Source organism: Solenopsis invicta, chromosome 5, assembly GCF_016802725.1.
Source record: "Solenopsis invicta isolate M01_SB chromosome 5, UNIL_Sinv_3.0, whole genome shotgun sequence".
NCBI classification, from domain to species: Eukaryota; Metazoa; Arthropoda; class Insecta; order Hymenoptera; family Formicidae; genus Solenopsis; species Solenopsis invicta.
This window is the reverse complement of record NC_052668.1, coordinates 23574774-24038198: the sequence shown is the minus strand read 5'-3', so window position 1 is coordinate 24038198 and position 463425 is coordinate 23574774. Positions and strand designations below refer to the sequence as shown.

At 39.1% G+C, this 463425-nt stretch overlaps 11 protein-coding genes and 4 long non-coding RNA genes across 92 annotated transcripts; 7 read left to right on the top strand and 8 right to left on the bottom strand.

Annotated features, from left to right (window-relative positions):
- Positions 1 to 10631: 10631 nt before the first annotated feature.
- Positions 10632 to 31023, top strand: LOC105195234 (neuropeptides capa receptor). Of its 2 annotated transcripts, none has more exons than XM_026131003.2 (6): positions 10632 to 11376; positions 19406 to 19496; positions 20360 to 20577; positions 25408 to 25650; positions 28902 to 29244; positions 29494 to 31023. In XM_026131003.2, exons 1-6 carry the CDS (start codon positions 11100 to 11102, stop codon positions 29747 to 29749), a joined length of 1428 nt encoding a protein of 475 aa, XP_025986788.1. In that variant the 5' UTR covers positions 10632 to 11099; the 3' UTR covers positions 29750 to 31023. The 2 variants fall into 2 exon arrangements, with proteins under 2 accessions (XP_025986788.1, XP_011158889.1); XM_011160587.3 differs by having other exon boundaries at positions 11100 to 11376; positions 20378 to 20577; positions 29494 to 29749.
- A 10186-nt stretch (positions 31024 to 41209) lies between these two features.
- Positions 41210 to 43802, bottom strand: LOC105195233 (fidgetin-like protein 1). Of its 2 annotated transcripts, XM_039448906.1 has the most exons (3): positions 43418 to 43802; positions 42703 to 43093; positions 41210 to 42474 (listed from the first exon to the last, which is right to left on the bottom strand). In XM_039448906.1, the coding sequence occupies exons 1-3, from the start codon at positions 43603 to 43605 to the stop codon at positions 41329 to 41331; spliced, it is 1725 nt and encodes a 574-aa protein (XP_039304840.1). In that variant the 5' UTR covers positions 43606 to 43802; the 3' UTR covers positions 41210 to 41328. The 2 variants fall into 2 exon arrangements, with proteins under 2 accessions (XP_039304840.1, XP_025986787.1); XM_026131002.2 differs by having other exon boundaries at positions 41210 to 43093.
- Positions 43803 to 45115: 1313 nt separating this feature from the next.
- LOC120357733 lies at positions 45116 to 89147 on the top strand. The gene is made up of 9 exons (XR_005574761.1): positions 45116 to 45270; positions 45621 to 45693; positions 46075 to 46239; positions 46706 to 46790; positions 47051 to 47175; positions 47449 to 47496; positions 53641 to 53902; positions 54174 to 54224; positions 89020 to 89147. It is a non-coding gene; the product is annotated as an uncharacterized LOC120357733 (long non-coding RNA).
- On the bottom strand, positions 54625 to 60864 carry LOC105195232 (solute carrier family 35 member F2). Of its 4 annotated transcripts, XM_011160583.3 has the most exons (9): positions 60681 to 60863; positions 59672 to 59784; positions 59341 to 59534; positions 58552 to 58714; positions 58306 to 58462; positions 58000 to 58210; positions 57429 to 57556; positions 56892 to 57087; positions 54625 to 56067 (listed from the first exon to the last, which is right to left on the bottom strand). In XM_011160583.3, the coding sequence occupies exons 1-9, from the start codon at positions 60797 to 60799 to the stop codon at positions 56032 to 56034; spliced, it is 1317 nt and encodes a 438-aa protein (XP_011158885.1). In that variant the 5' UTR covers positions 60800 to 60863; the 3' UTR covers positions 54625 to 56031. The 4 variants fall into 4 exon arrangements, with proteins under 4 accessions (XP_011158885.1, XP_011158884.1, XP_039305107.1 ...); XM_011160582.3 differs by having other exon boundaries at positions 54625 to 57087; positions 60681 to 60864; XM_039449173.1 differs by lacking the exon at positions 60681 to 60863 and adding an exon at positions 60093 to 60674 and having other exon boundaries at positions 54625 to 57087.
- On the bottom strand, positions 61360 to 103697 carry LOC105195231 (ryanodine receptor). 18 transcript variants are annotated; one of them, XM_039449130.1, is made up of 63 exons: positions 103464 to 103697; positions 100151 to 100557; positions 91964 to 92068; positions 91785 to 91883; positions 90782 to 90796; positions 89861 to 89938; positions 89702 to 89777; positions 89327 to 89439; positions 89048 to 89247; positions 88699 to 88881; positions 88422 to 88593; positions 88093 to 88262; positions 87809 to 87933; positions 87371 to 87741; positions 86938 to 87269; positions 85636 to 86744; positions 85059 to 85267; positions 84491 to 84590; positions 82163 to 82361; positions 81709 to 82085; positions 81120 to 81342; positions 80998 to 81027; positions 80781 to 80810; positions 80564 to 80593; positions 80256 to 80385; positions 79786 to 80081; positions 79173 to 79706; positions 78836 to 79068; positions 78423 to 78525; positions 78193 to 78363; positions 77852 to 77967; positions 77230 to 77775; positions 76309 to 77127; positions 76075 to 76229; positions 75401 to 75584; positions 74992 to 75012; positions 74632 to 74909; positions 74253 to 74473; positions 73970 to 74060; positions 73256 to 73578; positions 72816 to 73119; positions 72590 to 72743; positions 71689 to 72483; positions 70559 to 71577; positions 70095 to 70466; positions 69719 to 69831; positions 69105 to 69198; positions 68778 to 69017; positions 68618 to 68638; positions 68318 to 68338; positions 67679 to 68090; positions 67210 to 67614; positions 66906 to 67122; positions 65940 to 66795; positions 65669 to 65868; positions 64467 to 64713; positions 64018 to 64296; positions 63569 to 63855; positions 63430 to 63490; positions 63034 to 63315; positions 62751 to 62907; positions 62502 to 62667; positions 61360 to 62377 (listed from the first exon to the last, which is right to left on the bottom strand). In XM_039449130.1, the coding sequence occupies exons 2-63, from the start codon at positions 100202 to 100204 to the stop codon at positions 62215 to 62217; spliced, it is 15486 nt and encodes a 5161-aa protein (XP_039305064.1). In that variant the 5' UTR covers positions 100205 to 100557; positions 103464 to 103697; the 3' UTR covers positions 61360 to 62214. The 18 variants fall into 18 exon arrangements, with proteins under 18 accessions (XP_039305064.1, XP_039305065.1, XP_039305054.1 ...); XM_039449131.1 differs by having other exon boundaries at positions 75401 to 75572; XM_039449120.1 differs by lacking the exons at positions 84491 to 84590; positions 103464 to 103697 and adding an exon at positions 83938 to 84037 and having other exon boundaries at positions 100151 to 100204.
- A 1475-nt stretch (positions 103698 to 105172) lies between these two features.
- On the top strand, positions 105173 to 106535 carry LOC105195228 (ER membrane protein complex subunit 6). 2 transcript variants are annotated; one of them, XM_011160579.3, is made up of 5 exons: positions 105173 to 105324; positions 105635 to 105795; positions 105858 to 105950; positions 106044 to 106063; positions 106285 to 106535. In XM_011160579.3, exons 1-5 carry the CDS (start codon positions 105285 to 105287, stop codon positions 106313 to 106315), a joined length of 345 nt encoding a protein of 114 aa, XP_011158881.1. In that variant the 5' UTR covers positions 105173 to 105284; the 3' UTR covers positions 106316 to 106535. The 2 variants fall into 2 exon arrangements, with proteins under 2 accessions (XP_011158881.1, XP_039305110.1); XM_039449176.1 differs by lacking the exon at positions 106044 to 106063.
- Positions 106536 to 106627: 92 nt separating this feature from the next.
- On the bottom strand, positions 106628 to 111615 carry LOC105195225 (excitatory amino acid transporter). Its single transcript, XM_011160562.3, has 9 exons — positions 110654 to 111615; positions 110496 to 110589; positions 110050 to 110248; positions 109583 to 109796; positions 109221 to 109505; positions 108760 to 108993; positions 107941 to 108135; positions 107635 to 107769; positions 106628 to 107563 (listed from the first exon to the last, which is right to left on the bottom strand). Exons 1-9 carry the CDS (start codon positions 110734 to 110736, stop codon positions 107359 to 107361), a joined length of 1644 nt encoding a protein of 547 aa, XP_011158864.1. The 5' UTR covers positions 110737 to 111615; the 3' UTR covers positions 106628 to 107358.
- Positions 111616 to 115244: 3629 nt separating this feature from the next.
- LOC105195035 (U7 snRNA-associated Sm-like protein LSm10) lies at positions 115245 to 118480 on the top strand. The gene is made up of 3 exons (XM_011160236.3): positions 115245 to 115454; positions 115681 to 115798; positions 117920 to 118480. Exons 1-3 carry the CDS (start codon positions 115315 to 115317, stop codon positions 118112 to 118114), a joined length of 453 nt encoding a protein of 150 aa, XP_011158538.1. The 5' UTR covers positions 115245 to 115314; the 3' UTR covers positions 118115 to 118480.
- Positions 115865 to 118133, top strand: LOC105195034 (5'-nucleotidase domain-containing protein 1). The gene has a single exon (XM_011160235.3). It carries the CDS (start codon positions 116108 to 116110, stop codon positions 117575 to 117577), a length of 1470 nt encoding a protein of 489 aa, XP_011158537.1. The 5' UTR covers positions 115865 to 116107; the 3' UTR covers positions 117578 to 118133.
- Positions 118481 to 118724: 244 nt separating the features above from the next.
- LOC105195226 (acetyl-CoA acetyltransferase, cytosolic) lies at positions 118725 to 121350 on the bottom strand. 2 transcript variants are annotated; one of them, XM_011160564.3, is made up of 8 exons: positions 121093 to 121350; positions 120534 to 120655; positions 120126 to 120238; positions 119820 to 120016; positions 119495 to 119724; positions 119229 to 119417; positions 118972 to 119134; positions 118725 to 118909 (listed from the first exon to the last, which is right to left on the bottom strand). In XM_011160564.3, exons 1-8 carry the CDS (start codon positions 121139 to 121141, stop codon positions 118791 to 118793), a joined length of 1182 nt encoding a protein of 393 aa, XP_011158866.1. In that variant the 5' UTR covers positions 121142 to 121350; the 3' UTR covers positions 118725 to 118790. The 2 variants fall into 2 exon arrangements, with proteins under 2 accessions (XP_011158866.1, XP_039305109.1); XM_039449175.1 differs by lacking the exon at positions 121093 to 121350 and adding an exon at positions 120949 to 121065.
- Positions 121351 to 122548: 1198 nt separating this feature from the next.
- LOC105195227 (ensconsin) lies at positions 122549 to 280509 on the top strand. Of its 46 annotated transcripts, none has more exons than XM_039449156.1 (20): positions 132867 to 132989; positions 133828 to 134162; positions 221527 to 221577; positions 241780 to 241833; positions 256205 to 256273; positions 261611 to 261664; positions 263648 to 263716; positions 264547 to 264736; positions 264983 to 265329; positions 268073 to 268255; positions 269981 to 270442; positions 271928 to 272107; positions 272605 to 272921; positions 273082 to 273313; positions 273415 to 273536; positions 273615 to 273856; positions 273943 to 274063; positions 274209 to 274546; positions 277714 to 277973; positions 278136 to 280509. In XM_039449156.1, the coding sequence occupies exons 2-20, from the start codon at positions 134120 to 134122 to the stop codon at positions 278147 to 278149; spliced, it is 3348 nt and encodes a 1115-aa protein (XP_039305090.1). In that variant the 5' UTR covers positions 132867 to 132989; positions 133828 to 134119; the 3' UTR covers positions 278150 to 280509. The 46 variants fall into 46 exon arrangements, with proteins under 46 accessions (XP_039305106.1, XP_039305096.1, XP_039305100.1 ...); XM_039449155.1 differs by having other exon boundaries at positions 132873 to 133063; XM_039449139.1 differs by lacking the exons at positions 132867 to 132989; positions 133828 to 134162; positions 221527 to 221577 and adding exons at positions 231628 to 231746; positions 236814 to 237451; positions 238547 to 238836.
- On the bottom strand, positions 130045 to 131514 carry LOC120357735. The gene is made up of 2 exons (XR_005574763.1): positions 131080 to 131514; positions 130045 to 130777 (listed from the first exon to the last, which is right to left on the bottom strand). It is a non-coding gene; the product is annotated as an uncharacterized LOC120357735 (long non-coding RNA).
- Positions 135029 to 136544, bottom strand: LOC113003074. Its single transcript, XR_003268259.2, has 2 exons — positions 136178 to 136544; positions 135029 to 135633 (listed from the first exon to the last, which is right to left on the bottom strand). It is a non-coding gene; the product is annotated as an uncharacterized LOC113003074 (long non-coding RNA).
- Positions 226331 to 231466, bottom strand: LOC120357734. The gene is made up of 2 exons (XR_005574762.1): positions 227389 to 231466; positions 226331 to 227280 (listed from the first exon to the last, which is right to left on the bottom strand). It is a non-coding gene; the product is annotated as an uncharacterized LOC120357734 (long non-coding RNA).
- Positions 280510 to 294390: 13881 nt separating the features above from the next.
- On the top strand, positions 294391 to 458903 carry LOC105195223 (protein Fe65 homolog). Of its 9 annotated transcripts, XM_026130984.2 has the most exons (16): positions 319192 to 319480; positions 320484 to 320601; positions 324719 to 324775; positions 347295 to 347656; positions 407604 to 407913; positions 450410 to 450577; positions 453292 to 453521; positions 454253 to 454371; positions 454551 to 454663; positions 454762 to 454960; positions 455181 to 455308; positions 455493 to 455498; positions 455610 to 455860; positions 456080 to 456282; positions 456368 to 456544; positions 456632 to 456787. In XM_026130984.2, the coding sequence occupies exons 4-16, from the start codon at positions 347356 to 347358 to the stop codon at positions 456779 to 456781; spliced, it is 2355 nt and encodes a 784-aa protein (XP_025986769.1). In that variant the 5' UTR covers positions 319192 to 319480; positions 320484 to 320601; positions 324719 to 324775; positions 347295 to 347355; the 3' UTR covers positions 456782 to 456787. The 9 variants fall into 9 exon arrangements, with proteins under 9 accessions (XP_025986770.1, XP_025986769.1, XP_011158860.1 ...); XM_026130985.2 differs by lacking the exons at positions 319192 to 319480; positions 320484 to 320601 and adding an exon at positions 294391 to 294731; XM_011160558.3 differs by lacking the exon at positions 450410 to 450577 and adding an exon at positions 457031 to 458903 and having other exon boundaries at positions 319195 to 320601; positions 456632 to 456802.
- The last annotated feature ends 4522 nt before the right edge of the window (positions 458904 to 463425 follow it).

Here is a 463425-nt window from a genome sequence, read left to right as displayed (position 1 = left end):
AAACGCTATTTGTACCAATTAATATTTTTCTGTACAAAGAAAATGAATATCAAAACTTTTTATAATTTCTCCAATTTATAATACCCCGCTGTATTTAAATGTCCAAGTTTTGCATAACAGATCTACTCCAGCATTAGCAATAATTTCTCTGCATTGTATTCCAGTGATTCAGCATATAGTCCATGCATTTATTTCGATTTAAATGAGATGCGTATTATACGCACAGCGTACACCCTCCTTCGCTTCTTCGCTTCTCGAAGTCAATAAGAGCCAAGGGAATATTCAGTGCCGTGCAATTATTTACACGACCGTAGTTTTAAAGCCGTAGACAATAACTTCTATATAAGGCAACTTGAGATATGAGAAGCCGTATAATCTGTATATTCATTTTACTTTCCAAATTCAAAAGACAGTTCATGTCTCAAAGATAATTCATGCAAAGATTTTTAATGCCAAGAGAGCTTCCGTTGAAATAGAAGAGTTTTCCACGATTATTTGATATCCTTCTCAAATTTGAATTATATTAAATTTGATTTAAACAGATTTATAACATTAACTTAAAAAAAAAAGAAACAAAAAAAAGGAAGTTTGAGAAAAATATGTTAACTCTGCACGCTTAAAGTAGTAATTTTGAATTATTGGAAATATACCGTTTATTTCTGTTACCGCATTAAGTTTCTATGTATAGATTAATTTCTGCTTTGAGGTGGAGGTCGGAGAAGGTTAGAGATCGATTGGTTTCCTGTACTCGACGAAACCCCCAATGAACACATTCACTACAACTGTCGACTATATATACATTTTACACCATTAATCACGATTGCGTAGAATGTAGGTCTTTGGCTCCGCTTTCGACCGATCAGTAACGCGTTAATTACAGTGACGTGTGCACATAACGTTCCGTCATTTGGTCATTTTGACTAATATTGAGTCGTTTTTCCTTTATTGAAAATTTAATGGCGTGTAAAATCTTTCTAAATTTTCCGCCTTAAATATTCTCCACGGCAAATCTTAAAGTTTTGCAAGAGTAAAGTCATTGTAATGCTACAATGACTTTGCCAATGTGTTTCCACAGTTGCTGGAAAAAAAGCATAAGTTTCAGTGTTATTAACTTTCCTGAATTAACACTGAAAATACATTTTTAGTACTGGAGCACACCAAGGGCTTTCTTGCGGCAAGCAACTTATATGTACAGCGCGATTGTTGCCGATAAAATAAATAATTAAGTTATACAGTTTAAGAATAGCGAAGTACTTTCAAATTAAATTACGAAAGTTGGATGAAAGCGTATTAAAGCCGAGTAGAGAATAACCTTCGACAAAAAGCACACTGTGAAGATTAAGAAAATTCTTATAAAAACTGTCTTTAAATTCGCTTTTGAAATCGTTGTGCGAAAAGAAGAAATTCGCGAAAAATCCACATTGTTAATTTCGAATAAATTTTTCGAACGCGAAGCTACAAGATTAAATTCTTGTTAAGCTGTTAAACAATGCAAAAAAAAACTGCAAAACTGAACAATGAGAAGCTGTTTATACGATGGTTATCGTATTCTAAGTATTCTTTTTCAATGACATTCGCGACACCCACTACATCTGATATTCAAATAAGCATCTTACGCATAGATTTTCACGAAGAAAGTGCCGAATTGGCGAGGTTCCAGAAGCGCCATTATCGTTAACATTACCTACGACCTAGAAACATGCTAACATTTTGTAAACGCTCGATGAAAATTTATTCAATGGCTGGAAGTACGACGCGAGTTACAGGCTTCGTATGTTTGCATGTTGGTGAACTAAATATCTAGCGTTTTGGCTAATAGCGTGAATCGACAAACTTAAATTAAACTTGCAACTTGTTACGAACTATTTTGAACAAATTGAGAAATTTAGAGACCTTACTATAAAAATCTATAAATGCCTGAAAAAATGATAGAAGACATATTTACGTATTTATATATTCTGATAAAAGCCTCAAAACCAATTTAACGTGTTTGTCAGATGTTTAGGTCGTTCCTAAATCGGATTGCTACATAAATCAAGATGCAATGTTGCAAGAGGCGGGTTTCTCAAGTAGATTTCAAGATCCTATTTACGCTATAGGTCAATTTGAGAGAGGAGATCCCTTATCTACATATTTCGATTCCAAAAATATAAGCGAAGTTGCAAGCACGGAAATAAGTTGTACACTAAGAAAAAGTTTATTGAGAAACTAAAATATTGAGTCCGATGCATTCAACTAAACATTAGATTAATTCAACAATTATTTAATTACATAAAAAAAGGTATAGTTAATTCATGTCGACCATTAGCGTTTTTTAATCAATCAGTATTAACTAAATCAACTTATTATTTAGTTGGATCGAATTAAATATTTTAGTTTTTCATTAAATTTTTTTTCTCAGTGTAGATATTTAAAGAAATTTGTGATTTTTTTCATGAGAAAAATTAATTTTTTAATGCAAATTAAAAAAAAACAAATAATTATTCTCACTTTGCCATAAATAATACGACGCAATTGTAGCAGTAATGTTTGCCATTTGCAGTTTTGCGAATATGTACTTGTTAGAACGCATAGTCACACTAGATGCTACGAGAGAATATGCAAAACTCACAAATGTCACAAATGCAGAAGAAAATAGTTCGCAAATTGTCGCAAATAAAAAAAGAAGCTATTCTCCGACGCTTCGCGTATATCTTATCTCTCTTAAAAATAGCCCCATAACTTTTGAGTCATTTTTTCTTGCATCTTCACATTCGTCGGTCTAGATAATTTTCCAGTAAGAAATGTCGTCATGTAAATTTAATAAATTGAAAAACGCTGAGATAAGAGTTGTAGAAGCGTTCCGTCAACATTATACATACAAGACAGTTTTTAATAAATTCTAAAAGAAATTCCTTACATGTGTTCACAAAGAAACCAATTAGTAAGATGACATGCTCTCCAAACAAGTTTATTAGAAATGACGCACATAATATCGCAAATGCAATTACAAAATTATCTCTAAACAAAAATTTTCAGAAAATACATACGTTTCTAATTTAAATGACAAACATAAAATTGCGTATATTAAAACAAAATTGTTCTTAATACTTAAAGCATTTTTAAAAACATTAAAAATAATAGGGTAAATTCTCTTTATTTCATTAATAAAACGTTTACTGAAAAGATAATCTTTAACATTTAGAAAACGTTTATTTTTATATTAAAAAAAAATGTTCTATAATATCAAATAAATGTTTCTATATTTTTAAATTTTTAAAAAATTTGTGCGCCGCTTGGAGCTGTATTGTAAAACATGTCTTGTATTCTTTTTTAAATTTTCATCCCCTCTGTTTCTTGAAAATTCTGTTCGAAGAATGTGCAAAAAATGCGATGTAACTAAAAAGAACAGACATATTTTTTGCATGAGTTTTTGATTTTGTTTCGTTAAACACGCGACAGATTTCAGATTGTACCAGTGTTTAGATACGATAAATTTCTCCAGCGCAAAATGTAACCCACGTTTGCAACATTCGCATAACAAATGTATTCCAAACTATATGTCGCGAATAAATGTATCCCGGACCGGCTTTTCGATCGTGCGAACCGAAATGTTGCGCGAATAATCACAGCCGGGGCGCGGTGAAATGGTAGATCTGATTCTCGTAAAATTTCTCAGCTATCTGAAAGAAGTGTTCATCCTGGTTGTAGCGCAACCCATTGAAACGATCGTAAAATGCGTGCTTCCGATGGTGATGACGCAATTAACGGGACCAAGATCTTTACGATGGGTAAAGCCTCGATAATTTAGCATCGAAATGATCAGCTGAAAATGACCTGTTTGATCGATCCCGCTTTTTCCTTACAGGTGCGAAATGCTCTTTAGTCTCGCTATTCGTTTTCGTGCATGAATAAGGACAAAAATGAAGAAACGTTAATTCGACACTCTTATTAACGTTATCGTGGTAAGCATTTAATCGGAATGCGGAAAGAAGTAGAAGGACAACGGAAAATAATGATAAGATAAGAGGTACTACAATCAATCGCATTATATTCCAGTGTACTTAACGATTCCCGTTTTTGCCCGCATTCATCCACCGTGACACGCATAAACGTATATTACATCATACGTTACAAATATTAAGGAAATTATGGATCCAATCGCGACAAGTTATCGCTGATAGTAGTTAATGGTAGGTCACTTGAATAAAATTAAATAGATCGATGAAACGTCTCGTTTATCGGTAATATAATCTCATATTATATTAATGTGAAAAACAGAATTTCTCGTGCGAACGCACAAATAAATTACGGACTTGCAAACTCTTGATATTAATATTCAATATCGTGTTGCACTTATCCAAAGATAATATCGCAACCATTGGTAATGTTCATTGGCGGGCATAAATTTTCCATGCGAATTCGGCGCATTTGCGATATGCATATACAACGTTCTGCCGACTCGCAAATTAGAATACGCATTATGCCTTATTGATCGTTAGAGTTTACGAATATAAAAGGAAGAGACGCACTGCAGATGCATTCACGTATAAATAAAAAATTGAGAATGTATGTGTGTGTGTGTGTGTGTGTGTGTGTATGTGTGTGTGAATGTGTGTGTATGGGTAACGAAATCCATTTTATACTGTGGAAATTCTTCGTAAATGGACTCCTTTTCTCAGGAGTCTTTTTATTGTTCTTGTTACATGGCAATTTATTCTTTTCGTGAAAGAGCAATATCCGTTTTGCGCATTATATATAAGTAGCGCATTATTCATTTAAAAAATTTAATATTAAACTGAACAACGGACAATTAATATTGAACATCGTATTTTGTACAGTAGTTTGAAATAAAGTTTCAAGCAACTGCGAGCAAGAGATAGAAAGATTTGTAATGATGATAAACTCGGTAAACTTTGTTAACACGGGAATGAATTGAATACGAAATCCTTTTACTATATATTAACAATAAAAAAATTATTTTCAAAGTTACAAAATATTAAACATATGGAGCTGCTGCAGCCTGAATCACTGCGCGATAGAAAAGATTTTGCAGGGATAACTCGAAAACGAACTAAGCTATCAAGAATGTTTTTTTCTTGTTTAATTAAAGAACGTAAAATGTTCTTGTTAACTCCACTTTGTTAACATTTATTGGATTTTTAAAATTCTAATTCATATAGTTCTATGGTGGAAAACTTCCGAAACGTAATGCTCGTGGTTCAGTTAAATATGTCAGCTACATCATCCACAAAATTACGATTTTTTGTGTTCGATGAATGGAAGGTTATAATAGCTTCATATGTCAATTTTTGTAATTTTTTGTAACTAAAAAAACTTTTTTATAATTAATATATAATATTTAGGTAGAGAGATAGAATTTTGAATTTATTTCATTCTTATATTTATATCAACGAGTCATTTACCGAATTTTCGCCATTTCAAACGCTTTTACTTTCCTTAAGTGAATTCGAATACTCCCTTATGTGATTTAGTACTGCGAAAGAAATATAAGGGGAGATAAAACGTTTATAATTCGAGCCTTTCTTTATGAATACAGTTTCTCGTTAAATCGTCAGTAGCGTGTCGATATTAAACTTGAAGAAAAATAATATGATAAAATGAAAAAAGAATGTGATAAAACGTGCGCACAGACAAATGAAAACAACATTTCAGGCCATTTCGAAAGCGGTATCTGTATCAAAACGTTATTTTTCACGTGGTTTAGTTTTTATGGAGCTCTATATTTCCGTTACATATTTTTACGATATCGTATTCGCGTCTTGCGCGTCCGTTGCCTTCGATATTTTCTCTGAAAATCGACGATCTGATTTATTTGTTTCACCGGTCAAAGTATGACGTAGCAATAAAGTGCGATATAATGTTATTGATCTTTTGCAGCTCGCATTTTATTTTTACTTATTCGGCACGATATTTCTGCTGCTGGACTCGTACGTCGGAGCAACGAAATTGCCTCTCACGAGGAGTACGTATAACGTTTGCCATTACCATCAAGTGTATTTACCAGAGGAAGCGATGGCATTGCAGGCACGCGACAGAGGAATGTCCTATCTCTCGGAAGACATCGTCGCGAAACATCGCCGGAAGAACGTGATTCATTTCATAGTTAACAAATAGCTCGGCAATAGCAAAAAAGTAACGGTAGCATCGCTAGTTGCCTCTCTATTTCGATATTTTACGTGACGATCGTGTCAGCACCGATCTTCGCACGCTGTCAGACTAAAAGCATCTAAATAGAGTTTAATATTTTTCGGGTGACATAAAAAAAAAAAAATTGAGCTAGCTCTCGCGTCGAAGCAATTTTTATCATTAATCGATAGAAATGGCTTCTTGGCGCGAAATGTTTAGATGTTCATAGCAGAGATTCCGGACACGTGCTATCGCATAAAGCGAATCCTAAATATTATTACAGACTTGATTAAAGCTGATCCATCATTGACCCAATTCTTTTCCATAAATCTTTATTTGAGGCTTATTTTTGGAGTAATTCATTGAGAAAAATGATCCGATTATATTAACACAACTTGTATAATTGAGTATTTCTGGTTCACCAAGCAGAATTTCTAATTATTATAACAGGATCCTAGTTATTACAATCAGATCGTTTGATAAATTTGACTATAATCCGATAATTTCTACAAGATTTCTGATTCGTCCGTGTGTTGAATTATAAGAAATAGATTTCAGATCTCTTGTATATGTCTACTTTTTAATAATAATTAAAATTATTTATAAATAAATGATATTCATTACATAATATGTTAAACTGTTTGATAAATTATTGCTGGATCGGGAAGGCCAACGTTTTACAATTTTTACTGCATTTATAATAACAAAATAACAACATTGCCATAAAAATTATTTAAAAATTTTTTTCACATGCATTCAACAAGTGAATTAAATTATTTCAATCGTGTTTCATTTAAACATTATAATTGTATAAGTAAAATTTTAATATGTATAAATTCTGTTAAATTACAAATTTTAGGGGTGAGTTCTGTTTTATCTAATAGAATTATATAACTTGCAGTAACACGCAGCGGATGAAGTAGTATTCACTTCAAACACGGTCTTGTGGAAATTCTTGGAAGTGTAATGTTTGTGGGAGTCACAGTTGAAGAAGAAGTTCGCTCGAATGCGCTGAACGGTGTAAAGACAAGTGGAAAAATCGGTCGTGCGTATCGTATGGGTCTTCTCCGAGGGTGTGGAATGCCATTTAAACCGAGATCTCGCCCGGGCCTTTTCAAAGGATAAAAGCTGCGCGTCGAACGTATTGTCCGACAAACAAAATCACGACGATTTGCACCGCGACAGCTACTTTGATCGACGCACGGGCGATAATTTTATGCTGAGAGTTGAAATTTCCGTGCAACCTCAATGAGATCGCATCTCGATGCGAGAGAGATTGTTGAAACTGAATTGTAATTTCGACGAGCTTAAATTTCGATGTCACAAACATGCGAAACTCTCCATATTGAAGCTATTTATCGCGATAGTGACACAATACACAAAAACAAGAAAGTAGAACAGTTTTAAATTTGTAGCAAAACTTTGTATTAAAATGCACGAACGAGCATTCGCAGGGATCGCTTCCTTATTCTTCTTCAATAAATAAATAAATAAATAAATAAACGAAATAAAATAAGTAAAAAAAAGTGATTTTAATCTTTTCCTGGAAATAAGTCTCCGGTTAATGCGGGCTGTTGTTGCGCTGGGCGTCTCATTTATTAGCGGCGACAAAAGAGCAATAATTGAACTAAGTGGAACATTTTTTGCGTCTGTTGCACGAAGAAATTAAATTCTCTAGAACCATTTCGGTTTCACCGCTTTTATATCCTATTAAATAGCGCTGTAAGCGAATAAAATTTTCACATAAAATTTCTTGAAATGGATCGTGATGTGAATGGCGATTAAAAAATAAATTGGATCCGTATCTCTTTTGTAGGAGCCACTGACAATCTCAAAAACGGATTAATCAAAATATTCTTATCACGCAATCAATAATACAACGCATGCATAAGTGGAAAACACGGGGCGAACTGTCACTCGAGTTGAGTATTCGCGGCGTGTTCGAGTATCGTAAAAATATATATATATATACTAGTATATATATATTGCAACAAAAATTAATATTTCCGTATAACTTATTCCTCTCATCCACGAGCCAACGATGTACCGCGAATTTGTGATGTACCGGGAATTCATTTCAGAAATTGAGAGATTCAGAAATCTTTCACGTATAAAGCTACGTCTAGTATAGTAAACTTATTTAATTTTAGACTGCAACAACTATTTACAAGTCCCGCAGATAATATCCATTATTGGAGAAAGCATTTGTTTATACTCTATCTAAATATTTTTTTTTTTTTTATGAAGCAAGACATTAAAATTGAAACTAAATCTCATTCGATACATAAAAAACGTTAATAGCGTTTTTAAGTAAAAAAGAAACAATAGTCGTATTCCTCTAGTGATTATTGCACTTTGGATAAAATGAAATAATACCTATCTTTCCCTTTTTTCTTAGAATTTTATATCGGTTTTTAAAAACCCTATTTGATGTTTATAGTATATTTTTAATTGTTATGAGAGTAGTCATTATGTGCGAGGAGTAATTTCCGCGAAAATAAAGAGTTTTTCTCAAATATTTATTTAGATGCAAAAACTAACACCATTTTGTAAAATAAAGTTTTATTTATTTCAGAAATTTTTGATACGAGTTTTAATAAAGCCGTCGAGAATAATGCAATGATAATATTTGCATAGTCATACATAAACTTACAATATTTAAATAAAAATTAATTAAAAAATTGAGATGTAGTGTCTTTGAAGGCACTTAATGATAACGAAACAGCAGAATAATCCCATAATAATACATAAAATTATCAGCCAAAGTAATGCTCCTACTATAAATTTAAAATATTAACAATTTCTGATTATCATTAATAAAAAATATACAGCTCTCGGTTAGTATTTTTACATCTCTTACAATTATCAAATACAGTTGTGACTTTTTGTAAAATGTGTTATATTAAATATTAATTATAATATATAACATATTAATTTTATGCGTATTATCCTGTATGTATATTACTAATACGTTATAAATAAAAATATCACCTGTCGGAAAATTATGACATGTGGATTACGATAGCACATTTAACACGTTTTCATAATGAACGCGTGCGTCTGATGTACCACGAAAGGGAATCTCCAGTTACGAACCTGTCTAAAGTAAAGTCAAGTCTGTGAAAACAATCTTGGTGTCGTGAACAGGTCTAGACCTCTTGTTTACTTCATGTTTGCATTAATACGTCAAATGACACGCTCGTTAACGATACCTGAATACATACGCATTCGCTCGTATGAAAGTTCAAACGTCGATCATCCATGCAGTCCCTTTGATTAATAAATGTCACGTGATATAACGTACGATTGTATTTGGATTCGACGCAACACTTGATAAATTACTCCTAAATCGCATTAAATGAAATCACGAATTTGATCTTTATAGAAAAGTAAACCGTTAATAATATATACAGCACGTTATTTTCATCTACTAAAATAACGTGCAATAAAACAGATGGAAAACAACACGATAAAATGAATAATACGACAAATAAATGATACGTGCAGTGGAGCGATTTAAACAATCTGTAAATAAAGCGAAGCAAGCACGGAAAGCAGAACTTGCCGTGTAAAATGGGAAACATTCACGGAACAATAGAGCCAATTCTATTACATTGAATATATACCACAATCACAGCCAATTAAAAAAGTTATATAAAATTATATCGTATTACTGCAATCTTTCATTTCTGATAGCTCTATGTATTGATCTAAAAAAAAGTATTATTAATCACATCTTTCTCCGAGATAAATTACAAAGTAATTTATTATGATTGTATTTATTATGATGTATCAGCTCATCAGCTGTTGCCAAGAATCAAACTTTGAGCTTTGTGTGTGTAACAAATGGAATAAACAGAATTTGCGGACGGAGGTTATATGTTCAGTCTGCCTTTGAAAACAGCGGAAATTGATATATTAAATCTCAAGGAATTCCGTAAATTTCGTGCCAAGTGAACGCGAGTAAAAAGAAAAGTCTATACGTTTGAGTAAATGAAATTTTCTTTTTCTAAAATCCGTTTGGCAGTCCCCGTTTCACTTTTGCTCGTAATCGCGTGACAAGCTACGTAAAGAACGTTTAACGCAATTTCAAATAAAGTTTTTAAGAAAATTTACAAGAATTAATATAATTATTCTCATTAACGCGTTAAATGAATATCAAGCTAACTCTTCAACCTTCAGATTTAATTTTCTGGCGAACAAGTTTTCATGTACAAAAGTGTCATTGTACAAACTTTATGTATAACATTTTAATTATTTAATTTCATTTGCAACTCATTGGCTCAGAATTACTTCTCGATTGTATTGCCAACGGCAAAGTATATGAGAGCCTTCGGATAAATCTAATCGATATCATCTAATTAGGAATTGCTCCAAGATATTGCCACGTCGTTTAGAACAATATGCATCGAATAGCTGGAATATTTTGCACGCGGCGACCAGCCGGAATTCTATTGGACGGGTGGCGCAGCGTGCTCTCTCGAGGGGGTTGAAGTTAAGGGTTGGATGCGTGGTGGATGGGCGCGTGGTCCGATAGCGAAGACCGAAGCGCTCCGCGGTCGTCACTTGTTCACGGTCTCTCGAGTGGAGAACTTTTCATCCCCATTATACATCTCTCACGCGTGTCGCGGCTATTTACTCCCGAGAAACGGGCGAGTTTTCAAAAATATCCACGAGATCGAGCGATCGAGATCGATCAGTGAGCAGCATTATTTTTGCGAGGAAAATAATTATGAATCAGTTAACGATTCGACGCTCGCGCGATGTTCGATTTGATGTGCAGAGAACGATCGACAATGATAAGTTTCAGTGCGTTGCTTGATCGGAGTTCAATGTAGTGTCGCAATCATGACTGTCAGAAAAAAGAGGAACGAGCCTCCTTATCCAGAATAGAATCGTACGGTGAATGGACAATTCGATCGGTGACATCATTACTAAGCTGTCGATCAGGCTGATGAAACGCGCAAAGTATGGAATTTTCGGACCGATATATCGTGAAGATCGACAACATCACGGAACTGATGAACCTGAGCGAGTCCGATTATCTGAAGTCGATCCTGGGGCCGAAACACCTGCCGCTGAAGCTCGTGTTACCGATCACCTTCGTCTACGTCGCGATCTTTGTCACAGGCGTGTTCGGCAACGTGGTCACCTGCATCGTTATCAGGCGAAATCCCGTCATGCAAACCGCCACCAATTACTATCTATTCAATCTAGCGATATCCGATCTGCTTCTCTTGATTCTCGGTGAGTTGAGGTTTCTTGCCAAAATTATCGTCTCTCTTCAATTACGAGTTTCTTCAATCTTAAATTGAAAAATATACAATCCCCAAGATCTTTTATGCTACAATAATGCATATCTATTATGCAAGATATTTTGTTATTTGATTCGCGTTTTGAGAAGATAAATAAATAATATTTATTACACAATATATTAAATTACTTAATAAATTAGTTGGATTTCGAAGGCCAATGTTTTAAAATTTATAAGATAACATAATAAAAATTTCTCTCACAACATACATTCAACAAGTGAATTTTGATTCTTTAGTATTTCAGTCATGTTCCATTTAAAAATTATTAATTGTATAATTAAAATTTTAATGTATTTTGCAACGTGTAAAGCATTAAAGTGTGACATTTGACAATTATATGACATTACAATTTGGTTAATTAATACTTAGCAACATTTATTAAATTAATTAATACATTCCTTATTTTTATAGTACTTTTATGTTCCCTAATTTAATTTTCTATTCGTAATAAATTATCGAATTGCGTAATATAAATTAATACTATTTATTTAAATTACCGAATATCCAAAATTTCTTTTAAACCGTTTAAAAACAATAAAATAACGCAAACTATCTGTTTAGACGATTAAATTATGTAGAATACAAAACTTCAAATATCTATAGAATAAAATTTTCTTACTTTTCTTTTCTTACTTACTGCCGCTTACAGAAAGTAAATTAGCACAAGTTGCTTCCTCAATTATAAACTATCGGAAAAATTACTTTTTTTCTCTGAAATTTAGTGCAATTTGCAGAGATTAAATCAGTAAAAGATTTTTTCTCGGAGATTACAGTAATCTCTTACTGCTTCAAAATTTTCTCTTCCTAACATGGTTTTATGTTACGCAATGTGCTCGACGGAAGAGATTGCCAGCTTCGCGCTGCGTCTGATTTATCTAGTCTTGCTCTACTTGACATCGTACGCGCAGCTAGAATATCAGCGAAAGTGTGACTCGTTTCGATCCGATATGCAGTTATACGCCAGTCTTTGTCTCTAAAGTTTTCCTATCCGACTTTTCCCATTGCTTTTGCTCCGTGTCGGAATTTCGTTCATCGCGGCAGCTTCACGCGTGGCATTCGTAATTCAGCTTTCGTTTTATTAAGCGCATTCTGTTGCCATTTCCAATTAGTTAGCCATAATTAAGCTTCACACAGTACGCTAATAATTACGTGGCCATCCAATCAACAATAATCGCATTAAGTGTTTATACTGGGCTTTCACGGTAACGGACTAATAAAGTGCAGAGAAAAACACACACGCGTAACGTGAATGGTTAATGACAATAATGGTTCATTGTACAAACGTTACTTCGTCGCGATCCGTTTTTGTTTATCGTCCGCTTTAATCAAGATTATTGTACTAATACTCGTAATGAGTTGGCTTTAGTTGGCAACGATTAATTTAATAAGCCATTGATATTTGTCGCGACCAAAACAGCGCGGCGGCGCACCTTGGACAGCCAAAGAATAGGCACATACATATGTCGCTGTGTTCTCTGAAACAAAGTTACTGTAACCTAACTATTGTATTGTCTCATCGCGCGGGCGATAATCATCATAATGAATCTCACCATGTACGCGATAACGAAGGTATACACCGCGCCGCGTCCTATTCATTACGTGTTAATTATACGATTGAGGGTTACATGCCAAGGATTAATTTCGATATTTTCGTCGCTGTATCGCGAATCGGCGTTTAAAAAATTTAACGCGCCGCCTTTTTATTTTCAACACTTTTGCGCCGATCAATAGAATACGTTAATTTAAACCGAATATAATCCACGTTTTAAAAGATTCGATATTTTTCATTGTGGCAACACGAATCAGCGTTTAAAAGATTTAACGCACCTTCTAGCTTTCTTCGACACTTTTGCATCGATTAATGTTATAGAATACATTAATTTAAATCGAATATTATCTACGTTTTAAAAAATTGAATATATTTAAACATTCAAACGCTATATATATCTGACTTTTTGTTGTCTTCATCATTCTGTTAAATTCTTCATCCGGTGTCGTACATACTTTTTGGGTTTAATACGCTTCCCTCACGCGAGTTGACCATCCATCACTCTCACATTCCGACGATGAACGTGGAGGAACTGCACCAATTTATTGCGAGTGACCGTTGAACGCTCGCCGACATCATCGGAGGACCGATAATCGTATTTCTTTATTATCACTCAGAAGTCTTTCGCAATAAGAATATTTCCCTCGTGTGTATTAAAGAGAAAATGCGGCAGTTTTATCAGACAATCTCAAACATCGCCAGCGTTTCCTTCACGCGGTAAATAAAATAGCGCCGCAATCTTTGTTCTTTCGTTTCCCTCTAATGTTTCTTTGACAAACGCTGTCTTGAACTTTAAACAGTTCATCGGTCAGGATTATGAGCAGATTAACCAACCCAAATATCGATTTACATAATATTACCTCTCAATGAATAAATAATCATAATCCATCATTAATGTAAAGCAAATATAATAAATTCATTAGAGAAAATATACCGTTTTCATTAACATAATTACTGATCTCCAAAATAAATGCAAATACGATATTATCGCTTTGATACTGAATACGAAAGAACACTTTGCTCTCTATTTCAATCGTCTTTCTTCCCAACTAAACGTTATGCCGTCGTATTTACATTTGTTGAAGCGAAAACCGGAAGATTCATAAATCAGCTTTATAAAAATGATAAATAGAAAAACATCTTTCTGATAGTACGGAACAGTTTGCACTTAGCACAAAATGAATACGTAAAAATAAGAAAATTAAATTATTTCTGATCTGTGAGGATTTCTGAACCTTTCATGTAAACTGAACCACTGACACTGCATTGTCTCTGTTCCCTTTGTTGTATAATCCGATACTTTCACTTCATAAACTCACAATCAGATATACAGCACTTTCGAACAATAAACGAACCAATTGTCTGTCGTGTTTGCAAAAGTGATTAACGATCACAGGCATTCAGATATTGCGAAACCATTATTTTATGTTGCGGATATACGCGAAAATATATGGTTCGGGTGATATTATTTTCTACTCCCGTCAATCCAATTTTTTGATTTATCAATATACGTGATAAACGATTCTTTTCTTCAGAGAGATTTCATATTAAAGATTTCAGGATTGCAATATTCTTTAGCAATTAACAACGAGCGGAGACTTTGCCTGTCGGATTTAGAAGACCAATTAATCAAAAATGAAGATAAACGAACATGCCGGCTCGTCGTTCGATAAGAATATTCCAGTATAACGAATGATTTCATTATTATCGTCGACTTCCGCAACTTTCCGATCCTTAAAATAGTATCGAACGACACTTTTTCTAACGGTACAATGAACGTCGATTTGCCTCGTAATTAACAACGGCGTAACGGTATCGGTCGGCAATAAAATACGATAAAAAAAAGCGCGCAGATAAGAAATACAAATAATCTAGTACTTTGCAATTAAAGTTACGCAGCCGATATTTGAGCTTGAATCCATCGCGCCCTTCGTTTTTTCCCGACCCTCTCGAGTGCCGAGCATAATTCTCTCCCGATAGCAGTCGAAGTTTCAAACATCGTTCGTGCTTAATGCAACCGGCGGCGGCGTGTCTCCTGATTGTTCGGCCTCATTTGATATACCATTTGCTTCCGTACTTCATGAATATCTCAAATGTGAGATTAATGCAAACACTAGTGAGCATCATAAACATTTTCGTATATGGATACTTCGAATCAAGTGAAAATCGAGCAAAAAATGTATTCCTCGAGGTCGTAGTGTATTATTCTGATCTGGCATAAAATTTCATGTTTTTCCATTTCATGTTTTTCCTCTTCAAAATCTCTTTTTTTTTCCCTTAAAAACGCAGGAAAAATTCGTACGCGCATAATAATGCAGTTGAAAATTAGATTGAATACTGCAAGAATACATTTTATAATTCTCACGATCTGATTAATAGGTAAAAGTAGCGAAACTTTTTAAACTCTCTCCAGCAAAGCTAGAGATCATCTTTAGATGAGCGTCGCGAAGATTGAGAATCCGGTTATGCTTAATCTACGTATCGGTGCGCCCTGGAAATTGCGAGAAGTGTCGCGAAAGTCATTTCGCAGCGGAAAAAAGCGGTGAACGAAGAACGACGTTGCGGAAAAGTCTCGTTTCTCATATAAATGCAAGAAACTTGTCTCGAACACGTACGTCTTCCGAATATCTATAGTCTAGCAATAACTCGTTTCTCGTGGCGTGACACTTGATAGAGATTCCGTGATATACAGGATGTCTTAGATTTGCCGGGTATGAGCTTCGACGCGAGCATAATGGTTGATTCACTAAAGTATAGCTCCAATTGATTCACCGAAGCTTAGTCCGTAGAAATCGTTTTATTTTCAGCATCCCGTAACTTAAGAGCCAGTCAAACATTTCTGCTTTTCGATTTCTCTGGCTAAAAGGATCGTCATCGAATCCGGGTATATATTACGCCCTATATATTGCATTTCGACGTGCTTCTTCAGACATCCACATATCAGATTGCCAAGAAAATACGAGAACTTCGTATCTAATAAGCTGCTATCTCGTAAGAAAAAAGAAACTGCAATTTTATAACGAGAATATCGCACAGACAGATCTCTTCGGCAGATCTCACTGCAACATTATGTTACAACTTACGTAATAAAAGAATACTTTTAGGATAAAAGAAATTAATTGAAAATTTAATTAAATGGCGAAAAAAAGGAAGATACTTATCTAAACACGACGAATCTGCAAGTTCTTTTATCTCTTTCTCGATATTTCCCCAGTGGAAAGAATGCAAAGAGGAGCTAACAAGAAACGAATTTTTATCAGTTTCACGTGAAGAAAGTTTGCTTCAAATTCACGTGGAAAGTTTCAAATTTACGTGAAGAGTTACGTTGTCCACGCGACTGAGCCCCGAGCTCCAAATTGTGAACTTAAATTTCTCAAATACGAATCTTCTAATAGCCTCATTAATAATGGGCTAATAAGGACGCATCATTGAGCCTAGTAAAAGCCAATGTCTATGCGAGAACACGTTCTATCGCGTGATTTGAGGATTGTCACGTACTCGATATTAACCGCGAGTTAATGGGTTTTGTGCTCTTCGAAGTCGGATAAAACGTACGACTCCGCGCGATGCAGCTAATGCAATTCCGCCGGGCCTTCGATTAATTAAGATTTACAACGATCTTGCATCGACGTTTGATTGCCCGCGCAAGTATCTCAAATAATTGAATGAAATCCAATAGAAACAGCACTAATGTAAGTCTAATCTATACGAACGATATGCATCAAGCTTTATTACGTTTGTTTTGCCCATACGTTGTTTTTTTATCTTTCGATGGCAATGGATTTAGTAGAATCCTTAATTAAATTGTCTCCTTAACACGTGCCGGATCAATTTTATATAATTTGTTCACCATATAATAATATATGTTGCTTTTCAAATAAATGTTTAATAAAAGTATTTTTATTCTGTATTGCAATTTGTATACTACATCTTTTTTCATTTATATCAATATTTTTTTATAATTTTTTATGTCTTTGTACAATATATATTTTTTCACATATAATCATGCCGCGTATGTCGCAGAATATATCAACAAAAAACAAAGTAAACGATGCGCAAGTAAATATACTGGAACACGGAAAGTTTGAAATAGTTTGAGGGTTTGAAATTAATGAAAAAGAAACAAATTTAACGCGATATTACAGAAGTAAAGACTCTCTGAATTTTTAATTTAAAAGTTTCCAGTATTTCAGAATCGTTTGATGTTGTAATTTGTGCGGTTTACTTTCTGACGCTAATTACATTAAGAAAAGTATATTTAAGTATCTTTCATTTAATAAAAACTATCAAAAATTAAAACATGCGATGGGAATATATTTATTAATGTATATTGTATATACACTATCAGCTGTCGATCGCGAATATCATGTATTGGGATTTGACCAAAGCTTTAATGGCACGGTATTAACGCCGGCCGCGGGAAGCTAAAGCTTTCACCATCCAATCATGTCGTTATTTTACGATGCATTTTAGCGACATTCGATACAAGGTATCGGAATAAATCGTTAAATAAAACGTCGCCTTTCACATACTGTTCTCTTGCATAATTCATGAACGTTTTATATATCTTTGGAATCCATAAATAAGTATATCGGAAACCTCGACATCGCCACGCAAAACGAATAAGAAGTGACGCAAACGGTATCAGATGGTGTAGAATATATTAAATAGATATTAAAATAAGATTTATTCTTTGCCATAAGGAGTGACTTGTCAAATAAGCGGTAGAATATCGCCTCCTTGCATTTTGTCATATATACCATTAATATTTATTATATCAAATCGTTACATAGAAACGTCAGTTTTATATTTTTTAATGTGTTCTCCGAGAAAACAAGCAAAGTAATTCACCTGAAGCGTTACAATCTATCTTTTACATATTAAAAAAGGATTTGATAATAATATGATCAAGTCTGTGTATGAGAGTTACACTTATGAGAGTTACACTTTGATAAAATCATTTTAATTAAATGTTTGGTTAATATAATCAAATATTTAGTAACATTTAGTAACCGTCTCATTATTATATAATTATATTTAATTGAAATTATTTTATCAAAACTTGATTATTATTACTAAACTCCTTTTTTCAGTGCAAATTATTAAAAATAAATGACGCAAATAAATTCTTTTTAGTTTTGAAATTTGATTAGTTTAATTTTTATAGGATAAATAGAATACACACTATCTGCTCTTTTCTTTCTTAATTACAAAAGATTATAGATTGTTTTTATGGCATAGTCAACAGAGTATAAAATAAAATAATATCATTTACTGTAAAAAGTTGCAAACATTTCGCAAAATATACTCCAATTTTTGCGAAATGTAAGAGAATTATGTCATTTTAACATAATATGTAACAAACAAATGTACGGGAAAATATTCATGTTTATTTTAAGGTAAATTTTTAATCCAACATTTGTATGCAACGACCAGATGTAACAAACGATATAAATCAGGTGTATTCCACGGCTGGTAAGCGTAAAAAAAATATAAGGAGCATTTCATGCGCAGTATCCCCGGTCACAAATAACGCGTAGCGAGTCATGAAATAATTTGCAGCGACAGGTAATTGCTGCACTGCTTGTAAACACCATTAATACCGGAATCTCAGTTGTTATCACGCAAGAAAAAATGTAGCCCAAGGTTTTTGCTTGGGATATCATTATTCTAAAAATACCTTTTTTATTGTAAATAAAAATAATGCACGTGATCTTTAGCGCATTTCATGGGATTTTTAATCGTTACAAATCTGTTACAAGATGTAATTATTACGAAAACTCTCGTAAAGAAAGTTTTGAAAAATTCTCTTTTGTAAAAAAAGTAAATTTACAAAACAATCGTAAGTTTCAATAACGACAATTGATTCATAGTGAATTCATCGAAGCGCGAAATTATGACGCGAGTTTTACTCTACTCTGCTTTGTAATTAGTGATTGGTCGCAAGGGGTGTGTTTCTCTGCATAAATTATATTATGACAATTAAATCTCCGATTCAACCTGTGCTTTTCGTTTACGTGTACTCATTGTGATTCATTTACTAGCTGTACTATATAGCTTTTAACAAAGAATCTATTATTATTCTGAAGCTTGAATGTCTCTTGAGACTGTTCTATTTGCAAATTGCAGAAATTTCACATCTTTTGTGTATCGATGAAGGTAATTAATGATCCCAGAGAGAAATGCATAAAGTAAAATTCTGCAAGCGATTATTTTGTAAACCTTTTTGTTCCGTTGTAAAATTTTTTCAAACAGAGTTTCGCAAAATAGCAGCACAAAAATAACAGACATAAATCATACACAATTTCTCTCTTTTCAACCCTCCCGATCTTTTCTCCTAATTCATATTTGCGAACTTACACACATGACGTAATAACCGATCTATATAAGATAATATCTCTTTTACTTCCAGGATTGCCTAACGAATTAAGCGTGTTTTGGCAGCAATATCCATGGACACTTGGAGTGGGTTTGTGCAAGATACGAGCGTACGTTTCAGAAATGTAAGTTCAGTTAATAAAAAGCTATCGAAAAAGGAAATAAAATAAAAATGGAGTAAAAAATAATAGTATAAAATAGTATAAAAATTAATAGTTTAATTACGAACTCTATATCATGATTTCCAATGTAACGCAATCATAATTTATATTTTATTACACGCAGTGAGAAGAACGATAAAAGAAAATAAATGAACTATGCCGTAAGTGAATGGACAAATTTTGTTAAAGTTCTTGGTTAGTTAACAGAATAAATTGTATTCCAAAATAAATTTCTCAGGTAATTATGCTAGGCAATATAGAAGATGCAAAACAAATGCACATACTATAATATGTAACTGTAACATAAATTAGCATTACACACAAAACTTAAACTATTATCCGAAACGCGTTTGATTATTTTACATTTAGCTTACACATGAGATGTTTCTCTCATGTAACAACCTTAAGAAATGCGTGAGAAAGGAGCACACACTAATGAGATCTTGCGGCAATTATATAAATACAAACGCAAATTTATTTTCAAATAATCTTCCCTTTCAAGAAGCGCTACGAAAGCTCGTTACTTTTCCCCTATTACAGATATATTTTTTACTCGAAAAAATTCTGTATAAATATATATTAATAAAATTTAGAAATACTTTACAATTTAATTTGCGTTTCAGAATATACAATAATAAGTTTAAAGTACGGTTTCACAAGTATTTAATTATATATTTAAAAAAATACTTTACTAAGAAAATGTTTAAATATTTGAAAATTTAGACAAAAGAGAGTAGAAATATATGTTATAAAATAACACAATTTTTTAAAAACACTAACTTCGTATAAACGAAGAAATCAGCGTAATGACGCGACTACAAAACTAGTTCGTACGTTTGTTTAAGGTCGTCTTACGTGTCGGTGTTAACGATAGTGATATTCTCGTTGGAGAGGTACCTAGCTATATGCCACCCCTTACATTTGTATGCGATGAGCGGACTGAAACGACCTATACGATTCATCTTAGGCGCCTGGTTACTGGCTCTCATTTTCGCTCTACCCTTCGCCGCTTACACCACCGTGAATTACATCGAGTATCCGCCAAGTAAGTATCTCTTGTATAATAACTTATCCACTTGTACTCGAGTGTTCGTGATTAGCAATATAAATGCCATAAGTAAGTTTTCAAATCTTTCATGAGGATCGATATAAATATTGCCGATAGCGCGAAGTATAAAATAAATCTGAATGATTCGTAAAAATTTCTATTATTTCTATTTATAATTATATACATAGGTATACTTTGCAGAATATGAAAAGTGTGTATTTGCAAAATCTATGGTTCGTAAAATTATAAAAAGAATTCTGACAAATTATAAATTATCTGAAGTAGGCTGAAGTTAATGTGACCATGTAACCGAGCATTCTTGGAAGGCTTGAAATTGCCAAATCCGTATTAACAAATCTGAGCCCCCGAGGGAGAATTTAAATCACAAATTTTTATATATTAAGTTAAATAGACACAGAATAATACTGGAATTCTGTTTTAATTTTCTTTTTCGAGCCTTTCTCTTTCTTTAATTGCCTCTTGTCCCCTCCGTCTTTGATCCTCTTGTCGGAACTTTCTCGTGACTTCTTTGATCCTTCTTCAATTCTTTTTAATGAAGCTTAAAAGAGACCAAACCTCCTTTCATCTTCTCATATTCCCTTACTTATATTTCTTGATTCATTTTTCTTCGTTTTATCGATTATCCTTGTTGATTTTTCCTCTTATCCTTCTAAATTTTCGCATTTTAATTTTATAATTTACCACTTGTAATCCACTTTTTGTAATCCTTTGAATCTCCTTCATCAATACTTTTCTTCGATCTTTAATTTTCCTTCGTATCTTTCTACAATCTTTTCATTTTACTCAATCTCTATTCATCAATTTTCTAAATTTATCTCGATCTTTTTTGTATTTATTCCTTTTTCTATTTTTATTTCAGTTTCTTCTGTTGCTATTTACAGTTGAGAGAAATCGTGTTTATTAGTCTTTCAAGGCAAAGTAATATGTTAATTATATAGGAATCATTTGAGGCAAGGGAATAGATACATGAACGTGGCGAGTTTGCGATCTGCATGTAAATATGGCTAGTCTATTTGCTCACCATGAATACGCTCACACACCATGCGGACTATCGACGAGTAAACTTGTTCGAAGCAAACGCTAGTCCAATCATTCCTGCGCATTTTTCACCAGTTTCCCGATTTCAACGATCGTGGAGACAGTGAACCATTTAAACAAGAATGCTTTCTTTTTTCGACAGCATTTTTCATAAAAAGATGCAAACTAGTCGTGTAAAAAATAAATTGATAAAAAGTTGGAAAATAAATAAATACAAATTAATATATATATTGCTCTTTTGATAATAATAAAACAATATATTAAAATGACACCATCAATTTATCACTTAATTTTAGTAATCAATATCAAAACCAATTCTGCATGGTTATGAGGTTCTGCATTGCAAATAATTACTGAAGTTATCACGAAGCTTCATAATTAAAAAACAAAATTAAAATCGATGCTGCGCAAGGTAAAGAGAGAGTCAGATAGAGTCCATTAAGTCCCTTTGACACAGAAATGGGAAAGATTAATTAAAAGTTAACTAAATTACGGAAATTTCACGGCAAACCTGTTTGCATCAAAAATTAGTAATAAAAGCAAAAGATAAGATCGTTTAGCTTATGTCTCAATCACGAAACAGGATCACATTCTGCCGAAACCATTTCGAATATGCAGAGTATACAATGAATTTTATGTAACGGAAACGGAAATAGCCATTCAAACTGTAACACGTATAATAGTGTAAAATACCTCTGCAGTCGCATGAATAAGTCAAAATAATTTGAATTTATGAGACAGATTTTCACTGAATCAACGTGACAATTATCCCCGAATGTCATCGCAACACTACGTACACATTTTAAGTTCTATACAACGTAGATTGCAAAGTGTTGGATTAGAAAGACGAGATGAAAGATACAAAGTTTTCAATCTCAAAATTAAAGATTGCCTTTAAAGTTTCCTTACGCGTATCTATTTATTTATTTGTACTTAAATAAGTTTAAATTAGTTCCTACTAGTATTCATTTATTGTAAGTTTTATCAAACGCAATCGTAAGTCAGTGAAGTTCAATCCCTTACGAATATCAGATATGTTGAGAAAACATCTTCTCTATTTTGGAATTCGCTTGCATCGCACTGCAGAGTTTTAGACGAATCTAGAAAGAAAATCGAGACAGATTCTTACTTTTTACGAAATACAAAAGCTGTTGGGCGCGTCAGGCGCAGCAACGTGATAATGTCGAACGCGGACATCGTTCGAAAATTCAGTGAGAAACCGACGTCGCGCCTGATGACGATATATTAAGCGCATGCAATTATATCGCACAAAGAGAGGCCTTCCATCGGCCGATAAATTGCGTTAAATCGTCAGAGAAATTTATCGTTTGACGGCAAATACTTAAATCTGGCAACATTGAGAAAGAGACACGTATTTCGCATGTAAACTGAATAATTTTGCCGATTGCCTTTTACCAATCGTATATAATTTGTGTTGATAAAACAAATAAATATACATGACTTCGTGAATTATATACAATTCGGCGATCGCGGACTTAATACTACGATGCAAAAAAAATAATGATAACATTAAAAATATATGTTCCATATATTTTATTTATATTCATTAACTTTAAACTTAGTTTAACTTACTTTTTATCTTTTTCCAATTCTTAAAACGAACAAAAAGAGGTACAGAGTTAGTTAAACGGAAATTAATATAAATTAATGAAAATAAACATTAGACACTTTTTACGCAAAACTAGCATAAAAAAATTAATTATATTAATGATAGCATTATTCGTCAAGTGCGCGAATGTGTCTGTACAAAATTTAATTTTTGTGACTTTTATTAATTTGCTGAAATACATCGTCTTAAATGGTAGCAATTTGTAATCTTTACGGCACACCTGATATGCACCATTAAGATTATAAATCGCTGTAATTGTTACCTACTTATGTCTTAGAGGTCGTCCATGTTAATGTCACGTTTGATATTTCACGTAACCAGATAACGAAGCTCATTTCAGACGATATATAATTCTTTTCAAGTTTTAGAATGGGAACTTTTACGTTGTTTATATTGTGTATGCACATTTTAAAATTCACTTTAAACAATCTATAATTCGTGTCAAAATTACAGGAATTAAATTAATTATTAGGTATTTATATAAGCAATTCTCGACACCCAATCAAAGAAATTTTTAAATTAAGTAAAAATATTAAAGATAGATGATGTAAATAATAGGTATTAATATTTGTGTAATAATTTTAAAAGATTCTTCTTCAATTTTTTAAATAAACGCTTTTCATGTTACAAGATAAATAAAATTATAAAGTAAAAGTCTATCTCTCCTCTAAATCTTTTACAAATTATAAATTGATTAAAGCAATTTTATATTCAAAACGGAATAAGACAAATTAATTTTTTATATATGTAATATTATAATAAGATAATCAAATTTTAGTTCCGGGATAATTTAAAGCAAATTATGTATTATAATTTTTCAAATCTTTATAATTTTGTTCTAAAAATTAAATTTAAATCAATTTTATAAATCAATTATTTATACGTTTCATAAACTTATTTGCAAAAATAGCTTTTCTTATTTCCATGTAGTGTCTACATAATCATAAAACGTGTTAATTATTATTTGAACTTGCATATTCAACCAAATCCGCTCAAAATATTTAAATACGTTTTACACACTGCACAGATAAGTAGTTATTCAATCGCAAATTAATTAATTAGGATATATTATAATGTTTCTGTGCTGATATGATTTAAAGCTTTTAATCCGACAATTGCAATATGCAGCTAAAAGATTATAACAAAATTCCATTTGCAAGGGAATTTATGTTCTAGATTATTGGATATTAATAAAATCGCCGTATCTCCTCAAAATTGGATTAAAGTCTTTTAATAATTTGTGGCTGTCTGCGATTGTTATGTCCAGATTTTTATCATTCATATAACTGAAATAAACTTTATAAAGAAATACCATTGTTCAAAACAAAAGTTTTAATTTCCAACAATTCTATATGCCTATATGCTATGAATTTTTCATTTAAATATGTATGCACGACATGATTCCAATACTATACTAAAAAAAGATTAAATATAAAATGTATTGAGCAAAATAATGCCAAATATTTATTTCATATAACCAAAAATAACTTTATTTTTGGTCTTACAAATTAAAACTTTGTGGTTTTATAAAAAAGTTTTAAACCTGTCCTAACTAACAAGGAGAGCTCCCCTGACTCTGAAATTTAAAAAAATTATGAAACTTTGGCATAGACGATATCCTGACATGTAGTAAACAATTTTTCTTTCCTACCCGAATTCACTATGAAGATTAACCCATTTCTCATTTTTACTTTATTATTCATCGACAAAAAGATATAGAACAAAATTTTAAAAAGAATATTTATTTCTTGTAACAAAATTTATCAATTAGGAAACTCATCAATTGTATAAAACATTATATAAAATATAAAAATAAAAACAGGAACAATATAACATTCTCAATATTCTGATATTTTTATGGCTTCTTTACAATACTGTAAGGGCTTCTTTTCGGTAAAAAAAAATTGTTTATTATAAGTCAGAATATTCTCTCTGTGTACTGCCAAAGTAATAATTCATAATTTTTTTTAATTTTCGAGCTGGAAATTTTTTCTTGTTAGTATTACCAAGTGGCAATTAATTATTAAACTAATTTTATTTTATTTTATTATTAGAAAGAGAGAAAGAGAGAGAGAGAGAGAGAAAGAGTACAGAAAATGATAATAAAAGTTTTGAAGAAGTACATATTCTGTTTTCAGGATCGGGTCGTCATTCCGAGGAGTCGGCAATGTGTGCCATGTTGTTACCTAACATGCCCAAGTTTCCGCTTTACGAGCTCAGCTGCCTCATATTCTTCCTCGTGCCGATGTTGTCGATAGCAGTGCTTTACGTGAGGATGGGCCTGCGAATACAAAGCAACGGTCTCGGGCGCAGCATCGAGGGCTCCGTTCACGGAGAGACGAGGCAGGCTCAATCGCGAAAAGCCATCATCCGGATGCTCAGTAAATTTCCGTCTTTTTCACAACATCACTATGCCACATTCGTACGAAGCAACACGGGCAAACGTGCAGTAGAACTCGCGTGTGACGCGTCCCTCCGAATTTATTTCATCGCGCTAACACCGCGTTGTATTACGATAAGTATTCCCGAAAGGCACTATGTTTTATAAATCACACTGATGTGATGGAATTTCGTATTTCCGCATGCCGCGTAGATTTGTTTCAATGGTATCATTATTATTGGAAACAAAATCGAAGGACCCTACAGTCACCTAGGGTGATTTTAACGTCCCCAACTGTCTGACAAGGGAAATCCGCCAGCAGTGCATCACCGATTTTAATACAATTTTATGGATGTGTAATATTCACTCACACATTTACTACAGTAAAGCCGTAAGTTGCAAAAATTAGGCATTTTCGAGAAAATAACGATTAAATATTTGCAGCACCTATTGTATAATACCGTTACAGCTTTTAGCTTTTTTATTAAGTCTAGAGAAAAAATAAAACAATAATAAAACTGTCTTACTCGAGGACTGTTGTAGGTATAACGATTTTCCTAACGCTACGCCGTTAACTCAACAATGGTTCTTCTGTAACGTTAATTGATAAATCTTGTTACAAGAAATAAATTTTCTTTTTAAAATTTTGTTCTATCTCCATTTGTTGATGAATAATAAAATAAAAATTAAAAAAATGGGTTAATTTTCAGAGGTTGGTTTTATCTCTTCAGAGTGAATTCGGTCAGGAAAGAAAACTTGTTTACTACGCGTCAGAATATCCTCTATGCTATGGTTTCATAATTTTCTCAAGAATACCTAATTTTCGCAACTTACGGCTTTACTGTAGTAAATGTGCAAATGAAAATTTTATTAAAACCGATGATGCACTGCTGACGGATTTTCCTAGTAAGAAAATAAAGCTCAGTCGTAATATCTTTTTTTTTAATTTTCTTTATTAAATTTCTTATTAATTAATCTTTTCTTACCTTTAATTGAAGTGTAAAAATCATCCCAAATGAACGTTTATTACGCAACAAAAAACTATAGACGATTATTCTCGAGTTAAACTCAACGAGCAGTAAACGTAACTTTTAAAATAATCATGCTGCAAAAGAGATCGCGTTTTATAAAACTAAAATTTTCATAATTGCAGGTGAAACATATGGAAACTTTATCTGAGAAGAGTAAAAAAAAATTTGGTAAAAAGAGTGTGCGCCGTTACAGTTTTCTTCCGTTACATAAATCTTGCTCAGGCGTATGTACCTCGATATTTTCAATGTGCGATAAATTGCAGGGGGTCATATTCACAAGCGCAGTTTTCAAGAAAATAGTTATTACGGAGGTGTCAAAATTCCATGCGGTAACCACATGGTTTTCATTTTCGCCGGTGCGCACGTTTCACGAACGGTAGATCGTAAAATAGACGTCAAAGGTTTATAAGGTACTGACGTAATATCGGATAGTTTCCAGCCCGACAATCTGTCGATCCAGAATTCTCACTCTTCATCAATCTCACAGAGACATCCGGCTGAAAGTTTTTACCCTTTGTTATTATAATATCATGATATTTTTTTCCCTTTCTTTATGAAGCACTTGAATGCATCTCCTTCAGTTGATGCAATCTAAAGTTAGACTTGCAATTTATCGGCTATTATAGCAATGAAAAATGTATCCGGCGTCGATAAAAAGAGCAATGCTTGCATAACACGTAATTTTCTTGATTTCCAGAGATACTTAATATTCGCGGAATTTTAAATATTATTCCTTGTTGCGAGTAGGATGAAGAATGTTATTCCTGAAACAGTTCTTTTTAAAAAGAAATGAAGGTACTGTCGATCGCGGCCATAAGCTAGCATTCTTTTTAGATTTTTGGCATCTTCAATTTCTCATTGAATACATTCAGGAAGAAATGCTCACGTCAGAAGAATAAATCTAAATATTAGAAAACGTTAAAGTACGAGGTACTGCGGGCAAAATATATAAAATTCTTTTATTAAATTTTACACGCGCTTGACCATTACCTGCAAATCTCTCTCTCTCTCTCTCTCTCTCTCTCTCTCTATTTAACAAAATTTATTATTTAAATTCTAATTAAAATTAAATTAGATTTAAATACTTAATACAATTACTTTTTCAGTTTTATTACCCTTGAAAGAATATTTTCCTTTTATGTAAGCGTCACTCGTTCCCAACAATGAATTAATATCATTCTTCTATGTCGGCCTTGTAAACCTTCATGCAAAATATTCTCGCGAAGATAGATAACACAGAGTCAATTGCAACATCGATTAATCATCAAGCTGCTTCTGTTTTCCCCGTTGACCATAAAGATAACGCGGCGCTATTAAAACCTATAAGGTTTCGTGCATCGCAAATTCGCCGATTCACGGTAGCAAAATATCGCTCGCAAGGCATTCAAGCGTGACAATGTAATAAATTATGCACGTGAGAACTTGTCTCGCACGTGACATAGCAAAAGTGTCATTTAAATTTCCACGAATACAGCTGTCGGTCCCATGTTTTTCTCAATTTTCACCGCTTCGCATAAATTCTCTTATTCGGTGTATAGTTCTGAATCCTTCGCCATAACGTACTTTTTATTATAAACAATTTGAAATATACTCGACGGTAATAAATATTGAATTCCTTCCATTTCTGATGTTTCCATAAATATCATTCTATTTGAAATAGAGAGCACAGAGGACACATATATTTTTTTTATCACGTGAATATATTTCCATAATCAATACAAGGAACCAATAAAGCAACATTTCCATGTCTGCATTCGTGACAAATGACCGGATATCACGGAATAGAGATCAATGAATTTGTATTACAGGTGACATTTTTCTCTCGGGGTATACCTGTACCAAGTATATTTTTAAAGTCGCAAAAATCTTGTAACAAATAATGATTTCGACAAAACAAAGCATTCGGAGACACTCTTGTCTTTTTACGTTAATTTCACGTTTATGTATTAACATTTTATTTGATCATTAATTTTTTTCCAACGAGCATCCTATTTCAAGAAACATTTAATTTAAAATTTTATTAGCAAGTTGTTTAATCAGTCTTAAAAGTCAAATTTGTTTTCGATAAGTCAAAATTAAGTAAGAGTTACACTCAAGCTTTTATATCATTCTCGATAATCCCTCCCCCCTTGGGAGAGCGCGGAGCTCCTCGTGCATTCTCCATGAAGTGGGGACCACGATACCTACGATACCGAAAGATACCGATGGCTTCATTCCACAGGTGCGGTCGTGATAACATTTTTTATCTGCTGGGCGCCCTTTCACGCTCAGCGCTTAATGTACGTGTATCAGGTGTCAGCCTTCGACGACATTAACGAGTGGCTGTATCCGCTGGGCGGTTGCCTGTACTACTTCAGTACCACCGTGAACCCGATCCTGTACAACGTGATGAGCGCCAAGTATAGGTTGGCGTTTAAGAAAACGCTGTACTGCTCACCGACGAGCCCCACTATCACGAGGGACGACCTCAGCAGCATGAAAGATAGCACGATATACGGATGCCCGTCCAGAAGAGGGTCTCAGGTGGTTCGCATAAGAAGTGTACACTATCAACGTAGCATTAGGTAAGCGTTAATGTAACGCACATAAAGGTACCCCTCCTCCCTCTCTTCGCTATCAATCCTATGAGAACCGAGATTATTCGTTTATCACAGAAAAGAAGGTTTTGAAGGTTTCGTTTCGAAATATAAACATTTACTGACAGCTACATTTAAATTCTCGTTACTAATTATTTCAAAACTCGACTTGGCAAGCGGTCCTTGTTGTCTATGCAATTATAATTAGAACAAGCGCGATTTTCTTTTTATTTTCAGATGCAACGTGTCGCACGCGAGCGCGATGCTTCGTTCGCCTATAAGACTACGTTACGACGACGAGGATGACGACGCGAGCCACGTTTGCGACGTGGACAGAATGTCGTGCGACGTTCTCAGTCCTGACATCCAGCCACAAGATACAAAGAGATCCTCCTTCGTCGCGCATTCAAGAAACGGCGGAACAACATATCGGTCGAGTGAAAAAACGAGAGATAGCGTCTCACCGATCACAGCAAACGAGACGTGTATCTGATCCCCGGTTTATCCCCGCGGGAAAAAGAAGTGCTGCGCGAGGATCGTAAGAACCACTCGCGTCCTCAATAAGAAACTACCGTGTCGCTTTCGCATACGCGATGAGACTCACGCGCACTATCCAGCATTAAACTTCCAGAGACAGACGTGTCGCGTTGTCCTCCCCGAGGAGCGTATCCGTAGAGAAGACGAGGAATCAAGTTTTGTGGAAAGTTGCGTTTGAAAATGACGTTTCGCAAACTCTACACAAGCGAAATTGTAAAGTGTTTGTGACGAACGATATGTCGAACTAAGAAAAATCTAGTATTACTAAGTTATATTTGTTTACTGCAACATTGAACGTTATCTTCAATAAAGATTTCGCGAAGTTAATCGAATTCCGCGCGAAATTAAATGAATGAATTAATTGATATGAGGTACACTTCGTGTAAATTGCACTGATAAAGAAAATATATAAATGGCGAAATACCAAGACGAAATTTAATCTGATAGAACGCAAATAAAGCTTGTAATCAGTGTGTGCAATTCTAAGTGCAGAAGACTGGAAGAAAAGCGACGTGAAGAGAAGAAAACGTATTGCTGGATGTTTCAGAGTTCAACAGATAATTGATGAACATTATGTTAATTAAAAGATTTTTCAAAATCTTTTAATTATAATGTTACAAAATATTGATGAGATCGTGTATTTTTTTATTTTTATAATTTTTCAATAATTATTTTATAAATAATTTTAAAAAATATAAACTTTAATTTACATGTAAAATATATTCATTTAACATTTTATTTCTACGTAATAGTAGCAGTAATAGTAATCAAAACGGATGGAACTACGTCAATCCCTATAGAGGTCACCTAGATTTAAAGAGTTCCTCTGTGACTACCATTTCTTTTTCCTTAGGCTTAGTAGAGACAGATTGATCCTTAAGCCTAACACAACCTCCAGATTTCTTTAAGGTTTGGCCTCAGGTTCTTAGCTTTACGCCCTAGTTAAATATAAGCCAACCATAACCATAACCTTGTATTTGCGATACTAGAAATCAATCCGAGATTTCGGACAGAAACAGAATCGAATTAGTTAGTTGAACGAATTGTTCAAATGCGATTAGTCAATTCTTTTTCTATCCAAGATCTCGAACCAATTTTTATCATCGTGGATACAAGACATATCTCAGGTTTCCTTGCCGTAAGTCTTTGGAAAATATAAATGTCAGCAGTCTCGACAAAGGCAACTCTCAATAGTTTGTCATTGTCTTTTATGCGAGAAATGACGATCAATTAAGAAATCTGATATCTTCTAGGTGGATTTATATAAACCTGAATCTGACAGAAAATATTTGCGTAATATAAACAATAAAAAAAAACTCTTGAGAATAAAACTGCCACTCAAATAATTTTTTTAAAACAATTTTATTTTTTTAAGTTATGTTATCTCTTTTTACGTTTAATGGGATTTCCTGACTGTGCATCGAGTACTATATTTCATGATCCATTAAAAACACTGATTCTTGTCTTGGTAACTCTATTTCGTTTCTCTATTTCGTCATTCATAGAATTTCTTTGCGAGGTAATGGAAAATTCTATTAACGCTTCGTCTGCGTTTGACAATTGTTAGATTGTCGCACTGCACAAGTGTGAAAAAGCTACAAAGAGTGCACGAAAAAACGAATGATCTCGACACAATAAAAGGACATGAGCGACGTGTCGATGGGGGACTATCTACTTTCAGATCGTTCAAAGGATTCGCCCGGACACCCGAGGAAAACGCTCGATAATGAGATGCGGAAAGTATAGAGCGGAGGAACGTGAATTTCTCTTGAAAATCTTTCGTCGGAAAAGGGATCGACAAATGCTTATCAGATTCTCGATATACCACCAGGATAGATAAGACACGCGTTTCGGACAGTCTCTGTGAGCTTGGCTACTGCGCATTTGATAAAAAAACACTCAAAGGAGATCACATTCCGGTCAAACAAAACTTTCGCAGGATAAAACATACGTGAACTTGAAGTACAATTTTTGGAAAAAATTCCCGAAAACAAGTCAAGTATATATTTCCCGAGAAGAGAGCTCGTTTATCGCCAACCTGTTTCTCTTCGGAAAGAGGAAAAATGTTCGTGTGTATGTGCGAAACGGATAAAAGATGAAGAGGGCTTTCGTAATGTATTCATCTAGAAGATTGCTCGCAAACGGTATCCAATAACGGCTGATCTTGAGGGAATGCCAAAGAAATTACTTTTCGTGCCTCAGATACAAAATGAGCGATGCGCAGGGAATTCAGATGCGAGGACACGGGGCGTGGGAGGAGGAGAAAGAGAAAAGAAGCAAAATCAAAATCAGCCGGGATTCGCGTACTGTCGCGGCTGAAGCCCCGGGGGCCTCCATTGTAATCGGGGGATTTTCATTTTCAGAACGTTCCCGGGTGAAATGAACTGTCGCTGAGATGTATCGATTATCGAGACAAATGCTCGTAAGCCCGGAGGGTCCGGCCGCGGAGTGTTTTTTTAGCTTTCTGCTCATTTGCGGGCGGTAAGCGCGGGGTTGCGATTGAAAATTCTCGCGCGAGAAGAGCCGCTCGCGGCTCTCTCCAACGTTGCTGCATCGTTCGAACGCGATGATGTGCCCGACTTAAATGTGCCCGACTTAAAAGTATCTGTACATTGTAAATGTAACAAGGCGCATTATGACAAATAAAACTTGGCTTTCTAATAATTGTTGTTTGTCTATTAATTTTTGAATGATACTTTGCATTGTAATATCATTTTTGATTAACGAGCAAGATTTCATTAATGGCTTTTCAATGAAACTGATAGTAACATTAGTAACAGTAACGCAAAAGTTTCAAAGCGAAATATGATTACAGAATTTATCATTCGATAATGTCATTCGCTAATAAAAGAATATAAAAATATTACGAGTTATTTTTATATAAAAAACTGTGAATCATCCGTACTCAAATTAACGTATCAAATATAATAAATTAATGTTTCAAATGCTCCCGATTATGTATATACGCGTTAAAAAATATTCCTCCGAACATATTAATTTCTCTGAATTATCAAAGTAGCGATCATGTAGCTTTTTCCTCTATCGTCGGAAATGCGAAAGGTGAACATTTTTGCTCATTTTATTGAAGTTAATATGCGGAGAAATTTTTCACTATTCCGTCCTGGCAAAAAAATAATATGATCGCTAATCAGATCCGCAAAATTACCAGACACACCAGTTATACAATTCTAAGATAAGTATACCGCGACAGAAATGTCAAAGAAACTCCGCAAGTTCTACAGTAACATATAAATTAGCATTATAACGTTTCACGCAAAGCGGATTAGTAAGACTCGTGCAGACGTAAGACCTTATTACGCAAGCATCGCGATAGCATTACCCCTAAAACTATGTCGAAATGACGATTGAAACGTAGTATTAGAAATAATTTCTAGCTCGCGAACAATCGATTTAATACTCAGCTATAAATCGTCAAATAGATGTTGGTGTATGTACGTATTTATATTAGGTCTTACACATATAATTACGATGTTGTTCTTTAATCTGGAATAATTATGCTGTAATGACTCTGTCCGGAGTTGTTTTATATTAACATCCCCAAAAGAGTCTTGCAGAAAACTGGTAACGTTATCATGGTGAGGTATTAAATTTTACGAGGCGGAACGCATGTAAAGGGTTCGCATTAAAAGTTAAGATATTTACCCAAGAGAGCATTCCCGCGCGTTTGCTGTTTCTCGCATTATTTCCGCCTGTTTAATTAAAGCAAGTTTAATTATATACTACCCTAGACTATCTTTCTCGGTGGAGACAACACCGCGGAAAATTCATTCACAAATTCTTGAGATGAAAATCATAATTTTAGGTTCATTATCATAATTACGCCTCCTTATAAAGAAAGAGAATTACATGTGTGGCGTCGATGGCGACCGACAGAGAAACCCCAAAATAAAAGGGGTAAAGTTAAAAATATCGTATTCGCCTAATATTAAGTTAACATTTCAGCCAATAAAAATAACGTCATTGTAAATACTTGAAGAACAATGGCGAGAAGAGTTTCTGGCGTTTAGCGAATTCGCGAAAAATATAAATCTACTTGATACAATTGCAAGTTTCTATATTCATGCTGTATTCATCGCCAGTTCACAAAGTCCCATAACCCAATCCAGTCCCATAACCAAATCCCTTTTAACAGTCAAATAAAACGAGGTGCAAACGTAAGAGTCTTCGATCTAGCAGTTCTCGTTAATCGGATTAAACCGGTCGGTGAGTCGCATCTCTCCCAAAAGATTTAATTGCTCGATCATTACTTTCCGCGGGAATCGGGTTTTCGAAGTGCAGCGTTGGAGTGCCGCAGCAGCTAACTTCGTCGCTCGTTAATTTACGAAGTTCTAAATAACTTCCGTACCGCCGCCGACCAATCGCCGACTGTCGGAGAAGTCGGCGTGCCATCGATCACTCGAATCTTCTCTAATTAAGGACCTCATCGGTGTAATTAATGATTATTTCGTTAACGCTTGTTCTCGTGAAAACGCTCGAGCAAATCGAAAGCGGGAAACATATCGAATTAGTTAACTGTGAGTGCAAAGAAAAATACTGTTGCAATGCATGAATTAATTAGTTTTGAAAATTCTTTCTCTTTTCGCTCAAGCTATCGAATAAGGAGAATTCAACATTTGGCGAAGATTGAACCTGATATCGAGAACATTAGAAATGTTCTATTACATGCACTAAAAATTAAATTGTATGCAAAAGAGAAAAATAGGAAAAAATTAGGTTTATAAATTATAAGCCTTGTAAATTATAAATTTATAGATAATGGTATTCAGAATGTGCTTATGAAGATGTTAACGCGCATTTTAGTCGTTATACTTTCATCGTTTATTAGACGTAAAACAAAGATCGAATAACAAAAAAGTGCGCAAACGTTTTTATAAGCGCAATTTGAATACGAGCTAATTTTTTGTTCGTATTGTTCTATCTCATATTAATATTTTTAATATTATGACACACTAGTTTGTAACAAAAATAAGTTATTCAATTCCAGAAGTCTGTTTTTATCATCTAAATTATTTTGACATTTTTATCAGATTCTAATTTATAAATTTTAATCAATAGGAGAATAAAAACTATCGCCTATTCCTCAAAACGAACTGCGAGATCTCATGCAAAATCCAATATTTATCTATTTCGATATTTCCGAATCAACAGGTCGTACGAGAGGAAAGCTCAGTAAAATAACAATCTGCATTGCCTGAATAAATTTATTTAATTCCATAAGTTAGATTCAGTTAACAGAAAATTATTTTTATTAGTGAAACTATAATAGAAAATTGACATAAGTATAAAATTCAGAAGCGGACAAAAGTTGATCAATGATTAAAACTAAATTTTTTCCAATATCTGAATAACATTAAACAGAAAGGTGTTAAAAAGAAACTTTCCCTTCCATTTGCAATTTTAAACTATTGCCATGTGTTATTAAACTTCATACTTGAAAATTACATTTTGCAAGATTTCTTCATATGTTTACTTTAAATATTTCTTTACACATTTGTACATTGTATGTTTCTAATGAAATTACTCCAACTAGAAGCTTGTGAATTCTCTTGGAACGGAAGCCACAATACAGCTACTAGTAAGCACAGATAATCTACTACATGGACGGGGCATTACGGATTGGCAGGTAGAAGCCCCGGGATAAAATTAATCAACGGAAATTAAGCCAATTTTGGAACAGTTGAGCGAATTTCCAGACTTGTAAACTGAAACGCCATTATTATCGATGTTTGATTGCCACTAATCACAGAAATCACAGACTTTCGTAGCGTGTCCCGCAACCGTTAAAGCTCATTCGCGGAAGTCGAATAAGCTCAGGTCAATCGTTTGTAATTGGTATCAAGGTTTTCTTTCGAGGAAATAGCGCAATTTGCGTCACAACTTCTTTTAGCTTTTAACTCCTGCCAATTCCGCTGCACTGAAAAAGGAGTTTGGCAATAGTTACCAAATGTTGAGTAAAATAATTAAATATTAAATATTTAATTAATTTAACCAAACATAATTTTACTTTTCTAAATATTTGTAAATATTATTACATTTGATAATACTTGCTAAATATTCAGAAAATTATTTTTGGTTATATTAATCAAATATTTATTGGCATTATTTTACTCAACATTTAGTTACTAAATTTTCTTTTACTGTAATATCTATCCTTCCTGCTTACTAATTCAAGAAAACGATCAAATTATTAACTTTTTTTGAGAGAAAAAATTTTATCCTCTAATATTTAAAATTCTGAAAAAAATTTTGATAAACTATTGTTTTATACATCTATACCTTGCTAATTGTTGTAATTGTTTTAAAAAAATAAAATAATTTTTCTAATAAATATAAGAATTAATTTTATAAGATATTTATAAGAAAAAAACTTCAGTTAACGAGTGAGTGAGTGAGTGAGAAGGAGAGAAATAAACTGTCATGTTTAATATCTTCGATAAATTTCTATCCTGTTCGCATCACAAATTTAATACTTTAGAAGCACGATCATGACGTTTACTATATAGAAGGGATATTATTCTTTTTCTCGTAAGCTTGTTATAGAAGTTACCGTTGCGAAAACGTTATTGATGCTCGATCAAGCCTTAACTATCTTATCGTGTTACTACTGTGAACGAGAATGTGTGTTTTGCAAATTCTCACGGGCTTTACGGTAAGCTCCTCTTACGATTCAAATTTCAACTTTAGACTTGTTCGCTTGTAAAAAATCTTTACATAAGTATTAGGCGGTTTTTTCCTGAGAGTCCGTAAGTTTCTTCTTTTCTCTTTCAGTATTACCTAAGTTTTCAGTTATTCACTTATTCCACGTGTTTCGATAATAATATGACCGTTTTGCAAGTAAACAAATTTTTAAACACAATAAAATGTATACTGTATACATTGGAAAAATTTAGTAATAATAATCTAGTTTTAATGAAATAATTTCGATTAAATGTTTAGTTAATATTTTATAATAATTAATCAAAATTAAATAAAGTACATAAGATGTTATTCGTATCATTATATCCTTTACTAAGTTTTCGGGAATTTATTTACTTAAAAATATTATTTACATTTAAAAGTGTAATAATTCTCGTTTTTTCGTACAGCAAGAATTGTTTTTAGGAGTTTTAGCGTTTCATTAAACTGTCTATCAAATAATAACATTTTTTTAATAAATCAGATACATTTTTATGACGTTACAAAACTGATTAAAAAAAAAAAAAAAAAATAAAAAATAGAACGCGTTATCTCTTTACATAGTGTGACAAGCACGTATCGCAGAACGCGCTTAATCTTATGCGCGAAACCCGTTTTACTCATCGTAATTGCGTCGCTTTCAAATCACATATTACGTTTTCATAAAATGAGGTAAAGTTTTAAATTTTCATTTTACAAGTGCCTTCTTCAGCCAATTCAAAAACAATTTTCCCTCCCCAAAATAATGGTTTCGAGACTTTATATTTATTTCCATCAATGTAGATTAACTTATTTAATCTCGATTTTACTTATTCTTTATCCATTTCTAATTTTTAAAACTAGAAAAAGATAAAAAGTAAGTTAAACTGAAATTAAAGTTAATGTATATTAGTAGAAACAAACAATGGTTTCTGAAAAACTGTTTTCGGATTAATGATAATTTATACGCATATTTGTAAGCATATAGATGCATTCTGTACGTGTACAATTGTCTTATGGTTTCCGAACACAATTGTGGTCACAAAGGCGATCGAGTATAACTCAAATGAAACAATGCAACTACATACATATGTACTCACCGCGGTCTCCGCGGCGATTGTTCCCATCATCATTATGGTTTATAACAAGACGGCGAATTGACGTGATCGGTCGTGCGACGAATTCAGTCTAAAGCACGCTGTAAAAAACGGATAAATAAAAATGTAATCAGAGAAAGCAATGTTATTATATACAAGAAACGATATGTATAATTTGTGAAATAAAAAATTTTATTTCGCTTTCTCCCTCATTTTATTTCTCGTGATTATCTCGTATCGTTTTATTTTTTAACGGTTTCGAGTAAGCTTTCTTTTTCCTATTTGTTCACGTAAATATTACTGAACTATATTTAGATAAAACAATCTATCTAATTTAGATAAAACAATCTAATCCTTGTTTTCGTTCGTATAAGTACCAATGTGATTGAAAAAAAATTTATTCCTATATTCGGAAAACGATATGTGTAATTTAAAATAAATAATTTTACTTTCCTTCTCATATTATTTCTCGTAATCATCTCTCGTATTGTCCCATTATTTTTAACGGCTTTAAACAACTTTGAACAATTTTTCTATTTTTTTTTTGCATGGAAATTGTTTACGTTTTGCTAAAACAATCCTTATTTTTATCCGGATAAACAAGAATGCAATGGGGAGAAAATTCATTCCTCTGTGCAAAAAGCGATACGTGTTAATTGTAAGTTAAAAAATTTCACTTTATCCTCTCCCTTATTTTATTTCTCTTGATTACCTCATTATTGTTTCACTTTTAACGGCCTTGAGTAACTTTACGTTTTTACTTGAACTTCATTTAAATTACGTTTTGATAAAACAATTCTCATTGGAGATACACAGAAAGAAGAGTTCGATAATAACTGTAGCTACCAAATGTTGAGCAGAATAATACCAATTAAATATTTAATTAATATAACTAAAAATAATTTTAATTTTCTAAATATTTAACAAATTCAATTATATTTATTAAATATCAAAAAAATACAATTGTGTTCCGTTATAATCAAATAATTAATTTATATAATTTAATTTAATATTTAGTAGCTAGTATCAAATTCTTTTTTCGATGTACTAACTAATTGCTTCATTTTTGACATTTTGTTGTAAGTAGAGTCCATTGAAGATGCAAACCCGGTTTATCGTAATTAATACGGTTTTACGGAGAAAACAGATATAAACAACATAAACGTGTTACAAAGTTCATATAGCTAATAATTAAATGTTTCGAAACTGGTGCACGCCGTGGATGCTATTCTGATAGCTGCGTCGCTCACTGTATGAATTATAGACGTTGTTATGAAGAGATAACTGTACACAAGTTGAATAACATTATGTATCTATTATTGTTACAAGATTTGACGCGCAAATGACGTTAGTTTCCGCGACGTTGAAAAATTCGAAACTTAACAAATTAACGAGAAACAATTAAAAGCGTAGAGTGGGAAAAGAGTAAAATTTTCTTTCTACTTTAATTTTTTTTAACCTGCTGTAATATTCAAATTAGCTTCTTTGCATTACATAATAATGAATAAATTTACTAAAGATATAAACCCTATGGACTCTTCAAAGTTAAATCAAACTAATCTAATTTGATTGTAAAATGAATGTCAAGATATATTTTGAGATTCCTTATATTTTTTTTAAAGATTAAAAAAATATCTCTTAACGATCTAAAAGACATCTTATGTGACAAACATCTTAAAATATTTTTTAACATAATCTTTCAAGTGTGTCATGTATATGTAAATAGTTTTAGAAATTTCACAAAGTTATCTTTAACAAAACTTTTTTAGACGTCTTTTAGATAATTTCTAAATACCTAAAAGATATTTTTTTTAAATACCCACAAGACCTCAGTTTTCTGGGTTTTTGCAAATAAATTTGTATGATCTTATTTCCATAAATAATTTAGACCACAGATGAGTGGTTTTCATATACAAAGAGACAACTTTTGTCTCATAAATTTTGCATGAATCGAGCTTGAAAATTGCTTAAAGTATAGTCTACGAAAGTTTGCGCACGCGAACAGATATAATAGATATTATACCATAAAAACATTTTCGTAAAATAAAACAAATATTTTGGCAACAAACATAATTTCAAACCGTTTGAGAGCTCCAAGAATTCTTAAAGCTTCCGAGTTTTTAAGTATTAGAAATATGGCATATGTGAAAAAAATATTAATTCAATAGTCGTTACTGAATTTAGTGCCTAATTGGTAAATTCCAACAACCCTTTCAAGTCGTTGCTCATCAAGTAGCTTAACTACTATTCGAATTTCATTCTATCTTCCAATCTCTAGGTGGAGACTAGAATACTTCGATCTTCGAGAAGAAGAATTAACTTTGTATAAAAAAAAAAAAAGAAAAAAAAAACGTAAAGAAAAACTAAATCTAAGAGAATATTAAACTAAATTATTTATAATTTAACAAGATAAAACGATTCGAATAAATGAAAAAGACTTATTAATTTTACGATATATAAGATATCAAGAATTATAGTCACCTCAAAGTTGCTCCGATGGAACAAAATGTTTCTTTTAGATCTCTTTCTTCTATTTTAAACATGTTGAACTTTCCTTTCTTTGTCCTTACAAGTTGTCAGAATGCATCGGGTTGCCACTTGTTCAATTATAATTAATGTAATGCGTTAAAAATATATAATATACAAAATATAAAATGTGTTATATATATATTGTAAATAATTTTAACTCACCTCAAAGTTGTCGCCTGATGCCTGATAAACCTTCGCCTGATCACAGATTATCAAGATTCGATGCACTCACTCGTGAAAATACATTTATAATCACGTGATAACACGTTGAAAAAAGTTTGATAATAGCTATCAAATGTTGAGGGTAATAAGACAAACTAAATGTTTGATTAATATAAGCAAAAATAATTTTGCGTTTCTGAATATTTAGCAAGTATTATAAAATTTAATAATATTTACAAATATTTAGAAAAGTAAAACTATTTTTTATTATATTAACCAAAAATATTGAATTATTTAATTTTATTTCACCAAATATTCGGTAGCTATTACAAAACTCTTTCTTCAGTGTCTTTGAGCCATCCGTTACCATAAGATATTTGCAAAATTAAAATAATTTATAACTTACATAAAAAAATAATACGTATAATTATACATATAATATAAAATACAATATAATATATATAACAATACATATAATTATAAGGTTCCCACACGGAAAGATCTTTTTCCATAGACCGCGCAGGAAATTATTTCAGTTATAAAAGTTTTTCGATATAATTTAGTTTAATGTTTCTTTAGTTTTTCTTTACGTTTGTTTAATAGCATCGCTAAATAAATAAATAATGTACTAAAACAGTTACCGAAGTAGCTATCAAAATTCCCACAACGCAATGCCATTGATGTTATCAAAAAATATATAAACATAAAAATTTGATTTATTCGAATTTGTCTGTAAGTAGGCTTTTGTTATTTCTAAAATTTTATTTTTTTATGTAAGAATAAATGTCACAAAAATCGTTATCTATCTGTTATCTATTAATAAATACATATAATCTAAAAGTTATCAAATATTATCTCTCTTTTTTGCTGTTACATCCACTATTGGCATTTCAAGCACAATACAAGCATAATAGTTCAAAGTGAATTAAAACTCTTATTGAAAAGGCCTCCTATTTCGCACAAAAGGATGTATTTGTTAGAAACCTTTACAAAAATAAAACGAGAGAATTTCTTTTCAATGATTTGTACAATATAAGATAAAAAATTAAGTTATATATAAATATATATTATATTAGGTTTTGTAACCTTGAGCGGTGCCAGATCCATAAGTACGATCCCACGCGATGTAAATGTTCAGATCCGATTGTGATACACTGGGTCTCACATTGATCAACGCCTGTTCGAAATCGTGATTCGTTATGTGTCTCACTTCCTCCATTCTTATATCTTCGAGTTGACTAAAGGGAATACTTCGGATCGGTTCCATACTCGCTTCCTTGCAGAGATTTGTCATATCAGCGCCAGAATATCCCGCGGATTTCTCTGCAATACTTGAGATATCTTCCTCGTTGAGATTGTGATGCACAGACTTCAATAAATTATTTATTATTTGTTTGCGCGCCTCAAACTCCGGAAGAGGAACGTACAATCTCTTGACGAGACGTCTCCTCGCTGCTTCGTCCAGCTCTTGGGGTCGATTAGTCGCACCGACGATTAGAATACGATCGTCCTCGGACGTCGCCGCGCCATCCAGCTGGACCAGAAACTCCGTCTTCAGTCTCCTGGAGGATTCGTGTTCCGTTTCTGAGCGTTGCGTCAACAGCGAATCAATCTCGTCAATGAAGACGACAGATGGTTGATGAACTCTGGCCACCGCAAATAGCGCGCGCACCATCTTTTCGCCATCGCCAATCCACTTGGAAGTCAGGGAGCTCGCTGAAATAGAGAAGAATGTGGACTTGCTCTGTGAGGCTATACATTTGCCGATAAGAGTTTTTCCTGTTCCAGGCGGGCCGAAGAGTAAAATCCCCTTGGGTGGACGACGAAGACCCGTGAAGATGTCCGGTCTTAACATCGGGAACACTACTACCTCTTTCACGATTTTTTTTATGTACTCGAGCCCTGCGATGTCGTCCCACGTAATCGTTTTACCCGAATCCATGATCTCGTTTTTTATTAGTTCAATCATGTTTGGATCAATGTTCCTCAGCCTCTCGTCCTCCACTTCTTCGTTCGCCTTGCCTTGAGACATATTATAACTTTGCGCCGACTCTTCTTTATCGCGTTTAAATGGACAGACAAACTGAGCATTGACCGCCCCTTTGCCACCCAAGGTTTTCTTCGGTGCTGACTTGTTCTTCTTCATCTCTTGAATATACAATTCATCCCTGGCAGACCTGAAGGATTCGAGAGGTTTCTTGCTATCTTCACTATTGGTCTGTGGAGGAGCAGCTGGCTTTAATTGTGATGCATGCAGATTTATTGGTCTGTATGAGTTTTTACTATTCATATTGTGATTGCTTGATTTAAGAGGAATTTTTTGCACAAATTTGTCCAAATTTGGATAAGACTTGCTTGATTGTACTTCGGACATCTTCTGTTTGGTATAACTTACTTGCTTATTGAAATTATCATTTCTGGGAACATTTGTGAAATACATAGATACCTTCTGTTCATTGTCCTTAGACATCAATGAAAATTCCTGATTTGCATTTGAACTAGAAGCAACTTGAAACTGTGAAGAAATTTTTCTATTTCTTTCCAGCATATCCTTCTTTTTTGAACTATTTATTATTTTCTCTATATCCCTATCATTATAAGATCTTCCTTTGCAAGCTAGAGTATTGAGTTTCTGACAAGCCAAAGGTTTTATAAAGTTTAGTGTGGTTTCTACATCTTCCAAACCAGACTTCCACTTCGACGGATCATTTTTTACATCTTGTAATTGAGATTTAATCTGTTTCCAATAATTGTTTACTCCATTTTTGTCTTTTATTAGATCATGGTAGTCCTCAAGACACTTTCGTAACAGCACTGCTGTTGTACCCTCTGAATCACTGCACAATAATTTCATAAGTAAATAAAAATGTTAAATTTAACATAAGAGAAAACTATAAAGTGTGCACAGGATCAATGTGCCAGTTAATGAACAAATAAGTTGAATCAATCAATGAACAAATAAAAACCATAAATAATAACTACATTTAGAAATAAAGAATATTCTAAACAAATTTATATGACAATTAAACCTAAATAAATAAAAAAATATCAATTAATTTGTATTTTACTATTTTAAAATCTTATTACTTTAATATTTTTCTTGAACAATCATTTACTAGTGATTATTCAGCAACTGGTACAGTGATCCAATATGTACTTACAATAATTTTGTTGTCATATGCTTCATAGCGAGAGATCTGCGTTCAATATCCGCTACGTCGAAGCAGTCCTTGTCTTTCTTTGAAAATTTCAGAGTGTGATAGGCAGCCAAAACATTATTTCTCTCCTCCTTTGAGTATCGTGCAACGCTCCATGTGTCAGCACCGGCAGAATTTATATCCTTATCCATGTCGGATATTTACGTCGACTTAAAAGTATACCAATACGGCTAATAGTGCAGCTTTGGAGTATTATTGTAACTCAAACATCATTTATTGATCATTTATGTTTCGATAAATTCGTTTGGCGCTAAGATTGAATATCTCCACACGTGACAATAACAACTACACCTGTTGCGGCATGAAATGTTGCGTCAGACAGAGAGGAACCTTGAGAAACGCCATACCGGCCTTTTTCCTATAACGCTTCAAAACGTTCGAAACTGCCGTACACTAGCGACGCACATCCATTCTGGCCGGAGTAGTGAACTAAAAGGACACCGTTAGTCGATTTTTGATTGGTTCCTCGATTCGCCATATGTAATAGGGAAATAAAAGAGGGAAAATTGAATTCATTATTGTGTATACTGATAAAAACAAAAAATATACGCGTGATTTTATATACAATTTAATAAACAATGTTATATACTTGTATATAATCGATTTAAGTTGAATCCTGTTAAGGCTAATTATTATATTTTGTTATTTCTTTGAGTGATATAGTGATGCTTAGTGAAGTCAGGCATCGTTCAAGTATGTCATCGTGTATTTCTGTGAAGTTATTCATTTTATTCATTTTTCTTTTTTTTTATTCATTTATCTATAAATTATAGAACTACACCTGTTGCGGCATGAAATGTTGCGTCAGACAGAGAGGAACCTTGAGAAACGCCATACCGGCCTTTTTCCTATAACGCTTCAAAACGTTCGAAACTGCCGTACACTAGCGACGCACATCCATTCTGGCCGGAGTGTGAACTAAAAGACACATCCATTTTGCAACCCGCCATTAAAAACAGTGTCTCGTGAAATGGATGTGGGTTGTTATCCGTGCTAACATCCATTTTGCTGTCGATAAAATCTGATGCGTATAGCGCGTGCTACATGCATAACAGGATCTCGAGAATGTGCACAAATAAATAATTACGTCTACGTTCGCGTAATTTTTTATTATAGTCTGAATTGTTTTGATTAATATTGGCATTAATACGTTTATGCCTATATTTTGCATATTTATATTTTTATTTAAAAAAAGTATTTAATACAATAATTATTTTTGTTAACGTTAAAATATTTATTATAGCAACTGATGAAAATCTACAGTGAGGTAGAAATTAGTTCCGCGTTGCTTATTTGTATGTAATGAGAAAATATATTTAATATAGCACAACTTCATTTATTGCTCGTTATTGGTTTTTTGTTCTTGCAATATATTGTATATTAATTTTATCTATGCACACAATAATGAAAATAGTTCTCAGCTAGAAATAAATTTATTTTTTACTTTAATTAATAAATTAATTGGCCGATCAAAGTGAGAGATCAATTTGACTCATACTTTAATTTACTTATACCATTTTATTTTTATTTAAAAATTATTATAGTAATCTGGGACATATTTTTAACATAAAATAATTTGTATTATAATATGAAAAATGCATGAATGTCAAGTTAAGTTAAGAGCGGGATATTTAGCGTCAGGGTCGGCACCCTTGTCGCGTGAAGTTGCGCGAGATAAAAGCGCTTCTTGTCAACTTTACTTAATACATGTTTCACACAACGCCAATGCGACGGACATGGCACGGACGCGGAGCGGATCAGCTCCAGGGACGATGTCATCACAATTCGTTTAATAGGTGAACAAAACTTATATTGATCTCGCATTAATATTTACTGGCAGACAAATCATCGCGTAGCATAGATTTGATGCTCACGTATCGATAATTCATGAAAACGCGTATCTCTTAATTGCTCGATCGCACAGCACGCATATCATTGGCAATGCGATGAGGATATTATCGTAAATTGCTAATAACGCGCGTGGATATCTATCTACAATATGCCTATTCTAATCAAAATTAAAAGCGAGATATGTAGCGTAGCCACGGCGCGAACGCGGCATCGATTTTGGTGCGTAAAATTATCAGCACGATCCGAAACGATCCGAAGCCGGCATTTTGACGTGCATTTACGTGTCTTATTGCAGAAAGCGGCGGACGCGAGATCAGCGGAATGACGGAACAGAACCGAAGCGAGTGGCGTCGCGACTTGTTTAACAGGTAGGTAAGTGAAACGAATATTGCGAAATAGATTGATGCTCATGCATTGGCGATTCATAAAAATGCGTATACGTGTCACAGTAATTAATTTATCAAAAGTGTATTGCGCGAATAATTAATTAACAACGCGACAATCGTATTATCGAAGTAATGCACACGCGGATATCTATCTTTCAATATCTTTTAATGTTAATCTTTTACGCTTTTAAGATGTAGCATACGAAATAGTAATATCAACGTCATAAGAGACGACGTATATTATTTGTCGCAAGATACGCGGATAATGCATTAATGTAAAAAGTTGAGAGTGGGATGCGTCGCGTCGCCGCGTCAGTCTGAAATGGACCGTGTGGGAGATAAAGTCGTTTGTGCCATCTTGAGTCCATTCCAGTTTCATTTACCGAACGTGGCGGACCGAGCGGATCGAGCGGACCGAGCGGACCGAGCGGACCAGGCGGACCGGCGGACACGGCAGATCAGGGGACGCATGCAGCACGAATCGGAACAGAAGCGAGCGGCGTGGCGGCGTCGCGACTCGTTTAATAGGTAAACGAAATCAATCTCGCTCTCGCATCAATCTCTATTGCGAGTTTAATCATCACATCAATAAAAATTTTGTACTCATACCGGTGATACGTACAAACGCGTATTTCGCGATAATTACTCGGTTGAAAGTATGTGTATCGCACTACCTTTTAAATTGACAACGACGATATATGTATATGATCGGATTGCAAGTAAGGCGTGCGAATGTCGGGCTTATAATATTAATACGCTTCTAACGCATAATACGAAATCATAATCGTCATAAACGACAACTTATATTTGTTGCTTGAGACGCGGACCAGTGCATAGATGTGAAGTTGAGAACGGGATGTGTAGCGTTACTACGTCACAAACGTGGCGTCGCTATGAAGTTGTCCCGCGCGGGAGATACAACCGCTTTGTTATTTTCAGTACTGGCAATGTATATCGGAACGCAGCCTTAATTGCATTTACTTTTTATTTGCAGAACGCGGCGTACGCAGAAAGGATCAATTCCGGAACGAATGGCGTTACGATTTATTTAATTAAGCAAACAATTTATCTAAAAATAAGTAAGCAAAGTTTACATTAATCATACATTAATTTTAAACAACACCTAATTATCGCATAAAACATAGATTCAATACTCATTTGCGATTCTTGTATTTTAGTAATTTATGTTCATTAAAACTTTATACTTTTGTTACATATCTGTCGAAATTATAAATAAAAAACGATATTTGCATGCAAAAGTAATTTTCCCATATATTTATTTTCAATATTATTTCTATTTGAATATTTTTTTATATTTGAATACTTTTTTGTGTTACAGATCGTATAGTATCGTATGTACTACAATTCTATTATTGCATATCGTGAGAATATAATCTAAAGAGAAGATTTGGCAAATAAATCAGACTAAAAGAAGGTATCGGGCCTTAGTGGAGCAATTTTGCGGTAAACATTATTGCTTACATACGTAAAATTAATTATTTGCTTTCATTTCTTTAATCATTTTGTTTCACATTTTTCAAAATAATAATTAAAAGAAAAAATATTTTTATATAAAATTTTATAAATTTTTAAGATATTATTTTTTTTTTAAAACATAATTATAATATTTTAATGTAAAAGCAATTAAAAACTTTTATGCGTGTAGAAATCTTTTAAATTGAAAGTTGATTATTTTGAAAACTACTTTAATAAGGATCTTACATTTATATGTTACAGATTTATCGTAGCGACTTGTCTGATAACTTCACTCTTGCGCATCGATCGGTGAGTGATAAAACAATTTGTAAATGAGAAAACAAAACTGAAATATAGCAAGTCATTTTATTTTTTAATAATAAAAAAAATGCTGTAATAAAATGTTTAAAAAAAATTATCTCAAAAAATTATAAGATTAAATAATTATGTTCAGACATAATACTAATTCCACGAATTAAAATTATGGATGCAACGTATAATAAAAATACAGAATTATTTTTATGTTGACAAATTATTATAATTTATAAATAATTTTAATTTATAAATTTATTATCTCGTCGCGACATAATTTTAATTCGACAAATTTTTACTATGCCTTAACATAATTTTTATTCACTTTTATTATGCCGCGACATAATAATTCGATAAATTAAAATTATATCAAGGCATACTAATAATTTCAAAAATTAAATTTATATCGCAACATAATAATAATTTTATAAATTAAAATAGACATAAAAATAATTCTGTATTTCTATTATATCGCAGCAATTATTTTAGTTCATGGAATTATTATTATGTCCAGACATAATAAGAATTCACAATTTTTATTGTGTTCATAAGAATAATTCTGTCAATACATAACTTTAATTAGATGAATTAAAATTATGTCATGACATAATAATAATTCCATTTATTAAAATTGTTACGTTCAAGAGTTTACGCCAGACGCAACAAAATTATGTCGTAACATAATAATAATTTTATGAATTAAAATTATGGCAGGGCATAATAATAATTTCGAATTATTATTATGTAATGACATAATTTTAATTGAATAAAGTAAAACTATTTAGCGACATAAATTAAAATTATTTTATAAATAATAATTACTTCAGGATATAATACTAAATCCAAATTTTTATTGTGTTTCATAAATAATAATAATTTAATAAATAAAAATTATGTGAATACCAAAATGATTAATGACAAATTGAAAAAAATATAAAGTTTTATTATACAATACAGTATAGGTATTTTGAAGAAACGTAATATTAAAACTTTGTTTGCCAATTTCATCCGGAACTCATGTTAGTGAATACATGAATTGTTCACAAAGGATTTATGCTGTACAATATATACATTCTACCCAGACAGGTTATTCATATTTCTAGAATACATTAGTATCCAAACATAAACGTACAACCAGTATTAAATTTTTATAAGATTATAATAGACTTAAATAGAAAGATATTTGTTTATACTTTAATAAAAAAAGCGATAAATTGTATTAATTTGATACAGACATAAATAAAAATTTAATATTTAGAAATAATTCTATAATTAAAATGAACAAAATAAAAGCAAGAATTCTGCTTCTGAATTTACCAGAAGTACTCAATTATACAAGCTTTGTTAATATAATTACATTACTTTTTCAGTATAAGCAGAAATATAAAATTTTCTTGGAAGATTTTACAAACTTAAACGAACATAATTTGCTCAAATAAAAAATATTTTTTCTTTACGTAAGCAAATTATGTCTGTTTAACAAATCTTCCAAATACATTTTGTATTCTTGCTTATATACGAAATAATAAATAGCTGATTTGACTTTAATTTTTTTTCTGTGTGAGTGCGTCTTGATGAAGCTAACAAAATTTTTACTTATTATAATAGAATTTGATATTTTATAATTAGTACGTTTAATAGACTATTATAATCTGGTAAATCCTATACTATTATATTTCTGATTTGACCTATTTAACAGACGTTTTAATTGGATTAATAAGATTCTTAAATAACGCAACAAGACTTCATTTTTTAGTATATTTACATTCCTATTTCATTTTTTTCGTGGTATAAGCACAAAACATTGCAACTTATCAAAAATAATTTTTGCGTTTGCATGGACAAATTGTACAATTACGGGGTACGATTCGATATCGGAGACCATTGCAATGTGCACTCTGACTTCTCGTTACGTTATCGGTTCAATGAGACCATGTCTCATTGCAATTAGCGTCTAACCGGCCGATCAGCTGGGTTAACCACGATTTGTGAGCACGTCACGGGTTGATAAAAGCACCCCAGAAAGTGCGTCTCCTTTAAGTGACTTGCTGCCTGCGACTATGGCTTGTAAGATACAAGTGTCGTATGAATCGTGATGAAAAAAGCTTAGTCGACGTTAGACGTGCGTCAAACGTGATACAAAAGACAGAACGCATTCGCAACGACCTTACTATCGATCCCGTATCTATCGGGTCCGAATTGCTAATTCGTTATTTTGATAACCGCGTGTAATAAGCAATGTCTCGTACATATACCACTAGAAGATGTTTGCAGCGCTACAAAATAATTTTTTTGCAGAAACTTTTTTATCTTCATGTATAATTTTTATTCCTACTTCAAGTTTTCATGATAAATGCACTAGACATTGTGATTCGTGTAGAAAATAATTTTTGTTTAGTTGAACACATCTGAAATTATGGGGTACGATTCGGTATTGGAGATCGATGCAATGTACACTCTGACTTCTCATTGCGTTATCGGTTCAATGAGACCATGTCTCATGCACTTAGCGTCTAACCGGCCGATCAGCTGGATTAACCACGATTTGTGAGCACGTTGCGGGTTGACAAAAGCACCCCAGAAAGTGCGTCTCCTTTAAGTGACTTGCTGCCTGCGACTATGGCTTGTAAGATACAAGTGTCGTATGAATCGTGGTTAAAAAAGCTTAGTCGACGTTAGACGTGCGTAAAACGTGATACAAAAGGCAGAACCCGTTCGTAACGAACTCACTATCCCGTACCCTTCGCGTCTGAATTGCTAATTCGTTATTTCGTTAATCGCGTAATTAGCAATGTCTCTTGCAGGTGCCCCGAAAAGATGTTTGCAGCGCTGCAAAATAATTTTTTCAATGCAGAAATTTTATTTAACTACATGTGTAATTTCTATTTCTATTTTAAGTTTTTTGTGATAAATGCACTAGACATTGTGATTCGTTCAGAAAATAATGTTTGCGTTTGATTGAACAGATCTGAAATTATGGGGTACAATTCAGTATCAGAGACCGATGCAATGTGCACTCTGACTTCTCGTCACGTTATCGGTTCAGTGAGACCATGTCTCATTGCACTTAGCGTCTAACCGGCCGATCAGCTAGATTAACCACGATTTGTGAGCACGTCGCAGGTTGACAAAAGCACCCCAGAAAGTGCGTCTCCTTTAAGTGACTTGCTGCCTGCGACTATGGCTTGTAAGATACAAGTGTCGTATGAATCGTGGTTAAAAAAGGTTAATCGACGTTAGACGTGCGTCAAACGTGATAAAAAAGCAGGACGCATTCGCAACAACCTCATTATCGATTCCGTATCTATTGCGTCCAAATTGCTAATTCGTTATTTCAATAATCGCATGTGATAAGCAATGTCTCTTGCAGGTACTGCGAGAAGATGCTTGCAGCGCTACAAAATGTTTCTTTTAATGCAGAAATTTTTTTATTTTTGTGTATACTTTTTATTTCTATTTCAAGTTTTCGTGATAAATGCACTAAACATTGTGATTTGTTCAGAAAATAATTTTTGCGTTCGATTGAACACATCTGAAATTATGGGCTACAATTCGATATCGGAGACCGATGCAATGTGCACTCTGACTTCTCATCACGTTATTGGTTCAGTGAGACCATGTCTCATGCACTTAGCGTCTAACCGGTCGATCAGCTGGATTGACCACGATTTGTGAGCACGTCGCGGGTTGACAAAAGCATCCCAGAAAGTGCGTCTCCTTTAAGTGACTTGCTGCCTGCGACTATGGCTTGTAAGATACAAGTGTCGTATGAATTGTGGTTAAAAAAGGTTAATCGACGTTAGACGTGCGTCAAACGTGATACAAAAGGCAGAACGCATTCGCAACGACCTTATTATCGATCCCGTATCTATCGGGTCCGAATTGCTAATTCGTTATTTCAATAATCGCGTGTGATAAGCAATGTCTCTCACATATACCACGAGAAGATGTTTGCAGCGCTACAAAATAATTTTTTTGCAAAAATGTTTTTATCTTTATGTATAATTTTTATTCCTACTTCAAGTCTTCATGATAAATGCACTAGACATTGTGATTCGTGTAGAAAATAATTTTTGTTTAGTTGAACACATCTGAAATTATGGGGTACGATTCGGTATCGGAGATCGATGCAATGTGCACTCTGACTTCTCGTCACGTTATCGGTTCAGTGAGACCATGTCTCATTGGACTTAGCGTCTAACGGGCCGATCAGCTGAATTAACCACGATTTGTGAGCACGTCGCGGGTTGACAAAAGCACCCCAGAAAGTGCGTCTCCTTTAAGTGACTTGCTGCCTGCGACTATGGCTTGTAAGATACAAGTGTCGTATGAATCGTGGTTAAGAAAGCTTAGTCGACGTTAGACGTGCGTCAGACGTGACACAAAAGGCAGAACGCATTTGCAACGATCTCACTATCGATCCCGTATTCATCGCGTCCAAACTGCTAATTCGTTATTTCGTTAATCGCGTAATAAGTAATGTCGCTTGCACATGCCATGAAAAAGATACTTGTATAGAAAATATTTGTAGATATAAAATAATTTTTTAAATGTAATCTTTATTATTAGAAAGAGGGTTTTGTTGCATTATTTAGAAATCTGGTATATTCAACCAATACGTCTGTTCGAAAACGGACGAATTAAATATCTTGTAAAAATTACCAAATTATAGTTAAATCTATCAAACGTTTAGATTATAATAATCGGAGACCTATTATAATAACTAAAAATTTTGCTTCTGGTTTCATCAAAAACATTCAATTTTACAAGTTCTTTTTTATATAAGATTTTTTTTATATCAGATTATTTTTTTTAGTGTAAGCAAGAATATAAAGTTTTCTTGGACAAATTTATAATCTGAAATAGATATAACTGTTTTCATGAAAAAAATAGTATTTTTTATGTGTAAGCAAATTATGTCTGTTTAAGATTATATTTTCTTTCATAAAGATTTTTTATTTTTGTTTATATATGAAATAATAAATTGTTGATTTAATACTAATTTTTTGTTTTTGTGAGTACATGTTAATTAAATTAACACAATTTCTGATTTTTATAATTGAACTCGATATAATAGAACTTTAATTAGAATGTTTGCTAGACTTTATAATCTGATAATTCATACAATAATTTTCAATTGTTTGTTTTTAAACAGATAAATTAAATTCAATAAAATAAATTTTATAGATTATTATTACAAAAACATCAATATTGATGGAAAGAATAGAGAAGAGAGTTTTGATAAAGAGATATAAATTTAAGAAATAGAGAAATAAATTTAAGAAACTTTTAATTAAATTTACTCGAAATTGAGAAATTCCATGCTGAAATATTGAAATTTTGAGTATTTATTTTAAATTGTATTTTATGCACAATCAGTTTGTAAAATATATTATCGAATTTATTATGAATTTATTATGAAAATCACTTAATACCTGTATTTGTTCTTTAATTGATCATATTTATCTTTTAGTTAATTTTGTTGTTAATATTTATAACATTAATATTGAATCAAAATTGCTTTCTAAATATTACGTATATTAAATTTGTTTATTGTGATTATTTGTCATCAATTTTTCCACTTTGGCTTCCATATAAAGTTGAAACCATGCTTTTGTTTTACATAAAATTTTACTTACTTTCTCATATATCATTGTATTATTATGCCATAATTATATGCCTAATGTTGTAATACATTTTATTTATTCATATTTTCAATATTTTATTCTTATAGGCTAAAAATATAAATAGGATGTCTTGCTTATATTTTCAAATATTAAACAAACTCAAGTAGAGAGAGCTCAGGAGAGTAGACTCTCGTATTGACTAACGTGAAATCCTGAGAAATCAAGTAATCGTTTTTAAAAATTATGTTTAAACGTATTAATTATATTATTAAACATAATTTTTTTTAGAATACACATTTTTTTGATAAATATATTAAAAATTTTATATTTTTTAAACTTTAATGATAATCGAATGGTAATCATTACTCGATTTATCTGGCTGATATACAACTAGAATAGATTAATGCAAAGTATAACTAATCTGAAAGAGATTATATTATAATTAAAACTATTTTGATTTAATACAAATCAGTTTTTAAATATATACCCTAAATTAATTTTTTATTTGCTTCAGCAAACTTATTCTTTCCATATTTAAAGCCGACTCGTCGACGATTTAAATGAAAATAAACGAACCGCAGCCGGTTCGTCGCGTCGCGCGTTTGTTTCGGGAGTGCCATTGAAAGTAATGGACTTAATTAGTCTACGGGCGTAATTTTAGTGTATTTAACGCGAGTGTTCCGCGAGTGCAACGGGACGAGGAGGTTTAACAACCCGGATCTAAGAGGAGGAGGAAGTCTGAGAGAGGCATCGGGCCTCAGCGGAGCAACCTTGGTGTAAATATAATTTCTTATTTAAAATTAATAGTCCTGTCCCTTTTTATCCGATTTCATTTCATTAAAAAAAAAAGTATTTAAAGAAAGAAAATTCAAATAAAATTTTATACTTGTTGAATTTTATAAAGATATTTTTTGGATATAATTGAGCTATTAAATATCTAATTAAAAGTCGAGTTTTGAAAATTTGACGTGCGTGTAAAAATTAACTTTTCATATATTTATTTTGAGCGTAGTTTTAATTTTTTAATTTTATATTTGTGTGTTACAGTATCACCGCAGCTTCGTAGTTGAATAAATCCGCTCATTACGCATCAAATCTGTGAGTCAAAAATCAAATTTTATTTTAATGAGTCAACAAAACTTATATTTTAGATAAACATGTAAAAGATAAAAGAATTGCTACACTAAGAGAAATGTTTGGTGAAATTAACCAAAGTTTAGTTAAATAGTGATTAAATAAATTTTTTAATTATTAGTACCAAAAACTTAGTTACATTTAACAAAACTTTTTATAATTAATTATATCAAAAAAATTGTTTAGTTAAGGCTACAAATTGTTTGGTCAAAACAACTACATATTTAGTAATTATAACTATAAAATTGATTAAACTTTGATTGATCTTACCAAACAATTTCTCTCGGTATATTTTAGGAAATCTTGGAATTTTAATTCAATGTAGAGGGAAAAGTTTTTACTAAATTATCACTTTGTCTTCTGATATTTTTAACGTTAATTATGTAAGATTAATTTATTGAATAATTGTATAATAATATGAATTAGTATGATGTAACAACAAGGTCAGAGTAGTGTCGAGTTTAGATTTTCTGGTCATCCTGCAAACAGTTCTATAATTCCATTGCATTTAAGTTACCTTAACTAAAAGGGTGGCTTGTTGGCGAGAATATAGGTCACAGATTTAGTCGCTATTATACTTTGATATTATGTGCACAATAATGGAATGCAAATAAGTATAGTCCGCACTGGTGATGATGTTTGTTCATTGCTGATCGTACTCTATTGTAATAGAAGAATAGAATAGCGTACCATAATTACGTAGTCGACTTACATTGACCGTATTAATTAGGTCGATCGAGTTCGTTAGATTGAATTATGTAAAGGTCTCTTCTATCTCGATCAACCTTCGTTATCTCAGCGTAACTTATAAATATCTGTATATATACTACAGTATATCGATCGTAATAGTCATAACAAACGTCCACGAAGGTAATTCGTGTTAATATAAAAAATTTAAGTGAAAATGAGTACACGATGTACATAAAACGAGTACATGTTTTACATTCGTATTCTCCTAGTTCTACGATCTATGTGATAGACTTCGACATTTGGCACGTTTCATTCTTACAGAATTAGTTGACATCTTTATAAACAATATACTAGGAATGTTTTTGATTAGAAGGAATATCGATATCTAAATCGGTATATATTTTGATTTTGATGGCCGTCCTTAAGTTTTTTTTTCGATCTCTTAATTGAATACGCGAACGTACGATTGATACAAAAATTTAATACTACTCTTAAAGATTAATCATCAGTTATGTACATAACGTTATTATATGCATATCGAAATATTCAATTAAAATAGGAAAATAATCTTTATACTATAAGTTAAAATTATTTTCGTTATCAAATTACTTGTTATGCTACCTAAATTTATTTCATCGAGTACAAAGGCTGAAGTTTAACGTAATTGTAATGACTAAAATTATTACAATATATTTTGAATATATTGTAATATTATAAAAGTTACTATACAACTTAATTATAATTAAATAATCCTAATAGCATTTTTACATTATATAAATTATATAATGTAAAAAAATTCCCGTTTATTAAATAACATCTAACTACATCATCGAATTACAGCTCAAAGACGGCCCGATTATTGTTTTATCATTAAGTACAGTTAACACTGTGCAATAATAATTTTACACAGATATCTAAAAGAAGTCTTTAGACTGTGTGCTAACACTCGTAATTATGGTGTTGATATACAAACATTCTTTCGTGCTTTTTAAGGGCCCCGTTTCAAGAAGTCAAGAAGTTCACATTTCGAACGAATGAATCGCACGGTATTCTACTCTAGGCAGTCGTTTTCTTCCGCTTATTAATTATAGGCAGAACCACTGTTCCCGTTCGCAGCCTGAAACCGTCACAGATTTCATTTACACCTCGATTAACAGATAAAGAAGTACATAGAGATCATTCGCTATCGGAGGCAAACAGATCACCGCGAATTGAAAAATTCTCTTCTTATTCATGCGGGTAATCAATACAGAGCACCAAAGTTGCACTGGAAAAAAAGTTTGGTAATAACAACAAATTCTAGATGATAATTACTCAGCTTTGAAATATTGAATTGAATAATTTTAATTAAATGTTTAGTTAATAGGACCAAATAGTGAGTAATATTTAATAATCATTTGGTAATTGTTTAGTAACTGATTACTTACTGTTATTATGTTTGATTATTGTTAATTACTGTAAATATTATTAAATATTTATATTAACTAAAAGTTTAATTAAAATTATTTCACCAAAGCTTGATTATTACTACCAAATACTTTCTTTTCAGTGTGTATTTAAATATATAACAATATTTAAAACCTATTAACATTTATTAATTTTATTTGTCGTTTGATTTTATTGCCTTCGTACGAATCAATAACATTATACGCCGTTATACGATCTTCATGTCTCAAGATTATTTTTGTAAAATGAATCTATCAGATTTCGAAGAATCACCGTGATGCAAAACCGTCGATTCTCATAACGCGACGCGAAGTCGCTTTATCGAAAATGGGTAGATTTCGAGATAACTTTCAACCGCGTGGATTCCATCTGCCTCGGAATATCACGCGAACCCTGCGCTCGCGTCAAGTTCATTCCCGACATATATCAGGGTGCGCCGGTACGCGTATCGAAATACGAATTGGACGAGACACGCGGCATCGATCTTGATGCTACCTTTAGGTTTGCTTGACTGCCATAGAAGGAGGTGAAGGCCGTGTCAGAGCTGACGCTAAGCGGTAGACTTGTCGCGTCCATTGTCTCTCTTTCGCTGCCGAGGGTAGACGCTCTTATGTCCAAGGTGCCACTCACACCAGACATCCCGGAACTCGTGGCCATCTCTACCTCGCCGACGTCGGGGTGGGACATGTGTCTTGGGATTAAAATAACACTACGTTAATGAATGCTCGATAATTCATTTTGAAAGTCAATTCGTTCGTAATAATTAATATAATAGGAAAAGAAATTTAATGGCTTTAGCAAAAGTTGTTTGATGTAGACATTTTTTAATAACCATGTATACTAAACGGCACCATCTGCCAAACAAAATTGTTTAGTTAGTACAAATATTTTTTTTATTTACATGTATTTTGCAGAAGCAACTAAATATTTTGTTATATAAAAAAAAGTATATAGTTGCTGTTATAAAGTCTTCGACTGAACAGTTTCTGCTGAAGATACTAAATTTTTTTCCTAATGTAGGATTATTTTTACCTATAATCCGGGATCGGTGGCTCGATGTGCTGCCTGCGTGAGTTCGACGACATTGGTGTTCGCTTTATGGCGTAGATGTATATGCCGGTCATTGTAAGCGTGTACGAGACGAAGTATAACGCGTGAAACTGGAAGAAAGGAAGAAAATGATTTTTATTTCCAAAAAATTAATCTTATCTTCAAAATAAAGTCACTTTACACAAACAATTTTATTGAAGCATCTAAACATTTTTTTAGCTGTAAGATACAGATATAAAAATAATTTTATTAGACCATAATCAAAATAATAATGTACGTTCAATATTGCAAAAAGTTTTGACATTTAAAATCCAGCTGCTTGAGCGTTCTACATAATTATTTTGATGGACAAACAAAATTATTTTAGGCTTAAATCCAGCTAAAAATGTTTAAATAATTTAGGACTGTTTTTTTCACGAATAATTTATGGGTAATTCTCTGAGTGTATTGGTTTATATTTAATACGACACAATGTCAGTTGACTGAGAACATGCGATCGATTGAATAAGGAACGTAAGTATGAGGACACTAGTAACGCGGATCAATGGCTTACCTTATAATGGTGATTAAGCATTCCGGCCAATATGTTGAAGGAATCCGAAGTGAGCAGCGCCAGTTGCAGGGCGGTAGCGCCCGATTCGAACAATATTACCGGCACCAGAGAGAAGAACATGAATTGAGTGATGCAGTAAAGAATCAAAATTGTTATTACTGGTACGTTGTCCCAGTGAAACGCTTCTATTTGAAACCTCTGGAGCACGGCGCTATAATGAAATCGATCGATACAAAAATGTCACTCATTCACAAGGCATTTCTATGATACGAAAGCTCACAATATCCATTACGGCCTACCACTTACGTTTGCATGCAGCTCAGTATCGTGCCGAAAAACCCGATCATGCCGAGGTATTCGATAATATCGACCGTTTTAACGGCCAATTCCTGCAGAACCGTCGTTATCGAGAACAACACCGCGCCACCGAGACAAAGCATATCGCCGACAAGTTGATTTTTTCCTGGTAAAATGACAAAACGTTCGATGTTAATTTTTTTCACGACAAAGTCGTGAATCTATCTGTATTCTCTCTCTGTCATCGATAATTACCAGTAGCCGTGGGATCATTATTGTCGTCTATGCCAGCCCAAACCAGGCATCCCACGCCCATCAAGCAAACGGACACGCCAACAATGTGCACCATTCTGTATCTGACGCCCAATGCCAGAAACGAGAGTACCAAGGCAACCGGTATCGCCACGCAATCGAGAAGCTAAAATATTTCATAGCTTTTTTATAACAACTTTTCTACATCAGTAATGTTTATATGTATAGCAAGCGAGTTAGAAGCCGAACGTGTATAAAGCACGCGACGATGGATAATTTATAACGCGCCTGCAACGCGTTTGATTAAGAATGGGTGGGCAACAGAGAATGAGCATTGTTGGGTCGAAGACCCAACGTCCCCTTTTCTGCGACGCGACGGTCGTGCAGTTACAACGCCGGTTCTGTGCGCCATTCACAGTTGATACGAATACTACTACACTCGCTTACTAGATACAAATTCAAACTATGCGATGGGAAAAGTTACGTGCTCAAGTAGGAAATCGTACATTAAGCACCGATAACGTCAATGGGATTAAAACACGAGTGGGAGTAATCGTAAAACAAGCTTTCTTACGACTCGTTTTCTTACGACTCGTTTAACAAAGCTTAAAAATCTTCGACGCAGTAAACGTAAGAGGTTTGAGAAGGGAATAAGCATAAAAAGATGCAATATATATATATATATAACAAGAATTACTCAAGTCAATAATGTATTACAAGGTTTCTGGTAAAGAGATTTATATTGTTGAGTATATTTGGATCTATGTGCAAACTCTCCGCGTATTTATATACCTGTATGCTGGCAAGACTGGTGTATTGATGCGACGATGTAATTAGCGTGCACGCCTCAACGTCGATCAGTGCTAACAACAAGTACCTCCAGCCACGGGCTCGTATGACGGAAATTAGGCCGTTTCCCACACCTCTGCAGGACATCCACGTGGTATAGACTAAGCACATCATTACGTAGTGCGGAACATTCTGCCCTGTCTCGCAAAAACGATAATTAATTAATTAGCCGCGCAAAGTTTCAAACTTGAAAGTGCTATAATTTAGTCAATTTAACTTCCGATGTTGTGTAAAGACATGAAACGAGTTTTTCTCAAATGAATGAATAAATTACCTGTTGGAAGCGAGAGCTTGTAGGAACCGGTGTTTATGTAATGATTTACGAACGTCATGAAACACAGCACCAGCGAGAGGAACTGGCCCATTATTATCGCCCTCCATACCGCCCTATTTTGTGATACATGAACCAATAGTTGATTTCAAGAATGTACAAATACCTTAAAATGTAGTTAACCTATATAATACAGCATTAAATTTGTGATCAAATTCAAATGTCTTATAAGTACTAATAATTGCGTCACATTAATTAATATCAATTCAAATCAAATTTCTACAACAAAAATTATTATTTTTTACATCCATATATTTTATTAAAAAAAGGTACATATTATAAAAAATAATAAATCGCTTTTCTTTAAACAAAAATTTATTCAAACTTAAATACATTAAATATTTCATATTTAATATCGAAGTACTTCAAGTAGTAACGCCCGGCGCTGATCAGACTAACATCGCGCTTTCCACGCGCCGTCCACGCGACGCAAGATGTAAAAAACGCCGGATAAAAATAGACGTTTTAACTTGGATGACAATATTTTACAATAGCAAATTTGTATATTAATCGTAAAAAAATTATTGAAATTATTAAAGATATAAAAAATTACTAAAATGCACAAAATTTAACGCCGAACCCTATGAATTTTGCACACGCAGAAACCGCGTAGAAGCTACACCAATACACTAGCAAATACAGAATTTCCGGTATCGTATAAACACGTATATCGATTTGTTATGAATTCACAGTACTTCAATTTTCAAAACTCTCCGACCGGGATTAAATGATTTGCACCACTATCGTCACACAACACGTCGCGTTATGCCAATCGTGAGCCAACTGCATCACGTAGCTAAACGTAGCTAAACACCCGCCACTTTCATTCCTGGGTCGTTCGCCCCCCTTTCACCCGTCCCCGCCGACTCTGCAGGGCGGCATAGGGCGGAAAACACACGCTAAGGCTCCTGCGAACGCCTAGGGCGGGCTACCCCCACGTTTACTCACGTACCATCGGCCTAGCTCGGATATGTAATTTTCGATTTTATCGCAGACCCCATTCCTGGCCTGCATCGCCGGATTTTGTGCGCCGTGACGATCGCACGCCGATCCTCCCATGCCATGGTGCATTTTCACCCTGAAGGCTCCTCGCCGGCGAGCGAGTACTGATCCGAGGCGCTTGCGCGACCTCCTTCCGCTCTCGGCGCGGAGGGACACGCCGTTACTCTTGTTGCTCCTCTCGCGTTTCCCTGGGGGTGCGTGCTGCCGACGCGGAAATACGAGATTTTACTATGCTGCTGTGGACATCGATACTATGCGGCGTCGTAATGTCGCATCGCGCGGAATTTCGGCCAACGTTTTATCGATTTTAAAATCGATCGAGAAAGACTTAATCTTTTTCGATAAAATTCTCTTTCCGATATTTTATCGGTGAAAAAAAAGAAAAAATTTAGATATTTTTAAAGTAATTTTTGAAATTTAAAATCGATACATTGTTTATTATTTTAAATTCTTTTCTTGCGTAATCATTGATCTAAGTAAATTAAAAATAAAAACGTATATTAACATTTCTAAACTCTCACATATTTAACATATTTTTTCTCTAAAGACAAAGCTACTCAAGTTCCAAGTTGAATTTGAAAATATATTCTAATACACGTAGGTTAAGGAGAGATTCTGGAATAACGAGATAAAGAAGTAATGTCTTTATTTATTACCAGGTAGTCCTGCTGTAGAATTTTATTTACAATATATTGACATTCTTTGATATATACCGTGAGCTCAGTCATATATAACGTCCAACAAATTCCTGCTTTCGTCCCAGTCCGAAAGAGATTTGCACATTATATAAACTTCAAACATCTTTAACTTACTTATACTATGTTCATATATCTCAAACTTGTTATCGCGACACAGCATAAAATTACGCATAAGTATAGATCATCCGACGTATGAAAAGAAGGCAAATATTGATTACGCTATGAATATGTAAATTTGTGCAGTTGGTTTCGCTATTTTCATTGATTCAACAGTAACGTACTGTCGGTCGAAGGAAATCGAGCCTTATGTCAACGGTTGCCTATCTAAAAGAGGAAATTGCTGGTTTTGGTGATACAGTTTTTACGCCATTTTTACAAAGTTGGAAAAATATTTTTAATTTTATGCGTCCTGTTCGCTACACGACATCGGACGCGACAATTTCTCTGTAATCTTCGCATTGCACGCAGTACGCAATTAATGCATTACATTCACACGTCAGAAAGCCTATCAGTTAGTCGGAATAATAATAAATTGTCAAGTGGAAAACGGAGACATAAGTTTACGAGATAAAAATCCTCTCTTTGTCGTTATGAGGTAAGACGTAGAACTTTCGAAACTTGATTTTAAACGAGCGCGACAACACCTCGCATACTCTCGTTCGATGAGCAAAAATTTACGCTAAAAATTACACTTTATCGAAGACGCTGTTCGATGAGGAGTCCTCTTCGTCAAGAAAGATCAATTGTTTCTATTGATCAGGATTTTAATTAGAATCAGAATTAATTTTATTTCTTTTTGGCCTCTTCTTCTACCGTCTCGTTCTGCTTGCGGAAGCAGTCGCCCACCGGGAAGAAGTCCAAACATCTTTGTTGATACATATTCCACACGTAGGTCTCCTGACCCGTGTATTCGGTGTCCGGTTTGTTAATCAAGTGCATGAGGAAGAACCTGTGTCGGGTAAAAAAATCATATAAAAATTGTTAATATAACTGTATTAAAAAATTGGTAAAGTACATCCTTCCGAAGCGCGTCATTCGAAAATCGAAAGAGCAAAGTGTTTGTCGATATTTACATGTAATTTGCTAGATTATGCTCCTGCTGCACATGAGTATCGAACCCGTGCGGCACCGCGTCGAAATATTCCTTTCCTAAACCGCATATGAAGCAGTTGCTCTCCATATTTGTCTTCACACTGTCGAGCTGATCTCGAAGTTCACCAAACGCGTCGATGATCAGACCTGAGGATCAATCATAATATAATGTTGTACTTTCTTGCTCCTTCTGCTGCACGTTTCTTAGAGACTCAGTCAAGTGTACTCACCCTGAATGATAGCCAGTAGAATGACAATTACGAAGAAGAAGAAAGTGATATCGAACATTATACGATATACCTCGTAGTCGTCGCCGTCGGGTTCACCGATCTCATCACCTATACCACCTCCGGCTCTCACGCCTTTGTATAAGTGAAAAATGAAGCACTGACAAAAGAAAAAAAAGTAAAGTTAGAATAATAAAAAATAATGATAAATGATGAATCAAAGTAATGAAATCTAATGATAAATGAAATTTGTGAGATAATTAAAAATTATCTTTGTGTAGCATACCGTTAGCATATGATGACACTTCTTGTCCGATACTTCATCGTCTTCCTCCTGTATGTAAAACTTTCTGAAGAAATTGAAGGCTATCACGGTGTAGATGTATACCACGATTGTCAGCAGCATCACTGTTAAGACCAGCTGCTTGCCGTTGTGTGTCACCGATTGCAAGATCGTTCGTAAAGTTTTGAAACCGACCGCGACGTCTAGCAGGTGAGCGGCGAAGAAGAAATTGTTGTAGTTGCCGAGGATCGAAAACGTGAAGTACCATAAACTATATAAAAATGCCTGCCAATAAAATAGCGCGATTACACATAAATATTTAATTTAAATAATTTACATATAAACGAATCATAATACACATGAATCAGTCTCGTTGAAAATTTGCTTGAAAGAACTTACGTTATCGGTGATGGTGACTCCGGCCTTCCATATTTGATATCTCCAATCGATAGTTACGATGCTGAAAAAAATTACAGTTTTTTTTTACATTATAAACTCTCACGAAAAGATTTGAGATACTATCATGATGTCTACTTACAAATGTATTAAGCCAGATCCTTCTTCTTCCTGCTGGCTGAAAGAAGTCTTTTCCATTCCGAGTAAATTACTGATGTAATCGAAATCGTACGTCTCGCTGTATTTCTGTCGGACCTTCTTTTTGACAAACTTGTCCCAATAGTTTACGGGGAAGGTTTTCGCTGATATCACCATTTTATCCCAATGCGCTTTAATGTCATCCTCTTCCGGCGTTTCGGCTATGTACAATCCATCGAATTCTACCCGTCGTGCAATTTCCTTCTCTCGTTTGAAGATGGCTAATGGTACCTGAGTAAATATAAATATTTCATAATATTTTAATCACAATTATACATTCGTTGAATTTACCAAAATGTTTCGTTAATAGAAAACATTACCGGAAAAAATCTACGAGATAATTTACAGTAAATAAATGTATAATTATTGTTATATCGTTCGCGTTTCAAGTACCTTTAGGTGATAATACGCGACCAGCATAGCAAGTGAAACGATAGAATGAAGAGCAGCCAGTAGCCTCATAACGTGAGCCATGTAATAATAATCCTCGGCCACCTCTACAAATTCCTGAACCTCGTCGTCTTCTTCTTCCGAACCATTTTCACCGCTACCGCTTCCTATTTCCATACCGCTACCCGCCATACCCGATGTTCCCTCTCCTGATATTTCCGTTAACAAATCCGCTATTCGTCCACTACCTTCGTCGTCCGAATCGTCAGCCAAAGATGTAACCTGAATTTAACGCCAATATTTAACGCAGGGAAAAAATTACAGTTTTTCAATTACATTGAAGAGAATTTATAAAATTTAAAATTTTTATATTTTGTATTTGTATTTGTTCCGCATCTTATGTGTGCGTAAGAATAATTATTGCAAAACTGCTTATAGAGTTTTTTGCAAACCTTATAGAATAGCAGCATAAAGTTGATACAAAAGGCGAGAACTAGCGCGACGTATTTTAGATTGTAGAAATTTCTGGCCAAGAAAGATACCACGCGATGGCTGTACTGTGACAGATCGATGCTCGATCCTGAGGAAGGTTCGGCTGAAGTTTCTTGCTTTGCTTCGGCTTCAACTGCCGCCATAGCTGCTTGTTGAGCCGCCGCTGCTTCTGCCGCCGCGGCAGCTTGCGCCCTAGCTTGTTCCCCACTAAATAAATGATACAACGAATCATTTTATTGTTTAATTAAAAAAAGTAATTTCACAAACAATTTATTAAGTGAATTCATTATTATTTAAATTCAAGTAGCAATATGCTATAAAATATTCAATATTTTATTTTTTATTAAAAAAAAATATTTAAATTTAATATTGTTTTAATAGAAAAGTTTACATTTTTTAATGCAATTTATGTAAATTAGTTACGATCTTTTTAAGCCGAAATATCGTGATTTAAAGATATATTGACATCTAGTTGCTTTTATAATGATCGTTTTGGGGCGAAATCAGTTTCATTTAAAATCAATTGACGATATCTCACGATCTAGTTATCTGGTAAATAATTCATGAGAAGCGCTAAGATTTCAGCTTTCCAACGAAACCAAGTTCAACTCTCTACGATTTTTCTGTACAAAAATATTGACGATTATATCGATGCGTGCGTGATCTCAATCTATGGACGGGTCGATGCCCCGCCCCCCACCACCCGTCGCCCTGCGTCACGTGACAAGCGCTTACTATCGGTCAGCTGATCAGCTGATTATAGTAGGGTAGTACCGTATACACGTGATTCAAACACACGCGTCGCGTTTATTCATATTGATGCGCGCCCGCTGAATCTTCGAAATGCTATAACTCCGTAAAAAATAATCGCAGCGACATGCAACAAACGCGGATCTTCTTCGTTTCGCTCTCTGCAGATGCTTATGCTTAATACATATGTTGTTATCATGTAAACTTGGGTGTAGTAACATAAAAAAAATAAAACTGTAATTATAAAATAATTATAGTTTTTAAAATTAGTTTTTAGAATTATAAAATAATGACTGTATTAAAATAAAGAAATATTAGAAACATGAAAAATTATTACGATTAAAGATTAATTTTACAAATTATTTATCTCTCTTTCATTAATAATATAAAATTTATTATATTCTCTACTAACCCTAATAAATCAGCTAAAGTAACGGGCTGTTCTCCCTCTCCTCCTTCAGCTCTCGCTCCCTCCTCGCCAGTACCTTCGTCAGGTGTACTTTCACCCGTTTCTTCGATACTAGATTGCGGTGTAGAAGTAGACGATTCATGCGGCGCTATCTTTATCTGCCCTCCTTCCTCTTTCGTTATATCCATTCCAAAGGCTTGTACCTATGTGTGCAATATTTTTAATTAATATTTCTTAGGGTGCCGTGTTAATACAATTAATCGAAAAATTTTACTTGTAAATTCGATTCATCCGGCGTCGGTGGCAAAGCAGGTAAATGTCTCGACGGTTTTTCTTCTTCCTCCTTGACTACAACCGGTTCCTCCACGTGTGGTCCCCTCATTAGCGTCAACAGAAGCTTCATGAAATATTTGATCACGCAGCCGACGCCGAAGCCGGAATAATAAAAGGCGTAAAAAATCATTTTGAAGAAACCAATAAAGAGTTCGGGTATCGTCATTTGCTGCATCTCGGCGATCTTGTTCTTGATGTTGGTCGGCGAAAACATATAGAAGAAGAAGTAAACGCCATCCTTGACCGCTTGTATACCTCGCCTGATTGGATCCTTATTTCTCTCTTCGTCGTCATCGGTCATGTACGTGTACGAAGATTCCCTCGCCTTGCCGATTCCGCCGCTCTCCTCGACGGTCATCAACGCGCTCGCGTGTTGCATCTCAAAAATAGCGTCCTCGCAAAAGTTGATGAAGGTTTCGAGTTTCTCTTTTTCGCCCGCCTCGACCACCGTGTTGTAGAAGTAGGCTCTCTTCGACTCCTTGATCTGCGGCTTCTCCCACTGTTCAATGTTTGACTCTTTGATCTCGAAGTACACGCGCTCGATCTTCTTGTTGCCACCGAGAATCTCGATCCTACCCAAGAACGGCTCAAAGTAATTCAGGACAGAGCCAGCTGTCTCAAGGAACTTGGCTAATCTTGGTTCGTTCGGCATGTGCTCGGATAGATTGGTGAGCAGTACAGCTAGATTGAAACCGATCTCTTTCGCCGGCTCGTGGAAGCGATCCATGAAGGCGACGTAATCGATCTTGCCGTCGTGATTCGTCTCGCAGCAGGCCAGAAGAAATTCGATTTCCTCGCTGAAAACATTGAAAGAATTGGAATTTGGATTTTTAAAATTTTAATCTTCAGATGCAGAGATTCATTAAATTCAAAGAGAATAAATAATGGCAATGTTTTGTAAACGTACTTGGTGTAACTCTTCTGCAGTTCCATTTTCTCCTTGAAATCCTTCGGATACACCCAACCATCATTGTTAAGATCGACTTCCAGGAAACTAGGCGATGATACAAGATCTTTCAATTTCAAGAACATGTCAAAGTACTTCAAAATCAGTTCCACGTTACTGGCCGACTCGACCAAAGTGTCCACCATCTGTTTTCCAATCGTGCCGTTCACGACGTTACCTTTAAATTACATGAGTATATTAATTACATTTATATATTAATTAATTACTTTTTGTTTCTTTGAATAAAATTGAATAGGCGTTGTACCTTCAAGCATGGAAAGCATCATAGTAATCATGTCCTTTTGCAAGTTAAGCAATTCCTTTAGAAGGTCCACCTGACTGGAGTGCTTCGACAGTTTGTCTTGCATATGTGAGAATAAGAAAAGGAAACCTCCGACTGCGTCCCACAATCTAGAATGCGCTAGAGCTTGTTGATTTTGCGCGCAAGGGCCTTGAATCACTTCAGTGAGGGTGTTGAAAACTTGACTAGCAACGCCAATGGCCTTGAAAAAGTTTGCTTTGCCAGCAGGGTCGATGAGCTCCTTGCTCGAGTAATGCCAGTAAAAGTCCATGATCGACTCCTGCAGTCGCAGTAGATAATCGACGGTGCAAATGACCACGTTCACCGTCGTCGTATTGCCAGCCTGTGTTCTGAGGTAGTTCTGCCAATCTGTTGAGAATAGAATGAACGTCACTAGATCGAATCTTTCAATAACGATAAGCGTAGTACTCACCAAGATTGTGACCCTCGCAGGTGAGTTGAATAAATCGGAATAGGGCGCAAGTGAATTCGGCGTCATGCATATTCTTCTCGCCTGCCGCACCCTCGGAACCGACACCGAGACCCTCGGCCTTCGTATTTCTCTCGAAAGCATCCAGATCCAGCACGCTGCAGGAATTCATTAGACCCGCGATGGACGTGAAGAAACCGACGTCCTTCTTTTCCTTTAGATGATTCAACATCCCTCGTTGAATCTCGATGTTGCCGCCGCGCAGGATCGAAATTCCAAGTTCCAAAGTCTTCATCACCATCTCGCTGGGGATGCCCTTGCACGCCGATATGTGCAGGAGGACCATCTCCGCGACACCTCGATTTGCCAGACGAGCTTGGTGAAACAAGAGTTTCTGCTTTTCCATTTCTTGCTCCTACAGTTACAGAACGCAATGAAAATGTAATAGAAAAATAAAATCACACGCGCAGATATAAAGATAAAAATATGTAACATTCAAATCAAGTATATAGTAATTTATATAATATTGTAATTTATCAAGTTAAAAATTTTATGTACAATAGTTATTTTCATCTACATTGTTTACGAGACTTAAACGACATTATAACAAAAAAAAAAACATTTATAAATGCAATATCTTACCATTAGTTTATGCATTGGCCTCTTGAGAATTACGTTAAAAGAAAAAAATGCAGTTTAATTATTTTGTTAGTAAAGGATTGACATTGAGGAAAATAATCTCGATAGCCTGTGATTTGGTTGCTCATGAATGCTACTATACACATCGCCTTAATTTCGATGAATAAAACAACAATGTACATACATTGTACATACAATTCAACGAATTCGGGAGTCGCATTACGGAAAACAAACATGATTGATACTTTAGACTGCGAGCATACATTAAGCGGATGGATTCTCGCACTAACTACTTGTTCTTACCGTAAATAGTTTGCGTCTCCGCTTTTAGTGAGTTTAAAAAAAAATAGGGAATTTGTTAATGCGGTAGATAGACTTTGTGGGGATTTAAAAAGATTCAATTCTCTCACTTGAAACATCATCTAATTGAATTGACAAGGACTCATCAGTTGGAGACGCTTACATGGATCGAAGCTCCTCCTTCCTCCTCGCCACCTTCTTCTTCACCCTCTTCCTCTTCCTCCCCGCAGGATTTGGAAATAATTTGAGCGTAACTCATGTAAAGTGGATCCTCTTGCAGAGCACCTGATCGTTCAGTCATAGCGCCGCGGCAGAACGTTGTCACCAACTGCGTCAACGGATCGGGCTTGCCCTCGTCCTCGGCCTTGTCCATCTTCTTCAATTCGGCATCTTCAAACGATTGCTGAAAGCAAAAATGCAACATTATTTTTAATTTCATGTTAAATTATATTTTCTAAACACACAAAGTAACGTAGGAAGCTGTAATTACCGTAAGATCCTCGATCATAACTTCCTGACCCACGTTTTCATCTTGTAGCCACAGCTCATAATACGTTCGTGCAAAAATGTTTATCGCTCGGTGTCTAAAAGAATAGATTTATACCGTTATTACTTCAAACAAGATTGCATCAGAGATACAGTAGAGATTAATTTGCGTTAATCGTACCTTCTCAATTTGTACAGAGGCTCACTACGCAAACATGCAATCGCTGCTCTTTTTCTAGCAGCGCACAGCACGCGTTTCCATCCATCTCGCGATGGCGGCGGCTTTGTCGCCTGTTAGCGTGTACGCAAACAGCAAGCGCACTCATTAAATCATTAACAGTCATTTTCGTTAGTCGTTGCAGTTAATGTTATATAATGTCAAATACTCAAAATCGATCGATTCATTATCGCCTATTTCTCTTTTCGACTAACAAACAGCAAAATAACTAATAAATTCTATGCAAATCAATAGTGCTCACAAAACACATCGGCGACACTCAATGTAACTTAAAATAAGAATGATTCAAGTGATATTAAATAAATTAATAATATGATGTGAGAACTGAACGGTTAGCGATCAAATAAAGCGAAAACGTAACTAAATAGCAAGAAGGATACCTGGGCAAGGAATGTAGGTGAGGTTGGCGGAAGCAAGCGATTACCGCTCGTTTACGCTGGATCGACACCACTGAACGATATTGACTCTTGCTCTGCTGTTGTGGATGATCTATCTACTCGAGAACAAAGATACGAAATGAATATGATGAGAACATTTTGACGCAACTTAAAAAAACAGAAAAATGATAATAATATGATGAAATGATTTTCAGAAGACAAAGAATGGCCTTTTCAATTCCGACAATCATGAAAACGTTTACATCAATAGCAAATTAGGAAAAAAATCACGAAACTACGAAGGTTTTTCTCTCAATTTGAATATCCACAACATTTTGAAAATTACAACTTAACAACGTTAAGCAATTTTATGACTAACCATGTGTAAACCGTACAAAACTTTGGCCATGTCAGTGATTCTGGCAACGACGTCTTCCAGCTGTTGAGCCTTCACAGGCTCCATTGCATCTTTTTTCTGGCCCAATTGAGAATATAAGTAATGCTGCCAGGACATTTCGTCGGCAGGGTCAATTTTATCCGGCAGGGTCAGTTGAGTCTTAGCAAATTCCGCGATATCCGACTCCGGCATCTTCTTCAGAAACCTGTCTTTGCAATGCTGCACCAGCTCCTGTTCCCGACCGGCGAAGAGATTCAAGCCGACGGGTAGCAATCGCTTCAGACAAGCTACCATTAAAGACGCCTGTACTTCTTTGTCCTTGTCCCTCTTTTTGTCGCGATTCTTTTTCTTTTTCTAAATACCGAAAAGTTTAATCATTTTTTTTACTTTTGAAATAAACGCATGTTAATTAGCAAAATTAAAACAAGTGACTAGCCTGTACGAACCTTGCCTCCTCCGGAAGGCGCGGTGCCGTCGGATACTGCGGCAGGTCTTCTTGTTGCAGTAGGCATGATAAGCACCATGTTATCGATCTCATTCGCGGATATAAAGTTCTGCTCTTCACGCAAAAAGTACTGTGACTTAGACCAGATGTTAAATATAGCTGCCACGTGATTGTACAAGTCCTCGGCTTCGGGAATATTATTCCTCAGCCAATGATTCCTTTGAAGATCGACGTATTTTATCAACAAGGGGTAAAATGAGTAGATATCGCGTACGAGTAGCTGCCAGTCTTCTTGAATCTGCGCCTCGACCTGCGAGGTATCCTCGGTCGAAGACTTGATGAAACCTCGAAGAGATTCCTCTTTGTGGAACATGGTGTCCGTCCGCTTCCTGACGCGTTCGGCGAGAGGTAAAAACGGATCCTTTAACAACTCTTCGGACGAGTTGATAATGATTTGCTGCGTATAGGCGGCGATGCGCGTCATCCACGGTGCATTCTCATTGCCGATGTTCTTCTTGATCAGCTTCAGCACGTTCTTCAGCAGCTGATTCATGTGGTCGCTGGTTACCATGCTGACGTAGGTACCCTCGGTCGGATTCACGTTGTCAGGTCCTTGTGCCCACCAGAATGGCAAGTAAGAGCAGAGCAAAGGTAGAATTACGTCGACGACATGAGGAGCGTCGTTGTAGGTTTTCTCGGATTCGACAAACTGATCGACCTCATTGAGAATAGTCTCTAAGGTCGGCATACTCGATTCCATCCTCGTCATGATGTCCTGAGCTTCCAAAGAATGATCCGCGATTCGATTTAGAAGGGAGAATTGATTGTGTTTATTTAAATGGGGCTCTAAGAAAGCTACGGGGAAGCAGCTCGAAAAGGCACCCAGGCAAGAGCCTAGATTGGGTTTGTGTCGCTCGATCTCAGTCTTCAGATACTTTCTGTCATGCGTTAGACTGGCGTCTACTCCAAGAGTGTACAGAGAAGCCAACATTTTGTACGACGCCACTTGAATTTCGTCAACTATAAACCGAAGATAAAAATATAAATGAACCAACGCACAGATTGCGCTATTAATTAATTAAATTAAAATAATTAATTATTTATTTTAATTTTGTCAATTTTAATACTTACGTAACAAGTCGCTGCCGTATTCGCACGCGGCGAGATGATCGAACATCGCAGTGAGTATAGGCAGAACTACACTGTTGATGTACGATAATGACGTTGAGGTTTTCAAATGGGTGCCTCTAAGATGACTGTACTTCCCTTCCTGGAGGTTCAGAATTGTGTGACCTAGATCATCCGCGGTGTTATTGAAGAAAGTCAACATGGACGTTCGAATAAATTCCGGACAATTTTTCACAAGACTCTTAGCGTCTATGCCCTTCACCAGCACTTGCAAGCAACGAACCGTTATTCTCACATCCGCGCCGAAGGCGGCGAGTCTCGATCTCAACAAATTTGCCAATTTGCAGAAAAGAGCAGCCACCATTTCCTTCTCCTTCAACGACGCTGCGCCAACGTTGTTCGTGGCGGTGGCCACGGCGATGAAGTAGTTTCTATGAGTGCTAAAGTATTTCTCCATCAACGGGAGGACTACTTTGCTGAAAAACTTGATATCTCTTGTCGAGGTCTTGAAACTATTTCTTCGGCTGAACGTGTCGGAGGGTTTCAACAGCTTCATGTTGATCGTCGCCTTGTCTAGATAAGCTATCAGTTTCTCTAATAATGAGTAAGCGAATCGCAATTCTACCGCGGCAACTGCGCCAGCCACTTCGGTCTCCGTACCGCCGCGATTAGGTTTGTGAAACTTGTAACCTTGATACTGCAAGTACTTGAGAAACTCCTGTGATCGCTCACGATCCTTTCGTTTCTCCTTATCGGTCAGCAGATCGTATGGTACTAGCTGAGGATGAATGCCGCCTCCTATAATTTTCATTACAAAAAATTTATTTAATACTTATAAATTAAATTTTAATACGGCGAGAGAAAGATGAAGTATGGAAATTATTAAATAATAGTTTATGCTGACCGCAAGTATTGAGTTCTTCCTTCTTCTTCTTTGCCCAAATGTCATGAGCATTATCCGCTAAACGTTCGGCCATATTCTGCATTTCTCTGCTCAGCGTTAGATTGGTCATGTCCACCGGATGAGGATTGTAATTAAACGGATTTGCCGAATCGCCCTAATATATATTTAAAAATATATGTGCGTCTTTTATTTATTGAGATAATAAATTTTGTCAATATTTTCTTACTTGACTTTTGGAAGATCTTCTCATGGAACTGCGATTGGTCGATGGCACGTCGACTTCCGCGTGCTCCACGCTCCAACCAATCGCCAGTAGAGCTTTCAAGCTCTCTCTGACAGGTTCCTTATATCTCTCTCGTTCGTAATCACTCAACATGTTGTACGGTTTCAATCTCGGATGGGTTTTATTCACGTCCGACCATTGGTCGCCATAGGTCCAACCGTTCTCCAACTTACGGCTAGCCCAAGCGTCGTGATAATGCTCGGAGAACTTTTGCACAATTTGATTAAGATCATTATTGAGCACCACGCTAAAAGAAAATTGGAAAAAAAGTATTAAAATACATATAATTGCGACAGATGTTTTATACATCTTACAAGTATAAAATTAAAATTTTGTTATTTATAATTGATGGAATTTTTTAATAAAAAAAATTAATAATTTACCTTGAAGTATTGATTGGCTGCGGATTGTAAGGACCATCGGGTGATTGAGTCGAGGCCGATTTGCTGCCATACCACTCGTCGTCGTAATTTTTCGATAGTGAATAATCTGGCGGCAGGGCGCAACCGATGGCCGTCAGGCAAGGCAACGCCTTCCCGAATAATTCTGGATCGTAGTCCATCTTGGACAGGGAGTCGAATATGTTGCTGAAGAGGACCATCGTGAGACGTTTCTCTTCGTCGCTTGATGCGCCGTAAGAGCCTTGTCCGGTGGATCCGGTGGAGCCGTAATATTTCGCGCAACGGTCGTAATGCAACGTTAGCAACTGATAATATAAAAAATAAATGATGCTATAGTAAAATTAAAGATGGGTTTTGCTTAATAAAATTTTGTTGCAATTATTAATTTTCAATGCTTATGTATATTAACTCTTCTCAGATCAACCGGAGTAGTTTAAGACTCTAAACTATTTTCCCATTTTGCCTCAAATTCGGACATATAAAAAAAAACTCTTTGGGTCGTACAATTGTACAATTGTATTCCTATAAATGTGAAAAGAATATACCAGAATCTTTTCAGATTTTTTTAAAGCCTAAAACTCTTTGAAAAATATAACCATTTACCAGTGACGTAGATGGTTTGACTAAGCAGTGAAAAGTAGGTTGATCTGAAGAGTTAAATAAAAAACTAAGCTGATGAAATAATAATTGACGTACTCTGAGCGCCACAGTAGTGTACTCTGATAATTTGGACACGTCGACGGTCAGCTTTCGTAACAACTTGAGCAACATGCTTGGCTGCATTTGACTGTAAAGAGAAATTTGATTTGAGATACAAATATATGAAGATTGTGTCAAATAATGTGGAAATTTTTAATTTCAGTTATTTAAATATAATAATAACGTTCAAGCTTACGAGTGAATAAACATTCTTTTTTTAAAAAATTGTCAAAAAGATTCTCACAGTTAATTTTGGTAGTTTGATAAATTCTTCGCTTACCTAGTCAATGCAACGAGGAAGTCCGAGACTGCTTCACGTTGGCCCTTTGTCAGCATTCGATTCTTACTGAGCCGGTAGACCGTGTGCAACGTTGCGTCGAGTAAACTCGCATAATTATCCGCTTCGTTGTAAAATTTGGAATGCTTGATTAACAACGGCAGAATGCTGTTCCCTATGTAACGATTCATAGCGAGCGCCATGTCGGATTCGTAGCCGTCATTCTGCGAGAAATTAAATCAGGCAATGAATTTTTAACTTATCCCAATTTGCGATTTTTAAAAAATCATTGTCTTTGTCAAATTACAAAAAAGACATGCTTGTAAATAATAAAATTTGAAAGATATTGCGCGAAGTATATAGAACACAAGGTAATCCGTACTCTATCGAGCATGGTGGCGGCGCGAAGATCCGGCAGGAAAGCTTCCTCCAATATCTTGTAAAACAACTCTTGCGTTTCGATGCCGTAAACGCGTTCGAGAAACAGCACAATGCTTTGCTTGTGCCCTGGTATCAAACCGGACGGTGTGTCGCTTTTCGGTCGTTCTTCTCCGGCGGCAGGATTGAGCAGCGTAAATCGCAAAGATAGCACACCGTGAAGATCGTCCAAGGGTACTAACGATCTCAAGATCGCCCTGGCTCGGAGAGACTCGTTTTTCCCTGAAATAATTGTGCGGCTTCAAAGACGTGTTGCTTCTGATATCGGTGTTCTATTAAAGCAAAATTTCGTTACATATATTACCAACGGATTTTGTGGAGATCTCTGTTGGTCATTAAGAAAGAAACAAACGATTGTTATTAGATAATTCGTTGCCGTTCGAATGTAGTGAATTTTTGGGTGATTTTGTGTCGAGAGAAGTGCAATGGTGGTGCAACAAATTGCTTACGTTCCTTTATTTTCTTGTAAAATATTTTAAAGTGTGTCTGATTAGTTGATCAGCTATTAATTATCCAGATTTGACGAAAAATATTTATTGCCAAAAATCATTTAATGTTAATTATATATTTAGACTTTTATCACAGTGATTAATTTTTACATTGATTAATAATTTAATAAATGTAAAAATTATATACTATATTGATATCTATTATTATTGTTATGAATTGTTTATTAATGACGATGAATTTCTTTGTTTTGACTGTTTTCTTACCTTGCTCTATGACGGACGAATCTGGAGCACAGCGGCCTAATAGATCGACGAGGGTGCAATAGAAATTTAATATCGCCGCACCCGTATCGATGTAATCCTCGTCATCGTCCGATTCCGGGAGTGGATGCTCGAATTGCATCACCATAGCCGTGCCCTCGGCCTCGTCGTGCACCTGTGCGAGATACTAAGTTGATACTGTATTAATAGAAGTTCGGGTACATGCTTGCGGATGTTTTATTTCAACATTATCGCACAGTCATATTTTATGCGACACATTTAGCGAATTCGATTTGTTTTCGAAACTTTTATTACGAGAAATTAAAGTCAGATTAATTTTAAGGAGATTTCGGTAGCATATCAAACTGCAATAAATAATCAAATCACACGAATTCTAAGAATTGGGACAAAGAAAGAGTTAAATAAAAAATGAAAAAGTAAAATTAGTTCAAAGAATTAAGAAATTGAAGTAAAAAAACTCTGGAAAATTATTTAACGAGGATATGTATATATAGACATCTGTTTGCTGTTTTTGGGGGGTGCACAAGGTTGATGTCACACACATAGTCTTTTTTTTGGACAACCAAAAACAAGAATAATTTCTTACTTACGAAATAAATTCGCTCATAGTTCGCTTATAGTCTTTAGTTTTAATTAAAAAGAATGAGATATCTTACTTTTCGCCTGTCGGCAATGCGTTCAGACATCTTGTTAGCTTCTATAATGGCTCTTAATAAACCTTCACCTTCGCCTCGAAGAGCCGGGCCCAAGCATTCCGGTCTTCTGATTAGCAGACGAATTACCAAGTTGGCATTTTCCTCCACGCTTTCACCTGTGATTGAAATCGCAGTGTTTAATGCTATATTTTTACAATGAAAAATTAAATAAATCAAATTATGAAAGAAATTTACCGTTGACCCATACGCAAAATCTCAAGAAGTCGAGATAGCGTTCACCCTCAACCGGATCCCAGCCTAAATCAGGATATCCTTTCTCCACCAATTCCGAATTGGACTGCAGGCCGCATCGCGATAGATAGATAGCGATCTTCTCTAAATAATGTTCCCTCAGAGCCAGAGCTAACTCGGTATTTTCCATCAGTGACGAATACGCCACGTCCAATGGCGTTGATCCCCGCAGAGACGGTCTTGCCAACAGAATATTGCTGTTCTCTAGCAGAAAGTCAAAGTGATCGAACATAGCCTTCTGATTCTGTCTGGACGTGCGACAGAAGTAGCACAAGAATCTACAACAAGCCACGACCATCTCGTGAGAGGTGTCCTTCTCTTTCGACGCTGGCTCACCCTCCGCCGCTTGGGCCTGAGTTTGAGCGTCGGACTGCGCCTGGGAACGTCTACCCAGGGTGTTAATCATGATGGCCATCACGTTCTCGTGAATTCTTAATACCCTGATGAGATCAGGGTGTTGAAAGAAAGTGTGATTGTTCACCAGCTTCCACAATCGTTCTCGAACCAGCGCCTCCTCTTCCTGAGACATCTGTACCGGAAGCAAAGCGCGGATCTGGCTCAAGCCGACCCACATTAACGCGACGTCATCTTTTGTCTTGTTATTAACGATGTAAGTTTTCTCCAAGGCTCTGATCAACTCGCCGACAGTGTCGTACTGTCTGACCAATAGACTGAACATCTCTCGCACAAGTTTAGACGTCTCGATTTGTGATTCTTCGGCCCAGCTCACGATGGTTGATATCAGCACCTTGCGAAACACCTCTGCAAACAGAGTCAAGCAAATTTGACTTTTTGTAGATATATTACGTATTAATACCTATTTATTATATAATTGAGAGTTGAAGATAAACGAAAAATTTATACCTTCCGGAGTCTTTTTCTCAGGCACGGCTTCAGGTTTAGGTTCCTCTTCGAGTTCTTTGACTGCGTTGATAAAATTAAAGAGACGTTTCATCGCACCAGGTTTCTGAACTTCTTCGGTTAATTCGTTTGCGGCATCGGCTGCTTCCTGAAGAGCGGTCAGAGATACGTAGGATATTAATTCGCTGTGAAACTCGTTCATCTTGACGATGAGATCCTCGCCGCAAGGACTATTCTCCGGATCTTCCTCGGAGTCCAGATTCTTAAAGCTTAAAATGGCATTCATTTGCTCGCGTGGAGGACACCTGAATTCTCTGGTCTTCTTGGCAGCGATAGCTGATGGCAAATCCGACTGTTTGATTTCGATGTAACGTCGCAGCTGATCCGCTTGCAATTCTCCGATGAAATCGTAAGCGAATGCGATGATAGATTCAACGCGATGACGTAACTGAATGTCGTTTAAATGATGAAGTAGATAACACATTTGTAGTTTTGCTCCCTCGGCCATTTTCATGTGCAGCAAGCCTTTTTTGTGCTCGTCTTTTCCTTCTACAATATTTTGTTAACACTTCGTTAAGTCATGTTTCTTATTTACTAATATTTAATGTTACTTTTCTAAACTTGCCTTTATCAAAAGTTGGATCCCAGGTTTCGGGATTTATCATGATGAGCAGCTTGAATACATCCTCGTTTCTCAGCATGCCGACTAAGAGCAATCTATCTACCAGCTTCAGAAGAGGTCTGTAATTGTCAAAGTCGCAATCAAGATGTATTCGATTAGCGGGTGAAACGTTGTAAGCGAGAAGCAAAAAATTAGAAGTTCCTATTTAAAGAAGAAATAATAAAACCAGTCGCACATTTTTCGTTTTTTGTTTAAATATTTGCAAATGGATACGATAATTATCGTTGCTTTTGATGAAGAACATTAGTTGCGGCAGCGGCAACGGCACTTATTATCTTACATACAGGAAGAGATTCTCGTTGCTGCCTCCAATCGGATCTCGGTTGTGCACCTGATTCACTTCGACGGCCTCATTGAGCGCCATCATCACGTAATCCCGCACGACGTCAAGCGGAAAATACGGACTATACAGGTTCTTTATGTTCTCGATCGCTTGATCACTGGAAGGAACATTCCTTGATGGCAACCGATTAGTAAAGGGTCTCACATCTACTTGGGGAAAAGCTTCGCTTACCTGATATCCGTCATCTTCATTTGCGGCCGGATAGATTCGGTCTCTAAATATCTTAGACTGTGTCTCATCTCGTAGTCCTCGTATAAATCCTTTAATTCTTGACCTACGCAATAGACAGATAATTACTGCGTCGAGACTCGTGTACCGAAATATTGACAAAAATTTTTTTATTAGACTTTTAATTAATGAGATTAAAAAAAATAAATACATCACAAAAATATAGTAACTTAAATACAGTAAAATTAAGGTTAAAATTAAACACAAATTAATATTTTAATTTAAATACAGCAAAATTAAATATGAGACAACCAAATTATATTTGAACGATTTTGTAAAATTTTAATTTATAACTTTAATGCTTGATGTACACGAGCGATTTTCTACTTTTTCCAAAAAAAATTCCAAGTTCTTACCAAGAGGTATTATGTATTCGTTTTTGCACACTTCCATCGTCGTTGCGTGCGACTCGAGATGTAGGGCGATAAGTAAGTCGTAAAATCCTTGTCGCAGGGGCCCGGACATGTATTCGGCTCGTATCGCGTATAATAATTGCTTCTGATCGACGTGTTGGCACAGAGCATGTGCCGCACGATAATTCGATTGATAGCACAGAGCTGCGTACAGTGTCAGCGTGTGTGCGTGAAAACTGTGCAAGAGAAACAAATTATTTTATCAGTATAAGAGAGAAGTTTAAGTAAGATGGAAAAAATCTTTCAAGTTTTCTTTTGTAAATTTCTCATTGTAACTTACCTGAGCAACTTGTCCATCTCGATAAGCTCGAGAATGTCGATGCATCTGTCTTCCTCGGGTATATGAAGGGCCAACATTGAGATAGCGTCCTCGCATAGCATCGACCAACCTCTGATATCGGATAGCTTCAAAGCGTGTACCTGAAGAGACTGATTCGGCACTCTGGCCCACTGATGCGGCTTCAGGCATTGCACTTTTAATCTAGGCGGAAATTGAGGTATCACGTGTCGTTCGGAATTCTGCAACACGGCTGCCGATAGCGGAAGTGTCGTTGAAGTCCTGCCAAGTTCGATCTGCAGGATCTCTTTACTGGTAGCCTCAACGAAGATCGCCGGGAACAACTTTGTGTCCGGCTCCATCTTGAATTTGTGACTCGTCTCTTTTCCCTCGCAGGTGTAGGATACCCAGCCTGTGGCGGTATCGACGAAACATCCGACAAACATACCTTGAGATGCACCCTTGCCCGATGCATCCTGAGTGACTTCGTTATACAGTTCGTCCGCTCGGACCATGTAGCAGCTTTGTCTGTCGACTCTGAAACGTTACGACGTTGTTTTTTTAAACATTCTTTTATATTTGTCTTTTGGCAAAAATTCTGAAAAAGAATACTCACTGCTCGATAAGACGTTCGTAGTCATCTACAATCGCAACAGAGGCTTTTCTCACGCGAGATAAATTAAAGTCCTTCGTGTGTAGGTGATATTGCGAGGTGACCCAGCCAATGTAAACGTGAGTTGGATCTTGACCGGGAAATATCCTGACGCCATAGAAGTACTCGTTCATCAGCTTCATGCACTCAGCATCGAAGATTTCATTGCCGATCGCCTCGACACCACTTCCGGTTAAAACAGACATAGCCTTAGGAACATTACGCTCCGGGATTTGCGGCGGGACGACTTTCAAATCCGTCTATATAGAAATATTTTTAAATGTTATGAAATTCTTAGATTAATATTTTCAAAAATTATAAATTGTTAAATTTATAAAATTCTTCAGATATTCATAAAGCTTTTATTGCAAAATATCTTTAAATATTTTTATTATTTAAGAATACCGTTTGTTAATATTGCAATATGTACTCACAGTTGAGACACGGATTTGTGGAGGTTTGAGGCTTTTGCTTCTCGCACTTTTATCTGAGATATCCCCGCGAACTTGCGGCTCAGGCGTTTTCGACTTTGCATCTGGAGATTTCGTTTTGCGCGAGAAGAATCTGCGTGATGAAAATTAACTTATACTTTAAAATCAAAAATAAAATTTTAATAATAAAAAGTGAAATAAAATTAACCATCATTTAATTAATTATTGAGATATTAAATTGAACATTAAATTAAAAATATTAATGACGTTATATTTGATTATATAGCGCTTGAAAAAAATTTTAAACTTACAATATGTCTTCCATCTCATTGCTAAGCTTGCTAACAAAGTCAAAGTATTAAAGTCAATTTGTCAATTAAAAATAAAAATAAAATTTTAATAATAAAAAGTAAAATAAAATTAACGATCTTTTGATTAATTATTCAGATATTGAATGGAACATTGAATTAAAAATATTCATGACGTTATATTTAATTGTATAGAGCTTGAAAAATATTTTAAACTTACGATATATCTTCTATCTCATTGCTAAGCTTGCTAACAAAGTCGGAGTATTAAAGTCAATTTGTTAATTAAAAATGAAATTAAAATTTTAATAATAAAAAGTAAAATAAAATTAACGATCTAGAGATTAATTATTAAGATATTGAATCGAACATTGAATTAAAAATATTTATGACGTAATATTTTTTTATCGTAGCACTCAAAAAAGTTTTAAACTTACGGTACGTCCTCCATTTCTTTGCTAAGTTTGCTAACAAAGTCAGAGTATCAAAGTCAGATACTTTTACAATCAATGTTCTTTACAACGTTCACCAGAAACAATTAATAATAATTCATGCTTACCGGAAAGGTGAACGACCTCGTTTCTTCTTGTCATCTTTTATGTCACCATTCATTTCGCCATATCCGTTCATTTCAGCGTTAGGAATCGCGTTATCCAAACGTGATCCATAAAGTGAACCTTTCCTAGGCGGTCTGGCAGGTTTACCTCTTTGCATAGGAAGCGGCGATTCTTTCATCATTTCGTCTGCCTCGGCTGCATCTTCCGAATAATTTCTTTGCAGTCCTATTTAATATCATTTATATTAAATTTGTTGCATACTATTATAATCAATGTATATTATTGTTATTATAGATATTGCAGTATTCCATTTTTAATACTGATTAATTATTATTTTGTTCTGAATATTAAAAGCACTCTTATTATAGCTTTTAATAAGTAACAAAAATAAGTAATTAATCACTAAACAAATGAATAATGCTAATATTAAATTTTGCTAAATGTTATTGGCAAATTAATTGATTTTAAATCTTTTAATCATACTGATACTGTTAAAATCATACTGATGAACAAATTAAATATTTCTTCATAATTTACAGATCTTGAATGAAAATTATAAAACATTTAAATTAATACTTTCTGTATAATTACCTTTGATGTCGCTCATACTGAAACCGGATTTCATGATCTGTTCCATGTGAGCCGAAGGCTGTGTCATCTGTTGCCCTTGCTCAATTTGCTCGGCTAAAAGTCTGTTCTGTCTCATTTTAATCTCCTGCCATCTTCGCAACTTCTCGCCCTCCGTTATAAAATTGGACTGGCAGATCACGGGCAACGATAATCTTAGAAATTCCCAATTAGCCTTCTCCATAGTTTCGAACGTGTTGTGGGAGATTTTCAGACAGGGCGGCGTGTCGGAACCAGCTGGGATCCTAGCCACGTCGATTCGCGTGTCGGCCATGTCGTCGGTGTTCTCGAAAATAGGCTGGTCTTTCGTGTACCAATAAGTGACTAGACGGTTCATGTTTCTGTGAAAATTAATAAATGACAATGATTCTTCTGTGTCACTTACACCGCATACAATTTTAATAGAGAAATTACTTACACACAGAAAGGTTCGTAGCCCTCCTGCAAACCGCAAGTGGTAAAAAACTTCAGAGTGTTCACATCTTGGCCGAACGTCAATTTTGCCTTTTGACCAACGCCAAGGGTGAACGCGGGCACGAAAGATTCTCCTTGCACATCGGCGAAAGAAGTTTCACCGCCCAGTGCATCCATCAATAATTCTCCATTCAAGGAGAAACCTGCGTAATTCGCAGATTTGTATCGCGAAGTATTTACATCAAGCATTGCGACAAGTCGAAACGAACTACGTAATCTAGTAGAAGATTGATAAAATAAGTGAGTAACAAATGACACTTTTTACCTGGACTGTCAAACATTCGTTTCGACTTATTAAAAATAGAAGAAACAGAAATCTAACTAGGCAATAGTTATTCGTGAATATCGAATGTTATGTAAAACATACATAAAATGCAAACTTATTTTTGTCGGTATATAAAATCATTATACCAGAAATTTTAATAAGATTCTTTTAACGGCTATTATTAGAAACGTTTGAAAAATCTTGCAAATACAATTACAGCAAAGCAAGTGTCAAGATGGACCATATGAATAAAAAATATTTGCCTTTACCTATCGTTTAAAAAAAAAATTTGGATAAAGATGTTATAATATCCAAAATTCCAAGATAAGCATTCATTTTATTTTTTATTCATACACCCCATTAACACAAATATTGGACAGAATATTCATGCAAGCGGCGTTATTTGAAGACGGTGTAATGAAAATCAAATGTGTGTAATATTATCACACATGGATGATATATTGAGAGAATAAATATTATGATTAAAAAAAATAAAATATATATACAGATAGCCGAGATAAAAAACAATAAAAAGATTGTACAACAGTTTATAACGGGAAATACGCGTGTATCTAAGAGATTTCTCCTTCGATATTTTTTTCTTTGATAGTTTAATCTACGCGCTCGCGTGCAGTATTTTGCAACAGTTTATATCTAATAGTTAAAAAAGACGAATTATATCGTGACATTTCCGAAAAAAGTTTTTTGTGTCTTGCGTTTGTAAAACGATATTCGGGGATTTCATAATGTATCTGATATAATCGATATACAGTATATCTATGGTCTCATCCTAATGTTAGTGATTAGTAGATATGAATTATGGAAGCGCTGTTATCGCTGACAGTATAAACACTGAGTAGAATACTGGATACCGGAAAAGACATTGGACATATGATTTTCGTCGCTCGACACAGCGTGGTATTATTAATGATGAAAGAAACCAGGATTGTTTCTGGTTTTGTGGTTAACTCCATAAAGAAAGGTATGTTAAAATGATAAGATGAAATAAAATATCTTTTGTGCGAGAAACGCATAATTGCTCCCTTCGTACAAGTGACCGTCACAACGGAGTTTTCTTATCGAGAAAGCTTAAATGGAATTAATGAATTCTTCCTCGAAGTGTGACGCGAAAATTTTGCCTAACAAACATCTATTCAGACAAACAATTCTAAAACTATATGTTCACGCTTTCTATTAAACGTTATTTTAATTTTGTACAAACAATGTTTCTTTAATTCTTATTAAATTTTGTTTTGTCTTCTGTGCACTTTGTATATCTGTTAATATCATTAAATGTTACTAAAGATATCTAAAGTGAATAACTATGTAAAAACAAACGGATCGTGTTAAAAATCGCAATGTCTGTATCCAGTAATCTATCACCAAAGATCAAATTGTATGTGTATAGCTTAAGATATGGCAGCTGAAGCGTTCGTTTAAAAATTCCGTCTTACTAATCGTTCGGTCAATTAGATCCAGGAAAACACCGACAACGTCTCCGACCTGCCATTGTTTGCCGAATGTTTCGGCCGTGCCCGAGTATACTTTTTCCTCCTTTAAAACACAGAATGTTCACCAGTTCAAGATTACTTTCGCTCGTGTGAAGATCGGGACAGACCGGTAATCGTGATGCTTTATTTTTATCCGCGTATCTGAGACATTTTGTACAGACTTGTCTTCCATCGCTATTAATATATCTCGATGTCGTCTATGTTCGATGCGACTTAAAAAATTTCGACATAACTAAGTGAGGTACTTCGAGGAAATCACGCGGTTTTCCCCTTTTCTCAATATCGATAAAGATTAAGCCACACTTCGCCGAATGAAATTTCACCAGCGATCTTATTCGTCTTGGGATAAGGATGCAAAATATAAAACCAAAATCAACATGAAAAGAAACATATAGAGCGAGACAAAGACAACAATAGTGACGAGAACTCAGGAAAATAGAAATTATGTGTATACGTATAGTGGGGCCTCTAACATCTGCTAATTTAGGACTCTTACTGATCGTTCGGTCTGCCACGTCAATGAAACATCCAACTATGTCGCCCACTTGATATTTATGACCAAATGACTCGTGGGTGCCAGCGTGCACTTTGGTCACCTGACATTCATGTTCTTATGGATTATTCATATTTTACAGATCGCGAAAGCCACGTAGCACTTATGTTAGTATTCGCGTTCGTTTTGTGACATAATTACCATGATTGCGCGCAACTTTTTGATTGATATCTTCATACATATAAAATTAAACACGAACTTTAAAGTCTATGTAAAATTCTCACACCTTTGGTAATTATAATCACGATGATTATTATCAAGTTATATAAAATATATTAAAGCTTTTTTGATAAAAGGCACAATAAATTTAAATTTAATTAAAAAAAATCTATTTTCTTTATTCCTTTATTTTATTTATTTATCATTTAATGCGAAATTAAACATGTTATACGTTGTTTTCTTATGCCATCGTTTCAACAATGGGGAAAATTATTGCAATTAATTCCCTGAATGTTGTCCGTCGTCCTAATTTTGCTCATTAAACTACGGAAAGAGAAATATCGACACTTACGTTGTAACCGTCGAATGCCCAAGTACTTTCATCGCTGCCCAACATACTTCCCGGCATGCAATCAGCTGTCGCCCAACCGACTCGCATAGGTCCGGCTGTGAGAACTTCAAACTCAAAATACCATTTTCCGCTTCTGACAGCGTAATGCTTCTCGACTCTGTAAGTCCTGAAGTATAATTGTCGTAGCCTGTTGGCTTCCAAAAGCAATGCTATAAATGTCCAAAAGTCAATACATTATTCATATGTACAATCCATCGAAATCTCAAGATGTGCTCATGTGCTCAAGTGAAATAAGATGCGCTATAATTATTTCCATTTAAAGCAACTAAAGCTTTGTGAACGATCAAATGCAAATTGAAATTTGAGAGAACAAATAGAATTTTTAATACATATTGTAATTAATTATTAATAAGTAAACCTAATAAAAATAAAGTAATTAGTTACTGGACTAATATCAATAGTATTTTGTATAATACAATACATTTTGTAAGTATTTGTAAATAATGTGATACCGTTTTCAATGAAATGAAAAACATTTAAAAATAAATGACTTATGTACAAGAATTAAAAGTCTCACCCTCGTGTTGTTCTCCGGTGGGTGGATCAAGCATGTATCCGTAAACCAAAAGGGTTCTAACAGTTTCGCTGGCTGTATCCCGATTGGCTTTCTTGATAGCTTCGTCGACTTTCGGATATGGTACCAAGTGAGGACTTCTCCTCATCTCCGAGTCCTCGTTCAATCCGTACGTCCATCCTTGACTAATCCTCTCCTTCGCCCAAAGATTATGTGTGTTCTCCGCGAGTTGATCAACGAGCTCCTCCATTTTGGGAGTCAATGTGATCGCGGACAAATCGAGCGGTGCTGGTTTATATCCACTGCTTTGCAAAAACGGCTCATTCGGCAGCCTCAACGTCTTTATCCTAGACGGCGGCTTGTCCATGGTGATATAATAGCCCAGGGCCAAAATGGTCTTCAGGGTTTGCACGGCCAGTTGAGTGTCGTAACGCTTTTCCGCTGCTGGCAATCGCTCGAACTGTACTATGCAGGGATGTATCTTCCTAAGGTCGTCTCTCACCTCGCCATAGATCCAACCGGCCTCGATCTTGTTCATCGCCCACATTTCATGGATGTTCTCTGCCAATTTGTCTCTGATCTGTTCGACGTAGGCGGGCAGGTTGACCATGGTAGTGTCGACCGGAGCCGGAACGAAAGCAGTGTCGTCTTCGACCAGCCACGGACCCGCTAGGACCACCTTGTTCATGTTACCAAAATAAAAGCATGGATCCAGCGACAAAATCTGCTGCGGCAGTAGACTCTCTACCAGCGGCGAGAACTCTTCCGGCGGTTGGTACTTTAATCGGCCATGATCGCCGCCCAGCAAAAATCTGCACGAGAGTTTGGATGAGCAGCTTATAGCGGGAAAGAACATGCCGTCTAAATTAAAATTTCTAAAAGAACCCAGGATGTGAGTGCCATTCATTGTGAACGTTATCACCGGCACTGTCAGATCTAAAGCGCAACCGATCACATCGCTCTTTCGTATGAAAGGTTCGGTAACATTGTGGACCACCTGAGTCTTTCTACCGCCGGTCCACAGATAAGCGCCGTCAAATCCGAAGGAGTACAAATCATCACCGACGCCATTTCCACCCCACTTCTCGCCACCGCCTGGATACGGCATATAACTGTAAAAAAATTACTTTTTGCACTTCTGAACATAAATCTTAAAATTTAATTTAATTAAGATTTATGTTCAGATTTATGTGTTACAAGCACGTAACTATTTAAACAGAAACTGTAATTAAAAAATATTTTTGATTAATTTTAACACTCTACATGTAAATGGAAACTTAGAAAATATAATCCAGTTTAATTTACCCAGCGGTGTTTGCCCATCCAATCCTCAAGTGCGGCATCATGTGAGTCGTCTGTTCAATGTGGTCCACCGTTACTTCAAAATACCACTTTTGATAAAGAGCCGAACCCTCGACCCTGCCGACAAATATATTCGGTCTGACGCTCGCCACATGATCTACCAGCTGCGTTTGGAGAAGCAAATTTTTTCCAGGCAGCAGAAAATCGCAAATGTTATTTTGCGAAGAGCGTACTGCGACGCCATTACCGACGCATAGCGAACACAAAACGTCCAAGACCTTTGGGTCCCTCCCGTGTTTTTCCAGCAGAGAGATAATTACTTTTATATGCTCATCCTGAAGAGAAAAACAAATTTGTTTTAAATAAAAATATTTATTTTATTTACAAGTTTTAATCACCAAATAGCTAATTTATGTTATAAAAGATGATGCCATACCCTCATCATGTTTAAAGCTTCCGGTGAATCAATCAAGACGCAGTGAAGTACATCCAACATTCCAGTTCCTTCACTGGAAGCTTGCGAGCCCAATCGGCTGAACAGCCAATTCAAACGATTACTATTGGCGAATTGGGCGCAATTGGTGTGATTTCCCTTGATAATGGCGGCCAGTAGCTGATAGAGATACCCGGATATCTGATCCCAGGCCTGGCCACTTTCGTCGCCGGAAAGAGCGACGAGAAATCCTTGCGAAGTGATGACGTTAATTTTATCAATAGCTTCGAGAATCAGGTTCAATATACCCTCCTCTTGGAACAGATCCTGACGATTCCTGAGAGCCCGAAACTTGTTCTGCTTCTCTTCGTGTTCTGTAAGAATTTATCGTTTGCAGGATAGTCGAAAAAGATTCGTAAGAGAATGAGTATTTCTTCTTACCCATGTCATCCTCAGGTTGAGCAAAATAATTGATCAAGTCTTCCAGACACATTACCATCTCGTTGAGGTTCACGTTTTGAAAAAACATAGACGCCCTTCTATCCACCTGCAGCGTTTCTAGGCCTCTAAAACGTATTCGATATTTTTAGCAAGCTTTTATCCTGTTTTCTCTCCATTGATATCCGATATTTTTTTTATCTAGCTTTCGTATTTCTATATATAGTATATAACATCCTTTTATCTCCCTTTAAGTTTTAAAAATATTTTTAATTGCAAAAACTTACGTGATGAATTGAGTAAACAAGCTACTGCACTTTCTGATGACGCGGGCAGTGCGAGATTCCTCTTCCTGCGATCTGGAGAAATCTAAGCCGTCGTCCATCTTACCTTCTTCGTGAAGTACTGCCTGTTTCTCTTCAACTTTTCCAACACCTTTCTTTTTCGTTTCGTATGACTAAAAAATTTCGCGTAATAAATATAAATTTATATTGCAACTTTTGCTCATAATTAATGATTCAATCATTTAAACGTATTTTGTTCAAATCAAAGAAATAATCTAAAATTATGTAATTTATTTGTTTTGTTAGAAAAAAATTTATTCTCTCTTATTTACCTTATAAGACACCCAGAGGCACGTGGTGGCATGTTGCATAATAACGGTAGAGTCACCATACTTAATAATTGCGTTTCCAATGACTTCCAGATCCTTGTCCTCAAGAATAATCTTCTGGTCGTCCTTTTCTTGCCGCAGCCAGAACGTCGAGGTTTCGATCGTCGCTTCGTTCCTTAAAAAAAAAAAAAAAAAAATAATCATCGGATTTAGGAAACATTATCATGAGGCCTCTAAGAATCACCGTGACCCTTGAACTTTTCTAAAAATAAGTATTAACCTATCGACCAGATAGAGCTCGTTGTTCTCTTTTACGCCGAGATAACGTCCGGTCGTCAAATGCCTGATCCTCATAGGATGCAGCCAGTTGATGAAACCGCCCGCCCATTTTGTCCTGGCGAGCTCCAATCTCCATAATGATCTCGCCTGGCTCATTACGCTACCGCCCTCGTAGATTACGAGGCTGTAAAACGACGAAGAAAACATCTGTAAAACGATTATTTCTATCTTCTCTCCCATTTTCAAAATACATTCTTTTTTTTAATTTAACGCTATTCTCGTAATTATTTAAAAAAATAAATTGTTTTCTATCTGGATGTAGCACAGCACACGCGCGATCGAGAGCCTACTTTTGACTGGGTGCTGGACTCCACGTCGACGGTATCGTCAGGCACTCGTCGCCGCCGTGGAAGAACCTCAACACGTCGCCACCGAAGACGTAACCGACGTACTTCATTCTGCTGATGCCGGTGCCATACGGCTGCACCGACCAATGTGTCACGTGAAAAGACGCGTTCACCACCGATAGGTCATTTTCTTTCGTCGTGTGCTAAAACAAAACGAACTTTTCCTTCCTCATCTCATAAGAATTATATTTAAAGTGTCTCGTTATCTTTTATCAAACTTACCAAATATCGTTCTGTGGCGACAGAGACAAGAATAAGATCGTCACCCACGCGCACCTTCTCACCCTCGGATCTCTGCTTGGAGGCGGGGTGCACGGTCCACCAGCACGCCTCGCCTGCGGGAATAAAACTTTAAGAAGTTCCGAACGAATCACGAGGTTTTCATTCGTGCTTCTCGACCCGTGAAAAGTTTATCAGCTTTACATGCAACTTTAGACTTGAACTTTATTCTAATTCTGTGGAAAGCTATAACTGCGTTTAAGTAGTAGTAATTACTCATGAATGTTCAACAAAGCGGTATATTATGCCAGAGTAGAGAGACATATAACGTAAACTTTGATAGAAAAATTTGTTGAGGCGTAATTGCGTTGCACCGACCGTGAGAATGATCCTGTAGACCGACGTCGAAGGAGAGCTTATCGTTCGACGAACTCGTGGACAGACACGCCAGGTACTGCGGTACATAATCACAATTTTACGTAACCATGAAGAAATTAATGTGGTATAACGGCGTTATTATAAAGAAGAGCAATTTACCATGTCGCTGTTTAGATGTCGCAATAATATAGCGTTACCATATAACAAGGTCCTGTGCCCTGACCCGGTGCCCTTTCCCTGCAAGCATCAAAGGATTGGTCAAAGCCCTTGCAACCCCTCGTGCTCGATAGTATTTCTCTCTATATACCGTACACGAGATTTTTTTTAATAAAGTTCGCAAAGTAACAGAGTTTCTTAGACAACTTCTACAAGCGTACTGATAAGAGAAGGCCATAAATGCTGATTAAGCCACGATGCGAAGCTCATGTAAGCGTAAAACGAAGGCGCAGATCGCTAAACGCGTTTTTAATGTAGATGTGATGTTAATACACTAGCCAGACAAACGAAAGAAAATGGTTGCTGTTACTGGTCCCAATATACGTTCGTTATATTAATGTTAATCGTATTTCTCAGGCATGATCAGGCTCACTCGATCGATCGGGTGAAATAACGCCTCGATATTTTATAAAGAAAAAAATGTACGGAAAAAAAAGTATGAGAAAAATTAAATATGACTAGATAATCCTACAAAAAGAAAGTTACTCTTAAAATTCAATCAAATGACTATAAATCTTTGTCGGTATTTAAATATAGAAGCGATACAAGTATTTAACTTGAGAGTTGTATAAATCAGATTTCAAAAAAATTGAGATATTTAATTAATAAATACGTATTGTACAATCTTTATACGTTAGATCAATGCAACGTAGAATCGTGCCTAACTAGTGCTAAGTACGACGTTAAATAGAGACGTGACTATCATGTTTCGAAATTTGGCAGTGTCGGTTGTTGCGAAGTGAACGGCTCGCATCTTCACCCAAACTCGATCGGACATTACGACGTTCCAACACACAAACAAATGATCGTTTTACCCAAGAGCACGTTACGGCGCCCCGCAGATGGTATGCAAATTATACTTACTAAACTGTCTTGTTGCTGTAAAGAGAAACATAAGAGGCAATGAATTTCGTTCGTCAAGTGTCGAATTCGAATTTATTGTAATGAGAAAGGAAGAAAGAAAAAATGTGAGAGAGAGAGAGACAGAGAAAGAGAGAGAGAGAGAGAGAGAGAGAGAAAGAGACAGAAAGAAAGAGAAAGAGAAAGAGAAAGAAATAAAATAATATGCTTCACGATTGATGATAACGATGAGTGTCAATTAAATTTTTAGATGCTGTATTGTGTTCTTTTCACGATAGTAGCATGTTTCGAGTGATAAAATCACAAGTGGAAATGGAAACGATCAACAGATTGGAAAAAAATTGATGAAATTGATGAAATTGATGAAATTGAAACTCTTATACACGGCTATGGACACATGCCACAATTATAAAGGGTGTAATGGCGGCGAGGGGTTGCGTGCATTCAAGAGAAGCTATTCCGATGTGTCAGGAACTTTTCAGAAATTATTCGGCGGAGAAATTGAGCAAAAACTAAAGATCTAACAGACGCTGTAAAGATGTTACGCTAGGAGACATCCCAATCCTTTCGGGCGCCATTCGGACGTTTCTTCTTTCTGAAAAACGTCTCTCGGATCCCGTATTGTATGGGAATTTTTCACATTTTACACAGAGACTGGCAAGGGGGCGCGTTTTATGGCCCACTCCTATGCAGGTCGAGTGTAGTAGCCTAATACTTGAAGACTAATTTGGAATGTAAAGAGCTTCTAATCGCGAGGTAGGTGATCTACTATTTGCGCGGAACTACAATTAGCGGATCGTATGAGTCGAGCTCGGCTGTACGTAGCCTCGTCGTTCGTAGTCACATGTTCGAGTGTACACCTCCTTTAAAATGAGGGAGTCGTTGTTTCTTTGATGGCACGAATGTCGAGTAGGAGCTACGACTATTCCCTGGTTCTACGAATTTCGTTGGCAAAGCTGAAGTCATACGAGTGTATACGATATTAGGCAGATAACTTATACGTTACCGTCTCGGAGCCGGCAGCGGTGACTAATTCCTGCAGAGCCCTCACCGAGAGGGCCTGTTCTATCACGAATACACATTGCGACAGGTCCGGCGGTATGTTCTAGAAGAGATAAATAATTAAGTGAGCATGAGGACGAGACACGTGGGAAATAACCTTGTAAAATTCGCAGTCACTTTTACCTTATCTGCGATATTCTCGAGAAAACAGTGTCGATTGCCGAATCCCTCGGCTGCCAGGCAGACCCTCTCTCCTGTTGCGGTACAGGACAGGCATACCATATCCTCCTGTAAATTTGAAACAATATCTTTTTATACTTTCTACGTGACACAATTTTCTTTTTCAAGAAAATTGATCCTAAAAGATGAGAACATTACTTTTAACATAATTTTAGAAAATTCTTAGAAGGATTCCTTAAAATAGATAACTAACAATTGCTTTAATATTATATATAAAGGATGTCTATAAAGTTTGTCCTCACCTCATATATTTCGGAACCAATTCAAAATTATGAAAACCATAAAATACATGTTTAATCATTAATATTTTACATTGACATTTTTTAATAATATTTATAGTGATAAAAAGTGCAAAAAAAAATATTTAACGGTAGAAATATAAAATTTCTGCAAAAAACAAGTCTAGATGTTTTTTATTTTTTCTTTTAATGAATTTTTAAAATATTAATCAAAGCTTACAACTTTATTTTTATGTCTATTATAAAAAGAAAAATTACCATGTTGATACATATTTATTTATAACGATTTGGAGATGAGAAATTTTTTCATTTTTTCAAAAAATTTTATTTTTTGAACTTGTTTAAGTTTTTGTAAGAAATCCTTCAATTTTATATGACTATTTCAAAACGTATTATATTAAAAAACGATATAATTTGCAGTCGTATTACTATCGATTTACTTTTAGGTACCCTGTAACATTTTCATTGCTTTAACTTTGAAAAATTTACGAGCGCATCATAAATTAACAAGAGACCTCAGCGCAAATTTCTCTCGTGATTGCATCGCGTTGATGTTCGCTGTGCTGCAATAATGTGCAATCCCGCCCAGCAATTTTCTTGCACAATCCGCAACAGATGATTTCACAAAGTAACGATCCGTACGCGAGTCTTGTAGAATCTATCGATGTCGTCGGATGGTTGACGGACTGATATCGCCGATCTAAACGATGTTTTGAAAAAGTTTTTACTGCAGTGGCAATAACGCAGCTTTTGCGAAATCGTGTGAATTATGATGCCGGTCGCGAACGACAGAATGCGGTAGTCGATGCCAAAACCAATTTGGACGGCCTTAAGAATACGCACCGGATACACAAGTATGCCGGCTTCGAGTGCAACCTCGTAATCTTTGGACGCGCGTGGCGTCGCGAGAAGCAGCGTTATTTAACGCAAGACTCGCAATAACGTCGCACCTCGAAAAGAGAGCTCGTCGTGTGTGAGTCACTCGATTTGCGTCGCTCGATTTTAACCCTTGAGCGCGCAGCTTCTAACGAAGATCCGCCGTAGTGGATTTTACTCTGCATATCTTTCCAAGCTCTATCCTCTTTACCCTTTCCTTCTGTTGCAATCTCAAAAATGTTAATTTCTTACATCAACGGTTTTATTTTTTTTTACACTCGGCCAGTTACCATAAGCAAAGAATGTATTTGCTCCCTTTAACTTTAAATAAAGATGTTAGAGAAGAAGGAAAGAGAAAGGAAACAGAATGTAATCAACTGTACGCATCCGTGAAAAATTTATAAGCAGCTATGTAGAAACTGAATCTAAAGTCTCACAAGGAAAAATTGTTTTTTATCTCGTTATTTTTGCAATACATATTAGATCAGGTGGCTCCATATCATTTGGACGGTACACAGCTATATATAAATTGTATATTATGAGTGGCTATAAGATAAGATCGTACTGTGGTTAACAATTTCCAAGCCCAGTTTTAATGGTACGTAGAGGAAATTAACGTAACAGTTGTAGAGCAATCATCTAAGTGCTTTCATTGTGAGCATCATTCTAAATGAAGAAACATGTGTAGTCCAACAGCAAATCTAGAAATTAATTATTATTGTAAATATGTAAAAGATTATTTGAGAAGCAAAACTGTTTTAATTTACCGTTTCAATTCTTTATTTAAATAAAACATTACATTTTATAGAGAAATTTAAATCTTGACTAGAAATTGCAATACATTATGTAGAATTAAAGTACAAGTAGATTAAACGTGCGCGTTCGTCAGTCTTTGATTAAAAAAAAAAAAAATTAATGGCACTTGCGAGCAATTTGCTCGAAATATTCTCCAATCCGGGACGCTAATTAGCACGATTTATTGGCAATTAGCAATGTGATAACGGCGTAACTAAGGCAATCAACCGATTATGGAGTTAAATTGAAATCGATGACAGAGTCCGAACACAGGACCGCTCGTGCAAATGATATCGCTTTACACGGCCATATTAATCGTATCCTACCTGTGTCACCACAGCCACACTCACGGTCGCTCTCTCTATATTTTAGTAAGAATATAATTCGACATTCTCAAATATTAGACGCACGTAGCGTTGTGACGCAATGGTGTGCGTAATTATGGACACACGCGCACGCACGTATCCCCGACTTGCTCAAGTTTGAAAAAATGAAAATGTAACAGAGAGAAATGCATAAGTAATGTTAAAGGACACATTAACATAACTTCCTGCCAGGTTAAACGGAATATCACGCGATTCGCCATACATGAGCTCGTATATTTGCTTTTGAGACACGCGAAGTACCGACAGTTTCCGCTGGAAATTTGGCAAGGAGACCGTAATCTTGTTTATCGAGATATTAATAAAGCGCAATCGGTCAATTCGCCGTTGACGTAAATGGTTTTATAAAAATTTATTTTCAACTTTGACAACGGTGTCAATTAAACATTATTTAAAGAAATATATTCCAAGTTCTCCAGTTCACGATTACGATGTCAGTTTACGCGATAAATTGACAATAAGAAGACTGAAAATAAAAACTTTTAATAGAAAAGTTAATAAAAAAATTATTAAAATTTTATTTTTCTCATATATTATTTTCATAATTATGTTTATGTATTTTTCTAAAATACTAATATAATTTTTTTTATCTTGTAATAATTACAGAAAAAATATTTACGATCCAATTTCTTCGTTTATGTATAAAATATTAATTTGATCGCTAATGAGTAGATGTCAGAGATTATAAAAATAATTGCACAAGGCTTTATATTCAATTTTAATCTTAATATTAATATATATTAATATATTCAGTTTTAGTCTTAATACTAACATATAATTGTTTGTGTTTTGATGGACAAGCGTATGGGCATTGATAATGAATCAAATACACAGTTCACTTCCGGCATCTGGTGACGATCGAAACTACACATATTGCGGTATAGGTCAAGGATAAACTGTCATTTTACAGACAACCTCTATAATTCTATTTGTCAAACCGACAGATGATCATAAATCATACTTACCCTTTACATCGCGCACTTAAAGTTTTCTTATTCAAACACACGGATGAAAAAAACTTATGCACGATATGAAAAAAAGTTTACTTTTGAGTAATTTTTGTCACATTTACAAATGAAGATATTACGCGGAATTAAAATCAAAATCCTGAATATTTGAATTTGCTTGAATTAATTATTTCGAAGAAATTCGAAGCTTCACTTACTTTTCAATTCAAGTTGATTCAAGTTAACTCGAGAATGCTTCCTCAATTTATTAGAAATATCAGCGTGCAAAGTGACGAGGCGTTTGATAAACATATCGCTAAAAAAGTGAGCGTCGAGACGGAACCAGTGAGCTGGAAGAGGCTTTAGAAAGGTGTTCCCGTCGTGCGTGTACTATATCGTTTGTTGTTCGATACTCAGTGTATCCGACGCATGTCGCATCGCGGTGTATTAATTATAAATTCAACACTTTTCGTAGCGACATCACTAATGAAAGCTACGCGAGCCGTATTGATCAGACAGAACAGCGCCGCATTAAATTCTAAAATTAACTAAAAGAGACTAAGCTTTAAAGAAGAGACTTTAAAGAAGAACCCCGTTAACGACGTGTGGCGGGAACTTTGCTCGATTTCTATGCACGCGACATGCTACGTGCGCAGCACGTGGCGCAAAGCTCCGTCAGCAAACTGAACAATGAATCATTCGGCTGTAAGTCTCCTCAAAAACTTGTGTTGAAATGTAATTAATGAAGAACGATGTTATCTATAAATTTAATGAAGGGAATAGCAAAATAAGTGGTGAGACGCCTTATCACTAAACGCTATAATTAAATGATTAATAATAATGTGAACGTGATTTATAGGTACTCTCTAAATTGAAATCAGTGCATTATTTACTGAAAGACAATGAATAGACTTGATTTCAATGTACCTAATTATAGCAATCAGTAACAATACACTAATTCCGGTCAGTGACAGCACCCTCTTCTCAATCAGAATCGCCGAAAGATAGTGAATAGTAACTAATGATGACAATTATAAGCACTGCAAATTAATGAAATTTCACTGAATCGGAATTAGAGACTAGGGAAATACTCTAATTTTACTATATTTTATTCTATCAGAATTCTTTTAAAGGAATTTTGAAATATCGTTATTTCGAGATTATTATCATTATAACCCTTTTTTCTTTTATTTTGTTATTTTGCGACGTTATTATATCGTTATTGGAGATTATATCATTACACATATTTCTTCATTACGCGCATTTCGTTTGCAAAAAACTTCGAACGATTAGCTTTCGTAATCTAAAAGGTTGCGTGGTAAATATTTTCTTTATTTAAACCGTCTACGTGAACCAACAAATTATAGTGAATTAAAATTCAGTATGACACCGCTTGATTGCCTGTTTTGCTAAGAAGCAATTTCCGCGACAAAGTTAAAACGATCGCAATTACGAAGTTACATACAATACAAGTTTAACTTTGCACGTGGCTAACTTTATCTCCCGGCGGGGCGCGTACGCGCCCATCCTTGACACTCGATCTTATTACAAAATTATTGTTATCACAACGTCGGGTAATCGATAGGGCCTACCTATCGACTTTATTTTTGAGAGTGCGAAGTTGGGGAATCGAGTTCAAATGTTTTCATGCGGTCGACATTTCGCTTTCCTTTTGAATCACGTCAAATTACCAAGTGAAAATTGCAACGGCGAAAAACGGTGGACGACGATGGACGAACGTAACGTTTACGTGAACCGATCCGGAGACAGGTGAGCGATATTCCGTGCTCGATTATCATATTCGGCCACACGATCCATTCGCAGGGGAGGTAACCTGTCGAGAGATGCGGACGTGACGTTTCGCGAAAGAACGCGAGCAATCGACTTCCCGGTGGACTCAGTCACGGTTCAGCCCGATTTTGCACGGCGCATTATCGCGTTGCGAATCTAACGGAAATGTATCTTCGCACGCGATTTCACTACATCGATTCTTTAGGGGCGTGAAAGGTCGTAATTAATCCCGCTAAGACAGTCGCGACCGTTTCGATGATCGAATGGTCTGATTTCAGTGCAACACTTACAATTATATCAATCAGTGATACATGCACTGCAATAATAATATATTAATTTTGGTCAATGACGTCACTTCTTTTCTAATCGGAATCACTGAAAGACAGTGAATAATTATTAATAATCATAAGTACAGTATGTCAGAAAAGATTTTACTATTTTCAATTTAGAACGTAGAGAATATAATCTACGTCTGTGTTTAATGTTCCCACGTGCTTTATAAATGCATATATACGCGTAGTCGTAAAACATTTGCCGCGGATCGTAAAGTGAGTCAGCGAATATCAATCTGCGAACGACTTCGGAGAAAAATCAAAAGTTTCGCGAAAACTAAATATCTGATTGCTTTAATTGCCGGTGACTGATACCGCACTAAATGCATAATAAATGTATGCATTAACAATGCATCTTGAGGAAAATATGTTGTACATACGCATCACAGATGTTAATTTGTATATAGCACAAGTGCATCTATTATAATTCATGATGAATTCTAATAGAATACATAATAAAGAAATAAACCGGTAAAAACTGTTCGTAGACGAGTTACTGAACAAGTGGGTAAAGAGGTGAATGAGCAGACAGCTGACGAGACAGATGCCGAGAAAGCGCGTGAAGATCGTCGCACGCGGAGGGACACCAGAAGAAGAAGGTTGTGCCGCTGTGGCGAGCAGAGAAAAAGGAGATCTAAATCCAAGAGACGGAGAATCATCTCGCAGAACCCTTTCATCATTTTCTATCTCGAGATGTACTTTAAAACGCCCGGGAAACACATTACAGAAGTCGCCCGGCAGGCCGGCAAGGAGTGGTGCGCTCTGCCTCAAGAAGAGAGGATGAAATACATACGTTTGGCAGAAAAAGAACGGAAAAGACGACGAAGGGGGAAGAAGACAGGACGCAGACGTCAGACGTGGCTGTCCACCTCAATAAAACGACACTTCCGGTCGCCGTTTAAACGCTCCAAAAGAAAAAATCAGTAATAAAAGAATCAAAAAAGGATATCACATGAGAAACGTAGGGAATCAGAAAATCAGCTGTGCCTGATTAAACGATATATTACGAATTTCCGCTTGTTCTTCGAACATACTTGGCCTTGGAATTTTTATTTTATTGCAAAGCTGTAGCACGAAACATTATTGGTAACACATTATTATGTGTACCTCTGGTATACATATATTTTGGGATTTTAAAACATCAAGTTTTGGCTAGAAGTGAAAAAACGTAGTGGAACGATTGTAACGAACACGAACGTAAAATAGAAAGCGCTTAATTATGTGCAATTTGTGAACAATTTTATAAGTTAAATATTTTTAAAACTGTACAATTTGTGATTAACTGTTTACTTCTTTTTTTATATAAATATATTTTTATTTAAAAATTTGAAATGTAAGTGCAACTGCTAATAAAGTAAAATAAAAATGACGAACAGTCTGTAATCGTGTAGGAAGAATACTTACGTACATACGACTTATTAAAATATTTAAAATAATTTGCGTATAAGTCTTTTACGATAGACTAATCAACTACAGACAAATGAATAAATAAGATATAAACAACAGTTAAATATTACGTCGCAATGATAAAAGTACAAGGCTGTATTCAACGCACTTGATCTCTGCAGGTCGAACGAGGTCAAGGTCCCGTGCTGCAACGTATTTTAAGTGCTTCAACGGTAAAATCACATACGATTTTGCTTGTCATAACTTTCCGCGTAAGAACCTGCACGCGAGCATTTGTAAATTGAAACAAATGTTCGGCAACTTTCTAAGCAAATCTTAAAGTCATTCAAAGTCATTAAACCTGCCATCATTTGACAATAAGATGTCAATTACGAGTATTTTGTGAATTTAATCAATTTTTTTTCTTCTTTGATCAAAAAATGCATTGTAATTTAAAAACGTCCGTTATACATGTATAACGTCAACTATTAGACTTTTTAGAATTAAAATTTTTTTTTTTTTCATTATTAAATGCATCTGGTCGATATTTTTGCCGAGGTGCATTTAGAAGTCATAAGCTATATGGTAATATTATCACCGTACCGCATCAATGCAATACGTAATGCACCGGCTTGCCTCGCGCAATGCGTAATCTGCCCACCTCCTGTGGCGCGAACAAAGTTCCACCTCAACCGCATCGGCATTCATTCATTTTCACACGTATACATCACCGCATCATTGAACGCGGATCACCTCCCCGTTCCTCGCGCTCTTTCAGCGGGCTCACTTGCTCGCATATTAACACTCGGCTCGTTTCAAACCCATCGATAACCGTCGTACAGCATTTATGTTGCATCCATCTTTCATATGAACTTACAGCATTTATGTTATATCCATCTTTTATGTGAACTTTGCCTCTATGTAATCTAGCTATGTAATCTACGTCCGGTTTATCGCGGATGAGTGATGGATCGTAGCAAAAAATTTACCAATCCGTCAATATCCATTAGCAATTTAGACAACTTTACTTTGCTGAATAGTAAAAAGTTTGGTTCAGGAAAGAGAAAATTAACTACGAACCAAGTTGTTAATGAAAAATGCATCTTTGATCTTTCTTTTATTCAAACTCGACGAACTTCCCTGATAATAATTGTCTTAGAATCGCATTTTTGGATCATTAATGTCGAGATTCTCGTCAGTATTTTCTAGCACAGAGTCCGTCCGATTTATCTTCCTCGCACCCCGGAAGATATCAACTTTACTTCATCACTCATATTAGGCGTGAGCTTTCTGATCACAATTTCTCCAGCATCCCCCTTGAACTCCGAAGTCAATGGCCCCGTTCTATCGCGCGATTCTAGGTGCGCAGAGTGGGACTTACCGTGCGGAGGAATGATACGTCGTCCTGCTCGGAGCCACCCTCGCTGTCGGCCATCCTTTCGGCGCGCTTCCACGCGACGGGCCTCCTCCGTCTGCGTCACCCCTGCGCGCTCGTGCGTGCGTGCGCGTACGCGGGTGTGCGTGCGAGTCTCGCGTGTCAGTTTATGATGTCCGAGGCACCCTTGTCGTTGCTCGAAGCGGACGCGGTAGTCATGCACGGTTCCGCGTGGACGGCATGCTCACGTTACGGGCTCCCGGCCTCTTTGCCTCGTCGAGAACGACGTCGACGACGACGGTGGGGTCGACGTCGGAGGGTTGAACCGTCGTAGGGTACCGACGATCACCCACTGATCGGATAGCACCCAGACCAGACCACTCGCCGACGTCCCTCGCGCAAGCGCCTGACACCTTCAATCAAATTCCGCATGCTCGAGATTCCATATAACGCGAAAAATCTCACGTTATGTGTTACACGGTTTTCACGTTACGCAGCCGTTCGTCTATTGTGAAATATTGTTAGATGGTTTTGCTTTCTTCCTTTTTCAAATAAATATCAATAACGAACAGGGATAGAGGCGGTTTAGGAGGTAGAATAAAAAACGCGCGTCGCAAATGTAAGTACTGTGTTATGATTATTTAAAGCTTTATGCTTTTTTTCAAATGCTGTGAAAATGGCTTTTCTCGTTTGACAGTTTTATATATTTTAGCTTTTTAATTAAAGAAAAAAATCTTGGCTTTTTATATTATCTGAATCTGCATCAGTCTTCGCAAACAGAGTAATGTTATGTTATTTGCAAACATTCTCGATTATTAATGTCAGTGCGTGTTATTAAAATTCTAAATAGCAGATGACGAGACACACGTGTATTTCAGCAATTTTGCAGCCGCGTAAAAATAGTTTCGAGCACAAACACATCTCTTATTTCACCGACGGACGCAAAGGCGAGGGTTCATGAGTGAGTCATGAGTGAGTGCTCCGTCAGATTACGTTACGGAATTAGAAAGTATCTTGGATTACGGGAGCAGTTGGAAAATGACACAATTAGAGTATCGAGTTCAAAACTAACTCGATTCAGTTTGCTTATGTTGTGAGTATAAAAAGCACAAGTTTGTTATCAATACATTGAACAAGATACGCAAGGTGTAAATTAATAATATTATCAAACGCTTTATTTCAAACAGGAGTCTTTGCACCGAATTAAATTCTGCCCTTTCGATTTAACAATATAATTGTGATAAACTTTTTAAAATTAGTTTTTAATAATGTCGTGACGTATATATCTTATGCCTCTCTTTGATTTCCGTTGCGATGAATGAATCGCACACAATCACACAAAACGAAAATAATTCTATGATAAACAGAGTATAATGGTCTATAAAAAATTTTGTTATAATAAATATAATAAATAATAATGTTTTAAATTCTGAAAAGAATGACAAATCAAAGTCTTAGAATGCTATGTTTCATTTCTTTTCGTGAAATCAGTGTCGTATACCAACGCGGTAGTCGACCTAGAAATCAAAGTGAAGTATGCAAATCTATTGGATACGTTTCTCATTATATCTCGTTTATATTTTTATTCGGAAAATGAAACATTTTTAGCTCTCTTTCTCTTCTTGACAGTTGTATAATAAAAAAGACTCGTTTGATAGCAGCAATGCAATGCAGCAATGCAACGACACAAAATTACGCCTGGTTGATTTTACCTTCTCTGAGAATCTATTCCTAGCAACGCGGCAGAAATAGATGCAACCGCGATGGTTTACCGAAATATCCCCATAAGCTCAGCGAGGCTCGCCTCCCTATTATCACGTTTAATGTGTTAATCGAAGGTTAAGGATATATATTTCTCGAAAAACACGTGCTAATGTTTGTGTTCGCAAAAATTTGTTTAATTGTATAGTAGTAGTAATCGCGTTAACGGTGGATGTCTACTCGCAGTAAAATTGCTTCAGGATGAATTAAATAAAAATTTCATAGAAAGTCGATAAAAACTCTACCGTGTTCTAACATGAGTTCTATTAATATTTCTTGTATCTTCATCCGTTCGTCGCGGTATTGAACATTTTACGTCGGAAACGATTTATTGATTCTCTGAAATATTATTTCACAGTGATATCACAAAATAGCACCAAAATAACCAATACACTAAGAAAAGAGTTAAAATATTAGCAAGCAATTGTAACTCGTTTTTGTCGTCAATATATTTATTGACTATAAAAAAATTGTGATTGCACTGACAAAATATACATTTCTGTAAAGTATGTCTCATTTTACTTATTAATTAATTTATTTGCTAGAAACACAATTTTATTTTTTCATATTTAAATCGAGATTTATGTCAGTAAAATAATTTGATTTATAGTATGTAAATTTATTTCAGTCAAATAAATTTTTGTTTAAATACAGCGAGATAAAATTTTATTCCTAACAAAATAAACCATTTAATAAGAAAAATGAAACGTATTTCACAAAAATAAATATTTCGTTATTAAAATTATTTTTTTTTATAATGAGAAATATCAAAGAAAACGTCATAAGTAATATTTTCTTGTTAATATTGTGAGTTTTTATTCTTAGTGTAGCAAAATGATAATTTCTACTTTAAAATTTTGATTGAATATGAAAATGTAGTAATTGAATTTGTCAAGAAAAAACTACAATATGTTTCTTGAATCAATTTAAAATTAATACGTTCCAATGACAGTTGAAGAGTATCCCGTAGACACATTTATGACGTCTTTCTGGCAATGCTATTCCAGAAAATGTCATTGCATAAGAATATAAAATCGAATTTCTATTTTTAAAATGGCTAAATTTAAAATTGCGTGAAAATGCGAAACGTAGAAAAACGCAAATTTAATAAAGCTTCTGCCAACAAGTAATTAAGCATTCTACCAACATTCATTTAATCAAGCATGGCTTTAAAATTTAATTTAATAATTGTGTAGCGTGCATTAAAGCTACAGCAGGGGATCACTTTCGTATATGATATTTCTTTCATGGTATTCCAAGTTCATCGTGCAGTAGTCACATTTTATAATACGATCCCTGGAAACTACTCCACAAAATTAATTAATTAGTTAAGAAAACTGAATTTTTATCACGTAAAAAAAACACAACGATCTTCCAGAAGCACGTCATTCAAAGTATCACGCACGCACACACATCGTCATACACACACATACACACACATACACGCGCCCTATATACAATAGGGTGCAACCGGTGGTTTCGTTCTCGAAGTCCACATGCGCGTGTCCGTGAATGATAAGTGAAATTAATCGCGACGATTCACCTCGAGAGGACTCACCTCGGGCTAACGTTTCACTTTTCGTTTCACAAATCGACGAACTCTCGTCTCGCTTAGAGAATTCGCAAACGCACGCACGACAAACGCACCACCACCGCGCGAGGGGGTGCAAGGGATCCGTATATTTCGCGTTTCGAAGGGTTTTCGCCCGGGGTTCCGAGCCTCCTGCTTTTCTGATCGCGTAAGATCGGGCCCCCGCGACGAAATATCTGTCGGAGCTCGCGGAGCTGTGCCGAGCCGAGCGGAGCGACGGCTATTTTCAGCCTCGAGCCGAGAGAACCGCGCCGCACCGCTCCGCTCGCTGAGGAAATCTCGCGACGTCGGCGTCACCTGAGGGCTGTCAGTGACTCTTCAACTAATACGCAATAAATTCAAATATAAAAATAATTTTTAAACAAAATAATTCTATTACCTGATGTTGTTCCACCATTCGTTCTTTTATTTTTTAATAAAAATTTTTTTCTAAATGGTAATAAATTATAACTCTTATGAATAAATCAAAAGTATAAATTTAAATGCCTTTACAGCCACCACTGATATTCAGGCGTTAATTTACAATAAGTCTTAGAGAATTAATTCACAATAACGCATAAAAAAATTTTTTTTGGTATCGTCACATAAAGTAACAAAGGTCTGTGACTGCGATGTAAAGCTCTTGACAAATTTGCAATAATACATTAAGAAGAAGAAAGCCAAAATATTAACAAACAAATATTTTTTGTGACTTTTCTTTGCTATTCATTAATTGTAAAAAAAAATTGTTGGTGATGACAAAATATATATTTCTGTGAAATACATCTCATTTTACTAAAATATAACTTATTTTACTTATTAATTAATTAATTTTCTAGGAATAACATTTTATTTTACATTTTATTTAATAAATGTTTATTTTAATGAGTTTATTATGTCTCTCAGATAAATTTTTAAAGTATCTTTTTTTTTATTGTAAATGTAACAATATGAAATTATTATAACACTTGAACCTTTGACATTTTTAAAATAATTATTATTTATTAAAGTAAATTTTTCACTATTGCATATTATATTGTATTTGTCACAGAATTGTTTTCAATTTGTTACGATTTGTGAATACAATATATATTATGTAAGAAATTATTTACATGCATATGTATTACACATATTTCCACAAAATAATTTATTACGAATTTATTAATAAATTAATTTTATATATTAAATTTATATATTTTTAACACAAATAAATACGTATTGTATCGAATTAAAATTTTGAATTTAATGCAAAAGCTATCGCGCAAAATTGTTAAATAATTTGGCAATATTCGGTTTATAACATTCTCAAATTTCAAAGAATGACTATTATAATCTTGTATCTCGTTTTTGTTGCCACGTTGATCCTTGCCAAGTTTTCCAACGTAACGTATCATTGTCACCGACACACGCGACAGCATAGATCCTTTGAGAAGTAAATAAAGCACTATGTCTATACATTGCGTGCTATGTAATATATTATTTGTTAACAAATAAAAATATTATAGAGTTATCTCTCGTCAAAGTTTGCATATTTACTTGCCATTAAAAACTGTTAATTGATAAACTAACAACTGATAAACGGTTGACAATTGTCTATCGAGAAGTTACAAATTTTTTTAACATCATATTGTTTTACGAGTTACGTGACTGTCTTTGAATTTGCCGCCACCGATTTCTCGAATGCGCAGAAGCTAACGTGACAGAAGCAGCTGACTCGCTGACTGGAGTCGCATTGGTTGCATTGTCGCGTAGTCAGCTGTACTTTATTGTTTTAGCTGTTAGGTTAACGTCCCGTTAATTAACGAAGTAATGTTGGGGAAAATAAAAACGAAGCAAGAGAAAAGCGGAGGTAAGTGACGAAAATTATCTTGAAAATAAATGCAACCGCAGCAAATGTGAGAAAGTCGACAAATATCGTACAGGTTCTTTTGAGAGGTTATGTTTATTATATATTTATTTAAACGCAACAGCGCGTGTAGAACAAAATCAGTTGTAGTTTGTTTATTTCCGTGAAGTAACAAAAAACTAACTCGTCACGATCGACGAGTCTTAATTTATTTTTTGAGGTTTCACAGAAGTTTCTGTTTTTACATCAATAGAACATTAATTACTAATCACTGACTAAAGTACGGGTATCAAGTACAATTTGCATATTGCAGAGATCATCGCATATAGCGAAACGGCGGTTGCAAACAATGCCGCGGTTGTAGAATATTGTAAGATCTCGATGGCAGCTCTGTCGGGTGGTACAGCTGGACTGCTAGGATTGACTGGGTTGTATGGGTTTGGATTTTACATCTTTGCCGTTTTCGGATTATGGGTAAGAGCATCGTGGTAGTATTAACAACAATTGTATGTAATGTCACAAGCGTATCTTTTTAGGCGATGCTATTGATGAAGGCTGGTGGCCAGTGGAGGAAATATTTCATTAGCAGACGGCATCTCTTAACCAGCGGGTTCTTTGGGGGGCTTTGCGTATCCTTTAGAATCTTTTTTAAGGAATGATCTTTAGTTTTTTCAGAGGCTGATCTATGTTTTTTCCTTAACAATTATAACAACTTTTTACAGACATACGTATTATTCTGGACGTATCCTTTTTCACAATACAAATGATAGAAATATCTAGTAGCAAACTGATGTTATTTATCAACATTTTGATGGTGTTTTGACGTTAAAATGATGACATATAGCGTCAATTTGCTACTTGGGATATTTTTGTAGAAGCACAATATAAGTCATAAAGATTTCTTATAGATTATTTTATTAGTATTAGATTTATTGCTATAAATTTCTTCATGTTTGTGATCAGATTTTTATATGGAATGGTTCACGTCTATTGAGCAGGAAAAGGGCAGACGCCTTGCAGCAGATGTGACGTCACACAATTATTTAAATACGTGAAATTGCGTAATTATTATCATAAGCCAGTCATTGTATTTATATTATTTAAGTTTTTCTCGAATATATTGACCAAAATAAACGTGAAGCGTTCACGTGATGTTATACAAGTATGTCGATATGTATATAGAATACACTTTTCATTAAAACATTTGCAGCATTTATTATTCAATATTAAAAGTAGAAAGTAGAAAGACAATACAAAAGCCAGTGCAATACGGATATTATATGGGAGTCATTCTTTATTGTGGATGTATGATATATATAGATATATATATTTGCATAATAAATTATTAATTAGTAAATTACAGTTGTTTTATAAAGACTGTTGGTAACCAATATACATATACATGCAACGGCTGCAAACTCATTATAAATTAATCATTTTAATTAATAATTAATATTTTTTATCACCTTCACTGAAACAAAACACATTTATTCGTGGAGTAATATTTCTTTTTTAAATATCGTCGAACGATGAACATTTTAAGCGCTTTGACGACTTTCTTCTTGCTAGATACAATTTATAATAATTTCTTGCATTTTATATTTTTATTTACTGTACATGATTATTTTTGCATACATTTTTTGATACTCTAAAGCAAAAAAATCTCACGCACTAAGAAAAAAAAACAAATTGATATACAACTTCCGTTAGTTTGTACTTGACATGCTCACATTTTCTACTTCAGTGTTTTTAACGCTTTTATCCATTCGCTAGCGAACACTCGCTACAAAAACGGAAACCTATGTTCGTATATTATTAAATAAGACTCAAATCGTGCCCTACAGTTCTTAATTGTACATATAGCTTACTTTGATGTATGTTAAATTTAACTCACGGGAAAAACTGGATTTCGGCAGTGAAAGTCAGTTGCATTATACGAATATACTTAACACAGAGACGAGTAATAGTTCTTGCGAACTGACGGATAAAATTCCTATCGAAACAACGTCACGACTTCGCTGAATTTAAATGCATATCTCAGATTTTCGTCTCGGCAGTTTGTTCATGCTCTCCGGCTTCCTCTCGACAGACCTCGGTTGTGATCTCGAGGGGCTTTCCGGTTTCCAAACCCTCCAGTCTCCTTTCTTCGTCCATCTTATCTAGCTCCGCTTTGCTTAAGTGATAAACTATACCAGCTCCGTAACCGTCGCCCAAAACGTTGATCGAGGTTCTGATTCGATCCCTAGAAGCAAAGCAATTAATATTACTCTTAGCTCTAATTTTACCGAATAATAGAAAGCAAGTAAAACTTACAACATCCAATCGATAGCAAATAATAGGGAGACGTCGTCCGTAGGGAGACCCAAGGCAGTTAGCACCAACAACATGGTGACCAAAGCTGCGCTAGGAATACTTGCTGCTCCAACACTTGCCAAAGTAGCCGTAAGACTGTAAAAAGAGCAAATCTTGAAGTAAGAAACTCAAATTCTTTTAAATTAAAAAATTAGATGTATTAAGATCCTTTCTTTCGATTATAATTTAAAATAGTTTGTGAAATAACTAGCAGTTTAGGAAAAAAAAAGTACAATAAGTAACAATTGAAAAAAAAATTCTATTTACCTGACGGTAATGACTTCAACAAATCCCAATGAGATTCCATTCAATTGTGCGATGAAGATCGCGGCCACAGCTTCATAAAGAGCTGTGCCATCCATATTTACAGTGGCACCGACCGCAACAACAAAGCGTGTCACTCGTGGATCGATTTTATTGTTTTCTTCGAGACAACGAAAAGTCAAAGGCAAGGTCGCCGCGCTATAAAGCCATTATATCGATTGTGTCATTGCTATTACCTCATTACTTAAATATATTAGGCTACGTTCCGTTTCACGCATAATACGCATGGTACATCATTTTATCCTTGCAATTCCTTAAATATTAAACAAGGACGAAATGATACATCATGCGTAAAACGGAATATAGCCTTAGTCATGCCAGAAAGTTGAATTTTATATAAAATTAATTACACGAATGTATAAATCGATATGATGCTATGATTTTTGAAATAGTTTTGACATTATCTCTCAATGAACTAATCCTTGAATCAAGTTCACGAATAGAACAGTTTGCTAAAGTACCTAAAAATTTAACTAGATGCAGATGTACAAGTAGTTTTATTAGACTATCAAAATAATTATGTAGAACGCTCAAACTTGCTGGAATGTTAAAACTTCTTACAGCATTGTTCATCATGCTTGAAAGTTCTTCATAATTACTTTAATAATCTAGCAATATTATTCTCAGATCCTTTAGATACTTCAGCAAAACTCTTCTTTCTGTACTTAAAATAATGACTGCGAGAAGTTTATGACTATAAGTTTAAAAATATTTTAAAAAATGTTTTTACATAATATTTGTGAGCATTGATTGAACGATTACCTTGAAGCGGTTCCCAGCGCCGTTACCCAGGCTTGCATCATGCCTCTGAAGAACACCGCTGGGTTCTTTCGAGTTATAAACCAGTAGATTAGTGGCAGCGTGATGATTGCGTGGATCATTAGGCCTAGTATAACTGTCACCATGTACAGACCTAACATCTGAGCGGTTGCCGCCAAATTCGCGATCGACATGATTTTTCCAGCTATCAGACACATAATTCCGAAAGGAGAATACCTGCAGCGATTGCCAATTGCATTGTCGTAAAAGGAAAAGTAAATCAGAAGAGAAAAAAATTGTATTCTCCCGCTTTAAGTTTTAAATAGTATATCAAATCGATATTCGTATCTTTATGGATTTATATATATACTCCAGATACTTAAAAATAAAATTAAATAATATGTATAATTAATTATTTCCGTGAACAATATGAACATAAATGATTTATTTGTATTATTCCATACCAGACGACGACAATCGTGACGAGTTTCATGATAATATCGTTCAACACCACAAAAAAATCCACCATTAGTTGGCCGCGTGGTCCAATCTGGCCCGCGAGCACGCCGAAGATGATGCAAAACACAATCATCCCCATCACGTTCGTGCCGTCTTTGTAAACCAAGGCCGGCTCCAATATATATTCGGTTTGATTCATGCTGCCGCTGATTACGACCACCTTTTTCTTCACGTAGGAGGTCTGAACCTGCTGGAAGCATGCTTGCACCAGGTTCTCTGGCACCATATTTCTGAGAACGAAAGATTACGAAGGATTTCGGGCACGAAATTGTGGGCCGGGTGTGCCATAGAAGTTGCTTTTCCATACCGAATTATGTCGAGAATTGCGTCTACAGTGGAGACCTTCGTCTCCTCGGCCCTCACCACCGCCGCGACCGAAGTTTTGATCTGCGGATTACCCGGATGAATCATTAGCACCATCGCGATGCCTACTATAGCGGCGAGAATAGTCGTTATCGAGTAGTAAGTTAAAGCTCTGAATCCTATCCTTCCTGATCTTTGAACGTCCAGCTGTGCCATTCCTGAAATAATCAAGTGATCGTTCATACATCGATGAAAGAGGGAAGATACAGACAAAAATCGCGAAAAGTTTTAAATATAATACTTCCATTACTCCAATTACGAAAAGCTGGCATTCAAATTTAACTCTTCGCGTTTTTAATATTTACTTTAATATATTTAATAATTGGGTTTCATCTTCTCTTCTTTCTTTCTAGCGTATATGATTCATTGTCTATTCAAGATTAAACGAATTGTCGGCGTTCATATAATTACCGGAAATTAACGATGAGATGATGAGTGGCAGGATAAACATCTTCAGCATCCGCATAAGAAGCTCTCCCGGGAAGCTGACGAGGGTTATAGATTGCGGCGTGAGATTGGCCAATCGACCCAGAAACCCGAGACCCAGACCCATCAAAACTCCAGCGATGGTCAGTACCAAAAGCATGTTACTTCCCATCCATTCTATCACCTATATTTCCCACACAACGCGCAATAAAATTTAATAAGCCCCTAACGCACACTGATTGTGAGTAACATTTTTCTTCTAAAAAAAAAAAATAAGACTTCACGAGATTAACCGTAAGCACAATGTCTCCAATCGTCGTTCATCGCGAAACTAATCGAAGAATTAAAATGAGAGTGATACTGAAGGAGAAAGCGCACTTGAAATTTTATCAACGTTACCATAAACTCGATCCTCGAAAAAGTTTACTGACCATCTGTAACCTGTCGAGCGCCATCACTTTGTGCTGCGCTTTGGCCTCGACCTCTTCCTCGGACGTCATCTTCTCGATCTCCTCTACGCACGACCTGGAAGATATTCCAGGTGAGAAGCGGCTCGAATTTTTTGGTAAAAGCGTAAGAAATCTTTTACGTGTGACCGCCGCTCTCCTTCGTCTCCGACGAGGTACCACGGAGAGCCGCAACCGCGCCGGAAATACGTTGCCCCAAAGACATCCTTCAGGCTTCAAGGGCACGTCGCTTCAAGACTTTAGGTGAGACGTAGCACGAGGAACGTCGGGATAGGCCTTGCGAGTCTTCATCCCGCGGCCTTCGTAACTGCGCTATGCCTTTCCACGATACGAATCATCTTGATTTTATTCAGACACTGAGACGACGTCCATAATTTTTCTGGTTACCAAGTGTGGAAGAAACGTGTGTATTATTTTTCTCGCGTGTGATTATATTTCTCGCGTAAGTTTGTCTGTGTGGGGAATTGTTAAGGAATAAAATTACTTCTGTGTTAATGCAATTAAATTATCTAGAGCTTTACAGCATTAATAACTAAAGAGATATTCTATTTTTAATTTTTTTTCTTTCTTCAGCTTTTCGGGGTCAAACTTGAAGAAAGTGGGAAGTTTGGAATTTAAAATGCTTCCAATGTCATAGGAGAAAAAATGCTTATGAAAATCCGCGATTATCTCCCTGGATTTTCAGGATTTCCTCCACTTCGCTTCCTCCTCTTCGCGTTCTCCAGAAAATCAAACTCGGCGAGGAAACACCTCTTCTCGCGAACGATTATCGAGGCACGTGCGAACCGTTCGATAGCGCATCGCGACACACGACGATCCTTTCGCGCGAATCACTGGAAACCGTCAGGGCGGGCTGCACAAGCATTGTGCACGGTGAACCGAATGCTGGCCCCCCACGATGACCCGGGGGGGATGACGACGGGCTAAGGCCCCGAAGGAGGTCACAACCGATTTATTACGTTCAGGATCATTGCACCGCGTCAGTTGCGGGCGCGAGTGACATCCGCAGAGCGGTTCCGACGTGCTTTTCGCGCGCGCGATCGACTGATCCGAGAGATCGGATAGATCTGCCGCCTCGCCGGTGGGCTAGGTATCGCGCCGCGGCGTTGAGATCTGCCTGCAATCAGGCCGATAATGTGCCCCATCCAGGAAGTTGATTAGTGCGCGCGTCGGGGGAGGGCCCCGGGGAGACGAAAGGCGCGCACCGAAAGAGGTAAAGGGGGACGGTACCGAGCAGATGAACGGAGATGTGTCGCGAGGAGAAAGAGAGACCGGTAGATCACAGGAAGAAGGCACTCATCGCGACGGGTCGCACGGCACCGAATAATAAACGCCGAAGGGAGCAAAAATGCCGCTGCCCGATTCGTTTCGCAGAAACCGCTGGCGAACATAAGGCATGCTAGATTGAGGGTAGAGGAAATCAAACGAGAGCGAGATGAGAGGAATATCTTTGATGATGATATGGGACCGTGAAGAATATTATCTCGTAACGCGTAAGAGCTTATATCAAAATCCAGAAGATGTTGGAATATTTTATCTATCAATGATGACGAAATAAATATAATTAACTTAATATTGTATAGTATATAAGTGAAATAATAATAAAATTTGATAATTGCATTTTATAAAAAATATGACAATACAAAGACAAATGTTTTATATTATTAATATAGGTTTTATATTTTTTTAAAAATTATAAAGTATGCATTATTAGTTAGTAATGTTAAGCCCGGTTTTTCATTATCTAGTTAACTTATAGTTAAACTTAATTTAAAGTTTTAGCCAATAAGCTTCGCCTATGGCATCATCATAGATGAAGTCCATTGAGTAAAACATCAGGTAAAATTTAACCATCAGTTAATCAGATAATGAAAAACCGAGCTTTAGTAGTATACATACATATATGTATACATGATATTGTAAAATCCCTTTCAAATTGTCGTTATCAAAATTAAATTAAAAAGAAAAGCTAAAGAATTGCTTGATATAATTCGATACATTTTAATTAAAATCTTTAGCTCCTCTTTTTGTTTATATATATTTTTTATTACTTGAACTGTATTATTGACCAAAATTATATACGTCTAAAATCCAAATAAGATATTTTAACAATGCCTAAAAAGCATTATGAATCGGAATATAAGACATCTTGAAGCCATCATACAGATGTCTTCCGTAAGACAACTTTGAAATTTTAGAACACTTCTTAGATATGACTTCGAGACGTCATAATGTTCTCCGTAATTTTATTGTGAGAAACGTGTATTATAATTAATTACATTTTACTCAGCTTTCGCAAGAATATTTCGGTCATCGGCTTTTAATTTCTCTCAGTCAATAGCAGTAATAAAAGGTAACAGTTACGTGGAAATATTTGCGCGTGATTGTTTTAGATGCATATAGGATACGACCATTTACAAGACCCCTTTGTATATCCGTTGGGAAGTAACCTAATTCCTCTAGCAATGACGGCTATATGAGTGACTATATATAGATTAACATCGGGTTCATGGTGGTAGTATAATACGAGGACAAATCGAATCTCCCCACGATAACGCATTTAACATCCCGTAACTTCTGAACGAAAGAGCGAGAGCCATTCGAGATGGAATTAATTAATGCGTTCGAGAAAATTGAGTTATTACAATTGTCGTAGCTCGTGCATTCCATTTGCATAAGCGTCGACTTCATTTTCTATCGTTATCTATTTCGTGCGGTACGCAGTGTTTTTTTTCGTATGATGAATGTTTCTTTTTCAAGACTTAAAATAAATTATAAATTATTGTCGAAATATAATTGAAATTATATTTGATTCCGATGAAATTGTAATTATTATCACATTTTGATTGACTAGAGACAGAATTGAATTCCTAATAATTATTTAGAACTGAATTTTTTTGATTGGCTATTTAACTCTAAATTAGATAGATATAAATGTGATATTGCTGTGAATTGAAAAAGTGCGTTCCTTCTACATGCATGCAAGTAATTGTAACAATTTGTAGATAAAGACAATATATATATATTAAAAGTAATTATTAAATATAGTTTAGATGAAGTAAACATAGTTCTATTTTATATAATTTCTCCGGCATATAGCAAACGTTTCACAGTAAGCGTGTGATCGATGGAATTTACCGTACACAGTTTTAATGATCCATAATTATGTTATGACCGTTACATAATAGCGTAACTGCGATCAAAGAGATGACAAAGGGTTCATCAAAGATTGAATCAAATGAAGAGTGCCAAATATTTTATAATAGCACTGTAACGCTCTACTATACGTCCTAGATGTCGGTCGTGTGACTTTTTCTTTAGGAAATGTGAGAAGTGAAAAATTTATCCAACTTCAATAATAAACTTTTTTACTTTTCAACTCTAGGAAAAACATGATTACTATTCTGTACATTGCTCATCAATGCGTGACCTTGCAATTTGCATAGTATTTTACATATGCAGAATTACATGTGTAAAATTTAAATTTTATCAATAAAATTCTACTAGTTCTATATATGTATATACATATATATTGTTATGTAAATACATATACTTGTTACGTAAATAATATGTAGTATTTGCTATGTACATATGCACATTTATATTCAGGACTGGATAAAATACTTTTCGAATTGTTGCATTTAAAATGCCAAATGTAAAATCGTGTTTTCGAATTTATTTTAAATGTAAATTGGGTAAATAAGTATTTTAAATGGTTTCAAATGCAAAATAGTTTTTCTAGTATATGTAGTTTATTTGGGTATTTATTTTATAGCTTTACTAGAACATAACGTGCGCACTTTCTTTTATTCCACAGTGATTTTTTTACAAATTTAATAAATATTTATAATAATTAACAAATTAAGTAATTATTTTTATAGTTAAAAGAAACCACTTTTTTCAAATTGTTAGGAAAAAAACTAAAAAATTCTAATTTTTTTTAAATTACTTTTTTGCAAACAATTGTTGTTTTTTATATGTAAATGATATGCTATATAAATGACTTACTTTTACAGTATAATAAGACATTAAAATAGGATTCGTATAAGCGTTGGAATTAATATCGAGCTAATTTTTATGTTTATGTTTGAAATATTACATCATCCAAGCTTTAATAATTATTAATTATTAAACAAACTGTTGTAAGGACAAATGTAACCCTGACAACTAGTTTAAAGACTAATTTAATTAAGTTAATATTTTTGTTAATTATTTTGTAAAGAATTTTAAAGATTAGCTGTTATCAAGAAGCATACGTTTTATTACAAAGTCATTTTACAAATGACTAAATGTGTAGATATTTCCATTTCAAATGTAAAATGGAAATGATCTTCTAAAAAACATTTAAAGTAAACTATACAAAATGCCATTTCCATTTTAAACACATATTTAAAATGGAATTATTTCAAATATTAGCCAATTTATATTACTTAAAAAAATCAATAAACACAATTTAAGTAATTATGACATATTATAAATATCACGAAAGATTTGTTATATAAAATATTATTTCCGAATTATGTAGCGGTTACAAATTATGTCGGCTGGGAGAATGATTGACAAATATTATCGTGCAATATTTATTAATTAAAAGAAGCTATCATATTTGCACTGCAAGGCCTCGCGGGAAGTATACACGATTCGCTTTCGATTTACGCGCGTTTTTATGAGCAACGGTCACGTGACATACCACATGGTCTCAGTTTCGCTCCGTCGGCGGCGACGAAGTTTCGGTGAGTTTCTCACGTTTCGATTGCGTTCCGATGTCACGCTCGCGTTCGCGATGAATACGGAAACTAATCGTGAGAAACACTTCTTCTTCAATACCCTAGCGATTCTTCTGAAGGCCGTGGAGAAGCACCGGACGACGGTGGACTTGCGAAACGAAGCCACGATCGTCGGCGTTGTCGATCATGCCGACGCGTAAGCAAACGATTCTGTTTTCTCCGCGACATAAAATTGCCGTTGTTAGAAACTATCGTTACATTCGAAATCCGCGTTCTGTCGACGATAGCGCGTGACTTTTACAAGCATTGGCGCGCGTAAAAGATCGACCGGCGATATCCCTCTCTCCCTGAAAAATTGCGATCTGTCGGACGCTAAAAGCGACTCGTCACATCTCTGAACATGCTCGTGTTTTTTGTTGCAGATACATGAACGTCGTGATGAAGGACTGCGTCTTCACAGACCCGCGCGGGGACTCCTTCAAGTTCGACATGTTCTTCGTGCAGGCAAGGAACATCCGCAGCGTCCACATCCCATTGAACGTGAGTTCGCCGTATTTTCCCTCCATTCGCACGACGACGCCGCGAGCGTGACAAAGCGCGGGAATGTCTAATGTCGCGCGTCTAGGTTAGGTTGCGCCTCGCGTGAGATCAGAAAACCAGTTCACCCCTTTTCCCGCCTCCCTTAGGATTTCGGGGGCGCTCGGGGGTGCCTAGGGTTTAGGTGTTTAACATTTTAGGGTTGCTCAGTCTGACTCCAAAACGTCCCTGCGACCGTCAGCACGCTCCGGCGCTATTTGCATAGCTGCCGAATTACTCGATTGCATCATGCCAGTGTAATCACATGTTGATATGATTAGAGACATTGGTCTCTATCGCACCGTTAGATTATACGTACGTGGACATTCTTTTCATAAGCGAATAATTGACAAGGCAGAAGTACCTCCTGGTACGGTCGTGCGCTTCGCGGTTCCTAACAGTAGATACGATTTCACGACGTCTAGCAATTTCGTCAGAAGCAACATGGACTCGTTCAAATTTACGGACTACGACTGCATCGGTTTCGACCTGGATAACACTCTGCTGCGTTACAATGTCACGAATCTGGTGCACATCGAGTACGAGATATTAGCCAGATTCCTGGTGGATAAACGCGGGTACAACGGAAAGCATCTCCTGGAGCCGTTGACAGACGACGTCTTGGACTTCATGCAGAAAGGACTGTTGCTGGACTTTGAGCGGGGTAACGTGCTCAGGGTGAGCCCCGATGGAGTAATCCGCAGAGCATGCCACGGCTCGCGTTTGTTAAACACAGAACAGATTAAGGAGATATATCCCGAGCAGAGATCAGAAGCCACAGATGCATTCTGTCGCGACGTAATGGCAACTTGGAACGGTCCTCTGTCCAAGAAAGTGAGGAGCCTGCTGGATTACTTCGACATAGTGTCGAGTGTCGCGTTTGCACGGGCAGTAGACACACTCGACGAAGAGCATGGCTCTCCCTTGGACAAATATGATATCTGGCCTGACATATTGGATGGACTGACCTATATGTTCACCAGAGAGCATTTCCAGTCGAATAAAGGGATATTTGGCCACATCAAGAAAAATCCGGAGAAATATTTGCGCAAATGCAGCACAGATACAATTTCATGGTTGAGGGAAGTAAAGAAAAAATCTGCAACTTTTCTTCTTACTGGATCGAACGTGGATTTCGCGAGTTTTACCGCGAGTTATGCTCTCGGGGAAGATTGGCGATCCCTTTTCGATATCGTAGTGTGTTTCGCGAAGAAGCCAGGGTTTTTTATTCAAAATCGACCATTTTACGATGTTGTAAACAACAACGAAACCGATATCACCAGCCAGGACTTAAAACGAGGTGAAATATACAGTCAGGGAAACTGGAACGATTTATTAAAATTTCTCGTTCGTATAACGGGAAAAACTAATCAGCGGTGTTTATATATCGGTGACAATCTCATACAGGACGTTTACATACCTAGTGCATCCGCATGTTGCGATACTCTAGCCGTAATCGAGGAACAAATGTCAGAAGGAATGCTCTGTCACGCTTTAACTCATCCGGATGAGAAAATTCTGAATTCAAAGCTCTGGGGGTCATATTTTTGCTTAAAAGACTCGACGATTAACGTAGATTCTTTATGGGGACATGTAATAAAGAAACATGCAAAGCTGTGTATACCAGATATCAATTTGGTAGCACAGAGACCGTTAGATGAACCTATTCCTTGTTTTAATAAAAATGGAAAGTTATATTGTGGATATTATCCAGCTGTACCGCTTAGTGTATCAGCTATGTAATATGAGAATATCAGGATTATATGTTACTTTATTTGTAATGAAAAGACAACTTTCATCTTTTTAGAGAATCTTACAAGTATTAAGAAAATTGTAGGTGTTCAGCTTGTGACTTAAATATAGGATTATGTTACATGGTTTGTAATGAAGAGAACATTTTAATTTTTTTAGGTGTTCAGCTTGTGACTTTTAAATGTAATGTGCTTTGTATGCATTTTTTAAAGATGGATTTTGAGATTTGTTTAATGCTTTATTGTCGAAAAACTAGAATTTAATAAAATTTAGAGAAACTTATTTTTACGTGTGTGCACATTTACGTCTAATTAAAACACATTGTAATTTAAGATACGGATTATCCCAGCTATCAAGGAACAGTTAAAATACCTGAAGCCACCATCGAGGAGACCGACATATGAGAAACAAACTTTTAAAACAAAACGCGCCCAACAGAGACAACAGGAAGACCTTGCAGCTGTAGATCAAATTTTGGAAGATAAGAATACAGCAAAGGCTGAGACTACAGAAAACGAAGATAAATGAGATTCTTGAAAAAATATAATTTACTGTGATTTTAATGCATTCGTCTTACGACATTAAATAATATTAAGGATCGTACTTACATACTTTTTTATTGTTTGTGATTTTACAGTTTAAGATCATCTTTATTTTTATTGAATGTTTATATTTTGTGGATTTAACAGCTCAACATTGCATTATTTCATATTTTTGCCATTTTAGTATTTTTTTAATTTAAATTTTTGTTGTGAAATTTCTATTACAAAAGTATTCAACTGCATTATTTCTAAAGAGGGATTGGATAATGAAATATTCATACAGCAAAATTAAATGAACGAATGTTGTATATAATATGGTAATAAATACCCCTTTATTCGATGTATATCATAAGTGGAAGGCTATTTTTGTCAAGACATAGTTTAATCAAAATATAACACACTTTAAGATATATGTATATGTATATATATAGAAAATAACGAATATCTTTTCTATTTATATATATATATATATATATAAATCATAAGTGGAAGGCCATTTTTGTCAAGACATAGTTTAATCAAAATATAACACACTTTAAGATATATATATATATATATATATCTTAAAGTGTGTTATATTTTGATTAAACTATGTCTTGACAAAAATAGCCTTCCACTTATGATTTATATATATATATATATATAAATAGAAAAGATATTCGTTATTTTCTTTCAATAGCAACGGCGATACCCATTCCCCCTCCTATGCACAAAGACGCAACCCCCTTTTTCTTTCCTGTCCTTTCCAAAGTGTGTAATAGAGTAACTAATATTCTTGTTCCTGAAGCACACAAAAATATCATAAAACGAAAGTTCTCGTGAAGAAAGAGGCTAAATGCATACCTGACGTGCCAACGGGATGACCTAAAGCAATAGCACCTCCATTTACATTAACTTTCTCGGGATCTAAACCGAGCTCTTGAACACACACGATCGCTTGTGCGGCGAAGGCCTCGTTCAATTCGTAAATATCCACTTCCTCTTTTGTCCAGTTCGCTTTCTTCAACTAAAATAAGTGTATATTTGCAGTTGCGTAAGATCAGCATTGAAATGAAAGCAAATGCAGTAACAGAACCGGTGTAAACGTCAAAAATACTAACGACTAATTTAACAGCCTCGATAGGTCCGACGCCCATAATACTAGGTTCAACTCCGACCTGTGCAAATGCAACAATATTGGCTAATGGTGAGATTCTTCTATTTGCAGCAGTTTCTTCGGACATGAGCACTACAGCAGCCGCACCGTCGTTTATACCGGACGCAGTGCCAGCAGTAACTGTCCCATTGTTCTAAATGCAACGTAACAATTTTTAATATGTTTTTTCTGTACAGTTTTATATGAAAATATAAATGTATATTTACATACGGGTTTAAATGCCGGTTTCAACTTTGCAAGCTTCTCAGTGGTCGTTCCAAATTTTGGGAATTCATCTTTAGATATAACGACAGATTCTTTCTTGCCTGGAACAGTCACTGGGACAATTTCCTTCTCGAAATATCCAGCATTGATAGCAACCTCTGCCTTCTGTTGAGATTTGGTCGCGTAAGAATCCTGTGCCTCTCTGCTTATTTCATACTTTTCAACAATATTTTCAGCTGCCAGTGGTACAAGAGTAGCAAAAATAATACATTATATTTGTGTGAATTTTTCTAATGCAAAAATATTCATGCCTATAATATTTTTGTCTCACCTGTCATTCCCATGTGAATATTATGAAAGGCATCTGTTAAACAATCCTCTAGTGTGTCCATTAAATTACAACTTCCAAATTTTACAGCATTCCTGAGATAAATAGCATGCGGTGCTCTACTCATATTTTCCTGACCACCAGCTACAACTATATCACTTTCTCCTGATTTTATATTACAATAAGCAGCCATTACGGACCTGTGAAATATTTAACACGTTATTTCAAAGACAATCTTATTTGCATAATTATGAAAACTATTGTACATTATGGAAAAAAATCATATGCCAGATCAAATAGACAACGTACTTTAGACCAGAACCACACAACATGTTTATTTGATAAGCAGGTACATGAATAGGTATGCCAGCATGTACTGCTGCTTGTCTTGCAGGATTTTGGCCTTCAGATGCAGTGAGTATCTGAAAAAACAATTATTCCTACATACTCATAAATAACTTTTTGCACGTGGAAACATATATAAGCACTTTAGCGTTAAAAAAAAATTGATAAACTTTCAATAAACTAATTACTGATAAGCAACTGATGATCTTTTATCAGTTAACTGATGAAATCTAGTTACTGATCAGTAATCAGTTTATTGAAACAAGTGTATCAACTTTTTTTTCAAGGGTATACGACACAAAAAATGTCAAAATCTGACTGAATAAAAGGCTGATTTACAATTTATTATTATTCTTTTAGAATTATAAATACCTGGCCCATAATGACTTCAGAAACATCTGTTCCTTTCAGTCCAGCTCTTATTAGACTTTCCTTGATAACGATACTTCCCAGCTCAGATGCCTTCAATGAGGATAAGGATCCACAAAACGATCCTATAAATTACAGTAAATTTAATAATTTTTATTAGAAATGATACAGGTTTTACATTACTAGCATGTTCTATAGGAACAATACTCTGGTAGAGGTGATACAAAAATAAGATGTATTCTTGCATCTTTAGTGCATAGATGCTCAATTTTCATTACCGAGACATTATGTTTTTGCAAGGTATTTTTTATTCAATAATTGAGATGAGTTTTTTATGTGCAGTCGCATTTCTATGGTATATACGCGAAAGGTATAACCTGAATAAATGCCCGGGAGAGGCTATCTTAATTTTTCTCACCCATGGGATGGAATATACCCAAAACATCTTCCGTCGGCCCAATTTAAATTCAAATTTTTCAATTGTTTAAACGTTTAAAATAATTTAAACGTAAATTATCTCGTGAGATTTTATTGGTCAGCTGGACGCAGCTCGTTTCATTACCTATGGGTGTCCTAACGGCAGACACTATCACCACGGTGCGATCGCTCATTTTTAAAGCTGCAGACAGGCACAACTGAACTTGAGGAAAAACGCACAAAGACTGCCGCCAGGCGCCAACTGCCGCGCGTCTTAACTGCCTAACGGCCTAACGGAATTATGTTGCGCTTACAATGCGTACCAGGAGCGGCTATATCGTGAAAGTATGTCACGCCGCCGTACATGCGCGAAAGAAGAATGTAGAAAATTAAAGGAGGGGAGCTCGCCAGCCTATTTCGCAGCTTTTAAGAATTCCCACGGAAAAAAAGAAAATAATCAAAGGTCGTGACGCATATTTTTGTGAATTCAAGTATCGAAACTGCTACGCCGAAATCAAGCAAGATAAATGCATGCATATGTAGACTGTACGTGCAATGATGGAAACTATCTGTGACGCAAAATGATAATATTTCATGAGTAATAACTTTAACATTGGCTAAATTTGACGCAGAAGGAAATGATAACATGTCGAAGTATGTAATAACACACAAGCGCTTAATTTCTTCCCGTTTCATTTAACGACAAGCTAATTTCGTAAGGTATACATATTAAAACGAATTAAATTAAATTAACATAACCGAACGGTCATTTTTACGTCTGTCATATTTTGCAAAAGAATATTTCGGTGTTTAAAAATTTTGCTATCGCAACATCCGAATCGCGATGAGTTTATTGAACAAATAATTTCTTGGAAAAATGAAGTAAATAAACATGTTTATTACGATAATTTATCACCGTGAACTCTGGAGGTTTCGCAAAGATTCACTCATCATTAAAAAAGACATCTTATTGTTTGCTCGTTTTATTGACTTTTTATTGAATTATATGTTTGTCAATACGAGCTGTTAGCACATTAAATTTATTTTTCAAAAGACCTGCATTTAGAACGTGTTTTTAATAGATGTTTGCGTCATTTTATTCTTCTTTATACTAATGAAAGCTGAAGACAATTAACGTAATAGCGCGCACATCAAATGTACATCTGGTAAATTTTTTTAATTGAATTTCATTTTATCAATTGCATTAGGCGCAAATGCGACTTTGCTCTGTAAAAGCTATACGTTTTATGCAAAATGCGACCGATCGATCGACAAACTAAAAAAAACTCGTTTATCTTTATAAATTTAAATACGCACCAAAGTCCATTGCCAGATTATATACACTAAGCTATTATAGAGGCAAAAAAAATAATAACAAGTATGCGGGTCAAAGAATATATGTAAGAGCTAAGCAGACTGACAAAAAAGAGTCAAAGGCAGTCATCGGATCGCGGTGAAGTTTAGCATATCAATGAGGCAAGCGAGAAAAAATAAGGGAAAAAAATCAGCTAGATGGTGAGCAATGTCATCAATCGTCACTCGTCAATACACGCGTAACACATCGCGCATCGCGACACGTGTCGAGCATGGAGTAGGTACGGTCCTGCTTAAACCGACTGGTAGATGCCTCCACGTGCGCGCAGCAGGTGTCGCTGCCGCGGCGTGTACCGGAGCGCCGCGGTGGCGGCGACGGCGGCAACGACGACGACGACGACGACGGCGGCGACGACGACGGCGGCGCGTTTGTTTTACCCAGCGTGCATTGTGGGACGGTGACTGGTGCTAAGATGGCCGACAACAGGGAGGAGATTTCGGAGCTCGTCGAGAAACGAGGTATTTGTCGACGCGTCGCGCCCCTTACTCGCCGCGATCATGTCGCGCCGTGGATGCTCCGGAGCCGGGCGGCGCGTCGCGCCCCGCTGAACGGATCGCCGTCGCCGCGACACACCGAGTCGCTGTTGGTGCACGCGGCGACCGCGGTCCGCGCGCGCCGTGGTCCGCACGGAGCGCGCGTGAGGACGATCGCTGGACGGCGCGCGAGCGCGCCCGGGTGACGACGTCGTCCGGGACGTCGCGGACGCCCCTCGGCGGAGCCCGCGACGCCTCGACGACGGCTGTCATCGTCGACACGTCGCCGCTCGCCCTCCTCGCCGCTCGTCCAGAATCCGTCGTCGCGCGACGTGTCCAGGCCTCTCGGCGCACGCGATTGACAGCGTGCGATCTCGCGGCCGATCGCGCGGACGGCTTCGCGTGGTGCTGCGAGTAATTCACGAGCCGCCGGACCGATTACTCATTAAGGTCACGCGCCGACGGCCTTGCAGCTCGGGCACCGCCGCGACGACGTTCCTGCCGGTCGTTCGAGATTACCGTTATCTGTCTCCGTCTGTTCTCTCCTTCCTTCGCGATCTCTCTCTCGCTCTCTCTCCCTCTCGCTCTCTCTCCCTCTCTCTCTCTCTCTTGCTTTTTTTCCTTTTTCTCGCCGCGCGCTATCGTCTCGCGCCGTGACGATTCGTCCTCGCGAATTTAACGCCGGCCGAATCGGTCTTACACACCTACGCGGACGTGATCCGATCGGCACGTCAGCCGCGGCGCCGCGCCGCAACGTGCTCTCGCACCGGGCGTCCGCGCCCCCGTCGTCGTTGGATTCGTCAGCGTGCGCTATAATCGTGTTCCGTGTACCGTGTTAACACGTTGAATATCACACCGAATTGGATCATCTCTGCGAAAGCCTAAACAAACATATAATATACACGCGCCAGATATTCGAACGAATACACCTGTTATTTCGCTCGTTTGATATTTTGTATGCCGATGACTCGCCTGACTTATTAAATACTGTTGCAGAGTCTTTTGTCAAGAAATGTCAAAGAACGTCGAGACGTCAGTCGTAGTATTCAACGTGTTAACGAACCGAGAAACATTTGCAGAAATCTGAGCAACACGCTGCGCGCTCGAACTGCTAAGTTTTGAATTTTAACTTGAATAGCTTAGAGGGATGTTCAGTATGTCGAATATTTAAGAATGATATATCATGCTGCTTGCATATTTTTTGCTAATGGAAACATCAATTTTAACGTAATTTGAGGAGACTGTAATTCCGAGATACTCTTACGTATATATCGAAGTAGGAGGTACGCTCGTTGATATCAAGTTTCTTAAAAAATGTTGATACAGAAGTTCTTATATTTCGTAGATATAGATTGTGTCCTTCATTCTCCTTATTCTTTCAAGACTACAATAACCTGTCGAATCGATTGTTTTATGTATCCGCGTGCTCTTTTATATTATACATAATGTAAGGAGTACTAAAATCTATTTCATCATCCTTATCCTTTTAAATTTTTTAAATGAACTTGACAATACAAGAGATATATGTTGGAAATGAAATTTTCTACCTGAACAAGTTGCATCCAAATATTTTCTAAAAACAGAAATGTATATCTGGGAATATGGCATTTATTTTTCCTCCAAACTATTTTAATTTTGTAAAGATTTTATATACAAATATAGAATTATTATCTGGATAATATTTAAATACAACAGCAGCCGAATAGCAGACAGATATCCATCTAAAATTCTAAAATATTGTATCTGGGGATATTGCATTTATTTTTTTCTAAATTATTTTAATTTCTTAAAAAATTATATAAAATTAGAGAATTATTGTCTGGATAATCTGACTACTGAAGCCGAATAATAGCCCTATATTCATCTATAATATTGTATCTGTAAATATTGCGTTTACTTTTTCTCTATATTATTTTAATTTCTTAATGATTATATAAAATTATAGAATTATTATCTAGAGAATATTTAAATACCAAAGCAGCCAAACAGCAGCCAGATATTCATCTAAAATACTATATCTAGGAATATTGCATTTTTTTCCCATATTACTTTAATTTTTTAAAGACAAATTACATAAAAATATAGAATTATTATCTGAATAATATTTAAATACAACAGCAGCCGAATAGCAGACAGATATTCATATAAATTCTAAAATGTTGTATCTGGGAACATTTCATTTATTTTTCTTCCAAATTATTTTAATTTTTTAAAAATTATATAAATTTTGAGAATTATTGTCTGGATAATCTGACTACTAAAGCCGAATATTAGCCCCATATTCATCTATAATATTGTATCTGGAAATATTGCGTTTACTTTTTCTCCATATTATTTTAATTTCTTAAAGATTACATAAAAATATAGAATTATTATCTAAATGTTAAAGCAGCTGAATAACAGTTAAATATCTATCTAAAATATTAATATATACAGTTTTAATGTATACACTACCTTTCCTAACGATAGACTCTAAGGAGACTAGTCGGCAATAATGATGTAGAAAATGAGTGCAAGCGCCCAAGATATTAAACGGAGCGAGCACGTCGAGCCGAGAATTCGACTGAGCATTGCGCGGCGATCACCTGATATTTTTGATACAATCCGTTATATACGCGTAACAAGATTAACTGTAATACGCATCCAGCGATGCACCGTGTCCCGCAACGATGCATGCCTTGCTCATCGGTCCGATGCACATTCGTACGCGATTCATACTCGGATCTCGTGTAGCTTCCTGAGTGAATCTACATCTACATTTTACACTCCTGACGTCTAAATTACCCAACCGCGAGTCCTAAATGACTTTAATCAACTCGCATGTTTATTGCGTCAGCCTTTCCTCGTCCGTGCCGAAGAGACGTCGGATTGACGATTTTGATTTTATCTTGCGAAAAAATATACGCGCGCCGGAAATAATATTTTCGAAGCGAGCGGCGAAGGAACCTCTAACTTCAGTGGGTTTTCTCGGCTGGACGAAGGATATTGACTCGACTCGACTCGGCCATACGTGAATCGCAAGGTTATCGTGCAAGGAGTCGTATGCTTTTGCTTTGCGTGATCGCAACTCAGATTCTCTTATCACACTCCCTGATATCCGCGTGATCTACTGTCGATTATACATGTACTCTGTGATTTCAGTTCAGTTGCATTATTGCGCGATATCGATCAGTCATTCAACCGTGATAAATTTTCAACGGATTTTGTGAGGGATATTTTCTGCTTTGATATAATAACTCGGGAATTTTTTATGAGACGTCATATAATATGAACGAAGACGAATTAATTTTCGTCGTGATCTGTGCTCTACCAAAATTAAGCCACTTTTGTAAATTAGTTCACGACTTCATCAATCTCCTCTATTTTTTATTTCATAGAATTGTCCGGTTTGGCTGAGAGGGTCGTGAGAAATTAAATTGCACGAATAAAATACAAACTATTTGTTAATATTATTTTTGGGGAAAAAATATATTCTCGACGAAAAAAAAGAATGCTCGATAGATTTATAAAATCTGTATGAACTTTTAGCTCGTGTTGCTTTCGCTTTAAATTAAAATCAAATGGCATACTCAATGGCCAACAATCTGTACATTTAGCAATGTGGACCTTTAGCAATAACCTTCACATAAAACGATGATAATGACAGATAATTCCGTCACTTGCAACAATTTTTTTTCTTAATTGCCGCCGTAAACGCGGCTCCGAGATATTTTGATTCACAGTATAGCCACTGTATAACATCAAAAGGCATTGAATTCACTTAAGAACACCGTGTGCATGCGGTTTCCGCGTTGTATTAGCATCGGCTGCATACGTATCCGCCAGATGGTTACACGTTCGTTGGTATGGTTCAGCGATTTTTTAACGGAAGGAAGTCGGCTGAACGCGCGTTTTCGTGCGGCCATTAGGCCCCGAAATAAATTCAGTAATTCCCTCGAAGTTATTGTTATCTACATTTATCTCGATTTACAATGTCATAATGATCTTGCATTTTACGTAGTTTTACATTCGTAATGTTGTTGTGACATAACATCGCGTCGTTCGAGCTTCGCGGTCAGGTTTCAACATTTTAATTTCTCCTTGAATACAAAGACGTTCGTATTATTCGTTCGTATTTTTATGCAAAACAGTATTGTCTCGTTGACTGTACGTTTTTTATCTACTTGTTTTATTCAAACTATTCCTATTTTTTCATTATTCATTTCGTCGAAGATAGGCGTACGTTGCATCTTATTGTCAACTGCAATTTCAACCAGCTTGTAATATCTTGCAAATCCTGCTACATTTTCATAATAATCTCCATTAAGATGTAAAGGTTTAAAAAATCCGTAGAAATGCTAAACTATACTCTTTGTTAAAGTTTTGCTTAAAACATGAGGTTAAGAAGGATGAACGTAGCGTTTGAGTAATCTTTTATATCGCTATTTCGAATCGCTGCGAATATCCGTTTTCGTAGCGTTAACGTTCCTTTAAATATAATGTCATTTTACACTCAGAGAAAAATTTTCTTGAGTCAAAAAATATTTGTTTGAATCAAAGAAATTTGTGCATTGCTATACGAAAAAAGTTTCTTTAATATGGAGAAATTTCTTGACTGTTTTTTTTTATTAGAATTAAAGAAATAGTTTGTGCAACGTAAATTTTTTTTTTTTTAAGAAATATATTTTTGTAATTAGAACAACTGAATTATTTCTTACATTTCTGTCAGTATTTTTTTTTTTTTAATAAAAAACTTATTTAAATTAAATGATTTGAATAAATATTTTATTTACTTTAGAAAAGGCTAGTAATGTTATTTCTCGAATTAAAATAAATTTTTATTTTCCGCAAAGATATTTTCACTTCAACTTAAAAGAAACCACTTCATCAATTTAAACATAACTGTTCTCTGAGTGTACCTTTGTGTCTACACTTCTTTCAAACATTTCAATTAATCGTACGTTTAGAAAGTTGAGATAGAATGAGGATAGAGTTAATAACGTAGTATTTAATTACGAGATTTGTATAGTATATAATTATCTAATTATAAAATGTGATTATCGTAAACTAATTGCAAGATTTCGATTGTCAAAAAACAACGGAAAAATATCTCTGCAGAAATTCAGATTCGTAACGATAAACTTTGATCTCTTCGCAGCCACGATTTATTATACCGGCCTCGTCCCTTTCATCGAGACGAGTTTGTCGACTCGATCACTCGAGGCACCGGCGGCGTTCGCGCCTGTGTTTCAGATTGATAGTTCTTTGGCATACGAGTAGCCAAAGTAGCGTGTACAAGCGAAGGCGCTTAAGTAGGTTGCAGTTATTTATTCTCGTAACACCCGTATGACTGCCTTCTCTCGGTAATAGGACGGCATTGTTATTCGTTTCCGTCTCCGTAACCGCGTTTCAAAATATGTTCATTTATTATTGGCTTTGATCATTTCATCGCGCGCGCAGCCTGCTTGATCTTTCCATCGTTAATCCTTTAATGTCAAATTCTTATGCCGTCTACTTACAAAAAAAGTAATTTATAATGGCTGCACGCTAGAGTGGCCAGAGTACAGAGAGTATCAACTTCATTCCCGTTCCCTGTAATCTCGTGCATACTACGCGCGCCACGTGTATTCATCTTCATTTAGATCGAGAGATTGACACTCCCCGCATTAAGTGATGCCAAAATAGCTCCATTGTCTTTTGGCAAGCTCGGAGCATCGCGTTTTAATATCGTACATTGCTTCATTGAAGACTCGAAGGTGTCATTGTGTACATACGAGTACACGGTATCGTACACACGTGCGTGCGCACGCAATGGCTCGTGTGACTCTCTCTTATTGTCGGGGAAGCACTGATGACAGACTATCCACCTAATTTTTGGAACAGAGGGTACATTAGGCTAATTTATAAGTAGCAGAGTGCGATTTCGCGTGATATCTCGCCCTCGTCAGGGTCACATTAACCATTGATCGCGCCGACATCAGGGGCGTAATAAACAGGAAACGATGTGGAACGTTTTAAATTGGTCGACGTTTGCCGACTACCAGTCGAACCCGGCAGCGGGAAGTGGCTCTCGTGGTGTGTCGCTTTAACAAATCCGTCCGTCTCGCGTTCCATCGCTTCATCCGTCCTCCTTTCGGCGCGAACTCTAGAATATATGCTCGCACGCGGATTGCTCAATATAGGCGGATCGATATCGTACAATGATGACTCACTATACTTCGAATCTCGTTGCTTGGATATGCAGATATAATGTATAAATTTTTCCAGCGCAAACCTGGCTCGCGCGATCGTTAATCGCGTCACGAAAATCTCCGGCCACGGATTTGTCTCTTTATCTTCATTTCCCGCCCGTCCATTTTATCTTCTTATCTCCAGATATTATATCGGACAATTTATAGCTGCCCGAGCAACGGTAGATAATGGGATCGGATATAATAATTTATTTAACGAAGTGCAGCTTTCATAAGATCTAATATACCACTGTGATTCCGCGCTTGCCTTTGTATATGAATTATTTTCATCGCGCCACCGGAATAAATTGAAATTTATTAAACGAGAGCGGAGACTGCGATCGGATGCGAAGTAGCAAGTCAGCGGGAAGACGACCGACGTAACGAGAAAATTTGCATGTCGCACGTTCAAAGTCCATCGTTTTCATCGCGACGGATCGTGACCGTGTTCTCGCCTGCCGACACGCAGCGCTCACCAATTACCACCGCGTGCAGTGCGCAACGCTACGTAATACGCACTAATTATTTTAACACCGTTACGTAATCGCATCAGCCGGATGGTAGTTTTCGGTCGCCGCTTTTCTCGCCGCAGATGCCTTTCGTTTCGCGAGCAACATTGACCAACCGAACACGAGGGAACGAGTAAACGACCGAATAAAGCTTTCATCACCACGGCTTCGCTCGTCGATGTAATTAAGCATAGTTCTGTCTGATAAGACTGATCGATCGATCGATCGATGCATGTTCCTCGGTTCTCTTGCAACGCGCTTGCTTGTCGATGGGCTTGAGAGCGTCTTAAACCGGATCCAGACCAAGTAAACAGGCGTAAGCAAATACGAATGAACAACTTACTCGCGGGATGTACTCGCTGTTCGCATTCATTGAACCAAGTTGTTCATTCGTGTTTGTCCACGCCCGTTTGTTTGGTCTGGATCGAGCTTTATCTGTGCCGAATTGACAATCCTGCGGTTTCGCGTGCTGCCACATTTGCATATTCGGCTTACCATGTGAAGCCTTGTACAACTTTTCTGTCTCTTTCCTTTTTTACCTCCCTTTTCTTAAAAAAAAAAAAAAAAAAAAAAAAAAAATCTTTCGGATTTTTGATTGCTCCTTCCGTGGAATAATCTCGGGTAATCCATTTGGGCACAAACCTGAAATCTTTTTTTTTTTACCTTCGCCCTTACCTTAAAACCTGTTCTTTATAAGCATTCGGTTGATAACGCGCGTAACAAGTAATGGGTGTCGCAAATTTTCTTTTGCACGGTGTACATGTACTCATCTGTGCTTTTATCTGCGTATGCTCCGAGTCTTATTTTTTGCCTGTCGCGTTTCATAACGACAGTCCTCGCGTTCTTATTAAATATTTTATTTCAAAGAACTTACTGAAACGCATATTGCTTTTTCTCTTACTTTTTCTTTTCCTCGGCTCCTTGGTCATTGTCCCCGTGATGACTCGTTCCGAGTGACGTCCAGCTATACGATAATCCCGTATCTTCCTTGCAGGACTTTTCGTTTCGTCTTTACTATTATCGCCAGTGTAATCGAACTGGCTTATTGAACCTCTTCGCGAAATGAAACTACTTTGTATGATAGCACTAGGTAGTATTTTGTGCGTTATCGTTAGCGTACGTTTCTTTAATATCCTCTTATCTTTCTTATGCTTCTGACATCGAGTAATTTTATATTTCAGCGTCACAAAATAAACGAAACTCCGAATTCGTACACGGAAAGAACGGCTGGCCGAGGTATCCAAAAATTTAGCTGAATGCAGACCTGAAAATAATTTCGCCGTACTAACAAAATAATTATGTAAGACAGTGAAATTAGTTGCTAGAATGTCATAATATCTCGCAGCCTTGCTCATCACGCTTGAACGTCCTATGTAATTATTTTGATGGCCCAACAAAATTACTTCGAGATCTGTATCTAGACTAACTAAAGTTAAATTTTTAAATACTTTAGTAAAACAATTTCTCGTGCACAAACAACGATATAGGAAACAACGATGTAATCTAACGATATAAATGCACATATATTTTTTACGTAACACTTGTACGAATTAATATGAGACTGACTATAACATGCACGAAATCCATCGCGATGGCAACGGGTCCTTCAATCAGATTTCCGTGTTCGCTTGGAAACCGGCGGAAAGTGTCGCGCCGGCACCGTTATGCAAAGTGGGGAACGATCTCTCGCGTCGCCGCCGTCTGTACATGCATTTATACGTCCGACGTTAGAAATCGCCTCGGAGGAAAATCTCTCCCGCCAGTGCAGCGCCAACGCGAAGAGACCTCCTCGCGCGGTCACGTTTCCAACACGTCCGTGAACGCTGAACGCAGCAACGCGCGCGCGATCGCATGACGAACGTCGATTCGATCGACCGGCCGACCGACCAACCCCCTCTGTTCATCCGATTTCTATACACGCGTCCTGGGCACCATCGGTCATTTGTTGTCCGCTCCGCCGAGCAATTCCGCCCGTGGCCGCTCCGTGAAAGTTGCGCTCCGTGCATCGTTCGCTCGCGCGGCATGTGGCACGCTCGTGCAGTATGAGATCGTGACTTATGCTCGCGAGCATGCTAATTATCCGCGCAGCGCCACGGTGAATTTTTTATTCTTTCCGCGACACGGGGACGTGGCGGGTCATTCCTTTCTTTATCGCAACCACCGCTTCGCGTGGCGAAAGCACGCCTTCTGTTCGTTTAGCGTCAAGATAATAATTGGATAAACGAATGACTAATCATTCGATGAAGTGCTCGGCCAGGGAAGATAAAATTGTTCTATGAATATTCCAAGATGATATTTTTAACGCTAAGTTTCTTATAACAGAAATTCAATCATACATATTTTTGAAACGTTAAGTATCTGGCATGACTAGGCTTTAAATTTAGATTACGTAAATAAAAATTCGTAAGAATTAAATAGGGAATAAATTTCTTCTTTGCTTCTGCATGTTAGCTCGCGAACGAGTACTTTCGATCAGACGGGTTTGGTAGAACAGAAATAAATTCTTGACGATTCGTTCAAGGCAACCGCTCGTGCTTCTGTTGAATTAATTCATTCAGCTTCTTATGCAGCGAGATGTTCCAAATGATTCTCCACCAGATGTAAAATATATCTATACAGCAAAAATAGGAGTGAGATTCATCAGGTTACATGGTACTCTTGACGCATCAGCTCAGTCGTTGGCACATTGCCTATTCAGTGTCGTCACACGTGGTTTCGAACTTGCGGCTAAAAAAGAAAATGTCCAGATGGACGGAGTGCAGCCCTCGCATTATCTCTCGCTCCTCGTCTCTTCCTCTGCCACTTCGACAACTTTGTTCACCGCTTTCCGAACATCAGTCGCGCGCACGTTGCATTTCCCCACGTATTACCATAAATCGCTTTAACATTCCGAGTTCTCTCCAATATTCTGGGTTCTTCTGGACCCTCTTCGCGTACTAGTTTTCGCGAAATCATTTTATCATAAATGACATTGAATTTGGAGCGCGTGGCACTGCAGGTCGGCAGCGCGTAATAGTCTCGGCACCTCTGTCCAGCGAAGCGTGTCTAAAAGAGTTTGATCACGCATATCAGGATATGGTATTATTTCAATATACGTGACCAATCTGTTGCATCGTTCGTAACCAAGTTTCATTACTGAAAATAGAATTCCGGACATTCCGATATCTCCTTTCTAGAAATTTATTACGCGCTCGTGTGTTACATTATTTTTCGTTACATTGTTTTTCGTGAGGATAGGAAAAAAGGGGTGCAGCGCGAGAGACAGGAGAGGAGACGGGGAGGGGAGAGGCCCGCGGTACGTCGACTCCGGATGAAACGGGGGGGCTTGATTCATCGCGGAGGCCGCACACTCGGCTTCACGCAGCCGTAGAGCGAATCTCGTCCCGATCCTGGATTCGAGCGCGCACGAGCCAGCCAGACAGCCAAGCCAGTTGGTTACGCGTCTTCCGCGCGAAAGTCAAGGACGCGCGAACGAGGTTCCGTAGTTCTTCCCGACCTTCGCGAGCGCGCGTGCACGGTAATCACACGGCCGATCGTGTGATTCGCCGAGGTCAGTGCGCGTGTTTTCGTTTGACGAGAAAGAGGCTCCCCGCAATTGTCGGTCCCCGGGTGACTTTTCCCCCAAGTTAGAAGTCGATCTTTCCAAGTTTCAGTGTCTCGGCTCCCCGATCGTTTTTCCAGTGAGGCGCACTGGCCAAATTCGAATATTTATATGTTACCCTGTTCGTCTTATCGAGGGGAATGAAAAATTCATTAGTGTTGTTACAGTGGGGCAGTGCGTGCTAGAAACTCCGACCGATAATATACATACGTCGCGAAAATAAGAGTTAAACGAGCGTGCCCGTGGCGAAGCGAGTTTCGGATAGAAAGGAAATTTAATGCTAAATAGAATACGAGGAAGAATAATATTTCAATGATTAAGGAGTCACACGTTTGCATATGAATATCGCCTGTTTGTCGAACGTTGTTGCATCATCGCATAATGTGACTACTCGTGCGTCATTTCGCAAATTTGCAAATCGCTATTAAAGTGATACGTGTCGCGTATTCTATTTACGTGATTTCTACTCATGTAAATTCATTCAGAATTTTATAGCACGTGCTAGGCTAGGAATCAAGAATTCTTCGCCGTTTGCTCCGATTAAATCTACATCGCGTTTCCGTTTTCCCCTTCGTTTATTTTTTTTTACCGTAACCAGTATCATTATTATTATACAATAAGGCATTTTGATATCTCCAGATATATATCTTGATATAATATTTGTGCGAATCGTCGAATATAATGCAAAGCATGAAGTAAACTCTCGTTTGTAGTATCAGTGTGAGGCCTGTGTGACATCAGTTTTAAGCACGACGACATAAATTGCTCTCGATCTCTCCGTAACGAAGGCAGTACGTGCCTACACAGTGCCCTAAATTGGTGATTCACCGCGTTCACCGGGGGTTCGGTAACATCGCACCGTTCCGCTTACCTTTCTCGGCTGTTTACGATCGAATAATTTCGGGATTCCTCGATCTCGTCTCCCTCACCTACGAAAGACCTTGAACACACCTCGTCGTTTCCGGTGGCTAGTGTGAACGACTGCGGATCGAGCAGCAGCTCAGAATGGTAGCCGCAATGGTCGCAAAATACGAACAGTCCGATCTAGGTAGGTCTAATTGATCGATTGTAACAGGAAAATACTCTAAAATTGCTCACTCTTTAACTCTTTCGTGCCTGGTAGCACATGTGTGTCAAAGCTACAAAAATATGCATATCTTCCACAAAAATAAAGATAGCAACTTCTCTCCGGGCTCATTTTAAAGATAAGAGATAGGACTCTTTACAAAAATATCCAAATCTTTAGGAGTTTTCCTCTTGTTCCGCATACCTCGTCAAAAATTTGTAAAATAGGTGAAAAATAAAAGTGAGAAATACATATATCTTTAAAAGAAATCAAGGTAGTGAGTTGTTTCAAATCCTATTTTGATAGTTAACGTAAGGACTATTTATAAAAAAAATTATGTAAGATACTCAGAAGCTAAGGATCGTAAGAGTGTTGATATGCGAACGGAAAATATTAGGGAAACAGTGGAGCCTTGGTCTAGCAGTAAGAGTGCTAGTTGTTGGAACGAAGGATCCCTAGTTCAAATCCGACCAGTTCCTCTATTTTTCCGTCACTTACCGATTCTCAGTTGCCTAATAATAAGAGATTCTTACAGAGATTTATATCTAAATTGTAAGAATAATTTTTATTGAGAATCAGAGATGTGTCAATGTTACGACTTTCCCGTGTTAGACGTAATACCGGACATTTTTGATTTTTATTAAAAGTTATCTTTACAATTATTATTTAATTTCAAAATAACCAATGTGACGGACTAAAATGTAAAATTTTGTTGGATATGAGTAAAACTCCAAAGATTTTTGGGCTCATTGATTATGAATCTATAATCGAATTTTTAAAATTTAATATGGCGGATAAAAATACAAAATTTTGTTGGATTTGAGTGACATTTTGATTTGTTAAATTGGATCTGCCAGTTTAAATTTTGAAATTTTGATTTTAGATTCATAATCAGCAATCCTAAAAACCTTTCGTAAGACGTGAATTAAACGCTAACTATTTCTAGAAAAAAAAAGTCAGGCACGAAAGGGTCCAACTCTAAGGTCTAATTATCTTCCCATGTCTCGCAGAGATTTTTATTACATGTTACGTACGCTTATGCAAATCTTTCCTCAAGTTTTAAATTTTTATTTGCATTCGCATGTACAAATGCTACCTTGATTTATAATCAGGGAGGCGTCGACAACTACGCGAGTACGCGTGGTGTTGTATTAAGTCGAATCGCATAATTATTGCGCAATGGCATTTCGCGCACACATGCTGATAATAATAAGCATGGTGTACGATATAGCACGCGCAGAGATGCGATTTATCTCGGCCACGCGGAGGAAGCGAGAGATTTGTTCTAATGAATTGCACACCGCTAAACAAACTCAAGCGAACGACCTATAATTACGAGCGGAGTGTATTACGCTGTAACGAGCCAAGATGGAAACGCTGGATGAAATAGGTCGACCTTAATATTCTGATCGATTATTACTTCCGTTCACCGAGATGATAATATTGCTCGAATCTGTAAGAAATGGAAAAATCTAAATTTATCGCCCATGAACCTTAATTAATCGTAATAAAATATAATCGTTTACGTGAATGTAGAGAAAACGATGTGAATTAAAACGCACTTTCATTAATCTCGGTGCAACGTAGATAATTTTTTTTTTTTGGTAAAACAATTATTTTTTACACTGTTAAAAAAAAGCGCAATTGTATTTAATATAACGTAACGGTAGTAAGTTTCGAGCAGGTACATTAAAAATATTTAATGTAGTCACGAGTGCACTAAATTTCATGCGCATGTACTGCAATCAAGAGACGCGGTAGCGGCTCGCGCCAAGTATATTTTCTTTGTTCTTCCATGTATACTTTTCAGTTATAAGTACATAAAATTTAATGTACTTGTGTAACTTAAAAGTACATTGAATTGCATAATATTTTTAACAGTGTTTTAAATTATCGATCGTGATCTCCTTCAGTTGTATTTTTCGTGTAATCATGGAACTAAATTTTGCTAGATAATTATTTTGCTACAATTAGCCATGAGAATTGGGTTTACCTACCGTAATAAGCATTAAATCGATCGCACTCGTATAGAAGATTTCAAAATAGTGGTTCAAGTACAACTCGAGTTTCGTAAGACCACGGCATAATACCCCCTTCAATCACTTATCGTCTAATCGTCTGCGTTCCAGCGATTCGGAGCTCGGGGATTGTAATTTCCGCGATAATTCTACCATTCGGAGCACGTTTGCTCCGTCTGGCGCTGAGCAGGTTGCTTTATTTGCAGTCCGAGTGCCATAATTGCAAAGTACACATACACGTACGGCGGCGGCGTCGCGCGCGTTCGGCGAAAAGTACACTAAAGTCTCCGGAGGCCGGCTAGTGCGTTCACGCGCGGTTGAAAGTCCTCCGCCATCGATCGTTCCGGGGAACTCGATCGTGTTGCGCGATACGTAATCGTACGACGGCTGAAAAACTGGGAGAGAGAGAGAGACGACTCCGCGGTACTCGAGATGGAACCGGCTTAATGGCATTCCGCCGGCCTGATGCCCCTGCAAGATCCGCCTCACGCCGGACCGAAGGCGCGCTGGATTGAAATTCGTCGCGGCGAATTCCGCAATCAGCTTGTCCAGCATCATCACCCGTCGAATCGCGTCATTAACCCCTTACGCCGTGGCGTCTCGCCTGCGGACACGAACCAGTTCGTTTAAAATCCCCGCGCGATTCTTCCGCGATCCCCACAAAGTGTCCGCGGCGCAAAAAAGTCTGATGCCGTGAAGAAATCATGTCCCGGCTAATGGGAAATCTCGGTTCGCAAATGATCTTATAAGAGGCGCAGGTTAATTACAACCGGATATCAAAGTTACACTTTGTTTCCAAGGGGGCAATTTATTTGACAAATGGAGCGGTCATTTTCACTATATTGAAGATTTTACACGTACGTCGGGTTTTTGATGCGCGCATCGCAGTGCTTACACGGCGTGTGAACTTTGATGTACCGTAACGCTATTCAAATTGATGTCGAATATTTTTTTTCACGATGCTCTTTCCCTGATTATAATTAACAACGTGACACTGACCGCATTATGGTGTATTTATAACGAGAAAGCCGCGACGCGAAATATCATCGCGGCCAACGTCTTCTAATTAAGCGGGCGCTATTCTCGGCGATGTCGGTGATTAGCTATATTCTATTAGGCATATTCTTAATTACGCTCGGCGTAGAGTAAATTGGAAAACGATTCCTCATATATTACCTAACTACACGCTTTTCACAATGGAACCATTGTTCGGGTTGCTTATCAGAGTATTTTCCGCAACGAGAAACTTCTTAAATCTCGATGCTCGACAGTCCCACGCCGTGTATCTACGTGAGAAATTTTAATAAGTAGAAATGAGAATTTTAGAAGTGGGAATTTTAGAAAAAAACAGATCAAGTGCTTTTTAACAAAATCTAGCAACTTTACATATTACTTTGTATTTACGTCTTATATATGCATATAAAATATGTAAAAATATTAAATATGAAGCACATGTGACATCGTAATTTTGTTTGAAAATAAATGTATACCAATTCCTTTTACAAACAGATTTTGTAAACAAGAAAGAATGTTCTTTGATTTTTCACGTTATTTTTTTGCTGTCATGTGAAATGTAAGCGAATTAGCGGTACATACGGTTACATTAAATTTTGTCACGAGTGGCATACTAAACGCAAACGCATAATCCACGGCCTAGGTCAACATGCATTTGACACAGGCAGAATGCGAACGATACGTTTGTTCTTGCTTTCCTTTCTCTTTCCGGCCACGTGTACCTACGAAAGGAGAGATCTGTAGTGCATTTGCATTGTAGTACATACGGGTGTTCGTGATCTGCCGCCATTGTTCTCGGTTGCTTTTCACAGGCTGTTGGGAAAAGCGCAGCTGGCTTTTCCTTTCAGCATTCGTTGTAATTAAAAAATAATTTGCGATGTGTCGTCGTTCTTTGTTTTTAGCCAATCACGATGAAGTCGAATATAATATGCTACAAAACGCGTTATTAAGTTACAAGACGGTCCAATTATTTTTATGCAAATTGAAAAACGCGAATTGCAATAATTGATATTTATGTGTGTGTGTGTGTGTGTGTGTATGATAGATGATATTATTATTAAAACCTTACATTTACCTGCAATTTAAGATTCTGATGTAACTAAATATTATTTTATAAACTATTTTTATACAAAAGTTTTATATAAAATTTTATAAAAATATTTTACTTATATAAATTATTAATATGCATATGATTTTTGTCAATGTTTCTGTATGTATACGTCGCGAATGCTCTTCGGAATTTACGGCTCTTTGTAATGTGGAATGAAATATTATCTGACAATCAAAACAGTTTGGCAACACTTCGAAGGAGCTACGCATAGATATCGCTGTGGTATTTCGTGTTCCCAGTCATGGGGCAAAAGGTTGAATCGAAGCATATAAGTCTTCCTCTCGTCGATAGTCGCTTAAGTTACATCAGTATGACTTTCTAACTCTCGCAGCTGACATGACGACAATTAACGTGCCTGAAGTATCCGTGAAAAATCCAAATAAAATCTTGTTTAAATTTACTTATAAACGGGAATGTCATAAATATTTATTCGATGATCGTCGAGCCTCCTTTTGAATCTTTCTTCCATTTTAAGTCTTAATAATACGCGTCTGTGCATTGCTTTGATTTATTAATGTCTCGAGAGGAAGATGTTCGCGGAAGCCGCCGAGCGAGAAGCACGAGTCCAAAGCGTGCCGCATTTAGCGCGATTTTTCAGCGTAATGAGTGTAACATAACCGTTAAATGCTGAGTATTCATGACGGATGCAAAATGTAGGGTACATAGCGAGACGATTCGCCGGGAGAAGCATTCGCTTGAATGTTTCTTCTATCTACCCGCGGATCTACCGCGAAGCCTAGCATGAAACGAAGTTCTACGCGCGCGCGCGCGTGCGGGAGAGACCGCGCCGCGAATTCTGCTTAGCAGCTTGCGTGCACACGCGATATATTATAGTGCGCATAACTAAGTAGGAGGTGGAGGAAAGGAAGAGGAGGAGGAGGAGGACGAATGAAGAATCGCGATAATCGCCGGTCCGTAGTAGCTTTGTAGTAACTTCAGAATTTATCTTCCGCCGTGTGTTGTGGGGCCGCGCGTGGATATCACAGATCGATATCTCGCCGACCATCAATTGCGACGGAGGCATTAATCGCAGACGTTTCGCTACTAGCAGACGTTTCCTACAATAGTAATTGTTAATTAACCTCAAGGTCGAAAAAAATTGTGTCGAAAGAATCGTGTAAACAAAAAAAAAATTGCAAAATTATTCGAAAGAGATCCCGCAATATTTCCGTTAATTAATGTTGCATTTTTTTCTGTTTCAGGTAAGTCATTACGAATCATATTTTCGAGGTACGGTGCGTGCGTGATAATTCATCGTTACTCGCATCGAAAAGTGAGTTTATGCCTTTCTATAATATAACTAACGCTGCTTTCTATCTAATGTCGCGTAGGAATAGCGTGGTAGATTCGATTAATTAACACGTCGATCGGACGACCTGCGTGAGAGTTATGCGAATTAATTAAAGCGAAACTCTCTCGATTTGCAGGTACGGACAGATTAAGATAACGTCGAGAGAGTTGCGATAGAATAAGATTTTGACACGTGGAAATCAAACGCTTAACGAGATTTACCGCCGATTCTACTCACAATATATAATGATTTTCGCCGGAAGGATAAGCTTCATCGCACGGCAATATGATCATCGTCAATACAACCATTATTCGAGATAGAGAAAAAAATTCAAAGTAGGCTCCCATTGAAACAAGTGCATTGCCGGCTAGAACGTGCCGCAGGAAAATGCAAATTGCAACAGCCGCAACAACCACGCGTGTCTATTTTTGCGCGTAGTTATTTAGCATTCAATGCTCAATGAATAGACGCCCGATTCATCGGTGTAAGAAGCGTGCAGCGAGAAGAAGCGGGTTACAAAGTAACGGCTACGGCGCGCTCGCTTTGGCTCTCGCATTCAGGCCTTCGATACGCGGATTAGCGGTGCATGCGTGCGGGGGTCAGCTGGAGGCAGGTTCGATCCGCGTGATAGATTCCCACGATAGGGGGGGGAACGAAGGTGCATTGCGTTTCTCGATCGCCGGATCGAGGAATCCGTGCCAGGGGAACGGTCCCGGTGCTATCACGTGCGATCGCTTCTCGCGGGCGGATTTACGCGCTCGTACGCACGAGCCGTTCGTGTCGTTACAAATCTCGTATCTCCCTCGCGTATCTCCCGCGAACACTATCCCGCTGCGTTAATCTTCCATGCTACTTTTAACGATTTAGAGGAGAAAGCAGGTTGAATATCATTAGGGCCACCCATAGATGTAGCACTGGCCTCTGTCCAAGGCTCGCGAGCGGTAATACTTCCCCCTGTCTGTTGCCTCGCTTAAGCGAAAAAAAAGAAAGGATAGATCATTATACAAACGCAAATTGTACGTGTATCGCAGTCGGTTAGTTAAGGGAAAAAAATTACAGCGGCGAAAGGGGCACGAGATTTTTCTTTTCGAACGAGGACAGGCTGATGTATGTTGCGAATATATTACTGTATTCTTTTAAATGAGAGGCTCCGATCGCAGAGAAGATTGCATCGAGCAATCTTTTCTGCGATTCTATTTCCATATCTTAATTTTCAATTCAACTTATCCAACCGAACTTGGGCATTTCGTTTATTAAGAAAATAATTTACTAGCATTCGTTTATTATATTTTCCGCGGTACTTTACGAGTTTAGTGTCGAACGTGAAATCTTTGCGAAAGTGTGCGTTTCTAGTACACACGACGGGAGTACCTTTAGCAAATATAATAACAGTTATTCTTGTTACCGCTATTTTCGCCGTACCCGCCCTCGCGATCCCAAAGTCACGCCGTCGACCCGGGTGAAATCGAAATTCGCTTCTCGCCGCGTGCGTGTGTGTTAGCCCCGATTCGCAGGCGGCTCAACGGCGGCGCGTCGTGGCGAATTGGCTTCGCGGCGAGACACGCCGGACGATAATTGCGGAAGACGACTTTTGTTACGAGGTGCGTCTCGCAGCGCGCGCGCGTACGGCCGAGAAATTTCCGACGGCGAGACGCGCATTAATGCGGGCAGCAAACCATCTCGTCGGCTTCATTAGCATCCGCGAATCGGACACCGTTAATTATTTCCATTATCCCGTGCCATTCATAATTCAACGATGCATAATTCAGCGGTGCGAGGCCGTATGCGCTAACGCGTTCGGTATGGTTAACGGAAGGAAACTCGCGGCCGGTTGTTATTTTATTTGCAAATGTCTTTGTGTGTGTGTGTGTGTGTGCACGCGCGTGCGGGATTATTACATCTTTCATCTGATATACGTGATGTTTAAACGTACGGTGCACAGCTTTGCATCGCTGATGACGATTTCCTGCGCCTTTTTGCCCAACCCCCACGGTATTCTGTGCGTATAACGTCGCCGTTTCTCTTCTTGTTAATACCCGCGAGTCGAACGTTTAATTTCCTAATGACTTCCATCTCACGCGTTATTCATAAATTCAACGGCGTTCGCCGTGTACCAACGCGAGCGGAGAAACGGTTTATACGAATGAAAGGAGGGAACGGCGAGATTCGCCGTGGCGAATTCTTCGATTTCGTGGCAGGAAGAGATTAAGCCCTCGCGGAAACGATGAGCTTCCTTGAGCGTGTCCGACTAATTTTCTGAACGGCAACCCTGGATAACGATAAGAAGCTCGTTAAATTTTCTTTAATTGCATTCCAAGTTCGTTCGTTGACTCGCGCACTTCTTAATCGCTCCCGCGACCGCGCGCGTGTTACTCTATATACGGGGGGATACTCCATATGTATTTTTTCTCGATCACCGGCCGCTAAAAGCTGAATTAAGAATAATGCCGCTAATTTCAATACCGAGACGAGAATAAAACTTCTGAGTTGAGCAAGCGATTGGAAATTAAATTGCTCTCGATCGAGCTTCAAATATAAAAGTAGATTATAAAATATTCAAGGAATTGTGTGTGCATAGATTCTTAGCTCGCCTTGTTCTAATTTTGTACACGATCGATTACGAATTAACGAAATGTGAAGTTTATCATTACTTTTTATATTTTATTTTTACATCTCGTGATTTTAAAATCTGATATTCCTAATTCAATTATCGAGGAGTATTTAATGTATTTAAAAATAAGATGTTGCGAAAATAAAATGATGCAAATAAATAAATTCTCCTTCAGATTAGAAGTAATTCCGAATTTAGCAGTACATTCAGGAAGAATGGTATTCCTGATTCCCCCGCCCTTCGTAATGGATTGACATTTTTATCGAACGATGATTGATAGATAGCATGGTTTCATTTCCCGTATTGGGCGCGGCATAATTTCAGGAAAGTGGATTTAACGTACCTATAGCAGTCCGACTCCCTAATGGAAACTGATACACATAGGCTTGGTCGACAGATTTCTTAGCGGCATGATAAACGATCGTGGAATATGTTCACGGTAATTCGTTTCTGGTCGAGATGCTGGTCGAAGATAAATCGTCGGACATAACTCTAATTGTAGCGAGATAATTCCAAAGGATACACATTTGTCAATGTGTAACGCGCAGCGCAGCTATATCATACAGCTAATTGTAAAAAGTTAATGAAATTATATTTCGTACATAAATGGAAAGATGTTTTCATATTTTTTTCCAGTTGAGAATTATTCGAGAGAACGTTGATAAACGGGCATTCGCTTTCTTCATTCTTTGCAAGGGGAATATTTTACGCTCGCGCTTGTTCGGAAATAAGCTTTTACTTTAAACGACAAAGGAATAGGAGTGCGTTTATTTTATCAAAGAAGACAAACGCTCGCTCTCGGACGTCGCGACAAAGGAGTCTTCTCCGTTTGCGAAACCACCGGACCTTCTTTCACTCGAAAACCACCTACGTATCTGCCGTCTTGCCTCGAGGTTTTCTCCTCTCTGGACCCTTGTGCAATCGTCATAGCGAATTGAACGCCGACAAATGAGGAAATCGCTCTGAACGTTTTGTACACGAACACGGATTGTTTTCCACGGTCGTTCACCCTTGTCGACTTTCGTCGAGCTCCGCGGTTATTCGCTTCGTGACCCATTGTCCGTCGGTATTGTGACAAAAAGTCTGATCAGTGAGCGGTGATAACTGCAGGCAGCGCCTTAGGACATTTTAATCAACTTTAGAATTTAAAGTTTTGATACCGAGATATATGAAAGGTTCGCAGCAAGTGCTGGGACCTTCAGTTTGCAAGGTCCATTTTGAATATGAAACCGTATCTAAATTATAAACTCGATTGTTCAAATTTCTTCCGAAAAATTGCTAAAAAAAAAAAAAATTTGCTTTAGTTTCAAGACGCGCCACAATCTCTCGGTATTGGATTTTTCTTTAGTCCGCCGACTCTTCCAGGCTCGCGCGTATCGTTTCGGAAACGCAAATGAGGAAGAGCGAAATAAACGACCTCGCCCACGTCTCATTAGGCGATTACATAAACACGGCAGACGTACGGTGCAGCTGTAACGAACGAGTTATCCGGCGCGGCCAACGCGCTGACGTGCGGAGGCCAATGATGTTAAATGCGAAGGCTCACTTAACGTCACTTTAGTCAGCTGGGTGTGACTGCCTTCGCGGCGGTACTTCTGGCCTCTATATTCCTCACCGCGAATTGCGAAAATTGACCATCGCGTGCTCCAGCGGGATCAATTAACGCAGAGAGGATGTTCCAAAACGACGTCGTTTTCGAGACGTCGCGTCGTCCGCGATTCCTCGAGACAGAGACCATTCCGGCGGAGATATCGTTGAATTTACACCGTGAAGATTCGTATCTTCGCGAATGTGGGCGTTGGAAAAATTTGCAATGGAAAATAACATTACCAATTGCGTAACATAAAAAGTGAAGATCTGACGTAAAGGTGTCATTCGCGCGAACACACGTCGAGGATAATGTGCCCGTGTCACATCGTTGCGTTCAGCGTGGTTGCACTTGCTTTTCGTGGGAAGATGCATACAATAGTGAGAGAAGACGCGAGTCTCGAAACGCAATTTGCTATGGAAAGGCGTGATGCGTCACGTCGTGCCTTCTTATACCACTCCTGGTCGTCATTAACACGAACACGTGCTCTCGGCGATTGTGGATAATATCGCGTGGAAACAATAGGGAACGCAAAATGATTTCACTTGTAAACAGGGAAATTTTCGTCAAATAAATCGCCGTAATCATGAGCTCCGATCGCCATGTAAACTTTATGAAAGAGGAATAACAATTACCAGGAAAGCTTTTTCGGTATTTTTGAGGGCACACGAGATCGCGAAGATACGAGGGCGTGAAAGTGTGAAAGAAAATGTTATTTACTTCGAATCTCTCCTTCTCAAATAATTCTTCATATTTTCGAGTTCCGTACCTGATAGGATTGCGGCGTACGCAGCAAACCTATAAAGATTGCGGGTCGGGGCAAGAATCAGTTAATCTCGACCTGCCTGTGTCATTAATTACTGCGCTGCTTACGATTGAGTTCCCTTTCGGCTTGTTTGTCCGGTTCTTGGGTGGTCCCTCGCGACAGAGCGTATACGCTAAATTCACACGACTAATTATACCGTATAGTTCGAGTTTTTGGAAATAAAACGAGCGAACTTGATACGGCGCAGAAGACGTGTGCTCAGAAAGTGTGACGACTGTTTGCACGGTCGTTTTAATGGAGACCACTTTACTGGAGATCACGCCAACTGACCCGTGAATCATCTACGTGATTAATGTACGCTAGAAACTGGATCATCTCGCAGATTTTTTCTTTTATCACGCAATTAATTCTATTTATAGATAAGTAGCGACGGATAAATATATATTAAACGCAAGTAATCACGCAAAAAAAAATTCGTCTTTAAAATATCGAATTTCGAGAGAGGTTGCGCTTATTTTAAGAAGAATAAAAAATAATCACAAATCATATCGTAAGATTTTAAGTATAAAAAAATAAGATCGTGTACGTTTAATGTAATTTGAGAAGATGAAAATAGTTATATTTTATTCATTGGAAAATTTGAATCCCAAGTGCATTGTGTAGCGTTACTAACTCAAGTGAAAGAGCAGGGCACTCTACACGTTTGGAATGTCATTCCGCGCCTAACATTGTTAATGCACCGGCGTGTCTCGGCACCATATGAGCGGATGAAACGGCAGTGAAACTCGACGATATATGACGTGTCCGTAAGGAAACGTTCGGCCTTACATAAGCGTGGAAACCGTGCATTATGTTCGTTGCGGGACTGGGCGGACCGCTCACGTTGTTGAAGGCACCCTGCTCGTCCGCGTTCTTGTTCACCTTTGCTAGAACGGTCGGTGCTCTTCAAGGTTAAGGTGAAGGCCTCTTGTGAACTCGTCTTCTCCCAGTCGGTCTGGGTCGTCGAACCGATATGCACTAAATCACGGTTTCATCGTGCGCTCTTGCAAAACAATTTCCAACATTCTCGAAATTACACGATTATACCCGAGAAAAAGATATTTATAAATTTATTTCATCGAAATAAATTTTTTAAATATGACAAAATAAAAAGTTATTCTTAGCAAATAAACCGATTAATAAGAAAAGTGAGTTACATTTCAATGAAATGAAATATATTTGACAGAAATGCATATTTTGCCGTCACAATCCATTTTTTTTAAACTAAAAAATATCGAAGAAATCGTCGCAAGTAATTTGCTAATATTCTGACTTTTTTTAGCGTAATTTAAAATTAAAATAAAATTCCTATTAATTTATAATTTAAAATTACTTTTATAATCAAATTATTTCTAATATTTTACAAAAAGAAAAATGCAAAACGTTTAAAGGAAGGGAACCTCTTTGTTTGTAAGAATCAAGTCTTTTAGAAGGATCAAACGCTTTCGCAGCATATGTAGCTATTTATTTCGGAAGATATACGCAAGATAGTTAGAGACGCGACCTTCTCGACGGCAATCCTGTTTCCATATGATCTATACGCGATAGGATATTAATCTTGCACCGTTATTACTTTGCGCACGTCCGCCTCTATTGTCTCCAAAACTGTATACTCCATCTTCACGCTTCCGCGATTGGTTGCCTCATATATTTTATCACAGCGTCACTTGACTCAACTCAACTCGCACGGTGTTCCAGCTATAAAGCCTTCACATTACTCGATCTCGCGAAGATTAAGAAGAGATATTCGCGATACAAAGTATACATTTATACAGTTTCATACGCTCTACGGTTATTTTCATTGCGATAATGAAGAAGAGGGGTGACATTGAAATATTCCCATCGTTGTGGTGAATCGCTGTTTCTAACGAGTGATATCTCGCGATTAAGTAACATCCATCAGAACGACAGTCAGGGAGCGAAACCGCTAAGTTGCGCATACCGCTTGGGCTGCGTTTTATTTTATGAAACCGAGTAATAACGCAGAAGTTATTCGACGACCTCGAGTACCGTAAAACATAAAGATATCACGTCCAAAGGCAAAGGATAAGATTAATATGTTGCCCGGCGAACTTTGCGGAATTTCGCTATTACGTTTCCGAGTTGTTACCGATTCGTTACGCTTAAATGTATCTCCGATTACTGTGCACGCCTGCGGATTAATTACGGCAGAAGGCGTTTGTACAAAGCTTGAGTAACGTGAAATTTAATCTGGCGCACGCGCCATCGTTCTATAGACTCATGCCTGTAAAATATTAATGAAGTATTATATCGTGTCAATTTTAACGGACACATTTCTCGCACCATGATTATCGATTTTACACGCTCAACAGATATCTGTCACTGCTAATAGCCCCCCCCCCTCCGGTACGCGATTTAAAAGTCTCTGCTTGAAAGTAAAGTTTCTCCTTTCTTCTGAGCAAGTTTTTTTTTTATATATCTATTCAACGCCGAGGTACCCTTTTATCTCTTTCTCTCTCTTCGCGAACGCATTGTGTCATATAATTATCCATTCTCCACGGTCGCCACCACACCTATCGCGATCGAAAGAGCCCGAGACAGTTGGTACATTTACCTCGACAAATTCATAGGGCGCGTTGCACCTAATTATCCATTTTCCACGCCAGAGGTACGTCTGTTAAGTCCGTTTCCGCCGTTGCGTTTGTGCGCAAGGATGCGAAAATTCTTCCCGAGGTCACCTGCCTCATATTAATTTCGCTGAACAGCCCCAGCGTAATTATCGATTTTCCTCGCTCGATCCACCGAGGTTACCGAGCGACATAACGCTCGATCATACGCCGGTCTCACGCTCTCGCAGGTGTCGGTTCGTTCGCCGGGATCGATGGAGCTTGTCCGTGCGTTAACCCTACGGGGACATGGAAACGACTCATTTACAAACTCGAGGGGAATCCCAATACCGACGGTGCCGACTACCGTAGTCGGTCTTCGTCAACTTTTACGAGCGGGAGCTCGAGACAATTCGCCGGCACCTCGCTGCACCACGCGCTACGACGAACTTTCTTCCGCAAATGAATCCATTAGGGAACATACCTGTCGCTTATCAACATGACGTACCGTTATATTGATGCACCTTCGACCGTTCTCCCTCGCTGCATACTGCAATTTTCATTGCTATTTATGCCTCGCGTGCATCTCCCGCTCCTAATTGACAACTGTTGCGTGTCGCACATTTTTAACGGGCTGGCTTTTATATCGGCATGTAAGTGTATTACAAATTGTAATGAGTTCTAAATTGTTGTTTTGTATGAAATTTATTGACCGTGCTCGTTAACTGTACCGAAGTATCACGAATCAATTTGAACCGCGCGTTTCTCAATCAACTCGAAATCGATTTTATGTTGTTGAAAATTTGATGCAAGTTCCTTCACTTTATCAATTTATGTCAATCTGATTTATAGTATAAGTCCCATAAAATTCTTGAAATTTTCCGCGACAGCGAATTGTACGCGCGGGGAAATTTAATCACGACGCCGTCGTCCACTCTTTGGTATTTAAAACGATCGGTGAATTAATATCGAGACGCGTGGAATTTGCAGTTCGACGGCTAAATGGAACCTCCTGCCTTGCATGACCTTTTCGAAACGCATATCCGTGAGTGTAATGTATGGTTATCGCCTCTCGGCTAATATTAAAAGATTGCGCGATGCAGCTTCGCAGGTCAATACGTCGTACGGAGCAAAAGCATGCCGCTTTTTACACAATTCGTCGAAGCCATCAATACACTCTTTCGAGGATAAATTTACCAATTACTTTTTTAATACTTTTTTTTTCTCTCTCTTCCTTTCTCTCGTACATAATCGATAATGTGCGAGTAAATAATATATTCTACTCTTGAGCTAATCTCTCATACTATTTCCTCTATCGATTTTGGTAAATATAAAACGAGATGTGTGTCCACTTTTTGACATTTTATGATTGACACTGAGAAAAGAATTTGATAATAATAATGACGCCTAAATGATAGCTACTAAGCTTCGGTGAAATAGTTCCAATTTAATTAATATAACCAAATATTTAACAATAGTTAATAACCGTTTGATAACTGATTGATTATTGTTATTATTAATTTAATTATTGATTTTACTTATATAATTACTAAATATTAAATATTTGATTGTATATATAATATTAATCAAACATTTAATTGAAATTATTTCACCAGAGCTTGATTATTACTACCAGATTTTTTTTTCAGTGTACAAGTTGCATGCATTTTTTTATACACTTGTTCTGATAACACTTTCACGATCTCAGTCTAGATTCTGGTATCATTGAACTTCATCCATCTCGTGCCGGAACATATAAACCATTATTGATCAGGATTAAACTTGCAATTACATTCGACTAAGTACTGTATTACAGTCGTAATATCGTGCAGTAAAATACGCTTGATATTCTCGTTCCTCCTTTCGCGATCCGTGTCGGTTTCTCGCCTTTCCTGGCGTTCAGTAATGTATTTCCGTTTCCGTTACTAACCTTGAACCCGCTTTTACACTGAAACGTTGAAACGTTTCAGCATCATCACCTTGAATAAAACCTATTTTTACTTGAAAGTTTATCGCTCAACTCACTTTGCAAAATTTATATTGCATCAGAAAGTTCTTATATACAATGTTTCCTGACATCAGTTTAACAACGTGAAGTCTATGCTGAAAATTTATATTTAAAAATATTTTTCTCGCGTAAAGAAAGAAATAGAATGAATAATATATGGAAGTTTTGTTTTTCTTGATTTATTATGTTTTTACGTGTGTCTGTGTGTAATTTATTCATATTAATTTGTTTTTATAATGAGTGTTAGAAAATATTACGGAAAACTTTATTGCTACGCAAAACTGTACATTGATAGAATAATACTTGCGTTCAATATTTATAAATAAAAATATTATCCCTGAACTAAACGATCCGTGGATATTTATACTTCAAGTAGTAATGGCGCGCCATTATTGTCTAAACAAAGGTATTAAAAGAGAGCAATACCTCGAGCGGAATGCAGCTGCTGGGCGTTCTGGAAAGCCCAAGCTAAAATAGCTAAGTCTGTCGTGCGCGACACGTTATGCTTTTCCCTGATGTTCGTTCCCAATATCCGCTTCGAGTCAGTACAGTAACTCGGTATGATCCACATATGTGATCTCGCTTTTACATTAAAGCCTACCAGTCCATCTATTTCAAGTCACAGGTGGAAGACACATAGTTCTTTCGCACAGATAAAATGTCAAAAAGTTAGAAAAGCTCTTTTGCTTTTATAATTCTGTAAACTTTTCAACAGACAGCTTTTTAAATCTCTCTTTTAAAGTCTCATTAAACTAATTCAAATGATACAAAAATAATGTGAAAATTTATATAGCATGGAAGCTAGCTGAGAAAAATGCAAAATCGTTGTTTTCCTATCCGTAAATTTAAATTCAGGATGTTTCGAAATTCACGAATCCAAAAACTATAGTAAAAGAGTTCTCGAAAAAATTAAGTAAAAAAACATATTTATAGATCTTTATTTCAAGAGGTAGTTTTCAAGATTTGAAAGCTGGCCAATCATAAACTACGTTTAGACAGTCACAGTAACTACCGTACGGTAGTGACAGACGACCATCTAAAATTTTTGATCGAGCAATTTTAGCGATAAGCGTTTATATCTTAGAAACTATTTCATGAAATAAAAATCGAGAAATAGCTTTTCTTCATTTAATTTTTCGAAAATATATTTTAATTGGCAAATTCCTGAACACGTGGTGAATTAGCACGGATCTAGTTTTAATATATAATAAATTGCATTAGCATGTTAGTCGCTTATATTTTAATATACTCACAAGACATATGGAGACCGATAAAATCTACTTCATAATGTGCGCGAATGCCAATTTGTCGGGGTCCTCGCTCCACTTGTTAATATCGCAACCATTAACCGACCTGGCATCGTTAACCGTGGAAAAGAGAAACCCCGTGTCCTCTGTCACCACGCGAGCACTAGCCGTGTCCGACATATCAAGATGCAAAAGTCCTCTTCCGGAGTGATTTGTTCTGCGCCTTGACCGCGACAGGCGCCTTCACGAGCCTCGTGTTTACTCTGTCGTTCACACGGATCCGAGACGAGCCGCGATAAATCATAACCAATGGCCGTTATCGAGATACCTTATCGCGAAAGTACGCGCCGCGATCGGGAAAACTTCGTACGTGCAGCGAAACCGGTAGCGGGTTCGCGCGAACATGATGACGATTTACGGGCGACAACGATCTCGTAACAGCTTCTCGCCAGCCGCTGCTCCCGATAGATTAAATATCCGTCCGAGCTAGCGAGCTCGCCACTCTTATTGTCCGTGGCGCTTTTCGAATTATTAATGACGGGCGGAATATTAACGATAGGCGATTTTACGCCTGTGTTTGCTGCTACGTACAGAATAATTTTTGAAAATATCAAAGATTTATGCGGTATTTATGCAGGCGATAATACGCGTTTCCTGAATAATCTATTCGCGTATTTAGAACGTTGTACGATTTATGTACATTCTATTAGCCTTAGTTTCATATACATATTTTTTTTAGTATAAACTGTTGCAAGAGATGCCTACGGAAAATGTACGGAAAATTACAATTTATAAAGCTTGAAATGCTTTAGATTTACAAATACGCTCGCGATGCGCGTCGATTGGTTTACGCTCAGAAATATTCTAACGCTCGTGTTTCCGCTTATTACATTCTGATATTCTATAAATTATTAAACTTTACGCCTGTTATACCTTCCGCGATGTAAGGATTACAACGTAATCAATTACCCTGCCGACGAAATGCGTATCGAAACGCGGTCGCGTTGGTCTCTTCATTCTGGAAACCGGTACGGAGTCCTAGAAAGAAACTACGAGTGCAATTTCACGCATGCCCTCGCCAGGCAAGGGTTAACAGCGGTTAACGGACGAACCTTTTCATTATGGAAATAGCGACGCGTTCTCATGTTTCTTCGTCGCTCAAGTGTACTCGGCGAAGGCTACCGGTTCCATCACACATGACAGAGGTTCCCAAACCTTAGATTAGTCGATCCCGTGTATACCTGAGAATCCTCTTGCGTCAATAATTAAAATTTACAACGTGTACGATTGACGAGTCATTAATAAAAACGAACGTTATAAACATTAAGTAATTGCAATCACCGCATTATTTATCATTTGATTTAATCACGTTGCAGATCGTTATAGATTTTATATCCATCGAAGAGCTTTCTAAGAATGGACGAGGAACGATGAATAATTTTGTAATAAATAAATATTTTTTATCTCTTTTCGCGAACATGCGACACTGCATAATAATAATTTATTATTCAGTAATATTTTAACGCGGTTCTCTTAACTTTTTATATTTCTCGAAATATATTGTCTTGCCTGGATTTGGGAACCTCTGACTTGCGACACGAACACGTGTCACGTACAGCCTGCAATACCGGCGTCCCTAATTCTCGCGACGTTAATTGGCGATTGCGGCGAATATTTCCGCGTTTGATCCGCATATTTCCGGTTAATCCGCACGCGATCCCACGCGGCTGAGCGGACACGCGGGAGTCAAGATTATCCTCGCGCTTTTTCCCTCAAGGTACGCGAGTCCTGAGTATATTTAGCTATTACGCGGAATGCGGCGGATTCCCTCTTTTATTGTGACAAAAACGGGGACGTGATAGCACCTCCACGGAGAGAGGAGGCCTTGAATTCCGCGGAAATCCAAAGGCTAATTGGAGAATTTTATGCAAGGTTCCCTTCTTCAACGGAGAAATACACGGCTTTATTTCACGAATGTTTACGAATCGATTAGTCCCTCGCGAGAATACATCGAATATATTTTTTGGAGTTTGGTTACCAAAAGGGAACCTCTCTCGTTTTCATCAAAGAGGAAAAAAGAGAGAGAAAGAGAGAGGCGGCTGGGTCTTATTTAAGGGAATTTATCTGCGATCTCTCGCACATAGCGCCGCTTGAGTGCGCGTGGAGACACGCGTTCAAGGATTTCGGAATGAGGATAATTACATCGGGGTTCTGGGGATGCGATAAATTCGCCGGGGCCCCGTGTTCGCGTATGCCCGTGGTGGAATTTGCTGGGAGACGGCTTGTCCTCCACTTTCTTTATTTTCGCGTTCGAACTTCTTCTCTCTTTCTCTCTCCTCCTCCTCCTCCTCCTCTTTCTCCTCTTCTTCCTCCTCTTCTCGTGGTCCACCGCAAACCCGTAATTTGCCCGTTTAATCCTGCCGCGATTCCAACGAGCCCAACCAGCTTCTTCGTGCTCCGCTAGCGCCTGTCTGGTTTCGTGTCAAACATCGGATTCACCCTTCGGGAATGCTTGCGGATTTCCTAGAACCCTAGCTGGCGATTCAACCTTGGCGAAATAAAGGGATAAATATTTTAAAACGCTCTCCAGAACGAAAAATTTTGTTTTCATAATATACTCTGAAAGAGTTTTTTTTACGCTGTTTTATCGTGCAAATTAATTGAAATTTACGTGTCGCGCATCGCAATAATGCGTTATTTTTAACGTGCGCGATATAGTTTGCCACTTATTTTCTTTAAATAAAATCATAAAATAATTATTCGCAAACTCGTCATTCGATTGCTGATCAATCAACGTAAATTCGCCGATACTTTTACATGGGAACATCGTACCGCTTGAATGCGTTTTATAATTTAATGAAGCTGGTATAATAGCGTACGTAATTGCGGATCACGAAGATATATATATCAAGTTACAGCTCGCAGCATTCGTTGGAGAACGGGAATATTGATTTTGCTCAATACCAGCTGTCCCGAGAGTTTACGTGTTCAATTGCTCGCTGTAATCCACGCGGCCTCGCTCGAGCGGTTCTGCGGATTGAAAAACTTTTCGTTGATTAGATTTCGTCGGAAGTTGTCGGTGAGATTAGGCCAGGAGAGAAAGAGAGAGAGAGAGAGACTTTAAGGTCGAGCGTGTAACGCTTCGTTTGCGTTATCCATCGCCCGCGGTCGTGGGATGGGAATCTCAGAGAAATGCACATAAATCGACGGGCTTCGCCCGTTCGCCATCCGTGCGAGAGAACATCCGTCTGGCGAGGCGCGCTAGGTCGCATCCTCGATTAATCGAAGCCTCGTCTGATCTTGGCAGTCCCACGGGACTAGCTCGCGATTACAATATGAGCCATCCGGAAGATGGGATCGAGTTTAACTGCTCTTCGGATCTTCACCTGAGATCTTAACGGGCTATTACAGCCTACATATATGTATATGTACTTTCGAATACATCGCCCTGGCAAGCCTTCTTCAGACCGAAGGTAACATTCTTCCGTTAGAGCTCGTTACGATCAATTAAATAAAATTATCCGTTATTCTCGATTTTCTGTTCGGTCCTATTAAATCGATATTTCTCAGCGAATGATATTTCATCTTCGCGTTAAATGTAATTATTTGGTACCTAGTTATTGATTAGTTATTTGATTAATATAAATTCGATTGAAAATTCGAGGTGCGAATTCTGCACTCATTTCCATTTTGCGTTCGTCTCCGTGAAGCGGGCGCACTTGGCAGTCGGTAATCCGAGTCGCGAATCCGAGGAAAAAAATCGATGCCCTTTCCGCATCGAGTTCACGCCGACGTCATCGCGACGGCATCGCCGACGTCGACGATGCGTTCGATGTAGCGTCTCAAGGTCTTCGCGGGGGCCGCCCGCTGTACTCCCCGGCAACACCATCTTCTGGTCTAGCCCGCAAACTGCGGACTGTGCGAGCTATGGAAACGGGGAAAACCATCCGACGCGCCGCGTCTATCGACCACGAACCGTCGGCGCCGCGCAGCGTCGCGACGCCAGTCAGCCAGGGGTTCACTGTGCTCCACCTTTCGGGGCGAGCCCAGGCCGAGCCGAGCCGAGCCGAACGTCTCGAGCCAAAGCGGAGGAGAAAGAGAGAGAGTCCCGCGTGTTCGGTGGAAAAAAACTCGGCGTCGTTCTCACAGACGTTTTCCCCTTCGGTTAGCGCGTATCCTTGTATCGTTATCGATATCATCTCCGTGTTGCTTCGGCAATATGTGGTGTTGTAAACGACTAGATGCTTCCGATTGGCCAGTCACGACCGTCGTTCGAGGTAACATTTCCTGTCTGCACGTCGCTGCTGCTGTTGCTGCCTCTCTTACGTTCGAGACGTCAGTCGGTTGTTGTTCTCGAGACTTCTCGTTCTTTCTCTATCTCTCTCTTTCTGTCTTCCTCACGGACGCTTCTTCAGCTTCCTTCAGCCGTTCCGCTGCTCCACCGCTTCTTTGCCGCACCGAGAAAGAGAGAGAGAGAGAGAGAGACCAGATAGAGAGAAAGAGAGAGAAAGAGAATTCGCATACCTGTGCGAGAAGAGACGGCAGGAGATGAAGGTCGAACGGTGTCCACACGAAACGGGTCGCCAGGCTATAGACCTTCACAAGTTGCTCGAATTTTGGCGAGTCGTCGAGTCGCTGATGTTGCACGACCGAGATTTCTTCCAAAATGTTTTCTCAAAAACCGATTGTCTATTTTACCAGTCTCCTTTGGGTTTGCGTTAGCGATCGTTAGGTCGTTGATCCCTAAGTATGTATATTTAATAACGTTGAGCGCTGAAAACAGCGTTTGCTTTAACGAGTTTATCAACGAAAGCGATTTGCAAGAAGGTTGGCAAAATTGTTCGCCAATATTTTTGTGTCGATAGATAAATCCATTTATTCGTTCGATAGACTAGGTGTGTGTGTGTGTGTGTGTGTGTGTGTAACGTTCTCGTTATCGAATTTTTATACATTTTTTATTCTGCTGCAAGGATGGATTAAAGGACAGCTTTTCAATCGATGCTTTCAGCTTTCTCGTTGTACACTCGTCAAACACTTGGTTTGATATCACCCCGCTGCTTTTCCTGCGTGTCAAGGTCGAGTACTACGAGACGGATTCGTCCCAGTTAGCTTGTTGAGTAGATGATGACGGATTATTAAAGAGAGGAGCTTACATCGTGACGTTTATTCCCGATAATTTTAAGCAAGCATTCTAATTACGTCGTACGCTTGAATCCACATACACGCTTCTGGCTTCTTTTGTATTCTATATCGCACCTCCTTTAATTAATTAAAACATTTTGCTACACGATTTACACGATTGAGATTGCGCGTGGAATTTTGGCATCGTGGATTAACGAATAATTCTCTAACAAACGTAGCGTCGAGAACGCAGTATCGATTATCTCTTATCACCTCAAGGCTTCTCAATCGCCATAACGGCCGCGCTAAATTTAGCATCGGCAATTTCGCCGCGCAATCGTTTATGAAAACAAATCGCCCGTAACCGGGCTCGTGACATAATACGACTTTGTTCGATCTATCGGAAGCCATACGTTGATCGCTTCCTTAATCGCATACATTGACATCCGGATAGTTTATTCGATTTGATTTCACTTGTGGGTGACGCAACAAGCGCAACCTCCCTCGCGATCATTGATTTTCCCCTTTACACTTCGAGTGCAGTGTACACTTGTCTGTTTGTGGTTAATCCTTGCGGATTGATGACGCGTGTGTACGCAGTCAATGCAGCGGTCTCTTTTGGACGTAGCAGCCTAACAAGCTGCAATTGCCGATCGTACTTTGGATTGAGGCGACGATTAAGGCTGATTAAGGTTAATTAAAAATCGGATGCGTAACTTTCAGATGAACCTATATTTCTATCGAACGTTAACAGTCTATCGGTTTATAGATCACGGATAACGTAATTTTGTCCTTTTAATTTTTTTCTAAAAAGGTGGAGTTTTATTGTAAGAACCGATTGTCTTATGGATATTTCTTATCTATGTATGTTTTTGTCTAATTAGAGAATCCAGACCTTAGGAATATTCTATATCTAGCATCACATTAAATTAATCATGTAATAATTTTGTCGGAAATATTTTATTTATGAATAAAAATTACTTCCACGAATTATTTTTTTGCATGATTTTTACAATCGATAGCAAGAGGAGTTAATCAAGAGCAGTGAGTTTTAAGTTCTCTTGTTTTTCTCATCAACACACTCGAGGGCAAGTATTTAAAAACGAATTAGCGCTACGTAACGACCGGGTTGGCAATTGCAATTGCGTTAATTCCCGGTCACCGGTCGTCGTAAAACCGGCGTTAATTTCCAGTCACTGGATTTGGACCCGCGGGACATCTGGGACACGTATCTCTGCGTGAAAATAAGAAGTTTCGCGCCACGTGGATCTGCATGCAACGCTTATATTAAGCCTTCGCGTAAAAACTGAATCATCCGAGCGTGCAGCGCATATTTATTCCATTTACAAATATAATTCATGTGTAACACAACATGATATATAAAAACAAGTTTTTTTCTTATTTTTTTCACGTATTAATATTATTATTAATACTGCTGATTATTATTATTAATAAACCTCTAACACTAAAATAAAATCAAATATCCTAATTTTCACTTACTCATTTTTGGTGTACGCGGTAATTGACAACATTATTAACGCGAATAAATCCTGTCATCGATCCGTGAAAGGAAGACCAGCAGCAAAAATAACAGCTTCCGTTATGCGTCGGTTAAAGTATTTGGCACATCCGCCGTCTAAAGGCGTCGACCGTTTGCGAGTTATTTCTGTCCGCATCGATAAAGCTCTTACACTGTTAGTTGAAAAAAAATTACTTTGTTAATGGAGTAAATTATGGTAGTGTAAGGTGACGATCTCAATTATGGATCATTTAAGGTTAAAATAATTTTTATTAATTCAGGTAAATTTAACGAGTAAACATTAAAAATAATTATTAATATCTATATAAGCAGTAAGTATATATTATAATTCAAAAACGTATTATATATTTAATAAATTGATTTATGGATTTTAGAAACATATTAAAAAATGTTTATGTACAAGTTCTAATTACGAGTCGTTAATTACGGATATAATTAATTATACATTAAAGTATGTTAATGTGCGTTAACGTACATTTTTAATTTATTATTGCATGTTTATTATACTATAATCTACTAGGAATCTCATCATTTCAAGGAATTATTAAAAAACTAATTTAGAAAGCTAATTAGAGAGATTATTAAAGATAACTTTTTTCCTAAATGTTAGCAATGATTGAGAAAGCGATTTTATATTTCAAATTACTAAATATTATTAAATGATTAAAGAATATAAAAACTTTTCTGTAATTTTATTAATAAGTGTACGTCTATAAAAAATACTTCATTTTGCAAATTTAACAACATAATTAGGACTCGACTCATAATTGAGGTCGTCATCCTAACTCGATAATAAAAAATAATATTTGAAAGTGTTTGGGATTTTTATAATAAATTAATTTGACGAAGAAGTAACTTACATTTTTAGATTTTTATTTTTGTCATACTAATAACCACTTTTATATTCATATTCTCCAAAAATTTTTGCAAAAGTCAGCATTATTCTCTCTTTCTCTTTCCAGAGAGAGAAATTATTATTTGAATCGCGTGGAATTCGCAGCCATCGTTCCATGTCTCTGATTATCTCGTCGATTATATATCCCATTAAAGGTTAAACGCCAACGAATCTCGCGTTATCCGAGATCGAAGCTGCGTTACGGGAGATGGGATTCTATGAGATTTCATTGAAGAATCGTGACTCGCGAAGCGCTACCGCCGAGCGCCGCTGTGAAACGCCGCGCCGCGTCGCCGCGTGCCTACGTGATCTATGGCGAAATCTCCATCGCGTACCAGATATCGTTGCCCACGTATGCCAGCGACGGCAACCTCCTCGAGAGAGCCGACTCTGCAAGGCCCTTATGCAAATTCATGCATGCCCGCCCACGTCCGCTATCGCGTCCGTCATACGCGTTACGTACGCAATCGCTGTGCTGCTAAAATAAAAGGCGAGAGGTGCGTGTGCGCCGCAAATGGTAGTAACGGAAATTAATCCGGAGCGCGGATGTGTGTTAGATTTCATGTCTATATTTTAACGACGTTCTAATATCCATGACTGTTTCTTGTACATTTATCTCTCCATAATTATCGGTATTATTATATACTTTATGGCACCGTCTTCCTGACATTTTAATGTACAAGTGGTGTTTTTCACGACGGAAGTCGTTCGATTAACCTATCTCATCGCGCGAGCGATGATAGCGCGAAGGGGCAGTTTCCGACGCGAGAGACATGATTATGAGAGCCTAGGAAAGCTTGTAATTAAGTTATAATTACTATTAGCCTGACATCATTACTAGCAAGCGTGACTTTCATCGTCAACTCCGAAACTTTCAAAAGTTAAGTGCCTCGTTTGATTTGCGCCGCAGTGAGAAACCGCCTTCGCGATAGAGACGGAAACCTGCTATTCCGGATAATTCCGTTTATTCATTATACATTCTTTCATTGAACTCGATCATTAAGCGTTGCAACGACCCGCGCGCCTGAATTTTCTCCGCTCTTCTCTCCGTTAACCCAGCGCGAAATTGATGCGACGCTGCGAGCGATTCGAGACGAATTCTGCCGTTATGTTTCCCGTCGACGGGTGTTTCGTCCACCCGTCGCAAAACGAAGCCGAGGTGGTCGTCGCTTTGTATGCTCCCCGCTCGAGAGCATCGAAACAGATTCACCGTGGCCCATTGGATTCACGAGAGCCGCGACCCCACGTATGAAAACTGCACGACCCGCCTTTACGAAGCGCTAATTAATCCCAGTCGGAGATTGAGATGCCGCTCAATTACGTCGCTGTGTCGAAGAACTCTGTAACTGTTAATTCATCTTTTATGGTTTGCCGCGAGAGAAGAGATTCGGCAAGTTACTCAATGAATTTAGGTCAACTGAACTAAAGGTTTCTTTTTTTTTTTAAGGTCTCTTTGGTAACGTTTCTTAAAAACTTTCTAAATAGCCATTCTACTATCGTGATTTTTACAGGAAAAAAGTCGATTCGAAGTTTGTCAAGATTGAAAAAAAAAAAAAAATAACGCGGCATGGAAGTGGGGCACTTCGGTATAACTCTGGTCTGATATAAGAGCCTTGAGGCGGTGTGTACGTATCGCGAGTAATAACTGCATAAGACGGATTGCGGCAGCCTCTCGCGAACCGTCGTGCCAGGAATCGAGGAACCGTCGATTATCGAGGCATATGGCCCCGGGCATGGCGCATGTTCGATCGAGGGATCGATGGCACTCAGAAGTCGTCGTTACTATCAGTTAATGCGATCGGATTCGAGACGATGATCGCTAATCAGCGTATTGCGAATCGGTCTCTCCTCGACACAGAAAACAGCTTGTCCCGTGGTAGCGAGTTCCGTAATCCCGCGCGACGGTCGGCGCGGATTCCTGAGGATAGTAATTACTGTGCTTAACGAACAACTCCGCGGGCAGCCGCCACTTATCGACACCGGGTACCAATGAACGCTCGTTTATCAGTCTCTTTCTCTTTCGATCGCGTATCGGATTGTCTCGGAATGAACCGTTTATGCGCTGAAACGTCTCTGAATGTGGTACGGAAAGAACGTATATGTACGAGATGCTCGAACAGATTACGTAAAATATTCATAAGTGGAATTCTTATCGGTCTACTAGCGTAGAAAAAAATTAACCAGAGCGCTACTCTGAGGATGAGTTTTCAAGTTTACTATTGTTTTCGTTACGAAAGTTGTTTAAAACGGTAGTTTAAAACAATGTTTAATAAGATTTTTTTATATTAAAGTAAGTTAGTTTGTTCAGTTATTCTAACACTTCTTGTAACTTACAAAATGGGAAAAACCTAAAAAAAATTCTTAAAAATACAAAAATGTTGATTATGTGGGTTTTTGTTATGCGAGAAAATTTGAATACAACTTCGACGAGTTGGAGTCTTATTTCGTTTCGACGTATTCAATATTCATCTCATTTGGATATTCATAGGTTGGAAAAATTTTACTTTTTTATTTAATTGTATAAGATGAGTCACATTTTCTGACAAAAGTGGGATTGTTGATTGCGAGAAAGTTGGCAAACAAAAGTATTGACGCGTTCGCGAGGAAAGTTTGAAGAGCACGATGACGTGGAGATGAGAAACGTCGATAGCTCTCGCTGCACTGATGATGCATCTCGCGACACGATCATCGATCACAATCGCTGCCAGATCGAATCAATAAATAAAAGCATTGCCTCTCGCGCGTAATGATGAGATTCGTTTCTGTTACATCTAACGGGGTCGTCTCTCCCCGATATGAAGCATCAGCATGGATCTGTATGGATGCTGTGATGAGAATGTTACGGAGCCGTGTCGTAAATCCAAAAGAAGGACTGTACTGCGAGCTCATAACTCATAGACGGCCGTTGCAGTGATTTAAATAATTCCTTTCGTAAATATTGTCCGCTCCGCTCGATGCCCTAATTAGAGACTGCCTTTTTCTTGAGGGTCCCCTCGCGATTTGCCGTAAAAACGAGCGTTGCGAGACAGACTGAAGGCCACCTTCCTGATTATAAACGCATAATTGCGCCGTTAACGGACGTGTCTTAACCGGCTCGTAATTAGAAAGGTAATGACCGATTCTTGCCGGCCCTAAACCTTCTGATCGCTCGCTTCCTCTGAGTCATATCGTTTCATTTTTTTTTTTTCTTTATCGGACGAAGCGATCGACTTAGGTATTAGAAGGATGTCGGAGTGCGTAATTTAAAGCCGCCAGAATCGTTTACCGTATAGGTCGACCACGTGTTCGCTGCGTGCACGTTGCCGACAAAGTTATCGATAGGAGAAGTTACGAGCGTTCGTTATTGTATTTTATCTGACACTCAAATCTCCCGGCATCATTCGTTATTCGTGATAGCAGTCGGAAGTGAATCTTAGATATTGATATGGAGCGATATACGTAAGATTTTAAATGCACTTTGCTTGTACGACATATGTTGCTCGCGCGATCATCATGGGTTAAAAGACGCAACACTGTATGCCACAGAAACGTTTCCGAAACGATTTGGGATGAGTTACGAGCGCCGATGGATCGATTTATTGCTCGTGAAGGAGGCCGATAATTATATTATGCAAATGTGCTATAGAAAGAGAGAGAGAGAGAGAGAGAGAGAGAGAGAGAGAGCGAGAGAGAAATTGAAACTAAAAAATGCCAAATAAGCGCTTGATGTAGCCGCTCGCTCTGCATAATCGGGCTCATAATGTGGCAATGTGATTTGCAGTTAATTAGCTGACAAGAGATTGCGGTAACGACTCGAAGTCACGCTTTTGAAAATAGTTCTAGAAAATTGCTCCAGAGTATTGCACAGCGAAATTCGAGGAAAACCATTAGACTCGGATTTCCTAATATTTTCTCAGGATACGGGAAATCTTAAGTAGCCCGATTTTTATTCAACGTGAATGAAAATCAATATTATTATATAGTTGGAGATAATTAATTAACAAACTGTCTACAATTGCGAGATAAATAAAGTTTGAAATCACATATCTAATTTAATTTAATGATAAGCATTTAATGATAATCAATACGAGGCGATCAATAGGACGCATCGCAGTACTATTTCTCGATTCGACACATCTATTAACATTCTCTAGAGAAAAGGTCGCCTTCTAACCGGTTAGGACCTCCTCGTCCTGCACGTGCCTATTTCAATAAGACTACTCTTATAACCATTAATTATCGCGGTGGCATTCGCATTTCTCCTTTCTCTTTTTCTTTTGGTCCTATCACAGTTTGCTATTCAATTGCAACGCGGACGGACCGTTCTCCCCTTCAATCTTTGTGATTGCACCTAAAACCCGGAGTCTTTAGAATTCGTTTAGCGTCGCCGATGTTGAGTAACCGCGCGAAGAACCGTAACGAAGCGATAGTAGGCTCATTTACTAATTTATCAGTTGATATACTATAACGAGTAACGTCTAATGAGAGCATTGCACAGCCGTGACATAATTTTCCGAAATCATTATTTACCTTCTTACCAATCGCCTACATTTAGCCGGAATTTATGTCACGCTAGCCATCGCACGTTCGCACTTGCACATAAGTTTGGCAATGCAACTTGGATTGCACGATTCAAGGATTAACCATCGGTTGATGAACAGAAAGTTGATCATTAATTTATTTAAATGTAAAAGGCTTTATTACGAATAGACAACTGGATTTGCATTACAAAATTTAAATATAATCAACAGTTAATTTAACACACGTTGATTTAATATCGGTTAGAAATAACTGTGCACAAATTCTTTCTGTATGATTAGTCACTCCGTTTTTCTATTCGAGATACTTGAAACTCTCGGTGTCGTCGATATCACGGAGCGAACAATTTAGAACGCGCGAGCATGCAAAGCGCGGTAATTCTGTAACTTCGATCCGCGCCGCACTACTACGAATGCATCGATCGTAGGGTAAACAAAAGTGAAACGAGAGTTCGAGAGTACTCGAACCTGATCGCAGAAATAACTTATGGAACGGGGGGAACGCATCGCCGCTCTGAAAGTTCTAATTTTACATACGAATTGTTATTAATTGCCGACGACGGACTGTATATGTCCAATGTAATCGTGATATAAATGCATACTCTCGTTACATGATTGTTAACGTTTGACATTTCATTTTCAGCTCCGTGCGTATTTTTTTTTAAGACCGATTTATTTAAAAATTCACAGAATCCACGATAAGAATTATCGACAATCGCTGCGTGCGATAAATATCCAGGATTTTTAACGCAGTATTTCCGCATATTGCGGCAGAAATAGGATAATAAACGAAAGGAATGCGAATCGCGCCGGGCACGTCGTGGTTCTAATTTTACTAACGGGTTGGGGGTCGATCCTCGCGATACCCGGTCGGCAGGAGGTGCCGCTCTAAAAGCGTCTTTTGGAAGCGCGCGCGCTTCGCATTTTTCGGGCGTGTAGCCTCTCGCCTCGAATCGTCGCCGCTGAAGGCGCACAACACTGTTCACAATTTCTCGACCACGACGTCTGGCGAGCGAAGCTCGCAGACTGTGATGCCTGTGTACTCGACGTCGACTATCGGAGCTGCAGATTCCTGCAGCCGTCAGCGAAAACAGCGCATTCTGTTCCGGGTTTCTCGACAATACCGTCGCTCGTTAAAGATTAAATCCAACAAAAAAAAAGAATAAAAATATGATTGATACAATTATTATATATTTTTTAAATGCATTTAAATAAATTCATAAAGTAACGTCGATTAAACGAAGCTTTAAATAAGAAATTGACCTCGCAATAAAAAGTGTTTAAATTAATAATAAAATTATACTTATTTTTATTTGATTTTTAAACAAAAGTCAAAAGAAGCCAAAAGATAAAAAAGATAATTTATTTATCTTAGATAAGAAATTAAATTTGTTTTAAATTTGGAATTCAGTTGCGATTAAAATCTTTAATGCATGAAAAATAGTAAAATTATTGCGAAGTATGTTGAATAAAATTTTTAAAAAATTTTCTTGAAACAATTTTTTTTTTTAGAATAGATGAGAGAAAGTGCGCGCGTTGCCTACAACACTCTGGGGTAACGTGGAAAATTTCTTGCTTCATAATTTAACGTGTATCGACACGGCGTCCTGCATGTTCAAGCCGGGAGCGAGTAGCTTTTATGAGTGCAGGCGACACGTTGCCCTCAGTGGTAAAAAAAAAGAATTTACGAACGGCGTTCTGCATTTGATCGTGATTTTTCATGCGATCGCTTTTCCGGTTGACTCGCTATCGACGCATATCGCCTATTCAATTAAATTTCCCCATCAGAGTGCAATCGAGCGTCGTTCTCTATTTACTGTATTATCACAAACGTATGTTTCTGCTCCCCTTTCTCCTCGCTCCTTTTCGTCACATTCCAATAGCTCCGTTATGACTTCGCAAACAACTTTCGAACGAACGATGAAAAATTAAATCAAAGGAAATCCGAGATAAATGTCTCGAAATGTCTAAACTAAATGGTAGAGAAAAGGCTGAGAAATTGTTCATAGGGAAAACTCTCTCGGGCAGGAAACTGTTAATTATTTCTGGTTTCCCAACAGTGGAGGGTAGATGTTTGTGGTTTCAAGTTGAAGCACTAATTAAAACTTATCGCATAAATTAATACAAATTTGCTTTGCTATAAATCAGAGTGACATTTACAATTATGATGGCATGGCTAGAAGGAATAATCGCTTGTTTAATTTTTTTATTAGAAGAATATGTTACGCATTTAATGTAATATTTTCTTAACAAGTGTGCGTTTTTCTGTTACAGGTGAGTCACAAATCGCTCTGTAAAATTACACTCGCAGCAGCACTCAAGGGCTTATAGTTTCGTTTTTTTTTTTTTTTTTCGCGCAGCTACTTGCGCGAAAATGGCTATCCAAAATCCAGGTAAATCTTCATTATTTTTTGATAGCGCGAGGATAGGCGATATCGTGTGATAAATGAGATATTCTAAAATAGACCTCTCTCAGACATTATGTTGGATATTATCTTGGTACTGAAGCATCACAGGCTTCACGTATCTTATTGAGATATTTATGACCAATCTTTTCGATAATCAGCATCAGTGTGCAGTTTGTGTCATATCTCATTTAGCGAAAGATCATTCTTGGCATGAGCTCCACTGCGAGGAGACGCAAGTAACGATTGAATTTTGAAAATAGACTTGGCTCGATTTGCCCGTAAAATTGCTGTGACGTCGCCCCTTCGCCGTTTCTCTTGCGTTCCTTTCGCGTAGAAAATTACGCGAAAAACTAGAAGAAAGATATATGCGCGCGTTTGACTCTGGCGAACACAGTTGTGGAATATTTCCAAAAGAAATTGCTTCTATTTTTATTTCTTTTTAAATACCATCGATCATTTAATATGAAAATATCATAAGAGAGAATTTCTCATAAAATTGTAACTTTCAGAAAATTTCTTGTCATTAATATCGCGCATATATAAATGTACAGTTATTATTCTTAGTCATAATTTTATATAAAAATGAATTATTAATTAACACGATGGCAGTGATATATTTGTACTTTCGTGCCGAAAGAAAGTTTCAGCGCAATAAGGCACGCTGCGCCGTACTCTAATCTTTAAATGTATCCCGTTGCCAGTTGGCAATGATTGCATCGACGTTCCAATTTGAGCTAAGATCATGTCAGTTGATAGTAATGCTCCATTTTTTTTTGAGAAAGAGTTTGAAGAACGAGGAAAAGTTTTATTAGACCATATATTAAAGATATTTTTTACCTTTTAAATTGGTTGGAATATCGCATACGAAACGTTTATTTGATCACTTTTCACGTATAAATCATCTATTGAAATCTAATAAGTTCAAAATATATCCATATAAATAATGTAGATAGAATGCGGTTATTTTAATAAGAAATCTCAAATATTTAGAAGTATAACGGGATCAGTCGAAAATTAATTGAGTCTGGAAAATTTGAGCGGATATTAATGTGTGACTTGATCAGCAGATATGACGCGGCGGATATCAGAGTGATACGAGAGTTCAATTATTATCGAAGGCGCAACGAGAAATGTGCCAACCGTTAATTGTCATTACCGTCGTTGAATTAAGAGTAATTAAGGTCGGGCCAGTATTATGCGCAAATGACGTAGCGTTGCGTGCGTTCTAACAAAACAAACAAATCAAATTTTTCTTGATCCACATGGTGGCTCTATTTTTTTTCGATAATAGAATTCTGAACTGTATTTTAAAAGCTGTTAAAGTTCCGTGTTGTTTTTTTTATCAGTTTATTAATACTTTTAGAAATTGGCGTAGAGAAAATTTTTTATAGAATAAAAAATTCTTTAAGATCAATTCGCGAGTTGTATTTTGCTGCAATCTGTTAGAGTTAAATGGTAAGCGTTGCAATTAGATTTTTGTAGCTTTACAGAATGGCACTACTTTCAACGTTTTCATAAAATTGCGATAATTGCGCGTCATGGCACGATATCATTTTTACAGCACAGAAACGACTTGCGTTTTTACTAAAAAGATCGCGGCTAATTACGTGAGAAAGCAAAAAAGAGGACAATTTGTTCGACAGAGATAACTCGTATGTACCGTTAAAATGGCATAGTCCTTCCTTATACGTATCGTCCGCTACTGTCATGCTCGCTAGCTATTTGTACTTGTCGCATATAATTGGAGGCTCCTTCAGCGCATACTTCACGTGATCCATTACAGCTTTCAAGGTCAAAGATTTAAGAAGTACATGATCCTCCTTCTCTTCCACTCTTTCTCTGAGCATTAGTGGTAATTAAATTAATCTCACCAGTACTTGCAACAAATATCTTAGCTGTTTTTGGAAATTTTGCCACTAAAAAGTAATGCCTCGTAATAACGCGATAACATCGCGTAATCAATTTTAATTACACGCGTCCGTCTAGAGAACGCGGAACTGTACGAGTGTACGCGCGAGCGTGTCTTATTTTTTTTTTTTTTTTTAATTATAATCTCGCCTGCGTTTTAATTACGCGAGATTTTCTGTTAGCGTTAACACTGTTTACACCTGTTAACACTTAGCAGAACTACTAGAAAGCGTATAAAAAATATTCAAATACATACGATTAATTGTTGAATTGATCTCCCGCGGCCGAACAAGTTTCCGGCCGTTGAATCGCGTGAAAGCGAATTATTTTCCTAATCCGTCGTCCTCGATTTCTGTGTATTATCTTTCGTCCGGATGGCCGGCGGACATTCGTGCTCCGGATTAAGTAAATCCGATACTGTCTGAGCCTCGTATGTGCCCATCATGTAGAAACAAGAAGAATTTAGTTTGAAACTCGATTTACAATAACGAGAGTTGAAATATTGCTTTCACGCAATTTTTTTCGTGTTTTTCTTTTCTTTTTAAAACTCAGATAATTTTTATGAGAAATTCTGTTATCCTAAAAATTTTACTATATCAATGGGAACAGTGTTGCCGATGTTAACGTGTGAGATCGTGACACATCACCCTGTGGCATTATATAATTAGGACGTTGGGATAGCTAATTGTTTTTCTTCCCAGAATTAAAATCGCAAAGAACTCGCGATCGTAACATTTCTCGCCATCGTAAATTCGCGCCGACTTTCCTCGCGGCAGAAGCGTTGCGTTGCGCGACGAAAGCTCGAGATACATGCCGAATCGCACGATCGAAGATCAGATGGATGTGTCGAGTCGCATGAGGAGAGATCAGGCACACGTCGGTTGCGCTTAGCACTGCGAGCAGCCAGACGAAACGATCGGCACGTCTGCGTCGGTTGGGGCCGAAGAAATCTGCTCGCTGGCGCGAAGGCCGCTACGCGATCTATCGATGTTTAACGTCTCGTCATAAATTCCGCACGGGTTAGGGCAACAGCGCGTTAAAGTGTGACAAAAGATCGATTTGACGTGCGCGCGCGCTCGTACGCGAAGTTTCTCCTCGTGTGGCAGCGCCTTTCAGGCTCGTAAATCACGGTCGAGATCGTAATCGATCGATGCCGAGACTTTAGACGGAACGAATTTGACCCGATTTTGCCGATCGTCCTGTTTCGACGACGGTGGCCGATGGAGAGAATTTCAAGGAGGAGGAGAGGATCGCGCGGGATTTTTCCAAAGGCGCTAGCTCGCACGCGAGTCACGCATGACCGAGGGAAGCGTGGCTTTCGCGAGGTTTTCGGATTTATCTTCTGTTGTTTCTGTGATTGACATGTTCACAGAACGCGTCGGAATTGCTCCCCGCGAAACTTCGAGACCTACGAAGGGAGAAAATTCTCCGTATCGATCCGTCGTTCAATTTGTTTTGCTCTTTATCGGTCCCACGATTAATCGATCTTTCCGTCCGTATATGCCCCAATTAATTGTGCAATAAGAGAATTCGATCGCGGCAATCTCGATTGTCGAAAGGGACTTCTGTTCCAGTCACGGGGTGGCGTGTTCGACGAGGATCGTGTTACCGTTGACCCGAAAGATAGGTAGTAACGACAATCCTCGGTAAGTCGTCGTAATGAACGTCCCACATATCATATTCCCCTGCCAATAGCGTCGTACAGCAATGAGCGCAGAATCAGGTTGATATTTGCAAGAACGAGTGAACAAATAAATCGGAAAAATAATAACGAATAAATGATAAATAAGAGCAGAAAATAAAGCGGTTCGTAAATTCGGCATGCTAATTTGCATCACTGATACAGACAATTCGGAAAAATACGACAAATCATACAGTATACGTTAACCTACGTTTAAAAATATATAAACATTCACACCACATATTATTAAAAAAAAAAAATACACGTTTCATTTTATATCTAATATCGGAGTATCGGTCAGTTGACGTAACAGCCGACGTGACGACACTGACGATTTTTTTCTTTTTAACGAAAGTTGGACGTCTCGATCGACAATTTCTCACGTCACCGTCGTTTAATCATACATGCAGCTGCTTAGCTTAGGGAGTATTATTAATGCGTGCGAGTGCTAGGAGCGATGCAAAGGTCGCAAGCTTAACAAGGTGTAACACGTGCGTAAAGGCTCGCTGCGTGCCGCCGGCCGTCGCAGGTGCGCGCAGCCCGCACACTCGCTTGAGGTGGGTCACGGTTTATGTAGCCGTTTCGCGATATTACGGTTATCCCCTTAGCGCGTGCACGCGTTTCTGAATCATGGCCGTTTCTCCTTAGCGGCCGCCCACGCAGTCGTCGGACCGCGGCCGTACCTTCGCGTTTCGCAATCGCGCTCGTTCGGGCGATGACGGCGGATTCGACGCGGCCACACAACGAGAACTGCAACGAGAAAGCACGAATCGAAATTTTGCAATGCGATTGTTATTCAATTCGAACGTTTAAGTTGGCGCTCAAGTCGAATTGTGATAGCTTAAATTATATTAATACAATATTTTACACTGGAGTGCTTTAAACTTTGCTTTCTCGGGGTTTCATGCAACTTTGCATCGTTATTCGAAGTAAATCGATGAAAAAATTCGAGAAATTTATTAAAAAATTAATTTCTAACCATATAATCATACGGTTAGGAATAAACTGTGAAACGATGGTTAGAAATAATTTCTAACTATGTAATTATACATGGATTTAATTTTGATGAATTTGTGTCATAGTTGATTAGACGTGAAAAGCACCCCTATATTGGGTAGCTTTGTTTTAACACCATCACGTACTAGTTTGAAATTTTGCTGAGGTCTCAAAAACGTTAAAATAATGCTTTTTTATTTTCTGAGACATTGAGAATTCTTGCCAAGAATGGATGCAAAGTCTGGAAATGGGGTGAAATTTCCGTCAGATAAAATGTCATTACGTTCGCTTGATACTTTTTTGGCTCTCTCCCAAGTTTGTATATTTCGGAGATAAAATTATCAGGAAGAGTTCCAATTTCTTTAGAAATTCCTGAGCCCTTGAACTCTTTTAATAAGTATTAAGGGACGTTTTCGAGCCGCACGTGCGTGCAATTTACAGAGATTAAAAATGTTTTTGCTTATGTTTAATTATCGTGCACAAATATCGCGATTTTTTCGTATCCCCGTGGATTACTAATAGAATGTGGATTTTCTCCATCAATTACGTGTATTAATATCGCGTCTGCGGTAAAGCAACCGAATGAAACACTGTCACGTCAGACTCTGCGGTAACTTTCGAAAGTGTCTAATTAGTTACACTTTCAGACGGCACTTTTAACTGGGCCACCATAGCATGGCTGGTAGCCATCAATCAAAACAGCTTACACCTCGTATTTACTCTAACAAGAAAGAAGTTACGTGCGAATTAACAAAAAATTAAAATTGCGTAGCTTATCCGAGAGATAAGATTTAATGTTTGTTAAATAATATCGTAATCTAAAGTTTCTATCAATATATTCTACTGAAGTCCAGCGCACGCCACGCTTATCTCGCAATTAGAAACTTTTAGCGATCGTTTACTTGCAATGTTTCTTTTTTTCGTCTTCAATTAAACGCTCGAGAAATTAACGTTCGGATTCTCCGCCAGGCTCTCGCGCAAATTCCGCTTTGTTTTTCCGCTTTGGAATGAACTCGTATTTGTGTCGCGCGCAGCAAGGTTACGTTGCATCTTCCGTCTTCCTTATTGCGATACCCGCCGAGAGATTCGAGCAGTCTGACCACGCGCTGCCGTGACCACTTGCACCGCCGTTTACAAACATCGTTCGCTGTCTGCAAACATGTTGCGTACGTACAGATCCCGATGGTAAATTTCCAGACATTTCTGCTTGACCGTGTTTACCTCCAATCGGAATGCATCGAAGCCAAACCGATGCTGAATTGTATTGTCGTTTGCAGAATCAGCGCGAGCAATTCTTTGAAACGCGGATGTCTAGTTGTTTGTGGAGAAATCGACGGTTTGCCGTCATGTAGTTATTCTTCGTAAAGTTACGCTTTATTGACTATAACTGGAAGTAACTATTGTTTATGCATTAACACAAGAATTTTACCTGCTGAAAAATTGAGCTAGATCTAATAATTTTATTGGATCATTAAAATAATTATGATGGACGTTTAATTATCGGTAATGCTGCAAGAAGATTTCACATTCTCGCAATTTGTACGTTCTACATTATTTTGACAATCTAACAAAATTATTTTTAAATCCGAAACCAGATTAGTCTTTAGATATCTTAGCGAAACCTTTCTGTTCTTATTACGCGGTAGTATCTACACAGTAAAAAAATGAAATGTCCCAGAAAGTCCGCTCTAAATTTTAAATTAAAATAACTCAAAAGTTAGGTTAAAATAACTTTTATTTTAAGTTATTTTAACCTAACTTTTGAGTTATTTTAACTTAAAATTTTAAGTGGACTTTTTGGAATATGCAAAAATGTTAAAATTGCATTTTATTTCTTTTTTTACTATGTACCTTTGACAAAAAAAAATGTATATACAGTTAGTATCTCTCAAAGTAAAGCGTTTACGTTCATGAGAGTTTAAGGGAGTTCTTTGATGAACGGTGGCAGTGCCGTGTGTTTAAGGCGTTTCCGGACCGCAGATGGAGTATCTTTTATGCGAGAGAGGTCGCGAACCCGCACCATTACAGTAGGATGCTGATATTTCACGTTGGGTCGATCGCTCGATCGTTCAGCACGAATGAACACCTTTGCACGCCCCCGTGAAGAGTATTCTTCTCCGTTTTGGCGAGAAATCGCGAAACGATTGCGTATCCGCGATCGGAGAAGAACTTAGGCCTTCGAGTTGCCGCTCGAAGGATATCGACGTCGTAAAATTTTACGAACCGTATCGCGATCGCTTTGCAAGGGTTCGTGGGGATTTGTTGCTCCTCGCTCGTTGCGTCCTGATGCATCTGTCAAGAAAGTTGAAGTAATTAAAGAATCAGGATTGAGATAGCTTTGTTGTACCACCTAGGTATTAGAACAAGTTGATGCATCAATCGTGATGTTGGCATTAGAGTTCAATTGGCGTGGATATAGCTCTCGGGTTTATATCTGACATCTTTTTCTACACGCGTGGACCAGTTTTACCATCGGAAATATATTTCGGTCACGAGAGACAATCGAGTTTTCTTTACGCCGGCGAAAGCGTGAAAATTGGGATGTGATGTGTTTTGCGTTAACGCGACGAACGTGTCCGTGCACTGTGAATATTACAATGGCAAAAACGGCGCGAGATATGGATCGATGATGCCGGGTGAAGTTAAATGATTATCTTTATATCTTCCACGAAGTCGTAACAATGCTGTTGCTCGCGCTTTTCTTTCCTTTGTTGGGGCAGTTACGGGTTACTGGAACGCATACGGTATACGGCGGATCGTAAATTTTGAAACTTTTGCTATAGTGGAGTAACGGCATATCCTTTCGTTTGAGCACGGGAGCCGTTGCTCGACGAGCTCAATTTATTCGAAAAATGAATGTACTTTGAACGCGCCACGCGTATTATTTTATCCCTGACGCGGTCGCATTATGGCATAGCGCACGCTATTTACGACTTACGCTTGAAGCGCACGTAGTTGCGCATTGCGCCTTTTCTTTTTAGAGCTGTGCTAGAATCTATTATTCCTCTCGCAATTTATTGCGACACAATTCTGTCGTGAATTCGAATAATTTTAGACACAAAGCGTCGTAATTATAGCACTTGTAATAGCAATAACATTTTTTTTTTTTTTTTTAATTTGGATGGAGTTCATTGCGCGATGGTGTAAATTTGTTTTGAAATTCTTCTGAAAAGTAACCGGTTACAATTTTTATACTATTATCATCTTGTCTTCTCGTTAACACAACACTTTAATAAACAAGATGAATAATTCAACATCGTAAATGTTACGTATAGTCTGAAATGTGGCATCTCGGTTTTCTTTAAATCACAAAATGTACATTCTCTCACGATGCAACATGAGATAATGGAGGGATGGTCTTTGAAACACGAAGAACGAATTGGTGACGTTGATGTCGTAGTATCGACCCTCCCAGTCAGGCGCCGGCGGGCCGTCACCCTGGCAACAACCCTCGCCCATTCCTTTTGCATAGGCGAAGCATGGTGGTTATGCGCGCCGGCTAGACGGCTCGAGAATCCTCCTCTCTCCCGTATACTCTCTTCGTTAGCGTCACGGTCAACGCATAGTCGAGTACACTCGAGAAAGAGAGTGAGAAAAACAAAGACAGCTTTCACCACGTCTTCCACCTGAGAAGATTGCCTCGGCTGTTGTGGACAGCCTTATCTGTCCAACGAAACTCTGGTGTGGTTGAAGATTGGCTTAGAAGATTACGAATGAGAAAACGGGCGACACTAGATTCTCGAGGAACAGAATCGACAGCGCTAATCGGTCGTAAAGGAAAAAGTGAAGCCTTAAGTGACTTGTTGTTTATATGGAGCGCGGTGAAGGAAAAGATAATCTGAAATAGTTTAGCGATTGGTTCTCGCTCGCTTATTCCTAAGAATATATTCTCCGTCTTTCGGGGCAGCCTGCTTATTATACATTTAATATTACATTTATTTATTCTAGTCTGGCAGTGAGGTGTGGGACACATTGATTGGATTAATTCAGTATCTTGAATCATACGAGGCAGTTTCACGACTCTATTTCAGTACGACATGTACATTACGTTATGTCAGATTATATTAATTCCTCTCTATTGACTCTGCCTTCCAAAACGATGAAAAGAAGAGATTGTCCGTTGGACAGCAATTATCCAGCGTGTTGGATGATTGAATAACAAGAGCATGGCGTCGCAACGAGACGTCGATTATTAATTGTTGGCGATTTCTCGAAATAACTGTTTTTAATTCTCTGATCGATTTTCTGTTGAAGCAGCGCGATGTATCGTCGTTCCTCTGGACCCCATTGACTCTCCTGACAATGAATAATCAGGATTGTGCGTAACGAGCAGATAGATTACGCCGGTAATAGCGACGTACGTACAGTCGTCCGCGATCGTACCCCTTAATTAAGTCTGCATTGGATCGATCTCTCTTTGCGCGCATCATCGAACGTATCATTCTATCTCCTATTTATCATCGCGCGCGGGATAACAGGAAGCACCTCGGCCGAGGTACTTCGTAGCCTCCAGGAAGCCGCTAGCCTATATGCTCCCGTGCATCGGCTTTGATATATTATACGCGATATCATATTGATGGTTGATGCCTCTCTCCCGAGAGGAGAGAGGCGCATGAATGCGAAGCAATAACCCGCTAAACCACGGGCGGCTGAAAAAGGTGGTGAATTTTTAACGAGACGTGCTATTCTTCACTGCGCACTGCCTTTGAGCCTCGTCTTTAATCTGCGAATAGCCGTGCTGTGATCGGCGTTTTAATATACAGTTACCTTTTCGCGATTGTATGGAAGAGCGGTCTCTCGCACGTGACTTAATTTTTCTCCCCGCCGTCATTATCCTGGGGTGTACATACAAATTTTTTTATCTAATGTAAGAAAGAGGGAACGTATGATAAGCGTTCGCTTTTATGTTCTTCTAGGGAAGCTGTGAAAAGAGATTGTATTCCTTTGTAATCCGTGCAATATTCAATGCATCGGAATATAATTCGAAGGTCAAAGCGATAACTCTCTCCTTGTTTTACAATTTAACAGGCGAGCAGGCAATTTGGCGGATAATGCTAATGGTATCTTCGGGTGCATCCCGAGAACGGCAGCGCCTATTATGTAGTTAAAGTGGGAACCCGGCCACAGGTGCAGCCAGGAAGTCGATAAGGGGCCGCGACTTTTACACGGTTGTCGCCAAGCAAGCGTCGCGCCATTTCTCTCGATTAAAAATTCTGCGTTGAATTTAGAGATTACGCATTTTTTATTTGTCGCAATCTTATCTGATATCTCCCCTGTGTACGAGGAACGCGCGTAGCAAGACGAGCCAGAATACATACGACGCATGTCGTTATCTCTGGAAATGATTATACTGAAATTTTCTTGTTTGACCTATAAAGCCGATGCTTGTCTTCTTCGCTTACACGAAGGCGTACATACGCCTGAGCACACACTCGTTCTGGAAATTACGTTATCCGAGAAAGTTATTGGTTCTTTCTTGCGTGGATGCTAGAACGTTAAGGCACGCAGGAACGGAGAAGGAAGAGGAGGAAGGGAGGCAGGGGAGGCATAAAATCGATAAGGATCGGAGTGTGCAATCGGGAATCTCACTGCTACGTACACGCAGCAGGGTTAATTACCGCAATTGAAATTTTTTACGGGTAACCTTGGAACGGTGAGTTACGACGTCGTTTATGGGCTCGCGATGAAAAGATGATCGATCGATCGCGATCGCCTTGGGAATCCGGTAATTTCGCGCGTTTACGATTTGACGCGTGAAACACGCGATTAGCGAAGACCGAAGGGAGTGGACGGAGAATCTTCTCACTTGCGAAGACGCGGCGGTCTATTTTCTTGCCTTTAGCGGTAGGGTATTATTTAGAGAAACCCTATCTCTTTAATAGCGCTTCCCTGATCGGACGATGGGCTCAATTAAGCAAAGAGGTAATCCGCGTTAAGCATAAGGCAATCTACGTTCGATGTAATTCTGTGCGGTGGTGTTTAAAATACATAAAAGTTTCGCGATATCGAGAGGAAGCTTGTGATCGAGTTTTCTCGAGTTTTTGTGGATCAATTCGTTTTTGAGTAAAAAAAACCAAGCTGAGAGATTTATGGTTCACTCAAGAGCTAGAAATAATATTTTACAGTTATATACGTCATTATGCAGTTCACAACTGTCACATTTAATTGCAAGATAGTCGACGGAAGGGGAGATCAGTGCGTTTGCCACCACGCCTATTCCGTCTGCGGGCATAAAGTATTTACGAGCGGTTGCTTCCTGCTTGAGCGGAAACCTGGATATACCTATGCATTATCTAAGTTGGCAAGAAGACCAGCACGTCACTTTTAGAAAAGGGGAGGATGCGGCGTCTCCCACGTAATTCAAGGGATACTGTGTACTTTAACGAGAGAGAGAGAAAGAGAGATGCCGGATGCTGCAAATTCTCACGTGTAGAAGCCGAGTCGAAATACTCGGACTCGGCTAACTATCTTGAACTACCCTATGTTGCCTTGTGTTAACTTTAATCAGACCAGGTCCTTGCTAGTCGAGTTGGGGAGGAGGGGGGCTGATGCAGCGCATCCGACATTACAGAGAGACGTGGCTTCTCCGAGTTCGTGTCGTCGCGTGCATGTGTAGCGAGACACTGTAGTAAGATGTACTTTTATACGTGCACATGTATATCTTACATCTTTCGCGGAGAGTTATTGCGAGAGTGTTAATTGATTAAATAAAATTTACTTTATTTGCTTTGGCGTGCTATCCTTAGATTGATAAATTCGTATTGTTACTTCAAAGAGATATCTACCATATGGCTCTCTCGATCTCGAAAGCAACTCGCTCTTATCTCACGCAACGCGTCTCTCTTCTTTATTTCAACGTCTCGCGATTAAATCTTTCTTATTTCTCCGTACCGTCCGCGGAATCGTTGTTAATCACGCTAAAAAGCGTTCCGGCCATTCGCGCGCTGTTATATACTTCGTACGCGAGCAATTTAATTCGTTCGAGTTAATTAACTCCGCATAATAGAAATCACTTTTCTTCGAAATCCTGGCACGCTGCGAGACGAATTTCAAAGTCCGTTCGAGACGGAAAAGAGGGACAGGCATGAAACTGCCGCATCTCCGCGACGACACAGGAACCGTTGCGAGGCTGATTAAAAGGTCGGCCCTGGAACAGGAGCGACTTCATGCTCGGTGATGCGTGTAATCTTCTCCTGTTGGAATAACGTCGATCTCGACAGGCGTATAAAGGACGAGTCGAAGGTAGCACCGAGTGCGTCATTTCCTTTTTAAATTAAATGCTTGTCATACCACACGTTACAAATGATAACAAAGAGCATCGTTTATCAATTGAACTTTTCATTTCAAGCTTTCACTTCGCTGCGACGTTTTATCAGCCTCTACATTCTACACGTTTTAAAAATCAAATCGAATTTATGTAACAAGTGAACGTTTATTGGTTACGCGCATCAGTTCATTTAATTTTTTTTTTTAATATTTATGTATAATAAATGATGTCATGTTGTTCTTTATTTTAATTGTTTTTAATTTAAGATAAACTGACCTTTTTTAAAATTATTATGTTTATTTCTCTTTATCTCAAAAAAGTATCGAGAAAGATCGAAGCGCATTTCAAACGCGTAAAGGAGTTAAAAGCGCAAGTATCTCTGTCCGCAAAATATCGACCGCAAGAACCACGATTTAATCAAGACGATGGAGACTAATGAGAACGGCACCCTTGTCCAGCCCTATAATTCTCCAAACTACAGATAACTTGACAGTCTCGGAACGCTGTCTTTGTTCGGAATTGAACGAGTCCGTCCCCTGCAATTGCGCGGGTTAACATTTTCGTGCGTCTCGTGCGCCGTGCGCCGAGTCTAGAATTAAGGCGAAGTCGAGCGATCGATCCTGAACATTCTTTTTCGAACTGGTATTCGTGACCATTCTGTATAAAGTCTTTAAGCTGTAGCATACACACACACAAAACAGTAACTTTATTTAAATAGATCGACCTTCTCACGCTCTAACTAAATAATGTATTTCTTCGGGCGTTATAATTGATTTAGTTAAAATCGTAAATGAACGTCACTTTGCTTGCATCCGGCTATTATCAAGCAATAATTTGCGCTAGTATTTCTAGGAGATCGCGCGCTTCTTGCGTTGTTATCGAGCGAGACGATTGTTATTATCAATTTGTAGCGCGTTTTGTTTCCTTCGAATGCATCATCAGCACGCACGTCCGATGAATCACTTTTCATCCACATGGTATACGAGACCGTGAGCACGCACGCCGCGAACGCGATACTCCAGCTTCCCTCGAGATCAGAGACGTCCTATACTGGTAACGATTGTCTGACAAATTCGAGTTTGATACTCGAGTTTCTAAGAAGGAAACACTTTACCACTGTATATTGACAATCTCAGAGAAACTCGACACGAGTTTATCGAACTCGAGTCGAGAGCTCGAACGACTTACATTTCTCTTGCTTCGGAAACGCGGACAATTGTATTATTTCGTACGAAGGACAGACGGAATGATGCAAGGCCATCTCAAAAAGCGACGAAAGAAATAGCGGATAGACCGGGCCGTCGGAACCTTCCCACTTTACTTTCGCGTTTTCCCTCGCGGATGATGTTCCTTCGCGAATGACGCTTCTTCCTGTAGCTTTTTTCTCTCCCGCCCTGCGCTCGACTTTCGCCGACCACGCTCGCTCATTTAATTTGCGACCGCGGCAAGAAACGGCGGCGAGAATCTTCGAAGACGCGGAACTGATGCGGGCCTGACGTAGGCAAGAAGATCGACGAAGGGGATATTTATTACCGTTGGCCGAGGAATTATCGGCCGTCGTTCCGTTCCGTCCTGCGCCGCGGTGGAAACGCGAGCCTCGGTACGAAATTATTGGCGTCCCTTTGCGCGTCTTCTGAGAAACGATTGGGCGACCTAATTTCCTCCGCCTTCCCGTGGCCACAGCGCGATTCTCGTGGCGAATAAAGGATTGAAGATCTCTATGCCAATTATGGCGTTCCGTTAGGTTTCGAGGCAAAGAGGCGAGGTTTACAAAGCTGAAAATTGCACGGGACCATGTTTGGAGTTTGTAAACTAATTGTAATGCATAACGATCAAGTTGGAAATCGATTTTCAAACATCGAGATCGCACGTTGCGCACATATTTTTCGCTGGATTGAAGATTAAAGTCTATTAAACGAACATTAGTTCCGTGGATTCATGGCTCCGAATCATTATTTTGCACACTGTAAAAAAAGAGAAATATTCCGAAACAAATGTTAGTTTTGATGTTTTTTTTAATATTTATTGTTTATAAAAAAAAATTTGATTGCGATAACGAAATACATATATCTGTGAAATATATCTCGTTTTTTTATTGATTCATTTGCCAAGAATGAAATTTTATTTCGCCGTATGAAAGATTTATTTCAGTGAGACAAATTTATATCCCATAAATATATTTTCAAGTATCTTTTTCTTCGTGTCGATCTTTGACTTCATGAATTTTTAGGCCGGCATTCATAGTCGACTCTTATATTTAAGACCATCTTAAAATGTCATCACAGAGTCGTATTAGCATCTTAAGACATTACTTAAGACGCTTTTGAAATAAGAATCGACTATGAATACTTAAAGTCTTCTTTAACAGTCGGCAGCAGAAATAACTTGTAACTTTACGTTACTCGATGCAGCAAATGCCATCTGGCATATTAAAAAAAAAAAATAAATAAAAATAAAAACTACTGTTTACTGCAAATTTAAAAGCGGATGCACCGATACGTTCCTTTATTTCAAACGCGTAATTCGATATTATAATCTGCGCAGCACAGCGAGTAGGTGTGTTTCACATCGGAAATAATCATAATCATCATCGCCATACGAGCGCGAATGGATTGCACGTGTCGGCAGCGGCCGGTCAATGTGATTCTGGGCGAGTCTTCATTACAGTCGCGCGTGCGTAAATACGTTCAGAATGCGGGCTGGGAAAAGAGAATTCCAAACGAATGATGCATGCACGTACAAATATACTGGAAATACCATATATGTGCGTATATGCCGCAAGCAAAAACGGAGCGCGATCATGTAAAGGACGCCGTTAATTGTCGCGGACAGAGTCTTCATTCATCGATCACAAACGGATTACGTTATTTAGTGTTGTTTCGTGTCGATTTGTAATGCCAAATTTTTGACTGCGCTATTGTCCTCGTTGACAATGCCAAAGTTAGGTCGGGCGTTTGTACATACGTAACTTTTCGAATTATTCCGAACTCCGCGGGGAGCGTAACGCAAACTTAAAAATTTATTTGTGAGACGTAATTTTATTTCTATTAATTTAATTAATTAATAAGAAAAATAAGGTACATATTTTACAGAAATTAAATATGTTTCATAGGAAGTTCTATCAGTACAATCAAATTTTTTTTTAAACTTATAATAAATTTATTGAAAGAAAATGTTGCGAGTGACATTTACTTTTAAATGTTTCGACTTCTTTCCTCAGCTGAATCTTTATGATAGCATTTGGAAAAGTGCAACGAAACTCGTGGACAACTGCTTACGCACGTCACAGTGATTAGGAAACGAGATGCCGAAGAGATGATCGTTTCGTCGCTGATCACCAATAGAATGCGCAAATTACGGTGACATTAAGACATTCTCTTGCCGTCTCCTCGCTGAACAATCGTCCGCGGGAGAAAGCATGACGGAGGTGACGCAATTTGTGACGCGTCGATCCGGCTTCCCGTCACGCGAGGAAAGGATTGTTTTTCACGGAAGGCTGATCCCAACCAACTTGCTTATATCGTGACATTTAGCGCGGGATGGAGGCGCTTTTACAACGTGCTCCATTGGAAAAAGTTCTTAATATGTCTATTAGCTGTAGTCTATTAGCTGTAGTCGTTTATGACGTTCTTTTAGAAAAGCCTGGCGTGTCACTTCGCTGACGTAAGTTTAAAGTTCAAAGTACCGATTGCAAATTACGTCAAGCAATCGAGGAGCAGGCAATCTCCCTTCTCTATTGATCTTTTATTTTACGTGTGATTAATGATCAATTAAGTTGCCGGAATTAACAACGTTTAATCCGGCAATTTAATTGATCGTTAATCAGCCTTCGCTATTATTGCTATGATTATTATTCACCTTTAGTCCGATATTGCGCGTTGTTGCGTTATTACCGAAACGTTAATATTTCATTAATGTATCGATAATTTTTATCGATAAAACTCTCATTACTATTAGTGTCAATAATATTTCAGGTAACGTAACGTTAATAAATCGAATAAAAATTGGACAATTGTGTTTAAACTCATTATTTAATTCTCCGTCGACGAATTTTCGAGCTGCGGGTGCTCGGTGGATTTATAATTGTTGTAAGTGGTACATACGCGGATTATTTTTGGACTACTGTATCAGGAATTACTGTCACGTCCTAATAAGCTTTTTTCTCTCTGGCTCTTGTCGTGAATCATAAGAATGAGGTTTCGAAATAACGGATTGGAGAACAGTCATTGCTTCTGAAATTTTCATCGCTATCTCTATCTTTTGCGTCTTTTTTTTCTTGCCACTTAATCTTTCACCCGCATATATCGGTTTGCATACAATTTATATTTAATAAACGTAACATCTCCATATCTCCGAATGTGTACAATGACTCAGACTTGAAACATCGAAAATATTTTACGGCGTACTTTAAAATAAAAAAAAAAGGTTTTCTTTACACAAACCATATTGTTATGATAACAAAAAGTTCGTATCGCGAATCATCTATACGCATCTTTTATTCGCGCGGCTTTAGCTCGCGCTACGAGCCATCCTTTCACGAGGTAGACGCGAACCGCGAACGCGTGTGATAAACGATGCGACACGAGCTCTTGCCGGTAAACGAGTGATAAGCAATCTCCGTCAATCAATGCCTGCCCTTGGTGCTCCAAGGCGCGGTGTCGCGCTTGTATCTGGCAAAGCCAGCTGACGAGCCTGGCATATTAGTCTCTATACGGCGACATCGATCGTCGTTTGAATGACTTCGTACACGAGGCACGCACGCGGAAGATCAGGCCGCAAGAAGCGGCTACGTTTACCGAGTACGTAATAGAGAGTCAATGATGAAACACATCGGTCGAAGGAACTTTGAGGTATTATTGATATTTGCCATTGTTAGGAATGTTTTCTATCGAATTAACAATCAACCGAGCTCTAACGTGGAACGGGCAAATGTAAATTAAAATACAAATTTACAATTCTCTCGCTTAAAAGCCGGTCTCACATAAATTCCCTGTTAACTTAATAGTGTAACTTGGATTTACGACGATTGAGAAGAATAGCTTCGCGACAGCAGGAAAAGATTAGAATGGGAAAACGGATTTTTCACACTTTGCGGTGCTAATATTGACTAAATTAACATCGAATTTAAGAGACGTGGCTATTCAAATGATATTCTTCATTATTGAATTTTACAAATTACAATTAGATGTAGTACGTATTCCTATATTATTTCTGGCGATAAACTTATTAACTTATAATTTTCCAGTCATCTTCCGATGGTTATTAAATAAAAGTTAACACGTTAAACGAGTTTGTAACGATTACTAATTTTATTACTGGAAAAGCATCACGTCGTATTTGCCGTCGCAGTCGATTGGTCCTGATCTCTGAATTAATTTACTCAAATGTCGCGCGGGTGAAATCCGATGGCTCCGTTTATCCGCGAACGAACGCCGCCGTCGAGACGACGCGCGTCCTCCACGCGTAGCGCGTGCGTGGCAACAGAAAAAAAGTGACCCAATAAATCCAAGAGGGAAGTCTGGGCTAACGGAGCAACCGTTAGAAATAATTATTATTATTTTCCAGCGCTTTTGCGGCTCGATCGCGTTGTCTCGTTGTACATTATTTTCTGAATTTTTTTTTTTTTTATAACGCTTACCTTTAGCAATAAAAAACCTCTATAAGGGGCTTACACGGTCTCGGTTTATGTCATAAAAATTAAATGCATTAAAGAAATTATGAAGTAAAAAAAAACGTCATAAAATTTAGAAATATTTATAGACGATGCAACAACAAACTTGATTCACAAGAATTTTTTATTAATCCACGTAACTACATTTTCTGCTGGCAACTCATTAATTTTTACTTTAAACTACTAATTAATAATTACTAAAAATTAATAATTAATAATTAATTAGTAGTTTCTAAACTGCCTTACTCTAAGATAAAATTGACTTCTTTAAGGTTTTGAAAACTCTGTCATTAGCGATGAATAGACGGAGGTATCTGGTGCAATCGATTACCACAAGAAATACCCGCAGTATAAGATGCTGCGAGATGTTCTCGGAAACGATTCGTTGTACGCTCGGTAGTTTCGGTGCATATTCGTGAGGTGCATTTTCCAACGATAAAAACGGTCTTACCGCAAATTACCGTAACCGCAACAAGAGCCGTTTCTTCCGTACAACCGCGATATTCTTATAATGTGATTCCGTATTCGTTCGGGTGATACCACCCACGTTTCTTTGCGATTTATACGGATTCTTCGTGCATGAATCGTTGTCGGCCACGTGATGGACGATGCACATGTTTGAAAAAAAAAGGGAAGAATTGTGCAAAGAACGATATTTTTATAAATTGCGAAAGGTTTAACGAGACGATTAAACGTTGCGATTGTGAAACGGTGATAATGATATATATGAGAAATTTGGCTAAAGAACGCTATTATATAATTTAGACGTCACAAAGGAGTTATGAGACTAGAATTGTCCTTTGAATGTAGATTGCGGGGACTATTCTGTTACCGCGACTAAATTTATAATCCCCTTTTATAGACGGTTTCCAAGCCGCCTAATTGCACGGATTATGACCTAGAAAATGACTGTGGCCAAAGTTATTTTAATGGTCGACCGGCTCTTCCGACGCCGAAAGGCGTTCGCTCTCTTTTACGTAATCTCGTGCAACTGGAAGAAATCGCGTGAAAATTACGATAAACTTCGTTATTTTTACGCTACCGGGTGAAATTATTCCTCGATATTATTCCCCTTCGAAATTCATTTTCAAAGCCCCGTTATTACGTAGTTGTTGCTACACGTTGTTAGCGAAATGTCTTGTTGTTGCTCGTCTTAAATCTACGATCAGCACTGAACGTGTGCAGACTTAGCCGCAGGAATGTCTGCGAATGTCTGCGAATGCCACGACAAATCATTACTTTTTTCTTCTCCGCGAGGTCTGAAATCTCTCACGCGAAGCGATCGGACTCAGCTCGCGTGAAAATCGAATCGGCGAGTTTTTCCACTCGCGAAGGACCCCGAAGATGATCCCTCCTGGCGCGGAAAACGTATCTGTCCGCCCGCGCTGCTGCATCTCTCTGGCGCCTTGTCGGTCGTTTCCGACGTCCGTCGGTGTCGCTCGTGAACGCAGTGAGACGGACCCGCTCAGTCGAACGCTGACCGCCGTGTACGTGAGACCGCTCGTGAGAGAACTTGGTGCCAGCCACGCAGCCACGAGTCCAGCCGGCTGTCGAGATCCAGCTGTTAGCTGGAGAACGAGCTGCCAGATCAACGCTCTGTCGCGTGGAAGACGCGTCTCGCGTCAAGGATTACTTTTCTTTTCTTCGTTGTGACGACGAAAGCGAGTCGTATCATTTGATGTCACCGATCGGCTGATCTGTCAGCGAGAGCTGTCAACTCTCCACTCAAAGGAACGGGAGGACCACCGAAACGACTACGTCGTTGAGACGACGGAGAACGTGGGCAGATTTAATTAATATCTTGCTGCGTAAATAGTGGAAGGTCATACCGGCGACGGTGTACTGACAACTCTGTCTGCGGTGAAACGGATAGCGCACAGCTGACAGTTGCGTGGGACGCAAGGTCGAAGTTACTGGACGTGTCACTTGTGTATCTCTGTCACGAGTCGCCAAATCGTGAAGCTGAGTCGCGTGTCTCGTCTCAGAGGTACAAGCGCGTTGATTCCTCCCTTCGTCTGGCATCGAGGCTCGCGCCAGAGCCGGGTAGTTCGCCGTCTCATAAACGAATTTAACGAGCGAACCCATTCGGACAATTCGTGCCACTTTACGCGGCGAAAGATCGGCCGGTGTACCCTCTCTCTCCCTCCTCCTTTTTCTCCGTCGTCGACGCGCGACGTCGAAAGTTGACTGACCGAAGTGACTCACGGGATCACGAGTCAGTCCCGAGCGGTGGTGATTGTCGCATCGTGTGATTCTCGCGGGTGTGTTTCTCGCGGTCTTATCGCGTCATCGCCGAGAAAAAACATCAATTGCATGATATTGTATTATTAACGCATCGCTGATTGCATGTGGTAGGCGAGCCCAGGACTGAATCACAGAGGAAACTCATCCTTGAATGTTGAAAACTCTCTATTGATCAATAACGCGTGTCGCCTTTAACGTGAATTAATTGAGATTAATCGGAGAAGGGGGGAATTGAAGAAAGCGAAGCTTTCCGAGACGAGCGTTGCGACAATCAGTCAGAACTCGAGCCATTCATACTCTTCTCCAACTGAACTTCAAAGAGAAGATCTCTCACGATGACAGAAGAGAGTGATTCTTAGAAGCCGCTACGTCCAACATTCTTGCAGCTGATTCATATCGCGAGTCGTATTCGTTCGACTCTCTCGAGAATCTCTTCCGATTTCCGCTTCCTCGACGAGGCCGAGCGACACGTGTATCAACGCTCTGCGTTCTCCGATACATCAGGATTAAGTGCCCGAAGACGGGGGCTGTTAGGAGAGACGGCTGTTAGGAGAGACGATCACGTGCCACCTGTTACGAGCCGGTCCGCAGTGCGGAAGGGTCGCGGGCCCCTGTCGCGAATCAGCGTGTCGGGCGTCAGGCGGTCGCAGGAGGATGCGACTTCGCGCGGCGACGCGATCCTGGCTGATCCTGGTGATAGAATGTTGACGGCCCGATCGGGGCCTCTCGGGCTCGGCGTGCCGCGAACCCTGGGGCCCGCGGAAGGAAGCGATCACCTCTTCCTGCTGCCGGAGCGCGCCCTCGTCATGGACAGCACCCACCTGCGACAGGACCTGGCCGGTCTGGACTTTAACCTGCACCTCAACCTACTGCACACCGCACCCCGCGGCAACGTCTGGCTATGTGAGTTGTCGAACGGCGTTAACTCGTGCGACGAGAGAGGGAGGAGTTGTCATTCTCGTAATGCCTTCGACCTCGATTCCCCCGCTTTTATTTGCCGGACTCGTTCTTTCTGATTCGCCCGATCTCGGAGGAAGAAAATAAGTTCCGTCTATATGCTACGTGAAATTGCTTCTATATATTCTGATTGTGAAGAAAATGTGACGAGTTGTTGAATAGAAAGGAAAAAGAAAAGAAAGATACAGATAACAGGGGGACAAACTCGAACAATTGCTTCTAATTTTTAGTAAGAGCCATTAAAGATGGGAACTAGATGCTTAAACCTCTTGAAGATCGAGCTTTAAAGTCTTTTGAAAAAAGAGAGGCTACATAGAGAGAAAATAGAATCACAATTTTTTTTTTAATGTAAGTTAATTTAATTTCTCGAAAAGATAATTTTCTATTGTACCGTACGAACCGAGTAATTTCTATGGTTAAGTCTTTATATCCGCCTATTACTTCAATTGACGATGTTAACCGGCTATTAACCGAGCTCTCGATTATCTTGGTAAACTGCAGATAACACGGGTGAATTTGGACATTTGCCCGTCAAAATAACTGACTGCATCTTTCGACAAAGACATTGTGAGTGGCTTATCTATGCGAATAGGGAAAGCGTCTTATCAACTTATCTGTCCGAACAGGGAAAGTGCTTTAAACGATAGAATCGCATTGTTTCCCAACCCCATGCGTTGTAATATTTTTGAGAAAGAAGTGCAAAACATTCAGATATGTTTCACTTTCAAGTTATTTCGAAATAATGAGATAGTGCCCGAGTGTCTCTCTGAGACCTAAATATTGACACTGTTAATCTTATCTGCGCCATTAAAATTTTTTCTTCGATAAATAATTTGACAAACTCGAGAATTCAGAAAAATAAAGAAACACGATTTTATACTAAAGTGATTGTATACTAAAAATATCCAAAATTTGTGTTCAATAAACCACAACTTTGAGTCGCACATTTTCACAAATTTTATCGTGCAAGAATGTAGCGAACAAGGCCGCACTTTATTTACTGCGCCGCGCGAGGACGTTCTCGTATCGTATTTCTCGATACTTTATTATCTTTTGGAGGTGTGCATTTCCGCGGTACTATACCTGTACGTCGAAACGAGACGCATTGTAAACCGGGTCGCGCTTTTCTTTCGCGATCTCTTTCGCGTGTCGTACCAGTGATAGTCCACGATGGCTCTCGGCAATAGCTCTTTCGCAAAAAGCCGCGAATTACTCTCGTAAGATCATCGGATGCGAGATCACCATTTTCATTGGCATTTCGCGGGGCGAAATCGCGAGCAGAGAAAAGCTGGGCAAGAATTATTGACAGTCGGCTTGCTAGTCGTAACTATCGCGCGCGAAATTCGCGAGGAGAAACACGGAAGATAAATTACAATGGCGTGTAAAAAGATGTTTCGTAGCCGAGGAGAAGGAGAGGCCTAGCTACGAAACTCGCGGAGTCTAGAAAGAGGTAAGAGATACGGGGAGAGAGTTAACAGGTGCGCCGCGAAATTATCGCCAATTAAGTGCTTTTTTTGCCACCGGTAAAAGCGTAGAAGCCGCGCTCGCGAATGAATACCGCGCAATTATGATGCTCCGTCATCGTGCCTTTTTTTTTTCCTTCCTTCACGGATCATCCCGGCACGAGGAGCGACCGTTAATTTGGCGGATGGAATTCAATTAACGCGAATTGGTGCGTTCGTTTTCGTTGCGCCACGCGCGCCAGGTCGCGCGAGCGATTCCTCTCCTCGCGCACGTGTATTTGTTAAACACGAACGGCATTCATTACTCCTTACGGTGCCTGACAATTATTAGAATGTATTTCTTTCCTCGTAACCGTGCGATAATTGGAGCGGGGTAAAAAGATTAATTAACACGCTGAATGTGAGTTATCACGTACTGCTGGACATTCTCCTCGGTCGCAAAATTATTTTGGCGTATTAACGGTAAAATTATACGTTCTGATTGCGAAATGTGAGACTTTGCGCAATTAATGCGTAATTCGTATCGCGCGCGTTACGAATTTTAAATTCCGGCGGTGAGCCTCGCGTCTGCCGATCGGTGGAAGTTATTTGTCGGAGTAACAAAGGAGCCTGTCCCTTATTCGCTAAATAATGAGAAGGAGTTGTCCGTAACGGATGACAAATGAGCGACTTGTGCCGAGTCCCAAATGATGATAAATGGAAAACCGTAAACGCGACTAACTCGCTCCGAGAGAGGTAACGATGGCCCGCGGCCTCTCTCGCTAACGGATACTTTCCCTAAAAGCGATTTTCCTCGGTTCTCGCGATCGTAATAAAAACATAAATCTTTGCGGTAAATATCGAAGCGTCGTACTCCTAGCTTCCTGTAAAAGTATAGTAAAAGTCCGTTTTTGTGGAAGGAAATTCCGCGCAATTTCTTATCCTTATCCAATATCTTTTTTTTTTTTTTTCTTAGACATGAAAGTAAATATGATGATGAAAATGCACTTCTTACATATTTACTTCCCGATTACAAAAACGTTTTTGATGTCGTAATTCCGCATGCGAGAGTCAAGAAATGTCAACGAAACTTTCCTACGCGCGCTTCGGTCTTAACAAATTATTACAGAGCGCAGTGGATAATGAAGATACACTATCACGTGAAGATTTCATTAAGAAATCGTGACTATAACTTAGCCCGTGTCACATTAACGGTTCACTCCTCATTTGATACTCGATGCCGAGCGCGAAATGACGCGTGACGCGCGTAATGCTCAGAAGTTCGTGCAAAATATCGGCCTGACGATCGCATGGAAGTCGCCGTATCCTCGATTGAACGTTAATAGGAGGTATATTAAACCGGGGCAAGAGGGACGGGAGAGGAGCGTTATCGCATCCTCTCTTGTGCCGCGCGTGATTACGGAAAGTCTCACCGGCAAGAAGATCGTTACGATTTATATTTATCAGCGGTCGGCCTACCATATTATTACGGTTTTTTGCAACGGCGGTCAATTCGCGGCGTTGCGTTGGCTGCCCATATTCGCCGAGCTCGTAATAGAGGGATGTTGCACGATCTCGAGACGTGTTCGGCGGCTTATATTTCCCACCCGGTTTTTTTTTCTCCCCTTTTTCCTTTAATTACGACAGCTGTCCCCACGCGCGCTCGACAGCGCCGCGAAGATTTATGAAATCATCCGGGACGTGTTTTCATTTGGCGCACCGCGGGATTGCCGCGATGGTAGACCGTGTCCGATTTGATATACAGAAGTACGCACCGCGCTGCGTTTTCTAGTTTTCTCACTTCGTTAAAATTTACGAACCGTGTGCGGGAGAGACGCGGCTGGGATGATTCGACGGACAGCTCGGATGAAATCGGAGGGATCCGGGGAAAGTCTTCTCGATCGCCCGGAAATTACGAAAGATTTCAAAGTGATCAAATAAACGGAAAGCCGGATATCTAAAAATGCGAGAATCTTCCGAATCGGAAATTCAAACGATGAATGAAAGATCGAATGCATCACTTTCGAAATCTTTAATCGATATATAACACTCTAAAAATATTCAAGAGCACATTTTCGTGAATCAGAGAATTTAATTTAGGAGCTCGAGATCTCTCGTGATACAAAACAAGTTTTTAATAAAACCGGTTCTAATATATATTTTTTTTAATTTGCATCAAAATTTATGGCCGCGCGTCTAGACGGCGGACAACGTTGCTCGAGCGAATTCACGCAGGTGTCACGAAATTATTTCGCATGTCTAAGGGGAATACGTAATGTTAGCCTTACGTTAGTAGGCGTTACGCTTTCGAATATCAATTTGCTAAATGGAGACAGGACGAACTCGCCACGTGGAACTGTGCAGGCTCGATTCCGGGCAAATTAAAACGGGCGTAAACCGCGCTTACGAAACTCGCCGTGTTTGCATTGCGATTTTTCACCGCTACTGTTCGAAAGTTCTTATAATAACCGCATTTTTCTACGAGCAACGTAATATAGCTAAAAAAACAATTATATTTAATTCATTCCACGTATAGCAGCGATTAATTAAATGACTTGAAAATATAATGATAAAATAAATGTTTTGATACTATTACGACGCCGATACGGTATTTATAGCGTGAAATGTATAATCGTCAATTCTGTGAAGTCAACAGTAATTTAATTATTTCTTGTAACATATAAACGTCGCGAGTGACAAGAGTAATGATGAAACGATGACAGCTATTTACCTTAATATCGTAGCTCGATCGGGGCTAATCGAAGAGATTGCTTCTTGCGCGGTATACATCGTCACATTACGATGATTTACAACTGCAGCTTGTCACGGCATATCTGCCACGTTATTCGCTTAAATGAAGCACGATCGGTATCGATAGAAAGTTAAGGTCACGATAGAAGCGCAAGCTATCGTTCCGCTGAATGAGATATATTTAGATGCAAATCCCACACGCACATTACATGAAAAGCAAATCCACCTCTTCCGGGAAGGGGTAATCCTCTCTCTCTCTCTCTCTCTCTCTCTCTCTCTCTCTCTCTCTCTCGTGTGCGTGACAGAAAATCGTTGAATAATTTATAGCGCGAGATATTTACGAAAGACTATTATAGTTTCCGCGAAATTAGGTTAGTTGCTCATTTTTCGCTCGCGACATTAATTAACACGCGCGATCAATATTTTTCGTTCCGTCATTAATCCCGCTAATGTAGCCTCTATTTTTAAAGTAGAGAGTGTTCACGATACGCACATCCGAGTAATTTAATAAAACCTTGCCCCGCTATTATTATTACACATGAGCGCGCACGAGACGTCGTTTGCATCATCGCAATTATTTCATGCCACGGTCGCGAATAATGTAATTCTTACGTGTGTCGCGAATTGTTTTTTTTAATAATTTGGCAATTTTGTTTGATAACGTATTTCCTGCGCCAGACTTTCTAATGCTCATCCGTTTGCGGAGAAACGGACATTTTTCAACACGCATGCATGAATCCGACTCGCGCATCTACTTGCAAAACTTTTTATTGTTTCGTGCGGATTGTATATATTTCCATTTTTTTTACGCGCATAACTTGGATAAGATTTCGAAGATGTTTAGAATTTTATTCACTTACTGACGGTAGTTTTCAATGACTCGTCTCAAAAGCTACTCAAATCGGATTATTAATATAACAATGTTATCTGCCATTATTCTTTAAAATAATCTAATAAAAGATTGAGTCGAACGCGGACCTTGGAAATACGCGTCGCCAACTCAAATCGGGGCAGTTTCTTTGTGCCTTGGCCATTTATTCCAGTCGATTGAACGTTCGGGCCGGATTGCAGCTTGGCCGACGGTAATCCGATATCGCTCGTAGTCTAATTATCTAGGAAGGGACCGCGACTCGAATGCGATGGTATCGTCATCTTTCACAGGTTCAAGATTAATGCTGCCCCGATAAGCGGCACAGAACGACATCGCGTTCTCGATTTGCTGCCTTTTTTCTCCCTTTAAACGCATGAAGGCATGCATGCTAAAGAGACGATATTTTTTCGCGCGGTCTAGGCTAGTTCCGCGATCAAGACTAATGGGTTGCGGCTTGGACGCTGTTTGCGATAAGCGGTGCAAGTGTGTCACGGTTATTAAAAGCTTTCGCGGTGAGACATGGCCAGCTAGAGCACTTGGAGCGGCCTGCTGGAGCCAGGCCGACATAGCGTCGTGTAATTTCCCGTTTTTCTCGCCCACCGCGACGCCTAGCCGTTTTCTTCTTTCTTGTGTATTGCACTTCGCTGATGACGTTCTTGTCGTAAATCAGATTTTTGGAACGAAAGTTCTGACTCATCGATTCGATTGCTCCTGCAGTCGGAGATTTTTATAGCGGGCTGCGCTAGAAGAAAACGCAGTGAGCTTGATAAAAAAACAAATCTGTGGGCGCAGTCGGAAGGGAAATTTAGAAAGTTCTATATATCAAATTAAATCGCTTGTGCTCTGCTGCTGGTCGTTGCATATGGAGGAATACTTGTAACGGCGACAGCTGCTAAGCACATTGCGTACCCGACATACGTATTCCGTGCGATATTTACGAGATTAACGCGTTATTGTGCTAATAACCGTCTACGGAGTTACGCTTTGGACAATTACGCGGAGTGTTCCCACGTTACGGCGTGTCATAGCGATCGTTGCGCAGGGCGAGAATGCAATTCGAACTGAATTTCAGTAGTTAATGAGGTGAATCAACGTGTAATACACAAGGGGCTCTAACCACGCCCCTATGTGTGTGTAGCGAGGTCTTTGCAATTATGCCCGGGGAAATGCACAGATTGACCGTGCCTCTCGTTCTCAAAGCCCGGAAACACGTGTCTCGCGATGACAGACGTAATCGACGCATATGTAACAAGGTGAACACGCGCCGAACTCGTCTTGTTACACAATCCGCGTTATTGCGCTTTACCCGAAGCTCGACAAATCGTCGTATTATCAGCGAGTTATCGATCGCGCGACGAAAATTCAATTATCCTGAGACGAACGAACGATTAATTTGTGCCATGAACGTAATTTCGCCGAAAACATTTCTCTCTATCGAATGATTTAGAGCTTGCGGAAACCCTGAGATGCTCTCTCTGGCATCATGAGAGAAGATAAGCTTTCCTTTCTTTAAATAAAAATCCTGTATCGCGAATTTTCATGATTCATCCGCGTTATCGATGAGTGATTGAAACGTCACGACAGTCAGGTTCGTATAGAATGACGCCTACCTCGTGCTGCTGGATAAATACGCCGTGTCGTGTTTTGACAGGCTGACGTTTTATGGGGATCATCGAGTCGCAAAAGGTTCGTTGCAACCGGCATGAATCGCGCTGGCTTTAAACGTCCGAGCCTGTCGCGCGAGTCAAGTCCGGTCTCTCCAGCCGAAGTATATACGCGATGACTCGGTGATAGAATTATGGGAAGATATTTAACGGTCGATAGCCACGTTTCCAATGGCAGCGGTGACATTAGGTTTCTCCCGGTGCTCGTAAAGAGAGAATCCTCGAGGGAGTGTACTAAGAGGCGCCGATACAAAGGCGCTGTTCATTCTTCGAGAGCCAACCTATCGATTGCGACACCGGGCGAAGAATACGCGTACGAATGCGCGGAATGTGTAATAATGAAAGTGTGCGTTCGTGTTTCTCCGAAAAAAAAAACAATCGAGCTATAATTAATTTTTCAAATGGCGGATGACTAGATCATTTTTTTTCCCCGTAATACTCTCATGACGAGTCGAGCCGCGTCCGATGAAGTTGTTTTACGGATGAATGGTCCACGTACGATATTAAATCGTACCACTGTGTAATCATCGAGTGAACTTTAAAATCGATATATCGCTTAAAATAGTACAGACGTGGCATACTTCCTTCATCCGCGTGCAGCTTCATTTACAAGTTTCACGCGGATCGATGGATTAAATCGCTAACGAAAAACTAAAATTAAATTTCTGCAAATTTTTCTGACCTTATGTTCACTTGTTTGCTCAGCAAAATAATTTTTATCATTTATGCTTATTTTTTCACTGTAAGATAGTCTAATCATAACTATATAATCATTTATTTTCTGGCAAAATTGGCAACAAATTTTGCTTAATCGATAGGGTTTGTATGATCTCTCGAGAAGTGAAAGTGGAGTTTTCCGCGGGCAGAAAACCGCATTAGCATGGTTTTATTGCAGAATTTCGTAGGAGAAGCATGACGTTATTAACATACCTTCCACGCAACGATTTATCGTCCAATAACGCAGACGGGAGTGTGGAGAACAAGGAATATTCATATTCTCGGGAGAGTTATATCATAAGAACTTTGTCTTTCGCTTTCAAGTTTCCGACGGTTCTCGCATGATTTGCAAAAGCGTTTCCACGCCTCGGCCGTTTCTTTCTCGCGTCGCGTAATCTCGAAATTGCCGGTAAACACGCCAGCGCAAACTCGCGGAATTTACGCAAATGCGTATGACTACCAAGGCTGACCATTGGCCGAGGGAGTCTCACGATCAATACCATAGACTCCGTCCCCATTTCGTTTTAGATGAACTTTTAAACGCTGAGCATCGTGTGTTCAGTCATTATCATTAGCTGCATTAGCCTTCTCTTTCCAGCTTTTTAATTTGAAAATAAAAGCTATCTTTTTCTCATAATCTCATTATAAATGTAACAGTAGCCATTTTTCGCATAAATACAATCTTAGCAGTTTTTCGTAGCAATTTTTGCAATACTTAAAAGTCGAAGGTTTTCACGCGAGTGCGCCGTCCAGCTTTTGCGACTTTTGTAATTCGCTGCTGTTCGCCGAGCGAACGGCACACTCCTTTATGTGACGGCTATAGGAGTGTAAAATGGTTCCAGTACGTCCGGGTCTCGGTCTACAACCGTAAAATTCCATTACCGGGAAGATGGTATTGTTCATTCAGCGACCAGTTCCTGAACGGGAACTGGTCAAACGCGTCACGCGTACGTCCGACCGGCTGGACAACCGTCTATTTTATCTGGATCGTTCACTTAACTCTGTTATTATTTTCCGCAATACGGTTTTCGCAATTTTCCATTAACGACGTATTAAATGATATTGTATGCAAAGAGTCTGTAAAATAAATTATTATTTTTGCAATCTTCCGAATAAAATTGTATCAATCTTCTTTAAACTCTTGAATGATTCCTGATAATTGAGATGTGTGTACTATTTTAGAAACTTCACGGTATATATTGTAATATATTTAACGTCTATATATATATATATATATATATATATATATATATATATATATATAATATTGCCAATACATAATTACGTAATTGTACCAACATAATTTTGTAACAACAAAATTGCAATAACAAAATTATTTAAACGATTAGGAACATTTCCTCATACAGAAACTCTAATCTCACTATATCAAAATAATATTTACACAGAGTGAGATAGGTAAATTACGTCAGAGAACTAGACGGATAAAATGATACGTAGAGAGAAGTACGAAAGGAATCACAGAGCAGAGTCGAAGGTAATTTCACGCTCAACGATTTGTCCGTATAGATAGGTATACATAGGTATCGAGATCGCGCGATCGAGCAAAGAATGCGCGATGGGATCCCACTCGAGTATTACGAGGAGAGGAGAGACACGTAACAAAAGTGGATGCACAATAATGCATTTGCGCGCACGCCATCGTTAGCGCGTTACGCCGATTTCTGCCAAACTCTCCGCGTACTACCGCGTTCGAGGTTAATTAAATCCACCGGACGCGTTCCATTTCGAAGTCCGGCATTACTTCGAAACGTTTACGCAACTTAACGATCGCTCGACAGAAATTTCAACGTGTGTGCACCGGTCCGTAATCGCCCACAGGCCGCCCGCTAAAAAGCGATCGACGGTATCGCGTGTATATCGTAAAAAGTACTATTTAACTGTTTTTTTTTTATGTACACATTAATTTTATAGCATTTTTGCGACATATTTACGTTTACCATTTATCTCGCCGCACCATAAATTATAATAATTTCCCGTGATAAATCGTAGAAGGAACACTTTTTTCATTGAATTTAGAATCTCAAAGCTGTTCCGAGGCTCTCGTAAAATACCAACTTTTTACAAGCATAATGCAAGCTGTCATTTTTAGCACGTAGAAATTCTTTAAGGAAAAATAGTCTTCTCTGTACACGCAGGCATCACACCTCACATAACAAATCTTTTTCACCATGAGCGCTATCGAAACAGCTTGAATCTCGGATGGCAAACTTCGTGAAAAACTCGAGAACTTTTTGGACGGTTTTTCTTCCTATGGAATGACTCGATCAAACGCGAGACCAAGTTCAGGAACTTGTGTCTTTCACGAACTTGCAGATTCTCAATTCGTTGGGCGAATTTTGGCGGGCGATGGGCGTATCCGGAAATTCGTCATTTGTGCGCACCGGCTCGCGGTCATAGTATCGATCCTTATCGCGATTCATTGTCTTAAGGCAAAGACAGGTCACGAATGACGATTTATCAAGGAGATTATCTCGACACCATCCATTATATCGGCTACCGTATAATTGACTGTTGTATAATTGACTGTTACACCACGAACGAAAAGAAAATCCGTAGGAGCCTGCTTGCTAATCCTGCCGCGTCATGCCGTCTCATTTGTGATAGAAACTTTGCTACCACGTTTTAATTCCTGGAAACAGCGTTTTTGCATCCCCCCCCCCCCCCCCGAGAAGGGATTGCCACTTGAATTTTTATTAACTCTAGAGTAACAAGAGTAAATAGAACGTAAAATGTACGAGTTTATTAGAAACAGTTCTCTAAGGTCTTAAATTTCAGAGAAGTATTTTTCCGTGATTTTTTTTAGAAAAATATTACAGAGTTGAAATACGAGTATATATTTAATTAATAAGAATTGATATTGAAACATATGTAATCAAAAGTATGTGCCAATAATTTTGGATGCTTAGTAGACTCTTAATAAATTTTACAGAGATTTATAATCAAAATCTTTTTTTTTTTTTTTTTTTTTTTTTTAGAACGAGATTATCGATTGTTTGATTAAATGTAGACTTAAGGCTCCTGACTCCTCAGCCGAGAACTCCGCGTTGACGGTAGTGACATTTCGTCGCGGACAAAATTAGAACTAATACACGTGAAACGTGACAGATTGACGATGAAATGTTATCGTGCATGTCATTTTGTTATTATGTGTTTCATTGTAAAAACATGACTTGTCTCGTATTTACCAAATTCGTAAAAATGGACCGCGAGTAAAGTTTCTTTGAATTTTATACATAAAAGTACATTTTTCACTCCTTTTAATAGCTATCCGTGTGTTTTCCTGTCTGAATAGACGTCACTTTACGTGCTTTTTACGACTATTTACTGACTGCTAGGCGAAAAAAGGATAGTCATGACCGATATTTAGAAGTGTTTTAAAGCCATCTGATTAGTCTGTTTTATCCAAATTGGCATTATTTAGAAATGGCACGTCGGACAAAATTATGTGCCCATGTGTTTTCCTGTTTCAATTGCTTCACTTTACATGCTTTTTACAACTATTTACTGATTGTTAGGCTGAAAAAGGATAGTCGTGACCGATATTTAGAAGTGTTTTAAAGTCATCTGCTTAGTTTGTTTTATCCAAATTGGCTTTATTTACAAATGGCATGTCGGACAAAATTACGTGTCATTTCACGCAATTTCTCGCTTCTGACGTCACGACTTCAATATGGCCGCGGCGAGTACTCAGGAGCCTTAAGGTCCTACTATTCTTCGCTCGGAGTTAAACAACGAAAGAAATCATTGGTGCTACGAGAGCGGAAGATCGCTTGCATTCATTTCCTTTCGTTTAGTATCTTCGCGATTTGTTGTCGTATCGCACAACCATTTGACTTGAAATGAACTGCTTAATGGATTATGCAGAATCTTAGGGTAATGCCTTCCCGAGCACTCTTTAAGCTAAACTCAGAAACGAATGGTTATATTTAACCATATCAAGTTGAAGGATGTTCGGAGAAACTTAACAAGTTTCCGTCCAATTAGCCAAAAATTTCGTCGCGGAATTTTCAGACTTCGTCAGAAGTTTCTTAGCGATCGAGTTATCGTTGTTACTAACAACAAATAACAACATATTTCTATTGCGAATGTTTAACGAAGATTTAAAAAGCAAAATTATATATAAATTGATTTTCTACAAATTGTTTACGATAGAGCTATAAAATTTGATATGTCGTTCCGTTAACATCTGACGATGCGATGAAATTTTCAAGTTAGTCTCGAAAGCTAACAGTTTTAGAATCCTCGACGATGTCTTGACTTGATGCGGCGAGAGATCTTTGTCCGCAAAGAGGTTGAAAAAGCACCGTAAGTGCCTCCTATTAGGAAAACCTACTTCAGACGGGCGTCCCGCCACGCCGCCTCCTCGTCTTCCTTATGTCGCTCTTCCAAGAGAAAGTACGCCAAGCTCAAAGCTCCCCGATGCGTGACTAACATCGACCCGTGGATTGTGCGAAGTTCGATCGATCGCGCAGGAGCGATTGGCCGATTGCACCTTTTTTTTTCACTCTGATCTGATTACTCTACGATTTATATTTCCTTCATTGTTCCTCTCGCGCTTTCGCGCGAATTTATCTTCGTACACGCGTAAATATCGGACGTACAAATGCACTGAGGCTACATGATTTCTTCGTTAAAGTCACATGATTTCTTCACTGCGATCTGATTGGCACGTTTAGGCGTGTGTCGAGTCAAGATGGAATATAGAGAATCAAAGTCAATAAAAAAGTGAAGAAGACGCGTATCCACAGGGAAATCTTCCATTGTGTTTGTTCTCGACGTTCGATCCCTCAAGGTTCAAAATGGACAAAGGAGTTTTTTTGCATTTTCTTCGCTTTAACATAAAGAACGAGAGGCAATCCTGCTCAGCCTAACTTGCATGGAGTATAGAGTCGGTGTATTGTACTTAAATCTGTCTGAAGTTGAAGTAGTAGTTTCCAGCGGAATTCAATTTCCTGATGTTCGCTTTGTCGTACGACGACCGGAGATGGTAGAGTGTTTGTCGGTGTTCTTCCGTTGTGGGAAAGGAGCCGAGAGACCAACGTCTTTGAAATAAACAATTTGAGAATGACTCGTCGCATCGGAATTCTTTCAACTTCTTTGCTGCTTCTCTCCTTACAAATCGTTACTATTCGCAATCTAGGAAGGATTGACTCTGACTTCGTCATAGAATCGGAATCGTGACTGAGAATTGTGAGACACGCTCCGTAAGGAGCGAGAATCTCGTAATTTTATCTTTTCCTCTAAAGAGACTACGTATTATTTTAATATTAATAGACAGGTACGAAGTGAGATTAGAAAGGAAGAGGAAAATCTTATTTTAAACAGACGCGTTAGTATATTCATATTCATCGTAGTCCTTTCACTCCATCGCTTTCGAGGTTTAATTAAATGTTGTACAAAATTACGACGCGCGTTATGATCGCATGCATGATTTGCAAATGTGTAATTTGAGAGTTGCACGACGAGCGGAAACGAGCGTGCTGCGTGAGGGATGTGCGCGGTATTGTTGGAATTTTTTAAAGCTGTAATTAGATCCTGCCCGGGACATCGCGAGCGGAAAACTTTCATCTCGATGCCGCCGCGACTTATTACGGCCCGATGATTTATGAATAGCCTACGATAGTGCGTCGCGCGCACGATATAATTTACAATGGGGACCGAATCTACCTTCTTGCACGCTTGAAAGCTTCAGTCTCGCAGCTTACAACGTACCGAGAAGCTCTTTTCTACCGTTAATTGGTCTGCAACAACGTATTCCTCCGACAGCGCCCATATTTACCTCGTAACTCTCTCAAAGGATTCGTTTTGAGCCTCTGCTGAAGTAAGCAGCGTCGACAATAGGAAATTGACTTCCGAGTTCTGTTATTGGTCGAGAAGTTCGAGAACTTCTGTTATGAAATTCCTCTCGCACGTCCTCACGTTGCCGGTGCTAATTAAATCTTCGAACTCCGGAATAGATCGTGCTCAACGGTAGCGGCAAATGAATTATGAAAGATTTAATGTAAACATGAAAAGGGAATTTTTTTCTTCTGTAGAATTTAAAAGGAGTATTATAAAAAAAAAGTAATATTATTTTTTACCGTTACGTATTTCTACTCTTACGCAAAATACTATTTTATTTAGTACTATCTGGTACTATTTTTTTCTTTTAGTACCATCTTATTTCGTTAAATTATTAAGACATATTTTTGTATGCAACGCGTGCTGAATATTACGAAATTGAAGCCAAGTTAGAGGTACATAATTTTTTTACGATATCCGAATCGCGAAAATTTTTTTTTAATTCAGGAAATTCTGTTATTTAACAAAGAAAACGGTTCCTTCGACAGGATAGTACACCGAAATCGATCGTTAAGGTCACCGCGGACTGGTAAAAAGACTCCCTCGGTCGGCGATCGGGAGAGAACCGGTTTCTCTCGGCGGTCCAGCACGTGCCCGATGATGAGGCACCACCGTCACGAGGAAGCGAGACGTCTCTCCCCAATTTATTTCTTACTTTCTCCTTCTCGTTGATCCTTTCACGCCCACGGCGCCACATTTTTATTAAGAACAAATGCTGCGTTTGTCAGACCACTGACGGCGAACTGTCCCGCTTATGACACCCCGTGCCTCGGTAACGCAATGACACCCCGTGCCTCGGTAACGTAACAGCTTTACGAACGTGTCTCTCATAAAAAGTATACGTCATTTCTCTCACAATCGTGATCTCATCTTCGAGATGAATTGTTTCAATTATTTTACAATGACTATTGGAATCTTATCGAAAAATCATTATGTTATTCAGTCTATTCGAATCATAAATTACTTTACGATCCTTTTCTATCTTACATCTGTCCTTATATTTTAAATAAGATTTGGAGTCTATAAACATTGAATTTTTATGCTCGCAAAAATTATCTTCTATGTAGAAGATTGGTTTCGTTTCGAAGTACAATGTTAAATGTTCGAAGCTGTGTTAGATGTTGAATCATCGCGACTATAAGTCTCACTCGATACGAGGCGAATTGCTGAGGAGTGTAGGGAACAGGGCGGGACAAGAAGATGATCACGAAGGGTGCAGTTAAGAAGTACGGTCGGTCGGTCGCTCGGTCGGTTGCCTCGTCTTTCAGGCGTGTTGTTTGAGCTGCGGGGGCGAGACAATCCGCCCACATCGAACGAATCGCCGTCGCCGACTCGCCCAGCATTTGCATTTTCCTCCTACCCTCCGTGATCAACAAGAGTCTCGCGAAACATCAATGCTCGGTGATTCAACGGACTGTTGCTAGTACCATTTGTACCGATTGTATTTGAAGAAATCAATAAGCACATGACGTAGTCGCGCTCGCCTTTGATATACGTACAATAGAATTGTTCAAAGTGTCTCGTCGAGCGTTCGTGAATAGCGACAAAGTCTAGGTCATGTGACCATGACTTTCGTTATTATAATTTACTCGCGTACTTTGTCACTTGTAAACAGCTGAGAAGAATAAGTCTCAAATTTCGTCAGTCTCACTTGGAAAATTTAAAGATTGATTTTTTCTTAAGAAAACGCAACGGTGCCGTTGGAATTTTTGCTCGATGCAAAGGATACTTGCAAAATTGAAATATCTTGTTTAACGCTCTGTCTGCGAATGTTACATTTGTCAATATATATTTCACACTATATAGATGTAATTTTATCGTCGGTAACAGCAATACAGGTTCCTGCAATGCGGATGGTACGGTAGAAATTCTAAAGCCTCGCCGGCGAATGATAGCCATCCGATCGAAGCTAACTCAGCAGTAGTTGGTAACCCAAGCTGTGTCGAGGCTTGCTTTACTATCTACGGATACGTACGCGAGTTATCCGCGTTATCAGAGATTTGTGCCGTAAATTTCGAGATTACATTTGCGTGAATTATTTACGCATTGTTTATTCAAGGCTTTTTCATGTAAACAATACAAGCAATGTAAATTACTTGTATAATAAATAGAAAATAGCAATTAAGTATAAAATTGTTAATAGATCTGACTTTAGTATTAATAAAATAAAAATATATAATATTAAAAATAAGAAATGGAACATAATCTTCATTATTTCTGGTAAAATCTGATTCTGACGATTCACATAGATTATTTTACACAAATGAACAGTCTACACTGTTTATATGTAGATTATTGATGTTTTACGTGTAAATACTCAGCTATATCGCTTGATTACATCATTAATTGCAATAAAGAATATATTATATTCTTTATTATCCTATTAACATCAACGTTATGTAATTATTAATGAAATATTAAAAGCATTTTGTTATTACGAACAGAACCGTTCTAAACAATATTATCTTCAGCGTACATCTTCATTAATAACATTGATAACAACATTCGTTCATCAGTTTCATTTCGCGTTCGTAATAATGAAGCATTTGCCTTTTCATACATCATGATTCGTCATCCCAGTTTCTATCCGCATCACTGCAATTAATTAATAATATTATGCGAAAATGACACTGCAACATTAATGACGTTAAAAAAGAGAATAATAATTTCCGAGGAAGTATCGTAGACATTGCTTTCGCTTGACGTTACGTAATGCCTTCCTCTCCCCCCCCCTCTCTCTCTCTCTCTCTCTCTCTCTTCCCCATTCCTGTTCTTAATTATGCATAATCTGCAGCATCGAGCTAATTAACTGCAATTTACGACCGTCTGATGCGAGCACGTTATCCACTCGTTGGAAAATCTCGCGCCCTTTCAGCGAGTCGAGCAGTCGCGATGAAAGTTCACGTTTTCAACTCCTTCACTCATTTTAATATCGCTCTCTGCGGTTTCCCCGGACTTAAAAAAAAATAATAATCCCGATCGTTTTTTTTTATTCCCCTGATCTCGTTAGCGGATCGCTCGAGTGAATCTCGGCGATGTTAAAATTACATACCAGAATGTGTTTTCCCCATGCAAATATCTTCACAAAGGAAAGGGTGGTCGTTCGCTTAATGAGATGCCTTTTAATTGCGTCGCTTTATAATTAAAACGGACCTATTTCTCTATAATCATTAACAACTTAGCGTGTACAGAAGCTAACGTGTACGTGTGCGGATCATTCCTGTTTTTTCATTAAAAAAAATTTGGTCGATTCAATTCTGTCGTTTCCAGTCGCAAAATGACGCGACGCCACGCACTCGCTACTATTGCATAACTGTTCACGTCGTTATATAAATGACAATGTGGAAAATCGTCGACGGTCGATCAGTCGGCAATGAAATAAAAATAAACCGGCGTTTTATAACGCGCCCGTCGTTCGTTTTTCAAAAGGTAGAGAAGAGACGCAACGGAGCGAAAAACAAAAGGTTGCCGCGCGATCGCGAACGAGATTTTTCCGAGATTTTCGAGCCGCACGCACGGACGAGAGCCTCTGACCCACATTTCAACCGAGGTACTGCTCCGAGCTCCATCATCTGGCTCCCGCATCACTTCTTGCTCCAGCAACTGCATCGCGCTCGGATGCAAGGGGATTTGTTTCCTTTACAAGAAAGAGAGCAGAAAGCTAGAGAATATTACGACGTTATGACGATTGGCGAACGGGAGCGGGAATAGAGAAAAGGAGAGGAGGGACTGACTAATCGCGTTGCTATGTGCATGTAGAGCTCAATTACTATCGCGCGCGACATGTCTGCAGGGCCATTCGTCCAAATCTGGCCTAGTTCTGCAGCTGAGTCGACTAACTTGTCAAGGTATCATTTCCTATCCCGGGATTCAAACTGCAATTTGATGGAGAAATCTCGCAAGATTCATCAAGCGTCGATAATCACTGCTACGGCCTCGTTCGCGATAAACGATGTATGATTATGCCTGTGCGACGAAACCGCACTAAATGATCAGTTGATCAGTCTGCTCCAGATCTTTCTTTTTTTTTTTTGCCGTCGACGTCGTCTTCGTCATCGCTATGCCGCGATACGAGACTCATTTCCATCCTCTGCCACCGAGAAAAGTCCACCAGTTCGCGCGCCAGATGAATTTTCTTGAAAAATATGAATTCCATTCTGATTTCCCGGCCTCGCCTCCGCTCGTCCTTTCTTTGTTCCGATCGTTATTCCGGTCGGTGGAATGCAAAGAAACATCGATTGATTATGCATACGAGCGCGAAAGGAGATATTGCGGGACGCGCTTTCGAGACTTTTTTTTTCCTATCTTGAATATTTGATGATTTGAAATAATTGTTTCCCGCGACATCAACGAACGGCAATTCCGGAAACATTATTCTTCTGCGTTCCGTAGTCATTTTCTATTCTGAAATTCATTCATCAAGATGCACAGTCTCGAACAAATTTGTAGCAAAGATTCTTTTTTACAATTATTTAAATTAAATACTAAAGAACATTGAGGCAACTGATTTGAAGGGAAAGGCGCGAAAGGTATGAAAGTACGAGGTTGCGGAGGCGAAGGAATTCCCTTCCAAGGACTCGTGGCTAACTCGATTCCTTTACAGGTGCGTCGAATGATCTCGGTTTAACCTATCCGAGATAACCGTGTACGGGTGCGCGTACATTTGCGCTGTTCGACACGCACACGATCGTGACACAACCGCTGCAGATCGCGCGGCCGCGCGATGCGAGGGATTTCTCACGCGATAATTTGCCCGCGAAGTCTGAAGAAAATATCAGGAAAATCAGAAAAACGTTACATTGTGTCTTAAACGCTGTGAGAACGATAGACGCATTTCGCGCGATATACCTTATTGATTCTTTTTCGTGCTAATTAAAGACTAACGCGACTGTGATATCGCAACAGCGAGGGAATCGGTTTAGGAGATTTTATTCTACCACTTTTAAAATTGAACAGAATTTAACACAGTTTAATCCTGGAATGCCACTCATATTTTTCTTACGTTAGCACAATCCAAGTAATTAAGAATTTTTTTACACCTTTCTATTTTTGTTAGAGTAACTAAATTAGCGTTATTTTAATATAATAAAATCTTATCAAATATGCAAGCTATCAAAAGGTTAATAACAAAAACTGCAATTCAATAAACTTGAATTAGCACTTGAGTGAAAAAATTCACAGTAGCATTCCAGAGTTAAATATGGTATTTCTTTTTTACTTCTTTTTTAGTGGACCTTTCACGATTTTACGATTGTACGTAAAATACTAAATACCTTTTGTTTTTCAAAATGAGGTTCATTAAGAAAGCACCGAATACTGGAAGTGTTTAAACTGCGCTTTTCGTCCTGGTCGGTGCGGCGGTGCCTTTGGTGAGCAACGTGAAAGAGGAACGCGTAACTGTGCGCACACAGGACGCCAGCGACGAACGCATTACGGCCGTTAACGAGGCTTTTTCTTACGGCACAAATGTCAGCGTGCAACACCTTGTGACAGTATCTCTCGTAACTTCCACGGTAATTTCCACGGTTCTGAACTCGGTAAAATTGACTTTAAATCCCGTCAGCGCGACTTCTAACGAGACGGCGCGAATACGACGGAAATGTAACGCAAACCTGCTTATCGCTACGTGATATTATTAGTGCAATGCTTAAAATTAAGATGATAAAAATTTGAAAGGTGAAAAATAACGCTGTTAACTAAAATCAAAGCAATAACCATCGAAACCGTACTGTTGGAGAAAAATATGCTGCACACGATCACGTAAACTCGCGAGTCGAATTTACGAGATCGATAGCATCTTCGAAATGCCTAGAAGTACCTATATCAGGAATCGTGCCGCTTTTACGTGGCAAGAATCCTAAAATTACAGTTATAAGATTTCCTTGCGTGTCGTTTCAGCATCCGCATAGCGATTAGCGATTTTAAATGTGAAATTTCAGCATTGATTTACTGTCATCTTTACCCTATTTTTTTCCATGCCGTGAAGAAGCCTAATAGCTGCAACTTTATAAAAAAAAATATCAATGGAAAATCCATGCTCTTTCTTTGACCATTGCAAGACGCGTGAGAATTAGAAGTATAATTATACGAGAATTATAATGTTTAATAATGATAGTTAATAATAATTTAATGATAAATTTATGGTAATACTTGTGCGTAATTGAATAAAAAATAGAGAATTTTTAAAGGTGAAATTGATGTTAATCCTTCAAACATATTACAGTAATTATTTTGATGCGTGTGAACAGAGATTCTGTCGTAGAATTTATATTTTTTATTCTGCAATATATATATCAAGCTTCATGTACTTTTATCATACGACGTAAATATTAATTAATTTACGTCATTGTGCTGTTTATCGTTCGTTTTAATTTTTATAAAGCTCTATTGACAAAAGCGGAATAAAAATAATTTTATTTCTTCATAAACATATAACATATCTTCATTTATTTACTTTTGCAACTTACTTGCGAAATATTTTCTGCTTATTCAATATTATTACTTGTTACAATATGTTACAATATCATAAATTTGTAATTTTACGTAAGTGAAACTGTTCGTGAAAAATCATGTTGTTATAATAGAGGAAAAATATAATAAATCAGTACACGAAAGGCTTTAATATCGGTGGAAGCTTCGTAGAACTACACTTTCCTCTGAATGTGATATTAAATAATAAAATTTGCAATTCATCAAACTACGCGATTCGCATATCATTTTTTAAGACATCGAATTTGCGCGAGGTTTCTTAACTGTTTGCCTTTCGGTATTGAAAATCTGATTTGCGATCGCGATCTCGAGTCTAGAATCTCGCAAGAATTCTTTAAAAAGAAAATGAGACCTGTGCTAGGAATGTGGATAATAATCGTCGTGAATCAGATGTCGAATGGACGAACTACGTCAGAGAAAACCTGACCTCTTTACGCACTGATTTTACGCGTTTTATTTTATCGTACGCAGGCGAACGTTTCGTCATTGATCGACTCGAAGGTGGAATTATTAACGAGTTTCCAAAAACGAGACGAGGTTACGGAGAAAGTCACGACATGTGATCGGTACGAAAAACAAGCGCTTCATTCAGCTAAAGTAGATAGATGAGAACAAAATATTTTTTTAAGAACGAAGGATTTAAAATAATTAAAAAAAAAAACCACGACGTGTATTTAAATCTTAGGCCCCTCAGACAATCTATTTGCATGAGATTTCTCTCAAAACAAAATTCTATTTATATTTTTATCTACTTATATATTTTACGTATGCGTTGTATTCTGATTTTTTGAAATACTCTTCGAATGACGCGGCAGATAAAATTTCGTTAGTAAAATGTTATCCTAAATTCCGACACGAGTTATAAATCGTCCGGAGCTGGCTTCGAGATGGGTCTCATCGATCTAGTAAATTAATAGGATTCAATCCGTTCGGTCCTCATTAATCATCCTGCATCTCGGACCAGTCTCGAGTTATTTCTCCATTGAAATCTGCGGAGCTTCGGCAGCTCGCGTCCTCCGCGCTTTTGTCACGTCGTGTCGAGTGATTCGGAGTTAGGAATTAGCTTCCTGCCATCTCCTTTATTGTCCCGGATGGTCTATGCCGAGTGGGCGGCAAGTTCTGTGTTTCTCACCCACGGTAACTCGAGCGTTTCCAGCCGCCGCTTCGCTCGCACGCTCTGCGTTTCCTCGCAATCGCCGCGCAGCTCGGCACACCGCACCGGTTCGTGCAAACCGTGTAGACGGCCTTGCCCGGAGATACACACGCCGGTCACGTCCCTCCGCTCCTTTACAACCCACATTTTCACATACACGGCCTGCGCACGAGTCGTTCGCTCATTATCGTAGCATATATCCGTCTCTATCATTTCGTAATGTTTCGAAATAATACAATGATTCATAATGCATTTTCATTCATTAATAGTTTCGTATCGGGATTTAACATAAGTGAACTTAATAGAATGCTGTTTGGTTGCGGATGCAACGAAATTAATTAGCTTTTCATTAGCGTTTGAATGAATGAGTTATATTACGAATTTGTGTTTTCCTTTTTGCGTCCCGAACGAATTATGAATTTGATTTTCTTTCCTATTTCGTTTTAATAGAATGAAATTTGCGAGTGATAACTGTTCAGCTTTGTAACCGAATGATCCATAGGTGCAGTCTCTCTAATGACAAAACAGTATCAGCGCGATGCAATTAATAGATGGGCGGTGCGCAATTCCTATATAAACCAAAAACTAGAATAAAAGCAAATAACCTGGCTATGAAAACGATACTATCGAGTCTTTCCGAGCTGAAATTTGACCCATGTAAAAAATCAATTTAGCTAAAAATCCGGAGAGTCTCAGTTATAGTAAAAATTTTGTTAAAAAGCGAAAGAACGTGTATTCTTTTTCCAAAATTTTCTTCAGAGCAACACATAATCCAATAATCTGACACTAATAAAAAAAATTTTTTTTAATTAGGATCCAGAAAAAGGTTTAGTTTAATTTAAGTGTCCTGTTATTATTACATTAGGAAAGATTAATCGTAAATCTAAATCAGGAAACAATGTGAAATGTAGAAATATGTAAATATTGCGTCTATGTAAGTGAAATATACAACAATTATATGTTTACTTATAAATAAAATATGCTAAAATATGCATTTATGTATGAAATATGCAAAAATGTACTGTAACATGTAGGGTTAAAAATGTACATTTTTTTATAAAACAAATTTATATATAATTCATTTGTTTATTAATCAAATGAAAAAAATTCCCTTTAACATATTTGAGTTGGGCCCAATCATCATTCACTGATTAGGAGTTCCAGTTAAATTTTAGTTAAATTATTGTCAAGATATCAGATCTCTGTCAAGAAATTACCATCATCATTCCGATCGCTTCTTGTCAGAAGCGTGGTGATTTCTCAGCGTATTTCTGTGGTGTGCGCTTTTTATTATTCACACAGATCTACGAGACCTACAGTATTTTAACGCCGGTTGCGAAATGGCCTATTTTAGTAGGGGGAAGGGGGGCTCTTTTATGGTAAAATTCTCGGCGGTTTGCCTTTCGAGAGGCAGAGGTAGCGATCGAATAAAATCCGATGTTTCTGATCGGATTTGAACCCGAGCCTTCGGCAGCTTGAAGAGCAGACGCACTCTCCACATGATCGCGCACAAAAATGGAACGTAGATTTATGCTTATTTAGAAAAATTGTATTTCACGATGGTAATGTACCGTATCGCGGCGTGGTTATTGGTTCCCAATAAATGTTGGCGTGCTTGCGACATGCGGCGCGATGCGGGTCACTTTTTCCACCACATTGCGGTATTAACCGGCTATATATCGGCCTTTATTTGGCATAACGCATTTCGCGGAATACATTTCCCGGCGATTTAAGAACTGGTCGCTCGACTTTTACGGTCGGCGGCGGCACGGTAAAAGGCACGGAGGAATCGAACGGAACGAGTTTGCATTCGCGTAAAGTTGCGCCGCTGGTAGAAAGTGCATTCGGCTACCTATATAACACACGTTTATAACGCGAATAAAGCCGTCGACTGTAATCGGGAAAACGCGGAGGTTTCGGAAAAGGCACAACATGGATGACGTAAAAGAAATGAACGAGCGATCAACTCCGCTTGAAGATTTGACTTGAGAGAAATATTAATCCTGTCAAAATTCCTAAACGTTTATGTTATATTATTTAAACATGCAGCGACTCTCCCAACGAGATTTTTATTTTATTTTATTTTTTTTAGTTATTCAACACTTTCTTATGTTAATTATCTATTCATAAATTATTCATAGCGTCCTGCTCCTTTGCTCGAAAGTGAGAAACGTATGCTTTTATCGCGGATATTTTCACAGCACTTGAAACGGCACGCTCGTTGGAGGCTAATAAGAAAAACGGGAAAGGACACTGTTTCACGTATGCGAAGTTTCGAGAAAAGCTAGTCATAACGCGTCCCTTGCGTGCCATTATCACAGGTGGAACGACAGTCATTCCACTTAAGAAAATGTTATCTGGTTTAGAAATTACACGAATTTATCTTCTTTATCCAGTCTTTATTTTATCGTGCTCGCCGATTGACTCGGCAAAATATTTCGTCCATCGCAATCGACACGTTTGCTAATGACAAATATAACAATCAGAATTCGCGGAGGTCAAATTAAACTCTAACTCATAATAAGCACATCGGTTCTCAGTCGTATAAAACATTTTACCGTTTTATTGTCTGAGAACCGTAACGTCCGGCACGCTGCTTCGAGATGCAATTTCAAAGATGTGCCGTTGCATCCTCGATGCATGACGCGCGCAACTTGGTAGCCATGTCGTCGGGTTCCGTTAAATTGAATGCTTGCGCACCGGTGACGATCTCGATTATTACATTTCCACCTACGCCTTCCGTTTCCTTTGCACGATCCTCCATTTCCTGTTACATCTTTTTTATTTTGTATTTTTTTTTCAGTAGATGGCCTGAGTGTAGCTGTTAATAGATATTCGTTTTAATCTCAAAGTTTTCGCAATTTTCCTCATGCAATTTTCTAATCTTAAAATCGTGCAATTTGTAACTGGCTTACATCTCAAAGGAGATTGCGACGTGAGGCAATCGCTGCCATTTGTCGATAAGAAGCAACGATTTCACGAGTATCGTCATGTAATCCGCGGTGTCTAAATTGAAAAGCATCGTCCGATTCCTAGTTTCATTTCGCACTCAGCTATTGCATAAGCGACATATTAAAACGTCCGAAGTAACACCTTAGAAACGCGTCTCGCGCGACTTGCATGTGCAGCCGCATAACACTTCTGGCGTGCAAAAAAAAATTCCTAATTACTTAATGATTTCAATCGGGTAACGCATTTTTTAAATTGAGGGACATAAATAAAAAATGAACCTTAGCTTTCGCTGACCTACTATTTACATACGTAGATTTATTTAATTGTGCTTTTTATTCTTTTTACTATTCTCAATTAAATTGCATCTCACTTTCACTTTTCCTCAAATGTTATCGTATTATTACTTGTGAAAATATGAAATATTTATATAATGTTTAAATGTGTATATGAGTGTCTACTATGTATCGTGAGCTCGGGTTCGTGGGTTTGCTGTGCCCAAATGACTGTGTGAATCGTCATCCGTGCGAGAATTTGCGCAGTTTCATAACGTCGATTCTGTAACTTCATGACTTCATGAACCGCATCGGCCACCGTATGTCGCAATCACGCCGACATTTATTGGGAACCAATAACCACGTCACGGTGTATTACTATCAAGAAATACAATTTTTCTAAATAAATATAAATATACATTCCACCTCAGGTATGCGAGCGTGGCGCGGAGATCGTGCATCTGCTCTCCGTTCCGAAGACTCAAGTTGAAATCAGATCAGAAACATCGGATTTTACTCGATCGCTATCTCTCGAAAAGCAATGGCAAACCACCGAGAGTATCTTACGATGAGAGAGCTCCTCCAAATAGACGTTCGGAATCGACGTTTAAAGTGCAGGTTCCATATATCTGTGTAAACTATAAAAAAAAGCACATCACAAAAATGTGCTGAGGAATCATCACGCTTCTGACAAAAATAGAGTAATGATGCTAAAAGTCTGGTATCTTTCCACCTGATATCCATGAAGGAATAACAGAACTAAATTGAAGAGAATTGAACTCAACAGAACTGAACTCACTTTTCTCGGTGATATTTTTTTTTTAATAATCGTCTAGACACAAAATCAATCTAATGTAAGCAAAGAAAATTCTTTCTTTTATGCGTCTTGTTCATAAATATAACATTGTTACATGAGACATTTTAAAGTTTTTAAATTCCACAAAATTATAATTTCTATTATTACACCCGAGATTCCATCGAGACAATTTGCATTTTAATTATGACATTTTATTCACCTTTTCGTTTAAAAAAATGAACTCGTTCGATAATTAAATCTTAACGTCCGCTACATGTAATTTAACTTTTCACATTAAAAAATATACGTGTTTCTACACCTCTTGTGAAAAAGAAACTTTACATTTCGTTAAAATACTTTTCCTTTTACATATTTTATAACCAATATTATCCGTTTATTTCGCCTCTTTTTTAATCGTTGTAAAGGTTTAATAATTTTATGCTTTCCTATTGTGGAAGAGAACTTTGAGCTTATGAATTGAGAAATAATATCGCGAGAAACACTCTATTCTTAAATGGGTCAATAGCTTTCTCAATATTGGATAATTAAATCCTTTAAGCTTAAAATAAATTGTGGTGCATAAATTAAAATGATGAATAAACGATTTTCTGAGTGCTATTATAGCTTAATTAATATTTTCGATAGTACAGCGATATTTACGAAGATTTAAATTCAGATACTCGAGAGATTGCACGTATCTTCTAAAAATGCTGCTTAAGAAAATGCTTAAGAAAATAATTTTATTGTAATTTTTTCTGAGAAAACACAAAAGGGACAACCTTGTCCCTTTCTCGCGTTTCAGAATGACCGGACCTCCGATCTCAAGATAAAACAGCCTCAAATTAGAATTTTAAATGCATAACCCTATCGACGAGAACGAGAATTAACGACTCGAAGTTTCGCATCGCGACAGGGAACTTCCTAATGGCTCTTTTACTAAGCGCCAGTAGATTTCGTGAGGTGCACATTCGGGCAGTCGTTATTTTCCGCGATGTCGCCGCTAATTACTTGGCTAGTTTTACGCCGCTATCCATTGATGGAGTCTACTCATTAAATCGCGGCATTAAGCTGTGCATCTATCCTCAAAATCGGAGCGTATTGCGAAATGGATAACGCGAACTCAATTTACATTTTATGTGGGAGTCTTCTTCATTTGAAATTCAGTTCGTGACCTCCGCGAAATTTATTATTAAATTGAGTCTTTTCACGCGTGTTATCGTAGCGAAATAATTTCTAGAGGTCTGAGACTATAACTTTTAAGCACATTTACGCTTAAAAATAGTTTACGTATATGCATTATTATCAGTAAAAAGTCTTACTCACAGATTACTTTGAAGTCTCTTGTCTCAGCATCAACGATCAGTCCGATGCTAATGACAATGCTTAAGCGCCGTTAGTCATTACTAAGATTACTTTGAACATTAATCATAAAATACAAATTGTCTTGGTTGAAATCTCGGATGTGATAATAAAAATTATAATTTTGTTAAAATTAAAAAATCTTGAAGTTTCCCACGCAACAATCGTTTGTTTTTATGGATAGGACGCATAAAATGTAAAAGAGAAAATTCGCATTTTACTTGTGTCACAATGTTTCTGGATGATTTAAAAAGTCGTCGAAAAAATGGCTTCAGTAGCGGGAAGCTCTGTAACTCTTAACTGATAATATCGTAATATTATCGCAGCTCAGCTTCTTTATCGATATCTGCGCAAGGATAATATAAATGATAACGACACTATCGTTAAGAGTTAAAATAACAGAATTCCGAATTGCAGTTCTGTTATTTCTCATGGAGATCAGGTGGAAGGTAATTTTTGTCATCATTACTCTAATCGTCTCTTGTCAGAAGCGATGGTGTCCCTCAGCGTATTTCCGTAGTGTGCGCTGATTCACACACGAGATATACGAGACCTACAGTTTTAATATCGGTTCCGAACGGATTATTTAGAAGGGCTCTTTTATGGCTTGAGCCTCTCGGTGGTTTACCTTCCTAGAGGTAGCGATTGAATAAAATCCGGTGTTTCCGATCTGATTTGAACCCGGACCTTCGGCACGTAGAGCAGACGCACAACTTTCTCCGCCATGAACGGCACACGGGAGTGAAACGTAGATTTATGTTTATTTAGAAAAGTTCTGTTTCATGCTAATATCTCTATGCTAATGTCGGTTTCATCGCGCCACGGCATTGCAAGGTCGCCCAGCCGCGAAAGACCGCGCCGCGCCGGGGGACGAGAATACCGGCGTTGCATGACGCATAAATCGCACGGCGAGTGCACGGCGCAACGGTATGCCGCTGCGCAAGATGGTTTCGAGACAAATCTCTTGCGTAAGCTCCCGCGTGCCATCGACGACGCACAATCCGCGATGCAAATCAGTAGCCAACACACCGTTATGGCTCGCGTTGCAGCGCGATCGCGACGCGTCGAATCATGCTTGTCGCTGGCTCAATGCAACCTCGCGAGAAGCTTGTATGATACTAGAAATATCGTTGCTTGAGCGTCAAAGAAATTAGGAGAAACGTGATGAAAGAACAGGAATCGCTGTCCATCCAGCGCGTTTTATTCTTCCTGTTTCCCGCGCCGTGTCCAGAATCTTAATAAGGCTCTCGCTCGATTCGGTTTACTCGCGCGTCTCTCGTTTTCGGCACCTACACGCGCCAACGTGCGTCGCGCGTTGAATTTAGAACGGCGTGCCGGATTTGGTTTACAAACCGGGTTTCCGAGGCGCACGAAAGAAAGAGCGCCCGTAAAATTTTCTATTCATTGAACAGCCATTCACGCGGACACCAGCAACTTCTTCTTCCTCTCGCACAATACTTTTATTCTTCTCGCAATTGGAACTTACTGAGTCACCGGAGCCTTGCGGTTTTCTAGCCCCGCGCGACTGTGTGCCACCTCCGCGAACGGTTCGCGGAATAGCGAACACGAAAGGAGGAAGTCGTAGATCCGCGAGATCGACCGAAGAAGAAATCGCGAGCTATTTTAGGCGGCTCGTTTCTTCCGAGCTTTTCTAAAGTCCGAGGAATACGGGCACTTCCTCGCTTTCTCCGTTCACGGTCATTACCGTCGCAGCATGCGAGTGTTGCATTATCGATGCAGATTTGCTCGCCAAGCGTTTATTGGATGCACGCATCGCGAGTAAAACGCAGGCGCGATACTCCCGTACGTTTTCTTTGAAACCTAACCGGAATTCGAGGAATTTGCGTTTTCTTTCTTGATACAATCTCTCGAAATTATCTTTATCGTATGTAAGTGTGATAGTTTACCTTTCTATCGCAGTAAATTGAATTTTTTAACATTGAAAAATGATTTATTGAGAGATTAAAGTGCGCCATTTTCCGTATTTATCAACAACGCGGAATTTGAGAGGAGGCGCGACGAGGCTGGAGCCCTCGATCAGGGTCGTTACTTACAGTCGATTCGACTTTACGGGTGATTTACGACTGCCGCGCTCTAACGCCGCTCCCCTCAAGAAGGGCTATCGCGAAAAAAAGAAATATAGCTACCTGCCCGCACCGTGCAAAACACACAGTTGATCCGATAACACAATGCCGCTTCCATCCGCTGACAATATTATTGCTGACAAATTGCCGAGCTCTGTACATATTGACCGTACGCCGCGCCGTACGTGTTGATTTTCAAAAGCGATGTCGGGTGAAACGTTCGGACGAACACGTTACGCCAACCTTTCGACCAAATTTGATTCTTCCTCTTCCGCTTCAGACGTAACGGCGTTTATTTTCCCTCTGATCAATGTCACAATGCTGTCAGTATCGCGTGTGCATTATATCCATATTGTGAATCGTAAGAACATATGTAAAAGAATGGAAAGAGAACCTTATATGAAAATCATTATTGTTTTTCGAAAAGATAGAACAGTTTTGTAAACTGAAAATTTCATCAAACGCTTTGTTGATAAAAATAAATTGATACAATATTTGCGCTCTGTCGTAACAACAGTTTACGGAACTCGATAACGAAACATTTGTCACGATTTATTTATAAGGTTAGCGTAATTTTACAGATGATTCATGGACGATCTCCCTTCGTTCGCGATTACAAAGATATCAGCGATATACCGACGCGACATTAAAATAAGTATCATCGAAGCGTGAGCGGATTATGCTATCGACATTTCGAGACCTTGAAAAGCAAGCTCCTCTCGGGAAATCACAATAACTTTCTCTAAAGAGAAATACAATCTTGATTAACGTAATTTTTCGGAATATAAAATAAGATATAATTACTCAAAAGCAAATCTATATATTTTTTTTGTGGAATTACATAATTTCTATAAAATTACATGATTTTTTTATATTTGCGGAACTATTCGTGTAAATTTTACATCTATTACATGTGAATTTACTGAATTTTTTTACAGTGCAGTTGAACAATTTTTTTTTTTTTTTTAATAGATGAATTATTAAGAATGATAATTTCTGTAAGAGCAAAAATTAATTGAAAGTGATTAAATGAGTGAGTAAGATGTCTATCATGTTCGTAATCGAAAGAACGTCTGTTAGCGTCGCCTTTTAAGGCCGTTTTCGTCATTCCGCGATTGCCGTTTATACGCTCCGTTGTGTTTGCAGAGTGAAACTCCGGCGCATAACCATAAACGGAAAGTCAACGAACCGTCAGCTGACTTTTGATCAGTCTTTGTTGCCCGATTTAATGCGGAATGTTTGATTTTAATTCAATAATAGTAAGCGTTCGCGAATGTCTTCGAGAATTTTGCCCTTACCATCTTCTTAATAGAGCGCGGTGAAAGTAGAAGGATATTTATACCTGCATTCTAAGCGTTAAACTCTTCGGCACCGGATCCAAATTAGGCGTGAAAGTCTTCTCACAATCGTATCTTACCAGCATTCGGCTCTATTATTATCATTGACAAAAAGCAGTTAATAACATATCGTTTCGTTTTATGCATGGGAAGGCTAGAATTTCTATGCTCGCGTACTCGCTATTGTAATGTTACCCGAATGCACTAGAAGAAGCCCATATTCGGATTCTCTCTGGAGTCCCCCGAAGTTACGAATAATCCGAATGTTCAATTACTCCGAATCACGAAAAGACCAAGTGTACACGTTTAAAATGATCCAAGTTATACTTGGACAGAAATCGGAGATGCCACTCCATATTTCGTCTCATTTGTTATGCGAGCCGCCTCGTGACTGCCTCACGTTGCACGGCACACTCGTTTTGCAAGACGTGCATCGGCAGGTATAATACAGGTGTTCTTCGTCCCCACTCTGTCCAACGACAAACGGCAATGCGAGGCACCTTACCGAAGGTAACACACCTATCCGCGTGGTACCTGCGAAACGCGCCGCGAGTGGGAGAGAAGTGCGAGAGCGCGGAAAGAGAGAGAGCAAGAGGCACTCGCGCTAAGGAGGGACCCGTACCTCTTCCAGCGAGTCAGTCACACACTCGGGCATGTTCGACGGGGACGTTCGCGCTCGTTAAGCGATATATCGTTACGACGATATACGGTGACGTCTTGACACATTCGTAGGATACACGTACACGTACTCGTGAGATGACGCGATACGTCCTTGAACGAGAGGTACGAGTCGCTCCTGGGAGAATGGTAGGCAAGGGATTAATTTAGGATCCCTCGTGAAGCTGCGGGATTATCCAACTTCCTCATGGTGACGTGCGTCTCTCACAGTGAAATCGCCGATAAATTGGGAGCGCCGAGTGAGAGTGTGTGCGCGCGCGCGCGCGCGTGCTTGTTTGCTCGCTTGCTTTGTGCCCGCGAGTGCTTTATTGTATGCACCGTGCGGAATGCAACGTGGGTTGCGCGCGTTGCGTGCCAACGCGGCCCCGGAGTGCGCGGTTTGCCGGCAGAAAAGGAAAAGTTGTAATGCACGGGGGGGATTTCTAAGTGTGCGAGGTCGTGCCGCGGCGAGCGGGTGCAACCGATTAATCCGGGTGCCCGGGCTCTCTTTAAAATCGGCTGCGATTCACGATATGCGATCCGCGATCACGCTCGTACGCTACGCTCGTGCAAGGGTGCTAATTAAATTTTTCTAACCGGTTAATCCGGATTTCGGTCGAACGCTCGCAATCGCCACCTGCGATACGCGCGATTGAAGGCCTGGTTAATGGAAGAAATGTCACGCGGAGAAATTACATCGCTCCAAGTCGAAATTCAGCTTGCACGCGGCAAGTGCTTTAAAGAAAAAGTGTAGCTTTTCCACGTCAATTTTTAATCTGGATGCAAATCGAAGGGAGATCGGAGACAGGGACGCGGACAAAATATCCCAACGAGTTTATCTCTGCGCAAATTTAATCTGTGTGTAGATCGAAAGGGTACCCGCTCGACAATGTACTCCTCAAATTTTTCAATGTTTTAAAATGGAACGGAAATTATACAGCATACATACGCTAATATGCTAAGTTTTGTTTCACTTGCCAATGTTTGGATTCGAATATGAATGAGACGACGCGATAGTTCGTATTCAGGAATTTCGAGATCAAAATTCATATTCAGATATAATAAGATAAATATTTATCTTCGCTCTTACTTTTCGAATTCCTACCTCGAGAAGCTACTTAAGGTGAATCTATCGCCAGCTGCGTAATTTATCCATTAAACGATCGGCTAAACAGACTTTGCGCGTCGTTTAGTAGCATAATTAAACGGATATATTTGTCGAGATGAAATTTATGCATCATCGAATTTATCAATTTTGATTGACGCGTAAGCTGAATTCGATGTTGAACGCCGATAATCCCAACCTTTACAGACATATATATAAACGCGCCTCGGAGCAAGCGTTATCTTTCGCCGAACGCTAGATTAAATTTACACGCTGACGTAATGCGTGATCGCGCTTGATCGCAGACAAGTCTTAAAAAAAAAGGTAGTAGTCACGATCTTGAACCGTCACGTGTTGGATTATTTTTTTCTCGGATCGATCGAAATATCGTGTCACGGCAACGATACGTGACACCGGCCGTCGCGTTGCCTTCGCCGGTCTGCATTAGTTAAAGCGTATGAAAACCTGTCGATCTGAAATTTAGTGCTCCCAATTAAAATTCCGTTTGCATCAGACGGGAACTTTATAGCGGATGATAAATTAAATAATTACACAAGAACGCGCCAGCGGAACAGGTGATTACGCGAGCACCGATCGAATCCTCTTTTCTCCGTTCTCAGACGCTACCTTTCGCTTTCAACGACGATTCGTTCGCAACACATGAACGTTTAATCAACCGTGCGCGGGGATTACTTCGTTAGCTCGGACGTTTATCGGCCGTAAACGAGAACGGCGAATGCATGGTGCAATTGGGAGCCAAGTGTAGGCAGCCGAGTGAAACCTGGACAACACTTCATCGAGGCACTCCTCACGTTTCCTCGGGAATCGTCGAGGAGCCGAATTTTATTACACGTCCCGGAATGCGCGAATAATATCGTTACGATGTAACGCCATATAAGTCGTTATGCCGGTCGAGGATTGCTCGCGTTTCCACCCGAGACATTGCACCGATTGCGAGCACGTGTGACGCTGATGGTGGAGACCCGGATGATATGGGAGCCAGCAGAATGAATAGAGAGATTCCCAGCAGCACCCTCGCGACCTTGAGGGGGATCCTGGTGAGCTCGTTGTCGAGGGAGAACCTCGGCCCGCACGACCTGCCCGTTCACGAGCACATGAGGCATCGACCGCCCAGAAAAGTGCACTTTCACGAAGGTAAACTGGGAATAGAAATTCTCCACTCTGAGATAACGAACGAATATATTTTCCCCGCGAAACGTGCGCTATCTGTTTCCGTACAGAGTGATGATTCGCGTAATTGCCTCGCGGCCCTTCGTACTTTATCTACTGATTTTAGTTGACGAAGACGGGGAAGAGAAGGGAGGATATATACGAAAATGATATTTTCTGAAATGTAACATGCACGTAAAAGCTTTGATCGTGTTAAGAAGCGCGACTGAAGCAGCGGCTGGATCCAATTTACATACGAGGCGATTCGTAGTTGCGAAGGGAGGTCTTGATTTCACGGAAGCGCAAGTTTCCAACGTCGAGTGCATCCACACGTGCATTCCCCCATCGTGATCCTTGCGATAATTTAAATATAAACGGAGGAAGCGGCACTTCCATCAGCCGATGACATTGTTGATCGATGTCTCTCCCCGTGCGATTTATGTACATCATAATCGTTTACGGGATATAACAAGCAGATTCTCAGCCCTCTCCCACGATTGATCCGCGTGGCATTAAAATAATTACGGTAATTTGGTCAACTCGATTTGTACAATCTACGAAAAGTACTAATTTATTCTAATAATAAACAATTGCCTTGAATCTTTATCAAGCAACCTGATCTAAAAGGAATATAAAATTATCAAAGAATTTCTTGAGGGAAGTCGAGTTGAAAATTTCCTTCCTCGTTCGCATATAGCGAGTCTCTTCTGACTCAAATTAATGTTAAAAACTTCGCAATTGACTATGCATTGAACGTTAAGTGGTGGCTCGCCTTCGACGCGCGCCTCAAGGATAACGTCCGATTTGCACACGTTTCACTTACGAGTGACATTGCGCATAAGTTACTTAGCCAGCGGCCTGAGTACAGAACGATACGATGATTTTCTTAGACACAATTGCTCCACTCTAATGAGGCTCCAGTCGTAATGAGGTCCCGAGAGCGTTTCGCGACGGTAACTTTGTTTAATATACGAGTAGGCTTATTAATTGCGCTGAAATATCTACACTTGGTGACTGGCCTCTGTCTTCTCGCGCGAGAACAGAGATGTTTTATAGACGCCGATCTAGAGTCGGGTCAAGCGAGAATTTTAATATTCACTATTTAATTTAAACGATATATGGATTATATGAAGCGTTTATTACTGAAATGTGGATATTAATTTAAAATTTTATTTGAATATAAAAAAGAATTAAGAGCATTATTCTAAAGAATTATATATACATAAAGGGCCGTCCGAAATATCCCGACTTTCCGCTAAAAATTCCAAAGATCGCGAAAAGAGATCGCGCGGTCAGCACATTGCGGTATACGTCGTGCATACGCGAGCGAATTTTCTCATTGAGGAATTCACGCGACGGGGATGCGTAAAGTAATGCAACTTCCTTACGGGGAGTGAGGAGAAACTCGCGCGATCTGCACCGCCTTGCCTGTGGCGGCGATGTCCCGATAAGAATCTCGCGACGCGTTTCTCGTTAAGAGCATTAAATGCCGGCGCGTTGCTTAGGAAGCGACGTCGGCTGCACCGGCTGCACCGCCACTTCATAGCCGTTCTGGGAACGATCGTTTCCTCCGACGGCGGATCTCCCAGACAATTACCGCGCACGCCTACTCCGTGACTAATAGAATCCGTTGATGTCACGCGCTGAAAAGTACGCAGAGACGCGTTCTCGAATAGGCGGGCGTCGCGTCGTCGCGCGAAACGTGCGACGATGTCTGCGAAGTTCCGGTTCGAGTGCCGATTGTTGTCTGATCGAGACGCGACAATTGGAGGGTCGTCACGCGCTTAAAACCACTCGCACGTAAAACGCGTTCGACAAAGATACGTGACGCATCTACGGAGACGCGTGACGGCACGCGTCGATAAGATAGTTGATTGATAACCCGAAGATAAGAGACGATGACTTCTTTCTTTTGGGATTCTCGATTATTTTGCCGTCATCAATTCGACGAAAGGGGGCGATTGAGGAAAATTGCGAGAAGCGTGCATCATCAGTGGCGAGTCCATTAACCAGTCCATGTGAACAGGAAGCGCCGCGAGGGATGGGAAACGGCACGAGAGGGTGCGGGGTTCCATGATTGTTAATTACAGGATAAATCAATCCACGCCTCAATTAATTGGCTCTTTGCGTTTACGTGCGTCTACCTTCCATTCGTGTTATTTTCGTTAATTCGCACACAAGGGAAAATTTCCCTCTCGGCGGCATTCCTAACTTTCTCCAACTGAACGGTAGGGACTTCATTTCCGACTTCCATTTTCCCAAAAGGTTGGAGCTTATTTCTCATTAAGGCCATGTTTCTCATTTAATTATTAACGTGCCATGCGGATGGCAGTGTTAATTTATTAAATATTGTTAGTAAACCTTATTCTTGCGATGGATACCACGAATAAAGGACTAGATCAAGTTACACGTGTGTACATACCATATATTCGAAGATACACATGTATCTTAAAAATAAAAATTGCTAGATAAATTATTTTTTAAATATAACGTCTTTGCACTGATTGCAAGTATCATTCGACAATGTTGAGTGGCTGGCTAATGGAAAAGTAAAGGTCTGAAAGATTGACGCGTGACATTTTGCTTGAATCAATATTTAACGGACGGTAACAAAATTCAGGAGATTATACATGACGATGTGTTTGCTTACAGCATCAGTTTGCATTGGTCGAGGATCAATAGTTTCCATCGCGGATCGCTTACCGTCAACATATAGATTACACTTCAATATATCACGTAATAAAATTAGAACAATCAATAAAACCTCCCGTTCCCTGGATGCGTAGATATTGTACTTGTAACACATTTATATATTTTATAAAATGCTTATTACTGTACTTTCAAGCGAAACGGGTCGCTCAGATTCCAATATTTTAATATTTCATCATGTCTGTAAAGAAGATATCGGTAGAATGTCTCGGAAAACTGATATTACATCGGCGGCAGTATATCTTAGGGAAGAATGCCTACTATTATATATAATATAAAATCTGTTTCTTGCGCTTCTCTTTACGGAAGATATTTTTTTATTGGGAAATCTAACGTCTCGTAATCGAAGACTACTGTAAACTGTTCAAGAATATCTTTATCCGCATTGCGCCAAAATGTAGAACGCTCACTACCGCGCGACATTAAATAATATTTTGTCATTCAGCAATTGCAACAAATCTCATGTTTTCTCTTTTTTTTTTCTGTTTCAGGTGAGTACTCCGTCGTAAAAAGCCGCTGTACAGATCATCTAGAAAATCGCGGTATGTAGACTTGTGCGAATACAACTACAGGACACGTGTTCAGTCATTCTTCCGAGCTCTACATTTCGTTTTATCCAATGCTCGCAACCCGATACAAACGTCGATGTATCATCCCTCCAGCAGTGATCGACACCGATAGAATTTCGATGAGTTCAATAGCACGTTGCAGCGTTATACGGCTCAAACCGAATATGAAACTCACGAATATTTTCGTCTGACGTGAAACGAAAATATCTTTGCACGTACGGGCGGTATCTAAAATTAAGAATTGCATTAGCGAATTTTCGCAATTTTCGTACGTCATATTTGAAATGAATTCGCGTTACCGAGTACGCCGAGCCACGCGTTGGCGCGACGACATGGAAATGACCAAAGGGCCTTTTAAGACAGGATGAAATGAATAACGGTCGGATTAATTCCCGAGATTAGGGGGGGAATTTACATATCGAGGCCCTCGTGGGAAGTCCGCTACGGTCACGCGATATTGCACTTCAACGCGCCTGCATTCCGCGAGATCCCGGCGCTCAAGGGAGGGATAAAGCGAAAATGATCGGTGTGCCATATTTCAGAGTCACTTTATCGGCGAAGTCGCCTTTTACGGCGCCGTTATCGTTCCGAGCTACAAAGCGAGAGAAAGAGAGAGAGAGAGAGAGAGAAGCTCGTCGAATCTCCTTCGAAAATACGTACGTGCTGAAAGAGCTTAATCCGCACCCAAAGGGCACATCGTGCGGCAAATTACCCAGACGAAACTTTGGCGCATCGCGTATATGCGTTCATTGCGTTTTCTCTCTTTCTCTGTCTCTTTCATTGTGCAGCACGTTGAGCAGCACTAAAGCAGGTAATACCATGAGGAAGGTCCTTTTCCAAACATACTTTAGCTAAAAGCAATTGACCTGCCTCGAAAGAGTGTCGGGCGTGACGAGCAATTAATTTCGGACCTTTTCGAATCTTTAAAGTTTGCGAGAAAGTTTACCATGTGTGTCGAGCTGTCGACGGTTCCAGGTCTTTCTTAATGAGTTCTTGAATGTCAAAGAGGCGAAAGGAGGATAGACGTGACTTTTCATTGATGCTTAACATATTGTTGATAAGTTAATTGAAAGCGGGAGAGAGAGAGAGAGAGAGAGAGACTGAGGAAAAATCCTCAAATCGGGAAAGCAAATGGGCAAATCCTGATAAACAAGGTCTGGTATTGACACGAATCACTCGAGCAAGCCTTGAAATGGTGTCATTGACAAACGTGTTGCTAAATATTGATTTTAAATCAAGAGTCGCGTCGACCATTGTCAATTTGCACTATAAAACAAATAGAAACGCGTATGATATGTACATGTCAATACGTTCTAGTTTAATGGATTGCTGATATACTTTATTCTCGCGCGTCAAACGCAATTCAACAAGATTAATTATTTACGGTAGACACTTCTAATTTAAGACGCTTGATTAATTATCGCAAATTACCAAAGTTGTCCAATATCCGTTTTAGTTTTATGGGACGAGCCGTAAGTTCGTTAGAATAGATCTGGTTTACTTAGCGTGATAAGACTCGTTTATCAGATATGCATTCTCTAATGATATTTTCAGTCCTCAATGAATTTTCTGACGAGATAATCATCGTTTTCCATGTAACAAAAGCCAACTTGTGTCCCAAGTTCTTAACTTTATAATCCACGATGATATAAATAACGAAATTAAGATAATCTTATCGCACTATCACAGGCCGCGATGCACCGTAAATGTGCCACGATAAATATAATTTCCTTCAACTTCTGTGTGTGATCATACATGAATTTTCATCGTGAAGCTTCCTCTAATGTAATAAGCTTCCGCGAAAGAGCTCCGCGAAAGAGCTCCGCTCTACTTCGAGATTGATCTTAATTCATGGGAAATATTTTAATTCAATATTTTAAGATTGTGAGATATTGTACAGGAGAATAATTTTGTCGCGCTTGTTTCGATTGTTTTCACACTCTACTATTTGTTATCTTATAAATGATATTGTCGTAAAATGACGTGAAATTCGGATAACATTCGAAGATTGTATTATAATTCTCGTGTGCAGTCGATGTACGTCTCGCCATTCAATATCTTACATTTTGAATTTGTTTGATGGATTAGACGTATCGTTAGGTTGGTTGAATAATCGGCATATATCAGAGAACCGACTCGGCAAACTCGCATCCGACGTAAACGTTATCGACATTTGGATGGAGAAGACTGCGGTACCCCATCTGTTTCCGTTACGAATCTCCTCTTCCGACGCTGGCAAGAAGATCTTGAATAAGACAATAATATCAGGGATCCAGCTGTTGGATGGCTTTACGAAATAATTCCGCGCGATAATGAATGTGCTGCACAGCAGTGTTTCATTGCGCTAAACGGCTCGGTGTATTGTTCCTCGAGAATATATATTTGACTTAATTCGCTTTGTGAGCTCTAACAAAATCGCCGCGAAAGTTCACAATGCTACTCTTGGCAGAACATTTTTATTCTCACGCGATTCGTGCATGCGCGTAACTGGCAAAATGCAGTTTTTAAATGCAGTGGTATTAACTGACTAACGTGAAACTGCTATGCCCGTGAAGAGAGGCACGTAATCTCCTTTCTAGCGTATATTACAGAGATATATATTTCTCTGGGACTTATTCTGCAGTAGAACATGACAGAGTTGAGTACTAAAAGTTGCTGATTAAACACATTGTATGTCTTAAATAAAATACATCGTGGTCTTTTTCTCTCATTATGTCTTCACTAATGTCTTGCTTACTCTTTAATTATTTTTTCCGGACTTTTACTAAATTAAATTCTTAATCACAATTTTATTTTGATAATTCAAAAGCCCGTTCATTTAAGAAATAAAGTACAGTCAAGTAATTTTAGCGTAATAAGAACTGTATTTTGAAGCTAGGAACGCCACAAATCCTATACGATGTTAGTGTCAAAATATAAGTTGTATAAACGTATTTGCATAAAGGAATTCGATAAGTGATCTAGTATAATAATCTGCTTATAGAATCCATTTATATGTGGCTTTCAATTCGGTGCTGAAGTCCGGGCGATATTGCGCCTTCCTGGGGGAGGGATCGATTTGTAATTCACAAATTCTATGGATGAATCGACAATAGCGAGATTAAGATGCACAAACGAATCACTTCCATTCGATAAACACGCGCGGACTTCACGTCCGCCTCCGTCCTCCGCGAATATCCGCCTTTCCACGTGGCTGGAATAGTGATCGCGATAACGTATTCAGAATAGCGGAGGGTGGCTCTTGTATCATGAGTCATTGAATTAATTAGAAATTGTGCTTATTGTTAATGAAAACTCTCGCACCTGAAGATCTATAAGTTAGATATATTGGACGATAAAGAAAAGTTCTTAGTTTGTAATCAAGTTTTTCCGTTAATTAAGATTCAAAGTTATTCCCAGTAACATTAATATTTACGGGCACTTGTCGCATTTGTTATTTCAAAATGGATTATTTAGAATACGATATAAAGATTTGGAAAACGTTTGGCTGGAAATTTATGACAGTTTTCAGATTTTGCTTTTTGCGAGAAATCTAGATTCAATTCATGCGTCTGTTGCCTAAAAATGTTATTTTGCGAAGTATATTTTTCTTCACTTTTCTATTATTCGGGAAAACTCCGATTTTATACGAGATAGATTTGAACAAATGAAAATATTCCCACGTACTCTTTATTTCCAGGAAGCGATTCTTTTTGAAAACAACTCTTTCTCGGGCACAAAAGAGTTGCCTTAAATGTAAGAATTGTAATCACGAGCATGTACTAAAGAAAAATTGTTTTATTGGAAATTGCCATTTATTATGCGAGAGCTCTTGTTTTTTTTTCTCTCTCTCTGATGATTGAAATTTTAAATTCTCCGCGAGAAAGAGAGATTGAAAATTAAAACATCTTATTAAAGCATCAATGTATATGTACATATAATCTTATTTTAATAAATATTATATTTTGTGATAAATTTGTTTTTCCGAGCGTAAAAAAATGTCTTGTAATTAGCGGCGAAAATTAGTTTTCGTACAAATAGCAGCACGAGTATTTCTTCGTCGCTCGCAATAATTCGCAGCCATAATCGAGTTCTCACTCCGTTCTCTGCTAGATTTACGTCCGTTACGCTTGTCGACGCTGCCAGCAGTGGGTCACCATCGTAATTCCCGTTATTGTAAGAACGAGACCAAAAATTCAATTGAAAAAGTTGAACCACATATTATTCAAGTAAGAAATGGACCAAGAAAGATAATTATATGAAAAACGCTAAAATGGAGCAAGAGATCTAACATGCTGTTAACATCGTCATATACACATATTAATTTTAGTAAAAGAATCGATCTCCAGTATCCGTAGTTCCAAAATTTACGCGAATATATTGCATGTCGGACAATGACACTGTCCGTTCTTTGACGTCGAAATATTGCCATGTGCCTTTGTGACACAAAAACACTCGATATCTCTCCGTCGAGGGTATTCCACCGAAATCGGTTACAATGGCGAAACAAAGGAAGCTTGCGTTCGACCTTATCTCGATCGAACAAAAATGCCTGAGGCTTTCGATGCACTTGACATAAATCTTGCACGCGATAAAAAGACCGCGGTAACGAGCGATAAGGCCGATCGTTAATGTCACACACAAATCGCGAACTGAAATTTGCGAGGAAGTACTTTTGCCACTTCCGGCGATTGAAACCTTGTAAGGACCGGTATCCTGGAATCACGAGCGAAAGCAGGAATCCAAGATTATTTTTATTCTGTCAAGGCGAACATTGGCTCAAAGAATTCGCAAAATATTGAGTATTATTTTTTTTCCCATTTTTTCCTATTAGAAATTGCGTTTAATGTGAGTGAAAATTTTTATAATATAATGCGAATAATTTTACATTTTTTATTGCACAAAATGTACCCGAGTGATACGATGCGGGCTGTGTTTATTTCTGTCTCGATGATGATATCGCGTCGCGGATAAATACAAATCCCGTTCAGGCATCTTGTACGAAAAATTCTTAAGCGCGATATTACGTTGTTGTCAAGAAAGTATTATCGATATCGCGGTGGTGCGCGCTTGTTCTAGCCCAAGTTTTTGAATAATTTCTCCCTCGTGCGGTGAATACGCGGTACGCCGATCTGCCTCGCGGAGATGATCGTTGAGTTTGCTATATACGCGAAGTTTGCTCAAACTTCCGTCAAAAGCGACTTTCAGTTTTGATTAACGATTCTTTTTCGCCAGCATGATTATACGTTCCGTAGACTCCCGCGTTAAAATCATCTCGCACTATTCAGACTTGGAGAATAGTTGGATGTCCGGTGATTTTTTCCGCATTCGCGTAACAATCTCCGTAAACGAGTTACGACGCGTCGCGCGATATCATCATCAATCATCGGCAAATTGGTCGCCGAGCCTCGAACCGGTCGATCGAAGCACGCACGCAGGTAATTTCGGTAACTTGGCGGATGGGTAAACTGCCCGTCGTCCAAATCGCCTTACGAAAAAGAATCTCCACGGCTTCAGCTTGTATATCGCGTTACTGCAGCTGGCGAGGAATCGTTTATTATTTACGCAGTCGGAGAGAACGTTCGTCCTACTTCAGCGCGACAGCAGCTGCAACTGCGCAGCATCCAGGCAATTCCTATTTGGCCATTTCCCTCCAATCCACTTCCTCTCGCATCGCTCTTCATCCTTTTCTCTCCGCTTGCGTCATGGGATATGTCAATTAGTCAGCGAAGTAGGAAATGACGGCGAAAAATGTCGCTGCGGTTTATTTTAGTATTTCGGTATAAAGCTTGAAGGATATCTTACGTGATGCTCTTAAATCCAGTTGATTTCGTGGCGCCTTATATAATCGAATTTTGTCTACCGAAGACCTTTGTCATGAGACATTCGTGATCAGTTCTTGGACATCTCGATGGCAAAATTCTACCTTCGAAGCTGAAAAATATATGAGAATAAAATTTTCCCGATTCTCGAATCAACTTTGTGTGTGCGCACAACTTGACCCGTCGATCTATGTTCGAGTATACTCCTAGTGTCCCGATAGGAATCAAGCCTTCTCGACAAAGACTCTCGGTCTCCTCGGTATATGTGTATAATTCAATCTGAAGCAGACTCGCCACTAAACTTTTTCGAAAGTGTCATTGTGTCGAGGACAGCAGGTCCGAACGACGACAGTGGCAGAAGGAAAAAAAAAGAAGAGAATCGGAGAAAAGAAGGGAATCAGAGATGACTCAGTGCGATATTAAATATAAGATGTCGGAACCGCAATTTAATTAAAAAAAAAAATAAAAAGATGAAGATAACAGAAGTAGGTCTCTATTCTGTTTTGTACCCTCGTCATTTTGATGTCTAAGAATCAGCCGACGGAATCCTAGCTTCACTTAAATACGCACGCAGCTGTTAGTCGAGGCTCCGACATTGACCGATTCGCACAACTTGCAAAAGCAACGGTGCATGTCGCCCTTTGCCCGTGCGAAAAACCATATGTGTGTGAGCACGGCGAACGGAGCACAGGGAGAACTTGTTCTCGCGGGAAGTGTTCGATATGACGAGAATTAACAAAGTGACGCGATGTGGATGAACACAGCGCTGTTCGATTGATTTCCATTTAGCGAAGAATGTGATTTTAGGCAGGGCGGCCAATAGGATTGAGCGAAACTGACGGAAAAAGGAAATGCGTGTTTTTAATTCGTTTAGCTCTGATGGGAACTTTAGCAAGAGAACGAGGGCAAGAGACTTTCACGCATTTGATGGAAAATGTGATATCAAAGATCAAAGCAAAAAAAAGATATGCTATGGAAAGAACAAAGTGAGCTTATTAACTATAATTTTCTTAGATATTTGAATAGAACAGATATTTTTCGTATAATATTTTCATCGCAACTTACTGGCGATTGAGATGAACAAGTAACCATCGATAAAGCAAGTTTGCGAATGCAAAGTGAGCCGAGAGACGTGAAAGCACTTTAAAGTGCTGCAAAGTGCTCCTTGTTTTTCCGCCTTCCCATTCCCGGGCTCTTTCACAGCGATAACGAGAGATTTGAGCGAAATCGCATTCCCCGCCGATGGACATTTCCCCAGCGTTGAATTTAATCCCCTGATAAATAACTTACTTTACTCGAGCGTTCATCTATAGCTCCGATAATTATGGTACTGCGATAAGGCTCCGAACTTCTTCAAGACTCGACGACTAATTCTCTAACGATTGATGATCGTATCGCGTGGGATTTGCACAACTCCTGCAGTCTTTTTTCTCCCAGATACGCGGGAAAACTTTCCCAATTAAATATTTCGAACCGCGAATGCAAGGATGTTTTGGAATTGATTACTTTGATTAAATGATTTCTAAGTTTCCTTGAAAACTCGGAAACTCTTTCGCGAGTTATTAAAACGTGATTTATGGAAGCGTTAAAGTACGCTTCTTATTTACTTTGTTTCTTTTTATTTTTGTTACTGAAGTTAATCATCACATTTTATTATATTTGACTTTGTGTGAGCTAAAATATAATTAGCGTAGGATTGTATTACAAATGTATCGCAATGTTTTTTTTGTGAGAAAAAGTTTTTTTTCTTTTATTTATTGCGATAATTTATAACGAAATGTCGCCATAAATTATCGTTTTTAATAAACTTATCTTAGTAAATCACCTCAATAAGATGTAGCCGTAACAACAGAAATTATTTTGCGTTTGAGATGCAATATTCTCGCTTCAAAATTACAGAATATTTAGTATCCTAGTTTGCCCAAGCGTTCGGAATAAAACTAATTACTGCGAGTAGGGATCGGATTATCTCCGTGTCGGGATGTAATTTTCTCCCGAGGACGAGGATGTCAAAAGCAAAATCGCGTAACCGAGGTCACTCCGAGGATTTCTTTTTCAAGAGGGATAGCAAAACGGGAGAAGAGCGACGACGATGGTGGACGTGCCGCGTCGCGCCGTCGAGATGTTTCTCGCGCGGAAACGTGGATAAGCCGGCTCCGCGCGACGAGGGATTCCGATTAGTCTGGTTTCTCGAATTGACCGTCTTCCCAGACACGTCCGGAATTTCGGTTTGGACACATACGCGGAATCGAGCCACGTCGTTCACGTCAGCAATGTAAATTTGGGTGTGACATTCGGAAATATTGCTTCGCGAACGCGAACAAAGTTTCGAAAGGGCGTAATCGTGAAATTTGAGAGTAGCAATCAAATGGGAAGCCCTGGCACAAAATAGTCGCGAAATTCGAAAAGTAGGACAACGCTTCGAAAATGTATTGCTTCCCCAAGAGTTACTACACAACATTTTGCTGAAATAGAGATCTGAAGATAATTATGTTGAACCAATTAAAAAATTTTGTTGGTTGTTTAACTTTGTTGCTAGAATGTCAAAAGTGTTTGCAGCAACATTACATCGTGCTTGGTAATCCTACATAATTATTTTGATGGCCCAACATAAAATTGTTTCTGATCCGTATCCAACTAAAGTTTTGGACGCTGCAATAAAATTGTACGTTCTACGTAGCAATGTTGTAAAAAACCCTAACATGTCGAAATAATGTTGAGATATTATATTTTAGGATTTTGCAATGTTTTAAGGTAATTGTTATTTAAATTGATGTAATTTTAGTATAGTCATGTTGTTTTTTTGTGCTGAATTTGCGTCATTTAAGTGTTATAAAATAAAAGGTAGCTCGTAATTCTGTATTTCTACGAGGCTATATTTGCTCGCCTCGTTTAGGTATCATGTCGTAAAACCGAAAGCGATCTAGAAACGAATTTCATCGCGGTGAATTTAACGTTAAAGAAGAAATAACGTGATTTTACCGTCGGACAATTTCCCAATAGGAAGACGTTTCTGTATTCCCGCACCGTGATACTCCGTATCGCCATAATCCGTCAGGGGATTCGTACGAAAACCCTGGAGCACGTTGCTACGGCGCCTTCAAGGTTATCGATCCTCGAGGACGACGTCGTAGACTGAGAGAAGAACGGATCGACTATGGGAAACGTCAGCCGTTCTCTATCCTAAATTTTCACTTGCGGGACCCCTTGAGAATCGACCCTCGACAAAAATCTGTTCGTTTGGTGTTCAATGTTCTGTAATATCTTATGTCACTTTTCCATCTCCATTTTCAACTTATCTGATGTGGTCCATAGCTGTCCGAGAATACCTAACGTGATCTCACAACTTCGGTATACGATTCTATTCGTACGATCGCCCAAGTGCTAAGGTTCGAGCTGTCAAATTTTCTGATCGAGGTCACCTGGTTTTCCATCAAATCACGATGACCACTATTGGCACGATACGAAACGCGCTGGTTCACACGAAAGCGTTCGCTGACGGGGCGAAAACTCAAACGACAAAATAATAAATCAAGCCCACGGTCGATCGGGTGGCGAGTAAGAAGCAGGACGAGGGAAACGATGGGCAGAGGGAAGTCGAGGAGGAAGAGGAAGAGGAGGAGGTTGAAGATCACGATGGAATTAAGCGGCATGGGCTGAACGGATGTGCAGAACGCGCACCGTTCTACGAGAGATCGAGGGTTGACCATTTCGGGAGAGGGTTGCAGGTGGTGGCGGCTGATCGATGCAACACTAGCGCCACTAGTCTCGTTGTTCAACACAGCGCGGTGGAGGACAGCCACTACCGCCGGCATTTCCACATTCCCCCTTCACCTCCTCGTATTTTGTGATTCCTCTCGCCTTCCTCCCCCCTTTATCTCACGGTCGTTCTTCCTGCTTTCTCCTTCTCTTTTTTTCTTCCATCTCGTCTTCCTTTCGGTATACGTATTACACGTACCATCCCTCTGACAGTACCATCCCTCTCGTTCCATCCCTCCGTTATCGTCTGCCCTTCCTCCACTCCTGTCCTCCGCGCGATATCCCTCCGACTCTTTCTAACCCTCCAGGATCCTCGCAGCGTTGTACTACGCACGTACTAACCGAGTGGCGCACGTCGGACCTTCGTGGGAGTCGGTGCGACCCTCTCCGCGTGCGCCACCCTCCAGACGGGGGTCGCCTCGACGTAGCACCTCGCGCTGTACTATCTCCCTCTCGGCTATCTCGCAGGCTCAGTTCTCGCCTGGAGACCATCCGGTACGCAGGTGATCCGGGACCATCTACCTCGGATTCGCGATGACACGTCGACCCGCCACGAGGTGAACGCGAAGACTCACGCGTCCGGTACGAGGTGCTCTTCGTTGTGCTCTTTCGTATCGCCACATCTCTCTCCGTTCCTTCGTCCTTGGTTGCTCCTGCTTTGCGGTCCGCTGCGGTTGGCTCGTTTTAATGCGGATGAAAATTGATCAGGTCTATCCCTCGGCGTCGACGATTTCCGTTGTTACTCGTTTCCGTTTGTTTCCGTTGATCGAGTCTGACAGTTTGACGTAGCTGAGAGGAGAACCGGGTGTGGTAAAAGCAATTCAATGTACATTTCGGAGATAACTGTCGCGCGAGCTAATTATTGAAACCAACAGCTTGACGATTGAGAAAAGCACTTGACAAATGGTTTTATTTGTGAAAGGCTATAAGTTTTTTAAATTTTTAACTTTATTCGTTACATGTTCCTTCCTATAGAGCCTCAGTTGCACAACTTGTGCGTATCTTTTTTCTTCATGAAGTCTTGACTGATTTTGTTTTATTAACGAAGTGCTAAGGAGGGGGGAACGTAGAGTGCTTCAAAGAAGGTACACAATTTACAGGATTGTGGTTGTTGCATCATGCACCTCAATTCTACTTTGTTAGATTTCCACACTGCTTTGTTAGAACTCCAAAACAATTTCGTAACAACGCAATAAATGGAAGTACAGTTTCTAATTAATCTTTTCAGTTGTATTCAATTTATCAGTGATAATTGATTGATTTATATAAATTACATTTTTCTGCCGTCTTGAAGAAGACCTTTTCGGTAAATAAACGTGTATCAAAAATTATTAAATTGTTGCACTGAAACATTTGGGATAATCTATTTCGCGAAACGTTGCACGTGGACAGATGGAATGTGACAAACGTCTTGATCACGTGGCCACTGCGATTCCACTAGGATTACCGCCTGGTATCGATGTAATTTCGAACATCAACATCGACTTCATTTTAATCAAGGATTAAGCTAGGTCTCGATGGCCGATTGGTTAATTTCGAAATTAATCCACGATTGAACCATGACCTTATCTTCGTTGTACGATCGGTAATACCTCTCGTCACGTATTATTTATTTAAGATATTTTAAAGCGACTACACATTGTGTCAATTGACGTCACTGATTCATTACCACTAATCCTATTCGCTAAATAACTTCTTTGTTTGGTTTTTATATTTTCAGTTTTCGACGTTACATATTTTAAGATTATTGGTCTGATTGCCAGTAAAATGTTGCAGAGTCACACGGAAAATGGTAACAGAATTACATTTCCACCGGCATTGTGGCGTCGTTCTTTCGAGGAAACTTTTTGTTTTCCACCCTCGCAGTCTATGTAGTTGGCGAGCGAACGAGTCTTGGCAGGCTCGATTTTCCGGAAAACGAATACTCGGACTGCTCCAAATGGAGTTTGTAATCAAAGTTCGAGTTGAGCCATTAAAATCAAGTTTTACGATATCCGACGACACGCGTCAATCTGCCCGAGAAATCTTATTTGAAATGAAATTTGACGAGAGATCGAGATGTCATGTCATTAGAAAATGAAGAAATTGCCTTTTCACTGAAGTTTCTAATAGAATAATTTAATGAGAAGTTAATCTCATTTATCTCATCGATTTGGATCGGAAAAGTTTGTCAGATAATTATAGCTTGACACCAAGATATTTTTGCCCTCTCATTAAATCGCGATATCCCATAAAAAAAAGATAATTCTTTTATTAAAAAAGAGTAAAAATATATTTTTAAATTATTAATATTAAGTAGTAGAATGACCTTTGTGCATATCTCGTGTCTAAAATGTTAGAAGAAATTAAAAATTCTATATTCAATTTATAGCCAACGCTCTCCAATCCAAATTTTTGTAATTAAATTTGTTAAATTTTATAGGATCAATAATAGCGTGAATTTGATTATCAAAATTTTTGCACACTTATTATGACAATGTGCAGTTTTAACACAAAAGCCGCACTTGATCGTCTGCGGAATAAAATTAATTTCGTTGCCTTTGTTTCATTATTCAATTCTCGGCTTATATCCATCCTCGCCTCGGGCACGGCAATTAACATAATGAAATTAGGCCGCATCACATATGCCTCGCCGTTTATTCTTTACGTACGTTTGGAGTCCCAAGTATCAGAATTAAAGCGAACAGCGATTCTCACGAGACTCGATGAATAATAGACAACGTTGCTTTAGGACGACTCGCAGCATCTCGCTCGCAATAACTTCCTGGTACTCAAATACATTTATTTTTATAACTTAGAAGCCGCTCATTTGTTTCGGAATGCATCACAAAGATTTCGGAGATATTCTCTTTTTACCATCGTCACGTCGTATTACTTAACGTCGTTAGTTCGACATGTACATTCCCTTTAACTCTTTTGTAATTCCGTTCACGATTTTATTTTATGTTTATTCATATTATTATTCATATCGCATGAAAAATGTATCTGGACGGCGTTTTTGTTCCTATTTTTTCTTCCATTTGCCGTAATTCTCTCTTGATGCAAAAAGTGAAGCGTACCGTGGACATTACGGACGTGTTGTAACACACATACGCGAATGAAAATGAGGATGTCTCCACGTGTACCAGATGCCAGGGGAATGACGCCCGCATTGTTCCCACGCACGTCTGACTCGGACAGAAGCTCAATGACAATGATTCGTTTGCCAATCGGCAAGGCCGACTAGCCGTCGGCGATTGCTTTCACGCATGAGCGTGAATCGCTTAGCCTCACCCGAATAGAAAACACACGTTCCAACATAGTTGTCCGCCACGACAAAGTCGCCTTCCGGTTCTCTCGCGTTACCAACTACGCGCAATCAGGTTTCGAGAGAAGATATTTAGTATTTCGCTAAACTATGGCGTGTATTCTCGTGGGACTTGCCTCGAAACTCGACACTGTGCTCCTCCGATAATTTTGTAAGCGAAGTTAATCTATTGCTTAAACATGGATGAAGCTGCATTTAGTGGCGAATTGAAATTTTGATCTAGAGAGAACGTTCGCAAACGCGGGAAAGATTTTCTTTGTAATTGTTTTATTGTTTATTAGTGCGAGCGTCGAGTCACTTGCAAAATATTGTTTTCATGGTACTTTATGAATCTGCTTTTGGAAGACGGATGATAAACGGTAAAGAGATACTCGTTTCTTCAGTTTCAACGATGAAATTCTCTTTAGTCTGGCTGAGAATCGTCGTGTTCGAGCTTTCTCATCAATCCCGTTTTCTTCCTAATGGCCGATGTGTGGTTGGCAATGGTACAACGGACGTTTGACGGAATAATGTGCATGCTAAGTGTGCGCATACCGAAAGAGTTTTTGCACGCTGCACGTCGCGCAGCGTGCAGCAATAAATCATAGGGTCCTTCAAGCAGGAATGTAGATCATTTTTCCTCTCTGCGCAAAGAGAGGAGGGGGAGTAGAAAAAAAATACAAATTTTTCTCTCCCTGAAACTTTTCCAATCATTCTCTCGCCGGAACATATTCGAATGTTATATTTATCGTGCCGAGATAGCGCTCAAATACGGTGAGGTTTCCGCCCGTCGCGAAATTCAACTGCCATCCCCTGTTTATTCGCTTTTAAATGCCAACCGTGTTGATAACGTGCGGGGGAAACAAATGATTCTGCACTTATCGTGATCCTCATTAATGCGGCGCGTAATCGAATGTCGAATAATGAAATCTATTGTGCGCTCGCGGTGCGGAAGGCGGGCTGAAATAAACGCGCGTTTCTGCAAAGTGTCATTGATATTCGGCCATTCGGTTTAATAATCGAAATTTTCGTATTATTATCGACGAAGTCAAATATTAATGCAAGACTATATTCGTCACGGTATCACAGGAATGAGCTTCTATTAATGCAAACTGATTGGTCTCGCCATCGATTTGTACCCTGATTAGCGCAGATGTACGTAGGTATAGGAATATAGAACATTCGCAAAATTACAGGATGCAATTCGCTCTCTATGAAATCTTTATCGACGATCCTTTCATCGATTGACCCGATTTATAATAAATTATTTTAAACAGTTATATAATTTATATTATCGCGAATCCCCGTATCTTCGTTCCATTTACGCTAAATTTAGCATTGATCTAATTAGTTGGTATCGCATTAACGATTATTAGTTATTAATCGGTCGAACATTGGTTAGCGGGAGTCCCACAAATAGCCTGTTTAATGAGAACGCGCAGAACGAAGTCGTTAAACTCGCTTTGATAATTTTCAATAAGTGACAGACGTCGGTCGGTGGAATACGCGACACAAATCGTATGACGGGGCCCGCGTATTCATATCCGCGTTTGCGGATGGAAATACTTCGCATGCCCACGCGCGACGAGAGTTAAATTAACAGCATGCGGCGTAATTTTAGCGTAATGCAAATCGATATCACCGCGGTGCTTCCCCCCGCTCCCTGGCCCTTCTAACGTGTACGTCACGGAATTCCGCTTTGAGACATTTCTCGTTGCCGGGAGTATCGCGGCCGTAAATTTTGCAAACGGCTGGCAACCAGCCAAACAACATTTTTGTTACGAACCGTGACCGACTACACCGCCGTGTCGCGTACCCCACGCTAATGAACACCGTGCATTTTCGCATTGTCAGATGCATCCGTGTCGTCTGCCCCCGGTGGCGTGCCTACCATGCTTCGGGATGCCTGTCGCAAGTTCTCGATCACTATGGTAACGTTCTCACGTTACTAATGTACTTACGTTCGAATCATGTGTCTTATTGTCAGTGACGTTTCGCAGAGATTTCTCTCGTTGTTCCTAGGATTAGTTCACATCTCTTCTTTTTATAGACTGACCGTCTAATAAAAGCTTATAAAATCATAATAAAATATAATATAATCAAAATCAAATATTTAAATGGAAAGGTAAATGCGTACTAGATAGAAGAATGAGAGGAAACTTGAGATATATTCTGTTACAATGTAATTTTGACTTGCCAAAGAAGACTTGCCGTTATAGAAAAAGCGAGGGTTTCGAATAATCTTTAGTGTCGATTTCTCCTTTAATATTGCTGAACGATGACTACGAAACACGAGCCAACCTCTACGACGCAAAGGCCGACGAACTGAGCCCGGTGTAATCTTACCGATCGCTCCTTCTTAGGTATTCGCCTATTTCTCTATTCCTGAATCGAATCTGAACAAGTGGATCGCAATGCGATCAGTCTTCGGGGACAGATCGGTTTCTCGCTTGGCAAACCCGATGTAGTGTCAGTTGTCGTGATGAAATTGCCGTGCTAAGAAAACGGACGGGAAAGAAAACGGACGATTATGAACGGCGAACAAGATTCGTGACTGTTTCGCGGACTACGAAGAAAAGGACCACGAAGAGCGAACAGAAGGCGGAAAAAGCGGGCCGGTCCGGTGGGGCCCCGGCCATGGGGGAGACAGTATGTTCTCCGAGCTGTGCAGGGAGACCCTGCGGAAGGCAGCAGTGTGTTACTCTGCTCGTGCAGGAAGTCCATCACCATCGCCACCAACGTCTCCGCCGCCATCACCCGCCAAGGAGGCAAAGACTGCTGCCAACACTGACCTGGCAAATGTCCGTGATCTCAACCACGAGGGAGCCAGAGACCATCACCACCATCACCACCACCACCACCACCACCATCATTCAGGGACCACCGCCGGAAAGCGAGCATCGCCGACCGGAAACGCCGGTGGCGAGCCCAGAGATTCGGCCTCAGAAAGATCGGCCTCAACCGATCGTCCTAACGACTTCAGGGAGTACGTTTACGCCCGGTGCGCGACTGACATTGGTTCATTACTCTTAGTACTCTTCGGGGACAGATCGAGCATTGACCGTCGATTTCTTCATCAAAAATTCGCACTAGGATAAAGAAAAAGAGACTCGTAGTTTTTCTATCACAGAGCAAATAGTCCTTCGGGACAGTTCATTTATTGGCTTTAGGACTAGTCGTCTGAATTTCTATGGTTTCAACTCTTTACTCTACGAGTTTTTGTTATACGGGTGAAGAATAGAGATCCTAATTGTAATCTTTTTATTATTATTATTATTATTATTATTATTATTATTATTATTGAACGCTTTACAAATATAAGGTATACAAAAATATTTTATGCAGTTATTCGAAATTATTTAGATTATTGGTTTTTTCGTACTAGTTTATTCTTGTGCAGTATCAATCTACAACATCAGATTAATTAACGAAAACACGATTAGCAGAAAGTGTGATTGTCATTCTCGCGAAACAATAACGTCGAACATTTTCGCGTCGCGACGGTCGATGCTCACGTTGAATTTATCGATCCATTAAAATGGTTTGACGTTGTCATCCGAGAAAATTAATCGATCACATGCATCATCCCGCGATGCTCAGAGTGCAGTCTGGGAAACGCTCGCGCTTCCATTTCATATACCCCGAGATTAGCTTCAACGTACTGTCATCGAATGAAATCAGCAACGCAGGCGTAATATCTCGATTTTCAATATACGGCTGCGCCATTCGCACTTATTGAAATGAGTTGATTTTTCTCAGGTTTGTTCGCGCTCATTTGTTTGATTGAATCCAACTAAATGTGTTAAACGAGCCGTTTGTATCCAATCTCGCGATTATCGCTATCGAATCGATATACAGCTTGTACTTATTTTGACGCATTATTGCGGCATGAATTAATCAAAGAAAGCAGTTGAAAAAAAATACATTATACAGGATAAATGAATGATTTTATTAAACGAGCATTAACGAGATATGACGACACGTCTCTCGGATCCAACTTATTTGCGGTTCTCGTGATACCTAGTCTTACGAAAAATTTGGAAAAAAGTTCTTTCTTGATGCGTAAATCGTGACGTAAACATAAACGTACTCCCAGAAAGCGACCAGCGATGCCAACTGACTTCAGCAAACGATTGCCCGGACTCGAAGCAAGAGAGGGACGACGTGGCGGCACATGCTGTGCCGCCGAGTCCAAGGAGTCCCGATCGGTATCCCCCGAGAAAGGGGCAGCACGTCAACACGAGGACCACGGAGGAGCAGGAGGAGGAGGAGGAAGAGGCGGAGGAAGTGCCGGCAGCGAATGCGGACTGGACTCGAGATTCGGCCGACGATCCTCAGGGTCGTCGTCCGATCCCGAGGACAACTCCTCAACTTCTGGCGACGAAGGTACCTTCCCCTGTAGTTCGAATGTACACTGAATTTTTCACGGCTTCGACCAGACTTGTTGGGCCAATCCCGCGGGATTGTAAGATATTCGTGTGTCGCTCGCATGTCGACGCGAGTTCAATCATCAAGTAATTCATACGGCGCTACAAATAAAATACAAGACTGATCCCAGTGTCTCTGGGATTAAGTTTTGCTGGTAAATAATATATACCGGTTACTTTGAAAACGGTGTCTCTCTCACGGGAGTTTAATCCTAATTTTTGGGATGGAAGTTAACAAGCGAAGAATAATTAATGTAATGAGCTATTCTGATGCATCTCTTTCGTGCAGCTTTTGAATGTGTGAAGATTATGAGAAGATAGGCTAGGAAATATATTTCTAGTTACGCCGAAGTGCAAGAATCTCATCTTGCATTGTGATGCAAGTTACTCTTGAATGGAAATTAAATTGAAATTAAAATAAAATTTTACTTTTGTAGTTTCATAAAAAGTATTTAATGCTTCTCTGTTTAAAAATGCTCATGCTGTGTCAGATTTTAAGATGGTTCGACACTCTTGTCACATTCTTTGTCATAAATATTTTTATGAACATGTTATAAAGAATTAACCACAAACATAACCTTCTAGAGCTTTTTTCTATTTTTATAGAAAAAAGAATGTATCAAAATGTTCAGTGATAATCCCCTGCGAGTGTTCGGCACAAAATAGCGAAAGTTCGATGGGATCTACCGCGTTTGTGAAATACTCTCAGGGATTGCGGGAGTTGTTGATCGTGGGGCTCTTTGAGGAATCGAGTTGCAGAGTCGCGAAGTTGCAGAGAGAGCACCTCGACGACGGAAGTGAACTGAGAGATCATAGATAATTTGGCCGAAAGCGAAGACCGCGTGATAACAGAGAAAGCGTTATTAACTACGCTCAACTCATTCAAGCGCTGTCGCCTTAGTTACAGTCAAGCAAAGATCTTATTGAGAATTTGAAGATAAGATGCAAAACGCAAAATTTTTGTAATTTAGGAAATATATCGATTTTTTGATTTATCACATAAATAAAAAATTCGTGGATTTTGAAAGACATTGATGATTCGATGGAATTTTATATTAATTATTCATATATTACGCTCTCTTTCGAATGAATCACGAGAAAAATATTTTTCTGTTCGGTGGCTAACAATACACTTCGGTGTATTTTTATTTCTCTTTTATTTTTTAACTTAACACATTGGATTGAGAAAGAATCGAGAAACATTTTAGTATGCAGTCGTACATGCATTTTTTATCTTACACGCTGCAAGAAAAAAGCGGAACTTGAGAAGAGAAGTCTTGGGAATCCTTTAGACGATGCTAGCTACATATTTCGTGTCTCCATACGCGAATCTCCGTGCGCAATGCACCGGACTCGTTTGTCTCTGTACTGCGTAACGTTTCCACGCTCTATAGAAAGAGGAAATTCGACTTCAAAGGAGAAGTAACAAGATTGAAAATACGACCGCGCCACTTTATTTTTAGATAAACAATTTGCGATCGATTGCGAGGGAGGTTCTTTCACCGGTCTCTTTCCTATTGTGCCCTGAGATTTCGATCGTCCCTGTAGTTGACACACTCTTTTATACACCTTGAATATTTTTTTATATCTTCTTATTTACTCTGGTAAAACGTGTTCCACTGTTATCGTGTCGCTCTCCAGTCATAGTTTCTTTAATAAATTTTTAATTAATATTTTAAACAAAAAAATTTATTTGAAATTAATATTCTTTTATCTTTTTCTTGACATTACGCTGAAAAAAAATTTATTAAAAAACTGAAATATTTAGTCCGATATGATCAACTAAATATTGGGTTGATGAACAGTTATTTGCGCAAAGAAAGATATAGTTTATTCATGTCAACCATTTAAAGTTTTAAATCAAGACTTAATTAAACGAACTCTCTCAATATTTTGTTGCATGTACGTATCGAACTAAAAATTTTAATTTTTTCAACAAATTTTTTTTAGCATACTTAATTTAAGTGACTAAAATAGTTTAAATAACTTAAATAAATGAAATTATCATTAATAAGCTCGACAATAGAAGCGTCAGATATTTTGTGTGTTTTACTTAAATTTATTTTATAGAATTTATCAGATTAATATAGGATTTTCTATAGAAATCGGTACGCTGCATAAATTAAGCGTCGTCTAGATTGAATATATAGATATACGTATGCTATTGACATGAGCACTCCGATCGCGGCAGATCGTTCTCGCCAAGATCAGTGATAAGAGGCAATACGTTGATATTCTCAAGAATGCCCGAATTGCTGAGCTGGCAGCTGAGCGGCACCTTTTCTCGCAATCGGAACTTCTTTTCCTGAGACTTTTGCAACTGCATCGAATGCACTCAAGGCCTGAAAGTACCAAAGCTATCTCGCAATGTGCCAATTCGCCACGTTCCCCGAAAATACTTCTCGAGTTTGCTCGCGATACCAAGTTTTTTATCACGTGTCCTTGAATGTACAAAATATTTTAAAGAACTTTACGATCGTCTTTTTACGCATGCACAACTACAGATTCGTCAATTCTTTAAAGCTCGCATCAGACGGTTTATAATTTATATAATTCAATAGAAATATATTTATAATTTTATATGTTATGTTTAATAATACACGAAATTTTAAGAATCAGAATACACTGTATATAAAATTATAAATGGAAATCCAGTTTAAAATCTTTGATACAGATTATAGATCATCTAGAAATTTTAGGTTTTAATGTTTATATTAAATCTAATATTAAATCCGTTGATAAAATTAAAGCTGAAATGAAATATCTTAAGATAAAATTAAGCATATAGCAATGGAGTCAAATAAGAATAGCTTTCTTAGGTGATCATGTAATAATCTTTTAGCATAAAATTCATTAATGCAGACAAAAGTTCTAAAATGTTATTTTTCTTGTTCTTTTTCAGGTGAGTATTCGCCGAAGTTGATGGAAGCGTCTTATCTTTCTTCTGTGGCGTCAGGTATTTATGATGGAGAAGCCATTTACATAATTGAACCTTAATTTATGATCCTACATCGCTAAGAAACGAGAGAATGCGATTCTCTCCGAAAGAAAATCTAACTGCATTCTTTGGGAAGAGAAAAGAAACCTATAACCGCTATCGGAGATCGCATTCACATCGATATTTTTGGACTTCTTTTTACCGCGTTTTAAAAGAACTTGAAGAAGTTCGCGGTACGAGGTTAAGTAAACGCATATTATCATCGTTACTGACTGTAAGAACACGCAATTAATTTAAAGAACTTGACTGCAACGAGATCACTGCTCGCGGTCAATTCGCGTTTTTCCCCATTCGACACTTTTTCTACATCATTCTTTCTCCTGTCGCCACGAAAGACTTTGCTCATTGTTCGGAAAACGCACTTTGAAACTGTCGTGAAGTTGGAACGAATGTTCCGCGCATTCTTCGAGGGCGAGAAAGATACACTTTCGATAACTTTAATCAACATCGCCGGAATTTTTTCGAAACGAACGTCACTCCAATTGAATCGAAAGTTCCGAAGCTATCAATCTAACTCACGTCGCGTCATATTATTGCCTACATTTCGCATAAACGTTGACGCGTTGCCTTCAAGTTCGGCAGTGAATCGTTTCCCGGTCATTAATTCGATTACGTCATTTGCAAAAATGATTAAACGTGGTTATAAATTGTAATGATTATTACTTGGAACTGGCATAACGCGACACAATTTAATAAATCATCTGTTTTATTTATTGCGCTTTGATCTTTATGTATCATGAACTAATTCTTTCTTCGATTAAATTACAAGAATTTGTAATTTTGAGATAAATTTCAGAATTTTATAAATCGTTGATATTTTAAAGCTAATCGTGAGAAAGCCTATTTTAACATTTATTATTATTTCAACAACTATTTATTAGTTTTTTGTTTAATGCGGCGATGTTGAATGCCGTTACTCGAACGCCGTTACTCGAACTACAAATTAGATATTCCAAGTGACTGGCCTCGTTTAGTCATTGTTTCAAGGTTGGTACTAAATGTTTAATTAGTTGAACATTTGTAGGTACGTTTCGAGCGCATTAGTCGTTCTCTTTCTACGTCTATCTTCAGTAAACTCCGCAATATCGGTTGCCGGGAAGATATATTTCGCTAATAGCTTCCTTCGTTAGTCGGTCGACGGTATTCGGATATCTAGAGCGCGCATCTAGATCGTGGAACCCGAGTTTACAGCGAAACTTTGACTTTCGGCTCGCTTCGATTCGCATATTTGCTAAGTTATTTACTTCAGAAGAAAAAGAAATTTATGTAATGTTTTCACGACGAAGAAAGTCGAATATTTCATCCGCGAGAGAATTTGCTCAGCTTGGTACGTCGTTGTATCGCAAAGAAGCAAACAGAACTACGTGTGTACAGTGTGTTATTCGGTGTATGCGTACGTGAATCACGGGAAACGTATGTCTCACAAACAAAAAACTTGTCCTTTGTTTTCTCCGTTTTGATTGAGACACACTGTCTCCTCTCTTCTTCGCTAATCTAATTTCATCACCGATTAAACGTAGTGGTCTCTCGGGAAACAAAGCGGAGATACGAAGATTTCAATTAACGGCAATATGTCGCAGTACGTTAAACGACGTCAGGTCTTCAGCGCGAACTGGCCTCGAAATTTCAAGTCAAGTTTCGCTTACAGCTGAGTTTTCGTGAGCTATGGAGCAGGTCGTGTGTATCGCGAGCTTAGGATGCGCTCGCCTAGGATGGCGGAGCCATCCCGCCGTTGTTTTAATTAAATCCGGGAAGTATCGAAGATTCTCTCAACCGGCAAAATAGGCAGCGACGTTTCGCTCTTTGCACGATATACGTTGCCAAAATTACTTTGTCGAGTATAACCAGACGGGTAAGCCCTCGTCGATTCAGCGACACGCAGGGATGCATTCGGAAACACCCTCAAGGCAGACATCAAAGCCTCTATTCGAGAAGTTGCCTATTCACTTGGCATTTCACTCTCGAGCTGTCGTGTTCTTTTCGCTTATCTCACCTAAATCTCTCGTACGGATCGCGTGATATTCGAACGTGAACTAAATTTTCGAAACATCCGAAGTGATTTTCGGTGACGCTTTTACTATATTCGTAAGACATACTGCTACAAAGTGACTTTCGTTAACTTTTAGATAATTTACGGTTTTTTAATGCAGGCCACATCTATATGTATATTATTCAGTAAATATAAATTTAACTGTGATATAAGCGAAGAGAAACGAACAACAGTCTCAAATGATTGAAATAATTTCAGTTTGATATGATCGTTTCATTAGAAGAGGATAACGCCGCTTCTTGACGTTTGTTAAGAACCCCGGTGAAAAAAATTGCCCCGAAGAAAGAAGATTTGCCCCTTGTTAGCGGCAGATTTAGCGGGGGACGCACAATGCGATGTCTCCGTTCGCCATAAATCATCGGTATCCGCACGGGTCTCGTTGTATATAAGCGGAAACGGAGATCGGTTATCTCACAGCTGGATGCAGTTCCGTTTCGCACGATCCTCGGCAGCAATAATTACGCTCGACGACGTTAATGGGCGATTAATTATTTCCCTCCGCGCATCTTTGCGAGTTTACGCGCGATCGCTGAACTCCTCTTAGCGAGCCTCCTGCAAGCCGACCCGCGAGTAATTAATTATGAGATATTGTTTACGATTCTCACGTGACGTGCTTAGGCAAAAGTGCGCAATATTACGACAGCCATTTCGAATCGCCGGTATGTCGGTATGCCGGTATGCCTTGAGGTCCCCGCCTCGTTGTAACGGTCAAGTCCGTCGTTAAAAGCTACTCCTCGTTAACGAGTTTCTTGCACGCCTTTGAACTCAACGCCGATAAATCGTCTAATTTAGGGCGTTTATATACGAGCTGTAAATTCGCGTTTATTCGGCCGGACTATCAAGCCAAGAGGCTTTCTCCATCTTCGCGAAAAGAAGAATCATTTGCTCGTTGCGCGGAATTTCGTCTAAATCGGGAGAATGGCAATTAAAAAAGAGTATATTGGAAGTAAAAATATTCTACTATTTAAAAAGTAATAAGTTGGGTATTAAGAGGTAACCTAAAAACAAGTTTTAAAAGCTAAACTAAAGATAGGTGTTAAAAAGGTAACTTTAAATCGACCTTATAAATTTATATTATTTTTCGAAATAATTAAATTGTAATTCAATAATTTCTAAAGTTTTCGAATTGACGAGGATATTTTCGCGTTTCATGACGCGTTCAATAAAATCTCGGATAGAAATTTATGGTCGGTAACGTTGCCAAACTTTTTGACTGAATATTGATAATTTGAGAGTACCGCATAATAACAGCACTATAAATCAGTGCCACTCGCAGATCCCGGGCTCACTTTAATTCCGCCCTTTTTTCACCGATCTCCCTGAAAGAATTGAGAATGCATCCTAGTCTTATCTGGTGCTACGACTGCAATTATTCTGTGAAAGGCGGGATAAACGCAGTCGGCGTCGCCCTTTATTCTCAGGATCTTTGGTGACCCAGAAACATCCTATTTTCCATGCTGAACCATGCCGAGCACGGTCGGCCCACGAATAGTAATTATTACGGAGAAAGTAGTAACGTTTATCGTCTCATGCATCAAACGAATCATTTATTTAAAGCGCGATTCTAATCTTGTAATTGAAGGAGGGTGTGAAAAAGGCTAAGCAGAACTAAACCGTAAAATGTCAGACTGGCATTGTAAAAAAAAAGTAACACCGTTCTGTTTCAATGACATTTGATCATCCTCTCCAACTCACGAGAAATGTCAACATAATGCCACAAACTATTATGTATGCATATAGGCACAGATTACAATATAACAATCAACAATTTTCATAATATTCGAAATGAATGTCCACGTCGTAATGATATGGAGGCGGATTCGAGGCGATTGAATTGTTTTCCCGTTGAATATCAATAACTCGAGAGCGTGAGCGATTTTTCCGAAGGAAAATGAGTGGAATGAATTGACTATCGACTTGGGCCATTAATCAGATCGTGCGGACAGCAGACGGCATGGCGGATGGAATGGCTGGTAGTGCTCGGCGCGCAACGGATTGCTGTCGCGTTCGAGACCCGATCGCGAATGCTAATGACCCGACAAATTTTCCGATTGTTCCCCGGCAGCCAGTAGATCTTTCGCTTGCGTGATAAACGAGCCCGATTGCGATGGATTGGGGTCTGGCGCGAAAAAGTCGACCTGGAGTTCCGGCGTTCGTTCGTATATCGGCGACGATGCGTTCTAAGGAATGGCGAAAATAAAATTCCCACGCCTTTGTGACGAATGACCGTTCTGCCCGCAGTGCTTTTTACGACGAACATGAATCTCGAATAAAACAATAATTTAGGATTATTTATTCTTCTCGCGCAACGATGATTAATTTCAACGGATTACTCGATTTTAAATGCTACTTTTCTTAGACGCAAAATATTTTTCAAATAACGTAGTTTTTATTTCGTTAATTATTTTATTTCTTTATGTAATAATTTATATATATATTTTTTATCGCTTTTTTATATTTTATAATTCTCCATGTGTTACTGTCTGCTTCATTAATGATTGGATAATTGTGCAATCAACTGTATTCTTTCGTGATAACATGCGAGAGATACATAGCTGGCTAATGCATTGATTCGAGAAAGTCAGATTTTCGTTAAAAACTCTGACTTTCGCTCTTATAATAAAGTGACCTAATTTACCCCATTCTGCTTCGGTCCATCTTACGTCTGCGATATCGCCGGAAGAAGGAAGTCCCTTGCGGCAATGCTTTTGCCAATTGAAATCCGCCACAAAAGAAGATAAAATAAGACTTTTTCTCTGAAGGAGACCTACGCGGAAGAAGATGCAAGCCATTTTTGTGGGTTACAGTACGAACGATCGGACGTCATTGAACATTCTTTTCTTTCCTCAAGATTCGTTTGACGATAGAGACGATTACGACTTTTATCCCCTTCGACCAAGCCACCTCGTAAATGCATAAACGTGGTTCAACAGACCAATCGGATATCTGGCCTCAAAAAGATTCGATCGATACTGAAAATAGCCTGTTTCCCATCCGACGGAGAGGACACAAAAGCGAAAAATATGTAAAAGTCGCTCGTTGTGGTAATAATGTGTGAAAATCGAAATAAAACTGTTTTTCTTAAAAAAAAACTTTGTTAATTAAATATTTGCAGTTTATACGCTCATTACTTTTCGTCAACCCTGTTATCCTTCCTTCTTTGTTAGATCGCATCGTTGCATTAGCTCTGCTTCTGATTTATTTATTTTTTCTTAGAGCTTTATTTCTCTTAATCTCTAAAATTCATCTACTATGTCCCCCCAGAGCTTTCAGTCACCGACTAAAGATATGACTGTTGGCATACTGGCTGCACACTTACATATGAAGGTTTTTACCCTCGCGACTCTCGTCGCTGATATACTCTCCAGAATATGCGGTTGCCAGGTGCGCGAAACACCTCTAACTTTATTTCTCCTATCTATGCACCTTGACGGAACTTTCGGCTCGTTTAAAGAAATGTTCCGGCGATATTACTATGCACGTGGCACACGATGACAGAAAGTGGTTTCCCTTCGCACTGGAATATGGACTGTACATCCTGACCCCTCTAAATGCCACTCCGGAATTGGATTCAGTGAGATAGCCGAGGAACACATGGCTGCGTAGAGTAGGGATCGATATTTATTCATTCCGACGTTCTCGGGGGCAGAAAGCGTAAAGTGTACTTAAGTAAACTCCTCGCTACAGTATTCTCTATACTACTTACTAAAGTAACGACAAATCAAGATGCAATCAGAAGCAGTAAAATAACAATGCAGCGGAAAAGCATGAAGTAAAGATTTCTTCTTGCTGCCTCCGAGATACAAATCGCGCTTGGATCCTCTTGAGAATACCGGAGGTGCATTTTTAAGAAAATACAATTACGCGTACACTTTTGCGTCCTTTTAAAAATTTATACGTGCGTTAAGGTACGCACTCATGTGGGTCAGATGTACGCTCTGTAAAGTTGAGGAAGCGACACTCGGCGGAACAATCTTAATTCAATCTCCTAATTAAATTTCCCTGCGTGAAGCTGCTCACGGCAACTTTTGTGTCAATGGAGCTCGCTTCGACATTGCTCACAGCCGTTACGCGATGTTTTTATATTTTAGCACACGAACGAATGCGCGCACGACGGCCGATTTCCTGCATCGTCGAGCAGCAGCGAGAAACGGGGAAATGAAAACAAGAGCCGAAGTCTGAATTGTCGGCTCGGATAAGCTTTCCTTTGTTTTGCCGCCCCGATACGCACATATTTTTTCACGTTTCCCCTTCCCCTCTTTTTCCCCCTCTTTTCCTTTTAGTTTTATACGTCGCGCGATGCCGTTTTATGTCAGCACGCGAAAAATCGTTCCCGGCGCGATAGATATTACGAATAGGCGCCTGCACGAGATTTCTCCCCCGCCTGCATCGAACAGTATCGGCGCGGCTTGCTTGTCAGATATTTATCGATTACATATGTCGAGAGATAATATCTACCTCTCGTGATTTCAAATCTTTGTAAAGTGCCTGTTGAATTTTAATCATTCGTTGGATTTGTTTTTCCCATACACGTATGTGTGCCTTGTACATGTATATGCTATTTGGAGTAATTTGGCGACTATTCGCCGCATAACCGCGCAGAGGAGAGCGCGTGATCTCGTGAGGCGGTTCCACGGATGCAAATGAATCCGTATCAAATGCCCGGGCGAGTGTTTCGAATTAAATCACCCTTCGCATGCGAAACATCGACGTTGTATGGTTCAGTGAACGGTCAGAAAATTAAGGCGATTCAGCGCAAATGACATCTGACGCACGTCGAATTACATTGTAATTGGCATTATGGACATGTCAGAACAATTAATTTGTCATGCAAGTAATCGTGGGAGCGTCTTTGTACCTCGGAAGTTGCGATGGAATGTATAATATCCTTAGAAAATATATCATGATACTTTTAATATCTACTCGTATTGGCCGTTCCGCCTGTCGAGCAAATCTCATTTCCGAAACGCAATTTAGTCACGATATGCGTTTGTCATTTCAATGAACGCTATAAGCGAATGAAAACAAATGTTATTTAGTTTTACACGCACGCGCACACAAATTAAATTACATTGAGAAAAGCATATATCTCGAAGATAGCACCTGCCATTCGTTAATATCACTTTTTATGCAAAAACTGTCAATTGTATCATGTGCTTCATTCGACCGGGCGTGAATTTAAATAATTAGAACCTTGAGCATCGCGCTGGCGTTGTTTTATTCAGGACACGTTGACATGTAGGTCTCCGATATTATTCGGATGCGCACGCAACACGCACGTTTCGTCCTATTTTTTATCTATCCGTGTTCTCGGCCGATTCCCGGGCGTATTTTATTAATGAAAGTAACGTTTCTTTATTCGTTTCGTAAATTACGTAGAAAGCCCGATATTTTGGATATATATATATATATATAATGATACATTATTAACGTGTAAATGTTTTATTGTAGTGTTTCGAATCACGATACGAAACGTAAAGTGCTCCCCATGATTAAACTCAAAAAACGTTGATAAAACTGTACCAATATTTTCTTGTTTATCAGCCTCGTATTTTGCGCTTGCGATATTTGTATACGTTTCTTTCTCATGAAATGGATCATTGTTATGTACAGAAATATATTAGGGAAGAGAGTAAATAATACTCTAATATTTTATTTTGTGTATTTCACACTTTTTTTTAAAATGACAAACCAACAATTTTGCGAAACTGATTTGCGAAACTGATAATAAATCGCCAGAGTCGCTGCATGGAGATACGGTCAAGTGGAAATCATTGAAATTATGCGAGAAAAAAAATTGACACGAACAATGAACAAAGGAGCGATACAAACGTTGCCTGGAAATTGGCATTGGCAACTGTATCTCTGTGTAACTCGACACGTCTGACCATACGGATCATTTATCACTACAGACATTTGTCTCTGGCATTTTCAACATGGATAAATGTCAGTCCGCCTGATGTGCTGTCTTTTTAGAGTCGGCGCTGCATTCAAAATTTCGAGTCGTTACGAGTTAAACGATGTTAAGAGAAAGACGGTGATACGAATTGAGCATCTAATTATACGCGATAGTGTGAAAACGCGAATATCTTAACATTCATTCATCAAGAATTCTCGTGAAATTTTAATGCTGCGGAAGAAAGTAGCGTAATTTAAATGCGGATTTCCACTCGAAGGAAACGCAGCGCGAATCGCGAAATTTCGGTCCGAAGCAGGTCGTAAGGAGACAGATTTTTTCTCGTCAGTATACAAGAAAGATGGTATTGGTCGTTCCTTTTCCTTTTTTTTTTCTTTTTTTAGAGATAACCCCGTATTTTTACGATTACATTTATCACGGTGCGAAACGTGGTCGGCGTATATATTACTGGCGAGATATTCGCGACATTCGCGCCAAACAGCTCTTTCTCTTTGTCATATTCACGACCGATGTTATAGCGAGTAACGATCTGATTAAAAGGGGACGATCGTATAACTGAGAGGAAGCTCGCGTTTATGATCGCCGTAAACGCAGATTATTGCATAAACCATTGTTGGAACATGCATTTTTTTAAAAGAGAAGCAACGACCGAATGGAAACGTGTTCAAGCAATATCGCTCGATGCAAAATTCCTATAAAAATTATATCGTTTATTCTGAAAATGTATCCTTATTGTAAAGAAACCACTTATCTCTTCCGTTTCGTCTCAATTTGTAATTTCGCGATAATTTTAAAATTTCCCGGGCATTTCGAGAAAATTCAATATTCTTTCCGCGAATCGCATTATTCAAAGCAAGATGAATTTTATTACCGCCTTAACATTGCCAAAGGGGATGACTGCGAACGATTAAAGTTCTGGTTTTTTGAGAACTCGTTTTCTACCCGTGAACCCGATAGGTCGCTCTATTCTTCTTCTGGATCATCCAGCCGTTAAATTAATATATCGCTTGATAGCCGACGCCCTTTCCGACCATCTCCGTTTTCTCCCTCGTGGCAGTCTTGTTCTTTTAAGGCTCGCTGTACTGCCTTGACGAGGAAGGAGAACGAGCGACGTCGGGCTTCCTCGTTGGCTTCTCGCAAATACAATGCAACCTTCTTTCCTATATAGAAACAGTGCGCTTACTCTTATAGAAGCAGCGGTCCTGTGATAAGATTATTTTTAATAAAAATTGCTCACGACCGGAAATACCGGCATAACGAAGCTGTCGGTTTTATTAAATTCGATTTTAATGTGTTTTAATAAATTTCAATTTTAATGTATAAGGACGTAATGTAATTGCAGATGCTGTGTAGACTCGTTTAGATTAATATTACAAAATTTAGTATCTAAGAGCAGATTTATGCAGATAGTAAAGTTAGACTATATCTTTCGCATTGCTTTAGTTCTTTTATATTTTTCTATTTAACTTCTCATTTAATTCCTTATTATCTTTCTTTTAATTAGTTCGATTTTGCAAATTAATCAAGAAATAAATAAAATATGTGTTTCTATCTTATACTTTCACGTTTGTGAAAAGTATGGTAGTATCGGGGATCGCAATTAGCGATCCGGTTGATCGACAATTTAATTGCAACTCGAAAGGCGATGGTTCTCCATTGTCTGATCAAGATACACGGGGCTCTCTCAGGGATTGCGCTGCCGACAATTTAAGCGCCTTTTCAAAGTACGATGGGGCGCAGTGTCACCGTGTACACGTCGGGACACTCTGAAAAGCAGGCACCTGCTATTTCTTCGTCGGCGCCTGGCAGCAATTAACTTTCTTCAGCGTCCGATAAGCCGGCCAATACAAATTCATTATGCTGCTCAGATACACGATATCTCCGATTACATTGATGTGACACTATTGATACTTTGGAAAAAGAAATAAGATTGCGCGAATGATTCCACCTAAGTATGCTGTTTAAATTTAATCTTATCAAATTACCGGTTTGAAACGAATTTTATCAAACAAGATTGATCGTATTGTTTATAACACTAAGAAATATTAATGTGATTACGATAAGGCTGTTTCGAATCTACGTTTGCTTAAGGATTGATCGACGTTTATATAGCAGAGCTGCTTTAACAAAAATTCTCTGCAAATTTTTCATGGATTATAGACATAATACATTGAATATTACTTTGCTCGTAGATTACTGAATGTTAAAATCGGTCTGAAAGCTTTCGGCGTACGGATTTGCATTTCCGATTTGCATTGTTTATCGACCTACTGTATGTATAGTATATACACGACGCCGAATCACCAGCAACCGTCGTGCTAAATGCGTTAGTGTGTATTTGCCAACTAGTTAAACGACTGCTGATATTTACTCTTGGGACCTTGAAGTGCATTCGAATGTACGCAACGCGACGAAGTCACCGGTTCTTACTAATGACCTGCAAATGAATCCAGCTAGCAATATCGCTCATTTTTTTTTTTTAAAGGAGTTCGAAAGATTAATTTATATTACAAGCCGAAATTCTTGCTCTTGCTCGTAATTTGTTAACAATGCGGTTCTCGGCAGAAATTTATGCAAATCGATTCTGTCGCCTGCGCGCTTTGGAATTTCTTACATAAGGCAAGAAACCGAGTTTCCTGATCACTGGTTCACGTAACGCTTCTCGGTTAAAAATAAAAATCGTTGCGCGTATTCTATGCGTATCCACGTGCAGTTTTCTTCTCTGCATTTAAATTCAAACTCTAATGCGTAAAAAAGGATTTTTGAAGCTAATAAAATTCGTTCTAAGCAGAGGATTTAAGACATCATTAAATAAAATTTACACCTTCCAGATTTTTTCCATACATTCCGTTCCATTAGTTTTTTCAGATTATTTTGCATGAGAATGTCCGAAAATTTATGACCTGGTGGTTGCGTTTTTTCCTCTAAGTAACGATATAGAAAGGATGTAACCCCGGGACTCTGGCGAGATGCGATAAGAATTGTTATACGTCTAGAAAAGTATCTCCAGGGCGAACACGGTTCGTGCGGGAATACAAAAGACTCCATTTAAAAATTGAAATGACGCCGAGCGATGCAGTGAATGCGACGTGCATTACTAAAACTGTCACATGTTCAAGAATTTCAAATTTAAAAAAAATGAAATATCTCGAATAATTAAAAAGGAAAATCAATTTATCACATAAGTATGCAATAACGCCAGTGGCTTTTTATAAAAAAAAAACTATTAAGTTATATATCACTGTATCATAATCTTTTGTCAATATGTAGAAATAATACTGAAAACATGCGAACGTGCTATTCTGTATTTAATATCAAACAATGTTCAGAAATTTTCGAGAAAAAATTTGCGAAGTTTAAAATAATGTTTTTTGTATTCTGTCATGTTTTCAGAGTTAAATACAAAATCCTTAAATCTTTGTTGACTAAAATACAGTTCCTGCCTGTGAATGCTTTCACGTAGCACCGTTTGTCGTTGCACGACTAGGTGTAGTCGAGTAGCGACACAGTTTATTTGCGATTCTTACGTCGACAGCCAATAAATTGCGATATTATGTAGTTCGCGATGCTGCTCGTCACGGAGATGCAAGAACTCTCTTACTCATATTTATTCCCGCGCAACCGTTTTCTTTGATCCCGTTCTGCATTCTCCTTGAAGTTTCGAGTGTGTCTAAATTTGCACGAGACTCCATTCTCGGTGACACAGTAAACGTGATTTCGATCACATTAGTGACGCACCAATGTCGAATTTCCCTCGGGAGAACAGCCTTGAAACGTAAAAAAAAAGTTTAGAAATTCCGACCGAGACGTTCTAAAGATTCTAACGACGATGTTTTTTTTTATCTGTGCCATACAAAATATTTTCTGTGAGATATAACGAAATAACTTATAGTTTCTGATATCCTATCCCGCTTTAGATGCAATCTTTAAAATGAATCTCGTGAATTATTGCTCCACTCTTTTCCTGAATACTATTTTCTGCCGATTACAATGTTTATTAAAATCAAGATTAAATCTAAATTACCCCAAAAAAATACGTTCGCGTTTATTCCCTAGTATACATTAAGAATAGTGTAAATGACTGCACCTGCGAGGAATCAACATAACTGATTAATATACCTTACGCGAGTCAAAGAGCATTCTCCTTTCAGCGGGACTTGGTGCAATCCTGACAAATCGCCCGCGCAACGCCTTGCAAAGCACACTTCCGGCATCTTTAAACCACAAAGGACCTCGCTTCGGCTTTTCACCCCGTGCTTCGCGCTTCCTTTTGCGATGCGCGTCACATCGGAGATTTTATCTCAACGCGTCGTCTCACCCTCTTCGTTCTAGTTATCCGCAGACAGTGACGTCTTAATAGCGCGAATTTGGCGAGAATTTCGAGAGCTGTCCTCGTAAGAGCGGCTATCGATGGTGAACGCTGACGACGCGTGATAAAATGCTTTCTCTTCGCTGTAAACGTCTCGCGTTATCATCGTTAGCGTCCTCATCTGTCGTTCCGCGTCATTATCCACCGATTTTAAACTGCAGCATAGCCGCTGTAGGAAGAAAGATTCATCGCGTCTACCCAGATTATTCTCTTCCTACTCTCTCTCTCTCTCTCTCTCTCTCTCTCTCTCTCTCTCTCTCTCTGCTCTCACTTAAAATCTTATCTTGCGGTTGGAATTAAAGTCTAAGTACTCTCTTCCGTCGTTTCTTATGCAGGAGGTACTGCAGTTCTCTTTTTTTTAAATTGTCGATAAATCATCGATGCATTAAACTAAAAATAGTAATTCGCTTCTCTTGCTACGTGAACTTGAAAAAGGCAATTTTTGTTAGCAAACTTTAAAAAAACTGATATTGTTTATTATAATAATTCTAATATTTTTAGAAATAGCGATATGTAATTTTGTAAAAATTAATTGGATATAAATATCCGAATGATTATTATTTTTACGTTCTATACGGAAAGGATGATTTTATTGAAATATCTAAAAGTTTAGCTAGATACAAATTTAAAATAAAAATAATTTTATTCGACTATTAATACAATTATGGTGGACTGGTTGCAAAAACTCAACACTTTTTGTAGCATCATGCTCGCTCATCATGCTTGAGCGGAATCGTACATGATTATTTTGATAGTTCAACAAAATTATTTTCAGACTTCTATCTAGCTAAAATTTTAAACACTTCGGTAAAATGTATATTTTTAGTTATACTGATTTTAAAAATATAACATTTATTTATGTTTATAAAATAGATTTCTTAGAATGAAATTTACCTACATAAATAATTTAATTTCTATAATAATATTCTTTTCGTTTTTCTTTTCATTCAACTCCTCAAATGTAATCATTTACGAAATTAGGTAGTAAATTTTTCGCAACTAAGAACGAAATCTATCGCGAATTTCGAAGTGAATTACGCGGAAGATATACGCTTCGTTCGGAGGACATGAGCTTGCATATCGAACCTTTTCACTGGCGCGCTCGAGTTCCACCCAATTGAATTGGTGAACGTCTGCGTGTAATGGAAGGAGAAGACTGCGAAATGTCAAAGTTCAACTACCCGCATCTACTCTATACATGTTGTGCATCAGCTACGCAACCCCTCGTACTTGTGTCTAGCCCTTACCTATGTACATGCGTTGCAACAATACGAACTTTCGTTGATATAATGCAATTTCTTCATGGCACGTGTGAGTATCCAGTCTCGCTCACTGTCGATATCTCGATTTTCTTTGCGATTAGGAACGACATGTGCAACTTTCTCGCGTTTAATGATAGACATGTCTCGGAAATGTCTTTTGGTTGCCTAATTTTACCATGCAGTATCTAATTTTGAAGATTGAGACATTGCGGAACTAATTGCAAATTTGAATGGATTATTTCACATTATAATTTTCATATTATAGTTTAGTCATATAGAGCAAATTAAACCTCAGGTAATTTATAATTCGCACATACATGCATGTATAATATATACAATATACAATTATACGTCAAGTTATAAATAGAATTTTCTATTCTGAATTTTGACGTAAATTATAAAGTGTCTGAAGTGCGCTTTAATCAATAATCCTAAATTACATATGTATATAAATTCAGAATTTAGTATATAACCCAAAATAGTGACTTTAATTAAATTTCCTGCTCTTCGTCTTCCACGGGATGACACCAGTTGTTTCACTGCGAGGAATCGATGCAGCTACTAGAATACTAATACCGGCGCGAGATACTCGAAGCGTCCGAAACCGTATGTCGTCGGACGTGCTATTAATTAAACTTTTATTCCATCGTAATGCGCATAAGTATTCAATAACTAAGTAACTTCGCCACAGGAAGAGAGAGTTATTTTATGCGGAACAATTTATTTTACAGCTGGAGCCGCTCCTGAGGAAACTAACCAAAGGTCCAGTTCTGCACACAATCGCCACTCTCTCACGAAGGGTAAGTTCGGCGAGCACAACCGATTGCATTTACGATACTTTTGTATTCTGCTGTAACTTGCGCTACAGCAAGCAGCTTCTACCGAGTTGAAAGAACCGCCACGTTGTATCTCAAAGTGTATAATTAAACGATTTAATATTTTTAACAGCTAGTATTATTAAAAATTTAAGTTTGAAATAATTTTTAATTTTCTAAATTTTTCCACGTAAATTGTTATTTTAAACAAGTGTGCCCTCGTTATGGAAATGATATAACGCGGTGTGTGCTCGGTAGCTAGTGCTTTAGAATTTAATTTACTTAGCTTTTTTCCTTTCTCTTTCTCTCACATCTATCTTGATGTATCCTATCTGGTTTTCGTCGAAACTCTACCAGCTCGAGAACTTTTTATTACTCCGCAGCGAGTGTGACGCTCGATGTGATACCTCTCACGGTGACTTTTTGACATTTACACGGCGGATTTGGACACGATGCACTCTTTTTAATATCGCACTCCGTGTCTACCGACATTTCCGTGGCGGTTGACAGCACAGCTTGATCATTTATTTGTGATACAAATAGTGATACGGACGTGCTCGTTCGTACTACACACACGAGTATGCAGGTCAGTTTTATTGGAGGGGCTTGAGAAATATTTGATATTTAGAACACGTTGTTGTGTTCTCAAGATGCAAAGACGCACGACACAAAATTGCTCGAAATGTTTAAAAGAGATGTAAAGAAATGTCCGCTTATCTTTTCTCTATTGGTTCTATCGATACAAACGCTACAAGTTTAATTGCAAATTATGCTGATTTGAGTCGTGACAGGGATAGTACGATATAATCTGCTTCATAAAATTTATTTGGTTCATTTTTTAAATGATTAAAACTAGTTTATAAAATTCCACAAGAACAACTAGTTCTTTTGCGTAAATTTAATTATTCTTGCCGACTTTTCGTAAGAATATAGGTTTGTGGATTGCTACGTCACCAATATTCCACAGTCGATAACGATATTAATCTCGCGCGGGAAACCGCGTAACTGCTTTCCAATCTGTGGTGGAATCGAGAGCAATGCCGAGTCGCGAATCCAAAGTACGACCTCTGGGTCGCGACAGATAACGAATGCAATTCTCCCGGTTCGAGCTGCGAAATGGTCACATGGATTTAATAACGCTTCGATTGCACTTCGCGCTTTTGTGGGAGATGCCGTCAAATTAATCAGTGACGACAAGCGTCCGTGAAATCGCTAATAAGTCCCTCACGTGGCCGGAAATATCTCACACACGTGGTAACACATAAAAAATGGAATTTAAAACGAATTCGACGCGTAATTTATTGCACGATTGTATAATTAGATACGTCTCAGCGACTGACGTAATTAAATCCGTACTAACGAGGTTCATACGCCCGAATGTGAGCGAGTATGTGGGTGCGTGTAACTCGCGTCAGATAATTTATTAAATATAACACATTAATCTATATTTAATTATGTGCGGGTGAAATTTTAATGGAAAATTTAATTCATCTCTCATTTGGAATAACGGACTTTATGAGAATAATGCGAAGGAAATGGGAAAACATCGTCTGAGGAACATTCACACGTGCATGTCTTTTCTCGAGTTACTTTCTTCCGTTTACCTGAAAATTAACGAAGTACTCGTACAATATTTAAAGTGTCTTTAACTAAAAGACGACGAGAATTATCGAGATTTTAAATTTGAAATGTAAATATTATTCGCGCTCAAGAAGCACGTTCGTTCATTAAATATTAATAAAACTCTAGCATCGTAGAACGTGAGAAATGAGAACAATTTCAAGTGTCATTCTTGTCCTCCATTAAAAGTTTACCAACATAAAAGTGCTGTTTAACAAGTCAAAAAAAAATTCTTAAAAATATATTTTAATAAGTTTCGTATACGGTCAACGGATAGAAATTGATCTTGCATAAATTGGAAATTTATTAAGTATAAACATATAAAATATCACAACCAAAAATTACAGAAAAAAATAACTAACTTCCAGTTAACAAAAACTAAAATCCTTTCACATAGACTATTCATCTGAAATTAAAAGATGCTGTTGACTTATCTTTGTAAGGAGATATATTTCTTCTCAGACACAATTCATACAAATATATCTTGATGTCACTCGACGCGATAATTGTCGCTTCAGCAAACGTGAAAAGCACGATTATCAATGAGAGAACCTCGTTACTCACGGCAACACCTCATGGATCATTCGCGTGGCTTAAACCTATGCGTATCCACTCGCATTCCACACCGCCACTCGAGCAAGGTTGACGAGATAGAATAGTCGAGTGGATGAATAGAGGTTTCGAAAGGAAAAGCCGTAGAGGTGGAAAGAAGTGAAGGGAAGAGGGTTAGGAAGACAACCTCTTTATAGTACAGAGACAGCAAGAGATGGAAGCGACGGATTCCATTGTTTTCCGACCCACTTCCAGACGAAGGGAGATTAACAGAACCGTTTGTATCCTCCGACGGATTTTCCTACATTTGAGCCTAAGATGGCGACGATGATGAAGGTTACGACTGCAGCTGCATGACAGATACCACCAATTAGAACGAGCGCATCCCTCCCCGCGACGGCACGCGCTTCGCGATTTTGTGTTCCATTCGTTAAATTATCTCTTAGTTACCACATTGTCTCTGCTCTATTCCCCTTATTGCGTTTCGAAATTGCGGACATGCCGCTGTAAATATCGTCGCGAGAAATGGGATTTAAACGAACCACCTGTCTGAAACAATACCCGCGGAGAGTGATTTAATTGAGAGACTTCCACGCGGTTCATCAATAAATGATTTTTATAGATCTTGCTAAGCCTAAACCTGACAATCAGAATATGTGTTTTTTTTCACATGGATTTTCCATTTTTCTATTCTATTCTGGAAAATTGCGTATCCTATATCAAGATCTTAATAGAAAACTTTTTTAAATGCCACTTTTGCAATTTATTTCGAAGAACTTTGATTATTTAACTAAAATTTTTGTGCGTTGCATTTAACGTGACTGCATTGTCCTTCCTGCTGTTCCGTCAAAAGCAGGTGAACTAACGGCGATATTGTGTGAAGGACAGCTTTCAGAGAGATAGATGGATCGCGACGCATTGTGCGTTTCCGAATGACCAGAGATTTACAGCCTCGGGGACTGCGTGAAGTAGGAAACGATGCATTTTGCATCTGCATCCTCGAGAAAACGCTGTTCTAGCATATTATTATCTTTGTATCTTCATTTTGACCCTGACGTCTTTGACGGAAGTTCACTTTTCACAGTCAAAGGAGAAAAATCTTTTTGATCAGAATAATGGATGGAAGAGAACTGATGCTCGCGCTTCGTAATAAACTTTTTCTTTCGCCGCTCTTCTATCTGCATGAATACGATTACGCGATGTGCCCACAGAGTGTTTCGTATGATATTAACATTGTTTATTCAACCGTAAAATGTTAGTTCTTGATTAATTATGAGAGTATTGAAAATGTCTTATTTATTTAGACACAGTCCTCAAAAAAGAGTTATTGAGGAAAGTACGATGGCACAAATGTGAGCGAAAAAAGTTTTTGCTTTAATAATTCACGATTTTGCAAACTTTGCAATATAAAGTTCGTTTATTTTTCGATAAATGATTAAATGAACAGACGCGATATCAAATTCCCTTATGGCTATTTTTTGCGCCACTGTCGACTTTTTATTTTTCTTTACTTTTCATTTTTGGAGTGCTCCGCTCAACATCTTCAGCCGCTTGGGCGAGTATCGAGTATTTCCCTAGCGACTTGATACGAATTCGTCTTCCAAATTACATTTACGTGCAAGTGGCTCTCAGCAGTTTCTGTCTTCAATGAAAGGAGAGTGAGTCTTCAATTACTAGCACATGTTGTTTGAAAAATCCAGCATTGCTTTCATCGAGGAACCTCTTCTGCATTTTGCGACGTAACTCAATATTCGCGACGTTGAAGACGTCTTTTCATATCATCCCTGCAGTCTTCGGCACTTCATTCCTCGTGTTCGACATTTTCTCTCATCCTCGTTCTCGTTCAATTCCGCGCATTACTAATCACATATCCAATTACTAACAACGGTACGTATACAATTTCCTCCTTCTTTGTCTATTTTCTGTCCTTCCCTTCCATCTCGTATTTGTAATCAGCAGCTGGAAATAATATTGGCAGCTTGGCGGTCGTTGCCATTGACGTCTGTCGAAAATAGATCGTCGACGAAGGATGGAAATAAGCCACGTTGTAATTAGCGAATGGAAGAGGGAGTGGAGAGCTTATCAGATTTATGCAGTATCGATGCAAAGCGAAAAACTTTGTTGACATCGATTGTATATGCGCGAGATAATGAAGTGTCAGCCAGTACCTCGTTATTTGACGAAAATGTAATTTCGAACACAGAGATTTGTTAACGAATGAGGTCATTATTTACAGTATTTATCTATCACTAAATGAGCTTCAAAGGCCCACAGCGTAATTGGATATCTAATTTTAAACGGCTCTCTTCAGATAATGTATCGTTTATAGCAAGCAATACATATGTGTCGTAGTCGAATAAATCGTAGTATCATGTGACCAAAGGTATGCGAATTGAAGCGTTTGTGAGATCGAATTGAAGTATTTGCGAGGTCCAATTGAATCGAATGTCTTTGATGCGACTACGAATCGAATTCAAATCAAAATTTTCCCGGATTTACGTTACATGTTAATTTAAAGTATTTTCAATAACGTTGCAGATCCTTTTTAACAGACGAGAAAATCAATTGTAAAAATTTTAGAAAATAATTATGTGCTACGTAAAAACTTATAATAAATACTATGACAACGTAACGATATTATATTGATAAATGAGCATCATACAAATTAAAATATGTTAGTGCACTTTATTAAGAAAATAAAGTAATTTCAAATTTTGTATTAAATTAAAATAAAATTATGACACATAAATTTAAAATTGGAATAAATTTACGAAGACGATTATCTATCGTGTACACAAAATTTTGAATAATTTATAAGATTTAAAAAAAATTTTAGAAATCGACAAACAATCAAGCACGAAAATTAGAGTCTTTCAGATTCGAAAACGAATCGAATCCACTGTGAATTCGAACTATTCGCACACCTATACATGCAATGATACCATTATCTTTAAACAATAATGTATATTTGTAAACAGTATTAACTATGACTAGTCGGTGCTATCTACAGCAATGCACTTTGATATCGTTGATCGTTAAACAAACGTCTTTTGCCGACACAGAGGTAGCGCTTATCACGCGAGTATTGTGAACCGCGCGAACTTTATAGCTCTCAGAGAATGTGTATATCTTGAAATTTGTCTTCCGTAGAGCAAACGATGCACTGGTTCGCTCAGATTGGTGGTGATTCCCTCCCTTTGACAGGTACGCTCGGGTTGAGTTCAGCGTGCTTCGATAACGATTGTGTGACTTGCGTGTATGTGGTGTGGAACTCTCTCTCTCTCTCTCTCTCTCTCTCTCTCTCTCTTTGCAACTCTCATCGAGAGAATCACCGCGTTTGATGTCTAACTAATGCGTGGATATCTAAGATCAAGACCGCATTCAAGACCAACTTATTGCAGAGTGCATTTGTGTGAATGCAGCGATACATTTAATCTTTCTGAAGTAATTGATTATAAAAGAAAGTTATATGTATCGCAATTCTGGTTTTGTTACCCAAAGAATTTTATATGATTTGTGTTGCTAACGAAAGATGAATATATCCCAGTGTGATATTATACGTTATAATTAAATATATCAGTGCAGAGTTTTATTTGCAAAAAGATTGAATTTAACTGTATGCACGAGAATTGAACAATCATGTCCATATAAAAAATGTATAAATGTATTGTATGAATACGAGTGATATATTTGTCTTCTAATAACAAATTGCAAAATGATGTTGCTATATATTCTCAATCACGTTTATTGGACCTATCAGATTGCTGAACTATTTAACAAACCGATGTTTTCATTGATTTCTCCTGTCGGCATGCGTTATTTCGCAAGTCATAAAAAACGAGTTTATTTTGCAACGAGTAACAATGCTAACGAGTCGTGTAATTTGGCAATTGTGTAACGGAATGCGTGTCCGACGAATAAAGATTGACGCTTTCCAGTTTGAATACTAATCTTTTAGCTCGTTTATAAATTTAATAAACGATATTGAAACATCTCTCGCGATGTATTAAATATCGCGAAAAATTTTTGCATTTGTGAGTATGCATTCGGTTTAAATGCGATATAATATGATAAATCCACTTTCTATAAAAAAAATTTTTCTGAAAAAAAAATATACTTTAAAAATGTTAAGCGGATTATTTCATCAAATAAAAAAATATACTTTTTGTAAATCTTGTCATTATACTTCTTTGTATTTACTTTTATTATAGTTAACATTTTTTTCTGTACTATCAGATTATGCTAGACGCTACACGGAAGAAAAAAATTAGTTGCAAAAATTTATGGAAAACTAAATTTTAGTTATGTACAGCTAAAACTGAACTACCACTGAACTACACATTCTTGCTGCTGTAACTATAATTAATTTTTTTTTTGTATATGAAATTTTTCACACAGTATTTTTAATCTATTATATTGATATTAAGCTAAATGCGACGTTTTTTCTGCTATACATAATTTTTAGCTTGCTGAAAGCTTCTTAGTAAATGCGATTGATATATTTTTAATATTCAGTGGAAAAAAATTTCTTTCTACATTAGCGATAAATCACATTTTTCACTATTTTAATAAAGCAACTGCCTAAAGAGCTGATTAATTCTGCATTCTTTTCTTGCAAACTGATTATCTTTTCTGATGAAATTAAAAGACCGACGAGGATTACGGAAATGAAAATGTCGCTTTAAAAAAAATGAGAGTTGTTTTATAAAATGAAGATAACACTAAAGCGGCCATTTATATATTATGGATGAATTTATCAGACAAAAAAGAAGCCATGAAAAGACAACGTACTTTACATTAACGTTAAAAGAACCGAAATAAATTTCTGTTATTTTAAATTTTATATTGTTTCATTTTTAATTCTTAATTATTTTATTAAAGGAATTTTGTATTTATGTGCGAAAAGTTATCAGAACCTACTGATACTAACGTCATCACGATTTATTCATAAATTTTCCTCGTTGCAACACCTGTTCCACGATCTTGCATTAACACCGAGCAACTACGTGCATGCCAAACTACTCGTTTTAATCGTGCGAGCACATTTGCATACTATATCACTGTACACGGCAGGTGCATACCGTAATAACCATTTATTCATTCATTCATGCGTTCATTCGAACGTGCTGTAGACTTAATACTTGAATCTTACGTGCACACGCACATGTCTCGCTTTCTTCTCGGCAGATGTGAAGCGCCCGCGAAGTCTCTACGACGAGGACTCCCTCGACGGCGATCGTCCTTACGAGAATGAAGGTATCAACGTTTTCGAGGGCACTGTACAGACCGTCCCCTTTTTCCTCCTTTGAGTAAACTCTTTCTTTTTCAATAACATTAATGAGCTAATAACGCCTTTTAATGCTTTCGATTTACATTTATATATCAATTTTAACAAATAACGGTGGTAGTTATTATATTATTCGCATTAATTTCGTATAAGTATCCGTCGTTTAATCTAATGATGAATAAACTCATATTGAACATTATCTAATCGCGACTTGCATTTTAACATGTTCTCTAAATAAATATTTTATTTTGTAAATAACTTTTTATTATTATCTCGATGGATGATGTATGTACATATACTCTTTTCTCAGATAAAATTACCACAGTCCCTTGATTATCTTGTTCTCATACACACACACACACACGCATACAAATACACGTACATTCTTGTCTCGTTATGTAAGTTTTAAAAATTAATTATTTATATATTGTTTGAAAACATTTAATATGTTTACACTATCTTACATTTTATTTGAAAATTGTTTAAAATTATTTATTATTTATTTTCAATTGCATATTTTCTTTCTTTTTTTCATTTACGGCTTACGAGAATCTTTTATAACTTTGATTGTAAATTGTCTTAATGTATTATATTTAAAACTGTTTAAATTTTTGTAACTAAATTCTGTAACTAAATATATATAATCGAGTGAAATAACGATTAAAAACTTCACGCAACATTCTAAAAGGAGATTCGTTGATCTCTAGTCAAATTCACTTGTGGAAAACGGTACAAACTAAGCATTTGTAGTGAGCTTGGACAGGTTTTAAATTTGTTCGTTTCGCTGGGTTGTTCGCAGGACGGGAGTCGACGGGAAGCTCGAAGGAATTGGACAGGGCGAAGCTCGTCCGCGAGAGGCAGAACGAGGAGCGGCAGCGGAAGTTGGAGGAGCTCAGGCAGCAAGCTCTCGCCGCGCAACGCTTCCGCGAGCAGCGTGAGGAAGAGCGACGAAGACGCATTGATGAGCTCAGATCTCGTGATAATGACAGGTTTGCCGATTGAAAATGCGTTAGAGCGTTAAAAAAATCTACCAATTAATAAATTAATTTGATTAATTTCGCATAGAAAGTTGAAAGAACATAATTGCAAATTCTTTTGTGTTCGAAATTTTTTTAAGAAATTTATACATATACGCAAAGCAGAAGATAAATCTAGACTCTCATTTGTAGGAAGTTTGATTTGAAATTGTTATGCCTGAACGTGTTTCATCGTTTTTCTTTTTTTTTTTTACACAGACGAAATCAAGTTGAAGAGAGAAAACGGCTGATATGCGAGGCGGAGCGAGAGAGACGGGAGGCTATCCTCCGCAAGAATCAGGAGAGGGAGGCACGCATCGAGGCGAAGAGAAGAAACGAGAGATCGCACATCGTATTCGCGTTTGGCAGCTCCACGCCGCGGATGCTGGAGCCCGCCGACACCGGCGGTTCTACCTTTTGGGGCACCCGTAGAGCCACCTCGACCACCAATGTCATGATGTTCTCTGCTGCGCAGCCTCTCACCAGGAGATCCTCGGAGAGGGAGCTGGACGGCAGCAAGAAACGGGCCACTTCCGCTGGTGGACTCGATCGGAAACCGGGAGAAGGTCAGTCGAATATATTCGTTCAAATACCGATTGAATTACGGAAATTCACCGAAGTTCACTAAAGATCTGGCGATCGTCGACGCGAGTACATTAACTGCACATTGCATATGGAAATTCGATTAACCCTTTCAGCGCGCAATGTTAGACTCGCCACATACTTCAATGTTCCGTTCTATGAGATTCTAAGTCGGGAATTCTCTGGTAGAGATTCTCGCGTATAGAATTTGAAATCTTTCCGAATAGTTCATTTTAGTATGCTTTATCAGTCTGCATGTAAAATGCAAATTTGATTTAATCTATATTTACGCGATAACATTGTTCTCATTATAAATACGAAAAATTTCAATTTCGGTTAAAACAGTTTCTCAGAGAAAGGTTTCTTTGAGTTAGAAAATATTTATTTGACTCAAAGAAATGTGTGCATTGCTATACGGTTAAAGAAACGTTTTTCTGACTCGAAGAAATTTTTTGATTGTTTCTTTTATTAAAATTAAAGAAATGGTTTGGTTGTGCAACGCAAATATTTGTCTTAATGAAAGAAATATATTTTCAAAAACGAGAACAACTAATTGTAAATTATTTCTTACATTTCTGTCAGTACTTTCTTCGAATTAAATTATTCATTTAAATTAAATAATTTGAACAAATTTATTTGCTTTTAAAAAGGCTGATAACGTTATTTCTTGAAATCAAATAAAGTTTTATTTTCCAAAAAGATGTTTTCACTTCAATTTAAAAAAAAAGACCAAGTTAAAGAAACGATTTCATCAATTTTTCTCTGGGTGTATTTTCATGATCATGTTAAGGTGCTCGCAAATGATCGTAAATAATACATGACGCTTTCTGTGCTTGATTTATCACAGAAAGATAAAAAGAGATTGAAATACATGATATATAAGAAATATCTCGTAAAATATTTGCGTGTGTGTAACATGAAGTAGCCCAGCAGCAGCTGAAAGCGTTAAAGGCTTTTCCGTATCTCGTATACGGTGTGAATAATACACGCGTGGTATCTATTCTGCACCGTGCACCGGTAGAATGTAAATTAGTATTTATCGTAAACTCAGTCGTGTGTCGATTCAACGTGTTGATACGAACACGCATCGTGAGCCTCACGGAAGCGGATTTACTTCAATGTGAGTATAAATACGAATCGCGATATTATACTTAATATATGTACGTTACGTGTGTATCGTGTAATGAGGAAGATCGAGACCAGACATTAGCTGATTAACGTCAGTTGAGCCATCTTGCATTAAATATACGACGGCACTTTGTAAGTTAATCTTTTCGCGCTTCATAGCTCGGAAGGTGTGTTATTTGAAGCGAGATAAATCTAACGGTATGTTTCGAAGGGATAAATCGGTGCCGGTGAATTCACGTCCCGTTCCCATTTGCTTGTTCCATCCTATTTGCTCGAACGTCCGGCGTATGTATCGATGATGGATGTTTGTCGTACGGGCCTACAATCGTTCTTCCTGTCGCGGATTCATGAGGGATCGTGTCGTTTAATCGCGTCGTCGTTGCGAGAATATTTCTATGTCACGTCGATTCTCAGAGCTAGTCGAGTAAACGAGACAAGGAAGCGACTCCCAGTGCCTTTTCGCAACCTATACTTTACGCACGATCGCACGAGACCTTTGATATATTTTTCTTAGTGGCAATCGATACTGTTTAAAGTAGGGAGAGACTCCATCCACGAGATGCGGTAAAAATTTTATAGTGTGCTTAACTATAAAACTCGATCCACGATTCTCTGCCTACTTGTCGCTGCATTATCATTACATTATCATTGTTATATGCGAAATAATTGTATCTAAAATAAAATATATGAATTATTATGAAAATTAATAGACGAGATGAGGCGATTAAATTGCTTTGCTGCGAAATTAAGTGGGTTGACTAATTAAATTGCGTCTTTGAGTTTTTAAATAGAATAAATTAAAAAAATTTTATTACGAAACGTATGAAATCACTGCCGCACGAAGCTCTTTCACACAATTGCTCACGACATCGCGAAGCATGAAAGAACGATTGTCCAGCACCATTAGAACCTGTAATTTGCCGACGATCTTGCCCATAGCATAAATTTTACTTTTGGTTATTTACTTTCAGGTTTACACTCTCTATTCTATGTACACTCTTGTGGCAATCCCTTCGAACGCCAGCCGAATTCACGTATTACGTATTTTCAGCTTGAGATTGATTACACAGCGAGTCTTGAGAACGTTTTGAGCCCCGTGATATGAGTCGCAAGTTTTGCTTTTTATGCGACATCATTTATTTTTTTTACTTTTATATACTGCACACAAATTGCTCAGTTAGCATACACTTTGTAAACGCCACATCTTCATCCACATTCTTTCCTATCCGAACGTATATTCTCTCTCTCTCTCTTTTTTTTCATTTAAGAATCAACATTTGGAAACCACTGGAAGGTGAAACGAAAACTAAAACATTTTTTTTTTTTTTAAGGAACCAAGATATAATTTTTAATTACGGGGATTCTCTCTGTACTTCTCTTCTATGTTATGCTCTGTACTTATCATGGTGATGGTTCTGCATAGTGAGGTGTATACGGAAAATAAAATAATAAAAAAATAAAAAACAACACGCGTGCGATTCGCACTGTATCTAACTCACGCTGATCAACTTATGCTTTCCCGTACCATTTTTCTCATCCTTGTCCTCATTTTTCGCGGAACACCTAATATTTGCGTTGCGTTGAATGGTTTGTTCGCAGATATGAGAATGTCCTCGTCCATGTACGAGGTGTTCAATTGGAATTCTAGCCCCGATCCCCCCTTAACTCCTGCCAAGTATAAGAGAGCCAGCCTCTCTCTGCCCCCCACAACCGACATCTTTACCGTCGATGATAAGTCCGATAGCGACACTATGCGTCCCATGATTCAACGTGTTGCCAGTGGTGAGTCCTGATGTGTCTCGAAGCCTGCAAGAAAGCCGGGAGAGATCCGTTTCTGTTTCGTCTCAAGAATGAATATTGTCGATCCTTTACCTCTCGTTTTGTTTAGCACTCGCTCTCTTCGGACTCTCTCCCTTTCTCTCTCGTATTCTACGCCATTACGTCTTTCTTTTACTTTACTAAACACTCTATCGACGCATGTCACGTTCATTTAACACCGTAAAAGCATACCCCGCCGCACTTTCTCTCGTTCCGTAGTTCCCTTCCCAAATGTGTGGTATTGATATCAGGTGGATTTTACGATACGCCAACTTATGGAAGTGAAACCATGTGCAACCAATATCACAGTGTGTCGTTAGTTTGTCTACCCGTGTACGATTCCTGTACGAGTCTCGTTACTAACACCAGACCTAACTAATCACTACACACTATTAATATTTAGTTGCAACGTGCATTTTGCAAGCCTTTACCAGTCAGTAATACGCAGCTCAATATTATTTGTTAATGAATTTGAATTTGCGAATATGATTCAATAAGACGATTATCAGTCACGATCAGTTTTCCATTCAAGCATATTTCATTAAATTATGTACTTGTGCAGGGTGTCTGGAAAGATAGGAGCCAAACTTATACGTGTTAATGAGGTTCAATAGGTAAAAAAAATTCATGTAAACTTATGTCCGAAAATACTTTATTAAAAAGTTATAAAGGTTCAAAGATTTTTATCAAATGTTTTAATTATAATAAATGTTGGAAAAATTTTCGTTCGTAAGAATACAAGCTTCTATTCGGCGAACTAATGACTGTCGAACTCTTTCGAATATTTATGATAACTTTTAAGTTAATATGAACTTTTTTACCTACTCCATCTCATTGACACGTTGTATAAGTTTAATAACCTTCTCAGACATCCTGTATATGTAAATATTAGTTTATTAGAGAGCAATTGCAACTTTCAAGATTATACATGACTATTTATTTAAGTTGTAATTTAGTAATAAAAGATAGAGTAACGTTATATTGCACACTATAATAAAGAGGTAGCTAAGAATCTAATTCAACTAGTCATGTTAATTTAACGTAGACTTATAATCGTAGTATAACATTTACTGCTTGCATAGACGGGTTTCTCTTTTTAGAAATTGTTCGATTGATTCCAATTGCCTTTGAATGTTTTTAATGTGCCGCTTATAGAAGATATTGTGGCACATTTTCTTTTACACAAAATTTATATGGCATGTATACTAATATTGTTACTTAAATAATTACATGCATTTTAATACACAATTTACATACACTGAGAGAATATTTTTTATTAAACAAATCGTAAAAGAGTATATTTGTTGCTAATAATTTTTTTTCCCTCAATCCTTGCTTATCAAAAAGATACATTAATATTGCATATTAATATATTCTTTATTAAATTGAAATTTCGCGAGTTAAACGCGAATATATTTTACAACCTTAAAATAAAATCTCTCTCAGCGTATTTCTCCACGTAATTTTCACACGCCACAGCATGAAAAGCAAAGCAACACAACCACAAAGAAGTAGCGAAAAAAAAAGAGAGAAATGAAAATCTGGATGCGACCGAGTTGGCGCGCCAGAGAAACTCTTTACTCGAGTCTGCATTTCCATCGAGCGACCCGCGTCGTGTGTGTTCGCGCGAATCGACGGACATCGCTCGTTTCGCAGTACGAGCGGCACCCTAAGCGAGACTCTTTGCAGGTGATGATAGCGACGGCGGTGGCACGCCCAGCACCCCGACCTCGGTTTTGCTACGTGTGAACAGGAGACGCACCGACCTCATGCCGACGATACCGTCCCCGCGCGACGGCCCGCCGTCGACGGCACGCAGCTCCAGCGCCAAGGCCTTCACACGCTCGCCAGGTAGGACTTACTCCATGTCCAGGCTGGACCAGCTGGCGCAGCCTAGGAAACGCACGGTCGAGCAGCAACTCGGCACGTTGACGGAGCAACAGCAGAGCCAGCCTCTGCAGAGCGCTTCTAGCATGAGTCGCAGCATGTCGCACTTGGCCGCGCCCGGAGGAGCCAAGAGTCTAAAACGCTCCGATAATTCGCGTAGCATGGGCACGTTACCGGGCGCGGTGCCTATGCCCAGACCCACCCGCGCCGAAAGATTACGCCGTAAGGCTCGCGAGCACCAGCAGGCCGCCCAGCTGCAGCAAGGTAAGTGTGTGTGACCGTGCACTCAACTCTATAATATCTCGAATCCTTCGCTAAATCGAGCTTCTGTACATAGCAAAAGGTATCTCCCGCGATTTTTCACGAAATAAACCGACAATTCTTCCATTCTTCGCACTAGGAAGGCGTAGATCTTATCCTTAATCGTATGTCATTTTAGATAAAGTAGTTGAAAATAATAGCTTGATAATACATAGATTACGTTCTGTCTACATGTAAATCAGAGTTTTATAAATGTATCTCGTAAAAAAATATTTAATATCTTTTGTACAATATAACTTTCTCCGATCAACATTGCAGCTCTTTTCGGAATAATTAATCATCCGTTCTGCTTTGTATTAATTTTCTGGTTAACTTTTATTACGGTATACAGTCGGACTGATCATCGCTTAATGACAAACTTCGTAAGCCAGTTCGGCATACAGTCTTCGACAGAATGGGAAATAATCTTATAAATCAAAGTTAAAAAAAAGAAAGCACATGAATGCACTCATTGTCTAACAAGAGACCTTTTCAATCAGAGTTGGGTGCACACATGTACGAATAAGTGTGAAAAGGAGTCTTTGTAAGTCAATCGGGACAACCAACTTCGTCTCACGACACAAAGAGGAAAGATGTTTTCCTTCTAATTTCAAGCCGCAAAACAGAAATTATTCAATGTATCGATACACTTCTTCAAACTTTCTCATCGGTGACTAACCTGTCGATAATCGAAAGTCTATATTCTTCAGAATTATATTCTGATGTGGCATACTCTTTTGCCACTTTTATTAACATCAAGAGCCGATTGCATTAAATGAGGGAACAGCTAAATTAATAATGCAGATTGTTGATTTAATTAAATCGTCAACGCGTTGCCGAGTTTGATGCAGCCGGCTCTTTGACTTCCGAATTGATTAACAAAACGCTCCTACTGAGGAAGATCTCTCAACAGTTTTTCGGTACCACGGGTGAAGGTATGAGCTAACATCTCGGTAAGCTGCACGTTTTTCTTATACCTTATTATATCGCTACGCAACTTAGCTCGCAATTCACTAGGTACTGTATACACATTTGTATTTAGTGTGCAATTTGTTCCTAGTTAATTCACTTTGTTCAGTTACGATTCTTCCACTCTCTTATTTTGCGTGATTACAACTTGATTTTTTTAATTCTATTGGCTTAATTTTGTTTTTTTATTGGCTTATTCTTTCGTTCCGACTGTACTCTTTTTTTTTCACACTTACGGACTGCACTTGGACGTCGGTGGCGGTGCTTTCGGTTTCTTGCGATGTTCGCCTGCTACACTTTGCGTTCGCCAATCTCACAAGAGTGACACGATTTCGATATGTGAAGTGTGAAATGTACGAACGGGAATTTTATTCACACCGCCCCGTGCTTCTCTACCAAGAGATCCTATGCGCGATCGCGTTCAATCAATCTCCAGCGAAAAGATCAACAGACTACTTATCTTGGGTGGGTGACGCGTAGGTATCCGCAGCGGCGAAGTGACACCCAACAGCCCGTCCCGACCGCACAGCTCCATGAGCCAGCAGAGTGCCAGCAGCGTGGGCAGCAGTAACGTCAATCTGCGTACCCGCACGGCCGCGTCGCGCCGACCGCGGCCTGCTTCTATCGCCGGTACCGGTGTCTCGATCATAGAGAAACACAGTGAGCAAGCCTATTTTACTTCTTCTCCTACCGACCCTTTTAGATCGTCGAAAATCAACGAGAAGACCAGGGAGAAAAAAAACGAAAAGAAAAACGATTTGTCAAAATCGAATTCTTGAATAAAGCATATTGGAGCGATTAGATTGAAAAAACGGTAGATGTAACCGATGAAAATTATTTTTATAATCTGAATATCCTGAAAGGGTTGAGACACAAGGTCTAAAAAAATACGACAAAGAAAAAACCTTAAAGACAACTCGATTTTATGTGAAATTTTTTTGCTTTTATCATCTCTCATATTTTCTCTTTAATCATTTTTGTAAATTTATATTTTAAATTTTTTTTACGATGTTTTTTCTTTTAAATCTCCATTTGCAATCTCTTGTATATAGCATTTTTAATTACGATTGCTAGAATTGCACATATAAATACTGTATGCAACCGAGAGAGAAGAGCACGCATAGAAATTAAAATCCTGGTCATTTTCGGTATTGCAGATCTGGTAGGTGACATGAAATTAACGAAGGATTCAAAGCCACCACTGCCAAAGGTCCACAGCACTCCAAAGAAACCTTCTACACCCAAAGCCACGGAAGTGAGGAAGCCAACGGAGAAATTAATCAAGAACGTCAAGTCATCACCGCGAATAACTCCGAGGGCGACACCTCTGCAGAGTCCCGGAGTCGAGCACGTACCGCTTATCCGCGAAACTAACATGGAGATCATAAAGCAGGATGAGGGTAAAGAGGCACCAGATGTGAAATCGGAGGACAAAAACGAGGAGAAGAAGGATCAGGGTAGCGAAAAGGCGCAGGTAAATTTTATTCTATGTTCTACTTTGGAACGCACAACTTTATCCTGTATTTTTTTTTTAATAAAATGTAAATACTTCTTTTTTCCAACTTTTTGATATACAATATAATTTTTCCTATATAATAAAAAATACATTTAAAATCTAATTTTTATTTTAACAGGAAGCGAATGTTATCAAATCCGTAATTAACGAAACAAAGGTAGCAGCGGAACCTATGTCGGCAAGCAAACAAGTCAAAGACGAGACGAATCTAATACAGGAGAATCTATCGGATGCTATTGCGGAAGAACCAAAAGTTGCTAAAAAGGAAGAGAACAAGCAGGAGAAAAAATCGCCGGAGATGACGGAAATCAAGCTTGAAGGTGAAATGGACGAGCAGGTTGACATGTCAGGTATGATTAATCGAAATTTTATCGAGGTCGGACGATCGTTTGTCACGAGCTCTTGACTGCTAATAGTGAATGTCTATTTTTATTAATGATTCACTTTACAGCTTCGATGATCGCGAAAATCAGGATCACCACCGAAGAGGAGGCGAAAGCCGCTTTGGCTGAGCGTAGGAGATTAGCTCGAGAGCAAGCAGAACGAGAAGCAGAATTGGAACGCCAGCGACAGGTACTGCTTACAAAACAATTTAATATTAAACCGACTTTGCCTTTATATCTGTAAGCTTACGTATGACAATGTTTGTAGGAGGAAGAAGCGCGTTTGGAAGCTGAAAGATTGCGCGCAGAAGAAGAAGAACAGCGTCGTTTGGAGGAAGAAACTATACGCTTAGCTAACGAAGCTCGAGAGGCTGAAGAACAGCGATTGCAGTTAGCAATTGAAGAAGCTAAACGTCGCGAGGAGGAGGATAGAAGAAAAAGAGAAGAGGAAGCTCGCCAGAAACAAGAAAAAGAAGAAGCAGAACGCAAAGCAAGAGAAGAAGCGGAAAGGTTGGTTTAAAGAAATGTTCTCCTTCTTTATTTGTTTTGGAAATCATGATTGCGTGATGAATAATATCCATATATTTAAATTACAGACAACGAATCGAAATGGCTGAAAGGCTTAAGAAGGAAGAAGAGGAGCGCAACGCCAGACGCAAACGGGTCGAAGCGATTATGCTTAGAACTAGAGGCAAAAATCAAACCAATACTTCAAAGGTAACCGTTAGAAACGTTAAATATATTAACCTTTTAGTTTAAAAATTATTAAAGTTAATTATACTAAAACAATTCGTTCAGATTAAATGTTACATAAATAAACTGACAAAATTAGAAATTAATTTCTTACGGCGAATATGTGCAGGGAGAAGGTGGTGATGGTGACAAGCTAAAAGAAGACAGTCCTACCGATGAGAGCAAACCGGTACCGGACGGTAAAGGCGACGACGTTATGACAGCCAGTTTAATTTCCGAGGCGACTCAGCAATTTATCAGCGGCGAGCAACGAGCACATCACACGGAAAATAGCGTATCTGCACCGGACATAGTGCATAACGGCACGACACATAGAAACGGCATTAACGAAAGTAAAATTGTATTGGATAATAATCAGGGTAACGTTGAAGGAGAGTTGAACGGTCATCATACGAATCACGGGAATGGTATCAACAGTCAATCGATTACGCTGGACAATGCCACTGTGTAAGTATACTAATTCTAAACCGAAATCATAACGTCTTATATACCGTCGTCGACCGAGAATAAGAAAAAGTCGTGCGTATCTTCTCGTTAGATCGATGGACAATAATACCATAGTAATAGTGAAGCTTGTTGTTTCGGTAACGCGAGTTTAATTGGGCATTGAGATATGTAATTTTTAACGCGAGAAGAGCCCAAGATTGATTTTAAATGTGACGTACGCTGCTAGAATCTGATTATCACATATTATCGAATAATACATATTAAAATATATTGAAAACGAGATTGTAATATCAAGATTTAATTTTTTTTTGCGTAACTGCGAACTTCTAAGCAAGATATAAGAATAAACTTGAATAAACTTCTATTGTATTAATTAATCAGAAATTTTAATTAAATAATTATGAAATAATTACGAAACAGTTAGATGAAAAGTGCGAACATGCCAATCACTTACATTTTTACAAGGCATAAGTAATTGCACGATACTAGCCAATTAATCAATATATTATTCAATTAAAATGGACTGATTAATAATTGAAAACAAAATCGGTCGTATCGTTATTTGATCGAAAAGAATTAAAGCATCTAAATATCATACATATAAGATAGCTGACTAATCCATAATGAGAGGCTCAACTTTTAAATATTGCATGTTAAAATCCTTAAACATGTAAAGTTTTTATTTGCATAATATGCAATAAAAAGAAACTACGCGTTACAGAAAGTCAAGAAATCAAATATTACTGTGGCATCTGTTAACAATAAAAATTTCTTATATAAGGATTTCTTGGGTGCCCTATATAATTTGAATCCATAGAGAATACGTGCCACGCTAAATGTATTAAATTAAATATATTGTACGATTTTATTTGTAAATAGGTGGGATAAAAGTTCAAAATCGTAATGAACCATTGTCGCACCATAATAAATTAATTATTTGGAATTTTAAATTTGTACACGTAAGAGAGATTCTATCAGATTCCAAAATGGCAATTATTCGAATCATTTGATTCATTTAAATGTAAAATTGTTAGATGAAGTCCTAAAGATTTTACTATCAAAGGTTTTGTAAATATAATAAATTATGTTGTTTACATAATATGTGTTGTAACGTCGGTTAAAGTGAATTAATTAAGTTTAAAAGTTATATGCGTATATATATGTACACATTATTATAAACGGTTATTTAGTAAAAAAAAGTTTATACAATATACTGCGCTTTCCTGAGAGTGTTCCACAGGAAGAAACTGCCTATCGACATTAATTTCACCGAGAACATTTATCGCTTCATGCAAATATTTTGAGTAACCCACGCGTGTACATTGCAAAAGTAGTCAGAACAACGGTTGACGAGCATAATAAGCACGCCATTGCGACTCACCGTTTACGATACGATTAGTTGCACGATTAGAAATATATTAAATAATAAATCAACATGAGACTAACTACTATCGCGGTGATAATGAGATTGCAAGTATGAGAGTGTATATTGTATCACACCTATTGTAATGGTTACATATATTTTATAATTGATATTCGGCTATGTACTAACGGTAAATTTAAAAACTATTTTTAGTTAGAATTATCAAAGATAACAGCAAGAATCGTGTACGTATTCCGATTGTCATTACGTATTATGTGAACAAATTGGAAGAACGTCATATAATGCCATACATAAAGCATGAAATTGTTAAGAGAAATATTAACAGAACTGCAGAAAATGCACTTAGCGTTAAATTATACGACAAATAAATTTGAGTGTATATAATGTAAAGAGAGACAAGCGGCATAAATCTAATGAGTCATCGAAACGTTTGGTTTTATAATTTCACAACACATCAACTCAGCAAGGATGACTAATATCAACATGACTTTTATAAAGTAGTAAAGATGACGTATTGTAATTACATATTACAGAATATACAACCGATATTTTTATAGCATAATAAGTACATAGCATAATAACTTGTAATTATCATCTTTGCTGAGTATCTCTCTTTGATCTTTCCTCCAATTAGGTACTAAAGTGTTCTTCTATTTATTGACCCGTTGTGTATACCGTAAGTGCGACTAATTTTTTGTAACAATCTCTACAAATCACCAATGCATGTTAACTAACGTTGGTATGGTGTGGCTTGTTCTTTTCCTTGCACAATGATTGTCTGCGTTCCTCATGCTTGTGTATTGTATATCATCAAATGCGCGGTACACGTCAACTTACTGCCTACTTTTGCTATGTACTATTTGTACTTCCACTTGTGTTTTTCGATATAGTACTTTTTCGTGAGAAAACGTCTTTTCACGCACACCACATCCACCGAATCCTACACAAAGGTATTCGTATAGGAAAGAGATAAAGGAAGGAAGAAGACCAAACGCGGCATGAATTTTCTTCTCTGTATAGACCTTAATCTTCGACGAGCGTGACTCGAGTCAACTTTCTATGTAATTAGATCTGTATTTGCTGTTTTGCTGTAATATGTTCTAGCAAGCTGGTTATTATAGTTACACAGTTGACGTGTATATATCGATTAACCAACTGATTCCCGTAGTTATTTTAAAAAAAACCTGTTGCGATCCATCGACAAAATAATATATGTAATATATTGTATTTAAATTTTTTTTATTTGGCCGAATGCAAGCGAAAGATTTATATTGGATATCGTAAAGGACCGCAAAAGGTTGTGGATTATCTCGGTTAGTACCGCTACGCATAGGAGCAATTTCTATCCGACTCAATTGCTTACAATAGTTGTTTATATAGTTACATTAAAATAGTTGCCTCTTGAGGCATCAAGTTTACAGATTTGAGGAATAATCATATGATCGATGATGCAGAAGAGCGAAGAAGCGCTTTACATTTATCCGATATATTATTTAGTTATCTTTATAGCTTTGTATCGTTCAGTTGACGACATTTTTTAGATGTATATAGAATCGCGAACTGTGTTCCTGTCCGATAAAGTTCGAATTTGTTTCATTTCCGTTTTAGCGATTCAACTGTTTGGAGGTATTAATGAATCGTTCGCAATCGGCTTAGCTAATCTAGCGACGGCGATTTCGTGTTAGTGGTCGTGGATAGTTGCTTAAGTCGTAGTCCCTTAATCCGTATGTCTGACTGTCAATTTAGTTTTTTGTATGTTTTTTATGTTTGGCTTATTTTATAGCAAGCAAAACAACGTGACCAACAACCTGTTAGACCTGTCGGACTTTGATACTCTGAGTAATAACAGTAGCGGCTACGATACCGGGCCGATACTCGAACTGACGCCCAATCTAGCGAACGAGGATACTCTCAACTCCAATTTAAATCCGGCGGCAATGCCGTTTACCCCGATGGGGTTCATGCCCGCTACCGCTAATGCCAATGTCAATCCGTTCCAGGATAATTTCATCAACAAGCCACAGGACAACAATCAAGTACCAGGTATGTAAGTCAAGGCCTCTATTATAGTATTTTTAATCATCGGATTCTTTTAATAAGGAAAAATTGCAATTTTGTATTATCTCACATCCTACATATTACAATTAAAAATAAACTTGGATAACGGACTTCTGTATAAATTGTTGTCTCTCTTTTTCTTCGCAGATCTACTATCATAAGGTATCTCTTAAACGTTCCCGGACGAACAGAAAAAGAGCGGTTAGGCAGCCGATAACCGAATTGCTCATGGCGAGCAGTAGCTATTTTCGGAACGAGACGTTGTTGTTTATGATAATGTAAATAACCACCGTCGCGCAACGTATCATGTGTAGGGGATGTCTCGGTGAAGCGAGAGTGAACGAGGGCGCAAAGACCATCCCCCGAGTCCCACAATCACATGCCGAGCTCTGAGCGTCGTCACCGGGAAGAAGAAAGTGTAAAATAATATATAATGTTAATTAATTATTATTGCAACAGCAAAGTGTGGACACTCAGTCTGTGTGTCGTAGTACGCTATTAGACAAATGTAACTTTTTAAAGGAAGGGGATTTGAGGTCTGTTTGTAACACATCATTTTCGGATGTTCATACACGGACGTATTTTATGATAATGAATCGATATGAAATTATTTTCTCTCTCACACATACACGTGCAAACACACACACATGCATTAACACACGATTTCGCCCTTGTCACATACACACATACACATGCGTGTGTAGATTACAAGCAACACTTTTGAGGCGTTAATCAATAGAGATGAGAAAATTGAAAATTGAAGAGTAAATGACGAATATAAATATAGCACAAGACGCAAAAGAAGAAGGATAAAAAACCAAGAGTCTGATCAAACGCTGAGAACGTATCTGCCAAAACGACGGATTAGAGAATGTCCCTAACATATAAGAGATAACGTAGCGTAATACTATCTTATAACAATTTCACGAGCGGAGTTATCTAAGCGCGTTATCGCGTTCAACACGAGAGACATTCTGCGGATACGAGATGGGGAAAGTAGCACAGATAGAAAAAGAAAACACTTTTCTTCCATACCAGATTTCGAGGCGTGCGCTCACTAGTCAAGCAATCTTACTGTTTTTCCCTTTTCTTCCTTCTTTTTATCGTATTTCATTTTAGAGGGCCTACTTAACATTGGTATATACTCTAGGTATTCGCTAGACTTCACTATCGTTACGTTTTTTTCGCGGATTTCGTGCAAATTCTCTAGCTGTGATTATGACGATGACGATAACGCTGATTGCTTTGTGAGATAGCCGCTGCATAAGTTAACGGTGAGTGACGATCTAGTAACGTTAATTATAAGAATTGTTATACACGCGAGAGATACTATGGATGGGATTTAAATGCACTTTATTCGACGAAGGTAAATAGGTAAATATGATCGATACCGCAACGTTAATGGAAAAGCGATTATCGCTGTAATCGTCAGAAAAGTGCGAGTTTTACTTGTCATTATTTGCAACATGAAAAAATGAGACGTGGAATGTATCGGTAGCATGCTTTATATTTTGCGCTCGCCCTATTTCACGATATCACGTGTAAAATTTGGCGACAGATTATTTATAATGAGGATGCAGAAACGATCATTTCTGTTATCTTAATTTTATCCGGGAATAATTAAGAGAAACGATTGTCGACACTATATGAATGATAGGATTAGTGTACAGATTGTTATTCAATTTTTTTTCGTACATTTGCGCTTGAAATTTAGCGCTCTTTTTTTTCTCGCTCTTTATTCAAATTTTATTATAATCAGCGTAGAAATTTTAACGAGTTGCATGTGATGTAAAATGAAAATTTTTTTTCATAAATGTCGTTTTTATTTGGGCTTAAGATTTTTCTTCGTATTTGCGACTTGTTTTTCATCGGGCGCCGGGAGAAATTCTCTCGTCCGCGAATAATCGATATATTTTCTTATGAATGATTAATATATATTTTTATCACAAGTTGTTATAGAGCGAGCGTGTTTGTACAGAGTTGTGCCGCGAGTCACTTGTTCACATGCCGAAAACATCCCGATTTATTATATTTTATATTAAAAAGAATATAAAGCGGATACCCAAAAAGTCCAAAACCATGCAAAGTGACAGATTTATTGACACGTTTTATTACCCGTTCTCATATGAGAAATTGCCTCTGCGTTTGTCTTGTAAAAATTTCAATGCTGTAACGGACCGGAAAATGCCCGTTTTCGTTACGACTTATTGTATGAAACTTATTTATATTAGTTCTCCTTTTTCGTCAATATTTATTAATCGTTTGGACACCGTATATTACCCCTGCGTCACGTGTACACTTATACTATTTTTATTAGATTTGGTTGAGATTCTATTAAAACTATTCTATAAGAATACCTAATAATAATGGTAATTAAATAGAGTACGAGAGAATGTTTCTAAATATACAATAACGAAAAAATGCTAAATATCATCAGTCATGTCTAAAAAAAACAGATACTTCATATTGTAAAAAATGCTTGTATGTAATAAACACTTAATACTGAAAAAAAAAAAAAAAATGCAAAATGTGTACTGATTTTACACTGCCTTTTCCTCTTTGTCCCATGACATCTGTACATGAGCATTCTGTTTAATAACATAGCTCTGCACTGAGGAACATCAGGTGATTCTACCTCTATTACTATCAACTACAGTTGTTGCAACCATTTATAACGGTGTTGTGTAGCGCAAACATTTCTACATTTCTCGCCGCCCTATAAACCTTTACCTTACCGAAACTAACAGATCCTCTCCTGGTAATGTGAACTTGCAAACCTCACGCAGTGAAATACGGCGCGCAGCCACCGAGATGCATCGTGAATGCAACTCGTCCCTCGAGTCTCACACTCTCGAGCAAAAACTAATGCTTGTACCTTCGTGCCTCTCGTGAATACGATGCCGCTCTCCTTCCTTTCTAACACAGAAAGTAGTTCCCCATACTACATGTCTCCTCGCGTGTCCCTCCCCTTCGCAGTTTCTTCCTCCTCAATTATTCATTGTTATCTCAAGAATCATGTTCAACGGCACAACGGAGACAATTCCTTTGTCTTTCTTATCGCGATACCTGGAACCATTCTTCATGTTATAAAATTATTTTTATTATTGTTAATAAGATAGTAGTTTTTAAAATAATTTATAAGATAATAGAAATTTACAAATAAAATAAACTCTTTAATTTGTTTTTTTATCTTTTATATAAAGTTTAAATGATTGTTATAACATCAAGATTTTGTAAAATCAACATTAATCCTTGATTTGCGCTAACATTGAAAATACTACTATCCAACTTCTAGAAAATTTCAAGAATAATAACATGAAAAATGAAATCATTTAGAGAATAACAAATGTTATACGAATTATAATGAGAATATAATTTTTAAACATGACACAATTTGAAAACCTATTTCGAGAAAATTGAAACATATCTTCGCGTGAAACGACAGTCGCGCCGTTTAGCAAATTTACACGATGCAATTATCTGCTTGTCTGTGCAACCGTCATCACGGTTAATGTTAATGCCATTAGGTGTATAACGCCAGCTGGAAAAGCGGACAGAATCGTTTGTTTACTTCGTTTCTTTGCGAAGGAGGCGAGGCAATGGGAAAGGTAGCAGCCCCGGGGGTTCGTAATCCGGCGCTTCATCGGCGTAAATTAATTAATCAAACGACGTAATACGCGAGCTCCTTTTGCCGTGTTATTACGGACCGAGGAGGTGAAAAGGATAGCCTCTGGGCGAAATGAGGATTTCGGATACGCGAGCAGCATCCTACGGGTTCAGCGTTCCGGAAAATTAAACCGCGGCGCAAAATGAAACTTTTACACGCGGCTGTTTATCACTTGTAAAAGTGATATTTATGATACTCCTTATAAATATTTATAATAATTTTATTTATAATAATTATAACGTAAAACTAAACGTCCGATATACAAATACATTTATGCTTCTAAAAAACATTTATATAATTAATTATTAATTTTTTAAGATATATATTTATGTATATTTATAAATGGTATTTTGCTTTTTAATTTGTATTAATTAACTTACCATAAATAATAACATTGTTTCCAATAGCATATAAGAAAGAACATTTTACAAAAAATAAATTGCAAAAAGGTAATTCATTAAAAATGAAATTTGTCTGACGTTGTCAGAATTCAATTGAGAAAGATCCGACAACGGCATAAATACGTTAATTAATTATATGCAATTGCCGTAATTCGAAAGTAAAAGAGTAACAATGAAACCTCGTAAACTAGACTTTAGCTCGGCGCAAATAGTATTGCTCGCGCAATTAAGGCGGACGCGGGACATGCAGTAATTCTTCGTTTAGCAAATCCGCGGTATTAATTCCGTAAATGAATTTCGCGTAGCCACTGCGCGACGGGAAATACGCATTTCGCTTAATGACGGGGGTGGCCCCACGAATATTGTAATTTATGAACGGAAGAAATGCCTCCCCCGTCATAACATTTAGTTTCCATATGCGACTACTTCTTTTTCTCCTGGCTTTGAAATTTTCATTTGTGTATAAACGTACAATTATTTTTTAATCTTGTTATTGTTACAAGATATCATTCTAAAAATATTGTAATACTGTTTACATATTATTCTCTTATTATTTTCTGGCTTTAAAAATTATTCTTTTTTTACATATATAGTTAACACATTCTTGTTTATATTTCTTGTATATATTTCTTATCAATCATTGCCAATGTTTTCCTATTATAAAAATCTCAATTCTATTTGTTTTCAATGTTAGCATAAACCGAGTTTAATATTGACTTTATCAAATTTTGATATATTATAGCAATTATTTTAATTTTACATAAAGATGGAAACAATTTGATGAAAATCTTGATCTTCCTAATGCATAAATTATCTTTTAGAGAATTATTGAGTTCGCTAATTCATGAATATATATTTTTGCTTAACATATCCCGGAAATGTCAAACATCTGAGCGTTTGAGGAGAGAAGTATGACGAAAGGGTGGTTACGAGCTTTCACAGTCAAACGCGTAATCAGCCAGCTTTGGACCGACACATTTGTGTTGCAGTTCGGGGAAACGGGCGAGGGGGACGAATGGGGGAGGCCCCGTAATTTGCGGGTTGTAATACCGCGCCCGTCGTTTGTAACCTGTTCGAGACACGTAAGTACAGCCAAGAGAACAGCGCCGGGGAGAGAAGTAACTATGTAACCGCATCGTCTCATTGAGGGGGATGTTTTCCCGGTTCCGAAACGGATGTAACTACTACCGCCCGTCTGTGTGGCACCCTCAGAAAACGCATAGGGGTACTCGATCACCGCCCGCTTCATTCTATTTGCGGGGCCTGCGGCCTTCAGGGTTTCGTTTAAATAATATATTACAAGTGGCTGCTTAACGCTACGCCATCTGGTTTTGGCAAACTGCTCGCTGTTACGATCCGTCTGTAATTAATTGCCTTTTAGCTAATTTCTTAGCTTTCGTCTTAAAATGATCGAAGATGCGAACGGAAAATATACATTAAATATTAATTGGCATTTAATCTTATTATTATTATTCGTGCAAGATACCAATTAATTGCAAGAATGTTTTCTGATAATTAAGAAAATTGTATGATATTATAGAGAAATTACTTAAGACAAATAGCATTTAACACAGAAACATATTTTGAATAATTCAAGCTTGATATGAAATTCAATTAATATCAAACTGTAGCAAGCTCAAATGATAATTTAAAATCTGACTTCGCAAGTAAGATCACTTTTGAAAGTTGCAGAGATGTGTTTTCATTACCTGTCCGGTTTGAAGAACGTAAAGGTCAGAAGGTGAAGGAAAGGCGAGGGGGTTTGCGAGGTTTGGGACGAGTCTCGAAAGATTCAAATGAAATTCCGCGCTTCCGGTTTATGGGCATGCTCGATTTAGCGGGTGGCTCGACGAAGGAGGAGGAGGAGGAGAGAATGCAGGCGGCTCAGGCGGGATGCATCCATTTTGCATGGGTCATAAGGCCTTCTTGCGCGCGCAATGCAAACGAGAAAGAGAGAGAGAGGGACCCAAGACTCCTTCGCCGAGGTTACTGCACTTTGGGGACGAGTTATCCTCCCCATCAGCTACCAGAAATTCTCGCCCGAGCGTTCTCTGAACGAATTCCCGTGAGAGGAGCGCCGAGCTCCTTGCACAAGGAGCGCTTTCACAGCTGCGAGATAACGCTTCACGGCGATTTAAATTTGACGATGCGACGTGTGTTCATAAACGTGTGTGTACTCGTAAATAAATTATTAGATGAACATAGTCAGCAATTAACTCTTTTTAATTTCAGTATCTCTTGAGAAATTTCTTGTACCGTCTAAGAGAAAATATAATAAGCTGTATTTTATATAAGTTATATTTAAAGATTTTTCTTTTTTTCGGCGACAATTAGTTTTGAAATGGATATTCTTGCAGGCTACCGTTGCGTTCGCAACGTTCTTAGACGCCTGTGCAATTAAGAAGTAAAAAAAAAATATTAACTCTTGCAGCAAGAAAATAAGCTCGTGAAAAACGCAGGCGAAAGCTCCACGATCGCATCCTCGAAAAGAGTGCTCGAAATAGCGGAAGAAGGGCGCGGTGAGAGAAAGTACGGCCGAACAAAAGCGAAGGTACCAAAGGGAAAGGAAGAATTGGATTCGCGGGCGAAGACGCAAAAAGAAAAGCACCACTTTATGAAAGCATCTTTCTGTCCCGCCACGCGGACAATACTTGTCCGGCAGCCCCGGAAAAATGTACCTGCTTCCTGCGGGATGGGAGACAACAGAGATTGCAGAATGATTGACCACAAGGAATTACTAGCAGTGATATCGGAACGAAACGTTTCGATCCTTTCGTCCGGTCGGGCCACTCTATGCTTTTTAATCGCGCCGCGTCCGAAATGTCTTTTTCTACTGTTTTTCCCCTTCTCTCTTTTGGTGTAATAAAGACTCAATGTGCCTTGACTCCACAATTTTGCAGACGGGGAATTATTATTTTATGCTTTATATATCAAGAACATTATTGTATCGTAGAATTATAGTTGGGCTTCCATTATCAATTATTAATTTAATTATCAATTAAACAGTCTGCCAGTAATTTTTGATGAATCTTTGAATCATAATTACAAATATGATAAAATAAACATCACTTGTCATATTTTAAGACTCATTTCAGCATAGTTCTTTGACAGAAAGGCGATTATAAAAACAGAATCTTTAATTCGAGAATCGAGGAAAGAAATACTAACTCTCTCGAACGGATGAAGATAATAAAAGCTCTTAGACCTTGCATTATGCATTCATATCCTTCCGATTGGCGATTGTTTTTCCACCAGCCTCGGTACGCTATATTCTCCCGAGCCCGAATCCATTTGCACCTATTAATGCTTTTTTACCGAGCATTCCGAGGTACCCAGGCGCGTCGCAACGCAGTAAAAACGCACGCGTGAAAGCAAGCTTCACCATTCAAAATCTATTATGCATTATTCGAGCCTCTCGATCGGAATCGCCTTCAAACTGCTGCAATCTTCTTTACCTAGGAAAATAATTTACTTGCACTATTTCTCCCATGCGTATGAATAGTTTGCCCCATATATATGCATATTAAAATCGGAGGCGAAGGACTCTAGCGAGCAATTCCGTGGGCTAACGGATATTCTCGGCGAAATTGCCGTGTATTGCTTAGAGATACGTCCAAGGAAAAGGAGCGAGATACAAAGCACGAACGGAGGACTAGGCGAGAATCGGGGTTGAACGGCCGTTTGCAAAATTATCGGATGGAACGAGGAAAATCGGACGGAATCCGCGTGTGACCGCCAGCCGCAAATGCCGGATGCGACTCGCTCCTCGTCGCGCCCACGCCGGCCGATATACCCGCTTGCGTCGGAATCGTGCGTACTGTGCTTGGATACAGAATCACCATCTGCCCGACCCTGCTCATCGGAAATCATTGCCACGCCGCCAATTGTCAGCCGCCAGCACATCGGATTGGCTCCGATCCCAATACAACCGATTCGCGATTCCGTCCGGCGCGATCGCGTTATCCGGATTATCCGCGGTCGCGCCCCTTGAAATACCAGTCGGCGGGACGTGGAAAAGTTTCGGATTTCGGGGCTGACTTTTCGAGTCAGCTCGGCAATACGAGCCTCGGCAATACGAGCTCTCGGATTTTCCAAGTTGGGGAACCGGAAAAAGAACTTGATATCCATAGCACGTAAAAATAAATGCACACAGTTTAGAGCGTGTTAGCTTTAACAACGCAATAGAATAGTAACATTTCAAATTGACGTTTGCTGCGTAAAAATTGAAATTTCGGTACACTAGCGTAGCGACGATCAGCGTCTCGTTTTTAAGTTCCAAAGTATCAAAATTTTGAACGAAAATAAATCTAGGAACTGAGGGTCGACTTCCCGTACGCCTTGGGATGCCGGCGATTGTAGCGGAAATCTTTTATCGCGCGTAACTTATATATGGAGTTCGAAGACTTATATACAGAGTGCTGCGAATTATTGACAGGAGCGCAACCGCGATAAATCCAGATTTAGAAAATTCAGATTTACAGAGTCGCGGACGGGGATGTAAAGAGGGCGCAGGAGTGCGCCATAAATTCGAGAGAAAAGGGAGAAGAATGCACGCAGAGGAACGGTGGATGGCCTCCTCGAAACTTCGACGAAGTTAGTTTCTCACGATTAAGGCTTACTGCCTCTTATACCGGGCACGCTGTTCCTGCATCTCGCTTCCGGTATCTCTCTTCGAGAGACTATCGCGCTCCTGGAGAGGATCTCGATAGCGCCCGCTCGGTTTGGCCGAATGAAATTTTAATTTTTGATAAGGCGCTACTCGCACCACACACACACACACACACACACACACACACACACACACACACACACATCCGCGGCCCACTTCTCTCGGCTTTCCCCCTTTGCTTTCTTCCCCGCCGCGCGATTCCGAGCAACCTGCGTCGGTTTCGAGATATTAAATATCGTCGGGAACGCGGTGCAGCGGCGCAGAGAAATTTCGTAGAATGGCCGCACGGACAGCCCTTGTGAATCTTTTAAGGCTGCTCAGAGGTCGAGCTGCATACTTATGCTAAAAGAGACCAGTTTCCGTAAAGTACGTTACGCTCGGTTACACTGAAAACTCTTCGGTTAATTTCAGTTCGAGCTTACCCGTTCTTTTCTAGACTACTTCGGCTACAACTGAAGCGCTTTGACTGCTTTGAGGGGCGAGGTAAAAATATCTTTTTAAAAAAAAGATAAAAAAGAGGCTCAGAGTGTGTGCTCCTCGAATAAAAAACTTTTGTACTAAAATCCAAGTGGTAATACCTTCAATTTTTCAAAGTAAAATCCAAATGATACGTATTTTCCAAAAATATAAGAAATTAATAAATTACGCCAATTTAAAAGAGAATATCTATTTCCTAAAAATTGTAGTAAAACTATTTAAAAAAAATAAAACCTAGTATCTTTGTCTCAAGACTCTTTTTTGAAATTTAAATGGTACCTATCTGAACAAATTAAACTGACAAAAACTTAACATATCCGTCAAATTAATTAAATACCAAATAAATATAATTTCAACGTTTTTATTATTTAATCTGTTTGTAAATTCACCTAGGAAATTGTTATTGATATTATTAATATTTTTCGCAACAAATTCTACAAATATGTTTTTAAGCATCAAAATTATTAAATTTATTAGCAATTTAATTTCAGGATATTATATTTTTTACTTTATCAACGCAAGGAATGGAAGAATTTGTAAATATTTATAAAAATTCACCTAAGAAATTATTATAGAGCACTTATATCTACTTTCGACCAGCATGGTCATTCTAATTAAAATTTGAAATATAAATGCTATTTGATTTACGATAGCTTATCAATAATATCAACAAAGTAAAAAATTATAAACATTAAATAGTTATAAAATTATACAACAATTTAAATGTTTAAAATAAAAATACTTGTTAAACTACTTAAAAATTTTTAACTAATTAAAAATTTAACCAAAAGTTTAAATGTCTATTTTACATAAAAGGATGTTTGAATTTCATTTATATGTTAAATTTTTACATGCATCATGTATGCAATTTTTTTAAATAGAGACTTTAAATTATATTTTTAATTATCTTGAAGATTATTAATGATTTAACGATAAGTAATGTTTTAAACTACCCGGGATAATTAATTGTATATTAAATCACTTTCATCTACGAATTCTAATCATCTCTGAGCCATTGGATAGCGATTGACAAAATGGTTAAAGGTTCCATTTATCACAAAACGTGAAAGATAGCGGAGGGTGGCTAGTGACAACAACGCAAGGGTAAGTAAATGAAAAAAGGCGAGAAGAAAGAGAACAAGAGGAAAAGAGAGAGAGAAGGAGACAAAGAAAAGCAATAGAAATGGGTATTCTATGGCATGTGGTAGCGTATTCGTACATTCAACGAACGAAAGCAAAACACGCGACGCACGGTGACGGAGCGACGAAGAGGGAGGGAAGAATAGACTGCAAAAGGCTTCCCGTTGCAGTGAGGTGAGTCGTGAGGTGAAGGGTGGCAAAGTAGTGCGTTACGCCATGTGTGAAATTACAATCACCCATCCTAATGCCCTCGTCTCGAGCCAACTCCGTTCTCACGTACGTCTTACGGACACAAAGTATATGGGGAATTTCGAAACTCGTGCATACATCGAACACGTGCCTTAATAGTTAATTAGTCACATTATGGCTTATTATTTTTTTATCTACGGTTACTGAAATGCTCACAATTTTAAATTATTTTACTATTCAATATCGATTTATATTACATATGTAGGTATATCTACTGTTAAATATTAAAGTAGCAAATTTAAATCAATTCCTTGAGTTAGATTACATTTTGTTATTTTTAACTTTTATGTGTGTCAAAATTTATTATTTTATTTTAACCCAAAATATGTAGTTAAAGAAATAACCTCATCTAACCCATTTCTATGATTAAATTACTTAATTTTAAAGTACATGCTGTTTATATTAACGTATGTAACCAGTAAATAATAAATTAAATTTGAGTCAAATTTAACAATTTTACAGTTAACTTATTTAACTTTATTGTTTTACTTTAAATTAACGATATATTAAGTAAGAACAAATGCGACCTATAAGAATGATTAAAATTAACTCAAGTTGAATAGAATTCGACACTGTAAATTTAACAGTGAGAAAAAATTGCATTGATAAAGAAACATTTTTTTAATCGAAAAAATACATGTTCTTAAAATCATATATTATCTTGCAAGCATTTGTTTGATCTATTTAAGTAAAAATATAATTTTTGACTCAAAGAGAAAAACTTCACTGACAGAAAAGAGTTTGGTAATGGCTATTAGAAAACTCTTTCTTTCAATGTCCTTTTCTTTAATCCTGCGCAGGACATTTAAAAAGTATTAAAATATAACGAGAAAATTTATTTTGAACTCACCGACCCGATGCGCAACGAGCGGAGTTACTCAGCCACGAAGCTACGGTGATACTGTAACACACAAAATTCAAAAATTAAATCTGTGCAAAATAATTGACGATTTAAAAGGTAATTTTTATACATCCATAGAAAGATTTTTTTGACTAAAAAATATTTGTTTGATTCAAAGAAATTTGTGTATTGCTATACAGTTAAAAAAGGTTTTTCTGACTTGAAGAAATTTTTTGATTGTTCCTTTTATTAGAATTAAAAAAATGGTTAGATTGTGCAACGCAAATCTTTTTTTTTTAATGAAAGAAATATATTTTTAAAAACCAGAATAACTATATGTATTTCTTACATTTCCATTAGTACATTCTTTGAACTAGTTGTTTAAATTAAACAAATAATTTTACCAAATAATATATTTACTTTAAAAAAGATCGATAACGTCATTTCTTGAAATCAAATAAATTTTTATTTTTCTCAAATGTATTTTTAATTCAACTTAAAAAATCAAGTTAAAAAAACGATTTCATCAATGCAAACATAACTTTCATCTGGATGTGTATAAAATTTTATATAATACAAATTTCCTTTCCTTAAGTAACTTTTTTTTTATTTATCGCGATAAAACAGAACAATAGAAGGAAAAAAGATTATTAAATTTATATTTATAAATAAGGTATTATATTTACCCCAAGGTTGCTCCGCTGAGGCCCGATGCCTCTCCTAGGCCTCCTCCTCCTCTCAGTGTCCTACAGGTTGTCCTCTTCCCTCTTCCACTCGTTGCATACGCGGAACACTCGCGAATAATACACTAAATTTGCGCGCGTGGACTAACCATTTATAAAGTTTTTCGCGCGATACTGCGGCACTTCGGGTTTATAAAACCCATGATACGAGTTCCCATTTAGAGGGATTCCCGTAGATTCAGCACCCCGAGTCGACGAGTAGGACGCACGCGTACCCACCCCCGAAAAAGGGTAAGCCCCACGCGGAAGAAAACGAAATCAATGGCATTGAATTCCTACGCCTCTTGTCTCACAAAAATCACGTCTAAAATTGACTCGTTCATACGCCCAGCCAACGGATCATCGAGATCAGTCCCACTGGATCTTATATCCAAGCGGCGTCGACAAGACACTCCGGCAGGACGAGAAAAGAAGGTACTCATTGCCGACGTCTAGCATTTTAGACGAATCAGGAAATGAGAGCCAGCCTCTCGTCACAAGCTTAACCTACAAGGCCAAGTTCTGACCAAGTCAGATTAAACGTGATTCACCTAGCTCGAACCCCAGATCCAAAGAATCCAAAAAGGTATCAAGGATTTAAGAAAGCCTTAGGATGGTGGACGAGAGCAAGAGAAACGTGCGAATCCAAGGCAACTGATCCGAACTCTTACCGCTTAGGACCGAACCGATCGTCAGAGACAGAGCGTGTAACCTCACACAACCAGACAGCCGCGCAACATGCACACAGGGGAAACATGCTATAACGCGGCCCGGCATTACTTCGTGCACGGGCACTCGGCATGAAACGTCGCGGTGCGCCGTCTTTCTTAGCCACCATGCGCAACGCCCCAGAGAGAAGATATCCACTGCCAAGCAGCGGGGGTGCGATTCCCGGCCCTCGAACTAGGAGTCTATCAAATGGAAGTTATAAAAAAAAGTCTATTTAGTCCAATATTTAAACGGCACTCCCGAGACAAACGCGCGACGCGACAAACCGGCTGCGGTTCGTTTATTTTATTATAAATCGGCGACGATAGTTGTTGGCTTCTTCTCGTTGTTGGATTTTTATCTCGAGGAATGTCTGTAAGATACAGTTAAAATATCCATTGAGTAGATCAGATATGTTATACATCCTGTATATATTATAAATTTTTTTATTAGTATTTAGAAGATATATATCTCAAAATAAAATTGAATCTATTATACATGAAAAAGATGCTTGTAAACATAACATGCATAATACATAAATAACCCATGCAGACATAATCTTGAAATTTACACACAATTCTGCTACAAATAAATTCATGCAAATATAACATGATTTTACAATTATGACATCACCTGCAGCTATTTCGCGTTTCGAAAATTACAAGCAGTGATCGACAGCTAAAGTAGAAAATGGTTGCCATCACTGCCGAGTATATATATTATGTGCGTATATTTTGATCACATAATCTCGAAATATACGTATACGTATGTATAGGTACGAGTCACGTAAAGTGTACTCTATATATGCAGCTCGCGCATGGTTTAAATCTCATTTGTATATTCGACGCATCTCTACACAAGCGATGGCAAGAGACGTGTGTCGCGAGGGTTTGGTGCACCGGCTTCTCTCTCTCTCTCTCTCTCTCTCTCTCTCTCTCTCTCTCTCTCTGAAAAGCCTTTGGTAAACTTTGACGTGTAAACCTGTCGAGGCGACCCTCTCGCTGCGGCCGCTTATGCGGCAGCTCGGAAATATAATCGTTTAATGTCCGCGCAACACGCTCTTGAGACGATCGTTGCGCGGACCGACTAAGAAATTTACACAGCCGCCGCCTTTCACGCCTGCTATTAATTCGCCACTCGGGCGCACAACAGATAATCTCGTCGGTCATTCTCGACAGGGTTGTATCGTAGACTATAAAATTTTTCTTATGCATCTAAAATTGATTGCATTTACTTGAAATTCCATTTTGTGAAATGCCGTTCGGTATACTTTACTTCTATTATTCTCTATAAAAAAATATATATATATTTACAGCTTCTCGTTTGGTTTGGAAAAATTTTGCAGCGTAGATAACGTATTTACAAAAGAAGACGAACTGCCTCCTTGATTGGCGCGGATTATAAATGCGACGTGGGCATTAAAGCGGCAATTTTCCGAGCAATTTCATCTCGCGAGTGCGTAACGAAGTGCGCATTTTCCTGACAAAAGGCGATGGAGGATCGGAGCGACGAGAGCGGACTTTTGTGCGCATGATATTAATGTTGCACGGTCCGATTTCTACTGGGTGAGCATTTAATATGTGCCGTTGCCAGAAATCATCAGTGTACGAATGAGATTAATAAATATTAGAGAGAAGCGGGTGGAATGTGCTCCTGGGATGTGCGTGATTTAAAGAAATGGCTCGCCTCTGGGAGCTTTCTTTTAATAATAAACCGGCTACGCAAAATTACTTTGGAGAATGTGCCTTTTTTCATGGACCGCCGGGTAATAGTTCCTCCTGGCTCGGGATCTACTCGTCACGCGGAATAATTAATAAGCCCGAAACGGACAGATGCGACCGGACGAAACGATAGAAATGCCGACGCGATGCGATGTGTATTTAAATGTCCAATCTAGTGAGATTCGTTTCAATAAATTTCCCAGTTCAATCGACCAACCTTTACTCTTTATAGCAGTCAAACATACTGAACGGGATGATAAAATGCAATTTCTATTGACAAATGTATACAGATTGTCGCAGTATCGGGAAATGTTTTGACAAATACCTTGGTATGCACACCGTCGGTTTTACACTTAGAGATGTAGTTATATAAAAATCATTACATGTATAAAAAATTTGTAATTTTCAATTACATGTAAATCTTTTCTTTCAACTAATGCAAGGATTAATGTTTGATACTGGTCTTTAATCAGTAGTTAAATAAAAAATGATGCACGGTGCAGCTAAAGAAAATGTGACAAGAGATGCAGCATTTTCGGAATAGGTTTCTAAAGGTATTGATTTTTGTATGCTTGTCGTAGTAGCGCGCCCAACAATATGTACATTTACTTTTGCAACCCTCGCTTTTCTGACAAGTACAAAATTACATACACGGTTCTTGTCACGTTTTCCAAAACCATTGCCTATTACGATCGCTAACGAGTCTTCGATCACCTGACGCCTCGCCAACTGCGAGTTTTCGAATTTTCCTATTGCTTTGTTCTCCATCTCTCGTTAAACGTTTAATGCATAGTTTGCGTGCAATTATTTCTTCTTTCGGCAACATAAATGTCCCGAATTTGATTACAAAACTGCTAAAATATATATTACGGCAAATAATTCTATTTTATTATAAAAAATCTTTATTATTTGTTTTAATTATCGTTAAATAGTATCTTATTATTAATAAGTAAGCAAACGGTTTTCTCGATAATTATTCATCGCCCTCTGAGGATATTTAAGTCTTCGTTGAGGCATATACAGTTCGGAAACTTTGCAAACAGGCGTCTATTGAGTTTATTATTCAAGAGAGAGCAGCGCGAAGAAAACTGAGAACGCGGATTTGCTATAATTATTGGGTGCGAAAAGTGAAAATGCGTGTACACATTGCGAGCCAGACAGCAATGAGGGGATGCTAAGGCAACTTTCTAGACGCTGATTAATCCACAACTCTGCGTAATTTATAGGCTAGATTCGCGGCTGCTTCATCAAAGGTTACGCAATGATTACGCAACTTTCCGCGGCGTATTTCCTTTGATCCGAGTTTTAAGAGCGCAGTTCAGAACTTCATTCCTTTATCTTAGAACATGGAACGTCAACCAATTTGAAAGTAAAATTATATTAAATTATTTCTGAATTAATTGATGCTTTTACAACACAGCTAACATTTAAATCAATGATAAAAACAAATATTATAATAAAGAAACGAAAATCTGATTTTCTGCCTTTTACTATTGTCAACTTTTCGCTTCTTTTTTCTCTTTAGAAGTTTTCAAAGGGGCAGAGTACACGCGAGAAAGCCAGATGACAGTCTCGCTCCATCAGAAATCTTTTATTTCGCACATCGTACAAAGTGCGCGACTCGATAAGAAATGACATTTGAGGGTGCCCACGTGCGCTTTGACGTTCCTGAAAGTTACCCGGTGGGGACAAGGGGTTTGCTGCCGCCGCCGACCAATGGGGGATGCGCGTGCTCGAGAGAGAGGAAAAGAGAGGGATTCGCCGAGGGGTTGCAGGAACACGGTGGCGTCGTCGTTTGGTAGCGCCGCGACGCCCTCGACGCGAACTAGACGCTCTCTGTACGCGGCACCCCCAGACTCCATGGTATTTCTAACCTAACCACCCTCGCGCACCACCCCGTTCGTGTTCGCGTGACGTGTGTGTTCCGTGGCGCGCTGCGTTATATCGTTTCCCTCCACATTCCCCAGCGCAGTACGCGCGTTATCCTTGTTCCGGAAGGTTCGTTGCAACCAGGTGCGAAGAGAGAACAGTGAGAACCGAGAGGGTGTGAGAGAAAGAGAGAGAAAGACAGACAGAGAGGGGAGAAGCCAGCTGGCTCCAGGCTGCTCGGCGGGAGTCCTCGAGGGTGGAAACGATTCGGACTACGCTGTAAGTATTTTTGTCGTTGTACCACTAACTTTGCGAATAATGCTCCTCGAAGAGAAACGGAGTTGTTTAAAAATTCGTGAAGCAACATTGTCATCGATAATATAGTCTCGTGCATATCCTCGCGAGAGATGAAACTCGATCAACCCCTCGATTTCCATGTTACATACTGCTATAGATGATGTAATGTGATGTTAAATCTAACGGCGCAGTTCGTTCGACATGTTCGTTCTCCTCTATCGCATTTTTACACAAAAAGATTTATTTTAACTTTTGCTTAATTACGTAAATCACGTAATCCTATATATATAATGTACAAATCAGGATTTATTCTGCAAACATATGTTATGTCGTAATAAATATAGATTCAGTTAAAGATGATATCAATCTCTTCTTGATGTACATAGAATCTGATCTCAATTGAATTCGTTGTGTTGATACAATGAATCGATTGCCTGTAATTGACTCAATGGAAAATACATTGCCCCTGTTCAAAGAACTTACAACAAATCTGTATCAAGAGTCGTCTCCTGATAATACATTATTCGTTCGCGCTGCTTTTGAAGCTACGTCGGTGCGAGCTTAAATCTTTTTCTGGCTATGAAGCGATAAGTGTGCTCCGGTTATTGCGAGAGGTAATTCTCACCTATTGTTCTCGCGCACCGCTGATAAGCACGGAACGCTTTTTCTTTTTCTACGTGATGAGAATTCGCGCCCAACAACCTACCAGCGTTACGATCTGACCTATAAAGTTGCCCGGCTTTTTACCTCCTTCTGTCGCATTTTCGATACGACCGTATAAAAAGTTGTAACCACCGTCGATATTAAAAAACATGACGGATATAACACGTATGTTAGCCAATGTTTCCGGTTATACGTAAAATATTTGTTACCGATCTATAAAGTCTTGTTTATACGTGCAAAAGGATGATAAAAATAAATTTGACATCTTATATTTTTCTTATTCTCATTTTTATCTTACGGTCACGACTTTCTCTAAAATGTATCAAAGATTTTACAAAACTCTAAAATTTTTTGGAAAATGAACTCTACCCGAATTATAAGTATCAAAATTCTGAAAATAGGATACTAATTTCACCGGAGTGAAGAGATTGTCACAATTAGTTGTTCATAATGAAATTATTAATTAATCCCTGACAACAAAGATACTTGTCGTGTCTAACTTTACTATACTACGTATGTACTACGCAGAAAGATTGTGAGCAAGAAGTCGAGCGGTGTCGAGGAGAAGATGTAGAATTTTCTATACTTTCGTTGCGGCAGGTCGATACGCCAAAGTTCCCGCAGTAGTCCTCGCGAGTATAGCACAGACGGATTCGATACGGGAGAAAATAAATCGCGCGCGCAGGGGCCTCGATCCAAAGATCGATCTCGTGTAATATTTAAGGATCGTGCGCGAGAGGCGAGTAGAGCGGGGGAGGGGGAGGGGGAGACCCCAGTGCGTAGTTTCCTTCTTTCCTTACGTTCCTCTCTTAAAGCCCTGGGATTTCGCGTATCGCGTTCGCGGACCGAACAATAAAATCGATACGAAACACGTGTCACGTTTCTCTTTCCTCGTCGATGAGCTTTTAATCCTCCGCGCTCTCCTGATAGCACGCTCTATCCTAATATTTAAACTTATTTAACTTGGGAAAGGGAGAATAATGTGAGCTTTTCCGTAAATCAAGATTTACTGTCTAGAAAAATGGGCTTTTTAGAGGAAAAGATTTTTCGGTTTGAGGAAAAAAAAGAGATCTTTGTTCAAATCGTTATTATCCTCTTTCTAATGAAATCTTAGCGTGATACGATACTAATTTTAAGTGCAAAAGTTTTTCAATAAACTTCGTCACGCGATTAAATAAACGATCATCCGCCGCGTTCTCAACCGCGCGATTCATCTTTCTCTCATCCCCTTCAAAGCCATTCGAGCCGCCCTCTCGATCGCTTCATTCATACCTCTAAAATTCTTGTTTGTAAAGAGAAGCAACAGCAGGAGCTTGCGAAACCGCTGAGAGAAAGCTGAGGTAAACAGATCATTTGCGAAACGGCGGGCGCGAAACCGAGAATAAGCGGTGACAGAAAAGAGACGAAGGAAAAGAGAAACGAGAACAAAAGCCGACGAAAAGCGCCCGCTTCCTTCCCTCTCGCGCGGTCTCTTTCTCTTTCCGGAGCTTTCATTTTTCTTGTTTTCATTCTTCCGAAGCATGGAACGCGTGTCTCGCGCAGATACGAAGGTACACCCGTGCATTATTATTTTTCCTCCGCGCCTACCGTTCCCGCCGCTGCAGGTGGCAGCCTTCGCGAATGTTTTTTCTTCGCCGACGTCGTCGTCGTCCTTCGTTCCTCGCCGTCGCATCTACGTCTCTTCTTCCTTTGTCTCCTTGGAAACCTTGCGGTAGTTATGCGACGTTCGGTCCCGGTGCTCGGCAGGCGCGAAGGATACCGCTGGCGAAGGAGGGTGCGCCAGCAGGGGTCGGGAGAGGAAGCGGGTGCGAGAGGATACGGTCCAGGAACGTGACTTGGATGCAATATTTAAAAGCGGCGCAACGTCAATACTCTCTCTCCTCTCTACTGGCTCTTTCTCGCCGTCTACGGAGGCTTCTCCGAGGCCGCCGAGCCTGCCTTCGATGCCGAGAGAGAGAGAGAGAGAGGAGAGAGAGAGAGGAGAGAGAATCGTCGGTTACCCCTAATACGGCACTGAATCGGCCCCGTGGTCTGACCTTAACCCGGGATCATCCCCTTGTTCGACGGGAAGGGGGTGCCGCGCCGCGCCGCACCGCATCGCCGTTTCCTGAATTTCGTTTCGGCGCTTCGACGTATGGGAAATTTCAGTGAGTACGAATTCTGAGGCCGACAAGAACGAGGGGGATTTCCGAGTGTGCTTAAAGCCACCGTGGATCATGAATGCGCTCTTTGACTGTCGTGGGTCAAAAGGCTGTTCAAACAGTCTCTACACAGTTGCGTCGCGTGTCGTCAAATGCCATTTTGAAAGGCGTCTCTCGCAACTTTACCCTTCAGCCAAAGACGTCAATTATCGGATAAATAAATGTAGTCATAAAATTAATTCTTGAAAAGTTCGGGAGAACGTTTACACTGATAGTCCAGAAAGTTTATTCTTATATTTTTATTGAAATTTTCTTACGTGATATTATCGCAGAATATTATTAAGAAATGCGCAGAGTGAATATTTACGGCACGAATTACGCGAAATTGAGGACATAATACTGCAGCCATCGATGATACTATAAGCGCGCGAATATTTTATCATTTCCCGACGTACCTCTATAATTTATTGCTAATGCCTTCCTGCACGGCCGGAAAGTCATCCTCGCTCCCTTCTGTAAGCAGCGAGCGGCGAAAACGAATGAGAAACCAGCGAAGAGAGAGAGAGAGAGAGAGAGAGAGAGAGAGAGAGAGAGAGAGGTGTACGAGTGGTGATATAACGGCGAGAAAATGCAGGAAGTTATGACAATTATGAGGGGCGACGGGGAAGGAAGAGACGTCTAGTTGTGCGACGGCTCGTGAAATGAAATCGGGACGAAAAACGATCGTTTATAAGTTCGACAGATGGAATTCTCTTTCGTCGTTTTTACCCGCTATCACTCCCGCGGCATTCTTCTCGCAACAACAAACGCTTTTCCACAATCTAATTAGGATATTCGACAGAAAAACAAAGATGAATAACCGATAAGCCCCTCCCGATATGTTCGGTTGTCGATGGTACTCATCATCGATTCAAGTCAAGTGTAACTATTTGAATTATTTGCTAAAATCCTCTTTACATTATTTATAATTTGCGACAGAATTTAAGATAAAAATCTATTTATAATTTTATATATCAAATTATAAATACCGTATAATTACAGATCAGAAAAAGTTGTTCATTATACAAACTATAATTTGATTTAAACATATGTATAGAATATTTGATTGTTCTTTTTTATTATTTTTTTTTAGTTCTGTCGCAAATTATAGACTGTGTAAAGCTTGATTTAATTTTGATTAAAGTAACTTTGATTTAATGAATGTATTGATAAAAAATAAATAGGGAAGTTGCTAAATGCGTACTGGTCTTCTAAATTATAATTCATCAATATTATATATTTATATATACTCTATTTAAGCAACGTTTAATTATAAAAATATGAGCAATGAGTAATTTTTAATTTTTAATTTAACATAGTCAAAATAATGTAGTCAAAAATTTAACAAAATTTATTTTGTGCGTAAGGAAATTATTAAAATATGTCAACTATAAAAATAAATTCACACAAACCAGTTTTATTTTGACAATTGTTTTACTTTTTTTTATTATTTATTAATTATTAAATATTTGATCCTTTTTCGATCAATTATTAATAATATGGATATTAATTAATAGTTTCTTCTATTTTTTAAGTATTTTAATTTATAAATTTGATACTTTCAAAGATCATTTAAAAAACATATTTATTTAGGCGATCACTTAAATTGTACCTTTTATAGTGTCGCAAAGAGTCTATAATAAATTAATTTATTATTTATGAAAGATTAAACATTGGGGGTATCTGAGATATCAAACTACAATTTCCAACGTTCATTTGCATACAAATTTTTTAATACCAAATGGGAAATATAATTTAAAAAAGACTTGGATAGTATACGTTTGGTAACTATTCCCTAACATATGTCTATTTTAAAACACGCCAAAGTTTTTTTTAAAGAATACACTTTTTATAAAATTCTATTTTCTATTTTGAGAAGTGAAGGTGGATGGATATTAACTTGGAAAGACCCCAAGGCAATCCTTTCCGCTCGCCAGATCTCTCTTTGCACTTCGAACCTGCACCGGGAGCCTTTGACGCTGGAAGGAAGAACACGTCCCGGCGTGTCCTTCCTTCCTTCGCCAGTAAATTCGCGGGGCAATCCAAAGTGGCGTATGCAGGTCACGAAGAGAAGATCCACGTTCGTGTAGCCAAGGTTGACACGACCTAATTAAGAGAAAACTATAAAGTTTCTCACGTCGCCGCCACCGACTCTCGCAATGCTCTCTTTATTAATTGCATTCTAGTCTTTCATTCCTCATATAATACTTTTTTTATCTAAATGGCTTTTTCAATATTTAAAATTTAAAAGAGGTTTTCACGGGGAGAGAGAGAGAGAGAGATAGAAAGAAATAAGTTCTCGTTACTGGACAGGTAAATCTGTCTTTGCGAAGACAGATGTAGGAGTAATTAATTTGTCGTGAGCTTTATTACCGCAATAAATCGCCGCCGGTCCCGACGTGGATTACGAAATCCTTTTATAGCTGATTAGCGCCGATTAAAGTAAATATTTAACTCTCTTTGTGTTAATCGCTAAGTAGGGTTGTAGAAAGGGGGCGCCGTAACGCAACCCCCCTGTCGAGTCGCGACGGGAGCTGAATTTATGGCGGCCGTAGCGAGACTCGCCTTCTCGGAATTTTGTAAAATTTACAAGCTTATTCCTTTAGCAAAGACGACACGACACGACGGAACGGAACGGGCCGAACAAAAAACAAGCGCGAGGAGACAGAGGTGTTGAAACGCCAATGTTTCCTTCTCACCCTCTCCCGCGTCAACGACCCGCCATCGTCGGTTGACTTCGGGAGCAATACCTTATCTGAAATTTCATCCGGGAAAGAAATTCTTTATCTTTGACAAGAATCGTATACACATTCTGCGAGTTTGCTGTCATTTCATCTAGTTTGAAATATTATATGAGATATATGACTCGTTCGAATTTCATTAAAGCACGGGCGAAAGGATTTCTTGGCACTTATCCGATGTACGTTTTTTTGAGAAAAATAATGATAATACATGAAATTTGCAAATATAAAATAAAAAAATGCATCGTACATAATAATTATTAATAGAATGTCTTAGCATTATTTGCAAGTTAGAATCTCCTTTCCAACTTACGTCGCCTAAGACTCTCCGGCTTATGGCGGCATCTTAAAGCGAAGTTACTAAAGCTCGGAACATCTTGTACACCGATTTGCATGAGTAGACAATACAGTCCGGCGACATAAAAAAAGATATTACCAGACAGCTGTTCCGCCATTCAAGCGGTAACATGCGCCATGGTCCGTCGGAGTTTCCGTCCTCCTTCGTGTCCTCCTTTTCTCCTCGGTTTCGCACCCACGCCCTTGCCCTTGACTTCCTCACCCTCTCTTACCGCCCCACCGAGACACTGCCACCTTATCCCCGAGCTTAATTCGTAAAGGAAACGATCGATGAAGGGCGTGCCTGCTGCGCTGTGGAAATTCGTCCAAAGGGTGACGTGAGGAGGACAGTAACCCCCGTTCGCGCCCAGCATGCGAGACGATTTCAAATGTTACGCATTGCGATTTTTTAATCAAATCTTTATACCGCACGTCTCGACATAGATAACATCCAGCGACTTTCATATTTTTAATATACAGGCGGCGTAAATTTCTTTCTTCGATCCCTCCAGCCTTTCGCATTCCGCATTTCCGTCCTTCTATCTCGTGCTTCTCGCAAGCCCGCATCTTCGGATATATATTGGCGCGATGTCTGTCAATTTTTCTTTCCCGTCCATGTCTCGACCCAACCTTGAACCTTACAAGGTCTCGAGAGACGGAAATGTTCGGAATTCCTCATCGAATGACCGCACGCTTATATGTTTTGTTTAATAATAAATATATTACGTATAGTATTATTTATCGTTTATTGAGATTTATCAAACATTAACTTATTAAGCATATTTTTTTTCTACAAAATAGTACGGCATTTAGAATTTTCTTGAAATTTGTTCCCGGGATATTTTTCGCGTTTGCATGAAGCACCATACGTCAAAAGTTGTCTGATTGCGAACCTTTCCCAGCGCTATAAATACACAGTAATTTAATCTCGCTCAGAACGTTGAGAAGTTTCGTATCATGTTTCCTAGATTTCGTTCCCCGGATGAAAAGACCATTTTTCTCGCTGTCTGAAGATATTTAATATGCAAAGTTTGTCGACGATTTTACATCAATTCCGTTCTCAATTCAATTAAGGCCTTGTAATCATCTATTAAAGTGCAAAACCTATTAGCGAAATATGCATAATGCTAATATTCTCTGATATATAAGTTACATTTCTCGTAGCTGTTGATATTTCGCGGTATAACTCTTGGAGTGCATAACTACTCTAGAACACACACTTCTCGCCTACACCCTTATCTCAGAAACATCTATCACTTCCGAGGCAGATAAATAGTTATCTATTATTATTTGTATAAGTGTAACATTGTTTTGCGCAATTCCGTGGAGAATTGTTGAAAAATGATCGATAATCACAAACGATAAGAGTAAATGTGTATTCCGGTCAGATATTAACGATTATTAAGCATAGGACCACTTGCTTTGAACGCAGGGTCCCTCGATAACGAGGCCATAAGGATGCCAAAGGACTGGCTGGAGCCATAGGTTCGCGATTAATTCCGGCTGCAACATGCGCGCACTTGGTTAGTTACTCCATCTTTGGAGAACCTAATTTACGAAGCGAACTGCAGGTCGCGGCGAAACTTGCCTCTCGTAAGAGGTAACGCTTGCTGATATCGACTTCAGTGAATTGATGACCTCACGGCAATACCTATGTAATCTAAAATTGGGAAGCTAAATTATACAAATTATACAGCTGCGGAAACAATTAGTTATCAAAAAATTTATACTACACGTTTGGAAATTATAATTGATTTTAGTAAAAAAAATTTTCGTATATTAAAATTAAAGCTAATTAAATCTGTCACGATATGAAGCAAATTTTTGCTGAATATCGACAATCTGATTTAACTCTAGCTCGCCATATCAGGATACGATGTACCTTAATACGATGTACCTTATGCGATTTTTTACGCTGTTATAATTTGTTTATAATATAATTTGAAAATTTGGATTAAAGTTTAAACAAAAAACTATTTATAGGTACGATAAGCTTGCAGGGGCATTTTTTTGCATTATTCTCATCTCTCTTATATATTTTTTTATTAAATATACATTTTCAGATAGTATAAAAATAAATGCATAAAATTGTAAAATTAAAAAAAATTATTTTAGTATAATGTATACGCATTATTACGTGCATTATAATATACATATTAAATTAATATAAAATAAGTATACAATATATAATATATCCATTATAATTTTTTATATTCATGACACCGTTATTTACCATTTTACATTGTTTAATCAAATTTTGCTTATTAATTATAAAATAATTTGTTGATTTTTTAAAAATGTCGATTTTTAATGTATCAAATACTTAAACTTTTTGAAGTAATTTATATCTTTTTTTGTTAGTACAAAAAGTTAACTGAAAACCTCTACTGATGTTTTTGCTTCAAGTTTGAATTTAAAAATTTGACATTTTTTTAATTCAAAGTTACAGACTATCACAAAACTTGGTGTAAAGAGGAATTTAATCAAAAATAGTAGTGGCGATCTAGGATTAATAATAATTGGTTGAAATTTCACGGAAATCGTCAATTTCAAATTTCCCAATTATCTCGAACTTAAGCTCCTCGTTTGGCTGTCAACTCCGTGATCCCCTACAGTCAAACTTTCCCGGAGCTCGTGATGCTTCGCAAAAGTCCGTTCGCGATGTTGTGTCGCACAAGAGTAGTAACAAAGCGAGTCTCCGGAGAACTTTCGACGTGGAAATTCAATTTCCATCGCGAGGTTCGCGCGGCGTCTCGCGACCCTTCCCTTCCCCATGCACTCTATCTTTCTGTTTCTTTCTCGTGTGTTCATCGTCACCTATTCGCCCCTTTTTTCGTGGATCTTATCTCGCCCAAGAGACGTGAAACGCCGAGACAGGCGATTTCTACCTCTTTTTCCTCTCGCGCGCGAAGAGTAACAAGAGGAGGCGCGAAGGATGAAGCGTATCTTTCTCTCGGTGCGAATACTTCGCACCCGGGGATCACGTCGATTCTTAGAGAAAACGGTCGTCGCGGCGAATTCTCATGCGAGGATCCATGCGAAATGATAGGGCACAAAAGGATGACTTCTGCTGCAATTTTTCTCATTGCGTTCATTGCTCACGAATCAAATAAAAAGAAGTTAGATTTTAAAATGTAATTTGCTTTAAAATATAAAAAAATGTTAAGTTTGATAAAAATATACCTATTAGTTTTATGTCGAGTATCTATTAACAGCATAAATGTTTTATTTAAAAAAATCTTTTTTCATTGTTGATCGCACAGCGAGATACTGTAATTCGTTTAATGAATCGATACCGTTTCGTATTCTCGTCTGGACCGAAGCGAGACACATAAATCATCCCTTCGGAGGCGCAGAAGGTCGAGCCAGATCTTTCACTTACTACAATCAATTCTCGTACGACGACACCCGTACATGTACCATATTTCTACGCCCATTTTTCCCCCATTCGTACATAGCTTCTCACCCTCACCTCACCCGATCGTATTTGCACCGTCCAAGGACGATACTTAAAGCCCGTGTTCTTCTATCATGACGTTAGTATCTTTGCGAGGTCAACTAGCTAGCAGGAAGGATGCTCGCAATCACTTGCAATCGTACGTGCGAACGTACACGAGTTTACATGGACAAGGGAAGATATCGACTCCCGTGTGCACGTATATATGTGTATAAGTGTCTATAGGGTGTCTCTACTTGCGTTCCATTTTCTCCACGATGTCTTTTACATTTTCAAAACTGACTCTTTTCTAACGAATTAAAATCTTTTCCTTAATTAGTTACAGTTTCCTAATGTTTAAATACAAATTTAATTAAAACAGAGAGTAAGATTATTTTAAGACTTGCTATTAGTTAAAAAAATTACCTATAACTCGAGAAGAACTGTTAAGTCTTCGATATTTTGAAATAAGAGTACGTAACACAAATTGTTCGAAAAATCCAAAAGCGATAAGGCACCGTGTATATTTATATGGATGTATGCGATATGTTATAAGACCGGTTACAGAAGGATAACACCATTTATGTTCCCTGGAGGCTGTGAAGATACCGGGGAGAGACGCGTCTCTCCATTTCCTAGTCCTTCTTCCTTCCTACTCACCAAAGCCGAATCGTACGCGCGCATGTACATTTCTCTTTTTCCTCTGCCTTCGCGGGGATCGATCGATTCATTTATTAGTCAGGTACGAGAAGCTAGGGGGGAGAAAGAAAGAGTGGAATTCGCTGGAGCTCGAAGTAAATCTGCGTCCTTCGGAAAGGAAAACGTCTCGTACGCAATACGAGCAAATCGCGCGATTCGATTAACCGACTTTAGAAATGTATCATCAACGCGAGATTAAATATCTCTATTTAATTCATAGGCATTCGATAAGTGATTTCGAGAGAATGAAGATGCGTTACTTTGCTTTTACGTGTCATTTGACTGACGTATTAATTACCATTTACAAATAATACCTATCGATCTTTTGTAATAACTTTTCCATTAAATTCATTATTTAAGAGAACGTAAAAATGTTTTTATCTGAAAGAACGCCATTAATACTTCCAATATATATTAATACTTTCAATATAATTTCGAGCGATATCCAATGACGTTAATGAAGAAGCACTTTCTCCAAATCGTGCTGCAATTAAATTCGGCGATATTAAATTACCAGCTTTTCATTACCGAAATAACGGACTAGCTTTACACCGCGTTCGCGCTGTTTCTCCTTTTGTCATAGTGCCCGAGTAATCCGGCCTCGCGTGCATTGCAGCCTCCACCGATATGTACTCGAAGCACATTTTTCCAGCTGGGACGCTGGAAGACAGGTGGACGACATTTTATCGGCCGGGAAACACCAGCAAGTCATGTATTGCGACCGGACGAGATTAGAGCCATTGTTTTCGCGCTCGCCCGACCTGAATAGCGCCTGTTCCTCCCGTACGATGACGAGGAATGGGAACGTAGGGACGAGAACACGCGGGAGTAGGAGAATTCGTTTCGACGCCGCCCCGGTTCGTATGCCGCACGTAACGGACGTGCGCGAGCTTTATTAATTTCCGGAAATTGAGGGCCGTATCTGCCGCCGGACGGCCGAACGACGGATCGATACTGTCGATGTCGCGATCGAATCTCTCTCTCTCTCTCTCTCTCTCTCTCTCTCTGTCTCTGTCTGTCTGTCTTTCTCTTTCTGTCTCTCAATATGGTGTTAACTTTTGTCGCTTGCTCGAAGGTACATACACAATAGCATCGCGATCAGTAAAACTAAATAAACGATAGTGCGACCGTTCGAATATTCCGCTAGATCATCACGTTTTATTTTTTTAAACGATTACCGAACCTTTTGTATCGCGATACAACTGAATGTAACATCTCGAAACTGTGTCAGCGATCGATAGCGTTCTCCTTTATCATAATTCATGTCTCGACATCGCATTGTGCAACTGTCTCCCCTGATTCGCTATGTTAAATTTATTCGGCACAAAATAGCGAAAAAGTTGAAGGAGAAGAAAAGAGGTGAACTCTCGTAGCGACGAGATATTCGATCGATTCGTTGCAGGTCGCGAGTGTTTGCTCATCGCTACGAGAACGAATGTGTTTTTCGAGAAGAGTCCAAAGTTTTTGGGGACAAAATGGAATAATAAAAGCCAGGAGGTACACGAAACGAAATTCTCCGACTGCAGACCTGTTTGCGCTCCAGATTCAGCGATGAAGTTCGTTAACCGGCGTTCTATGCCGCGAGGCTTTGTGTACCGTCGGAGAACAATTTCTAATTTTCTGTTACAATAGCGTGAGCTCCATTGGCGCGGAGAGAAAAGGTCTGCGGGAAAGTGTGCGTTTTCATCCCCCGCGGAATTTTCGAGTGAAAGAACGCCTCCCCTCTCCCACTTTCGATTAAAAAGTAATGTTTCATTAACTCAAATTTTATGAAGAAATCATTTGTCGAATGCAAGCAGCTTTTGCGCATTTATTTTCACACGGATTGCTCAAGTTCTTTTTCCCTATTGTACTGTACATTCGTTAAAATTCTGGCTATTGTCCCGCGCGTTAAACGGAAGGATTTAATTTCCGTTAATTAAACGTTGCTTGCGGAAACAGTTTCCTATCAGGTGCTATTATTTTAATAACGCTTAAAAAAAGACCATCGCGTGTATAAAAAATTGCCTGGATAATTATCCGGTGTCACATTGCGTTATAAATAATCCTTTTGTAGAATGACATTTGGTGGCAACCGACAATGCGAATGAAAATTTATGCTGTCGCTTTTATGATCTAACAATAATTAGCACTCTCATTATAATTATGATTTCCATTTATATTATTATACATACATAGATGCATGTGTATGAATTTTAATTAGTATCATAATTATAAATATCATAATGTAAAATTATCAGAGTGCGCAGGATACGTCTCGATGCCGTGAAAAAGGAAAGCACAAACGGACAGCAACAAAAAGAGAGACCTGCGTTCGTTTGCTCGCTTTTCCCAGCGGAAAACGTCCGGTCAGGGCACCGAATAGCACTATCTGCTTCGCCCCGTTCCAAAAGCTTTTGATACCCTCGCCGGGGGTCGCGAAACTCGTTTTATTCCTATTTTTTACTCACTCCCGTATTAATCCCACCTGCCGAGTTTTTCGCGTAAAACGACGCTGCACACGGGGTAGAATGTAAGTTTATATCTGAAAATTGATATTTACGTAGAATACGTCACAGTTCGAGGGGCATTGAACCCTTGTTTTTTTTTTGCCACACTCGTTTCCGGTTTCACTCGGGGGAATTTGTCGACCAGTAGGGACGCCTCGTAAATTGCACAGTATGCGTTGATAACATTTTACAGAAATAATCGTGATTTATCTAGCCGCATAATTCTCAAAATACTCGTCGAGCGAGAACGCACGGATAAAGCGGTTTAAACTGTGCGCGATTGTGTCGTGATTTTATGAGATATTTGATAGCGCGATACAAATGTTTAGAGATGCGTGGATATTATCGACCATTTGAATAGCGATTCAGGGCACGCGTCACTCGCGCATCGCTATTTCAATGACATTTTCGTCGTATCGGAATGTATCGTATTTAATCACGTATAAAATGACCAAGTGATTCGAGCTGCGTTAATGATTGTCGTTCATGACACGAGGATTGGTGCGTTCGATTATTTAAAAAGGCATGAAAATGACTTTAACGTTCAATTTGCCATTCGCAATCGTGAAACATAATTGTATTGAAAAAAAGATTTTGGTAATGATGATTGAGCTTTGGTAAAATAATTTCGATTAAATGTTTGATTAATATAATTCAACACTTAGTAATATTGATTAATTACATTAATAAATAAAAATAATAATAGTAATCGGTTACTAAACGGTTAACAAACTACTACTAAATATTATTAAATATTTGTTTACATTAACTGAATATTTAACAGAAACTATTTCAAAGTTTGATAACTATTATCTAGGCTTAATTTTTTCTACATGGAAAGAATTTCACAATTTTATTGTAAATAGTATCTAAAAATTTAGTTAGATCAGAAAATAATTTTATGTTGGACTATCAAAATAATTATACGAGAGGTTCAAATATAATGATACTGATGCAAAAAATATTGACAATCTAGCAATCATTTGAAACATCTAAATATTTTAATGGTCTAACATAATTACTTTTAGATCTGTATTTCAGCAAAATACTCGGAAAGCCCTTGTGTACACGGAAAAAAACAATTTTATTACAGCATTTAAAAATTTAGCTAGATACAGATCAGAAAACAGCTTTATGTTGAACCATAAAAATAATTATGTAGGACACCCAAGCATGATAATATTGCTGCAAACAATTTTCACGTTCTAACAACCAAGTTAAACATCCGATGCAATTTTTTAAATTCAACATAATTATTTTGTAATCTGCATTGCAGCAAAATTCTGTAAACAATTGAGTTCGGAAAAAAATGCATACAAATCCGCGCAGAACTGAATAATTTTGAGGTGCAGACCTTTTCTCTTTCAATACTTTTCAATTGTCAGACGTATAATTTCTTTCCTGCAGCTAATTAGCCTCGAAATTGCGTTATATTTTTCAATTTCTATTAAAGAAAAAAAAAAAAATTATTGGATTCTTAATGTCTTCACTTGGAGGCTTTCTACAGTCATGTTATTATCAAGAGTTGATGACAAGAATTATAATGAAGAATACGCTCATGTGTTCGAATTTGCGACTGAGGAGGACAGTGAAAGTACACATAATATACACGAAAAAAAGAGACAAAAAAAGAATGGCATACATAAAAATTCCTTAGGGGAGAAAACGAGAAAAGAAAAATGCATCGCAGGAAGAAAGAGAAGGAATGCTTGCGCAAGAATGGTGTTACCCCCTAATTGCATGCCAGACAACGACTGCATCTTCCATTCCCTTCATCGTCTTTGCTTTTCTCTCTCTCTCTCTCTCTCTTTTTTCTCTTTTTCTTCATCTCTTTCTTACTGTCTTCCATCCTTCTCCATTTTCTACTGGTATTCCCGCGAGCTACCCACCCGCTCGCGATCCACGGCACGCCAGCCCGGAAACCTGGCGTAAGAAACGTTATTGCGCTACTCCGGAGTTTCCTGGTACAAAGCTGTCCTCCCCTTTCTTATCCTCCCGTTCTCATCTTGGTCGACAACATATGTCCGCAAGAGACATTGGACCGAGAGTGCATTATGCGTCGGGATTTGTAACGCATATCCCTTGCGTATCCTTTCAAGTAGATCCCGCTTGAAACGTTATCGTAAGCATGCCATTCTAGTTGTCCACGGACGCGTGTATTCACAATAGTTGGTAGACGCTGACGAAAAGATTGGTCTCTCGGCAAGTGAAAAACGAAAAAGAAACGCGGAGAATTTGACTGAAGAGATATAACTTCGTGTTATTTAACGCAGATTATTCCCTTTAATATTTTATTGAGGACTTTTAGCTACGTAACACGAGATAAAAGCGCTATCAAAATTAAAAAACTGAAACCTTCTTAGATTAATTTTTTCCCTTTTCTAATCAACGACAAAGAATTTTGGTTACGAATACTCAAATTCCTAAAATTAGTTGCAAAGAAGAAAACAACGAAAATTTATAAAGGTTTTTGCGAAAATGACTATTTTGTTACAGTTTTAGATAACTTTTAAACAAATAAGTAAATCTAAATGAACCTTTGTACAAATATTTATTAGAGTTTTATTAAAGGGTTACATATCTTTTCAACTTAAAAAAAAAAATTAAATTTTTTAAAATCTTAAATCATTCTTTAGTATCTAGAATATAGGAAAAAAGTAGAAAGTTGTTCAAAGACACAATTATTCACACAAATTTTTTTGTTGTTAAATTTTAAATGCGTTTTGCCTCATAAAAAAATGCATTTTATACAAGTAAAAGTTTTTTTTATCAAAAAAAAAGATTGAAAATTGTTAAAGCTATCGCAATAAAACTTTAGAAAAACATGTCCTTTTTTAATTTTATAACTTTTCGATTGTTACATAATTTTGAAATTCAGCCCGTTAATTCTTAATGACATATTTATTCTGAAGACCCGTAATAATTTTTCTTATTTTCGTTTGTTTTATAAAATTCTAGACCACTAAGACTGAAAAGTGTCTTGTGGGAGGGCTTCAGTATAAGTGAATTTAAATAAGTCGAAACAGTTTCAGAAAATTATTTTTTATTTTATAATACATATTTTTTTGTAGATAACAAATTTATTTAAGTATTATTCTCTAAAAAAAAAAAGAAAATTCCAAAATTTAGTAATTCCTCAATATCGAGAAAATATGTAACTCTTTAATCCTACGTTAAAAAACTTTGATTTCAGTCATCATGCTACCTTCTTATCAAATTTTCAAATAAGTACTATAAAATACGATTTTATATAAGAATCAAGAGTAAACAAAAAGTTAAATAACTTTTAAACCAGTAAGAGAAATAAATTTTACCCGTACACTCAAACATAATAATAGAATCTATGAAATTTTTAATTTTGATAATATTTTAAGACATTTTACATCATCTACATTTTTAATACAATTTCTTTAATGCAGAAAATCTTAAAGAAAGGGGAATATGCTAGTTTTCTTTTAATATCCCTCGACACACAATTTAGATCGCAATACAAATCGATAAACAAAGATTCGCGTCTGAGAAAGTGCAAGTTGCACAGGTCAACGAAGTATCTCTGCAACTTTTCGACACGCGGGAGCTAACAGCTCGTCGCACCGATTCTGGCGGCGGCTGGGAGGCTGCGGCAGAGTCCTGTACCTGTTGATCCCCCGTCGGGGAGAGACTCCTCTCTACCCGTTCGCACCCCCGTGTCGGGCCCGGCGCGCGACGGGGGAGGGTAAATAACTGCCGGCGGAACGGCCCGGAATTATGCCGGCCGCTCTCAAAGAGCGATAAAATAAATCATGCTTCGCGAGGACACGCGCGTTGCCGTATCCACCTCTCTCATCCACCCGGGCGCGCGATATCCCGGCGGCTTCGCGGTGGATAAGCGTGGCGAAGGCGGCGTCCCACGGGAAATCAGAGAAAGATGCACTGCAACTCGCGAAGAGATGTCCTCCCTGCCGCCGCCTCTTTCCTCCCCTCGTCAGCCACCCTTTTACGCAATCTCTCGCCATCGTGGTGTGCGTTCGCGCATCCCCCGATCTTCCCTTGTCTTTCGACGGCCGAACACGAGGTCGAATCGGTTCGACAGAAAACACGACGAAGATGCGTAGAGAGATGGAGGAAACACAGGAGAAAGAATGAGAGTTTGTCGAGAAAGCGAATGCATCGCGCCGTAATGCATTGATGGCGTCGACGACGCGACGCCACGTTAAATTGAGTTTCTCGCATAATTCGTCGGAGAGTTTGCCGTTAAACTTAGTTATTGGACGTGCAATTGTCATCAGAATGTTGCACCGGCTACGGCGAAAAAAAAGGAGGACAACGCTCTTATCTCATCTTTTCAACCCGCAAAATTCGTTCTTCCCTTAAATTCTTTACGTCCATTTCGTGAATTAAATAATTCCTCAATTTGATTATCATGGAAATTGCGAATAATTCACGCGGCTGTGAATAATTGCGATAATGCAATCCGTTTGGAAGTGGAACGTGTGCTCGAATATATCGCTCGCTTTACATGCTTATCATTTCCCCGATAGAACAACATTTATTAAATTATATGACGAAATCTTGCATAAAAAGTATAATTTACAATCATACAGGTATATCTGCAAAAACAGACGTAGAAGTACTGATCTTTTGTAAAATATTGTTCAAAATAGTATTTTAACAAAATTATGACGATATGTCGATTCATCTTTTGGTATATTGCGATATTAGATTTAGAAAGAAATTGTTTAATAATTGTAAAATATTTATACTTTAAACTTAAACTCTAACAAAAAAAATTGTACAAAATTTTATGCCAAAATGCTAGAATTGGAACACTTGTTAATTTTAGTAAAATACATATAACTAAGAAAATAAATATTTTTACAAAAAAATAATTTCTATTTTTATTAGAACTTTGTGATTACTCACAGAAATTTTTTTGCTAGAGTAAGCTACTTGAAAATGTGTAGAATATTGTAATTTATTATAGTTTGACAAAGTTTTACCGAGAAATTTGTAAGAATCGCAAATAGAAATACAAAAATTTACAAAAATTTAGAAAACTATTCCAATTCTAGCATTGTCGTGTAAATTTTTGTAACATTTCTTAAATTTGTGTAAAATATTTTTTCTATCAAAGAATTTGTCTAATTTTTAACAAATATTGTATTATTTAGAAATTTTATTTCGAAAATTCCTGCATATAATTATTGTGCAATACTCGCACAATGTGCCTATCGAGGAATGTTCTACAGTTAATTCAGCCAGTAAAATTATATCCAACAGATTTATGAATTACGAATGTAATCAAGGAAATGATATCCAAACCACCCTTACAAGCAAATTCTTGTTTACATAAAAGCCAGCTGGCTTAAAGCCATTCCGCTCTGGAAAAGGTGGCGTTCTGTTCAAAAGATCTTTTCTCGAACAAGCTTTTGAAGCGGGTGCGTTGCGTAATTAGAGTTGGAAATAAATCAGGCGAATATTTTTGTATCAGAAGAATATTCTCAAAAGGAAATGCCCCTCGGTATTTTTCAACGACCTTCGCATTTCCATAATTCGAGAATAAATAAGCGTGCACTCAAAAAAAATGGTCTTGCAAGTACAGCCACAAATTGTTTGGTTGCAAAAAAAAATTAAAATGGATAAATAATTAATAAATATTGTGGTATCGCATATGTTTCGTATTTAACCAATCTAAATAACAGAGAGAATTTATGTCTCAAATGCTTGGAAAATTTAGAAAGAAAATTTTTTTGTGGCGCCTATTTATGTTAAGAACTGTACTTTTTACAAAATTGGACTATACAATAAAGTACACAATAAGAAAAAAATATTTTAGAAGAAAAAATTTTATATAATTTTCATGTTAAAAATTTCTTGATTAAAATATTTATGTAAATAAAATTAAAAAAATAATTTTTAATAAAACAATTTTTTTACAGTTTTAAAAAGTATTTATTGTTAAATTATTTTTATATTTAAAATAATCTAATTTTTTAATCCAAGAAAACAATTTAATTAAGTATAATAATATTATTAGCTTATTTGTAAAATTATTATTTAAATATAAAAATACAAAATTATGTAAAATATTTATTTACTTAAAAGTAAATGCTTTTACTTAAACAGAACTAATGTTTGCATCAAAGAATATGGTTTTAAGAAAACGTATTCTTTTTTATTAAAAACAATTTTTTCTCATTGTAAAATTGGCAACAAGATCTAAATTTTTTAGAAGAATTGCTAATATATTAGTGCTATAAATTCTACATGTGACAAACGATATTTTAGCAGGTACAAAATGGAGCAATTAATTTTTGTTGTGACACCTAGAAATCTACCTACAGCAGTAAAACAATTTTTTGAGTGCAACGCAATTACGAATCAAATCACTTGGCGAATAAAATACAAATGCACGATACATATATTGATTTACTCACCGATCGATGTACCGCCGTCGCGCACATCTTTGGCTGCATCCGATGCGTTCCTCGACTCGACGGCTGCGTCGCGTCACTCCGGATCCACCGCAGGGAAATCTGGCACTTTGCACGTCACTTCGTTTTCATAGGCGAAACAAAGCCGTCCGACGTTCCGAAACGACATGAATGACAAACGCCGGCGATCGACGATAACGGCAGTCGAATCAGCACGCGCGTCCACCCGCAAAATTCGAATTGGCAGAGACGCGCGATGAACGCGATCGCGATTTTACTCAAGAATATCGAAAGTATGCGGGACGTGGGACGCGGGAGGGACGCCATAAGCGAACGACGCGACTAAACGCGCTCCGAAATATGGCGGTACGTGTCTCTCGCGGAAGAGCCGTGTTTTCGTCCAACGTTCACTGTCGCGCGCGGCAGCGGCACTGTGTCAAAACGCGATGCAGCCGTGATGCGATGCTTTTACGATACATTTTCTCAGCACTCGTGAAATTCGCGTGCGCGACGCGACCGTCTTGTTCATGCTGTTCGGCGAGAAGCGGGAGCCGCGGGGGGGGGGGGAGACGTCTGGGTTGCGTACGGGGTTCACACGCCAAGGACGCTTACGTCACAAGCTTTATGGCGACGCGCTCGCTGATCCGAAAATCGATGGAATATTGATCGCCCGATACTTTCTCTCGACACTCGTGAAGCTCGCGCACGCGACGCAACCGTTCGCTGTTCGACGAGAGGCAGGAGGCGTATGTATCGCACCGGGATTCGCACGCCAAGAACGCTCGTCGCAAGCTTCGCGGCGACGCGTTCACTGATCCGCGAATCGATGGAATATCGATCGTTGCCCTACGCGAAATCACTCACCTTCGGCGTAATCACGACGACAGTCCGATACTTTTCCATTAAATCATGCTTTCGATGCAATCCCGCTCGACGGTTTTTCTCGGCGCCTCCGAAATTCACGAGCGCGGGCGCGAGCGTTGCTGTCCGGCGATGAGCTGAAGGCGTCTGACTATACTGTGACGTAGTTCACGCGGCGTTCGTGGCAAACTTCATAGTGACGCGTTCGCTGACGCGGGAATCGATGAAATATTAATTGTTATCCTTCGTCGGATATTGCAATGATTGCTAGATCTTTCTTCGAATCACATTAAGGAATTACATACCATCTCGATGCTGAGAAATTACTGATTTTTGCGCATTTTTTAGAGGATAATTAATAAATTGAATATCTACAAAAAGGACGTATTTTATTAATTATTAATAGAAAAAAAATGTGATTTTTTAAATGTTTATAAATTGTTAAAGTTATCGCTAACTCAGAAAAAAAATTAGTATAAAATCAGCAATCATATTCTCAAATATAAGCAGAAAAATAAAATCTTGAAAGAATTTAATAATTTTAAATAGATATAACTTCTTTGTATAAAAAAGTTTGTTTTTTAATTGAAGAATTTTGTTTCTTTATGTAAACAAGTTATGTCTAAGATTATCAAGATTTTTTAAGATTTTATATTTTTGCTTATATGTGAGAATGTGATTGTTAATTTAATAATTTTTTTCTGTGTTAGTATAATAACTTTAACAATTTATAAACAGTTAAAAAAATTATTTTTTTTACATACTAACAAGTAATAAAACGTGTGCTTTTTGTAGATATCAAATTTATTTATTATCTTTCTAAATAAATTTTCAAATTTTTCTTTGTGTGAGCAAAAGCTTATATGTGATTGTTTTGATTTGATAATAATTTTTTTTTAATAATTTTTAAGAAACATAGTTTCTGTGAAACGCGTTTAAAATTTAAAGAAAATTCATATAAATATTTTATATGTTTTTGGGCAACTTTTTACTTTTTCGTATATTTTAAACACTAAAAAATAATTTAAGATAAAAAAATTTATTTTTTTTTTTAATTGAGAAAGTATATATAACCTCTTAAATTGCGTTATAATTCCTATGCAATTCAACCAAATACTTTGCGATATTCAGGACAAAGCATCTATTAATTTTGATCGCTATTATTTTTTCGTTCGATGACACATTAATTCCATTATATCTAAAATTTGCTTACTATGTAATCGGAACACTATACGTCGTTTTAGCAATAATATTTTACTCGGTGCTCCCGTTTCTCAGATATTCGCGGCAGTTACCGTCTCGCGAGTAGAGAGCGCGGGAAAATGTTTGGAGATGTTCACACGTCGCCGGAGATGCGAGCCGCTTACAAGCTTGACAAGTACTCGCCAAGTTTCTCAGAACACTTCCCTTCGACTGTAACGGGTTTGAATTGTTTCGAGAACGCGATTAAACTCAATTTGTCATGTACTCGAGACCGAAAACGCGTTTGGATCTTATTGTTAGTTTCTAACTGCGGAACACATTAAAGCAAATTAAAGCAATTCGATACACCGAGAATATATCGTAGTTGCGATTTACTGAAACTTGGAACGATGCTAACGATGATATCGCGATTGCCCAACGTTTCGATAGCAATTGTAACGCAATATTGCACGTTTCCATCCGATTGCATTGTACGCATCATCTTTTTGCATGACGGAAATTCGTGCAAAATTCGTTTGCCATTTAACGAACAGCAGAAGCGTCTGGTTACATGTCTGGTGCAACGGGATTCGCACGCTAATTGTGAAAACTTTCGTCGAGTTAATGGAAAAGTGTTCCCGAATCCGCGAAAAGTTTAGACTCCAATTACGAGGCGAGAATTAAAGCTAAACGGGAATATTTCGCCAGAATATTTTGCGATTGCGTTTTAGTTACTGGGAATTACTTCGACGATGGTATTGAAAAATCGAAATCGAAATTTTTTGATCATAAAAGGCTATCCTTCAATTACACTGGCAGGATACAAACTTACCTCATTGTCACAATTACGCAAATATTTTTCTTAATTGGAACTGGTTGAATTGTAGTTTAAGATCACTATTTATTAAAAAAATATATATCTTAGAGTTAACATTGTCGAAAATTTAAAAAAATCTTTATTTTTGTTACTTAGAGTTTTGCATTTTATTTTGTTATATTTGTTACATAAATGATTATGTTTTAGAACGTTTGATTGTTACATTAGACCAAGAAAACATCAACTTTTTAAATTTTATTTTAGTTAAAACTCTAATTAAAATTTGGGGTACAAATGTACGTTTTATTGATTATTAATGTGTAAAATAATTTTTTTTTAACTGTTACTCTACACAGAAAAAAATTAGTACCAAACTCCGAAGCATATTCTCATATAAGTATAAGCAAGAATATAAAAGATAAAAAAAATTTGATAATCTTAAGCAGACATAACTTGTGATTACAGAAGAAACTGTAGTTTTAAAAGCTCAGAAAAACTAGAGTTTTACAATTTTCTCACGAATTTTCTTGGTTGTAGGTAAATTTTTCAAAAATTTATTAAAAAACTTCACCTACAACCAAGAAAATTCGCAGAAAAATTGAAAAGTTCCGGTTTTTTCAAAGCTTTTAAAACTATAGAAGAAATAAAATTTTTCATATAAAAAACTATGGCAGTAGTTGTGTAAGTCAGATTTGAACAGTGTAGTTGAAAGTTAACTCTTTCTCTACATCCTGGATATTTTGAGTCTGATCGATTTTTATTCGTACACATTTCTCGAAGTTCGATTATTAAATGGTATTATTAAATTATATACATTTTATTTTATAAAGTAAAATTTCAGCATTTGTTCTAGAAAACTGAAAGTTCGTGAATTTTTAAAGATTTTTTCACTATTTTAAATCGGTGAAAAAATAAACAGATTCGAGATACCCAGGATGGTAGAGATGCGATACCGTTTCGTACATGATATCGTAAGAGTTAATTACATCGCGTTAATTGATACGGAGCGATTCCGAAGATCAGAATATCGGAAGCGCTTTGAAATTCGTCACGGAGCGAAGACAGGAGTCTGTTCTGAATTGAACATCAATCGCATAGAGCATAATTGTCTTTGTTGTTCATCGAACATTAAACAAGACCAAGATAATACTCTATGTGTTTGATGCGTAAATTCAGAACGTATCCAGGAATGTACCTATGATGCGATATATCTCCATGTGTTCTTCCCTCGCTCTTCCATCCAACACGCACGCCTCACTTGACGCCAAATTGGTGATATGAATTATTGTTTTAGTTAGTATTTTTTGAAAACATATTTTCTTTTCTTTCACCTTGTCAACAATTTGTAATACATATTTGTCCCGTGCTCGGAACTACCTTCAATGCTGTACGTAATCTATCTTTGAATATCGAGCAAAATTCCAACATTGTAAAGCACTTCTCTTTTTATTATATTTTTTACTTTATTTTTCATTAATATAATAATTAAACAGCTTGTAGTACACGTAAAAAATTTTAACGTCTGAGTGGTCAGATCCAATTTTTTTTCTTGAGCTTTTCAAGCTATAGAAAAGATAAAATTTTTATATAAGAATATATTGCGGTAGTTATGTAGGACAGATTTGATTAATGTAGTTGAAGGTACCTTTCTTTCTATTATTCTGAGTATTTCGTGTACAACTAATTCTTTTTACTCTATTTTTGACTCTATTTTCGTTAATATAGTAATTAAATAGCTCGCAATATGCGTAAAAAATTGTAACAGTGAGTTGTAATCCGATTACATATTGGAGATTAAAACTTGGAAATTAGAGATTAAAATTCAATCAGAACGAAACGGATTACAATGAAATTAAATCTAATTGATCAAATTCTAACCTCCGATTTGCGAGCCTCGCTCTCTAATGCATATTCTGATGCGTGCTTAAGCAAATCGATCAATCACAATCAAAACTGTGGTTTTAGAAAGCTTGACTGTGATTGATCGATATGCTTATGGTCTTACGGGTATGATTAAAATTTTTTACGTGTAATGCGTGTTGCATTAATTCCACGTTTCTCGTGTGAGCGCGCGCGAAGCCCCTTTAGCATGTCAAAATAATATTTCGAATATATAAAATGTAGAAAAAAATACTTCGCGAATATATATGAAGTTCATGGAAAATATAAAAATATTTTTTGATTTATATAAAATCGTATCGAAACAGTACCGTGCCGTAGTAAATTTACCGAAGTGAGGTAACGATTCGCGAAATCGAAGTGAGGTTGTAAACACAACGTCGAAAAAGTAACGCGTTATTACGGCGTGCTAGCACAGAAATGAGCCGAGCTAGGTAAGACGCAATTGATATTAAACTCTCCAAGATTCTAGCAAACATTACGCGACCCGTGTAGGAGCAACACAATCGTAAATAGTGTCTCGCGATTGAAGACGCAGTACGTACACACGAGCGAACGACGAGGGTCAAAGGGAGAACGTCGCGAGCACGGACGGCGCACGTATATGTGTGACTACGTCGCGGCGTGTGCGTGCGCGCTGCCTGTGTGCGCATCCCCCCCACTCCCACTCTCCGTCACTCGGCTGCTGCGTAACGCGTGACTCCGCGTCTTCAACCGGCCGTCTACGACGCACCGGCCGGCGTCGCCCGCTGTATCTATAATTTATGTGCGAAGTGAGTTATCAATCCTTCGCGGGACAATCGCGCTTTCGGTTCACTTCCTTACGTCGCAATTCGTGGTTGGACTTGTGACGCAGCAGGCGACTCGCTCGCGCTACGATTCCCCCTCGCCGTTCCGTCTCGCACGCGGGATTTTTCCGATTGAAAGTGATGTTGTGCGTGTCCGAGGTGTCGTACAGAGTCTCGTACGATTGTCTGGAGGCATTCATCCGTCGGGTATTCGCGTGTGATTGAGAGTGCGTTACAATTTTCGATCGAAATCTACGACGTTCTAAAAGCTTCTATGAGGTTCGGCGAGCGATCCGGCACGACGTGAAGTTGCTCCGCGTTAGATTTCAGTTTACTTCAGACTCTACGATGCCGCGCGACGCGATAGAGACGTCGGGAATGTGTGTCGCGTTGTTCTCTCGTCCAAAATGTACGGTGCGTACGCGATTGTCCGTCGGGAGTGCCGTGCAGGTTGCCGTCGGATGTTGGTTGCGCCGATTAATCGCGCGAAATGATAATTAGCAAACCTAATAGAAGAGGATTGGGTGACGTTGTAGGTTCGGTCGCACTACTTATCCCCCCCCCCCCTTCCTTCCGTCTTTCGCCGACCGTCTTGTACGCGGAATTTTCCGATTGAAGGTGATGTATGTATTCGAGGTGTCGTACCGAGCCTCGTCTCCAAACATTCATCCGTCGGGTATTCGCGTGTGATTGAAAGTGCGTTACAATTTTTGATCGAAATCTACGACGTTCTAAAAGCTTCTATGAGGTTCGGCGAGTGAACCGACGCGACGTGAACTTGCTCCGCGTTAGATTTCAGTTTGCTTCAGATTCTACGGTGCCGTGCGACGCGATAGAGACGTCGGGAATGTGTGTCGCGTTGTTCTCTCGTTCGAAATGTACGGTGCGTACGCGATTGTCCGTCGGCAGTGCCGTGCAGAGTGCCGTCGGCTGTTGGTTGCGCCGATTAATCGCCCGAAATGATAATTAGCAATCTAACCTAATATATTAGTGTTAGTTGACAGACCGGTCGCGCCCCCTGCCCTCCTCTCCTCCCTCGCTTTTCTGTCTCATACGCGGGATTTTTCCGATCAGAGATGGCGTTGTACGTATCCGGAGGTGTCGTGCCGAGCCGAACCTCATACGATCGTCTCGAGGCAGTCGTGGCACTTATTCGTCGGGTATTCGCGTGTGATTGAAAGTGCGCTGGAATTTTTCGATCGAGATCGATGACGTTCTACACATTTCTAGAAGTTCGGCGAGTAATCCGACGCGATGTGAAGCTGCTCCGCGTAAGACGGGCGTAAGATTCGCGCAAGTGAATGTGAATATTGAAACAGCGACCGACAAGATAACGATGGGCCTCCAGGTAAATAATCCTCTCTTATTATTTTTATTTAATTAATTGCCCATTTGTTTCGCTTGTGATTATTTGATGTTTTCGTGAAATCTATTGATTTGTTTAAGCAATCTAACCTAATATAATAAATAGTCAAAATTGGATGACGTAGTAGACTCGCATTACAATCCCCCTTCCCCTCTCCCCTTGCTTTTCTGTCTCGTACGCACGATTTTTCTGATCGAAAGTGATGTGCGTATTCGAGATGTATCGAACCTCGCATCTCGATCATCTCGATATTCATCCGTCGCAAATTCGCGAGAGATTTTTTGATCGAGATCAACATTCTGGTTGAACGTTACATGACTAACTAGTTAAAAAATGGAAAGTCAGATAGTAAAGTTAAAAAGTTAATAAATTAATAATTTTTAATTTAACTTACAAGGAAAAATCTCTAACTCGGAAATTCCAAAAAATTATGAAACTTTGGCAGCACGTAGAAGATATTCTGACATGTAATAAACGATTTTTTTTGCTGCTCGAATTTACCCTGAAGGGATAAAATCTACCTCTAACGTTTAGTCCATTTTTTCTTTTTTATTTTATTATTTATTAACAAAAGGAGATAGAACAAAATTTTAGAGAAAAAAGTTTATTTTTTTTAACAAGATTTATTAATATTGATTTGAAAACTTGTTAATTATTTAAAAAATTATAAAAAATATATAAAAAGCAAAGCAATGTGTTTTCAATATTTTGATATTTTCATGAAAATAGGTAAATAAGATTAATCCATTTTTTTATTTTTATTTTATTATTTGGCAGCAAAATGAGATAAAAAAATTTTAGAGAGAAAATTTATTTATTTTAACAGGAGATTTATCGATTAGGAGATTTATCAATTGTAAAAAAAATATACAATATATGTAAGGAAAGCATTAATTGTTTGAAATAATCTTTTAAACAATTGATAAGTTTTTTAATCGATAAATCTTATTAAAGGAAATCAATTTTTTTTCTAAAATTTTATTTTTTCTCCTTTTGCTGATAAATAATTAAAACAAAAAATGAGATTATCTTTAGAGATTGAATTTACCCCTTTAAAGTAAATTTGGACAGCAAAAAAAATTGTTTATTACATGACAGAATATACATACTCTATGTGTTGACAAAGTTTCATAATTTTTGGAATTTTTGATCTTTTGTTGTTAAATAATTTTAAATAATTTAATTTTTAACTTTTAATTATTTTTGAAACTGTTCAAACCATTTAAATTACTTTGTTTGCTAAGTTAAAAATGTATTTATGTAAAAAAAAATAATTATAAATAAAAATATATGTCTACATAAAAAAACAATATTTTTTTGCTATTTCATATAAATTTAATTTACAAATAAAATATACATTTTTTTGATGATCCAAATTGTCTTAAACCTAACTTTGAAAACTTAGAAATTTTTAATTTATTACGAGTAATGTTTTTCAAAATTAACTTTTAATTTAATTTGAGTTTGTTTAATTTTAACATAACTTTTGACTACTAGTTTATAGTTTTTAGTTAATATAACTTTTAACGTAATTAAATTGATTTTATAAGTCAACTTTTATTTCATTTGACTTAACTTGAACTTAAATTGTAACCTTAACTTTACTTTAATTTAATTAAATTTAAAAAATATATTAACCCCAACCCTGCAAATAGTGAATGAAATAAATACGTTTTTCCTTCCCACGTTAGTGTTTATTTATTATTCCATTATCTTATTTGCCTCCGTGCTATCAAATAAAATACGAAAATAATTATAATTACGATGACGCGAGAGCTTTGTAAATATTCTGAACGCGGGTATCTAACAACTTTAAACGACCTCGCGTGTACATACAGCGTATATTCGCGTGGCGAATTTATAATGTCGAAATACGTCGAAGTTCGTCGAGAGGCACTCGTCCGTCCAGATAACGCGTAAGAGACGCGTGCGTAACAAGCCCATAAGGAAAACCCTCGGTAGAGACTCGTGAGTTTCGACCAACGCGCTGGCGACGACGCCGCGGCGCCGGTTCGAGCGAGGAGACGAACATTCGCATTCTGCCTTCGCAGCGCGAAAATACTCGACCACCGACGGCACCGACGTGCAGCTTGTACCCTTTGCGTGGCGTAGTTCTTCCGCGCGAGGACGAGTCTCGAGGACTCGTTCTCCTTTGCCTCCGCTTCTACCGGGTGCGCATGAAATACGTAACTCCGCCGACTGTGTACCGCGTCGACCGGCCGTCGTCGTGTGTGCGCGACACCGAACACGGGAAACCACTCAGGCCAACCCGTTTGGGGCGCGTTTGCAGAGACGATCCACTCGTATCTCTCGCCCGCTCTCTCTCTCTCTCTCTCTCTCTCTCTCTCTCTCTCTCTCTCTCTCTCTCTCTCTGCTCGACTGTCTCTCTCCCTGTCTTCCGGATGTGCTCGGATTCGCGTGTGCAGCGTGACGACGGAGGATTGAAATAAAAGGGAGGACTCTGCTCTCTTCCTCGGACGTTCGCTCGTGCCGTCGAACGTTCTGGGGTTTGCCTCGTTTTCTCCCTTTAACTTTGGAGTAACCGACGCCAGGGGAGATCTTCGTGAACCCTTCTTCGACGTGTGAAATCGGAGGACGGTGTTGCGCGCGGAATATCATTGCTATTAGACACGGAAGTTCGTTTCCGGCGGGATGTTATCATCCCTTCTTATCTCACTTGCAATTTATCATAAATAAATCTTCACGATTACATCTCTCTACCGAAAAAAATATTACAACATAAATTACATGAAAAATATATTTCTGTTTACGTTTTGTGATAAAGGAGTATAGCGACACATTACAATATTTATTTCTACGCAAGTTAATAATTAGTTATACGTTCGTTTTTAATTTCATCAATAAAATTGCAAAACATATTACTAAGAATACAAGTGTTTTAAACTAAACTGTGAACATATAAAATATTGTTTATAACAATACTTAAAAGCAATCAGTTTTTTATTATTTTTAAAAATTACTAATATATTATCATTTTTATTGCAAACTTAATGAAGTACAGAAAAAACTGTGTTTATTTTTCTTTTTTTCTTTAGTGTAATTTAATTTTTTTTGAATATTGAAATAGTCAAATTAATTACAATAATCTTGTTATAAAATGTAAATTATATATGACATATTTAAATAAAAATATAGTCATATTCAGGGTTGCAAAAACTTGCAACTTTTATTTGCAATATTTTCTCTATAAGACTTTTAAAATTTATCATTTAAGAATTTCATTAATGAAATTGCAAAGCACAGTGCTAAAAATATAGGTGTTTTAAATCATATTATGAAATATATAAAATATTATACAACGAAACTTAAAATTAATCAATTTTCTTTTCAATTTTAACTTTGAAAAATTTTTACTATATTAACTATGTTTATATATTTATAAAATATTGATATTATCATTTTTATTACAAACATAATAAACTTTAAAGAAACTGCGTTTACTTTGTAGAATTTCTTAATTTAATGGAATTCAATTTTTTTTTTGGTATTGAAATAGTCACATAAATTATAATAATTTTGTTATAAAATGTAAATCATGTACGATATTTTTGAACAAAAATATTATAATATGGTCATATTCAGGGTGATAAAAACTTGCAATCTTTATTTGCAATATTATTTTTATACGACATTTTCTTCCTAAGATTTTTAATATACGTCATTTAAAAATTTTTTAATTATAATTTGTTAAATATTATTGACTTGCAATTGTTATGGTGGATTTAAATATGATTTTTTTTCAATTTTTATTCCTCATATTTGAGAGAAAAATTTATCTCGTAAATTTACGGCTATTTTCTTTTATTTATTTTGAAAGCAAGCGATAAAAAGCGACGCGTTGTTTCGAAATATGCTCTTTAAGAATAGCATTGATCTCATAATATTGTTCACTAATATACCGGGATAACAGGTATCTAATAAAGAAGCTGCAATTAGCGAGTGATTTACCTCGTTGAGAAGATGAGCGTCGCGATAGTCCGGCTAATTGCCGAGATTTGAGACTCCGCGTAACTCGAAGTTTCTCTGCTAACGTAGTTTCTGCGCGAGTTAAAGATGTTCTTTTCGTTTTGTGTTCCAGGTATCTTTCGTCTAATGCAGTGGCCTCTCCCGCCCGGCGAACTTTATGAAAACTCCGGTAAGTGTAGCGCGGATTCGCAATTTGCCCTCGTTACAGAATGATACATACCAACAGTTTCGCGCAGACTAATGGCGAAGTGCTTCCTTCGTTTTCGCGCGCTCCCCATCCCGGAAACTATCGGGAAACTGTTTTGTTTCCACGGAAAATGGAGCCCGGTCGCGTCGCGATGCATCATGCGCGTTATGCAGGAGACAAGGACGAAAGTGGTTTATACAATCCGCGCCGAACTCCGTTATAGGCGACTTTCTAACAAAGGACGCATTTTTCTCGACTGTGAGTCGATTTTACGCGACCCACCTTTCGAGAGAAAGAGAGAGAAAAATTCTCATATAACTTGAGCAGCGAAAAAAAACTTCACGATTGCGATTCCGTACAAAAATATTTTAAGCCGTATTTTAAAACGAATGATTTAGTGTTCGGTAAATGCAGTAATACTCCGCGGCGACGATAAATCAGTGAAGGCGCGTTACCGTAATAATAGCTAACGTGATTCATAATCGCTCGAGTATCACTAACTCGGGGGTGAATTCAAGAGGCGGCTCCGGGATAGCTTCTTAGATTAGATTCCTAGGCGTGTCGCCAAATTCGCATTCTTGCGCGGCCATTAAACAAAGCTCGGCCGTATAAGGCGCTTCTGATAAAGCCTCGCCCCCTCGTCCCTCTCGCCACCGTTTGCCAAAGGCAGCCTCTGGTAATTAAGTCGGGCCCACAGCGACGTCGCTTTCATTGTACCGGGCAAATGGGCTGTTTAGCTCGGATACATGGCTTCATCCCTCGGTTATTGTGCATGTACCGGCGCAATCGATCACCGACCCACATCTCACGATCCCTCTTTTCGATTTTCCTCTTCCTCCTCCTCCTTCTCCTCCTGCTTCTCCTCCGTAGCTTCTCTTTTGCACCCTCTTTGCCGACTCGTGGACCGACCGCTGCATCTTTCTATCGAGATCTCAGTATTATCAAAGTTTTGATAGACGTACGAAAATGTTCGCCGTACCGCGATACCGTGTAGTTTTGATGGATCTTGCGTAAGCACTGTGATACGCTCGCGCGAATCGATTTATTCACTCCTACATTGAGAAATTCTATTCTATCTCCCGAAAAGAACGTTGAAACAATATTTTTACATAATTCGTGATACTTTTCTTTGCGAATATTTTCTTCTTCCTCGCGCGAGAGGTGCATACGATTCTCGGATTCCCAAATGAAATTCGAAACGAAACTCGTTCGGAACCCGCAGCCTCTTCGATTGTCCCTGTCTAATCGCGTGAAAAACACGGACGTGAATTTCGCAATATAACACAGTTCAACAGATAAAGGTCGTCGATCGACAAATACGGGCGAACGACCGGAATTCGATCTGCCGTATACGATAACGTCGATCGACGTACATCTTCTCTTCTCTCCAGCCTGCGACGTAAAGAGGAAAAGGGGGCAGGGGGGGGGGAGGAAAGGGACAAACGGCCGCGCGGAAACGGAACGAAAATATTGTTCCACGAAAAGACATCTCGGCGACGTTACGCGCCCCACGGAACGTATCCGGCTCGAGGGTGGAAAATACAGCCGAAACGAATTCGCGAAAATCCTCTCCGGGGAATGGACGTCGGGAGAAAGCGCGCCCGTCTTCCCGGACTTTTCCGCGAAAGGAGTGTTTGACACCGGAGACACTTTAAAAACGTGCCGGGACTGCTTGAGAGCGAGTATGCATTCCCGCGGTAACAACTCGCTCGTGCTCGAACGGAAATTCCTTGGCTTTTATTAATGCAGAATTACTTCCCCTCTGTCAAGAGGGAATTCACTCCTCTTCCGTAAAAGACCCGTTGAAAAATTGCATTCGAGTCGCGGTGATCGAACGAGATTCTTACTTTCGTACGATCGCCAATGCTTCCGGCTTTTTGTGCGCAAATCTGTTTGCCAGACACTATTTGAAGAAGATTTCAGTTATTACACATCGTATATACGATTAAATTGTGAAGATAATGATTGTTATAATTTTGATACGACGAATGATTTTACAAGAAGAGAAACTATTGTCGATAATGTAGAAATTAATTACATTATTAATTTGATATATATTCTATAATAATATATAATCTATAAATAAATATATTCCATACCGAAAGAAAATGATCGAAAAATATTTAGTTTAGTACATACAACTAAATGAGTTGATTTGATTAATTCTTGATTAAAAAATGTTAATAGTTGGCATGAATGAATTATTCCTTATTTTTTTGTGCTACTAAATAATTGTTGAATCAACCCAATGTTTAGTTGAATATAAATTGAAAAATATTGTTTTATGTTTAATAAATATATTTATTTTAATATCGTTTCCTTGATTAAAAAAAATATTTGATAAGTTTAAAAATTGCACCAGCTAATATTTACTTAAATCGAGAAAATGTTAAAATAAATATCGAATATATTTATTTGAGCATAAAAAAACTTTTCCGCGTATCGAACGAAATATTTTAATTTTTCTAAATGTATGCATATATTCTAGGAATTTGCATACTTGAGAATTCTAATAATCCTTCGCGTTGTAATTACTACTTAAGAATCCGTCAGTTACGGTCGTGCATTTATACGACTGAAATATCTCACGAAGTTGACAATGCTTGGTCATCAAGTATGCGATTTCCATTCCTGATGAGTAATATTATCTTCTCCCGGTAGTGACAAAGACACGCAGCGTACCGTTACTCACGATCGCGCGGAAAATCCAGTTTTCGGGTCGGAAACTTTCGGCACGGCGAAACACTCGTGACATGTCGCGTATTTTACGTACGTGGCGGGAATGCGCGCACGTGCTCGGTCACGGCTACGTGGCGGAAAAGTTTCGGATAGGAAAAGCGACATTAATTATTATCGTTTCTCTCTTTCTATCTCTCGGACGCGTATGCGATCGACATCGCGAGACGGACGTTGAGTAATAACGCCGTCGATCGTCGCCTCGTCATCAGGCCTGCTTCTCTCCCCTTTGTCTATCGATCAGACTCGGTCTCGGAAACCACCTGCCGCCTCCAGAGTCAACCTCGTTCCCGAGGAATTACACGATGTTCGCGGCAGATGCGCCGATGCACCGGTGAGTGATAACCTCCTCCTGGATGCGGAAAGGGTTGTCACGAAATCTCCAAGCGATAAATCAGTCCGAAGGATCAATTAGCGACCAAGAGCATGCACGTCTGCATCGCGAAAATAAATCCGTTATATTAAATATAAAAAATTTATTTGAAGGTATTGGTAAGGCGGGACATAGAAATAACGTTTATTTTGTTTAATTATTTTCCTGCATTAAACCTGTTTTCATCGTTGCAGACACAAGTCGCATACGCAGATTGAATCATACGTGTCTAATTTTATTTGATTTTGATTTTATTATTTTTTTAGATTTAGAGCGATCTCTGGATACGAAATAAAAATACGGTACACCAATGCGCGCTTCCGCTTCGTTCATTTACGTTCGTACAGCGAAACATTTGTCTACGCGGCGTCTCTATGATTTATGGCGGTATTATTCGCACCCAGCTACCCTTTCAATAAAATAACATCGATATTTCCCGAGTGGCATTATTGAGACGAATTGTTTTCACCGTGTTGCCCCGGCGTTCTCGAGTACGCAAATTTTTCGCGGTTCGTGTTGGTTCGATCGTCATTGATATCCAGAAATATTGGCAGCTGTTTATTACCATTTATTACAATTACGTAATTATTACCTGAAATGTCGTTCGTAAAATATCGAAATAAAATTTGCGACAAAATGCCAGAGACAAAGTAAATCAAAATTTTTAATGTAATTAGATATTACGCGCAGTGTAAAAACCTTATAATCTTATTTTTATCTTTTTTCTTTTAACTTTTAGAGAAATTTATTAAATTACTTTTATTTTTTAAATGTTGGTTTTATTATAATGTGTAGAATTAAAATTTTTTAGAATTAAATGCTGCATTAAATAATTAATACAAATTTATCTTTTTTCAAAATAAATGAAATTTTTTTATTTGAAAAAGCCATACTGATACATCTTTCTTAAACTATTTTATAAATATTAGAAGCAAGCATAGACTTGAATATTTGTTATAAAATGGAGATTGGCTTGATTTAATTTTATTAATAATTATGAAAACTTTTCGATTGTTCTATTAGTATGCTCAATTCAAACATAACGATGCGTTATGGAGTCTGTACGTACGATAATATCTGTCCCAGCACGGAGATTTGCTTGCCATTAACAAACCAACAATAACTTGATTTACTGTAATTGTGACACAAGCATGATTCGAGTGAGACGAGTTACAATTTTCGTGCCAATAGGGAAGAATACAAATTTAATATAATATGAATATAGAGGTAGGTAAATATTGTATCTCCTTTCTTTTATTATTTGTTGGTAACACAGAGGAAGATGGTTTTTTTCTACTGAAGTTTTCAGAAAATTTTGTAAAGATTGATTAATACGATATAGAATATATTAACGAAGATTGTTACGCGTCATGATGCTCTACCTGACGTTTATCAAGCATCTCTTAATCCATCTTGGTAATAGCGCCAACCCCAATTTAAGTTCCGAAACAATCCCCAAGCTTCCGGCAAAACTTGGAAATCAGATTTCTGCCTACGTCCCAGGACGATTTGCGAAAATTTCACGAAGTAATTCCCGCGGTAGTAATTCTGTCGACAAACCCAGCATCCCTTTTGCCCTAAATGAGGTGTTTATTTCGAAAGTGACGCAAACCGGATTTGATAAACTTTATTATACCTGATTGAATGAATTAAAATCGTTACAGGCTGATATAAATTTCTTCCGCAACTTTTCATTCAAATATTCGTTCGATCGATACTCTTGAATCGACTTTTTCTGAGCAATTTTATCATAATATCTTGTCAGTTTATCTATCATTAAGTATCCTAATAATGAAATGTCAAATAAAAGATCCGAGAAAACTTGTCGGAGTGCCATTTCTCGACATTCAAGTTTCTCGAGCTCAAGTTTTTTCTCCCGGGATAAAAATTTTGAAACCCGATCCTCTCGCCCGCGCGAGAGACAATTGTCGTAAGAACCCAGCCGGGATTTGCGGCGAACAGTTCGGCACACTCTCTCCGCCCGGGAATGAGAATAGTTACGAGGAGTTTTCGGGCCGGCTGGCTGGCCGGATTAATCTGCATATTACCATCCGCGGCGGGGCCATTTGCATTCCCGGGACGGAATACCTGCAGTGCCAGCGTCTTCCGTCGCGTGGCGACGACGTGCCAACGATCCCGTAATGATCGCAATGACGGATGCGGTCGCGGTGCGGTCATGTCGCACGTGCGTCGGAGACCATTCAGAGAGGCCGTTGAAAGATTTAATTAACGCTCTGGGTGACACTGTTGTTTCAGGCTAATACTAATACAATGCCTCTTGTCAGGACATAAAAGAGATATTAAAAGTATTTTTCCGTCTTACGAGACCGAACATTACGTAAAGCTTGTTTTACATAAAATGTATAGTATAATATAAGCATAGCTTAAGGCCGCTGGACCAATGGGAATTTTATGCAAATTAATCTCCTGAGAACCGGCAAGTTTTTGGACGACTTTTGCAGTTTTAAACTTGGAATTTTGTTGACTATGTCATTGCATTAATTCACGAAAAAGATGGCATCGCCCTAGAATCGATACATCAGTTTCCGGTCCTTTATATGCTAATATGCGTTAAAAAGTTTTACTAATGTAGATAGATTCCTAAGATGTTGCAACAAAATTTATTATTTTTTGTCTGTTAAAATACTTTGTTACATAGAATTTTATAGCAGCAACGTTTTAATAATTCTAGAAAATATAAAAGATCTTATCGATAATTACAGTCAAATTTTATAACAAGTATGATTGACGTTTACATGAATAGATGCTATAAAAAAAATTTTCTCTCTAAATTTCACAAAAAGTTTAGACATAAATTCTGTCTTGGTTATTTAAATTGGTTAAGTACTAAACATATGCGATATTACAATACTTGATGATTATTTATTTTATCTTAGTTAATTTTTTTGCAACTAAAAAATTGTGACTATACTCGTAAAACAATTTTTTTTAGTGTGGCGCGAGTTTATGCTGGATTCTCATTGGTCCAGCAATTTTATGTTGTGTATTTCATATACATTTCATAGGCTCAATCCTTTAGATCATTTTGACATTTTGGAAGAATGATACTTGAATTTTTTTTCAACATTACTCTGTTCGCGCGTCCCTTCGTCATCCGTCTTGTCGTGTGAATTTTTCATTCGACGTGTCAAATCCTTTCACTCGTCGCGGTCTCGTCCGCCCTTTGTCCTAGAATCCACCCTTGGTCCCTTTTATATCTCTCGTGACTCTTTCTTTCACAGTTCTTCAATCTCCCCGACGGATTAGGAACTCAAAGCGCGCCGTCTTCTTTGGCGCCGTCCGTGTCTGTTTCGTGGCGGGACAAACTGTTCGTCGTTTCCTTCGGGCGTAAATTTATGGTCCATCCGCGGTAAACTAACCGGAAAAACGACGGTACTGAGAGAGCCAAGAGGGAAACGCTGCGACAAAGATCATTTTATGCGTTGAATTAACTCTTGTATAATTTTGCAATTAAAAGCTAATATTCCAAGAATTTTACAAAGTTTAATTCCAATATTTTTTAAAAAACTCAATATAAAAAAGGACAAAAACGAGCAAGAAAATTAGGTGAAACAATAACAATTTTATTAAAAAATTAAATGAAAAATTTTGTGTGGAACGTTCTAACTATATACTTATTGTTAGTCATTCTCAGCCAAGAAATATATTGTTAAATAATTATCGTTAAATAGGTCAGAATGAAATCGTTATTATTGTTGTTAATTTTCTTGCTCGTTATCGAGTTTTCTTATATTGAGTTTTTTTTTGTATAAATAAGTCGAGTTTGTTCGAGCTTATTATTACAATTTTTTTGAAACATGACGTAACATGATTGATTTTATTGAACATTACTGACTTTATAAACTACTGAGCGGAGCTAAACATTGTTGAGACTTCTTGTATATACATCTTAATGTCGAGTGCGGAAAAGAGTTCGCTTGGTATTTATAGTTGGTATAATGGATCAGTAACACGAAGACATCAGAGACACGGAAATTCTTGATAACGAAGTAACTGCGAAGGTTGTGGCTACCATCGCAAGTTTCCTATTCATGCTTCTCTCCGTGGAGTTATTGGAAAACCGGTTCGTGCTTCGCGTAATTATTGCGAGAAGGAAACCGTGATACGATTAGAACGCTCGATGAATTTTTTGAAAGCCGCGACCCGTGCTAAGTCATCAAAGCAGAAGCCGACTCTTTGCCAACTCTTTTTCCTCTCATACCTCCAATTTACTTTTTCGCTTTATGAAATCGCTTTACCAGAGCCCCTCATATAATACCGTAAAATAGAAGTTTGATTCAAAAATTCTGTAAGAGCTTCCGACTCTTTATTTTGCAGTTATCGATCTTTTAGAATGTACGCAATTGTCTCTTGCACATTTATAGTTCAGACGATTTAAAACGTATTTACAAAAATGTAACATGAAATAGTTAAGGAAAAGTTGATTCAATACTAGAAAAATACTGGAAAATCGGTGGGAAAGATGCACTGTAATTGTTTACGCCGTAGATCAAATCTTTTGTCATTTGAAAATATATTTTAAAATAAATTGCTTGAAATAAAGAAGAGATAATCCAAAGCAGAAGATAAAACAGACTCGTAAAAATGTACGCTATCCTATATCGTGCAATGACGCCTTTAAAAAGTTTCTGCGGCAGTTCTAAAGGAAGTCACATAGATCTTCTGGAAGAAAAAAAATAATTTTTTTTTAAGCGCATTTTAGTCGATAAAATAAACCGTGTAAGAGAACCGTAACACTTTTTTTGTGTAGAAACGCTTTTTTAAACTTTACGAACAATACAGTCGGCGAATTCGGTGCTTTCGCGTTGTCGTGCACCACGGATTAACCCCGTTTACTGTCCCGCCGTATTAATGAAGGGACGGTGTAAAACCGGTGGATTATAAAACTGTCCGCGACGGATTTGCAGACGGGCGCGATTATTGCAGCCTGCTTTTATGCGGGAGTAAGCGTCATCGCGGTCATTTCTGCAAAATTGTCTTCTCGCTTGATTATTTAGTCTAATTACCGCTGGTCTAAACAAAAGCATTTACATGTACAGAAACAAATGAAATAAAATGAATTTGGAAATGATGAGCAATGCGAGATGTACTTAAAATATTGCAAAATGATAAAATCAAATTATATCGCATTTTGTGCAAAAATATTAATCTAATACTGACGTGCAATAGTTCGCACTCAATGTTGAGAATTACATGGTCATGTTTGCCGCTAAATATGGGCTGGCTACATGAGCGATTGCTGTCGCGTTGGTATGTATTATAATCCATTGTATCCAACTTTTCCGATTATGTTCGCCACAGCTCTAATGAGGCAGTCGATACATTAATACGTAATGAATTGGATAGGCCGCAAACAATTAATATAATCACAAGTCCAGATCGATTAGTTACATAATTAATAAATTCATCTCTGAATTATACGTCCCAGCGGTTTCTCGTAACAAGCGAGAGAGGAGAGGGAGAAATATCACAGATTATGCATTAATTTAAATCTTATAATTGTAGGCAACTTGCAGGCAATTTTACTTTATATAAAACGAACTTTTTATTACACAATAAAATAAAATTTTATATCGTAATAAGATAAAACGATTTTTTAACGCGATAAAATCATTTTTTTTTATAATAAGGATCTTTTACCCTGTGCATTCTCTCTTTCCGTACGCTGTTAAAGATATGCAACCTTAGTAGTCGAAATTTTGATGCGGGCATCAGAATGGTGGATGACGAGAGTCGAGTAAAGAGTATCTTTCATCGGAGCTCCCCCAGGAGTCATCTCGGCGGCGGACCCGCCCGAATTCTCCAACAATTTCGGGGGAACCTCTTAGCCACGTGGGACATACGGGTACCTGAGTTCCCTCCACGTTCTCGTTTTGAGAATCGTAAACTAGAACAAGCCGCCGTGTCCTCTCTGTCTTCTCCGGAGTGTGACGAAGTGCTCTAGAGTCCGCTCTACTCTCCTCATGTTCAACCTCTCTCTCTCTCTCTCTCTCTCTCTCTCTCTCCCTTTTCTCTGTTCCTCTCTGCGCTTTTCACCTGTGATCTCCGCCGGGGGGTTACCTCGATTGTTGTGCAAGGTGGCAAGTTTCCAACATTCCGCATTAAACACGACTTCCACGTCATTAAGCTCTCGGCATTTATGTCGCGATTTAATTAACACTTATAAACCCACGACGAAGCTAATATCGAAGTTCGCTACTGTATTTGTTAGTTACTCGAATTTGCGAGACCGAATAGTTGCTATACTCTCGCTGCTCTGAATATAGATTTCAATTGATGCCTATCTTAGGGATCTAAAATTTCATTCACGTCACTTTCGAAACAAGTAGCTCCTATAAAGACGGCTTGTATCTCACTTGATGCGATTTAGTTCTTAATGGCGTGTCTATTCGCTTTTATTAGATTTCAAACTCGCAATTCTCGTCGTCGCGCGGCCGAATAACTCTCTCCTTCCCTTTATTCTCGACGTATTACTCGGAGCACCGTTCCATCCATTAAAATCTCTAAGCCCAAGAATAAACGTGACGGCGCACCTGAACGATCGAGATCGCTCAATTAGCGAAGCAGTCGTCCGCGTCGTCGCTTACGCCCGTGGTCTATTATTGGCCGTTGCAAAAACAGGGAGCGCATAATCGCGACAGCCGCGAAAATCGATCCTTCCCCTAACATAACGCACGCCGGAAAGCGCCCTGTGGACACACCGGTTTTCGCACGACATACAACACAAGAATAGCTCGCGTGTGAAGACTCATTTTCAGGTGATTTTTTTTTAACACGATATGACAATGGCGCATTACGATGGCTGTAACCATCATTTGCAAGATGATGAAGCTTACCGTCTGAAAATAAAGCATTAAAAATATCAGGTGTTTACAGGGAGAGATAGAGGGATAAAGAGGACGAGAGAGCGAGAGCGAGGTCAATTACGATCGAATTCGTGGGAGGGTCAAAGGAAACGCTACGCGGCAGAAACGAAGGTTCAATCTCGGATATATATGAACGGCGGTGGTGGGCGAACGAGTTACGACGGCACGGGCGCACAAAAGGTGTCGGGCTGGACTGCATTTTATCGGATGCGTTTTCACGGGGTGGCGGCGGTCGGTGGCGGTCGGTCGACTGCGCGAGCTTGCGGCCGACAGCATGAATGTTTGATGGAGCGAGCCTGATCGCTTGGAAGTACCGGAGAGTCGTCTCTCTCTCTCTCTCTCTCTCTTTCTCTTCCTCTTTCTCGCCGATATTACCCGTGATAACGTCACTCGTCGATCAAATAAAGGGACCCGGTGGCGCGGCGGTAGGGCCAGGGGGATGGATAAAGTGACTGACAGGCTACGAGGGTTGGGGGCGCGCAGGGCCGTGATTCGTTTCACGGGGTGGTCCTTCCTATAGGGGTTCAAATCCGCCGCGTTCACGTTCCTTGAAATCCATGCGAATTTAATTCGCGCACACGCGAATCTACTCCGGTCGAACGTGCGCGAAGTAACTCCCTATCGATCGGCCGTGTCGTGCTGGAAACGTGTATTTTCCGTCGCGAATTAAAACGGTTCGCCGCGCGCGCGCGCGCGCGGCGCTTCGTTACTGTTTACCCTGACCGAGTTTCAAAGTTATTTTTTTTTTATTCCTCGCACTCTCGTGTGTGATAGAGGGTAGCCGATACCCCGGCTATCTATCGCCACCCATGACTGCGCTGTTTCATCGTAATTATATTCTAATTGCCGGAGAATGTAGCTCCTCCGCGTGGGCGCAAGTACGCCGTTCGTCGTTGTCGTCGTCCTGCTTATAATGAAGATGATAATTCCTGCATAAGGTTCTTGGGCTTATATTTTTTGGATAATAAGCATAACAATACACACTGTTGAATATTCAGTAATCAAATTTTAATCAAATTTTAATTCCTTGCGTTAAATAACATTTTATTATTTTCAACATAAATCAATAATTTTAACACAAAATATGTAATTAAAAGAACTGCATTACCGAACCACCCATCTCTGTGGTTGAATTATTTAGTTCCAAAGTAACGTTTGTATTAACATATGGTATGCACACTTGGTAAATAATAAATTAAATTTGAGTCAAATATGGTTAAATTGTGTTTACCTTCACTGTTTTGTTAAAGTTAAAATGACGACATATAGGAATTAATTAAAAATAATTTAAATTGGGTATAATTTGACATTACGAATTTAACAGTGTACGCAAGGTATTGTATAATGGATATGAAGAAATAATTGTTGCATTTTATTGCATAACTTTTATTAAATATACATCGATATTATCACAGTTTGAGAGAAGCTCAAAGATTTTCTTTTCTTTATCATCTCATATAACGCAACACGCCTACAGCATGTCTAAGAATGTAATCACTTTGAAAAGTTGTTGACACTTTGATAAAATTAAAAACTAGAAGTTATTGCCTTCAATATTAAAGAGACCTTTCATTGCTACATCATTTCCGTAATCTTGTTTCTTTGTACAATATCTAAGTCACATACTAACATTCTTGTATCTTATCCTTAATATTTAAATTTAAATAAATCGTTTGTCATGTTTCTGCGTTGTAAAAAAGAACGGAATTTATCATAGTTGCTTCACATTTTTATAGCGTATTATCCATGTTTTTTTTTACACGGTCATTTTTTATTCATGGTTTATTTGCCACCCAACACACGTCCACAATAGACTGCACGCAGCTGCGTAATAAAAAGCAGAAATACTTTGTTACACATTGTCGTGCGTGGCGTTACCGCACCGCCGTCCATAGTTTTTATCCCGATAAAAAAAGCGACACGACTTCCGTCTCCGTTAATAGATCCCCATGCTTCTCGCACCCGCGAGAGTTGCCCGAATGCCAGCCTCGCTGCCACGTGGTAACGGGGTTGGGCACCACTGGACTGGCGCCAGGTTGGCTGGAACCTGACACGCGATCAATCAACCTGCTGCCTTGTCCCCTGACTGAGTTCACTCGCTTCAGTCCTCCTCACCTGAGCTTAAATTCACATTCTCGACACGATATATGAACCTCCTGCAACAGAAAGATCGAAGCAGAATTTACGACTACATCATCGATCGATTCGCGTGCAAACAATACAGACACCTGCAAATTATGTTACTGTGAAGAAGAGGCAAATATTTTATATAATCACGACGCGTTGAAAAATAACGTTAAGAAGTGTGTTACAATATAGAAAAGGAAAAAAAAGAATGTGAAAAATACAGAAATTATCAGCTTGTCGATTACTTCGTGTTGAAGTGTAATAATCAACATTTGTACAGGATTTTACAACTTTCATTAGCCTTATTTTTAATTGTTTTACAATTCTGTCATAAATCGTGGTTGAGATAAGTAAGATTGTACATACATTTACGCTATTGGCGGGCCAGATATTACGATCGGCATTTTTCCTGGGGCAATAAAGCACTGTTTCGTCGAGAAAAATGGAATTTACGTGAAAACAGAAATTTGCACGGGATGGGACGGGGCGAAGCTTTATAGGAGCGTTGTTCGATGATGCGTCAAATACATTTGAATTTATATTGGGCACCAGCTACCACCTTCACACAATTGCTTGCCTTTTTCCCCGTTCTTCTTTTTGCAACTGTCTCTAGCAAACCATGTAAATTCTCATGTAAATTCTCCTTTCGGAGGATAACCTCTACTCACTCGCAAATCCGATTGCCGAGCTATTGCGGTATCAAAAGCCATTTCCACGTAGCCTGCGATTCGCTGGCGCCAGTATACACACAATCCGACAATCATATTGTTTATATTAATTTTATATTTTTGCGAAATTCGATATTTTTAGCTAGTTGATCGTGCGTGCGTGTGGATAGCGTATCGATTTTCTCCTATAACTCTGAGAACGACTGTTACCAATGTGACCTTCCTGTATTGTTTCTCACATGTTCATATTCCACGATGCTTTGATATTTCCATAAAGTTAAAGCTATTGTACCATTAGAGAAAGATATTAATTATGCGTCGTGTGTACCCAATATAAACTGTTTACCTCAACTCTTCTTTATAATTTGCGAATTTTTTTTTTTATAGACCTTTAATATTAGAGGGCAGTTTTAATATAATTCTTCTATCGATTTTTAATTGGTCACGGTGTCACATGAAATTTCTAAACGTGGTATCTATAGAAAATAAAGAACTATAATAACGTTTATCGATAAATATAAATCGAGAATGATCAATTGAATTAAAGATAATCTTTTCTCTTAAAAAAAAATTTCTTTTCTCGAGGAGAGATAGATTAAGATAGATGGTCTTCCTTCTCTTCGTAAAAAAAAAATAAATAAATAAATATCCTTAAGACATCGCCCTTGGCGAGACCGTCTCTTATGGGGATAAGGATTAACTATCCCCGAGAAGAGCAAGACAGGATCACTGTGTCAGATTACATAAACTGTTCTATCCCGATACCACAAAGCGCGTGTCCGTTGCGTGTTCGTTGCGAAACCTGCGTCGTCCGCGCCGAGCAAAATCTCATTTGGCCGAAGGGCGAAGAGTACCGAAGACCAGGGGTACGAAGCTGTATATACGTGTAGCGGCGTATCTAGAGACGGGATAAAATTACGTCGAGTTTGTCGGCTTTACGAGCAAACGCCGGCGACACGTCGACGTGCGGTCGGTGTAACAAGCAGAAACCAGTAAATTACGTCTCGCCTTACCTGGGTCGCGACGCGATGCACACACGGAGAGCGCCATTTTAACTTGAAACGTTCGTACACAACGGCCATGGGTGGTTAAAAGTTTAACGACGCTCGTTGTCTAGCGAGATCGTAGAGCGAGACTCGAACACTGATGTAAAACGTCCACCGTGAGAAATTATCCCAATTGCGAGAGTTACGTACTGTCATTCGAGCGGTAAAAACCGGTAAAAATCGGTTGGCGTTATGAATGTCGGCGACACGTGGCGGAAGAGAAATAATAAAAGATATTATTACGGGAAAACTTCGATGAAGGGGAAAACAAAGAGCGACGAAAATCGCGTTTCGACAGCGGCAAAAGACTTTCCAAGCGGGATAATAAAAAATCGATAGGGTTACAGATTGCGGCAGGTCGGTCGGTATAGCGCTTTCGCGCCGTTCGGGAGAGAAAAGTGAAATATTACGAGATCCTTTCGTTTTACGGAACGCCTTCCGTAAAGCACGAAAGGTAAATGAGAACGATTTGCGCGATCGCGCTTGTAAGGTACTCTAAATAAAAATATCTCTTACGGAGAACGAGAGAGCGCTGGTGGCGAGTAAGGGTAATAACACGCGCGTTCTACGAAACATTAAGTGCATTCCGTAACGCTCTGCCGAGACATCAAAGCCTGTCCATTTTCCCTGGAGATATCCGCCAAAGGATGGGTGGGATCCCGCGCAAGATAGGGGAAAGTAGCCATTTGCATTCAAATCAAAAATCTTAATGACGAGATTCTTGTCGGCGGAGAGCCGACTTCGATTTGGAAGATCCTGTCGGTTCTCGCTGCAAGTCGAGGGGAAAGCCTTTCCCGCCCCTAATGTAATCAACGGGGTAGCGAGGGAAGCCCCGGGGTGAAAAATTCGCTTGAGATTTCCGACGGCACGTCCCGTCCACTTTCTTGAGCGATGTCGAATATCCTTACCTCTCCGCTCTCTTTCGTTATTATTATTTGTGCGGAATTATAATCTGATGAATTATAACTTTACACGAAATTATATTTTCTTTTACACTGTAATTTATAAATATTTTGTTGCCACTAAATGTTATAATCTTACCGTCACGATGCATTATATTTATTAAAGAAATTTTATCGTCAGATTGAGATCGCATGAAACACGGATAAATTAACTCGCGTATAAAAATGTTAGGTAAATTTCTTCACGCTAAATTAATATGTCATAATTTTTGCTTCAGCAATAATTCATGAATGCGAGGTCGGAGTGAATTATTCCGAAAGTAAGCAGCGGTAAAACCGCAATTAAAATTTCAAGTTAGACATGACAAGTAGCTGGAAAAATGAACGTGGAGCAATATTGCTCTGAATAATTAATCACGTTACATAATGTATTTCATGTGTACTTCGATGGGTAATACGATGGATGTAATTTTCGTTAATTTTATCAGAAGCGATGAGTGAATACGATTTATGAACATTAATGCAAACTGTGTCGCTGTATTTATTCGGGAATTGTATATTGTTATGCAATACTCAAATTTATTAGGAAGCAAGGAAAGCATTTTTGCATTATGGGTATTTAACTTTATACAACATAGTCATTGAATCACAATTTTTGTAGCAATTCTTAAAATTCATATTAACTGAGCATAAGCTTTTTATATCTCTTGCATTTATGAAATTCAACTGTAATTATTCATTGAATAATTCTTTTTAACATTTAATAAATATCTCTCAAATTAAATTCTGTCGATTGTTATCGAATTTTTGCCACTGTATGCCCGTGGCAAGAGCGACTGGTAATGGTGCAAAGTGAGTTGATTAAAAATCATCCGTACGTAAAATAAAATGTGCATTAAATAAAACTCCGGTCGTTTTAATTACTTGTCCGTCGGCAGTCGAAAGTTTCCCTTTGTCTGCCTTTTAACCAAAGCGCCCTTTGCACCAAATCTCGTTCTCGACAATTTCACTTTGATTATCATCACGCCCGTCCTTTCCGCGCTATCGTGCGCCAGGAAGATCCAAATGGAATCTATCGCGAAACTCGTGCTGGGTATTGTAGGGCTCGAAGGGCGATATCGCACGATCTGGCTTAGGTTTACCGTTTCTAAGCCTTCCCGCGCGGTTGCGCGATTTTCCACAACCAGGTGATATCGAGTTCCGTTCCAAGATTTTCGCGAGACCGAGATTGCAGCCGGTAACGACGAGGCGACGATGTTTACCCAGACGCCGAGGGTGGAAACGATCCACTAGGATTCGCGTGTACGTGCTCGAGGACTCCTTACAGTTAAGCTTCGCGTTCCTTCGTGTGCGCGATGTGTCTCGATGTTAATCGTGCGAGTGTTGCAGAAATCTGCGAAAACGCGCGCGCAAAATGCACTGCCTTTCTGCGTACTAATACGTAGATTTGTGCGTATAATGTTCGAACTTTAGCAAAACGGTACTTTTCGTGTACAAATATTTTTCATATTAATTAAAAAGTTGAACAAGTTAACTATAAAAATGTTAAATTTGGCTGAAATTTAATTAATTATTTATTAGGCATGTACGTTAATTAATGCGGACCTACTTTGAAATAAAAAATTTTCACCACTGAAATGGATTGATTAGATGAAGTTCTTTTAACCACATATTTTGTATTAATAATAATAAATTTCGACACGCATAGAAGTTAAAAATAACAAAATATTATTTGACTTGAGCAATTGGTTTAAATTTGCTTCTTTAATATTTAGTAGTGCACGCATATCATTAGAACATAGCTAGCGTCATGAAGATTAAATTTGCACAACTATTTATGTGTTAGGAGAAACATTATTTCAGCTGTAACTTACTGTTTGACTTTTCATTAGATTGATGTTATTTTACTTGATGTATTCAGAAGCATTAACAGTATATAAAAAGATTTTTTTTTCTCTTTTTTTCGAATTGATTCGTTTAAAATTTACTCTGTCAAATACTCTTTTTACAATTTTTTATAGCACGTGGAAAATACATGACGTCGCACTTTGGAATAATACGAGAATAGCCGGTTAATCCGGTGACCGCGTGAGACTTCGCGTTTTTCGAATCCCTCGAGTCGTGAAATTTTTAATGGTAGGTACTCGAGTACTATGAGATTCGCGGCCCGTAATTCACGGTCCGTTTCGCGGGGGCGATTAAGACTAGGTGTTTAAGACCGCTTTATGAATGGCCACGGTGAGGCGGAGCGATATCTCGTGCCGAGCGGTCGTACGTTTCGTAGCGGGTATTCCGGTAAAGGCGGAAAGAGTAGGTTGTTCTAGTTTCGAATAAGTCGGAGGGTGGACGATAACGAGGGTAGCCACCGCGGCTCCCGTTCGTCTGCCGCCCCTGGTCGATGCCTTCATCCGCCGCACACCTCCCGCGCGTCTCTTCCCCGTGTTATCCGGAAAGTTGCCAGTACCGGTATCGCGGTATTCCTAGCCGGGCGTGATTCATTCTGCCCGGTAATAGTGCAATTCTCTGCGCGCACTTCTCGCGAATCCGGCTTGGCGTTTGTGCGAGTCGCGTGCGAGTAACGAGGGGTGAATTTTAATCTGGGCATATCTTTAACCTGCTCTTTACCTGTGATAGTAATTAGTACTCCTGCCTCGCGTTGGCGTACGTGAATTTGTTTCGTACCCCACGCACCCGGTAGATATGCCAGATTAATTGAAACACACTTTCAATATTATCTCCTTTCAATTTTAGCTATAAATAAATTTTAAAAAATCACGAAATTTAATTTTTCTTAATGTTTGTTTTTTTCATATTGAATTTTTGGGAATTGTTTTGTTTTTAATGTTTTCGACTTTTCTTTCTATTTTTGCATAATACATACGAGATTAAATTATCAATATGATTTTATTTAGACTATTTTGTAGAATAAATCGTGTAACATGGTGTGTCGCGTAAACGAGGTAAACGAAAAATCTACGAACATTAATTGTCATGCATCGCATATACATAGATGCGTTTCCGTTTTGACGCAATACGCGCAAATATCACGATATATTGACAAGCGGAAATGTATTGCTAATATTTGCGCTTGCCGCGACGACGATGCTAACCAATCCGATACTTGTTATCATGCCGGAATCGAAGCTGTATTTAATATTGATGATTGAAAATTCCGGATTTTATGGCGATTATATTATCCCGGAAAACATGTACTTAGCGGATATTAACAAATATCGAATCGCATTGGTGACGGGATACAGTGTATCGTGTCTTTTAGGTTTGTCATGCCTTTCCAATTATAACGGTAGCTTTCAGTATTAATTTTTGTTTGAAAAGCGAATATCTTTTTCGGCGGAGCTTACAGATACGTATTAAGACTAACACGTTCTCACTTTGTATCTTTCACTCCGGTTACATCAGCGGAGATGCAGCGTTATCCATGTGCGTTCGTGATGCACTTGATGCAATTCGTCAGATCGATCGCCCGGTCCGTGAACCAGAAAATTATGCAGCTTCGATTTCGCGCGACGCCGTCCTGGCTGCAATCATTCTCCATGACTCACAGTGGAATCTGAAAAGCGGGAGGATCGGACTCATTTTGGACGAGAATTTACGGGTTATTTTGCGTTACATTTCACGCAGCCAGCGTGCACATGTAGTGGTGCAATATTTTCGTAAAATACACTACTCGTAAAATGAATATCACTGTTAAATATATCATGAAATTCAATGTATTTTTAAGTTAAATGTTAAATTTAAAGATACGTTAAATTACATTATAAATTACATTAAATTTAACGTATTATGAAAAATATGTGCATGAAATTTAGTGCATTTTTTTCACATTTTTAAATGCTGCTTGAAATTTTCTTCCGTTACATAACATTAAATTGTACTGTCCATTTTTAACAGTGTAGTGGATAAAGAGACATTCAATATTAATTGACGCACTTATCACAAAAGTGGTTTAAACTTCCAGAATTTAATTTTCTATTCGAAAGCGTTAATGGTTTTGTACATTATTAATTTGATTCATAGTATCAACCTGTTTGTGACTTTAATTTAGTTATTAGCTCATGAAACTATTAAGGTACTTTAAAATAGGAAATCGAATTTTGGCAATTTTGTGGTAAGCTCTACAGTACATTACTTATAACGTTGGTTAACGTTATAATAATTTTATGTATATATTTTCCCAAGAATTTATTCATGCGTTGTAACTTTGAAAATGCAAGTTTGAATTCCCCGTTGCTATTCTTATTTACTATTCTTATTTACTATTCTGTCTCTTTCAAAGAAATAGATTCACAAACTGCGAGTGATATTGTATAAGTCGTAAACCAGAAAAATTTCAGATTATATTGTAATATCGCAAGTAAATTTCTGTCATGCGTTATACGGATGACATTGCATGTTTGCTCTGCTCCAAGTAATTTCCACGACGGTGATGGTGACGCGCGCGGAATTCTCGCAACCTCATAAGCCGCGAGCATTATGCCGGTTACCGTAACGAATATTCTCGAAGAATTTTGCTAGGAAGAATTTTGCTAGATAATTTCGTCATGTTTACCGTCTGTAGCGCTCGATTTCGCGATGCGTTCTCGTTCCCCGTGTCGCTACGCCGCTGCGCGATGCCGCGAATTCCGATCTGGAATTTCAGGGACGCAGAAGTTCGCGGGAATGTCTCGCGACATAATCTCGTGCCGCACGAGACTCGTATAATGTAATCTCGTGTACATGTGCGACGGGAATTCGTGCGTAGGCGATCGGATTAACGGGCGAAATGTTTTCGCTATACGTATCTCGTCTCTGATGCGTCACGCTCGGCTCGGCGATGATCCGCGAGGAAAACGTGTATATCTGCATGCGCAGGAATGTATCTCTTGTGCATCGTTGCGTTCTCCTTGGTATGTAGGTTTTTTATTATTCCAAGATACTATCTCATTGAGGTATTTCTTAATTGATTGTGTTCTTAATTAAAATTAAAATCTTAACAAATTAATTTTAATTATAGCGAATGCTTTTATTAACATATACGGTAATTCTAGAAACTGAAAATGTAAAATCATATATCTTAAAAAAATTTTTTTTTTTTTTTTGTAAAATATTAAGTACACTGTTAAAAAAAATATATTAAATTTAATGTACATGTAATGGATGCAAATTTCAAGGTACATTAAAAATATTCAATGTTGTCAACGAAATGCACATATTTAAACATGTACAGAAAAAAATTAATATCAAATTAGTATTATATCAAACAATGAACAGAAATTTATTGTTTCATATATAACCAACAATATAAAATCTTCTTGAATGAAGTTGATAATCTTAAACAAACGTAATTTGCTTACATGAAGAAACAAAATTTCTTCACGTTAACAAATTACATTTATTTAAGATTAAAAATTCTTTCAAGAAGATTTTATATTCTTGCTTATATGTAAAACAATAAATTGTTGATACTAATTTTTTTTTCTGTGTACTTTTCAGCTATAGATAATTTTTTATGTACTTGTAATTTAAAAGTACATTAGATTTCATGAAATTTTTATCAGTAGATTTGATGTTGCTTCAATATATTTTCAAGTTTTGCATATTAATTTTTAAATTGCTCTTTCTCTCAAATCAATAAGAATTTTTAATTTAAAACGTATGAAAGCAAGATCGGATTTATTTGTGGAGTGGTCTCCGGTGTCGTAAAACCCGTCAACTCTCGCCTGCCATTTATCACCGCGATGTCGGGTGCATCGGGCGCTTATCACAGCCTTGTCGCCATGAGATCACTCGATGCATTCACACCCGCTCTAAACCTGACGTCACCGCGCCGAGAGGTGGTCGGCGGCTCCACGGGAATGCCTCTCCTCCCATTGGATCACTTCCGGTTTTCCGTCTGTCACGCTCCATTTGCGCCTGTTCAGTGTCGCATCGCCGGTGTCCGCGACTGAGTGTGTCCGCGTGTCCTCTCCAAGAATATTCGGAAGCTCCGTGATCTGCGTTCCATCGGAAAAATCCGTGCCACACGTCCATCACGAGTTCCTCGTTTGGTGTGTTCGTGGAAAATGGTGCGTGAATTTAAATCGCTATATATCGTGGCGGTTATACGTGACACTGAGAAGATACGGATGATTTTAAGAATATCTTTCCGCAATCGATTTAAAAAATATCTCTTTCTAGATTTTGATAATAAACTATTTGATAATAAATTAATCATTGTTGGCACGCAGTAAAAAATTCGAATTGTATTTTATTATATTGCAAGTTCCAAGTATTAAATTATGTGCGTGTTTAATGAGTGAATATTTAAAACATTTATATTAAATTTTCAAATATTAAGTTCAATATATGTTTTAACGTGTGAAAACTTAAAATATTTAAATTAAATTTTTGGAATATCTGCATATGAAAGTTGCATTAAAAAAAAAGGCGGTAGTCACACAATTACCTTTGGATGGAAATCGATAAATTTCGAGCAAACCTGCCGTAATTGAATCGGCAAGCTTAGCTCATTTAACTTCATAAACCGTAGTCAATCAAATCGAATCGCTCTGTCGAGCGATTCAGAACCTGATTGTTCGGGCGCCTTCACTTTCGAACACCCGTTATCTCCCATATCTCGTCGGCACCGCCTTCTCGTTACTCTATTCGGTTCGTGTTTCATCGGGACCTGCCTCGCGTGGGTAGGATTAATTTGCGTATATATTTCACGATAATTGTGTGCATTTGCCCGTCTGCGAGAGATCGTATTGTTCCTCGGTTGTTTCGCGTTCGGTTATCCGACCCTGGTTCCTTTGTTACCGAGACCGGACTCGAAATTTCGCGACGCTATTATTATGTTCACGTCGTTCCTCCCGATTTTCATGTTTGCCCGCAGAATTGCATATTCAATGTCGCCTCGCGACGATTTCGGCTACACCGAATCCTGGTATCGAGATATAATGCGCGCGCGTTAACGAAACTGTTATCCCGCGATATTCGTGGCGCAAAATAATAAAGGGATACATTTCCGCATAATAAAGGTTAATCTTATAAAGTCACACTGTCAATGTGACACTTTTCAAAATCTTTCACGCGTATTAATGTGACACGTGTGATTTCAAAAGAAAGCTTATTGACTGTACAGTTGGAGCTATGTTTTCCCACGACTATATGTCAGACGTGAGGGTTTCAAAATAAATGGATCAATAAAACAGCTTACACCGCGTCTGTAAAGTTCACTTGAATGGAAGAAAGATGCATCCTGCATACGAAGTTACGTTTCACAATACACCTAGCAGTGCTGTATTTACATTTAACGAAACTTTACTTTCTAAAAAGAAACCATTCCGCACGAGCGAATCTCGGGATTATTTAATACTTGAGATAACAGCCAACATGTTTAACTATCAACCTATGTAATGCCGGATGTAATTAATTGTTTTCCGGAGCAGTTGATGACGATTCTGCAGTCTTTTTAAACTTTTGTTGCATAATCATCTTTGCCGTTGTAATCTTAACTCACTTCCGTTAGTTAAACACAGCTGCTGACTTTTTTTTACATCTAAAAACTCTGGCTCGAGAGGAACTCGTAAAGCTCAGTCTTTCGACTTTTTCAGCGAGAAAAGTCGCGAAACACTACCTTCGCGCCCGCCCCGTCGTCCCATTTCTTACTCCGTTAACCTTTGAAGAACTCGCTGCAAGTTTCGCAATTAATTTCCCCCGCCCTCGCCAGGACGTCCCGGTTTCTCGCTCGAACTAATCGAAGACGCTGTGTGGCTTGCAGATAGTCGACATCGAGGCGGTGCCAAGGTCACGAGGGAGGAGCTGAGGTCATCGCGGTATCTATGTTGTGCGGCGAACTCCTGAACGGTGGCTTCGTCAGTGCCGGAGCAGTACCGGTGGTTCCGTACAGCCTCCCAGGACTCTGGTTACCCGGTTGCCTGCGTGCTACCAGTCCGCGCCTATTAACCTCTCCCTACCTGACCCTGCTGGCCGAGCTGCTGGCCGCGGGCCGCCTCCAGCTGCGAGACGATCTCCTGGAGCTGATGGACCTGGCAAAGAGGAGCCACCAGGCTCCCGGCAACAACGGAGCGTCCGAACTCGATCTTGACCTCCATGCCGACGACATTGACGAGATCTTCTTGGGTGAGTACTCTTATATTCACCTAAAAATTCACGACTATTTTGACGACTGACAAAAATATAACCGCTGAGCCATGTCATGTCCGTCGAATCCAAGTTGTCGTAATAACTACTAAATCACTCGATATGTTTCAACTTCTCGGATGTCGAAACAGTAATACAATTGAGAGCGAGCGAACACGCCCATTGCATTTTTCTTCGTGTCGAAGGTCTGTCCGACTAAAAATATTGCAGGCCAAGTGTGTATAACGCGCGATACACTCTTACGGCCGAGACGTGTGTCGTGGACTCGTGGGTGTACGCGATCCGTTGTCTTTTATTTCGAAAGAGCGAGAATGCCGGCGCAATGGTCGAGCCGTAGTTCACATTAATGGGCAATACACGCGGTCGTGACGACATCGTGAAAGTAGTCGTGAAAGTAGCCATGCGTTGGCAGAAGTGAGCGGCGCGGAGCCCGTGATTACGTCCGCTGGTAAATATGCTCCTCGGCTGAAACCCGGTAATATTCCCCGTTTTTCATGACGAGCGATATTTGTCACACTACGTACCATCCGCTCTACTGAAATGTCCTAGGAAGAGCATTTCCCTACGGTGAAATCTCTGGAGAAAATTTCGAGAGGTATTGGCGTCAAAATACACATTTAAGTATATAAATTTTTTATTTCCAACACAGTCTCTAACATCAAAATTAACTTTAATATTTGCGAATTATTTTGCTATTTTTTTTTCTTGAAACGCTTTGTATGCAATAACGACAAATTTATGCGATGATGAAGAATTTCCAAGAAAAATCGTGACAACGATTACCATGAATCGCGAAATTACACAATCAACTCCCGCTGAGCTAAACTTGGCGTGTAAATTAGCGTTTGATAAACGATTCTTCTCGATACAAGCTTGAGTTGACATGGCTGGCGCGACTCCGCCTTCGAGTAAGTCATAAAATCATTTATTGCATCGCGATCGTTACGGAGCAGCGAGAGGAAAATGTCGGAGTAGAAACTATAACGGCTGCGAATAATTTGCGAATTGTAAATAATTCTACATCGCGAAGGAATTTAGCGGTGCGAGTAACGTAAAGATAGAAGGGCAAATGAGAAACTATCATCGCGGTATTCTTTACATCTCGGAAATTCGCTCGGCTCACGCAAAGTACTGCAATTCTTACGAAATCCTCCGTTTTTACTCTCTCTAAAATTTCTCTAGTAAAAGTATGTTTACGGATATGACGTCGTGAGATTTATTTCCATTGAGAGAGAGAGAGAGAGAGAGACTCCGCGCTTGATACTTTGTTTTTTAAAAAAAAGAAAGAAAAGAAATCCCGGTCCTGCGGAGCGTTAAGATTTTCCAAGACGAGCCACGCGGCACGGTCATTCTTCTTGGCTACTCTCTCGGTCAGTTCTTCTCGTTCCATCTTCCAGCTCCGGTTTACCTTCCGCTCGGGAGACCGTCGAGGATCTTAATAAATCGCTCTACGGCTCGATCCCGTTTCTTCGTAACGGTCGTCTAGAAAAATGGAGTATCGTCCCACATACTCGGAAGATCCCTTAGAAATTGGCGGTCCTTTTTCGCGTGGACAACGCTCTTAATCCGCGGATAATTTACTCCTATCACGTCGTTAGTAATAACAGTTTTTTTCTATGGGAATACTATAAGCTAGAGATACGATGTTTCTATGTTGTGAGAATTTGTCGAGCCTGATAATATCGATATTATGAAGACTTTCACATATTCATAAATGCATATTGACTGAAAAATTGAAACACTGAAAAAAAGTTTTGGTAATAGCTACCAAATGTTGAGTGAAATAATTTCAATTAAATATTTGATTAATATAATAAAAAATAATTTTACTTTTCTAAATATTTTGTAAATTTTACTAAATTTGATTATACTTATTTAATATTTAGAAAATTAAAATTATTTTTGGTTATATTAACCAAAAGATTTAATCAGCATTATTTCACTCAACATTTGATAGTTATTTTATTACCAAACTCCAAACTATTACCAAACTCCAAACTCCAAAACCTATTACCAAAAAAATTAAGCATTTTTATTTGTTGACCTTTATGCAACGTACGTGATCGACTTTTTACGTATCAAGTAATGCAATAATTCTTTTTTACGTTCTTTTTTTATTGTAATTTATTATTTTAATAATATACACTTTACATCTTTCTGACAGTTGAAAAATAATTAAATACTGCTCACTTTAATTTAATATTTTTCCCTTTTTTATTTTCAAGATCAAGTGGTGTAACAATAAATTATAAAATATTAATTATTCGTAAAAGAAGAATTCTCTACAGATCAACTTTTTCTGAATGCTAATAATATTTTTAACATGGCGATAAGTAATTTAGAATTTGATATGATTGTTAAATTTTAGATCTTGCTGAATTTTACTCTGTGAATAAATTAGGAATGACATAAACTATAAAGCAATTGGAACACGGGCATTTAATTAGGTATTTTTAATTAGGACATTATTGCTACACGTCTTCTATATCAAGCGGCATATCGACAGTTTCAAAGTTTATTTTAGAAAGCCAAATCGCTTGTCGTCTGGCTGTAAAGTGATTGAACTTTGTCGACAGCACCTCCAGAGAGCTGCCAGATCTCTGGCTGAGAGTTTTGGCGGAATTCTATTAAATTCATGGATTCGCGAGCCACCCACGTCGATCACACTGTTCTCCGTTACAGTTGTAAACTTCGTTGCGTGCAATATCGAGATACCGAAACTTTTTTCTAAATTCGATAAAGAGAATCCGTAAACGGATATTCAAATTGTACATAGCGATAATAGTAAATCAGTAACTTATTAGGCACTAAGTTTATTTTTAGTCGTCTTGTATTGTTAAATAACCTAATTTTTTCAATTTACATTGTACAAAGAATATCATAGGTAAAAAATAGAGAAAGGGGACAGAAATGGATTACGCTCAAGCTCGATTGGATTAGCTGATGCAATGCGGGCTACGTGCGAAAAGTTATGTTTGTTGAACGTAAAAACGGGATATTCACGAGCGTCCGAGAAACACGTGGAAAATTGCGGAAACAATCCGCAGCTAGTGAAAATCCCGTCGTGGAAAAACTACGCGGGCGCCGGATATTTCAATCAACTCGCCGGATTGCGCGATATCGTTGCTCGTAAGTCGCGGTGTGATTGGATCGTTTCGACTCGACTCGACTCGATCGCCGTGCCGATCGATCGTTCGTCGATCGTCGAATTGGTTGCGAGTACAGGCGGGAATAAAGGAGAGGAGCCGGGCGTTAAAAATAATCTACGCGAAACGGAATAATCATATTTCACGATTACGTCCGTCGCGGCGGCGACGGCGGCGACGACGGCGCGCGGAAAATTGAAAAACGAGGTCGAATCAGCGCACCGGATGGCCATCGAAAATTAGTTTTCGTATTCATTTGCTCGTCGAAAGAAAGTATATTTCATCCGCACGCGTGATGAATAGTAACCGGCATGCCCACGCGCAACCCCCGCCGCCCTTTCGAATAAACGTTTCAATCTGTCGCGGATCGGCCCTCATCGTTCCCGTTCAAGGGACAATAAAATATGGGCGACATGCAGGAAGGGAGGAGAGAGATACCCACGCACGACAGTGCGGTGGAAATATTTTTTGTCGAGTCAAATACCGACACGCAAAACGCCATGGATAAAGAACGATATACAAGCGCACGAGCTGAAAATTAAAAATATTCTTGCATTCTGCGCGAGATACAGTTGAAATTAGGACACAGAGAGCATCGAGCTTTTATACTATTTCTGTATATTATTCTTCTCTTGATCGATAACTTTTTATGCATCTATTTTTATTTCTCTTCTCTTATATTTGTCGCTCTTAGTCTTGAAGAAAATCATTGAGCTTTTGAGCTTTGACATAAATCTCCCTCACGTCATGTAATCAGCCCGCGGCGGGATAACTTTAATACACGGCGAACGCGTTTAATAATATAAGCGACTGTTGCCTTTCCTTTTGAAATAAACGCTGCAATCTGTCACGATTTTCTCTCTTTTTCTCTCTCCCTTTAAACTTCGGCTAAAAAATGGGAATATGTATGCCGTTCGAGGCGGGGGCAGTAAAAATAAAAAAAAAAGCAGGGTCGGGTGGAGAGTACTGTTCCGCGATAGGGGTAGGATTTCGCAGGGAGGGAAATGAAGAGTGAGAGAGGATCCCTGGCGAAACTCGACAATAGAGCGGATGATCCTCACAGTGGCGGAACGCGAATGGCGAGTGGATGAAGCGAGACAGAGGGAGCGGACAAAACGGGAACAATGCTCTGCCCAGTATTATTTTCTGTTTGCTGCGTCAGACCAACCACCCACTCGGAACCACCAGTGTTCATCCACCCCTGATCCATCCCTGGTATTCTGCAGTGGCGCGGCCATAACTTCCGCGTCCTTATGCGACGCTCACTGACGGTGACAGCTCACCATCTTTGTATTCCGATTCCCTTCCGCACGATCTACACCGTTTACGGACGTTTCACTGTTTTACGTGAGAGCCATTTTCTCCCGTGACAAATAATTTACTTTCGCGATTGTCTCTGAGATATTCCGCGCGCATCGAAAAGTTATGCCGCCGATGCAGTCACGCGACGTAACGGCAATGGGGAGATAATCGATTACACGAAGAATCGCTATCGGCGCATTCGAGGGGATCACGAATTTATGCGTTACTATGGTAGCGCGCGGCTAATGGATTTACTTATCCGTTTATTACAGAGCTCGTCGGGAGTTAAATTTGGTTATCGGGTACTTACCCGGCAACTAACGCAAAGCGAATCAATGACCCAGTTCGTCCCGGCGCATTAAATTATTTTTCGTTATCGATCGCGCTCTTCGCTGACGTTGACGCTATTATTTCGCGTTAATCACGACTAATAAAGAGCGTCGCGTGATTAAATACGCGCTTTATCGAGTTTTCTCTGAAAACATGCTGTAAAAACTCTTGTTTTAGACGTTTCAATCGTTTACGCGTTTGCCTTAAATGCTGAGTATTAAAGACGTATTCTACTCTACACTGATAAAAAGATTACTTAATTTATTATAAATTAATATGTTATTAATATTATTCAAATAACTTATTTACATTACAAATCATTAAATACTATTAATTTGAAGTTAATATTACTTGTTTGAAATAAACATTACTCGATAAAATGATTATTTAAATATTAAATACTAATAACATATTTATCTAAATCCAAGTAACTTTTTTGTGCATTGGACCTGAAGAAGGCATATTTTCAAGAATTTTTTAATAGAAAAGCATTGAGAAGATTATTAAAACTTTTGTAGAAATATTTATTAATTTTTGTAAATTACGATGGCGTTTTTATCGCAGACTGTCATCATTCTAGCGGATGATTTATACATGAATATAGATAAATGTTAAATTAGGAGATTTATAGATAGCGTTAAATGGCGGCGTTGTCTATTTTCAATTTTTAGTATTGATTTTAATTTAGTCAGCACTCGACTTCATATAAATTAAGGAATACTTGTACTATTATTTTTGTCTTAAATCACTGACTATTATTTCACTTTCGCAGAAAAAATTTACAGGATCTAATTTATCGGCATTTATACATTAATTTAATGGATATGTATAGTGTGCAATAATAAAAACAATAAATATTTTTACAAAATTTGCTTCAATAAATTTCTATTAAAAAATTCTCAAATATGCCTTTTTCGGACAAAGTAGAACCTCCTCGATTGCGAATTAGACGACAGATGTTAGAAATGAGTTTGAGTATATGGCTACGTTTAATTGATTTTATGAAATATCTAAAAATCGAGATAGATTATACAACAATCGTTAACAAGCCGTTGTTAGACTGTAACTAAAAGTGAAGTCGAAAGGATTATGAAGATTTGATTAATGAACACTATAAGAACAAACGAGTCGTTTAACGATAACGAGCATAACGAGGGTGAATCTTCCTTTCTTAGTCGCGCGGAAGAATTTTATCGGGTAATTACCGGCTTCTGGCCGTTTCTTCGGATTCGAGAATCAGTCCTTTTTCCCGCGCCCTCCAAGTCCGTTTCCGGAGATCCAACAGAGGGGGGGGGGTCTCCTCTTTTGTCGTTAATCATTTCCGTGCTTCTCGTCAGTTCGTCTATCCCGCGATCTGGAAACGAAACTGTTCTTGCAATTAAGCGCATTCAAAGGAAAGACCCCACTTCCCGTTCGAAGCTACTCTGGGACACGTGTTTCCGCCGCCGTTTCGATTTGCAGCCAATTCTTCGCCATTTTCCTCCCACCACTTGTCAAGTACTCAGAAACAAGAAATTTCGTTCGCTCGAGTTCTTGTCGGTTCCCGTTCTTGCCGCAGTACTTAAATAGCATTGTTCAGCATGTCTCGTCCCATCTCTACGTAGCTTCTAGCTAGTAGCGTACACTCTAATGACAGCTTTTTTAGCATGCGCTCTTGAATCAATTTTTCATGAGCAAAAATTGAAAACAGTTGAGAATTTGTCTTATTCTTACCCTGCCGTAGCGTTAAATATTTTAGCAATGAATTAAAAGTTTAATAGTTAAAAAAAGAATCTTCAATTGGACCGACCTCCATTTAGCAAAGGTAACTTTCCTACCTTCCGGCTTGCAATAGAACAATGCGAAATGTGGGTCGGCTTTTTGCAGTTATATGAGAAAGTTATAAGAAGCGAAAACCACCAGCAGGCTTCAAAATAGAGACGACCATGTAAATTACACCGCGGCAGTAGTGCAGCCGAGTTTGTCCGTGGTGCACGTGAACGAAAGGACCGCGTTCTTTCCGCGCGACGATTTTGCCCCCGAGGCTTTCCGCAAAAATCCCGCCATAGAATTGAAGAGACGCCACGTTGCGCTCGGGCGTTTCCCTCGAAAACTCTCGCGACACGTGAATTTCAAACCCGACGAGACCGCTGGGAGGAGAAGCGACAAAGCCCTCGAAGCCAGATTAAACCGAACTTCTTTCTCGTTGTCGCGCAAGCGACAACAACCTCGACGAAAATGCACTGTGCTTGAACTTCGCGTGTCCCAGTATCATGATACTTGAGGGACAGTATCTCACTGAATATTTTGCGAAATAATACTCCCGAGAATTGCAAAAACTTGAACTGAATATTATTTAGGAAATGTACATTTTTTTGTGAGTGTTATATAAAATATTAAACCTGAAAAATCGATGTTTTCAACGTTAACTGAAATTGCGTCTGTGCGCGTGGATTATATGATGCGTGCTTCAGTATTTCCTGATTTCAATGAATCATTTACCAAATGAGAAGCAGGCGGTAATCTCATTTTGTATGCGAACGGAATGGCGGTGGAATCGGACGGACATTGATTTCATCAACGTAATCCATTCTGTTATACATACGCATATCAAATTCTCCATGTATTTGTATCAATCTGTTCTTTGATCCAGGGGTGAGGAGGGGTTTCCGCTGTCGTACATATTAACGTGGCTTGCAAGTTTCAAACCGCGTCGCGAGCGAGAATCAAATTACAGAGTTGTCGTGAGATCGATGGCGGTAGGAATCGAGAGCTAATTAATGCCACTGGAAGGGGATTAGCGACGATGTAATTTGGCGGGTGTACCATCCTGGCAGCGAGACGGAAGGAGGGAGGAGTGGGTCGATGGGGAAAGGCTGAAACCTCGAAGAATCGGAATGGTTGCCGAGATAATGGGGAGACCGACTGATTAAAAGTTTGCTTTTTCCCTTCGGTTTTCCGTCGACCTCTCGCTGCCGTCCTACGAATTGTCGCGGTAAATTATTTTCCTTCTTCTTGCGCTCATTCCGAAATAATTCACAGACTAGTTAGTCGTAACAGCGCGTAATAAATATATTTGATCGCCTCACGGACAACTTTAATTTTTAAACGATTCACGTTGCACGCAAATACAATTGCCCATTTTTTTTTTACGTTTTTTATGTATAAATCGGTATCTCGCGACGTGCTGTTTTTTAATTCAGTTGCATCCAATTTGCGATACAGAAATCTCCTTCGGATAATAAAGAAGGATCACGTATGTTAGTTAAGACTTCGACATGGGGAACTCAGTGCGATACCGACGAGGTTAAGAAGCAATTCCTGCTGGATGAATTTATGGGTGCTCGGGATTAACACGGTCGGTTGCAATAAAAGTCACGAGATCGCCCGTCTTCCTCCTTCTCCCCCCCCCTTCCCTTACCCTTTCGTACCTGTAGCGTCGTCTTTTACCTCCGCCTTTTCCCCTCTCTCATAGCAAAGAACATCGCTATCCGGAATGGTTACCTCCGCGCTTCAATTTCTCTTTTCTTTTCGCTTTCTTTTCCTCTGATTCTCTCCGCTTCTGGGAAAAGAAGATGGAGAAGTGGGACAGGGATAGCAACGTCGTCCCATCCCCTTGCATGGGGGATGGACGACACTGTCGGCATTAAACCACCGGAATGTTCCTGTTTTCAAGACAGCAGAATGCCGCGGGGACTCGGGCTCTTTTTTCCATCCCTTCTTTTCTTCTTATGGCGGCATCGGTCTCGAGGCGTTGCCCCAAGATGGTCTTGTTGAATAGTAGAAAAAATAGGGTGAAAAAAAGTACAGTGCCAATTAATGGAAAGTGTGCCTTGATTATTATTTACTAGAGTCAGATGAATTACATACAGGCTATGATTATGGAAATGAAGCTTCAGGATTTTTCCGATGGGTATGCTTCCTCGCGGGTTGCGGTCAGAGAAACTCCCGTCGGAATGCGAGATCGTTGAACTCGTAAACGTAGCTTTACGATGGACCCGCCTAATCCGATGCAAATCGCTGTATAATTTGCAGATTACGTAACGTGATTTTCTTAGATTCGTACGCGTGTTGGCTACGTAAACTTCATGCGATACCATCGGCAAAAATGTAATACTCAAAATCCAAAGTTGTCTCGTTAACTCGACATTTTTTCATTAAGATTTTTAATTTTTATTAACGTTTAAAAAAAATGTTAAAATATTATACGATTGCGCGGCACATTTGGTATTTCGTTCATTAAATCGGGAATTAAATTCAAGTCATTTCACGAATAATTCGTTCTGCGCGAAAAATTCACCATTGTCCTACGAGGCACAAAGGCGTGAATCGCACGGAGGTGTGTACATAAATTAAGTCGCGGTGGAGAATTCGTCGGGCTCCTTTTTTTCCCGTTTGCACGCAACTCACGCCGGAAAATCTCGAACGGATCTCCGGCGATTCGCGGGCCGGAGATATGTTCGCTGGAAATCGTATATTCTCGGATTTAATTCGATTCCGTGGGACTGTCGTTTCCCCGCGTGGAATTCGTTTCGCAGGAACTGTATGTCGGGATTAACGACTCGGCGTTTCGCTCCGTTTTCCCTGTTTTCTTCCCCCTCAGAGACGAATTAGATTGCAGATCGTGTCAAGCTCCGCTCTTGCACCTGTTCTCTACTTCGCTTTGTCCCTTTGTCGATTGAAATTTCTGCACCTTTTCGTTAAGTTAGATTTGTTTATTCAACACTTTGCAAAATATGAAAACAAGTTATTTAATTCGCGCCCCTTTATTATTTGTAATCTTATCTTTTCGCCGCAAAAGAAATAGAGTTTTCGTCAGAAGAATAAATTTATGTTTAATCGCGCTTTCGCCCTCCTTTCTCCTTTTCTTTGTCTTCCTTTCTTTCTTTTTTCTTGTTTCTCTTATGCGCTAGTTCGTCTCAAATCACATTTACAAGAAGAAGCCGGTAGGCAGAAAATAAAAGCGATGAGGGAGGACGAGAGGAATATACCGGAACGTGTCGCTAACGTAATAACATTTCAATTCGAGGACGGAAATTACCGCAGGGCACGACAAGACCATCCCTTGCACTCAGAGGGTTGACCGCCCTCTTCGCGGTTCTGTCTCTAATGTTCCAACTTGTTCTCTTAGCGAACGTACTGTTTTATCAATAATTCAGTAAAGGAAATGTACGGAAACAAAACAAAAAAAAATAAAAGAATTCCTATTTATACAAGAAATGACGTGGCATGCGTTTTATATGTTAAAAATTTTCCAAATCAAAATTTTTAATTTCAACGCTAGCTTTTGACGCCGGTGCGTCTTAATTACAAACGATTCTGGCATCATGCACCGCTCTACTCTAACACGCTCGTTGCACCCTGTGATCGCATTCACTCCGTTAATCCGTGTCGCACAAAACCAGAATAAACGGAAGTGCACGCAGTCCCAACACTCGAAGGGAAGGGAGACGTCGAGACCAAGTGGGAAGTGCTGCATTTCGCTGGGCCGCGGCGCGGCGCATATTTTTTTTCCATTTATTTAACGAACCCCTATTGCACGTTTCCGTGCGGATTCGGCGGCATGGCCGTGGTGTGGATTACGAGGATGTGGCACTTTTCAGCGATGGGGAGAAAAAAGTGTGTCGCATTAATTAAAAGCGACGCTGCCGTCGTCACCGAACGCAATTACAAGCGCTGCGCGCTGCAGGTCGATTTATATTGCATCCATCCTCCTGTTGTCCTTGCTTTTCCTACAGCAACCGATTTTTTTTTCTTTTATTCTTGCGCATCCCGTCCTTTCTTCCCATCAGCGCTGCACCGCGAAGAACGACTCCTCGGTAATTACTCGAAGCAGATGACGTCGAAATTTTAGTGAAATTGGTTCGGCGAGAGGCAGAGATATCGAACTATTTTAAATGGAATCTCGAGTTTTTTCGAGTTGCATTATGCGCGTCATTATGTTATTCGTTGAAAATATGAAGTTGCCTGTCGGTGGTTTTTACAACAATGTATTAATTAATTTATCATATCGAAATTTCCACAAATTAATTCCGCATTGTTGGAACAATAAATATCACATTTTAACGTTACGCACCGTCATATTATTTTGATCGAGGTCTAAAAATATGTTACTATTTTACATCATATTACTTTGTATAGTGTCTCGATCTCATAGTTATAAATACTTAAAAAAAGAAATCACACATAGCAAAGATATTCATAGCTCTGTGTCGCTGACTACGCGAAAAAATAAATATTTCACCGTAATCATTTTCCAACGCATTTTTTTTTAGCTAAAACGGTGAAAAAAGTTCAGGTCGCGATTTTTCTCCCTAAATATATAAACTACGTGTGTGAAAAGAGGAAAAATGCCGTGAAACGAACCGTTCTCGTTTGCTCTGTTAAGACCTGGGCCCCATTCACACACCACTCACGTTTTATTTCCTTTTGGGTAACCCGGACAGTCATTCACATAAGAAACACGCGAGATTTATTTTTTCCGTCGTACGCCGTCGCGCAGCATTTACGTTATTTCACGTTTTCAATATGTCACACAATTTCGCGTTTTTAAATTCTATACAATGCAAGACGACAAAAGTTGTAATTTTTACGATTCTTGATGTCTTTTGTATTATACGTACAATTTAGCACTTTTAGCAGACACATAATTACGGAGTTGTTTGTTTCTTGTAAAATTAGAAAAGAGTACTTATAGGAAGATACAGTCTCATTAAATTAACGTTTTTGTTTAATGAGACTGTATCTTTCTGTACTCTTTTGTTTAATAACGCCAGACTACAATCTCGTTTCTTTTTCTTTTTACAAGCACATTATGCTTATTTTGTATCTTTCCCTGTCTGCGTTTTTCAAGCCCCTTTAATTTCAAAGATATAAGATATTGTAATCGCCAAAATAGGACGCAAACCCGGGGCGCATCTGCAAATTGTGTTATCACAATTATTAATTGCGTCACGTGCAGTGGGCTTAACAATCGGCTTGTCGACAAGTTCATGAGCAAACGGGGAACTTTTTCATCGTGCTGTCATTCGCACGCGCGTAGTTCGCAGTCACACGACAATGCTGGTCCAATGATTTGTGCGGGTCATTAGGTACCGGTATACATCGTTGTGGCGCGGACAATAATATGTAGAATAATATACGATATAATGCTCGCGCTGCATTACAGCGCGGTCCACTGCCTTTCACGCATTGCGTTTAACGCGCTTATCTCATTCGCGACGAGTGCGAGCAATCGTCGTGATCGTTAAAATTTTATCGGTACATTGTACTCGCGTAATCCATCTTCAAATTCATTACGCATCCACGAGGATGCATTCGTCACATTGATCGTTTCATCGCGAGGTTAACACTTTCAGAAAAACGCCAGTTTTGATTTTCCATTTAAACGCACTTTAACTGACGTGAAGGCACTCTTTTGGAACGTTATTTACGTGCATATATCTAGATGATTTAAAATTCATGTTGCGTATTTTCTTCCATAACTGTTTTTAGTGAAAAATCTTTTTTTTTATTGTTTCGATTTTTTTGCTGTTCAGGTTTCGGTTCAGGTTTAGGAGATTCACTCCTTCGTACGCACGTCACGAAGTAATATATTCTGCTTTAATATCAAATTATTATCTTGTATGATAAAAATATAACTTAATAAAAGAATGTATTCGGTGCGATAGAAATTGAACAAACTGCAATAGATTCCAATAAAGTCTCCGATGCCGCGGAAGGACTCTCTTGATTTTCATCGAGTAAGAGCAGGTTATCAAACGCAGAGTTTATCACTGATGAAACGTAATTGCGTTTTTTACTGTCCTACCAACCATATCTCGCCGATTATTCCCCCGCTGTTTCCCCCTTTTGTCGTAAATTTTTATCCTATTCGTGGCGTTTGCGAGATTGCTGGATGCTCGCTGGAAAATCGCGGATGCTCGCGTGATTTGCGTTACCTGACAGTTGTGCGTTCATGTCGACGTTGAAAAAAATCGACTAAAATGGACGAAAAAAAAGAAAAAAAAAATGCCTCGCGAGAGGGAATCGAGACACTGCTTTTTGATGGCTCGCGCCTGCGTTTCAATTATTGCGGCTGACTTGATTTATGACTTTGCCCGTATATCGCGTTTGAGAAGGATTATATTTTTTTGGTCAGCGAGAATTTGGATGACGTAAAAATTCGAGATCGAAATTCGCCGTCCTAAGAGCCGTCCATTCATAGACGAATTTGCAAACGCACGTCGATGATCGATTCGACATAAGTGGCTGCAAATTGCATCTTCCGTCCTCGTCTGTATCAGAATTTCCGAAAGCACTGATTCAACGGTAGAGCTAAACGAGTTTCTCAGAAAGAGCGTTTTCGAGCCTGTGCGACGGCTAAATTAACGCTATAAAGAACGTTTAACGTTTAGAACTCTCTAAACTGAGAGAAACACTCTAAGTTGTTTATAAGACTTTGACATTAGAGTTAAACCTCTTATTACCTAGCATCGTACCACGCGTATTATTAGCGCAACTTTTCTTTCTCAATATAATAACACGAGTTATTAGATTAAATACTCTCTATTATATGAAGTATTCGAAATGCGCGCTAATCCGGATGCAGTTCATATTCGATAATTGCTTTCTAATTGTAAACGCAATTCGGTGACTGCAAATACCAGTTAATTATTTGCAAATTTGGGGTGCACCGGATTTAATCCACTATAACAGGGACGAGGTTTGCTGCCACCCTACACTTCATTGCGTCACGCGCGCTTGTGCCAAGCGGAGTAAATGAATTTTAGCTTTTTAGATATTTATTTATGCGTTTTAAATCAAGATATATATTCTATTTCCAACCATTCGAAATTGGAAATTCTTTTTGAAGCTCTCGAATCACGTTCTACGACGGGATTCAACGGGGGCAAATCAATAATATGTACGTGAATTAACCCGCATTATTTCGTACACATGCATAAGAAAGGGTGAATTACGACCGCCTTTCCCGGACTAAAGTTGCGGCGAAATGCAAATAAAAGACGAATGGAAAATTTTACGAGGCACAAGATTTACGACTGACTTCTCCATTTTCCTATTTTTTTCCTTTCTCTGTCGGTGCATAAAACTTTCCTAGTAAATCCACATCTGGCAGCGTCCGATCGCAGTAACGGCGAAGTCGCGCGAGAGTCTTTTTACCACCAAAGAGGATTTTTTGTTCTTAAAATGAATGTTCAGTAATGTTAAACGCCTTATACTTTTCTCTATCCGCCTTTCTTTCTTCTTTTAGTTTCAGTATTTTTGCGCGTGACGGATACGAACGTGAAAATGACTCATTCGCGAATAACCTTTTAGTATTCAGTAAATCGGTATATTGATTTACTCATGTGTGCTGTCTGTAAGTGGATAGTAACGAACGTTCATATATTTTGTTGCACGCACGATTATCTTGACATTTATGATGAAAGTTAAAACGTAACGAGCTTGCCAAGCGCGTGACGCGACTCGTGTATCGCGATCACGTTATAATCCACGCATTAGATCTGCTACTGTATCAATGGAGAGATGATGATGGGTTTTTTAATCGATTGATCATCCTGATGAGATTTCACGGGAATCGTGCTTTTATGAGAACCATAAGTAACGTTGATTTAGCACGTTGGCGACTTCCACTTCTCTGGCGCGCATCATCCGGCTATGCGGCGCGGAATTTCATTTCGGTGACGACGACCTCGTAATGTCTGCGAAGAGAAAAAAAGAGGCCCAACTCGAGCGCGGAATACAAACAGGAAGGTTTTCGGCACTAACCCATTTTCCGGCCGAGAGAAAAATGGGCCTCGGTATGAGCCGCTCTCGGTGCGACGCAATTTATGGTCGTACGTTGCCTCCAGTTTCATAGTACAGATGCGCTATGAAGTGTCCTGGCCTGAGAAAAAAAATTTGCGACGTAACGGTGAGGATTTTTTTTTCTTTGGGACAGTGACACGGAATTTTTGTCGCGAACGCAAATAGTTTCATCTGCATTGAGAAACTTTGTCGTTGCAGAATTAATGGATCAGATACGGTTAATTAGGAACAACGGATATTAGAGAGAAAACAACTCTCACACGAATTTACAGAGTTTCAATAAATTCCAGATATATAATAGACACAACAGCGTGTGTAAATGCAAAACAAAGAATAATAAATACTAAAATGAAGAGATGGGAATTAAACGCGGATTGTTTGTAAAATAAAAGGGAAAATGAGCGGGATGGAGAATAGAACGGGTTTTAAATTAAAAGCTCAATCGCGCCAACTTTGCATGCACACATTTTAATTTTTTATTATAAATCCTTGTGTAAAATTGTACAGGGTGTCTGGAAATTTGCGAATAAAAATGTACTGTACCAAGAAAATTCTTGAAAAAGAAAAAAGAGTTAAAAAATTATGTCTAAACTTTTTATTTCAAACTGTACTTTTGAGATAAGATAAAACTGAACATAACATTAATCCATTGCGCGTGCATTAGTATATTAGTGATTGCATGACAGGTGACCATAAAAACGTAATTTGTTAGTGACCTTTAAGACTTTTTACTTCAAAAGTTACTTTTGAAATAAAAACTGAAATAAAAAATTACATTTTGGGAAATTAACTTTTCCGCTAAATTTTAGGACACCCTGTATATGTATATTAGAGCATAGAAATGTATTCAAAATATCAGTTAAATTAATATAAAGTTTGGTCGCGTTGCTTGCACTTTTACGTTCAGCAGCTTTATTTTTTCTCCATTTCCCGAATATATTATAATAAAAATTTTTTTGGAGATTTTAAGCAATGTGAATAAATCTGTAGCATAAAAAAAGCGCTATAATGTGCTATACTTTTTTTAAGATTTTTGTCATGTTCTCTAAAAGCAAAAGAACGGTTAGAGCAAAATTGCTATTGACAAATTAGCGCGATGGTGGCTTAATCCTTTCCGCAAGATTCCGAGGATCGTCGGTCTCGCCGTTGCATCACACATCGTCCATAGATCGAACCGACCGGCCATCCATCCCTACCCCGTGCGAGGCACGTCTCCCCCCGGAGTCCGCAAATGCACCCTTTCGCCCGCGACTTCTTTCCCGAACCGTGCGAGAGAGCCCACGCGGATGACGTCACCCGGCGCATGATTGGCCGAGCTAGCGTTCACGTGACCGGCTTGGCCAGTGTCTGGAGGGTTGCTGAGAGACAGAAGGAGACGCGCGCGACAAGGTGAATAGGGAGAAGCGAGGGTGCGACGGAGAGAAAGAAAGCGGGGGTAGATAGAACGACCGAGTAAGAAGGGAGAATAAGAGAGAACGAGGGTGCAAGAGAAAGAGAGAGAGAGAGAGAGAGAGAAGCGCGGAGAAACCTCAAGGGATGAAGAAGGAGCGAAAGTACATGACTCAAGGGGTGAGATAGATAGAGACAAAAAATACGATAGGAAAGAAAAGACGAGATATGGATGCTGGTGGTGTCACTGATGGAACGAGAGGGAGAGGGAGAGAAAGAGACGGGAGCACACATGCAAAGAGACGAGGAGGGAGGTGGGTCGAGTGACGTGAGTGAGAGGGTGCTGGGGGGTGAAAGAGAGAGAGTAGAGGGGATCGCGATGCGCGCGAATGGAGAAGGGGTGATCGCGAGTCTCGCCAGTCACACTGCGACGACCGCGACGCCCCAACGTCTCGGGGTGCCATTTGTCCGCTCGTGACCTCGAAAAAACCTTGTCGTAATAATCGTTTCCGACGTTTTCCGCGAACTCTCGACAACTCGGAGTAGTTACCTTCGAATAAGATGAGCTAGAGAGATATAGAACGAGGGAGGATCGAATTGCACGATCGACGCGATCGACGTGAGATTCATCGTTCGATGAGGAAGAAGTAGAGTATCGGCTGTCGCAGGAGATATATCGGCGATCGCGCGTTTCTCGCGGCATATGGTGATGCATCACTCGTCGTGCTAAACTCGGAATCCCTCGTGCCGTCTTGAAAACTCTCGCCTTCCCCGTATCCCGAATCGCTGCGAAAGAATGAGCTAATCGCGGGCGCGCGCGCGCGTTCACGGGGGGTGGCTGGTGGCTCGAGGTGCGAAGGCATCTTTCGCGCGTCACTTCCGGGCTCGCGGTTGTAAAGGTACATAACCGGTGCAGGGTGCCATCGAGAACACTTTTATAGTTGTGTAGAACGCGGCCACGATGGTTCTCCACGGAGCGAATCGTAAGTTATATGTCCCCCGTCGTCGTCACCCTTCTCGAGCACGTTCCATAACTTTATAGGATGGCCGATACGTGTCATCTGTGTTAAATATGTTTTTATAGAGTTGAGTATTTCAAGCGTTATTATCTTTAATAGAGTCGATTCTCGATGATAACTAATGCATTTGAGTTTTGCAATCTTTACTAGAATGATTGTCAGCAAAGTAATATGTGTCGGACCATATCTTGTCTTGATTAACATTTATCATGTGTCGAATACGCCTACGTCTTACATGTCTTGGCCATAAGTGAAACGTGCTCTAGATTCTTCCTTCTTTCTCCGATATAATTTAAAGTAGCAGATAGTAGCGCCCCTCGTGAAATTAGTTGTGCCTGTATGTGTTCCTCATCATCCCCAGATTAAGCCAATTTTTGCGACCAAAATTACGTCCCTTATTCAACAAATGGTTGGACAATCGTCATAATGAAAATTACTCTCATAGTTCTCCTCGTACTTGTACGTTCGCCACAATAGTACCTTAATTTTTTGTCTACGTAATGAAGTATCTTAGGCGTTCGGCGAAGAAGTCAATCACTTTGCTGTATGTTTCTGCCTTTCGCAATATGCGAAAGGTCTCCGTGCCAGTTTCATTCTTCGTACGCCACACAATGCAGCGGGTGTGTCGATTACAAACGCGCACGAACGAAATCGCGCGAAAAAAAAAACTTTGATCGCGTGACCGACGAAAGGCTCATTGCACGCGTTCGATCACACGAAATCAGAGCAACGTAACGGAACAACCGACGGGTTGGCCAGATACGTCTGACGAATGGCGAGAAGGGTGCAGTTGCACCCCGAGTTTCATTCCGCACCTAGGCACTTTAATTTTGCGATGAGACTCAGCCGTTTCATATTGATCTTTGGGAAACAGAGAATTTGTAAACCGAAAGATTTAACTTTTAAAAGATTTTTTGTGCTGCCGTTCACAATAATTTATATTCTTTCACATACGTTTTGTTACGCCTCGTTATTTTCCAAACTATTCCATGACACTTAAGATTGAGTAGCTCAAAATCGAGAGGGCTTACAACCGTAACATTTTGTCTCACCCAACATCGCATGAGTAACTTCGATCGATGATGACTAAGAGCCAGGGGAAGCCGACATAATTGCTCAGTGGCTAATTGCAATTGGTGGAAACTGGATGGCAAGGTAGCGTTGAACTTGCAGAACATTGCTGTCCGCTAGGAAGCGCACTTTGATTTTCGGATAATAATATACCAGCGGGAATGTACAAAATCGTGGGAAGGTTTTTACGTAACCGCGCGGTCGATTAGCGTGACGTGATGGAAACGGCGGGTCAAGTACGTTGCGCGAATAACGAGAGGGGTGAAATCACGGACCGCGGTCGATAAGTATCGCGGACACGGCACGATCGAAGACCCATAAAAAATTTACGATGGTCAGGCAAGACCGATCGCATTTCGACGATTAATTCCGAAATCGTGTCGTGCGTTTGGCCGCGAGAACGATAAAAAATCGATTTGATTCAGAGACAACAGAGGGATCGTTTGTTAAAACGTCACTTGCCGAAACTGCATTAAACATTTTACTGTTCTAAACGGAGTAAAGAATCTTTCTTTATACGCTATTTCTTTTGCTGTCGGAAATGGACTCGACGTAATTCGCTCTGTTGTGCCCTCTGTCGCTTTGTCACGGACCCGATCATATGAAATCAGTGCAATGTGACGAAATATAGGTGGGCGAATACGCCATTGGAATAGTAAAAAGGGCGAAATCGGAGGCTGAGCTTTGCAATATACGTTGCGTGTGCTCGGTGTGCGCGATCCGGTCGAGAATCGATTAAACCTTTACGACCGACGGTGTGGCCTCCATCGTACACCGCGGACACGTATATCGGCGCGTAAACAAGCGTGCTCGCTTGCACGACTAATGATAATAAATATCGTCGCATTGCCGCGTGCGTCATTTTAAAGAGATCGGCTCGATGATTGAATATACAATGTAACGTTACCCGACGGTGCTCTAAATAATAATTTGCGCCGACGTAAACGGTCACGCGTTGCGTAATAGCGTGTCTCGAATAACGATGCGTATAATTTGAACAATTTCAGGATTTCTGCAAATTAATATGGGACGACAATTTGATGGTCCAGGCCTGCCATTTCCGATTGAAAATGATACAAATCTTATCATACAGTCAGAGTTAACTACGCGTGGAATTTATATTACGGGATATTTATTGCTTTAAAATAATTTATAATTTACAAAATAATTTTACGCAAACCGGTTAATAGCATGTTAATTGTCTAATTTCACTCGGCGACATTTTACCGCCGCGTAATGTTTGACAAAAGAATCGATTTGTATTTTAATAGAATGTCATATGAAATAACATAATTCAGTTTTCTCAGTCGCCTTTATCGTACCGTCAAGACCGCCCAAATAATTCTCAATCTCTCGCTGTTAAATGCAACAACGTATCCCTTTCGCCGTAATTTCTTTTCTACCGGCCACCATACGTGCCGGGGTGGGTTCATTAAAAAACGATAACCATTAAAAATCTCCGTGGAAACTCGAGGATTCACCCTCGTAAGCACACTACTCTTTTCTTTCGGAATGGTCGATTGTCGGTCTTCCGCCGTGAATATCCGAGGAAAAAGGAGGAAGGTGAGAAAGGCGGGTGAGAAAGAAAAAAAAAGATAGAGATGAATGGAAAGAGAGACGACGATCTCTCTTCGAGTTTGGTGCAGAAAAGGCGAGGGTTGGCCACAAGAGTGGCGAACGTTGGATCGCACTTTATAGTCCGCAATTATCGGCGGGGTTGGACCGAGGGCGTCTGGAAAAACGAATTTTCTCGCGGCCCGAGTGCTCCCATCGGCTCGTAAAACTCGCGTATATCGCGTTGGTGCAACGGCGATGGCGCACGCCTCTCGATGCATTAGCTAATTGTTGCATCGATATCGGTTACCAATTTGTCCAATTTGCACGTCAGTAGCTTCCGGCAGTAGATCATCAAACCTCTAGTCGATTCCGTGCGTTTGGCGTGAAAAATGCGATCATACCTAAAAAGTTACTCGAGTTGTCTACAAAGAGTTGTCCAAAAACGCAGCGCTTTCTGCTAAAAATGAGTCAAATATTAATTCAATAATATTAGAGGAACCAGTTTTTTTTTATCTATATGTGTGACAATAAATATAACAATATTTCTTTGACAATGTGCATGACATCTGATACATTTACGTATACAAAGGATTAACTCGTTTCAATGATTTTCACAGAGTATCCGTTGTAATTATTTTATTGAAAACATTCTTGTTACAATATAACAATTTAAACTTGGAACTTTGTTAACGTTTTGAAGGACACTTGACGTATAATTATAAATTATTTCAAAGAAGCCAGTTATTACAGGGTCAAATAATCGTATCGACTGTGACAAAGAGACGAAACGTCAACGCGAACAAAAACGCGTGTACAACTGTTACGCAGTACAAATGCTTACAAGTGTCATGTACACGTAACAATGTTGTCGAAGCAATCCTATGCATTAGCTAATTGTCGCCGAAGCTAGGCCGATTTATCCAACTCGTTCATCTCTCTCCCGACCCTCTCTATCAACTTTCAACCCACCGGCGCCCATCCGATGATACTTGGACGAGAATTGGCCGGAAATCGATGCCGGTGAATTCTCATCGGCGTTATACTGGCTATAGACTGATTGGCGTTATCTGCGAATTCGAATTACGCTTAAGCGGATCTCTCGATGCTGACGATGTCATCATCGAAAAATGCCGAGCGACCTGGCGGTAACATCTTTTTTTTCTCATTGTTCATTTTTTTTATCGTCCATTATTTTTATATCAGCAACATCGATATTGATAGCGGCGAGCGTATCGACGAGCGAGTGTCATTTGCGCAGGGAATGACTTCAATATCTCTTCCGAACGTCGGCATCGTCATGGTAACGAGGACAAAAGAGAAGGATAATAAAATAGAACGAATATAGAACGACGTATAGAGACTCTATCACATCGAGGTGATAACGTGACGCAACCGAGCCGGCTGTTTTCGCCGTTATATGCGCGAATACCTGTTACGCGATAATACACTGTACAGGATTAAATATTTCGCAACTGACGGCTAACAAGCTTATGCTTTCTCGCGCATAAGGAAAATCGAAGCGCGCGTCTCAACTCGTTTCCTCGTGATACATAAAACGGAACATGATGAATAATTTGTGTCTACACGTTCTAAGAGAATTTTAAATAATTTCTACAAAAAGAAAATCACTGTTTAGAAATGTGCTTGTTTTTTATTTCACGTTTAAGGAAACTAATAGTACTTACGCGCCAACGTATCATCTTCCTCTCTGCTTTTGCTTGCCGCTTTAGATATTTAAATCTCTGTGTAGCCTAACGTACCGGCCAAACGCAAGCAGGCTATTCGAATATGAATCTCCATTGATAATTAAGCTCTTGTCAATCCGGTCACGTACTCGACCGCACTCTCCCTCTGTGAGAAGCCGCTACGAGAGAGCGCGGCTTCAAAAAGCCGTCCCGGAGACTCCTTATAAAACGCAATTATAAGCCTTAATCAAGTTTCGACGCACTTAATTACCTGAAAGTTAGGAAAACCGCGCTTGCTGTTTACCGACCCCGTTGTGACATCGTCGTTCCAATAGCGACGACGACGACGACGACGACGACGATGACGACGAAATGGAATGGTGGTTTTCAGTCATGACGCGTGGCACGACAGTAATGAGCTCGTGGTATGTGCGGTACACTCCACTTTCGCGAACTATGCCTATCAACGCAACCAGAATTTAATATACGACGTTAGAATGTGCACCCGCGGGCTCAAGCCACGGATCCGCGATATTTGCGGAGTCACGAGCCCGAATTCGAGCGCAGCGCTATTATTTTGATGGTAATATTACGTTTAGTGTGTCACTAATGTTGTTTGAGAACGCAACGACCTGAGGCCAATCGATCGCCCGGGGCCGTCGACGTATGCTGCTCGGGACGCGATCGTTTCGCCTCCTGGACCAGATATCTGGAAATATATTGCATTTACTAACCTCTGTTGCCGCGAAATCTCGTTATCGTAATTTCAACGACTTATATCGTCGATCGAATGAAACTGTGCTCGATGTAATCGTGGGAGAGTTTCGAAATCCGAATTCTGGAGAGTAACTTCTATTCGAAACCCATTCAAATTATTAAGAGCTTGAGAGAGAATCTCTCGAAGCTACTTAACAATATTCTCGAGAGCGTGGCTCTCAAACGTCCATTTTAGGATGTAATGAGGAGAATAACCAAGACAAGAGCACTGTGTTAAGCATCTCTACCTGTAGTTTAAATTTTAAAATGTATTTTATCATTCTACGTATTAACCAAGACATCTAACAGGGAATCGGTGATCTCGTGATCTACTTAAATCGTTTTAACGCCATCAATTACCGACTCGCAGTACTTGGCGGTAGGCATTTGCATTTACAAGGTCTATAAATTGTAGAATCCATGTCTACACAGTTTGAAGGTGCAATTTCTGCATCGACGCCTCGTGGTTTACTGCGTCGGAGGATCTTGATTCGAGAAAATACGGTCGACCCAAATTTTCTTCGCGCTCAACAAACTGCGCGCGCTCTTTCTCCTAGAACGGATACCCGTGCAAATTCCCGAAGGATTTCCCGTTTCTCTTCAAAGAAATCCCGCGTCTGGTTATCCTAAAAAGTATCCCGTAATAATATTGGCTTTTCCATCACGTGGAATTTATTCAGGACAGTGTATCAGTATTTGTGCTTATTCTTTCACTTCGATCGACGGTTCTAATCGACAGAGTGTGTTAAGCTCTTATCTTTTTTAATACTTAGGAGACCGTAGAGATATAACAAGAAGAAGAGAGAGAAGAACGAAAACTCTTGACGTATATTTTTCCACTTACCGGATAATAATCGCGATTTGAACAGCTTGAATATCTTGAATACCGCGTTTCCGTCGCGTCCTTTCGCGTAGTCTCGGCCCTAAATCACTCCGCCCTCGTAAATCGTCCGACGCATCCCCCGCGATGCTTCACGCGGTAAAATACGAGCGTTACACGCCGCGGATGCATGCATGCATCGGGCGGGTCGGCGGCGCGATGCATCGTGGACGATGGGCGTTGCATTCACGTCGGCCACTCCGCATGCAGGCCGCCTCTCGCAATGCGGAATGAACGTAACGCTCGAGATGCATCCACGATGAGCCTCGAGATGCATCCACGATGAGCCCATCTCGTCCGAGACGCGAGATTCTTTCCTCGCTTTTCTCATTTATAGCGAACTGCGATTTACCCCGCGCGATGCAATGTCGTTCGTTCCTTGTAACTTTCGGAATGTATCAAAATGAGAGGAAGAGCGACCGGAGCAGTTGGCTCGTGGTGGAAATGTTGTCTCGCTAAAGTGGGCCGCACGGCAGCTTCTTGGAAAGTGCATACCTCAGGTGCATTGGGGAAGAACGGGAAAATGGCGGGGTTGTGAAATGTGCGCGCGAGCGAGAGTGCAGTGCACATACCGGCCGCACAATGGGACAGTTTTGTAATATATTGTAAGCGAATGGCGCCAAGTCCGATACGCGAAGCTGCGGGGCTTTCTCCCATTTACGAGATGTCCGAGAGACCGAATATAAAGAACACCGGGGAAAAACGATGACTGCTAGGAAAACTGCGAGAGTCCCTTTCGTGTGCAACGTGTTCTCGACACGTACAAATTCTTAAATAAATTGTCGAGTGTTTTACACACACACACACACACACACACGCACACAGAGCGTCGCGACTTGTTACACACACACACACACACACATACGCACACAGAGCGTCGCGACTTGTTCAGAGAGATATTAAATTATTAGAAATCGCTGTGACAGTAAAGTACGATATGAACACAATTATAATAATAATTATCTATAATTATATTTTTTTAATTTCTTGCATTATACAGCTGTTACTAAACAAGTTATTTCGTTCGAATTCCCTTTTCTCGCGTGTCACTGCGTTCATAAAGCGATTCAGATATCGATTCATTCTATTCTCCGTATAGTCACATGAAAATTTTATAGACCATCGCGTATACACTATCGCTTACTGGGTTATTACAATTTATCATACCTCGCGAACTTACCGCCTATCACCGTGCGTCGTATCGACGTAGATAAAAAAAAAGTATATATACACATGCACATATACGCACCCCCTGCAGAAAGTCATTTCACGAGACGCACGACCGCGTCTCAGACGCGTTTTCCATTTGCAATATCCCGCGACGAGGCGAATAAAAATCTAATACATATTTGTTTGCGTATTTGAGACGGCTGCGACTCGCATAACCGGCGGCGCGACGTCGAGGTCGGAAGATGCAGGCCGGAAGACGGGGGCGACCCTCGGCGGGTGGTGAACGCCAGGGTTCAGGGGGTTTGCGCACCCCCGGGATCCATCGCGGCACACCACCCGGCCAGATGCGCCTGCGACGGCGATATTATCGGTTTCGCATCAACCTCAGTTTACTTTGCGTACATTCATGCTTTGGTCTTACGCCCCCCCCCGCGTCATCCGTTGCGCGAGCATCCCTGCAACGGATGCGTGGGAGTGAAATGCGGTACGGTGCAGTGCGATAAAGAGGCGCGGATATTGTGTCGATCTCCCAATGCCGTTGCCGTCGTCGATGACGACAGGCGGGGTAACTGTGATGTTCCTCACGAGCAGTCGAGCGAAGGGAGGGCTGTTTTATCTGGCGAGGAGAGTAGATTGCGGGGGTGGCGCGTGCGTCATTTACGTATCGAGGGTAGAGCGCGAGACGGAAGATTCGGAGGGAAGGCTGTTTAATAAACATGCGTCATGCTGCGAATGAAATATCGACGTTACATTATTATCATTACGTAGTTTGCTAACGGCGGAGCAGTTTAGTTGAATATTCAGTGCTTAAACATTTTAATATTGTAAGCATTCTCAAGTATTCTGAACTGAATTAATTTTTGAGGATTAAGATACTTAGCTGAATTAAACTTGAAAACTATTGCTAGCATAATTTATGCTTGTAAAAGACGATTTTATGGAAGTCTTCACACACGCGGGTGTCTCTTTTAACTTAACCAATTCATATCGATCGCCCACGACGGGATATATTTAGTTCCTTGCTGTAAGATATTAATAAGCAAACCCTAAGGGGGTCATTCGTGCACAAAGATGTTATTTCATCAGGCGACGACTTATTTTTATCAGAAGGACCTCGTTTTCATGGGAGAAATCTCCCAGTAGATACATCACAAATACTTTTTAAATTGATTGTCGTTCATCGAATTATTTTCATAGAATCGAGTTTTAATTAATCTCGATCAATTAATTGCCGCTTTTAAACCGAATTGGGTAAAGTGCGACAAAGGGAGGACGCTGAAGAGAGGTGAATTATAAGCACGCGGTGTTTGAGGGCGGTTTGTTCGTCAGCGGTTTCGGAACAGCTCGCACAAGTGGCGAAGGCGGCGGTGGCGAAAGAACAGTTTTTCGAATTAATAGACTCGCGTAGAAGCGAAAGGACGGGTTGCGGAGAAGGCGAAGCGGAAGTAGAGGACACCTAGGGACTCTTCATGCATAATACATGCCACGCGCAGCAATATGTCGCCCTCGTCGCTCTCCTTGTTTTATGAATCTTTCTAGCCTCTTCAGTACTGCCGTCCGGCTGCTTCCAAAAGCTGTCGCGCACTTTTTCAGGGCGGCTCGAGAGCTCGGAAACGAGATCGCTCCTTGTCAAAAGCTTTCTTTCGCTCGTACGACTTTAAATCTCCGTTTTCGTTGATGCCCGCAACTTGTTTTTTTCTCCGAACTAATTGCTGATCCTTGACGCTGGAACTTGTAACTTTTCGCGAAAAATATATCGTCGGTGTCAAATTTTGGTTCCGAATGTATTCGACGCGAAGAACCGCAATATTATAGAGATAAGTTTTATCGCGAGGCGCTCGCGGGGATGCTTTCAAAATATTGAGAGAAATTACGAACGCGATGTAACACGGCATCTTGGATAAACGTAGCGGAACTGCAACGACAGAAAATGAAATCGGTTTACCGCGGATGGACTCTTTCCAGAATCCCTGCTCCGAATCCTTTCCGTGTGCCCTGGTTCCGCTACACCGCGCTCCGTTCCCCGGCCCGCTCCGTTACCTTCCGCTCGAGGAAAATTTATGGCAAATTGTTTTAACCGTCGGCGTGGTACCACCTGGTGCACGAAATATACCGACGGTATACCGACCTCGCGAAAGCGGACACAGCCGTTGTAGCAGATTTTGCAAAAGAGGGTGTCGTGTCTCCTTCCAGATCGCGTAAAAACGGGGAGTGAGCGTGAAAGGAAGGAAGGAAGGAACCTGCGGTTCTCTGCTATTTTATTATGCGGCTTATGTTCAAGATTTTCTGCCAATTAACTTAGGAGACAGCAATGTGTAAGCTATGTCGCGACAGAATTGCCCCCAGCAGTTTGAAATATTATATATAGTAGAAAGTTGATACAGTGGAGATAGCAAATTAAAAAAAATTGAAACCTACCTGACGATAAAAATTAAATCTGATAATCAAGTCCTTTTATAAAAAAATTAAATGATAAAAGTACAACGATTCAATTCGATAATAATTCGACAGGATGTGTTAATGTTTTTATTTCGAGACGTCGATGTGAAGTTAATTGCACGCTTTTATCATAAAGTCAATATTGTCACCATTATTCTTGCAATTTGCATTCGAGAGATACGAATAATGTTTTATTAGGAGGCTCACGCTTAATTAATCATGTCGCGTTTAATTATCGCTCCGGCGAGGGAACGTACGTACGCCGTGGCGAAAACTTCCGCGAACAAGGAAGATAAAAAGCGGCTGGGCGGAACTCGACCGTTGCCAGAGCAAATATTTCTTGGTGCAAAGCGGAGGAAAAGGACCGTACGTTCTTCCACTTTATTATGAGGCTTACGTCGAGTTTCCTACCTATTAACTTTCGCGACTACGACGGTGAGGGGTCGTAGCGCAGGGGAGAGGGAAAAAAGAGTTCACGTCCAGCTGAAACTTTCTTCCATGCGCAAATCTTAGGTTCGAGCGAGAACAAGAAGGCGGAATAGAGGCAAGCAAGAAGAATGTTGACAGAACACGTAACGTCGCTTAGCGGGACGCACTTTCGAGATATTAAAGTCTGACTTTCCATTACCCGTTCTCGCGATTGAATCTTCGCGATGCCCAGGTTAAGATTAAACTTTAGATCAATGATTATATTTCACACTGTTGATTAATCTAATTTAACCTGGATAGAAAAAAAGCGAATTATAACTAAATTATTATTTTATTTTATTAATATCATTTAACGTATTTTTGATGTAAAAAATAAAATAATCGAGAGGTTTATTCAATTAATAAGCTGAATGTCAAAACGATACGAAATCGTTTAATTTAATAGAATAATTAATAGATATTAAAAAAATGTAGGAACTGTATCTCTATGTAGTTTCTATCACGTCATTCCTAAATTAAATTTGTTGGAGAGAGCACAATCGAATAAATTGAACCTAAAATTTGATGCATATCGGAAAAAGCTCAGAATGACCACGAGAGATACAAGGGAAAACAATGAGGATGAAAAATGATGCGAGGGTGAACCAGCACGATGGTCCATTAGCCCTCACGCTGATCCGTGAATAGAATACGTGTTTTCGGCAGAGATACGGAACGTGCCGGCATCGTTATACAAACTGTGTTGTGTGGGGGGGAGGGGCATAGGGGTAGGTTGTAACGACCTCCGTTGATCCTGTCGACGGCGGGATTATGCCGGGAATGCAAGCCGTAGGACGATTATGCGACGGCGGCGGACCTAGCGCGCGAAACACGCCCGCTCGCGTGCTGAGGCACGCGGACACGCGCGTGCTCGTGTCCTCTGTAGAAATTTGTGGATTATGGGCGAGAAAATGACAGGCTGCAGTCTCTTGCGGGATCATATCGCTGGTTGGAATATACTTCTCGTAACGCATGCGGAATATATATTTAATATCTTTCTATCTTCTCGCCTCTCCGCTCAAAAGTGCTTTTTGCATACGAATATTGTATTTAACAAGTGACTTGATTTATGTTATATATATTTACGGCGTGATAATAAAAAAATAATAAATCTTCGAGGTCGTTGAAAACAATCACGAATGAGAAGTGGGAAAAATTTAGAAATAATTATCCGAGAGCGAAAGTGTTACGAGTTAGTGCGAATTTTGGCTGGAAGCGGAAAGTTTTTTTTTTAAAGAAAGGGAAAAGAAGCGAGTTAGCAGAATTGCGAATCTTTTACTATTATTTTACTTGGATTTCAAAGGCGAGGCTGGAAATGCATTGGGGGGATGCAGTCTTGTTCGATATCGTCAATGAGTTCCCGAGCATTATCCTGCTTTCGGAAACGAAATGAAAATTCGTTTCTCTTATGGACGCGGATTTATGAGCGCGCAGTGTGACTCGCAAAAGAAACGGAGGGAATAACAAGCCATCGAAATGTCGATCGAGAGGAGGAGGTGCATTACCATTTGCGGAGGTACGGCACGGTTCAGTATATATATTTTGTCTGTGATTTCGGTAGAATGAATACATACTACCGAATGTACATGCATACGTACGTACTTTCTTTCTCTTTCTTTCCTTATCTTAAGCGCAGGAATGACGCGCACTCTCATTTGTATTCACGTTGTAAAGTCTGAGTTACGAGAAACGCGAATATAAATTGCCATTACGAGGTGCGGCGAAAAGAAGCGCGGCCGAGAGGTAAGGAGATAAATCTTCTTGTTTGTCAAAATGCCTTCTCGTTTTTGGGCTTGAAGCTTATTTCTCTCGCATACGAATCGCGTGTGGACTCGTGCGTGACGCGTGGGTCGGAGCCCGAACAAGAGAGCGATAATAAGCCAACGAGCCGGCGTTCGACGCAGAGAAACGAACGAAATAATTGGAATTGGAGGTGGTAGACGTGTTGTGCGGGGAAGAGAACACTCGGGAACGGGGGAATTCACCGCGGCGGAAAAGATCCGGGGGGATGTCGACCTACATCTCGAAATAGTTTCGGCCTTACAACGCTCGGAGACTACATTTATTAGCGGCAGAAAAGATCGGGGAAAATCTAAACTTATCCCACGAACAGAAAATCAATTATCGTGAGCTCATCTTGACGTATATATCAATCGTGCATTCGGCGAATATGAGATAAAAATATTTTTTCGCCGATCGTTAATAGAATGTTACGAAGGAACATGGCTTATTTTTCTCGGTAATACACAGGGCGCCCTGTAATTGGTACAACTAGGAAGAGAGTTTACATGAAGAAATAAATCGAAAACGTGGAATAAAATATTTTCGTGTGCTTTGTTATTTCTGAGATAATCAAAATTAAAAATTGACACTTTTTTTACACGAAATATAAAACATCTCGTAAATTATTTCTTAACAACCGTGTTAATACTTTTGTGCATAGAATAATGACAATTGGTAGAACATTTGTTACTTAAAAAAAATTATGCGATATTCAATGACATAAATAACGTATTAAACGAAAAAGTTAGTTTCCATTTTTTAACTTATTTTTTTCATGTAGCATTATTTTCTTAGGTTGCAACAATTACGGAATATACCCTGTATAATAGAGGTCTAAAATTTTGATAGCTGCTCCGCCTCAAACTCGATTTTGACTTTATAACGCTTTACGTCTTCAATTCAATCTCGGCTTAATTAATTTTGTCAATCTCATTGCGTCTTGTATCAGATTAGACGTCAGACATGTACGACATTCGACAGCGATACGACATTGCACGTGTCGCGCTCGCAATAAATCGGATATAGCTGCGCTTACTGCCGCGGTGCATTTCACGGTGGCATCGCGGCGCGAGGTGGGAAAGGGGACAAGCTAAGAACTTGGGATATGCAATAAAGTCTGGTAGGAAGTAGGGGAGAGGAACGAGAAACATCTCCGTGACAGAAATGCCATTTCGATAGGATTCTTCGCCATGCATTATACCGGCTACGACGCTCATTTACTCGCTTCGTAGCCATGCACCGTTCGTCGTGCAAATGAAATTACCGGCCCACTTCTCCAGCCATGCTGTCTGGATCATCGCTACAGTTGCCTCGCGCGTTTCAGCGTAAATGTGAGAAAATCAGCGCGTACAACACGCAATATTCTTGCCATTTAATGTACGTAGGATCTTTCGGGATAAGCGCCTCATATTCTCAGATTCTTGAAACAAGGAATTGATTTTTTAAGTGAAATGAAAGGAATTTATTTTGTTATTTTTACTATATCCATATATTATTCTTATTATGATTATTAGCAAGCTTCGTTGTTCATCTTGATGCATTTAAATATTGCTACTTAAAAAAAGGCGTTTCGCCGCGGAAAGTTAACGATCAGAGACGTACTTGAGTTAACGGGGGACTGGTTACAATGGTCGGTCGGTCCCATGGGCAGCCCCGAAATATCAGAGTATTTTGGCGTTAATTCGTATAGCGGCGCGGACCGACGAAGAGCAGAGCTGGCTCTATCATAGCTCGAGGAAGAAACGAGGGTAAAGTCAGCCATCTACAGTTGGTGTAATGCTCATCCCGGTCTGGCCAGAATGGCATAAGCTGCCCCAGGGGTAACCGCTCTCTATTAGAGGCAGATACACCTCCGAGTTCACATCAGCGGATCAACATGCAGACACTCGTCCCTCGCACCACGATCCACTACCCGCATCTGCGAGCAGGATGTAATTCGGAATTGTGTTCTGTGCTGCTTAGGCACTGGGAAAAAGAGAATAATTTTGCGGGGGGAGGAAAAAAAAGTTATCCCTACGAGATCTGCGTAGCATCGTCCAGAATATTTCTGCGCTTAAGTAATCTCGTAATGCGGTTGCGCTTATAATTTTACTCAATTACATTTAGTAGAAAATATACTCCATTAAGATTGTTAGAAGTTTATGAGTTGCGTATATTTTTGGAAACTGCTAAAAAGGCGTAATAATAGTGTAATAATTGATATAAATCAGGAACCTGGATCGAACAGAATAAAAAAACGTTTCTATAACTCTTTCTTTCTAGTTGAATCAAAATCCATAAACCGTACTAAAATTCTTACAATATACAATTATAACCAAACTGATAAAATAATTTTTGACTTACAATTTTTTTTGTTATTTTTTGGTTGGTTTTTAAATTTATTTATTTTTTTTTATCATAATATTTTATCTATATTCTTTTTATATAAGATGTGCGTGACAAAAGTATCAAAAACAGAACAAAATGAAGTTAAAATTCTATTACTTATTCAAATTTCAATTCTGATAGTAGAGAAGCATCATCAAATATTAAAAAACATAAAATATTAGAGAATTAGTATTATCTCAAATATTTTTACATTGACTTTTTTCTATTTTTATATGTATTATATACGTACATTTATCTATATGTACGAGTGTGTTTAAAGTATTTTATCGTACATTTTTTGTTCTAGTCTCAATTATATAATTTTTATTTTTTCTCTTTGTCTCTTTTACACATGTACAAACAAAATAAAAATATGAAGGCACATAAAAAATTACATTCTTTAGTAAAATGATAAAAAATTTAGAAACGAATAATTGTAAAAAAATTGCAATCATGACTGAAAAAAAAAAAAAATAAACTGAAATCGAAACCGGAAGTTATTCCATTTTTCTGTTAAACCGCGATCCTAATTGAACCAAATATCTTTTCAGTCCAGGTTTCTAATAAAAATACAGAAAGATTAACGAGATATTTTTATTACGATAAAAAAGGAGTACAAGTGACACATACAAAGTATTAAGCATCACGTTTAGCTCGTATCTCGGCTACTAAATGAAATATAGAGCTAATTGCTTTCAGTAGGTTGGTTCCCAAGCATGCGATTAAAGCTTTGCATAATATAGGAATACATGCTTGTGCGTTGGTTTCCCGAGGGAACGGTAAACATATCGCCTCCGCGGCCGCCTACTTTAATCGATGATGATGGAGCGAGGCGTTTCTGTTCAGTCCTGCAAGCATTGCCTTCCGGCGTACATCGAGAGCGTTTTTAATAAAGCATCTCTATCTTATTCATGGCGACTTTTTTCCGCCCGCGACCGCTAAGCCACTCTGATTGTTCGATCACGAAGAATATACAATACAATGTTGTTTTTCTCCACGATTTCATCCTTTTATGAAGAAGCGTAGGAGAAAGGCTGAACGATCCCTCCGGAATAACAAACGACCAATTCGAACTGATCCTATCGATTCTTATTTCGCTTTCATTTCGTTGCGGCTGCCATAACAAATCCGCAGTAAACAAGCATCCCTGCTTACTCGGCCGAAACTCGTTATTGGAAAGTTAGATGAGAGTGATAAGGCACGTGGCTGCAAGCTCTATAATTTCGTCTTACAAATAGAAAATTGTATTATCGAAGCATGAAGCAACAGCTGCGTTTCCCATCTCTTCAACCGTTGTAATTAAACAGGAGCTTCCTATTCACCTTTTCTGGTAATGATCAAATTTAACGAACGGCAAATTTCTTTAATTCTTCTAACGAGGCAAATGCAACTGTTTTACAGAATTTGATTACTTTCAGTCTTGAACTTAAATTTCGTGTTTTTTGTTTAATATTTTTACATCTTTCTTTTTATAGCTTTTATACATTTTAGATATTATATGTGCACATTGAATCACAAAGGTTTGACGGAATAACAATACGATTAGAGGTTCAAGTTGACAACGGGCTCTTACCGGGGGGCAGTGGAGTCGTTCAATGAAAGTGGATTATCCAGCGCCGAGCGACCCGACCCTTCCTACGGGATTCCATACAACTCCGGCAATCACGGGATCCGACTATCCCCGTAGTATCATCTTCCGATATCCTCCTCCGATTCCTCCTCCGTCCTTTTCGTAATGGAAGCATTCTCAGCAGGAGAGACGCGCGCTAGATTTCGCAGGCGGGAAAACTACCTTACTCTCCGGTTGTCGGTTCGACGAACGATTAGGTGTACGTAGACACGTGCCTGCGGATTAGGGAGATAGGTATCGCCAGTAACAGGATTATCTTGCGCTAGAGGGAAGGAACGCGATGGACTGGGTGGATGCCATCACAGCAGGGTACAACACGCGTGCTCCACTTGAAGCCCTATTTGCATAGTGCGCCTTGATCTCGTTATCGGCGCAGAAGTACACGCGAAAATGCCGGAATCAAATACTTTCCACCTATTCTATTCACAGTCGAAACTCTTCAACCTTTCTCTCGAAAGATATATCTGTTCTAAAGTAATTAAATGGAAAATAAGTCTTCAAATTATAAGTTGCGAGAGTTTTTTTTTTAAACCTTTCTTTCTCTCGTCACAAGTTGAATGAGCATTTTTACATTAAATCGTTGGGCTTCCACGAAGTCTGGTCCGACTTTGCGGGAAGTCTCTCGATTTCTGGAAATGGCGTTCATCCCGAGGATAAGTCCCGAAACTTATTGCCCCATCGCCGTCGCCGAAAGGACGACGCGTCTGCGCCTCGTAAACTTCCCACTGATACGAATTTCAAAATATCCTCGTGTTCTTCTCCCCCCCCCCCTCTTTCTCTCTTGCTCCGCCATCAGCGCGAAGTTGCGCCCTAAAGCAGAACGCGAACTTTGCGTCTGCGACGTTTTCATCGCAAAGGTTCCGTTAACCCCGAATAGTCCTCATCGCAACTTTCCGCAAAACTTTCGCTAATGGAAAATTTATATTCCATCGGAATACAAATCCCTCGCCAAAGACAAATCACCATCCTGGGTGAGCCGCGATTAGCATCGCGCCGCGGAATGAGTGTGTTCTATTATGCCAGACGTAGAGTTGCAACTCGGCAAACTTCGAGAGAACATTGCAGAACGTTATCGACCAGGGGCCTCATTTTCGAAAAATCTTGCAGTATAAATATGCGATATAAATTCGTGAATAGATTCGAAAATTTCACACGTGAGGACCACAATTGGTCGTGTGGCGTTAAAATCCAAACGTAAAAATTATTCTTTGGAGCGAATCGAATTTCTCCGTGTCCGGAGATCGCGGCTGGCGATCGCGAATTAAATGTTTCTCGCGACGGATGCTCCCGGCGACGCGATATTTTCCGATACTTGGAATTATCGAATCGAAACTTTGCCGGTTACTCGCGAACTTCTGTCGTCGCTCGTGCTTGTCCTCCTCATACTCCCCGGCATCTGTCGCGCCGCACGTGGAAGTTGCAATCCGCGCTTCTTCTTGCCGAGAGAGAGAGAGAGAGAGAGAGAGAGAGAGAGAGAGAGCCCCGCTTCTCGTCGCGACGCGAGCTATCTCGCGTGACGGCGGCATGCGGCAATAATTTTCGAGATTTTCCGGCAGTCGCTCGCGCTCTCTGCCGAGAAGCGATAAACTTTTTTTTCCTCCCGTTCCTCTCCCATTCTCGCCCTACCGTTTTCTTTCTCCTGCCATCTCTCTCCGTCGTTCGGCCGCCAGCAGGAAATTTGGTAGGTCGCTTCGCGGCACTCCTTGTCCGACTCCGTTCTTCAACGATTCCCTCCCCCGCAACTCCGTCCCCCGCGACGAAACAGATTTTCTCGTTTACTCCACTCGAGAGAAGTTTACGTACACAAAAGAAGATGCGCAAAGTTGCCAGCAATCTCGCGTAATTTTCTCAAAGTGCCATGCATACGAAATACACAAGATTTTTCTCTCTCTGTTTCGTACAGAATCTCTATTTTTTCGACTTCCGTATATATTGAATAACTTTGTAAAGAAAATATGTTATATCTCTAATATCCTTGATACGTAACAATCATCTTACGGTATTAAAGCTCGCGCGTGTTGTGCGAGCTATTTAAAAGCAAAATAAGTGATTAAAGAGCCGAGCAACGGGGGCCCTCGCGATTTTCTCTTACCGCGCGTGGCGGAGCTGACATTTATTTCATTTATAGTTGCGCGAGTTTATGAGAAACACGTAATATCGCTCGGTCGGCGAGCCATGGGAAAGGTAGAAAATTGAATGTACGACCGTGGCAATACGGTCGACCGCTATTGAAACGCCATTGCTTCGCGATTCGGTGGCTGCTAAAATGAACGCTTACGCAAATACCTGCGATTGCGGTATTCGTTCCTGCAGATATACATACATTCATTGGGCACGCGAGAGAAAGAAGTTATCCTCTCTCTCTCTCTCTTTTGTCTATTTATCTATTTGTTCATTTGCCGCTACGCATTTTTCAACATTTTATTCAACCGCCATCGTCGTCACGCTAAAAAGTAAATGACATTTATTAAAATGTCAGAGAAGTTCAACCGCGAGTGAATAAAGGAGCGATCCTATCACGCTTCGAAGACTCTCGTCCAGACAGTAGCCGTCTATTATCTTTAACCGCTCTCAGACGATTATTAAAATCGCATTTTTGTATTCAGCGTCGAAATTGTATACAAAAAAATATGCGTAATTAAAATGTATCTTCTCAGACAGCTCTCCGCGTTTTAAAAATTTGACGTAATGACAAGTTTCTTTTGGCGATCGCTAAACCGTTACAATTGGAACAAAGGTGCGATGTAAACGTGATTAACTTTTGATAATCGCCAAGTCCTCTATTTTCGCGAGCGTGTCATTAGATTTGTTTTGAATTATCCACCCGATTTAATCGCCCGACGCACTCGCCGAGATGCATTTGACCTTCACCGTCGTGGCATAAATGTAGCAAGCGCAAGTAGAGCCGTTCCGCTGCCAGCTGTGGGCAAGACCCACGGTTCCCTATCGCCTTCTCGTCCTCTCTCGTCTTTCCCTCTCTCGCTCTTTATGTTCCATAACCCGCCATAATTACGATACTGACTCGGGTACCCCATAAAGTCGGCCGAGTAAGTAAGGTCTAAGGGTTGTTGCATCGAAGCGCGCGGTGACAAATATTGCCGATAAACCCGACGACGAAACGATCCTGTAATACGCTCCGCGAAACGCGCAATTATCGGCGCTGAATAATTCCATAAATTATCCTGCCCGACGCAACACACACCCACACATATACATACACGCACTCGGCCGCCGCCACTGTTTATTCCGACGACTCATTATTACCAATTGCACGAATTACTGTCGCATATTGACTCGGCCGAGTGCACGGCCAGTTATTAATTCGACGAGATTGCATTCTCTTTTTCATTAGCTTCTTTCACCGTGTTTTCCGGTTTGGAATTTCGGGCCATTGGCAATTAAATCGAATCGTTTTCGGCCCGTTACATGGTAACCGAAAATTGGGATTCGATGCAGTGTCTTGAAAACGACGCGTAATGTATGCAGTGCGCGCAGGCGAAGCTTTTTCTTTTTTTTTTTTTTTTTTTTTTTCTTTGAAATTTTATGCGTATCAAATCTTTCGGGATTATACAATATAATTAACGTGCGCCATTAAAACGGCGCGATAAGACTTCTTTGAAACTATTAATTCAGGTAATGCCGTGTTTATCCCGATACTAAAAAAATATTCCCTGCGGTACCTCGTGAATTGTTGAACGCAGGACGGCGCTGATATATCATTAACTATGAATTATTAGGTAGAAACGCGACCCTAAATTAGCACGCGACATGCCGTTATCGTTTTCATTGAATTATTCATACACGCTGCAGTACGCTGGCGTTGCCGGTACTCTGTGCCTTTCGTGAGGCAACATGATACTTAGTGCGTCGGTATCTTTGACAAACTCTCTGTGGTGACGTTATTATTATGCGTACTGATCAGATTACTCGTGCTATGGCAAAAAGGATTGCCGTTGCAGTGCAAAAAATAATAAATAACATTCTCGCATTTATTTATTTTCGTCTTAATTAAGAAAAATTAAAGATCGCGATCAAGTATTTTACGATTCCAGAAAATAAGCGTGTGCAAGCAGGACTGCGTAAATTCGCTCGCGCGAGAGTAACTCGGGTGAAAAAAGGCGGCTGCAAGCCGAGCTGTTATCTTTAGTTCATGAGGTATATCACAGGAGACACTAAGTTGCACTTTAAATTCAAAAATAGCGGGTGCGCTTCTCCTGCCGGTGTGGTACGGTAGCGACTCGTTATTATGAGAAGGAAATAAGACACCGTTGCGCACCAGGGTAGAATTTTTCAACGCGACAGTACGTCACGCTGTGAAAAATAATTCTCCCTTCGTAAATAAGGCTTTAAATGCGCGGGGAATAATGATTCCCCGCTTTAATTGCTCTCGGCTCGGAACGAATGTAAAAACCTCAACGTTTTTACGTAATGCATCCCTTGCTTACAAATTGCAGCTATCCTTTTTTCTACTCCCACTTTCTGTTTTTTGCAGGGCAGTTCGATAATCCGCAGGGCTTAAATCAAGCAAATTATTCTTTGAAATTTCAATTTTTTTTTACTGAACTGCGACGATTTTACAGCATTTTTTAATTAAAAAAAAAATCATGAAGATTCGATGAAGACTTATTTTATAAATAGGAATGTTGAGTCAATTATGTCACAAGTCGAGAGTATCACATTTAATTATAAAAGTTCATTAGGTAATTACTCCGTGATGTACGTCAAATTTGGAAGGGTCCGGCCAAAATGAGGCGAGCGTTAAATATAGCGAGGTCCTTGACGAGATCCTCGGGTTCTCTTGGTCTCCAAGATAGTATCGTCCTTCGCCGGCAGATTTTCAGGATAGGAGATTAGACGGGAAAGGAACGGGCGAGTGAAGAAAAAGAGCACTTCTTCCTAATGATCGGAAGGCCCGTCCATTAAAATCCCGCTTACTCACCGAATGTCCCGCTATTGTCCTAATTAGTTACGAATTTCTCGAGAGAGACTAGATTCATTCTTCTCTTTCTCTCTTTATAGCTCTTTCTTTTTTTTCTTTTAAATCTTTCATCGAAATCGACTTCGAGAGCACACCGCCAATTACTTTTCTTTTCCTTTGCCTCGAATCGCCACAAATCAAAGGAACGTTAACGCATCGAATTCGATATTCGTTCAAGTTGAATTTAAACGACCGTTTTGAGTCACAGTCGAAGCTTCAGTGGAACAAAAACGGTTTGGACAGACAACTCTTCCTGGATAAACCGTGATTTCCCGAGATACTCTTTCACAGAAAGACCCGTGTTTCCCGATGCAAACCCGCGTCATAAAATCTTTCATTCGTAATTCCCTTTGTCGACGGCAAAGGGGGGATCGGCACTTCACTAAAAGCAGCTCGCGTTTCGCTTTTAATCCCGTTTGAATGACGGCTTGGAATTATACCTGGAATACCGCAAGGCTTTCTACACTCCGCCGTACCTGGCGGAGAAATCCCTGTCTGAACTCCCTTGAGATTATTTCACAAACATTTTCCTCTCCCTCGTCCATCGAGAATTCTGTTACGGAATAAAAAGCGAATGACGTCTTTTCTCCCCGTAAATGCGCTCTATGGCAGGTGTCACTTGCGCCTTCATCTCTCGCTGACGCTTCGTCCAATGGCATTCCATAACGTTGTTAAAGCCACTCTCTCCGGGCAACTTCAACTTATGACATCTGTGCCGCTTTTTACGATTCTAGAACTATGCCCTAAAAAGGCGGCATCGTCCGTGTTATGAGGTGTCTTTTAACTAGGCTGGCTGATGGACACGCGTTTAGAGACTTACGATAAAACAACGCGGGATGGGAATAATTATGTCGCTGCTCTCGCCGAGACATTTAATTAAGCGACGAGAAGAACTCTCTCGCGGAAAATAACCGTTACCCGCGATTGCGCCATAATTCACATTTTTTACGATTTTCGCTAATCCGTGAAAATTTGCGAGTTACAATCTCGCGCGTGTAAAAATGTAAAAGCATATATATAATGAATATCGATTCGTAGTATTTTCGGCGTGTTCCGCGGGATTATATTTTTACGTTTGGCGCTTTTTTTTTCTTTCGTGAAAATGGATAACAAACAGAAATGTTTCACGGATGAGCGATATAGGTTTTCATGTTTGCCTCATGGAAAATGCGAAAGGGGGCACGGTGGAACAGCAAACGTGCGTCACGAAGGTACGACCGCCGGCGGTATTGTCGAAATGCGAAAAATAGTTGCGTTACGGGTATTACGTTCCGCAAACAGAGACACGTTCCGGAAAGGGCGAAACCAATTTATTATCGCGCTCGCGTTATCGCGCTGTCGTGCTTTACGCTCGTGAAAACGCGCGGGGCCGCGCATAATCCGCGAAAGCCCGCGTGCATAATGAAAACATAGCGCGTTAAGCGCGAACGAGTAACGCCGCGTAAAATAAAAAAGGGTGGAGAGGGGGGGGGGACAACGATTCTTGCAAGGGTCGTTGCATGGCTCATGGAAGAGCGCATCTCTCGCGGTGCGCGGCGTCGGGCAAACAAAAATTTCTAAGCGGGGAATAATTTATCGCGGGAAAATTATCGCGCGTTTGTTTTTTATCCAGCGAGGCGGTATCGCCGCGCAAACGGAAGGAAGCGACCGAAATCAAGCGAAAATATTTACGTGACGGGAAAATTTAATAAATATATTGTTTGTCATTGAACAATTTTTTATGAAGTTTTGTACGGCGATAGATTGAGAAATAATCATCGGAAAATATTTTCAAATCATTAAATGAATAGTAATAAAATGTCGCGTGAGAAGGGGGAAAGAATTCGCATCATTCAATTCACTTTGAATATGTCACAGATTTTAACGCGAGAAAATATCGCTAAATGAATGAAAAGGAAACGTGACGATACAAGCTTGGCGATACGTAGCGTCGAGAATAAAAAGATCGGTGCTGCGTTAATGATATTTCATGGAGAAACAAGAGTCAGCGTTGCGTCGTCGTCGCGATGTAAAGTTTTGCCAAGTTGCCGGTGCTTAACGACAAATGAAAAGGTAGTTCGCGTCGCGCGCGACGTCCGTCGCGCCCCGGCGTCGCGGATATTAAATTACGGTGGCGAGGAAAGGACGAAAAAAATGACGCGTCCCGAGACCCCGTCATATTTCACGCGGACACGTTTCACGCGTCGCGGAACTTGGCCGGTGGCCGACGGGGGTTGGCGAGAAAGAGAAAGAGAGAGAGGGGAGGGGTGTTTGGCGTAAATAACTTTTTTGTTTTGCGCGCCGTCGTGTGCGAATTTGCACGTGCGCGCCCGTTTATGACGCGTGCGACGACATTTCGCCGTGTCTCGTCGACGTCGATACGAAACGGGCGGGCGTCCCGTGAAATTCCCGACGAAGATTGATAACGTCGCGCCGTGCGAAACGCACGGCGATAAAGTCAACGCAACGTGCTCGAACGACCGGACGAATTGGTTATCCAATTGAGAACAAATAGCGTGAATTCCGCGATGATAATGACAATGGACGGGGCCAGCGGGCGCCAGAGGTCGCGAGGAAACGGCGTCTCGGCGTTGGATTTTAAAACGCGAGACTTTCGTTATTTGTGACCAAATAAGCAATGAAATTCTTTGCATAAGCTCTCGGTTCCCTTCGGGACGTTTCAAAATCCATTTCTCAACTTTGCAAATTTTCGCAAATTAAGCGTGTATCTACATCGTGCAAATTCTCGGATAAGTTTCCGCGAAGATCTCAAGAGGCTGAAACGTCCGTGATTTCCGAGAGGCGCGCCGTAAGTTATTTAAAAGAGAAAGGGCTTTTCTCTCCTGACGGCGCAATCCCATTTCCAATTTCTCTCCCTCCCACTCGCTTGTAATCCGAGGGAGGAGAGCGGAGGTTGTTTCGAATTAGCCGGGAATCCACCCTGAAAACGTTACAACCTCTCCCTTCCTCCCCCTCCCCTCTCCCTCCCCCCGTTTTTGTCTCCTGCCGCGTCTTTCGTGTCCTCTTTTCTCAACGAGTCGCGTTTCGCCTATTTTATCTTCTTTGCGTTCTTTGTCGCTAACGTTACGTCAGAAATTCCAAGGAGAATATACGTTTGCAAATAGAACAGCATAACTCCTCTCAAGAATGCTCCGTTGCCCTTTTAATCGCAACAATGGGAATGGAATTCATACAGACGCAATAATCTGCTTTTTTTCTGTATATATAATTCTTGATATAACGATTATGCATTATATGTGCGGCATAATTACTAATTAGTGCTCTAACTAATATTAATTTATATTTGCATATAATTATACTTATCGATTGTAAAGCATGCATTCTGATCATTTTATAATTTTCACGGTAAAATTCCCGTCGGCAATACTGCCGTGTGGAACGCTATTATATTAATCCTTGATAATTAATTAATGCGATGCAGCACGTGACTCTTCGAGCGAGCTTGCACTTATCAGAAATAATTAATTGCCTGGGTGACAATATCAGACCGCAGCGAACTATTTGTTCGCTCGATCGATATGTATACCTGCTTAGCCTAAAGTTTTCGGCGATTAATAACGGGAAGCCGAGGACGTAATATCCCAGATTAGTCCTATGGCTGCGATAGCACTTTACCGTGTATCTACCGGTTCGCGGCCGATATTTCGGCCGGCAGTCCATCATGAAAATCGCGCCAGATCGACGCCGGCGTCGGGTGACGTGCATGTAATCGCGTTAAAAACCCGCGATACGCGTAATGAATTTGTCGAGTCGAATGCAAATGGGACGACAAAAATAAAAATACGACTCTTGATTTGTTTGTACAGAGTTTATCGGCACTTTTAATATGTAGACGGAGACACGTATAATAATATCAGCTTTTTAACATTATTTCCATGTGATAAAAAGTTAGAATGTGGATTTTATGCGTGCGTGAAACACGCGTGTCCCGGGGTGGTTTATCTCCGGAGACTCGTTTGCAATTAAAGACCGCAATAAAAAAGAAAGTAGTCTCCGGGTCATTCGACGTTATGAAGAAATATGAGGCATAGGCATTCCCATTGGCTCACGGTAAATTATAAAAAAGGGGAACAGAATGAAGAGAATATGGAGGAAAGAGAGAAAAGAGAGAGAGAGAGAGAGAGAGAGTGAGATCTCGAGTTAAATTTACGAGGAAGCCCGCAAGCTCGTCGCAGACAAGTGCCGCGTCCACCTCGTAAAACCACCCCTCTCCCGCTTTTGAGCACCCTTTTTCTCCCCTACTCTTTTTCACTCTCTGCCATGGATCGTGTCCCGACACTTCTGCTGTTGTACCTCCTCCACCCGTTCTCTATCTTACCCCCTGTTCGTGCTCCATTCCCCGATCCCATGATCGTTCGTCTCTATTTCCGCCTCTTCGCTTCTCCCGCGCATCTCTCTCTCTCTCTCTCTCTCTCTCTCTCTCTCTCTCTCTTTCTCTCTCTATTTTCCACGAGCATAAAGTCCACGGGGAACTGCTAGGGCGCAGTTACAATTCTTGGACTCGAAAACCGAGGCTGGTTCACTGTACGTATGTGTGTGTGTGCTTGCGTGTATACGCGCGTTGATTAACCCCCTTGTAATTCCACCCTCGTAGTTATGTTAACACCACGAGCGCCTGTCTGCCTGTCCGCCGTCGACGTGTTTTTTCACCTATCCCTCCTATACAGCTACCAGCGCCGCACAGTTTTCCTCGATGATTTTTTTATCACGCCGCCGTTTCGCGGATTAAATACTCGACTTATCCGGATGCGAACGCCGGGCGGAAATTTATATCACCGGAAGCGTGGTTCGCGGTTCGCGGTTTCGCGATGCGGCGCGACGACGCGCTCGTTTGCACTCGGCACTCAGTCGTATTTGTGTATCGACGTGCATGCACACGCGTACGAGATTCACTGTTCGTATCACAGTAACCGCGAGCGTAGATATTTATCCATAACGCATTTCGCGATCGCTGTTCACGCGGTGCGTAGCTTTTTGCTGCTTGTTAAGAGGATCCCTACGGATTTTAAAAATGCGAAAACGGATTTTTATTCCTAGGATCTGTACACAACTCGTGCAGGTTTGTTCGCGCGAGATATCGCGACGATCATTATTAATGATTCGTTACACATATACAATACGCGATGGAAGTTGAAGGCTTTAACTCCGCACGCAAAACGGCAGCCGTTGAAATGGCAAGCGTTGGCAACGGTCAGCGTGTCCTTCGTAACACACCCGCGTAACATGCATTAATTTTTCGAGGTCGCATAAATTTTCTACGAGATGATAAAGACGGGAGTATACACGCTACTTTTACTCGTATATTCGGCCCTGATTAAAGCACGCTCCTTATTTATTCAGCCGTGATTAGTATCAAACGACGGTGTGATTTAAGGAGCCTGCACCCGAAGCAGCCGCCACGTTAATCTTCAGCTAATCTGCGAAAGCAGCGGAGCGTTGCTCGTTACCCGTTATCTCTCTCTTAGTTATTTCTCTAGTTTTCGCTTTTTTTTCAATTTCTATGGTGCTCTAATATTTATTGTATGAATTATTGTTTCTTATCCTTCTGAATCCTATTAGCCTTTATTTAATGACGTAATCCAATTTTCTCGTCTCTTAACATTTTTCGCAATGTTAAGTAAAAAAAATTGATCAATTTATATTTTAACTAAAATAAGAATTTTATCATAAAAAAAAATATATATCCTATAAATATTTTTTTCTCATTATCAAACTTAAAAAGAAAATCTTAGCAAATTTGAGTTCTTGAACGACAATATATCAAGCGTATCCTGTGAAACCACATTTATCATAGTTTGCAAGCAGACTAGTGGAAAGTAGTATCGTCGGTGTTGTAAGATTGTAGGATCGATCAGACCGAAAAAGGCTTCGTGGTTTGCGTTGGAAAATTGTTCGCTTTCGTTGCCTCTTACTGGTAGCTGGCGAGTAGCCAGCGAAGCTTTTCCACAATCCGTTTTCCGAGCCAAGCGCCGAAGACAACGGCGACGCCGGCCATAAGTCAATTATAGGATGGTAAAGAGAGATAATAGAAAATCGGAGCATGGGACACAATGGGCAAAGGATAAATAGCGAAACGAAGTTGGTGTTAAACTCAATGTTAAAAATCAATGTATCAACAATACGCAAAGTCAATTGACAACTAGCAAACAAAGCGGACTATTGTAATCAATAAATTAACATGATTTTAATAATGTAAGAAAAATAGCAAAAAGTAATAAAAAAATGTGCGCACGTTGATAGATAAGTCAGAGACTTGAAATAATACTGCGATCGAAAGGTTATATAAGCCTCGCCACGGGTTTGCTTTACGCCTTTCTCTATGTGGCTCGCGGTCTTGTTACATTTTTATCGAAAATGAGAAAATTGAACTCGAACCCGAACGCGGTTTAAAAGAATGGCGCGTTCTCCTGGGAACTCACCCGTAAAAGTCGGAGAAGCTTTTTCATGGCTCCATAGTGGAGGGCAGTAAACTTCATTTCGGACATGGGTTTCGTCGATTTGCACCACGTACGGCGAAAGCCCAGACGCTTTCGCGGCGGGAGACCAAAACGCGAATATAACCGCAGATCAATTAAAAGCTAGAAGAAACCGAAGGGACAGCCACAGGAAACGTGGCAAATGGGAAAAGGACCGCGATGGAAGGATCTCGAGAAACGGTGAAAGGTTTTGCCGGCTGGCGGAACGGAACGGCCGCCAGCTAATATCGCGAGAAATACTGTTATAGCCACTGATATTTCGCGCAAAACTCCCAACAGTCGACGTCTGCCTCGGGAAATCTTCTTATAGTTGGACTCGCGTCGAAAGGGTTGCAAGCGATACCCCTTTTCGCTCTTTCGCAGCCCTCAGCCTCGCAGTATCTATTTTCTCGGTAATTCGCACGGTTCTCTGTATTTCACGATGTTGCGCAATTCCCGTAGGAAATTTGGCCCAAACGAGGCACTTGAGCGAAACGTAAGAAGTATTTAAGCTACTGCAGGCAGTAGCTTCGGCACGATAAATACACGAGATCGATGCGTAATCCACTTTGAAAATTGCATTATGCGACTCATGAAAGCGAACGATCATTAGCGGCCTTTGATGAAGAGGTTCCCGTATTATATTGGAACTGCGCGTTGCGTGGCCATATCGCCAGACAATTTCATCTCCCGAAATTTTCGCTTTTATCATCCGGTCGTTCGCCTTTTCGGTTAGTAACTAATATCGCAAGAAATACTGTTATTGCCTCTAATATATAGCGCAAAACTTTCCGACATCGAGGCCTGTCTCGGGAAATCTCCTTATAACTGGTTCTCGGAGAAGGGTTGCACGAGCGACACCGTCCTGCTCTCTCGTTTGCAGACTCTCTCTCCACCCCACCCTTCTCCTCTTCCTCTTCCTCCTCCCGTGTAATTCACGTCGGCCCGTCTTCCAGAGCTCGGCTGGAAAATTCACGATGAGGAGCCGAAGAAGAATTCTCCTCCTAAAATTATTGTTGCCTCATAACTTCCACCTTCTCTGCTCTCCTTACGTAGAGAATTATATACTTTGCGGATATTGCCCTCGACATGGTATATGTTTGTAATATGTTTTGTAGTATGTGGTTGGGGAAAGTAACATAAAGGGTGCAATCTCACCAACGCGAATGTATTTATCTTATATCCGCTTTTGATAGAGAAAAGTATTTTGTAAAAGGGATCTGTGAATCCAGGATTATTTCAGTATCAATGCTGTATTAGAGAAGAGTTGCTGAATGCGCACTGCTCTCCTAAATCATACCTCTTCAATATTTTACATTTTTACTTAATGTAACCGACATTTAGTGACGAGCACATGAAGTAAATAAAAAAAAGGAGCAATATAGACAAAAATTTAACAGGTTACTTCCTGTACATGTTAACACTTAAAAAAATCAGATACAAGTAATGTTAATTTTTTATCAATTTATGTAGCTAATAAAATAATAATGTCACTAATTTTATACTGAATCTATATATTTTCATAAAAGAAAATTTATTGTAGAATATTTTACATTTATTATACATATTTATATTCATACGTCCTTATTATTATTTATTAATTATTAAATACTTGATCCTTTTTTTTCAATAAGTTAATAATATTTTTAAGGATGATAGAATTTAAGAGATCCTCCAGGTATGATTTAAGCGTTTGATTGATTAAATCGTATTTTTTTGCAACGTGTTGCAAAAAAACTTAAAATAAATTAATGTCCTATTGGTGAGCGATTAAACACTGTTGTAATATGTATCTAAAACGTCAAGCTACAACTTCCAACGTTCGTTTGCGTAAATCAGCATCAAATGAGAGATATAAACACTAAATGGTACGTCTTCAGTAACTCTCGCGTATAAATTTGCTCGCCTCGCGATTATTTATCTTCTCTCGTTAAGACATTTCTGTATTATTTTTTTATGTTATCGAAATAGACTTTTTCCGGTTTCCCGTCCTTTCTCGAAATTCATTTCGGGCTTATCTTTCGACGAAGGATGAGCACATTTTATCTTAATGTAGACCAGAACTCGTCGAAAAGGAGCTCCCGACGAAAGCTCTCTCTTGCTTGGCTTCCGCCGTTAGGTAACTTTTATAATCCGCGTTCCCTTAATCGGGAAGTTCCTTTTCGAAAGACTTTATCTTCTTACGGGTCTCTCTTCTCGGGAGGATTTTAAACGATACTATCCCATACATTTTACGCCACGTTTCTTCCACGGCTAAAAGCGGAAAGGAAAGGAAATGGAGCCGGGTATGTCATGGTAGAGCCCCGTCCCGATAACTTTTATAAAAATAACCTTCTTTATGAACTCACAACGGTGACTATTACTGCCAACTTTTTCTCATCTCGCTGTACAGATTAAAAAATAGTCAGATTTCCTCCTGCGAAACTGAATGTTTAAAGGCACGAATTTATTTAATCTTGCGCAGCGCGCAAATTCTTTATGAGGTGAAAATAATTTCTCGTGAAATATGAATTCTCTAACTGTAATAATTGCAATTTAGAAGCTGGGAAATGGCGTTTTACCGCGACGTACTTCGAAATTACGTGCCATTTTCTCAAATTAATGTTCGCCGAAGCGAGTAACGTGGTATTACGTGGACTTTGTACGGTACTACAAGTCATTACGTGTCGTCACAAGCATACACAGGATCAAAGGCTCGTTTCGCGTGTAATCGAACCATACTCCTTTCTCTGGCGACACGATCGCGTTGTAACGGACCCTAACTGTCCATCCTCCCTCGTACATTACATCCTTATTGTGTGGTTCTCATTATAATTATTGAACCTAATGCACGATGCTTTCCCTTGTACTTGAGAAATGTTAGCACTTAAAACTTATCCGTCAAATTACTCAAGTAATTGAATTTATCCTACGGTGGACCGAAACGTGCTCCAGCAGCAGCCATTCATAAATAATATTCGCCATCGTTCAAGATCACCTAAACGAGAGAGAAAGAGAGAGAGAGAGAGAGAGAGAGAAGTCTCATGTAATGCCGACGCTCCCCTACGTGCCCGGTAAAAGTCGTCGCGTCGTAAACGACGGTGGCTGATAGTTAAAAGGATTAGTCGAGCCGCAAGCGACCGGGGACGGGGGATTGACTGGTGAAAATTTCACCAGGACCGGTTGCAATATCGCTTTTACGGGTGCACGGTAAAACCGAAAGATGCCTCTAAGACCGTCGTAGCGGGCGTACGTGCTGCTCGATGGGCATTAAGGGGTTAAGGTGCGCGAGACGCCAGACGTATCTACGGACGGACAAACGAAGCCGTTGGGGTGGCTCGCCTGATGGGGATGCAGGTGGCGAGGGTCAAAAACACCTTCCCGAGAAATATCCACGACAAGACCGCAGCGGGCGAAACGGGCGCTCGTAAAACGCTAGACCCGGATAAGTGGCGGGAAGACGGGATGGGGTTCTTAGGCGACAATATGTTTTCTCGCGGCGAAACCACCGTCGAGAATAAATCATCCACCTTGCTGCGAGCTGTGGGAAGAGAGCGCGTTAACCGTAACCGATGAGTATAGATTATGTATTTTTATTCTATCTTTCTGCAACAGAGTGGGATTTAATTGATCTTTTACGCGCGGTGATAAATGATCTGCAACGGTACCTTAATAAATTCGTAGCGCTCAGATTTACTCAAGGCATACGTCGACCGTAAAACAAGATATGAGAAAAGTGAAAAAAGTCTAGACATAAAATAGTTGGAGCGAAACGGAGCCGCGGGCAACTTGATCCTTGCCGCGAACTCGACGACGTGTGGCTTAAGAAAAAGCTGAAAAAGGATTATGAATTAATCTGTAACGCATACCGTCGGCAGTAGTAGAGATACGCGAAAGATCTGACACAGACCGATGCGTTACGTCTCGCGAGGAGCGGCAACTCGGGAATACCTCTAGAAATAACGGAAAGCGGAGTAAAATGATTTTAAGATTCGTTTAAATTTTTCCAAATTTTTATGAAGACGTAAAGAAATGTTGATCTGTTTTGTTTCGAGCTCATTAAAACCTTTATAAAAATTGAAAGAATATTAAATCAATTAAATTTTTGTACAATTTAGATCTTTTAAGAACGTATCAATTTCGCCATTTTGCCTCAGTGTATGGGTAAGATAATTTCATTGCGTTTATTTATTTATTTGATAAAAGTGTTACAAAATGTGAAAAAAAAATGAAAAATAATAGTACGTTATTATAAACGTTCTTTTAGTAGACTGTGATTTTATGAAGAAATTAAAAGTATTTATTACAATTATGTCATTTTTTATAAACAAATACTAAAGTTTAAAATAATGAGTGAATCCAAAATACATTTCTTATATTATCCACTTTCGTGGACAGATTAAAATGAAGCAGTAATAGAATATTATTACATAAATTTTTCAATGAGAGTTGCGCATCAGCTCTCTGTCTATTATTAGCTTAGAAAAATGAACACTTTGTCATCTTACCTGCTTTCTCTTATCCGACGCGAAGGTCTTATCTGTCGAGTCGCGGCTTAGGCCGACACACGCTGATGACCGGAGGTCCACTCTGTGGACAAAGGACACGATCGGAAAATAGAAAATCTCCGTGGCGCGCACGCGAGGGGCAAAGCTCACGGACTCGGCCAGTGACACGTACTGCTCTTTTCCTTCGCGGACGTACTAATAAAATCTTAACGGGACGCCGTAAAACCGCGATTTATCGTCCCTCGATATAAAAATAAATTACGGTGCCATTATTTTTCGCGTACCGCGGGAGAGCGTAGCCGCGAGGACACGTAGCGTATAAGTCGCCGTGCTTGTTCAGACTCGAATCGATGGCTCGCGTCCCGAAGTTATCGGGACAGCGGCCGCGATAGGGATATTCAAAGGTACTTTGTCGGAATTCTCGCGGTGCAATTTATGTGGGTTTTACCGCTACGCGTGCCTCGTAAAGTTTCTTCCAGCTCTCGCCCTCTCTCTCTCTCTCTCTCTCTCTCTATTTATCTGCTGGAATCAAATGGTTTAATCGATGTTGATAATTTTTATGGAAGAGTACACAATCGCGCGAAGAATTATTGCGCTATTACGATAACTGGCACTTTAAACGAAACAGCGCCATTCTGTGCTTTTTCGCGCTTGTTTCGGATAATTCGACATGTTTCCTCCAACTTCTTCTATAAAGCGACAGAATCGGGACGGTCAGCTGTGCGAATTTCGAGAAGTTTTCGAGAAGGCCGCCGCCTGTTGGAATCCAGCCACGGGAATCATTAAGAGTACATATGTCAGACCCGGCGGCGGCGCGGGCGTCGCGACGGCGCGGAAGGGACAAATAGAAAAAAAAAACGACCAACTTGGCTCATTATGGCGGTACGGTTTTTGATCTAAATGCGAATCTAACGAGGACACTGCGTGCTCATCGAGGGAAAAACCCCACAATCTTCGCCGCAAAGCTTCACTTACCGGGCATCCGCCATAAGTAAAAAGAATCGCTGAAAATTGTGCAGCACGGTATTTTATATTTAACGCTTGTCAAGCATGTACGTTTAACCAAAATTGGTATAAGGTCGAAGAAAATAAAAAACAAAATTGGGTGTAATAGAAAAAGTTACTGTATCTTTGTAACAGTAACGAGGAGCTAATAACAAAGACATTTGAATTGTAATTTGTGAAGGTAATTAAAATGCTACTAATATTCATGTATATCATTTGAAATTAATGAGATCTAATTTGTATCAATTATCTGGACGGCTTTCTCCATGTATCTCGGCTGACAATAACACGAATCATCTTGCTTATGTCGCTACGTACGCTACTAAAAGATCGATAACTCGGGGCCGTTAGACATTGACGAATGGCTTTGTGCCAGTACCTTGCGAAGGCAGTTTCAGCTTTTTGTTTTAGTTTTTAATATGTCCTCCCGCATTTTTATACGCTCGTGCTATTTTTTTGCACAACTATGCACAAACAAACACCCAAGGTAGCCGAGGGTTTGATGGAGAAGCAGCACAAGCCGTTTTCATCATGAAAAATTCCACATTTTCCTCAAATGGAAACGAAGAGTTTACTCATTGAATTCTTGGTAGGCGAATACTTTATAATTAACTCGATGTTACCTGTAATTATTAGGTAGACGCAATTGCGCAATGAGATAAGTCACATTTACATAATTCTGAATTAATCGCGAGATGACAACTTGCGTACGATGTTATAAAATTATTTTTTCAGACCCCTTTTTCTCTTGTTTATCTTTCCATCTGCTTGCGATAAACGTGTCGTACCATGAAAGCGTTATTACACCGAAGGGTGTTCTCACTTTTAATTAAATCACCCATTGCATCAGCAAATGGCAATGAGGGAAGTGTAGCTGCCTCGTCCGTTGTATCGCCTCGACGAAACGAGCTGAAAAATAGAACACCTTTTCCGTCGGGGCCGGGAAATACGTTTTAAATATGTAACGAACCAGTAGCTAATTAAATTAAAATTTTTGATGCTGACACTGTCACGCTTTGTGGAGAAACTCTGCAATGTTGCTGCGCGTACAACCGGCTGCTGACTGACGCGAGGTATTAGATTTAATTTTCTTTAACGTGTCACCAACAAAAATTAATTATAACTGAGTGACATCGTGCCATCTATTATCATGTTAAATTCCCGTGTTTATGTATCATTTCATTTAGAATATCATTTCCCTCTTATTTGAAATATTTATGCTCCGTGTATTAACATGCAGAATTTCCTAGCGGCTTGTGAAAGCTTTCGATCATTAGTTTAAATTACCTACAGAGTGACGAGAGAAATGCACTTTAAGCAGTGAGCGGTCTTTCTAGACGGAAAGAGGAGAGACTGAAGGTTAAAACGACAACCACTGCCACCCGGCGAATTGAATGAACACTTATTCATATTCATTGTACGTACCACCTTTACACGTGCCATAAAGCATGAGCTGACGCTTTAAATGCCGCGACATCGTCTCGGTACAGAGCTCGTATGTTAAAGTGAAAGTCGGACGCGGGACCGTGTAGTCTCGATCCAGCCGGGGTACGGCCGTTACCACTGAACAGATTTTATTGTCGCTCGCGCATCGCATTGGCGCCATCAAAATGTCGCGTCTCGCACTTGAATAATAAAACATCGCCCCCGTCATTTCTGCCGTTAAAGTCCTCCCTACAACGTCATGAGGATGCGTCGCAGGAATTTCGATTTTGTCGAGCGATCTTTATGGGCGAGAGTTGGCCGGAATGGGATACTTCGTCATCGTGGGTTTTCCTCGTAGCTTCCTGCGCCGCCGCGCCGTCGCCATGAAAGGAACGATGTGTATCGCACTGTTTTATTTTTAATCGATCTGCGGCTTATTATTCTTAGAAATGTTTTTTTGTCAAAATTATCAATAAAAATTTAAATTAAAAGGTTTTTAATTAAAAATTTGCTGAAACGCTGAATGCTCGGCGCATTAGATTCTGCGTTACCGTTAGGAAAAAGCAAATGCGAGTATCTCGATGCACGCAGGTGCCGACAAAGACCAAGTTAATTGCGAGCTCGGTAAACAGCGCCTATTACATTCTCGGAATTTCTCTGGAATTAATGTGCACGGGCCGGCGGCGAGACACGAGGAAAACTCCATGTAGATGTTTTTCGTTTCCTCACGCTCGTTTCTGTTGACAAACTACAAGTAGATCTCGTGCGGCGCGAGTGGGTTAGGCGGAGGCAATTGTTCTTTTCAACCCCTTTTCACACGGCGCGGGCAATCGTCGCGGTGTTTTCCACGATGGTTACCTAGATTGGCTTCCACGAAGAATGTGCTATATCTGCGCGCGTTTGTCCAGTTCGTTCTTTGTTCGACCAGACTCGTCCAGCGTTTCTTCCAGCGATCGCGCGAGTGACGTGTATATACTATATATACCCGGAAAATATACTCGGCGTCGAGGCGTTTAGACGTGCTGGCGCCGTTCACGTGCGGCGCCGCACGCAACCCCTAAGTGCTATTAGCCGCGCCATATCAACCCTTCTCCCTTCTCCCCCGGAGACTTAACCGGCCATAACCCTTCCGTACACTCGTTGTTATCCACTTCTTCCGATAACGTCAAACGGTCATCGTCTACTCGTCAATGGAGTCTAATCTATAATCTTGTTGCATAGACTAGAACGTGTATCACGTTTAATCTAAAATATATTCAATTGTCCGCAAAAAAAAAGAATATATCTATTAGATGTTCCGTCCGCTATAATTTTTACGAGATTAATTTTTACGAGTAGAATGAATAAAACAAACTGATTTTGACATTTAAATTTTGGCTCAAAAGAAAATAAAGACAAAAAACAGTTTTGCAACAAGCTATTGTTATTTTATTTTATTAAGAAATTGTGACATTTTTACAAATGATTTTTGCTTATTTATTAAAACATTTAGAAATAATTTTAATAAATTAGTTTTTTTTAATGATATATTTATTATGCAAAGTTACTCTATATAAATAGGTATACAGGAACTGTTATCCTTGACTCTGCGAATATTAAAAATGCGAAGAGACTAGAAGCCACATCTATTATTCGGGTTTTCGATGTCGCTGATTGAACGCGGGTAATTTTCCTGAAATACGCTCGCGTGGAATAGCGAAATAAGGTTGCAACGTGAATAAGAGATCGTAGAACGCGCGAGCCGAAAAATCTTGACCTTACCGTCTCGCCCGCCGCCATCTTGCGCACGTCGTTAAGCTTAACGACCGCTTTCAGAATTGCCGCGGCCTTTTTTCGCCATAACGAGACGCGGCACTTGGTTCTTTGCACCCCATTCTCCATGGTTTCCCATGCGAGAGACATTTAAGTCCGTAACTTCATTGTTATAGGGGGGGGGGGGTAGTGCCGCGCGACGGCGGGATGAAGCGAGGAAACTTCAACTTCTGCGCTTCGCATAATCGCGCACTGGAGAAATCGATTAACCGTTAAATTCCACGATAAGAATTCGAGTGCAGGCATCACCTTATTTCCGCAACCACCCTTTACTGCAATGCGCCATACACTTTCATATATAGTTGATAAAATGCCCCAAAGTATCTTTTTCATCTCTGGGTTTATTGCTTCGTCTCGTGTTGTGTTTCTTATATAAGATTCTATTAATATCTCCGTTTATTCTTAAAAAAAAATGAATTACTTTATTTAATGCGATATTTCTGATTACAAAAAAATAATAATGTCATTTATTTTGGATTTTGTGCGTATTCACGTTGCTCACGTTTCGTTGAACTCGACTGTGAAGAAGAAAATCATCTTGGAGCGAAAGCGGCAGGATAACAAACGGTCGGTTTCACCGATCGAACTTTGTCGTCGTTCACCCGGCACGTGCCCTTCGCTCGCGAAACGTCGCGGGAGGAGGAGGAGGAGGAGGAGGAGGAGGAGGAATGGGGATCGGTTGTTCCGCATCTATGAAACTTAATATTCCGTAGGAAGGATTTACGTAAGGACGCCGAGCGACGGCAAGAAGAAAGGCGCGCACGGTAAAAACCCACCCACCCTCACCTCTGTCAGCTTTACCTACACTCGCTCGAGCAATCGATAGGGTGACTCATCGAGGACGGTGACAGAGCTTTTTACCCCTCCCCGTCTCCCTCCGTTCTCCATCCCTTTCTGTTTTTTGCCTTTCTTGCCTATAACACTCTTCCCCATCCGCCCTCAACTTCGTTCTTTTGCCCTTGCTCGCTTCCGACTCGTTCTCTTCCCCTCGTTCTCTCCTTCTCATCCCCCCCTCTCTCTTTCTTTCTCTCTCTTGAGAAAGCGTGTCCAAACTTTAAAACTTCCCGCAGCAGCCCACTTTCGGTCCGACTATGTGTGCAGGTTCCTTCGGAGCGACGAAATAACGGGACGCATCCCAAAGTATGCAGCTGCACCGCGTACTTTTGCCCGAGGCACCGCGAACTGGAACGCGAACAATTTTGCCCGCAGCCACTTTGTCTATACCGATTCGGTTCAGCTCTTTGCGAAAGTCAAAGTTTCCGTCTAGACTTTCCTCCGCAAAATTCAAGCAATATCTAATTTATTTAAGTTTCACTATAATTGCTGTTCTTAATTCTAAATATTAGATAATAATACACGAAAGGAACGATGTTTTACTTAAATATCTAAAATTTTAGCTGAATACAGATCTGAAAATAATTTTCTTGAACAATCAGAATGATTATGAAGGATGTTTAAACGTGATGAACAGTATTACAAAAAGTTTTAACACTTTAGCAATTGGTTTGAATATGTAACATAATTTGCGTATGTATGTATCTAAGAAAATTATTTCAGATCCACTTAAATTTGTTAGATACTTTAATAAAACCATTTTTTTCTATAGCAACATTGAGTTCAGTTTCTATAAACGATTGTTTCAAATTTTATCATCGCAGTTGCGCAATTAGAGATTACCAAACTTTACTTGCTGTAATAACATTTTTCATTAATTTCGCAAAGTTGTCTGATTCCAAATAAAATCCACGAGCGATGGAATTTGTTTTCACGAATAAATACCGGAACGTCCCGTGAAGCAACTTCGAACACTTCCGCATTTGCGCGTTATCCTTGCCGCTCTTAATTGTCTCGTTCCGTAGCCCTTTCCGCGATCCCAACAGGCGTTCAAACTTTAAACTGCTTCATTCCACGCGAAATAACGAGACATGTTCGTGGAACAATGGCTGCAAGCGCTACGCTATCGTTCCATAATGTCTGTAACAGGTAGCCTGCGAATCTCGTCCGCAATCAATTCGTTAGCAAATCGTCTATCCGTTGACCCGCCGATTCTCCATTCCTCCCTCCCCCTCCGTACTCGAAAATATGCAAACTTTTTTCAATTTGAAAAGTACGAATAAGAGTCGGAACTCTTATCTTTCAAATTCTATTTTTAGTAGCGCGTGTAGAATTCAAATTTTAGACGTAGTTTTATTGCGTAAATATTCTCAAATGTTTCTAACAGAGAATTTATAGAAATCTATGTGCTCTATGTATTACGTTATTATTTCTTTCAAGCAGAAAAGGCTAACATTTCAAAGATAGGTAGAGGCAAAGTGAATTCAAAGGTATGTGACAAAGTATTTTATCCAAAGGAAACTTCTTACGTTACGGAACTCGTTAAACGCGTCCAAACGGCCAATTTTTATTTCCGTCTTCCTTTTTTTTTTTTATTCACCTCTTTCAGACACAACGCGCGTCTGGTCGCGCCACGTGAGAGATTTTTTAAGATGGGATTTTAACGAGCACGTAGGGTATTTTTCAGAGTCTTCCTCCACGCCAGTCGCCTTAATACTTTTCGCTCAGCTCCTCTCGCGCATCGGACGTGCCCTCGAACTTTAAAACACATCCCGCGCCGTTCAACCTCCCACACAGCCCCCTCCCCGCGTGGCAGGATTTTCACACGACAAAAATAACGAGATGCATTCAGTGGAGGAGCGAGCGCGGTTGTCGCCCGCCGCTCGCACGTATTTATAACGAGCACCTGACGGAATGTCGTCGCCAGACAATTTGTCGGCCACGAGTAATCCTTTCGCTGATTCATTTATCCTTTTTCTGCGATTTCGGTTCATTTACGCGGCCGTCTTTCGAATTTCTCCCGCAAATTACAAACCTCACTAACGAACTTTTGAAAGAAACGGCGCGTGCCGATTTTTGTAAATAAAAGTTTAATTAAATCCGTGGTCAAAAGTCACTGTGTGCGAAAAGTACACGTATTTGATTTCTAAAATTGATTTTTATATGTATAAATTGAAATCGCAGTAAAAAAAATAAAATTTTACATGTTTTTAAATGCAACGTAGCTAATGTAAATTTACAAACATATTTTATTTTATAAACGAGCGGTTAAAATAATAGTAACTCATAGAATAATATCGTAATAATTAAACTTTCAGTGCCGCTTGTATAACGCATGCGCCGTAATTGTTCCGTCTGTAAATCTAAATTTCATAGAGCATTCTTTTATTAATTACTTCAATTAGTGTGGCGTTGGAGCCTCGCGCGTCCTAAAATAATTATTTAATTAAACACTTTTTTAAATTGCGAAATGCCTCTCATTCCAGCGAACGAATAACAAATGTATGTAGTGTTGCGTAAATTGCGCGAACAATTGTTGCTCCCGACAATTAAACGATAATATTGAGCTATAAAAAAAAATACGACTCTTTAAACAACTAGTTAACTCACAAAAATGAGCATGCTGTCAACATGTTTGTTTTTCATCTATGTCGAACAAAGAAAAATTCAAAGTAACGAGGCCATTAATTTTAGCTTTGATCGATCAGCGAAGCGTCTTCCGCCACTTCGCAAACGAAACGAGAGGCGCCAATTAATCTATTAAAATAAATGATCAGTTAAATACCGCTTTTTTTTCAACATTATCAACTCCCACGAAGGAAGTTCGCATTTTTCGCCACGTAACTCGTTTAGTGTCGTTTCATGTGCAACAAGTTAATAGGCTTTTTTTTGCGACCGTACGCTAACTCGGCCCTCGAAAAAAATAAAAAGGGAAGATCGTTACGTGTGCGCGAACGTTGTTTGAATGGCAGAACGTACCGACGTGGATGATGAGAGTTCATTGCCCGTCCGCTTCTCGAATCGCAGATTCGTGATTGGTATTTACGTCGCGACCGTGTCTGCCATAAACGCGAAACTATAGTGTTTATTGACGATGCCGAGAGAACGCGGGCTGAATGAACGTCCGCAAATTCACGTATCACGCATCTGTCTGCGTCTTTATAACCGTTAGTTGCTTCTTTTTCCAAGCCCTGGAATTCGTTATTTCTAGAACGTAAAGGAACAAGCTCTCAGAATTATCCGACTCTAATGTATTTATACTTAATCGAAGAGAGGAAGGATTTTTTTTTATATTTAAATCTTCCGTTTCCCTCAGGTACGGAATCGGGAGTTTGAAATGGGACGAAACATTGCAGTATTTTTAGTTCGGCCTATCGGCTTCGCGCCGCGAGTCACTACGACGAAAAAGAAGCTTCTTTCAAAAGCGGGGAGCTTTAGGCTTCACGGTGGTCGAATCAATAGCGGGTGGCGCGAGCGAGACGGATAGACGTAGACCAGATAGGAGAGTTGCGGATGGAAGAAAGGAAGGAAAGAAGGAAGGGACAAAGGAGGCCAAGGAGAAAGAGGGAGAGAAAGAAAGAGATTCGACTTTGGAGCTCTTTGCACGTTCGCTCCGCGCGCTTGCCGATATAGCGCGCCAATAAGCCGCCTCTAGCCGATTATTTTGCGAGAGTATCGCGGAATATCGGGCCGAGCTTTTCCGCCAACATGACAGCCGTCAGACCAGCATGGACTCGTTTTGTCGGTTCCTGTACAACGTCGTTTTCGCCGTTGTCGTCTTTCTCAGGATTATCAGTGAGTAGCGAGAGCGCGAGATATCGATCGGATGGATCGTTGGATCATTTCGCAAAAACAAAAAAAAAACAAAAAAAAAATTTCGGTAACGCGCGTAACGAACGAATTGATTGAAACCTTTGGGGAAGAGGCGTTTCTAAAGCGGGCAAGCTCCGCGCGCGAAATGCGCTCTCTATTAGTATCGGTCGAAAAGCTATTTGTGGATTTTTGGTTGTATCGACAGTCATACACCAAACAGACATGAGCAATCGTAATAAAGCTGTGCGATGTAAATTCCTGCGGTCCGGAGGCTCTATATTAACGAGCGAGGTGTACTCCGCCAATATTAACCGCGCTGAATAAATTTTATTAGTATTCCGTGCGAGTTACCGCGAAGATAGTCGGAATATCGGATAACCGCGACTGCAGTATTTAACTTGGCTATCTATCCCGGGTGAGCTTAAAGCTTAACGCTCGTTGCCATTACTCTCTCTCGCCGCGTCTCTTCCGCCGGATAATACCTCGCCTTCGACGATCTCCAGCGACAAGCTTTCTTACCGTAATCGCCGCCGCGATAGATTAGCGCGAACTTAAATTGGATTCTCGGACTCGGCCTTTCGATTTTTCGCGAAAGGCGCAGCCGAACTTCAAACATTTGTCATGCGGCTCATCTCTCGATTTCTCGACGTTCACGCGTCTCTCCCGTGTGCGATTCCGCGACGTGATGTGAAGCGCGTCGACGTTCCGATCTCCGCCGGACTGCGTAACGTTAAAACGGCGAGACGCGCGCGGTTTATTCCGATAACGGAGGCGCTCGACCGCGTTATCGATACCGTGTATCGGACGACCTTTGGCGACGTCCCATGCATGCGCCGGCAGCTGCGGTCGATCGCATCGGCCAACCATGGTCTGCCATAACTCGGAGAGCCTTGACCTTTGGCCGCTCGTTATCTGCTGGTATTTAAAGCCGCGAAACCGCGCGCGGTCGCGGCGCAGCGTGGCGTCGCACGCGAAACTACGAGGCCGTCCGAGATTTCTGCCGAGTAATACTCTCCTCGAGAAAACGGGCTTTTTCTTATTATCATGTGTAGTCACGCTCAACGAGGAAGCTATACGCGAGTAGCTGTACGCATGCGTTCCGCAAAATCGATGACTAATTTTCTACGATGAGTACGCAATATATTTGCTCCTTAGTCGCCGCGAGATAACTGCTGCAATAAAGATTTCTAAAACGCGATGTTTATTTTCTTCATTGTTCGTTTTGCCCTTTTATGCTTTATTTCTTTGCCATCCCATTTGCGTGATTGAGCGTTATTGTAAGAATTGCCTTGAAATCGTCTAAATAATTAATTCCCCCGTCGTTATAGCTGGGCGTTTTGCATTGATAATATCTTCGATCGTTTTCGTGCATGTATAATGTATAACCCAAACAGTTGGGCAGGTAGAAAAATAATATTTAATAAACGTGGGATTTAGGCTAAAGAAAATGCAGCAAAAGAATATAATAATGCTTAGAAAAATCAACGTTCATGCGCTGAGAAAAAAAATTATTAACTTGATTGAATTTTTCCATTTTTTTGATTTTTTGTCAAGTATTTATGTGTTTAAGTTAATACTTCAATTCAAGAAATTTAATCAAGCTAACATTTTTTTCAGTGTATACCCAAGATTTACTATTACAAAAATATCATAAAGTAGACGAATTATCGATACATGTTTCTTTATTTGTACAGAAAAAAATTTAGTATCAAATCAACAATCTTGGTTTCATATATAAGCAAAAATATAAAATCTTGGAAGAATTTATAATCTTAAACAGACATAATTTGCTTGCATCAAGAAAATTTTTCTCTTTATGTAAGCAAATCGTGTCTGTTTAAGATTATAAATCTTTCGAAGAAGATTTATATTCTTGCTTATATATGAAACAATGATTGTTGATTTGATATTAATTTTTTTCTGTGTGGACGATAATCATCAATTTATTACTGAACAATTTGTGACAATTTTGAATTTAATTTAATTTATTTTACATCTACATGATATTTTCCATTTGTTAATTTGCGTTTTAACTCGTGGTTGATTATTATGCTTATTTTTATTTATCCACATATTGAAGATAACAACTTGAAACCTGTTTCTAGTTTACGATATTTTTGTAATAATAAATTAAGTCACCTCACGTTGAACAACCTGCGTCGACTCTTATATGCATTATTACTTTTTTGTAAATAATAAAACGTGCATCAAATACAAAGTATTTTTATTTACAATATATTTGATAAATTACAGAAACGTGTAATATATGTTTTTAGCATGTTACATCGCAAATAACTTTGAAACATTATTCTAACGAGTTGTGTCGCTTTGTTTCAGAAAACGGCCTTCTCTCCTTCGAAAATCCCAACTACCATCTAGATCCAGCTCGGTTGGACGATGCTCTGAACAGCAATGAAAACGGCAGTTCTCTGTACGATGAATTGTATCAGGAATTGGTCGGCGGCGGTGGCAGAAGCGGCGAGGTGACCGGCGGCGGGGGAGGAGGTGGTGGAACGAGGGTGCAAGCACGCAGAACCTACGCCACATTGGATCTGGGCAGCATGGGGGTGGACGTCACCCAGGGCCCCCTTACGCAGGATTCCGTGACGGACGACGCCCCCGACAACACGGACAACCATAACCTAGGGTGAGTACCGTTAGCTCTGTCACGTTTTCCTCCGTTCTATCTCTTTCTCTCGTTGGCGTTCGATAAATGGTTTCCCGATGCACGCTGATAGAACGATATTGTCGCGCGTGGAAATTAAGGGCGCGATAGGACGAGAACACAATGAAGTATCGTCGTTTCGACAGAAAAATGTGCCAACGCACTGTTATCGCGATTTTACTTTCGGAAACGCAGAATTAATTTTTTTTTTTTTTTTTTTCGTGTGTGAGGTGTATTCGGGATTTTCCCACACGGAGGTTCATCAAAGTGGCAACGTAAAAACGCGATGGCTGTGTTATCCGAAAGCAACTTAGTACTTTCGACACTCGAAAGAATTATCCCAATATAATTCCGTCGGTTAAAGAGAAATGTACGTAACCGCAATCATGAATCAGAAAGTAGCCTTCTATAGGGATTTCATTTTTTCATTTCGGCCAACCGAGATATCCGGGAGTCTCTAGCTCTTTTTTTCTCCGGGACACAGGAAAATGGAATATAAGTTTCAAGCGAAATAGAAGCCGACCCTCTCGCTCCCTTTTTTTCCCGCGTAATATAAGGTCCGACCACCCATCGCGGCCGTCGATAAAACTTTCGAGTCGGACCTCATCGGGATACCGCATAAAATTTCAATAAATCTAGAAGCGAGAGAGCATAGGAGATAAAGAGAGACAGTCCGATAGAACGGACGGTCGATGTTACAAGACAGTTCGAACTTATTCGCGACTGTTACACGAATTCGGTGCGGCGCGGCCCCGTGCAGCCGAAATTCACTTCTCTCTTCTTTCTCGTATTTCCATCGGGACTCCATTCCATTGTCCAACTACGCTATCGAGTTTCCGGGGATATTTAGGATAACACGGAAACGCGATTCCACTCATGAAATCAGAGACGTGATGGAGAGGATTCGCAATCCGGCAACTCTTATAGTACATGGAACGCTAATAACGTGGAAAAAGATGATAAATTACGAATTACAAAATTATGTGTTCGACTATCATTGTACTTTGCGCAGCGTACAATAATGCGATTGCTTTTGTTTAAAACTCGAGAAACAATGTTTGAATTACATCAACTTAGAAATCCGAGTGCAGTTAATTTTTAATTTTTCACGAAAGGTATCGCGCAAACTTTCCCATTTTTACTTACATTGACTTTTTATCATTAAAAAAAAAAATATCTGCTTACCTTCTGATGCTCCGTAACATCTAAGATTGTTGAACTCTTGGTCTCTCATTAATAATTGGAAACGAGATTTTCCGAAAGGTCAAGAGACGATCGTCTTCTAGTTTCAATCTACTTCCAGTTAAGATTGAAATTAAATTCGTCTCTTCAGCCAGACTTTTTCGTAATTAGCTCAGAATATCTTGCTCTTTCGCCCAAGACATTTCGCTTAAGATTTTGATACGGATATTTTGTTGAATTTTTTTATTTTTAGTAATTACGTTAGAGATCTAAAGTACATAAACGAGAAAATGAAAAATCCATTTGTAACTTTAATCGGTTTTTCAATGAATAATTCAATAATTTCATATATTTTAAATTTTATCTTAATTAATTTTCTATTAATATTTTTTCCAACTTTATTTCCAATTATATTATTATTAAAACGTTTCTATTCTTTATCGATCAATATAAACGGATCTATGTGCTCGAAATTCTCCGACCAAGCAAAGATCACGTCGCACTGATTTCGTTCATTCCGAAGAGGAGTCAAGACGCATTAACGGTTAGCTGCGGACCCGTAACAGAAAGAGATAGAGAGCTTCTACCTTTGGTAAAATAAACTCCTTTCTTCATGGTCCCCTGGACCCTTTCGCCGACCCGGAAATCCGGTCGAGCATAAAAATGCAATTAAGGAAACGCCCGACGTCTGGTAGCCTCCGCATCGCGTTACTTCTTCTCAATGGTGTCTTTTCTTATAGATCGTCAGTATCCGTTCTTCCATATTTTTATTCCCTTATGCTTTTAGCGCGACAATGCGTTTTAGAGAAGAATCAAAAGTCAGCGCGATTTATAAACGTGAGGGAGACACTTCGGCTTGAAACCAAGCTCGGGTAAGCTAAAATAGAATTTATTTTACGGTGAATGCACGATGACACATATACTAGTGAAATAAAAGTATTATTAGACATTTCTGTCCGCCATTGAACGTAATACACGCGAAAAAGTTCATCCCACAAAATTCCTAGGGGGGGAACGCGCGCGACTCGTTTCCTCCGCCGTGTAGCTCCCTTGTTCGCTGTGTTGTCGGCAAAATGGCGAAGTAAGGTAATGACGCCATCAGCGAACGAGAATACGGCGTTCCTGATCGAATTTTACGGGCACGGCGGGGAGGAGGAGGGACGAAAGGCGAATTTCACCGACGACAAGCCGGCAAAGGCTTTCATCGCGGTACCACGTTAACTTGATTTACGTGATGTGCTCTTAACGTACGCAACGTTACGTCGTTAGGCGCTTGACACATCCGGAATATAGCTCCGGAATGCTCCCACAATTGCACCGATGGATGCTGAGACGGAATCGGTAATTTCATTTCCGCTCGACGTGCGTGGCGAAAAACAAATTACAGATTTGTTTCTTTTTTTTTTCTATATATATATAAGATATGCCCAGTCGTGCGACAATTTTACGAGCATAAGGAAAGTGATTTGTCATTCCCCTTCGAGTAATACTCAATACTTTTCTATGGCAAATTTTATACTCCTCTCTTATTTATGAACATCGCTGATAGCATCGAGCTTTTATTATCGAGATTATCGAATCTTTCTGCCGCACGTTTTGTGCAGCAGTACTCGTGAAATCGTCAACTTTCTGCACGCAGTGTACCGCAATCCCTGAAATGCATTAGCAAAGCGCACCATCAGCAGCTAGTGCGGTTGCATTGAACCCTCGCAAAGGGCTCGTTAAACGTAGCGAGAGGTGACGTTAAACCGCTTTCGCTGATAAGCATCATCCCGGGCGTCAATAGTTTCTAGGAAAAGAAAAAACTTTACGACCGCGCCGCACAATTCTACTTTGGACGGCTACTTTGTCACCTTCAGGGGTGTGGGAAGGGGCGGGACGGTGCGGTGGCCAGAAGGCATAGAAGCGCGAAGTCGAAAGACGACGACGACGGGTCTCTCTGGGCACGAAACGTCTCGACATTTCCACCTCCGGCTGGATATTAGGCGATAAGCTGGCCGTACTGGGGTGCAAGGGGCCGAGAAAGGACCGGAGGCGGCGGTTGAGTCACGATAGGCTAGAAGGTGCGAGGAAGGTTGCACGGGGTACGTGCATTTGTGTGTGCCTGCGTGTGCGCGCGTGTTCGCGTCCGTGTGTGCTTGTGCGTGTGTGCTCGGAGATTGAACTCAATCTAAACTTGCGACAAACTTTGTCCGGGTGCCGCGCGCTATCTCTCATACCTCTGTCGATTCGCCATCTACAACCTCCGACCTTGTTCGCGATAGGGCGTAGGTGACGTCCCGAGACCAAACGGGTTACGGGACGGGCGCGGCGGCAAAATGCGCGAGGGAAACTTACAGGCTACGTGGAGGGAAAGAAAAGGAGTGTTCTTCGGAACGAACTCTTTGCCTCGAACTTTAGCGAGGTGCCATTCGAGAGTTTATTACATAACGAACGCGCGTAGAGGAGAGCTTATAGTTAATTAGATTAATGTTGCTGGAACACGATACGGGCGATAGAATTGTTCTAAATATGGAGTGTCGAAGAAATTTTAGACGTTTTTAAGATTTTAATATTATAAGTAGGATTGCCTCACGTTTATCATTTATTTGCATCGGGAAATATCTCGCGCGAATTTCATCTGGTTTTGTAGGAATGAAAATTGTGTACGTAAAGAAATCGTTTAATATCGGGGAGGAAAAAAAGCACGGGATTTATTATGAAAGCGTCGTTGGGTTTTTAATAGTCGGACCCCCTTTATGTATCCGCGTAAGCGGTCTCGGCAAAGAGCAAAGAAATATTAACGAGAAAATGCATTTTCTTCGTCAAATAAAAGGTAGTCGACGCGCGCACAAAGAGCCGACTTAAAAAATTAGAAGTCTGCAAAGACGCGGGCCGCGCCGCGCCGCCGCCAATTAAAAGTCGCTTTAATTTCGCATTGCTCTAAAAAGCCGTTGCAGTAAAATTCCGCGTGCATTTCCCTCCATTTGCTCTCTCTCTCTCTCTCTCTTTCTCCTTTCTCTCTTCCAACGAGAAATCGCTTCTCGCCGGACGTATTCTCATGAAATTCAAAACCGGTAAGTCGTAGCTCCGTAGAGTAAATCGCGTTTCATCGCGAGGCACCGCCGATGAAAGGTGGAAATTTTCACGCGAGAAAGGAAGCGTGATAACGCGCGAAACGAGGTTATCGGGCTGGATGTGTGCGCACGGGCGCTGAGTTATGTCGCGACTCTCGCGATTTCGCATCGCTGGTTTTCCGTTGATGATAACAAAAGTTATGCCGCACTACGACGTCTAAGATAATTCTCTCTCGCCCTCTTAAAATTAAACGTTTCCTTCGTAATTTCTTGAACGAACTTCCTTTCAGCCACTTAGACACCGGCGAATGAAACGAAAACAGTCTGAGAAACATCGCGAAGATTACACATCTAAAATAAAGACCGGACGAGCCATTAAGTTTCATAGTCGTAAAAATTTCAAGAGAAATTTCCGCTTTTTTCTTTATGGCAAAAAAAATTTTTCACTGGCTGTTTATTTAGTACAGACCGAGCGCGGACTTAGAAATAAAATGACACGATCGAGCGTCGTGTATTTGGCATTATTTCTCACTCTCAACAAAAGAGTAGATGTGATTAGTAGTGACGGAAAGAATAGAGTAGACAAGGTATAGATTAATGTGAGACGCATCAATCTCCATCGGCGGCTGACAGCTTATCTGGGCCTGCGGCAAAACACAGCAAGCACTCACCATCTATATTCACTTATATCACATCCTTCCCTCTTTTATACACGTCCCTTTGCTCTCGTCTCTGGATAATCATCCCTCGGACACTCGGGGGGGGAGGGTAAAAAAGAAGAGAGATTTGTAGGAAGATCGAGCGTCTTGCCGACATAAAAAAAAAAGAATCTAATTCAAAGCGTTGCGGCAAGAGCGACGCCGTTACACGAACGAGAAATCAATTTATTTTGCGCGCTTCTACAAAATAGCTTTTTCTCCTCCACAAAATTGGATTTTTTTTGTGCTGTATCATCCTTCCGATAAAACCGATTGAATAACGAGTTAGCGGAGAACCCAATTCCTGCTTTCGCGTTTTCTATTGGCGGCTGCCGCAATGAAAAATTGAGTAAACAAATTCGTTGTTGAGGGGGGAGGGGGGTAATGGCCCAGGTCGCGAAATAATAAAAACCGCTTTCGTGCGTTGCTGTTATTTTCGGTCCCTCGATAAAAACCCGCTGTCAAACTTACATTTACAGCTCGTCGTAAATCAGCCCACGCGCGGAGTGCCGCGCGAGATATTACGCGACTTCCCGAAAGAGGAACCGTATTTCGGGAATGTGGTATAAAACGAAAAAGGGGGGGGGGGAACTACCATGCTAAAAATACGTACGTTGACGTCTGTCCCGCTCGTAAAAAGAAAATTTCGTATAATTTGCCGCAAGCGCGCGCGCGCGTGCGTTTCGTTCCGCTCAAAATATCGCCGGATAACTCCGACTGTACTCCACTCTTCGCTTCACAGTGCGGTCTATCGTGGCGAGGGAGTGGCCGGCTCTCTTCATTTTTATTATCGCACCATTATCGTCCCCCGTACGACGCCCCCCTGGTGAACGGGGAAGCGATACGATGGGCGAGTGTTCGCGAACAGCCCCCGCGGGCAAAATGCGCGCATAATCGCGCCAACTGCACAAAGCGACGCCTCGTAACGACGTTGTCGACCGATATTCCGATAAAGTCCCCCGGGCTCAGCTCCATTCAGGAAGCATAAACCCATAAGGAACGGTGCGTTGGGCGCTATTCGGCGTCGGGTGCGAATTGCAAGACTCCCACTACTATATCGAGCCACAAGCTCGAGGCGAGAGAACGAGAGACGCAGAGCACGAGAGAGAGAGAGAGAGAGAGAGAGAGAGAGAGAGAGAGAGGAAAAGAGATTGTTGCAATAAGCCTTTTTTTTTATCAGCTATAACTGTCCATTTCTCATCTTCGTACCATTAGGTCTTTTCTCTTCTCTTTTTTTTATTGAGAGCTAACGATGAAACGCTCTTGACGCGTCAAAGATCACCGTGATCTTTAATATAAGCTGTCCTCGGGAAAGAGGAACGAGAGAAGAGTTTATGATGATTTAGAGTTTAGAAAGAGAAGAATTTTGCCGAGGCGAAAAAAGTGTTTGCTTGATTCAAACAAATCGAAGGTCCCCGGATCCCGGAAACGTCGGGTGAAATTAAAGAATTGTCGCTGTTCCGACTATCTCGCCGCGATAACGTCGCGCGGACGTTTCGCAGGTGGGAAGGCCTAAACCTATAAGGAACGACCGTTCTCGAGGGTCTCAAAGAGAAAGGAAAGAAGGGAAAGGAATTCGTGGGGTGTGGAAAGGAGAGCGTGGAGGAACACCTCACAGGGATAGGTATCTTAACGATCGTGTCTGAGGCGGGGTACATTGGGCGTGAAATAAGGCGCCTTTGTTAGGGCAGCTTTTCTTTAGAAGAAAGCTCATCCCTTCCCTCTTTCTCCGCCTCGATCTCCTTTCCTTTCTCCCGCGCATTCTCGCACTCTCCTCGAGAGTTCACTCTACGTCGCCTTTCTTCTCTCTCGTTTCCGTCTCCGTGCGGCACCCTTGCGACCGCAACCCTCCACGTGAGGGCCTTCCGAAGGAAAGTGCGTCGCTACTTCTGACACCTCCTTCCATGATTTTGCCACGCTCGTTTTCACGAACGAGATGTACGGAAGGGGAGTGTTTTCCGCGATCTCTCCGACACGTTCGTGGCTCTAGGACTCCGTCTGTTGAGAGAAACCCGATGCACTTTCATCGTAATGTAAGCGAGGGTACGATTTCCTTTGAAAATTATTAAGCAGGAATAATTACAATTACGTACGTTTCTTTAATAATTATTTTCATGCTTCATGCGAAATACACTCACATTAATAATACATTTTTTTTCTCTTTGAATTTTATAAAATATTTAACTCTATCAAATTAATTAAATAATTTAAATTTCTTTTAATTTATAATGTTTGAAATTTTATTTTATCTTTAAAATGCGTCTCACATTGTTAGTTTATAATTATAATATTAATCTCATAATACAATTTATTTAAATAAACTTGATGTAAGCAATTTTATTTTTCTTTATAAGTAATTATAAACTGAGTCATATTTTAAAGTTAAAATAATAATTTTCAAGCATTATAAATGAAAATAAATATTTTATTACGTGATATATTTAACGAGTAAATTTTCAGTTTGCATCTGGCTAAGTTTGATCCCAATCGCGAAAATGCTTACGGGTTAATTACAATATTTTAAATTACGTAATAAAAATTTTCACAAAGATTTTAAAAAAATCTCTGAAAGTGCATCGGGATTCAAGATATATCCTTGAATACATTGTTGGCATTATTTTACGGTAATACAAACATACAGTATATGATACAGCGATGTAAAGAAAATACCGCGTTTACTTCAAACAGGGCGGAACGATGCTCTTAAAGAAGCCATCTTTAAGACGCGATTGAATCTAGGGCCCGCGCCAACGCACTCTAGAATTTTTATATACTCGCGCGTAGTATCCTCAAGCCTGTCACGTCCCGTCTGGTAGAGTATACGACCTGGAAATTTATGATAGACTACGTCGCCGTTGTCAACGCCGCGCCGTAATCTCCTAACGTCGTTACCTGCAACGTACCCCAACGACAGCTCCTTGGCTGTCTTTATCTCCCTTCCCAGCCCGAGGTCTTGAAATTTCGTCCCGCGACATCTCCGTCGATCACGCGTTGAAAGTCGCACGAGTAAACTAAGAGGGAGGGGCCGAACGACCGAAATAAACGGGCACGTTTCGTCGATTTTCAATATAACGGCTTTCGATATATAACAAAGGAGTCTTACTACAGCGGCTGCATCGCTTCTATCTTTATCTTTTTAAGACGAGTGAACCAGCTTAAATTGATTTCATATATATATAAATTGTTTATATCGAAGTCACAAATTGAATCCTCACGGCGATCGACACGAATAAAAGAAACTATCTTTACTCCAGTGTAATTCGATTAAGGCGGGCGGGCTGCTATTAAATTCTTAAAATCGAATTCAATTCGTTGCCGCCATCGCGATAAAAATCGCTGTAGAGATATTCGACGTGAACGTTCGCCGGCTCTCGGCGAGGCCGAGATCATATTTGTGTCCGTCATTCTTCCTCTCTTTTATTCATCGCGTATGAATCCGCGGCGCGTTGGAAGTGGTACGAATCGATAAATAGTCAGACCGAACGGCAGCGCGCGCGAGAGAGCGCCCGGAATAGAGACAGCAGCCGGAATATGTCAATAAACAGCCGCCGGAAATTTCTCAATAAATTTATGAACGGAGGGGAAAGCGCAGCCGAATTTGCGACACGCGATATACCAGAGGCAAGATTCCAGTGTAACGTAAGACCGCGCTGGGGTAAACGCCACGCTGTTAAGGTGTGTCACATTCGGGGCAACGAGCTCCATAGTCCTCGCGCGATCATAAGGGACTCCACTCTGTGGCATTGTGCACGTATGTGTGTGTGCTTGCGAGCGGCGTTTACGAGAAGACACACGCGAGCGAGCGAGCTTATGGCCGCGAGTATCTCCGGCGGAACGTCGCGTCGAACGCGAGCGTATAAATAATGCGGCGTCCCCCGGTGCCTGCACATGCACCGGAGAGCGCATACGCCGGTGAATTTATGTAGAGACTCTACGTCGCCTACGCTCGGTACTTGATAAAAGTTTCAGCGTGGCTATTCGCGGTTGCAGATCGAACGATCATTAGGAATTATCGATCGCCCTTTCACCCCCCCCCCCGCCCGACTCTATTGAACGAATCTTGCCAGTTGCATATGATGAATTGGCAATTTATTCTCGCTACGCTGAAATAAAATTTAGCGAAACCTTTTGCGTTCAGTTATATTTGAATAGAATTAAATGAGAGGAAAAAAAAAAGATTTCTTTCTAACTGCGCGATGATGTATAATAGAACTGATATCGCGGTGCGCGGAATCGCGCGCGACGCCAGACGCATTTTATTCGATTCAGGTGCATCTGGTATTGAATACGTCTTCGGCAATATACCGTACAAATGGAAACATTGTCGAAGACGTAATGCAGTCGAAGGTATGGAGAAAACGTAACTATTCACTGTGACATCGTGTCGCACGTATTCCCGTGGATGTAAAATCGATACGCATTTATATTTTATGTCGCAGCAACGACTTTCTAAGCCGTGCGAGACATACGGTTGAAATTGCGGCGGAATATTCCCTGGTTTACGCTCCGCGCATAGGAAATGCACCACTCGACTGACGAAATGGCATCGCACAGCTCTAATATAATTAAATCGTATCACACGTGTATAAGTGTAAAACATGGCGTTATTACATCGCATAGCGTCCTACTGCATTGAAGCTCGCAACGTCTGGAAATTTCTACACGGCAAGAATGATTTTGCTAGTGTATCAAATAATTTGGCTAGACACAGATATGAAAATAATTTTCTTGGATCATCAAGATAATTTTGAAAAACGCTACTGTGTAAAGATTTTTTGCAGCACTGCTCGTTATATGCTTGAACGTCCTACATAATTATTTTGATGGCCCGACGAAATTAATTTCAGATCTGTATCTAGCTGAAGCTCTTGGATATATTTTAGCAAAATCGTTCTTCCGCGTGTGATCGAAAGCGCACGAAGAACGCTTTACGAGCGAACAGATTTACGGAGTTCTTGTTCGGGGGAAGGAAAGTCGCGATGTTGGAAAGTTTTTTTTCCCCCTGCCGCCTCTTTCTTCTCGGAGAGCGAAACACGGGGTCGATAGACACGGGCTGGATTAGGGGGAGAAATTCCGTTCGGCGCATCAGGTTTGCCGAAATCTCCGGGTTAGACCCATTTTATTCTTCGGCGAGAATGCAACCCCGCGAGTCGTATCGATCGGTGATCGCGTGAAACACGCGCGCACGTACGTCGTACCTGCCATGTACGGCCGCCGCCGTCGTGTTTGTGCGCCACTGAAAATTTCAATCCGCGATTTCCATTCTAACGAGAGATCGGCGTATACGTGCCGCCCTCGCCGTGGGGGTCTCCAATTTCATGCAAATCGCCGGGGCATCGCCGTCGCGAAGGAAAGAGAGAGACGGGTTGATCTCCGACGACGGCGTGGTGCGACTGTACCATGTACTACGAACGACATGCGAGAGATTGAACGTGGATGTAGGAGAGCTTGTTATTAAAATACGTTGTTGAGAGAGAGAGAGAGAGAGAGAGAGAGGCCAGTGAAATGTTCTCTTCGTCAATGTTTCGTTTAACCTGGTTCGAGAGGCGCCGCCGTCGTCCGAGCGAGCTGCAAAATGCATCGCGGTCATTCCTGATTTTCGTCGTCCGTGCACGAGCACACTTACGTCACGCGTTTTATAAGCGGTCTCAATTAAATTTATCGGTATAATCAGGTTTTTTATTGATATTTCTTTTTACGATGCGTTCAATACGTGTAAGAGTTTAAGGTTTCTGCAACTCTTTCTAATTTTAAAATGTAAACTATTTAACTCGATCGTTTCCGGGAGCGGTTTCTCGCATTTTCCGTTTCTTCGTGCTTAACGGGTGTTTCTCGAAACACACGCTAATGCACGCAGCCGGAGCAAATTGTTTTCCATCGTCGATTGTGTTACTTTCAGACCGTTCCCGCCGGTACGGCGAATCGTGCCGGCGAATACTCCGTAATAGTTCCGCAGAATAGGCGCACGCGACAGAATCGCTTCCGGTAAAGTTTCATTATTCCAAGGAGGCGATAAATAGCGACCTGTTTTATGCAAATGGCCGGCTGTGTAGGCACGGGATCGGTTGCACTCTGTCGCTCCGCGGAGCCGTGCAAACAGAGAGAAACAGAGAGAAAGAGGGGAGAGGGGAGAGAAACGAGGCAACGCCGTTATTAAAGTGCTTGTATTGCACCATGGCGTCACGGGAAAGAAGTATCGCGGACTCGCTTAACTCGTGAATAATAAACGGCAGAAACTGGCAGATAACTAGCGCTTTTCCGCTCTCACGCGCGGGAATTAAATTAAGCTGCAATATTGTACAAATGTGCATTGCCTTTCGCGAATGTGCGCATTCGAAAAATGGAAAAAAAAATCGAGCTTCTCTCAAATGATATTTTCGCAATGTTTAACGATGAATGACGGAATAAGAGCGATGTTGAACTGTATAAATCATCTCGCATATTTATGATTATCCATTTTTATGTTTCCAACGCTATAAATGTTTTGTTTTGTTTTTTTGTTTTTTTTTTTTTTTTTTTTTTTTTTTTGTTTTTTTAAAAAAAAAAGGCTAAGAGTGCAAATTTATAATTGGAATTTATCACTGGAAATGACGATTTTTTGAAATACAGAGCTAGAAATTATATTGTGCATGTATGAAGCACTAAAATAATTGTATTGGACATTTAAAGTTTGTTGCTCAAATGTCAAAAGTTTTTGCAGTATTATTATCATTCTTGAGCGTTTTACATAATTATTTCGGTGGCGCAATATAAAATTATTTTCTCTGTATCCAGCTAAATTTTCAGACATTGTAGTAAAATCTGATTTTCCCATGTGTGAGAACGACGCTATTTTATCGTTTATCTTTGATAATTAATTTTAACGTTTACTCGCTTTTACATTAAGTGCTTATTATATTTAGCCAATAAAGTCGGCACAATGAAAATTCGAGGGAAATAGGATGGTAACCGTTCGTACGAAGGCTGCACGAAATGCATTCTTCGGAGATATCGCACGATAGGAGCTCGAGGCGTACACGCTCGTACGAAAATGGCTTGGGGGTCGAATTTCTCCTTTTCGTCGATCAATTCCATGGTAGCCCGACCCTCTCTCTTTCTCTCTCTCTCTCTCTCTCTCTTTCTCTTTATCTTTCTCTCTCTCCTCGTACCCGATCTCCGTTCGGATATTCATCGCCCGTTTTCGCTGCATTGCGCAGAACGCCGATAAATCGCATTATCCGGGAACGACCGCTGCCCTGGAACGGGCAGCTTATTTGGCCGCGCTTAAATTCCGGTCTAAGCCATTTTCAGAACCCGGCGCGGCGTTGGCGGCGGCGAGGAGAGGCGTCAGCGCCGAACCGACGAAAACCATCGCAGACCGTTATCCTGAATGCGATATTCGATGCGCAGAGCGGAGGTAGAGACGGAAGCATTTTGATGTCTTTATTAAATTTTAATGACGCGGGAATACCACCAACGGCTGTGTGCGCTTGTCATGGCTCGTAAAAGAAAATGTTTCTCCTGAGATAAGACATTTCGCAGACTATCCCGATGATTAAAAGAAGACGAAATGGCTGATTAGTAAATAAAAAAAAAACGAGGAGAGAGAAGTTTAATCGCGTTTCTAAATCTTCTTTATTTTTCTCTTGGTCTTATTTCATTTGTATTCAGATTATTTTTTTAATTTGTTTTGCGTTATTCATCAAATGTATCGATCTTTAAACGATAAAAGGTGATTTATCTACGCTGCTCATAGATCATACCATGTCCCGCTGCTCCTCTAATTCAAGCTCGTCCGTCAGTGAGCAGAAAATTACGATACTCGTGCACTCGATAAGCTGCCATTTGCGCGGCGAGGATAAAAGTCAGGATGTCTCCCGATCAGCCGCGGCCATTCGTCTCCGTTAGTTTCGGTGTAACGTGATAGGATCGATCGTACTACCGGCTCGTAACTCGTCGATCGAACGCTCGCACGCCGCCCTGTGTGTCGATACAAAGTTCCCTCGTGCCATTCGCTGAATTACCTCGCGTTAACGTCGCGGCGCAGTGGAAAAAGGCCGGTTCGGGTCAGACAGCCGCGACGGGCAGGACTCGATCGCCATCGCTGCACCTTAATTGCTATTGCACCCGCACTCCCGATCGAATGCAGCTCGATAACGGCGCCCGGCGCGCGTTAAACTCAATACGAAAAGAACATTGCCCCTTCGCGTCCGCAGTTCGTTGCACTACCACCAACGATCGTGCAGAAGTAGAAATGTAAGATCTTTATTTCTCAAATGCAGCGTGCGCGTGTTCCTTTCGCGTTTATTTTTGAAAAATTAATCGCAACCGATGAAGTTATAATATATTAAAAATATTATGTACGCTTTAACGATTACATGTTTTTGTTTACAAAGTATACGTTAGTGAGAAAAAAAATATCACACGTTCAAATAAAAGATAATTTGCTGTACCAGTTTTAAAATAATTCTGTAATAATTATTCGAGAAAGATGAGAGATATTTAAAAAGATGAAATTAGTATAAATACAATTATTTATTAAATTAAATAATTGTATCGTATTGAAATATAATTGTTGAAATAAAGTCGATAATGGCACATTAATTGCAATTAACATATGAACACGCTGTTCTGTTATTTCACGCCGGAAGTTTCTCGTCAGAGCGCGACACAAGGAAAACTATGCACGAGTGTACTTGGCACTTCACGACTTAAACCTCCGACTCTTAATTGCAGCTGCACAAGAGCCGCTCGTCGAATTTAGTCGTTAATGCCGGTAATGGTCACGCCAAAACTAGTTTAACTTATAACGACTCAGCGTCTTATATCGCTATTTAGTGCACTACAAATCTTACATAACATACGTACATGTAGAAACACCTTTACATCTAATAATGTCATCATCACGTTTTTGTTCAATGAATAAAAAGTTATATTTTAATATGATTTAATTTAATGTACGATTATACTAATTTTCCCTTTTCAAATATCTCTTATCTTTCTTGAATAATTATCACGATGGTTGAAAACTGATACAGCATGTTATCTTTTACTTGAACGTGTGCTATTTTTTTCTCAGTAATTGTAACCATCGTCACAGCAATATCAAATGTTTTAATTTTAGTACATCAGTATTTCTCTTTTCTTAAAAAAAAAGAAGAGTGTTTAACTCCCATCTCATCCATCAGACCTGGATTTAATGGATGGACTAAATGATACAATCACGAAGAAGAAACATACGTACTGCATCGAAAAGATACTTTATCGTTACTTAAACGCTTTACTTTGTGTGGTTTAATTCTCTTCTTTTCGCGCAAGAATCGATACCGTTCGATCCGCCGGTAGCCGTCCAACCTAATCGACAGGCTATCGCTTTAATGACGACTGGTTTTCTCCGCGCGGATACGCCAATAATAGGAATCCATCGGAGACTTCACATTCGCTCGGGATACAGCAAAAAAGGCGAACACGTCGAAATCGTTTCAAGCGTACACAATAATGGCGCGTCCGTCCATCCGCGGCGCTTCTAACGTGCGGATATTTCGCCGGACACGTTATTTCGCTGACAAAACCCTGTAGCTCGTTCGCATTCCGCCAACGACGCCGGATCGTATCGTCAGCCCGCCAACAGGATATTGGACTGTCCCACTTCGCCGACTCAATTAACAATAAACGATCGCGATATGCGCAGAAATGCGCAAGCGTGAAGTTTCTTCTGGTTGAAACTGAAATTGGATTTGCGTGTCACTTTTTTTTTTTATTGAAACGGAGCGGAGAAATTATCGAAGACAATATAGGTTCTCGAATTTGGCAAACTTTAGGAAACTGAGATCGTGACTATCGAATATTCCACCTGAGAGGCACGAATACTATCTGCATTTTGTACTCAAAGTCATTTCAGCCGTGCGTTTTTGACCAGCATTTTTCTACGTATACACACGCGCAAAAGTACGACGACGCAGAGCCGCGCGCACATCCGCGAGAGACCTGCCTTTCATTGACATTCTACGAGTCGCGGTGAATTTCATTTATATGCTAACTTGAAGCCACGTGCACATTTCTGCATTCCACCTTGAGATCCCGTCGAAACGTGCCCGATGCCGCGCATCCCCGGAACAGGACTTGTGCGCGACGAGGGTATCTTTCGCGAAGCGACGTGAGCCAAAATTTTTCGTCCGTTGCTAAGCGGTGCAAATCCGACGGTGCAGTTTGCGTCCGAAATAGACCGATCGATTTAATTTTACATGAATTATCTGGAAAGCTATTAGAATGTCAGCTTACCATTTTTAACGTATTCAGGACAGTGAAAACCATTTTCCTTAAATAGCACATGAGATGGGCGCGATTGGAGTTATTTTAGTTGTAAAAATTATACCATCTATGCAATTTTTAAATACAGATATAGCTACACTATTTTTCAATTTTTACACGAAAAAGAACAATTTTACTAAAATATCTGTACAAATTAAAAATTTTACATACTGAAAATAATTTTGTTAAATCGTCAAAATAATTATGAAAGATAATTTAGACACGATTAGCAACGCTGCAAAAAGTTTTGACATTGCAGTAACAAGTTTGATAGTCCTACATAATTTTTTTTATGGTCTAACAGAAAATTATTTTCAGATTTATCTCGGTCTAAATTTTTAGATACTTCAGCAAACCCGTTCTTTCCGCGCACGATTCCGTTTATTTTATGCTCTCGTAACTTTGTTCGATAATGAAGGGAGTGCAAGTTGAGTAGAGGATAAGAGAAGAATTGAAACTTAACGCTTAATTAAGAGGAAATTGCTAACGAGGCGGTTCGAGTCAACATTCACTCAATGTGATATAATTCGCGGTTTCTCTGTTTTACCCTCTTTCCGCTATAAAAACGACGGGGTGGCAAATTATTGCGTTCAAGGGTCGCAACGATGATATAACGGCATAACGACATTATGTCGCCGCACTTAATCATCGTACAACGTTAATTACAACGCGATTAAGTTGGTCAGCAAGCCGAGGCAGCAAGAAATTCGAGTCCGCACGTGCGCTGCAACAACGATGTTCTCGCAAAGTGTCACGTTTATATCAGCGCGTCCTTCTCTCGTGGAGGAATATAAATGCGCACTCGTTTTCTCATATAAATAAACCTTACTTCAGTGGATGATGCAATAATAAAAACGCGTACAAAATTTTAAGTAATTATTCTAATTACATTTTAATTGCGTCTGGCTATTCGCGCGCGCGTTTAAAACAAAAAATAAAAATAGTAGAATTTGTTAATCTTTCCTTTGCGATGTACAAATTCGCGGTCTATATGTAGAAACGCGAGAAACAAATTTTCGTTAAACAGGTCTCAGAGGGAGAGACGCGACGTGCGTTTATTTAAATTATATAATCTAAATGAGATTCCCTCCTGGCGAGAAGTCATCGGTCTTATGCATTATGCAGGAATGAGGACCGAGGACAGGCAGTTGTACAAAAGAAAAATGGAGAGGATAGGCCGCGTTCGCCGTGGTTTGTCATGCGCGACACGTGTCACGTCGTAAACTTTTCTTCCGTCTCCCACCGGTGCGGGAGTCTCACTGCGAATTTCAGCTTTTCGTAAAGTACTCTTGGGAAGATGGCCGAAAGAAGTTTCTCGCGTCAGGATGTGCATCCTTCTGTCTCAAGTGGACGAGAGACAGCGGAATTGACCCCATCTAGATCTTGCTCACAAAGTCGGATAACGTAAAGTAGATACGAAACAATTTTAGACATTCTGGATCAAAAATATATATTTAACACTCGGTAAAAAAGAAAACTTGTGAGATATACGGAATAGGTTACAAAAATTTAATGTAGTTCATTCATTTACATTTACAATTTACGAATTTTTAATTTAATTAAAAAATATCATAAATATGTCGTTTATATAAATAAATATTATTTTAGAGATAGAAACGTATTTGACACGTCCACTCGTCCACGATCTCCTTTCCACGTATGTAAATGGAATTAAAAATGTTAACGTTATCGACATATTGATATTATTAATATTATTGCCATTTTTAGTTTTGCACTGGAGGAAGACCGTCGTCACTCCAGTATCCCTTTAATAGGTATTAAAATTCTGTAAAATTAGTACGTGTAATCTTCTTGCGTTAAAAAAACATGATGACATTTCGTATTCACAGTCGACTTTAGCTTGAGTGTTTCGTTGCATATCAAATTATGCAGTTGATGCCGCGATTCTCATCGTGCTGGAGAAGTGCAAGATTTACGGTTTTTCAGGTGGAATTTTACGAGCCATTTAATACGGGATCTCGTGCATTTTTAAATCGGACCAGTCATCTCATCATCGCTTTTTCGAAATGTCTATTGAATTAAGAATGATGAATTAAATGTGAATGGAAAATCTTGTTTAATATTTACGGAGATGCGCTCGCGATGCGAATCTAACTGAGAAAAATCCAAGAATTCGAGCGAAACGTTTTTGGTACACGCGAGAGAGCGGGATCGACGAAGAAGGGATCGCGGGTAGGAAGGTACACGAAGCAAAAGATCGTAATTCGAAATTCTGCGCTTCGTCGCCGAGGAGTCCCAGGAGGTAGCTTCTCGTTCCCCGCCGAAGCGGCGCGTGTAAGTTGAGGAGGATTTTGGCATTTCGTAATCCCAAGTCACCTCGCCCATACGTGCGATCTCGCGTGTATCGCGATGCACATCGCAAAAATAGAGAAATCGAGTGACTGGCAACGGTCTCGCGAAACGCTTCGGCGTTGGCGTGCATGCGGAAGGTAATAAGGGAAAATGGGATATAGCGGAGAATGCAGTGCAAACAAAACGTGGGGAAAATGGTGGTCGATGTACATAGAAGAATAGAGAGGGCGGAAGGGCGGGGAGGGGGAGGGGAGTAAGGCAAACACATAACGAGCGTCGAGGGGACGAGATGATGGATCGATCCGTACACCGAAATGCAACGCAAGGAAGATCGCGCTCTTTCCGTCCGGCTTCCGCAAATTCCAAGGATAATCAAACTTGAATTGCGCATGATATCAGCACGGGACTATCTTTGAGGTATCTACCATCTGCGCACGCGAAACCGTTTCATTCGTAGAGCGCTTGCTTCGTTTTATTCAGCGTGGGAAGTGTGTATCGCGCGAGTGCATACAGTTTTGTTAACTAATATTATGTTCAACATTATATATTATGTTTAACATTAATAATATTATGTTCAACATTAGTACGCTCGCAAATCGAATAATGTTCCCAATTGCATAATTGGCGTTTATCGCGAAGTTATAATACGTTCCTGAGTTATCGGTTCGCGTATTTTCGTAGACCGGAAATTACCGTTACCTGCACATAGCGGAATTTGCCCGTTTAAACGTACGCGAGAGAGAAAGAGTACCGTCAGAAAGCGAAAAGGCCACTCAAAGGCGACTCGCCAACAAGAAATGTGGATCGAGAAATTCCCGACTTCCTGCGATCTGTAGACGCGAGGGGATCGTAGAAGGAATGAACGGGAAACGAAGTACCGCGTTAAAGGTATAGAGTCAGCGGGAAGAGAAAAGCAGAGAGAGGCACAGGGGGAACGAGAGGAGGCCTCGAAAATGTAGGTAAACGCGCGCCGGAGCAGATAGAACAAACGACGAACGATGGGCGACCTGCGCGGAGTGAAGGAGTCGATCAAGGGCCAACGAACCCTTCTTACCCTTTGACCCTTCCTAACCGGCCTTCTTCCTGGCCCCTCTCCCCCAGGCAACCGCGTCAGCGGGATCCTCTCGACCGGAAGTGCTTTGCAATGCAAGTCGCCGAGCACGAACGCGGCGGACGCTTTGTGGTGCATCGCGATGCGTCGAAGAAGAATCGATTGCGAAAGATGGCCGGCCACGCGAGTAACGAAGTCGTCGCGATTGGCCGGCATGTAATCGCTTATTGTCGCTGGACGATAGCTCGTTTCCGTCGCTTTCCGTCCCGCCGACGTCGTACTTTCATGATTGTGTAACGGAAGAGAAAATAAGGAAGAAAAATTCGGATTAATTAACCATCTCAATTACCAAGTTTTCTTTGTATCGCAGTTACTTGTGCTAGTTAGCGACCTGGGCTGCTTCGTTTCAAGCAGAATTTCGTAACGAACGGGTACCCACGGTATCAGCATGATTCGCTGGCTCGTGCTATTGCTCGCGTCTTCGTTAAGAATCGTGACGGACATTTCGCGCCATTTCCGTTCAAGAGACCGTTTAACGCTCCATCGGGCGATTCAACGGTTGTTCCGAGCGTATCGAGTGGGTTCAAGGACGGAAAGATACGAATAAATATTCAACCTTCTCCTGCCTCTGACGCTCCTCTCTTTCTTCTCGTTTCCTCAGTGAAAAGAGATGAGGTTCGAGTGGACCCTCGACAAGAGGGAAACATTCCTTATTTTTTTGCTCGCGAGATCGTCGAGACTGTCCCGCTATGACTGTAAGAGCAGCTTCCACTTTTACCATCTTTCACCCTCTCACCCTCTCTTTTCGACTATCCTTCTCTCTATCTATTTCTCCATTCCTCCGCATTCGCCTCGATCTCCCGTCCATGACCCGAGAAATAAAGATCCCGAGGACGGACGAGAAAGCAGGGAAGAAATCGAGGGGGAAATTATTGGTGGTGGTGAGGGTACAGCCGGCAAATTCCAGGGATGCTTGTGGAAATTACATTCGATCGGCTCGTCATCCGGAAAAAAAAGATGAGCCCTTTCTCTCCCCTCACTCTTTCGTCGCCGAAAGAGAAATTCGATGTCTGGTCGGTGACATCTTTCTTTGACTGTCGTTCATAATTAAAGAGAAGTTCGTGCGTCTCACTATAGTCCATTAAAATTATAACTACAATAATTAAGTTTAAGTATTAGCATTATAATAATCGTATTTATTAAATATTATTCAATATATTATTAAATTATTGATATTATTAAATATTATTTAAATATTGCAATTCAAATTTTAAATATACGTATTTTTATCTTTCTATAGTATAGTATGATCTCCAGTAAATATGATATTTCGCGATATTTTTCGCTCTACTCAATCTCGTATTTTATTTTCATGTTTTTAAATAAAATATGGCATCCAGTTTCTCAATACGAACGAATGGACATTACGAACGATGACGAATATATAGCGGTTTTTGGGGCCATCGAGACGACATTAAGCGATTTACGTGTCATCCTGTTCGCACTATAGCCAGTCGCCGATAACGGAATTTCGGGATATCCGCGCGGCAAAGCCGCGGCAGAGAGTCCAGAGAGTGCTTTGAGCCGCGATAACTTCCGGTTCGGCGGTTTCATTGCTCACGCGACTCTGCGCCCGGCTCCGGGATTTAATTTATCGTCTTCGTCGTATTTGCGACGAGAGGACGATCCTTCCTCCCCCTCTCCCCCTTTCTCTCTCTCTCTCTCTCTCTCTCTCTCTCTCTCTCTCTCTCTCAGAATCCTGACATTACCTTCTCTATGCGAGTTTCCGTCCTACAGAATATATCTTCCCTGGCGTTTCTCTGCCAAAATAGTTATCCGACCGATGTGTACGCTACCCACACATACATCTATGTGCATATCCGCTGGAAATTATAAGGGCAGCTCTCTAACTTTCTCTCTTTCTCTTTATCTCGGAACTTTCGGTAGAGTTTCAAAGACGCCGATAATTCTCGCAGGCTATTAGAAGTTCGACCGCGAAGATTTGCTCGAGTTCGATGGTAGCTGCAGGTGCCGAGATGATTTATATAAGAAATTTTGCAACTTTGAAATTCGCGCTGCACTTAAGAGAATCCAACGTATTCGATACACGTCCGCAATTTTCCACCTACTCTCCTACCGTAATGTAATCGCGGTTTACGATAAAATTATATGTGGCTAACGTTCAACGGGTAATATCCTCGTTCTTGACTTCTTTGCATTCGATTTTTCGAAAATTCCATGACGAGGCGTCAGCAAGCTCGAGAAGTTTTACCTTGAGTCGACTTTACGCCTTATCGATTGCTTCCCTGATTACCCTAAAATCGCGCAATCAACCGAAAATGACCGGTGGTAAGGCGCATTATCAGATGAATAATAAATTTGGGTCGCAAATCGACCGTGCTTCGCAGGGGAGGACGTTTATTAATTGGATAGTGTTTGAGTTTCGGTATGGCGATCGGCACGCGCGAACAAACCACACCGAAATGTATTTCGGCGAATGAATAACCGCGGAAATGAAGGCGGGCGACGATCAATTAGGGGGCGGGACGCGAGTATCGCGCTGGAATTCTTTCTCACCCCTCGGCGGCGACCCCTCGTCGGCTGCGTGTGCACGCGGTTGAGAATCGTCGGCGAGGGTGACGAATGAATCCATAAAATGTCACCCTCGCGGCCGATAGAATCTACAATTATACTTACGAGATGACGAGGTTATTTCGCGTTATTTCACGGGGCCGTGCCACGTTTAAAGAAGGATGGGAGCGCAACGACGCGCGGAAGCTAAGAAAAATATTGGCAATAAAGGCAAAGTATGCCGTTCTGTCGAGTGCATCGGGCGTACGAGTCCTATTGCAGCGGCGAACTACCGTATGTAATCATGTAGATTTTTATGGCGTTTCGTATTACCGCGAGATATATGGGAAGAGGGGGAGAAAAAAAAGAGAAGTTTGCGCGGGAGAGAGAGACTGTCTTGTGATTACTCGGGCGCGGCGTCCGAGTACGCGTGTGTAGGTTCGCAAAGAGCATTCGCGCCGGTGGTTGCGACTTTTATTGCACTTTTTATCGCACTGTTGAACTCTTCTTTTCTCCCTCAAAAAAAAAAAAAACAGCGGTGGGAGGAGGCGGCCGATCGCTTCTTGAAATGACTAAATTCCACCTCTTGCCTCTTTCTTGCCTCTCCCTTTTTATCCTCGAACGGAGGGTGGAATAACCTCCCTCGTTCAGAATGACGTCGACGGGAGAGTGTGGGTGCGTCGGGTGGGAATGCGCGGAAAATGGGGCTCATCCGTACGCGAAATATATGTCATCGGCAGTGAGAATGCACCCGATAAGACCGCCGGGGCCACTATAACTCTATTGATTGGGTTGCGGTATTCTGTGTATCGAATCCTATCCGTAATCTCTAGCAGACTGTGAACGCGCGTAGCGTGTATTCCGGTGCTGTCGATTGGCTCGTCGATTGAGCGATAAACCGAAAAATTATGGGCCGATTTTGCCGGCGTTAAGATTACGCTCGTATCGCGATTAGGGGAGAGAATTGCTGAATGCGTACCAGTCCCCTAAATCGTATCTCGTCGATAGTATATATTTTTATTTAGTACATTGTATAAACGCAATATATTTAATGTTAGAGAAAAACGAACAATATAGATAAATTTAACAGGTTGTATTTTATTTTGTGCGTGTTATAGCACTTAAAAAAAAATTATTATTTATTTTTAAATAAATTTATGTGCTGACAATAACGTGATCATGCAATTTTATACTGAATATTTATTTTCATAAAAGAAGATTTATTGTAAAGATTAAACTGATATTTTTATAAAACGTATCAAGTTCCTAAATTATATCACCGCAAGCTTTATTACAATAAATGATATTAATATAAGTCAAGTACGGATCAATAATAATAGTAAAACTAATTTATATAAATTAAAAATAGGTCAATTGCAAAAATAAATTTAGTCAGAAATAAATTAATTTTATTTTTGTTTTTTATTATTTTATTATATTATTTATTAATTATTGAATGAATCTACTTTTTGAGAAGATGATATACAATTCATGAATCCCCAAGTGCTATTTAGACGATCGATTGCCTGAATCGTATCTTTTATAGCTTGTTGCAAAATAGTTTATAATAAATTAATTTGGTAAAAGGCTAAATGGTGTTATACTAGATACCTGAAACATTAAGCTACAATTTCCGACGTTCGTTTTCTTACAAGCCAGCAGTAGCAAATGGGAAATGCGAGAAAATAATTGAAGTGATGCGTCGCAACTTTGATCACTTTTGATCGACCAAATCGAATAATAGAATCGTTCGTCGGTTACGTGACAGTCATTAAATAATTAATGCAATCACTTTTATAGCGATCTGACAATCATTACTAAAATGTATTCTGTGTTACTCGAATCAATTACTCGAACCGTTTCCATTTTAGCGAGATCGATGTGTCGGTGAACTCTTTCGGCATATTGTGCATCCAATTCCGTACCGAAATCTCGTTCGCGAAATCAGTCGGTATCCCCCAATAAACCCTCGTTTCGTGAAAGCCATAAACCTTCATTACGCCCGCCCATTTAATATCTCCCCCTCTTCGCGTTCGCGTAACGAGCGGAACTTCGATCGTGTCCAGCGTCACGTCAACTACGTGCCTGTATTCGGCCCACTAAATCTCCGTATATCGAGAAGAGGGAGAGCGTATATACATTTATGCCCCGGTTACGATTCGTGAATCTCGCGAAGAGGGGGAGGATCTATATCGTGACCTCGTCGTTCGCGTAAACAAGTCGTCTCTCCTGTCGACAACTTCTACCTTATCTACTCAATTAGACAAACTACTTCTTCCCCGGCAAACATCGTTGGGAGGAGGGGGGGGGGAGGCGACTACCCTCGGTCGCTCTTGTTTTCGACTCGTCCCCTGGTCGCCATCGATGACTGTCTCGTGGAAAACTTTTGGATTTACTCGCGAGCGCCGCGAAGAGATTTTCCAGTAGTAAGCCTCCGGGAGTCTTCCTGTTATAAGAAGAGATTATTTTAGGAAGAAAATTTAATTAAAGAAATCTTTCGAGCTTTTAATGATTGTGACTATTTTTGAATAATTTTAAAATAATTGGGAATTTTTAGATAAATGTCCAAGTGACCGAACATGCTATATCCGGATACTTATTAAATGTATTTCTTTATAATATTAAAAGTAATTGTAATTAAAATACTTAAAGATATTTATAAGATAGGTTATTTAGGAAAAGATATTTTTAAAATTGACGTTAAAATAAATTTGTACAACTGGGTTAGAGCGTTTAAATTTAGACCTTCTTGAAATTTTTTAAGAAACATTACGTATTTGTCAAAATATTTTTTTTGCAAACATTGTTTTAAGAACAATTATTTAGGACAAACTTTTAGGACATTAAAGACAATTAGGAGGGGAGACTAAAATATTTCAGATTGTCTGGATATTGGTACATTCAGATCTACAAGTTTTTATCATTTTTGGAGTAATTAAAAAACGTTTCGTGCTTTTGTTAACCTTAAATATTTTATATTTTATTAGTTATATAAATAAATCATTTTATATCATAAATCTTTACAAGAATTCAACAATGTCAGCTCTACATCATTACACGTCTGGTTACTGAAACATCTACCTTAAACGTTTCACTGAAGTGGCATATTTGCTCTGAAACGTTTCGCGTTTCATACTTTTTCAAATGCGTCACGCTGTGCATCGACATTAATAAATTCCTCGGCGAATGCAGTCACCGCGGGCATTTATTGTAATTGCTGGCGACGCGTCGCGCGCCCCGCGATTTATCGTGGCGCCAGGCGCGCTCAGGCAGAAGTCGCGAAACGTCTGTGGGACTAAAAAATGCATCGCGATGCACCTGCACGCCGCCGACCGCGCCGGCACCAGTAAGTAGTAAGGGCACGCGATGGTACGGCGCGGCTCTGTCGGGATGACGTCATCGCGGCAGTAGCGAACGCCGCCGAAGTCAGCCGAGATGGGGGGAGCCAAGGCGCACCGCCTAGTTCGCCGTTCAGTCTGTCGCCGACCATCGAGCGGTCGGGATTGCCTCCTCGCGCGTGTGCGTCGCGTAAAACTCGTTGTCTCCCCCTCCTTTTTTTCGTTGTCACCACCTCGATGGTTCGGCCGCGTCGCGCGTCAGCTGGTCGCCGATTCGTCCAGTACCGATAACGCGAAAGGTGTTGACAGTGACCGAGACCATCGCCCACGACGACGGAGGGGGTGAAGGGGGTAAAAAGGAGGAAATTAGGTGGAGGAAGGGTTTATCGATTTCCCCTTCTAAATGAATAATAATCCAAGTGCGGTGGAGGTTGAGCTTGTGCCACGACTGCCGTTGCACGCCGATCTTGGTGGCAGCTGACTGTAAGTCGTCACGATGTTATTTTACGTGTATATTGCGATCGCGTCGCGCCGTTGCACGTACGCGACAGACTAGACCGCGAAATCATAGGTTAAATATTGATTTTTCGCTACCATCCGTCTCCCTCGTATCTAGCGCTCGTCTAACGCCACCAGCCGTAAACTCGTCCATTTTAGATGCGAATGTTCGCCTTACTATTCGCTATTTTAGCTCTATTTTTTTTACAATGAATATTCAAACTCTAAATCATATTCTCCCCGTGGCGTTTCATCGATGTCACCTAATATATTTTTTTGCAGTTATTTATTAAATCGTGCATCTTCCTTCGTTAGACCTACTTATGTCTGATCAATACGGATTTCTCTACTCGCCGTAACTCAATGCGCCACGTTCCTGTTAGAATTAAACGACAATTGATACCGGAGTAAGAAATAATTTTTATTTTCATAGTCATTTTTATATCGATGCAGAATAATTTTTATTTTGAATAACTCGCTCTTCATCTTTTGCTAATTCTTAATTAAACCTAGATGAAAGTTGATTTTTATAATAAAAATACGCAGATGGTTTTGCTGAAGTATCTGAAAATTTAACTAGTTACTCTGATTTGAAAATAATAAATTTTATTAAACTGTAAAAATAACTACGTAAAATATTTAAGCATGATAAATACTGTACAACTTTTAGTCCGTCTGGCGACCAGTTTGATCGTCCTATATAAATATTTTAATGGTCCAACAGAATTATTTTTAGATCTGTATTGAGGTAAATTTTCAGATATTTACTTTGGCAAAACTGTTCCTTCCGCGCATAGATTAATATCGTTGATACGATTAGTCACAATAATTCATTGCGATGTTATCGATTCCGCCGTATTTTAACGCGAGCATGAAACACAACGATGCGAGCAATATTATTTAAGGTCACCCGCTAACGTAGCATTAATGTGCATCGGTACTCGCTGTAAGGAAGAGGAAAAACGATTTCCGATTAGAAATTAGCTTACGTAACAGAGAATTAAACGCTAATTCCGCTCGCGTTCAAGACGATCGCCCAAGTTCGGGGGCGAATCGCGTAATTACCACGAGATAAATTATCGCCGCTCGATTGCCGGTGGATTCAAGTTGTTCCCGTCCCGTTGCGTTCGCCGTGTCGGCGCGCATCGCATATGAGATAATGCGCACGGCAGATGCAATTTCGATAACAATGCATCCCGATCGCCTGGCGCACGCTCCGCTTTTGCGAGTGCGCGCGCGCGCGCGCGGCGCAGATTCTCTCGTCCCGAGGCCCGCCGTTTTGCTCAGCGCAGCGTGAAATGGATCGGGTAGCGGAAAATAGTTATCGAGCCGGCGCATACTGAACTGATACGCGGTCTGCTCGCAATAAAGCATTCCGCCCGGCCTTCACGGAGACGCGCCGCGTAATCGTTAATAGATATCGCTGGAAAATAGCGCGCGCGCCGAATGCCGAGTCGATGGACCCGATGGGTCGATGATCATACGTCGACTTCTCCGTTCAAGAAAATAAACCAACTCGACGACACTCGCCCCCGATTTGTTTTATCGCGCTCGTCGCTCGTGGAAAGTACATCGTAACTAATTAATTTGATGGAGTCGCCCGTCCTGTTGATTCAGTAAGTAAATAAAATACTGCTCGATAATGAGGCAAGTTGTTGATATTCGATCTGCTGCCGACACGCTACAACGTCAAAGGTGGTGTAGTCTACCAAATCGAAACGCAAAGGCGTGCAAACTCGAAATAAATTCATTATGTACAAAATATGTAATACACTCTGTAACAAATACAAATTAATATTCCGGTGGAAAAACACGGTTTATTTTTAATATTAAATATGACACTTTGTAATACTGATATTTTTGTCATTTTCTTAATCCCAATATATCGGGATAGTAAAGTTATAAGTGCCATTTGTCGTTATTCGCGTTCGGCTGCAGCACAGACCATACCGCGACTACTCGATAGATAGTTCTCCAGAGAGAGCTGCCAATAAAATTTAAAACTCCAGACTCGCGCACTCGTCTGAAGGATCTCTCTTGACTTTCCGAGTCAAAGGGAGAAGCGAGAGTTCGTGCGTTTCTCTCGCGTTCCATCACTTAATGTTAGTGGCGATCATCAGAGTTTACCGGAGTCCATCGTTCCGTCGTGGAGGGCAACAGGGGCTCGTAACACGAAGAGCTGGGTTGGAGTGCAAGGGCGAGGAGGCGGTAGACGCGGAAAGGGGTGGTCGATAAAAGCCGCCCTCGCGTGGTTGCGTTATTACGTATAAAAGCGCAGGGATTGCGCCCAGCTCGATGACTTCAGCAGTGGTCTCTCTTTCTCCTTCTCTCTCTCTCTCTCTCTCTCTCTCTCTCTCTCTCTCTCTCTCTCGCTCCCTCCTTCGTGTGCACAGCGCGATGCAACGCGCCGCCGCCGGTCGCGCACTTTCTCTATTTTGCGCGACGTTTAATCACGCGATGGTCGCGATCAATTAAACCGGAATAAATTCGTCGACCGCGTGAGAGCGACGGCGAATCTTTCGTCGGCGCGTTATCATAATCGGTCTGCATCTCGTCCCGTTGACGGGAAATGAAAGTCGATTGTCCGTTTTATTAAAATTAAATATTTCGACGACAGCGTAGAGGGCATGCTCATGCTATTCGATACGGTCCCCGATCGATAGTTCCTGATATATAAAAAGCATTTATATTTTAATTAACATTTGACGAGGAAGTGTATTATTTCTTTTTCTAAATATCGATGCACGTCACTTGGAACGCGTGCTATTAATGGCATCACAAAGCTGACTTTTTCTTATCACCTCAGAGCGAAATACATTAAAAAGCCATTACGAAAGATTGCCTCTATGTTTAATTCGCTGCTAGAAGGTTAAATCTTTAATAAATGTTAATCCTTCGACTTGATCGTTAATCACTATGAAGATTGTTAATTATATCGTTGTATACCTTTGGAAAATATCGCGATACCGCGCAGAGTTTGGCAGGCAAATAAAACCGATAATCAATGGGGAGGAGCAGCGGCACTACTAGCTAATTAAAAAAAAAGCGAGGCGGGGGCGGAAACGAAAACAGAAGAGATCACATCCTGACGAGCGTACCTTCGTTAGCTCGCTTGGAAAAATTGCAGTTGAACGATAAACGAATCTTCACTTCTCTCTCTTTTTTTATTTTTATTTCTTTTTTTCAACGCCGGCGTTGAACAATACAGGCACCCTCGACCGAGAGCTTAACTGCCATTTTACTCTCGCGACAATCGTTAATTAAAGCCGTCTAGGGTATTCGCGTTTCGCCAGATTTCTTGTTCACTCGAGGGTGGCTTCCAGTAGGCCAACCCCGCCATCGTCATCGACGTTCAATGGCTGCGCTAATCGCATCTCGTCATCGGATTTTACAAGGTGCGCCGCGGCGCAGACTTAATGGAATTTGCTCTGAAATCTGCATATGCATGCTTATCAAATCCACGTGGTGCGGTAGCAGTGGCAACAGTATACTTGTGCTCCCGAAAAATGCATTAATTTTACGACAGAGATGAAAAGAAAAAGAAAATTTTAACCCGGGAATTAAAAGGAGGAATAAATCGTTTGTAGATAATTAATGGTCTTAGCATGAGGCGTGATATATTATTATTGGCGAGCAAAACTTTCTAAATGCGCGAAACATGTAATGATCTTACGTAGCGAGCCGAAGCATTTTCCATATTTTTACGATCTATTACCGGTCATTTTATCACGATTAACCTTAGCTCATACTCTTACACTATCCTAAAATTCATCCACAATATTAAGAATTTTTTTTTTTTTTATGCGATTTCTATTTTTTTAGGTACTGCAAAATGTCAGACTAACAATATCTTAATATAAACGAAACCTTATTAAACGTTATTTTAGATACTATCAAAATTTTAATAATAAAAACCGTACCTATTGAACTTGATTTAACACTTGGGTGAAAATTTTCCCAGTTGAGCTCATATCGCGAGGATCGATGGTCGAGCAAAGTGCAACGTGCGACATGCTTGAACGCTTTAACATTTTTTTTGTTAACAAGCCAGAAGGATGCTCAGGGTATAATCATAATCATATTTCACTGCCGTCGGGGCTCTCGTCTTGATTCACCTCTGCTATACGTGGGCCTCTGTCATCGTCGCGCCAGAGACAGGCGTAATCCCGCTTCCTTCTAAAATTAGAATCCACTTCACACGTCTGATCCTGTCCCTCTTTCTCCCCCGACATGGCGTCCACCTTGGATCGCTCCCCACGTTCCCCAACCAATCTACCTTGTTCCTCTTTGATCGTCCGTTCCCTCTTTCCGACTTCCATATACCTTTGAAACAACGTCACTGGACTCCGTAAAGTCTACGATCGCGTATATATATGTGTGTGTGTGTGTGTGTGTGTGTGTGTATGTACAGGGTGTCCCGTAACGACCTCCCCGTGTTCCTTCCGCCGACGTGATCCTCGACTGATCTCAAGTGGACTCTTCATCGTGAAAACGGAAAATTTCCCCCACGATTTAAGCGCCCATATTTCGCGTAGCGAAAAGTATAATGGGAGTGAAATGTAATACTAAAGAAATTTAGCATAATAGCGCGTGTAATATTCACGATGCGAGGGGATAAGCGAGCGCGCGTGAATTATTATTCGCCGCTCTGCCGCTATCCGTCACGCATTTTCTACGCCGTGACGATTATACTGAATATTTTATCGCGGCGCCATTACAATTGCATAACTGAACAGCACGGGAGCAAAAAGCACCGTATTTCCCGCGAGGGAGACATTCTGATGCATTCTAAAATCGGAATTTCCGGAGATGTTTCGGATGACTAAAAAAAATCTCCCTCAGCATGGACCTGAAATTACGTAATTTAAAAATCCGGTTACACTCAAAGAGATAGAGTATTTGATCGAGCCGGTATTTCGGAAACTGCAGTTGCATTCGTTTCCAGAGTCGGGCCAAAGGGTAGCTTTACTTCTCGTGTGGTATTCGGGGTCAGTTTGACCCCTAAAGTTGGAATTATATAACTTCACGGAGGCGCATCCAGGAGACAACTTGCATCGCGGCAAGAACAGTTGGAATTTGACGTGGTAGTTCGCGAATTCCTCGCGTTTTCTGACGCGAAGTTTGCACGTAGGCAGCACCGGGAGCGTTTAGAACGGCGCACGGATGAACACGTGCGGTGGCAGTTCAGGAAAATATTTTGAGAAGGAAAATAACACAACAGAAAGTTGATACGTAAACAGTTTATGTACATTGAAAAAAAAAGTTTGGTAATAATAATCAAAAATAGATGAAAGATTTGATAAAATAATTTCAATTTAATGTTTGACTAATGTAATGAATTGTTTAGTAATTATATTAATATTAACTTCCGTCGTAACAATACACCGAGAAAAAAAGTTAAAAAATTAGCAAACAAATGTAACTTTGTCTTTGATATTTATTGATTATATGAAAAATTTAATTGCGACTACGAATATAGAGGAAGTTGCTGAATGCGTGCCGGTTTTATTATATTTCATATAAGCAGCATTTAGTGAGAAAAATAAAAAATAAATAATGTAGACAAAAATTTAACAAGTTTTATTTTGTTTTTGTCTGCTGTCAATATTTTAGAAAATTAAGTACATCTGATCTAAAATTATTATCATTTTATTAATACACTGATAATAATGTAATTATACAATTTTGTTTTGAATTGCTATACTTTATTAAAAAATGGTTGTATAATATTTTACATTTATTGTATATACATATTTACAATTATTAGAAAAATTAAATTGATATTTTTATAAAAAAGTTTCCTCATTTATGCTACCATAAATTTTAGTTTAAAGAAATGATAGTATAAGATTGTTAATTGATAATAGAAAAAATATAATAATTGCTATAATAAAAATACGTCAATTACAAAAAAGAAATTTAAGCCAGTTTTATTTCAGTATTCTTATCTTTTCATTATGATTATTAATTATTAATTGATTGTTTCTTTATAAATTATAAATAAAATAAATATTAGTTAATGGTTCTTTATATTTTTAATTATATCTTTAATTCATAAATTCGATATTTTCAAACACTAATAAACTTATCATTATATATAAAGATGTTAAGTATTTTATTTTTCTCAGTATACTAATTGATTACTAGACGGTTACTAAATATTTGATTATATTAACATTCAATTAAATTTATTCCATTAAAGCTTAGTATCGTCTAGACTTGATTATTATTATCAAACTCTTTTTTCATTGTAGAACTGAGTAAATAAATATTCTATTTAAATATTTTCAACTTTTTTTACCTATTTATACAACACGATCCGTTTCTTGATGAGAAGTTAATCAATTGCTTCTCTTGTGCACATATTACACTTGTCACAATTAATTACAGGCGAACTATCGATCGGCCTCGTGTTTTTCTCTTCTTAAGTACAAAACGCTAGTTATCGAACGCTTTGTAACGTTTACTCACGGGAAACTCTCTTGCTGTGATCAAGCCTCTTGTGTTGATAGGCCAGGCCGTGGCTCGAGTGTCTCTAATTCCGAAGTACTCGGTGGCGGCGGCGGCCTCGACTCGAGGCAGGCCGGCGAGTAAATTAGATTACGCTTCGTTAGTATCGCGTCCGCTGAAAAGTTGAACGTTAGCATGGGCGAGCGCGGGCCCGAGATTAATTATGCAAATTAATCCGCGTGACGCCGGAGTATTTTGCGAGCGAGAGAGTCGTCGGGCGATAATTTACCGTCGAGTTCTATTAGACCGCGTCTGCTGATTTACTCCCCGTTTCCTGGTCAATTACGACGCTTCTACAGCGTTGCGTGAATTTATTACTTCACGAGAACTTATATACTCCACGGCCTCATCCGAGGCTCGTAAAGATCGTGGATTCTCGTGGATCGTCGTGGAGAGAAAGAGAAAGAGAAAGAGAGAGAGAGAGAACGCGCTGCCTCGTGTATCGAGTCGATGACTCTCTCGCCGGGAATGCATCGCCGCGTGCGTTTTCACGATTGCGTAACGGAGAGCCGGAGTAGAAATTATCGCGGGCTCGTTATGACGTGTACGGTCAGCGTACGGCGGTAGTCACGGAATGCTCGGCGATTACGCCGTCGTAATTATGTAATAAGCGTAACAAAATAACGGGGCCGGGGTCCGATTTGCATAATAACGTCCTGGCGAAATGGCCGGCACGAGTCGTCGCTCAGACTCCGCTCGCTCGCTCGCTCACTTCAAGTTTGCATCGCCCGCGCACATGCTTGTTATTTAACGAGAAATTACTCACCGAGTGCCTCGCTCCGAAAGAGAGTAAAAACTGCATGTCTCGCTTAATCCCGGTGGCACGGCGTGGGTATTAATTGCTGACAATGTTAATTAATTTGCGACGCCTAAAGGCGCGACGTTCAATCGGCGCCGCTTTCCAGATCACTTAGCACCGTGCAGTTTTCCCTTTCACCGCCGGCGCCGGTCGTAGGTAGCCGTAGGACCGTGGCTGAACGTGTGTCTGCTTTCCATTAACACCCGGAAAGCATTAGGTACCGGTAATGGTAATAGACTGTATGATAACAGCAGGTGCACAGATACTCGCCCGTCGTCCCCGCCAGGTAGAGATTACCATCGCGCGCGCCTTTAGCGCGTCGAAAACATCTGCGGTATTGTTTCATACCGTTAGTTGGCAACGAACGCTACTCGTTTCTATTATATTCTAAATTACGGACTCAACTAATCGCTACGTTGCGCGAATCACAATCGAATGTCCGGTTAACGACGAATTTAATCACTGTCGCTACGATAAATTGCGGATTGAGTTGCATCGCGTGCATTGTAATCGCGAGTGCTTCACTGCCAGCAGCAGTTTTGCTTGCCATTTTATTCTAAATTAACAATCAATTCGGTTATTAATGTAAAAAAAAAAATTAAATGCATTTCTTAATAAGTAATGGCAGCTGAATAAATTCAACGATTACACAGAGCAAAAAAAAATGCTATTGAATCAATAGCATCAGTCTAATTGGAAATATTTCGTTAATTCAATAACAGTATTAATGAAACGAAAAAGTCAAAAGTAAAGACAGCAACGAATACAGTTGAATGAATAAAATTTAGTTGAATCGACTACGTGTACCGATGGCAGCCCGTGATTTGTTTAATTGAATCAAACTACGTTTTAATTTATATTTAATATAGCACTTTTTCAGTGTACTTTGTTTCGAAGAAATTACAAATTAGAATATTATCTCGTTAAAATTTGCAATTAATTAATTGAAAGCGTTGCCGAGCATAGGATTTCTATTTCAATCGCGCGCAGGTTTCGAGTGATCGTTCAGAGAGAGACTCTCGACGATTTTTAAAGAGCGAGCCTCTCGTTGCGGCCTGCAACTTTTCCACGCGCGTTAATCGTCTCCTCTCGAGACGCACTCGAGACTCGGATATTTCTGTCCTGACCAATGCCGTTCGCGCAAACGAACCTTCGACTGCTAGCTGGAGAGACCTTCGGGGACTCTATAATGGTACACGGACTAAAAGGCGACGTCCGGGTGGTCCATTATTTTGCGAAACGCGCGCGCGGCGGCTTGCAAAGTCGATCGCGCGACTGACGGTTCACGGTGAACGGAATAATTATTCTTCGTTGCGCCGCGAGAGTGTACGGAGTGCCGCAAACATTGCTCACTCGCGAACGCCATTTATTTTGATACGATCTGATGACGATGATTACGGACGTGTGTGTTTGACGTGCGTGTTTCACGTTGAAGCCAAACGGTATTCTCTTCAGTTCCGCTTCCGTCGTCTCTCCGCGGCAGAAAGAGAGAGACAGAGAAAGTGAGCGATGCTTTCGACACCCCGCATACGCGAGTCTGTCACGAGCGGTAATATCGGCGTGCGACCACGCCTCAGATCGTATCTCGATGCCCTCGAATGACCGGAATAGAGATTAGACCGGTAGTTATCGATGATCGAAACGCTGCGGTTGCACAAGTGTCTCTCGCCTCGCTCGAATGAAACGGCGATTTTTTTTTCTCCTTTCTTTTTTCATTGCAATGTTGCGCCTACGGACAAAGGTCGAGACAAACAAAGAACCTACGTACAAAAATCACTCATTGTCAGTTTCCTTAGCTCTTTGTAGCGTGACGACGCGACGCAGGACGGAAAAATAAAAATAGAAACTCGGGCAATCGTTCCCCTAACGTGAATGTAATATTAGCCAGGCTATATAAATCTAAATGGCAGTATACTTTTACCGGTGACCTGTAAAGACTTCATCTCTACCCAGAAGACGGGACGGGACGTCTGATGAATGGAAACGCTTGTTCGTCGGCGCGCGTCTTTCGCAACAGAGACGCCGGGTAGAAGGAGATGCGGCCGCGATAACGTGAAGTATGAGGAAATTACGGTGAAACCGACATCACGCTGCGAGTCGCATGCATGCGCGTCCATAAATCCCGGAAATGGAATCCCCTCCTCCTCCCCCTCTCCACTTCGGAGTCCGCGTACCGCGTCTTCCGCAAGGACTCCTTTTTCTTCCGGGACACCTCTTTCTCTCCGGTAATACCTGCAGGACGTAATCGGTGATCCCGGGAAGTCGGCGTTCTTGATAAGTCCTCCCACGTCGGGCTTTGAAAAAGCTCCGGCAGTCTGGAGACCGAAAAAACGGCGACAGGGAAGAGGAGCGCGAGTAAAGGAGAGAAAGAGAGAAAGAGAGAGAGAGAGGAAATGATAGAAAGAGTAATGTCCCAAGAGGTCTTGCCAGGATGCCCAGCCGTTGGAGATTATCGGGCTAAACTGAAATCCGGTGTGAGGGCGCTCGTAAACGCGAACGAATCGTCTGTCCAGGAGTGCAGGGTGCTCCCTGCGACACCAATAGCCTCGTCCTGAAGCTGAAGATGTATGTACGGGAAAGAGGGACTAAAGGACTCCGGCGATAATAGTCTTACACGAGATGTTGGGAAGATCGGTGAGATCGGATCCGCATAATTCTCCGCGAGGTTCTCGTGCCCGACAATCTCAATTTTTGCCCCGCGAACGACCGTTGTTGCGAAACTTGTAACGCTGCATGCGAAACACGCAACGCGCTCTATTAATACTTTATTGATCCCGAGACATTTAATATTCACACGCTTATTAGTATTCGATATATCGCGGACGGAACCGCCGCCGCGCCGCCGCGGATGCAATCGGTCGGATATCAAATATGAAAGGCGCGATGGTGCCGCAAAATAAAATGCAATCCGGCGCGGATCGATATGCCCAGGCCCGACCTCAAAAAAAAAAGTAATACGCGTACATTTTTTCTTTATGAAAAAGCATCTCGACGCTCTAGACGCTGATTCGCTTTTAATCGCATTTTATCGCGCAAGTTGGATTACAGTCTGACAGCGCGCGAGTTGATGCACCAAGTGAGTAAAACGGGTGGTATTGCTCGAGAGAGGTCAATTTTAGAGAGAGGGGGGGGGAACGGAGGGAGAGAGCGCAGTTTTCGAGTTCCATAAAAAAAGAGACTCATAAAGCAGCGACGAGAGGGAAACGGACGATATGTTCTCGATGGAAAAAAACGTACAGCTCTCGGCCGGAAACTTTATTAACCGCGTTTCGCGCAGATTCCGCGACGGAACGACCCGCGACCAATCATAAAGGTTTACTGGCTGCGGCCGGCGCGGCGCGCGTAAAAAGAGAGGAGAGAAAAATATCGACGAGAAACACGCGATTTATAATACGTCGTAAAGGGTCCCATCACCTGGACCGCGAGGCTTTCACGATGGCGGCCTGATGATGAAGCGATAAACGCCCCGGTAAACGTCGGACTTCTGGTAGCAAGTGTGCTCTAGCGCTCATTTCCGCGGGATGAAGAAACGATCTTGTTACTCCTAGTATAAACAGGTTTTAGTGGCGATTTGCCCCGAGTTTGTCTTCATAAGGCGGACGAATCCGCGATCGCGAAGGCGCTCGTTAAAGGCGTTAAGCGTGAAAGACGTTAAATCACGGGAGTACATGAAGGAAAATTAGCGGCGTAAATACACGCGCCCTACGCAACCCAATGGGCGCGCGAAATTATGCAAGTGGAGATTATCTTGTTAAATGCGAGATTACCTTGTTTAAACTGCGAGATTTTCCGGAGAAACGTGGCATTTAAAAAATTCATCTGAATACGGATTAACGCTGGGCTGAGAAATTCCTCGACATTATTATGGCGACCGTGATGAGACGCTATTTCCTAGCCGAGAACGGCGATGAAACGAGAAAACGGGCACTATAGTTTACTGTGCCTAAAGCAGACGTTGTTACTATGCTTCGTCTAATAAAGTTATACCGCGTCCGATAAAAATTTTACGGCTCTAATAATATACACGAAATTTTTCGCGCTTTTTAGAATCAATAGAGCTCGCGTGTGTAGATAACAACATTTTACCCGCGACGATTCGTCGGATAGTAAAAATTTAAGAATGTAATCTCTATGCTTACGCTTTTTAAGGACTCGAGGGGGCAATGAGAATTGTCCTCTTATTTCAGAGAAACGAGGGCAATAGTTATTTCAGAGAAAATAAAAGTAACGTTGTAAATTCAGTCTAACTATTCCAGAAGGTCTTTCCCACGGACGTGACTCAGTTTCTTTCATCCGGCTTCATGAATCGACCATTTGTGGGAATTGAGTCATTTATCGGAACATTCTCGTCACGAAGCGTGCGTAAGATCGGCGTCTTTCAATCTTCGCTTGACCTTGCTTTCAACTTCGCAGGTCTTGGGAACTCTGTTTCTCGATCTCTCTCCTAATGAACACGCGAGAAATGGTTGAGCATAAACTTGGCAACGTATCCAATAAGATCCGTACAATTCCAATTTATTATGACACTTTTCCGGTTTTTTTTCCTTGTATTTCAATTTATTACGTCCTTCCTTGCATTAAGTCTTTCTCCTCCTTTCGCTCTGCCGTTACCGCTTTATCGAATCTCATTTCTTACAAACTAAACCAGTATACCGGCTTACAATATATCGCACACATTTTATTTCTATTTCCGCTTACGTTGATATTCTGTTTTACAATCTGTCTATTCGGTGTACTTTTACTTATCTATTTCTGTTCTAATCGTCTTTGCTACGGGTAGGCATAGCAGCAACTTTGCTGACGCTTCTTTGCATATATCTTTTTTATTTATATTTGTAATAATTATCAAACTTATTCTCTTAAATTATTTACAATATTTGCAATAGAAATTATTGTTATATTCTTCGTTACAATGTAACTCACGTTTACTCTATTTTTTGTTTTTTTTTATGTACGCGTACTTTATTCCACGTTGGCGGCATAAAAATTCACCGACACGCAGGTTAACGATTTTTGCAAAAAGTTGTATTCGTGGTTTAATTGCAAGGCCACCGAATGTATTTGGAGAAACCACGAGCAAGCTCTCCGAAGCTCTCGAGACTTCCTCCCATCGGATCGGCCAGAACTTAATTACCTCGGCGGGCTGTATGCGGTACCACCAGCCACTCGAAGGGTGAAAGGGCCTTAGGGAATACCCCCCCCCCTCTCCCCCAGCTCCGACAAGGCCTAACTAGCGATCCTACGTGTTCTAAGGTAGCCAATCTATCAATAAGGGACCAAACCCATAGCATCGTGATATCGCGCGTTGCCGCTTATTCTTTCTACGAACGCATTTCAGTATACGTTCTGGTATCAGCCTATCCGCTCGGCCCGCCGACCTTCGGGACTCGCAATCCTCGGGGATGATCCCCACGTAACACGCTCGTCGATTGCTCGTCAATCGCGATTCGACCAATCAGCCCGAAAAGACAGCGAAAATTACGGCGACTTCGTCGATACAACAATCTGCATCACCTACTCGGTGTATGACACGTACGTGGGTGTATGCATGTGCGTGTGTGTGCGCGCGTGCGAGTGCGGTGGTGGCTGTGCGCTCGAAATGGGGTGACGTCGGCGGGTGAGCGCCGCACGGTGGTCGAGGGTTGTGCCGTGGGGCAGAGACGCGGAGGGTGGGTCGGGTGGTTGCTGGTAGTGTGTATTGATCGAGCGAGGAGAGGAGCAGCCCGACTCTCTTTCTCTCTTTCCCGATTTTCCCTCTTTCTCTTTCACTTTGCGCCGTACTCTCCGCGTGCGAACGTCCATCTACCTACACGATGTTTCGGCCGTGCGCCACTTTTTCCTCTCTGGGCTTTCTCGCTTTTTTTCACCCTCTCTCTTCCCCTTTCCCTTTTAACTCCCTTCGCGCAAATCACCCCTCGCTGATGTCCACGTCACGGTCGATCGGCCGTTGTTTCTGCCGATCGACAAACACCGACAGCGAATTACAGACGCCCAGGAGGGGCCGATACCGATCTTCTCGACACTCTCTGCAACCTCCGCGTTTGCCTTCTCTTTTTTCTCACTCTCTCTTTCTCTCTGGTCCGTGGTGAAGCGCTTGTTGGATTCCATTAATAGGGGAAAGTCGATCGTTGCTACGTGAATGTACTGACAGAATGCAGGACGCGAAAAATAAACCTCATGTCACACCAACATTTTTTATCGATCCGAAAAATTCATCGGTCTACCGGTGTATAAAAATCATTTCAGATGATTGTTTTAAAAAATGACAAAAAAAATGGAATAACTGTTCTCGACTCAATTATCTTTTTCGCGTAATTATTATTTATTTTTAATTTCATATTATCTTTTTATTCTTTATAATTACGGAAACGATTTCTTTGTCTCATGTCTTACCTGACGATTTAATTCGCGTTTCCCTGAAAAGGGCCGCGATTTATGACGATAGTAATGTAATCAGAAGATAATGATCCGCGTTCTCGAGCAGAAACCATAAAATTACGAATAGTGTAATCATGGTACCGGTGAGATAGACACGAAAAGGAGGGAGGAGGAGGAGGGGGGGGGACTTGCCGGCGTAATTTACAGCCCAGCCAGGTGCGTCAGAAGTTGCTCACCTTACGACCTAATTGGGTTTAATTACACCTGACTCAAAGTTACGGCGATGTGCGCGTGTACGCGCCGCGCCGGCTGGATTACAATTACCGTCCCGCGGCAGCTGATTTAAGTTGTATCGCGATCAGTTTATCTTTACTCCTTGCTGGCTAGCGCAATACCATTAATTTTCCAAATGCTCGTGCGCGGCACGAATAAGAGAATAAGAGAATAATTTTTTTTAAACAATAAGACAACGTAAACTGATATATAAAAGCATCACTGATTAAAAATGAGCCTTATTCGATCATAATTTGCAACAAATTCTTTACAGCATTTGCAGGAAATGGGTTCTTAGCGACGTCATTGCCATAAAAGTCTTGTTAGCATTATATTATAATATTAAACTGATTATCAATTTATTATTGTGATATTACTATTCTTTTTTCAACTTGGAACTGTGTTTCGAAGTTGAGAAAATTTACTCGGCGCACAATTTGATGAGCTCGAAAATGTATACAAAAAGTAACAAAGATTCAGCTATGGCCGAATAGGGCTCATCTCTAATTAGACTTGTTTTTAAGTTGTTCAATTTTTCCAATTTTCCTCTCCTTTTTCTATATACTAATAAGCGTCTCCATTTCGTCTTAGAAGACGTCACGTCACGTTCCATTATCGCATTGCGCGTCTGAGACGAATCTCGGAGTGTTCCGGTCGCTCAAATTGACCGTATCCTTCTATCTAGACGATCGTCCATTGATCTCGTAATACTATACATGGAACACGTCGATCGATCGATGCGCATCCGGTGTCAATAACCCGATATTCCAGATACTACCACTACCACTGTCGCAATACCGCCAATCCCGGGATTAACGGTATTAATAACGATTCCCCCGACTATACAGCGTTATCGCGAGAACCGAGTTAACGTTTCCTCCAAAACGAATTACGTCAATGCGTCAATATCGCGATTTCATTTCCGATAAAACGTTCGTCGGTCCGCTCGATTCGAAGCCGCGCGATCGGGATACGATATTACCGGAATTAATTAATAACGCGTTTAATAACCGAGCGCATCACGCCGCTCACATAATATTTGTAATTCGATAGATCGTCGCATCCGATCAGGCAGGACCGCGATATATCCGAGTTCCGGGAAGGAGAACGCAACGCCGAAAGAATTCCCCAGGTGTTAATCGTTGATCGACGAATGGGATTCCCGCGGACGCAGTCCGATGTCTCATCGATCGTTCTCTCGCGCACCCTAATACAGACTACAAGGATACTCGCCCGAAACTTTTGGCGAATTTCCAAGGCACCCCTCGTGCCGTTCCTAACCCACATTTTTACGCGAAATTATGCCGTTTAGCTTTGTGTGTCGTCATCGTCGTCGTCGTCGTTGTCGTTGTCGTCATTATCATCATCGTCCACATTGCCTCTTTTGTAAATTCAATATTACGCGGCTTACTCTTTCTTTTTACAGAAGGCATAAGGCTGTCCAAAGTTATGCCCCTGCCCGATTTATTCGCGACGTCTTTGAGCAGCCTTTTTTTTTACCCGCGCTCGATATTTCCTCTCGACGTTGCAACACGCGGAGAAAAGTTCGAAAATTTCTTTCCAAGCACGTTTGCACGCGCAGCTGGTAGTTTTCTGCCCGTTACAATCGTCGAGAAGTAGGTTTGCCAATTAGCGGCACGTACGCGAAATTATCGCGATTATTATCGGGTAATTAACAAAGTCGGGAATGCCGAGTGTGTATCGATGCGTCCGCCCGATTCCGAGGATTATGCAATAGACGTGGCGCAATAACATAGCGGAAACTCAAACTCTTGTTAACTGTGCAATCTTCGCTAAAGAGAATTGAGACTGATCGCCGATAATACGGGAACGACCCCTGCACTAACAGGGGAGGGTGACAGAAGGGTTAAACGAAAGGGGAGAAGCAATAAGTGTCACGCAGTTGCAGCTGCACCTGCAGCAGGATAAAATTTCAAACTTGCAACTAAATGAGAATGCACTTTAATAATTTTATTAATCATAAAATTTTTATAAAAATGAAACTTTTCGCTATCAAATAGAGAGGGTAATCCTGTTTTGTTAACTTCGACGAAATACGATATCTGTTCGGTGGACGTAAAATAAAATTACGGTTAATTCTGCCATATTTAAACTTAAAGGGGGGACGATAATGTGCCGTGTTCTCGTTACGCAAACATTTTTATTTCCGCTTACCCTAAACTTTTAACATCGAAGTAAGTCCTCTGAGCGAAGTAAGTCAAGTCGGTGTCGAGGAAAAGTTTTCGCTTGCGGACCCACGTAGCCTGGTTATAATCCCGCCGATTAAAAGCCTCGAAGTCTAGAATCCGTATTCCTTGAGTGCGTTCAAAGAGAACGTGGCCCTTAGGTACCTCCTCTAATGCCCGAACGATACTCAAGAGAGGCAGCTGGCGTTAGTCAGCAAACCGCTCAACTAATCCCTTAATTACTTCGACATGGTTAGCGACCCTGTACTAACCACGTCGGTGCCTGGCACTGCTCCCCGATCGTTAATTAAAATGCCTCTTCCTTGCAGCCGCGCGATCCCCCGTTCGCGAGAAACGAGTGCGTGCGCTAGTAGCAAGAATGCATCTCGGAATAAGCAGCAGATATAAAATACTGAACTACGTAACTTTTATTTTAACAGCACTTTGCATCGGCTCCGTGAATATCGCGCTCAAATTGCGCCATGCAGTTCATAAATGCGTCAAAATGTATATAAAAAAACCGAGATGCATCCGCAACAGTGAAATCGAACGTCGAAAGCGATTTATCATTTAGAATTGAACACGGTGACAATAACATATCATGCATTAAATTTTTCAAATAAAAAAATGTATAACAATAACTTTTCAATGTGTAAAATATTGAATAAAAATGTTTCCAGAGATAAAGTTTAGTAATTGAATATTAGAAGGTGCACTTAAAGGGATATTCATGCTTTCTATATTATTTTATATCCTTTTAGGATTTTTGAAAATATAAAAACTTTAAACTTAAAACTTGGTACAATTATTCTTTGATATTTAAATATTCTTTCCAAAGTATAAATATGTCACAAAGTACTGGCTCGTAAAGAGAAACATGTTGCAAATATCTAAAATTTTGAGGCAATTGAATTAAAACTGGATGAGTTATCGTGGCAACGGTTTCAAAGAACGTTTGAAAAAAATGCGTTTAAAATTTTGCAAATAATTTATATATATATTAATAAAAACTTTTGCATGTTTTTTATTTTTAATCTGCTCTCTCTCTCTCTCTCTCTCTCTCTCTCTCTCTCTCTGTTTCTCTTACAAAGTTTAACGTTAAAAAGTAATAATCGGTTTTTTGAAAACTAAAAGCGAGAATATCCTTTTAACTATTAAATGCTCTCGAATCTCTTTGTGACGAAATGATGCAAAAGTGATTCGAGTGAACAGTGATGAAAGGAATCGCGTGTCGCTTAGAGGCTAATAAGCGAGCGGTGCCGTCGCGACAGGCATTGTCATTATCAGCACGTTTCATTTCCCTTGTAATGCATTGCATGAACGATGATGATTCAGGTACGGCTGCGAGGGTGTGGCGGAGTCCGCTCTCGTCGACGACACCCTCAACGGGAATCCCCGCTCGTCATCCACGTCGTCGTCGAGCGCGATCCTGCCTCAGTCTCACGCCCTTCAGTCGGAATCCGCGGGATCGATCGACGCTGCGGACACTTCCGGGTCGAGAAAGTACGTACGAACACACCCTCGTGCTACTCTCGTGATACACCCCATCCCTCTTGCAGATGATGATCCGCTTGCCACCACCGTCCAACGCTTCTCTCTTGTGTGCCCAAGTTGTTGCTTCTGTTTGTTTCGCTGTAACGAACGGCGTCCTCATCGAAATGAGAGAGACGCCACGTTCTCGCGCAAGCGATCCTGTGCAGATTAACGCCGCGCTGTTTGTAGACGTGAACTCGCATTGTCGCGCGACATTGTATTGCGCGACAGATACAACGAGTACCGAATACACAAAGAGACGAATCACGAACGTTGAGCCAGGAAATCCGCATCGGTGTCCGAAAAGGCATTTACTTTGCTCGTTGCGATTGAACCATACGATATACCTTGCACGTTTCCCACCGTCAAAGTATTTCTCTTCTCCGTATCCGTAAGAAGTTGAATTGATTTTCTCGAAACGCGCGACTTGTTTCCGCGATACATTTTACGATAGTGCATAAAGAATGCGTATCTCGGAGCACAATTTTCCGCCGCTTACCTTCGTGTATACTGATTCTTCTTTGATTTCTGTGCATTTGTCCGAGACGCGGTATTAAAAAAATAAAATAAAATTTTGTGCCCCGTTGGTACACGGGAAAAAACGATTTTATGGTAACATCTAAAAGTTTTGTTAGATACAGATCAGAAAATAATTTTACGTTGGTCCATCAAAATAATTATGTAGGACACCCAAGCATGATAATGTTGCTGCAAACAGTTTTGAGATTCTACCCAACCAAGTTAAACATCCGATAGAATTTTTTAAACGGTTCAACATAATATATTTTCAGATCTGTATTTCAGTAAAATCGTTCTTTCCGCGTAGAAATAAAAGTGTAGAGACTTGTCGTCGGGTCGTCATATTACAAAGTGAAATAGACCCTTCCGAAGGTAGTGACTTTTTTTTTTTTCTTCCGTCCAATGTTGTTTCAAAAAGTGTCTGACACGTCCTGTTCGTGGGTTGTTTAAAAGCGGAATGAATAACCGGATCGAATGCGAATGTGTTGGCTTGCGCCGCGCTTGCTTTGCACTGCATTTGTTATCCATGTGAATTCGTTATCACGATAACAATCGCCTTTCTCCACCGACTGCAACGCGCGATAAATGAACTATGATAAACAGTTCTGAATGATTAGGGACCATTGGACTATCCTGCGACCAACGTCATTGTGTGTTAGCCGAGTAAACACGGGGCAAACGAGCGCGAACAAACACGAATGAGCAGCTTGCTTCGATGGCCAACGGCGCCGTACTTGCGGGGTACTCGCGCAACGCGAGTTATTCATTCGTATTTGTTCGCGGTCTTGTTGACTTTGTCCGAGGGGGAGGATACGGTTTAACCGCGTTAACAATTTTTTTTTTTTTTTTTCAAATTTGAAAATTATTTTGCGTCCATCTGCACAACGTGTCGCGAGTGAAAACACGCTCGAAAATTGTTTTTCTCTCCCTTGTAGAACGAGCGCTTGACGGACACCTGTTACAATCCCTTCACCGCGATTTATCCCTCGGTCATTCCAACTCGGTACGGAGCGCCCTCGGCCCCTCACGAACGCACGGTACATAATTTCACATCATTTCTAACTACGCGAAAGCGCAATTTCTCCTCGCCCTCTCTCGCAAAGGACGTTTTATTTTACAGCCGCCATAAATAATCTCCTGCCGACTCGTGTCGCACCCGGGCTTCGATTAGCACGCGAGGATTTCTCGTGGCGGCGCGATAACGGGCCACTCCGTTGCGGTGGGATCGATCGAGCGGTTTACGAGCGGGATGACGGCACGGCCGATCAGACGATCTAACGAGCGGAAATCAATTTGTCATTCCGTCGTGGTCGATGACGCGTCCTCGCCGCGAATGCTCAACGAAACGGCCGAGCGATTCGAGTCCGCGAGACGAACACGGCCGGGCAACGACGCGATAAATCAAGCCGCTTATTTCGGCGATCGTGATTCGCCATGAAATGTCGTGAACTGGAATTCTCCGAAGTCACGCGAGCGCGACCACAATCGCGCTCTCGTGAAGTTTCGCGATATAATACGACGAGAGAAAGAGAAAAAGCGGAGAGATTTTCAATGGATAATGCTGTCGCGTGACCGCCTCGCGACGCTGCAAGACGAATCGAACAAATAAAAAAATTGGCCCGGGAATAGTAATCGTCGATGAGTGAAATTTTTGGATGCAAAGGGGACCGATAAAAGTAAAAACGAACGTTTCTTTAAATCTGCATATCGCTATGATGAAATTTGTAGCTTGCACTGTTATATTATCGCTCTTTGTCGAGTAAGCAAGACCTTTCTGTTTCCGTTGCAATTTTTATTAATGCTAGTCTTGACTTATTTATTTATTTTTTTTCTGTTTGTACAAATGCACGTAAGAATGACAGAAAGCATTTTTTGTAAATATATGTTTGTATGATTTTAAGGAAGATGAGCTAATATACCTTTCTGCTTGCGATAATAAAATAAAGTTTATAAATATGGCTGTTGAAGAGATAGCCAGACGATACAGAAAATCTCTAAAAAAAAAAACGTTCAAATTGTCGAGATTTTCTTTAGAGACGTCTTTTGGATCGAGAGTCTAGACTTTTGTTGCTTGAGTATTCAATGGACATCGCGCGATTGAACCCTCCGGGGTGAACCGAGACACCGTTTCTTGACCCTAGCTTTTTCTTGGCTTTCCACCACAGTTATTGCGAGAAACCCGACAACGAGACCGTAGAGATGGGCGGCGTGCCACACGTGGAGGGTGGCCTGAACAGCGAGCTGTACGCAGTGCCGGTGAAACGGCGACAGCCGAAGGAGCAGAAGAACAATGCGATTCTGCAGAACAATACCCAGGAGAAGCCGTCGGACGTGGACAGTACCGATTCCGAGGATAAGGACGAGAATCTGCCGCCCGGTTGGCAGAAGCACGAAGGTAGATATCAGAGGAAGAAAAATAGCAAAAGAGGATTTGTTTTAAATAATCGGGATGATTGTTTTCATTGTTTCAATTTTGTTAGTTTTCTGTATTCGCCGCGATAATTATTTTAAGGAACTTTTAGAAATAGAGGGAAATGTTAATGCGGATAGATGAACATTTTCCAAAAAATTGTTTTCGAAGACCTAGCATTTTCGCGGAATTCTTGATATTCGAGCATGGCGATCGATTCCTGTGTGTGCTGGGAAAAGCTCGTATTTAATGCTAGCAACGCAGCTGTACAATTATCAGTTCACGATAACGAGTACGATTTTCGTATCATGTTTCGGAATGGAAATGTGGCAGGGATTTAGATAATATTCGGTAGAAACGAAATCGCTAAAGTTTAAGATTGCATATGAAAATAAGTTATGAATATTCTGTCAACACAATACATGTTCCAATTTTTTCCCTATGCTAAAATATATTTATTTTAGCATAATTTTTCTTTCTTTATTTAATAAAATATTTTCTAAGTTTAAAAATAAATTATCTTAAATTAATCAATATTTATTTAAATCAAGAAAATGATAAAATTAATAAATATATTTACTTGAACATAAAAATTTTTTTAGTGTAACTTGTCTTATTAATAAAAGTGTGTATTGAAAAAAAGTCGATAATTAGTTTACGGTAAATTATAAATTATAATCGAATTTCATTGACGTTCAAATTGAATTTTATTTTAGATGAGAATGGACCTTATTATTGGCATGTGAAGAGCGGAAATATACAGAGAGAACCACCGGAGGCTCCCTTGCATTCGAAAACGGAGGCGCGCCGAAGCCTCGTCAAAGATAATGATAGCGTGAGTAAAATAATTTGAAATATTTTTTATATCAACTCATACTTAATTGTACACAAGCGTACATTATTAATCAAAGTTATTTAAAAAAAAAACGCATTATTATTGCTAAGATTGTCACCTATACTTTGCAGCCTTTTGTTCCGAGTCGTAATTTTATATTTGCAATATTAACGTTGCAGATAAATAATTTTCACACTTTGAGCGGTATGGTAAACACGGTGACTCGTAGCAACACTAGCTCGGCTCTGGACCAGGAATTGGAAAACAAGAGGAAGGTGGAATTGGCACTGAAGTAAGCAAATCGCGAATTGATTCGCAATTCTTTTTGTAGCAAGGGAGATTGCCAGTTTCAATTTTACTTTTATTTCTTTTATTTTCTTTTTCCTTTAGACGAAGAAGCTATCCTGCCAGAGCGGACTCCGAGGGGAGGGACAAGCCGATCAGATTTGCCGTGCGATCTTTGGGTTGGACGGAGATCGCGGAAGAGGATCTGACACCCGAGAGAAGCAGCAAGGCAGTCAACAAGTGCATCGTGGATCTCTCACTCGGTAGAAACGATCTTCTGGATGTTGTTGGACGATGGGGCGATGTAAGTTTCTCCAGAAATCAAATAGGTTAAATCTACATTATTAATCGGATTTAAAAATTTATGAAAAACGAAGTTTCAGTGTCTTTAACAAATAATAAGATCCAATATAAAGGACACGACATGTCAAAGTATATTTAGGATTTTTTTAAATAGCTAGCACCGATTTTGATTTTGCTGCGCAATAGATACGCGATCAGAGATACGTTACGAAATATTTTAGGGTAAGGATCTATTTATGGACTTGGACGAAGGCGCGCTCAAACTGATCGATCCGGAGAATCTCACGGTACTTAATACACAGCCTATTCATACAGTTAGAGTGTGGGGCGTAGGAAGAGACCACTGTCGGTGAGTGACTTTTGTTAATGATGTTTAAATTAATCAAAATGTTGAATTTTTTAGTGGAATCCACTACTCTGAAAATCTCGAATTTTTCAATATTTATAAATATCAAATATTTACACATATTTATTTTATTAATATATTCACATTTTTTTCATGAATGTTTGCTCTCTTTGAATGGATCTAACAGCGAAAGGTAAGATATACGATGATATAAATTATCGCGTAAGATAAAGTGGAAAGTAAAGTTAGAACGAAAACTCTCAGCCTGGCAAACATTCGATTCTTAAGTGTGTAATACTTTCAGGGACTTTGCTTACGTAGCGAGAGATCGATCGACCAGGAAACACATGTGCCATGTGTTTCGTTGCGACATACCGGCGCGCACGATCGCAAACACGCTTCGCGATATTTGCAAGAAGATAATGATCGAACGTTCCCAGCATCAGAATCTTGCGAAACCGGTGGACATCAACGGCCGGACGAGTCTCGCTACGAGACCTACGAATCTGCCCACTGAACATCGGCGCTTCCACAGAAACGGTCAGGCACTAGTCAGTAAGTAGCCCCAAATAAATGAATTTTTATTATAGTCTTCGAGAAACATAAATGTTTTATTAATTTGTTTATCATGGAATCTAATTTTTTTCAATAAATTAATGATGATAGATTCAAAGAAGTGTTAGAAATAAAACTCTAATACATGAATAATCTTTATTAAGTAATAGATAAACTCAAAAAGAAGTTAAATAATTTTCACGTTATAATTTTGCGTAGCGCAATCATTCCCAACACCGATGGAAGAGCCAAAGAAAGTGTTGCGAGCGCAGTATCTCGGATCCATGCAAGTCACTCAAGCGACCGGCATGGAAGTGCTGAATGAGGCGATAGAACATATCGTATCAAACACACCGATCAATCAGTGGCGAAACGTCAATGTCGCCGTAGCTCCTAGCATGATTTCCATTCTTACACCAAATGTGAGTAAATTAAGAGACATTGGCATCCAACAAAATTAGTAAAAATTGTTAACCAATTATTTATAACGATCTTAATCTTCTTCAGGACGATAAGCTCATCACCGAATGTCGAGTACGCTACCTATCATTTCTCGGTATCGGCCACAACGTAAAGCAATGCGCTTTCATCATGCACACCGCACAGGACTTGTTTATCGCACACGTCTTCAACTGCGAGCCCAGCAGCGGAGCTCTATGTAAGACGATCGAAGCCGCTTGCAAGGTGAGGATCTTTCCCTCAAGAACTTCGCAAATCTGCTTAGCTAAACGGAAACTTTAAATGAAGAAGTTGTCTCTGTTTCTATTTAAGCTGAGGTACCAGAAATGCTTAGACGCACATCCACAGGGCTTCAGAAATGCTAGCAGTCTCAATACTCCAAACGGTAGAGGCTTAGGCGCAACTCTGAAGTCTTTAGTTGGATCTTTAACTGGTCGCAGGAGCAAGCAGGGCGAATCCTGAGACGAGGCTCTCTCGCTGCAGGTAAACTACTTTCGAATTATCAAGATACCTTTCCCAATCTAAAGAAGTATTATTATCAGAAGTTAATCAGTAGTTTTCATTATATGCTCAGATATTTAGATTAAAAAGAAAATACATTTAACTTTTTCGTAATTTTAATAAAAATAAATGGAATTGTTGAGTATCAGAAGACTTAATGGGCAGTTGGATATTTTGGATTATAATCAGATCAGTCCCCCGACTGTCTAGGAACTCTGGCCACTGCCTGCTGAGCGAGAGGTGATTCGACACAGGCATTTGCAGTCGCCGTTGACACTCAAGTACTTCGGCGGCTCACCGCCGAGCGCGTCCCTCAAGTCGCTGCTCTCGCCCTCCTTGGACACCAGGCGTATCCAGTTCACCCGTTGGGAAAGTAACCCTTAGAAAAACGCAGGGATCGAGCCTGATATACCGGGAAACCGGTCTTAGGGCGAATGGATATTCTCTTTGCAACGTAAACGACTGAATTTCGCGAAAAAATTGCGCAGAGTGCTATACCAGTACCACAGCTATAGTGGACTACGCTTACTTATGTCGATATGATGTTATGTATGTTAACGCAATGAGTCCGATGAAGGAGGGAGGGTGTCGCGAATTTGCCGCGTTCCGTGGAGAGACGGGGACAACATCTCGGGACGCGTCGATTCTGTCGCGGAAATCCTTAGGAGGCAGCGTATACCAACTTATGGGGCAACATTCACAAGAAATCAATGAAAAGAAAGCTCGAAGGATGGAAAGGTGGCGGGAATGGGGAGAAGAAAGTGAAAGAATCGGAAGAGTTTGAAGAGCAAAATTGTATATACGAGATGGCGATTATCGCGCTAAATTTAATCAACTCGCTTGCTCGAGTGGGAGGGAAGGGAGCTGATGAAGCCCGCCGGTGGGATCTCGCGATTGAATCAAGTTGTATGCGTGTCGGAGAGAGTGAATGAGCTCTGCAATTAGCGTAGTAGTAAGCGTATATCCGCGAAGGCATTCGAGGTGATTCGAGGGGAGCCATAGAGAGCTTGCATATATATATAAATATAATATATAACACACATACACATACACGTGCGTGTGTAATCTCGGGTATACAGATGAGGGAAGCGACATGAGAAAGACTGGATCGCACCAGAATACACGAGTACGGTGTAGAGACACTTCCCCCCGCACACGCGCACACATACGTAAGTACACAACATACAACACACACACACACACACACACACACACAGGCCAGCACCGCGACGTCGCCGTCGGGTGTCCCGCGGACGTCGCCGCGTTCTTTCATTTCGGCGATGGGGTGCGCCAATCGAGCGCGACAGATTTCCAGGGACACCCCGCAGATACACGCGCGCACGTTTACACGACGGCCAATAGGGAGTTTATTTTTTATGGCGAATTAATAGGAGCTTTAGGGGAGAGCTTTGCAGCACCTCGGAGATCACGAAGCCAATACGACAAATACTTATACCGCGACCGTCCTTTAGACTTCAAGCAGGGATGTGGGAGGGCAGGGGGAGAAGAATGACACTTAGACGAGAAAGATCAGTGGTGCGCAACGATATCGAAGCCCCACGCGCGATCGTAGTCGGTCGTTGTACGTGCAACGTTTATACGACATCCGGAAGGAGCGCAGTGATAATTGTTAAAGCGGGAATGTAACGGCGATATTAATAATTGTTATCGTCGATGATAATTGTTATCCTCACGTAAGTGCGAACGCTAAACGATAATTGTTACCGCTAGACGCATCGTAGTACGACGAATTGCAGTTGAAATAAAAAATCGTATGCATATCAGGCCATTGCAATTTTTCCAATCGCTATTTCAGAGGATAGAGATGCACGCTCGAAAGATACGCTCGTACCAGAAACCGTCGTTAATCTGAAAAGAAAATGGCACGTACAAAGACTTATTCCCACAGCATCTAGCAGCACGCGTCCCATATACGTAGGAACAATGTATGTACAAGCCACGGACTGCACTTCATACTAGCGATCGCCGCTATCTCGTAGAATTTAGATAGCTGAAAACGTAGCTTTGGGCACGTTTGTCGGTGATAACATTTGTATAAATCCGATCCGCATCGTACCGCGAATTCATGATACGTATACACTTACACGCGTGCATATTGACGACTGATGCGTGAAAGAGACTCACCGCTGGTTATGAACACTACGATTAGACGAAACACGTATTCCCTAATACACGCCTAATTTGTAATTAAATTCATTCATTGATTTTGGTACGATTTTAATTTTATATAGTAGAGATGTGCGAACTACTCGAATACAAATCGAATCAGGTAAAATTTTATTCGATTTGGTTCAAAAATGTATTTCTTCTTTTATACATTGAGAGAAAAAATATATTAAAGCAAAAAATTTTACTTAACACAAAAAGTTTTTAATTAAAATATTTATATAAATAAAATAAGGAAATTATTTTTTTACAGTGTCAGAAAATATTTACTGTTAATAAATTTACCCAAAACAATTGTAATATAGTTAATCAAACAAATATAATATTTTATTTGTAAATTAAATTTATATGAAATAACAAAAAATATTGTTTTTTATGTGAGAATATATTGTTTTTCTAATTTTTTCTTTTACACAGACAAATTTTTAACTTAGGACAGTTAACAAGTTGAACAGATAATAAATTAAAATTTGTGTTTGAAATATGACTAATTAAAGTTGAAAATTAATGAATTATTTGAAATTAACTAACAACCCAGATAGCACAGAGAATTTAAAAAGAATTTTTAAAAAGTCAGGTCATTTCATATCATCAATTCTGAACTCATTTTAAGATTCAAAAAGAATTATTTTGCTGAAAAGTAAAAAAAATTCTTTATGCATACTTCAAAATAAACTTAGAATTGATGATATAAACCTGAATTTTTTTGAATTCTGTGTGTTATCTGGAAAGGAAACCTTGCAAAATAAAAAAGTCAGATTTTAATGAAAAAAACTTGACATACGTGTAGAAAAGGTAAATACGTGAATTTAAAAATTTTTAGTTGCGGTTCCAAAACTGTTTGAAGAAGTAAAGCCATCCCTTTCAAAGGTAAAGAGATTTTCGCTTTTTTTCAATATATCTTGTGAACTAAACGAAACATCAAGAAATGTTTTATACCAAAGTTTTTACAGTACAAATATTTAACTACTCTATTCATCTTTTCAAAAAATTTTTAACACAATAAAGTTAAAGTAATTTTGCTTTACGTATTTATAACTAGTTTGTATTAAATTTTTAAAATATTGTAATAAAAATAAAGCAGAAAAATATTGGCTCTAGATTTTATGTATATATGAACGTAACTAATATTAATGCACTTTACGTACGTTTGTATTTTATCTTTCTATGTGAGAACCGCGCAGTAAAAATTGTCACGTTTTCAATACATTATGATATCACGTTTTTTATACCGATATCATGATGTGCGTCATATATGTTGATTGGTATGTACATATGTAATTAGTATGCAATATGCGGTAGGCTATTAATGGATTAGTATATAAATGATTTTATACGTCTACTTTTTAGAGAACTAGACATGTTTTTATACTGATAATGCTTGATTTAATCAAAATATTTATATTTATTAATAATCTTCACTTTCAATGTTGTAATTATATTAAAAATTTATGATTCTTATTAACATATATGACTAATAAATATAGCATTAGAACTAACGCTACTTAAGGATTTTAAGAACACGTTTTAATAAGTCATTAATAAAAAAGATATCATAGCTCGTAGCACTATTAATTTCTTTTATTGAGACAAGGACAATACAGACAATTGTAAATAACCATGTAATTTATTAGCTTCTATTGTAATTAATTACATTAATTATTGTAGAAACTTATTAATACATTTAGAATAAAAATACGTTAATTTTACAGTATTATAATTTCATAAATGCTTGATATATGAAAGTTCAATTTTTCAAAAAAATTTTTAGAAAAAATGAATAAAGTAGTAAAACATATTTTACTGTAAAACTTTGGTATAAAACATTTTTTTATATTTTGTTCAGTTTACGAGATATATGGAAACAGAAGTCTCCTTACCTTTGAGGGATGGTTTTATCCCTTCAAATCGTATTTTAACCGCAACTAAAAATTTTTAAATTCATGTATTTACCTTCTCTCTATATTTGTGCCGATTTTCATTAAAATATGAATTTCTCCTTCCGAGGTTTTCTTCTAACTTAAAAATTATTAATTTTTTAACTATATTATTTAACTTTTATTTTTTTAACTAGTTACTACCCAACCCTGAATAATTATATTGTTAATTAAAAATTACGATTTGAATTGATTCGATTTGACGTAAAAAAAATCTTGATTTGCACATCTCTAATACAATGATCATAAAAAGGGTAGCTTGATATTTTCATATCAATAAATTAATAAATTTATCAAATTCTTGAAATAAATCCAGATGATATTCGCGATTATATAAATGTATCCTGATAAAAGCGAGTGAGATGTAGGACTGTGAGCCACTGAAATCGCTCTCCTATTTTCCTCGAGAGAGAGCCTTTCCCATTCGGAAAACTCGTCGTCCTGCGAGGACGGTCACGTCGTACAAGATCATCGTCGTTGCGAGAGATACAAAGTTGCGCGGGACCCAGAACGAAGATATTTCTATGTAGCGTTATAAATAAGAGAAACAAAAGCATACACACAGGGAAAAGCGGAAAGAAGGGAGGCGGAAATATAATAGAGCGTTGCGGGAGTGTGTGCATGAAAGAATGAGTATGCATGATATCTCCGATAGGGGAGGGTGATTATTATTATTATGTAAATAGTTCATGGTATCTGTCTCTTTATCCAATCATTGTCACGAGATTCTTTCTTTTTTTGTCTCGTATTGCAAGATCAACGCGGACGACCGAATTTAAATCTTGCGCAACATTGCATCACCCACAGAAAAGATTTCTGGATTCAATACTATTATTTTTCTATGTGTACCAATGATTAAACAATAAAAATTTGTGGTAAATCTCATAATATTCTTCTAATCTGAAGAAAATATGAAGAACATTCTTTTTAATAAAATATCATGAAGATTCACAAAGCAGCTGCTCGCTTCGCAAGTAAAATATCTCGTCTCATAGCCAAATGATCCATACATAAGGACTTATACATATTTTTATTCTAAATGTAAGAAATATATAAGCTGACATTTCTATTGTGTCACTCTTGTCTCAAAATAACAAATCGATCTTATCTAATTCTGTGGAAGAAAATATTAATTATAGATCTCATCTTAACATTTTATTTTTATATTGCACAAGGTTGTAATAAAATTAAGTACGTCAAGAATATTTTTAGTCTTGTTATTAGAAATCTTTTCTGAGAAGGGTTGTACAAGGCATTTCAGAAGTCGCCAGTAGTGTCACGAATCTGTGAGACGTATGGTATCGAAGGAGCTCGTGACGGATCATTCTTGAATTCGACGTACATTAATTCAATTTCGAAGGCTGTGTTTAGTGGAAAAAAACAATTCAGCGGTTGCTCAGTGATTCTTTATTTCTACATTTAGATTCAACGAAAAACTAAAGTGCAAGAATTAGTCATTGGGTCACTTTAATCAACTCTGATTAACTTCAATCGACTATTAACTTGATTAAGAGTATTGCTAATGTAAAAAGACTTTATTATTAGATCAAGACATAAAATTTTTTTTTCTTTTTATAATATATTTGATTCATCATGTATTTTATAGTTTTAATATATAGAGGAATTATTAATTTTTTTATTATAATAATGAATATGAGTTGTTGGTAACACTACTGATCCAGTTAATCGGAATTGTTTGAAATAGCCTTTATTAAAGATTTAATTGTTGCACAACCGTTGTGTCTTCTGAACACAGCCTGAAGATTCGCAGGAGCGAGGACACCTCAATCCTTCAACCGATCCTTGTTTCTTTTTCTTTCCTTTTCTCTTTCTTTTTTTCTTTCTCCCCGGAGGGAGAACAGCCTCGAGAAGCGCGCGAGAGGAATTAATAAATGGTGTGAGGCTGTAAATATTGATATACACGTGTAGAAAGTAAGGCCGAAGCTATGGAATTCAATCAGACAGACACACATTCACAGAAATGTCATCGCACCGCACACGTGTTGCGATGCACAGTCGCATTCTCACGTACACATACATCTCACACACACACACACACACACAACACTCACACGCGTGCATACACGAAAACCCAAGTAGATTACAGCCACGTGTGTGCAGGTGCGCATACGTATGGAAGAGAGAAGAACCTACACACTCACACGCAAATTGCGCATAGCTTAACTGTCTCTTTATATAGGTGTTGACACGTTGTCACGGGGAAAATAATCTTGAATGATGGACCGGAGCTTGGGCAAGGGAGGGGGGAAAGGGGAAAGGGGGTGGGTTTCAGGTGGTGAAACGCGACAAGAGCCACTTATAATTGACATAGCATAGCAAACCTTACTGTATTTACCGTGACATGTAATACCCTTAACGAAGAAGAAAATGCGAATCTACTGATAGAAGAGTTGTTCTGCACAAAAGAAACACGATTGCTTCATCGATAATTATAGTGTCTCTTTCTCTCTCTTTCTCTCT

Excerpts from the sequence above, each read along its gene's own strand:
- LOC105195035 (XM_011160236.3), top strand. The coding sequence starts at position 115,315 with ATGAATACGGAAACTAATCGTGAGAAACACTTCTTCTTCAATACCCTA. Across the intron at positions 115,455-115,680 it reads GTTGTCGATCATGCCGACGC|ATACATGAACGTCGTGATGA; the intron begins GTAAGCAAACGA and ends TTTTTGTTGCAG. Across the intron at positions 115,799-117,919 it reads GCGTCCACATCCCATTGAAC|ATACGGATTATCCCAGCTAT; the intron begins GTGAGTTCGCCG and ends TTGTAATTTAAG.
- LOC105195234 (XM_026131003.2), top strand. The coding sequence starts at position 11,100 with ATGGAATTTTCGGACCGATATATCGTGAAGATCGACAACATCACGGAA. Across the intron at positions 25,651-28,901 it reads AGCCATCATCCGGATGCTCA|GTGCGGTCGTGATAACATTT; the intron begins GTAAATTTCCGT and ends TTCATTCCACAG. Across the intron at positions 29,245-29,493 it reads CACTATCAACGTAGCATTAG|ATGCAACGTGTCGCACGCGA; the intron begins GTAAGCGTTAAT and ends TTTTATTTTCAG.
- LOC105195231 (XM_039449130.1), bottom strand. The coding sequence starts at position 100,204 with ATGGCCGACAGCGAGGGTGGCTCCGAGCAGGACGACGTATCATTCCTC. Across the intron at positions 88,882-89,047 it reads AGTCCAGCACCCAGTCAAAA|CCTCGTAATCTACGAGGGCG; the intron begins GTAGGCTCTCGA and ends GTCGTTTTACAG. Across the intron at positions 82,086-82,162 it reads GGCTACGAACCTTTCTGTGT|AAACATGAACCGTCTAGTCA; the intron begins GTAAGTAATTTC and ends TAATTTTCACAG.
- LOC105195226 (XM_011160564.3), bottom strand. The coding sequence starts at position 121,141 with ATGAGCGATCGCACCGTGGTGATAGTGTCTGCCGTTAGGACACCCATA. Across the intron at positions 120,656-121,092 it reads TGCCGTTAGGACACCCATAG|GATCGTTTTGTGGATCCTTA; the intron begins GTAATGAAACGA and ends TGTAATTTATAG. Across the intron at positions 119,135-119,228 it reads TCGAGGCTGTTAAATTAGTC|TTGAAGAAAGCGAACTGGAC; the intron begins GTTAGTATTTTT and ends CACTTATTTTAG.
- LOC105195225 (XM_011160562.3), bottom strand. The coding sequence starts at position 110,736 with ATGTCTTTGGGGCAACGTATTTCCGGCGCGGTTGCGGCTCTCCGTGGT. Across the intron at positions 109,797-110,049 it reads CATCTCATCGTTAATTTCCG|GAATGGCACAGCTGGACGTT; the intron begins GTAATTATATGA and ends TGATTATTTCAG. Across the intron at positions 109,506-109,582 it reads GCAATTCTCGACATAATTCG|AAATATGGTGCCAGAGAACC; the intron begins GTATGGAAAAGC and ends TTTCGTTCTCAG.
- LOC105195034 (XM_011160235.3), top strand. The coding sequence starts at position 116,108 with ATGATTAGAGACATTGGTCTCTATCGCACCGTTAGATTATACGTACGT.
- LOC105195227 (XM_039449139.1), top strand. The coding sequence starts at position 237,102 with ATGTTCTCCGAGCTGTGCAGGGAGACCCTGCGGAAGGCAGCAGTGTGT. Across the intron at positions 268,256-269,980 it reads GATTCAACGTGTTGCCAGTG|GTGATGATAGCGACGGCGGT; the intron begins GTGAGTCCTGAT and ends GACTCTTTGCAG. Across the intron at positions 274,064-274,208 it reads ATCAAACCAATACTTCAAAG|GGAGAAGGTGGTGATGGTGA; the intron begins GTAACCGTTAGA and ends GAATATGTGCAG.
- LOC105195228 (XM_039449176.1), top strand. The coding sequence starts at position 105,285 with ATGTTGGGGAAAATAAAAACGAAGCAAGAGAAAAGCGGAG. Across the intron at positions 105,325-105,634 it reads GAAGCAAGAGAAAAGCGGAG|AGATCATCGCATATAGCGAA; the intron begins GTAAGTGACGAA and ends TGCATATTGCAG. Across the intron at positions 105,951-106,284 it reads GGTTCTTTGGGGGGCTTTGC|ATTTTTATATGGAATGGTTC; the intron begins GTATCCTTTAGA and ends GTTTGTGATCAG.
- LOC105195223 (XM_039449315.1), top strand. The coding sequence starts at position 347,356 with ATGTTGTGCGGCGAACTCCTGAACGGTGGCTTCGTCAGTGCCGGAGCA. Across the intron at positions 347,657-407,603 it reads CATTGACGAGATCTTCTTGG|AAAACGGCCTTCTCTCCTTC; the intron begins GTGAGTACTCTT and ends GCTTTGTTTCAG. Across the intron at positions 407,914-450,409 it reads ACGGACAACCATAACCTAGG|GTACGGCTGCGAGGGTGTGG; the intron begins GTGAGTACCGTT and ends ATGATGATTCAG.
- LOC105195233 (XM_026131002.2), bottom strand. The coding sequence starts at position 43,605 with ATGGATAAGGATATAAATTCTGCCGGTGCTGACACATGGAGCGTTGCA. Across the intron at positions 43,094-43,417 it reads CATATGACAACAAAATTATT|TGATTCAGAGGGTACAACAG; the intron begins GTAAGTACATAT and ends ATTATTGTGCAG.
- LOC105195232 (XM_011160582.3), bottom strand. The coding sequence starts at position 60,799 with ATGCACCATGGCATGGGAGGATCGGCGTGCGATCGTCACGGCGCACAA. Across the intron at positions 58,463-58,551 it reads TAATGATCCCACGGCTACTG|GAAAAAATCAACTTGTCGGC; the intron begins GTAATTATCGAT and ends TCATTTTACCAG. Across the intron at positions 57,557-57,999 it reads TGCTTAATCACCATTATAAG|TTTCACGCGTTATACTTCGT; the intron begins GTAAGCCATTGA and ends CCTTTCTTCCAG.